Source organism: Lissotriton helveticus, chromosome 1_1 (genome assembly GCF_964261635.1).
Source record: "Lissotriton helveticus chromosome 1_1, aLisHel1.1, whole genome shotgun sequence".
In the NCBI taxonomy this organism is placed as follows: domain Eukaryota; kingdom Metazoa; phylum Chordata; class Amphibia; order Caudata; family Salamandridae; genus Lissotriton; species Lissotriton helveticus.
Window position 1 is genome coordinate 1,291,037,124 of NC_136057.1, and position 576,716 is coordinate 1,291,613,839.

At 43.8% G+C, this 576,716-nt stretch overlaps 1 protein-coding gene and 1 pseudogene across 1 annotated transcript; both read left to right on the plus strand.

The window, feature by feature from the left end:
* Positions 1–25,889: 25,889 nt before the first annotated feature.
* Positions 25,890–451,931, plus strand: LOC144822924 (hyaluronidase-5-like). The gene is made up of 4 exons (XM_078680963.1): positions 25,890–25,995; positions 137,036–138,046; positions 337,212–337,301; positions 448,220–451,931. Exons 2-4 carry the CDS (start codon positions 137,096–137,098, stop codon positions 448,595–448,597), a joined length of 1,419 nt encoding a protein of 472 aa, XP_078537089.1. The 5' UTR covers positions 25,890–25,995; positions 137,036–137,095; the 3' UTR covers positions 448,598–451,931.
* A 7,223-nt stretch (positions 451,932–459,154) lies between these two features.
* On the plus strand, positions 459,155–476,438 carry LOC144763894 (hyaluronidase PH-20-like; annotated as a pseudogene).
* The last annotated feature ends 100,278 nt before the right edge of the window (positions 476,439–576,716 follow it).

Genomic DNA, 576,716 nt, shown 5'->3' on the forward strand with positions numbered 1-576,716 from the left:
ATTATATGCAAAGCGCAAATGCATTTTAGAGGATACACCTAGTTGAGCTACAATCAAGACATCAAGTCCAGGGTCAGTTTAGACAGCGAAAAACCATGGGGGGGCGTTGACTCGGAATTATCGCTCCACTGGGTCGTATAGGTGGCTGGCTAATCCCTAGGCCACGTGCCTCTGGTTCCCATCCCCAGTAAGGTCTGGGGCTAGTGTGTGCGACTCCACTGGATGTCATCCACCCAGCCTCAGCCACAGCCCATACAGCAAGTGGTTTACCAATATCTTGTCGGTCTTTTCAGTATTGTCCCGTTTATGCTAGGGCGGGTGGTATGGAAGTGAACAATCATCATATGCATTTTGAATTTTAATAAAGGAGTCTGTAACAGGCAGTTTTGCTGTTACAAGCATGAATGCTCACACTGTGGGGGAAACATCCTTTCACACAATGTTTTGCAGTATCAAAATTTGTAAAGCAAGGAATAATGTAGAAGGGTAGAGGTAAGCAATTTCAATATACACAAAAAGGCCCATAGGCCCATTATACTTGAGCTATTATCAGCATGGCTAACGGATTAACAAGATAGGGAGGCAGCAGTCAAATTATTTTGGGGTTTCAAAATTGACTTTGGAGTTGGGCCTGGTCAAAGAAGATGGGCAGATAATCTGAAATCAACAAAGCAGTTGCCAGATATAGTACAACAAAAACTAAATTGAGATTTAAAGGCACGCAGGATTGCAGGCCCTTTTTTACAGTGCACATTAAAAAATGTAATGGTTTCCCCTTTATGTGTAGTGCCGAAGAAAGCACCAGGTGAATATAGATTTATACACCATTCATCATGGCCAGGGGGCATTCTATAAATGATTTTATTTCTCAAGCAGATTCCCTTGTGCATCAGTGGATGATGCTTTGAAACTGCTAAGAACAGCAGGAAGAGCTAAGAGTGATTTACAACCCGCATTTTGGCTATTATCATTCACCCTTCCGATTTTGAACTGATTGGCATGCAATTTGTTTTTTTTTAGATAGACAAGGTCCTTCCAATGGGATGTTCAGTCTCATGTGCTTTATTTGAGACATTTAACACTTTCTTGCAATGGTTTTACATTGAAACAAGTGGTCGCAAACTATTTTGTCGTTATTAAGATGACTTTATGTTCAGTGGAGAAAAGAATACAGGCAGGTTCCTTTAAATCTTTACAGAATTTTGACTAGATGGCAAAATACCTTGGTCTACCATTGGCTCCAGAAAAAAGGAGGGGCCAATTACAAGACTCACACTTCTAGTAATTGAAATAGATACTACAGAATTGATAGCGAGGCTTCCAGTGGCAAAAGTTCAGGAGTTAAGTTAATTTTTGCTTTTGGTAATTGGTGAGAAAAAGTTGGAGGGCAGGAGGATGCAGACATTCTTAGGCCACTTATATTTTGCATGTAAGTAGTCAGAGTTGGAAGAACCTTTTGCACACACTTAGGCATGTCTATGTCTGGACCAGATTTACCTCACCACCGGACAAGAATTTCCAGAGCCATTAGAGAAGACCTGGCTATTTGGCTAAAGTTTCTTGAGGATTTCAATAGTGTTTCATGGATGAAGACATGTTATGGCAGATTCAGATCTACTCTGATACCTCAGGTTCCGAAGCCTTTGGTATATTCTGGGAAGGTCGATGGTGTGCAGAAAGCTCGCCACAGCACAGGTTGACAGAAAGTCGTAATATAACCTTTTTAAAGTTCTTTCCTTTGGTTGTGGTTTTGTAATAGGTCAGTTATGTTTAATGTGGACAATTTGGCTGTAGTAGAGAGAGATTTGAAAGTATTATATCTATTACGAGCTTTTATGCTGAAATGTTTACAATTTAACATTGTTTAACATTGTGTTTGAAGCTAGGCGTGTTCCAGGCACACAGATGAATGTAGCAGACGCTCTGTCTCTTTTTCATTGGCAGAAGGTTCACAGCCTGGCACAGAAAGCAGCAGAGAGCAGCAAGACACTGCATCCCGCAGAACGTTTGAGCCCTGGGAGGATTGAGGATAGTCAAGCTTGTAGAAAAGTCTATAGTCCCATCCACAAGAAGTTACCAGAAAGCATGGAGAGAATTCTTAAGTAATGGTAACCATGAGTCTTGGAAAGGAAATGTAGAGCAAATTATCCTAGGTGTTGTGCTGCATTTGACACAGAAAGGCTTTTCATACACCACTATTTCAGGAAAATTTGCAGATATTTCTTTTTATTGATAGCTATGGTTGAGACATGATCCAGTTCAAGGTGTGTTAGTTGGGAAAGTTATAAAAGGTTTCAGTAAGAAACAGCAGAAAAAAACTGTTTAGGGAACCAGTGACTTTTGATCTGTTGCAGTAGGTATTGCAGTTACCTTTTTGTTGTTATGATGAGTTTGAAACATATTATTTAGGCTGTGCAAGTTGGTCCGATTCACAAAAGTAATCTGAGACAAAATCCTAACTTTACGACTTTCGGTATTCACAAAGGACATTTAGGAGTAGTAAAGCTAGGATTTTGTCTCAGTTAAACTTAAGTTTTACTTAAGAGCAAAACATACGTTTAACTGAGACAAAATCCTAACTTTACTATTCCTAAATCCTAACTTTACTATTCCTAAATCCCCCTTGTGAATACTGAAAGTCGTAAAGTTAGGATTTTGTCTCAGTTTACTTTTGTGAATCAAGCCCTTTGCTGTTATTTTTCAGGGCTTTTAGAGCATCAGAGTTACTAGGTTTACAAGGGCAGGTTGAGAAGATATATTTTTTGAGCAAGAGAGAATAGGCATTCTAAAACAGATCAATTGGGAGGAGGTAAGTGGGTTTGTTTAAATGAGAGTGGTGTTAAGGGTTGCTACCCAGTGGAAGAATGGAAAAATAAAAATAATAACATTAAAGGCTCAAAACTGTGAAGTTTCCTATAATGCAGATGGTACAAAAAGTGACTCATTCAAATTTCACTAGCTGTACTATGAAAAACATTGATTTGATAAGGTAGAGATGCTATGCGATATGGAACACATCGTTTTTGGATTGGGCTGCCAACTGAGGCTGCAAGATTGGGTTGGTCTTGGTCAGTCATAAGAAGGACCGGAAGATAGAAATCAAAATGTTACGAACGATATGTGAGAAAATAATCACTTATCCCCTGAACACATTGCTAATTTCTTTTTTCTTTAGTTTAGGTTGTGTTGGACAGTAGGACATTCCTTCATAAAATGGGCAGCATTGTATGTAGAACAGCAAATGTATGGCCACTCTCTTGGACTCCCGAGTTCCAGACATGAGGGAGTATGGAAGGAAAACAGTGGGATGTGCTGGGGGCAGTCCGTTGTCTATTTCTGAAGAACTCTGCTTAATTGGAGGATTTCCTGATATGTTAATAATTCATCTAGGTGAAAATGATTTAGTACATGTATCTGGTTCAGCATTGATAACAAATGAAAGTGGACTTATCGTCATAAAAAACAACTGGGGTAGTATGTGCTTAATTTGGACTGAATTCGTACCTCAGAAGCAGTCTAGAGAATTGAAGTGCCATGCATCAATGGGTTAGGCAAGAAGAAAGCTAAATAGGACAATGAGGAGTTTTTTGTTCTAATTTAGGTATTATAATATTCGCTCCTGGGAATTTAACTGAAAGTGATGCAAATATTTTCATTCTGATGGGGTGCATTTACCACAGTTTGAGCAAGAATACTATTTGTTGGAAACAAGGGACTTGTTATTTAAAAGTAGAAAGACTCAATAACACTTTAGTTGAGGCAGGAAAACTGTGGTTTTCCTGGGTGACGTTTTTGGGGGGTTGGGAGAGACTGGACCAGGCTTTTCCATCCCTTGAGGGGAGGAGGACACAACACAGGGGAGGTGAAGAGTAAACAAAGTGGCTTTGAACAACACTATACCAGATCACTTGGGGATGCTTGATGGGGGGAGATCATGAGATTGGCGTATGCAAGGAAAAGGTGAATGAAGGAAGAATGGGGAAAGGTGGAGAGCATAGGGTTTTTACTGAAAGCAATTGTTGCACAAATTGGGGAGTTTAAGGGTGGGGGAGCATTTAGACTTTTATTTATTAGTTATCTGGTTGAGATATTTACAGTGTTTTTTGTATTCATGAGGGTTTATGCGACATACCTGTCTTAATAAAATGGCCTTTTTTTCTAATAAAGAAGATAGTGATATGTGATTTACTGTGCGATGACAGACAATGGCAGTAACCATGGATGAGTTGCTTCAATGCTCCATCACTTAATTGCTCAAAATAAACAAAGTAAACAGAGGCTCCTGGGGGACCATTAAGGAGCCTTGAGTTTCAGAGGAGTTACCAGCTGCACCAGGGCTGCCTTCACCAGCATATGAAGCCACCCTCACCCTAACCTGCATAATAAACTCCTGTGACAGAACCTGCCCCAGCCAGCACCCGGTAACAAGACTGGAAGGCAGAGGAGTGAAATGCCAGGAGTGGGCGCTATCTCCTGGGGCATGAGCACTTCTGTCTGCTACATGGCTACCACACTGTGCTCACTCAACAAAACTCTCCGGCCTCCACAGGATTCCGGGGCCACTGCGATTGAGCCCCTGATCAGTGCCTCCATGAACCTGGGTGCGGATGTGAAAATGTTCTCCCTCCAACTCCAAGTTCTGCGCTCTTCCTACAGACGGCATTATCGTCTGCTGCACTTGCCTCATTCTGGCAGTAGTACTGGCCCAGATTTTACCTAGGGATTTAGGCGCATCATTTTCTTTCAGTATGGTGAGCAGCACCTCAGGATTACAAATAGAGGACACCTCTACCTGTCATAGGACAGTAGCTTCTACCATAGATTAACTTTTTCAGCAAAAGAAAATGATTGGCTATCGTATATTTCCAATATATATACTTTGAAAAAAACACATTCAGTCCAAATGTTTTTGGGAGAATAGCCCTCACTCAATATTGTGGCATGCTTATATTTTTTTTATAGATGTCCAGGAAATAACTGTCATGATTGGGGAAAAAGCTTACCCTGAAAAAACCATCTAAGTGCATACATGTCGTTGTATTATTTGATCAGAGTCTGATTTATAAAAAATCCACCCCTATCCCGTGCACCAGCACTCCTTAGATGTTGTGTAATGCATAGCGAGTAAAGTATTTGTAAGAATCTTATGTTTGCATACATTTTGTACAATATGGCTTATGTATCTAAAAAGTATTGTTGTTAGATCGTAACAAATAATGTGCTGATAGTTTGTCACTTGTGTGCTCACTTTGATGTATGGCTGTTCACTTTGATGTACAGTTTTCTTATTCTATGTAAAAAAGAAGAGCATTGCATATTAGACTGAAAGATGCCAGCAAAACACAAGATCCCGGCAGAGCTTCTACTCTATACTGGGATTGGGGAAAACTTGACCACATACGACATCACGTAAGAAACGTGAACGAACGTGTGGAATCTTGGGTGCGGTCTGAGTATAAAAGACCACACATGAGTTCTAGAAGGTGCTTGGCCTTCTGTTTGTTTTGCCGAGACAGAGTTCGTGTTGTTTTGCTCCCACTTACCTGGAAAGCAGTGCGAAGGGCTTCGTGGATCTTGACTCCTCTAGTTGAATCTTCTGTTTTCCTCAGCGACATCAGGACTTGCAAAGCAAAGCAAGAAAGCTAAGTACAAAATTACTTTTGGCGCCCTACGCAAGAAAGGAGCATTATGTACTAAAGAAATGACTAATTTTTGGAACCTTTTAATAGGAGTTTAGCAACTACAAAAACAAGAAAAATAAACTTTTGCAAGAAGGATTTTATCTTTGTGGATTTTCACAATTGAATACAAATATTTGGTGTACAAGTATTAGCGTTTCTTTTAGAAAAAATCTTGTATCGAAAGAATGTTATAGAATAGGATTGGAATGTGTGCTGTTTTCTTATGTTCTAATTTTAATAGGAGCAGGATGCAAAAAAGAGCACAGTAACAACTACATGTGAGTTTAGCTTTATTGTTGACTGTAAAGGTCATATGTAATTTTATTAAGAAATAATTCATAGGGTTGAATGGTGATTCATACTGGTGTTTTACTCTCTTCCTTTAAAGCTTTGAAGGATTTCATAATCAAGAAAGAAAGACGCACAAACATCCTACTCCTGCTCTGCTAACCCGCACATCAAGACATACTCGGACGTTCGGTCCTTCAACTTCTGATTGCAGATAGGCTTACAATAAGTTTATTGCACAATCAGATTCACAGTTATTAGTTAGATAAAAGGTGTGAAGATCTCTTAGAACTTTCACTTAGACGTGTCCCTTGTTGCTTCGCAGGTCGACATCAAGAACTCATCACCAACATCCAGTATTCGGCCCTCCTCCCCAGTTTCTATCACTTAACTTAGTGCAAATATTCAAATCGCAAGTTATAGTATAGGAATCAGGGAAGTTAACTCATTGCGTCTCTGTGAAACCCAAACCACGCATCTGAACAGGTAAGCGTGTGTGGTTCCTTGACAGAAGGCCAAGCCAGCGGTTATCGTTTCGCCCAGACGCAATTAATCCGACTCAACAAGTTAGTTTGCAGGATATAGCTGCTATGTTACAAGACTTAAAGGTTGAAACAGCAGCATTGCACATAGATGTAACAAGTCTACAGGGAGCAATCCAAAAACCTCTCCTTAAACCGTCTAGCTTTCAACCAACTTTTTCAACAACATCCCCAACTACTTCTTCAAATGCTTCTACTCAAATTCAGGTAGTAACCCCTGTGGCAGTACCTTTAGCTCAACCGGAAAGGTTCTATGGTGATAGCAATAAATTCACCAGCTTTATGAATCAATGTCATCTTCATTTCATCGCAAAGCCCACTGCATTTCCGACGACTTATGAAGAGTAGCTTTTATTTTATCCTATTTGGGAGGCGATGCAGCACTATGGTCAGTGCCTTTGGTAGAAAATGATGACCCTTTGTTGTACGATTTTAGACGATTTTAACAAACAATGAAAAAATTGGTTGCAAAGCACGTTTTTGTACCAACGGCACATGACAAACTGTTAAATTGAAAACCAGGATCATCAGATTTAATTCATTATATTTCTGTTTTCAACGGTCTAGAAACTAACTTTCCGCATGAAAATTGAGTATCCCTCTTTTACCAAGGACTGAGAGATGAATTAAAGGATATGGTTACTCAAGTTTTGACCCACCCAATGACTGCAGTGAGTTTATCGATCTAGTAGTTTAGTTAAATCATCGTTTATTGGAACAAAAAAGAGGGAACGTGGAAAAATGGATCATAAACTTTTGTAATTTAAAAGAGCGAACTCCTTGTACTATGGAAGTAATTAGTAAGCCAGAACAGGGAGAGCCAATGCAGATTGGTACCATTTGTGGACCCCTCACAAAAGAAGAAAAAGAAAAGAGATGTAAACTAAATCAGTGTCTTTATTGTGGCAAGTCAGGACATTTCGTAAAAGAATGTCCAAAATGTCCCAATAAAAGTAAAACAAAGACATCTGAGGTAACCATAGTACAGGCGCAATCGCAAAACTGTTAAACTCGATAAAAGACGAGGTCAGTTTGTCGAGCAATGTTTTAATTTGGCCTCCACAGACCCTACAGAATCATTTCAACATCTCTGTATTCAGGTTAAGCTTATAGCTATAGACAATCATGCACGTTCATGGACAATGGATGCGCTAATAGACTCTGGAGCCACAGGAAAATTTGTAGATACACATTTTGTGAATAAACTAGGCTTACACATTGTGGCTAAAAGCCAACCTGAAATTGTCCGGGCAGTTGACAGCAAAGAACTCACTTCAGGGCCTATTCAAAACCGCACTGAAACTTTACAAATGTTAAGTTCCCCTTCTCATAGTGAACTGATTAATTTCGATATTATTGATGCACCGCAATTTAGACTCATTCTGGGGATTCCTTGGCTTATTTGCCATAATCCTGGAATTGATTGGGTAAAGAAAACAGTAACTTTCTATACACCACATTGAAAACATGTGGTGTGGCAATCTCCTACTGACAACGATACTGTTCACGGCTATGATTTCCCAAAAGAAGTCCAAAGCATATTACTCCTCGAAGGAGTTCCCACAGAGTATGAACATTTGCTTGATGTATTTGATTAAAAAAACGGCTGATACTTTACCTTCAGAGCGAGATTTCGATTGTCGAATCGATCTGGTTCCCGGTGCTACACTACCTTGTAGTCATATATATGCACTAAAAGAGAAAGAGAATGAATATTTGCAAACATATTTCGATAAATACCTGGCAAATGGGTTTATTCAACACTCGAAATCCCCAATCTCTTCCCCTTTATTTTTTTATACCAAAGAGAGGGCGAGATTTGAGCATGTGCATCGATTATAGGGCTTTGAACAATGTGACAGTAAAAAATCAATACCCTTTGCCTTTGATTCCGACCTTGTTGGATCAAATTAAACAAGCCACTATTTATAGCAAATTGGATTTACGCGGAGCATATCATCTTGTAAGACGGCATTTCACACAAAATTTGGTCCTTTTGATTACCAAGTTATGCCTTTCGGACTCTGTTATGCTCCTGCCACTTTCCAATTTTTTATAAATGAGGTATTGCACGAATTCATAGTCATTTGTTGTATTGTCTACAGACATGACATTCTTATTTATTCAAACACCAAGTCTGAACATGTAAAACAAGTGCGGGCCATTTTCCAAAAACTACTCCAAAGTTCTTTATTTGTTAAATTAGACAAGAGTATGTTTCATGTCAACAAAGTAGATTTTTTAGGATACGTAAACAGCCCATCAGGAATAGAAATGGGTCCCAAGAAGGTTGAAGCAGTGAGTACTTGGCTCATCCAACCTCTGTAAAACAGGTCCAGAGTTTTTTAGGCTTTGCTAATTTTTATACATGCTTCATTCAGAATTGTTCACAAATAATTACCTCTATTATTAGACTCCTTTATAAAGGAGTAAAATTTGAATGGAAGGAAGCAGCAGAAAAAGCCTTCCAAGAGTTGAAACGTTTGTTTACTTCTGCGCCCATTTTAGGACATCCTGACCCGTCAAGCCCATTTATAGTAGAGGTGGATGCCTAACAATTTGCCCTGGGTAGGATCCTTTCACAGAGAGATAAAAATACAGGACAGATGCACCCGATTGCCTACTATTCATGTAAACTATCTGCTGCAGAACATAATTATGCTATTGCAGATCAAGAATTATTGGCAATCAAGGCAGTTTTTGAAGAATGGGGCCATCACTTGTTGGGTGCTCATCATCCAATCACAATCTATACTGGCCACAGAAATTTACAATCTTTAAGAACAGTCAAAGCTTTATCAGCTGGACAATTGCAATGGACACTGATTTTCAATGATTATAATTTCATTATCACTTTTCAAGCAGGAAAAGAGAATCATAAAGCGGATGCTTTATCTCACATTGGTGAGAATGACGCTAAGAGTGAATCCATCAATAATGTACAACCTATTTTACCTTTGTCATGCTTTCAAGGTGAACTTATCATTGTTGATGTTTTGCATGATATTCAAGAAAAACTAAAAACTAAATCCAGAGATGAGTGGCAAAAAATGTATCCATCTTTACAATGGAAATTTCTTTTTCTATTTATGAATGATCAGATTTCAGTACCAACAGTTTCTCTTCAAAAATACATCATAGAAATACATCATGACACTCTATTGTCTGCTCATTCTGGTATTATGAAAACGTATCACTCAGTCAAAAGAAAGTTTTGGTGGCCTTCCATGTTCCATGATATTAAGACCTTTGTTGAGACATGTGTTGTATGTATTCAAAATAAATCATTACATCAAGCCCCCAGTGGTTTCCTACAACCCTTATCTATACCCCCTCAACCTTGGCATACAATCTCTCTCAATTTTATAGTAGAACTTTCACCTACTAAAATGGGATTTACAACTATCCTAACTATAGTAGATCAGTTTAGTCGCATGGCTCATTTTATTCCCCTAAAGCGATTGCCTTCTGCCATGGAATTAGCAAAAGAATGAGCAGAAAATATTATTTGTTTACATGGAATTCCATCAATTGTCATTTCCGATAGAGACCCTCAATTTATCCCACATGTTTGGCAACATTCGAGTAAAGCATTGAATATGGAAGTGCATTTGTCATCAAGCTATCACCCACAAACTGATGGTTTGACGGAACGCACTAATCAAACAATTGAACAATTTCTACGATGTATGGCATGAGATCACCATGAAGAATGGTCAGATTTATTATGGCCCTTGGAATTTGCTTATAATAATGGAGATCATTTATTTATCAATATGTCTCCATTCTTCTATACAAATGGTTATCATCTAAAAAGTATTCCTGACCATTTCATCTCCTCTAAGGAAGTTTCATCTATACATGAATTTGTCACTAAGACAAATACTATTCATCAAGATGCTCAGTTTCACTTAGCTAAGCCAAAGAAAATAAAAAATTAGCAGCTAATAAACATCATTCTGCTCACCCTTCTTACCCAGTAGGAGATAAAGTTTGGCTTGCAACAAAAACTTGTGAATAAAGGGAAATACAAAATGTAATCCCAGATTCATAGGACCATTTGTTGTGGAAAAAATAATTCATCCAGTTAGTGTAAAATTAACGCTTGCACAGTGTTATCGGATTCATCTAGTCTTTCATGTTTCGTTACTTAAACCTTGTCATCCTAAAACTTGTTTAACAAAACCTCCTCCTCCTATTACCTTAGAAGGGGTGTCAGAATTTGAAGTTAAGGAAATCCTGGATGCTAAAAGAATCTGTGGTAAATTAATCTGTTTAGTAGGCTGGAAATGCTACAGACCCAAAGAGAGTTCTTGAGAAATTTTAGAATGTTTAAAGACCGTTCCTCGTATTGTAAAGGCTTTTCATACACGATATCCAACCAAGCCAAAACCAATTCCAATGGTTTTAGGGGGATCTCGAGAGGGGAGGACTGCTGGATTAGGTCAAACGCTTATCCTGAAAATGCCATCTATGTGCATACATGTCCTTGTATTATTTGATCAGAGTCTGATTTATGAAAAACCCACCGATATCCCCTGCACAAGCACTCCTTAAATGTTGTGTAATGCATAGTCAGTAAAGTATTTGTAAGAATCTTATGTTTGCCTACATTTGGTACAATATGGCTTATGTATCTATGAAGTATCGTTGTTAGATTGTAACAAATAATGTGCAGATAGTTTATCACTTGTGTGCTCACTTTGATGTATGGCTGTTCACTTTGATGTACAGTTTTCTTATTGTATGTAAAAAAGAAGAGCATTGCATATTAGACTGAAAGATGCCAGCAAAACTCAAGATCCCGGCAGAGCTTCTACTCGCTACCGGCATAGGGGAAAACTTGACCACATACGGTGTCGTATAAGAAACGTGAAGTAATGTGTGGAAGCTTGGGTGTGTTCTGAATATAAAAGACCACACCCAAGTTCTAGAAGGCACTTTTGCCTTCCGTTTGTTTTGCCGAGACGGAGTTCATGTTGTTTCTCTCCTACTTACCTGGAAAGCAGCACAAAGGACTTCGTTGATCTTGACTCGGCTACTTGAATCTTCTGTTTTCCTCAGCAACATCAGGACCTCCAAAGCAAAGCAAGAAAACCAAGTACAAAATTACTTTTGACGCCCTACACAAGAAAGGAGCATTAATTACTAAAGTAATGACTAATTTTTGGAACCTTTTAAAAGGAGTTTAGCGACTACAAAAAAGAGAAAAGTAAACTTTTTGCAATAAGGATTTTATCTTTGTGGATTTTCACAATTGAATACAAATATTTGGTGTATAAGCATTTGCGTTTCTTTTAGGAAAAATGTTGTATCAAAAGAATGTTATAGAATAGGATTGGATTGTATGCTGTTTTCTTATGTTCTAATTTTAATAGGATCAGGATGCAAAAAGGAGCACAGTAACAACTACATGTGAGTTTAGTTTCATTGTTGACTGTAATGGTCATATGTATTTTTATTAAGAAATAATGAATTGGGTTGAATGGTGATTCACACTGGTGTTTTACTCTCTTCCTTGAAAGCTTTGAAGGATTTCATAACCAAGAAATAAAGACACACGAACATCATACTCCTGCTCTGTTAACCTGCACATCAAGACATCCTCGGACGTTAGGTCCTCTAACTTCTGTTCGCAGGTAGGCTTAAAATAAGTTTATTGCATCAGATTCATAGTTGTTAGTTAGATAAAAGGTGTGAAGATCTCTTACAAGTTTCACTTAGACGTGTCCCTTGTTGCCTCGCAGGTCGACAGCAAGAACTCATCACCAACGTCCAGTATCCGGCCCTCCTCTCCAGTTTATATCACTTAACTTAGTGCAAATATTCCAATCACAAGTTATAGTACAGGAATCAGGGAAATTTATTTTATTTATTTTATTTTATTTTATGTAATGCGATTTTATATAGCATATAGGGAGGTATAATCAACAAATACATTCAACATAGGAACCTCCGCTCTAGAGTGGCATCACGCCTCAAAATCCCAATGTACAAGGAAAATCAATGGGTGTCACATCCTTCTCTGTTCAAGCAGCCAAACTATGGAACTCTTTACCCCCAACATAAGATCCATGGATAACCACCTTATCTTTAGAAACCTAATCAAGAAGTGGCTCTTTCCTACATAACCACCACAAGCAAACAGAAATATACAGCATATCCCTCTGTATTTAAGAATTTATTTTTACTCTAGATATATACATTTATTTCTGTGTATTGTTTTGCATAAACTTGTAGAATACTTATGTTTAAAAAAATATAAATATTCATTAGTTCCACATGGAGAACAACAACGACCGCAACACCACCACCCTGCAGGACAACCTCGCTAACCTCGGACTCAAGCAACTGGTGACCACCCCCACCCACTACGCCGGACACACACTCGACCCCGTCTTCTCATCCAGCAAGGACATCGCCTTCAGCCACGCCACCGGACTACACTGGACGGACCACAGCTGCGTCCACTTCAGGTTCAAAAGGACCACGATCCACCACCAACAACAACAGGCCCCACGCAGAAGCTGCAACAAGATCACAGCCGACCAGCTCACGTCTTCCCTGAGCAAGAACCCACCCACCAGCGCAGCGACCCCAGCCAAGCAGCCACCAACCTCACCAAGTGGATCAGCGACTGCGCAGACGACCTCGCCCCCCTGAGGACCCCGCCCAGCAGACCCGGCAGCAAGAAAGCCCCATGGTTCACCAACGAACTCAAGAGCTCCAAGAAGAACTGCCGAGACCTCGAGAGAACCTGGCGCAGAGACCCAACACCGGACAACATGACTGCCCTCAAGCTCGCCACCCGAAAACACCACCAACTCATCCATGCCACCAAGAAAACTGCTTTCAAGGAACGACTGGACTACAACGCACACAACAGCAAGGAACTCTTCAACATCGTTAAAGAGCTCTCCAACCCCAACGCCGGAAACAACGACATCACCCCTTCGCAAGACCTCTGCAACTCCCTCGCCACCTACTTCCACAACAAGATCGCGGACATACACAACAGCTTCAGCACTCAACCAACGCACGCCATGACCGAACCACCGCCCTCCACCACCACCCTCCGCGCCTGGACCCCGATCAGCACCGAAGACACCGTCCGCACGATGAACTACATCCACTCCGGATCTCCGACCGACCCCTGCCCCCACCACGTCTTCAACAAGGCCGACGCTGTCATCGCACCCCACCTGCGGGACATCATCAACACCTCCTTCGACACCGCTACCTTCCCGGAGAGCTGGAAGCACGCCGAACTCAGCGCTCTTCTCAAGAAGCCATCAGCCGACCCCACCGACCTCAAGAACTACCGCCCCATCTCGCTGCTCCCGTTCCCTGCAAAAGTCATCGAGAAGACCATCAACAAGCAGCTGGCCACCTTCCTCGAGACGAACGGATCCCTCGACCTCTCGCAGTCTGGCTTCCGGGCCAACCACAGCACCGAGACCGCCCTGATCGCAGCCACCGATGACATCCGAGCACTGCTCGACAACGGAGAAACAGCAGCCCTCATCCTCCTAGACCTCTCCGCGGCCTGCGACACTGTCTGCCACCGTACACTAGTACAGCGTCTCAGCAATGTCGGAATCCAGGAGAAAGCACTGGAGTTGATCACCTTCTTCCTCGCCGGAAGGACACAGAGAGTCCGCCTTCCACCGTTTAGATCTGAAGCCACCGAAGTCATCTGCGGCGTTCCCCAAGGCTCCTCGCTCAGCCCTACCCTCTTCAACGTCTACATGAGCCCCCTCGCAGCCATCACACGCCAGCACAACCTCAACATCATCTCCTTTGCCGATGACACCCAGCTGATCCTCTCCCTCACCAACGACCCCGCCACCGCCAGAGCCCACCTTCACGAAGGGATGAAAGAGGTAACCGAATGGATGAAGAACAGCCGCCTGAAACTGAACTCGGACAAGACGGAAGTCCTCATCCTGGGATCCTCACCCTCCGCCTGGGACGACTCCTGGTGGCCCCCCGCCCTGGGCAGCGCACCCAAACCAACAGACCACGCACGCAACCTGGGATTCATCCTGGACTCCTCCCTCTCCATGACCAGATAAGTCAACGCCGTCTCCTCGTCGTGCTTCAACATCCTGCGCATGCTACGTAAGATCTTCCGGTGGATCCCCACCGAGACCAGGAAGACGGTCACCCAGGCCCTCGTCACCAGCTGCCTGGACTACGGCAACTCCCTCTACGCCGGAACCACCGCCAAACTCCAGAAGAGACTCCAGCGGATCCAGAACGCCTCAGCACGACTCATCCTGGACATCCCCCGTCTCAGCCACATCTCCGGACAACTGAGAGACCTGCACTGGCTCCCGGTCAACAAGAGAATCACCTTCCGTCTCCTCACCCACGCACACAAAGCCCTACACAACCAAGGCCCAGGGTACCTCAACAGTCGCCTCAACTTCTACGTTCCCAAACGCCAGCTCCGATCGACCGGCCACGCCCTCGCTGCCGTCCCCCGCATTCGAAGAGCCACCACAGGGGGACGGCCCTTCTCCTACCTCGCCGCCAAGACATGGAACTCCCTCCCGACCCACCTCCGCCTGACCCAGGACCACCTCGCCTTCAGGAAGCAACTCAAGACCTGGCTGTTCGAGCAGTAGCGGACCCCCCTCCCCTAGCGCCATGAGACCCTCTGGGTGAGTAGTGCGCTATATAAATGCTTGATTGATTTGATTGATTGAGTTCTGCTTAACAAAATATTACTGATAGTTTCATTATTCAGTTTTTAACATGTATATAAGTGACTGCATAAATAAGTAAATCTTTTGTCATAACTATTTATCTACAATTGATTTCACTATTAAATAAGAAAAATAATTTACAGTACATCAACACTTGCAGTCAGAGTTTATTTAATGCATCTTTAATCTACATATACTACCTTCCTTTATGCATCTATATACCTTTCATGTACTTATGGATCTTTATATTTGTTACTTTTCTTCTAATTCAGCACATCCAAAGCACAACCCTATTTCTCACCCTACACACTCTCAATATATTCTCTCCTTAACTTTCTGACTCATTTCAAACCTCTTTCTAGTAATGTTTCCAATGCACTACCCTATTTCTCACCATATACTTCTACCAATATATCCTTTACCTCCACGCTCTCATAAATCCCAAACCCCATTCTACTACGATCCCCAAAATAACCCTTTCTAGAATTTTACTATTCAGATCTTGCAAATCAAACCTTTCTAAACACTTCCCTCTGACTATTCCCTTCCACCCCCCTCTTACTCATCCCAAGCCCCCTGCTGCTGCTATGAGCTCCAAAACTACAACAAAAAATATAAATCCTTCCCTCTTCTATTCCTCCAATATCCGTTTCAATCCAAATAATAGAGTAACATGTCCACTACTCAAATTAATTTAATATTTCACCATACTAATTGATCACTAATCCTTTATGGGTTCTGGAGAAGTGTGCTACTCGCCGTAAAAGCGCTTCAACCCCTCATAGGGGTAGCAAGCGCTATATAAATGCAAACCTTTTTCCCTCTTCTATCCCTCCACTATCCTTCTCAATCGAAATACCTGACTAACAAATCCACCACTCATTCAGGGCTCGGAGAACATGGCAGCCGTTGCCCAACACCAGCCGCTTGCTCACCGGGGGCACCCTTTCTGCTTTACGGCGCTACCTTTGCAAAATGGTCTGAATGCCAAAAAAATAGAAGCTATCTACCCCCCTTTTCTCTCTTTACTCGGAAAAATAATTTAAAATACACCTTGGGTATGTGCCGAGCCGGCAGCCGTGAAGGTTCAGGATCCAGCCATTCTTGCCGTCGACACCTTCTGGGAGGCTGCCGCCCTGGAGCTAAGGAGGAGCTGCAGAGCAGCAGCACGTGGTCTCCTCCAGTGCAACGCGAGCAGCGGAACAACACGTCCAGCCTGCGCCTCTATGGAGGAGGAAGTCAGGTCGGCTGAAAGGAAGATTGTCAACATAGAGGAGCCTCAAGAGGCTCAGAGGAATTCTTTGAGCAGATTCCAGTTTGGTCTGAAAGACCCTTAGGACCTGGTACCGATTAAGGAAGGTAAAGGGAGCAGGGAGGGAGGGGCTCCCCTTTCCCACTAAAGCAGGAGCACAGGACCCAGAGGAGGGGGTTACCCCCTCTGCTTTTTTGAGGTATGAGGTCAAAAGTAACAGTATAAAAGCAGTAAAGGGTAGGAATAAATTAAGTGATCATAAGCCTAAAATGACCCCCTCCCTAAGATCATATTACAATGTGCAACCTTTTGTTGTTGATATTACAAGACAGGCAGAAGCCCTTAAAAAGAGTCCAGCAGTTCAGCTCGCCATAGAGCTCAACAAAGAGCAAATGGCTGCCTTAGTGGTTCTTCTATATTAAACCTCACAAGTAGCAAGGGATAGCAACATACAGAAGTGAAGGGACCAAATGGAGACGCTGCTGCGCCCAGGATCTCAATACCTCTCGTTCAAAGCGGGGGGAGCGAGCTGGCTACAGCTGAAGTAGCCTCTGGAAACCCTGCAGCGATCCTGCCAGCATCTATGGAAGCTTTGTTCCATACCCTTTCGGAGGATATCAAAAAGGGATTCGCTTTATCTGAATCCAATCAGGGAGAGATCTGGAGCTACTGTGAAACAGTGGAAAAGAAGATGGATTGCCGGAGTTTAAGAACTGAGGGGCATATTATCAAGCACGGCGTTAACATTATCGCCGCTTTAGCGGCTGAAAACTGCAGCTAAAGCGGCGATAATAGGATTGATAATACGCCGTAGAGAATGCCCATAGAAGCCCATGTTCACATCAGAACATGGGCTTCTATGGGAATTCACAAGAGCGTATTATCAAGCCCATTATCGCCACTTTAGCGGCAGTTTTCTGCCGCTAAAGCGGCGATAATGTTAACGCGGTTTCTTGATAATATGACCCTGAGACTCTTGGGAACTCAGTAGGGAAATTAAAAAGTGAACTAAGTACTGCAAAAGCCAATATACTGGCTTTCAAAAGAGAGGAACAGGTCCGAGACAAGCTGGAACAGGTAGAGAATTACTCCAGGAGGAGCAACCCTCACATTTTGAATGTTCCAGAAGGGAAGGAGGGAGAAGATCTAAAGTCCTACATTGCCACATTAATAAAGGAAACGGTGCAGATCGAGGAGACTGAGGAAGAACCAAAGAAAGATATACGAAGAGTGCATAGGGGCCCCTTCAGCAGGAATCCTAATAAAACTAAGCCATAAAAGGTTCTCCTGCATTTCCACATCTATTCCCTAAAAGAAAACATTTTGACCATGGCTTTGAAAGCAAAATCACTGAGGGGGAAAGATTTTTAATTTGAAATAAGATCTGACCTAGCTCGAGCGACCTTACGGAGGCAAAGGGATGTATTGGATTTGCCAGATCCCGTCATTCTGGCTGGTGATTTTAATATTGTATTAGACCCCAAGCTGGATAAATCTCTAAAAAGCAGAGCTGTAACCACATCTAAATTGCTTCTATATCTATTCTCAATGATCAAACAGATGGGACTCAGAGATATTTAGAGGGATAGATCTGGTCTCCAGTTGGGGATCTCCTATTACAAGTGGAAACATGGCCATAAATCTAGGATAGATTACGTCTTGGTTAGTCTTAGTCTGAGGGAGAAAGTCAAGGACATTAGGTACTCAACGCCACACCTATCTGATCACTCAGGGGTGTATCTAGATTTAGATCTGGAGAGTAGGAAGATCAGTAGAGCTTGGACTCTTGATTGAAAACTGCTTCAGGATACAGAGGAAATTACTCATCTGAGCCTTGAGACAAAAAAACGTCCTAGGTCATAATGTGGGGTCAGCGGAAACTCCAATAGTTTGGGATTCACTGAAGGCCAATTTCAGGGGGTGTATCACCAGCAGATTATGTTTTAGGAATAGGCTGCACAGGGAAGATATAGCCCAAATAGAATTAAATATGAAGATCGTGGAGATAGGCATCAGTAGTACTGTGGAGATAGAGAAGTTGCTGGAAAGCAAGGCTAAACTGGAAAAATTGAAGGAGCAGCTTGACACTATTCTCCAGACGAGGATAATGAAATGATGGGAAGTGAATGAGCTGGCTCATTTCGAATACGGGGAGGGGGCAGGGAAGCTATTGGCCTTGAAAGCAAAAACTGATAGAATGCTCAATCTGATAAGAGAAATAGAGGAAGGTGAAAGTAAGGTCAAGTTAAAAACCGATGCAGAAATAAAGAGTGCTTTCTATGATTTTTTCCCAGAAACTATATTCAGAAGACAGGGTGGTTAATAAACCTGAAGCTGAGGAATAAATGAGTTCAAATTCTCTTAACCCTTTAGATACATCGCAACAGCTCCTAGAGCAGGACATTACCCAGGAGGAGGTGAAGAGAGATATACTTTCAAGCAAAGTGGGCATGTCGGCCGGACAAGATGGTCTGCCAACTGAGCTTTACAAAAGCATGGGTGATGTTTTAATTCCAGTTATGACCCAGCATTTCAATGAGATTGTAAGGAATGGGAAAAAATTACCCGGCTCTTGGGGAGAAGCGAAAATTACCCTAATACTGAAGCCAGGGAAAACCCAGCAAGTTGTGAGTCATACAGACCCATATCGCTGTTAAATGCAGACTATGAGATCTTTACCAAAATCCTAGCAGACAGGCTAGGTACAGTAGCAGGTGATATGCTACACCTTGACCAAAAGGGTTTTGTCAAGGGCAGAAATCTGTATGAACTCACATACGATCTTATTAGTGCAATAGATTTAGCCACAACACACTTGCTCCCCCTAGCAGTCATGACTCAAGATGCCACAAAGGCTTTCAATAGAGTGTACTGGCTATACCTGTCAGAAGTATTGGAGAAAAACAATATCGGCAAGAAATTTCGTAGAGCCATTCAGTTGATATACCAAGTTCAATCTGGAAAACTGTTGGTCAATGGGAACTTAACTAAGCCCTTTAAAATAACTAGGGGCACTAGACAGGGCTGTCCCTTATCCCCTCTCCTTTTTAATCTGTACATCGAGCCATTTGCTCAGAAGCTTAGGGATGAGGCAAATATTTCACCATTTGGGCATGACGGGTGGGAGAAAAAAGTTGCCCTTTATGCTGCTGACATACTGGTTTTCTTCTCTGATCTCTCTACTGCCCTACCAGCCATGATAAAGAAAGCTGGGGATGTTGGTAGGATATCAGGTTATGAGGTCAACATGGGAAAAAACGAGGTTATATCGTGGAATTTAATGGAGAGTCTACATCGAACCAAAGGAGAGATGAAGTATCATGGGATAAAAATAGTGCAGGACATCGATCAAATCCAAGAGGCAACCTGTCTAATGTAACAAGAGAGTGTTCGAGTCTCATGAAGAGCTGGGTTCATCTCCCCTTATCAATCTTTGGGAGGGTGAACCTGGTTAAAATGCTAATTTTCCCTAATATCACCTTCTTCTTGAACGCAATCCCACTATATTTTGGCAAGTTTCCATAGATAAACTTCAACAGACTATAAATTATTTTGTTTGGGCCTACAAGGGTACCAGGATTGCTTGGAAGAAACTGAGACGTTGGAGGGAGAAGGGAGGTTTGACCGAACTTACAGTATTATGCTAGGGCTTCTCAGCTGTCCCAAGCTAGAATGTTGTTAAAATCTCCAGACAGCATAGGAGTAGGGGCTATCTTTTCAGTAATGTTGAGGGGAGTAAACCTAGGCCAGGAGGGTTGTATGTTCAAGTATGGGGATCCTAGGTTCTTAAACAAAATAGGATTAAAGGTTTTACAGGCAATGGCCGGAATATGGGCAAACATTAGACAGTTAACAGGTCGTAGTTACTTTTGCAGTCTTACCCCCTCCCAGACTCTCCTGGAAAACTGGACAAACGAACACAGCCATTAAGGGAAGCCAGACTAAGTGTTTGGGGAGACCTAGCCCAGGAAGGTCCAATTCTATCTTGGTCAATACTACACGTTACCCTGAAGGGGGGTCTCTCTAAATTTAAATATATCCAACTTAAAAGCTGGGTTCAGAGCCTGAAAGCTCCATTTGGTGTAGGAAATCTCTTGGAGGAACATCTGGTAGAGAAGCATCAGGGGAAAAAAGAGGTTTTGGTGTGGTACTGGAAAATTGAAGAGGCAATAGATGGGGACTTGAGGCTTTCAGAAGATCTATGGGGGGCCTGTCTGCCAGTAGAGCCTTGGGAACAACTTTGGCAAGTATCACTGAGCACTCAGTTCTTACAGTTAAACCAGCATGGCTAAGGAGAAACCATCTCTTTTCGATCCACAGGGCCTATCTAACTACCCAAAGGTTATCAAAGATGATGAAAGGACCCCCTGTAAAATGTAAAGAAATGCGGCTTGGGAAGAGCATCAGATATACACATGTTCCAGGAATATCCAGCTATCCTCGATTTCTGGATTAAGGTTGGTTAAACCATCTTGAACATTCTTGGGTTCCAAGTCAAGGTAAGCCTCACTTTTTGGAATCTCCAATGAAGTAATGGGCCCAAAAAGAGCATTCCTTTTCTATGCCATACTGTTAGCTAGAAGGGGAAACTGTTGAAGATGGGGGGAATGTTTCCCTCCTCAACACGAAAACTGGCTAGAGTCTGCTATATCGATATCCAAATTAGATTTGAAAGGGACTCAAGCTAAGAGGAAGAAAGCCCTTTGGAGCTACTTATTGAATTGGTTAAGCACAGAGGCAGAGGCAAATGTATTGGAACTCCCTTGAAATGAAAATAAAATCTGCCCTATGATTATACCTCTTTGGATGTCTGTGGACTGCGATAGGCTTTCTGCTTTCTCTCATCCTTAAAAGCCATCTCAGCAGTTACCGGCATACACCGGGCCAAATTTGAGAGTGACCCTACCCATCTGGTATTGTACCTCTCCAGTCCGTAGATGTACATGCAGGGGAGAGACATCTCACACCTGCTTTTAGGCTACATTTTAGGTACAAGCGCCTGGAGTGGTCATTGTGGTCAGAGGTGAATAAGGACAGAAAAGAAATACACATCCACCACTAAAATTACTTTCATATTTCACTATACTAATTCACCACTAATCCTTTATGGGTTCCAGAGTAGCGTGCTACTCACCAAAAAAGTGCCTTGACGCCTCCTCAGGGGTAGTAAACAAAATATAAATGCAATTACAATACAAAAGATGATTAATATGGCCCTTAGTGTTTTTAGCTGGAATGGGAGATTGGCCGATCCCTACTTGTTTGCCTTTTTTCAAATAATTGTTATTTTTAATTGGGGACAGCAGGTATTTGTCTAGCAACATGTTGGGTATGTACTAGGAAACCTCTTGGTTAGGTTCTGAATAGTTATGTGGGAGAAGAATGCAGCCACCCGCACTTTATAGGAACTATTGCACAAATAATAACCACAAAAGAATGGGGCAAAATGTGGGTAAGGGGTTTAGGAAATGGAGTGATCCTGTTGGCATGATGTCTTAGACATGGTCAACCAAATACTTCTCAAAATATCATAACATCTATCATTTACAATGTGGTAAGAAATAAGCTTCTTACCCTGATGAAGATGACCTAAGCCTTATATCACCTTAGGTTTGTTAAAATGGATGGTGTCTACTCTTGAGTGGGACTGAGTGATGGGGGATAGACATATGAATGAAAGGATAGCAGTGCCTCTACGAGAACCATCTGTTACTCCAACAATATCACAATGTTTTTTGAAATCCGTTATCAATAACTCCAAGATATGCTTAAACCCACACCCTTGCTCCCCAATAACAGAAATGTGGAAGACCACCACGGAAGCCTGCACATTTCTGTTTCTGCTATACAGCCTCTACAGTAAACACACACTCACTTCCCACCTGAGCCCCACGTAATGTCACTCAGGAGTCTGCTTCATTGGGTCTCGGGGAGTAGATGACATCGATGGCTCGACCCTTCGGTGTTGTAGTGTCCTGAAGGACATACAGTGAGGCAGAGCTGTAGATGGAGATCACCCCAGTCACATAAACTGGCCTTTGACAGTATTAGGAGTTTTGGCGAGGCTGGTGAGCCTACGTCTAGTTAAGAGATGATAATAACCTGCACTAGCATCTTGTGGTCATTTTTGGGAATGTAGGTTTTCACTTTTTTCCCCAAAAAAAATGGGTATAACCAAGACTAAAAATAGACTGCCATAAAATATATTGGATGATGTTAACAAGGTTATGTTGTTAAATACTGTGGATACTCTGGGGAATGAGACACTATCCACAAATTTTAAAATTCCTCAACTCTGGAAAGCCTGCTTGGGGATGGTGAGGGGAAGACCCTGCCTTTCGGAAACTTTGCAGGGTTTGTCCAGCTCCATGTTAATTTTACAGCTTTATATAAATTGTGGGAGGGCCATGGTTGTACTGCTTATGTAAGGAGATGTATGGAAGAACCCATGGGGTACTGCATATGTAAGCAGATGTATGGAAGAACATAATATGTCCTTAAATAAATGAAAATGAATGATTTTTTACAATCTGCAGAGAAGGGCAATGATTAGTTTAACCAGACGTTCCAGATTTGCACAGACAGTAATGTTTTTTGAAGGACTATCCCGGCATTCTGATGCTTTCTCCTAAAACAAAAACATTATCTGGATTTTAAGGGAGGGTTGAATGAACCTGTACATTAACCACAGTGCTATGCATGCCTACATTTCAACCGGCCCTCTCAGAAACTGTGGACAGAAGTTTACTTGTTTAGACATTCCTCATTCATGCCTGACAACAGGATTTAATGGGTTGTGAATCAGGGCAGCAGAGCCTGTACCTCAAGGCCAGGCCCACCAGCAGCTCTTCACAGAAAGGGTAAAATGTGAATATATATATATATATTGTAGTGAACAAGGCGGACTTGTCCGCCGAAACGCGTCTGGTCGTTTTGCAATAAATATAATCTTTGATCAATATCCCACGGAGTCGGTGCCTGCTTTGAAACTGCAAAACCAGGACTGGAAGTGTGTGTGTGTGTGTGTGTGTGTGTGTGTGTGTCAATTTCAGAAATAAAGGTTAAAGCAACTCATAACCATTCCTCGCACTTATCATAGCCACTTCTCACTCCTATCAGTGTGATGACACCAAACCATTAACACCTTGAATACATAGATCTCGCTACTTATATCTTTAGTTTAAGTGAAACTTTAAAGTGCTTTTTAAATGCAAAGCTTTAGTTTAAAGCTCAATTTTGCTTTTACATATAAAAGATTCTGATAATTTACAATATGAGAAAATGGCATTGATTTCTCTCTTTGGCTGTTTGATAAAATGTAGCATATTTTTTCCTTTACCACCCAATATGTCAAGAGACTGATTCAGAGTTAATAAAAGCATACCGTGATCACAAACTTTATGCAATTTGTCATATAGTTTGACATATAAATGATAGCATGATCCTGTAGTTTCTTCAAAACCTTTGTATTCATTAATTGTGTTTCATCATTGCATGGCAGGTACACACAAATGTCCTTTAGGTTTTGCTATTTGAAAGGGCACAGAGGAAAAGTCACTTTTTGATTAAAATGCACCATAAGATTTCGAGTATCAACAGAATTTCACTTACTTTTATTTTAAACAAATGATTGTTTAGACTGGCTCTGAATTTATCTCTTTAGTTCAATGTATTTCTGTGATAAGATCAAGTAGGGTCTGCAATTTCCGAACATCACTATTTCTGACTTGTCAGTGTTAAACTTCAGACAGTTGGTCTTCATCCAGTGGATAATTTCAGACTTGCATGTATTTAACTTGATCCGGGTACTGGGAATCTTGCCCATGAAGGGGAGAATGAGTAGCATATTTTCGGCATAGGAGAGGATGGTGATGTTGTGAGATCAAATGAATCTGGCAACATGAATCCTTTATGCATTGAAGAGGGTCTGGCTCAGGGAGGATCCTTTCAGAACTCTACAGATGAGGTGGTAGGCCTCAAAGAATAAGGTGCCAGGCTGACTAACCAAGTCCTTCCAGTCAGGAAGGAGCAGATCTATCGGAGTGTGTGTCATTGAAATCCCATGTCACATAGGCTTTGTGTGATTATGGAATTAGAGTCTGTGTGAAATGCTGTAGAGAGGTCCACGAAGATGAGAGTTGCCACGTCTCCTTCATCCAGATTCATGCAGATGTCGTCCATAGCACCAATGAGGACCGTTTTCATGCTGTGATTGAGTCTGAAACCAGACTGAGTGGTGTTGAGGAGTTTGTGGTAGTTGAGGTATTTGGTGAGGTTTCTATTGATGATTTTCTCTAAGATCTTAGCTGGAAATGGTAGGTTTATATTTTTGCATGCTATTGATAATGTCAAGAAGGATCGAGTATCTCTGCCTGTTTGTACACAGTTGACAATACAATAAATTGATTCTAAATTCTTTTTGCAAGAAATTAGCAACTGCTTTTTGATGGTTTGATTTCGGGCTAAAGATTTTGCTTTTACTCTTCTTGTCTTTAACAATACTATCTCTTGCATATGATAAAGTAAGACAACATTTGGCTTGTTGGAAAGGTGACAGTGTCACTATGTATCGTAAGGAATTAATTACTATCTGCTGTAAGTTGAAAGTATATTGCAAATCAAAAGAGTTCTTTGACCTTATTATCAAGAAATGTTGCCTTTTAGACTTGTTCCTCTTTATGGTCACAGAACATCTCATTGACTTGCAATATCTTTATAATGTACGGCAGTGAGTACTTTAGTCCTGTAAATATGGAATAGCCCGCATTGGTGATATGTTCATGATGATGAGCAGAAGTCAGCTGCCTCGAAGGCTGTCTTTGAATGCAGTGGTCATGCACCTGAGAAGAACCCCACTTGACATAAATGGCCTGGACTGCAAAAAAATCTCTAACAGACTAGCACCCTGACCGAGCACTGCCAGTAACCTCTGACTACCTCACTACATAAACACCCAGTTTGGTAAGCTTCACAGTAGAAGCGCGCTGAAGGAATGGACATCTGCCCCGGCAACTCAAGCACAGAAGTGAGGGAAAGCAGCCTGAGTCGCATTACGATTTCCGAACTGTTAAACAATGAATTGTATGAATAGTTTTATGCTTTAGTAATTAGTATTATCAGAGAGTTAGAAATTCATTAAATCAACTACGAAATGTAAGAAGAATTGATAACATTGATTTGAGACAGTGAGTGTGAAGTATAATTTGTTTCTAGCTTGAGCAGATATATCCTGTTACATGTTTGATATGAATTAGTTAATGTGAAAACCCTCCCTTCTAAGATGTAGGCTAGGCACTGAATCTCATTGAGCAGATAGCTGAAATGTGATTGGCTGGTATGAAAGCCCACCCACTCCAAAATCATTATAAATTATACAGTTTGCTTTGGTAAGAACAATACTGGAAGCTCATGGACTCAGTAGTTTACACTATTCCAGAACAGCTGACCACATGCTTGAAAGAAGCTAATTTCCAGTGCGGAGCCCTTCTTGAACAAAACCCACAGGATTTAGACTGAAACAGGTAGAAAAGCATTGATTTCCTTGCATATGTTTAAGTGTTTAACAGTTATTGCTGTGCATTGGGATATTTGGATAGGAATGTGCAATGCCATTGTTAGCTATGTCTTTTATTACTTGTGAATATTCCTGTAGACCAAGTTTTTGTAAACAAACCGGTTTTAGAAAATAATAGGACTCAGCTCTATTAAGTTATTGGAGCACCACATTGTAGCAATGTGGAACATCAAGGATTGGTCTGCGCTTCAGAAGGAGCCCTTTCAGTGCAAGACTAGAGTGGGAAGGGGGCTGAGTCTGCTAAAGTAGTCTCAGGGGACACAGGTTTGCATGCAGTTCAGCTCTGTAAGGCTGCCAACATAATAATTGCAAGGAACACAGACCTGTGCTGTAGTTTATATACAAAGCACACTGCCAGCTGAACAAACTTGTACTTCCAACCCTCACCAAAGCATTTGGAGTTGTGCGGTCTGATGCTCTGTAATAGTAGTTTGTCTCTTTTTAGGCTGTAAAATCACACCACACTTACTTGAAAATGGCTTCAGGAGCACAAGTGTATATAAGGACCCCAAAACCCTTGAATATCCAGGTGATCCAGTAGGCATCACAGCTTGTTGTATCAACCCCACATTTTTAGGGGAATCATTCTTTTTTTCTGATGGGGCAAGTTATGTTAAAATGAACATGGGGTGTGTTTTGTTTCTACTGCATACATTTGTATCACTTTGGTGTTTCTTATTGCAGGGTCTACAGCTTTTCTCCTCTTCCAGTATTTGAACAAGTTTGCAGGAAGATGGTCCTTGGGGGTATGAGCACTGTCACTGGTCATGTTGAGGAACTTGCACAGGGTATTCTAAGATAGATGCCCAAAAACAAAGCTGCCCATAATGAAAGTCCTATTGGTACTGGCAGGTCTGCTAGTGCCCGTTTCCTTGCTAGTGGCATCAGGATACGATTTTAGACTTTAATGCAAAAAAACAGCAGGGGTGGAGTTCACAAACTAGTTGCTAAGTTGGTCCATCACATGAAAGAGGGTCTTTTATTGCACGTAAACCATAGCTTGACTTGACCTCATGAATGAGCTGAGGTGTGCTAAGACAGAGCAATGTATTAGCACCTCTCAAATTAGCAATTAGTAGTCTTTATCATTAGTTAAGTCAGTTTCCTGCACTATCTCTGGCCACATGTAGATGATTTATGGACCCCAGCAGGCTAGGAAGACTATGGACTCATATGTGGTCTTCACAGAATGTGCTATCGTAACCCAGGTTAACATAGAAAAGTTAACCTGGTTATAGATAGCAAATTCCCTGGGTGGGGTTAGGAGAAATGTTAAACCCTGGAGGTCTTGGATTTTCTTTCAAAAGCTTTGGTGTCAAAAGATAACATACAGTGTGTGTTACATAAGAAACATTTACTGTCAGGTATACATATGTGTTGCACATGCTGACATGTTCTGAGAAATTATAAGTTAAAGAGAGATATGTGATCACAAATTCACTGCAAATGTTTGGAGGTCACTTTATAGACTGGCCCTCGCTCCTGTGGCAACCAAAAACATATCAGCCTGGTAAGATCTAGAGGGTGAAAGTATCTTTATAAAAGGGACCCCAGATAACAATAAGAAGAGGGAGATGCCATACAGAGCCCACCAGCAATTGATACTTTTAAGTGTCTGGGTAGATGGAGGTACCTATTAAGTCTTGTAGGTCTTACTCAGATGCTACTGCCTGAGAAATACCTAAAAGGCTTGACTCTAGAGGTAAAGTGTGACACAGAAGAAAGCCTAGCTAGGACCTTGTTTCCTGAATTTTGGAGAGGTTAACTCTGTTGAACAGCTTACTGACGAGTGGCTTGCTGAGTATAATCAATCTGATGAGTGGCTTACTGAGTATATTCACTTTGACGAGTACCTTAATGAGAATGTTCACTCTGGCAAGTGCCTCACTATTGATGGTTACTCTGGTGAGTACCCTACTAGGAATGCTTACTCTTGGCAAGTGACTTACAGGGCATGTTCTCTCAGAGAAGTTTTAACTTCTGCTGCATTAGAAGCCTCTGTTTTAACAGACACGCACTTTGACTGACTGTGTGAAAAATTGCAGAAAAGTGTGAAAATAATGCTAGCTTCTTTGAATGTGAGCTGGTGTATTCTTTGCATCTGCTTAGATCTGAGTGGGTTTTCAGGTAATTTCAGTTAAATGTTAATCTATGTCCTACATGGGTGACTTGAAGTGATGTGTGTAAGGGTACACTTGATTCGTGCTTTCCTTAGGGAACCCTCGAGGAGCAGTCATAGCAGGAGCACCACCGGGGTCTCACCAATGTATGTGGTACATTTTTACTCAAAGCAGTGAGAGAGAGCGAGAGTATGTGTGTGTGTGTTTGTGTGTGTCTGTCTATCACAAAACTAAGATCAAGAGAAGTAGGGAGCTGGCCATCAAATGTACTGCAAAAACAACAAGTGATGGACTGAATGTGGATCAATGTCACACACTCCCCCAGTCAAAAGATCTGGGCCCAAATCCATCGTTTTTTTGCACTCCACACCACCCTGGGTTAGACAATGGCGATATGCAAATCAGCTCTGACCCTGTTGCCCCATGGGAACAGTCCAGTCCGAACTACTAAAGCCATGTCTTTCCCAGAACGGAATCAAGCATCCGAGGACCGGACCGGTTTCGAGGTAACACCTCTCTTCAGCCCGGCTAGCTTGACTCCAAGTGGTGTGGAGTGCCTGGGACCCACGTCTGGGCATCCCCAGCGCACTTAGGGCAGCAATTGCAAAAACAACAAGTGATGGACTGAATGTGGATCAATGTCACACACTCCCCCAGTCAAAAGATCTGGGCCCAAATCCATCGTTTTTTTGCACTCCACACCACCCTGGGTTAGACAATGGCGATATGCAAATCAGCTCTGACCCTGTTGCCCCATGGGAACAGTCCAGTCCGAACTACTAAAGCCATGTCTTTCCCAGAACGGAATCAAGCATCCGAGGACCGGACCGGTTTCGAGGTAACACCTCTCTTCAGCCCGGCTAGCTTGACTCCAAGTGGTGTGGAGTGCCTGGGACCCACGTCTGGGCATCCCCAGCGCACTTAGGGCGGCAATTGCAAAAACAACAAGTGATGGACTGAATGTGGATCAATGTCACACACTCCCCCAGTCAAAAGATCTGGGCCCAAATCCATCGTTTTTTTGCACTCCACACCACCCTGGGTTAGACAATGGCGATATGCAAATCAGCTCTGACCCTGTTGCCCCATGGGAACAGTCCAGTCCGAACTACTAAAGCCATGTCTTTCCCAGAACGGAATCAAGCATCCGAGGACCGGACCGGTTTCGAGGTAACACCTCTCTTCAGCCCGGCTAGCTTGACTCCAAGTGGTGTGGAGTGCCTGGGACCCACGTCTGGGCATCCCCAGCGCACTTAGGGCGGCAATTGCAAAAACAACAAGTGATGGACTGAATGTGGATCAATGTCACACACTCCCCCAGTCAAAAGATCTGGGCCCAAATCCATCGTTTTTTTGCACTCCACACCACCCTGGGTTAGACAATGGCGATATGCAAATCAGCTCTGACCCTGTTGCCCCATGGGAACAGTCCAGTCCGAACTACTAAAGCCATGTCTTTCCCAGAACGGAATCAAGCATCCGAGGACCGGACCGGTTTCGAAGTAACACCTCTCTTCAGCCCGGCTAGCTTGACTCCAAGTGGTGTGGAGTGCCTGGGACCCACGTCTGGGCATCCCCAGCGCACTTAGGGCGGCAATTGCAAAAACAACAAGTGATGGACTGAATGTGGATCAATGTCACACACTCCCCCAGTCAAAAGATCTGGGCCCAAATCCATCGTTTTTTTGCACTCCACACCACCCTGGGTTAGACAATGGCGATATGCAAATCAGCTCTGACCCTGTTGCCCCATGGGAACAGTCCAGTCCGAACTACTAAAGCCATGTCTTTCCCAGAACGGAATCAAGCATCCGAGGACCGGACCGGTTTCGAGGTAACACCTCTCTTCAGCCCGGCTAGCTTGACTCCAAGTGGTGTGGAGTGCCTGGGACCCACGTCTGGGCATCCCCAGCGACTGGGGCAACAGGGTCAGAGCTGATTTGCATATCGCCATTGTCTAACCCAGGGTGGTGTGGAGTGCAAAAAAACGATGGATTTGGGCCCAGATCTTTTGACTGGGGGAGTGTGTGACATTGATCCACATTCAGTCCATCACTTGTTGTTTTTGCAATTGCCGCCCTAAGTGCGCTGGGGATGCCCAGACGTGGGTCCCAGGCACTCCACACCACTTGGAGTCAAGCTAGCCGGGCTGAAGAGAGGTGTTACCTCGAAACCGGTCCGGTCCTCGGATGCTTGATTCCGTTCTGGGAAGGACATGGCTTTTGTAGTTCGGACTGGACTGTTCCCATGGGGCAACAGGGTCAGAGCTGATTTGCATATCGCCATTGTCTAACCCAGGGTGGTGTGGAGTGCAAAAAAACGATGGATTTGGGCCCAGATCTTTTGACTGGGGGAGTGTGTGACATTGATCCACATTCAGTCCATCACTTGTTGTTTTTGCCATCAAATGTACTGAGCAGCAATCTATCATGAGACGCAGAGAAGGTCTGGTCTTAACATCACTGCCTGGCACCCTTCCCTTGGCTAGCATCAATTTATAACCTGGTTCGATAACACAGACCTTTGCATTTATCTGGCAAATGAAGTGAAGTCTAGTTTAATTGGGACAATCATCTGTGTGAATGTTTGCCCTGATAGCTCCAGAGAAAATTAGGGAAATAATCTTCTTCATCCTCATGTAAAGCCCTGTACAGTGGAAAGATTATCCTCAAATACCACTGGGTTGTCAGCTACATCAAGTTTTCCCACAGTGATGATGCGGTTAAATATATTAAGCAGACAAGGTTCACTTGGTCCGACCATTTTCTCATCAACTTTAAGATACTTAACCTAGGCTTTGGATTCCCATCTAGGTCTATTAGGACTGAACATCTTGAACGTGACGCCACCGCATTGGAATGCTGGCTGAAGTCCAACTTGGAAGACACCGCTCCCAAGTCTTCATGAACTTCGCGGAGTACCCACCATCCGCTCCTTGGTTTAATGAACAGCTAAGAGCAAGTAAAAGGACATGTAGAGTTCGGTAAAGAAAACGGCACAAACATTATTCACTGAATGATAGGAAAATCTATAAGACTGCCCAGAAATCCTATTACCTTCTGGTAAAAGAGACCAAAATGAAATATTTACAGGTGAAGCTTGATATGGTTCAAAATAAGGGAAAAGTAATTTTTAACAGTGAAATCCTTCACCTCTGCTTTGGCAATGAAGAAAGAATCCCCTGACTCAGCAGGATGCTTTATCCTTTCACAATAAAATTGCCTTAATTCAACAATCTTTTAGGAAGTCACTGAAGAGAATCTAGTGATAGAGCAATCTTTGTCCAAAAGGGTTGACTCCTTGCTTACCCCAATGTTATTAGAGTTCCCTAAAATACTACTAGCCGGCTCGCTCCAGACCGGCTCTCCAAGTGATGCCTGCCCTGCAAAATTATTGCCTTCCCTTGCCCCTACGAATAATGGCACAATAAATATGGGACTGAATTCATCCTTCTCTGCGCGGAAAGTGCCACTTATCTGGAAGCAGGACAAAATACTTCCACTTTTTAAAAAAAACCTTTGGCTGACCATGATGATCCCGCCAACAATAAGCCGATCTCTCCTTACGGCTCTCTCAAAAGTTCTGGAAAAATATGTAAATAAAGTAATTTAAAATCATGCAGAAAGCCACAATCTGTTGCACCTCTTTCTATCTGGTTTTAGGGCTAATTTTAGCACTGAGACTGCCCTATTGGAAGTAACTGAGTACATTAGAGGAAAGCTGGATCAGGGTAGAAGGGCTGTCCTGATATTTCTCGATCTATGAGCAGCATTTGATACTGTCCCGCACGAGAGACTCATTGGCAGATTGAGGAATCTGGGAATCGGCGGGACAGCATTGACCTGCAGGGATTCTTTCCTAGAGGACACAGCCCAAGAGTTATGGCTTCCCTTCTTTTTCAACCCCCATACCCAGCATGAGGGTTGGAGTTCCTCAGGGCTCTATTCTTAGCTGGGTCTTTTTAACCCTACTTGTCCCCTCTGGCATCTGTAGCAGAGGCAAACGGTGCAAAGATTATATCCTATGCTGAAGACACGCAGCTGATTTACACCTGCAAAAAAAGAGCAGATTTTGACGGTGTTTATGTCAGAGTCTGTCTTTTAAAGGTGTTTCAGTGGCTTAAGGCAAATCAGCTCAAATGCAACTCATATAAATCCGAGATTGTCTTCTTTGGCCAAACCAGCAGTCAGTAACTGAAATGCATGGTGGCCTGAAGAATACTTGCCACTGCGCACAGACCAGTCATCTGTGAGAAACCTTGGTGTTTTTCTGGATAATGCCCTGTCCATGAGGTCTCAGGTCCAAACTTTGGTTGGCACCTGCTTCGGCATGTGCTTTTGTTAAAACAATTTCTTCCACACTTGACAATAGAGAATAGTAAAATAGTGGTCCAGGCCTTGGTGACGTCAAGACTAGACTACGCAAATGTCTTGTATTTGGGCCTTCCCAACTGCTTTGTACAGCGCCTGCAAGTAGTACAAAACGCAGCAGCCAGGGCGATCCTCCAACCTAAACTAAGGTCTCATATGTCCCCCTCCTTATATCCCGCTACTGGCTGTGAATTAAAGAAAGGATCAAATTCAAAGCCCTCGTTGTCTTTTTTAAGGCCATTCATGGAAAGGGAGCAGGCTACCTTAACAAAGGAGTTAAGTCTCTAAGTTCCTCCTCCTCTGACCTAGCCCGTACTCCCAAAGTACGCTTTGCCCGGATGAGTGGCAGATCATTTGGTTTCCTGAGGGCACAGGTTTGGAATAGACTTCCGGCCTCTCTACAAGCCATTTCAAATATTTCAGTCTTCAAGAAACACATGAAAACGTGACTTTTTAAACCTTAGCAGCGTACCCACTTCTGTCAGCGCTGGGACACTCTTTTGAGTAGCTATAACAAATCCATCTCTATCATTCATTCATTCATGATGTGAGTAAACTGAGAGAATCCACTGTCCTACTTGACATAATAATTCCTCCTCAGGAGTTTACTGAAGCAAATACACTTAGCCTGGGTGAAAGTAAGATTTGCTAATTCGCGAGAGTTCCAGAAATATCTCATTAATCAATTTTGCATAATTTTTGCTATAAGGAGACTCATTCAAGTAAAAAATAAATTTACTTTACAGTTACTACTTCAACCAGTGTCCTGCTGGTGTCATTTTTCAGCAAGTTATTAGTCAATCAATCAGGGAATTGTATGCGCCCTGCTCACCCGTGAGGGTCTCAAGGCGCTGAGGGGGGGGGGTCCGCAGATCTGCTTAGCCAAAGATCCAGGTCTTGAGGGTGTTCCTGAAGGTGTTCCGGGAGTGGGCACATCTGATGTCTGCCGGTAGCTCGTTCCAGGTCTTGGCTGCAATGTGAGAGAATGATCTTTCGCGTGCTCTGGCGCTGTGGATGCACGGGGTTTCGGCCAGTGCGAGGTTGGTAGATCAGAGGTTTCTTTTGGGTATGTGGAAGTTGATTCTGTCATTGAGGTATTTGGGTCGGTTTTTGTGTAGGCATTTGTAGGCATGAGTGAGTATTTTGAAAGTGACACTTTTTTCCACAGGGAGCCAGTGGAGACTTCGTAGGTGTTGGCTGATCTGTTCATGTCGGGGGAGGCCGAGGACGAGTCTGGCGGCGGTGTTCTGTATTGTCTAGAGATTAAGGAGTAGGGGCTTGTTGATGCCAGCGTAGAGTGCGTTTCCATAGTCCAGTCTGCTGGTGATGAGTGTGTAGGTAACTATATTCCTTGACTCAGGGGGGATCTACTTGAAGGTCTTGTGGAGGATGCGGAGGCTGTTGAAGAAGCTGGAGGTGACGGCGCTGACCTGTCGGATCATGAGTGATGAGTCAAGTATGATGCTGAGGTTCTTGGCATGGTCCGAGGGGGTAGATGGGCTTCCGAGGGCGGTCGGCCACCAGGTGCTGTCCCATGCAGAAGTAGTGGTACCGAGGATGAGGAGTTCTGTCTTCTCTGCGTTGAGCTTTAGGCAGCTGTTGGTCATCCAGACTGCGACGTCTTGCATTCCTTTCTGGGAGTTGAGTTTGGCAGTGGTGGGGTCTTTGGTGAGGGAGAGGATGAGCTGGGTGTCGTCAGCGTAGGATACGATGTTGAGGCCATGTTGTCGGAGGCCGGGCCATGCAGATGTTGAAGAGGGTGGGGCTCAAGGATGAACCCTGTGGGACTCCACAGGTGATTTTCATGGGGTCGGAGAGGAAGGGTGGGAGTCTGATCCTTTGGCTTCTTCCAGTGAGGAATGATCAGATCCAGTCCAGGGCTGTTCCTTGCATGCCTGCATCATGTAGTCTGGCGACTAGTGTGCGGTGGGAGACGGTGTCAAAGGCCGCTGATAGGTCGAGTAGGATGAGGGCTGCGGAGTGGCTTTAGTCCAGAAGGGTGGGGATGTTGTCTCAGGTGGCGAATATGGGCAGTCTCTGTGCTGTGGTTGCTTCAGAATTCAGATTGGGACGGGTCGAGGATGGAGTTCTCTTTAATGAATCGTGTCAGTTTCCTGTTCACTGTTTTCTCTGTAACTTTGGCGGCAAAAGAGAGGAGTGAGGTGGTGTTTCTGGGGGCAGGAGGTCGTGTGGCACCTGTTGGATGGTCGATAACTTTGTTGCAGAGGATTTTGATCTTGAGGTGGAAGTAGGTTCCAAGCTTGTCGCAGAGGTCTTGGGATGGGGTGATGTCTGTGGCTTCGCTGCGTGGGTTGGTAAATTCTTGAATGACACTGAATTTACTTGTAGTTGGTGGAGTTGACCAGGATTTGGTTGTGGATGAAGTTCCTCTTGGTGGTCCTGATCTGGTTGTGGTATCCGTTATGGCATCCCTGTAGGTGGTGTGGTTTTCAGTTGTCTTGGTGTTTCTCCAGTTCTTCTCCAGGCATCTGCAGGTGCGTCTGGCTTCTTGGAGAATGGTGGTGAACCAGGCAGCTTTCCTGGGGTGTTGTCTGTCGGGGTTGCGTAGCAGGGAAGGCTCGTCTGGGCAGTTGGAGATCCAAGTATGGAGTTCCCTGGCTGCGTTGTTTGTGTCGGGTGCCCAGGTGTGGTTGTCTTGGGTGAGAGTGGAGTTAAGTTGCTTGTCGGTAACCTTGTTCCAGTTCCTTTTTGGTGGGCGTGGGGCTGGTTTGGGTGCCTTGGGTTTGTTGATGGCGTAGTGTACGCTGTGCTAGTTGGTCCATGGTGGTTGCATTGTGTGGCTGAATTGGACACTGTTTCCTGCCGCAAAGATGGAGTCAAGGGTGTGTCCTGCTCTGTGGGTCAGTGTGTTGACGAATTGTTTACGTCCAATTCTGGCGAGGTTGTGATGAAGGATAGTGGAGTTGGGGTCGGTGGGGTTGTCAAGGTGGAAGTTCAGGTCTCCATTGAGTATGTAGTTTGTTGAGGCGATGTCGTGGGGTGTGATGAAGTCAGTGATGGTGGTGGCGAAGGGTGTTTGGGTTCCGGGGGTCTGTAGACGGGGGTTCCTCAGAGTGTGGCTTTGGGGTTGGTCTGGATTTGGAAGTGCAGGTGTGTTTCTCTGGAGGCTGTGAGGTGGAGGGTGCTCTTGTGGGCGATGGCAAGGCCCCCTCCTGGGTGGTTGGGGCGGTCTTTCTTCTGGATCTTGTATCCATCTGGAATGGTGGTGCTGATGTCAGGGCGTAGGATGCGTTGGTCCGGTCTCTATGAAGAAGGCGATGTCAGGCGAGAGAGAGTCGAGTAGGTTCCAGATTTCCATGGCGTGTTTGTGTACAGAGCGTACGTTGAGGAGGATGCATTTTAGGGTGTCACCGGTGCTGGCGTAGCCGGTTTATGAGGCCGGGGTGAAGAACATAGAAACCTTCTCAGGGGTCTCACTGATACTTGTTCCTTTTAAACCAACAAATAAGAAATTGGCACAGAAGCTTAAATATAAAAAGAATGCATTTATTCACCTCAGGTGAGGGAGACTACGTCACACAGAAGCCTTGGCAACTGAATGAGGCAGTCTAAGGAGTATAGAAAACTGGGGCCTTATATATGCTTAGGGTTACATAGTCAGCATAAGACCAAGGGGCAGTCCTGGCTCATGTAAGCATGCAAAATGCCTAATATGGGCATACAAGATCTGCTTGCTCAACAAACTGGGAGGAGAGTTACTTCTCCATACAGCAGCAAAAATAGCCTGACAGTTGTAATGGAATAGCAGGTGCATTCTACTAGCTAGACCCTTCTGGGTATGTGCAAGGCTCTGAAGAGAGAAACAGCACATGGCGAGCACATGGTTAACTAAAATTGCTGCCAAAATATAAAATGGCTTTCAGCTCATGGTAACAAATCCCTCAAATCTTTAACAGATAGTCCTTTTAGCATGAGCTAAAGACATTCCTATGATCTAGTAGGAACACAAAAAATATTTGCACATTAATTTTCATAAATTTATCAATATCCTAATTCATTGCTAGGTGGGCATTTTCCATTCTAAACATTTCATTAAGTGGGTATATATGAGGTATAAGCAGGAATACAAAGGGAACAACGCATCGGGTCATAATTAACATACAGATACGCAGGAGAGAGTAATGACCACTATTACAAACAGAATTATCATTTTTCTAGTCCTAAGCAAATCCTAAAACCCTCTAGTAAAAACATTTTCAGGGCTACTTGTCCATTTTCCTTTTATGAGGGCTAGAACATCAATTATATTTGGGACCAGGAGTACCACACAGAGCCATAAGAATTAGGACGAAGAGCTGCAAAGGGCTGCTCTTCCTCAAAAACGGGACATCCAAAGGGGTACATTATTGACAAAAAGAAGAAGTCCTTGGGGAAATTGAAGCCGCTGTACAACCACGCCAGAGGGGAATCTTCTCCCTGTGTCCATTTGAGCCTCACAGGCAGGCTCTTGTTGTTACCACACTGGAGCTGCACAACTCGCAACTCAAGGATCACAGCCCAATTTCATGGAAAAAGTCTCTTCTTTCAGGATAGGGCAGTCACTCACCAGGACAAATACTCTTAGCGATCCTGTCCAGTGTCTCAGGCAGTGCACCAGTTTTCTTCACTTCAATCTAACAGGCATCAGAGACACAGCACCTGTATCCTAAACTCAAGTCCTTCCCTAACTCCTGTATTGCTCTGCTGGTGCACTGCTCATTCGTTGGGGCCAAACATTACATCCAGTGTGCTCCGGCACCTCTTGACCAACAAACAAAGAAGCAAACTTGCATTCACTTCAGGACCATGATTCAGAGGCCTGATGCTAGGATCTCTGAAGAAACCTTTGTTTCAAAAGGGGTCACCTCAAGCAAAGCCTCCTCACCATTCTGGTCGGTCTGTGACTCTCAGCTGGGCATCAAACTTGATCCACATTTTCTCCTTTCTGGTTTGTGACCCCGTCTTTCGCCCAAGACAGTGGCAGGGGTACACAATTAATTCCAGGGTTTCCGCCTTCACTGAGGTCCTAGTTGCCAGCAATGCCTGTGCTGGTTACCTTCACCTTGGCTTCAAGCTGGACTTGTACTGACGCTGAATCCCCAAGCTGAATCTGATGTCCGGGCCCCTCTGGCAATGGTTGTAAGGCAGCAAATATCTATTGGTGGAAAGAACAAAAGGTCTTTAGACAAGGCACAGAAACAATCTATCAACAGAGAGGATAGTCTCAGAATACTCCCTAGTCTTGGGACGCCCCATATATTAGCAAGGCACCCAAGAACACTTTCACCTATCTATGAGAGAGTAAAAAAAACAACAGCCTGGACCTATTGGCAAGTATAAAAGGAACTCTTTGGTGAACTGACAAGAGTAATACATCACCCAATCCCAAGCAGCCAAGGAAGTCTGTTCATTTACTAAATTGTGAGGAAAAGAGAAAAACAATACAGACATACCCTAAATCCTTACATTGGTATATTCCTGTGTACTAATCTGAAAACCCTCAAGATAAAAAAAGGAAATTTTCGACACTTTTACTTATAGATTTTACACTACTTGTACAGGACTGCAGACACTTCTAAAATTATTCTTTTTAATAAAAGCACCTACATTGTACGCTTAGGACCATGCTCCCATGATATAGGAGCAACAGGAAAATCTAAAACTGCTAATTTAAGAGGGTTTCTAATCTATAAAACAACATTTCCTTCAAAACATTTTTTGCTAAGGATCACATTGGCATCTTCCCTGCGTTCTACTTTTCATGATCCAAACTATGCAACATCAGCTTTAATAAGGACTGTCAGTTTATTTACACAGACTAGCTAATAAAAACTAGCAATGCCCTTGCAAAACTATGTAGCATGAGAATAACATGCAATAATGGTGTTATCACCTAAGACTTGTAGAACAAAAACTACCCACATCTAGTTCCCCTTAAAGATCAAAATAAGGGAACAACAATCTAGACTACTGATCCTGTCATCTTTTCATCAAACAGGATGGGCAGTAACATAACATATATTCTTATTCATTTTATGAATGCTAACAATGTTTAAAACAGTATTACTGAATAGCCAATTAAATGTCTCATTGCTATTTCACAGACAACTTAGACAGGCTAAAAAAATTGAGAAAAAGAGAGCAACATACATTTTACCTAGCCTTAATTTGTAGAGGAGATAGCCTCCTTCCCCCATTTTGACAGTAGGAAACCTGAAACAGGTTTCACTTCTGTCAACACTATCAACCCCTATGTGTAGCAACTGGGCATAAACAAAGTTATAGAAGGTACAAAGCACTTTTGAAAGTGCTAAAAAAACATGAATACCCAAACCCCAATCCTTTTAGCAAATGTACAAGTGAAACACGAGGGCGCATGAAATCAAACTAAATTTCATTGCCTCAGCTTTTTGAATCCTCAGACTAAAAGCATTAGTGCTGTATACATATGGCAAAACTTATCTGTTAATCAAAGTTCACATATACCATTATATAGTTTTCTAACATATGAGCACATAAAGTGCTTGCTTTTGGCAAAAAAAGTAAAACTTCTCCTTCTCACCCCTGTAGTCTTTCAAAAAGTTTGAGAGGTCAAAATGCCAAAGCAAACCTTGCTCTGGAAGCCCTGCCAGGCTTCTAAATGTAGAACTGACATTTAACTCTTCCCAGCTGTCCTATTCTGCGTGCAATGGTTTCCATGTGGCTTTCCCAATTCAAAGTCACCCCTGTTTGTCAGTTTAATAACTTCTGCTGGTTTTATACATTTTTCAATTATCAGCAGTGTGCAATATACTTGTCTAACCATATAGAAGGCAGCTATTTTTATTATACCTAAATGTATGCATTTACTGAAGCCTAAGGCAGTTTAGAAACTGCTCTAAATGCAGAATTTGTTTTTAAATTAGTGAATTTTACCCAATTTCGACTTTGATATTTGGGGCACTTAAAAAAGAATATCCTCTAATTTGATTGCATAATAGGAATCCTCAGAATGTTCTCTAGCTAGCCCAGGAATGAAAAATCAGAAATACATCATACATAAACTTATAAGAATGAGTTTCTTTATGCCTTCGCAGAGTGATTTCATATGCAAATTTCCTCATTATGCGGTACAACACAACTTAAATTTAATTTTAACGCTAGGAGGTCAAAATATGAGTATTAAGCTTTATAAATATTAAAAAACAAATTCAAAAGCACTTATTTTTTAAATATATTTTTCATGATTAATAAACATTTTTTTTAATAAAACCAGTCATTTTGATAATTCCAAATAGGGAAAGCAAGCTGCATCCCTTGCCTATCACATTTAGACACATTCATTCATAAGCCTAAGCACAGAAGCCTAACTTGAAACATGAAACATTTTGCGCCACTTTTTAAAAGGACAGTCATTATTATACGGATACGCAGGAGAGAGTAATGACCACTATTACAAACAGAATTATCATTTTTCTAGTCCTAAGCAAATCCTAAAACCCTCTAGTAAAAACATTTTCAGGGCTACTTGTCCATTTTCCTTTTATGAGGGCTAGAACATCAATTATATTTGGGACCAGGAGGACCACACAGGGCCATAAGAATTAGGACGAAGAGCTGCAAAGGGCTGCTCCTCCTCAAAAACGGGACATCCAAAGGGGTACATTATTGACAAAAAGAAGAAGTCCTTGGGGAAATTGAAGCCGCTGTACAACCACGCCAGAGGGGAGTCTTCTCCCTGTGTCCATTTGAGCCTCACAGGCAGGCTCTTGTTGTTTCCACGGTGGAGCTGCACAACTCTCAACTCAAGAATCACAGCTCAATTTCAAGGAAAAAGTCTCTTCTTTCAGGATAGGGCAGTCACTCACCAGGGCAAATGCTCTCAGCGATCCTGTCCAGTGTCTCAGGCAGTGCACCAGTTTTCTTCACTTCAATCTAACAGGCATCAGAGACACAGCACCTGTACCCTAAACTCAAGTCCTTCCCTTACTCTTGTATTGCTCTGCTGTTGCACTGCTCATTCGTTGGGGCCAAACATTACATCCAGTGTGCTCCGGCACCTCTTGACCAACAAACAAAGGAGCAAACTTGCATTCACTTCAGGACCATGATTCAGAGGCCTGGTGCTAGGATCTCTGAAGCAACCTTTGTTTCAAAAGGGGTCACCTCAAGCAAAGCCTCCTCACCATTCTGGTCGGTCTGTGAATCTCAGCTGGGCATCAAACTTGATCCACAATTTCTCCTTTCTGGTTTGTGACCCTGTCTTTCGCCCAAGACAGTGGCAGGGGTACACAATTAATTCCAGGAAAATCTAAAACTGCTAATTTAAGAGGGTTTCTAATCTATAAAACAACATTTCCTTCAAAACATTTTTTGCTAAGGATCACATTGGCATCTTCCCTGCGTTCTACTTTTCATGATCCAAACTATGCAACATCAGCTTTAATAAGGACTGTCAGTTTATTTACACAGACTAGCTAATAAAAACTAGCAATGCCCTTGCAAAACTATGTAGCATGAGAATAACATGCAATAATGGTGTTATCACCTAAGACTTGTAGAACAAAAACTACCCACATCTAGTTCCCCTTAAAGATCAAAATAAGGGAACAACAATCTAGACTACTGATCCTGTCATCTTTTCATCAAACAGGATGGGCAGTAACATAACATATATTCTTATTCATTTTATGAATGCTAACAATGTTTAAAACAGTATTACTGAATAGCCAATTAAATGTCTCATTGCTATTTCACAGACAACTTAGACAGGCTAAAAAAATTGAGAAAAAGAGAGCAACATACATTTTACCTAGCCTTAATTTGTAGAGGAGATAGCCTCCTTCCCCCATTTTGACAGTAGGAAACCTGAAACAGGTTTCACTTCTGTCAACACTATCAACCCCTATGTGTAGCAACTGGGCATAAACAAAGTTATAGAAGGTACAAAGCACTTTTGAAAGTGCTAAAAAAACATGAATACCCAAACCCCAATCCTTTTAGCAAATGTACAAGTGAAACACGAGGGCGCATGAAATCAAACTAAATTTCATTGCCTCAGCTTTTTGAATCCTCAGACTAAAAGCATTAGTGCTGTATACATATGGCAAAACTTATCTGTTAATCAAAGTTCACATATACCATTATATAGTTTTCTAACATATGAGCACATAAAGTGCTTGCTTTTGGCAAAAAAAGTAAAACTTCTCCTTCTCACCCCTGTAGTCTTTCAAAAAGTTTGAGAGGTCAAAATGCCAAAGCAAACCTTGCTCTGGAAGCCCTGCCAGGCTTCTAAATGTAGAACTGACATTTAACTCTTCCCAGCTGTCCTATTCTGCGTGCAATGGTTTCCATGTGGCTTTCCCAATTCAAAGTCACCCCTGTTTGTCAGTTTAATAACTTCTGCTGGTTTTATACATTTTTCAATTATCAGCAGTGTGCAATATACTTGTCTAACCATATAGAAGGCAGCTATTTTTATTATACCTAAATGTATGCATTTACTGAAGCCTAAGGCAGTTTAGAAACTGCTCTAAATGCAGAATTTGTTTTTAAATTAGTGAATTTTACCCAATTTCGACTTTGATATTTGGGGCACTTAAAAAAGAATATCCTCTAATTTGATTGCATAATAGGAATCCTCAGAATGTTCTCTAGCTAGCCCAGGAATGAAAAATCAGAAATACATCATACATAAACTTATAAGAATGAGTTTCTTTATGCCTTCGCAGAGTGATTTCATATGCAAATTTCCTCATTATGCGGTACAACACAACTTAAATTTAATTTTAACGCTAGGAGGTCAAAATATGAGTATTAAGCTTTATAAATATTAAAAAACAAATTCAAAAGCACTTATTTTTTAAATATATTTTTCATGATTAATAAACATTTTTTTTAATAAAACCAGTCATTTTGATAATTCCAAATAGGGAAAGCAAGCTGCATCCCTTGCCTATCACATTTAGACACATTCATTCATAAGCCTAAGCACAGAAGCCTAACTTGAAACATGAAACATTTTGCGCCACTTTTTAAAAGGACAGTCATTATTATACGGATACGCAGGAGAGAGTAATGACCACTATTACAAACAGAATTATCATTTTTCTAGTCCTAAGCAAATCCTAAAACCCTCTAGTAAAAACATTTTCAGGGCTACTTGTCCATTTTCCTTTTATGAGGGCTAGAACATCAATTATATTTGGGACCAGGAGGACCACACAGGGCCATAAGAATTAGGACGAAGAGCTGCAAAGGGCTGCTCCTCCTCAAAAACGGGACATCCAAAGGGGTACATTATTGACAAAAAGAAGAAGTCCTTGGGGAAATTGAAGCCGCTGTACAACCACGCCAGAGGGGAGTCTTCTCCCTGTGTCCATTTGAGCCTCACAGGCAGGCTCTTGTTGTTTCCACGGTGGAGCTGCACAACTCTCAACTCAAGAATCACAGCTCAATTTCAAGGAAAAAGTCTCTTCTTTCAGGATAGGGCAGTCACTCACCAGGGCAAATGCTCTCAGCGATCCTGTCCAGTGTCTCAGGCAGTGCACCAGTTTTCTTCACTTCAATCTAACAGGCATCAGAGACACAGCACCTGTACCCTAAACTCAAGTCCTTCCCTTACTCTTGTATTGCTCTGCTGTTGCACTGCTCATTCGTTGGGGCCAAACATTACATCCAGTGTGCTCCGGCACCTCTTGACCAACAAACAAAGGAGCAAACTTGCATTCACTTCAGGACCATGATTCAGAGGCCTGATGCTAGGCTCTCTGAAGCAACCCTTGTTTCAAAAGGGGTCACCTCAAGCAAAGCCTCCTCGCCATTCTGGTCGGTCTGTGACTCTCAGCTGGGCATCAAACTTGATCCACAATTTCTCCTTTCTGGTTTGTGACCCCGTCTTTCACCCAAGACAGTGGCAGGGGTACACAATTAATTCCAGGGTTTCCGCCTTCACTGAGGTCCTAGTTTCCAGCAATGCCTGTGCTGGTTACCTTCACCTTGGCTTCAAGCTGGACTGGTACTGACGCTGAATACCCAAGCTGAATCTGATGTCCGGGCCCCTCTGACAATGGTTGTAAGGCAGCAAATATCTATTGGTGGACAGAACAAAAGGTCTTTAGACAAGGCACAGAAACAATCTATCAACAGAGAGGATAGTCTCAGAATACTCCTTAGTCTTGGGACGCCCCATATATTAGCAAGACACCCAAGAACACTTTCATCTATCTATGAGAGAGTAAAAAAACAACAGCTTGGACCTATTGGCAAGTATAAAAGGAACTCTTTGGTGAACTGACAAGAGTAATACATCACCCAATCCCAAGCAGCCAAGGAAGTCTGTTCATTTCCTAAATTGTGAGGAAAAGAGAAAAACAATACAGACATACCCTAAATCCTTACATTGGTGTATTCCTGGGTACTAATCTGAAAACCCTCAAGATAAAAAAAGGAAATGTTTGACACTTTTACTTATAGATTTTACACTACTTGTACAGGACTGCAGACACTTCTAAAAGGATTCTTTTTAATAAAAGCACCTACATTGTACGCTGAGGACCATGCTCTCATGATATAGGAGCAACAGGAAATTATAAAACTGCTAATTTAACAGGGTTTCTAATCTATAAAACAACATTTCCTTTAAAACATTTTTTGCTAAGGATCACATTGGCATCTTCCCTGCGTTCTACTTTTCACGATCCAAACTTTGCGACATCAGCTCTAATAAGGACTGTCAGTTTATTTACACAGACTAGCTAATAAAAACTAGCAATGCCCTTGCAAAACTATGTAGCATGAGAATAACATACAATAACGGTGTTATCACCTAAGACTTGTAGAACAAAAACTACCCACATCTAGTTCCCCTTAATGATCAAAATAAGGGAACAACAATCTAGACTACTGATCCTGTCATCATTTCATCAAACAGGATGGGCAGTAACATAACATATATTCTTTTTCATTTTATTAATGCTAACAATGTTTAAAACAGTATTACTGAATAGCCAATTAAATGTCTCATTGCTATTTCACAGACAACTTAGAAAGGCTAAAAAATTGATAAAATGAGAGAGCAACATACATTTTACCTAGCCTTAATTTGTAGAGGAGATAGCCTCCTTCCCCCATTTTGACAGTAGGAAACCTGAAACAGGTTTCACTTCTGTCAACACTATCAACCCCTATTTGTAGCAACTGGGCATAAACAAAGTTATAGGAGGTACATAGCACTTTTGAAAGAGCTAAAAAACATGAATACCCAAACCCCAATCCTTTTAGCAAATGTACAAGTGAAACATGAGGACGCATGAAGTCAAACTAAATTTCATTGCCTCAGCTTTTTGAATCCTCAGACTAAAAGCATTAGGTATGTATACATATGGCAAAACTTATCTGTTAATCAAAGTTCACATATACCATTTTATAGTTTTCTAACATATGAGCACATAAAGTGCTTTACTTTTGGCAAAAAAAGTAAAACTTATCCTTCTCACCCCTGTCGTCTTTCAAAAAGTTTGAGAGGTCAAAATGCCAAAGCAAACCTTGCTCTGGAAGCCCTGCCAGGCTTCTAAATATAGAACTGACATTTAACTCTTCCCAGCTGTCCTATTCTGTGTGCAATGGTTTCTATGTTGCTTGCCCAATTCAAAGTCACCCCTGTTTGTCAGTTTAATAACTTCTGCTGGTTTTATACATTTTTCAATTATCAGCAGTGTGCAATATACTTGTCTAACCATATAGAAGGCAGCTATTTTTATTATACCTAAATGTATGCATTTACTGAAGCCTAAGGCAGTTTAGAAACTGCTCTGAATGTAGAATTTGTTTTTAATTAGTGAATTTTACCCAATTTCGACTTTGATATTTGGGGCACTTAAAAATGAATATCCTCTAATTTGATTGCATAATAGAAATCCTCAGAATGTTCTCTAGCTAGCCCAGGAATGAAAAATCAGAAATACATCTAATACCCTTATAAAAATGAGTTTTTTACGCCTGCGCAGAGTGATTTCATATGCAAATTTCCTCATTATGCGGTACAACACAACTTAAATTTAATTTTAATGCTAGGAGGTCACAGTATGAGTATTAAGCTTTATAAACATTAAAAAACGAATTTAAAAGCACTTATTTTTTAAATATTTTTTTCATGATTAATAAAAAAATTTTTTTTAATAAAACCAATCATTTTGATAATTCCAAATAGGAAAAGCAAGCTGCATCTCTTGCCTATCATATTTAGACACATTCATTCATAAGCCTAAGCACAGAAGCCTAACTTGAAACATGAAACATTTTGCGCCACTTTTTAAAAGGACGGTCATTATTTATCTTCAGAACCACGAATGTGCTTATGTAAAAAGACTTTAAGAAAGGAAATCCCTACTTTAAATGTTTTCCTGTTATCCATAATAATGAACCTCATTTTTGTAACTTTTTAAAACAGCAGTCTGAAATGCAGGATTTTACCCCGTGTTTAACTGACAAAATTCTAGCTGAGTAAACATTCATGCCTCTCCGTGGCCTACAATCAAAACAGCTGCTGTGTAAATGAAAGTTAACACAGCTATTGGGAAGCTTTTTTTAGTTTTGGAATGTAAGCACAGTGACAGTCTATTTAAAACTGAGGCATTTCAGTGCATGTTCTATAATATGTGTTTAGTTCAGCAAAATGTACTCAGATGTTGTGTTTGCCTGTTTATATCTAACACAATGTATATAAGGAAAATGTTGTAACATTTTATAATTGTTTATTTACTGCAAAACACACAATTTCGTTTTTGAGGCCTATTTTATTCCTATTTAATGTGAATTCTAATTTCATCTTTTAAGCATTAGCAGTTTGTACATGTGCATAGTTGCTTGCGCTATAAATTTAATAGTAACATGCAGTTATTTAGCATATCATATGGTTCATTTCTGGATTTTTATTATTTTTATAAGCATCCCGGGTGAAGCCCGGGCAAAGGGCGGGCCGTCTGTGGCCGTCCGGGGCTGGCCAAGGCTGGGCTGGGCCATCCCCCTTTAATTTTACCATCTTGATGCGGTCCTTGTTACATCTGAGAAGCGGGGTCACCTACCTGGGAAAACTCCTACCATTCCTGAGAGGACAGTGGATACCTCAATCCAGGTAGAACCAAGACTATATTGCTCTCACTTGAAGCTATCAATCCAGCTGCCCTTGTGAAACTGTAACAATTGGCATATCGCAGCGATATGGGGAAGCAGAAGTCTATGGAAGGGGGGAGCGGCTCTTGTTAATCCACCAAAGCATAGGAAGGGTAGGAAAACTAAAAACATGGTTATTCACGCTGCTTCTAACTGCTTGATTGATCGAATCTGCACCCTCATTGACGATTGTGAGGAGATTCTTTTGGCCAGTCATGATTCTACTAAGGATAACGATCATAGCGAGCAGAGCATAGATCTATCTGGGCTGCCAACTATGGGTGAAACGCCTGTAATCCCAGATATGTTTTAGGCTAAACGCAGAGCGATTAAGAAAAGCACTGTAGATGGTAGCAGATTGGCTAACTTAACAGGTGCAGCTCATTTACAAGAGGGTCAGGATGGGCCTCCTAACACCGCTGTAGATATTGTTTTAAGGGGAATAAAGCCATACAGGTCCTTGAGGAATTGAATAAATCAGTAGATGGTTTGATTGAAGTAACCAAACTTCACGATAACCTCTTTTCGGCTATCAGGGACCATTTTCTGAAGCCAGTAAAAAGGAGTAGTGACGCAACCCCCAAAATGCACACATGGTATAACACTGAGTGTAGGAATGCCAGACTAGCCCTAGCCACTGCTATCAAAGGTAGGCACATGGAGGATATTCACACTGCCAGAAAGGAGTATAATAGGTCTAAATTAAGGGCCAAAAAGCTGTGGGATGATTGGCACTGGCAAGACCTAAAGGAAGCCAGTGACAGTAAAGACTCTAGGAAATTCTGGAACATAGTTAAGTGGGGCAGGGGGGGGGCCTATCAGAAGCTCCTGAAAATAATGTTTCGCAGGAGGACTGGCTAAATTATTTTAAACCACAATATGCCTGTAATCAGTTGGATAATTCACTAGTAGATCCTAGGTCAGTTTTTTATAAAGGCAACTTTTTTTAATATTGAGGAAGTACTAATGGCCCTTAGCACAGTGGCAAGTCGTAGAGCACCGGGACTAGATGGGGTCCCTGCTGACGTTTTTCCTAATAATAAAGAGCACTGGGGCAAGTATATTTTGCTTCTTGCTAATGCTGTGGCTCTGGGAGCTCCAGTTTCAGATTCATGGCAGGGAGCAGTTATAATACCAGTTTTTAAGAAAGGCGACAAATTGCAACCTGGCAATTATAGGCCCATAAGCCTCATCAACACTATCCAAAAGGTGGTGGGGAGGATGGTCGTGAATAGGGTGCTTGATTGGGCTGAGGAGACTAGTGCTTTGTCACCCTTCCAGGCAGGTTTTCGAAAGTTTACCAGCACGATAGATCAAGTCTTCCGGTTTATCCTTCTGCAATGGAAGACTGTGTTGCTGGGCAAAGGCAGTCTGTATGCGGCATTTGTCGATTTACGTGCTGCTTTCGACCTAGTTCCGAGATCTCAGTTATGGGCAGTCTTAAAAAATCTGGGCCTACCCTCAGATCTGTTAACACTATTGATGAGGTTGCACGAAGCAAACTTTGCCAGGATTCAGTGGGGAGGGCCAGGATCAGTTACCCCCGACTTCCCGGTCCAGCGAGGGGTTCGTCAAGGCTGCTCGATGGCACCCACGCTTTTCACATTATATATTAATGGTGTTGTCGCGCGCATGTTATCTACAAACACTGATGATCCTACCTTGGCTGGCATTAAGACACCAATTTTAATGTTTGCAGATGACACGCTGATTTTATCAAAGACCCCGAGTGGTCTGCAGCATGCCCTGTCTATTTTTGAAATATTTTGTGTGGACCATGGTCTGGAAGTTAACGCAGCCAAAACTAAGCTCATGGTTTTTAATCCCCATCGTAGTTTTAAAAATAAGATCATCATGAATGGGCACCCATTAGAGGTGGTCATTGCTTTCACGTATTTAGGGATTCTTGTGGCAAAGGACATTAGATGGTCAGAACACATAGATTTGGCGGTACTAAGGCACAGGCAACTTGCAGGAGCCCTTAATTTGGAGCATAAAAGATCCTTAACTAAGCCAATAAAACCTGTACTCCAGGTGTACAAGGCTAAAGCTCTCAGCTCAGCGCTATATGGTGCTGAGTTATGGGGGTATGAGAAATTGAAGCCTTTGATAATATCGGAAAACAATGTTTTCCGAGGTATCACTGGACTTCCTGTGAGTACTCCCTTGCTTCCTTTGAGGTATGACCTTGGAAGGAAGTCTATTCTGGATCTAGCAAGGCTCCGTCCGATTCTATATTGGCGGAGGCTCTGGACTACTCCAGAGCTCCTTCATTATGCGGTAGGTTTCCTGGACATTATTAAATCTGATGTTTTTCATAAAGTAAGTTGGCTGAATGAACTTAGAGACACCTTAGTTGGCCTAGGTTTGCAAATGTTATGGGAAAATCCGGAGACCTCACAATTTCCTAAAGGAAATTTACTGGGAGAAGGTGGCTCTCCGAAACTGGACCGGTGCAGGCTCCTTGACTATGGCTGGAGGTTTTTTAGAGGCAAAACTTATTCCATGTTTAGAGCCCTACTGGGATCTAATTACCAAACCAGGGGAGAGGAAGCTTTTTTTACAACTTAGAGCTGGTTTCCTCCCCCTTAGGTCTCTGACCGGTAGGTGGGGTAACCCAACTAGTAGTAATTACCCTGCATGCAGTGATCATAAAGAGATTACTGGCCATTTCCTATTTGCCTGCCCGCCCTACGAATCTCCAAGGCGAGCCTGGCTTACCCCCTTGTGTAAGTCCTTAGGTATTACCAGCAGTTCTGAAGCTCTAAGAATCATACGCACTAGCACTTTACCTTTGATTTCTGTAGCTACTGCCAAATACTTAATTTGGGCATGGGTGGTTAGAATGAAGCTTTTAGATACTGTTTGTTGATTGTCTTTGTTTTGTAATGGAACATTAGATTTGTAAGTCAATGTATTATACGAGTACTCATAATTTATATGTCATTTGTAAATAGCAACTGAGATGAATTTTACCTTTTGGACTGTGCTTTTAACCTGTTTGTAAAGTATATTTTAATCTCATTTTTAAACTTGTATTCTTGAAATATATGGAAATCTCAATGCTTTTATGAGTGAACCTCGAATGAAGCTGAATTTGACTTGACTTGACTAGACACTCAATTCACTAGCTTTGTCTGACAGAACACCAAAAAATCGCTCTGCTTATCTCCATTTTTAAAAGTGCGCAGAAAAGGATCCTTGTTTGTATTATTATCATATTTTAATTCCATTGGGGTACAAAGTCATCAAGGAAGAAATATGTTTTTATACCTAAACCTATTTAGATATTCCCTCAGGGAAGCCGGCTAATTCAATTCACATCTCACTATGGTACCTCCAAAAAGCAACACATTCTTCGATGTGTGCTTGAAACAGGTATGCCAAAAATATTGCAACATATGCAAATATTATAATCAAAGTAGCACTTAAGGTACTCTTGTACTGTGTGCCGTTCAAATCAATTCAAAACAGAGAAAAGTCTCCTCATTACCTGCCTACATAAATTGCAATTTATATATTACATATATACAAATACAAATATTGGCCAATCATACAAATCAAAAGCCTTAGTAAGTGTTACTAAACTACCTTACCAATCCAAGGCACCAAAAAGCAACAGCAAGTGCAGCAGAACGACTCTTACCAATCAAATGGTGTCAAAATTCTAACTGCCAAGTTCTGAATGACCTAACAGTCTTTTTTGAGAATACTCACGCCAAAAAGGTTCTCAGTCAGGAGTGGTAAACATCATGTGGAGAATCAAAATCAGGAAGATCAGAAATATACTGGGCTGCAGAGACAGAGAATCCCCAGAATCTCCGTGCACAGAGTACCTCCTTAGTAGAATCCTGTCCTGTCCTCCTCAGTATATTTCTGTCTCCTGACAAGATCACTCCCTTAGATAGCCACTTCTCTGATGAGGTCCACGTTGGAGCGCCATTTGAAGAACATAAAAACCTTCTCAGGGGTCTCACTGATACTTGGTCCTTTTAAACCAACAAAGAAGAAATTGGCACAGAAGCTTAAATATAAAAAGAATGCATTTATTCTCCTCAGGTGAGGGAGACTACATCACACAGAAGCCTTAGCAACTGAATGAGGCAGTCTAAGGAGTACAGAAAACTGGGGCCTTATATATGCTTAGGGTTACATAGTCAGCATAAGACCAAGGGGCAGTCCTGGCTCATGTAAGCATGCAAAATGCCTAATATGAGCATACAAGATCTGCTTGCTCAACAAAGTGGGAGGAGAGTTACTTCTCCATACAGCAGCAAAAATAGATTGACAGTTGTAAAGGAAGAGCAGGTGCATTCTACTAGCTAGGCCCTACTGAGCATGTGCAAGGCTCTGAAGAGGGAAACAGCACATGGCGAGCACATGGCTAACTAAAATGCTGCCAGAATACAAAATGGATTTCAGCTCATGCTAACAAATCGCTCCAATCTTTAACAGGGGTGGCGGTGAAGGTCTGGCAGCAGTAAAGGCAGGAGAACTGGTCGTGGGTCGTGTTCGGTGAGGCCTGTTGGCATTCTCTAAGTCTTCCAGGGTTGAGTGTAAGGAGGGTGGTGGTGTCATAGTCATGGGTAGTGGGATGTCCAGGGTTCCTAGCGCTGGCCATCGGTCGGATCGTTGTGTGACCGCTCAGCAGCCACCATTAAGTAGGGAAGGTGGGAGGGAAGAGAGAGTGGGGGCATTGGCGAGAGGCGAAAGGAACAGGCAGGCACGAGAAAATGAAAACAGTGGTGAAATTAGAGCAAGACGCAGATGGGCACAATAACAGTAACACAACAGGGGGGAAAAACAACTGAGAAAGGTTGTGGTGGTTGCAGGCAGTCTGATCCAGGTTGGAGAGGGCTGCAGGAGCGGGCAGCAGCCTTGAACCTGCCAAAGAGGAGGTCTGGGTCTGGAGGCAAGAGACGGCGCAGCGGATCAGCGGGGAGAGGGTGGACCTAAACCAAGGGTCTGTGGTCTAACTCCTATTAGTGTGCCTGATATTTTATTTCTCCAGAAAATAGCAAACCACATTTTGAATAATTTACCCGAAATCCTCCCTCAGCCCCAAAAAACATAGACAATTTCACACACACCTAGATTACATCCCATAAGTTAAATTATTCAAAATCCAAACTAGTTGGCTGAGAATGCTGCAATCGTGCTGAAAAACCCTCACTGGGTGTCTACAGTGAATGATGTCCTGCTTTAAGATTTGACATAAGCTAATGAACTGCATGATCTAAAGGGGAGATATTCGGTTAAAACTGTAACACTTGATATTTCTACAGGACAGAAAAAAAACATCCTTCAGTAGTGTCTGTAAGGTTGACTCGTCTGAGTAGTTTAGAACGAAAGATGAACCTAACCTGAGGAAGCTAATATTGTTGTGACTCAAGCCACAGGACTGTTTGAGAGATAAAGACATTAATTTATGAAGTCATGGTCTGTGGAATATGAATTAAGTTACCAGCTGCATAATACATAGACTGTTAAATGAACAAGTACAGGTGCGAACTGTATTTCTTTATGAACTGTCATGTGATAATCAAGCACTATCATGCGATGTCTGTCCTTGTTTGTATATGCTAAGTAGACACCGTGGAGGCACTATAAAGAAATGGTAAATATCAAAGTGACTGCATTGCCAGATCATGAGGAATTGCCAAATAATTCTTTCAAACTCTTCCCTCCTCTATCCATCCTTTATCCTATTTATTCCACTAACGGGCTCTCTGACTCACCCAAAACCTCTTTTAATACTATGTACTCCCAAGTAACCCTTTCTAAACTTTCCCCTCCTCCATCTCTCCTTTATCCTGCTCACCCAACTAAAGGTTCACATGTCAATCACATCTAATAATAATCTATATATCCTTTTACTAAACCACCTCAAACCAAACTTAGGGTTCAGGAGTAATGTGCTGCTTTCTGAAAAGCACTTCAAAGCCTCACCGGGGTAGTAAGCGATATATAAATACAATTATAATAATCATGTGTGAACCTGATAAGCCGTTGGCCCTGCAGCATCTTTAATGGAGGTCAGTTTGCTTAGCTCTTACCCTTGCAAGGAAATGAGACCTCTGTCCTTTTGTACCGAGTTTCACAGCACTCACCATATGTAAAGCACACAGTAAGGGGAGAGCAGCTCTGCAGTACTTATTACCCACCACATGTGTCACTAGCAGTAAGGAGAGGTATTATTTCTGTTATGCATGAAAAGAGTTTGAGTAGATGAGTGACTGGTTGTGTGAGTGAATGGTTGATTGGGTGGCAAGCTGAGTTTGTGACAAAGGGGCTCATTAATGGGATTGGTGACACAGGACAGCGCAGTAAGTAACCTAGCTGCACTGCCCTGCGCCACAGGGAAAGGGCGGGAATGCACCATATTTATCCAATACAGTATAGTCCAGTACTTTCCCCCTCTGCTGGCACTGTTTCGGCAGCCTAGCGCCAACACAGGCACCCTTGCACTATAGTTCAAGGGTGCCTGTGTTGTCAGCAGGATTGTTTTCCTGCATAACAATCCATAGATGTGTTTTTCTCCTACTCTGTGTGCTGCAGAATGCAGCACAGATAGAAAGGGGAAAAACAAGGAGAATTAAAGATATTTCTCCTCATTCCCCTTGCTCTGGGAAGGGATAAGATTGTGACACATTCCCAGGTTTAGAAGTCCTTGTAAATCTGGGAATGCGTCAAAACCCATGGGAGATGCGTGGGAACACCTACCGCAATGCCCATGGAACGCCTCCCTTGCACCAAGTGCGGTGACGCAGCGATTTGGACTGCGCTATTTTACTCAAGTTTTATTAGGCCACTCAAAGCCACGCAACATGGCATTGCATGGCTTCATAAATCTGACTCATAGCGTTTCATCACACATGTACCACTTTATATGGTGCAAACGTAGTGCAAGGCTCTCCTAAATAACCACCCTCCCAAGTTTGTGTCTGACTGGGTTGATTTTGCCTCAATCAATTAGGGCACAAGCAGTTGTCTCAAGATCTGTGAATATCACTCATACTCTAGCACAGATTTCATCATGAAACATTAATGAAAAACAGGTGCCAGTGAGTTGGCAGTGCTCATTTTTACTCTGAGAGGGTGAAATATTTAATTACAAATTAAGTTAACAGTGCTGTATTTTGTTTAAAAAAAACTTGATGCCAAAACGTTATTCTGCAATACCAAAGCAACGACAAGCCCAAATAAAGTAAATAAACAGATGTGCATTGACATTAAACATTTGATGAACTCTAATAACCCACAACTAATGCCTGCATTTATTGATAAAGAAAACATTTAATAAAGAATCTCTTATTCTGTTCCCACTACAGGAAATTCTTCTAACGATATGTGTAATATGTGTAAGTTATTATACTATAAGGCAATGCATCTACAATGTGTTGCTGAAATTTAAAATGTTATGACCAAAGAAGACAACCTGTAAGTTAAAGATATATTTTTTAGCCTAACTATGAATACAATATTAATCCAATAAGCCACTATTATTTACATGTATACTATTTGAAGATCCAATAATATCAATTGAAGGAGTATATACTACAACCCAAAAGAGAAAACTAATTATCACATAGACTGAATCCAAAGAATACATTACAAATGAACAAAAAAATTGGAATAATACTGAAAAATACCTCAGTGCTGTTATGAGCAGATTACCGCAATAAAACTCCCCAAAAAGGAGTTTAGAAACGGGACACTGAGACAATGATCTTTCGAGAAACTGTCCCCACTGTGCCATAGAGATATTCATGCGGTGTGGGGGAGGGTGGGGAGTTAGCTCCGGAACATTGGATTAATGTTTGCATTGAGCCGGGGAGGGGGCGTGCTTCATCAATGCTCCTCCCAGTTACTATATTAAGTTACAAGAGTTGATTTCGAGTGGGGGGTGACAGGCACACTGCCAGTTGGGGATGGGCGTAAGTAGGGGTGCAGGGAGGGAGGAGGGGATCCAGGGACTGGGGAGTTTACACAGTTGTGGGGTTTGTTTGAGTTTTGTTGTTTATTGCATCGGGTGACATTGCTGAAACTAGATGCTAGATGGGTGGGGTAAAAGTCATGTACTAGTCTGGGATCGGGGATACAGGTGTTGAGCTGGAATGTTAATGGTCTGTGTGACAAGATAAAGAGAGGAATGGTGAATCAACTGATCAGACAACACTCCGCAGAAGTTGCACTGCTGCAAGAGACGCATCTTGATGGGAATCGGTGCATGGCCCTCCATAAAGGGGGATATAAACGTGTGGCGCATGCTGGGTTTACGTCGGGGTCTAGGGGGGTCAGTATCTTAACAAAAAACTCCTTTCCGCTGGACAGTCAAGCTACTTGGTCAGACCAGAGAGGTAGATACCTGGGTGTTTAGGGGCGACTAGGGGGTAAGACGGTTACCTTTCTGTCAATCTATGTACCACCCGGCCTCCAATGCGATACTTTTAGAGACTTAAGTGCCGTTTTTCTGACACTACCCGTGGGACTGTTAGTGTTGGGGGGAGATTTCAATGCAGTACTTGATGGGGGATTAGATCGTTTCCCTCTGTGCGTTCTCCCCTCGTCGCAGAGGTGGCTCCCTGATTTCCTCGAAACGCTGGGGTTGGTCGATAGTTGGAGGATATATAATCCGCACCAGAAATACTTTACTCACGTATCTGCCGCACATAAGAGTATGTCCAGGTTAGACTACATACTGATGCCGGTCGCTCTAGCGGGTCCAATTTGAGAAACACGATATCTTGGTAGAGGTATCTCAGACCACTCTCCGGTGTGGTTAAAGGTCGAGATGGGGCAACCAGCAATGGGAAGGGTAGCTCCCATTGCGGCATGGCACCTGAAGGACCCGGCCGTTAGAAAGGAGATACTCCAGATTTCGGAGCGCTATTTCCAAGAAAACGTGGGCACTGTTTATTCGGGGCAATCGGTGTGGGAGGCGTATAAAGTGGTTCTAAGGGGGGAGGTCCTCTCCTTGGTTGCAGGGAAAAAAAAGAAACACCAGGCAGAGGTGACTATGGTGGAGGTGGAAGTGACACAGTTAGAGAAACGCGTAGCTGGGTCTGAGGATCCGGGAGATTTGCATTCACTGAAGCTAAAGCAAGAGGAATATCAAACCTCTCAAGAGAAAGAGCGGTTACCCATGACCGAGCTCTGCAAAGTCGGATCAATGAACATGGAGATAAAGCTGGTAAACTGATTGCTTTGTTGGAGCCTGGAGAGTGGGCCTCTAGATTGGTTCCGGAGATAGAGGGGTCAGGCTCCGTTAGAGTCACAGACCCACAGGAGGTGACAGATGTGTTCTCTGAATATTTTCAGGAAGTGTACACCTCGGTGGGAGGTTTCATAGAGGCTGATAATAGTGAACTGCTCAAAGATATCATCATGCCAAGTCTCTCAGAGGATAATAGGAAGTATCTAGACTCCTCTTTCACAGATGATGAAGTCGCCCAAGAGATTAGAGGCATAAAATCTGGGAAGGCAACGGGTCCGAATGGAATTCCGATAAAATTATATAAATTGAATGCCCATAAATCGCTCTGTTTGTCCGAGCCTTGTTTCTAGAAAGTAGGGAGATGGGACAGCTTCCATATGACCAGTGGGTGGCGAATATTGTGGTCATACACAAGACTGGCAAGGTTAAGACAACTCCTTCTTCATATAGGCCCATCTCACTTCTTAATGCTGAACCGAAGATTCTAGCTAAACTACTTGCCAGCAGATTGGTCAAGGTCATAACAACCCTGGTGCACCCCGACCAATCTGGCTTCATGCTGCACCGGAACACGGCCCTGAACCTGCGGAGACTGCATAGGATCCTAGGTTGTCTTCAAAAGATATTGGAACCAGTGGTCATGGTGTCGTTAGATGCCACCATTGCATTTGATAGGGTCGAATGGGCTTACTTGTTTGCTGTTTTGGCCAAGTTGGGCTTTGGTCTGGGGTTTATCAGTTGGGTTAGATTGCTGTATGCCACTCCCCTTGCCAGAGTGATAGTCAATAATTGTAAGTCTGCGGATTTCCCCCTCGGAAGAGGCACAAGGCAGGGATGTCCTCTGTCCCCGCTGCTCTTTGCACTTGCTTTGGACCCTCTGGCGGCATGGGCCAGATGGGATCGGATTATACGTGGCCTACGTTGGACGCCTGAATGGGGGTATAACATTTCGCTTTTTGCGGATAACATTCTGTTATATCTTACCAACCCCAGGGCATCCTTAAGTAATTTTTTAGATGGTCTGGCCATATTCGGGAAGTAATCCAGGTTTGCCATTAACTGGTCAAAGTCGGTGTTGTTTGTTTTGTCTGGGGCACCGCATGTGATTCCACAATTGTGCCCGATAAAGGTTGAACCGGTGGGATTTACTTATCTTGGTATATATATATCCTTAGATCCGAAGATGAGATACGACAAAAATCTGGGGCCCCACTTGCATCGATTTAGGAAGGTTGTGGAATGATGTAGGGCTCTCCCTCTCTCATTACTTGGGAGAGCGGTATTATTTAAGATGACGGCCCTGCCTCGATTCCTATACATGCTCCAAAGCACAATGGATCCGGTGCCGCTCTCCTATTTTAAGGAGATTGAGGCACTTCAGCTGCAACTTCTCTGGGAAAGCAGGCCACGTATAGCCTTTAACAAGTTAACCCTCCCGTGGTATGACGGGGGCATCGGTCTCCCAGACCTGAGGAAATATTATTGGGCCTCAAACCTTGCAGCGGTGAATCATATGATTTATGGACCCCCCGGAGACCCAGGCTATGCTATGGTTCGTGGGCAGGCACCAGGAGGTGATATTCTTACAGCCCTATATGTCAGGCCCAGGAGGTTCACGTTGATGGGTCCGACGGCACACGCTCTACAAGTTTGGCATGCGGCTACTAGGAGTTTGGGATGGGAGGGAAGAGTGACGTTAGCCACCCCACTGTTCCGTTCGGAGAAGCTTGGGAGCCTGTGGAAGACTAAAGGGTTTGATAAATGGGACCGCATCGGAATCAGCCAGATCAAGGATGTATGGGGGAAAGATGATGTGTTGACATTTGAATCTTTACAGAAGCAATACAGTTTGAATGTTACAGAGCACTTTCTTAACAGGCAAATTAGACATGCTCTTCTCACTCATGTCCCCAGTGATGCGGACCTCCCGGAGGCTTCCCCTCTAGAGGACCGTGTGCTAGACGGACACTTGCCTGAAAAGACTATCTCCTTGATCTATAGGAAGCTTGTAAATAATATGGAAGACCCATTGGGGAATGTTAGAACAGGGTGGGGAGCCAATGTACTGGAGTTACACGATGAAGACTGGGTAGAGGCAGTCTCCTCCCCCAAAGGGGTCGCAATCCAGATGAGGCTCAGACTAGTGCAGCTTAAGATTTTACATCGGTCATATATCACGGGACTTGTGCACATGGGGCGTGCGATGAGCAGTGAATGCAGGAGAGGATGTGGAGAGCTAGGCACTTTCATACATATTATATGGAACTGTGAAGAGATACAAACCCACTGGGTGGCGATACACGATAAAAATTAAGGAGGTACTGGGGAGGAGATACGACCGGAGGCCAGGAGATGCCTGTTGAATGTATGGGAAACCACGGACTTGAATGGGTACTTGAAACAATGGGTGACGTTGGAATATATGGTGGCGAAACAAAACATTGCTCAGCTGTGGGGAGCCAGTCAGCCACCCTGGATTACTAAGTGGGCTGAAGATCTTAATTGGTGTATGTTCAGAGAAAGGGTGGTGTTTGTAGCCAGGGGTTGTCCGGAGAAATGGGGGAAGGTATGGGGAGCATGGAACAGTTATCGTGGCAATTTGTGTACACCCCCGAGGCGACAAAGAGAAGTAGAACCGGCAGAATACCCGTGAACCCGAATTCCATGTGTGTGTAATTGCTGCACTTATACGAATGACAACCAATGCCTCACAATGATGTCAATTGTTGTTCACCCGATGCTACTGTTGTTTTTGTTTCTTATAATAAATGTAAATGTAGTTAATTTATATAGCGCTGTATCACCGACCGGTTTCTAAGCGCTTGCTTTGGGAACCCGTCCTGGTTTTCCCCTGTGAGATAACCCATTACTGGGCATCCCCAAGGTGAAAGCCAGGCATCCCGCTGCGAGGGGCCGTCGTGGAGATTAAGCAAGCTATTGCCCAGAGTTGCAGAGTGAGACTCCATGATTGGAATAGGCACCGAGGCGAGAATTGTCAGGTCCGGGGAAATTTGAGCCCAAGACCCGCCGAGGCGGGGAATTGAACCCTGGTCCGGGCCAGACCTCTGCATCAGGGTCTGCCGCTCCAACCACTTGAGCCACAATTCTCCACAAAAAAAAAGATTTTTTATTTTAAAACAATCGGGGAAAAAAACTCCCCCAAAAACTTTTAGTTAATTCCATGAATTACTTATTATTAATGCATTGTAAAAATGTGTTTAAGTTATGAAACTTCTGAAAAATAATTCTTATTTCATTTGATATATTTAAATTAAATATTTCATTACAAACTAAGTTAACAGTGCTATATTTTGTTTTCTTTTTTCCTGCATTTAAAACAAATAAAGACAATTATTATACATTACTATTTAAATAAAATATTTCTACTGGTTTTCAATCAAACATTTTGAAAATGTATATTCTTGTTCTGTATTCAATTTATTAATTTATGGAAATATATGTACAAAATTACTAATTTACAAAAGCATGATAAGAAATTTTAGGTAATATGAATGGATTTAATATACAATAGATTGTGAAAAAAATAAACTATCTTATGCAAAACATGGTTACTTTTTTATTTTATTGACGATAGAGGATGGGAGCCTCTATCTGATCTTTGTTGATGGTGACGATAGAGGGTGGGCGCCTCTATCTGATATTTGTTGATCTTAGATGAGCATTTGATCTGGTACCTCGCCATAAACTTTGGCTAGTTTTGAGGGACTGGGCATTCCACCTCATCTCCTCACTCTGATCAAGCGATTACCCACTGGAAATTTTGCACAGGTTAGATATGGGAAACTCGGGGAATTGACTTCACGCTTTCCAGTGAATAGGGGTTAAGGCAGGGGTGTGTTTTGGCCCCCATGCTGTTTTGTCTTTATATAAATGCTCTGGTCGAACAACTGAACCAAATTGCCAATCTTGATGCCCCAAAGCTTGCCCTTGACAAGGTGCCAGCAATGATGTTTGCGGACGACACCTTGCTACTTTCTAAATCACCCATGGGCATCCAAAGGAATCTTGACACTTTTTCTATATTTTGCAAAGACAGGGGACTAGAGATTAATACAGCAAAAACCAAGTATATGGTATTTAATCCTAGTAGAACTTCTCGTCCCAACCCCACCCTAAATGGCACCCAGTTGGAGAGGGTGGCAGTCTTAGACTACCTGGGTGTCACTCTGACAGAAACCTTTGGGTGGGCCCGCATCAAGAAAAGGCAGGCTTGAGGCTAGCACAGATGACCGGGGGACTAGCCAAATTATATAGGAATATAACATCAAGGAAATTGGTCCCGCTTACAGAGATTTACAAAGTTCAAATCAGGAGTGCAATTATGTATGGGGCTGAACTCTGGGGACACCGCCCGGTAGATGCACTGGTCAGAACCGAGAATAAGTTAATGAGACAACTCTTGGGCCTACCGCCAAGTACCCCTCTCATCCCCTTACGCATGGACCTTGGTCTCAGACCCAAAAATGAGGAAATCGAGTTGCGACCTTTGGCCTTTTGGTGCAGACTTTGGGCGACAGACGAATTATCAGCCTACCAGTCGGAACTCAAGGTGATCCTGGGGCTTCCTGGGGTGGGGAAAATATCCTGGTTGGCACATATAAAAGACCTGTGCTTAAGACTAGGCCGGCTAAATTTATGGACCCACCCGGAGGAAGCCTCCCAGACTATTTCACGCCTCGAGCTAGTTAAATCATACAGGCTCTTTAGACTGGGTGAAATACAAGGGAATTCTATACATGGCTGTTTAACTTCTGATTTTTTAACTTTAAAGACCAATATTTATTTGAGACCTTCCTTGATAACGCCTATCCGCTCATGGCAAGGAAACTCTATGTCCAGTTTAGATGGGGTTGCCTGCCAGTCCATGCCTTTACCAGCAAATGGACCAAAGCCTCCCCTCCCGGCTGTCCTGCATGCAACAACCAGGAAGAGACCCTTATACACGTTTTTTTTCCTGTCCAGGTTATATGGCAACCAGAAGGTACTGGCTTCTACCAATATGCAGGAATATGGGGTTTAGACAGATACGGGAGGCTCTTAGAGTTATGCGAACTGGAACGCATTCCCCGATTGTTTTTGTTGTGTCTGCTTCCTTAACTCCATGTGGCTTAGGCGCCGAAAGTTTTTTAATTCTTTTAGTACAGCCTAAATATACATTTTCCGTTTTCCACTGCTTTGAACCTATTTAATATGAATTGACTGTTTTAAATGCTTTTTAAACACCAATAATTTTTTTATTTGTTATCAAGATTGTATTGATATTGGCTATATCTTGTGATGTTTAAACAAATATAATGTACTATTTGTCTTTTTTATCTGTTGCTTTTATGGTCTGCAATGATTGAAATAAAGCTTAGAAATGGAATGGATTCATTTTCCTAAATTTAAAATTCATGGGAGCCTTTTTAATATGTACTTTTATTGAATATATTTTGAATTAAGAACTTTGTATTACATTTGGAATGGCTCTAATTATGTATCCTCAAGTTTATCTTTTATTCGATTTTGAAATGACTTCAATGTTCATATAATATATTTAGAAGTACAAGTGATAAATACATAATTATAAGTGATCAATACATTTTTGCAAAAGATGTATGATTTGTTTGTCCAATGTGTAACTTATTATTTATTATTTCAGCTGAGTTTTCAATCTAATTAGTGTTGCACTTGAAACTGTTAATCATTTAAGTATAATAACATGCATTTAAAAAGTTTAGTTTACTAATTAAATGACTTGTGAATGTACATATAAATGGATTACAAATGAGCACTTAAACTCCAATGAATTGGCATTGGGGGTAATTTTATTTGAAGTATAGGCGTGGCGTTCAATCATACAATAATGAACTATTTTAACTCAAGATCCCCAAACACTGAAGTAGGTGCACAGTTTGGAAGGGTTAGATTTGCTATCCTAAATCTTGTCTGCCAAACAATCTGGAAAGAGAATAGTAAGTTTAAGTGCTCCAATTTAAGCTAACTCCCATCCAACAAACATTAGGGTAAGTACAATATGTATTGACTGGGGGCAGGAGGATACACATACACTATTCAAACACCCACCCCCAAAAGAGAATGTGCATACAGAGACTACTTATATTTACTATTTTAATTCCAGTTCAACAATCATTAGAGAAGAAGTATATTTGGGAATAGTTGCAACAGACTGTTTCACACCAAAACCACACACACCCTGAAGAAAGTGGATATATTGCCAGGGTTTGATTTACTAGTCTAACTAAAATCCACAAACACGTTTATGAATGTATATAGAGGTGTGCAAATAAACTATTCTTACTCCAAACCTCCAAACATTGAAGAATGTGCATCATTTGTAAGGGTTACATTTACTGCTCTAACTCAAGTCCAACAAACATGGGGAAGATGGGAACATAAATATATTGTTGTCATACTAAAACCCGCAAACACTGAAAAAAGTGCAAAACGTGGAGGAGTTGCATTTACCATTCTAACTATAGACAAACCAATGTAAATGTATACTTTTCGGGAAGGGAGTCAAAAATACTATTATGAGACCAAGCATTGGAAAAAATTCATACGTTGGAGGGGTTAGATTTACTTTTCTAGCGCCGGTCCAATATACATTGGACAAAAAGTATATTTATAGGGGCAGAATACCCACTCCCCAAATACTGAAAAAAGTGTATATTTTAAAGGGATATATTTACTATGACCTGAAACATTTGGGAAAGTGTATGAATAGCTGGGTGGCAAATTTACTGTTCTAAATTCATTTTTTGTAATTATTTAAAACATGAGCTCCAAATATACTACACTTTTCAACTGAAGGAGAACCAATAAATATATGTTAAATAAATATAAATCCTCTAAAATCTAAAGTCTCTCCCCAAAGATTAATATACTGTAATAGAGTATAAATTAACTTCAGTAATTTTACTTAAACATAAGACTTTTGTTTAACCCTAATGGTTTATAACTAAAACTATTACCAACAAAGATAATAATTACATTTGAATTCCTATGTTTCAGTTTTCTGGGAGACAGCTGTCACAGTAAGTAAAATTGAAAATAGGTCATGCTGTAAAAAGTTAATTAGCTTTTTAACCTGGTTGTTGATGGCCCTGTGGCTGAAGGTTTCATCGCCGGAGCCACGTGACACAGCTGTCATAACTTAGCAAAATTCCCTGTCTTGAAGAGTCAGATAAACAGTGAGTTTGTCGGAGTAGGAGATCCACCAATTTATAGGGATTGTAAAGTTTTGCAAACCCCAAATTAGCAATTACATTTTATCTGACTTCTGTATCTCTTCATTTTACAGTAGAAGATCTTTCACGTGTCCTTCCCACTTTCTGCCACACATTTTAGATCTCCATTCTACTTATTCCCGTCTCACACTGTACATATTCTCATATTTATGTATCCTAACTTGAACACGTTAATCCAGAAAAGTCCTAAATAGCTTCGAATTGGTAAACAGGATATTATTTGGCTGAAAATTAATGTCTCGTTTTCAGCCTAAGCTTGACTGAATGCCAATGTTTGATACTCCTCAACTTTTCAAATTCACTAATTACAGTTTTCATTCATTTTGATTTCACCTAACTGCATAGCTATCCTGGCACATAGCTCCTACAAAAATTGCTGTTTCGATATTCCTTTTCTCTAACTCTGACACCTCCCTAAATGTTGGCAAGTCAAATCTTCCTTGGAATTTTATAACCTTGAAATATGCAATATTTCAACTGCTTTCTACCACATAAACAGGTAATTGGTGTGATATCCTAAGTCATCTAATGCCCTGTGACTGACTCAGAGGGTATGAAGTTATATTAAAGTTTTATTTACAGTTTTCTATCCACTGATTTGAGGGGATCCTTATGTGGTTGTTTAAGTATTGTATCTCAAAAACTTCTCAATATGCACTGATAATATTTGAGTAATGTTAGACCTGGAATCCTTGGCATGGTTTCCCCTAACCTTTTTGCTTTCAGACCTCCAGTTTTTGCTGGCTTCATTTTTGCTGGCTTTATGATTATGCACACTTTACCACTGCTAACCAGTCCTAAAGTGCTTGTGGTCTTTTCCTGAAATGTGGTACCATTGGCTCATCCACAATTAGCATACTTTGCTCATAAGTACAGTGCACTACATGTACCCAAGGCCTGTACATTTAATGATACTGGTGGGCCTGCAACACAGGTTGTGACACCCTCCTACGTCAATGCATAGGCTGTGTGTGCAGTTTAAACTGCCATGTCGACCTGGTAGGAGGTTTAGGGCCATATGTATCAAGCCAAATTGAGTTCGCAATCGCCGAAATTCGCAGAATTTCGTCGTTTGCGAATGCAATTTGGTCAAAATGGTATGCATCAAGGCAATCTGCATTAAAAATACGGAATCGCAAAATATGCGATTCCTTATCTTGCGATTGCATTTAAGGAATCGCAAATTTTGCGATTCCTTAAATGCAATGTAAGAAGCTAAAAAAAATAGCAAATTGTCCTTAAGGAATCGCAAATTACCACCAACTTCTAGTTGGTGGTAAGTTGCGAATTCCTTTCAAAATGCATATTGTTTCATTTTTCAAAGTGCCATGTGACGCACTATTATGAGACCAAGCATTGGAAAAATTTCATAAGTTGGAGGGGTTAGATTTACTTTTCTAGCGCCGGTCCAATATACATTGGACAAAAAGTATATTTATAGGGGCAGAATACCCACTCCCCAAATACTGAAAATAGTGTATATTTTAAAGGGATATATTTACTATGACCTGAAACATTTGGGAAAGTGTATGAATAGCTGGGTGGCAAATTTACTGTTCTAAATTCATTTTTTGTAATTATTTAAAACATGAGCTCCAAATATACTACACTTTTCAACTGAAGGAGAACCAATAAATATATGTTAAATAAATATAAATCCTCTAAAATCTAAAGTCTCTCCCCAAAATTAATATACTGTAATAGAGTATAAATTAACTTCAGTAATTTTACTTAAACATAAGACTTTTGTTTAACCCTAATGGTTTATAACTAAAACTATTACCAACAAAGATAATAATTACATTTGAATTCCTATGTTTCAGTTTTCTGGGAGACAGCTGTCACAGTAAGTAAAATTGAAGGCCTTAGGGCACGTATGTGCGCCACATGTGCACCCATGCAGTTTTCAGGGGTGCAACAGGGTGTCCTTTGGACACCCCTGCACCCTTGAAAATATTCCAAATTTGCGATTTGCAAATTGCGAATCGCACATGTCCCCTTCATTCCTATGGGCCTCCTGGCCCATAGAAATGAATGGGAAATTATTCCTTAATTGCGATTAGCAATTTGCTAATCGCAATTAAGGAATTTTAAGAAATCGCTAAAAAGAAGCGAATTTCTACATGCATACCAATTTGCGATTTCTAAATAGCGATTCCTTAAAAATCGCTATTTAGGAATCGCAAAATGGAATGTTGATACATATGGCCCTTAACTTCTTACCAGGCCCAAACCTCTGTTTTTAATACATATAGCTCACCCCTAGGATAGGCTCTGGATGGCCCATATGTAAGGGTGCAATGTATTTAAAATGCAGCACATGTACTTTTAAGTTTTACGTAAACAGGTAGCGAAAAACTCTTAAATTCGTTTTTCACTTCGGCAAGGCATATATCTCCTATAGGAGAACATTAGGATTAACTTAAGACATTTTGTAAATGTAATTCCCAAATGGGAGGTGTTGGAACTGGCCCTTTCTGGTTGGCTGAGGTGATGCATGAGCCAGGCAGAATCCACAATTTCCATCAGGGGTGGGTGATTATACACACTGTAAAACCTGTGCTCACCCTTACGTCGCTTAGAACCGAGCAGCCAGGCTTATCACAAAGGCAACAAGTAAAGCATTGACACAGGACTCACTCATGATAAATACACTGAGCATCATCAAAGAGACTTTAGACGTGATGTATGTAAATAACGTTTGTATTCAACACACACATTAATCAACACAACATGAACATCATGTTTTTTGGGGCATAAATCACACTTGGAGATATTACTAGCAGTACTAGGCACAGCCGTGGTGAAATGACATCAATAATATGCACACTTGGGGCAGATCATATTCTACCCTCCCCCTGCACCCTTATGAGGTGCAATACGTTGTCAATCCTAGGAAAAAAATAGCCATTCTTATAATTTAATACTACACAGCTATAGAGTGCACCCTGCTCGCAGAGATATCAGAAATTTGTAAATATTAAGAATTATAACACTTTCTAGCAGTACTTTGGGCTGATGCTGCACATGTAATATCAATGTCAATCCTAGTGTTCTTCTGGCAAGTCATCAACATGTAAAGCATTACCGCTGGCCAGTGTTGTGAATCACAGGCGGTTCGCAGACTGTCACTCCCACACATACACTCACTCCGCACCATTACACTGTGAAACGGATATCAGGCAGTTCTGCATGGAAAACACTCACACACATAGGCACTTAGCACCATAATGAGGTGCAGCTGATACCCACTAGGTCAACTGATAACAAACTAGAGACCCCATGGCCTAAGCCTCCCTTCACCCCCACCTTACCCCGACTGTCCTACACCCACAGTTGTAAGATAACTAGTTCTCCTCCCGGCAGTTACTAGGCTGCAATTGGCCAAAGTATCACTTAGTCAGTGTACCAGGGAAGCAGATGGGGTAGGTAGCAGGACTAATTTGGACGTTGTCTTCAAAGGGGGGTTAGGCCACCACTCAAGAAATTCACACACAGGATGCAGAGCAGAAGCGTGCTGAGGGCAATAGTCTGCCACTCGAAAGGGTCCCACAAGTGCCTTCCAACACTAGTCCAGTTCTGCAAAGCATGGGGGGGTCTTTTGACCCACTTCTGATTGCTCTCATAAGCATTCCTTCAGCCTAGTCAATCACTCTCGCCACCCAAACCAGCGCTGCGCGATACTACCTGGCAACATGATGTCGTCGGGGCATGTGGATGAGAGGGCAGTTGGTCTGCTGCACAGAGGGCCAAAAGGGAACAATAGATGAATAGAAAATGAAGTTGGAGAGTCCCTCAGAAGAATGGTGAACTCCGTCAAGTACTTGTCGATCAGAGTTGAACTGAACCAAACCAGGCACAATATCTGGTGCGTGTTGCTACTGGTCACACCAGACAATTCTAGTTACACACTACAAAGAGATGCAAATTCTGTACCGCCATGAAAATGAGGCACAATGTCCGGTGCACATTAATATGGGTCACACCAGACAAGTCCTGTCACACACACAAGCGCAAGTTCAGCAATGACTCACAAGGTAGAATGAGGCACCACTACGGTTATGCCCGCACCTCAGAGGGTCTCAATCTGTAAATCTGACACTGCAAGAAATGACTATGCAGTTGGAGTGTCACACAAGAGAGATGCAGCACAATTGATGGAGCAGGCCACACAGGGTCCCACAACTGGTGAATCTGCTCACTACCAATAAGACTCTTATGTGTGACGAGATCCCCATGATCCAGGGACCACATGCCTTAGATGCGGGCAATACTTCTGAGGCTCTGCATAAGCCTAACCGGTCTCCAGACACAATTTACAATTCCATCGTCATGCTGCACTACCAGTTGGGATTCAGCAGACAATGTGGGCGATTGAGAGGGCACTGCTCTCCAGGGGACACAAGTAGACAATGTAGATCCCTCATAGGAGATCTGTGATATTCCTGAGATCTCCAAAAGAACAGCGGGCAAGCCAACAAGCCGATGGTGCGAACAGACCAGGGTGCAACAGAGCACGAGGTAGTCAGGCCAGCCACTATTGAGGAAGGATTCATGGTCCCTTTCAACGGTAGTAGCCCTCCTTGGCCGTAACAGAGTCCTCCGGCAGTATGCACCTCTCAGTTCCAGGTCCCCCTGATCCACATCCCAACAAGTGTACCTTTACCTTGCTAAAGTATGGCCCAAGTAGTTATACTGTAGTGTGCATATGAAGTTTGGTGGTGGTTCAAAGGGTCTTCCTTTGAACCACAGATGTCTCTTCTAAATTTCAGTCCTGTTTGTCATGAGGCCATGGAATGCAGATCTTTTATTTTACTTTGTTTATTCATTTTATACCAGAAGAACAGCGGTTACAGTGCAGCATAAATTAATACACAATTAGGATACTATGCATCATGCTGGTACGTACAGACAATACCAAAGCTAAGTCAATGATACCACAAGGGGCAGCCAAAATACATCACTGTTACTGACATGACAATGGGCACGATACCTTACCCCACTCCGGGTCCACTATCCCACTCACAACGGGCGCGCTCGTGGGTTGTGTGTTTGCTGGTGTAGTTGTGGCATCTGGCATGTCCTGTAGATACAGGTGTAGCGGTTGCCATATATCTAAGGGTCTCGCTGTAGGTGGTTGTAGTTGCGAATACGTGTCACTTTTTGTGCTACAATATGTCATACTGCGCAGCCATGACCTGATCGTTGGTGTACGCTTACTACCCCAGTGTATGGCCACTTCACACTTAGCAATAAGCAGTGAAATGGCAGCTACTTGGATCTGGGAAGGTCATGAACGTACCCAAGAAGCGCCATTAGGGGGATGGGTGCAACTGTAAAGTGGATCATTTTGGAAAGTTCCACAAACACAGCTGAGCAGAACCCTCCCACCGTTACGCAAGTCCATGTGAGATGCACAAAGTCTGCATCGGGGGATTGACATTTTGGACATAAATGTGATCTAGATACAAGCTATATCCAGCGTAATAGCGGTGTGCTCCCCAACCACCCACAAAGGTCGATTTCGTAGACAGACGTAAATGAGTCTCTTGTACGAATGCAACATCAACCTGGTAACGCTGCATATAATTAGCCACTAACCTGCACTTACGAGCGTTATTGAGACCCTTTACATTTCAAGTCATTAACCCAATCTGTGCTTCTGATTGTACCTTGTTAATAATTTATCAACAATTCAGTCCTTGCCAGTACCAGCATTCATAGTATTAGTCATGCACTGTATTTTAACAAATCCACTAAGCTATAAAAACAGCAATCTTTGCAAAGAACCGCCTCACCACCCTCCCCCCATCCATCCTCCATAGCAAACTTATGGGGGAAATCCCAACCCCAATCAACTAAGATGAAGCATATAAAACACATCAATAAGAACAACAATACAACGCCAATTGAAATAGTGCGTACGCACACAGGGGGTGGCAACGCCACGCCGCAGCATCACAATATGGCATAAGAAAGACTGTAAAAGACCAAATCTAACATCCCTACCTGGGGGAGATAATATTAAAGACCAGAGTGGGTAAAACACTGTTTATGCCTGGTATTACAGTGAGCACATATGTCTGGTTCATTGCCATTGTGCTTGGGACATTATAAAGACTCAGCGAGCCGTAAAGAGATCTGCACTGGTACCAGAGCTCTGGACACTCTGCACCTGGGACGGGGATGAAGTATTACACTCCCACCCTGTCTTGGAGTAGTTCTGGCAAAATTCCTGGGCCTTGTGAAGTGAATCAAAGATACAGAATCATCCATTCACATCCACCTTGAGACGTGCAGGATACATCATCCAGTACCGCAGGCCCATTTTGTGAAGACTCGCTTTAACTCTGGCGTATTTCCTCCATGCCTCCTGCACCATCACAGTGAAGTCCGAATACAAGGAGATGACAGAGCCCTGCCACTCCAAGTTACCCTTATTCCCGCGCCAGTCTCAGGACCGTGTCCCTGTCTCTGAAATTAAGCTGGCATGCAATAATCAGCCTCGGTGGGCAGCCGTGGTTGGGTCGGGGCCCAAGTATATGATGTGCGCGCTCCACCACATAGTTACAGGTGAAAGACTCCGCCTCAAACAAGTCAGTGAACAGGGTTTCCACAAATCTGTCCAGCCGCCCTGTATCTGTGGATTCGGGTACACCTACAATGTGAACATTATTGCAGCGCCCCCTAGCTTCCAAATCCTCTTTTTTTACTGCCATGGCCTTAAGGAGCTTCTCCACGCATTCCAGTCAACTGGTGGACTAAGCGGGCCATTCTCCAAATCCAATATACTCCCTTCTGCTCTGGTTAAGCCCCCCTCCTGGTTATCAAGCCGGGTCCCCATTGCCTCCATCTTCCTATCCAGACTATCAAAACATGTATCCAAAGCATGTATCCAGGGCCTGAAAACCAGCTCTCAGTTCAGTAAGGATAGCATCAGGCCTCCCCCCTTCAGTAGTGGAGGATCCACCCCCTCCGCCATACTTGCTTGTTTTCGTGGCAGCCGTACTTCCAGGTGGCTTAAAGGGGAGGGTGCTTTGTTTGGGGTCCTTGCGACCCAGGCCCCAGGTATCCTATGCTGTGGGCTTATTCAGACCCTGGGCTTCCAGGGGGCTCACAATGCAGGGTGATCTTAGGCGGCGTCTGCCATTAAGGAATATGTGAGGGCACTTACACCCAACGCCGCAGCAGAAAGAGGGGGGTATGATAACGAATTATGGCTGATCCGGGCAATTAGGGAGGGCGAGGGGATCTCCAAGCCACTGAAAAAGGCGCAACAGAACTTTGTGGTAACTGGAGATTCTAGAGAACAATGCAAGGCGCAATAACATAAGATTACCGATAATTCCAGAAGGAGTGGAGGGGATGATAGGAAGTTTTGTGAAAAACCCATCTTAAAATGTATTCAATCATTAGACTCCAGTGAATTAACCGTCGACATTCAGAGAGAGCATAAACACCCTTTCAGAAAGAATACAAATAGGAAAAACGCTATGAAGAACCTGGTTAACTTGAAGTCGTACTCCCCAAAAGAACAGATTCTTGCAGCAGATTCTGAACGCAGGAAGCTTTAAGGCAGAAAATTGGTCCTTCTGTGTCAGGTCAGACATTTCAAGGGCTGCATAAGACCAGCAATGGGAGTTAGGAAAACATATACAACAACTGAGGAAGCTGGGGGCTATGGTTTGCTGCAACTCTTAAGATCATGTGGGAAAATCGCATGCTACACCACAAAGAACCAGTGAAGGTGGATAACCTAATCAGACAAATTAAAGTGTAAAAGCAGTAAGAATGGCATTAGAGGGAGAACTCAAACAGGAATCACTGAATTCCCAGTAGACTAGCAGGGAGGTTTCCCCAGGGGCTGTGGGTAGAGGAGGTCACAATCAAGAAGTGTATATGGCAATGAGTCACTGGGTGGGGAGCATTAGTGAGGGGAAAAAAGATCCTCATATGCAGCTAAGGACGATAAAAAGTATAGGACAAGATGGTGTTGGGCGGACACTCAAAAAATGTAGCTCACCCACCATGACTTATGGGAGAAATGCTATACGATGATAGAGCAGTCACTTTGAAGGTTCTAATATGGAATGCAAATGGGCTGAGTAAGAAGTAGAAGAAGAAAGATCTTTTACTGGGGTGAATGTATGATATTGTTCTGCATTCTGTCCATCAATTGTTCTTTTTGCATTAGCCACCCCGAGTGGGACGGGAATGACCAGACGTGGGTCTCGTGCTCTCCATGCCACTGGAGTCAAGCTATCCTGTCTGATGAGGGCTGAAAGTCCGAAACCGGTCTTAGGATGCTTGTTTCCAGTCCAGGGATTTAGACCCAGATCTCTGTACTGGGGTGAATGTATGACATTGTTCTGCATTCTGTCCATCAAATGTTCTTTTTGGTATACTTTACATGCATTCCCTCCCACGTGGACATCCTGTATTGGGAATATTTAACACAGAAGGGTTCTTGAATAAATGAAGATGGAACTCTCCAACACAGCAATCATAAGAAATCCATTGTGATTAAACTTCGAGGTCATTTTGTTCAAAAACAAACCTAGCTTGGAGATATTACAACCATCTTGGGCAGCAGCAATGGCGTTGTAAAACTTCAATAACAAGAGATTCTCAGACCCCAGGAAAAATAACAAAGACTGCAAACAATTATTGTGCGTTGGCAACACATTCATATGGCAGCCAACGGCCAGAGAAACAAAAATAATCAACCCGCCCTTGTGTCTTCTCTTGATGGAATGGCAGGCACAAAAAAGGTCTTGTAATCCTCGGGAAAAAAACTGTTAGTGTTGACCCATGTCTCCTGCAGACATATTACATCAAAACCTTTTATGAATGCACACCAGATAGGGTCACTAAGTTTGCTTATTAACCCTTCAGTGTTACACGACACAAGTTTACAAGCCTTTCCTTCTCTGGGACCAATAAGGCCTGTAAAAATTGAATTATTAAACAGTGATAATGACTGTACCGGGTCCTTATCAGTGAGTCAGTTGCAGGAGTCCAGGGTATACAGGGGAACAAATCTTGAATCATCTGCTGTCTAAATGGTTTGTGGTGCAGAGGAAGGGCCGGGTGACTCCAGTCATTCATTTCCCCATGTGGTCTCGCACTACTCGGGGTACTATAAAAGTGTCCCATGGGCAGGGCTACTATGGATGATGTGGGCCACGAGAATTGTTCTGTGCGACTGCTTGCAAAACCCTGTCTACCTGGCCTGCCTGTCAAAGTTGATTACAATACAGTCTCCTAACATATATTCATTGGTACTTCCAATCAACAAAACTCTTCATACCATGTTGATAAATCCCTCCATCCTTAGGCCCAAAGTCATGTTGCAAGGCAACCAATGTAGGACTTTGTTATTAATTAGTCAAAGGCTTCAGGACCACTGCATACGGGGTTGACTCTGGGGGTTGGTCTAAGACCGGTAACCCCTGCGTCAGACTTGTTCCCATGTGCACCACTGCCCAAGTCTCCAGATAAGACCCCGCCCCCACTCAACAATTTTCCCGAGAGGTTGTGGCTGGCCTAGGACAGGTCTGACCTTTGAGGCAGGGGTATTCCATTTCTGCTATTACAGCCACGGGGTGTGCCTTCAGGAGGGTTGAGTCCACCTGCAACTGGGAGTGAAAAAATTCTCTGCCGTGCAAGTCAATCAAGGATAGTGGAGGCATCTGCCCATTGGTCTCATTGGACCCATGATAATGTACACTGGCACTGTCCAGTCGAAGGCCAGTCACTCCCCCTGGCCTACTCAGAGTTGCTCGGACCTCCGCTAGCATGTCCTAACATGTCTTGAGGAGGTCCGATTCAATGTCGGCTAGGCATTGCAAAATGGGGTCTAATTTGAGGTCCATGCTTGCTGGTAATGATTCCAGCCAGCCTTCCATCATTACCACTAGCTCTCTCTTGGTTACGGTTAGGAGGTTATTTACACCTTGTGCTGAACCCTCTGCCCTCGGGCATTTTGCTTTGCTCGCGGACTGAGGGCCTTTCCTTTTAACTCCCTTGCCTATCCCAGTTCCAGGCCTTGTTCCCACTCGGGTGCTCCTTGACTTGGAGATGGGCTCCACACCCTTATCACCGGTGCCCTGAGTAACCAGGCAGGATTCCGTCTCCAGCCCTATGGCTGGGGCTACGTCTCCACCCATGCCGGGTCCTACATCCACCCCTGGGCCAATAGCACTTGAACAAGGGAAAAAAGAGACCAGATCTATATCTGGGTGGGCGAGCCTGACAGAACCTTCAGGCTGGTCTATACTGACCCTTACAGTGTTTAGTGAGCTGGGTTGGGGACAAGGGACTGGGGAACGGGACTTTAGGGGAATAGTGAGTGTGTTGACAACAGTTCTTTTATATCATAAGGCTGAATCCTTGCTCATATGAATTAAATCAAAGGTCCATTTTATGTAGATAAAGACTCTTTATTATTTTTAGTAAGAACAACAAAACATCCGGTTTTTCAAAATATACATTTGGGGGAAAATCCCTGAATATCGTAGTCGTGGTCGTGGTCATTCCTTCCGCTTTACGCGAAAGACTGATATAGCCTTGGATTTTCCTTGGACCACTCCTTTTTTCTATAAACTGGGGAACGGGACAGCTGGAGGGGGACAAGCTCGATCTCCTGGTCAATGATCCCCACTGTTCTTAAGAGGAATGAGTCCATTGTAGAGCTTTGCCGCACCGCTGCGCCTATCCCTGTCCTATTGTATTTCCCCATTTTCATCAGGTGGTGGAGATAGCAGCAAGAATGCAGTCACCAGGGATCGTGTGGGTTAGCTCAATAACTCAGTATCACAATATTGCTGTGTCACAAATGACCAGACAGTTCCAGCCCCTTCCTGTCTTGCACCCAAGTCGGCAGTAATCCTCCTCCTAACTGCTCAGATGGTTGTGATAAAGTCCCTGGGGCTGTTGGGCGAGGAGCACTTGCTTGTCAACACCATGGCAAAAAGTACTGCACAACGGCACTCCCAGTACACCGGATCTGGCCTCAGGTCAAGGCTTTGTAGGGCCAGACCTTCTGGGTTCTGAGGGGTGCAGACAGGCCCGCCCTTTGCCTGAGCTTAGCCCAGGTGCATCCAGTGCTGCGGGAGTCCTCGTGGGCTCGAGAAGGCATGTAGGCCCTGTAGGAAGGTGGAATTTGACTATATGGTTACCCCAACTTTTTTCCTGGTGTTTTGCTGGTTTTCGACTTTGTTGGCCTGGGACCCTGCTATTCAGAGCCCCAGACTATCTGATTTCTCATACCAAATTGGTTACTGGGGCACCCTTGTGAGCCCCTGCATGGTGTACCCTAGGTACCCAGGGCATAGGTGCTCCCTGGCATACCAGGGGCTGCAGCATGTATTGTGCCACCCCTGCTTTGCCTTCCAAACTGACACCACAGATCTGTTCACACAGTCTGGGTAAGGTGGTGTAATCACCCCTTACTTATATTGTTGCAGGGATTCTGCTCCTACACAGAACTGTGCTTCGAGAATTGGAACCTCAGTGAATTAGGGTGTACCAAAACTCACCTTCGTATCCAAAATCCCCTACCAGACTAGCAATCAGTGTCTCATTGGTGCTTCCATACCCCTAATGATTAGACAACCCAGAACATGGACTTGGAACACCTCAGGTAACGTGAAACACATGAACACTCTTTCGTTATACTATCATACCAGTCCAGAACGAGGAGTAATGAAGACACGTGCAAGTTTGAAATGTTTATTTCTAATGCCGTGTTCTCAGGCGCAGTATCTTAGCTAATACAAGCAAACATATTCTAAGCAACAAGGTTATCAGCATAATTACTATTCCTTAAAATACAAACGGAGAAAGCATGTTTAAATGCTAAAGGGAAGCAGGCTAGAAGGCACCTCAGTCTTACCCTCCCTTGCTAGTATATTATATTATATGTACAGAAGGTCTCTTTGGGTTTCAGGAGGGCGGCCCCATACCTCTGGTCTTGGTAGAAAGGGATCACATCATCTTTTACACCAGCTCTCTGCATGCGAATATTCATCAAGAGTGTGTGCATGCTCTGCGCAGTGCATTATTAAACGCGCCAAAACCAGAGTTGGCCACAGCTGCATATATCTTATGTCTAGGACGTGCGCTGATCAGACCGAACAACAACCACTGTATTGAAATTACCTTGAAGGCCTCGGCACTCACTGTTCAGACATAGCTTACCAAGCAAATCTGATACAATAGGAAAACATATTATTCTCGTGTGAAGCAAAATATTCTACTAGGCTCAAAGCATTAATAACAATATGTGCTGTGTGCAGAAGCAGCAGAAAGGAAAAATGGCGTTTAAACTTCTAATAAGCTCATGCGAACTTAACACAGTGTGAAGGCAAAGCCTATCTCCATGACACCCTCCCTTGATCCGAGCACGGATAAGATAAGATAAGATAAGGGGCAAATTTTGGAATGCAGAGTTCAAGAACGACAGTCAGAACCAGTCTCGAATTTGCATAAGGGAAAAAGAAAGAAGATTTTTTTTTTAAACGCTTAGTCAAATAATTATGCAAATCCAATAAATTTAGTCAGTGGCCTTAGCAAAGTCAATAGGTCTGGGGCAAAGAAATTTTTTTGTAGAGGCCTGAAAAAAAAAATATTAGATGTCCAATAAATGACCTCGGGTTTGGGAGAGAGAGAAGCGATGACATATCTCATCCTCACAATGAATATGCAAAATATGCAGCAACAGCCTCCAACAGGAAGTCACTGAAAATAGTTCAGACATCCAATTTAACAATAGGAAAGAACATACATGTTCTTCAATTACCGGAGCCTCTAGCACCATCAGAGGACAACTCGGTGGGTTTTCAATGAAGCTGTGTGTCAAGATATCTTGCACCGCTGCGAACACATTCCAACGACCCAGAACTCCATGCATTGCTGCAAAGGCCATAATCCCTCCGTCAGAACAAAGCAATTCATGAGCAACTAAGGGGCTCATAAGCTGATTATAATCCACATCGGGAGACACCGTATTGCAGAGACACAAATCCAGGGCCCAGTCAAAATCACAACTCAGGCAATGAAAGACAGGCTGGACGCATGTAAAGTAGGAAAATCGAAATGATAATCCATAAGCAGCACTCAAAGTAGCAAGAGGCAGCGCTCCATAGTACTCAAGCATTCTGTTGCGAAACAGCACCAGTTGTGACAGCTCTTCTTGAAACACAGGACGTGCATCCATTTTGAAATAAACAGAACAGTAAAAGAACGCCTGCAGCTAGAGCCAGCAGTAAGGGAAATCCACCAAATAGCCTGGAAAAAAATCAAATGAAAGAAAGCCGGGAATACACCGAATATAGTTTGAAAAGAAGTTACAAGGCCACTGCTTACAACTTTAAAAAAGTGTGCCAGCCCCGTGGTGGAGAATGCATTAAAGATAGTGTGAATTAACTCACTGAAATGCAAGGGCAAATCAGTATTTAATAAAGCATGCACCTCTGTGCGGTTGTTTGCCACGTGAAGGACGAATGTCTCATGAGCAGATGTGAGGGCAACTTCTGCTCTGGGACAATAGAGCTCTTATGCGACTCATCTTGTTGAACTCTGCTTTCAAGGTCGGAATCGTGGGCCAGATGGAAACATCAAGCTTCCCATGCGGGGGAGGATACATTACATTTTTACAGCAAACCACACGTTCACGGACGGTAACCACATAAGCAATTCTGGCTACTAACCCACAACAATCTTCATTATTTAAAAGTAAATAACTCCCTTTTGCCAGTAATGTGAATGTGGGCACGATAGCAGGCACAGGTGTACCTTTCGCAATACAGGCTAAATTTGGCTCATTCTGGTTACAAGAGCCATGTAATTGGATATGTCTACACATCAATGAGTGATCCGGTGTTTCAGTGCAATCTTCACCATTCAAATAAACTTCCTTACCCTCCCTAAGACATCTATAGGTAAATGGAAGCAACCAAGCTTCATGGAGATAAGCTCTTCCATGAGGTTCATATCTACCAATTGCAAAGTACTTCATACACCCCTCGAACTTGAATAGAGGAAACGGGAGAGTTATTATCCCGTGGATAAGCCACAGAGCTGAATTGGCCTCTGCCACAGAAAACGGTAATGGTTCCAACCTCTCAATGTGTAACATAGAAAAGGAAGCATCTTTCATTGACAGCAAACGCAGCTTATCAGTTAAATTAAACGGGGCAAACAATGATGATGTGTTCATGCAATGCCATGGCACTTTGCCAGCTTTTAAGGTTTGCAAAGGCCACGCAAACTGCATGATGGAACGCAATTGATTTTGATCATGGTACAAAACGGACACTTCATCCTGCACAATATCAACAAAGGATGATACAATATTGTCTAACGTGTAAATGCGGGAAGAAAGCGTATTAATGCTGTTATCTACAACTGCTAGCACTTTCTCTAAATTAGCCTGATCTATAGCTCTAATGCGGGTAGCTGCCTCAATCTGGGACGTTTTCCAGACTTCGTTGTAAATAGCATATATCCATCTTTTAGATCTGCCGTTAGCCGGGCCCTTTATAAAATCATTCAGATCAACATTGTCAGTCAGTTTAGATAAATGTAGTTTAACCGACGCCAAAGTGGAATGTTTGAGCCAATTCTGACATCATTTGCCTACAGAATAGGTAGTAACAGAATGGCCATTTTCAAAATGGGGATCCACCCTGACCTGTGTAAAGCCTTGAGCCAAACCCAGAAAACAATTCTGGCAAGAATCAGCTCTTTTGTGCCAGAGCAACCAACCCTTGGGATCCAAACTGTATATGTTAAAGGAAGAATTCAGCAACAGAGTTGTTAACTCTCTGATAGAACATTTAGGAGCATTATTCCAACCAGAATATTCTTCTAATTCAGAAAAAGAAGGAGCATTAAATATTTTAGTAGTGGCCAATCCAAAGCATGTTGTCTGTGAAATTATTGAATTCAAGAACAACATATGGTTCGAGATGAGGCATGCACGGTGCAAAGCCTCAGTGCCTTGCACTTGCCAGCTTTTAGAACCCCAAACTGATTTAAGGTCAATTGTATCCTTCCACAACTCGTAGCCCCCTACAGCTAACTGGTCTAGAAAGGACTTCGAATACAATAATTTAGTATCGGTAAGTCTAACTTTGGATGTGGACTTCTCAGTAAATTTAAAATAAAAAGCCTTGGGATTCAACTGATTAAAATCAGTAAAGTAAGTGAACCTCTTCAAAAAGGAAGCAGAACTGCTTTGTATAGGAGCTGGGCAATGTTCCCATTGCGTATAATTGACAGTGTTCCTCCTGGTATTATCTTTATGGAGGTAATGATTGCCAAAATGTTGGTAACAAAATAAATCACCGTAAATAGCAGATTCTAAATACAAATCTTCAGCATCAAAGGCAGCATAATATTTCAAATCAGAAAACAAGGCTTCTACGGCCTGAACATCCCAATCATCAGAACTTATATTTTGTTTAATTACATCCCCCATAGAAACTCTAAGCACATTAGGGACATTTATAACCTCAGTGGGCCCATGAATTTGAAAACGAACAGCATCCCATACAATCCTATCTAAGACAGGCCAAGCAGTGATGTTAACAAAAGCCAAGTCTCTCTTCAATCTGTGTGATGAAAAATGGCGAGCCAATGTTCCATTGATATGTCTAATGCATGTTCTCTCTTCGACATAGTGTCCATTGACAAGCCGAAAAAAATACACCACAAAGCCAATTGACATGAAAAGGTAAACTAAAAAAAGAACCAACTAAATGTAGGTCCAAGGGGGAATCACCTTTTTTTAAAAAACAATTTAGCCAAAACAGAGACCTTTGAAGGTTTCCTCTATGTTTGTGAATCAGTGTCAAATGAAAATCTGGATTCTGTAGCCAAGCGAGTTTGCAAATCAGGCATCGATAAGTCAGTTGGGTAAGTGTAGTCAGTTTCATCAAGTTGAGTACCAGGCAGTGTACTTAATAAAGGACTAGAAATTGCAGGCATCTCGAGGGCAACATCAGGCACTGGATCAGAAGCCGGGGCCAAAACTGAATTTCTCAAAATCAAAGGACATGAGACTGCCGGTGTCATACTAAGAAGAATCGGCCACTCTGTGTATCTTGACATTGTCAATGGAGATAAACCTGTTTTCCTTATGACCTGGAAGTGGTGGTAAAATGACTGTTCTTGTGCCTTTCACACCAAGCACCGGAACTGGAGCTCGATAAGAGGGACCAAATTCATTCTTGTTCTTGATCTTCTCTCGAACCAGTTCTCCAACTTGGGGTAGCCAGTCAACTACCGGGATCTGCAACGCATCATCCGAGGTGGAGGTCAAGTGTTCCTTTGCAAGACTGTCTTTCGTCTCTTGTAGATTCTGTAAAACATGGCAATGTTCATCTAGGTCAAAGGGGGCAGCAACCGCCGCCTTGTCTAGACCGTCAAGGTCCGGGACAAACATTTTGACACCAAAGAGCATTTCGTATGGGGTCCGCCCACCCAGAGACCTTCTAGGGAGATTATTTAGAGCATGCTGCACGCTATTGAGGTGGGCCAGCCAGTTCCTGCCAGTGCCTATATCTCTAGCTGTCAAAGACTGCTTTAAATCTCGGTTTATTCGTTCCACAACACTGTTTCCCTCAGGTCTGTATGGAGACAAAAACTTGACTTGGACCCCCAACGAAATCATGGCATCCTTATACGCCCTAGAGGCGAAAGACGGACCCTGATCCGAATGGAAGGTACCACAGGCAAAAATCCATACAAAGACACACAAGTCTCTTATGACAGTTCGTGAATCAGCGCTGCGGTGTGGCCACACCCACACAAAGCTTGTCCATGAATCAACTGCTCCTAAGATGTACTTATACAGAAGAAAAAGGACTGCACTGATCTAAGTAACCACAACCAAGTGGTTTATTAGAAATGTACAACTGTGTCTGGGGCGGACGCGCAGCAGTTGAAGGTTTAATCTGCTGGCAAATGTCACATTGAAGGATATAATCACGCGTCTGTTTGTACAGTCCCCGCCACCAGAAACGTTGTTGTAACAGATACAGTTGCCGAAACGCCCGCATGCGCAGACGCAACACCTTCATGGGCAGCTGTAATCAATGAGGACCTGCGGTCAGTGTTGGGAATTAACCTTTCACCAACGTCCGGTATTTTTACATAAGGAACTTTATCAGGACTTAAGTGGTATGAATACTTTGAAGGGAACCCCTTAGGATATTTATTTCCCTTCTCATTCGCAGCAACGGCTGCCAAGATATCATCATCAATCTTACTTTTGGAACGTGTAACTGCCGTAACCAAATATGTCGATACTGCTGATTTTGCGGCCTCATCGGCCAAAGAATTGCCAACAGCGTGAACTCCCACGTGCTGATGACCGAGAGTATGAATTACAAACACGAGTGGCAACTGCTCTTTAAGCTCAGCCACACGGACCTAGATCATTTTATATTTTATTGTGCTACCCTTGGAATCATGAAACTCATTCTGAATCCAAAAGAACAGGTTTTCGTTGTATGACTGGACACAGTAGTAAGAATCACTCACAATAAGCGTCGTCACACTAGGATCAGCATACTCCAATGCAAGCATCAGAGCACGAAGCTCAGCCAATTGTGCGGTGCAGTACCCTAAAGTCTGTGTGTGCACAACCCTGGACTTAAACTCATCATTCACCATGGCACCTACCACAATGGCGCAAGCTGAAACGTATGCGTGCTTAGACCCATGCGCAACTTGCGCTGAACCATCAGTGTATATGATGCAATGGAAATCATCCAAAGGCCGCATAGTCAAAGGCGCAGGATGAACAAATTCATACTGCAAAAACTCTTGCGACTGTAGGGAGGCATCAAAAATAAATTAGACATCCGGAAACGTCAAGGATGCTGCCCATTGTATCCACCGTGGGTGCAAAGCTTTAGAATTCGGTACACTGGCTTTCGTCACTGCCTCTAGTCCAGGATACGGGGTAACAACCAACATGCGTTTTCCCTGTGACAGTACACGTTCCTTAAGAATCGCCATCTGCACTGCTGTCAAAACTTTTTCCACAGTGGAAAACTGCATTTCTGCAGAAGTGTACAAGTGTGACTTGTAAGCAATAGGTACTGTGTCTCCTTCGTTAAAAGTAAGGTAAGTGAAACCCACCGCCCCAGGGATGATTCTTATCACCAGGTTGGTGTGCTTATCACGAGTCAGTAAGAATTTAGATTCTAGAAGATGAGCCTGCAAAGATTGCAAAATAGCTGAATGTTCTGGCAGCCAGCAGGATTTGGTAAAAGTAGGGTGTATCAAAGCATACAAAGGCTTGATACGCTGGGCATATTCAGGAATGTATGTACACCCGAAATTCAAAAATCCCAGCAAGGACTGTAACTTTTTCAGAGTTGTAGGAGCGCGCAGTTGTGCACATTTCTCCAAGAAGTGAGGAGCCAATCCTCGTCCTTGATTGTTGAGCTCGTAGCCCAGAGACAACACTGTGTACTCTGCAATGTGAGACTTTGCAAAGTTGAATTAGTAACCAAAGTCCGCAAAGTTACAAATTATGCGGTCAACGCGACACAGATGCGCCCAAAGCTCGTCGTCTGTGAGATATATGTCATCCACATACAAACAATCTTCCGTGTCCACTCTCTCCAAGAGAGAGACTATACGGGCAGCAAACACGCCTGGACTATTCTTATAGCCCATCGCTAGGCGTTTAAATTGCCGTTGTTTGCCGCCACAGGTAAAACTGGTCCATTGGGAACTAAGACCATCCAAATTGTGGGCAAAAAAAACGTTGGAAATGTCAAGTGTGGTTTTAAACCGTTTTCGCACATGACCATCCACTAAAGCAGAGCCGTGGGTATTCTGTACTGCACAGGTACGACAATGCGAGTTCAAATGCCGGTAATCCAATACCAAATGGTACGAGCCGTCTTGCTTGGTCACAGTAAAAAGAAGGTTATTCATCGGTGACACACAAGTTTCAATTACACCTTGATATTCCAATTGTTCAAGGATTTCCGCAACGGAAGCCTTAGCTTCACGTCGGATGGGATATTGAGGTTGAGGCTGGGACATAGGCCATAATGGAATCTCGTGGTGTGGGGAAAATGTATCCCAACCACAGTGTGTACGGTATAGAGCCGGCGCAAGGGCCTTAGCCCACTCTTCTACAAAATTCAGCGCATGCTCCTTTGAGACAGTGTGTGCGAAACTAGGGAGGATCACCTCCTCCCCTCTTAGAGCCGCGAGGACAAAAGGTGGGGGCCAGTCAGCCTCCGCTAACAAAATGTCATAGGTAGACGTAAGATTCTCCCAAAATACCCGTTTTACGGTATGTTGTATGTCACCTTCAATTAAAAGGACAATGTTATAAAGTCTATCAGGGGGAGCTACTCTGGTATCAGCTGTCTCCACAACAACATACTGGTCAGTCGCTGTCACCTTCAGTAGTGGACGCAGGGCCTCTCGCACTATGGTAATCTCCGCCGCGCTGTGCAACAACGTCAGCGCCCATGTCAGATTCCGAAGCTGCGTTCTCACTATCTGTGGCATATCTCGCTGTTAAAGCGGCAACCTATTTCTTCTGAAACTGGGGTCTTTTCGGTGTCAAATCGTCCTGCTTGCCTTTACTGTCTTTTGGCGGGGCTGGTCGCATCCCTGCTGGCCACCCCAGCCTCCTCCGCCACCGGTCGATGAGGCTGATGTGTCCTGAAAAAACCGAGGAGAGCGTTGTTCAGAAACCTGAAAACGATCAGGAGATTTTATCGCCGCGCGATCGCGCAAGTCATATACATGTTCTGTAGGTGCAGGCACTGGTGATGCAGGACGTGACCCCTGTTTCTGTTGCTGTTGTTTATCCTGTTTTTGTTTTTTCAGCCAATTTTGCTTCTTAGCCTTGGGCTGGTCGTCTGTTTCCGACTTCTGCCCTTGGGGTTGTTTTTTCTCTTTTGTAGAGAAAGGCTTGACACCCAAACTATTATGGCCCACGATCTTATAAGCCGTCTTAATAATTCTCGGTAACTGGCGGGGTTTACCGGCATCGGGAACCGCCTGCAAAGCATTAGACACCTGAAAACTTACAGCATCTCCCTTGACATTAGCAAATACGAGATCAGAAAGTACGTCAAAACTGCTGCATAGCCGCATACCCAATTCAACCGCTGCCAAAGGTCCGTGCTCATCTTGAACATGTTTAATGACCGAGGGTAAGACGGTCATTGACGGAGCGCCAAAGCACCTCGTATACACCGCCGCAAAAATCTTACCCCAAGACTCACAGTCACCTGCCTCTGGTATCAAGTCTTTAGGCAAATTAATTGTCAGAATCCTGTGTTTTTCAACAGGAGTCGTGATAGGAAATACTGCTTCCAGCTGGTCAAACTTCTCGGCAAGCCAGAAAGGCATATCATCCTTATCCTGTGGGTGCTTGCCCATCACTGCATTAACCATAACAGGACTAAGCTTCATACCTATCGGTCCGGCTGGAAGCGCCGCAACACCTGGGACCCCGCCCGGGAGATTGCGGGTAATGTATTGCACTAAAGACCCAATTACACTAATTTTGACTGTATGTAGCAGCCGTAAATCCGCAACTGGAACTGCTCCATGTCGAGGATGCGGTGTAAATCCAGCCAAAATAGGCCAGGTAGTGCCTGGAATTGACAAAGGACCTAACCTTGAGTCTAACAAAATGTGGGGTAGGGCGCCATTAAACCAAACGCGGTGCTGCCAAGCATTAATCGGAACTTCCTGTGTCCTATATGGAACATATTTGTGTGGCACGGCAGTAGGAGCATAAGTGTCGAACACACCAGTATTTGCGTTCTCAGCAGGGAAGGTCACCCACGAATAGAACATTTTGCAAGGGTAAGCTATTTCTGCACTCACTACCATAATAACTGCCATGCCCTCTAACCCGACGTTATAAGCCTGAAAATGATTGCGAACCGCAATTCGACTATGTTGCGGTATGTCAACGGCAGCCATAGTGACACAGTAAGAAAGAGGGACAACAAAAAAACTACGTAGCACAACTGGGTAGTAATTCAAAAGGAAACCGTTTGAAAAGATTCAAGCTTGAAAAGAACTATGTAACTATAGGTAGGTTTGTCCGACACCACTGTCTTCCGGAAACAATAGTCAAAGGGGTTATGGACTGAAATAAGCACTACTCAAGTGTCATGTAATAAGACCACCAACGATTGGGTGCCATGTCACAGGGATTCTGCTTCTACACAGAACTGTGCATACCAGACTAGCAATCAGTGTCTCAATGGTTCTTCCATACCCCCAATGATTAGACAACCCAGAACATGGACTTAGAACACCTCAGGTAACGTGGAACACATGAACACTCTTTCGTTATACTATCATACCAGTCCAGAACGAGAAGTAAATGAAGACACGTGCAACTTTGAAATATTTATTTCTAATGCCGTATTCTCAGGCGCAGTATCTTAGCTAATACAAGCAAACATATTATAAGCAACAAGGTTATCAGCATAATTACTATTCCATAAAATACAAAGGGAGAAAGCATGCTAAAATGCTAAAGGGAGGAAGGCTAGAAGGCACATCACTCTTACCCTCCCTTGCTAGTATATTATATTATATCTACAGAAGGTCTCTTTGGGTTTTAGAAGGGCGGCCCAATACCTCTGGTCCTAGTAGAAAGGGATCACATCATCTTCTACACCAGCTCTCTGCATGCGAATATTCATCAAGTGTGTGTGCATGCTCTGCCCAGTGCATTATTAAACGCGCCAAAACCAGAGTTGGCCACAGCTGCATATATGTTATGTCTAGGACGTGCGCTGATCAGACCGAACAACAACCACTGTGTTGAAATAACCTTAAAGGCCTCGGCACTCAGTGTTCAGACATAGCTTACCAAGCAAAGCTGATACAATAGGAAGATATATATTCTCGTGTGAAGCAAAATATTCTACTAGGCTCAAAGCATTAATAACAATATGCGCCGTGTGCAGAAGCAGCAGAAAGGAAAAATGGCATTTAAACTTCTAATAAGCTCATGCTAACTTAACACAGTGTGAAGGCAAAGCCTATCTCCATGACAATATGTAGTATACCTATATCTACCTTTATATATAGACACATATACTCCTATAAGCCACTCATATGGTAGGCCTTGACAATCCTGGAGGCAGAGTGCTTGGTTTTATGTGAGAGGGTGCCCTAGCATGAGCTGAGCCCCTCTGCAGCTTTCAGAACCAACTCCTTATAGCTGTTCTATGATATAGCCATACCATATACTCTTAAGTGCATTATAATCCTTGCGGTTAATGCTAACTTTGGTTTGGCTTTCTTAAAACATGTTGTGTAAGGTGTCAAACACTTTGGAATACTACCCCAACCTGCCCCCCCCGGCCAATTCTGGCAACGGGGTAGCATTCCACCCTTATGGAGGTAAAAGACATGTAAGTTACTGCTTTACCCGGTTAAAGTTAAACAGAGCCTCAGCATCACAAAATGGATGCTGCTGCCCATCACAAAATGGATGCTGCTGCCACAGACACGAGTCTTGTAGTGTAGTTCCTATATTCCCAATAGGTTCTGCGCATTGGAATAACATAAACAGCAGTTTAGACGTAGGACTGAGGTCATCTAGGTCTCTACTGACTATGTTAGACTTAATTAGTTTTGCCAGCTAGCTCAGAGGTCACTAGAAACATTCTCGAATGTTCAGGAAGGAGTTAAGTTTCCTGATTAGACAAGAAGGGATTAGTTTCTGACAACCGCATAAACATGACAACTTTGCTCCCTCAGAATAAAGAGTATATCTCTAGAGTTGTGTGAAAACAATAGACAGCTATTTCACTCAGTCAATCGTGCATGCTTAATTTCACCAGGAGTGCAGAGAAATGGAGAGACGGGCGTTTTTAATAAAAGGTGTTATTTATTGAGCAGTCTTCTTTCTCATGCAAGAGAAATAAATTGCCACAAATGCAAAACTTATCATGAAGTAAAGTGCGTAGGGTAAAAGGAGTATTATGAAATAATACTGTAAAAGCATTGATGTGGTTTCTGAGCCATATGATACTTTAAAACGGATAAAATATATACATACATAAAATCATTGACTAAACGTACTCAACTGGTGCTTCTAAAATATGCCTAACCCGGTGTACCTGACCTAAGCCTAATACGTGGGAAGGAGTAAGGAAGTAGCAGTTTAAGTTAAGTGGGTTTTTGCCAAGAATCTGAATCAAGAATTCTCTCAAGGTTTTAATCAGCTCCGTACCTTGGTTCTAGAATGAAGGAGGTCTTGTATCTCTCTCTCGATACTCGATCTCCCAGCAACCCGCAGGGGTGACTGGAAACACCAGAGCTAGAATTTCTCGGCTGGAGAAAAGACAGCGTCTCTTTCAGTGCGTCAAATGGGAGGGTCGGCTTCCTTCGGCACTCGCATCAGCTGGGATCGGGCAAGTAGATAGCCGCTCTGCTCCAAACCACCGTGTGTTTGCCTAAGGCAATGTTGGTATATTTATACCTGAAAGGTGCCGGGTTTGATATAAGGTTGGACTTAAGACGTCATTAAGAACTAACAGTTCTTTCTGGACTCCAGGAGTTCTTGTTCAAATCAAAACAAAAGCAGGGGGATTTCCCGGGCTGCTGGAGGCTTGGTTTGTTTAAAGAATGCGTTGTACTTTCTAGGAGTCTATGGGAGTAGCCTTGCCGTATTTGGACTGCATGGGCTATGACTAGATATGGACATGATTCCTATGCCTTTATAAGGATATGTTTTGTTATAACCATATAAGGGCATGAATCGGGGATATCTTGATTAGGGTCCTATATAGATTCACAACAGTCTGACCTCCTGCTGCTGGACGAAACTCTGGCAGGTGAGGTCTGGAAAATAGGTTTCCTGTCCAGGGAGCTGCTGGCACATCCCAGACAGGGGGTTTGTGTATTGGGGCAGGGAGGGCTGCATTCAGTGAATGCATCTAGACACTGCTCGGGGCACACAAGATGCTCCATGCATATCCCGGTTCAAACCAGTTGCTGGGGCACCCCGGTCCCAGCTCTGGTGCGAAACTGGACAAAGGGAAAGGGGTGTAACCACCCCCTTCTCAGGTCCACCCATAGGAGGGACCTAGTCAGGTAATCCAGCCCACATCCTTGTATAAGTATAGGAGCTGTGTCCCTGGGATTTTAGATTATCCTGTATGAATCTTTGTAAGACTTATCTTGGACCTTCGACATTTCAGTCTGACTGGAAGACGGAAGACATCTCCCTTGTGGTCAAGGAGTGACCACGCTGTGCAAACAGGCACCAACAGCAACTTTGCCAGTCTGCAGTTTTAAGGCTCCCGTCAGCACCTGAAAACTCTGCGACTCAAGAACTAGACTTCTAGACTTCTCTGACCCCGACCCACATCAAAGCTGAGACCCGTGGCAGACACGAGAGACGTGGAACCGGACATCTTGGACATCCTGCATTTTGCTACCTGCACTCCTTTCCTGAAGGCTCAGTATTCCTATGGGCCTAGAGGCCCATGGGAATGAATGGGAAGTCATTCTCAATTTGCGATTCGCAATTTGCGAATCGCAAATTGAGAATGCAATTTCAAGGGTGCAGGGGGGGGTCCAAAGGACCCCCCCACTCCACCCCTGAAATATAACTTTAAGTGCATTTTTCACACAAACATGCCTCAAGGGCATGTGTGTTTGTAAAATGACACTTTCAAAAATGCACTTTTGTGCATTTTTGAAAGTTTTCGCAAATTACCATGAAGGTCAACTTCATGGTAATTTACCTCTCCCTATTTCCGAATTCGCAAATTAAAAATGTTCATGCATTGCATTTAAGAAATCTAAAATTGAGATTTCTTCAATGCAATCGCAATTTTAGAAATCGCAACATGATTGCGATTTCTAAAATTGCGAAAAACATGATGCATCCCAATTTTGTCAATTGCATTCGCAAATGGACAAAAATTGCGATTCGCACCGTTTGCGAATGCAATTGACAATGATGCATGTGCCCGTTAATATGGTAAAACTACTTGCTTAACTCGCCTACTGAAGTCTTAGCCTGAAGACTGCTGGTTCATGCTACCACTAGGATAGCTTTCTATAAGGTTGACATTACAACCACCATCAATAAGGGTCGATTAGACTGGTACAAGGTGCCCACTAGAACTAGTGGAGATCATATGCCAGGCTAACTTCTCACAGACCTCACCTCCTGGGCACGGCCTTCTGGGACTGGAAGCCTCTCTCTCCCCTTCAGTAGCAGGTGATTGGGAGGCAACTGACCAGAACAACCGGCGTCAACCCCTACAACACATCCCGCTCCACGGGAGGCCTCACAGGCTCAAGAAGGCTTGCAGGCCCCTCCTCATGTCAATGTTGAGCTAAACGTTTTACAAAAAACAGATTGGCTGTAAAAACAGCGCTCCTGAGTGGCAATATATTATACAACAAATAAAAGAATATTAATGACAAGCAAATTAAAACATAATTTAACATTCATTCATTAACACATTTTGGAGTGCAACATATAATACTGACAATATGGAAGTAAACAAATTAAGCATGAGACATGACACTATGAAACTTTCAATCTACAGATAAAGTTGTACTATTTTCCATTGTAATATTTACCTCAATACTGCTGCTCTGGGTCCCCCTGCTGACTGTGCAGGGTCAGAGAAAGTTGTTCTGAAGATCCACTTGTGCAGTGTGAAGAGACTTTGGTACTACTTTTGGGAGGGGGCATATCTCCTGCAAATCCCCTGCCTTCAGTCCCGCCCATTGCCAGGTGTCGGTCAAGTGCTTTCCCTACTGCCTGTGTCTTCATGTGACAATGTCCTGCCAGATCTATTGCTGTGCTGCTTTTCTCACCACGGTGCCAGGTTCCCTATAGAGATGAAGATAATTATTGGGGGGCTTCATCTCTATGGCCTCCAATTTCTCCTGCAAGAAACTCAGGGCCCTCTCTTCATGAATCTCTGGCATTTGGGAGATTCAAAGACCAAAAAGAGAAGCAGAATAGAGGAGAATTGCATGGTGGCCCTCAGAAGGCTCAGGAATGGCCTTGTTCAAGTTCCAATATGCCATATCATGTTTGTTGAGGTTGGAGGACATCTCAGAATCTGAAATGGAGTTCTCCACCTACATAACTAAGGTGATGATTTTTGCATCCTAGGCAGAATAAATTGCTATATATAAAAATGAAGGGAATACTGCCTGGAGAATTATTACCTGAAAACAGTTTTAAGGACATTATTTTTAGGAAAGAGAAGTAGATGCATTTGAATATGCGTGGATGTACTCCTCCATGTGTCTTTGCACTACGCTACAGATTGAACTCCAGAATGGACCTGCCTGAAATCTCAGTTTTCTCCACTGGGCTTAACTTGCTACTAGCCTGCCAAATATTATGCTCATTCATTGCACAAATGAAAGGTTTTCAGCACATGCCAGACCCCATGTCCAACCCGCGCTAAGCAGGGCATAAGGCTGTGTGCAGTCAGGGTTGGCAGCCTGTGGCAGGTTTGGAGCTGGGCCAGACTAAATTCTGCTGCACATGGCCTTCTGCTCCACAAGCATCCTACAGGGACTGGCCAACAAAAGTTGTTAGTGTCAAGAGTGTACACTGTGATGGGATAAATTTATAATTGGTTATGTTTGGGACGCCATTCCCTAGATATACATACAGTCCCAGATTGAGTTAGTTAAACTTATTAATTAGCCATATGTCACTGAAATCCCCAACAACCAACTGATGTGCAAGAGTGAACTGTCAGACAATTGAGCTGGTGTGTGTGAATACGCATCATTGAAGCAGCCCCTGCCATTGCACGCAGCTTGCATTTCGATGGAGTACCAGCTTTGTCTTTAGTGAATATGGTGTTACTTGCAGTGGATTGGCTGATTTGTTATGTGGGTGCAATCAATGGCACCTAATATCTGAGGGAAGTGGAAAAGGGAATAGAATCCCTGTGTCACTTGGTGCCTTTTAGCTAGCAACTGTTGAATGATGGTAAACGGGGTCACTTGTCAAGTGATGCATCTCAGAAGCACTGTGATTGGCTTGTCTTTAAGAAGTCCCTAGTGTTCATGCTGACCTTTCCGAAAAGATCCAGGGGCCAGTAAATAGAATGCAGCCAGTATTTTGACAAGAGCAAGAACCACCTGGGAGCAGCCGGCATGTGACATAAGCTCCGGTTCTCACTATGCAATCATGTCAAGGATCACATCAGCTGAGAAGCCATAGCTAGCAATTGCACCTTTTCTGGACATAGCAAAGATGTTGATTCTGCCAGTAAAACCTCTCTCTCTCTCTTCCTCAAGTAATTGTTCCTCAAAATGAGGAGCAGGGCAACAAAGAAATTCACCAACATGCTAAAACATTTTTGGGTTTTTATCTGTGCACAGCCTGTGTGATATTCATTCCTTACTGCGGTAGCAAGTCTGTTGCATGTGACCGAAGCCTTGTTGTAATTTGTGTTCTCTACTAATTCTAGCTAGGTTTTGAAACTTAAAAATATTTCTCCAAGATTTTACACTCTGTGATATTAGTGTTATTACCTGCCTCCACTGATTCCCATAAAAGTCCCTTGCTATACCAGTGATTGGCCATGCATGGTGTGTAACTTGCTCAAAAGCTTAGCTCGCGTAATTTTGAACCTGTTTGCTTAGTGGTACTACTGGAGGAGATGTGGGTGTAACTTTAGTGAATATCTAGTGGCTTGCTCTTTTGTGGGCATGTTTTTGCATTTGCTTGTGCCTCCTTATGCTCCTCCTTGATTTCCCTTTTACCCCACCCATTTAGTAGTAGATATTCCACATTTGCTTGCCGCTCCCAATTCCCCCCTCCCACATGTGCATCAAAAACATATATTATCTGTGCAGAGTTCTCTGTACATAAAATACTGGGCAGGCATAGGCAGAGGTCAATGTCCCAAGATTAATAAGTAGTATTTATGAGTATATACTGAATGATCTGCTCCCAAATCATCATACTGTACCTGTGAAAAAGTTTCATGTAAAGATAAAAATGAATACACATGCAAAGCTCACAATTGTTTTGACAAAGAAATATCCTTCTGAAGCATCAGATCTTTCAGGCCTCCCCCAATGCATGGTGAAGTGGCAAAATTACATAGTGTGAGAGGAAGATATTGATATTTCAGCAAAGATCTCAAAAGGTATATGGTCCCAAAGAAAGTGGGAGACTTAGTGGAGTTTGGTGGGCTTGGGGCCACAATTTAAATTTCTAGAACTATAGATATTGAAGCATGGGGGATTCGCCGTTTTTCAACCTTTGCACAGTATCAAGTCTTTGTTTGTAACTGTTAAACAATCAGTTCTTCTTTTCAGGTTATGGATAATAATAAAGCACTCTGGTGCGATTAGCAGGTCTATCAGTGGCTAAGAGGATTAATGCTGCCCAGTTTCAGTCAAGTATAATAAATCAAGGTTGTCAGACATAATCAAATCTGCAATCTTAAAACTGCAGTGAGGCAGATCTGGAATTATGAAGGAGGCAATGCAGGATAGTTGATCCCTAAATACGATTTACGCCTTTTGCATGTAATGGTAATCACGAAATTGTTGTCTTCTTAACTAAATTCACTTGGGAATTGCATTGTGTTTTCCTTTTCTAGAATCTTGTTTTAGTGTTGCTGAGCACGCTCCTTGTGCACTCTTCTCCGAGGAAGGGCTTGTTACTTCTCATAAACTACAAAGGATATTCTAGGGAATCCTCATCAAATCTGTTCTACTTTTAGGTGCTAAATTGCTTTGTCTGTGTGGGAGCTTAGCTGCACGTTTGCTCTCCCTTCTTCATGTCAAGATCTATCTTTGGATTTTATGATTTCCTCCAATTGAGGCAACAAAAAATATATTTTTCAATTTTTTACGTCTTAAATTTCATTTGCAAAATAATAATATTATAGATGACATCATCAGACATTGATTTGCACAATGTCAAACCTTTTTAGGTCAGATGTTGTGGTTTTACCCACATAGTTTGATGTGGGCACCTAGCCTTGGCAAAGAAGTTCCTTAACACCTAGATTCTGATCTGACATTTAGCCTTTTTGTGATGTTAATTGTCTTAGAATGCTACAGCAAACTATATGAAACAAAAAACAAAAAAATGTACCTTCGCTGCTATGCTGCCGCATGCCTCCCCTCCATCCTCTAACTTCCCGGGAAAGCACCGGAAGCAAGTAGGCTTCCATCATCTCCCAACCAATCAGTGATGTGATTGGTCTGAGTGCACTCAGGGAGTGCCTGGGAGACTGGGCATGTTATCAATGGGGCTGTGCAACGCAGCCCAGAGGAGAGCTTACAAACTACTCCTCACTCTGCCCTGGTCACAGAGCCCAGCTCCAACCCGTCTCCGATTTCAGCATAGAAAAATAAAATTATAATAACGTCCTGTTATTATCATTTCATTTTTATTTTTTGCACTGGTGTAATAGCAGTGGGGTGACACTCTTCCACCGTAGCAGAGGAGCCGCCACTGTTGGTGTATTTAAAGAGGACAACTTCTTAAATCACAAAAAAATCATTTTGCATGTGGTGTGATGGAGTATTCTGGGCTTCATAGTATATTGTGTTTTTTGATGTTTCTTCTATATTCTGTTGGATAAATGATTTTCACAGTTTTTCATCTACGGTGTCAAATGCCACCACTCTAAAATTTAAAAAAAACTGAGAAATAATGGATGGAATGCGGTACAAATCAAACATTCACCCCCAGTCAAGAGATCTGGTTTAACTCTATCGTTCTTTTGCTCACCCCAGTTTAGACCCAGTCATATGCAAATCAGTCTCTACCCTACTCCTCATGCTAACACTCCAGACAGAACTGCCAAGCCAGGTCCTCCCTGGACCAGAAACAAGCATCTTGGGAGCGGTATAAGAGTATCACCCCTCATCAGACCTGCTAGCTGGAATCCAGTGGCACAGTGAGACCAGGATCCAAGTCTGGGCATACCCAGTGCCGGGTATGCCCAAGATGTGGGTCCTGGGCTCACTGTGCAGCTGAGCTACATGCAATTTATAATGAGAGATAAAAGTGGAATGGTAGGACCATATGGCAGCTTGGGAAATAGCCACAATTGAAACCCCACCTAGTTACTCTGGAAAGCTGCGATTCCCATTTGGGAATAGGTGCTAACTGTACATTGGAGTTCTTTGCTTCAGTCCTGATATGCCAAAGACTTTTTTGATTTCACCCATCTCCGTAGTAGATGTTTTTTTACCCCTTTTTAAAGGACCAAAATGAATCAAGAGACTGTCTTATTTCCTACGTTCAGCTGATCTTTATGGCTGGAATATGAATCAAAGGGTCTTAGTCAGAGGAATCTGGTTGTAGAGAAGGAAGAATCCCCTCTTGATCTCTGTGAAATGCTGAATTTATCTTGAAGAGGAATTTAATATCCAAATAAAGGATAAACTGATCCTTAAAAACCATATAGGAAAATGGTGTCAATATATAAGGGGGGGTGGCAGCTCCCTCCTCCATCATGTGGTAGTTCCACCTTAAAGAAACTTTTGAGGTAAGAAATCTGTCAGAAACCTTCTCCAAAGGCACAAAAGGAGTTTTCTGGAAGAAGGTTAAAATCAGAGATAAATCCCAGCAAGGAAATAAATGTCTTACCTTTTGTCTCAAAAGGTCAAAACCTTTAAAAAAGTATTGCAATCAGGAGGTCTATTGATGACAAATCATCACAAGGAGACATAAAGGCATGTATATTGGTCCACAGCAGGATAACAGTAAAAAAGGGCAGTTTCTTGACAAAACTATTTTGCAAGAATATCTGCATCTTAAGCCTGCATTGGAGATAAACCCTTGGTTCTAACCAATTGTTGAAAGAAGTCCAATGGTGATCATAAACCCTATTAGTGTACTTTCTCCTAGAGGCTTTTACAGAATCTGAGATAGAAATGGAAAGACCTCTATTCAGGATGCCCTCTCTCTCAACTCCCAAACTGACAATCTTAGCCTGGCTATGATGTTCAGCAATAGAAGAGGGTGACTCAGAGGAGATGAAAACAAGAGAAATAGCAACTCATGATCCACAGCCAAACACTGTAGAAGAGAAAGCACAGCCTCCTCCTTCAAAAGGGAAGCAAGTTCAAGTTCAAAGTGCTTTATTCGAGTATTACTCATAAAAGCAAGACGTACAAACATATAATAAAAAAGCAATTAAATTTACAAAGTCATTTAAGACAAAGCACACATACAATATAAGCATTTTAAAAAATGTAACACCACCAGTGTTAAGCAATTATTAAAATTCTGTCAATCATATATACAGGTGCAAAAAGAACATTTCCATCAAAAATAGCCAGAGGAATAGCAGTCATGATGATATTGTGAGAGTCCTCTAACATCCATAACATTAAAAGTTCTAACCGATGATACATAGAATAATCCTTAACATAAAATAGACAAAGATCTAGCAGTCTCTGGTCAACAATTACAGAGAGTAAACAATAGTTTAGCAATCTCTGAGCTATCATTAAACAGACACAGAGAATAGACATTTGTCTAGCAGTCCGTGGGCAATTTGGTAAAGGGTGGTTTAATTTGCCAACAGTCTCTGCCTTAAGACCCAAGCCCACCCCAAATATTTTGCAATGGCAATATTAATCCATTCTTCAGTAGTGGATTTTGCAATACGCAATGCCACTATACTACTTTTTGTGCCTAGGTTCCTACACATAGGAGCCAACCACACACGCCTTGGAACGGAATATGCTGGGCAACAAAACAAAAAATGACCTAGAGTTTCGTTTCCTACCCCACAGACTGGGCAAATGGCCATGCCCCCCGATTCCCATTTGGATGTAAATTTGCGAAGAGGGAGCGATCCAGCCCTCAGTTGAAATAACAATTTTCTGTCCATGGGGATTGTGATGTAATCCCAATACTTTTCATAATTGGGATACAACTTAATTTCTAAGAAACTAGTAGTCAAGGTCCCATTGTTGGTACTAAGCATGCTCCTATTGGCAACATGTTCCCAGAAAATATTTTTTAGGGCAATCTTAGTGGGAAATAAAGCCCCAGCAGGATCAGTCCATAGGGCATTTAGTCCTAGATTAAACAATACATTTTTCAATGTTTTAAACCATCTGATTTTGTGGTAATGGTCAGATTTAATAACATCAATAAACCCGTCTGCGTAGTGGGAGAGCTCTGGCGTGGTCCAAAGTCTACGCCAGAATAAAATCGGACGTAATTTAGCCTTTTCCGAGATTTCTCTCCTTCCTAATTCATAACGCAGGGGCAAGAGTGGACTGCTCTGCGGGACACCTGTTAGCAACCTGAAGAATTTATTTTCTGATATTTGGAGCTCTTGGAGGTTTTCATTCCCCCAAAGCTCCGCCCCATACAAGGCAGACCCAATCGCTTTTGCCTCGTATATTATCAAAGGCGGTTTAATGGGTTTTGTCAATGATTTCTTATACTCCTTGATGATAATACCAGCTAGCTGCTTGTGCCTCAGTGTAGCAATATTTAGATGTTGTTGCCACTTGTTGTCATTGGAGATAAGAATCCCCAAATAAGTAAAAGATTTTACTAGTTCCAGAGTGCGACCACTCATGGAGATATTTGGTTTAAAATTTCTATGTGGATTAAAAGCCATGAGTTTTGTCTTGGACGCATTCACTTCCAAACCATGGTCGACACAAAACTCATCAAATATTGCCAAGGCCTTTTGCAGACCACTCGGTGTTTTTGATAAAACCAGAGTATCATCGGCGAACATTAAAATAGGGACTTTCACACCTGCCAGAGAAGGGGCATCCACAGCCTGCGCTTGCATGCGGGCAACTACACCATTGATAAAAAGGGTAAACAATGTAGGGGCCATTGAACAACCCTGTCGAACCCCGCGCTCTACGGGAAATTCGGCAGTGTCATTCCCGTACCCTCCCCAACGTATCTTGGCATAGGTGCCCTCGTGCAAACGCATAATTAAAGTCAACAGGTCCCCAGGAACACCTAGTGTCTCTAGCACTTCCCACAGTTTAGCCCTAGGTACCAGGTCGAAGGCAGCCCGCAGGTCAACAAATGCTGCATACAAACTACCTCCGCCTAGCACCACGGTCTTCCACTGTATCAGTTGAAAACGGAAGACTTGATCCACAGTGCTGGTTGCCCTGCGAAATCCGGCCTGGAACGGGGATAGAATGTTATTATCCTCAATCCAATCTAACAACCTGTTGACAATTACTCGCCCCACAACCTTCTGGATAGTATCAATTAAACTGATGGGGCGATAGTTACCAGGCTGGGCTCGGTCTCCCTTCTTAAATATAGGAATAATAACAGCACCCCGCCAGGTTACTGGGATGTCTGCACCTCTGCTGATAAAATTTAATAACAGGTAAATGTATTTGCACCATTTATTGATGTCATTCAAGAAGACATCTGCCGGAACCCCGTCAATTCCAGGAGCCCGCCCCCTTCGGACAGTTTTGAGAGCACTAGTAATTTCACTCTGGGAGAAGATGTCCTCCTCTACTGATTGCACGGGCATACACCTTCTGTCTACTGCCTGTTCTCTGCAAGCATACTGATCACCAAAAAACTTAACCCAAGCATCCTGAGGGACATTATTAGAGGTAGCCTCTTCTAATCGATCTTGTCCCCATTTGACTATATGCCAAAATAACCTGGAATCTTTATGGTCACTCGCATTTTTTAAATTATTCCAATGTGCCTCGTCCCAATCCTTTTTCGCTTTTGCTATGCACTGCTTGTATTGCTTCCTGGCTACTCTGATAGCCTCTAGATTTTTATTTTTAATTGCTCCTCCCAGGGATGTTCTTGCCACCCTACATTCATGATTGTACCATTTTGCTGCTCTATAGGTGCAAGTGCGCCTTTTGTTTGCTGGTTTCAAAAAATGGCATTTAATTTCCTTGAAAAGAGCTTCATGGACATTGCTAACATTGTTTTTATTCAGGGGGTGCGCAACCGCACCCTCGAGGGCCATGATAGCCTTTTCAGTTGCCATACTTATTTTTTCCATGACCAGCTGATCAGTTTTAACAGCAGCCCACCTAAGCCTGCGTAAATCGTTAGTTGGCACAATCAGTGGGGGTAAAGGATCAGCAGAAATACTAGATGCAATAACATCAGACAGGCACAGTTTGTGACGAACACATAAGGGATTATGGTCACTCTCTGGCCTTTCCTTGACCTCCATATCAATTATATATGACCATAGGAACATACTACAAATAACATAATCAATGCGACTCTTGGATCTGCCATTATTAAAAGTCATGGCTGGCACTCTGTCAGACTTAGTACGACCATTCAGAGCCCTTAACCCGTGTTCAAGGCACATAGCATTTAGGCCGAGAACATCCTCAGTCCAACGGGTTATCGGGATTGAATCAAGTGCGGGGATATCCCAGATCTTATCTTCCTCCGCACCTAAATAAGCCTCTCCAGTATCAAGGGGTTCAAAAGTACGATTTAGGTCTCCAGCCAGTATAATGTTGTTCCCAGAGGAGTGAGTTTCTAAGAGACTATACAACGACGATAGGACTGCTGATTTACCTCCACTACCACCCCTAGCATATACATTATAAATATCAATGGAAGGGGAGGAGTCCCTCGTAATTCTAATAAGTTGTATGTCTTTAAGGTTAAGCACCAGATTTTTTACTGCAATCCTCAGGGACTGGCGGACCCATATAGTGAGACCCCCCATCGGTCTCCCTTTGGGGCCCTTGGAAGCCGGTACATAAAAATTCAAGTACCCCAAAGCGAAGACAGGATCACAGGCCCATGTTTCTTGAAAAATACAAATATCGTACTTGCTAACGAACCCTAACCATTCTCCACAGACCATTTTGGAACTAAGCCCAGCTATGTTCCATGATAATAAATTTTCAGAGGCTAGTACCATACTTAATACAGGACTGTGATCAGACCCATTTAACTCTGTATCTGATGTAATGTTAACATTATTACTTACAAGAGGTAATCCCATGGTAACATCAAGGTGACATAAATCACTTGTCCCTCCTCTGGCTTGTCTACACCCCTCAGTTGAACAAACATCTGAACAAATTTCTATCAGTGGTAAACGGCACTTTGTATGTCAATCACAGGCATCTAAGTTAGAAAGAGCAGAAAATCTATTTTCCAAACCTAGGCCCCACCCAACGGAGCCAAAATTCTTACTGCCCCTTTTGGGTATAACATTCCACTTTGTTCTCAGAGTGCATGGATTCAGGCCTCTGCCTTTTCGAGGATAGAAAAAGTCAAGAGTTAAAGGTACAATGGAGGTAGATCGTCTCTGCGGCGGAAAAATGTGGGGCAGGATGTTTGGTAGTACCTCAGGATCAGAAAGATTAATAACTACACAGTCACCTTTAAACTTCTTTTCCTTATTCCCGATCCACTCAACTCTTCTTGCGTTGACCAACTCCTCGGCTAATTGCTGCTTGCCCCATGGAGATATGGACATATTATCAGATAGCCAAGATAAAGATTTATTAAGGAGTGATGCTGTTGATTCTACTTCGCCTGAGCCCAATGGAGGCACATTAGCTAATACAAGAACTAATGGTGACGCTTCCACCACCAGCTCACAAGACCCTTGCGCAGTATTAGGTTCACCAGGAAGAGGAACAAAAGGTACAGCAGTAGGCATATCATCCGTTAGACTTATCAATGGGGCCATTGGAGGATTAGAGGCGACTGTAGGGATCAGTTCAGTAGGTTTGGTCAGTTGAATTTCGCTCGCCAAGGTTTGGACACTAGAGGTAATGACTTCTGGGAGTTTTCCCACCTCTCCCAGGGTTTTTCCAAGTAAGCCTTCCAATTTGGAAACCTCTGCGGATAGTTTGTCAATTTTGCTTATCAATGGTTTAACTATCCCTTTAATTTTTGTATCCATCATGCTACAAAATTTCTGAAACTGAGCATTAGAGAAGGACAGACAAGTTTCATCAGACGAATCGTCCGCCTCATCATCAGACTTTGTCCTTGGTGGCGAAAATGTTTTATTTTTAGCTGACCTTAGTCCCCCCCTTTTCTGAGTAACTTTCCTCTTGGCCCTTGTGGCCCTCGGTGCAGGTACAGGAACAGGCTTTACAGTGCTGGTCTCACAGTTTAAAGAGTTCGGAGTCACCACTTCGTGGACATTGTTATCAGCAGTACTAGCTACTGTACCACTGAGTTGTATGATAACAGAATCCTGGACAGAAGCATACGCCTCACCAGAGAGACTACAATTTAGCAGTTCGAAAGGATCCTCGGGCTCCAGCTCCTCGTCTAAAGATGGAGATAGCATAGATGACTCTAAGCCCAAAGAGGACCTTCTATCACTATTTATCTTAGTCACTTTTTGAACTAAGTAGTTCTCCATGGTGTTTGCAACAGGGGTAGGCTTTCTTCCTGGCATATGTGCAGCAATATACAGATGTAGCACAGGTTTGAAGCTCAAAACAGGTTAAAAGATGTAATAAATGTACCTGTGAGTTGATGAATCCGGGTTACAGCAGACCTTAGCTAGGCTATGAAAGAAACTGCAGAGTCCCTGGCCCAACCCGACCTTGGCCGACCTCGGACGGCCTCAGACGGCCCGCCCTTTGCCCGGGCTTCGCCCCGGGCGTCCCGCTCGCGTCCCGCGTAGCTGGCCCTTCGGCGCTTTTGTGCGCCTCCCCTGGCGCCCTCGCGGTGTCACAACGCGCGCCGCCGCGTAGGCTGCCGGGAATCGTAGTCCCGGAGCGGCGGCGCGACCAGAGTGCAGAGAAAGTGACTCTCGGCGGTGGCGGCGTGGGCTGACTGTCCTGGCGTGAGGCAGGTAGGTGCTGCGAGCTCCGGCGTGTGGCAGGTAGGTTAAATGTTCTCCCAATGCTCCGCCGGCCCTTCGGCGCTTTTGTGCGCCTCCCCTGGCGCCCTCGCGGTGTCACAACGCGCGCCGCCGCGTAGGCTACCGGGAATCGTAGTCCCGGAGCGGCGGCGCGACCAGAGTGCAGAGAAAGTGACTCTCGGCGGTGGCGGCGTGGGCTGACTGTCCTGGCGTGAGGCAGGTAGGTGCTGCGAGCTCCGGCGTGTGGCAGGTAGGTTAAATGTTCTCCCACAAGCACAATGAGCAATTCCACTGATTTCCTCTAACCTCTCACCAAGACTCCTGGAATCATAGGAATGGGAGGGAAGGAGTAGAGAAGGCCTTTCGGCCACAAACCAGTTAGAGCCCCTACTCCCAACACTTGCTGCTTCTTGTACCTTGAAAATAACACAGATAGTTTGGAATTCTTAAGCGTTGCAGAAAGATCACTAGAAGGACACCCACCTCTAGCAGACAGTTGTGAAAGCATGGGAAGACCCAGGTGAGAAGGTCTATTCATGAATGTAAAACTTACTGAAATCGAGTCCTTTGAGGCACAAAAGATTATATTAAGCCCAAAAATGTATGAGATTAGTTAACTGATTGAGGGATCTGGAGCTCATACCTAACTGATTATTTAGGTAAGACATGGTCACCATTGTGTCCATGTGGATCAATAAAGCAATCCTCTTTAGGTGATCTGCAAAGAATTGTATAATTTTCAAGAAAGCCATTCGTTATTTCCATTTGGATGAACTGTCCCTCTCTGACCTCTCCCAAAGACTTTGTGTTTTCTGGGTATCTAGGGCTTCCCCTGCACCCATGCTGCTGTCATCTGTTGTCAAGGTTACATGATTCTGGTAAGCAAACATCATCCCATGGTTCGAGGTCAAGTCCATCTTCCCCCAAGTCAGGCTGTCTTGAATTTACTGAGGCACAGGAATTAGATCTTTGTATTTCTCAGTACACCCAGTGACTCAAGACATGAATTACCATCTATCCCAGATGGAAAAGGCGTCCATTGTACAATCAGGGACAGCTCTTCCGCTGGAGTGCGCCCCACTTAAGTTAACCCCAAAGATGAAAAATAAAATGGTAATACATACCATTTTATTTTTCAGCCTCCTGTCCAGAACCGAGTGTCAGGATGGGGCAGGGCCGCTGCTGAGTTACAGCAGCAAGGAGGAGGGTGGGAGGCTATGCACTTTTCAAAGTTGCTACCTCCTGCTGAACTCATGTCTGACTGGGATGTTTCTTGTCTTGGTTCAAGAGTTCTGTTGGCAATATGCTCATTGTATTCCGGTTTGTTTTTGGGCACTCTATAACCATCGCATTTTTTGGAAAATGTGAAAATCTGTCTTAAGTTCGTAATCATTGCGATCTCTTTGGAACTTGAACGCCTTTCTTTCTTTTATTTTCTCTTCCTCTTTTTTTAGGCGTATCATCATTTCCTTTCTTATTTTAACCTTTTCCTCGGTTTCCTCTATTTTTTCCGATTCATCATTTAATTCATCGACATCTTTCAAGAGTTGTGCTCTATCTATGTTGGCATATTTGATTAATATTAGGACAAGTCTTCTAGATGAATCTTAACCCCTTCGACGCTCATGACTGAACGTTTCCGTCATGTGCGTCGGTTGAGCTGTGCTCATGACGGAACGGTTCCGTCATGAGCCCGTTGGCTCATTAGAAAGTTCAGCACAGCGCAGGAATCTGCGCCATGCTGAAGCGGTTAAATTACTTTCAGCCCACTCATGCATGAGGTCAGGATTTGGGTCTTTATAGCTCGGGGCATTCAGGATTCTTAATCCTCTCGGGATTCTGCCAACGTCAATGTATTTTTGTAGTGATCGTGGCTCCCACCATTTGCTTTGTTCGTTCTTCATCTTTTTTCCTAATATTTTAAACTTTTCTTTTATGGAGTTTGAGCTAGTTGTGTTTCTGTTGCTAGCGTCTTGTTCTTTGGCACCTGACGTGTTGGGGGGCTGTCTGACAACATGTTCATTACTGTAGCCTCCCTGTCTCTGACCGTGTCGGCTGACATTATGCAATATTTATTCTTTAATTGTGGTCGCAAGTTTTACAATTTGGAAATCCTGTACACTTGCGTTGTTACTGTTGACCTTTCCACCCTTGAATACCCGTTCCTCCTACCTTAGCTTCCACTGCTTTCGCCGTATCCTCCGAATTGGCGTCCACAGAGTTGCTACTGGCTTCCGGATGTGGTCGGGTTCAGGGGAGTCAAACGCTGCATATCCTCCTCAGATTGAAGTGCTTCCAGCAAAGCCTGGAAATATCTTTTCACTTGTGCGTTCTTCGTTAATGGAAAGGGGTCCCGTGTATGACCGTGTGAAACCAACGGTCACTCCATATGACTATATTCTTCTCCAAACACGGACACAGACCCAAGATGTCAGTCTCTTATTTTATTGCGTGGACTTAAACCACGTGGTGACTAAAACCATAAACATAAAAGAAATGTGTAATGTCTCCTCATTTACGTGCATTTTTTGCCCCAGGTCTTAATAACATACTTTATCTTCATAACATATATATATTGCGATCCTCTGAGGTGCACCTCTTTTCCTCTCCTCGGTACAAGCTCTCCTCAAAAGGGGAGCTCCAAAAGGTAGGCCTGAAGCTCAGTAAGTTCCTCGCCCTCGATTGCTGTTACAGATACTGACTGCAAATGCCCACATATAGGATAGACAAGCAAAGGAAGGGTCTGTTGAGCTGATACGTATTGTGATGTGATAATTGTAACCTAAAGACAAAAGTCACAGTAGACAAGAAACACCACCTAGGTAGTCAGTTGTGCCCTTAGATCCTGGTGATCAAACAGAAACAAGTAAGGTGGTAACAGCAAGGGTGTAGAACTAAACACAAGCACAATAGACAATGAGCTAGTAAGGACGAAAGCTTAACAGGAAAGAAGGGAGACAAAGACACACTAGGCAAAAAGCAAGTATCAAACATAGAAGGAAACTAGAAGCAAGACAGTAAAACAGGAAGACAGGAACTAAGGACTGTAACAGAGGTAATTGGAAACAAAGCAGGAACCTTGACAAGGGAAATGCAGGAGTGCCGATTCAATGGTGCACTAAATAGTACTAGTTCAGGAAGCAAGGAAGCAAGGACTAGCTAAGGATCAGGAGTCAAGATAGCACTGAAGACCGTGTTAATTCAGGAACAAGGATTATTCTAGCTCAGGAACAAGATCAACATAGAACTTTAGGCAGTTACTTATTAAGAAACAAGGATAGCTACAGCTCAGGAACAGGAATCAAGGAAACACTGAAGGCAGTGCTAGTTCAGGAACAAGGATAGCTGTAGCTCAGGAATCTAGAGAGCACTGCAAGCAGTGCCAATAAGGAATAAGGGATAGATAGAACTTGGGAACAAGGAATAACTACAGCTCAGGAATCAAGGAATATCAAAATCTTAAGAATCAAGGATTGGTCTCATCAGAACACAGCTACAATTAACAAACCTGGACTGAAGGGAGCTGGATCTTAAAAAAGCTCACAGTAATCATGTGTATCAAGTGTAACCAGGCTAGCAGCAATCAGCCACAGGTCAAATTAATTTCTCCACCAATCCTTGTCCTGCGGGGGTGGAGACGAAGCAGTGAGCAGGGGATTATAGGAAGCGGAATTTCCAGCATGTGCAGACAGGTTTCCACAAACCCTGGCATGGATTAGGAATGGATGTAAATTCCCAAATAGTGTTCAAATGGCTAGAAGTCAGGATATGCATGCATGGGAGTGTCTGGAACCTTACTGGAATACTGAAAAGTCACACTATGCAGCCGCCTGGTGGTGGATATGAGATCACCGGGAGCAAATCGTGACAGGCGATGCTTTAGTGAAACAAGCCCTATCTCCATTCAAAGCAGACGCATTGTGGTGCATCAACAGCAGACATTTTGAAAGCTTGGGAAAGCGTGCATTGAATCCTATGGCACAAGAGGTGTTCAGTTGGTGGTAGCAACGCGGTGAGGGAATTCGACGGACGGTTTATTTCTGTGCATTTATCCTGTCATCTGTGAAGTTGCGTGTTACGGTGATAGGCACGCCCTTCATCTGACAGATTGGAAGTTCTTTCCACGGAGAAGGAGCACATCACGGTGATAGGCACACCAGTTCAAGACAATGCCTTCGTCCTTTCTATGAGGTCAGATGTAGGTGGTCAATTACCGGCCAGTAAACCCGAAATTCGGTAAATTTCAGGTTTACCGACCGGTATTCAGCCAATTGTGGTGTAGGGGAGGATTCGGTAAATAACGAATCGGTATTTCCCGATTCGGTACTTACCGAATCATCATTTACCGATTTGGTATTTACCGAATCGGTAAATGACATGTAGGAAGCACTTTGAAGAGTGCTTCTGTGCTTTAAGGATTCGTTATTTACCACCAACTAGTAGTTGGTGGTAAATAATGAATACCTCTGTAAATGCAAATCTGTGCATTTACACCAGTTCCATGTGGCAGACATACATGCCCTTAGGGCATGTATGTGTACCACATGTGCACACAAGCACTATTCAGCGGTGCAACAGGGTGTCTAAGTGCCACCCTGCCACCCTTGACTCTTTCCCTATTTTACCGAATTCGGTAATTGACATTCATTCCTATGGGCCTCCAGATACATAGGAATGAATGGCAATTACCGAATCTACCGAATCTTAACGTTTCGGTAATTTTTACCAAATTATTTGCTACATAGCATTTACCGATTTTAAAATACTGAATCGGTAAAATTCGGTATTTTACAATCAGTAAATCCTATTTACCTACATCTAGCCCATGGTGTCTTGTTCCTTGTGCCTAAAACTAAAGGTCGGTGACAGGCACACCTGCCTGTTTAGCAACGGTACATTTACAGTATTGGCAATAGGGTTGAAGTAACTATGGATGCAGCAATCATTCCTCCCCCATTGTTTTTACCACAACCAGGGATTCCACCTATCAAATGGGAGGAGAAGGTAGAGATTGTTTAAAATTATATTTAGGCCTTGGATGGGAAGGACAGCTAGAAAGAAGGCTTTACTGCTAAACACACTAGGTAAGGAGGTTCAACATGTTTTTAAGTACTGAAAGATGGCAGTAGGTAATGATGGACAGTCAATTGTGAATGTTTATTTGGAGGCTAAAGGCAAGATTATAGAAATGGTTTGCAAAAGAGACAAATATATTAATGTGTACACATCGTTTCTACACTCAACAACAAATAATGGATGAGCTGGTGGAACAGTTTGTAGCAAGGCTGTGTTAACTATTTTATTATTAAAGATTTGTAGGGAGCGCAGCTACCCCACAGGGTTTCGTGATGCCAAGCCTGGTAAGACAATACAGATAAAAGGAAGAGCGTGGGAAGACTGAAGTTAAAACAGAAAGGTTTTCAAACCCTTGCGTAAGGTGCAAAGAGAGGTCTCATTTCCAAGAGGGTGGGTAAGGTTCAAGAAATCTGGTCACAAGTATGAGAAAGACTGGCCTCTCATACGGGCAAGTCTGATTTTTGAAACCATAAATCGGATATGTTGGGCAGAACAAAGGGAATGTGGAGGATGGTAACGTTGGACCAGGACATGCAGGTATTTAGGGTCTGCGCCTCTTTTTATTCTAAACATGTAACAGAGAGCCTTAAATTTCACCCGATTCAACACCGTCGAATCTCAGAGACAGTGGAAGACTTTGGCAAATGAAAAAGAAGTCTAGCTGCTGCGTTTTGCACCAGCTGTAGACTCTGGATGGTTAGTTTATCGGCTCCCAGATGCAGGATATTTCCATAATCCAGTCTCAACACAACCAGGGCATGGATCACAGTTCTCCATGCTGAGAGAGGGACAACCATAAAATCTCCCTTAGCCATTTCAGGACTGCGAAACAGGTGGATGATACCTTGGCTACTTGTTCTTTCATTGACAGCTGTTCATCTACAATGAAACCCAGGTTCTGAACCTTGTTTACCAGCACGGTAAAGTGTCAAATTGGATAAATGAGAGATGAAACAATCCAGGAACAATTAATAGTGCAATGTAGGAATAAAAAAATGCAGGAAAGAGAGTCCCTTGCTCATTGCACCATCAGGATTCAAGCAAGCCGGGCCGAAGACGGCTGTAATGCCAGAAACCGGTCCCCGGAAGCTTGTTTCCTTCCCAGTGTAAGAATTGGCTTTTGTAGTTTGGTTTGCCCTGTTCCCACCATGCACTGGGACAGGAACAGACTAATTTGCATACAGCCAGGTTCTGAAACTGGGATGGTGCAGTGAGCTAAAAAACGGTGTTGGATCTAGCCCTGATCTCTTGACTGGGTGAGAGTATTCTGCTTAATTCAGAGACTATGTCCCTCACCACCCCTTGTTGTAAATATTTTTGTCCACCCTAAGCGTGGAAGGGTATACTCAGACATGAGTCCCTTGCTCATTGCACCATCAGGATTCAAGCAAGCCGGGCCGAAGACGGCTGTAATGCCAGAAACCGGTCCCCGGAAGCTTGTTTCCTTCCCAGTGTAAGAATTGGCTTTTGTAGTTTGGTTTGCCCTGTTCCCATCATGCACTGGGACAGGAACAGACTAATTTGCATACAGCCAGGTTCTGAAACTGGGATGGTGCAGTGAGCTAAAAAACGGTGTTGGATCTAGCCCTGATCTCTTGACTGGGTGAGAGTATTCTGCTTAATTCAGAGACTCTGTCCCTCACCAACCCTTGTTGTAAATATTTTTGTCCACCCTAAGCGTGGAAGGGTATACCTAGACATGAGTCCCTTGCTCATTGCACCATCAGGATTCAAGCAAGCCGGGCCGAAGACGGCTGTAATGCCAGAAACCGGTCCCCGGAAGCTTGTTTCCTTCCCAGTGTAAGAATTGGCTTTTGTAGTTTGGTTTGCCCTGTTCCCACCATGCACTGGGACAGGAACAGACTAATTTGCATACAGCCAGGTTCTGAAACTGGGATGGTGCAGTGAGCTAAAAAACGGTGTTGGATCTAGCCCTGATCTCTTGACTGGGTGAGAGTATTCTGCTTAATTCAGAGACTATGTCCCTCACCACCCCTTGTTGTAAATATTTTTGTCCACCCTAAGCGTGGAAGGGTATACTCAGACATGAGTCCCTTGCTCATTGCACCATCAGGATTCAAGCAAGCCGGGCCGAAGACGGCTGTAATGCCAGAAACCGGTCCCCGGAAGCTTGTTTCCTTCCCAGTGTAAGAATTGGCTTTTGTAGTTTGGTTTGCCCTGTTCCCATCATGCACTGGGACAGGAACAGACTAATTTGCATACAGCCAGGTTCTGAAACTGGGATGGTGCAGTGAGCTAAAAAACGGTGTTGGATCTAGCCCTGATCTCTTGACTGGGTGAGAGTATTCTGCTTAATTCAGAGACTCTGTCCCTCACCAACCCTTGTTGTAAATATTTTTGTCCACCCTAAGCGTGGAAGGGTATACCTAGACATGAGTCCCTTGCTCATTGCACCATCAGGATTCAAGCAAGCCGGGCCGAAGACGGCTGTAATGCCAGAAACCGGTCCCCGGAAGCTTGTTTCCTTCCCAGTGTAAGAATTGGCTTTTGTAGTTTGGTTTGCCCTGTTCCCACCATGCACTGGGACAGGAACAGACTAATTTGCATACAGCCAGGTTCTGAAACTGGGATGGTGCAGTGAGCTAAAAAACGGTGTTGGATCTAGCCCTGATCTCTTGACTGGGTGAGAGTATTCTGCTTAATTCAGAGACTATGTCCCTCACCACCCCTTGTTGTAAATATTTTTGTCCACCCTAAGCGTGGAAGGGTATACTCAGACATGAGTCCCTTGCTCATTGCACCATCAGGATTCAAGCAAGCCGGGCCGAAGACGGCTGTAATGCCAGAAACCGGTCCCCGGAAGCTTGTTTCCTTCCCAGTGTAAGAATTGGCTTTTGTAGTTTGGTTTGCCCTGTTCCCATCATGCACTGGGACAGGAACAGACTAGTTTGCATACAGCCAGGTTCTGAAACTGGGATGGTGCAGTGAGCTAAAAAACGGTGTTGGATCTAGCCCTGATCTCTTGACTGGGTGAGAGTATTCTGCTTAATTCAGAGACTCTGTCCCTCACCACCCCTTGTTGTAAATATAAGATTGTGGGCGGCAAATAACCCATCACTTCATGATGCTGTTGAAAAGGTACGGTAGTCGAGCAATTAGATCAGTGCATGAAGGAAATGGGGAAAAAAGAATGCAGCACCACAGTGTCATGTATTGCGCAAGATGATACTGGAGTTCAGGACAAGCAAGGTTTATGTAAATAATGTGAAGAAAGTGGTTTATAACAAAAATAAATACATGTAGGAAATGCAACTAAACTGTCATAATATGCCAACCAATTGGAAAAGGTATGTACCATGTGTGAGAGTGGTTTCCATGCTGCAGATTATACAAATTGCCACACCCTTGGGAAGGATTGCAGACAGTGTGGGCGCAGAGGGCATTTTGCCCCCATATACAAAAGTAACAGAGCTGCAAGGGTAGAGGGAGGAAGATGAGATGGGTAGAATTTTGTGGATTGAATGTCAGGATGATACAGGTAAGAGACCTAAGGCTCTGTTTGTGATTAAATGTGAGACAGTTCAGCTTATGGTCGATGTGGGTTCGCTTCATACAATTATTCCCAGGAGTATGTTCTTGTCTCTTTGGCCAAAAGTACATTTGATACCCAAAGACATAAAACCTGGGAGATGTAAAGGTGAGAAAAGGGGCATAATAGGTTATATGCTCACAGATACAGGTTCCCAAGAGAGGAAGATGAAGGGAAAGGTGTATGTTGTACAGAGTGTACCTTCCATTTTAGAATTGGAACATCAGTATGATTTGCCTTTGATTATTAATCCCCGAGCACCCAATCAAATCATGGGGGATGATATTATGGCAGTGGAGGATATTGTGTAGGGTGTCGGGGGCAAATAGTGTTTTCATGGAAGAGCTTGGAGAACTTAAGAAATATTTTTTTTAAATAGTGATAAAACAGGGGCAGTACCGTTACAACATAAACTAATGAAAGTACCCATTAACGCCAGACAAGAAGTAAAAAGGATGTTGGAGGAAATGGTTACACAAGGAGTAATTGAACTGGTGGAAACCTTAGCTGGATTTCTCCAGTTGTCATCACAGGCAAATTGTTCATCCTCCATGGCCTGAGGACATTTACTTCTCAAGATAATCTTCTCCCTCTTGAATGCCAGAAGGCAAAGTCTTTCACCAAGGACTGGGAGGCCTAATCATAATAAATCTCAGACCTTCTTGCCAGACTAAGGTCAGCATGCACTCTTTTCAGTGCACCCTCCACCTTATGGAGAGGGTCTGACATCACCACATCCTCAGTCAGAAGGGATGGTTCACAGATGAGTTTGTTAAAACAGGGTCCACAACCAATGACTGTGGAAGCTCAGTCTCATGCTTTGGTATATGATATAGCCTGACCATGAATCGGGTGACAACACTCTATTAGGATGGTTCTTTTCTGACTTCAGCAGACTTACCATGGCAGAAATAGGAACTTTAGGAAAGGAAGGCCTCTGAAACTGAGTGAACGATTCCCCACTTGCACCAGTTTGATCATCCTGCAATGGAAGCTGCAGGTTAGAAGAAAGGTAAGAATTACCAGATTGAGATCTACCTATAATATATGTTTCCTCTTGGAGCTGATAATCCACCAGGAAAACCATGCAACTCCTCATTATAATCAAGAGATCCCTATGAAAAAGAGGAAAAAGATCTTTGCAAAGAATGTGTTAGACGAGGGGGAGAGTGTCTGTTGCACTGGTGATTATAGGCCTCAGATAAAGGTACAACCATCTACTGAAGCTCTTTTTCAGAACTGAGGGGGACCTGGGTCTCCCCCATAACTTCTTACACCATGAAGATAGCTTTCCAGAGAGAAAGAAGGGAAAGTATGATGTTTCTTCTGTGAGTGTTTCCTCATATCTGAACAGCCGAAGATACACACATAAAGAAGGCCAGCAGGAAAAGAAAACAAGTATAGCCCCTTGGACTTCAACTTAAGAGGACCAAAAAAAGCTAGAGAGGAATGAAGAAAGATAATGAAATACATCCTGAAAGAAACGTTATTGTATTCCAAAAGTATATATTTGTTAAAAAACATTTCATAATATATGTGTCCTCTTTTAATATAGAAGTATTTAAATGGAAGAAATAAAAAGAAGCATGGTAGACAAAGATAAGGGTGCCCTGCCCGTCTTACTCTCTCTTCTCTCCTTTCTTTTTTTTTTAATGGAGATCACTTCTCCAGCTTCTGTAAGGATATGCCGCCAGAGGAAGAAAAGAAAAAGAAGTAAAGCCAGAATCTCTGTCTGGGTAAGGAAAACAATCTTGGAAGAGACTTCCCTTGGGGCGTAACCAGAGGTGTGGGCTCCATGCATCACCAGGATCAGCAACATTTTATTTTAAATAATAATGCTAGAGTGTCCCTAGCTCTGCATAAAAGTGATGAAGCGGCTTCAAGAACAACTGCTTGAAGCAAAGCTATGGGAGGCTCCCTGCTCTGCAAGGAAAGAATCCATGGGGCTTAATTACAAGGTCCTTGAGTCGTCGGTACGTCACTTTTTTCCCATATTAAAAGTGAGACCGGCGGCGCAAGGGGACAGAAATAGGCCCCCATGAAGGGAACGTGAACTGGAACATCGGCCTGAATATATTATGTTCCACAGGTCCTCTGTGTTGTGAAGAAAAGCTGGAGCAAGAAAAGCGACACTTGCCAGTTCAAATATTAATCCTTTCGGTCTGCTGCTCAATGAGAGGATGAAGAGGAAATCCGTTTACGGGTAAATTGATCCCCACAAGACTTCTTGCACAATGGGCAATGAAAAACAATTAACACAGATTCAGCCGGCCTTCTTCTGCACTGCAGGCAAATAAATAATGCAATTGCAGGCACTAGACTCTATTCATGCCACTCCTGATTTTTTTTAAAGCCAAAAATAGATTTCTTTTGGCTGTGTTCCGCCTGCAATTGACTCTCCTCCAATAGAAATGTATGGATGAAATATATTCTCCCAATTTTTTTTTTTAAATCTTCCACTTTGCTCTTCATAAATGTTGGCATTATGGGCGTTGCCTGTCGGCCACCAAGGATGTGACCAATGGCCAGAACTGCCGACTTTGGAGCAGGATTTTCAGGTGTACTAACTTGTGATTCTGGGCAAATCACTTAATCTCCAGTGCTTACCAAAAATGAATATGTCTTTGTGTAGTGTAACAGGTGCTCATGTAAAGCACTCCAATACCTCACAGTGCTAAATAAAACTGAAAAATAAAAAAAGCATAAGAAAGGGCTCCTACACCCTCACTGCCATCCGTAATGGTAAAAAGACACATGGCTGGTGCCCTTCCAACAACCCAAGAGATAAAGCAGGGCACAAAATAGGACACGAAGAGGTGTCGGGAGGGTCGGTCTTATTAAAGCAGCAACTTCAGACACACTCTCCCTGCTGTAATTACACCCAACAGACCACCTTTTATCACTAACAAACATATAATCATCCTTCCATCAGTTGTCCAACAAACACCTTCCTCTCCCTTTCACCATATTAACACTAACGCACAACAAACACACTGCACACCACCACACTTTGTAACTCTTGCAACAAACCAGTCTAAGATAAACAATCTCACCTCTACTTCATTCCCTCCTACAGACAACATACACCCTACTCATAAACACATCACCACCCCTCTACGTCCCAACCTCCTCTCACAAACAATACTATACAACCAAATCCAGTGCATGAAACATATACATCAGCATCCCTTTTCACTACTCCTCAAAAGCAAAACATATCACACACACCAGCACAAAAAGATCTTCAAAGAGCAACACCTCATAATACTTACCATCACAAAATACAAACATATACCCACCTTTCAAACCACACAAAGGAACAAACTCCAATGCCAAGCTTTCACTCTTTCACCACACCTAACACAGATACAGCAATACAGCACCTCTCTTCTAACCGCCTCTCATTCATTGGACAATTTAGAAAATTACTACATGACCCACATGCTGCACCACCTCCCCTGACTCATACACCTTCCGCCTTAAACACACACAAAAAATATAAGCACCATGCCACACCGCACAACTTTGCTTCCCCATGTCTACTTCACAACAATGTTACACCACTAAAGCAACACAGCACTCCAACTCACTCTCAAACACCATCTCCAACTCAAACACACGCAGACCCATCAAAATGCCTTCTAAGCATGCTGGATGAGGACCATGATACAGAACAGCTACACAATTGCTATCCTAATGCAGCTAATACCAGCACTAAAAACACACCTGCTACAAACCCACACAATACTGATCACTCTTCTACAAAAAAAAGTCCCACTATCACCACAGGCCACTCACTAAATGGTCTACTAATAAATGCCTGATCCCTCTCTAAAAACAAGCATCACATCTACGACTTTCTCACCGATGCAAAACCAGACATACTGTTCATAATCGAATCATGGTTGGGAGAGGATATGGCTCCAGTCCTGCATGAAGCCATTCCTCTAGGCTATCAAATAATCACCCACAATCGTATAGCCAAAAAAGGAAGTGGTCTAGCTGTTGTATTCAGGCAACCAACACATCACTAAAATTAACAACATCTCCATAAAGAATTGTGAGGCTCTTCTAACAAGATGCAATCCTACACCGTCTTCCTCCTGTAACTTCCTGCTCCTTTACAGACCTCCATCTAGCAAGGCAACATTCCCAGAAGCACTTCTAGACACAGTCTCAAACCTGATAACAATACACTCCAACCTATGCGTTTTGGGTGACCTTAATATTTGGTTTGATAAACCAAATATGACCTATCCAAAAACAAAAAGCATCGGCCTAGACTCATTGAACCTGCATCAGATTGTCCACAATCCAACACACACCCCTGACATATCCTAGTTGTCATTTTTGATAATATTGAACTAGTTACCTTTCAAACTATAACTCCAGTCACATGGTCAGACCACCACTTGCTTGCTTTCCAACATAAAACAACGCTAAGCGACTCACCTAAAACTACCTTACATCCATCCACCTATCGGCTGTGGAACAAACTCAATTTGGAACACTTGGAAACAGAACTAACATCCAGTACAAATCTGGAAACCATAAATTCTGTTCAAAATCTATGAGTGGCTACAGGAAGCTTTTGACATCCTGATACCACTCAAAACCACACAACAGAACAAAAGAAAAAAATCGCCTTGGAGAAACACAGAAATAAAAGACTTAAAACAACAAATTAGAAAGTTGCAACGTACCTGGCTCAAAACAAACACCAAACAAGACAAACTTCACCTACAGAAAATTAACAGATTATACAAGTCAGCTATCAAAAAAGCTAAGAAAAGGTACTATTCAGACAGAATTCAAAACACTAAATGTGCAAATAAAGAATTATATAAAGTACTCAATGGATTTCGCAAACCAAATTGCCTAAAAGGATCTCATCCTGTTACTCAAGATTTCACAGACAAACTGGCAAATCATCACAAGGTCAAAGCATACACATTGGACTCGTACTTAAATCAGAAACAAAGCACCAGCACTAACCCTTGTACAAAACAACAATCCAAGAATGTTCTAATCAAGCCTCTCCATTCCTTCCAACACATCTCACACGATGAATTTATGGACCTGGTCAAAGCAAGCAGGCCTGCCGGCAGCCCTTCTGACCCCTGTCCGCCACAAACCTTCAAGACAATTCTTTAAACAACCTCTGCTCCCACTTCAGTGAGAAGAATCATCAACGATTCCTTAACTACTGGAATATTTCCAGAAGAACTCAAAAAGTAATACATACGCCCTTTACTGCAGAAAACAAACTTGGATCTGCTGAACCCTGATAACTACAGACCCAATACAAATGGACCTTTCCTGGGCAAACTGATAGAAAGAGCAGTGTTCACCCAGATGTCACAATTCATTGAAGAGAATGACATACTTTCAGACTTCCAAACAGGATTCCGTCCGGGAAGAGGCACTGAATCTGCCCTCCTTGCCATCTGGGATGACCTAAGGAATACAGTTGACCGCAACATGGTTGCTGCGCAACTTCTCTTGGACCTCTCAGCTGCCTTTGGCACGGTTGACCATGACACTACGAAATCAATACATTTCACCTCGCGTGCTATAACTATGCAGATGACACTCAAATACTCCTTCAACTGGAATGCCCCAAAGACATTGGAAAATCACCAATTTTCAGCTGTCTCAGAGCCGTGGATCAGTGGATGACCTGGAGCCATCTCAAATTGAATGCTTCAAAAAGTAAAATACTCACGTAAGGAGATTGGAAACATTACAACCCGCTTGCCGCATGGCCTGATGAACTGGGATCACTGCCTAAAGTATCGAAGCAAGTAAGAAACCTCGGAATGGCCATTGACTCCAAACTGTCGATGAATGCCCAAGTGGATAAACTAGCAAGATCAAGCTTTGCTACTATAAAAATGCTGCGACAAATTTTCCCTCATTTGGGATTTCCACAAAAGGTCCAAGCTACCATCTCCCTTGTTCTGTCCAAACTCAATTACGCCAATAGCCTCTACCATGGATCACCTTTAACGACCATGAAAAGACTACAACGGATTCAGAACTCGGCTGCCAGTCTACTCTTGCGTATCAAACCGCAAGACCACATCTCCCCTGCCTTGAAAGCCCTGCATTGGTTACCGGTTGCCAGAAGATCCACGTTCAAGCTGCTTTGTATCACTCACGAAGCAATACATGGAATAGGACCACTCTTCATCAGGAATAAAATCAACAAACACATTCAACAAAGGAACCTCCTCTTTAAAGGAGCATCTCGCCTCAAAATCCCACCATGCAAGCAAAAAAACATGGGGGGCACATCCTTCTCTGTTCAAGCAGCCAAACTATGGAACTCTTTACTCCCCAACATAAGGTCCACTGACAACCACCTTATCCTCAGAAAACTACTCAAGATTTGGCTCTTCCCCACATAAGCACCATACGCAAACACATTTACAGCATATCCCTCTGTATATAATCATTTGTTTTCACTATAGATATGTACCTATCTTTGTGTATTACTTTGTATAAACATGTAAAATAATATTATGTTGTTAAGAAAAAAAGTAATAACAAATAAATAAAAATCATCTTCGGTCTACATGTACATACTTCCATTGTGCATCTATGTACCTTCCATGTACTCGGAACTGTGTGTCTGTTAGTTTTTCTTCTGAAAGCATATCCAATGCACTACTCTATTTCTCATCCTGTGCCTCTATCAATATCTTTAATCTACATATACTTACCTCCTTTATGTATCTATATACTTTCAATGTACTTATGGATCTATATATTTCTCACTTTCTTCTAATTTAGCATTTCCAATCCACTACCCTATTTCTCAGCCTATACTTCGCTCAATATATCTTCTAGCCCAACCTTCTGACTCATCTCAAACTTCTTTCTACTACTCCTTCCAATGCACTACCCTATCTCTCATCCTATACATCTATCAATACATCCTCTACATCCACTCTCGAGTTTATCCCAAACCCCATATCACTACTATGATCGCCAAAATAACCCTTTCTAGACTCTCTCCGACTCTACCCTCCTTGCATCATCTGGCACCTCTTTTTACTATACTGATCCCCTAAAACAAACTTTTCTAAACTCTTCCCTCTGACTCCTCCCCTCCAAACCTCCTTTTTACTCATCCAAAAGCCTCCTCCTATTGTAAGAGCTAAAAAAAAACCTTCATCTTTTATCCTTCCACTATCCTGTTCAATCAAAATTAACAGACTAACATGTTCACTTCTCAAATTTCATATTCAACTATACTAATATACTACCCAAATAACTGAATATCATATCCACTACTGAAATTACTTAATCTTTATACTATACTAATTTTCAACACTAATCGTTTATGGGTTCCGGAGTGGCATGCTACTCGACAGAAAAGCACTTCAATACCCATCAGGGGTAACAAGTGCTATATGAATGCAAATCTTTCTTCCCCTTTTATCCCTCTGCTATTCTTCTGATTCCTAGTAACTGGCTAATATTCACCACTGAAATTACTTCATATTTCAGCATATTAATTCACTACTAATCCTTTATAGGCTTCCTGAATAGCATGCGTCAACAAGCGCTATATAAATACAAACCTTTGTCCTTCTCTATCCTTCTGCTATCATTCCAAATCCAAATAACTGACTAACCTATCAACCACTTAAAACGTACTTGCATGTTTCACTATACTAATTCAACACTAATCCTCTATGGGCCCCAGAGTAGCGTGCTACTCGCCGAAAAAGCACTTCGGCGCCTCGTCAGGGGTAGTAGGCGCTATATAAATGCAATTACAATACAATATAGCAATGATTGAGATGAGCAAGGAGAAGAAGAGGATATAGGGCTAAAACCAAGTTATTTGGACTTTGCTGGGCCATAGGTTGTACAGTTAGTTTTTGAATTACGCAAAATGTTTACATGACATAATCTGAAGTACAGGGAAATAAAGCCAACTTCCCACAATCCCATAACTATTGGTCATGTGCCAAAAACAGGAGTTGAACCCACGTTTGCTGGTTTTCAGATCAAAGTAAATATATTTAATTACTTAAAAAATAAAAGCTCTTCGTGAAAATGAGTGGTAGGTTCATGCACCTGCAGGCAGTTGACATGATTTCAGTCCCACGCCTCCAATCTCTATTACCAGAAAAAGAGTTCCTTCAAAATTGGTAAAATGGATGTCTAAGAAGAAAAAGCTACAGTATGTACAGATATACAAAACATAATCCCAAGACTCAGGGAATTTGTTGCTAAAGAGACAATTGGGAAGTATGAAAACATATTATATATTCAGGGATCTAATACATTCCATACTCCCTCCATAACAATTATAACATATAAGGAGGTGAAGTGTCTTGCGATATTATAGAACAGAACCCTTTTGGCGCCTAGCAAACTCCATAGAGCTGTGACGTAGGTGTCAGAGTACAATGCCATGAAAGCTTGTTTTAGAATATTGAGTTCGCAGTTTCACGCAGCAGAATAACGACGTGTTATATTAAGTTCCATGTGTTTCAGGTTACTAGGGGATGCTAGACAACCGGACAATTCTACCCAGGTTAACTCCAGTATTGGGGATATTAGGCCAATAATGGAGTCTACTCAAAGCAATCCACTAGACTAAGATCCTGACAGCCCATCGAATTGTCTTCCTAAAGAAGTGACTGTCATCCCAAAGGAAATTGGGGCTGTAAAAACACCGGGTGTCCAAAGTAGCTGACACTAGGGTAGGACCACCTAGTAATGGTAACGGGTTTAGTATTAATACCTGGAATATTGCCGGGTGGCGAAGGAATATAGATTCTTTAGGATGGAAGGATTTTGTCACTAGACATGATATTTTATGTTACCAAGAGAGATGGTGTATGGAGAACATCAACTTTGATGGGTATGTTGCATTTAATCTACCTGCTCTGGAATCTGCCGCTGGCAGAGCAAAAGGAGGACTATTAATTCTCCTGTCTGTTAAACTGCCAGTGGAAGTTAAATTGTATAAAATGGTTGGATGTCACTCTCAGGTTCTGTGGCTACAACACAAAAATGGTCATAATGTCCTGTTAATTAATTTTTATAAAAATGTGTTTGATTCCACGCGATATAAAGTGGTTAGTGAACTAGAGAATGTACTAGATAAATTGTGCTCTGATAATCATGTTAATTTTTATTTTATTTGGGGGGGGGTGATTTTAATATATCTACGTGTCCCTTCTCCCTAACAAAAGTTTGTGGGTTTAATAATGACCTAAGCGAGGAATGTGTTCATTTTCCGCATACCACCTATGGTGAGGTGTTGAATTCAGCTATGGCCAAATTTGATAGGGAGGTGTTGCAGTGTGCCAATGATAAGGATGGTAACCCCTTACCGACATTTACAGGCAGGAATGCATGCACTATTATTGATCACTTGTTGATCTCTGTAAACATTAGTGCATACTGTACAACCCAAGAAATAGTAGACTTAGCTATCAGTGACCATAACTGTATTGTTATAACACTTTATATTTGGGGCCCTAGAAGTCAGATACCCCAAACAACCGTAGATGACATTACTCCATGCAGATCAAATGGCCCAAGGATAAAGTGGAAAGGGGAAAACTGTGACAAGCTTTTAAAAAGTATTGTTACGGCATGTCAGGCAGAGTTATTTGACTGCTTGGAACCCAATGCTGATTCCATGTATACTATAAGGTGCTTTAGCAAGATTAATGTTAAAATTTCTAACATCTTAACTGTAACTAAGGTGAATAAGTCAGCTCAGATTAAAGGCTGGTTCGATCATGCCTGTACGCAATCTCTCTTTCTATTAAAGCAAGCCCTGTCAAGTAGACCAAGGGACAGGACAATTGTCACCAACCTGAGATCCGTATATAAAGTACAGCTAAAGCGAAGGAAGAAGGAGTTACAGGAAGAAGCCTGGGACAAACTGACTATGGCAGTTGCAATATCCAATACCAAGCTGTTTTGGGACACAGTTAATTCTCCTTTTTTTAAAATGAGGACGCTCCTGATTTAACATCCCATGTTAGTGAGGAAGCATGGGTTGCACATTTTTCATGCATCTTTGACTCGGGGAAAACTATTGGGGATGTAGACATGTGGCCAACCCTCCCACTTAACATCACACTCCCAGAGGTAGAACACGGTATTAACAGCAGCAAGGGGGGAAAGCACCGAGCCCAGACGGTGTACCAGTCGACTTGTATAAAGCCGATTTGGTACTCTGGGGACCGGTGCTGACCAGAGTTTTTAATGCTGCTGTAATGGAAAATCTGCCGTTAACCTGGGGTGAGTCCACTATTATCCCCATATTTAAAAAGGGAAGCAGATCTGTAGCCAAAAGTTACCGACCCATTTCCCTTCTAGACTCATCAGTGAAGATCATGAGCAGGGTCTTGCTGGTGAGGCTGGAAGAGTGGGCGGAGTATAATAAGATTCTGGCTCAGTCACAATATGGGTTCAGGAAAGGGCGAGGGACCCTGGAACAATGCATTAACTTAGATCTTTTAAAAGGGAAATATACACGAGCAAAGCAAGGATCCCTCTAACTTTGTTTTGCAGATGTAAGTAGTGCATTCGACCTAGTAGACCACGGCCTATTATGGCCAATTTTATTGGGTCTAGGTGCCCCAGAGCCAATTATTTTCTTTTTGGCTAGACTATATACCAAATTATCTGCCCGTGTGTGCTATGGACAAGCCGGAGAATGCACCGCTAAATTTAAGGTCAATCTAGGCATTAGACAAGACTGTGTCCTTGCGCCTCTCCTTTTTACCCTTTTTATTAATGCCATCGATGCTGAACTTAAAATGGTCAAATGTGACGCACCACAAGTGGAGGGCCTCGAAGTACCGGTACTGTTATACGCGGATGACGCAGTACTTCTCTCTAGGACACCTCTAGGCCTCCAAAGACTTATGGACAAGTTCTCCAATTTTGTCAAGGGCAGAAATCTGCAGATCAATAAAACTAAAACTTATGCTATGATCTGTGGAAATCCTTTTATTTAGACCACCATAAAATCTCACTAGTAGATAAGTTCTGTTACTTGGGCATAACCTTTAGTGGTAACGGAATGTGGACACAGGAGGTGACTAATGTTAGGGCTAAAATGGCCAAAAGTGCTTTTGGGGTTTTAAAATTTGCGGCTAAACTCGGGGATCGCCGTATTCGTGATATGCTACATATATATCAATCTAGATGCGTGTCGATAGCGCTCTATGGAGCCGGGGTCTAGGGTTACTGTCACCATGCAGATCTACAAATTGAGGAAAATAGGTTTTTGAAAAAATTACTCTGTTTACCTATGTCGGCCTCCACCGAACTCATACATACCGAAGTGGGGGCGGAACACTTGACAGATTTAATTGGGCTAAGACCCCTGATGGCCTGGAGATCTATATGGTTGAAGGTTAAAACCATTTTCAATAGAAGCATTATTGCCTCAGCTTGGACAAATGCTTACAGATCCCATGGCTCAAATATTTAGTAACAACATTTAAGGACATATTTAATATAAATATTATGGATGATCCCAGTAGGGCTACTGATATATCGAAGTGTGAAAATAAACATATTTATTTGAGGAAGAAAGCTTTTGACCGTAAACATACAAGTGGGCAGTTAATAACCTCTAAGCTCTATACTTTACATGTGGATATCATTGTTTTTCAACAATATCTATTTATTTATTTATTTATTTGCTTGTAAAGCGCATGAATCAATTCCCGAGGGGATATCTCTGCGCTGGTGCTAGCATTTAGAGGGTTACTGCAAAGATTAGAGCTGAAGAGGAAGACCTGATAAATTTAAGGCATGGTGAAGAGGTAGGTTTTCAGTTTCTTCCTAAATAGTTCTAGGCTCCTAGTCTGTTTTAGTTCAGTGGGCAGGGAATTCCAGAGAATAGGTCCTTTGTAGGAAAGTGCTCGGCCTCCTTGTCTGGCCCTTCTAATCTTTGGAACCTGAAGCAGGAGATGGTTGCTGGATCGGAGTGTGCGGCCAGGGATATAGGGCAGGAATTTTTCTTTTAGATAGCTGGGGCTGGTGCTAAACAGGCATCTGTAAATAACGTTACAGATTTTAAATTTGATGCGCTGCTTTACGGGTAGCCAATGAAGTTGGCGAAGTAGGGGGCCGGACGGCGTTCTGGGAGGAGCATTGAGGGCCAGTCTAGCCGCCGTATTCTGGACAACCTGAAGTTTGTCTAGCTGTGCTTCATTTGCTGAGATGTATAGACCATTGCAGTAATCCATTCTGCTTATGATAAGGGTCTGGATGAGAGTCTTCCTATGGTTTGGGGGTAGGAACGGGAAGGCTCGTCTCAGGAGCCCCACCACATGGAGGCAAGCACCTGCTACTTGCGTGGTGTGCTCTTTAAGCAGGAGCGCCTGGTCTAGTTTGACACCTAGGTTTTTTGCTGTTTGTTTGGGATAGGGGATGGGGCCTAGTTCCAAAGGCCACCAATCTGGGGACCAGAGAAGGGTTGCCCCTCCAAACAGCATGACCTCCTTTTTGGATACATTGCATTGTAAAAATTTTTTAGCCATCCAATGTGCTACAGCCCTCATCCCGTCTGCAAATGATGACTGAATTGCCGGAGTGAGGGTTTGGAAGGGGAATAGCAGCTGGGTGTCGTCAGCGTATGATACAGGAGTAAATCCAAAAGATCTTATCAGATTAGCTAAGGGGGCCACATAAATGTTAAACAACGTGGGGCTGAGACACGAGCCCTGTGGCACACCCTTAGTTAGCTCTCTTGATGGTGATGAATGGGAGCCCAGTCTGACACCTTGAGTTCGGTCGGAAAGGAAGCTGTGCAGCCATGATAGAGCTGTTCCTCCTACCCCTACGCTGCTCAGTCTTTCGAGAAGGAGAGCATGTGATACCGTGTCGAAGGCAGCGGACAGGTCCAACAGCACTAGAATCACAGATTCCCCCCTGTCCAGTGACATCCTGATGTTATCGGTCACGGAGAGGAGGGCTGATTCAGTGCTGTGGTTGGGCCTGAAACCAGATTGCGAAGGGTCCAGGCCCTCCGCTGCCTCGATGTAGTTCGACAGGTGAGTATTCACATGCTTCTCGGTAAGTTTACCGAGATAGGGTAGGAGGGAGATGGGCCTGAGGTTCGATAAATCAGACCAGGGCAGTGTGGTATTTTTCCGAATTGGATTTACAACTGCTTGTTTCCACTCAGATGGCACCCGTCCTTCACTGAGGGATTGATTTATGATGGTTTGTAGAAGTGGGCCTAGGAAGGAGTTAAGGGGGGCCATCATTCTTGCGTGTATGAGGTCGTTAGGGGAGCCAGATTTTATATGATTAGTTAGAAGGTGGAGATCGGTGTCAGATATTGGGGGAAAGGAGAGTAGTGATATTGTTTTTTGTTGTAAGGCAGTGTTAGCGGAGATGACATTGGGAGCAGGGCTGCAAGTACTGGTAGAAGTGTTGTTCAGGATTTTGTCGTAGATCAGGTTGATTTTATTCTCGAAAAACAGAGATATCTCTTCACAAAGAGGCAGTGAGAAATCGTCCAAGCCAACACATGCTGTGGGTTTCACAAAGGATTCGAGTATCTTATATAATTCCTTTGATGAGTTGCCAGCCTCTGATATTTGCTGGGCCAGGCTAAGCTTGCGTGCTGTTTTGATGTTTTTGTAATATTTGGATTGTGCTTTTAGATAGGCACTCTTGTCATCTAGGAGGTGCGACCTCCTCCACTTCTTCTCCAGCCTTCTACACCCTTGCTTCTCACTTCTTAAGGTGTCTGTGTACCATTTTTCCTTTTTGTGAGTGGGGAATTGTTTGTGAAGTTTTAGCGGGGCTACTTTATCTATAGCCTTCAGAAGAGAATCCTTGAAACTGGATAGAGTATCTTCTACATTATCAGATGCGAGGGATAAGGGTTTTTCCCAGACCTTCTGTAGTCCTTCTGCGGTAACTTTATGCCACTGACGACGCCATATGGGGGGAAGAGTTTTATGGGATGGCAGTTTGTTTGCTATTGGGAGATCAAATTCTAATAAATGGTGATCTGTCCAGTCCAATTGAGAAGTGACTATTCCGGACAGGGTGGGGCAGTTAGAGAAAAGTAAGTCTAGTAGATGTCCCCCTTCATGGGTGGGATCGGAGTTGTGAAGTTGGAGCCCTAGAGCAGACATATCTGCGAGCAAGGCTTTGGTTTCACTTAGTTCTGGTTTGTCTACATGAGTGTTGAAGTCGCCTAGAAGGATAAAGTCTTCCTTAGCTCTAATGTAGGGTGCCAGTAGTTCCATGAGAGAGAGGGAGAACCCAGCATTGGGTCCCGGTGGGCGGTATATAAGAGCCCCTTTCATGGTTAATTTGGAAGAGATATTGATCCTAAAAGACATAAATTCTAGACTGGGGCTGCATTGTTTCTCTATAATGGTGACTTTCAGGTGTTCCTTATGAATGATCGCTAATCCGCCACCTATCTTAACTGGTCGGTCCATATTTAAAAGCTTGTATCCTGAAGGGATAGCGATCGTAATGGCTGGAGTTGTATGGGGTTTGAGCCATGTTTCCGTCAGGAAACATAGATCTGGCTGGGATGAGTGAAGAAGATCCCATATCTGAACTTGGTTCTTAGGCAGGGACCGGACGTTTAGCAGTGAACATTGAAGTGTGTTTTTAAATTTACTAGCTTTAGAAATGCTGAGGTCTGGATGGGGTCGGATATTGGCTTGGTAATGACATAGTTTGCAAGAGAAAGGGCCTTCGGGATAAGTCCAATTCTCATTTTCGCGGCATAGTGACTGGGCTGGTTGCAAGGCCAGGAGGTTTGCGGCGGAATACCTGATGGGACTCTGTAAAGCTGGATATCTGGACATAGCCCCTGGCTCCTGGCGCCGTCCTGGCGCGGACGGGCGCAGACGGGCAGGTCTAACCATGGTTCCTAGAACATCACACCGGTTGTACTCACCAGAATGAGATTAAGTATTGTACACTACCTGGTGGCATTCCCATGTATTAAAAAGTATCCCACGGTCCATGTCCATGTGACGGAATAACAAAACAAATCACTATGCACTTTCTCCTCATTTGTGATTTATATTTACACCTCCGTATTGCTTTTTTAAAACCACTCTTTAAAAAGTACGGCATTTTATCTGTAAAGACTGCTATGAATCTCCTGTTTTATTATATGAGCCACATATTTGTTTTTTTACTGCAACCTACATCCTAAAATCAATTGCCCTTAGGAAGAATATGCTGTTTTAAAATGTTGGCATCCTGACTGCTGCAATTTTCTTAAAATATACTGTATATGTCTTAAATGTTTTGTGCTTTTATGATTATTCCTTATAATCGAATAAAGCTTACTGAACTGAACTGAACTACTGGTGGGTGCCCTGGATGGGAGACGCTACAAATGGCAATGAAATGGGGGATTTGTACCCCAAAGAATGACCGTGCTCTCCTAGAAAGTTTGCCATGGTCCAAGCATACTACTCATGCATGCCGCTTGTGTCACTGTCGAAGAGTAGGCACTTCATGCACTTGGAGTCACAGCGCAACTCGAGCAGCTGTAAAGCATATGAAGGCAACACAAGCATTGCAAATAATTTTGACATTGATTGTCGAGAGCCTGTTGGTCAAGCCATACATAAAGGTAACGCCCTGCCACGCAAGATAAAGTTGTATAACCCTGAGCGAAGTACTACGCTACGCTCGCGTAGTTTGTGAAGTTTGCGCTACTTCGTGAATTGCATATAGCACAGTGCAAACACGCATAGCGTAGCCTAACGGTCATTTTTTGCTTGCTCGCGGTCCTCAACGTCAAGTTGGCGACTGCGAGCGAGCAAAATGACATCCAGGCGAGACTTTTTACTCGTTCACGATCAGCAACATCAAGTTGCCAATTGCAAGCGCAGAAAATAAACCTCCCGGGGAGATTCTCAACGCGGGGAGGTCAGGTTTCTCATTGCGAGTGGTTGCGTATGCTCACGACCACTAGCAATGAGAAACTACCAGTCCGTGTTGAGAAAGCTGCCGCTCGAGTAGAAATCTACTTGAGTGGCAGAGAACGACCGCTTGCACTGTGCAAGATGCGGTTTGCACTGGTTGCACAGTGAAGACAAGCGTCCGGCACTGTGCAATCAGTGCGAACAGCATTTTGCACAGTGCACTACGCAGTTCGCATAGCTCACGTAGTGCGAAGTGCACTTTGCGCTACTACGCGAACTACACCCAGGGTTAAAGTTGTACCTTACCTGCAAATTACTGATACTGCAAAAGTTGATTACGTACTGATACATGCAGAAGTGAAAGCTGACAGAATCAGCAAGAAAGGAGTATATTGTCATTGCACTCACCAGAGCCTCAATAAGCCAAGCTTTTCAACCTCAGTACTGGGTAAGGAGACTCAAGAAGAAGCACAAGGGTTGTGCTTACTGATCTGTCCTATACCTGAATTGGCCCACCAGCAAAGCTGCCAGGCGACAGCTCAGAACAGCTCCAGAGGTCTCCGGCAAGTGAATTGCTCCGATGGAGACCAGGGGGTAAGATCAGCGCTCCTCCAATTGTCTATGACGACTCTGAGGCCGATCCATAGCAAAGCCTCAGAAATAGAACTAATGACACAGGTTCAAATGGACAGCCAACAGGAGCAGAACGAGCTCCACCCTCAAGGTCAGCCACTCCCATGATTAGTTGCTATGCTACCACCTTTTTGAAACCACCACCACATTTCAATACTGCCAAAAAGCAAAATATTGGCAATAGATGGTCTGAGTGGGTAGAGACATTTGAGGATTTCATTGATGCCCTTTAAAAGATTGATAACAAAAGATTATCAAGTATCTCAGAAATGTTGCTGGAAGAAGTCATGAAGAAAATGCTGCGAACAGACAAAAAGTTTTAAACATTGTCAGATTAAAGAAACACTAAATCTAAAATACAATCCAGTGCCAAACGTTGATTATGAAAGATCTATTTTCTGTCAAGCAGGCCAAAGAGTTGGTAAAATTATTTATGAATTTGAGGAGAGACTTGAGACGCTCATCAAACACTGTAAGTTTGATGAATTTAATGATGAGGAAGCTATGCAACTCACAGTTATTGATGGATGTTTGCCAGATTCATTCAGATGACTAATGCTGAGAGAAAATCTTAGTCTGGAACGAGTGTTGATGGCTGCCAGTGCTGAGGAATGTCCTGAAAGACAAGTCTCTGACATGAAGGTGCCCAAAGTGAATCAGCCATAAGCATAAAACGTAAGTAAAAACAAAAGACAAAAGATTGAAAGACACAAATTGCTGTCTACAAATAAAAAGAAGTTATCTCAATGGACCAACCAAAGAAAAGGAGGTGATAATTTGATCAGGGCGGTAAACTCCGCTCCATCCGTGATCCGTTGAGCAAGCAGAGTTAAAAAAAACTCAGCTCCGTGTAGAGTCAAGTTGGCGAGCAAGGACAATCAGCCTCCTGGCAAGATTTCTCAATGCGGGCGGTCATGGATGGTCCCGACTGCTTGCATTGATAAACCTTCCATTTGCAGGTAGCTCAAGTAGAAAATCGACTCGAGCTGCAGAAAAGAAGTAGTACCCTCCTGCACTGCACATGATGCTGTATGTGCTGATTGCACAGCATTGGACAAATACCTGGCACTGAAAATCAACAGGAACAGCGTGACCAAATGCACTCTGCCGCTTGCTGACCTCCGCTTAGCGGTGCAGAGCATTTTAGTCACCTGGCGGAGTTCTGCATAGCAGAACTCCGCCCATGTACAACTCAAATGACGTACTTGCTTAAAAAAGAAATGATCTATATATTGAACAAAAGGGGTGAAAGAGGGTAGCCCTGCTGTGATATGGTGAAAAAGGGAGGCAATGTGCCATTTAAAAGAATCTTGGCAAATCTACAATGGGATTCTGGCCAAACCTTTTTCTACTAAATAAAATGGGCAATACATTTTGTAATAATAAGTGAATCTCAGCAAAGGAGAAAGAGAAAGTGTTGAAACCTCTAAATGTACAAAGGGACCTGTGGGGAGTAGCATTTAAATTTGTGACCACAACAGCTATAAATTTGGTTCTCATCCCAGCATCAATACTTCGTGTCATGTCATGTCAAGTCCCCTAATCTCACTGTGCTGTGAAACTGTAACTAAGTGGTATATTTACTAAGGTTTGCATGTGAGCTCTAACAGTGTAACACAATTTTGTACTGGACCTTTTTAGGGAGCGGGAATACTTCATTGATTTTTGGTTTTATGAAAACACAACAGTCGTTTCACGTACAATGGACAGCAACATTCAAGACCTCCTGATCCGTTGGTTTATATACAAGTATGATATGCATTGTAATATACCACATCTGCACACCGCTGTTACCCAATGTGATTGACCCCACTCCCATCCACATATATAAAATGCTATTGTAGCCCCTGAATAGCGGGGGAGGGCAGTCCCATCTATTCTCCTACTCTGCCTAACCGTGTCCTGTAGGACCAGCCCATAGTGTTTCATCCAACTGCTCCAACCCCTGAAAACATTCCAGGGCAGCCTCTACTCCTGTACATAACTCTTTCTGCTGCCATGCATTTGTCCATTTAGTCTCTTCTATTCGTGTTATGTTGTTGAGGCCGGAACACCCCAGTGTTGTGCTATATCCTTCTTTGCGAACACTAGGCCAGGGTACTGAATATTAACTACGTTCTGGGGATATCCACTTTGCTCAGATTCCATGATAGAATACATTTTGGGTCCAGGAGGAGGGAGATCTGTAACACTGAGTTTAGTTCCCGGACAATCTCTTCCCAGTAAGACTATATGACGGGCAGCTCCAAATCATGTAATGGAAGTCCCCCTTTTCACGTCTACATCTCAGACAGCTCAGATATTCAGCCCGCCCAATTCTATAGCCTGGTCATAATATACCTGATGGAGGATCCTGAACTGAATAAGGCGCAGACCAGCCTTGATTGCCACCTCCCTTAGATGCATCAGAGCAGCCTTTCAATCAATGTCCTTCATCTCTCTCATGTCACCCTCCCACGTTACCAGGAGCTTGCCAAGGTTATCGGGCATATTAATATTCAAAGTTTTGTATGTAAGTGATACTGCCTTAAGTGTGAGTTGTTCATGCAATAGCCTCCCCTCTAATGTTATGTATTCAGGCATGTCTTTCCCACTCAGGCCCTCCACTAGCTAACCGTGGCGTAGCTGGGAATATTTGAGAAATTGGGATGCATGAAGCATAAAGTTAGCACTAAGGGCAGAAAAGGACTCAGGAGTGCATTTGTCTATAAAATCCCGAATGGTCGAGATCCCAGGTGTGTCCCACCATCCAAATCAATGCAGTTTGCCCAGTTTCCTGAGCCAAATTCCTTTCCACAACAGCTTTACCTTGGTAATGCTATGACCCCACCCCAGTGTTCTAGACACCCTCTCCCATGCCTCAATACTGGTCTGTGTGGCTGGATGCAACCCACGGAACCCCTTCTCCCCATAGAGATAGCGGAGGAATGTGCGATGCGCCAACATTTCCTACTCCGGACTGTAAGTGGGGTGGCCTCCTCTACGTGTAGCCAATCATTGGCGGGGGTTACATGCTCTGCCTAGTAATAGGCTTCTACATCCGGCAATGCTTACCTCCCGTTATATGGATTATGCTGCAGTGTGCCCAGCGCAATCCGCGGGTGTCTCCAAAGCCACAACATGAAGGTAATCATTTTGAACATGGCTGCACAGCCCATTATCATAAGCAGCAGGGCCCTCCATCTCTCTGCATCGTCTTTCAATTTAGTCAATATTCGTTGGATATTGTGTTGGCACAGTCTCTTATGTGTCGTGAGGAATATGCCCAAGTACGTAAATCCATTTACCACCACTCTCAGGTCTCTAGCATCGGACTGAGGCTGTATACCATCAATTTGTGCCAATTAACTTTGTACCCTGAGTGTCGTCCATATGTATTCATCTTCTGGAAAAGATTGGGGATTGTGGTGTCGGGTACCGTTACAAACAGGAGAATGTCATTGGGATAGAGGAATATTTGCTCCTCAAAAGGGTCCACTCCGGTGACCCTGAAAACCTGTATTTATGGATGTTGTCTGATCTGGCAGGTCGAGGTCTCTAAAATCAGCACAAACAGCATCCGGTCTAGTCCCACAACCAATGGGAAAGTCTCTGGAGGTTTTTGCATTCACTTGCACAGTCGCCCTAAAGGAATTGTATGGCAATACCAGCCATCTTCTGTACTTGGATCCTAGTTCAAACTTGATCAAAGTGGAGTCCAGGAACGGCCAATGTACTCCATCAAATGCTTTCTGTGCCTTTAGGGACAGAAATACATGTGAAGTTTCTCGGTCTTTGACCACCATCATCCAGTTATGGCTATTGCAAAAATTCCATTAGGTCGTCTCTCCTAGCATGAATCCTAATTGCTTTCAGTAGACTAACATTGTTATGGTGCGTCAAAGTCTAGTGGCCAGGATGGTCACCAGGATTTTTACCTCCATATTCAGGAGGGAGATCAGATGGTAGGATTCACACCTGTCCCTTACCCTCTTGATGTATTGTTACTATTGTGGCCAGGCGTAGATCTAATGGACGCTCTTCTTTGTAGGCAACCTGGAAAAGATTCAGCGAGTGGGGGGGGGGTCTGTAAATTAGTGCACCATTTATAGTAATCGGCCGGTAGTTACTAAGGGGTTTGGCCTTGTAGAGCTCCTTGTAGTATGTGGCTATCTGCTCGTTGGTGGAGTGTGTCAGACCCTGAGCATCTGTAATGGATTGTACCTATCTAGCTTCTATCTTTTTTTTGCTCAGCCAGGCTTCCCAGTTTTGCCGCCGACTTTATATAGCCAGTGAAAAGTGGCTAGGGTTTGAATCGTTTCTGCATCTAGCATCTAGCACCAGGTTCCTGTCGTAGTGCATCCATCTTTCAGGAAAGAGTAGGGGGTCAGTATTCACAGAAACCTATTCCTCGACCAGCAGTATTCGGTGTTCCAATTGCTCCAGGCTTTCATTGTCCTTTTTTTCTCATGCTAGAGGGTTTTGGACCCAATAACTCAGCACTGTTTTATATGCCTACTGCAGTGTGACCCCTGACCCAACCATAACCGCATTCTCTTTGAAAAGGGCCTTGGTGTTTGTGCTGATGCCTCGTATAATGGCTTCTGTTTGCAGGCCCCAAGCGTTGAGTCTCCGTTGTGGCTGTGATTCCCGGGTCCTACGCTCCATCTGTATCCATAATGGCGAGTGATTAGACAATCCCCTGGCAAAGCACTCAGCCCTGCCAACCTTTCCCAACTTCCCCACCTGGACAAAAATATAATTCAGTGCAGATGTGTTTCCTGAAGCATCACTACATCCTGGTGTAAGCATTTGATGTGGCGTGAGATCAACCCTTGTTTAATCCTGTCAACGAGACCGTTCACATTCCATGTCAGGAACATGATGGCTTGATCAGCTATGGGAGTCGACATGGGTGAGGTGAGTAAATGTTGTGTGTATTGCTGATCTGAGAACCTTCTGCAATCTCCATGTCAGCTGTCTATCAAGACCTGTGCGATGGGCCTGAACCTGCAAAACAACAATCCCATTTCCTTCACAACCAACCCCTCACAACCTTCTCAAAACACTTAACCTTAGAATTATTCAACTACTGTGTGTAAGAGGAGAAGGAGCGGTCTATCAGCCACACCCCCTGTTTTTAAAGGTAATGCTAGGAGTTCGAACTCTCACAACATGGAAACAGTTCAGAAGAATAAACTTATGCCCTCAGGTGACCTGTCACCTTCATAGTCACTACCGGTGTAAGTCCCAAGCAGGGAACAGAAGACATCCGGGGCGCAGTTTGCGTGTCCATTGCTCTTGTGGCCAGAGCATTGATGGCAGGTCAGATGTTCATATGGATTGAGTCAGTGAGTTCCTCTCATGGCAGTGGCCGGTCTGGCTCCATAGTGTGTTCAAGGGACAGTATTTTGGCAACTACTGGGTTTTGAGCTTCATTCCCTGAGGACATCCCTGACTCTCTGATTCTGTATGAAAATAAACCCTAGGCTGGAGTCATCTGTGGCTCTTGATTTCCTCACAGTGGAGGGCCCCGTGGGTCCAAGGCATTCCCTCCATTTCATCAAGTCCCTTGCAGCGCATATGGTGTTCCCCCAGCAGTGCGTGTTCAACTGTGCTCCTCCCTCCTCCTTCCTCCTTCCAGGTGGCAAGGCCCTGGACCTGGTCTCCGTTCTGCCTGTCAAGCATGTCTCTGTGCATGCCACCCCGAGCCGGCCTAGGACCAGTCTCTCCTCCACCCAGGACCATGTCTCTCTTGGCAACTGGAAAAAGTGTCTTTTGCCCATAATGACTGAGTTTTGCCGGGAACAGAAGCATATATTGAATTTGATGAGTCCTTTGCCTTGCCTTTGCAGACTCAAAGATTCACCTCTGGCTCTAGTCAAGGAATATTATAGTTTTAGAGTTGGGGTATCTAGTCTCACCTAATCCTCGGACTTCTCAACAGATCATGTCCCTGTCCAGAAAATTAAGGAATTTCACTATAAATGGCCGGGGAGGTGCACCCAGTGGAGGCCTGGCGCTCAGCGCCCGATGTGCCTGTTCAATCACAAAGCGTGAGGAGAATTTGTGTGGTAAGATGATGATTTTCAGACATGAGGTCAGGAAACCTGGGCTTATCTCTTCAACTCCTTCTGGAAAACCCACAAAGCGTAGATTATTTCTGCCGACCCTGTTCTCTTTTTTTTTTTTTTTTATATTTTTATTACGTTTTTTTTTTAAACATAAATTTATCCCCCTACCCCGGGGGTGTAGAACACAACATTATTTACAGTTAAAAAAAAAATGTCTTTCTTTTTCTTTCCTTAACACAAAAAAGCAATGCACACAGACACAATCCAAATATACAATACATACATGAAAAATAAAATAATAATCAAGTTTGTCCAATACATTACTATCGCAAACCTATCGGAAAAAAAAAAAAAAAAAACAGGGCGGACAAGATCATTTATATTTATATTTAACATATGTCTCTAATAGATCCATTCAATTATTCCTTATACTTCCTCCTTCCAAATTGATATTGGTTCCCATATTTTCAAGCCTAGTTTCCTCCCCTTTTTTCCTTTTCTAGCATATATTGCCTTCTCCAAATTATATATATTTAAAATCTTAGCTAACCATTGTTGGAATGTGGGTGGTACCTGGTCAAGCCACATTGAAGCAATACTTAGTCTCAGTACAGCCATTGCAACAAAAATAAAATAACATCCTTCTCCCATTATACCATCTGAGTTCACCCCAAGTAATATTACTGAGGGGGACAAGGTGACTACTAATTTTAGAGCCCTCTGCATGAATTTTTTAATATCTTCCAAGATTATTGATAAGTGTGGGCATGTTGCAAATATATGCACTATGTCTGCCTGATTACTTCCACATCTTGGACAATTAATTCCAGTAACCGCCCCCCATTGTGCTAATTTTGCCGGGGTATAATATAGACGGTACAGTGTCTTATAATGTTGAGCCTGTAATGCAGCAGAGCATAATACATTCTGTCCAAGTTCTAATGACATTTTAAAGCAGTCCAGTTCGATCTTCAACTTATTTGCCCAACCTTCCCCCCACTTATCCATGTCATTTTGTCTTGATTTAAGTAGTTCAGCATAAAACCTTTTAATCTTACATTCCATTCCCTCCTGTATCACCTCCAGAATGTCATTTTTCTCAAAGCCACATGGGCCCCCCTTTTATTTGCCATAAAACTTCTTACTTGTAGGTATTTGAAAAAATGTCTAGTATCAATACCATATTTCAATTGCATATCAATAAATTGCATAATACCATCAATATCCATCAAGTCTCCCACCCTCACAATTCCCTTCCTCTGCCATGTCACAAACACCGTATCAGAAAAAATATCAGGAGGGAACACTGGATTATTCTTAATTCTTGTATATCTGTTAATTTTCCCCAGACCATACTTTTTACAGAAGGCTTTCCAAATACAGTGTGCGGCTATAAGAGTCTTAAACCGAGTTCTCTTAAAGTAGGCTGTATCAAACTGTCTGAGTAGTATATTATTTACCTCTTCTCCCATTAAAAGTCCATACATAGCTAATGTTCCTAATTCATCCTCCCCTTCCGCTTCAGCCCCTCCTATCAATCCGACCATGTATTGTAAGGCAGCAGCCCAATAATATAGTTTCAAATCAGAGAGTGCCCAACCTCCTCGCTCCCGTGGTAGTGCCATAAATCTTAGTGCTCTTCTAGTCTTACCCTTGGACCAGAGAAATCGATTAATCATTTGCTCTAGCTTTTTGAACCAGAGATTGTCGAACATAAGTGGAATTGCCCTGAAAATATACAAGAACTTGGGAAGTACTAGCATCTTGATGATATTTGTCTTACCAACTATCGAGAGGTGTAGATTTTGGAGTCTATCTAAATCTTTACTAACTTTAGTCAAAATAGGATCCATATTTAATTCCACCACTTTCTCCAAATCTGATGTAATTATAATTCCAAGATATATTCCCGCCTGTATCACTCGTTGATCCTGACATGTTGTTTTATCATTTTTAATTATTTGAGTCTTACTAGTATTTAAGGAGTACCCTGATATTTTTTCAAATTTCTTAGCTTCCAGTTCCACCTCCCTTATAGCCTCTGTGGGTGACGATGTTATAACAGCCACGTCATCGGCATATGCAAGTATTTTACAGTCCCCTCTATATGTACTTATAGGTATTATATTTTCATTCAATTCCATCCTACGAATAAGTGGATCCAAGTACATAGCGAAGAGCAGCGGCGAGCAGGGACACCCCTGTCTGGTTCCCCTATTAATTTGTATTGTTTTAGTTACTCCTGAATTTATTCTTACAACAGCAACTGGGTCCCTATATAATACTTTTATTGCATTCACAAAATTCGCCTCAAATCCTGCCCTGCTTAACACACTCCATAAATATTTCCAAGAGACCCGATCGAATGCCTTTTCGGCGTCTAACAATAATGCCGCGATCGGGTCTCCTGTAACTTCCATTTTATCAAATAGGGTTATAAGTTTCCGTGTATGATGGGTAGTTCCACGCCCTGGTATAAACCCATGCTGGTTATTAGTGACAAGCGGGGTTATAGTGCTCGCGAATCTAGTTGCTAACACCTTTGAGTATATCTTTGTATCTGTATTCATTAAAGTTATAGGTCTGTATGACCCAGGTTCCATAGATGTTTTCCCTTTCTTTAAAATAACTACAATCTCAGCAGCTGACCAAGAGCCTGGTATCGATACCCCCAACTGGGCCTGTTGCATAGTAACCACCATATCCTTCCCAAGGACTTTCCAGAAGACTTTATAAAACTCTAGCGGTATCTTGTCCGGGCCAGCTGCTTTCCCAGAGGGTAGACTCGTAAGTGCCATTTCAACTTCTTGTAAATCAAGTGGGGTATCTAACCTCTCCCTTTCTTCATCTTTCAGTTCTGCCCTTAGAGTATCATTCAGATATGCTGTAATTTCGTCTATATCTTTCTCTTGCTGTTCTTCATACAATTTCATATAAAATTGTCTAAAAACTTCTCTGATCTCCAGAGTGTCTGTCACGACCTGCCCAGAACTATCTTTAACCGCTTTTATCTCCCCTATCGCTGTCTTTTGCCTTGCTCGTACTGCTAATGTTCGACCTACTCGTTCACTTGCCTCATGACACTTCTCCCTATTAGATACATATATATTTGCTGCCTTAAGTGCAATATGTTCCTCTACCTCCATTCTTGCCTTAGCTAATTTCATTATAGCAGACTCCACTGAATTATCAGGTGATGTTGTCACTCCCCCTACTACACTTGCTACACATTCATTCAGTTCTTCCTCAGCTAGGAGTAGCTTTCTGTTGAGGATTTGATTTCTTTGTTGTTCTTGCTTCCTTTTATTTACGCTAAAACTTAAAGTCTCCCCTCGCACCCCAGCCTTAAAGCTGTCCCAAACCATACCTTCCACTGTAGTCCCTCTATTTACTGCCAGATATTCCTCAATCCAACACGTCATGTGCTGAATGTACATCTCGTCCTGTAGAAGTGCTCTTTCAAAAGTCCATACTATATCCCTTCTTGGAATTACTGTCGCTCTTATAGTTATAATTAGGGGATTGTGGTCAGCCAATAAGCGTGGTAGCCGTTCGATCTGTATATTTGAAACATAAATACTACTAACCAGAAAATAATCCAATCTTGTACTCACCCTATGAGGCGCAGAGTAGTATGTATATACCATCTCTCCCGGCTTTAAAACATCCCATATATCTAGCAAACCATTATTCCTTGCCATAGAACAAATTGCTCGATAAACTCTTTTTTTCCTTCCTCGATATCTTGAAGATGATCCTAGTCCTAGTCCCAGCCCACCAGCCCCGTTAATATTGAAATCTCCTCCCAACAAAGTACGAGGGACCCAAGTGGCCAACTCTACATCTAATTGTTCAAAGATTTCTGGATCGTCCCCTGTAGAGCCATAAATAGAACCGAGAGTTATCCATTCTCCCCCCACTAAACATTCTATCAGGGCCCATCTCCCCCATATATCTTCCAATCTCTTCCTAGTAGTTACATCCCTCTGTCTAGATAGTATTGCAACTCCTCTATTCCTAGACATTTGTTTTGAAAAAGCTAAAACAGTAAAGCCCAATTGTTCCAGTAATTGTACTTCAGTTGCTTGAATATGTGTTTCTTGTAGGAGTAAAAAATCCAGTCTCAAACTTCTTATTAAAACAGACACTTTTCGCCTTTTTTGTCTATCATTTAAACCGCACACATTCCATGTCATTATCCGCAAGGCCATCAGGAAAAATCACTTAATTGAACAAATCTTGTCTTACCCCTCAAATCAACCATTATCTTAACCAAACATAAATTCCACTCCTGTTTAATATTCAATATCTTTTGAATTCTCTTTTCTTTTATTCCTCTGTAATAGCTTGTTACATTGTGTCCCACACCCCCTTTGCAACCCCTCCCCCACCCCTGTGTCCCTCCCCCGATGGTCCCACCCCCCCTACTGGCAAATAGGTCCATAGGACCTATGTGTGGCAGCTGTGGCCGCATGGAAGCCTCGTGTCCTCCGCCCTCCCCTGCCTTAAGTCCTACCATAACATTCATTAGAAAGCACCACAAACCCCCTAAACAGATACCCCCCTGAAGTTATTATTTGCCATTATTCCCCCCCTCTCGTTCCAGAGCTCCCATATCACATTTATTTCTTTGTACCGCCTCTTGACATAAGAGCCACTGTACTCTCTTTATCCTTATCAGCATGTGGCGGATTCTCTTTTAACCATGTCAGGAATTCTTGGGCTTTGATCTCAGAGTGAACACCCTGTTCTCAGCATCTTCAATATGCCAAAGGACATTCCTGGTGGTGCTCAGCAGCTTCGAGACCCCAGTTTGAAGTTCCTTGATTGCCTCCTCAACTTCCTTGACAATTTCAGTTTCTGTCACCCTCTCAGAGACGTTCCACAGGTCCTGGCGGAGCAATGTGACTTCAGAGCGAACTTTCTCGATCCTGTCTTATGATGCCGCCCTGGAGGATTGTATCTCCTGCAGCAATGTTGCTGTGTCCGACAGCAGGGGTTGTACAGTCTCAGGGGGAGTGTGGAGGGCCATTTCCCCGTGTTTAGGGTCTTTGTCCTTCACCATTGTACTGGGTGTGTGTAAGCACCCACGAGGGCCAATCTCAGACTCCAAAAGGGCTTCTGTTCCTTTCCAGATACTTCTTCCAGTTCCACTGAGCCCCAGGATTCCAAGTGCGCACCTCACACCTCATCCAGTAGGCAGTGATCCTCCTTGCGAACCTCTAGAATCAGGACAGCAGGGGCTTGATGTCAATCCCCCGTGATGAGTGCAGGGCTGGAGGTCCTCTTTCCAGGTCAGGCCCTAAACTTTGCAAAGGTCTCCTGGTCTGGATCATCAGCTTCCTCTACAGCAGTGGGTGGGGGGGTCCTCAGGCTCTTTGCGAGTGGGTTGCACCTCTTCAGGTGAGGAATCAGGGCGTAGCACGGAGAAGATCGTATATGGACCTTTCTAACATATGCTAAATAGACACTACACTTTGTTGAGCTGTGTGATGCGATCACATCACAGAATATTTGTACATTTCCCCTCAGTATTGTTTTTAATATAAAAGTTTGTAATAAAAAAAATCCAAATGCAAACACTGTGCAGTTGGCAGAGTTGAAGACCACATTGAGCCATTCACTATAAATGCACTCACCCAAAAACATTATTACTAGAAGTATGGATATTCGATGATTGGCTAGAATGGGAGCACAATGACAAATCTTTGAGACATTATGATTATTTAAAATGTAAGCGGACTCAGGTTGTACCTGTCCCATTTCAATAACTGTATCAATGTTATTGTTCTTCACTAGGTGAAACATCGTATTTTCCTTGGCGTGAGGAGAAGTATTTATTCTACAGAGAAGTCCACCATGAAACTTATCGCCATTCTGCCAAATGACATCTTACACAGAGTATTCTGGGTCTCCCTGTGTTTTGTCAATCTGGTTTCATTTAGCAAGTCATCAACTCTGAGAGCTCCTCCTGTGGTAGAGAAGTCTCCCTTCATTACCATCTGGAATGCCCCAACAGAACAATGCATTACACACCGCAAAACCAATCTGAGTCTGCAATTGTTCCAGTTCGTGGCCAGTCCAATGAAAACCGCCATCAACCAGACATTGGCCATGTTCTACAAAGACCGGCTGGGCTCTTATCCCTATATTGATGAGAAAACCGGTGACTCTATCAATGGAGGGCTCCCTCAGCTAATGGACTTATCTCATCATCTCAAGAAAACTACCGACGACATCACATTTTATATGCCAGACATAAAACAGAGCGGATTTGCAGTGATTGACTGGGAAGAATGGAGACCATTATGGGTTCGGAACTGGGATCTCAAGCGTGTATACCAAAAGAAATCAACTGAGCTTGTCCTTAGAGGAAGTCACAAACTTACATCCCAACAAGCAAATCCAATTGCTAAAAAGGCATTTGAGGCTGCAGCAAAGAGTATTATGCAGGGAACGTTATCGCTGGGGAAGTTACAAAGGCCAGCTATGGCCTGGGGATTTTACTTGTTTCCAGAATGTTACAACCATGACTATAAACAATACCCCTACAATTATACAGGAAGTTGCCCGGATATCGAAAAAAAAAGAAATGATAAACTTAACTGGCTCTGGAAGGAAAGCACTGCACTCTACCCCAGCATTTACCTGGGAACAGCTCTGAAATCTTCACCAAATGCAGCTCTTTATTCACGGCACAAAGTTCAGGAAGCAATAAGGGTTTCTACTGTCCACAGCAGAAATCCATTGCCGATTTATGTATACACACGTCCAGTGTTTACAGACAGGTCAGATGAGTTTCTCTCGCAGGTGAAACGGTGTTATTTTCTGTTCTGGTTTTTGGTTCCAATGTGAAGTTATGCCTTAAATATGTATTTATTTGGGTATTCTCTAGAGCGCCGGGTACTGCTGGAGGCCATTTTAAAAAGACAGATTTGATAACTGAGGAGGCAACCAACCAGAAAGCAATTCACATTATTACTAACCCAAAGACATTTAAAATAAATTTGGCTTGTGTAAAGATGCAGAAATGTCATTAGGAAATTGGAGTGCCAATAAACGAGCAAAGAATCAGAAATGGTTAGCGCTAAATAAAAGAAAAATAGAGCTAAGGATAACTAGCCCCATAAATGTACCTGCAAACTTCTGTTAAAATATAAAAAAAACTTTATAAGTAACAATTAGGTTATCACTGCTTTACAAAATATAATACTTAATGGCCCAGACGTACTAAGGCGTAGAGCTGACGCAGAGCAATGCAAAGTCTCACAAGGGTATTCACTATCAAGCACAAAACATATTTTGCGCTCGAAAATATGCCCTTTTGTCCATGTAAAACCACCTTTGCACTGTTTTGCGTCACTTAGGGGGGTGGATTATGATGGCGGACGGACCTGAGTTCGTCCGCCACCATAGAGTAGGAGGGAACCTCTGCATGGCCTGCGGAGTTCCCTCCTGTGCAATTAGGATGTGACCGCCACCCTGGCGGTCACATCCTCTATTTTTACCATTGCGGCGGGTGCGGCTTCAAGCTGCATCCGCCGCAATGGTAAAAAAGCATACATTGCATTTGTATGCAGAAAGCGGCAGGCACTGTGCGGTGCCTGCCGATTTCTGCGTACAAATGCAGGGGGGTACCATAGTTACCCCCCATGTGCACCCCCCACCCCCACCTCACCCAGGGGGCCCGTAACGCGCCCCCGCAGTGAAGTTACACATGCTTTTCCACGGCGGAAAACCCACCGCGGAAAAGCATTTTTCACAACCCATCCTAATATGGCTGATGGTGTCTGGGAGACACCGTCACCATATTAGAGCTTTTCCGCCGCGGTTGTAAGCCTACCGCGGCGGAAATGCTGCGGAGGGAAACCAGGACCCACCAGCCATCCTAATGTGGCGGTGGGTCTTTGGTGGGTTCGCAGAGGATTTTCCGCATTCCTCCGGGCCGACGGTGGCTTCCGCCGGCCCGGAGGATGCGGAAAATCCTCCATTGTAATAGGCCCCATAGTCAAGGGGTGTTTTTGGGGCAATTCGACTAAAATACCGACAGTTTTTAACACAAAGACCAGTTTATTATAAGATACCCAGAGTGGCCTTGGCATCAAAAACAAACACTTCCATGAACAAAGTGTTAACAAGGGCAAATGTCTATTTCTTAAAAAACTTGCATGGCTCGTGTGCTGAAGTGCACATCACAAATCCGATACATGGGGTACTTCTGACTGTGTCTAGGCACAGGAATTTGCACGGAAACGGTAAGCCTCTAGTACAAATCCTATGCTAAAGTGTGCACTCACGTCTCAGCACCATTGTGCAAAGCTGTGCGATGTGCGAAGCAGCCTGTATGTGCACCAGTGGAGGGAATGACCACATCAACAGACCAATCTTAGGGGCTATGGCTCTGAAATGTATTTTCCCTCTTGGCAACGCAGCGCAGCAAATGCGGGTGCTGTGCTGCATGAAAAAATGTGTTCATATGGCCTCATGTTTTGCGCTAAATCGGGTTCCATTCTTACAACAATATGTAAATCGACCCTCTACTATGAGGATCCTGTACAGATGATAATCCTTGTTGAAAGAAGATGAGGGATTATTCTTATGTAGGGTATAGTTGTCACAACTGAGCTACCTCCACAATTCATAGACTTTACTGGGATCTATCTACTGCTTGAATAAAATTGAAAGTGGCAACCGTGATACCCAAAGTACTGTGAGAAGAGACATTAAATATCCATTAGTAAAGTATCTAACTAGCATTGGACTGCACTGGGCAGGAAAACTGCTATGTCCCGGGTGTGGGCACTCCGGGACATTGCTTGCGATCCAGCCCCGGAAGATGGGATCCATAAATGGCAATAAATGGTTTCAGGAGGGGGCCGCATGACCCCCCTTCCTTAAAGTAATCAGCCCCAGGTGTGGGCTACCCAGTGCCTTTTGAGGCTTTTGAAGGGGCCACGCAGCCCCCTACCATTTTATATTAAATTATGGCCTGGGAGGCTCAGGGAGGGGGGCGTGCAATCCTCCTCTTCATATAAACTACTTTTGTCCCTGGAGTGAGTTCCCCAGAACCTCTGCAGGATTGAGGAGGGAAGCCACACAACCCTTTCCCCTTTATGAACACAGCCCCAGGTGAGCCGTGGTGAGCCCCAGACTCACCGGGGCATAAATTTAGCCCAGCCGCCATTTTTTTTTTATCCCACAAGAGTCATGAGGGATCGATGTATTTTCAGCAGATTCTTTCCTTGGCCCAGGGGGGCCTCCGACACCCATCCATGGGTGTAGGGAGTCAGAATATCCCTACCCAGCCCTTTTATATATTAATTTTTCTTAACTTCAGGACATGGAACTAAGGGGCCGATTACGATGGCGGGCGGACATCGCTGGTGGAAAAGGGACCGCCCGCCATAGGTGCGGCGGTCCCGCAAAACGAATTAGGATGCGCCCGCAACACTGACGGGCGCATCTTGTATGTTTACATTGTGGCGGGTGGCAGCACCCGCCACAATGTAAAAATACATGTTTTACATTTGCATGTACAACATGGGAGCCACCGTGCGGTGCCTGCCACCTTGTACATGCAAATGTAGGGGGGTACCATAGGTACCCCCCACGTGCAGCACATAACCCCCCCACCCCCCTGGGAGCCCGCAATGGGCCCCCGAAGGCATTTTCCACCTGTCTTTTTGCGGCGGGAACTCAGCCGGCAAAAGACAGGCATCCAAATGACCACGGCAGTGCCTGCACAGCACTGCCTCCATAGACCCTTTGTGCCTGGTCCCGCAAGGCGGGCAGAAAAGGCCCGCCTTGCGGGATCACGGCAGCCGGTCTTTCCGTCCGCCGAGGTTCCTTTTCCCTTCCCACCGCCATCCTAATTTGGCGGTGGGAATTTTAAGGGTGATGCCAGTAAATCCGTGACCCCGGGGTCGGTGCTCCTCACCGCTGGCCCGGCGGTCGTGGATTTACCACCATCGTAATCGGCCCCTCTATGCCCAATTCCTGTGATTGTCACCAGGACAATTGTTCCCCATGTTGCTGACAGCCAATCAGAGCACTCACACCTGCTAGAGTCTGACTCCCATAGGAGTGAGATAGCCCAAGTGAAATAAAGCTCCTTGGGCCAATCAGAAACGTCTACATCATCCAAACTTTGTTTTCCTGGATATGTTTTGTAAATTGCTATGGCTTTATGCGTAGCACAGTTCACAACAATCAACCACAGATATATGGAAAACCCTCATGGAGTATGGTATTAAATCTGTATAAAGCCAAAATACTGTATGCCAATTCCATAACAAATGTCCTACTCAGACCTCTTTTGTCTGTATCAAACCCCTGACACACACCGAACCTACATTAAGAAATGAAGTTGATATCATTATAGAACTGAATACTGTAAACAGTGCTTACTTTATAGAAGAGTTTACCTTATACTAAACTGCTTGCAAACACTGAAATGTCATGAAAAATACACCACAGACTATTAAAAAAATCTGCTAAGAACAGTGCACATTCTATGCAACAGCTGTCAAAAAAGATACTATTTTCTAGAAATAACCAAGATCTGAAGGTGCTATATATTCTACTATCTGCAGCGTTCATACTATGGCAAAAACTTTACATATAGCAAAAAAAGAACACGTACATAGGTTGGTACCCGGTGCACAGCGCCTTCTATGTTAAGCAGAAATTGTCATGCTGGGACGATGCTCTTCAATAACTCAAGGGTGCTTACAATACTATGGGGCATATCTATTAGAGGCCTGCGCCGGTATTGCGTCACTAATTTAGACACACAGCACTTGATATCTACAAGTTGACTCATGTGGCCATGTGTGCCTGTTGTTGTAGACCTGTGTGGGAAAATACCTGCGCCAGAGACAACTTCGGCATCTTGCGTGGGCTTCGTCCTGTGCTAAAGTTCTTCGATGCCCCCACCCGGCAACTCATGATCCAAGCGACCGTCATCTCCAGATTGGATTATGCTAGTTCTTTGCTGGCCGGTCTGAATGTAGCTGAGATAGGGCGCCTGCAGCGGATCCAGAATGCAGCAGCAAGAGCGGTGGTGGGCCTTCCAAGATTCTGTCCCACCTCCAGCACCATTCGAGCACTGCACTGGCTCCCGGTGGCGCAGCGGATTCAGTTTAAGGTACTCTGCGTCGCCCATAAGATCTTGAAGGGGTCCCCGGCAATGATCCTCACGACCCTCATGGCCAACTATATTCCGGCACGGCCCTTAAGATCGTCAGATCTCGAATTGGCCGTGGTACCGCGCTTTAAGCGAAGCAGGGCCGGTGGGCGCTCATTTCGAGTGCGGGCCGCCGCTCTGTGGAACTCCTTACCCCCGGCAATTCGCGCTATGAGCGATTTGCTCTCTTTTCGTCGTGCCTTGAAAACATTTTTATTCCCTTAGTTAGTGTGTTCTGTGTTGTTTTATTTAGTTGTGTTGTGTAGCTGCCTTGTCGGGCGCCAAGACGCTCCTTAGCTGGAGCATTTGCGCGCCAAATAAAAACCACATAACATAACATAACATAACATAACAACTTGTCAAAGAGAGACTAGAATATTCAAGGTAGGTGTTCCCCAGTAAAATCAAGCATAAAACCCATGCAGTGATATTTTTGATTTTGGCAATGTGTGACGCATCGCCGGCAAGCGTCATGCAGAGCTTGAAATGCGTCAAACGTCCTGATCATCACCAACAGAGGCATACGTAATGACACATTGGCTGTGGTACATGAAGACAAGCCACGAAAAACAGTTTGGGAAGGCAGGTCATGTGTCCCACACCAGGTAAACCTCAAAATGTGACAAATCAATTGGTGTCCCCAGGTGATGTATAACAAGGAAAAACAACAACTCCCGTTTCCTATGTGTGAGGTGTTCTGTGGCACACATGCATAGATGGTCAGGGCTCTGAGGGTTCATAATATGCAGGTAGGTGCCCCTCCTTCACAAAGACAATCCCATATGCAATGCAGGCACCCGTGCACCATGGTGCAAGTGTGCCTGTGTTTGTGCTAGGCAGCACATTATGTGCCAAGGGAGCCTGAAATATGAGGTAAGTGCAGTATGTCCAAAATACTGTACACTACTGTCCTTTCTCAGTGAAACAGTGTAGTGAAGATAGATGACTTGCTGCACTGTAGTGCCACTTTCCCAAATATCAGGGCCACAGTATCATGTGCGTATAGTGGGAACAATGCACTGCAAGTGCAGACTATGATGTCCCAAACTGACATCTACTTACTAATCTGTCTATGGCAGTAGCGTCACAACTTCAGTGAGTAGCAATGTATCATTTCGCTATGTGTGGATGGATGAAACCACATCAACATCACTAGGTAACAAATCACTGATGAAACCATGTGGTATGTCAGACAAGTCCACATGAGAACAGAGGCAACAAAAGTCTGAGATCGGTGTCTCTTCAATAGCTTACCTACTCTTGGTATCAGTCAAAGGTCAGCAAGGTCAATGGTGTGAGAGAATGTACTGTGGAAATGACAAAGTGTGTCACACATAACAGTATAGTTGTATGTTGATTAAAGTTACTGGACTAAGCCAGGAAGAAGTATGTGAAAAGGCCATGTGTTGCATGTCAGTGTAGTTCCCAGACATGGGCAAATGTCAATACTGGACAACATTGGGCCACCAATAGTACAAAACATGCATATGTCTCAGCAATACCGACATTCTGTGTACCCACATACACATAGGTTGAAGGCCGCATTGACTGATGTAACCAATGTGATGGCGCACGTGTGCTGTGGAGTAAGTAGCCCAAATGAAAAGCATATGAAGCTAGCAGTGTGACAATCATTAAGACAAACACAATGCACCCAAACAGGTCATACATCAGTCATCAACACAGAATAAAATCCAGCTTGGATAAAGCACCACAGTTTACTCTGGATACCAATCTCAACATACATTAGCGACAACAATTAGTAAAATTAATGGCATAGTAAACAGTCCCCTAAATATTTGTATCATACACATACATGTGAAAAACCCAATGTCTACTTTCAGAGTAGAAATCTCCTTGTAAGAACATCAGTGTGTCCCACATAAATATGGCCCGCATTACAATACATAAGCATCAATGAAAGTGCACCATAACAACGTTTATGGCAAAAACAATACTTGAATGCTGACAATAAATAGAGTGGCATTGCATGTGACATTTTTGAACTGCACCAAGTGTATGCACCAAAATCACATGGTAAAGTAATTGAACTATGAAACAGCTGTGCCAATGTCATGTAGGCCACAAACACAATCTGCGGTTTAACATGGACATTTGTATGTGAGTGTTAAACATGTTTGCAATGTCACAACCTACCTAATGAGCACCCACTAAATAGATATCAGATTAATATTCTGTCACTTCACAAAAATATTATGAGTGCACATAACACTGATTGATCAGGTACATCGCTAAATACCCATCACAGTAAGCTACTGGATAAACAAGAAAATCTGGATGTAGAAATGCATAATGTTTCAGGCTTTGCTCATCATTTGCAATCTCACAGAGAACTGGAAGAGATATATGAAAACCTATGGCCTACTGTATAAGTAACACATATTTTGAAATACAGTAATAAATGTGTTTGAGCCATTCAGTACACATAACACACACAGATATGATTGTAGCTGTAATTGAGAGCAAAAGCATGTCTAACTTTCAGCTGATCAAGGATATAGTCTCCAGCAATGGTTCATGACTCCAGAAGTGCATCCCCACACTGAGCCGGAGGGACACTACAACCATGCACTGGTTATGACCTGCAACATCGTGGAGAGAAGCGTTGGTGTGCTGAAACCCCAGTTAAGATGCCTGGACATGTCAGGGGGTAGATTGCTATACTCACCCTCTTTGGTCTGCAAAATCATCCTGATTTGTGCCATTCTTCATAACATCTGTTTCTGGACAATGTCCTGTGGGACATGGACCATGATGCTCAGGACCCAGTTGAGGAGCATGAGGATGGAGGAGTGATTCGAAATACAGTGGCTGGTAGTTGGTGACGCACCCACCTTGTGCAGAATTTCTTCTCTTAAAGTACATGTACTTTGATGGAGAGAATGCCCAAACATAATAGGAAGTCTAACATGGAAATAAATGTTTGAATACATTATTTGTGTTGGTGTTTATGTCACAGTCCCAATAAACATCAGCTCACCCACATCTTGTCAAATAGAAATTGGCCTCAAATGTAATAATCATGTCATCAAAGCTGTTGAGCAACATGGGGCCATGTGTCTCACCTATCAATTGCACATAAATAGAAATGAAATGTGAAGCAGTGTACTGTATTAAAGGTACAAGCCAGGCATGCCTCATTTACTATTCCAATTTGATAATTACTCTCCCCTTGCCCGTGAACAGTGCAGACCTGCCCTGCTAGCAGTCTTGCTGTGTTGTGCAGCAGCAAAGTGTCCAGCAGCTGGGACTCAGTGAAGTTAGGAACACAAACCACTAACTACCAAACCTGAGAATAACCTCACATTGTAGTGTATATCAACAATGTGTTACCATGCAGAATGATAGTATTTGGCTGTAAGTAACGTATTTGCAGATACCATCAGAGATAGTAAGTGACATTTTTCATGGACAAAGGCCTAGTGTCATGCGAACATGTAAAAGCTGTCACTTGTAAAGAAAGTATACATAAATGTGTTGTGCATCACAAAACACAGCACATGTGAATTATTTCCTGGCTACGTTGACACATATACCACATATTGCTACAGTACCGAGAAGGCCCGCAGTAAGCATCGCAGGCAGACGGATATCCTTGATGACTGTGTGACTACAGGAGTTCGCCCCCTCCGGGATCGATAAAGGCTGCATACTATCTGTAACTCTTATACTCTTTTTTGATGGTGAAAACCGTATGTACGGTGACATCACTGCACCACAGCACACTCTAGCGTGTGTGCTGCAATACACTCACTTAGTCACCTTCTTTGGTCCTGAAGAAAACCTCAGCACCTCTTGTCGAGGCTGAAACATGTGGACCAGGTAAGGGGATAATGAAAATCAATCATATCTTCATAATTATCCCCTCTCTGTTTTTAACCGTGCCCTAGAACTCAAGAATAAAGGTATCCATTGAGTATCTCAGAGTTACTTGTATAACCACACCCTGAGCACTCCCTCCTCACTCAAACAAAACCAAAAAAACTGCTCCGCTGTAATTCAGGTGTCGTAGCACAGCTGGGTTGCACTCGGCAGCCCGGCTGAGAACCCAATGAGGAAGCATGCCACCAACTAGGTTGGTGGGCGAGTGTTTTTCATAAAAACCCAAAGGTTATTCCCATTCCAGTGTATGGCATTGCGTCAGCTTAACATTTGGATCCCTTACAGGGTTCATCCACTTTGTTGTTTACTGATAAAGTAAATAAAGAACACATTTGCAATGCATTGCTCAGCAGTGAAACAAGGAACAAAGGCCTGAAAAAATCCAATATGAGCAGATGCCATTGTACAGTGAGTAAATAGCCAGAGCAGTATGACACTGGATTAAGTATGGGCGAAATTTTGCGAAAGGGAATTCGCGGTCCGCCAAATCCGCGAATTTATGCGAACTTGCGATTTTTTTTATTTTGGCGTGTTCGCTGTTGTTTTTTTATAGCGCTGGCACCGCGAACTTACCCATGCAGTTGTTTTTGGGCGCGACCATCTTGTTCGCGGGAGGAAAACAACTCGGCAAACTCAGAATCAAGGTAAGTCAACGCAGCGCACGCGAGATTGTATTTTTGAAACGCGAACAAGCAAAAAACATTGGCGAACCTGCAAATTACGGATTGTTTGGCAATTTCGCGCGATTCGCGGAATGCGAAATGGCCAAAAATCCGCAAATTTCGCAAGCGGAACGAATTTTCAGCCCATGCTTACACTGGATATGTTATATACAGACATCTGACACCTGAAGAATACACAGATGTCAAGAGTGTGATTTCACTTGGATTAAAGAACAGATAAAACTGTAAGTGCATACACACTAACCCATTGCACATGGAAGGATGGCGGGATTGTGATATGAACTTTCCTTTGCATGGCAAGAGTTGTGCAACTCTGACCTGAGTGTACAAGCGCATTGTTGCGTTCATCAAAATCTTGTATCCACCTAGAGATGAAATGTAAGTTGAGCGTGAGCCCTTACCTGTGAGTGTAGTACCAAACAAATCAAACAGTGTACCATGACTGAGTGTGTGTCCTGCACTTCATAATGTTGGTTTCTGTCCTACATATGTGGATCACAGTATAGTGTACATGATGTCCTGTGAGTGTCAACCGAGGGGCATATAATGGGCATGTCCACAGGTGCAGCACAAATACCTCCCTTCGCACAAATGTTTGCAAGCACATTGCAAAAAATGTAAGGTGTATACCATAACACCTTCAAATGTTGCCTCTTTCCTTGTGCCAGTGTTGGTTTGGCTACCTAGGCCCAACACAGGTACCCTGGCACCATTGTGCAAGGGTGCCTGCATTGTAGCTAGGCTGCCAGAAAATGCGCCAGTGCAGGGTGAATGGACAGAAATGCACCCTATAGGATGAATACAGTGGATTTCTGCCCATTAACTTTGACATGGGGCAGTGCAGCAAGGTGATTTGTTACACTTCCCTGCACCAGCTCCCCATGAGGTGGGCCCAATGAACACTGAAAATTCACACATCAGAAAATATGAAACCTGTCACGTAAGAAAAGAGGAGCAAGAGACATAATTCCTTATAGTGTATCCCAGACAATATGCCACTTCTGTGGGTCAGAAACCATGCATCAACCCATTTGCGTGTTGCATTACCCCAATGCGCAGGTCATAAGCCGCCCATCTGTGCCAATGTGTTGAAAAAGCATTATGGCTAATGCGTTGTGCGTTTATCACACATTGACAATTTCTGTACCAATGCGTCAGAAAAAACAATACATTTGTAAAAAACGGGCGGGATACAACCAGGAAAGGACTCATTGGGTATAGGAGGCTGCAAACTAGGAAGTGTGAAGTTACTTTCACTTAGTCTTAGTCTCTGTTAGTCTGTGCATGGTGTTGGAGGTGTTTGGACTGTGTGCCAGTGAGAAAAATGCATTTTCGTCGTGTCAGTGTGGGTTTGGAGTATATTTTGTTTCTGTCTGTCATACATGTGGTGCAGTGCCATTGTGGTTTTGTAATAATTGTCTTTGTATTGTTGAGAGTTTGTTATTTGGGTATTTCTTGTTGGGGTAAGTAGGTTTTATTGGGGTGTTAGTTTTGGGCAGTAGTGTTTCTGGTATGGTGTCCACAATGTCTGGGAAGGGTAGGAACTTTAGTGAGGCGGAGTTGGGCAGTTTGATATGGTTGATAGTCCCTTACCTCCCAAGGATGCTTGCAGCTGGTGGCAGGGTGAGCCAGGCTATCCTGCCAAATGGGCCATACTACCTATCAAATGAAACATAAATGGATAGATGTCATCTCCTGGGAAGCAGATGCCATAAACTACCTTCGACTGGTGATCGGTGGACCAGTAGGTTTGTATGTCTGTTTTATCTGCGTTTTGTGATGTACCTTTATCAGTAATGCCCAACATAACCATGGAATGTTCATGATTTGTGTTTTATGCAATTTGGGAACATGCATGATTTATAGCATGAGGAATATATATGAGCTGATAATGTAAAGTAAGGTTACTTAGTGTGCCTCAGAACGCCTACATCATTGAAACGTCAAACAAGCACCAGTTATGTTGCACAATCCCCATACCCTGCCACAAGTACCAATTCAATGGCTAGAGGGTTGCACTTACTGCTGAAATACCAAAATGTCGGTGCATTCCCATACTTAACCTACAAAAATGTCCAAGGGATGCAAACAAATGTCCCAAACACCCAATGTTGAAGGCTAAGCAGCAGATCTCTTTTCTCAATGTTTGTATGTGTACTCCTCAATGTGTGCTGCATTGTGCTGCACATGTATACAGATTGCTATGTCTCATGAATATTTACACACGCAGATCTGTGTGTTCATCAATCAAAACTAACAATATTTACATACTGAGACGTCATGCAGCCTTACAAAAAGTTTGAACGCACAACAGATCACTACTACTCAGCACTCAATTCACCAGTACCAATACAACCTGGATATTTTCTATGACGGTATCCAAGGTGTATGTCTGTCCTTTTCCGTCATAACACTTAGGTAACCCTAGGGTCAAACATGTCACCCTGTTTTGTTGTACACTGGAGTCTGAATTTATGTTAGACGGCATGACTACAAAGATCACATCATTGAGTGATGCTTTAGGCATGTATTGATGTGTACATCAAAACTTCAGCATCTAGCCAGGTCAGACCTGCAAGAGGGCTAGATGTGTTGAAGAACCTGGGAATATATAGACATGTGTGTAGGAGCTGCTGTGTACATCTTATATACTGGGGTAGCATAGCTATTTGGGTAAAAATGTAAACATTCTGGAAAGCAATGTTTACAATGTGTCTTCATTAATGTCTCCTAGGTGGAAATCTTCCTTTCACCAGAGGTGAGGTTGATACGTTCCAGGACCCCAATGCCACCAGTAAGTGTTATAAGTACATGTATGTACCATTTTGATGTCTTTGTGTGCTGGGAGGTAACATTCAGCTACCACCAATTACACCAATTACATCGCAGTCTGTGAATCAGAATGGAACCTGCCCACAGATCCTTTAGTGATGATACCAGAGTAACATTCTGATACTGTAATGTGTATTTAAGCAGGCCGACACAAACTAAACGTCTCTACATTTCTGGGTACTGGTGCATCTCTAGTCCTGTGCTTTGCGCACATTTCTCATTATGTGGCACAAAGTCTACATGTGTTCCACAGAAACAAATGAAATTGTAGAAATAAATGGCAGATTCCTTGATGTTTTTGAGTCGATGTATGTGGAAGCACAGTGATTTCTGTTTCGAAAAGCAAGTGTGGACAGGGATCTTTTGTAGGTGTCCAAATTTATGAATGGCACTTGGGCAGATGATGTGCTATATTTCTACACAGGCACTGTTCCCAAACATGGACAAGATAGGTATCATGGAATCTGATGCATACACTATATGATTAGACAACATTTGTAGCATCAACAGGTAGTATAATGGGGTCAGACATGCTGCATGCATTTAGGCTCTCCAGATAAGACATTTCTGTTTTACAGATTATAAGGATGGACTAACATATCTGCTGTTTTATACATCATATTAAAAAAAATAACTGTCCATGTAGTTGTATGAAAAAAACGGAAATTTGAAAATATAAATACATATGACAATGTCATCAGGGTTGCCATCAAGTCTAAGCAAATTTGGATATGGTAGTTGAAGCATATGTTTTTGCTGAGGAGCAACAAATAGTTAAGTAATGTCTTTGCCCCATTACAGACAACACATGACAGGCCTACATTTGTGTCTGTTAATGTGTTTGTTCATTATTGTATTGACATAGAGTTATTCAATCTAACTCCAAGATATGTGTGTTCTAATCCAGCCTCGGTGGTCCTTGATCCTCCCACGCAGTTATGATGCAAGGGTCCATGGATCATATATAAACTCTTTTTTATACCTGATGAGTGGTAGGACAAGCATACAGACACTACTTAGATGCTAGGCAGAATAATGATGTATGCATCTGAATGCCGCCTTGGGATGATGTGTGTACATAGTGGCGGCTTGCAGAGGTAATGCTGTGGGGCAGTGAGGCGGGACGGGTCTGGGTGGGGGGGTAGTGGAGTCCGACATACGATGGCAGATATTTATTTACGTTCACCTTTGTCATTGTATGTTGGACTCCACTACCCCCTACCCAGCCCCACCCCACCCCGCCTACAGCTTTACCTCTACGACCGCCAATGTGTGTACATAAGCTTCTTTCAGTAGGACACCTAATGAATTTCCCTACAAAGTCCGAAGCTGGAGATACGTGTTACATTTCTGTTCAATTGCCTGACCCTCAATGTTAGTAAGGTTATACAATCATGGTCTACTGGAGGTGCATGACAACCCCCATATCCATGTTTTAACCATCGGACATAGAAAAAGGGAAGTCAGCAAATTGTGCAGTCTTATGACACTCCACATGGGGTCTGCAAGGCCAAGCCAGATTGCCTAGACTGTGTCTTCTTATCCACTTACACTTATGTGGATGATCAATGATCAGCACATTAGCGTGATGCCACTCTGAATCCCATGTGTGGTGAAGCATGCCAAAGTATCCAAACTTAAATATGGGCATTAACGTGAGTGTGAATTTTAGTCCTGTATGATATGGCATTTGTGTCATTGTGACTAATGTTACAGTTTGTGCACCCACACAGATGGCGTCTGACTCAGTGTTCCTGGCTCATGTAGTGGATGTCTGTGTAGCCATTTATTCATATCTATTGCTGGTATAGGTTTGCTCAGGGACATATGATTGTGTTACAATTTTAGACTATTTCTCACACACATCATGTACAGCAGGCACTAACGATTTTAAAATTATTTCACCCTAGACAACATGACAGCTGATGCCGTACGTGATGAGGCGTGAGCGTTTCTGACATGTGCACAATATTGCTAAGGCATATCGGAAGATGCACAGATTGAATGAATGTTCAAATGCTGGGCGGTCCTGGTATGTTCTGAGACCAATCACAAAATCAACATCTGCCAGTGGCCAGGACAGACCAGGGCTAAGCCACCAACCTACACCCCAGCCACCTATTCGATTGGCTACCCCTGCTGCAACACAGCTGAGGCACTCACAGGCCAGGAGGCCTCACAAGAGGGAATCAGTGTTCCACTACACCATTATTCTTAAACTGAGGAAATTAAACCAATATCAGGACAGTATTTGGGAGGAGCAGGCCAGCCAGCACATGAGCATGACAAAGCTAGAGGAGGCATGGAGCAGATGTCCCAATTGCTGTGGACATTTTTATTTCTAATGTTTTGTCCAATTTATGTTGTAGTATTTTAGTTTGTAAGATGTCAGTCAGTTAGCTGATAGTATAGGTTTAGATAAGGTAGGTTTTAAAGATATTTTATAGGTACTTGTTTTATATATTTGTACGGTTTTAGTTGGGGTGGGTGGAGTTCAAGGAGTTACACTACACTGAATTCCGCGGAGTTTGCATAAAAACTTCGTGGAATTCAGAGGAGTTTCTCTTCGCCCTAGTCCTCATGTGCATGAATAGATAGCGTAATCCCAGGACTTCAACAAGCCAATGTGAGGGAGCACACTGGATGCCAAAAGTTGTGGTGCAGGACAAATGTGCCGTTGCATCTCACAGCGACACGCATGATAAAAATTACTTTAATAGGATCACAACTAAAGGCATCTGAGATGCAGGCGGTAGCTGCACAGATCCAGGATGTGACTCCAAAAGAGGACCACAAATTCTGGTGAAGAGTAAGGCGCAAGGAAGACCATGCTGGGGCAGCTGGGAGAGATGGTTTGAAAGAAAGAGAGATCCATTTATTTTTATATAGCACGGACATTAATAAAGGTGCTAGAGCATCTTAGAAATGAGTTGTGAAGCGCTACATAAACAAGGTGTTACTGGCAGGCAGAAGACAGCTCTGATTGACCTGTAGAAAACTCTGTGGACCAACAGAGAATGGAGATGCTGAGGATTACTGAGACTACTACGATATTTGTGGAGAACTGGGTCATATTGATTAAGCATCCAATTTCCCTACTTCTGGTTCTGCCTGCCTTCACATCGCTTACTTCCTCTACCCCAGACATTTCCTCCCCGACCCACCCAATGCCCTCTGCTAATGTCCAGTCACAAATAATCTCCTTTTGATCACAGGCACATCTCCATTCTATAGTCCCACCTTCTCACCTTAAGGTACTTCTTGCTTAGACGGCATTGGGCACTCTTTACTGCCCCAGACAGCTTCTCCTGTTCCATCTTTCATTGTCAATGAGGAGGAGCATCTATCCATGCAGCAGGAGGCCCTGGACTACTAGGACCCAAGGTGTTTTGGGGTTGTTAAGCCCGCTCCATGTCTCAGGATATTGAGACCACTCCTCCTCCACAGAGCAGCGGCTTGGCGGTTGGCAAGCTATGTCACTGGTCCAGGCAGCGCCCAGAGACTGCAACACTTGAAGCTGGGTGGAAACGGAAAACGGTAAGAAGCATTTGAATATGTAAGGGACTTTTGTCTCCAAGGTGGATTTTGTCTCTGTAAAGTGTCATTAATGATAGGTGGTCTGGGCAAACTCCGCTGCACTGCAGAATCAGCGTTTCTTGCTGAACTCTGCACTCCCAGCAGAGTACAAAATTGCAACATTCTATAAACTCGGTCTGTGGAGCGGATTCAACCACCCACCCTAGTTTTAGTGAGTGTGGGATTAAAATTTATGCTTTTTGAAAATACATTTGAAGAAAACAATAACATAAAAACATAAAAATACGCATAACAATATATGTTTGTTTAGATTGTTTTTTGTAGTAAGTTTATGTATAGGAGTAGTTAAAGTTTGTATTATGCGACTATGTGTGTTAAGGGGGAAGAGGGGTTGATGATTAACATGTTATTTGTGTCAAATGTATATCATAGCAAGAGCTAAGTTTAGCTATGTTAAGGTAGTGGTAAGATAAGTTACTGTGGGATAGGTAGATTAATTTGGAGTAGCCTTAGTTTGGATAGTGTAAGTAAGTGAGCATTATATTCTTATCCATAAAAATGTTTTCTAGTTTCACGACTGCGTAATAATTTCCTGTGTACAAATTATCATAATTGCTTAGGTTGAGTTGAGTACATGATTTAGGAATTTCCTGCAGTGTTTGTAGATAGATATGTGTAACTTTGTGAGACACCTAAAGATAACAGTGAGTCTATATTGCACTTGAGTCACTTAAGGAATCTTCAACATTCTTTGGTCCTCTTTGTGTGAATTGATGCACAGCAAAACAAAGAAAGTCACCTATTGTAGAACTGTATGTGTAAGTTAGGCTACATGTATAGGTGGAATGGATCGGTCACCTCATAGTACCCGTTAATGGCTGTGCTGGGACACACACTGGTGCCTGCCACTTACGCCCTTACTCTTGCACCATTGCACTAGTAGGTAATTCTTGTTTGCTGGTTAGTAGCCATGTAAGTGGGCCCCACTTGTCAAGAAATGTCAATCAACAGTACCAATAAGTACTGGCTAATTTTGGCATCTCCTGAATATGAATTTGTGCAACTACTTGCTAAGTTAGAAAAACATTAGTCTGATGTTTCCTCTTGACCTATGGATGTGTAGCTTGATTCCAGGGTCTTAGCTCTGGATCCTATTTGTTGTTATGTGTGTATATAGTACAATTGATGTTGTGTGTGGTTACACTCACACTCAATGCATGTGAGGGCTCTCAGTCATATAGAGGCACATTGTCCCTACGTATCCCAGTGTGCCTTACTACTCCATTTATCATTTGACACAGGACCTCACATACATAGTAGTTGCAGTTCATGCTTATGGACATCCAAGGTGTAGCACTGAGCTTAGACATCCTTGAGTGGCATAAGTATGGTGCTAAATCAGAAGGAGTCTCGCCATTACTATCAGCATATTGTCAGTGAATGAATTATGAAAGAACGTATAGGATATCTTCAATGTAAGTATCATTGCTGACATATGTGCATGAGGACCATGTCATGACAACTTTGCATGGTATCTGTGGATGTGTGAAATGTGTTAGTGGCTCACATGCCTCATAGGATCCAATTTGTGCAGGTATACAATTGTGTGATTAGTTGGGCTTTTTCACTGGGTGCCAATCAAGGTACTGATGTTATTGCCACGTCCAGATGTTCACTAGGTCAATGAGATTTTCCACATATTTTATTCAAGAAAGTTGGACAAGGCTGTTCCTCGGGTGGAAAGGAGGAAGGGGAGTGGGGTGCACTGGTCAAGGGAGAAAGTGGTGGTTAAAGGGTGTTAACCTCCCACTGGGTGGTTTACAAAGGTACGCATCTACCTAGATGCGTCACTTTGTAAATATAACTCAACAAGGTGCTTTTTTTACACCACTGGTGCGTCACAAAAAGTGACGCACCGGCGGCGTAAAAGTGACGCATGGTCTCATAATTGAGGCCTTCAGTCTTCTACTCTTACTTTTTCTTTCACTTTCTCTGTTTCTTCACTGCCTTACTCACCTTGTCTCACACTCACTTGTCTTTATCCAGTCTGTATCTCCACTCTTTCCTAAATATCACTGCTCTTTTCTTACCCTTCCACACCACTGTTCTTTTACTACATTTTCTTCACTTATCCACATTCCCCATGTTCACTCTCCTTCTCCTCACTCTCCTTCCCCACACTCACCTTCTTTCAGTCCCCCTACTTCACTTCCCTTCCCCTCTCGTCCCTTTCTTTGCTTTCTCACTCATTTTCCTCTCTTCTCTCACTGCACTCCACTTCAGTTACTCTTTTTCATTTTTTTAAGAATACAGCTCTTTGATGAGAATTGGAGGTAGTTCTGAAAAAAACTTTTTTTTTTCTTCTTTTTTCCTTTTTTTGAACAAAAACAAAAACAGGGAATGGGAAACTGCTCAACAGGAGCAAAAAAAATAATCAAAATTAGGACTGGGGACGGCAGCGGTGGTTGTCTAATGCTCGAACCATGAGCATAACACTTTGTTCCTCATAACAAAGTAGCTGATCACATTTTCTGCATTTCATTACAGCTTCATTAAAAGCAGGCTGAATATTAGGGATCAGCTCTTCTGGTCGCCCCCTCACCGATGTAGTTGGTCCTCCGGTTGAAGTAGAGGCACCATCCCTGGGAGCCTCTCGTGCCAGAGCCCTGACACTCTCCCGGGCATAGTTCTGGGGGTGCCTCCTCTCAACGTAGCGAATCATGGTGGAGTTTCCAAATGAATATTTTTTGGTGGGGTCACCCCGTGACAGGACAGTGTGACAAATTCGGCACTCCACCTTTGGAGCAGGTACTTTTTTTTATCATCTGGAATGGAAAAAAACTTCCATATGAAGTGTTCTTTTATCCTGGGCTGAGGAACCTCTTCATCAATAAATCCCTCTGTGTCATCATCGCTGCCTGGATGGTCTGGCAGCCATGGTAATCCAACAAAGATCCAAGAGCAAAAAGACAGGTCTTGCAGTCACAAAAGTGAAAGAAGAAGTGAAGGAAATGGGTGGGGATGTCATTCTTTGCAAAAAAAACTGTTAGCAACCAATGAAAAGAGTTATTTTAAGATCACATGACTTGACGCGCTTACGCTGCGCGCACAGGAGCGCTTCCGGGGGCGCTTACGTGGCGCGAACGTAGGCGCTTCCGGGGGCGCTTACGCGGCGCGCCTGAGTGACGTTTTGATAGCTTTACGGAAATGTAAAATCATTTTCATTTCGTAAATAAAAAATACTGCTTTTATAAGTATGGTACTAAGGGCCAGATGTAGGTAATTCCTATTTACCTACTCTTAAATACCGACTCATACCGAATCGATATTTAAAAGTCGGTAAATAGGAAGGAGGCAGATGTAGGTAAAAAATTACCGATTCTGTAGGATTCGGTATTTACCGAATCTGTAAATACCGATTCGGTATTTCACATTGATTCCTATGGGCCTTGAAGCCCATAGGATTCAATGTGAAATACCGAATCGGTATTTACAGATTCGGTAAATACCGAATCCTGCAAGGGTGCAGGGGGTGTCACTTTGACACCCTCTAGCACCCCAAGTACAGGCATGTGTGCCATGTGGCACACATACATGCCCTAAGGGCATGTCTGTGTGTCACATTGCACAGGTGTGCATGCACAGATGTGCATGCACACCTGAATTCTGTATTTTACCACTCAATAGGATTGGGTGGTAAAATACCGACTCTTAAGGGCCTGTGGCACTCTTAGGAGTGTCACCTACATATGGAATTACAGAATCGGTATATTTACCGATTAGGTAAAATATCGAAGTGGTAAATTTACCGAATCGGTAAATATACCGATTCTGTAAATTCAGACCCACCTACATCTCAAAAGCCAAATACCGGTTGGTAATGTCCGAAATCGGCCGTTACCGACCGGTATTTGGCTACCTACATCTGGCCCTAAATGTCTTGCATTATTATTTACTTTTCATACATATTTTTTTTTATGAACGCAGAAATAGCGCTCTCGGTGCGCTCTCGGGAGAGCTTACCGGTGCGCGCACCCTGAGCGCACCAGGAAAAAATGTAAAAAAAATATATATACATTGAACAAATAATTAAAAAAATATATATATTTAATTGTTGTAAAAAACAGCTAATAAAAAAAATCGTAGGTTACAAAGTCGATATACAAAGGAATTAGCTTTTAAAAAAACTATGAAATTCACTGAAAAAACCATAGGTTTCACAAACGATATAGTTAGGAATTAGTTTTTAAAAAACCTTTGAAATTCACTAAAAAAAACATAGGTTTCACAATCGATATAGTTAGGAATTAGCATTTAAAAAACCTTTGAAATTCACTGAAAAAACCATAGGCTTCACACTCGTTATAGTTAGGAATTAGCATTTAAAAAACCTTTGAAATTCACTGAAATTCCCACGTTATAGTTAGTTGGACTCACTATAACTAGCGTGCCCGCAATCCACTGCTGATGATGTCACATATTACATCATTCATGACATAGTCAGTGACATCACTGATGACATCACTGATGATATCTCAAATGACATCACTGATGACATCACTGATGACATCATCCAGTGAATGTGTGTTCCTATAAAGTTAAAATATGTTTTACATATTTAAGAATGAGTGTATGCATGAGTGTCTGCATGAAGGATTTAGTAGGTGTGTAACTGACTGTATGAGTGAATGATTAAATGTGTCTTACTGAATGCATAGGTTAGTGACTAAACTGTCTGAATGTGTACATCATTATGTCTGTTGTTGTGTAAGCTGCGGCATGTGTTGATTAGTAGCTATATGACTGGCTATATGGGTTAATGATTGGTTGCCCAAGTATTTGTATGTGAGGGTGAGTGTGTGTGGTAGTGGCTGAGAGGTGTGTGACTCTGTGCATAGATGTGTGAGCAGTTGAGTCACTTGGTGTTTGGGTTCAAGAGTACATGTGGAAACAGCTGTATGTGCGGGTGACTGTGTGCATGGGTGTGTTGGTGAGTGAATGGATTTCTCTGTCCTACATGTCCAAGTAAGTACATATGTAAAAAACAGTGCATGTGACAGTTGGCATATATCAATGACTATACATAAAGCCTGTGATTGCGTAAGTGACTGTATGGATCAATGTGTACTTATATCAGTGATTGTAAAAGAGAGTAAGTATGTGTTAGTATATGTTTGAATAAGTAAGGTTATGTGTGTATAACTGTATAGATGAGGAAATGGGAGTGTGATTGATTCTTTTCATTACTGAGTAGATTAGAGAGTAACTCCATGGATGAGTGGCACTGTGTGAATGTCTGTATAGGTGTATGAGTGCATATGATAGCGTTGTATTGATGAGTGACTGTATGTATGAGTGATTGTATGGGTGAATGAGAGGATGTGTGTGTAGACTTATGAATCAGTGAGTTTGCATGTAGTAAGTGGTATTGCTGTGTCAATGGTTTCAGGAATGGTAGTCTGTATTGAACACAGGATGTATAAAAGGTTAGATTAGAGTGTGAGGAGGTGCATCGTATTATCACATGGATGATGTCATCAGTGATGTCATCAGTGATGTAATTTGAGATGTCATCAGTGATGTCATCCGTGATGTCATTTGAGATGTCATCAGTGATGTCATCAGTGATGTCACTGACCATGTCATGAATGATGTAATATTTGACATCATCAGCAGTGGATTGCGGGCGCGCGAGCTATAGTGAGTCCAACTAACTATAACGTGGGAATTTCAATGGTTTTGTATGAGTAAAATGTTCAGCTAACTATAACTGGGGTGAAACCTATGTTTTTTTCAGTGAATATATATATATATATATATCACATAACCAATCTGGACAATCTTTTCAAATTCTGTCTAATGAATTGGAAGGAACACTGACACTGCAATTTGAAAACATTATGTAATGGTCTTGCTAATAAATGAATAATAACAAAGGCACACTCTGCCAAAATGCATTTGCCAATGATTCTCAATAAATACTGAAACAGAGATCCCCAAGAGTGCCCGTATGTTTCTTTGGAAAGTGTTTTCATAGGTTCATGGGTGCCACCCTCATGTATAGCACAAGGGGAAAGGGCCTGGACCTTATTTTAATGTGATAATATTTTAAAGTCACGTTTTGGGCAAACACCTTGCTTTTTGTTTGAACCAGTATTTGATTTACACCTTTTAATTAAGAAAATTTTGTTTTTTAGTATATAGTCAAACATGAAAAAGACAAAAGTCTAATTATAGCCAAATACCATACATACATTAGACAATCATTATACACATTGTGAATACACATACATAATACACAAAAACAATTACAAACTAATTGCAAAAAAGAAACAAACAAACATCCAATACTTTGAAATTCTTATACCAACTTAAGCAATGAATTCAAGATGCTGATCCTAGACTATCTGAGGTATCAGAAGAAGAACACAGGGAACACTTTAGTGTCTATAACAGGGAAGGTTTCCTCAACATACAGACTGAAATTCAATTCATCATTCCTCTGTGTTGCTATTGTGTGCCAACGCATTTCGAATCCCGGGCTATAAGTACAGGGACTCTCGTCAGGGCTCTTGCATTTAACAGCAGTGGTATTTTTCTGAAATGGATGTATAAAACAAAAGTTACAATTTATTGTTGGGGCTCCCTGTCATTCTCATCCACTTTACATTTTGATTATCTTGGTTTCTATTTTCATCATCATTAAATGTACCTGAAGAGTGATGTTCTTCTCTTCAACTTATTACATCAGTTGGGGATGTGTGTACCTAGACGGTAGATTTTCTGTTTAAAAGTAGAAACAGTAATCATAAGTTGCCTCAGGCTCTTTATTATTTTACTTATTTTAGAGCTATGGATTGATTCCTATATATCCTACCTTATGTTGTAACTGTGCCAGTCTTACTGTTTCCCCGTCTCTGTTTGCGCCGCAGGAATAGTTTTCAGGGTTCTGCGGAACATCCGTTCGTATTACTGACTTCTTGTGGTTTAAAACAAAACTAGTGTTTTTATACACCACACAAAAGCTCTGAGCGTACCTGAATTCAGAATGTTATCCAGTATTATGGGTGTCTTTCATAGATTCACATGCCTGAATCATTCCCCGTCATCGAGACGGGAGTCTCCGGTACATAGAAAAGCAATGTCCTATAGACATATATAGAGAAAAATAGGCCTAAGGGCCTCGCCTTAGTAGCCTATCTATGTCCTTTTGTAAAAAGGACCAAACTCCAGAAGGTAGCCAATCAGCTATCACCTCCCTCTAGAACCTTCCTGTCAGGAGCCTCAGTCTCTCAGATTTTCTACCGCACGTTGTGCTAGGGAGTCTCCACCTGAGTTCTCCTCAGGTTTCCTTGTTTAAACTCTTTTCTTCACAGAAATTGGCTATTTTCTTCATAGTTCTACCATGGCTGATCAACAGAAGAAGGGTCTCTTCAGAGCTTGCTCTTCTTGTGGTAAGAAGAGGCTCCACATTGATGATAAGCATGAAACCTGCTTATACTGTCTTTATCCGGACCATACTCCAAAAGAATGTAAAATTTGTAGAACATTCTCTACGAAAACTCTAAAAGACAGAGAAGGACGACTATTACTCTGGTTGAACAGGCTGAAAACCAGAGACAACCTGGAGTCTTCAGAGGACGGTGAGATAGCTTCTGTTTCCTCTAATTTATCCTTGAAGAGGCCAAGGGTTTCTTCCCCTAGCCCTACAGACGTTCCTCCTAAAAAGACTGTCAAAAAGTCTTCAGAGGCGAAATCCACAACGTCTGACAAGGAGGTTCCTGGCTTCAGGAAGCCTGCGCCATCGTCGACGACGACTTAGTCGACGCTTTCCTCAGCGCAGAAGAAGACTGTGTCTCCAGTCTATGTTTCGACGTCGACGACGACGGTGTCGACGACGACGGCATCGTCAGCCTTCTCTTCGACGACGACGACTACTCCATCGTCGACGGCGGGTAAGCCTGTGTCGTCGATTATCCTCATTAAAAAGCCATTGACGACGATAAAGATTTCGTCGACGACATCAACGATGACATCAGTGTCGACGACGAAGCCAAAACCGTTGACGCCTATGCCGTCGACAAAGAAACTCTCCCCGACGAGCGTGCCGTCGACGAAGACATCGATGACGATGAGGACACCGTCGACGAGTGCACTGTCGACGAAGGTGCTGTCGAAAAAGGTTCCGTTGACGAAGGTACCGTCGACGAAGGCGCCAACGACAACGATTGATATTCAGTCGACGACGACACTATGGAAGCAATCGGAGCTGATTTCTCCGTCGTCAGCTGCCATTCAGCCGTCTACGATCTCCCCATCGATGACTGGGCCATTAACACCAGCAGACAGTTTGCATCAAACCCCTCTAGGAAAAAAGGGCACAAAAAAGTCAATAACACCAGACTTAACGTCTCCCAGTAGGGTGCAAAGGTTGCCCCCAGCTTGCCTACTGCTGGACGAGGACTCAGACGAGGATCAGTACGGACAGGCCACCAGTCCTTCACACCTAATAGTGAAGTGCCAAAGCACTGATGATGAGGGGGATGAAGTGGAATTTACAGAAGAGACTGAGCATTCACAAGTCCAGACGCAAGTCACGCCTTCCAGTGTCTATAGTTTCAAACTTGCAGTTCTTGATCCAACACTACAAGCAGCAATTTCCGGAATCGACCTCTGCTCCATTAGCGGGGACAAATCCAGCTACATCTGGACCGACGCCATCTTCACGGCCTAGACCATCACCATTAGTGATCTGTCAGGAAAGAGAGCCAGTGCAGGATATCCCGTCTTCTGACGAGGAAGTTGAAGAACCGGAGGATGGAGAGGTCCGAGATGACCAGTCTGACCATAAAAATGATGCGGACTACATCGCTCCTTCTCCGGCCACACCTGAGCCCACTACCTCAGACTCACCACCAGTGGACATTGGCGGATTTCACAACTTAGTGGAGAGAGCGGCCAAAAGATTCCATATGACGATGGAATCTCATGAAACAGACTGTTTCCTGTATGATTTTAAAGACCCGGTTAAGAAAACAACCAGATCAATTCCTATCATTGACCACATATGGGAGCAGGGAAAACAGCTGATGCAAACACCAGCCTCAGTCTCAGCAGTGGTACCTCGGCTGGACAAAAAGTATAAGGCATCAACAACAGCGCCAGCCTGCCTTACTGGTCATCCCAAGCCGGATTCTGTGGTTACCCAGGCGGCACAGAAAAATTCTAGGAATCCGTCATCTCCATTGTCAGCTCCACCGGACAAGGAGGGCAGGAAACTAGACAGTATTGGCAAACGCTTTTCCACCACGTGGCCATGACTGTGAAAGTAGCTAATTCCATTGCGCTACTGGGCCGCTACAACAGGCAATTGTGGGAGGATATCGCTCCGTATCTAGCGGAGCTACCAGACACCGTGAAAGAGGAGGTTCAATCACTCCTTAAAGTGGGCCAAACATCAGCATCGGAACTTATCGATTGTGCGATGGATGTTGCAAAGACCGGCTTCAGACAGCTGGCAGGGGCTGTGGTCTTGCGAGGGCAGGGGTGGCTTAAAGCTACATCTTTTCGCCAAGAGGTCCAAACTAAGGTACTGGACATGCCTTACAATGGCCAACACCTCTTTGGGGAGAAAATCGACGAGGCCTTTCAAACGATCAAAAAAGATACGGACACGGCAAAGGCGCTTGGCACACTACAGTTTAGAAGCCAGTCTTTTCGAGGGAGCAGGGGTAGAGGTCAGTACTCTTACAGAGGACCTTACCAAAACAAATCCACATACTCCTTTAATCAAGGCCGATCACAATACCAACAGCGACAGCAGCAACAAGGTCGCCAGACCTCGTATGGAAAGTCCAACTATAGGGGAAAAAACCAGAGGAAACCCACTGGCGGACGCCAATGACCTTTTCCAGCAGCCAGTCCGTCCACAATCTCATTTTTTTAACTTGGAGGAAAACTGACACACTTCCTCGACAATTGGAGATCAATTACAACAGATCGGTGGGTGCTCCAATTGATCCAATTCGGACATTTGTTGGAATTCACATCAATTCCCCCGACAACTCCTCCTCGCAAAATGCAACACAGGAAATTACGATTACTCCTTCAAGAGGTCTCTTCTATGTTAAAGAAAGGAGCAATAGAGCGAGTACCATCAGCTCACAGAGGAAAGGGATTTTATTCCAGCTTCTTTCTGATACAAAAGAAAGGGAAGAAATGGAGGGCCATCTTAGATCTCAGGGCACTCAACACATTCTTGAAGAGTCAATCGTTCCGCATGGTTACGATCCAGAAGATTTTGGGGTAACTAGAGGAAGGAGACTTTATGACGTCTTTAGATCTGCAAGACGCATATTACCACATCCCTATTCACAAAGGCCACAGGAAATTCCTCAGATTCGCAGTAGTCAACACTATCAATTCTGTGTCCTCCCATTTGGCCTCAAGTCGGCACCTCGGATATTCACCAAGTGCCTCTCTCCAGTGGCGGCTTTCCTACGTCAGAATGGACACCAGGTCTTCCCATATCTGGACGACTGGCTGGTGAAAGCACCATCTATAAAAGGCGCAGCCAAGTTCTCCAGCGCCTGTCTCAATCTTTTCCAGCACCTGGGCCTGACGCTCAATCACGAGAAGTCTACTCTACAGCCCTCCCGAGTTCTTACCTTTCTCGGGGCGACATTGGATACGGAATGTTCAAAAGCATTCCCATCTCAGGAAAGAAAGCAAACGCTTACATTCTGGCCACCGCAGTAGCCTCGAAGAAAACTTTCCTGGTTCGAACTTTCAAGTCCCTCTTGGGGATGATGTCCTCGTGTATCCTGCTTATTCCCCACTGTCGGCTCAGAATGCGCCTGCTGCAGGAGGCCTTGACCAGGCAATGGACTCAAAGCACAGGTTCTTTCGAGGATCGCATTCTGATTACTCAACAAATGACCAAGGCCTTACTCTGGTATAAGTCGCTCAAGAACCTCTCACAAGGGTACCATTCCCGCAGCCCCACATGTGGTAACAACGGACGCCTCTCTAGAGGGATGGGGAGCGGTCCTCCAGGAAAAGCAGCTCCATATCAACCTCCTAGAGCTGTGGGCAGTTTTTCTAGCTCTGCGGGCTTTCCTACTGCGGATCAAGAACTCCCCAGTGCTCGTCAGGACCGACAACACCACGACGATGCACTACTTGAACAAGCAGGAAGGAACGCGTTCGCTCACACTATCTCGCGAAATCGCAGCAAATCTGGAATTGGCTTGTGCTCCACAGTATCACGTTAAAAGCGGAGTATGTCCCAGGCAAGGACAACGTCATAGCAGATGCTCTAAGCAGACAGAGATCTATGTCCCATGAATGGGAGCTCGACCAAGAGGTGCTAGATCACATCTTTTCAGAATGGGGGACACCGGAGATCGACCTTTTTGCCACCAGGGAGAATGCCAAATGCCGCAACTTCGCAAGTTGGCATCCCCAGTTAAGGTCCCTCGGAAATGCATTTTCCATCGTCTGGCACAACGTGTTTGCGTACGCCTTTCCGCCGTTCCCTCTGATACCAAGAGTCCTCAGAAAGATGAAGACAGAGCACTGCACTCTGATTCTGATTGCCCCGTTCTGGCCGAGGCAGCATTGGTTCACGGACCTCCATCGCCACTCAGTTCACCCGTCAATCCGTCTGCATCAACATCAATCCCTGCTCACGATGTCCAACGGCCAAGTACAGCACCCGAATCTGAAATCACTCAGGTTATCGGCTTGGCTCCTGAATACCGAGAGTTCTGCCAGCTAGACATCCCGCAGGAGTGCAAAGATGTCCTCGCGAAGGCAAGAGCAGAGAGCACAAACAAAATCTATTCCTTAAAGTGGAAACGCTTTTGTATCTGGTGTAAGGACAAAGGTCTACATCCCTTTCAGGCTACTCCGGAGCAGCTACTACCATACCTGCTACACCTGGCACAGTCGGGCCTTGCTCACGCCTCCATTAGAGTTCATTTGGCGGCGATTTTACGGTATACAAGAACTTCAAAAGGACCCTCTCTCTGGTCACACAGGTTAATAAAACAGTTCCTTAAAGGACTCTACAGATCCTTTCCTCGGCCACGGAGGGTTCATGGCATCTCAATGTGGTCCTCAACTAATTGATGAAACACTCTTTCGAACCCATTCACAGGGCAGACATCAAATACATCTCCTGGAAAACAGCCCTCCTACTGGCACTGACCTCAGCAAGAAGGGTCAGTGAACTACAGGCTCTTTCCATGCAAAGTCCCTTCATGCAGTTTAAGGAAGACAGAGTGGTTTTAAGAACTAATCCTCGGTTTATTCCTAAGGTCCCGTCGGACTTCCATTTAAATGAGCCTATAGTCCTCCGATCATTCTTCCCAAATCCCAGCACTGCAGATGAAAGAACCCTGCACTCTTTGGACCTGAAGAGGTGTCTTAAATTTTACCTTGACAAGACAAAACAGTTCAGGAAAACAAATCAGCTATTCATCGCTTTTAGTAGACCATGGAAAGGCATGCCGCTTTCCAAACAAAGTATTTCAAGATGGATATCTTCGGCAATTGCCTTTTGCCACGACAGAGCCGGACGGCCATTGCACTCCAAAGTAAGAGCTCATTCTACAAGAGCTGTGTCCACATCGGCTGCACTGTTCGCTGGGGTGCCAATACTCGACATTTGCAGAGCAGCGACATGGAAGTCGCCGCATACCTTCACCAGGCACTACTGCCTAGATACGGAACTGATGCAGGATGCAGCAGTGGGCCAGGCTGTGCTTCGCCATCAATTCCAATGAGGTGAGCCTTCCTCCTTCCCGCCATCCTTCGCTGGTATGCACATTTATTTACTTATTTCTTGTTATTTATTGATGGCTCATAGTCGCATGATATGTATTATCTACAGACTGGTATATGCTGTTCCATCAGAAATGTGCATAATGTTTCGCTTGCTACTCTGATTCAGGCATGTGAATCTATGAAAGATACCCATAATACTGGATAAGAAATGCGTTACTTACCTGTAACTGCAGTTATCCAGTATTGTTGTCTTTCATAGATTCACATGCAACCCTCCCGCCTCCCCTGGAAGGACTCACTTATTTCTCTAACAGTATTACGCCTACCTAGATTGGTGCGTACGAAAATCTGAGAGACTGAGGCTCCTGACTGGAAGGTTCTAGAGGGAGGTGATAGCTGATTGGCTACCTTCTGGAGTTTGGTCCTTTTTACAAAAGGACATAGATAGGCTACTAAGGCGAGGCCCTTAGGCCTATTTTTCTCTATATATGTCTATAGGACATTGCTTTTCTATGTACCGGAGACTCCCGTCTCGACGACGGGGAATGATTCAGGCATGTGAATCTATGAAAGACACAAATACTGGATAACTGCAGTTACAGGTAAGTAAAGCATTTCTTTTCTGTAAGCAGTCGCTCGTGTTGCTATCTGTTGGATCCGTTAATACCGTCCAAATACTGTAAAACATAGGCTTTATTAGCTAAACGTTTGTAACATGTTTAAGCTATCTACGCTGCATTTTTTTCCGAGGCATACCTTTATAAGACTCTCTCACGCCCACGCTCTCTTCTCTTTTAAGGAGGCGACCCTCAGTCGATTAACTCGCATTTCTGAAAGAGAATTTCAGAGCGCGTTTCGCAGTTAACTTTGACTGTGTTGCTGTTTATTTAATCATATTTGTTATAATTTCTCCCAGAATTGGCTTACCTCATTTTTTATGTAGCTCTTTGCGTGTCTGCTCTTATCTCGTTTTCCCAAGTTCGCCAGTGGCATTTCCTAATGGAGTCTCCTAAGTATGGCCCCTCAGTTAGATACATGGGAAATGTAGTTTTTACCAACAATTGGATCGGTGTTAGCATGACAACTTGAGAGAACCTTTATGCTGCATTGTGGGTGATGTAGTTTTCATATTCTCGATAGCTCTGTCATATTATTCAAGCCTGTCATGGCGCTATTGAACTTTAAAATTAAGTATGCTTGTTTTTGAAGTAAAGCACTCTCAACATCTGTCGCCGTTTTTGATGAATTTAAAACTGCCAAAACTGTCCATCTGAATTGGATTTCATTATGGGATTTTTCTACAAAGTGCTTAACCGTTAGAGCGGTCACTACCTTCTTTTTAATCCTCGGCCAATGTTGGAAAATTCGGGTGTTTACCTGCTGGTTGGTCTTCCCTATATATATTTTCATGCAGGGACAGACTATTGTGTATACTGCATTCTTTGTTTTGCAATTGGTAAAGTCCGTATGTATCTATTTGATGTTATTGTGGACAAATTTGGTGCCTTTAATGGTGGTACTGCAGGCCACACAGTTGGCACATTTTCGATGACCTTCAATCGGTTTGAGGTTCCACTATGCCAGTAGATCACTCTTTGGTTTCAGTAAAGGGATGTCGGCTCTGATTATTTGTTGCCCGACTGCTCTGATTTTTCTTCATTGCGAACAGCGGTTTAGGAAAAGGACATTCAAGGTTTTCAAGTAGATGCCAATTTTTTAATACGATTTTCCTGAACTTATTTGTATCAGGGTCATGTGTTTACACGCATACTAGCAGAGCCGGACTGGCTACCGGGCAGTTGTGTTTGCTGCCGAGCTAGGGGCTAATTTCTCTGTGGTGGGCGCCTATTTCGTTGATGGGGACCTGCGTGCGATTTAAAATAAAAAAAGAAAAACGAATTTCGTTTTGCACACGCAGGTCCCCATCAACGAAATTAGCCCCCAGCACGGCAGCACACACAACTGCCCGGTAGCCAGTCCGGCCCTGCATACTAGTCTCTCTAGTACTTTTTTCTCTTTGACTTAGAGGAGGTTCTCTCGAGGTCTATATCATGCTCTTTTAGTAGAGTGTTTTAGCAGCTTTTTTGGATAGCCTCTTTTACCATTTCATTGCAGAAAATGGCAGTGTGTTCTTCAAAGTCTGACTTCTGGGAACAGTTTCTTTTGATTCTTAACATTTGCCCATATGGGAGGTTCTCTTTAAGGCTTCTCAGGTGGGCGCTCTTGTGGTGCAGGATTGTGTTTTTGTCCATCTTTTTTCTATAGGGTGATGTTGTCAACTGGTTCTCTACAGGAGCAATCTCAACATCCAAGAATGTCAGCTTAGTTTTACTGGTTTGTACTGAAAACTTTATGTCTTCATGCCATGAATTCATCCATTTGTGCAACGATGTCAGCTCCATCTGACTCCCCTGCCACAGGCACCAGATGTCGTTGATGTATCGTAGCTATTGTATTATTTTCCCTCTGTAGGGGTTACTGTTCTTAATGAATTTCATCTCATACTGGGCCATGAAGAGGACCGCAATCACTAGAGCAAAGAGACATCCCATGGCCGTCCACCTTCACTTGGATGTAGAATTGATCTTCGAATCTAAATGTAAATGTAAATGTTAATGTAAATGTGGGATTCTTGTAAAGCGCACTGTTACTCTACCCGAGTGTCCGGGCGCTGTAGACCGCTGGGGAACCCGTCCTGGTTTTCCCTGTGAGATGGTCCCTTTCTGGGTATCTCCAGGGTGAAACCAGGCATCCCCGGCGTCTGTGAGGGGCCGTTGTAGAGATGAGGCAAGCTTAATGCCCAGAGTTACCGAGTGTGTTCCCTGGTTAGAGTAGGCACTGAGGCGAGAATTATCGAGTCCGTTGACCCTGGTCCAAGACCCTGCCGCTTCGGGAATTGAACCCTGGTCCCGGGCCGTTCTCTGCTTACAAGTCTGCCGCCTCTAACCAGTGAGCCACACCACTCCACTAAAGTAGTTCTTCCTTAATGCTACCTCGGCCAAGTGCAGGATGAATGTTGTTGGAATGCTATGGGGTCGCAATCTGCTTTCCAAATATAGCTCAATCACTTGCAGCGCATCATTTTGGGGTATCTGGGTGTAAAGTGATATGACATCAAATGACACCATTATCTGGGTCTATTCATCGAAGGGTATTCCTTCGACATTCGTGATGAAATCTGTTGTATACCTCAGATAGAGCACCAGCCTTGGAGTATGACAGAGCTGGTGGAAATTGTGGCATTAATCTATTTAATAGTGAGAGTGGCTTTTTTACGATAAAAGTCAACCCCACAAATACCATTAATGGGTTCCTTCTTTACCGCCCCCCAGGCAGGAATATACAGTTCTGCAATCATTTGATTGAACTGGTAACACAGCCGGCACTCCGGTACAAAAAATGTCTTATCCTGGGAGACCTCAATCTCCATTTTGAGGATATCAATTGTGGGGAGGCAATGGCTGTGGCTGATGCACTGAAATCCTTGACGCTTAATTTACAATCCATGTCCCCGTCTCATCAGCTCGGTCATCTTCTGGACCCTGTGTTCGCCAATTGGGAAGGTATCAAAGTCTCCCCTCCGACGATTAGAATAACATGGTCCGATCATTTTATCATTCCCTTTGAGGTAGAAGATGCCCCGCAGGATATCAGGACGATCAAGCGCAGGCCTCTGAAACGTAGAGATTGGAAGAAGTTCAATCAGGACACCTTTAAAGCTGCCTTGCTTAAGGAACCGCCCCCCGGTAGCGACACTCTGCTGGAGGCGTGGGACAACTATGAAAAATGGATGTCCAGGGCTCTAGATACAGTAGCACCATGGACACTTAACCCCCCCGCCAGAAAAACTAAAACTGCTGCTTGGTTCTCTAAAGAGCTTAAGGAAGATAAAGCTAAATGCAAAAACCTCGAACGAGGCTGGAGGAAAAACTACCACCCGGATTGGAAGCTCAAATATAAAAGTGAGTTAAAAATATACCACAAACTCATGAGAGCAGCCAAGAGCGCTCATTATAGGGAACGCATACAATCTGCTAACAATCCCACTAACGAACTTTTCTCTATTTATAGAGAGCTTAAGGTCCCCATTAGACTGGAAGCCCAAGACACCTTCTCCAATGAGCTATGTGATGACATTGCAGACTACTTCGTAAATAAAGTGGACATAATACATTCCACTTTTACAGGCAACACGGACTTGCCGACTAAACTCACGGAAATGGGAAACGACTCTACCACTAAACCTCGCCTGACTAGTTTTAAAGTTCCTGATAGGCAAGATCTGCTCACTATTGCGAACAGCATCCAGTCCGGCTCTCCCAACGATGTGATTTCTCCTAATCACTGCAGGGAAATTTTAGAATGCATGATTGAGCAGATTGAACACCTGATCGCCCTCTCCTTTCATGAGTGTCACGTGCCTGACGCTTGGAAAATGGCCCAAGTCATCCCTCTGAAAAAAAAATCCAACATACATATCTCCCAATTACAGAACCTCCGCCCCATCTCCCTTCTTCCCTTCTGTGGCAAGGTGGTGGAGAAGGTGGTTAACAGCCAACTCATGAAATACTTGGAGGAGGAATCCCTTCTCCACCCTACACAGTCAGGGTTCAGAGCAGGCTACTCGACAGAGTCGGCTGTTCTCTTTTCCACAGAATGCCTTAGACAATCAGTGGACGAGGGGCAGACAGCAGCGTTGGTTTTATTAGATCTTAGTGCAGCTTTCGATACCGTGCTGCACACGACGCTGCTGTCTTGCCTCCCAGATATGGGAGTGGAGGGAGCGGCTCTTGCCTGGATAAAATCTTTTCTAGAAAACAGAAATTTTCGAATGCACTGCCCTCCTTATAAATCCTCCCCCCGTAAGCTGAGACATGGGGTTCCACAGGGCTCTAGTTTGAGCCCTCCTCTGTTTAACCTTTACATGGAACCCCTAGCCCACATTGTGGAAGTTTTCGGAGTGGATATCGTCACATATGCCGAAGATACCCAGCTGATAATCAAACTTACGCACAATCAGATGGAAGATGCCACCAATTTTTCCAACTGTATGCTAGCTGTGGCTAGAAGGATGAACAACAACTGCCTGCGCCTTAACGGCGACAAAACTGAAGTGTTGGTTGTCGGCAAATCCCCCTCTGCCTGGTCGCATGCATGGTGGCCCAAGGAACTGGCCGCGATTCCCTCCCCGGCGGAATCAGTTAGAAATCTGGGAATTATGCTTGACGCGCAGCTCTCTCTTAAACAACATGTCAGTAAAATCACAGGAAGATGTTTTGGCATACTTAAAACTCTTCGCAAAGTTCTTGACCTTCTCCCCATTAATGCCAGGAAGACACTTATTCATGTCTTAGTCACTCCTCATCTGGACTACGGAAATGCCCTACTTTTAGGCTTAAGCAAAAAAGGTATACACCAACTGCAGTGCGTTCAAAATGCTGCCGCTCGCCTGGTACTCAATCTCCCCCGCAGAGCATCAGGAAAGACAGCATTAGCTAAACATCACTGGCTCCCCATTGAGGAACGTCTTAAGTTTAAAGCGCTCTGTTTTGCACATCGAATTGCCCAGGGTAAAGGCCCAGGATACTTACATAAACTTCTTACCATCCATCGCCCTATCCGGAATTTAAGATCTGCCGGAGCGATGCTGTTTCAACTTCCCCGCCTTCGCAAAGCCAGGATGGGAGGTCGCTCCTTTAGACTTCTAGCAAGCAAACATTGGAACAAACTCCCACTTGACCTACGCATGGAACCTTCTGAAACTAGATTCAGATTGAAACTAAAAACTCATCTCTTTCTACGCGAATAATTGCTTCTAGGTTCCTTGACCTAGGCCATTCTCTTCGGGTCTTCTGTCTTCTGGGAGTAGCAGTAATTATAGCGCGGGGACACACTGTCTTGAGTGTAACCAGGCGCTTTAAAAATGTTTTTATTATTATTATTACTGAACCGCCATTGCAGTGGAAATGCAAGCTCTCACTCCATCGACTTTGTCAGAGATTACTCAATTTTAAGGTACATGGCTACTTAGCAGTACCTTGTAAATGAAAGCTAAGTGAATTCTGTCAAACTTCTGCAGTGGCTACGAGGGCATGGACAGTAATTGATAGATGCGATTAGACACACTAGGTGGGATTGATATAGAGTGATTTCATTACAAGACCCGGAGGCACCTATTATGCTATCTTTTCTGGTCTTTATTTTAACAGCATCCAAGAAAAACTACCTATCCAAGGACACTTAGAGAGAAAAACTACGGTATGCTGTCATAAAGAGCAAAACAACCAACCATGAAAAAGGAGACCTGTAAATATCTTGACTGGGAGCAACAAGTCCTCTTTTCCTGCTGCTTGCAGTCAAGATAAGTATCTTCAAATATATATTTTTTAAGGTGTATATTATGATGTTAACTGTTAATGAATGCTGTTTTCCTGATGTTTATTGCTATATATTATCCTCATGGTATTTAGCTAGTGTCACCTGGTTTTAGGGAATTTTTCTTCATCACAATATCTTTTTGGGTACGCAGTGACCTTTGGCCTTCACCGCCTTTGTAGTTGTTGGCGCCGCTTTTGGCAGCCCTTGAGGATAGACTGCTCCAAGTCTTTTCAGCTTTGCCTTTTGTGCTGAAGTTTGCAAGCAATGTTGCTGGCACGTGCAGTATGTTTTCTTGCCCTATGGTGTCTATCTTGGACCATGCATCAGTCTGCCTCTTCGTGCCATTTCACATTAACCGCCTGCCTCTCTCCCTGCTTGACAAGCCTACAGGACCGTCTCCAGTCATGTCCTCGGTCATAGTGTTTTCCCGGCTGCGTTGAGGCTAATAATTGTTTATTTTGTCAGTTTCTATTGCCAGAAGGCTTAAAGGATAGTTGCCTGATATTTTGTTTAATAAGGAAATGGATTCTGAGGATGAGGTGTCTCAGATTTTCAAGGATAATTTGAATTTACTTATAATAGTTTCAGTAGAACAAGCAGTTTTCAGTTCAATGTCTTATATTTCTAAAACTTTAGAAGCCTCTATGCAAACGATTTTGTCCAATGATTCTGATGAAGTTAATGCAAAAAAAGCAGAAACAAACTTTTTTCTGAACTTAAAGTTATGGCTAAAGACTCACCTTTTATTCAACCTCTTTCTGAAGAGACTATTACTTCAAAGAAGTCCAAATTCCCCATCAAGGTTGTTCAATTACAAGATACAAATGATAACATGGGTGACACAGATGATGATATGGATAAGAATGAATCAAACATAATGATCTGGTCTGGGTCGCAGAGAAAAGTTGTAAAACGTCTCTGAATGAACTGGGAGATTCACCTAAAACTGTTAATACTGTGAGTTCCTTACTAGATTTTTCTGGTTAACCAGTGTTTGATCCTACACTTATCCATCACGCTTATACCACACAGTGGTCTCCTTATGAACATGTATCTCTATATGTTTCTGTTAGGCCTGGCATTTCTTGGTGTGATTACCCCTAAGTTTTTGCCTCTACCTCCTCTATTTTTGGTACCTGGATGGATATAGTGTTGCCAACTTAGATGCTATGGACACTTTGCTACTGGCAAACAGTGTCACAGTGTCAAAGTGCAAGTGCTCCCTGTGTACAGTGTAATGGTAATTGGTTGTCCATAATTGGTATGTTGTATTACTAGTGAAGTCCCTAGTAAAGTGCACAATGTGTGCCAGGGCTGGTAATGCAAATGCTACTAGTGGGCCTGTAGTACTATTTGTGCCACCCACTCAAGTAGCCTTAAAAAGTGAACTCAGGCCTGCCATTGCAGGGTCTATGCAGTTTCTAAACTGCCATTTTTGTTCTGTCTAGTGCACTCACTTGCCAGACCGTACTCTTCCCTTTCTGTGCACCTAGGACACCCCTATGGTAGGTCTAGGGTCCCCCAGGACAGAGTGTAGGGCATGTTAAAGGTAGGACATGTACTGATGTGTGTGTCATGTCCTGACAGTGAAATAATTGCCATTTTGTTTTCCCTGTTGAAAGGCCATCTTGCCCATTAGAATAGAATGTGAAGGCTGTGTAATATGTTTTCCAGCCTATCTTCCCAAAGGCTTAAGATGGAAAGGTGAAGTTTAGTATGCCTGAACTCACCCTGCAATAACACATCTTTTTATGACGATGGTTTTTGCATTATGTGTTTCTAAGCTACTCTTTCAGAAGTGGTTGGGATTTTGTGCTTTAAACATTTCTGTGTGTCTCTGCCTGGTTGTGGATTGACTGGCTGGATTTGAAAGCGATAGGATCTGGGGTATGTCTTGACCCAGAGGAGGACGTGAGACAGCACAGGCTGACCCGCATCTGGAGTGTAGTGGGAGGAGAAGCTCCTAGAGGTGAAGAGGCCTGGGCTGGTGCTAATCAAAGGAAGAAAGTGTCACTGGTAGGGCGATACCCAGAACTTTTTTGAGCAGTGGTCAATGCCCCCTGTAACACAAAGACTTCAAATCCATTGAGGGGTATAACTATGTGAAGCCCCTGAACTTTGGAGAGTGGCTTGATCAAGTGTGAACAAGACTGGAGTTACTTCGTGGTCAAGTGGACCTTTGTCAAGGAAGAAACAACTGAAGAGACTGATGGAGAGGTGTGGTGCAGCAGCTAGGGCAGCTGACTTTGAAGCACAAGGTGCACTGTTCGATCCCCGGCTCCGACTGCAGCTCAGCTCAGCACCATGTGGCTCTGGGCAATAGCTCACTTAATTTCCACAATGGTCCCCAGCCCCTTGAGACCTGTAGTGAGAGTAGTTTGCGCTTTACAAATATGGATTTATTTAGATTTAGATAGGCTGCTCTTGCTGTGTGATCTGGGGCTGGCCTGCAGTTTGCTGTTTCAACCAAGAAAAGGCTAAAAAGATTTTTCTGTGTGCTGTGTCCCCCTGCTTGAAGAACTTCGCAGTGTGCTGTGTCCTGAAGTAACTGTCCCCAAAGGCCTGAGGTGGGCTGGTTCCCTGTTCGGAAATACAGGAACACAAAAGTTTCCAAAGAAGACTCTCAGAGACACTGTGTGCTTGTGCTCTGTCTAGCCTGAGACCTTCATAAGTTGTGCCCTGTGATCTTGGGCACGTGAAGTTCCAAACAAGACTCAGCGACGCAGTGTGCGAGTGCTTGGTGCAGCCTCAGTCCTTCGAGAGGATCATCCTGTGAACGTGTGCACCGGGAAGCCAAGTAAGTCTCAGCGATGCAGTGTGCATGTGCTTGGTGCAGCCTGAGACTTTCGAGTGGATTGGCCCGTGATCGTGCTCATGAGAAGGGCAAGTGTGTCTCGAGCGACGCTGTGTGCGTGTGCTTTCTACAGCTTGAGACCTGCGCAAGTTGTGCCCAGTGAAAGGGGGCACCAGAAGATAAAGTGTGTCTCTGAGACGCGAAGTGCGTGTGAGTTCTACCGTCGGAGACCTGTGAAAGTTGTGGCCTGTGATCGTGGGCACCAGATGATCAAGTGTATCTAGGCGACAGTACATGTGTGTATCATGTGCAGTCTAAGACCCTCGTGAGGAGTTGTCTGGTTACCGTGCACTCAGAATCCAGTGAGTTTCATTGACTCTGAATGCAGGTGTAGTGTGAAGCCTGGGATCTTTCCCTTGCCCAGAAATTCAGAGAGATTGCATCGGAGGCCCAAGAAAAGGAGAGGAGAATGGGTTTTAGCCCCCCAGGTAAAATGTGTCAACTCCTGGGGCAGGGCAAAGGCTCAGAGGGAAACGCTCTCAGTCTCTTTCTCTGTCCTGGAACGCAAGCCTCTGCTTCGGCTCGGATTGTGGCCCGTGTGCCAAGGGAGTGGCAGCACAGGAGCAGGAGTGCGAAGCTGCATTTACTGTGTTATGTCTTACCCGTGTGGGGGGGTGCAACTGTGACTGAAGACTAACTGTAAGCCAGCACGAGTGGCGGAGAGACCGCCGGAGGCACCGTGAATGGTGCCGGAGTAAATTACCTATTGCATTACTCCTGCTAACGGAGTATCTGATGATTGTATGACGCATTGTCCTAATTCTGCACAATGAACTGCCGGTTTATCGTATTGCCCACTGCATTAGTTTTGTATAACGAACTGCCTGATAGGTGTGTTACGCATTGCACTAGGTTTGCATAACGAACTGCCTGATAGATGTGTTATGCCTCGTCTTAGTCCTGCATAACGAAATGCCGGATTGTCGTATTACACATTGCATTAGTGTTGCATACTGAACTGCCTGATATATGTGTTCCGCATTGCATTAGTTTCGCATAACAAACTGACTGATAACTGTATTACACGTTGCATTGCTTTTTGCTAACAGAGTATCTGAAGAGGACTGTACGCATTGCATTACAGGGGCATAACAGTTTGCAACGTTGTTGCATTACGCACTGCATTACAGTAACAGTACAAATCGCCAGATAGCCACATTACAATCTGCATTATTATGATTCTTTACCCCATTGCATATGTTGGTTTAGTATTGTGTGGTCCCATCGTATATCTTTATATAAACATATACTTGTTTTTCTATGAAACACGTGTGGAGTCTATTTGTGGCGTCGTCATTGTGAGTGTTATTGCAAATACTTTATACAGTGGCCTTGAAGATAAGCCTGGCTGCTCGTGCCAAGCTACCAAGGGGATGGAGCGGGGGCTATATCTAGAAGCGACCTGTCTTTCCCTAACATTGGGGGCTCGTGGGTCTCAGATTAGCCTAAGGTACCTCCCTCAGCCAACCAGGGATCCGGGGTTTCTAACAGTTTCCAATAAACAAGTTCAGTTATTGGACAAACTTTCCCACAGCCGTCTTTGTTCCAAATGTCCTCGTCCTTCTCTGCCTAATAATGTTGCAGTTATGACCAGCATTGATACAAATAGGCTTTTATTTTTCACTAAGTTTAGGAACGATCCAAAAAGGACGTGGACAGGGTCAGGACCAATTGCCAGGACAGGTTGTTGAATCTCATTGGTCCTCTTACCAGAATTTTGGATTTTGCAGAAGAAGCATGGATTGAAGGCTCCAAAGTGGATCCAGTAATGCTGACTAACTGGGCCCAGAGGAGTCTAAATCTCTTAGGTAATATCAGCTCGGCCATGTCCCAAGAGAGACACAATAGCTTACTCCTTAAAATCGACCCCAAAGTAATTTGGCTTCCAAAGAAATGGGTCAAAAGGCTAACAGTTTGCTCTTTGGCGATTCTTTCATCAAGTAGCTCAGCAAATGTGTGGCAACTTTCAATTCCAAGGGCAAAGCTCAATCGTCTTTGCAAATCGTTTATAATAACCAGGTTTTTGGCAGGGCCAGCAAAGGCAGGAGCTGCTTTGGGGCTCAAACTTCTCAAAGGGTGCATTTAATCAAACAAAAGGTTCCTTTTGATGGCAACAAGACTACAAACCTCAATTTTATCCACAAAAGAACGGAGGTTTCAGGCAACATGGTTTCAGAAACAGAGGATATCAAATCTCAAGTAAGCGTCCTTGTTTCTGGTCATCCTCCAGTGGGAGGTCAATTACATTTGTTTTTTCCTGCCTGGAACATGTTAACCTTTGATCCATGGGTTCTTCAAACTGTACAAGGTTATTGTACAGAGCTTTTTGCAACTCCAGTTCAACAGAAGATTCCCTTTCCCCTTTCTTTTTCAAAGGAGCAAGAAACCTTGTTGTCTCAAAAGATCCAACCTCTTTTCACAAACATATAGATTTCTCATTTTCATCCTTCAGGTTTTATAAGCACAATGTTCTTGATCCAAAAGAAGAACATGAAATTCCGACCAGTGATAAACCAAAGATCTTTCAACAATTATGTTGTTTATCTTCATTTCAAGGTGGAGACTATGCTCCATCTTAGAGAGTCCTCGTTGGAAAAAGATTAGATGGTTCACCTGGATCTTCAAGATGTGTATCTCTCATTTCCGATTCACCAGTCATTCAGGTCGTTCCTACAGTTCCAATGGAAAAAATTATTTTGTCAGTTCAAAAGCCTACGAATTTTCTTCAGCTCCTTGGTGTTTCACCATGGTTCTGAAGCCAATCATAACTCACATGACAGCCCTGGGTGTCAGAATATTAGCTTATCTGGATGATTTTCTTCTCTTATATGAGGACAGAGGTTTGTTGATAACACATTTAACACATTTCATATCTCTGCTTCAGAGTTTCAGGTTTCTCATCAACAAAGACAAGTCAATATTTCAGCTGACTCATCAGTTGGAATTTTTTGGTTTCATTGTAGATTCGGACCAGTCTATTCTTCATCTTCCAACAGGCAAGAATTCTCTCATCAAAAAGGAGATGTCATATGTTAGGTCTCCCTAATCTGACTCTTAGGCTTTTAGCTCATATAGTATGTCTTCTGGTGTCCTCGATACAAGCCATTTTTCAAAGTCCCCTACATTATCGGGCATGACAACGGCTCAAGATTTGCCATCTTTGAAAGGGTCTCAGTTATGGACACATCATTCCTTTAGATCAGGAGTCTCTATCATAACTCCAATGGTGGTTAGATCATGCAGAAGTGTGGACCAGAAGAGCAATCTTCTCTACAGCACCAGATTTAGTATTGGAATCTGATGCAAGTCGAATTGGTTGGGGCACAGGATGTGGTCAGTTAGTTCTCAACTGGCGGCACATGGTAAAAAAAGGAGTTCTCACTGCGCATAAATTGTTTAGAGATGCTTACAGGTTTCTTTGCGATTCAGACCTTGACCAAAAACAAGTTAAGTTATTCCATTCTTCTTCGAATAGACAATCTGTAGACCTTTCGACATATAAATCATATGGGAGGTACAAGATCAAAAACTCTGGTCGAGTTAGCCATGAACTTTTGGGAGTTTTGCCTACAGAGAAAGATTTCAGTTCAAACTGAGTATTTCCCAGGGAATCTGGATACTGTAGCGGACTGGTGTTCCAGACATCTTTGAGATTCAAGCGAGTGGCGTCTTCACCTGTCAGTATTCAGAGAGCTTTTTTACAAATTCGGTCCCTTGTGAATAGATCTTTTCGCTTCTCACTTGAACACCCAACTTCATTTTATTACAGTTGGGGACCACATCCTCAGTCTTTGGCGACAGATGCAGTTCTTCAGGACTCGTCCAGTCAGGTGAATTATGCTTTTCCTCCCTTTATTATAATTTCGCGAGTTCTGGCTCCAATTCAACATCGATAAGCGAAATGGGCTCTGATTACTCCATTCTGGCCGGACCAACCGTGGTTCCCTACAATTTTGGAGTTATCTGTAGATCATATAACTCTTCTGCCATTACTTCCAATGTTACTTCAGAACCCTCAAAGTTCACTCCACAATCTAATTCCCAATCGGTCCCTCACTCTAGTGCCATGGTTGGTTTTGTGTCTTCCTGTAGAACCCCAGGTATTTCATCAGAAGCTGTTCAACTCATCAAGCAATCTTGGGCCCCAGGGACATCCAAAGCATACAAATCAGCTTGGGGAGTCTGGAATAGCTGGTGCATTGGCGGGGTGCAGATCCCTTTTCAGCAAATGAAAACATGGATAATTAATTTTCTAACTTCTCAAGCTTTCCAAAGGAAAGCTTATAGAATGATTAACACATATAGATCAGCAAATTTGGCTGAACACATTAGAGTGGATAGAAGACACCTGTGGGAAAACAGACATTGATATGTCGTCTGTTGAAGGGAGTAAGATTTTCGAAACCTCTTTCCAAAAATGAAATTCAATGTGGAATGTAAATGTAATTTTAAAGTTTTTTCTCAATCAACCTGATAATTCTTTTTTATCGCTCATATTTCTCTGCAAAGTTGACTCATCTTTTATGTTTAGTCTCTTTAAAACTCCTTTCTGATGTCAGATCTCTAGATGTTTTTTCTGTGCAATTTACCCCTTTGGGTGTATTCTTCCAGATTCATAGAAGAACTGAAACAAATTCAATGTATTATCCATATTTTCCGAACCACCCAAATTGTGTGTAGGAAGTTGTTTAAGAGAGTATTTTTTTAAAAACTTAGGATTTGAGGAAGCCATCTGCTCTCCAGTTTCTTATTTCCTTTAGAACTCCTTATAATCTAGTTTCATCTCCCACTCTTGCTCGTTGGTTCAAACGGATTATGAGTTTGGCCTGCATTGATGTTTCAGTTTTCGGAGCCCACTCTACCTTAGGTGCTATCGCATCTAAGGCCTTTTGGGCTTGTGCGGGTTTGGATGACATCCTCAATTCTGATGATTAGAGTAATGTTTCTACTTTTAAAACTTTTTTATTACAAACCTTTTCTCCTATAGCTAATATAATTGTTACATTGCTTTGAACTAGCATAATGGGAGCATCCGAGTCTTGTAATAAAATGGAGATTTTCTTAGCTTTAGCAAAAGAAAGTCTTGATTTTTTTAAAGACAGGAAGCAGAGTATTATCCCTCCACATATGTTTCTAACCCTCCTTTTGTTTTTCCATAGCATCAGTCACGGCTTCTAACCAGACATCTTGAGAAGCAATAGCAACTTTACATTCTTTAGTCTCGCTAATTTTCACCTGTTTCCAATCTGTTCTGCAAGGAAGGACCGATGGATTTTTGAGATGACTTTGATATTCAATACCCACTTTTTCAGTGTGTTATGAACTTTTTTAAGAACTTTTGTGCTCTGCTTTAGGCTACTTCTATTATATTAATAACAGTTCCCATGTTTCAGTTTTCTTAACTGCTTTTGTTCCCAGTCAAGATAGTTATAGGTCTGCCTTTTCATTTGCTCTTTATGACAGAATACTGTAGCTTTTCTCTTTAAGTATGCTGGGATATGTAGTTTGTATCCGCTGGTGTTAAAATAAAGGCAAGAAAAGCGTGCATAATACTCACCTCTGTGTCTTTAATAAAATCAAGACTTTCTTTCACTAAAGCTAAGAAAATCTCCATTCTAAACTGCCCTTTAAGAAATGTGTGATAGTCTACAAAGGGTGCAATTAAGAGAAGGACTACAGTAGAAAAAACTGCTGCAAGTAATGGTGTCAGTTGTTTCCCCGGATGTAAACCTTTGGTGTTGTTAATTTTGGAAGAAGAAGCATTGATAAAGACACACAACATTTGCCTCAGATTCTCAATAAATACTGGAACTTAGATCCCCATGAGTGGCCGAATGTTCTTCTGGAAAGTGTTTTTATATGTTCATGAGTGCCACCCTCACGCACGGAGCACACGCCTTGGAGTTCAGAAGCGTGGATGAAAATTGTGGAGTGAATCTGTTTAAGTCTGCCTGAACTGCTGCTGCAGTGGAATCACAAACTTTCTCTCCATCAACATTGTCGGAGATTATTAAATTGAAAGGTTCATAGCTACCTAGCAGTACCTTGCGGATGAAAGCTAAGTGAATTCTGTCAAACTATCTGCAGTGGCTGCGAGGGGTATGGACAGTAATTGATTGATGAGATGAGACACATTATTCTTGACTGATACAGAGTGATTGTAAACTGCCCTCTTTTGGAAAAGTGTGATGGCCAACAATGGGCGCAATCGAGAGAAGGACTACAGTAGAAACTACAGCCGCACGTCAGGCTGTAATTAATGGTGTCAGTTGTTTCCCCAGATGCAAACCTTTAAAGACTAATGGATTGTTACATTTTCAATTTCTGTCAAAAGAATTGGAAGCATCACTGACACTGCCATTTAGGAAACATTTTCGATGGACTTTCTGATATGGCGAACAGAATACCTGTATTTGATATTGATGGTAACCGGCAAAAGGGTGTTCATTTTGCAAGAAGAGACATTGATAAAGGCACACTCTGCCAAATGCCTATGATTCTCAATATATTCTGAAACAGAGATTTGGAAAGTGTTTTATATGTTTTCCAGAGTGCCACCCTCATGCATTGAACACCTGCCTAGGAGTGCGGCAAAGCTAAAGGAAATTGTGGCTTTAATATAAATATATATATAGAGGGAACAACAGCTAAATTCTCAACATCAGACAAATTACGTTTTTTACAGGAGGACAGGTGCAAGGAGTTCAAGATGGGGAGAGGTCGGGTAAGAGGAAGAGGAGGCACAAATAAAGGAGGGGCGGGGAAGCATATCGAAGGGACTCAAGGAGACTCAACAGAGAGAGTCACACGCTATCAGAAGAAGAAAGCGGGCCAGTAATGAGTATCAATGCTACTATTGTCAACCTGAGCACTGCCACCTTAACGGACAAGGATTTGAAGACATTATAATTGGGATTGTCGTATTGCCATAAGAATAATTTTGATTACCCTAACGCCAGACTCGACATCTATAAATTTACTAGAAAACTTAAATTAACTAAGACACACATTCTCCATATGCGATCTAACCGACCCCATACCTCTGGCATGGCGGACATGGATGTACAAGAGACAGACAACAATATGTCTGAGAATGCAAATCTAGAGAATCTTTTAGAGGTTCAAATTTGAAAGAGGCAACGGATATCACTGAAGAAAGAACTGTCGGGCTGATAAAAGGAGCAGGTATTTCTCCATTTAGACTGAGATCTAGATTCATTCCCAACATACCCAGAGATAACATAGATGTATTTTCGGACACTATGATCAGGGAACTGAGTGGCTTGAAAGTTACTAGGACAGCCAATACATTCAATCAGAGAGATAAAGACTTCTTTGAAACTATGGGGAGACTCGAACAATTCAATGAGGTTATTGTAAAACCTTCAGATAAAGGAGGGAACGTGGTCCTCTGGGACCGAGACCTCTATGAAAAATAAGCCTTGTCTCAATTAAATTACAAGAACAGCTATATTCCTGTCACAATGCAACATTATGCATCTATCAAAGAGAACTTTCATGAACGCTTACAATTTTGGAATGATTAAGGATACCTGAGTTGGTATGTATATTGCTTTTTAAGAAAAGAAAATCCTGTGATACCCACGTTCTATTTGATCCCTAAAGTCCATAAAGACAGCTACATACCACCAGGCTGACCAATAAAAGCAGCACAAGACAGTATCTTTGAAAATACCTCTAAGTATATCGATTTCTTTTTTAAACCAATTGAAAGTTCATTGCCCTCTTTTATCAGAGATACCTCTGATTTCCTCAAACACATATATGATGTCAAATGGGAAAGTGATATGAGACTAATAACGTTAGACGTCTCCACTCTATACACCAGCATCCACCACACAGCTGGCCTATGGACGGTACAGCATTTCCTACGGATGAGGCGATTGGGAATTTCCTTACACAACAACATCCTTTTGGAAATGATAAAATTGTGTCTCACCAATAATATCTGTATCTTTGATAAGCAGCTGTATCAACAGCAGAGGGGAACTGCTATGGGCACCTACTTTGCCCCCAGCTATGCGAATCTTCACATGGGCTGGTGGGAGGAGCAGGTACTAGGTGGCAAAGAGATGGAACATTGGCTACAGTTCACAGTCCTATGACTAAGGTATATTGATGGCCTCTTTGTGCTGTGGCAGGGCACAGAGAGGGAGGCTAAACAGTTTGTCAGGGAGGTTAATGTAAACAATCGTAATCTGAAATTCACTGCCAACATCAGCTCTACCATAGTGGAGTTTCTGGATGTCCACATCATGGTGGGACCAAAGGGTCTTGAAACTAAGGTATTCAGAACGCCCACCGTGAGTAACACCATTCTCCACGCCAATAGCTTCCACCCTACACCACTTAACAGAAGTATTCCTTTTGGAGAACTGTATAGAGCCAAGAGAATATACAGCAGCCATGAATCCTATGCTGCTACAGAAAGTGAGATGCTAAGAGATTTAAGCAAAGGGGGTACTCTGACAGAATTCTAGATACAGCCTGCAGGAGAACTAGAAGTATAAACAGGGAGAAAGCACAGTTTGATTCTACAAAAAGGAGCATAAAAAGAAAGAACACCAGTAACATACCTAGATTTATTACAACACACAATCGAACATCAAAAGGTTCTTCAGAATATGTCACAACATTGGCATCTTCTAAGACAAGTTTCTATTGTAGGTTCTCTTATTCCTAAATGCCCTATGATTACTTATAGGAAATCAAAGGTTATGAGAGACTATTTAGTCAAAAGCAATTTCGAAAGAAAAGCCAGACCACAATCATGGCTGATGAAATTTGATGGCTTCAGAAAATGCTTCAATTGCAAGGCATGTAGGAATGGGGAGAACCGGACCGGCAATGAGACACCATCCAACAAAGTCATTAAGATAAGGGGCAATCTAACCTGCAAATCTGACTTTGTTATATATATTCTTTTATGTCCCTGCAATAAAATCTATGTAGGCAGCACCACACTGCTGGTACACAAAAGAATATTGCAACACATATGTGCCATCATACATAAAGATCGTAGCTATCCAGTCGCCCGCCATTTTGTAAAAGTCCATCAGGACGCAGGGCGACCCAGCAGCTCTGAGATACAGAAGTGGCGCAAATACCCAAAAAGAAAAGAGGGGGGGACCAGGAGAAAGAATACGTAAACTTGAAACCTGCTTCATTTTGGAGCTAGATAGGGAGGAACCTGTGGGCCTTAATATGGACGAGGAACTGCACACCCGTCTCCTATGAGAGTATTAACTGAGTACATGGCACTAGGTTACTTCAATATCAATCAATCAATCAATCAATGATAGCATTTGTAAAGCGTGCTACATACCCATGAGGGTCTCAAGGCGCTAAGAGGGGGAAGCAGCTACTGTTCGAAGAGCCAGGTCTTGAGGAGTCTTCTGAAGGTCAGTAGGTCTTGGGTGTGCTGTAGGCGGATGGGAAGGGTGTTCCATGTCTTGGGGCAAGGTGGGAGAATGATCTGCTGGCAGTCACTCTTCGGATGCGGGGGACAGCGGTGAGGGCATGGTCAGCAGAGCTGAGCTGGCAGGTGGGGGTGTAGAAGCTTTTGAGGTTCGCTGGGCCGGTGTTGTGGAGTGCCTTGTGTGCATGGGTGAGGAGCTTGTAAGTTATCCTCTTGTCGACAGGGAGCCAGTGCAGGTCTCTCAGGTGGGGTGTGATTTGGTTGCAGCGAGGGATGTCGAAGATCAGGTGTGCGGAGGCATTCTGGATGCGTTGGAGTCGCTTCAGGAGTTTGGCCGAGGCTCCTGCGTAGAGGGCTTTTCCGTAGTCAAGTCTGCTGCTGACGAAGGCCTGGGTGACCGTCCTTCTAGTTTCTGTGGGGATCCACTTTTAGATCCTGCGGAGCATGTAGAAGGTGTTGAAGCAGGAGGAGGATACAGCATTGACTTGTTTCGTCATGGAGAGGGTTGAGTCAAGGATGACCCCTAGGTTGCGAGCGCAGTCGGTGGGTGTCAGTGCTGTTCCTAGCGCAGTCGGCCTCCAGGAATATGAGGTACATTTGTTCTTACAGTGATGTACTTATATCCAGCATCCAGCACGTTACATTCAGAACTTAGGTTCTCAATTCCATAGCCGTAGACGTATTTATCATGTGTGATATGGTGTATTCCAAATGTCTGAACGGTATTTGTGTGCTTTGCTCTCCCATATGTATATATTAGTATGTATGACCTCTTTTTCAAATTTAGTATTTTTTCCTTTGTTATCATCTCTATGGTACCCTCTCCACTGTATTAGAGTATCTGATGACACTATACAGGGATGCCACATATCTATTACCCGCTCATTACTTTGAATGATTTGGTCTGGGCACATTCCTACCCTTAGTTGGATTTGTAAATACCTTTGTATTTTTTATTCATTTTACACTAGTGTACTTTATGATTTGTGTTATACACACACCATATGGCATTGGGGCACTTGCCCACAAACATGTTTTTCCTATTAATTCCTGTGGACGATCGTGTCTTGTGCAAGGCTGGAGGTTTATGTTTGTCCCAAACCCATATGCGTGATTTGAGGTTCTACACCAACTGTGGGTATGCATTGTAGTCATTCAATGATGGATAGCTCTGTGCTGGACAAATTAGTAATGCAGCACTACCTCAGCAAGGGTCGGAATACAGATTACTCTCTTTCCTTGGTAAGGACAATACATCTGTGAAGTAACATTTTAGTTACCTGATTGTTCAATGCGAGTAACTGACATTACTGTGATTTGGTGACATGTTTAATTGCATGAACCAAGCTGGCAAGTACAGAAAGTACTCTGACATTATTTTAATTTAATTTATTAATTTAATTTACTTTTGCCAAAGTGTGTACACGTTGCCAATTTGATATGTTTTCTATGTCCTTTGCATCTTTTGTTTATGTCTAATATTCACTTACTACACTATATATGTTACCTAAATAATGTCACCTACTGTCACGATAAAGGCTGCTGTGAGCAGTTGAAATGAGTAAACAGTCACTCTGCATGCTTTCTAATAAACCTTTGCCGAAACATTTTGCTGTGGAGTTTGTCCGTATCCTGTGATTACGTGCTAAAATACATTGCTGCATATGTATATATATATATATATATATATATTAACCAAGGTCCCCGGTCTCCCGGGAAATACGGGCCACACTCCTCGTAATTTACATGAAGTTATTTGTTTATTCAGATATTTCTTCCATATGCATCAGTTTTTAGGCAGTGAAAGAGACAACAGAAAGTCCAAATATATATATACATAACCCTTCCAGTAAAGAGAAGCAAGAGGCCACTCGGGGAAATCCTTTGGAAGCCTTTAATTAGACAGCTTAGGCATGATGCATTTTGGCATTCATAACCTTCGTCAGATGCCGCTGTAACCAGGATGCTGCTCCAACCACGCCTTTGCGTGTCCTGCCACACTCCCATTGGTTGGAGTGCTCAACCCCCGATCACCCGGTTGCACACCCTCTGTAGTTCAATTGTTAACTACAGTTCCCAGAAGTCACTGTTCACGGGTAGGTAGTGCATGGGGGAGGCAAAGAGATTTGAGTCCCGAATGGGCATTTGCTATTCAGGGCAAAGGTGCAGTGTTTCTGAATGGATAGCCCTGGTTTGGATTTATATCCTGGGGCTTCCTTGGGTCCCCTTAACGTTCCAGCCCCTAATTGCGGTGTCAGCCAGGCCGCAAGTCGACATTACAGTGAATTTCGGCTCCTTTGTAAAGTCACAAGCTGCTCCTGGCAGGAGCCCTTACCTTAGCCTGCACTCTGAGGTGGGCCAATGCTATTCCAATTGCTCGGACAAACAAAAGTTGTAACAGCTAATGCCAGTAATGCTCCGGCCTTATATATATATATATATATATATATATATATATATATATATATATATATATATATATATATATATATATATATATAAAACACACCACTCCTTCAAGGAAGAAGAGGAGACCAACAAACGGGGAAACTTGGAGGCATTTATTGTCCGTAGTTCACTACCAGGCAAATGCATTTCGGCTTTCAACAGCCTTCTTCAGTGCCAGAGGTGTTCATAGTCAGCATTTCATGGATTCAAATATCCCCTTCTGACCTGTAGCTCGTCACTCGCCCCGCCCTCAGGTGAGTATTCATGCGGCTCCATTTGTTAAGCCTGCAAATCCCAGAGTGCATTGTTCAGGCTCTGTGAAAAGTTCTTTGCGAGGGGGGGTTTTGTTGACGCCACATTTAATTGACCCTCTAAAAATGTTCGTAGCCACAGACAGTCCGTGCCCCCTTGCGTCCCCTAAACCACATCACCCTTAGTCACAACGAGATCCTCTTCGGCGGGGACTCGGTGGAAATCCGCCTTGCCCGACGTGCAGCTAATTAACTGCAACACCGCCCCAAATTGTCTCCCAGGACCAAGGGGGACTACGGCAGTTCCAGTACCCTGGAGAAAATGCAAATCCGCCGCAACGGTGAGCCAGCAGTTCCGTAGTCAGCTTCGCGATGTGGGGGTCTCCAAAGCGTGATGCTGGCAACCACGCGCAATATAACACACCACTCCTTCAAGGAAGTAGAAGAGACCAACAAACGGGGAAACTTGGAGGCATTTATTGTCCGTAGTTCACTACCAGGCAAATGCATTTCGGCTTTCAACAGCCTTCTTCAGTGCCAGAGGTGTTCATAGTCAGCATTTCATGGATTCAAATATCCCCTTCTGACCTGTAGCTCGCTAACAGTCTTACTTATGACAAAAGTATGGCATACCTGAAGTCATCTTGATTGGAATAAAGTGGTAACACTTAATACATTTAATTTGAAAAGGAACAAAATGAGGGGTTTCATTTTGCCATAGAAATGTTATATATATATATATATATATATATATATATATATATATATATATATATATTACCTATTACCTACTGGCAGTCGCCAGTAGGTATATATAGTTAGGATTTTTTTGAATAGGGATTTCTGAAAATTCTATGTTGAATAACTTTGGCGTTGATGGACGGAATTGGCTGAAATTTTCAGGAAAATGGCACATTTTGTTTCTGAGCATCCCCTGAAAGTTTGGGGGGGGGTTTCGTCAAGCGTGGGCCGAGAAAAAAGGGGGGTCCCATTGAGTTTTCCATAGGGCGGTTGGACTCACTTTTAGCTCGAACGCCTGAATGGATTTCTATGAAACTTGGCAAAATTGTAGAGACTGTTTGCCCAATGTGCCTTTGCTAGGTCTCAAGATATGTGCTCCAGTGGATTTTGAGAAATTAATGTTCAAAAAAATATATATATCTGTGACAGCGTCCCGGTTGTTGTGTTGTGTGGGTGATATACGTACCAACATGTAGGTACCAATGAAGAGTCTAAAATTCAATGTACACCGTCTCCTCTGTAGATATTTTGTATGTTCTAATATGGGTTATTTAAATGTAAATGTGTGGAAAAGCACTTCATGCTTTAAAGCAATTGTATTTTTGAACTGATTGTTCTTTCCTCTTAGTCCTCCTCTTTGTTTTTTTTTCCCCACACTCTTCTTCAGCATGATAGTTGATAAATTTGTTCCCTCAAAAAATTTATATACATAAAAAAATTATATTAAATACAAATAAAATATATTTTTCCTTTAAAAGAAGAATACATTTTACAGCTTTTGATATTTGCTATTAAAAAAACATTGAAATTCACTGAAAAAACCATAGGTTATAGACCATATATAGTTAGGAATTAGCATTTACAAAACCTTATTTTACTCACACAAAACCATTGAAATTCGCATATATAGTTAGTTGCACTAACTATATATCGCGCACCCACAATCCACTGCTGATCATGTCACATATTACATCATTCATGACATGGTCAGTGACATCACTGATGACATCACTGATGACATCTCAAATGACATCACTGATGACATCACTGATGACAACATCCAGTGACTGTATGTTTCTGTAAAGTTAAAATATGTCTTACATATTGAAGAATGAGTGGATGTATAAGTGTCTGGATGAAGGATTTAGTAGATGCATGACTGACTGTATGAGTGAGTGATTAAATGTGTCTCACTGAGTGCATGGGTTAGTGACTAAACTGTCTTAATTTGTGCATCATTATGTCTGTTGTTCTGTAAACTGCTGCATGTGTTGATCAGTAGCTATATGAGTAACTATATGGGTCATTGATTGGTTGCCCAAGTATTTGTATGGGAGACTGAGTGTGTGTGTGGGTGGCTGGGAGGTGTATGACTCTGTGCATAGATGTGTGAGCAGTTGATTCACTAGATGTATGGGTTCAAAAGTGCATGTGGAAACAGCTGTATGGGCGGTTGACTGTGTGCATGAGTGTATTGGTGAGTGAATGGATATCTCAGTGCTACGTGTCAAAGTACATATGTAAAACACAGTACATGTGAGAGTTGACATATATAAATAACTGTGCATAAGAGCCAGTGAATGTGTGAGTGGCTGTATGGATCATTGTGAACTTGTATCAGGGATTGTATAAGAGAGTAAATATGTGTTAGTATATGTTTGAATAAGTAAGGTGTGTATAACTGTATAGTTGAGGAAATGGAGGTGTGATTGATTCTTTGCATGACTGACTAGGTGTGTGAGTAACTCCATGGATGAGTGACAGTCTGTGAGTGTCTGTTTACACTGAGTGTATCTAAGGTTATATTAGAGTCTGAAGAGGTTCATCGTATTATCACATGAATGATGTCATCAGTGATGTGATCAGTAATGTCAAATGAGATGTCATCAGTGATGTCATCAGTGATGTCATTTGAGATGTCATCAGTGATGTCATCAGTGATTTCATCAGTGATGTAATTTGAGATGTCATCAGTGATGTCACCAGTGATGTCATTTGAGATGTCATCAGTGATGTCATCAGTGATGTCATTTGAGATGCCATCAGTGATGTCATCAGTGATGTCATTTGAGATGTCATCAGTGATGTCATCAGTGAAGTCACTGACCATGTCATGAATGATGTAATATGTGACATGATCAGCAGTGGATTGCGGGTGCGCGATATATAGTTAGTGCAACTAACTATATATGCGAATTTCAATGGTTTTGTGTGAGTAAAATAAGGTTTTGTAAATGCTAATTCCTAACTATATATGTTCTATAACCTATGGTTTTTTCAGTGAATTTTCAAGGTTTTGTAAATGCTAATTCCTAACTATATATGGTCTATAACCTATGGTTTTTTCAGTGAATATATATATACATATATATATATATATATATATATATATATATATATATATATATATATATATATATATATATATATATATATATATATATATATATTAATATACATATATATATTTATATGAACACCAACTCCAGTTTTCCCTTTCCCTTCACCCTGGATACCAACACAAGACTCTGGTCTTTATTTATAAAAGATTCCCTCTTATTGTTTCGATGTCTGGTAAAGCCTTTCGCCTTTATCCACAGGCTGGCTCATACCAATATATATATATATATATTTATTCACTGAAAAAAACATAGGTTTCACACCAGTTATAGTTAGCTGGACATTTTACTCATACAAAACCATTGAAATTCCCCGTTATAGTTAGTTGAACTCACTATAACTCGCGCGCCCGCAATCCAGTGATGATGATGTCACATATTACATCATTCATGACATGGTCAGTGACATCACTGCTGACATCACTGATGATATCTCAAATGACATTGTTGTGCAAGTGGTGCTGTGCCAAACTTTGGAATATTCTCCACTACCCTCGACTACTCACTCTCTACTACTCCACTACTCTCTAATACTCACTCTCTAATACTCTCTCTCTACTACTCACTCTTTACTACTCACTCTCTACTTCTCACTCTCTACTACTCTCTATTACTCACTTTCTACTACTCACTCTACTACTCACTCTCTGCTACTCACTCTCTACTACTCTCTACTACTCTCTCTCTGCTACTCTCTCTCTACTACTCTCTACTACTCACTCTACTACTCACTCTCTACTACTCTCTACTATCTCTCTCTCTGCTACTCACTCTCTACTACTCACTCTATACTACTCTCTACTACTCCCTCTCTACTACTCACTCTCTACTACTCACTCTTTACAACTCTCGACTACTCACACTCTACTGCTCTCTACTACTCACTCTACTTACTCTCTACTACTCTCTACTACTCACTCTCTACCACTCACTCTCTACTACTCTCTACTACTCACTCTACTATTCACTCTACTACTCTCTACTACTCACTCTCTGCTACTCTCTCTATTGCTCTCTACTACTCTCTACTACTCACTCTCTACTCTCTATTACTTACTCTCTACCGCTCTACCTCTCTCTACTAGTCTCTACCTCTCTACCTCTACCTCTCTACCTCTACCTCTCTACCGTTACACCTCTACCTCTACACCTCTACCTCTCTACCTCTCTCTACACGCACACATATACATATATATATATGCATATGCATTTATATATATGTATGTGTATATATATATATACATACATATATAAACATATATAATCTGCATATCTATATAAATACAAATATAAATGCATGCATACATATACATATATGCATACATATGCATGGTATTTACATGAAAGTTTGAAAAACACTAATAAAAGCAAACATAAAAAGCCACCTCATTACAAACAGAATGGCTTTAACTTAAACGAGGGCGAGATCTATTGCATTTTCAATGCTTGTTTACTTTGGTTCAATCAAGAAGGCATTCAGATGTGTCACACATTTGCCATAAATTCTGAATGTTAGCACTCTAGTTACTCATTAGATCACTGTAGTAAAGCTACTGCTCACCAGGGAAGTCTGCTGCTGGTATTCAAAGTGCATATTTCAGTCTGCCTGTCAGAATTTTTTTTAGAAAATAGAAGAGGGTTTGAGAAGTCAAAATGTGCCCTAATTTTTCTTTCTTCAGCACTAATCATAATTTCTATGGCAAAATGAACCCCCTCATTTTGTTCCTTTGCAAAGTTGGCAGCCTGGAGAGGCGGAGAACTGTTGTGTGCCTCTTAAATGCCTCGGGCACTTTGGTAAACTATTTCTTGCACGGCAGCTCGGCCATGGAGAGTGCACTATCGTGGGCTGATGCTGGAATGGACTTGTAAGCACCACGAGGCTCAGAGATCTAAACTATTTGGGACTCCTTGAGCACAGAACTCCATATTTACAAACAACGTGCCAGACTGCAATTCAGCCTACTGAAGGCAATGGACAATTTTGGCATAATTATGTAAGAACACTCGACCTCACTTGAAGGCAAAGACATGTGAATTTGCATCATTAATGGACCACAAGTCCCATTAATCATTGCGAGCGGTGCACTTAGCACACGTCCAATTGGAGGCTTGTTAAATAAAAGGTCAAGTATTGTTAATGAAGCACAACAAGTGTTTTTTACAGCAGTTCATGAGGAAGGGGGTGGTTTTCCCTAAAACGCGTTGGGCAGAGTGAATGCAGGGAAGCGGAAAGGCATGTTTAAACCAAATTGGCAGCCTGGAGAGGCGGAGAACGGTCGTGTGCCTCTTAAATGCCTCGGGCACTTTGGTAAACTACATATACATATATGCATACATATGCATGTTATTTACATGAAAGTTTGAAAAACACTAATAAAAGCAAACCTAAAAAGCCACCTCATTACAAACAGAATGGCTTTAACTTAAACGAGGGCGAGATCTATTGCATTTTCAATGCTTGTTTACTTTGGTTCCATCAAGAAGGCATTCAGATGTGTCACACATTTGCCATAAATTCTGAATGTTAGCACTCTAGTTACTCATTAGATCACTGTAGTAAAGCTACTGCTCACCAGGGAAGTCTGCTGCTGGTATTCAAAGTGCATATTTCAGTCTGCATGTCAAAAACATTTTTATGAAATAGGAGAGGTTTTGAGAAGTCAAAATGTGCCCTAATTTTTCTTTCTTCAGCACTAATCATAATTTCTATGGCAAAATGAACCCCTCATTTTGTTCCTTTGCAAATTAAATGTTTTAAGTGATACCACTTTATTCCAATCAAGATGATTTCAGGTGTGCCATACTTTTGTCATAAGTAAGACTGTTAGCGCTCTAGTTGTTCTTTAGAACACTCTGGGACATTCTGTCATTGGGCTATACTTGGGCTACATCTGGGGGATATTTGTGCTACATTTGGGCTCTTTTGTCTCTGGTGGCCATCTTGGGAGACTTATTTGTTAGGAAGTTTCCTAATTTCCTCATTTACTACAGTCTTCTCTGTAGGAAATACGTTGAGTTTTCTACTTTGATTCCATCAAGAAGGCATTCAGATGTGACACACATTTGTCATAAATTCAGAATGTTATCACGCTAGTTGCTTATTAGATCACTCTAGTATAGCTACTGCTCACCAGGGAAGTCTGCTGCTGGTATTGAAAGTGCATGTTTCAGTCTGTATGTCAGAATTGTTTAATGAAATAGAAGAGGATTTGAGAAGTCACTCAAAATGTGCCCTAATTTTTCTTTCTGCAGCACTAATCATACTTTCTATGGCAAAATATACCCCCTCATTTTGTTCCTTTTTAAATTAAATGTTTTAAGAGTTACCACTTTATTCCAATCACGATGGCTACAGGTGTGCCATCCCTTTGTAATAAGTAGGACTGTTAGCGCTCTAGTGGTTCTTTAGAACACTCTGGGAAGCTGCAGTAGAACACAAAGGAATCAACTGACAGTCTCAGTCCATGTTGGATGTACATGTTTTACTGAGAATGTCAGACTTCATTCTCACATGACTGAGAAAGATAATGTGAATTTACAGAAAATATGCTTTCAGTTTAGCTTATAGATCCCCTTCCAAACCACTGTGGGAAAAGCATGAGATAATAGTTTTCTTTCAAACATGATTCATGATATTCCAGCAGAAGGCTTTTTCACATGGTAAAATCACCTTAGAACAAACCACAATTCCTAAAATGAGTATGGTACCATCAACAAATGATTTATAATGTAACTAAAGTCCTAAAACCTTCTATTAACTGCAATGCTTTTTAATGAGGTGCTATCATGTATATTGGTCCCAAGATGGCCAATCAGATCTCACGATGAGATGTGCGGTTAGGTTCCGCCCAGATATATATATTTTTTCTTTTGTTTTTCTCAGGAACTACTGGAGGGATTTATACCATTTAACCAAAAGGGTGATCAGCGTACCAGACCCTACAATTTTCCCAAATTTGGTGTAATTCCATTCAGCGGTTCGGGCTGTAGCCGTGTCTAATCGTCCTATGGAAATTAACATGCGGGAAACATGTTTTGGGACCCCCCTTTTTTCTCGGCCCCCGCTTAACGAATCTTCCCGAGACTTTCAGGAAAGGAGCGGAGCGGAGAGGGCCATCTTCTTTAAACAATTTGCAAAGATTCAACAACCGGCGCCAAAGTTATTCCCAATAAAATGTTGCAGATTTCCTATGGAAACTAGGTCCTAACTATAACTACCTAATGGCGACCGCCAGTATGTAATATATATATATATATATATATATATATATATATATATATATACACTGCTGTTTTCATCCAAGAAATCCAATCTGCACAGGAAAGATGAATCGCGGACCCAAAAGTTCTTTGTGCCAAAAATGTATTTAGACACCCTGCATCAATACCGTCATGACACGTTTCAGCCCCACCTGGGCCTTGATCACATATATATTGTTAACACTTTTCCAATAAAATAGCACTCTCAGAGTCTTGTACTGCAAAATTGGTGGCTATTTATTAGCTCGTTACATGTTCCGACAACAATTTGTCTTGACCACACGAACCTTTTACATATATATATGTATATATATATATATATATATACATACATATATATAAGGTTTGTGTGATCAAGACAAATTGTTGTCGAAATGCGCTAACGAGCTAATAAATAGCTACCAATTTTGCAGTACAAGACTCTGAGAGTGCGATTGTATTGGAAAAGTGTTAACAATATATATATATATATATATATATATATATATATATATATATATATATATATATATATTTATATTTATACATACATATATATATATATGATATCATTAAACCCAGAAGCCTGTCGCTTCACACGTGACGGTCCCAGCAGGGTTCCAGAGCCCGTTACGTTCAAAGCAATCCTCCTCACCTCATGGAAAAGATAATCCAGGACACCCAGGGCTGCTGTAACAAGTAACTTTGCCTGAATAAATACTTGTTACAGCAGCCCTGGGTGTCGAGGATTTTCTCTTCCATGAGGTGAGGAGGATTGCTTTGAACATATATATATATATATATATATATATATATATGTATATATATATATATATATATATATATATATATATATATATATGTATATATATATATATATATATTCACTGAAAAAACCATAGGTTACAGACCATATATAGTTAGGAATTAGCATTTACAAAACCTTATTTTACTCACACAAAACCATTGAAATTCGCATATATAGTTAGTTGCACTAACTATATATCGCGCACCCGCAATCCACTGCTGATCATGTCACATATTACATCATTCATGACATGGTCAGTGACATCACTGATGACATCACTGATGACATCTCAAATGACATCACTGATGACATCACTGATGACATCACTGATGACATCTCAAATGACATCACTGATGACATCACTGATGACATCACTGATGACATCTCAAATGACATCACTGATGACATCACTGATGACATCACTGATGACATCACTGATGACATCTCAAATGACATCACTGATGAAATCACCGATGACATCACTGATGACATCACTGATGACATCTCATTTGACATTACTGATCACATCACTGATGACATCATTCATTTGATAATACGATGAACCTCTTCAGACTCTAATATAACCTTAGATACACTCAGTGTAAACAGACACTCACAGACTGTCACTCATCCATGGAGTTACTCACACACCTAGTCAGTCATGCAAAGAATCAATCACACTTCCATTTCCTCAACTATACAGTTATACACACCTTACTTATTCAAACATATACTAACACATATTTACTCTCTTATACAATCCCTGATACAAGTTCACAATGATCCATACAGCCACTCACACATTCACTGGCTCTTATGCACAGTTATTTATATATGTCAACTCTCACATGTACTGTGTTTTACATATGTACTTACTTTGACATGTAGCACTGAGATATCCATTCACTCACCAATACACTCATGCACACAGTCAACCGCCCATACAGCTGTTTCCACATGCACTTTTGAACCCATACATCTAGTGAATCAACTGCTCACACATCTATGCACAGAGTCATACACCTCCCAGCCACCCACACACACACTCAGTCTCCCATACAAATACTTGGGCAACCAATCAATAACCCATATAGTTACTCATATAGCTACTGATCAACACATGCAGCAGTTTACAGAACAACAGACATAATGATGCACAAATTAAGACAGTTTAGTCACTAACCCATGCACTCAGTGAGACACATTTAATCACTCACTCATACAGTCAGTCATGCACCTACTAAATCCTTCATCCAGACACTTATACATCCACTCATTCTTCAGTATGTAAGACATATTTTAACTTTACAGAAACATACAGTCACTGGATGTTGTCATCAGTGATGTCATCAGTGATGTCATTTGAGATGTCATCAGTGATGTCAATGACCATGTCATGAATGATGTAATATGTGACATGATCAGCAGTGGATTGCGGGTGCGCGATATATAGTTAGTGCAACTAACTATATATGCGAATTTCAATGGTTTTGTGTGAGTAAAATAAGGTTTTGTAAATGCTAATTCCTAACTATATATGGTCTATAACCTATGGTTTTTTCAGTGAATTTTCAAGGTTTTGTAAATGCTAATTCCTAACTATATATGGTCTATAACCTATGGTTTTTTCAGTGAATTTCAATGGTTTTTCAATAGCAAATACCAAAAGCTGTAAAATGTATTCTTCTTTTAAAGGAAAAATATATTTTATATGTATTTAATATAATTTTTTTATGTATATAAATTTTTTGAGGGAACGAATTTATCAACTATCATGCTGAAGAAGAGTGTGGGGAAAAAAAAACAAAGAGGAGGACTAGGAGGAAAGAACAATCAGTTCAAAAATACAATTGCTTTAAAGCATGAAGTGCTTTTCCACACATTTACATTTAAATAACCCATATTAGAACATACAAAATATCTACAGAGGAGACGGTGTACATTGAATTTTAGACTCTTCATTGGTACCTACATGTTGGTACTTACATCACCCACACAACACAACAACCGGGACGCTGTCACAGATATATATATTTTTTTGAACGTTAATTTCTCAAAATCCACTGGAGCACATATCTTGAGACCTAGCAAAGGCACATCGGGCAAACAGTCTCTACAATTTTGCCAAGTTTCATAGAAATCCATTCAGCCGTTCGAGCTAAAAGTGAGTCCAACCACCCTATGGAAAACTCAATGTTAAAAACACGTTTTGGGACCCCCCTTTTTTCTCGGCCCCCGCTTGACGAAACCCCCCCATACTTTCAGGGGACGCGCAGAAACAAAATGTGCCATTTTCCTGAAAATTTCAGCCAATTCCATCCATCAACGCCAAAGTTATTCAACATAGAATTTTCAGAAATCCCTATTCAAAAAATCCTAACTATATATACCTACTGGCGACCGCCAGTAGGTAATATATATATATATATATATATGTATATATATATATTCACTGAAAAAACCATAGGTTATAGACCATATATAGTTAGGAATTAGCATTTAAAAAACCTTATTTTACTCACACAAAACCATTGAAATTCCATATATAATTAGTTGCACTAACTATATATCGCGCACCCGCAATCCACTGCTGATGATGTCACATATTACATCATTCATGACATGGTCAGTGACATCACTGATGACATCACTGATGACATCTCAAATGACATCACTGATGACATCACTGATGACAACATCCAGTGACTGTATGTTTCTGTAAAGTTAAAATGTGTCTTACATATTGAAGAATGAGTGGAAGTATAAGTGTCTGGACAAAGGATTTAGTAGGTGCATGACTGAATGTATGAGTGAGTGATTAAATGTGTCTCACTGAGTGCATGGGTTAGTGACTAAAGTGTCTTAATTTGTGCATCATTATGTCTGTTGTTCTGTAAACTGCTGCATGTGTTGATCAGTAGCTATATGATTAACTATATGGGTTACTGATTGATTGTCCAAGTATTTGTATGGGAGACTGAGTGTGTGTGTGGCTGGCTGGGAGGTGTGTGACTCTGTGCAGATCAATGTGTACTTATATCAATGATTGTATAACAAGGTAAGTATGTGTTAGTATATGTTTGGAAATGTAAGGTGCTCTATGTTTAACTGTATAGACAAGAAAATGGAAGTGTGATTGATTCTTTACAGGACTGACTAGGTGTGTGAGTAACTCCATGGATGAGTGGCAGAGTGTGAGTGTCTGTATAGGTGTATGAGTGCATATGATAGTGTTGTAAAGATGAGTGATTGTATGTATGAATGATTGTATGGGTGAATGAGTGAATGTGTGTGTAGACGTAGGAATCAGTGAGTACATATGTAGTAACTAGTATTGGTGTGTCAATGTTTCAAAAATTATACTCTGTATTTAACACTGGGTGAAACAGAGGTTATATTAAAATGTGAGGAGATGCATTGTATTGTCACATGAATGATATCATCAGTGATGTGGTCATTGATGTCAAATGAGATGTCATCAGTGATGTCATCAGTGATGTCATTTGAGATGTCATCAGTGATGTCATCAGTGATGTCACTGACCATGTCATGAATGATGTAATATGTGACATCATCAGCAGTGGATTGCGGGTGCGCGATATATAGTTAGTGCAACTAACTATATATGGAATTTCAATGGTTTTGTGTGAGTAAAATAAGGTTTTTTAAATGCTAATTCCTAACTATATATGGTCTATAACCTATGGTTTTTTCAGTGAATTTTCAAGGTTTTGTAAATGCTAATTCCTAACTATATATGGTCTATAACCTATGGTTTTTTCAGTGAATTTCAATGGTTTTTTAATAGCAAATATCATAAGCTGTCGAATGTCAAGTACGTGGTAAGTGAAAACATTTTCGTGTTTATGCACACTGATCTGCTTTGAATGGTGCCCCCCCCCCTCATTTCTATTAGGAGTACTCTCTCTTTGCACATAGTGAAGGGTAGTTAACGCAGGCCTTTGCCCCCGTTGTAATACGTCGTGCCTGCTTCTCTCTCCATTTGATTGATTGTTATCCAAGTATTTACTGTTTTAGAATTGGTTCTCTTTGGTTCATTCTCTATTTACAAACAAACACAGAGACGCAATACTCTGTTTAGTCTTTGCAGATAACGAAAAATCGTGTAAAAAAAAAAGAAAAGGAATCGAGCAAAATCAGTAGGCCACTAATGGGATCTCTTTTTGACCTCGCTAAAATAGAAACATTAGGAACAACCCCTCATGACAAATACAAAACTAGTGAAATGAACTGAACTCCACACAATGATGGCTGCAAAACAGCTCGGCTCCGCCACCCACCCCGCCCAAAATAACGATAAAGAGCGGCTGCCATGATTGGTTGCGGAATGGCCACGACGGAGCTACGAAATGGTGCTGCTCTCATGCTAACCCCAGCTTTAGTCTGAAACATCCAGAAACACTGTAGACTACCAATTCGATCAGTTCCGGTAGCGCCCCAATGTAACCCAGTAGAGAAGAACTAGCCCTCCCCTCTTTGACTAATGGTTCTTGTTGCCTGTCCCTTCTGTTGTCATTTAACAGAACTATTTAGCCTGCTGAAAGGGGTTGTGTTCCGACCGCTGGTTGGTGGAGACATTTTGACTATATTCTGGACCTGCGTTGTCGCGTAATGCGTCATATGACGTGCCGCGTTAGCGCATCCGGAAGTCATCCGGGGCGCGCAGCGCGTAACGTAAGCATAACAAGTCATGTGACTTGTTAATAAAACTTTTCATTGGTTCATTTTACTTTTCTTATTCTAATGATGAAAGGCTTGGTCATATGACCTAAAAATTACGCTTTTTATTACTTCCGAACATTATTTTTTCTTAAATATATGTTATAATGTTCCAGGCTAATGTACTTTCCCGGAAAATTTACAACTGTCCTGCAAGTAAAATATATTCTTTTTTCGAGAAAAAGAGCGTTTCTTCGTCCCATGACGGAGCCGTTGAGCAAAAGAGGGTCGACCTGCTGTCTTAGTCGCCGATACGCCTGAATATGAGATTCTTGTCGATCACTTTATGTTGCAGGAATAGAAAACACAACAGCCCTTGACCATTTATCTTTACTGCGTTCCTTCGTATTATACCTTTTACCCTTCATGTAATTGGTCTGCTTTATTTCACTTGCCTTTTAATGATTCTAAAACAGTGACTATTATTAAAAACTTTACCAATGTATATACTACTACCATGTTTTCTTTTAAAAACCTTTATTGTGAAAATTTCATTATACAAATACGAGCCTATAACCACGTGGGCCGGCCACGGAGCAAACTGTAATCGTATATGATGAGTAGACATTTACACTGTAGAGGAACGTAACGGGCGGGCCATTAGGTTGCAAGAACTAAGGTGTCTAACAGTTACGGAATCGGTGGACGTACATTTTATAATTAAAATACGACAGGGCCAGTTACAATAAAATTATCTAGATATACATTTGCGGGCAAGTACCATGGGTGACGTTAATTCGAACTTTCAATAGTACAGTAATCAATAACACATCAGAACTTAATATCAATAGGGATGTCGAAATATTCAATCAATTCTCGTCCCCGCCCGCCATGTGCTTCAAAACTGCATACGTATCTCGTGATTTCAAGGTTCTGCAACCAGTACACAACAAGGAGTTACGAGTCCCATTTATTCCGGCGCCATTTTGGGCGAGGACGGGCAGGTCCAGGATATAGTCAAAATGTCTCTACCAACCATCGACTATGATGATGTTCATATGCTGTATTTATTAGAGTAACACTCATCTGTCCACATGAAATTAATTTGCCACAATCTAAACATGTCATTTTAATCTTTCCAAAGTTCTTCTAAATATTTGGGACCATTTCCCTTGCCTCTGATGCTGTCAGTGCCACTTCTTTGATGAATGTACTAGCAGGTCAGGGGTTCTCCTCCAAATCTCTCTTTTATGCAGCACTATAATTAATTGGTGCCACCTCTCCATATGACGATGCATGGTATAGTTACCATAACTATATTTTTTTTCGGTTCCTCTGGAGAGTTCATCGTGGCAGATGAAGCGTGTAACGTACCGGGCATTTACCTTTTTTTGCATGTACAGGAAAGGAAAAAAAAAATCGAGCGTCCGAGTTCTAAGGTGTCCCAGGGCCATTTTAGTGAACCAGGCCCAAATCCAAAGAACAGGCCGCCATTTTGAGAGTCCTGTTGCAGCCGCCTGTCGCTGTAGCATCAAGAGCAGCCGAAACTCAGCTGAATGGCAACTGAAACGGTAAAGGGGCGCCCCACTACAGCAGACGAGCCTCCACCTAGGAAGGCCCGTTCACGCCGCCTCCCCCCCCCCCTTCGGGCACCCCACGCCGTTATTCGGAGCAGTATTGTAGGATGGCCACACCAGTGCGGCAACTTGCTAGACATCACCTCGGTGGTAACCGAATCTCAACGCCTTGTGGTGTCTTCTATTCAGAAAACATTGTTATGCTGCCTTCGACCTATTCGCCGCAAGTGCGCACGCAACTCAGCTGCATAGCTTGCTAGACACCACCTCGGTGCTAACCGAATCTCAGCGCCTTGTGGTCTCTTCTATTCCAAAAAAATTGTTGCGCTGCCTTTGGCCCCATTCGCACATCGGTCCGCTACTGACGCCATCTCACAGGCTAATGGGGCGCCCCACGCCGAGTTTCAGCATTGTAGGATGACCACACCAGTGCACCTTACTAGACACCACCTCGGTGCCATCCGGATCTCGGTGCCCCACTGCAGATGAAGTGCCTCTCAACTATGAAACCACCACGGTGACATCCGGATCTTGGCGCGTTGTGCTGCCTTCGGCCTATTCGCACATCGGTCCGCTACTGACGCCATCTCACAGGCTAATGGGGCACCCCACGCCGAGTTTCAGCATTGTAGGATGACCACACCAGTACAGCAACTTGCTAGACATCACCTCGGTGCCATCCGGATCTCGGCGCCCCACTGCAGATGAAGTGCCTCTCAACTATGAAACCACCACGGTGACATCCGGATCTTGGCGCGTTGTGCTGCCTTCGGCCTATTCGCACATCGGTCCGCTACTGACGCCATCTCACAGACTAATGGGGCGCCCCACGCCGAGTTTCAGCATTGTAGGATGACCACACCAGTACAGCAACTTGCTAGACATCACCTCGGTGCCATCCGGATCTCGGCGCCCCACTGCAGATGAAGTGCCTCTCAACTATGAAACCACCACGGTGACATCCGGATCTTGGCGCCTTGTGCTGGTTCCGGCCTATTCACACATCGGTCCGCTACTGACGCCATCTCACAGGCTAATGGGGCACCCCACGCCGAGTTTCAGCATTGTAGGAGGACCACACCAGTACAGCAACTTGCTAGACATCACCTCGGTGCCATCCGGATCTTGGCATCTCAACGCCTAGTGGTATCTTCCATACAGAAAATATTGTTGCGCTGCCTTTGGCCCCATTCGCACATCGGTCCGCAACTGACACCATCTCACAGGCCAACAGGGCGCCCCACGCCGACTTTTACCATTGTAGGATGGCCACACCAGTACAGCAACTTCCTAGACATCACCTCGGTGCCATCCGTATCTTGGCATCTCAGCGCCTTGTGGTGTCAGTCAGAAAATATTGTTGTGCTGCCTTTGGCCCCATTCGCACATCAGTCCGCTACTGACACCATCTCACAGGCCAACAGGGCGCCCCACGCCGACTTTTACCATTGTAGGATGGCCACACCAGTGCCACAACTTGCTAGACACCACCTCGGTGCCATCCGGATCTTGGCATCTCAGCGCCTTGTGGTGTCTTCTATTCCGAAAATATTGTTGCGCTGCCTTTGGCCCCATTCGCACATCGGTCCGCTACTGACGCCATCTCACAGGCCAACGGGGCTCCCCACGCCGACTTTCAACATTGTAGGATGGCCACACCAGTGCGGCAACTTACTAGACACCACCTCGGTGCCATCCGGATCTTGGCGCGTTGTGCTGCCTTCGGCCTGTTCGCACATCGGTCCGCTACTGACGCAAACTCACAGGCCAACGGGGCGCCCCACGCTGACTTTCAGCATTGTAGGATGGCCACACCAGTGCTGCAACTTGCTGGACACCACCTCGGTGCCATCCGGATCTTGGCGCGTTGTGTTGCCTTCGGCCTATTCGCACATCGGTCCGCTACTGACGCCGCCTCACGTGCCAACGTATTTTCTCCGCATTTTATACCCTATGCCGCATAACAGGTCATGTGACTTGTTTATAAAACTTTTCATTGGTTCATTTTACTTTTGGTTTCCTAATGATGGAAGGCTTGATCATATGACCTAAAAACAACACTTTTCATTGGATGAAAACTTTTTTTTTTTTCCAAACGATGAAAGCCCCACCTTGTTTCTGGATGTTTCAGACTGAAGCTGGCGTCAGCATGAGAGCACCACCATCTCGTAGCTCTGTCGTGGTCATTCCGCGAGCAATCATGGCAGCCGCTCCCCACCAGAAGCCTACAGGAGTCGGGGGCCCCCAAAACTTTTGATGAATCCTCAAGGCGGAGGGGACGCTTTCGAGAATGGGGTCCAAGACCTAGCAGACAAGCGTCCGATTTCCAAGGTGTCCCAGGGCCATTTCAGTGGACCAGGCCCAAAAAGGAAACAGCCTGCCGCCATTTTGAGAGTCCTGTGACAGCCGCCTATCGCTGCACCGCAAGAGTGGGCGCAACTCAGCTGAATTGCGGCTTTTGACACAGTGGACCAAAAACGGACGGAATGGCAACTGAAACGGTAAAGGGGCACCCCACTACAACAGATGAGACTCCACCTGGAGAGGCCCGTTCACGCCGCCTCCCCCGGGGCGCCCCACGCCGTTATTCGGAGCAGCATTGTAAGATACCAAAACCAGTGCGGCAACTTACTGGACATCACCTTGGTGCCATCGTTCTGCTGCCTTGGAACTATTCGCACAACAGTTTGCTACTGATGACCCACCCCCCGCGACGCCCCACGCCAGAAATCTGGACGTTGTGCTGCGTTGGGACTATTCGCACAGCCGACCGCTACTTCGTTGTTTTTCCCTAAAAATGTTTATATGTTATTACTGTTTTTGTTTTCTTGTATATATTTATAAGTTATTAAAGTTTTATAATCTTACTACTTTGTCGGAGTGCTATATATTTTTAATGTGACACATAATTTTAAAAACTTTGATGTACAAAGAGTCATCCCTGGAATCTTCCGCTTCAGGCTCGGTCCCCTCCCCAATCACAATACAGGATGGTTTTCAGATAATAGGAACGCGTCTGCTGTGACGGATCTCATCGAGTGTGGGCCTTGATCTACTATAACTCCTTTGAAGAGGGGTGATTCTTTACAGCTGGGGCCATAAACTACATCTGCAGGGCTAGCTGATACCCTAGGACCGGCCTGGACAATCGGACACAGAGGAAAAGGAGTGTCAGAGGGTGCGGTAGTGAATAGGGCGAAAGGGAGGTGTCGGGCGGGCACAGGGTGTGATTCTCAGGGAAGAGCAGCGCAGATGGGGGGAGGTTTATTACCCATGCATAAGACAGAGAGCGGGGGTAACCACTGCCTGGGGGAGATGCTTGCGAGGGTGGGGAGCCATGCTAAGGATCGACAGCGTGCACAGAGTGGGTCTGGTCAAGGCATCTAAAATGACTGCCGTGCACGACAAAAGTGTGGCATTTGAAAAAAGACAAGATGGCGCAGACAATGTTTTTCAAGACTTCCTGATTTCCTTCGAATCGAACGTTAACAGACGTTGGGGCATATTACCAAAGTTAAGCGATATTTATCCCTAACGATGCTTAGCAACGATTTTTTTACCGCTAAGCATCGTCAGAAATTATCGCAGATAAACCTTGCTATTATCAAGGTTTATCGCAAATACGATAAAAAACGACCGCAATGCATTAATATCGCTGAAAACTCAGCGATATTCATGCATTACCGAGCTAATGCTCTTAGCCATGTTATCCACCTCCCATTGGATAACATGGCTAAGAACTGCTCAGGGCAGGTGCTAGCTTTTGGAGATATTTGCGCTTATCGCGAATATTTCCAAAAGTTAATAATAGGAGATAGCGATGTTAGTGACTGTTTCCAGTCGCTAACATCTTGGCATGCCCACTTTGCATGTCATTAGTGATAAATATCACTCACATGCAAAGTGGGGCCCAAGATGGTCGCTATCTCCTACTAGCCATCGCTAACTGGTGTTAGCAACAGCTAGGTAATACAGATATAATTTTATCTCCGCGAAGCGGAGCGCTGTTACAGATATATATCTTGTTTTTGAACGTTAATTTCTCAAAATCCACTGAAGCACATATATTGAGACCTAGCAAAGGCACATCGAGCTACCAGTCCCTACAATTTTGCCAAGTTTCGTGCAAATCCATTCAGCCGTTCGATTATTATTATTATTATTTTGTTTTGCCCCGCGGGGCCCTTTTAAAACCTCCACATCAAACCTAAGAGGTCAAGGAGGATCTACTATGCCCCCTTATGGTCATTTGCCCCTTCGCTTTGGCCTCCTCTTGTCTCTCGATCCTACCGAGAGACAAGATGGCGGCCGCTACGGACTGTTTGCAATGTTTACAGACGCCGGAGAACCAATCAGCTTCGCAAACCTCCGTTACGCGAAGCGGAGCGCTGTTACAGATATATATCTTTTTTTGAACGTTAATATCTCAAAATCCACTGGAGCACATATATTGAGACCTAGCAAAGGCACATCGGGCTACCAGTCCCTAATATTTTACCAAGTTTCGTGCAAATCCATTCAGCCGTTCGATTATTATTTTTTTTTGCCCCGCGGGACCCTTTTAAAACCTCCACATCAAACCTAGGGGGTCAGCGAGGATCTACTATGCCCCCTTATGGTCATTTGCCCCTTCGCTTTGGCCTCCTCTTGTCTCTCGATCCTACCGAGAGACAAGATGGCGGCCGCTACGGACTGTTTGGAATGTTCACAGACGCCGGAGAACCAATCAGCTTCGCTTCACAAAGCTCCGTACCGCGAAAAGTCCGCGAACCGGAGCGCTGCCCGGTCCGCTGTTACAGATATATATCTTTTTTTGAACGTTAATTTCTCAAAATCCACTGGAGCACATATATTGAGACCTAGCAAAGGCACATCGGGCTACCAGTCCCTACAATTTTGCCAAGTTTCGTGCAAATCCATTCAGCCGTTCGGGCTAAAAGTGAGGCCAACCGCCCTATGGAAAACTCAATGTTAAAAACACGTTTTGGGACCCCCCTTTTTTCTCGGCCCCCCCTTGACGAACCCCCCCCAAATTTTCAAGGGCTGCTCAGAAACAAAATGTGCCATTTTCCTGAAATTTTCAGCCAATTCCGTCCACAAACGCCAAAGTTATTAGACATAGAATTTTCAAAAATCCCATAGAGAAAAAATCCTAACTATATATACCTACTGGCGACCGCCAGTAGGTAATATATATATATATATATATATATATATATATATATATATATATATATATATATATATATATATATATATGAGGTACGTGGTACTCCCAAGTCGAAGTATTCAGCAACGGCAGTCACTGTCGAACAGAAAACAGGAGCAGCGAGACCCAGGAAAAGTGCAAATATTTTTATTGAGTGCTAGCCCAGCACCAGTCCGCCATGACGCGTTTCGGCTAGAGATAGCCTTGATCACATGACAAGCGTCAAGAGGGCTGATCACCTATTTAAAGTGCAAAGTGCCATCACGTGTTATGGAAACAAAGAAAATACTGTCATGGTTTCCAATGCGATTAGAGTATTGCATAACGACATAAATGTCCAAACTAACACATGTATATATACCCAAATAGTTATTGCAGGTAATAAGCAATATCTGGTATCCATGGTTATCATTCATCTACAAAACCAACTATATACTTCTGGCATCTATTTACAAGAGTCAACATGGCAACGGCTATATCTAACTTTTAAAATGATATAAAAGCTAAAAGCCAATAAATAGTCATACATATATTTAAAATATAACCATTAAAATCACCAAAACTCTGTATAAAACAAAATAGAAATTAAGGTTCCGTTTGTCATGAACTCCTAATTTAATGCAATAGTGCCCCAGTGGGCTAATGATCCTGCAGGCCTATGTTGAGTATTGTACATGTGCAAAATACGCAATTTACTTAAAACACAGTGATGGTATGAAGTGCTCCCACTGTTAGTGCTATAATTGAATGGTGAATTAAAATTAATGGTCATGGAGATGAACAGGGAAATAGTTAATACTCATCAAAACAGTTTCATATATTGAGTCACATCGCAGTTGTAAAGGTTAAAACTTCATATACACAAACGCTCTAAGTGGACATAAAATAGATGCGCATAACCATGTCGATGGCATTGAATGGACATTAAGATCTAGAGATAGGTGTGGCAATCCTCCCCAGTGTTAAGACCCTGTGGTGCCTTGGTGTCTAAAAGGATTATGTACCGGGTCTCCAATTTCCGCAAAAGAGACTCCCGATCACCACCTCTCCGTTGGGGAGGAACACAATCTATCGCAAAGTATTTCAGTAGGGAAGCGTCCTTTCCATGTTTACTTTCAAAATGCCTGGCTACCGGGTACGTAGCATCTGCATGAGTAATTGCTCGCAGATGTTGTAGTATCCGCTTGTGTACCTGCGGTCGGGTACTTCCCACATACCTCAGCCCGCAAGGGCATTCCAGGACGTAAACAACATACTCTGATTTACAGTTTAGTTTCTGTTTGATTTTCATTGGAAAGGGAGAAAGAGGAGTCATCACCTCTGTTTTACTAATGCCATGTTTGCATGCTTTGCAACTCGAGCATCTCAGAAAACCTTTACTGCCACTGAGCCATGAGGCTGGAGCTACCTCGGGGCTGCTGGACACAAGACTGTCCTGCATAGCCCGGGCCTTGCGGTAGGTTATGCTAGGCTGAGGGCACAATTGAGAACCTATAATTGGGTCACTGGAGACCAGGAACCAATTGTCCTTGACTATTTTAAAAATGCTTTTATGTTGACTGTTGTAAGTCATTATTAGTCTTGTCTCCTCACCAGCCCTATCAGTTGGAATTTTGGGTCGGACACTTCCTGAGCCCAGGAGTGTGGTTCTATCTATCTTGTTGGCCCTGACCATTGCACTGTCAATAGTTGCTAGTTTGTAGCCTCGTTGCAAAAACCGTCCTTTACAGAGGGATTGTGCCATCCGGCAGTCCTGTTCATTGCTGCAGATTCTCCGAATTCGCAGCATCTCCCCAAAAGGGATGCTGCGGATCAGATGTGCAGGATGTTGGCTCTCTGCGTGCAGCAATGTATTCCCTGCTGTAGGTTTACGATGTAGTTTGGTATGAAGTTTTCCTGCCTGTACATACACCTCAACATCTAAGAAGACAATAGATGACTTGCTAAGGGTACTGGTGAAGTGAATTTTAAGGTTGTTGGTATTCAATAACTCTATGAAGTGAACAGCCTCATCTTCAGTACCGTCCCATACTATAAGTAGGTCATCTATGTACCTTAACCAAAGCTTGACCTTAGTGTTCATGATGGTAGCATGTTGTTTCATCAGGACCTGCTCCTCCCAGTACCCCATGTGAAGACGGGCGTAACTGGGAGAAAAGCAGGCCCCCATTGCCACTCCCCGGGTCTGCAAAAAAAGTTGATTAGCGAATAAAAATATGTTATTCTCAAGACAAATTGTGATCATATCATAGACCATTTTAGAATGTTCATGGAAACCAATGTCTCTCTTGTCGAGAAAATGCTGTGTGGCCTTTAAACCGTCAGTGTGGACGATACTGGTGTATAGCGAGGTCACATCCATGGATACCATAACATAATTAGGGCTCCATGTAAAGTCTTGTAGTTTTCTCAACAGATCACTGGTATCTAAAATGAAAGAAGGTAGGCCTCTCACAAAGTCCTGTAGGAAAAAGTCGATGTACCTGCTCATATTCTCTAACAGGCTATTGCGAGCAGATATAATAGGCCTGCCAGGGGGTTGATGCAAGTTTTTGTGTACCTTGGGGATAAAATAGATGACTGGCATCACCGGATAATCCTTTTTGAGGAATTTATATTCGTCCATCGAGATCAAGCCCTTGCTTCTCCAAGCAGATAACTTCAAATAGATTGCATTTCTTGTTTGCATAGCGTCCTGCACAGAGATACGTCTATAGCAATCCCTGTCGTTCAGTTGTTTGTAGGCTTCCTCAAGGTACATTTTACGTGGCCAAAATACCACGTTAACCCCTTTATCTGATTGTCGGATCACTAAATTCTTGTTGTCTCTCAACTTTTTGATTAAAGTGTGATATTCTCTGTCTCTATAAGTGTGGCGTTTAATAGAGTTGGCTGTTTTGATTTGTAGCTCTTTCAGTTGTGAGGTGACACGGTCATGAAAAATATCAACATTGTCTTTCAGCATCAGCGGACAGAATTTGGATTTTGTTCTGAAATTAGTAGGGCAGGCGATAGGTAAAGGCTCGCCCCCTAAAGCAGATTGACTTTCCGAATTTGGACACATTTCCTCCTGCTGTAGCTCAAACAATTCCTGGGTGAGAGCTACTCCTGTTACCATCATATCACCAATATCATCAGATGCATTAGATGAAAGAGCATTTAATGGTGTTGGCTGTGAGGAATTAGAGTTGGGTCTACCCCGGGCAGCAAAATATTTGCGCAATTTAAGTTTATATATGTCATTTGAGATGTCATCAGTGATGTCATCAGTGATGTCACTGACCATGTCATGAATGATGTAATATGTGACATCATCAGCAGTGGATTGCGGGTGCGCGATATATAGTTAGTGCAACTAACTATATATGGAATTTCAATGGTTTTGTGTGAGTAAAATAAGGTTTTGTAAATGCTAATTCCTAACTATATATGGTCTATAACCCATGGATTTTTCAGTGAATTGTCAAGGTTTTGTAAATGCTAATTCCTAACTATATATGGTCTATAACCTATGGTTTTTTCAGTGAATTTCAATGGTTTTTTATTAGCAAATATCAAAAGCTTTAAAATGTCAAGTACGTGGTAGGTAAAAACATTTTCGTGTTTATGCACGCTGATGTGCTTTGAACGCTGCCCCCCCCTCTTTTCTTTTAGGAGTATTCTCTCTTTGCAGATAGTGAAGGGTAGGTAACGCAGGCCTTTGCCCCCGTTGTAATCCGTCGTGCCTGCTTCCCTCTCCATTTGATTGATTGTTATCCAAGCATTTACTGTTTTGGAATTGCTTCTCTTTGGTTCATTCTCTATTTACAAACAAGCACAGAGTCGCAATACTCTGTTTAGTCTTTGCAGATAGTGAAAAATCGTTAGAAAAAACAAAAGGAATCAAGCAAAATCAGTAGGCCACTAATGGGATCTCTTTTTGACCTCGCTAAAATAGAAACATTAGGAACAACCCCTCATGAGAAATATGAAACTAGTGAGAGGAACCGAGCTCGACGCCATGATGGCTGCAAGACAGCTCGGCTCCGCCGCCCACCCCGCCCAAAATAACGACAAACCCTATGCAAATATTATAAATATATACAACACACCAGCAAAGTAACAGGGTAAAAAGTTTTATTAAATAACTATTTACATGGCAGCCTGCTGCAACATCGATCCAAATACATGCCGCCGTTCCCGGGATTTCTCCCCGACTACTCTGCGGCCTACGAGATGGAGAGGCCGGGGCGTTGACTAGGCGGGGCCTCCGGCCGCAACCACAGCGCCAACGATCGCTGCTGACGGAGGGGAGCCTTGCCGGTGAGACCACTGATCTGAAGAACCGCTGCCTGCGGTGCCTCCCTGAGAGCTTGACGGAGGCCCCCGAGGGGCGGTGTGGTGGCGCGGACTCGGAGGGGGCGCTTGGCTCCTGCCCCCACCCCAAGTCTTGTTGCCCTGGTGTGGCCTGAGATCGCCCCCGACATAGGCGGCCGGCTCCCGGGGTCCGGCGGAACTTTTTGCCTTTTGGTTACTCTTCCATTCTGGACCTTGTCCCACAATCCGTTTGACCTGAAGACACGTCCTGCGGTGCCCTGGTCCGACCATCACATATACCTGCGCCAGGAGACAGCGTGGGGTGCACTGGAAGGGAGAGGCGGCGCGAACGAGCCTCCCCCAACTCCCCAGGTGGAGGTTTCTCAGCTGCACCCCAGCGCTTCACTCGGCAGCTGAGTTACGCCCACTCTTGCGGCACAGTGCCTCTCTCGGCCAGCTGAGTTGCGCCTGCTCTTGCTATTACAGCGTCTCACCCGCCATCCAGCTGAATTGCACCCACTCTTGCGGTACAGCGACAGGCGGCTGCCACGGAGCTCACGAAATGGTGGCCGGCTCCACAGACTTGGGCCTGGCCTGCAAGGATGGCTCTGGGCAACCCTGGAACTCGGACGCTTGACTGCTAGGGCATGGGCCCCATTCCCAAAAGCGTCCCCTCAGCCTTGAAGATTCTACAAGAGTCACCGGGGCCCCCGACTTCCGCAGACTTCCGGTGGGGAGCGACTGCCATGATTGCTCGCGGAACGGTCACGACGTAGCCACGGGGTGCTCTCATGCTGACGCCAGCTTCAGTCTGAAACATCCAGAAACACTGTAGTATCGCGTTGTCGCGTAATGCGTCATATGACGCGCCGCGTTAGCGCACCCAATGCGCAAAGCGAGGCGCGAAGCGCAGCTTCCCGGAAGCGATCCGGGGCGCGGCGCGGAGCGCGTAACGTAAGCATAACAGGTCATGTGACTTGTTAATAAAAAATTGTATTGGTTCATTTCACTTTTGGTTTCCTAATGATGTAAGGCTAGGTCATGTGACCTAAAAATGACACTTTTCATTGGTTTAGAACTATTTTTTTGTCCCAAATGATGAAAACCCCTCCTTGTTTCCTCACTCTGACTTTCATCTTTGTGAGAGGAAGACCTACAGTGCCTCGCTCGGCCACCTGAGTTACGCCCGCTCTTGCGGCACAGTGCCTCGCTCGGCCAGCTGAGTTCCGCCCACTGTTGCGGCACAGTGCCTCGCTCGGCCAGCTGAGTTCCACCCACTCTTGCGGCACAGTGCCTCACTCGGCCAGCTGAGTTCCGCCCGCTCTTGCGGCACAGTGCCTCACTCGGCCAGCTGAGTTCCGCCCACTCTTGCGGCACAGTGCCTCGCTCGGCCAGCTGAGTTCCGCCCGCTCTTGCGGCACAGTGCCTCACTCGGCCGGTTGAGTTTCGCCTACTCTTGCGCCTACAGCGTCTCACCCGCCATCCAGCTGAGTTGCGCCCACTCTTTCGGCCTACGACATGGAGAGGCCGGGGCGTTAACTAGGTGGGGCCTCCGGCCGCAACCACAGCGCCAACGATCGCTGCTGACAGAGGGGAGCCTTGCCGGTGAGAGACACTAATCTGAAGAACCGCTGCCTGCGGTGCCTCCCTGAACCGCTTGACGGAGGCCCCCGAGGGGCGGTGTGGTGGCGCGGACTGGGAGGTGGCGCTTGGCTCCTGCCCCCTCCCCAAGTCTTGTTGCCCTGGTGTGGCCTGAGATCGCCCCCGACATAGGCGGCCGGCTCCCGGGGTCCGGCGGAACTTTTTGCCTTTTGGTGACTCTTCATTCTGGACCTTGTCCCACAATCCGTTTGACCTGAAGACACGTCTTGAGGTGCCCTCGCAATGCGGCCTGGTCCCTGAATGTGTGCAGGTGGACAGTATTGATTGGATCAAGATGGCGGCTTCACACAAAGCTGACTCAAGTGTTGCTGCTGATGCTATGCAGACAAAAACTGGTTTTCAGTTTGTACATTCTTCAGGATTTTTCCATCCAAGGCTGGTTGAGAGTTTGTAGAACGATGGCTTCAGATTTTCAACATACTACTCTTCAACATTCTTCATAAATGTAACAATGTGAGACTCACTAGGAGAACGGCCGTTTATCTTTCCTTTCAAAATGCTGCCAACAATATTTTCTGAATGGAAGACACCATCTTGTAGCATAAAGGGCTGCGTCAAGGGTGGTATTGCCCAGAATGTCTTGTTTTCTAGTGCTCGTAATGACGAAGCCAGAACTGCCGAAAGGGATTCTGCTCCTGCCGCTACTTATTGGAGACATTGAACTATACTCTGGACCTGCCTGGCCTCGACCAAAATGGCGCCAGTATGGGAGCGACTTGCAACTCCTTTTGCGTTCTAGTTACTTAGCCTTGACGTTATGGGGGATGTATGCGGTCTTTGTGCACATGGCGGGCGGGGAAGGGTACTGACTGGGAATACGGACAACCCTATTTATGTCGATTTTTCATTATTGATTATTGTATTAATAAAGCTTCGAAGTAATGTTACCCATGATACTCGCCCATGGTGTGCGTATGGACGATTTTATTGTAACTGATCCTGTTATACTTTCAATTAAAAAATCAACCTTCACTGATTCTGCAACCGTTTTATCACGTTTAGTTTTTTCAATTAAATGGCTCGCTTGTTACATACTCCTATACCCCTGGCTTTTGAAAGACACCATCTTGTAGAATAAAGGGCTGCGTCAAGGGTGGTATTGCCCAGAATGTCTTGTTTTCTAGTGCTCGTAATGACGAAGACAGAACTGCCGAAAGGGATTCGATTTTTTATTATTGATTATTGTATTAGTAAAGCTAGAGATAAGTCAAGTACGTGGTAGATAAAAAAAATTCGTGTTTATGCACGCTGATGTGCTTTGAACGCTGCCCCCCCTCATCATTTAGATTACAACCGCCCATTGCACAAAAGCGTACCGGGCGCTCCCCGCGGGGCCCTTTTAAGCCTCCACATCAAACCTAGAGGGTGAGGGAGGATCTACTATGCCCCCTTATGGTCATTTCCCCCTTTGTTTTGGCCTCCTCTTGTCTCTCGATCCTACCGAGAGACAAGATGGCGGCCGCTCCGGACTGTTTAGAATGTTGACAGACACCGGAGAGCCAATCAGCTTCGCTTCGCGAAGTTCCGTTACGCGTCAAGTACGCGAACCGGAGCGCTACCGGAGCGCTGTTACAGATATATATATTTTTTTGAACGTTAATTTATCAAAATCCACTGGAGCACATATATTGAGACCTAGCAAAGGCACATCGGGCTAACAGTCCCTACAATTTTGCCAAGTTTCATGCAAATCCATTCAGCCGTTCGGGCTAAAAGTGAGGCCAACCGCCCTATGTAAATTAACATGGGAAAAACGCGTTTTGTGACCCCCCTTTTTTCTCGCCCCCCCCTTGACGAACCCCCCCAAACTTTCAGGGGCTGCTCAGGAACAAAATGTCCATTTTCCTGAAAATTTCAGCCAATTCCGTCCACAAACGCCAAAGTTATTAGACATAGAATTTTCAAAAATCCCATAGAGAAAAAATCCTAACTATATATACCTACTGGCGACCGCCAGTAGGTAATATATATATAACATTTCTATGGCAAAATGAAACCCCTCATTTTGTTCCTTTTCAAATTAAATGTATTAAGTGTTACCACTTTATTCCAATCAAGATGACTTCAGGTGTGCCATACTTTTGTCATAAGTAAGACTGTTAGCGTTCTAGTTGTTCTTTAGAACACTCTGGGACATTCTGTCATTGGGCTATAGTTGGGCTACATCTGGCTGATATTTGGGCTACATTTGTTTTTTTTTGTCTATGGTGGCCATCTTTGGGCTACATTGGGCTACATTGGGCTACATTGGGCTACATTGAGCTACATTTGGGCTCTAACATATATATAGCCCAATGTAGCCCAATATATATTTTTCAAAGTTAATTTTCGTAAAAACCACTGGAGCATATATCTTGAGACATAGCAAAGGCACATCGGGCTACCAGTCCCTACAATTTTGCCAAGTTTTGTGGAAATCCATTCCGCCGTTCGATCTAAAAGTGAGTCCAACCGCCCTATGGAAAACTCAATGTTAAAAACACGTTTTGGGACCCCCCTTTTTTCTCGGCCCCCGCTTGACGAAACCCCCCCCAAACTTTCAGGGGACGCTCAGAAACAAAATGTGCCATTTTCCTGACAATTTCAGCCAATTCCGTCCATCAACGCCAAAGTTATTCAACATAGAATTTTCAGAAATCCCTATTCAAAAAAATACTAACTATATATACCTACTGGCGACTGCCAGTAGGTAATATATATATATATATATATATATATATATATTCACTGAAAAAACCATAGGTTATACACCATATATAGTTAGGAATTAACATTTAAAAAACCTTATTTTACTCACACAAAACCATTGAAATTCCATATATAGTTAGTTGCACTAACTATATATCGCGCACCCGCAATCCACTGCTGATCATGTCACATATTACATCATTCATGACATGGTCAGTGACATCACTGATGACATCACTGATGACATCTCAAATGACATCACTGATGACATCTCAAATGACATCACTGATGACATCACTGATGACATCTCAAATGACATCACTGATGAGATCACTGATGACATCATCCAGTGACTGTGTGTTTCTGTAAAGTTTAAATATGTTTTACATATTGAAGAATGAGTAGATGTATAAGTGTCTGGACGAAGGATTTAGTAGGTGCATGACTGAATGTATGAGTGAGTGATTAAATGTGTCTCACTGAGTGCATGGGTTAGTGAGTAAACTGTCTTAATTTGTGCATCATTATGTCTGTTGTTCTGTAAACTGCTGCATGTGTTGATCAGTAGCTATATGATTAACTATATGGGTTATTGATTGATTGTCCAAGTATTTGTATAGGAGACTGAGTGTGTGTGTGGCTGGCTGGGAGGTGTGTGACTCTGTGCAGATCAATGTGTACTTGTATCAATGATTGTATAAGAAAGTAAGTATGTGTTAGTATATGTTTGAAAATGTAAGGTGCTCTATGTTTAACTGTATAGACAAGAAAATGGAAGTGTGATTGATTCTTTACAGGACTGACTAGGTGTGTGAGTAACTCCATGGATGAGTGGCAGAGTGTAAGTGTCTGTATAGGTGTATGAGTGCATATGATAGTGTTGTAAAGATGAGTGATTGTATGTATGAATGATTGTATGGGTGAATGAGTGAATGTGTGTGTAGACGTAGGAATCAGTGAGTACGTATGTAGTAACTAGTATTGGTGTGTCAATGGTTTCAAAAATTATACTCTGTATTTAACACTGGGTGAAACAGAGGTTATATTAAAACGTGAGGAGATGCATTGTATTGTCACATGAATGATATCATCAGTGATGTGGTCATTGATGTCAAATGAGATGTCATCAGTGATCTCATCAGTGATGTCATTTGAGATGTCATCAGTGATGTCATCAGTGATGTCACTGACCATGTCATGAATGATGTAATATGTGACATGATCAGCAGTGGATTGCGGGTGCGCGATATATAGTTAGTGCAACTAACTATATATGGAATTTCAATGGTTTTGTGTGAGTAAAATAAGGTTTTTTAAATGCTAATTCCTAACTATATATGGTGTATAACCTATGGTTTTTTCAGTGAATTTTCAAGGTTTTGTAAATGCTAATTCCTAACTATATATGGTCTATAACCTATGGTTTTTTCAGTGAATTTCAATGGTTTTTTAATAGCAAATATCATAAGCTGTCGAATGTCAAGTACGTGGTAAGTGAAAACATTTTCATGTTTATGCACACTGATCTGCTTTGAATGGTGCCCCCCCCCCTCATTTCTATTAGGAGTACTCTCTCTTTGCAGATAGTGAAAGGTAGTTAACGCAGGCCTTTGCCCCCGTTGTAATCCGTCGTGCCTGCTTCTCTCTCCATTTGATTGATTGTTATCCAAGTATTTACTGTTTTAGAATTAGTTCTCTTTGGTTCATTCTCTATTTACAAACAAACACAGAGTCGCAATACTCTGTTTAGTCTTTGCAGATAACGAAAAATCGTGTAAAAAAAAAGAAAAGGAATCGAGCAAAATCAGTAGGCCACTAATGGGATCTCTTTTTGACCTCGCTAAAATAGAAACATTAGGAACAACCCCTCATGACAAATACAAAACTAGTGAGATGAACTGAACTCCACACAATGATGGCTGCAAAACAGCTCGGCTCCGCCACCCACCCCGCCCAAAATAACGATAAAGAGCGGCTGCCATGATTGGTTGCGGAATGGCCACAACGGAGCTACGAAATGGTGCTGCTCTCATGCTAACCCCAGCTTCGGTCTGAAACATCCAGAAACACTGTAGACTACCAATTCGATCAGTTCCGGTAGCGCCCCAATGTAACCCGGTAGAGAAGAACTAGCCCTCCCCTCTTTGACTGATGGTTCTTGTTGCCTGTCCTTTCTGTTGTCATTTAACAGAACTATTTAGCCTGCTGAAAGGGGTTGTGTTTCGACCGCTGGTTGGTGGAGACATTTTGACTATATTCTGGACCTGCGTTGTCGCGTAATGCGTCATATGACGCGCCGCGTTAGCGCATCCGGAAGTCATCCGGGGCGCGCAGCGCGTAACGTAAGCATAACAAGTCATGTGACTTGTTAATAAAACTTTTCATTGGTTCATTTTACTTTTCTTATTCTAATGATGAAAGCCTTGGTCATATCACCTAAAAATTACGCTTTTAATTACTTCCGAACAATATTTTCTCTTAAATATATGTTATAATGTTCCAGGCTAATGTACTTTCCCGGAAATTTTACAACTGTCCTGCAAGTAAAATATATTCTTTTTTCGAGAAAAAGAGCGTTTCTTCGTCCCATGACGGAGCCGTTGAGCAAAAGAGGGTCGACCTGCTGTCTTAGTCGCCGATACGCCTGAATATGAGATTCTTATCGATCACTTTATGTTGCAGGAATAGAAAACACAACAGCCCTTGACCATTTATCTTTACTGCGTTCCTTCGTATTATACCTTTTACCCTTCATGTAATTGGTCTGCTTTATTTCACTTGCCTTTTAATGATTCTAAAACAGTGACTATTATTAAAAACTTTACCAATGTATACACTACTACCATGTTTTCTTTTAAAAACCTTTATTGTGAAAATTTCATTATACAAATACGAGCCTATAACCACGTGGGCCTGCCACGGAGCAAACTGTAATCGTATATGATGAATAGACATTTACACTGTAGAGGAACGTAACGGGCGGGCCATTAGGTTGCAAAAACTAAGGTGTCTAACAGTTACGGAATCGGTGGACGTACATTTTATAATTAAAATACGACAGGGCCAGTTACAATAAAATTATCTAGATATACATTTGCGGGCAAGTACCATGGGTGACGTTAATTCGAATTTTCAACAGTACAGTAATCAATAACACATCAGAACTTAATATCAATAGGGATGTCGAAATATTCAATCAATTCTCGTCCCCGCCCGCCATGTGCTTCAAAACTGCATACGTATCTCGTGATTTCAAGGTTCTGCAACCAGTACACAACAAGGAGTTACGAGTCCCATTTATTCCGGCGCCATTTTGGGCGAGGACGGGCAGGTCCAGGATATAGTCAAAATGTCTCTACCAACCATCGACTATGATGATGTTCATATGCTGTATTTATTAGAGTAACACTCATCTGCCCACATGAAATTAATTTACCACAATCTAAACATGTCATTTTAATCTTTCCAAAGTTCTTCTAAATATTTGGGACCGTTTCCCTTGCCTCTGAAGCTCTCAGTGCCACTTCTTTGATGAATGTACTAGCAGGTCAGGGGTTCTCCTCCAAATCTCTCTTTTATGCAGCACTATAATTAATTGGTGCCACCTCTCCATATGACGATGCATGGTATAGTTACCACAACTATATATTTTTTCGGTTCCTCTGGAGAGTTCATCGTGGCAGATGAAGCGTGTAACATACCGGGCATTTACCTTTTTTTGCATGTACAGGAAAGGAAAAAAAAATCGAGCGTTCGAGTTCTTAGGTGTCCCAGGGCCATTTTAGTGGACCAGGCCCAAATCCAAAGAACAGCTATCTCACAGGCTAATGGGGCGACCCACGCCGAGTTTCAGCATTGTAGGATGACCACACAAGTACAGCAACTTGCTAGACATCACCTCGGTGCCATCCGGATCTCGGCGCCCCACTGCAGATGAAGTGCCTCTCAACTATGAAACCACCACGGTGACATCCGGATCTTGGCGCGTTGTGCTGCCTTCGGCCTATTCGCACATCGGTCCGCTACTGACGCCATCTCACAGGCTAATGGGGTGACCCACGCCGAGTTTCAGCATTGTAGGATGACCACACCAACTTGCTAGACATCACCTCGGTGCCATCCGAATCTTGGCATCTCAACGCCTAGTGGTATCTTCCATACAGAAAATATTGTTACGCTGCCTTTGGCCCCATTCGCACATCAGTCCGCAACTTAGACATCACCTCGATGCCATCCGGATCTTGGCATCTCAGCGCCTTGTGGTGTCAGTCAGAAAATATTGTTGCGCTGCCTTTGGCCCCATTCGCACATCAGTCCGCTACTGACACCATCTCACAGGCCAATAGGGCGCCCCACGCCGACTTTTACCATTGTACGATGGCCACACCAGTGGCACAACTTCCTAGACATCACCTCGGTGCCATCCGAATCTTGGCATCTCAACGCCTAGTGCTATCTTCCATACAGAAAATCTTGTTACGCTACCTTTGGCCCCATTCGCACATCGGTCCGCAACTTAGACATCACCTCGGTGCCATCCGGATCTTGGCATCTCAGCGCCTTGTGGTGTATTCTCTTCAGAAAATATTGTTGAGCTGCCTTTGGCCCCATTCGCACATCCGTCCGCAACTTACACATCACCTCGGTGCCATCCGGATCTTGGCATCTCAGCGCCTTGTGGTGTCTTCTACTCCGAAAATATAGTAGAAAATATTGTTGCGCTGCCTTTGGCCCCATTCACACATCAGTCCGCTACTGACACCATCTCACAGGCCAACAGGGCGCCCCACGCCGACTTTTACCATTGTACGATGGCCACACCAGTGCCACAACTTGCTAGACACCACCTCGGTGCCATCCGGATCTTGGCATCTCAGCGCCTTGTGGTGTCTTCAAATCAGAAAATATTGTTGCGCTGCCTTTGGCCCCATTCGCACATCGGTCCGCTACTGACGCCATCTCACAGGCCAACGGGGCGCCCCACGCCGACTTTCAACATTGTAGGATGGCCACAGAAGTGCGACAACTTACTAGACACTACCTCGGTGCCATCCGGATCTTGGCGCGTTGTGCTGCCTTCGACCTATTCGCACATCGGTCCGCTACTGACGCAAACTCACAGGCCAACGGGGCGCCCCACGCCGACTTTCAGCATTGTAGGATGGCCACACCAGTGCGGCAACTTACTAGACACCACCTCGGTGCCATCCGGATCTTGGCGCGTTGTGCTGCCTTCGGCCTATTCGCACATCGGTCCGCTACTGACGCAAACTCACAGGCCAACGGGGCGCCCCACGCCGACTTTCAGCATTGTTGGATGGCCACACCAGTGCGACAACTTACTAGACACCACCTCGGTGCCATCCGGATCTTGGCGCGTTGTGCTGCCTTCGGCCTATTCGCACATCGGTCCGCTACTGACGCAAACTCACAGGCCAACGGGGCGCCCCACGCCGACTTTCAGCATTGTAGGATGGCCACACCAGTGCTGCAACTTGCTGGACACCACCTCGGTGCCATCCAGATCTTGGCGCGTTGTGTTGCCTTCGGCCTATTCGCACATCGGTCCGCTACTGACGCCGCCTCACGTGCCAACGTATTTTCTCCTAATTTTACACCCTATGCCGCATAACAGGTCATGTGACTTGTTTATAAAACTTTTCATTGGTTCATTTTACTTTTGGTTTCCTAATGATGGAAGGCTTGATCATGTGACCTAAAAACAACACTTTTCATAGGATGAAAACTTTTTTTTTTCCCCAAACGATGAAAGCCCCACCTTGTTTCTGGATGTTTCAGACTGAAGCTGGCGTCAGCATGAAAGCACCACCATCTCGTAGCTCAGTCGTGGTCATTCCGCGAGCAATCATGGCAGCCGCTCCCCACCAGAAGCCTGCAGGAGTCGGAGCCCCCAAAACTTTTGATGAATTCTCAAGGCGGAGGGGACGCTTTCGAGAATGAGGTCCAAGACCTAGCAGACAAGCGTCCGATTTCCAAGGTGTCCCAGGGCCATTTCAGTGGACCAGGCCCAAAGAGGAAACAGCCTGCCGCCATTTTGAGAGTCCTGTGACAGCCGCCTATCGCTGCACCGCAAGAGTGGGCGCAACTCAGCTGAATTGCGGCTTTTGACACAGTGGACCAAAAACGGACGGAATGGCAACTGAAACGGTAAAGGGGCGCCCCACTACTACAGATGACACTCCACCTGGAGAGGCCCGTTCACGCCGCCTCCCCCGGGGCGCTCCACGCCGTTATTCGGAGCAGCATTGTAGGATACCAAAACCAGTGCGGCAACTTACTGGACATCACCTTGGTGCCATCGTTCTGCTGCCTTGAGACTATTCGCGCAACAGTTTGCTACTGATGACCCACCCCCCGCGACGCCCCATGCCGTTATTTGCTGGGTGGCAACTTACTAGACATCACTTTCGTGTCATCTAGATTTCAACGCGTTCTGCTGCCTTGGAACTATTCGCACAACAGTTTGCTACTGATGACCCACCCCCCGCGACGCCCCACGCCGGAAATCTGGACGTTGTGCTGCGTTGGGACTATTCGCACAGCCGACCGCTACTTCGTTGTTTTTCCCTAAAAATGTTTATATGTTATTACTATTTTTGTTTTCTTGTATATATTTATAAATTATTAAAGTTTTATAATCTTACTACTTTGTCGGAGTGCTATATATTTTTAATGTGACACATAATTGTAAAAACTTTGATGTACAAACAGTCATCCCTGGAATCTTCCGCTTCAGGCTCGCTCCCCTCCCCAATCACAATACAGGATGGTTTTCAGATAATAGCAACGCTTCTGCTGTGACGAATCTCATCGAGTGTGGGCCTTGATCTACTATAACTCCTTTGAAGAGGGGTGATTCTTTACAGCTGTGGCCATAAACTACATCTGCAGGGCTAGCTGATACCCTAGGACCAGCCTGGACAATCGGACACAGAGGAAAAGGAGTGTCAGAGGGTGCGGTAGTGAATAGGGCGAAAGGGAGGTGTCGGGCGGGCACAGGGTGTGATTCTCAGGGAACAGCAGCGCAGATGGGGGAGGTTTATTACCCATGCATAAGACAGAGAGCGGGGGTGACCACTGCCTGGGGGAGATGTTTGCGAGGGTGGGGAGCCATGCTAAGGATCGACAGCGTGCACAGAGTGGGTCTGGTCAAGGCATCTAAAATGGCTGCCGTGCACGACAAAAGTGTGGCATTTGAAAAAAGACAAGATGGCGCAGACAATGTTTTTCAACACTTCCTGATTTCCTTCGAATCGAACGTTAACAGACGTTGGGGCATATTACCAAAGTTAAGCGATATTTATCCCTAACGATACTTAGCAACGATTTTTTTACCGTCAGAAATTATCGCAGATAAACCTTGCTATTATCAAGGTTTATCGGAAATACGATAAAAAACGACCGCAATGCATTAATATCGCTGAAAACTCAGCGATATTCATGCATTACCGAGCTAATGCTCTTAGCCATGTTATCCACCTCCCGTTGGATAACATGGCTAAGAACTGCTCAGGGCAGGTGGTAGCTTTTAGAGATATTCGCCCTTATCTCGAATATTTCCAAAAGTTGATAATAGGAGATAGCGATGTTAGCGACTGTTTCCAGTCGCTAACATCTTGGCATGCCCACTTTGCATGTCATTAGTGATAAATATCACTCACATGCAAAGTGGGGCCCAAGATGGTCGCTATCTTCTACTAGCCGTCGCTAACTGGTGTTAGCAACAGCTAGGTAATACACATATAATTTTATCTCCGCGAAGCGGAGCGCTGTTAAAGATATATATCTTGTTTCTGAACGTTAATTTCTCAAAATGCACTGAAGCACATATATTGAGACCTAGCAAAGGCACATCAGGCTACCAGTCCCTACAATTTTGCCAAGTTTCGTGCAAATCCATTCAGCTGTTCGATCCTACCGAGAGACAAGATGGCGGCCGCTACGGACTGTTTGGAATGTTTACAGACACCGGAGAGCCAATCAGCTTCGCTTCGCAAAGCTCCGTAACGCGAAAAGTACGCGAAGCGGTGCGCTGTTACAGATATATACCTTTTTTTGAACGTTAATTTCTCAAAATCCACTGGAGCACATATATTGAGATCTAGCAAAGGCACATCGGGCTACCAGTCCCTACAATTTTGCCAAGTTTCGTGCAAATCCATTCAGCTGTTCGATTATTATTATTTTTATTTTTTTTTGCCCCGCGGGGCCCTTTTAAAACCTCCACATCAAACCTAGGGGGTGAGCGACAATGTACTATGCCCCCTTATGGTCATTTGCCCCTTCGCTTCGGCCTCCTCTTGTCTCTCGATCCTACCGAGAGACAAGATGGCGGCCGCTACGGACTGTTTGGAATGTTGACAGACGCCGGAGAACCAATCAGCTTCGCTTCACAAAGCTCCGTTGCGCGAAAAGTCCGCGAACCAGAGCGCTGCCCGGTCCGCTGTTACAGATATATATCTTTTTTTAAACGTTAATTTCTCAAAATCCACTGGAGCACATATATTGAGACCTACAAAAGGCACATCGGGCTACCAGTCCCTACAATTTTGCCAAGTTTCGTGCAAATCCATTCAGCCGTTCGGGCTAAAAGTGAGGCCAACCGCCCTATGGAAAACTCAATGTTAAAAACACGTTTTGGGACCCCCCTTTTTTCTCGGCCCCCACTGGACGAACCCCCCCCAAATTTTCAAGGGCTGCTCAGAAACAAAATGTGCCATTTTCCTGAAAATGTCAGCCAATTCCGTCCACAAACGCCAAAGTTATTAGACATAGAATTTTTAAAAAACCCATAGAGAAAAAATCCTAACTATATATACCTACTGGCGACCGCCAGTAGGTAATATATATATATATATATATATATATATATATATATATATATATATATATACATATATATATATATATATATTCACGCTGGGTGGAAAAGGATTGCCGTTTCTGCCCCCGCTGCATTCACCGTACCTGCAGGTTGGTGCGGTTGGGGACCAAGGAGAGTGCCCGAGTTCTTCTTGCACGACAGGAATCTGATGTAATCTACATCACACAGTGCCTTGCAATGGCTCCAACTATCATCGAGACATTACACTTCCCCACGCATCACCTACCTGAAGTAAGAGTGCATTCTGGGACTTGGAGTCTACATCGCAGGTGTGGGCTCCAGTTGGTGAGCAGAATCATCGAGGGGTGGAGCCGCCCATGACCAATGAACATGGGGCAGGACACATTTAAAGTGGATGTGGGAACAGTCACCTGTTGATTTTGGGCGCTGACGAAGGCCGGAAAGGCCGAAATGCATTCGCCTCTGCTATTGGTGAATAAAGGTGTTCTCCTGTCGTCCCCTACAAGTGGCCTCTTCTCTTTTTTGTTAAGGAGGTTTGTGTTACATGTTACGCGCTAGCCAGAGGCGCGCTACGGAGGCCCCCGCACTGCAAGCCGGCCTGTGTGGTGTTTGGCAACAGCTTCGGCATTTCTTCATACCCCGAGTGATCGGATCTACCCAGGCCCACCAGCAAGGCGCGGAGAGAGTTTCAGCGGTGAGGAGGTCATTTGGCCTCACGCTGGGCGGAAAAGAATTACCGTTTCTGCCCCCGCTGCATTCACCGTACCTGCAGGTTGGTGCAGTTGGGGACCAAGGAGAGTGCCCGAGTTCTTCTTGCACGACAGGAATCTGATGTAATCTACATCACACAGTGCCTTGCAATGGCTCCAACTATCAACGAGACATTACACTTCCCCACGCATCACCTACCTGAAGTAAGAGTGCATTCTGGGACTTGGAGTCTACATCGCAGGTGTGGGTTCCAGTTGGTGAGCAGAATCATCGAGGGGTGGAGCCGCCCATGACCAATGAACATGGGGCAGGACACATTTAAAGTGGATGTGGGAACAGTCACCTGTTGATTTTGGGCGCTGACGAAGGCCGGAAAGGCCGAAATGCATTCGCCTCTGCTATTGGTGAATAAAGGTGTTCTCCTGTCGTCCCCTACAAGTGGCCTCTGCTCTTTTTTGTTAAGGAGGTTTGTGTTACATGTTACGCGCTAGCCAGAGGCACGCTACGGAGGCCCCCGCACTGCAAGCCGGCCTGGGTGGTTTTTGGCAACAGCTTCGGCATTTCTTCATACCCCGAGTGATCGGATCTACCCAGGCCCACCAGCAAGGCGCGGAGAGAGTTTCAGCGGTGAGGAGGTCATTTGGCCTCACGCTGTGCGGAAAAGGATTGCCGTTTCTGCCCCCGCTGCATTCTCCGTACCTGCAGGTTGGTGCGGTTGGGGACCAAGGAGAGTGCCCGAGTTCTTCTTGCACGACAGGAATCTGATGTAATCTACATCACACAGTGCCTTGCAATGGCTCCAACTATCAACGAGACATTACACTTCCCCACGCATCACCTACCTGAAGTAAGAGTGCATTCTGGGACTTGGAGTCTACATCGCAGGTGTGGGTTCCAGTTGGTGAGCAGAATCATCGAGGGGTGGAGCCGCCCATGACCACTGAACATGGGGCAGGACACATTTAAAGTGGATGTGGGAACAGTCACCTGTTGATTTTGGGCGCTGACGAAGGCCGGAAAGGCCGAAATGCATTCGCCTCTGCTATTGGTGAATAAAGGTGTTCTCCTGTCGTCCCCTACAAGTGGCCTCTGCTCTTTTTTGTTAAGGAGGTTTGTGTTACATGTTACGCGCTAGACAGAGGCGCGCTACGGAGGCCCCCGCACTGCAAGCCGGCCTGGGTGGTGTTTGGCAACAGCTTCGGCATTTCTTCATACCCCGAGTGATCGGATCTACCCAGGCGGACCAGCAAGGCGCGGAGAGAGTTTCAGCGGTGAGGAGGTCATTTGGCCTCACGCTGGGCGGAAAAGGATTGCTGTTTCTGCCCCCGCTGCATTCACCGTACCTGCAGGTTGGTGCGGTTGGGGACCAAGGAGAGTGCCCGAGTTCTTCTTGCATGACAGGAATCTGATGTAATCTACATCACACAGTGCCTTGCAATGGCTCCAACTATCAACGAGACATTACACTTCCCCACGTATCACCTACCTGAAGTAAGAGTGCATTCTGGGACTTGGAGTCTACATCGCAGGTGTGGGCTTCAGTTGGTGAGCAGAATCATCGAGGGGTGGAGCCGCCCATGACCAATGAACATGGGGCAGGACACATTTAAAGTGGATGTGGGAACAGTCACCTGTTGATTTTGGGCACTGACGAAGGCCGGAAAGGCCGAAATGCATTCGCCTCTGCTATTGGTGAATAAAGGTGTTCTCCTGTCGTCCCCTACAAGTGGCCTCTGCTCTTTTTTGTTAAGGAGGTTTGTGTTATATATATATATATATATATATATATACATATCTATATATATTTATATACATATACATATATAAATATATATATATATATTTATTACCTACTGGCGGTTGCCTGTAGGTAGTTATAGTTAGGACCTAGTTTCCATAGGAAATCCACAACATTCTATTTGGAATAACTTTGGCGTCGGTGGGCGAATCCTCGTGAACTTTTCCAAGAAAAGGGCCTGCTTGATTCCGCTCCTTCCCTGAAAGTTTGGGGGTGATTCGTCAAGTGGGGGCCGAGAAAAAAGGGGTGTCCCAAAACATGTTTTCCCCATGCAATTTTCCATAGGGAGCTTTAGCCATGGCTACAGCCCGAACTGCTGAACGGAATTACACGAAATTTGGCAGAGAGGTAGAGTTCTGTTTGCAGATTGTGCTTTTTGTTAAATGGTGTAAATCCGTTCAGTAGTTTCTGAGAAAATTGCAAGTAAAATCAGAGCGATATCTAGAGTCGAAGTTCAGTACGCGTACTGAAATCTGTTCAATTACGAGCGCGAGCTGCATGCTGATTGGCTGTGAACTGTCTGTCAACCCTCGAAACCAGGAAGTGTTGGCGGCCATCTTGTGCCTCGCTAGAACCGAGCCACAAGAAAACAGTAAAACAAAGTTGAGAAATAAGGGAAGGGGGTAGGGTAGAGATATTCTGACCCTCTAGGCTTGCTTAGGGGGTCGTACATGGATGTTTAGGCTCTATTTTTTATTTTATTTTTTTTAAAGAAAAATCGCGGTGTACGCGTATGTAAATTACTACAATTACGAGCAGGAGCTGCATGCTGATTGACTGTCAATACTCCAAACCAGGAAGTGTTGGCAGCCATGTTGTTTGTCGGGAGAGCAGAGTCACAAGAAAACAGTAAAACAAAGTTGAGAAATAAGGAAAGGGGGCAGGGTAGAAATATTCTGAGCCTATAGTCTTGGTCAGGGGATGGTACATGGATCTTTAGGGTCAATGTTTATTTTTTTTAAATAAAAAATGGCGGGGTACTTGTGCAGTACTTGTACGCGGTGGAAAAGGTGAAAAAAAAGTAGAAGTCCGTTTTATTCATTAGGTCCGCCGGGGGGTAAAATTACGGGGACAATTTTTCTGCATAATGGGGGCTTGTAAGGTGTCCCGAGCACTCTGGAACGGCACTCCTCTGGTTTTATTTTGAAGTATGCGGGGGGTTACGGTCCTACTCCCCGCAGTCTCGGGAAGCGGCACCCCTCGGGTCTTTTTAAAAAATATATATGTTTTGAGCTCTCTCTCTCTGTCCCCGTACACGTCGCGGAGAACGCCACCTTTCTGGGGCAGTGATATGTAAAATGACCTTCCAGCTACGGGTATCTGCATTGTCTGGAGTTTTTTATTAATGTTGGGAGGGTGGGCTTGATAATACGTCCTTGTTAATTCCCATAGAAGCCTATGTTCTGGTGCTAACATGGGGTTCTATGGGAAATAACAAGGCCGTATTATCAAGCTCATTATCGCCGTTTTATCGTCAGTTTCTTGCCAATAAAACGGCGATAACTTTAACACCGGTCCTTGATAATATGCACCTAAGTTTACTGGTCAAAAAAAGAGCAATGGGCCATATTATCAACAAAAGGAGATACATTATCGTGGCTTTTATTGGCAGGAAACTGCCGATAAAGCAGAGATAATGGGCTTGTTAATATGTACTTGTGAATAACCATAGCAGCCTAGGTTAGGATCAGAACCTGGGTTGCTATGGAAATTACAAGGGCCTATTATCAAGCACATTATTGCCGCTTTATCAGCAGTTTCCTGTCGATAAAAGCGGCGATAATGTATCGCCTTTGTTATGTAAAGCTTTCCTTTTTTTTCGGTGTAGCAGTTGTACTCTCTTCGCATGCTCAGCGTTGTTTCGAAGATCACGTTTTTTTCTTCAAGTTCAACAAGCAAACCTTTCTTTATATCAGTTAGTAAATCTGTCGCTTTCTTTTCCCGGTTCGTGTGATTCATCCGGTGCTGTACTTTTGTACAGTATTAATAGTCATATTTTTTATATATTTATTTGAAAGTTAGTGCCGAGGTGCCAAACGTTGATTACGTACTCCGTCCACCGCCATTTTAGTAGTTTTTCACCGTTGTATTTATTATATCAGTTAGTTAGAACTCAGTAGTTTTCAATCCTAGTCTTGAATATCTTACTATAGTATTTCAACATTATTTTTATTGTGGACCGTTTTTTAAATTAACTTTTATTAAACAATAAATATAAACGAAACTCAATTATAACTATATTAGAACTGGCAAAATAACTTAAACAATGTTATAAAGAAATTGTGAAATGGATTCCAAACGGTGTCCGATTGGTAATCTGCAGAAGAAAAAGGAAAATTAGAGTCTAGAATTGTGTAGATGTGAGTAAATGAGCTGAAGGATTACAAGTTGTGGTAACTCTACAGTTTTACATGTGCAGTGTGACTCGTATATTCCTGCTCTGTTATAGTGCCGCGTTCAAGTGGTGTCTATATGGAAGTGCCTATTGCGTTACTGACGCCCGTTATGGCGACTTATTTCTAATGCATTCCTATGGAGGATTTGTAGATCTAGGCCTCTGTGCTTACCGTTGTATAAACCTTGCGGCCAAAAACTGCAGCCACTGGGATGGACAACTTCAGGTGGGCTGATCTTCTACATGTCCAAGTAGACAGCAGTGTCTAAGTTTAAGAGAGATAGAGAAATGATATCACAGAGAGTGAGAGAGAGAGAAAACAACATTGAAACTGTGTCGCAGAGTCTGGAGTTGAGATTTTTTGTTGAACCATACGTAGATTTACTAGCTCCTTGCATCACTTTACCCATGTTAAAAGTGACTCAAAAGTGGCATAATAAGGTTGATGATCTGTTTGTCAGACTGTTGTAACCTATCTGTTGTCACTGCTCTGAGGTAATTATAGATTTTACAGAGAAGCTGCTGTACACTACGCACTCTGGGCCATAATATCAAGTAAGGGCGACAAAAATTATTGCCACTTTATCGGCAGGAAAGTGTCGCTAAAGTGTCAATAATGGGTTTGATAATGTGCTCTATGGAATTCCAATCAAAGCTCATGTCAGATATCCTTCACATGTAACATGAGCTTTGATTGGAATTCCATAGAGCATATTCTCAAACCTATTATGGCCACTTTAGCGGCAGTTTGCTGCCGATAAAGTGGCGATAATTTTGTCGCCAAGGGTTGATAATATGGCCCTCTCTCGTTTTACAAATAAAGCGAGCACTACAGTTTTACGAGTGCAGTGTACCTGGTACATTTTACTTGTTGTAGTGCCGCGTTCAAGTGGTGTCTATATGGAAGTGCCTACTGCGTTACTGACGCCCGTTATGCCAAATTATTTCTAATGCATTCCTATGAAGGATTTGTAGATCTAGGCCTCTGTGCTTACCGTTGTGTAAACTTTGTGCCAAACATATTAGGAAGTGGAGTTCACAACTTAAGTTGAGCAGATCTTCTACACGTCCAAGCAGACAGCAGTGTCTAAGTTTAAGAGAGAAAGAGAAATGATGTCACAGAGAGTGAGAGAGAGAGAAAACAACATTAAAACTGTGTCGCAGAGTCTGGAGTGGAGATTTTTTGTTGAACCAGACGTAGATTTACTAGCTCCTTGTATCACTTTACCCATGTTAAAAGTGACTCAAAAGAGGCATAATAAGGTTGTGGATCTGTTTGTCAGACTGTTGTAACCTATCTGTTGTCACTGCTCAGAGGTAATTATAGATTTTACAGAGAAGCTGCTGTACACTACGCACTCTGGGCCATAATATCAAGCCTGGGCGACAAAATTATTGCCACTTTATCGGCAGGAAAGTGTCGCTAAAGTGGCGATAATGGGTTTGATAATATGCTCTATGGAATTCCAATCGAAGCTCATGTCATATGTCCTTCACATCTAACATGAGCTTCAATTGGAATTCCATAGAGCATATTATCAAACCTATTATGGCCACTTTAGCGGCAGTTTGCTGCCGATAATGTGGCGATAATTTTGTCGCCAAGGGTTGATGATATGGCCCTCTCTCGTTTCACAAATAAAGCTAACAGTACAGTTTTACGAGTGCAGTCTCCCTGGTATATTTCAGTTGTTATAGTGCCGCGTTCAATTGGTGTGTACTGCGTTACTGACGCCCATTATGGTGACTTATTTCTAGTGCATTGCTATGAAGGCTTTGTTGATCTAGGGTGCTGTGCTTACCTTGTATAAAGAGTGCGGCCACCGGAGTTCACCATTCGACTTGAAGTCTGCCTATACGTCAAAGTATATTCAATAAGTTGCAGAGAATTCCATTGCTCTTGCTCGATAGGCCGTGGTTGCTTCTGAACGATGTTTGGTGAATGAAACAAAAGGACATTTTGATTAGTCATCGTAAACTGAGTTGCGTAACTACTATCAAAAGTGAATTTTAATGTGGGTTCTTAATATTCCATAGTTAAGACTGTTGCTGCTCCAGCAAACAAAGGAAGATCAATAATTTAACAGAGGCCTGGGACGACCGTGTGACGCAGAAAAGAAAATAGTATCATGGACGCACAATTAATAATAATAGAGGCCTAAGCACGTGGCGTAGTACAGAAATACGACACAGAAATGTATGCACGCACAATTTTTAAGATTAGAGGTCTATAGGACCTCGTGACTTATAAAGAAATATTTCAATTATGTAAGTACAATTTAAAACCATTGAGGGGTAGGAAAGCCATATGAAGGATAAAAAAATAGCATTATGTATATACAATTTACAGTGGAGGCTTATGTTGTGACTTGTGACGTCTTCTCTTACCTTTGCTTCTGTCGTCTTTTGTCGTGTCTCGAAAGGCTGCGGTTTTGCTGAGTCTGGGGTGTTTTCTACAGTCTGTCTGTCATCACAGCACAGGCAGGCAAAAGAGAGCGTGCTCACGTCAGTGCCCGCATTATATGGGAACCGCGGGGGCTGATCACACCAAGGCCAGGGCCGTCATTGGTAGCGTTTTCGCGGTCTGCAAGAATGATGGCCCTGGGGGACATGCCATTGGGAAATGTATTGGTTTCCAGGCTAAATGATAGCATGCATGCTAGGTGGTGGCATGTGGGTAGTGTGGGCAGGCGTGCACCACGCATGTGCAAGTATGAGTGTGTGCACTAACCATTAACAACAGAGAGAGATGGGGCGGTGTTATAATGTACGCAGAGGCAGGCCCAGAATCGGATCTGCAATGAGTCAGCACTTCTAATCAATGTCCTTAGCGCACCCTGAGGTCTGATTTGTCACAGAGAGGGTGATCGCACCGTAGTATGTACTGCTTATCATACTCAGCGTGTACCCGCGTATACGGTACGAATATGCTTTGACGTTACGCGTCGCATTAAAGCTTCGTGTGATGTCATGTACGGCGTTCTGTACGCGAAAGGGGGCAATGTTTCTACTTGGTTTAAAACATGTATATATTTAATGTAGATACTAAGGGCAGACATTTGGGAGAACTATGATTTTTTTAAATACTTTTAATAATCATATACTACTTTTAAAATGAATTACACAAATCGCGGTAGAACATCATGCGTACTCGTATTGAAAGAGCTGCGCAAGCGCATCACAAGCGTATGAAAGCCATGTGATTTTAAAAGTAGAGATTTGATTGGTTCGTAACTTTTCCTATTGCGAGTGTTGAAAGTTCCGTCCCATTATAATTATTCGACTTTGACTTTCTAAGAAGAAGAATTTGTTTTGAGAATCTTCACCATAATAGGAGCAATGGAGTCATCTTCCAGCAGTTCTTCAGAGGAATATTTCATTCCTGAAGAAGCTCCAAAGAAGAGGAAAGAAGCTCTAATTTGGAAGTTTTTCACTTTTCCAGAAGGTCAAAAAAAGGTTAATGCTGCAAAAGTAACCTGTAAAATTTGCCAAACAACTCTTTCAAGGGATGATCCATGTAAAAAATACTCCTTTGGCACAGCAAATATGTACGACACGTGAAGAACTTGCACCCCAAGAACTTTGCTCGAGCTGAAAGACTGAGGTTGCACGAGAACCCACCTGCTGCTACACCAAGCACATCAACTGCGGCAGCATTTTCAGCAAGCAATCCACACCCACATATTTATTCTGACTTTGCTAAAGTTGAAATTCTTTGCATTTATTGCGATAAACTTTTGTTTTTTTCACAAGGATGAATCATCAGTGATGTCAATTGAGATGTCATCAGTGATTTCATGAGTGATGTCACTGACCATGTCATGAGTGATGTTATATGTGACGTCATCAGCAGTGCATTGCGGGCGCGCAAATTATAGTTAGTTGAGGTAACTATAACGGAGGAATTTCAAAGGTTTTGTATGAGAGAAATGTTCAGCTAACTATAACGTGTGAAAACTAGGGTGTTTTCAATGAATTTGCATGTTTTTTTAAATGGTAATTCCTAACTATAACATGTGTGAAACCTATGGTTATTTCAATGAATATATATATGTATATATATATTACCTATTGGCGGTCGCCAGTAGGTAGTTATAGTTAGGATCTACTTTCCATAGGAAATCCGCAACATTCTATTGGGAATAACTTTGGCGCCGGTGGACAAATCTTCGTGAATTTCTGAAAGAAGATGGCCCGCTCCGCTCTTCTCCTTCCCTGAAAGTTTGGGGGGGGTTCGTGAAGCGGGGACCGAGATAAAAGGGGGTCCCAAAACGTGTTTTCCCCATGTTAATTTCCATAGGGCGGTTGGACTCACTTTTAGCCCGAACGGCTGAATGGATTTCCACCAAACTTGGCAAAATTGTAGGGACTGGTAGCCCGATGTGCCTTTGCTATGTCTCAAGATATGTGCTCCAGTGGATTTTGAGTAATTTAGGTTCCAAAAAATATATATATCTATAAGCACGCCCCGATACGCGCACCGGGGCGCGTACCAGCGCGCTACGCGAGTTCGCGAGCGGAAAGCTGATTGGCTCTCGGGTGTCTGTCAACATTCCAAACAGTCCAGAGCGGCCACCATCTTGTGTCTCGGTAGGATTGAGACACAAGAGGTGGTAAAAACAAAGGGGGAAATGACTAAAAGGGGGTAGGGTAGACCCCCCCTGACCCCCTAGGTTTGATGTGGGGGCCATAGAAGGGCCCCGGAGGGCAAAAAAAATTTTTTTTAAATTGATTTTCGCGGGGGGGGGGGGGGGGGGGAGCGTACCAGGGAGCGTACCATGGGGAAAATCCAGTGAAACAGTAAAATAATAATTTAAAGTGCTTAGAGGTAGGGTACCTCTGAATAGAGTTGTTGTGTTGTGTGGGTGATGCAGAGTCTTAAATTCAATGTACACCTTTTTTTCTGTAGATATCTTGCATGTTGTTACAGAAGTTATTGTGGTATATGGAATCCATACCATAGTCTGTCAGGAAAGCAGGAACAGATCCTTTAAGCACTCCCTGAGAAGACCTAGGGGATCATGGGTAATCTACCCTGCTCCCTTATGATGTTTTAAAATTGCACAGTATACTGTAAGTTTCACTTTATACTATAATATAAACATAATCATTTTGGTAGTACTTCATGAATTAGATATAAAAATGAATAATGTCTCAAACTATTTTTAATTATTAAATACAAATTTATTTGTTAGAATTTTCATAGTTTAATAAAACTTCCAGCATTAGATCATCTGGAATCTCCTCAAAATTGCATGATTCAATATCTTGTAAACAGTCAATAAATTGTTGGTCCAAAGACTCATCCATAAAATCCTCGTCAACCAAATCATCTTGAAAAATCTCTTCATTTGTAATTTCGAAAGAAACATTAATTTTTTCTTGTTCTCCTTCCATTTTCTTGCTGTAAATTGCATAAAAAATAACTATATCAGTAGAGTTAGGGCACTGTTGGGTTTAAGTTCAGACAGGTAATTCTGATTTTTTAATACTCAATTTATCTTTGGGCAGTGTATGGTATCAGGTAGGAAGTATAAATATAAAAAAATGCATGTGATGAAGCTTAAGTAAATTCATAATTATAAAACCAGAGAAGCCTAACTCAATCCATAAATATAACAGAGAAGCCTATCTCAATCTATAACTATAACAGAGGGACAGTAAATAACTATCAGAAAACGTTTTTACAAATTAACTTAAAGTGCCCCTTACAAATTAACAACTTACTTTACAGAGAGGTGAAGAAGAAAAAATGCAAAAATCCTTTCAAGATGTACCTCAAGTAGTTGTAGTCAAAATGGCTGTTTCCCTCTTTTTTCATTTATATTCATGTACATAACCAATCAAATGTCAGGAAATAATAGTAGAAAATGAAAGTAACATTTTAATTGGTTGTAAATTCTAACACTTCAGAAGTGTTTTTGTCATGTAATTTACCTCAGGATATTTAGACAGGGCTACAGGCCAAATGGCTCAATGGAATTCCACCAAATTTGGGAAAATGGTAGGGACTGGTGAAGATTTCTACAGAGGATTTTATGTAAATTAACTTTTACAAAATTTTGGGAGCGCTTAGCGGTGAGCGCCCCGGTACGCGTACCGGTAGCGCTACGGAAGTCCTCCATCTTGTGTTTCGGAAGAATTTTCGCCGGGGGAACGCCCGGTACGCACACCGGGGAGCGTACCGGGGAGCGTACTTTGGTGAAAAAAGTTAGAGTAAAGTAATCATTTTGAGTGATCAGAGGTAGGGTAGCCCTGAAAAGAGCTTTTGGGTTCTGTGGCTGATTTAGGTACCTACAAGTAGGTTCCGATGCACAGTCTTAAATTCAGGAGGAATATTCTATTCCCCTCATCTGAGAAGTGCACACCTTCTCCTCTGTAGATATCTTGCATGTTGTAATGCAAGTTATTGTTGTATATTGAACCCATTCCATAGTCTCTCATGTAAGCAGAAACAGATTTATTCACATGTTTCCGTGCTTTCTCAAATTGTGGACAAAATTGGTTGCACCACTTCCATTTCTGTCTTTGGCATATATTGGAATATACCAAGGCAGTTTGTGGAAAAAGTGTCGTCAATTGCCCAAAGGTGTCCTTTAAAACCATTTCCAGACCTACCCCAGTCAAAGTGCCTAGGTCATTTCCACCACAGTGCAAAATTATAAGGTCAGGGTGTGGCAGATGGTGAAAGGTTTTCACCAATGGTATCAATTGATGACATCTCAATCCTCTTTGGCCAATCCACTTGATGTGCACATTTGGTAAATCAAGCTTGTGAAAATTTCTGAGAGCTGCATACCTTTGAGCCGAGTGGATGTAGCCATGTCCAATAATCCAGACAGAATACATGGTGAGAGGAGGTTCTGGTGCAGTCAGATGAAGTGTAGGAATAAAATGGCAGTTGGAACAGTAGGAGTTTGCAACAAAAAAAACCTGTGGAGTTTCAGTGCTCTTGAATCACAAGCAAAGGTTGGTGGATTCAGATAGTTGAAAACTGAAAGTTAGGGTGCATGGTTCTGTTCTGTGAAAGAAGTAATTTGAATGGTTAATAAAAAGTCATTTAAAGAAAGATTGCACCTGATAAGCTGGTGTATTGAGAGGTCAAACATCCTTGCTGAGTTCATTTGCAACATTGTAGAATAAACTTTTAAACCCTGAGAGCCCAGTGAGGAGGGAGTTGCTATGGTAACAGGTAGAAAGGGCTGATGGGGGGAAGGGTGTTGGTTTGAAAATAGAGAGGGAAGAATTTTGATTGGTTAACATGAGGGATATGTGTGTAGAATTAGAGGTTTTCTGTGCCATTCATGGTTGCAGTGTCTGGAGTCCATACCTTTTGCTCTGCTAAAGAAATATTGGTGTGTGTATCTGACACTGTTCCCAATCTCCCAAAGCATTTGTAAAGGTGAGTTATGATTCATTTAATATAGATAGAGACTTCAGATTAGGAAGCACGTTGAGCTTCTTTGCTGTTGGTTTGTGTCATGCTTTTTGATAATGCTTGCAATAAAGAAACAATGTCCTGAGAGGTAAGGATATGTAGGCAATTAAATATGCATGCACACAGCATTACTTGTAAGGAAAGAAGGAGGTATCAGAAAAGATAGTTATTCATCTTTATGGTATGACATTCATTTTTAAGGTCGGACTTATATACAGTTAGAAGCAGCACTGCATAAACATAATTTGCTGACAACCATATAATACTCGATGCATAAGGTGTTCAACGTGAAGGTGGGGACGCAAGTGAAGAAGTGAACAGCGTGGGTGGCGCACTGTGAGCAGAAGTGCATATAATTTACAGTGAGTGGCTCAAGACACATGTGACAGTGTGGTATCACAGTAATCAGTTGTTCTTTCAATTCAATGTTGAGCCACGGAGATAGGGTGCGCCTATTGATGGGCTGTTAGGTCGACGGCGTTTCGATCCTCATGAGTTAGAATCGTCATCAGGACTTGGTTGTCTGATTTAGGGCGTGCTGCAAGGGAAGGAGAAAGGTTTTGGGCGATTTAGGATAGGAGAAGGGTAGGGATGGGTAAAGAAGGGGTGGAGGATAAGCGCAGACACTTTGTTTACCTGAGAGGTGGTCCAGTAACTCGAATGGTGGGTAGCTAGTTAGCATATCATCATGATTGGATCAAGCAATATCTGTTGAGAGCACTGTGGGAGGAAGAAGGGAGGAAGAGTCAGTGCAACTCTCTGGCACTCAAGACTTGACGTACTGGAGAGAAAGAAGTGTTCGTCTTTGAGTGAATTGTTACCTGGTAAGGTCTAATGGGCTTTTTGGCTGTTAGGTTTGCATAAGTTAAGTTGTAGCCCGATCAGTCAGAGCAGGAGGAGAGCGCGGCAGCTGGGCAGTGTGATAGCGGGACCTAGGGATGTTAACGTCTATGTTTACCAGGGGGCCCGGCGTATACTATGGGGATTTAAGTGTGCCCGGGTTCTGTCATTAAACGATCAATTGGGGTGGCAAGTGAGAGCGGTCCTATTGTTGCACCAAACAGCGCGGGGGACTGAGTAGATGCGATGGCAAGGGGGTAACATACCTCATGTGGATCTGTGCTCGGGCAGCCGTCAAGGTTTAGCCGTGGAGTAGCACGTACTCTGTGGGTAAATGAAGGGAGTTCTTAGATTAAGTCAAGGGGTCTGAACACGGTACAGAGAGTGCGATCCGAAGGGGGGGCAGTGAAGCGGACATTAATTTACCTGAATGATGCGTGCCAGGGCAGGAATGGATCGCCGCGTGTGGAATTCAATCACCGCGTTTGCAAGCCGGGGGAGTCCCGGGTTTTGTATTACTTCCGAGTGCGGGCGGGGCCCGCGGGCGAGCGCACAGAGTGGGCGTTCTAGAGGGCGTGTCTGCGGGGCTTGGGGGACGGGGAACCAATGTGTGGCAAAATGGGAGGGACATGTCGCCGATGACATGTCAGGGACGTCAGAAGTGGGGAGCCAATAACCGATGACATATCGGAGCATTGGAGGAGCGGGGTTGGGAAGACACGTGGAGTGTAACCATGGTAACGCGTTGCCATGGCCCGGGGGAACAAAACTGGAATTGAGATTTTATATATCAAAGTCAGCACGTGGTGGCAAACACGTGTGTACAAACTAGTGATAATCATAAGGCAGTAGTTCATAAAAAGAATTGCATGACGGCCAGTTTGTACACTATACAGATATATCATACATTTGTTCAAAGTCTTTTGGAATAGGAACAGGTTCAACAATCAGTCTTTTATCAGTTTTTGTAACAGATGCAACCAGTATTCGTTCAAAGTCTTTGGAATGAAGACAGATTTAACGGCAAGTCTATTGTCGGTATATATAACATGGGTAAAAATCGATATTAGCAGTAAAACCAAGGATTGTATATTCCTCACTGATAACATATTAAGTAAATGAGAGGCGGGAGGGCATAATATGTACAGGAGGCCAGCTCATAAGTTCTATACACAGACAGATTCTGAGAGTTGGTACGATGTTGACCAGGATCAATCAAAAAGGAGGGACAATTAGGGGTGTCACTTAGTGACAGTGCTGTTCCATTCATCAATTGTGTTGAGGCCCTGGTTAATTGAGTCGCAGATGGTCATCCACTTGCATTCGTCTTTGTTAAGGAGGGTTCTGATATCACCTCCTCGGATAGGTAACGTAGGCTTCTCAATCACTTGCCAAAGGATGTCAGTGTCTTGATGTCCATGTTGTAGAAAATGTGTAACCAAGGGTGCCGTCAATATTTTGCAATTAATTCGGCTTTTGTGCTGAATGATCCTTTGCTTGATCATTTGAGTTGTCTGTCCAATGTAAATGAGACTGCAGGGGCACTGGATCGCATAGATCACATTCTGGGATCTACAGTTAGTATGCTTAGTCAATTTATAGGAGCGGCCCTTAACTGTAAATTCTTTGGTGTTCGTAGTCAGGATGCACACACTGCAGTTTTGGCATCTGTAGTGTCCTACAACTGGGTCAAGACCCCACGCCGCTGTGATAGTGTTTTTTGCTTTATTGGTTTGGGGCCAGGTAATGGCGTGTACCAGATGGTTGGCCAGGTTGTTGCCACGTTGGTAGGAAAACAGGGGGTCTTCTTTGAATTGTTCATGGGAGCGAAGTACGGGCCAATTTTTCCGGATCATTTTGTTGATTTTTTTGCTGTGAGGACTAAATTTTGAAACAAATGGAATCCTGGTCATTGATTTCTTGGGTTGGGGGTGAGGAGAACTTCTCTGTGGCAGTACCATGCTCTTTTCTTCGCTTTGGTGACCAGCCGTTTGGGATATCCACGGTGTATGAGTTTATTGGTAAGAATGTCTGCTTCCCTGAAGTAATCTTTTTTCCATTTACAGTTTCGACGGATTCAAAGATATTGGCCGTAGGGTAGACCGTCGCGTAGGCCACGTGGATGGTAGCTGGAGTACAGGAGCAAGGTATTCTTTTCAGTTGGTTTGCGGAATAGGGTGGTGCCCAGGAGTCCTTCCTCTGCATGGATGGTGACATCAAGAAACTGCAGATCATTTTGTTTGCATTCGCTTGTGAATTTGAGGTGCTCCTGTGAGTGGTTCAGCCAAAGAAGAAAGGGATTCAATGTTTCAGCTGTGCCATTCCACAGCAGCAGCACATCGTCTATATACCTTCGCCACAGATTGATGTTATTGACGAAGGGGTTGGTAGGTGTTAGAATAAGGGTCTTCTCCAGATGGTATACAAACAGAATTGCAAAGTTGGGGGCGAAACAAGCGCCCATTGAGACTCCAATGACTTGTAGATAATATGTGTCTCGGTATAGGAAATAGTTATTTTTCAACGCTATACGTAGAAGGTTCATAATGAAGTCAGTAGGGATTCATGTGGGAAGAGGTCTGGAAAGGAGAAGGGTTTGTATCACTTCTAGCCCTTCATCGTGGGGTATATTTGTGTAGAGCTACTCGATGTCGAGCCCTGCCATGACCTGTGTGGTGGTATCAAATGGTAAGTCTTCAATTGTATTGATCAGGTCCATTGTATCCCGGATATAGGTTTCAGTCTCTGGGACAAATGTTTTAATTATGGAGTCTATGTATTTCCCCAGTGGTTCTAGGATCGATCCACATCCAGATACGATAGGTCTGCCCGGGGGATTTTGACTGTTTTTGTGGATCTTAGGCAGGACGTACAGCACAGGGGTACGAGGGTTAGTGCAGTTCAGAAATTCAAATTCTTTCTTGGTGATGATATCCCTATCTTTGGCTTCAGTGGTAACAGATAATATTTTAGATCTGATGTCCTCCAGGGGGTCTTTCGGGAGTGGTCGATAATGTTCTTGATTGGTAAGTTGTCTTTGAATTTCTAGATCATATTTAGTTGTGCTCATGACCACTATTCCGCCACCCTTGTCCGCTGGTTTTATAATAATGTCATTGTTGTCTTTCAGCGTTTTTAAGGCTTGTTTCTCTGCCAGTGGTAGATTGTATGGGATTAAATTGTGATTGGTTTTTGAGGTCCATTATGATAATGCTTGGTATCAACATTTGCAAGATAGAGGATTTGTATTTTGTGAAATAGTGAGGTTTCAGTAGTGAAATTGAATGCAATACAAAATACAAAATATTTTTATTGTTGAATTAATAAAAATCCTTACAATAAGAAAGGTAAGATTAACCAGTGTTTGCAACGCAGGTTACATTATAAAAAACAAGAAGATAACAGTTTAAAAAAGAGTTAAAACTAGAGCTCTACTCAAAACCCGCCCCCTCTTACAGGATAAGGATTTATAGAGTGGGCAGGGGTTCACGAGCAAAGAAGGTAGGGGCAAGGCAATATGTAAAATGATCATTGGGAGGCCTGTAGCTGCTTTCTAATTTCCATCATAAATTTGAGACCCCGACAGGTCAGGATTGGAGATGAACCTCCCAGCCAGAAAATAACGGCCTGGCGACATGTTCTTATTTTCAGGTTGTTCATTATGTCCCGTATAAAGCGTCTTCTAGATACCATAAGGGATGGACATACACAAAACAAATGAACTAGAGATTCAGTATGATATCCGCAGAGTCTACATTTTGGGCAGTCATCTTGGGGTTTCCAGGAAGGTAGTAAATCCTTAGATTTGTGAAGGCCCATACGGAGGTTGATAAGGTATTTTTTTAAATAGTGGCTAAAATGGGTTTCCAAATAGGCCTGAGGTTGTTGGAGTGAGTAAGAAGAAATGACTGACCAGGCATGACGTCGATGGGACAGTGTTTGTTTGTCTTCTAGAACAGACTTCCTTTTAGCAATAGAATTTACTATTTTGCAGAAACTGGCTTGATCAACTTTTTTATTCCATGTTACTTGCAGATCAAAGTCCACAAGGCATTTCTCCAAATGAATGGCCCAGGGCTGAGTGGGATCTGTATTAATTGCTTGCCAACAAAGATTATTTAGAGTGTCTGGGTCGGCGGCGCGAAGTTTGTGGCAGAATTTAACAAATGTTGACTTGGCCCTGAAGATTTGATTCTGAAGCCCGAATTCTAATCTCAGCTGCGCTGGTGAGGAGCATTTAGGCAGTTTGAATACTTCTTTATAAATTTTGTTTTGTAGAGTATTTAGTAGACCAATCTCCCCTCCAAGCCATGTTACCAGGCCATACGATAATGTGGGTAAAACCTGAGCGGCCATTACTTTTAAAAGATGGATATAATTTGGACCATCCAGTTTTTGCAAGAGACGCCTGTATCCATAGATTAAGTGTGGGACTTAGCTTTTAACACCGCAGAGTGTTGTTTTTTTTAATTATCTTTGCCGATGGTGACCCCCAGATACCGATAGTGCGGGTGTTCCCCTATTGCAAGGTGGTTACATGTCCAATTGTATTTAATTTTCGAAAACCTGTTTGATAACTGGGGATTAGATTGTTATTATCCACCCATTCCTGTATTTCCTCCAGAATGCAGGATGCGTATAGTTTGGCTTCAACGTCTATCAAGGATATTAGACGATAGTTTTGCGGCAGTCTCCTGTCCCCCTTTTTAAAAATGGGGTGGATGATATTACCATGATGGAGGCTGCTGCTTACGGGCAAAAACTTGGTTAAACAGGGCAGACAGCTGGAGGGCCCAAAAATCAGCGTTATATTTAAATACTGCATTAGGAAGACCGTTGGGTCCTGGTGCCCCTTCTGTTTTAAGTTTATTAATAAACCTTTTGACTCTGTCGCTGGAAAATGAGTCAGACTGTATCGGCAGGTCATTGAGCCTTCCTATATCTCGGTTATTTGTAGAATTTTCTACTGCTCCTTTCAGATGGATTGAATTTGTGGTGGGATTAGAGCAACAATAATTTTCAGAAAGAGATTCGTCCATTTTGAAATAGAGCTTTTTGACATGGTCTTCCCAGCTTTGTTTGCTAATGCCGGGATCCTGGGATATTACTTCTGCATTGTTTAATTTGTTAATAATACCCCAGAAGTCCCTTGTGTTGCGCTTCTTACTGGCTACTAGCAATTTCGCCCACATTTCTTCCTTCTGTTTGTTCTTGGCTTTCCACACCATTTTACGATACTTTTTTCTCATACTCCTAACAAGGGAGTAGGTTAGTGAGGAGCGCTCGATGTTACTCCTTATTGCCTTCCGTTGCACCTGGGCTAATTTTCTCTTTTCATGTCTTAGTTTATTATTAAACCATGGTTCCCGTAAAACTAGTGGGACTTGATGCGAGGCAAGGGGTACCGAGTGTTGAATGGACAGGTTCTCTAACAGATTTTCCCAAGTTGAAACCGGATCTTCTTTTTGTTCATTTTCGTGTAGAACAAAGAAGGCGCTTGCGGTTTTGTAGATGGCTTTGGTTCCGCTACCCCTCCAACGCAGTCTTCGTAAATTGAATTTCTCTGTATGAGCAGAGAGAGCAGTTAGTTGGGCGGACTCCGGCACCCCTAAGTTGATCCAAATATTTTGAGGAAAGTGGTCACTTTCAGATCGCATTACTATTTCATAGCCCTCCTTTAAGTCGATCAGTTTGTTACTGACTAAGGTAAAGTCGATCGTTGACAAAACCTTGCCACTCATGTATGTGGGAGCTGTTGTCAATCCGCCTACTGTTTCAGACTTTAAGATAGTTAATCCCAACATAGTCAGTTGTTTTGAGATTGATGAGTTGGGCACAGCCCGGGTGTTTTGTCTAAGGATGTGAGTATGTAAATCGTCCTCATTTAGATTTAAATTAAAGTCGCCTGATAGAATCAGCAAACTTTGGGAATTTGATTTCTGGAGTGTTTTTATAAGTTCAGCAAGCACGGCCAGTTTCTCTTTTTTTTTCATTCGATCAGGGTGAATGTAAATGTTTATTAATAACAATTGGTGGCAGGGTTTTATAGAGATTTTGGTTACCTGCACCCAGTTTAGTCCCACGTCCTGTTGTTCCGGCTCCCAATTGTATTTCTGCGAGATGTAAGTGGATAACCCACCACTGGGGTGCGCAAACTTGGATGTTCTCTCGGCAAGGATGTGATATTCGGTGAAGCCAGGAATGGCGGGGTATACCAAATTCCAGGTCTCTTGTAGTAGTAGAATGTCATGTTTGTTAAAAAACAATTGAGTATCACTGTCTTGATCCATACTACTAAATCCATGAATATTCCAACTGCAGATGCCTATTTTAGGCATTTTGACCCCGTCCTTGAATACAAGATTTGGCCGTGTACTTTGATTTAAAAGTTCATTTTTCTTAGGTATACTTTTGATTTAAGGTTAACGGGATCCATGACCAGTCCTGGGTTTGGGACCCGCCTGAACAAGATTGCGTTTGGAATATATCATTACCACAGTTCTCTTGGGCTAGTGTAGCCGAGAGGGCACCATGAAGACACGAGGTTTGCTTATGGTTAGTTCTGTCCTCACTGCTTGTATTCTGCAAACTTTTTACAAGCGGGAAGGGATATCTCTTGCGTGTATGTTGTGTAATGATAATTCCCCAGTGTTCGAATGATCCTTTGTTTTCAAAGATTCTTGCGGCTATCTCCTTGGTTGCCCAGGTTGTAACCGAAACTTCGATGTTTGTATGATCTGTTTTTTGGCCGAACACAACTGAGACAAGGTCTTGAGAGGTTATACCTCTAAGCTCGGGAACAAGTCCAAATAATTTCAGTAAGTTTCCTCTGTTTAGAATGTCATGCAAGCCCTTTGACTCATATTCGGGGGTGAATGTTAGCATTGGTTCTAGATCTGGTATCAAGTTTTTCAATAATTCTTGAGAGCATGTGATAGAGTGATTGGGGTTACTCACTGGATGCATTTTTGATTTTTTGGTCACGTTTTGTGTTGAACCCTTGTCGCTGGAACCCCTTGCGGGAGAAAGGGTTAATGGTGGCTTATGGTTGTTTTTGGGTTCAATAACCGGATGTGATTGCACTATACAATTGCGGTTTTGCCCGTTTTTGGTTATTAAAATCGGGGTGATGTTCCTTTGTGGGACACGGGTTCCTGGTTTGTGTTGCATTATTCCCGGTTGGGCCATTATTTTTTGTTTGGTACACTGCCTGTCATTCCCGATTTTGGTTATTTTGATCGGGGTCAAATCGTGTACTGAGTGGGTGTGGATTTGGCCAATTCCTCGTTGGGTCCTACATGATGTTGTGGCTCCTTTTAGGTTGATTGTTAGTTGCTCCGAGGGACATGTTTTTTCGAGCGGATCACTCCCAGCTATTGGTCTATTTATTTGTATGGGAGTCTGATTAGCATTTGGAGTCGGAGTAAAGGTTTTCACCAATGATGTTGTTTCCGAGGCGAGTTGCGAGGGTGATTTTATGTCGGTACGAGCAGTCAGTGCTTTCTGAGTCTTGCTCAGTCCTTCTGAGGAAGGTTGAACTGTGCCGCGGGACTGTGCCCCCAGTTTGGAGGTTTTCGTTGAAGTTTTTGCCTGGATGAGGGATTGTCCTTCCGATAAAATAGTGACAGTGTTGGAAGAGGTGTTTTCTGATCGATTTGCTCTTGGCCGATTGATCGAAGTTTTTGAAAAGAAGTTGTCGATGGTGATCCCTTGTTTACCTTTTAATTTGGACCTAGCTTTCCTTGCTTTTTTCCTTTGTTTTTTTGTAGGGTTGTCAGGGGGTGGCTGTTCATGATCGGCCGTACCTTTGAGCGAATGGACGATCGAGATCGAGGAAGATTTATTCTGCGACTTTCGGTGGGGTGGCGGGCAAGGATCCCCATTCCCGTCTGGACTCTCGCATAATGAAGATTGAAGGGTTGGAGCACTTGGTTTGCCCGTGTTATAATTTTCTCCCGATGGAACTAGATTTATCATCTGGTTGTTTCCTTTTTTTACTGCTCCCAGAATATCTTTGAGTATTGCAGGGAGTGTGGCCAGTTTCTCTATAATACGCCCACAGTCGCAACTGGACAATGGGCTTGTAAGGCCTTTGTCAGTTAGAGCCTGTTTTGCCAGGGCAGTATCCGAGGATTGTTTGCTTGTCAAGAGAGTGATGATTGTGTCCGTTTTAGAACTGATTTGGGCAATATGGTCTGCAATGACGTTTATCAAGTCTATTTGGACCTCCATCTTATCGGATTGGTAGTTGAGAGCCTTTATAGCTTGGTCCAAAGTGCTAATCAGAGTGTTCCCCCAGGACCCAGAAGGCGCTTCGCTGGAGCTGATCTTAATCTGCTCCTCCCGTTGGGAGTTCGAACTTGTCGAAGAAATTGATATAGGAGACTGTATTGATTTATTTTGGTAGATGCTGCGAGTTCCCGAGGTGTCGTCGATTAAGATTCTATGAGTCGTGCTAGAGGCAACCACATTTTGGGGCGTAGACGCCACTGGATTTAGATTTTGTTCCTCGGCCAGTTGGTCGTAGACCAAATTTAGATCTAGATTTAGCTTTTGCGACTGATGGCTTGGGGCCGTGACCAGTGTCGCATTGACCAAATTAGGAAGAGTAAATCCAGTCGAGTGGTCAATCTGGTCATCTTGCCTTGTAGGCCTCTGGATTGGTTGTGTTTTTAAACGTCCATCCCCGTGATTGGTTTTGGCCTTATTGTGATCAAGAGCATGGTTGTTATCGCCCATTATCGATTTATTATTGAAATCATTGAATAAGATTTCTAAAGAGTCCTGACCAGGAGAAATGGGCGAGGGCAGAACAGGTTTTTTACCCGGGCTTGTTTGATTTGCTTTTGGAGAGCTACAATTATGAATCATTGCCTGTACAAGATCTGTTTTTTTTGTGAGAGACTTGAATGGTTGCTCAATTAGTGGAACCGGTTTAGATTGGATGAAAGATTCTGAAGTTTGGTTTAAGGCCGTTGATGAATTGCCACAATTTGGGGTTCCTGGGTGGCTGGAGTTTGTCTTCTTGGCCGGTTGGATGGGACTTGGTAGGTTCCTGAATTCCCTCGTTGTTGCCAACATTGCCGATACAGGGTCTTTTAAAAAGAAAAATTTGTTGATCTTTTGCTGGTTTCCTTGTAACCGGCTGGGGCTGACCGGGGGTGAGGGCGGACGTACTGTCTTGCTTGTCCCCTCTCCGTCGCACATCCCCTCCTGCAGAACGACTAGGGGCGAAGTTGCTTGAGCTTGTTTTGATGCGTCTGACTTCTTGGTCTTTTTGCTGCGTGATGCTTTGTTTGTTGTAGCCTGTCGTTTGGTACCTGAACGCATGTTTGTCCTCCACTGTAATATGTCGGAATTGGAGCTGGAGAAAAAGCTGAATGGCCTGCTGGTTAGGGCAAGAATGGGCCGAGGTGGGGCACTGAGGGGGGCAGTTGGTTCGGACGAGCGGTGCACTCAGGGGGTGCCTTGAGCCAAAACCGACCTAGTCAGCTTGGCCTGGGCTGCCCCCCGGGGCTCTTACTTAGCGGCTGCCTCTAACGGCAACCGCGCTCGTGCTTTGACCCTACCCTGCCCTTCACTTCCACTTGCTTGCTTGCCTCTCAGCCTCTCCGCCTCTCGAAGGCAGGCAGGCCAAGAAAGGTTCGAAAAAAGGTCCAAGAAAGGTCCAAGAGGGGGAGGGTTTCCCGAATGGGGGCGGCAGGGCGTTGCTAATACTGGCCCTGGCCCTAGAACACAGCAAAGCAGCTAGCTGTAGCAAGCAACAAGCTGCCAGGTGAAGCGCGATAGCCAACTTACTGGGCTGCCTCCTGCAAATTACCGGACACCAAACACCAAACGGTGGGCTCCTCGCCCCTTGAACTCACCGACCACACCGACCACACCTCTCCTCGGGTCTCTGAGCTGGCCGGAGCGTCCGGACGTTGTGCAGGGGCAGGAGCAAGGTCCAAGGTCTTGACTTCTCGGCCTCCCATCTGCGCAGCTGAAGGAGAGCTGAAAATCAAAGTGCGGGGGGGGCTTGGGCCTGGGCTGAGGCTAAATACCCCCGATAAAACACAGAGAAGCCTCTCACTGCAGCTCCCACCGCGGCTCCTGCTCGCTCGGCGTCTGTGTCTGTCTGCTCTGCTTCGATAGAGCCGCGCACACGCTCGCCACCTAGCGGCCTCTACTGGAATCATTCATATTCACCAGCGAAATTGAATGCTTGTACATAGGACCTGCGCTCTGTTTCTAAAATGTTATTTAAAAAACGATTTTAGGGCAAATCAATGGGTTTCAGTAGTGAAATTGAATGCTTGTACATAGGACCTACGCTCTGTTTCTAAAATGTTATTTAAAAAACGATTTTGGGGCAAATCAATGGTTTTTATATTTTTGAGAAGGAATAAATAGTGTTTGCATGATTAAATAAATATTTTTGAACCTTTCACAATGAAGTCACCTGTGTTACCTCAGATTAGGAAGCAGATTGAAATTCTTTCTTGTTGGTTTGTGTCATGTTTTTTGATAATGCTTGGTATCTTACAGGGTCTTATCCTGTCCAGACTGGACTACGGAAATGCCCATATCTTGGCGCACCAAAGAAATTCACAGCCAGGCTACAGGTTGTGCAAAACGCTGCGGCTAGGAGTCTTACGGACACCAAGATTCGGTGTTCAGCTAAACCAGCGATTAGAACACTACACTGGTTGCCCGTGGTGCAAAGGGTGCATTTCAAGGCCCTGTGCCTCACCCACAAAATCCTTCATGGGAAAGCCCCGCCAATCCTTAAGGACCTGATTGTCCCGTATACCACGTCCAGAACTCTCCGTTCCTCGAACGCTCATCTAACTCAAATACCCAGGATCAAGAAAACACGCTCCGGAGGTCGGCGCTTTTCCTTTCAAGCGTCCAAATTGTGGAACGCCCTCCCGCTTGACCTGCGGGCCCAACACAATCTGATGCCGTTGCGAAGGCTTCTAAAGACCTGGCTGTTCCCGTAACCATCTGCTCCGCACTCGCCTAATCCATCTGATGCATCTATTAGCGCTGGGACGCTCACGGGCAGCCATGCGCTCTAGAAATCTCATTACAATCTACATTTGCAAGATAGAGGATTTGTATTTTGTGAAATAGTGAGGTTTCAGTAGTGAAACTGAATGCTTGTACATAGGACCTGCGCTCTGTTTCTAAAATGTTATTTAAAAAACGATTTTGGGGCAAATCAATGGCTTTTACATTTTTGAGAAGGAATAAATAGTGTGTGCATGATTAAATAAAAATATTTGAACCTTTCACAATCATATCACCTGTGTTACCTCAGATTAGGAAGCACACTGAGCTTATTTGCTGTTGGTTTGTGTCATTTTTTTGGTAATGCTTGGTAGGAATGTTTGCAAGAGAGAGGAAATGTATTTTGTAAAATAGTGAGTTTTCAGTACTGAAATGGAATGCCTGTACATAGGACCTGCGCTCTGTTTCTAAAATGTTATTCAAAAAACGATTTCGGGGCAAATCAATGGCTTTTACATTTTTGAGAAGGAATAAATAGTGTGTGCATGATTAAATAAAAAATTTCGAACCTTTCACAATCATGTCACCTGTGTTACCTTAGATTAGGAAGCACAGTGAGCTTCTTTGCTGTTGGTTTGTGTCATTTTTTTGGTAATGCTTGGTAGGAATGTTTGCAAGAGAGAAGAAATATATTATGTAAAATAGTGAGTTTTCATTACTGAAATGGAATGCTTGTATATAGAACCTGTGCTCTGTTTCTAAAATGTTATTCATAAAACGATTTTGGGGCAAATCAATGGCTTTTATATTTTTGCGAAGGAATAAATAGTGTCTGCATAACTAAATAAAAATATTTGAACCTTTCATAATCATGTCACCTGTGTTACCTCAGATTAGGAAGCACACTGAGCTTATTTGCTGTTGGTTTGTGTCATTTCTTTGGTAATGCTTGGTAGGAATGTTTGCAAGAGAGAGGAAATGTATTTTGTAAAATAGTGAGTTTTCAGTACTGAAATGGAATGCTTGTACATAGGACCTGCACTCTGTTTCTAAAATGTTATTTAAAAAACGATTTTGGGGCAAATCAATGACTCTTAGATTTTTGAGAAGGAATAAATAGTGTGTGCATGATTAAATAAAAATATTTGAACCTTTCACAATCATGTCACCTGTGTTACCTCAGATTAGGAAGCACACTGAGCTTCTTTGCTGTTAGTTTGTGTCATTTTTTTGGTAATGCTTGGTATCAACATTTGCAAGACAGAGGAATTTTATTTTGTGAAACAGTAAGGTTTCAGTAGTGAAATTGAATGCTTCTACATAGGACGTGCGGTCTGCTTATAAAATTTTATTTAAAAAACGATTTTGGGGCAAATGAATGGGTTTTATATTTTTGAGAAGGAATAAATAGTGTCTGCATGATTAAGAAGTATATTTGAACCTTTCACAATGATGTCACCTGTGTTTCTTCAAATTAGGAAGTGGATTGTGCAGATGAGGTGAGGCATGTCCAGGGGTGCAAAGGAGTTGAGGCCTGTGTCCATGAGTGCAATGGAGAGGACTCACCTCCTCTGACCCTTAGACAAGCCTTATCTAATCTGTGTCCCTTGGACAGGCCTCAATATATTGGGTATAAACAGGAAATGTATTTTGTAAAATAGTGAGTTTTCAGTAGTGAAATGGAATGCTTATACATAGGACCTGTGCTCTGTTTCTAAAATGTTATTCAATAAACGATTTTGGGACAAATCAGTGGCTTTTACATTTTTGAGAAGGAATAAATAGTGTGTGCATGATTAAATAAAAATATTTGAACCTTTCACAATCATGTCACCTGTGTTACCTCAGATTAGGAAGCACACTGAGCTTCTTTGCTGTTGGTTTGTGTCATTTTTTTGGTAATACTTGGTAGGAATGTTTGCAAGAGAGAAGAAATGTATTTTGTAAAATAGTGAGTTTTGAGTACTGAAATGGAATGCTTGTACATAGGACCTGTGCTCTGTTTCTAAAATGTTATTCAAAAAACGATTTGGGGGTAAATGAATGGCTTTTACATTTTTGCGAAGGAATAAATAGTGTCTGCATGATTAAAAAAAATATTTGAACCTTTCACAATCATGTCACCTGTGTTACCTCAGATTAGGAAGCACACTGAGCTTCTTTGCTGTTAGTTTGTGTCATTCTTTTGGAAATGCTTGGTAGGAATGTTTGCAACAGAGAGGAAATGTATTTTGTAAAATAGGGAGTTTTCAGTACTGAAATGGAATGCTTGTACATAGGACCTGTGCTCTGTTTCTAAAATGTTATTTAAAAAACGATTTTGGGGCAAATTAAAGAGTTTTAGATTTTTGAGAAGGAATAAATAGTGTGTGCATGATTAAATAGGTATATTTGAACCTTTCACAATCATGTTACCTGTGTTACCTTAGATTAGGAAAAACAACAAGTGATGGACTGAATGTGGATCAATGTCACACACTCCCCCAGTCAAAAGATCTGGGCCCAAATCCATCGTTTTTTTGCACTCCACACCACCCTGGGTTAGACAATGGCGATATGCAAATCAGCTCTGACCCTGTTGCCCCATGGGAACAGTCCAGTCCGAACTACAAAAGCCATGTCCTTCCCAGAACGGAATCAAGCATCCGAGGACCGGACCGGTTTCGAGGTAACACCTCTCTTCAGCCCGGCTAGCTTGATTCCAGTGGTGTGGAGTGCCTGGGACCCACGTCTGGGCATCCCCAGCGCACTTAGGGCGGCAATTGCAAAAACAACAAGTGATGGACTGAATGTGGATCAATGTCACACACTCCCCCAGTCAAAAGATCTGGGCCCAAATCCATCGTTTTTTTGCACTCCACACCACCCTGGGTTAGACAATGGCGATATGCAAATCAGCTCTGACCCTGTTGCCCCATGGGAACAGTCCAGTCCGAACTACAAAAGCCATGTCCTTCCCAGAACGGAATCAAGCATCCGAGGACCGGACCGGTTTCGAGGTAACACCTCTCTTCAGCCCGGCTAGCTTGATTCCAGTGGTGTGGAGTGCCTGGGACCCACGTCTGGGCATCCCCAGCGCACTTAGGGCGGCAATTGCAAAAACAACAAGTGATGGACTGAATGTGGATCAATGTCACACACTCCCCCAGTCAAAAGATCTGGGCCCAAATCCATCGTTTTTTTGCACTCCACACCACCCTGGGTTAGACAATGGCGATATGCAAATCAGCTCTGACCCTGTTGCCCCATGGGAACAGTCCAGTCCGAACTACAAAAGCCATGTCCTTCCCAGAACGGAATCAAGCATCCGAGGACCGGACCGGTTTCGAGGTAACACCTCTCTTCAGCCCGGCTAGCTTGATTCCAGTGGTGTGGAGTGCCTGGGACCCACGTCTGGGCATCCCCAGCGCACTTAGGGCGGCAATTGCAAAAACAACAAGTGATGGACTGAATGTGGATCAATGTCACACACTCCCCCAGTCAAAAGATCTGGGCCCAAATCCATCGTTTTTTTGCACTCCACACCACCCTGGGTTAGACAATGGCGATATGCAAATCAGCTCTGACCCTGTTGCCCCATGGGAACAGTCCAGTCCGAACTACAAAAGCCATGTCCTTCCCAGAACGGAATCAAGCATCCGAGGACCGGACCGGTTTCGAGGTAACACCTCTCTTCAGCCCGGCTAGCTTGATTCCAGTGGTGTGGAGTGCCTGGGACCCACGTCTGGGCATCCCCAGCGCACTTAGGGCGGCAATTGCAAAAACAACAAGTGATGGACTGAATGTGGATCAATGTCACACACTCCCCCAGTCAAAAGATCTGGGCCCAAATCCATCGTTTTTTTGCACTCCACACCACCCTGGGTTAGACAATGGCGATATGCAAATCAGCTCTGACCCTGTTGCCCCATGGGAACAGTCCAGTCCGAACTACAAAAGCCATGTCCTTCCCAGAACGGAATCAAGCATCCGAGGACCGGACCGGTTTCGAGGTAACACCTCTCTTCAGCCCGGCTAGCTTGATTCCAGTGGTGTGGAGTGCCTGGGACCCACGTCTGGGCATCCCCAGCGCACTTAGGGCGGCAATTGCAAAAACAACAAGTGATGGACTGAATGTGGATCAATGTCACACACTCCCCCAGTCAAAAGATCTGGGCCCAAATCCATCGTTTTTTTGCACTCCACACCACCCTGGGTTAGACAATGGCGATATGCAAATCAGCTCTGACCCTGTTGCCCCATGGGAACAGTCCAGTCCGAACTACAAAAGCCATGTCCTTCCCAGAACGGAATCAAGCATCCGAGGACCGGACCGGTTTCGAGGTAACACCTCTCTTCAGCCCGGCTAGCTTGATTCCAGTGGTGTGGAGTGCCTGGGACCCACGTCTGGGCATCCCCAGCGCACTTAGGGCGGCAATTGCAAAAACAACAAGTGATGGACTGAATGTGGATCAATGTCACACACTCCCCCAGTCAAAAGATCTGGGCCCAAATCCATCGTTTTTTTGCACTCCACACCACCCTGGGTTAGACAATGGCGATATGCAAATCAGCTCTGACCCTGTTGCCCCATGGGAACAGTCCAGTCCGAACTACAAAAGCCATGTCCTTCCCAGAACGGAATCAAGCATCCGAGGACCGGACCGGTTTCGAGGTAACACCTCTCTTCAGCCCGGCTAGCTTGATTCCAGTGGTGTGGAGTGCCTGGGACCCACGTCTGGGCATCCCCAGCGCACTTAGGGCGGCAATTGCAAAAACAACAAGTGATGGACTGAATGTGGATCAATGTCACACACTCCCCCAGTCAAAAGATCTGGGCCCAAATCCATCGTTTTTTTGCACTCCACACCACCCTGGGTTAGACAATGGCGATATGCAAATCAGCTCTGACCCTGTTGCCCCATGGGAACAGTCCAGTCCGAACTACAAAAGCCATGTCCTTCCCAGAACGGAATCAAGCATCCGAGGACCGGACCGGTTTCGAGGTAACACCTCTCTTCAGCCCGGCTAGCTTGATTCCAGTGGTGTGGAGTGCCTGGGACCCACGTCTGGGCATCCCCAGCGCACTTAGGGCGGCAATTGCAAAAACAACAAGTGATGGACTGAATGTGGATCAATGTCACACACTCCCCCAGTCAAAAGATCTGGGCCCAAATCCATCGTTTTTTTGCACTCCACACCACCCTGGGTTAGACAATGGCGATATGCAAATCAGCTCTGACCCTGTTGCCCCATGGGAACAGTCCAGTCCGAACTACAAAAGCCATGTCCTTCCCAGAACGGAATCAAGCATCCGAGGACCGGACCGGTTTCGAGGTAACACCTCTCTTCAGCCCGGCTAGCTTGATTCCAGTGGTGTGGAGTGCCTGGGACCCACGTCTGGGCATCCCCAGCGCACTTAGGGCGGCAATTGCAAAAACAACAAGTGATGGACTGAATGTGGATCAATGTCACACACTCCCCCAGTCAAAAGATCTGGGCCCAAATCCATCGTTTTTTTGCACTCCACACCACCCTGGGTTAGACAATGGCGATATGCAAATCAGCTCTGACCCTGTTGCCCCATGGGAACAGTCCAGTCCGAACTACAAAAGCCATGTCCTTCCCAGAACGGAATCAAGCATCCGAGGACCGGGCCGGTTTCGAGGTAACACCTCTCTTCAGCCCGGCTAGCTTGATTCCAGTGGTGTGGAGTGCCTGGGACCCACGTCTGGGCATCCCCAGCGCACTTAGGGCGGCAATTGCAAAAACAACAAGTGATGGACTGAATGTGGATCAATGTCACACACTCCCCCAGTCAAAAGATCTGGGCCCAAATCCATCGTTTTTTTGCACTCCACACCACCCTGGGTTAGACAATGGCGATATGCAAATCAGCTCTGACCCTGTTGCCCCATGGGAACAGTCCAGTCCGAACTACAAAAGCCATGTCCTTCCCAGAACGGAATCAAGCATCCGAGGACCGGACCGGTTTCGAGGTAACACCTCTCTTCAGCCCGGCTAGCTTGATTCCAGTGGTGTGGAGTGCCTGGGACCCACGTCTGGGCATCCCCAGCGCACTTAGGGCGGCAATTGCAAAAACAACAAGTGATGGACTGAATGTGGATCAATGTCACACACTCCCCCAGTCAAAAGATCTGGGCCCAAATCCATCGTTTTTTTGCACTCCACACCACCCTGGGTTAGACAATGGCGATATGCAAATCAGCTCTGACCCTGTTGCCCCATGGGAACAGTCCAGTCCGAACTACAAAAGCCATGTCCTTCCCAGAACGGAATCAAGCATCCGAGGACCGGACCGGTTTCGAGGTAACACCTCTCTTCAGCCCGGCTAGCTTGATTCCAGTGGTGTGGAGTGCCTGGGACCCACGTCTGGGCATCCCCAGCGCACTTAGGGCGGCAATTGCAAAAACAACAAGTGATGGACTGAATGTGGATCAATGTCACACACTCCCCCAGTCAAAAGATCTGGGCCCAAATCCATCGTTTTTTTGCACTCCACACCACCCTGGGTTAGACAATGGCGATATGCAAATCAGCTCTGACCCTGTTGCCCCATGGGAACAGTCCAGTCCGAACTACAAAAGCCATGTCCTTCCCAGAACGGAATCAAGCATCCGAGGAACGGACCGGTTTCGAGGTAACACCTCTCTTCAGCCCGGCTAGCTTGATTCCAGTGGTGTGGAGTGCCTGGGACCCACGTCTGGGCATCCCCAGCGCACTTAGGGCGGCAATTGCAAAAACAACAAGTGATGGACTGAATGTGGATCAATGTCACACACTCCCCCAGTCAAAAGATCTGGGCCCAAATCCATCGTTTTTTTGCACTCCACACCACCCTGGGTTAGACAATGGCGATATGCAAATCAGCTCTGACCCTGTTGCCCCATGGGAACAGTCCAGTCCGAACTACAAAAGCCATGTCCTTCCCAGAACGGAATCAAGCATCCGAGGACCGGACCGGTTTCGAGGTAACACCTCTCTTCAGCCCGGCTAGCTTGATTCCAGTGGTGTGGAGTGCCTGGGACCCACGTCTGGGCATCCCCAGCGCACTTAGGGCGGCAATTGCAAAAACAACAAGTGATGGACTGAATGTGGATCAATGTCACACACTCCCCCAGTCAAAAGATCTGGGCCCAAATCCATCGTTTTTTTGCACTCCACACCACCCTGGGTTAGACAATGGCGATATGCAAATCAGCTCTGACCCTGTTGCCCCATGGGAACAGTCCAGTCCGAACTACAAAAGCCATGTCCTTCCCAGAACGGAATCAAGCATCCGAGGACCGGACCGGTTTCGAGGTAACACCTCTCTTCAGCCCGGCTAGCTTGATTCCAGTGGTGTGGAGTGCCTGGGACCCACGTCTGGGCATCCCCAGCGCACTTAGGGCGGCAATTGCAAAAACAACAAGTGATGGACTGAATGTGGATCAATGTCACACACTCCCCCAGTCAAAAGATCTGGGCCCAAATCCATCGTTTTTTTGCACTCCACACCACCCTGGGTTAGACAATGGCGATATGCAAATCAGCTCTGACCCTGTTGCCCCATGGGAACAGTCCAGTCCGAACTACAAAAGCCATGTCCTTCCCAGAACGGAATCAAGCATCCGAGGACCGGACCGGTTTCGAGGTAACACCTCTCTTCAGCCCGGCTAGCTTGATTCCAGTGGTGTGGAGTGCCTGGGACCCACGTCTGGGCATCCCCAGCGCACTTAGGGCGGCAATTGCAAAAACAACAAGTGATGGACTGAATGTGGATCAATGTCACACACTCCCCCAGTCAAAAGATCTGGGCCCAAATCCATCGTTTTTTTGCACTCCACACCACCCTGGGTTAGACAATGGCGATATGCAAATCAGCTCTGACCCTGTTGCCCCATGGGAACAGTCCAGTCCGAACTACAAAAGCCATGTCCTTCCCAGAACGGAATCAAGCATCCGAGGACCGGACCGGTTTCGAGGTAACACCTCTCTTCAGCCCGGCTAGCTTGATTCCAGTGGTGTGGAGTGCCTGGGACCCACGTCTGGGCATCCCCAGCGCACTTAGGGCGGCAATTGCAAAAACAACAAGTGATGGACTGAATGTGGATCAATGTCACACACTCCCCCAGTCAAAAGATCTGGGCCCAAATCCATCGTTTTTTTGCACTCCACACCACCCTGGGTTAGACAATGGCGATATGCAAATCAGCTCTGACCCTGTTGCCCCATGGGAACAGTCCAGTCCGAACTACAAAAGCCATGTCCTTCCCAGAACGGAATCAAGCATCCGAGGACCTTAGATTAGGAAGCACATTGAGCTTCTTTGCTATTGGTTTGTGTCATGTTTTTTGATAATGCTTGGTATCAACATTTGCAAGATAGAGGAATTGTATTTTGTGAAATAGTAAGGTTTCAGTAGTGAAATTGAATGCTTGTACATAGGACGTGCGGTCTGCTTATAAAATGTTATTTAAAAAACGATTTGGGGGAAATGAATGGGTTTTATATATTTGAACCTTTCACAATGATGTCACCTGTGTTTCCTCAAATTAGGAAGTGGATTGTGCAGATGAGGTGAGGCATGTGTCCATGAGTGCAATGGAGAGGACTCACCTCCTCTAATGCTTAGACAAGCCTTATCTAATCTGTGCCCCTTGGACAGGCCTCAATATGTTGGGTATAATTGATGGTAACAGGGTGCAGATGAGATAAGGCGTGTCCAGGGGTGTAGATGAACTGAGGCCTGTCTAATGATGCAGATGAGTTGAGGTCTATTCAGGGCTGCAGATGAGGTGAGGATTGTCCAGGGGTGCAGAGGAGGTGATGCCTGTGTTGAAGAGTGTAGTGCAAGAGAGGTCTGTCTAGGGGTGCAAAGGAGGTGAGGGCTGTGTCTAAGAGTGCAGTGGGAGATAGGCTTCATGAAGTCCAGTCCAGTGCACTCTTAGACACCGGACTCACCGCCTATGCTCCCCAGGACAGGCCTTACCTCATGTGCACAATCTGCTTACTAATCTGAGGAAACACAGGTGATATGATTGTGAAATGTGCTAATATATTTTTTTTAATCATGCAGATACTATCTAATCCTTGTCAATAATGTAAAACCAATTCATGTGCCCGAAATATTTTTTTAGAATAACATTTAAAAAAAAGAGTTAAGGTCATATGTATAAGCATTATAGTGTTTATATTGTTTACTTTTTGTCATTGCTTTGTTGTTTGGTAATGTTAAATGTTAAATGTCGTATACTTGTAAAGCGCACAGCTGCCCCAGCAAAGGAGCGTCCCGGCGCTGTATACCGCTGGGGAACCCGTCCTGGCTTTCCCTGTGGGATGGTCCCTACTGGGAATCCCCAAGGTGGAGCCAGGCATCCCCGGCGTTGATGGGGCCGTTGTGGAGATTAGGTAAGCTAATGCCCAGAGCTGCCGAGTGGGACCCCAGGTTAGAGTAGGCACTGAGGCGAGAATTGTAGAGTCCGCTGACTCTGGTCCACGACCCTGCCGCGTCGGGAATTGAACCCTGGTCCCGGGCCGACTTCTGCTCTCGGGTCTGCCGCCTCTAACCAGTGAGCCACACCACTCCACTAATAGTGGTCTATAATAGTAAGGAAATATGCCCTCAAGGCGGAGGAGAAGGAAAGATGCTAAGCGGAAAAAAAAAAAAACAGCAACGGAATTAAAGCAGTCTCCTACAACAAATACTTCAAAAAAACGTGAAAAAAGCTCTTGGTAAGACAACTAAGTCTTTTTTTCGGAACATACGCAGATAAAAAAAAATGATAATGTACATGTGAATTTACAGAAGGAGAGAGAAAATTTGAAGAGGAAGGAGAGGCCCCCCAAAAATGTTACTACTGCAGCAGGAGACAATAATATGTATAGGAATAGAAGGCAAAATCAATTTAGGGACATTCGTAAACGAATGTTTCGCAATAGGGTAGTTTTAAATTTGTTAAAAAACGTTAGGAAAGGTAAACAGAGAGCTGCTTTTTACAAGAAAAAGAAAAATGTACAGAAGATTGTTGATCAAGCTTTTGAAGTTAAGAAAAAATTATTTATTTTAGTAATTAATAGAATTAGGACACTTAACAAGACAATTGATGTTTTCAAATCAAACAGTAGATGCAAAAGAGTAATTAATCAAACTAATTTTTGTAAAGTTTTTTCTGGAGAATGGATGCATAGTTCAAGTTGTGAGCCATTTTTTAATGAGAGTTACTTCCAGGAGAATGATTTGGTGCATGCAGTTGACACCAGTGGTCGAGCATATGACGTGAAAGATGGTTGTCCGATTGAAAAAGAGAAACTTGTGTCTAGAGATGCAGAAGAGGTGTTAGCTGATGAAGTTTTAGGGAGACGTACTAAGGGTCCAGTGTACACTTGGAAGTGTAGTAGTATTTGTAGTGTGCGACAGGATTCAATCGATGTGCATCGTAGTTTCTTACGTACATATAGTAAGAAAAGTGTAAAACAGAAAATGAAGATGTTGCAAGACTTAGATCCTTGCAGAGTGAGAGAAAACACAGGTTTGCATGGACATTCACTGGCTTGTCTTTCACAAAAAGTATGTCAGAGTGTTTTTCATCATTTTAGGATGTTAGCAGTGCATCATAACAAAATGAGGAAATTAGTGAGAAGGTTGTATTATGCAAAAAGTCCAGCACTTAAGCTTAAACAGTTAAATAGTGCTCTTTTGCATGGAACTGAATTAGATGTGAAGAAGATTTGTGAAGAAATTGAGATTTGTTATTTTTGTGAAAAAGAGGACAGTGTAGAAATTGACACAGTAATACAAGGTAATGTGGAAGACAATGTACAGATTTCATGTACAGAAAAGTTTGACCAGGAAATTACCAAGTTTAAGGTGAAATCAAGTGAAAGGCCTAATTTTACTTGTGTGTGTTGACGACGGACTCATTATAAGATTCAGACTAGGTTAGTTGATTTATATGCAAAAAGTGAAATGGAAAATAATAGTGAATGGAAGAATTTTGCAACGTATTTGTTGGTGGAGAATTCTTTTGATTTGAGTTCTGATCAGCGTATTTGTAAATATTGTTATAATAAATTAAATGAAAACAGAATGCCTGCTAGAGCTGTTCATAATAATCTTGAGTTGGTAGACATTCCTGCTGAGGAGTTGATGGATTTAAATACATATGAATCTATTTTGATTCAATGTGTCCATCCTTTTCAGGCTATTGTTCGCATGGAGCCTAGGATAGGGAAATTGCCTCCTTCAGATTTACAGAGAGCATTAAAGGGAAGAGTTGTTTATTTGCCTCTAGATTTCAAGAAAAATATTGATACAATTGGTGTAGAAAAAGTGGAAGAGGAACCTTTAGTTATTCTAGTTAATGGGGTTCCGACAAAGAGTAAGAAAATCTGGCAAGATTTAGTGGATGTTAGGAAAGTCAAAAAGGCAACGTTGTAGTTAGTCAAAAACAATGAGTACTACAAACATGTATGTGTTGGAGCAGAGGAAATAGCTGCAGAAGAAGACAGTGATTGTTCAGTCGGCCAAATTGAAATAGTTGATGTGTCTAGAAGTGAAGAAATATATGAACAGTATACTGTTCATCCTTTGCATTCCAAAGAAGTAATGGGAAATGCAATTGAATTGTTTCAAATTAAAGCAGCAAAAGGAAGTCCCATTAGTGTATGGGAAGAAAGTTTGGAAGCTCGTTCTTTTCCACAGCTATTTCCAACAGGTCGAGGTGGACGATATGACGATCGACCAATTCAAATTCCTGCATCTGAATACCGGACTTTAAGATTATATGCTGAAGATCCAAGGTTTCGTCAATGCATTCCATATTTGTGTCATCTACTGTATGAAAGTGACTTGTCTGGGCTTTCTTATGCAGTAAATCATATACTGAAAAGTGGAGCACATCTGCAAAATGTTTAGGCGAGGGACTTTATGGAGAAAGTCAATCTGCAAGATAATATTTTGGAATCTCATCTAATCAATCTCATGGCATGTCAGCGTGGTACAAACGAGTATTGGTACCATCGTCATGGGGAATTGAAATGTATGCTAAGAAACTCAGGAACTCCTACATGGTGCCTCACTCTTAGCTGTGCTGAGTATGCATGGGACGACTTACTTCAATTTATACGCGAGGCAAATGCAAATATACAAAATATAGAATTCAAAACACCTGGAGAACTGTGTTCTTTGGATCCAGTGAATGTATGCAGATATTTTAATCATAGATTTGAAGCTATGATGTCTTTTATTACCAACAAAAAAATCCTCCCCTTGGAGAAGTTTTGGATTTCTTTTGGAGAAAGGAGTATCAAGCGAGAGGTGCTCCTCACATACATATGTTGTTGTGGATTAAAGATACACCCAAATTTGGAACAGATTCAGATGAAACAGTGATGAGTTTCATTGAAGAGTATTCAACATGTGCTGTTCCAAAAACTACCGAGGAAAACAGTTTAAGGCAACGAGTTTTACGCTTTCAATCCCATCGTTGTGGGAAGTATTTGTTGTCGAAAATTCAAAAACAAGGAAAAGTTCTACACAAAATGTCGTTTCGGCTTTCCACGACCAGTGATTTCTAAAGGAAGAGTAAATAATTTGATGTCTTCTCTACGACATACTGTGACGAGGAAATCACCAAAAAATACATACAATTTAAAAAGAAACGAAGAGTCCAAGTACATCAACGACTACAACCTAGTGATTTGGTCCATGTGGAATGCTAACATGGATATTCAATTTGTTGCTGACAACTCTATTGCTGTGGCTCGATATGTGACGTCTTACATCACAAAAAAAGAAAAGACAGAACTGAAGGAAATGTGGGAGGATATTTCACATGAAAAGAGTCTAAGCAAGAAATTATACAGTTACAGTCTGAAGATGTTGTCACATCGAGAAATTGGAGCATATGAATGTTTTGATCGATTGTCATCAGCAAGTCTATTTGCCAAATCTAGAACCATCATTTGGGTGAGTCTAGGTCTTGCTGCAACACAAAACAGAGTTTTGAAATCTGTACAAGAAATAGAGTATTTGGCGGAGAAAGAACCAGAAAGTACAGATATTTTGAAGACAAACGTGTTGGATACATACTATCCAAATAAAAGTCCTCACCTTGAGAACGCTTGTCTCTATGAAGTTCTGCAAAGCTATATTTATAAGAGGAACATCAGAGAAGATATCAATAATGGAATATATGCTGTCATTGGATGTGAAGGATGTCTAGTGAAACAGAGAAAAGGTCATTTGATTAATCATCGAAAATTGAGTTGCGAAAATCCAGACAAAAGGGAATTTTACTATTTCGCTCTTTTGCAACTCTTTAAACCATGGCGTACAGCAGAGGAACTACTTGGAGATTTTCTCTGTTATGAAGATTCTTTTAATGCAACCAAGGATACCATAGAATGTCCTGTTTTTCCAAATTATCTGCAAATGTTAAACGAAGAAATAGAGCAAGAAGCAACAATTGCTGCAGAGATTGCTAGAGACAGTTCTCAAGACAGTCAGAGTTCTACTTCATTGAGTCAGGATCCACTAGGAGGACCAATTATTCAAAATGAGGCTGCCACTGCCATGGATGAGGTGGAAAGAGCTATGGAACAAGCTGAAGAGGATGTAATTAACTTAGAAGATTTGGTGAAACAACTAAACATTGAGCAGAAACAGATATATGACGAAGTCACAGAACAGATTGAACATGGATTCAGTCATGAGAAAAAAGAGTGCTCATGTACATCATTTAAGCCTGTCCGACTGTACGTGAGTGGAGAAGCGGGAACTGGAAAAAGTTTTCTGATTAAAGCAATTGCAACTTATTTGCAGAAAAGGACTGAATCACCGCTGTCTTGTGTTGTAACCGCTCCAACTGGGCTGGCAGCACATAACATTAAAGGGATTACTTTACATCGTTTACTGAAACTACCAGTTGAGCATGATAATAAATTGCAATACCACAAGTTATCTGGAGATGCGTGTTCTGAAGTTTCGAGAATCCTGAAGAAAATGAAACTTCTTATCATTGATGAAGTAAGCATGGTCTCAAATCTAATGCTTGCCTTTGTGCATTTGAGAATGCAAGAAATTCTTAGAACAGAATATGATGTCTTATTCGGAGGAAAACACATTATTGTTTTTGGAGATCTACTGCAGTTGACTCCAGTGAAAGTACAACCTGTGCAGAACCGCTTCAAAATATGCGACAGGCAAAGGATGAAGATTATAAAAATATTCTACAAGATGTAAGAATCGGAAAACTAAGTGAGCATGGGAAGGAAACTTTACATGCACGATTAATTTCAGCCTTGTATCCAGATGAAAACATTCTTCCAGAGGATATTTTTAAGAAAATTACTGACAACAAATCTTGGATACGTTTGATGCCAACTGTGAAAAAATGTTCCATCTTTAACAACAAAATGTTAAAGTTAGAAAATGAAGAGATTGTGAAACTGGAAGCTATAGATAAAATAGAGCATATCGGAGCAACAATTATTTTGTCTGAAAATTTGAAATCAAAATTGGATTCATTAGAGAAGAATATATCTAAAACTGCTGGTTTTGAAAAGACTCTGAATGTGTGTTTAAATTGTCGTATTAATTTGAGAAGGAATTTAAATGTTGAAAGAGGTCTGGTAAATGGAGCAATGGGTCATGTTGTTGATTTTGTGAATTACAGAAATAGAGATGGAATTGAATTTTTCAAAATTAAATTTGATGGCATTGAGGAAGTACAACAAATCAGTCGTTGTTCTGCTAGATTTTTGCTTGTAAAAGACTTATATGTTCGCGGAAAACAGTTTCCTGTTTGTTTGGCATATGCGGTGACAATTCATAAATCTCAATGTTTAAGTGTAGATAGTGCTTTGGTGAACATTGGAAGTTCTGTGTTTAAAGAGGGTATGGCATATGTGGCATTATCACGAGTCAGAAGTTTATCAGGATTGTACTTGGTTGAGTGTGATGAGACAAAGATTTGTGCAGATCTAGATTGTGTTAAAGAATACAATAGGTTAAGAAGAGAGTATGCTCCACATTTGCCTTAATATCCTCTGTTTGAAAAACGTGTGGTAGGCCGAAAAAGAAGAAATGAGAATAATTGCAGTGAGGTACTAGCAAAAAGACAAAAAGTAGATGAAACTGTAATTGTAAGCAGAAAGAAAAAGGATTCTGTTGAAGATGTTGTTGGATTTCAATTTGAAAACAGTTCTGGTGTCAACTGCTATGCTAATGTAGTGGTTAATATTGTTTTTTTTCTTCAAAATCTACAAGAACAGATTGTTGAAAATCGAGATCAAACATTCTGCTGTTTATTGAATTCTGTGTTTGAGAAATGTAACAGTGATAGAGCAAAAATAGAAAGTGTTTCAGAAATTCGAAATCTTTTAGACATTTGTTCTGGTCAAAATCAATTTTCACAGAATATTCAGCAGGTTTGTCAGGAATTTTTAATGTATATGTTTGGTGTATTAGAAGATGATGGTGTAGATGTAGAAAATCTATTTGGCCTTTCTTATCAATGGCAGCATGACTGTGACAATTGTAGTTTATCAAGTAGTACTAGAATAGACACTGAAAGATTTATATATTTGACTTTACCAGACTGCAAATCAGTGTCTTTCAATAATCTAGTTAAAGCAGCTGATCACAATATGGTATGTACCCAATGTAAGTCTGCAATGCTGTCCACATTATTTCTACAAAGTTATGGTCAGTATGTCATTTTAATGTTCCAACGATGTAGACCTGATGGAACGAAATTGACACCTTCTATTAACAATGGTGTGGCTTCTCAGTTATCAATTTCAGGAAGAACCTTTGCAACTGTAGCTATTATTTATCATGACGGTCCATCGACAAGATCAGGACATTACACATGCTATTTATAATGTCAAAAAGGGTGGAAGTTGTGTAATGATACTCATTTGACTTTCAAACAACGTTTGCCTTTTGACTTAAAAAACTCATACCTAGTGTTTTTAGAACCAAAATTTTAATAAAGGTAATTGGCCTATGAAGACGGGAGCAGTTAATAAAAGTTAGTTTATTGTTTAAAATTATATTCTGAGTAAAATTGATCAAGATAATATAAAAAATTGAGTTGTCATATAGGTACTGTAAGTGGATCTCATAGTAAGTGATATTAGTATCATACGAAATGTTGAACATGAGTGAGCCAGAGATGGAATTATGAATATTTAAATATTGTGAAAATGTTGTATAAGCCTTTCTTTCTGAACGTGGGGAAAACGGTAATTTCAGAGTTTGTTTTAAGTAATTTGAAAATATACTGATACTTCTGACACTATTTGGCCTTAAGGAAAAGTGAAGGAATGAGGAAGAGTCATGACTGAAAAAAAGGAGTATATGAAAACATTGAAACATATTTCAGATGTTCTTAGAGCTTTTCTTCTAGAAAGTCGATGAAATGGATTTTTTAGTGAACAGCAGAGTACTTTCCAACGAAAAGGACCTTCATGATGTACTATTTGGCCTAAAGAAAAAGTAAGTGAATCAAAGATTAGTGTACATTTGTGATTTTTAAGTTCATATGTTTTTTTTTAAAACACAATCTTTTTGATTGTGTTTTTTGTTCCCGCTGTCATATGATGAGTAGTTTGAACTCACTGTTTTAAGTGAAATTCAATATATTCTGAGAACAGCAAAAATAAACTATGTAACATGTTGTACAAGTTATTCTATAGTTTGTATTGTGTAATTTAAATTGTATTCCCATTGTCTCACACTCACTTTCCTTTTTCCACCCTCTTTCAGCTCTTTTTACTCACTTATAATGTCTTTCACTCACCCAGTTTCACCCCTGTTCCTTTACTCCACTTCTTTCACAACCCCTTATTCCCATTTCAACTGTCTGCATCCCCTCTCTCCCTTGCATCAGTTTTCAACTTTCAGTCTCTCTGTTTTATTTCCCTTTTCCGTGTTTTCCTTCTTTCCTGTTTTAGTAATTCCTCTTTACTCATTCAGCTCTTTTGTCATAGTCTGTCACTATAACTCACCCACTCTCCCTGACTTATCTTTCTATGCTCTTTTGGTTTGTCATCTTCTCTTTCTTTTTCCTTCACTACCTCTATGTCCTCAGTCCCTGACTCTCCTTGTGTTATGCTCACTTATGTTTATCTAGCTTCTATCATTTCTCTTAATACAAATTCACTGCTCCTCTCTCATAGTTCTTCATCTCCTTTTTATTTTACTCCGGTTCCATTACTACTTCTCATTTCCTATTATTCAGTGTCCTTCTCTTTACTTTCATCACCGAATCACATTCTCTCTGTTCCATTGCTTTACTCCTCTTACCCTGTCTTTCCTTCTTTTGCTCCCTTACTCATTTTCTTTTCCTCACTCATTGTATTCCAATTCCTCACTCCTTTTCCCTCAATCCTTCTATATTATCCTCTCTCCCTTCATCCCTTCACTCTATGACTCTCCTTCACTTACTCTCAGTTATCTTCCATTCCTCATTCTTCTAAATGCATCCTTAATTAGACTCCTTTCCCTCTCAGTCATTGTCTTTTTACTTACTCCTGTTTCCTGATTTAGTTTTGCTAACTCACATTCTTTTAGTATATTTCTTACCTTTAGTTCATTTCTCTCTTCTTATCTTCCTCTCTGTCAGTGAATCTATATGCCTTACTCTTAGTAATTTGCTCTCCTTCTATTTCTTTTACCCTCTTTTTGTCCTCCTACATTACTTTATTTCCCTTTTTGTGTCTTTCACTCGTACTTTATTTCTTAATATACTGTTATGATTTTTAACCTCTTCATTTGTATCTTTTATTTTAAAATATAAGTTTTTCTAATTATAACTTATTTTTTCTTCTCTCTTTCACAGATACAAAGTGTAGTAAAAAAAATGTAATTAAAGTTACATTAATTATATGGTAAGTGTGACTAAAAAAATGTAGTTTGTCATCACCCTTTGCTTTAACCTCACTATTATTCTCTCACCCTACCTCACTCCTGTTTCCTTACTCTGCTTCCCTCACTTATTCTTATCCTCCATGTTTACTCCCCTTTCCCTAACTCCCCTTTCACATTCAACTTCTTTCAGTCCCCCTGCTTTACTTCCCTTACCCTCTGTTCCCTTGCTTTGCTCCCTTTCCCTTAATCATTTACTTCACTCCTGTCACTCCTTCTCTCAGTCCGTCTGTCCTCACAGTTCCTCACTTCCGTTCCCTCAGTCTGTCTCTCTTACCGTCGCTGTCTCTGTCCCCTCATTCTGTCAATACTCTTTCGTCATGATCACTCCCTACAACTCACCCACACTCCTTCACTTACCTTTCTTAGCTGCTTCACTCACTCCCTTTCAGTCACTCCCTCCTTTACTCTCTCTCTCCATTCTCTCTGTCACTCCCCATGTCTTACCCTTATTCACTTTTATCCACCCTCTTTCACCCCTCTTTACTTAGAGTCACTGCTCTTTTCTAATCCTCCCTCACTGTTTTACTATCTAATACACAGTCCCTTTGTGTTGCTCCCTCTAGCTCTCTTTCTCTTAACATCACTCTCTCTGTCCCTTTCCCTCATGCTCACTCCTTCATTCTTTTTTTTTCTTTTTTTTATGGTGCGCGCCCCGGTACGCGTACCGGGGAGCATACCGTTACGCGTACCATGGAGAAAAAAGAATGACAGAGTTTTTTTTAAATGTTTTTTTTTTATAAATAGAGGTAGTTCTAAAAAGAACTGTTTTTTTAATTCTTTTTGTTGTTTTATATTTGTTTTATTGTTTTTTTGAACATTTTTTTACTTTTTTTGGCTTTTCTGAACAGTTTTATATATTTTTTGTATTTTTTATGGGGAGAAACAAAAAACAGGGAATTGAAAACGGCTCAACTGGATCAAAAAAAAATCAGGAAAAATTAAGGTTTCTTGGGGCATTTGTGGTTATCACCAGCAACATTGATTAGTGTAATGCTTTGCTCACCATAACTAATTGTTTTGTTACAATGTATACAAACAATTTTGTATCCCCAAACTTTGTTTGTATATTTGGAATCATCTGACTTGCCTCTGGACCCGATGGAGTGGGTTCTTTGGTTGTTGAGGTTCGGGAAGATGATTGGGGTAGGTTTCTACAGAATTCTCTCACCTCTGCTGCAGAATAGTTATTAGGGTGCAAACGCTGCATGTGCCGAATCATTGTATGATTCCCAAAGGAATATTTTTTTGCAGGGTACCACAGATGAGACAAGTCACCTTTGCTGCGTTTACTTTTTTGGAACCCCTTGGGATTTTATAAAACTCCCATTTGAAGTGCTCCCTAGGTTTGTATGGGGTTGTGTCTTCAGGCAGGAACTGCCTTCTCTCTTCCTCCTCTTCCTCCTCCTCCTCCTCTTCTTCTTGACCACCAATGTGATGTTCTGGTGGTCCTTGTGGTGGTGGTGGTGGTGGGGCAGATGCTCCAGCTGCGATAGTACTGTAGCCATATCTGTAAGCAAAAAGCAGGTCTTCCTCAGTCAAAGAACAAAGTGAGAATGAGGAGAAAAGGTGGGGGCTTTCATCATTTGGAAAACAAAACTCTTCTGAACCAATGAAAAGTGTTATTTTCAAGTCACATGATCCGGGCTTTCATCATTTGGAAACCAAAACTGATCTGAACCAATGAAAAGTGTTATTTTTAGGTCACATGACCCGATGCGCTTACGCTACGCACCCCGGTGCGCTCCCGGGGGCGCGCCCCGGGGCGCGCCCGGCGGTGCTTACGTTGCGCGATCGTATGCGCTCGGGCGCTTCCGGGTGCGCTTACGCCGTGTGCCATAAGACGCATCACGCGGCTACGCAATACGTCACGATGTTGTTTTCGTTCGCGGCAATAGCGCTAACGGGACGCTCACCGGTACGCACCCCGGGAGCGCACCAAGGCAAAAAAATAAAAATAAAAAAGGGAACATTTACATTAAAAAAAGTATTATATAAATATACAATATAGGATTTGTTATAAAAAATATTATATATCATAGCTATAGATATTAGCTATTAAAAATCATATGAAATTCACTGAAAAAAACTTAGGTTTGAGGCCCTATATAGAGTTAGGAATTAGCATTTACAAAACCTATGAAATTCACTGAAAAAACCATAGGTTTCACACCAGTTATAGTTAGGAATTAGCATTTAAAAAACCTATGAAATTCACTGAAAAAACCATAGGTTTCACACCAATTATAGTTAGGAATTAGCATTTAAAAAACCTATTAAATTCACTGAAAAAACCATAGGTTTGACACCAGTTACAGTTAGCTGGAAATTTTACTCTCATAAAACCAATGAAATTCCCACGTTATAGTTAGTTGGACTCACTATAACTTGCGCGTGCACTGCACTGCTGATGACGTCACATATTACATCACTCATGACATGGTCAGTGACATCACTCATGACATCACTGATGACACCATCCTTGTGACAGAGTGACAGACCTCCTTTCACTGTAATGTAACCCTGGAAACACATATTCAAAAATAGAAACTAAAATGTTCAAAAAAATGGAGATACCCATGTCAGTTACAACAACCGGCCGACAATACCGGGTGAAGGCACTACAGATCTCTGAACAGTCCTCCGCATGAGCAGCAAGCTCACCATGTAACAAATGTGCAATTATTCAAATAGTTGTGCTTGTAAGTGCAATAGTGTGAAAAAACACCTATCAAGCTTAAAATAAATAAAATAGTAAATTTGTCTTATCTTTAACCGTGGTGAAATCTAGTTCCTCTGGTTCTTGAAGATAATGCCTCTATTGCAACCTACAGGTAATCACCAGTCCCTTCTTTTCTTCCTGTAAATAAGAAAAAACAGTAAACATTAAAACTTAAAATCAGCACTGGGTAAAAACATCTTCTCTACACGTATGACTTATGGTCAAACAGTAACTAGATACTGAAATTCTGCAACTAGCTATGAGTGGGAATGAAGGCTTGTAAAAGGCATCCCTACTCATCCTGTAAGTTTATACTCAGTTCCCGATCTTGGTTGTGGCCCCAAGGGCTTCTTGCTTGTAAATCAATTATATGCCATGATTCACATTTTCTCAGTGCAGTGTACGATTACCTCCTCTTTTTTTTATTTGGATTTGCTCAATGATAAAGTATAGCAGAAGTGAACTATTTGAGAGATGATATTCCTCAAATTGGTGTGCTACTGGGTAGTGTTTGTCTTTATTATGTATAGCACGTAGATTTTCTAGAATATGTTTCTTTGCTGCAAACGTGGTGCTCCCTACATATCTCATCTTGCAGGGGTATTCTAATACATAAACTACAAACGCCGTGCTACAGGTGAGGAATTTTTTGATGGATTTGGTACCTTCCGGGGTTTTATATGTTTTGACCATTATACTCAATTTATATGCTTTGCAAAGGCCACAGGGAAAAAATCACTGTAAGTTGTGATGGTGTATACTCTGCTCTAAGCTAATGTAACCCCTCACTAGGATAGCCCTGAGGCTTTCCTGTATGTTATCATGGGGCGGTCTGGCAAATCTTGTCCGATAACTGGATCGCTTTTTAAGATTTTCCAGTTGTCGTTCAGGATTTTCGCCACTTGTTTAGAGTCCTCATTGTAGGTTAGGATGACTCTACTCATGTTTTCATCCTTGAAAGTCATTTTCCCTTTGAGAGTCTGATCTCTACTTATTTGTTTTACTATTTTTGTGGCTTTCGTAATCACCCAGTTTTGGTAACCACGTTATTTGAATCTTTTTTGCATTATTTTACTTTCAGATTCAAAAGCTTCCTTAGTGCTGCAGTTTCTTTTGGCCCTCAACAGTTCCCCAAATGGAGTGCTCCATTTGAGAATATCTGTGTAGCTGCTGAGGGTATGGAGGAGACTGTTACCTGCTGTACTCTTCCTCCGCATTTTGGTATTAAGTTTATCCCCATCAACTGTGATTTCTACATCAAGGAATTCAATAGTTTCTTTACTCAGGTTGTGTGTGAGTCTGATGTTACACCTGATGATATTCAATTGTTCTATGAATTTGGTGGCGCTTTCCTCACTACCTTCCCATATCAAAAAAACGTCATCTATATACCAGAGCCAGGTGTTAACCTGTTTCCATATTCGTTGCATGTTGGGGGCATTGCGTATTTCCTCCTCCCATGCCCCTTAGAATCAAGTTGGCACAGCTAGTGGCAAACCATTTTCCCATCGCGAGTGTTCGTTTATAGATCTCATTGTTGAATGCAAAAATAGTGTTAGTGAGACAGAATCTCATTATTTCAACTAACATATTAGTGTGTTCCAGGTATGCCATGGGTCTCTGATCTAGAAAGTATTGGCATTCTTTTATCCCTACATCGTGATAAATGATAGTGTACAATGCGTTCACATCCATGGTTATTAGAATCAAGTCATTTGTCCATTGAACATTTTGTATTTTTTTCTGGACGTCTTTAGTGTCTTTGACATGCGATGGTAAATCAGTGATGAAATTTCTGAGCAAGTAATTAACATATTTTTAGATATTTTCCGTGATACTCCCAATCGAGGACACAATAGGTCTCCCGGGTGGTGTAGTGGGATTCTTGTGTATTTTGGGCAGTAAGTAGAAAATGGGCAGTCTTGGATAGTCACGTTTTAACCACTTGGCTGCTAAGGCACCTGATGAGCTTCCATTGACTTTCCATTGAAATCAATGGAAAGTCCATGACGAGTTACCCTTGTCATTAGCGCTGAAGTGGTTAAGTAACAGAATTCCTCCCTGTATAATGTGCTGTTAGTTCTCCCTCCATCGAGTCTTTCCCACATGGCTGTGATACTTTTGTTATATTCCTTTATGTCACTTTTGCAATAGAAGTGTGTGTCTTCAAGTTGTCTTAGTGCTTCCTGTAAACAGATTTCTTTCTCCCAAATCTATATATTCCCCCCTTTGTCAGAGCAGCGGATCACATTCATGTCATCTTTAGCTAAGGATTGTATTATGTCATTTTGGGTTTGGGAAGTGTTCCAGTTAGTTGTTTTTTGTTTCTATGTTCCCTTGTTTTGATGAGTTCATGCATCATGGTCTCTTAAAATGTATTAATGTTATTGTGTGAAAGAACAGGGTAGAATTTACATTTAGGTCTGAAATTTGGTTTGGTCACCTGGTTGGTGATGATATCCATACCTGTGAGTGTCTCAGGCCCTTCAGGATGTATTTCTGCAAGAAGGCTTTGCATGGCTAAGAGGGGACCTATATCTTTGATCAAGAGTTTGTCGGTCTCTGTGGATTCGCCGCTAGAGACAGGGTACATGGGGTTCAGAGGGTTTGCCAGGTTGCCTGGCCCTGGCTGGTTAGGTTTGTAAAGTTTATGCCATGTTTTTAGTTTTACTTTTCTAATCTATTTAAAAATGTCAATTCTTGATTCCAAGTAGTAGTAGTAAAATCTTTATTCGGGATTCATTTTCCATGAATTACCATAAAAGCATTTATACATTTCGTTTACATACATTTTAACAATAAAATATATTCAGGTCATTTTCAATTTATCATGATATTATTTAGGCAAAACAATTTAGTTTGTTGTTGTTCTGAAAATTGAGCCTTAACTTAAAATAAATTTTAGGAAGGTACTGACGACTTTACAGATTTATTCTGAGCTTAAGAGTTGTAACCACAGCATTGCAGTACGACATTTTCGAAGTCCTAAGGTTCTCAACAATGGGGTTAGGAAAAGTTTTCGGTGGACGGAATAATATTTACAAAACAAAACCGTATGCATTGTTGACTGTTCAGATAGTTCGTCACATGGGCAGGGAATTAAGCTCTCTTCCCAGCTATTTCTATTTGGGAATGCTACTATCCTGTGGAAAATGTTCAGTCTGAATCTCGCTAGTAAGAATCGTTCAAACTGCGAGACAACATAGGTTAAGTATGGTTCCATTTCCATGGTCGTCATAACTGCCAAAGAATGCTGTACAGATGGTTTCTTAATCTCCACAGTAATACGTAGTTCTTCAAAGTGACTCAACGCTTTTGCCTTAAGCTCTTTCTTAGGAATTCCGACTATAGTATCCGGATTATAATAGAAGTCGGCCATTCCTAGATCAGTGAGGAGATTTTTAACATAGGTTAACCAATCTATTTTATCTGCGTGGTCTAGTGTCATACAGTCCGCAACAATTGCTTTGGTTAGAGAATTCTTTGTTGAGACCCATATTCTACACCATAGGAGTACAGGTTCAATTTTTGCCAGGTCCTCGATGTGCGGTAGTCCCAGTTCTGCATGGGAGGCAAAAGTGGATACTCTTTTGGGGACCGACAATAAAAATCATATAAAGGTGTTCTCCACAACCTGTAGGGCTTTGTGTGTTTATGGCCCCATAAGCCCGCCCCGTAAAGTGCGATTGAGTGGCACTTGGCTCTATAGATTTGGAGGAGTTCAACCGGAGGTTTCTTCCCTAATTTCTGGGTGAATTTCATGAGGGCAGCGATAGAGCGCAGAAGTTGGTGTTTACGCGCTTCTATGGCCGCTCTCCAGTTGATCTTCTCGTCTATCATAATTCCCAGATAGGGATATTGGGAAGTGGTTTCTAGTTTTACATTATTTAAGAAAATACGTTTTTCATTTTTCTTAGCCCGTCCAGCTGCCATAACAAAAGTTTTCTTAATGTTTATGAGCAGATCTAGATCGCTCATATATTTCGCATAGCTATTCAAAGATTTTTGTAGCTCGCGAGGTGTACGTGCTATGATTACCGCGTCGTCTGCATATAAGAGCGCAGGCACCAGTCGGTCTTTTACACGGGGTAGGTCCTGTCCCCCCCGTAGCTTCTCTACCTCAAGGCCGTTAGTGTAGAGGGAGAAAATAAAGGGGGCCAGGACACATCCTTGCCTAACGCCGCGCTCTACAGAAAAGGAATCTGTCAGTTCGCCCCGTACTCCAAAACGCACCCTTGCGGAAGCGTTGGAGTAAAGCTCTCTGAGAAAGGTTACAAGGGCCTCGTCCATTCCCATGTTGGCCAAAACTGACCAGAGTTTTGCATGACTGACGCAATCAAAGGCAGCAGAGAGGTCGACATATACCATGTACAGCCTCTCGCGCTTTGCTAGAACATACTTTCCCATCAATAAGGCCAAGTTCAGGGCCTGTTCTGTTGTACCGTGGCCCTCTCGGAAGCCGTACTGGATATCCGAGAGGGTCCCGGTCTCGTCCACCCACTCCTGTAGACGCTGGAGAACCACTCTGCCCAGTACCTTCCCCAGTGAGTCCAGGAGGGAGATTGGATGGTAACAGGTCACTTCCTCTCTGTTTCCCTTCTTAAAGATTGGTAGCAAAATTGATTGGGTCCAAGATATAGGCAATCCGCACGCCATTGCTGCGTCAAACACCCTTTTTATTATCGGTGCCCAGAGTTCTGATCTAAATTTGAAAAAATCAACTGGAACCCCGTCCGGACCTGGGGCTTTTCTACTCTTGCTGGCGTTTAGTGCGTTTATTACCTCATATAATTCGACTGTCAATGGAATTGGAAGAGAGTTATCCTCATTTACGTTATCATTTTTCCCGCCATCATCTGCTACTGGTGGTTTGCCAAAGATCTTGGAAAAATGGTTTATCCAGGTTTGTCCCTCAATAGCTACGTCAAGGGTTGGCTGGTCTGTTGAATCTATCAGGAAGGGTGCTTTGACTACTTTCCAAAATAGGTCACTATTTTTGTTTAATGAGCTTTCATGCAGCTGATCCCATAACGCCTTTTTCAGCTCTTCTTTTCTCATTTTACATGCCTGTTTGTAGACTATTCTCAGATTCCTGACCTTCTCTTTATCTCTTTTTGGTTGTGTTAGTGCACTCTTTAATTTTTTATGGGCTGCCATCTATTTCTTTTTTCCATGATCCCTTTCTGCTTCACAGTAAGGTATTCATTTACTTTACCTAGGATCATGTTGAAATGGGATAGGACTTCCTCGTTGGGTACCTCCATGTCTAAGCACTTCAGAATATCTGTTTGTGCTGCATTTACGACCTTATTTGTCAGGTCGTTTGGATCAATCTTCCCCCACCCCAGAGTATAACCGTTTGTTTTTGTGAGCTGGATATTATTCTGGGAGAGGGTAGACATTAAGGTTTGGGCTGATAGCTGGGATTGATCCAAGATTAAATCAAAGATTAAGGCTGAGTGGTCACTTAATGTATTAGTTTTTACTCTGAAATTCAAGGTCTTATTTACGAGGGTCGCTGTGGTGAGGATGTAATCAATTGTAGTTGCACTTCCCCTTCCAAGGTATGTAGGGTCCAGCTTCCCAAGTAGAGGGTTTGTTTGGTTCAATATGGATAGATCCAAGCTGGACATGGACTCATTTAAGAAGTCTCCCACCGCTGAGTGAGAGAAGTGGGTTATTTGCTCCTCCGTTCCATGGCCCAAACCACAGAAGTTACTATTTTGATTTTCGCATGGGTGGAGATTAAAATCGCCTCCCCAGACGATGCTCGGTGGTTCTACCCCTGGTATAAGTTTTGCGTCACTACTTAGCTTCTTGCGTAGGACCCCCAGTGTTTTTAATCTCTCATTTTCCGCCAGATTATCATAGACGTTGACAAAAAGAATGATCCTATTTGTCTTAAATGCCAGTCTCAGGATCTGATAGTGGGTCTCTAAGCTAATTGGGGTAACAACCAAACCAGATATAGTATTTGATATGTAAGTTGTCAGCCCACCTTTGGGTCTCCCATGAGTTCCTGCGATTCCTGGTGAAAAATATGTTTTATACCCTATCAGGTGCATTTCTTTTGTAAGCCAGGTTTCCTGTAGGGCTAAGACTTGAGGGTCATTAACAAACTCTAAGAGGCTTCCATTCAAGATTTTTTCGCGAAGGCCAGCACAGTTCCAGAACATAATTTGGATTTTTTCTCCTCTCATGGCTCTATTTATCCTGTTGGTAGTCCTATTTGTAGTATTTTGCACACATCCCTGCGCCTCCCTGTTGTACTCCTCACTAGGTTGAATAGGTAAAGCAGTGATATTGCTTCCTCTGGTTGAATTATCCCTGTCCCTCTCAGATAGTTGATTGATTTTAGTCAACTGACTATGATCATCTGTGCTATAGATTCGATCCGTAATATCTGGGGTAGTATCACCAAATAGAGTGCCTTCTTTTAACATAGAGCAATCTTTGGACAAGGGTAGGTTGCTATTAAGTCAATCCAATCCGTCTAGACCACTAAATGTTGAAAAATGGTTAAAAGTTGGAATATTAAACTCTGGGAATGGTGATTGGTGATTGTTATTCGAATTACCCCAGTATGTCTGAGGGTGAAGTTGTTGTAGCGGTAAATTCAAAAGGTGATTCTGGGTAGGTTGGTAGCCTACTTCTCTCCACTCCGGACGATATCTTCTCGTTTGGAATTGTCTGGAGTTGTTTATCAATTCTCGTGGATAGAAGCAGCTAACATAATGTGTGGAGATAGTGTCTCCGCCTATGGGCTCATACCAATCTCCTAGTGTTCTTACTACCCTATGGTCCTTGAAGTTAATAATTATCACGTCTCCCCTTTTATCTTTTGGCCTTGAACCCACCCACACCGCTCGCCTTACTGACAGGATTTCTCCATTTATATGTGCGGGAAGGGGTCTATTCTGCCTCAGCCAATAAATGGTTTTATTTTTTAGTGCATGATAATTCTCTCTAGCCCCTTCTGCTAACTCTGGGACTCCTGTCAGAACAATTGTATATGGAGCTGAGTCCGGGGGTAAATCAACTGTCCTGCGTCTTGGTCTTGGTCTTTTTAAATATTGTGTTGACTGCTCCCCCGAATCTCTGCTTGGTAAGTTGTTTGTGGGCGGATTGGGTTTTACTGTTAGTTGGTAATGAGAGATTTAATTGTGTTGAATTATTTGTCCCAGGGAGGGTTAGACCTGAGGACTGTGAAGACTGAGATAATGGGTTAGTAGGTTTAGTGGTTTTGCTATGTGGCACCAGGGGCGGATTAGCCATAGGAGGATGTAAGAAGGAGTTATCTGTGGTCACCAAGGGAGGCTCTGGATTACGTTGGGCAGTTTGTGGGGGTAGGGTGTAAGGTAGAGGAGGGTTTGGGCTCAAAAGGTCTATCTCGAGTGGTGACCGCTGCTTTCAAACTGGTCAGTGTGGCTTCTAAAATGGTAAGCCTGATCTCCACCTTTTTTATGGTCTCGCTAATAGGCAGGAGCAAGGATCTAAGCAAAAATTCAAGATTGCCAATGGGGGCTGGAAGGGGTAGTTCATTAGATAGGTTAGTCATGGAAGTTTCCACGAAGTTAGAAGTATGGGCGGCTCCAACGAGGGGAGAGCTGCACACTTCCTCCACTATTCTGTCATGTTTCGGAAATAGCTTTGGGCCTTTTCCGAAGTCAGAGTGGGAAATTTTCGTTTTAGTATGACCTCCCCTCGTTTTTCTTCTTCGCTTATTGGGGGGGGGGCATGGAGCTTCGCATCGGGAAGTGTTTTTTGCTTGCCTTTCCCAATTGTAGATGATTTACTCGGTAGGGTGGATTGGGAGATTAAATCAATGTGCACTCTACTAGGGCTGGTTGAATCAATAACCATAGGGGCTTGCTCAGTCGGTGAACAAAGGGGAGTGTGTACAATTTCTCAGCAAGAGCGGGACTACTTCCTCAGATAGTGGGCCCTCGCTAACAGAGAGGGACTCACTCTCTTGGGAGATAGAGATTTCAATTAATGGTCTGTTTTTCAGATTTTCGATCGAGCGACGGCGTTCAGCCCTGCGCTCGGCCAGAGAGGAGTCTTTATCCCCGCCACCCGGTGTCCGTGCAAAGTAGACATCCAGTGTCCTGTTTTTAGTTCCCCCCGCCTTTATAGCACACCCATCCAGCACTGGTGAAGGCATGTCCGATATATACTATCCTTTGGTAAAGATGACAGCCAGGTGGTATGCCAGCGAGAAGCACAAGAGGGTGGGCCCAGCCCAGGCTCCTCAGGCCTCTGAGGGCCACAGAGGGCCCGCCCTTTGCCCGGGCTTAGCCCCGGGCGCTCCCGCGCAGCGTGTTATGCTGATTCTTATAGACGTCTTTTGAGGTGGGTTGGGCTGGGCGGGGCGGTCAGGGAGAGCAGGCCAGCTGACTCGGCCTCAATCAAACCGGGGCTCCTGGGATAGCGAGTCCCGGTTGACGCTCGCAGCCCTGTCTCGCACCCAACACCCAGCAGTTATCAAACCTTCAGTCTCCCTCTCCTGACGAAGCGGGACCCGCGGAGCGGGTTCCACAAGGCGTGGGCTCTGGTCCTTGAAGAAAGCAGCCGGAAAATAAGGTCTCAATAAAATCCTGGGTTGAAGCAGGCAACAGCGTCTTTTGAGGCGGGTTGGGCTGGGCGGGGTGGTCAGGGAGAGCGGACCAGCTGACTCAGCCTCAATCAAACCGGGGCTCCTGGGATAGCGAGTCCCGGTTGACGCTCGCAGCCCTGTCTCGCACCCAACACCCAGCAGTTATCAAACCTTCAGTCTCCCTCTCCTGACGAAGCGGGACCCGCGGAGCGGGTTCCGCAAAGCGTGGGCTCTGGTCCTTGAAGAAAGCAGCCGGAAAATAAGGTCTCAATAAAATCCCGGGTTGAAGCAGGCAACAGCGTCTTTTGAGGTGGGTTGGGCTGGGCGGGGCGGTCAGGGAGAGCGGGCCAGCTGACTCGGCCTCAATCAAACCGGGGCTCCTGGGATAGCGAGTCCCGGTTGACGCTCGCAGCCCTGTCTCGCACCCAACACCCAGCAGTTATCAAACCTTCAGTCTCCCTCTCCTGACAAAGCGGGAGCCGCGGAGCGGGTTCCGCAAGGCGTGGGCTCTGGTCCTTGAAGAAAGCAGCCGGAAAATAAGGTCTCAATAAAATCCCGGGTTGAAGCAGGCAACAGCGTCTTTTGAGGCGGGTTGGGCTGGGCTGGGCGGTCAGGGAGAGCGGGCCAGCTGACTCGGCCTCAATCAAACCGGGGCTCCTGGGATAGCGAGTCCCGGTTGACGCTCGCAGCCCTGTCTCGCACCCAACACCCAGCAGTTATCAAACCTTCAGTCTCCCTCTCTTGACGAAGCGGGACCCGCGGAGCGGGTTCCACAAGGCGTGGGCTCTGGTCCTTGAAGAAAGCAGCCGGAAAATAAGGTCTCAATAAAATCCCGGGTTGAAGCAGGCAACAGCGTCTTTTGAGGCGGGTTGGGCTGGGCGGGGTGGTCAGGGAGAACGGACCAGCTGACTCAGCCTCAATCAAACCGGGGCTCCTGGGATAGCGAGTCCCGGTTGACGCTCGCAGCCCTGTCTCGCACCCAACACCCAGCAGTTATCAAACCTTCAGTCTCCCTCTCCTGACAAAGCGGGAGCCGCGGAGCGGGTTCCGCAAGGCGTGGGCTCTGGTCCTTGAAGAAAGCAGCCGGAAAATAAGGTCTCAATAAAATCCCGGGTTGAAGCAGGCAACAGCGTCTTTTGAGGCGGGTTGGGCTGGGCGGGGTGGTCAGGGAGAGCGGACCAGCTGACTCAGCCTCAATCAAACCGGGGCTCCTGGGATAGCGAGTCCCGGTTGACGCTCGCAGCCCTGTCTCGCACCCAACACCCAGCAGTTATCAAACCTTCAGTCTCCCTCTCCTGACGAAGCGGGACCCGCGGAGCGGGTTCCGCAAAGCGTGGGCTCTGGTCCTTGAAGAAAGCAGCCGGAAAATAAGGTCTCAATAAAATCCCGGGTTGAAGCAGGCAACAGCGTCTTTTGAGGTGGGTTGGGCTGGGCGGTCAGGGAGAGCGGGCCAGCTGACTCGGCCTCAATCAAACCGGGGCTCCTGGGATAGCGAGTCCCGGTTGACGCTCGCAGCCCTGTCTCGCACCCAACACCCAGCAGTTATCAAACCTTCAGTCTCCCTCTCCTGACAAAGCGGGAGCCGCGGAGCGGGTTCCGCAAGGCGTGGGCTCTGGTCCTTGAAGAAAGCAGCCGGAAAATAAGGTCTCAATAAAATCCCGGGTTGAAGCAGGCAACAGCGTCTTTTGAGGCGGGTTGGGCTGGGCTGGGCGGTCAGGGAGAGCGGGCCAGCTGACTCGGCCTCAATCAAACCGGGGCTCCTGGGATAGCGAGTCCCGGTTGACGCTCGCAGCCCTGTCTCGCACCCAACACCCAGCAGTTATCAAACCTTCAGTCTCCCTCTCCTGACGAAGCCGGACCCGCGGAGCGGGTTCCGCAAAGCGTGGGCTCTGGTCCTTGAAGAAAGCAGCCGGAAAATAAGGTCTCAATAAAATCCCGGGTTGAAGCAGGCAACAGCGTCTTTTGAGGCGGGTTGGGCTGGGCGGGGCGGTCAGGGAGAGCGGGCCAGCTGACTCGGCCTCAATCAAACCGGGGCTCCTGGGATAGCGAGTCCCGGTTGACGCTCGCAGCCCTGTCTCGCACCCAACACCCAGCAGTTATCAAACCTTCAGTCTCCCTCTCCTGACGAAGCGGGACCCGCGGAGCGGGTTCCGCAAGGCGTGGGCTCTGGTCCTTGAAGAAAGCAGCCGGAAAATAAGGTCTCAATAAAATCCCGGGTTGAAGCAGGCAACAGCGTCTTTTGAGGCGGGTTGGGCTGGGCGGGGCGGTCAGGGAGAGCGGGCCAGCTGACTCGGCCTCAATCAAACCGGGGCTCCTGGGATAGCGAGTACCGGTTGACGCTCGCAGCCCTGTCTCGCACCCAACACCCAGCAGTTATCAAACCTTCAGTCTCCCTCTCCTGACGAAGCGGGACCCGCGGAGCGGGTTCCGCAAAGCGTGGGCTCTGGTCCTTGAAGAAAGCAGCTGGAAAATAAGGTCTCAATAAAATCCTACTGTTTCCAAATAGTTAAAGTGATTGGTAGGGCAAAAGGAGAGACCTAGGCATAATGTTATTTTTTTCAAGTATAGTTAGTGGTCTGTTTGGTAGATTTACTATAGCCTTGTTCCCCACTGGCATCTTTCCACATCCTCTGCCTCTTTTGTTCCCTTTATTTGTCTCGCTTTCTTCTCCGCTTGTTTTGTCCAGTTTTCTTCCACAACCTCTCCCCTTCTGTCCTCTGCCTCTCCCTTGTGTTCTTGAGGTTGGTGTTGTTCTTGGAGCTTGCCTTCCTGTTCTTATTATGTGAAACTCATCTTAAAACGTTGTAGGTTCTCCAGTGTTCCCTTGTCCAGTCGCTCTTCTTACATTTCGTTGGCTTTGGGTCTCATCTACGTCGCTACTAGTTACTGAGTCCGTTCCGCTAGCAGTTTTACTTTGTTCTTCAATGGGTACGCCTTGCTGTAGTTTTTTTTCTACAGGTAGTCATATTTATGACTATAGGTGAGAATCCTGCCCGATTCATAGTCTATGCAGTACCTGTGCAGTTTACTCTGTGTGCGGTTCTTGATATCCGCCTTGTAACTTTTCATCTGTGTTTTCAGTTTTTCTATATATTTTCTGATGGTCTCTTGTTCTCTGTGGTTTTTAAGTTCTTCATCCGATCTTTTTAGTTCCTTCAATATTTCCTCCATATCCTCCCAAGCATATTTAACGAGAATTGTCAGCATATTCTTTGAGCTCTGAGTGGAATTTTGCGACCATTCATCAAGCATTTTCGGATTTGGGGATTCATACGATGGGGTGGTATATATCCGTAGGCCACTTGGGACCATATCCTTATCGATGTAATCTGTAATCTAAGGATATGGCCCCCCACCACTTCAAAATTTCTGTTTTTTTGAGTTTTTCCATATTTTTAAGTTTATCATGTAGTGTTCCATCTTTTATAGTGGGAGCACATATTTGTTGTTGTTTGTTAGGGGCTCTTGCGAATAGGCTTTGTGCCTCTAGGCATCTTTCTGATTCCTCATCCATAGTATCAATGTCTATGTGAGAGCTGAAGTGTAGGTTGTATACCAGATAACAACCAATAAGAGTGTGAGTGTCGCTGTGACTGGTTATGCACTTGGAACATCCCCCCTCTTCTCTAGTAGAGGATTTTTACTTCCATTGCATGTACGGAGAAAGGGAAGATCGACTGAGGTGGAATACCAACCCTGAAATACCAACCCCTCAAGGTTCGCACAGCTCCAAAAACAAGCGCGGAACCATTGCAAGCGGAATCCGTTACCTGGAAAACAAAGGTATATGGAAGCGGAGAATCAGCACAAGCGGAACAAATAAAAATCTTTTGAATTTCTTCCAGAAACGCGGCGAGTGTTTGAAAGACTGAGAACTACCAAACGAAATAGAACTACGGTTCCTACGAAACCTGAACTGGAATCACCCAAGCGACGCAGGACGGCAGATTACTATGATACAAGCGGAGAGGAACAGCGCATACAAGATCCCAGAGGGAAGAAGCATCATACACATGGGGGAGAACATGGTGGCCAGCACTTAGCCGGTCGCGAATGCACCGCCAGAGCGCTGAGAGAGGTTTTTTTTAGATCATGTCGTGCTGAGTGGATTTGTAAACGGGAGCTTTTAGCGCTTCCTGTTTCAATATTTGTCTTCCTTTCTTTGCTGAGTTACCGTAGTTTGGCAGGAGGAGTGGCTTTGAGGTTCCTGAGCCTTGGCGAGGTGGAGCAGCTTTCCCCTATCTTTGCCCAGCGTCAGCTACGGCAGTTTCACGGCATCAGGGTGGAGGAGGCAGCGGATCGGCCGAGGGGGAGGGCGGCCCTAGAGCTCCACAAGGGAAGAGGTGAGGCAGCAAGAATCCCTTTCCGGGGGAAGGGGGGTCGCGGAGCCAGTGGGTTGGATGGTCTGCCTGAGAAGAGTGCCACTCCGCGGTTAGGAAAGGTGCTGGAGCCGTGGGACTCCGAGTTAGGTGAGTCTTGCGAGGATCAGTCCCCGGGCTCCCTGCTTGAGAGAGGCGAAGCTGCTTTTAACCCTAATTCTAGTCCTGGTACGAGTAGCAAGGAGAAACATTCCCCTCCCTTCCCCCCACATGAGAGATATGCTCTAAGAAAGTCTAAGAGAGGTAAGGGGGTAAGAGAAGGGAAAATAAAACAACAAAAGGGCCTGGAAGACAAGAAGAAGAGGAAGTGGAGGAGAGCAACGTGGCTGTAGCAGTGGTAAACAATACTAAGGTGAAGAGGGTTGCTACATAGAAGAGAAAGGCTGGTCAGGGATTAAAAGTAACCCCCTCCCTCAAGACATTCTTTAACGTTGTGCCTCAAACTTTTTTTTTTTTTAGCAGAGAACAGGATGAGGGGGGGAGGAGAGAAGGGGAAAACCAAGACAAGATTAGAGAGAGTGTAATGCCACCTAATAAATCAATGGAGCACTCTGATTGGGCTTAAAATACTTCCCCTAACAGATATCAGGTATTGGCCGATCCCCCAGATGAGGAGAGTATGGTATTCAGGTGCTCCCAGAAGAGTCACGAGAGCAAGCAGTCCCTGCGATTTTGGGTCTAGAACTAGGCACCTCAGGGGCCATAGGGGCCTCGGGAAGTGAGGAGTTGCCGCTGAGTGCTTTTCTAAAGGCCCTTACAGCTGAGATTAAATCTAGGTTTGAGATATCAAAAGGGAATCAAAGGGAGAAATGACATGCTTGTGATACTCTGGAAAGAAAGATGTATGACATTAGTAGTAGAACAGTCTAATTGGAGGTGGAGGAGCTTAGGGAGCAAGTGAGTCTGAACACAGCTGAAATTACAAAGCTGAGATCTTTGGAGTCAGAGTATTTGGAGAGGGTTGAAAGGTTGGAAAATTTCCAGAGGAGGAATAACATAAAAATTCTAAAAGTCCCTGAGGGTAGAGAAGGAGAACATATCAAAAACCTGTGTAGTACACTTGATCAAGAAAGAACTGCAATTGGAGGAATCTGAGGAAGACATAAGTAAAGATATTCAGCGGGAGCACAGGGACCCATTCAGGCTAAATACAAATCGAATAAAGCCGAGGCAAATTCTGATTAATTTCCTAACCTTCTCCCTAAAGGAAAAGATACTCTCCAAAGCTTCAGACCAGTAGAGGTGAAGGGGGCAAAATATGAATTTCGATCAGATGTCTCGGCTGCCACCTCAAACAGATAATGGGAACTTGGAAAAAGGATGGACCAATTAAGGAGCCTGGGGGCTGTAGTTCAGCTGAGATTTCTGGCATATTTGAAAGTAATGATAAATAATAAAAGGCTCATCTTCCACTCCGGCGAAAAGGTCAACGAATTCCTAAAAGATTTTCAGGCAAATAAACAATAAGGCAATGTTCTAAAATGGTAATGCCGCCCATTTCTTTGTCTAAATTGGTCAGATTAGGAAAAATCAAGGGTAGAAAAGGAAGCAATATAAGAAGCCTGAGAAAAGTAGTAAGGGAAAATATTTTTGGCGACGAAAGATAAGGGGGAGAGGAAAAATATGGTATAAAAGGAAGAGGGAGGGAAGGAGGGGAAGAAAAAAAATAGCTAGAAATTTTTTGGTGAAAATAAAATACATTTCTCTTCTCTTGTGTTTTTTTTCTCCCTCTCCCTTTTTAAGACATGGTCAACTCATCCATGTTGTTAGGCGCTCTGGGGGGTAATCTAAATGACCTATTGGTCATGAAGTAAGTGGGGTGGGGGTTCTCTACGGGGGTGGGTGCACAGGGTGGCGAGCAGCGGGAGAAAATCAAAAAATGTGTCCTCTAAAGTCTCTTTTAACGAGTTTAAAGTTGAGTTTCCTTTAGCAATATTAGTTGATGGGTAGTAAGAAAAGCAGAAGCATAAAAATATTGGCCTGGAACTTAAATGGGTTACGGGTCAGGAGTAGGAGTGCAAAAATACTTCAATATCTGAAGGACTCTCCTGCCCATATCATTATAGTCTAGGAAACCCATTTTACTGAGAAAGAGGCAGCTGAGCTTTTCAAGGCCACAAAATGGATAGCACAGTTTGCATGCACAGCTCAAACAGCAGTGACAAAAGGGGTTGCAATTTTAATTAAGCAAGGACATCAAGTGTGCTTAGATTTTCCTTCTCATCCGATACAGTGGGCAGATGGGTAGTAGCCACAGTTAGGATATTAGCCAGACCATTTACGTTGGCAGGGTATTTGAAGTAAGTAGACCAACGCAGACTGCTTTAATATAAACTTCTTTATTAAGTATGAAAGACGCACCCTAAGCTGGCTGTGCCTGGGTTCACATAGAAGCTGCCAACGTTCTATCACTGCCTTCACACCAACATTCCAAAGGGGCATACCAAATGGGCAGGAGGGAAGGGGAGGGGTGAGCATGGGGAAATACCATTGAGGTTACAACACCTCTTCCTTCCTAAGGGAAAAGAGAATGCATTGTTCAGAAATAAGGAACACAAATGAAGAAGAGGCAAACAAGTTACTCTGTATAATATTCTCTATGCCAACGTGGGGTTTGTCGTATCCTAAACCCTCTTCTCAAGGATGACTCCTCTACTTGCCCCTCCTGCAACCTCTCTCTGACATCTCTTCTAGTAACCTCTCTGCTGTCCTCTGTGACTCCAGAGACCCCAGAGCTCACTCTGTCCATACTCCACCTTTTTCCATCCTCCATAGTGACCACATTTTTTCCAACCTCTTTAATCCTTCCTGGGGCAAAGAACTTGTCTCCTTTTCTACCTAGAACTACAGGTTTCCTTATGTGAACCATCCGGCCCGGTCTGAATTCCTTCTCCTTGGTGCCCCACTTTTGATCATACCACTTTTTGTATTTATCTTGACGAGTCCTGACCTTCTTCTCAAACTCCTCTCCGTCTACCACTACCGGCTCTTTAGGACACAGACAGTTGGGAGAGACTTTAGAGCCTGCTTTCCTTCCTCTTTACAGTTCAAAAGTACTGAGACAGGGAGTGGTGTGATATGCCCATAGCATGTCTCTAATGGCCACTTCCACTCTTTTCCCAGACCTGACAGCCAATTGTATACACTCCTTCAACATTCTGTTAACCCTTTCTACTTTCCCGTTGGCCTTAGGACAGTAAAGAGGTGTGCGTATGTGTTTTACAGCCAAGTCTTTAAGAAATTCTCTCATTTTCTAAGATACCAACTGTACCCCATTATCAGTCACCATAGTAGATGGAATGCCTTCCTTTGTGAAAATGTCCTTAAGGAACTCTATGATGGCCTTGGTGTTGATGTTACGTATAAATTTGCAGTAGACCCAATTGGAATAATAGTCTACAATCACCAAAAGATACCAATCAAATGATCCCATAACATGTATAGGTCCTGTAATGTCAAATCCTAGCTTGTCCCAGGGTGTCTCGGGGACCTGCACTGGGCTAAGAGGGGACTTTCTAACAATTTTGGTTTTGTCACTCAGGCTACAAGCATAGCACTCCTTGACCTTCTCTTCCATCATAATAATAATAATAATAATAATAATAAAACATTTATAAAGCGCATGGTTGCACAGACTGTGTATCCCCGCGCTGACTGCTAACAAAACTAACAGAGGAAGAGGGACGAAAGAGGAGACAGAAAAATTTTATTGGGGGAAGAGGTGAGTTTTTAATTTGGCTCTGAATAGAGTTTCTGAGGGTTCCATTCGCAAATGAACAGGGAGGGCATTCCAGTGTTTTACTCCAAGGTAACAAAAGGAACGACCCCCCATTTTAGCTCTGTGAATACGGGGAAGTTTGAATTGTGTCATACCCGAAGATCTAAGGTCTCTGATCGGACGATGGGTAGTAAGAAGGTTTCTTAGATAGATAGGTCCTTTGTTGTGGGCAATCTTATGGGCGTAACAAAGGCTTTTAAATCTAATTCTTTCCCTAACAGGGAGCCAGTGAAGTTTGGACAGAGCCGCTTTGGAAGATGTTCTTCTGGGAAGACCCAGTACCATGCGGGCGGCTGCATTTTGGATGCATTGAAGCTGGTGTAGCTGCTTTTGGTTCAGACCTAATAGGAGAACATTTCCGTAGTCCAAATGGGGTGTTATGAGTGCGTGTACAATCGTTTTTCTGGCTTCAGTAGGGATGAGATCAATGATTTTTCGCAGGATTTTTAGCGTGCCAATGCACTTACCTATTATTTTACTGACTTGGGATTTTCCCGACAAATCCGAGTCAATCATAATCCCTAGATTTTTGACCTTCTCTACAGGGCGGGGGAAGTCGCCCAGAGCTGTAGGCCACCATGCCTGGGACCATATTGAAGTCTTGTTCCCCACCACCAACACCTCCGTTTTGTCTCCATTTAAACGGAGGCAGTTGTTTTCCATCCAGGTGGCGACAGCAGCCATGCAGCCAGAGAGATTGGTGGCAGATTTCTCACTATCTGGGGTGAGCTTGAATATAAGCTGGGTGTCATCAGCATAGCTAACAATGCCCACCCCAAAGTTCTCAACGACGCGAGCCAGGGGCTCCATATAGACGTTGAATAAGGTCGGGCTCAAACTAGAGCCCTGTGGAACCCCATAGCTTACGTCACGAGAAGATGATTTAAAGGGTGGGCAATGTAGCTGGAACAATCTTTTGGTGAGGAAAGACTTGAACCAAGCCAATGCATGGTCCTTCACACCTATATCAGAGAGTCGAGACAGCAGCGTGGCATGTAGCACAGTATCAAAAGCTGCGCTTAGGTCTAACATGACCAACGCTGCTGTCTCTCCCTCGTCCACCATCTTGCGAATACATTCCGTGGAATATAGAACAGCTGATTCCGTGGAATAGCCAGGTCTAAAACCTGATTGTGTAGGATGGAGTACATTTTCCGTTTCTAGAAAAGTTGTTTATTGACTATTTTTTCTATTATCTTGGCACATTGTGGCAAGAGGGAAATGGGCCTGAGGTTTTGGAATTGGGTGACAGGGATGTTGTTTTTTTTTTTTTTAGAGGAATGACTTGTGCTGTTTTCCAAGCCTCTGGTACATAGCCTTCATGAAAAGAAAGAATAATCATGTTTCTTATTTGATCAATAAGACAATTATCCATGATGTCTTTACTTTTTGCCAGAGGGCACACATCATTAGGGGAGCCTGAGTGAATACTGTTAATAATGATGGTCAGGTCTTTTTTATCAGGTGTAGTAAATTGGGTAAGGGTGGACTTTTGAATGGGGAAGATTTTGGTCCTTATCTCCTTTCCTGATGTCGGGGTTTTAGGAAAAGTAGCGTGAATTTTCTCAACCTTTTCGACAAAGAAGTCACCTATTTGTTCGCATATGTCATTTGAATATGTGTCCTGCGTATCTAAATATGTTGTATCTGTGAGTTCCTTATAGATGCAGAATAGTTCTTTCATAGTGTTAGTTGCCTCTTCAATTCTTATTTGATAAAAAGCGCTTTTTTCCTCTCTTATCATTTTCTGATATGATTTTAATTCCAGTTTATAGATTTCCTTAAGCTCAGGAGAGTAGTTTTTTCTCCACTTGCGTTCAGTCGATTTGCAGTGGGTCTTAGCGATTTTTAGTTTTTCCGAGTACCAAGGTTCTGACTTGGTTCTCCTGACTGGGGGCTTCGAGGTCCACGGGGCAATTTTATCTAATGCTTTGCTCAGCCATGATTCGTAGTTGATCCATGTGTCTCGTAAGGACTGTCCTGTAGGCGGGGGGTGTTTCTTTAGTTCGATGATCAAGCGTTCAGGGGTATAATTTTTCCAGTTTCGGCGCTTTGTAAACAATGGTTTGTTGGGAACATTCTTAGTAATGTTGATAGGGATCATCTGGTCAATTCTCTGAAACCAATATTCGGATCTCAGTCCCGCCTTGCATAGACTTCTGCCTAAATGTCCCTCATGAGTGATGTCAATTATTTTATCTTGTAAACATTGTGGAGGAACAATTCTCCCTGCTTTATACAAATTATCCCCCACAATAGACAGTTCATCTTTCACATTCCAAAACAGCTGCACAATCCCTGAGAGTTCTTTACAATTGTCAGGCCATCTTCAATTATGCATTTCTTAACTTCATTAATTACATTGTCTTTACCCATACTCTCCTTCCAAAGTTCTCTATCGATGACAGGTGCCACTATTTCTAATATTTGGTCCACTACTTCGTTCCCCTTAGCTCCCGCTTGGATAGGAGCACTCAATAAAAAATCTGCAACTCTATTCTGTTGTCCCGGAACGTGTACCATGACATAGTTATAGCCTTGAAGACCAATTGACCACCTAGCAATCCTGGGCGTCATGTTTTCTACCTCTTTTTTACTAAGCATTGACAGGAGGGGGTTGTGATCAGTGTGAATTTCAAACGGAATACCCCATACAAAAAAACTGAAATGTTTAACAGCCCAATACACTGCTAGAGCCTCTTTTTCCACTGTGGAATAAATCAGTTCAGCGCCTCTGAGTACTCTAGACGCGAAAGCCACAATGTTTGTTTTCGTCCCTTGCCTTTGTGCCAGGGTGGCACCAATACCTTTCGCACTTGCATCGGTTGTTATTATCGTGTCTTTTTCCGCATTAAACTTGCCAATATACGGCGCCGAAATGATGGATTCCTTTATCATTCCCAGAGCCTTCTCTTGGTTCCCTCCCCCATGTAAATTCCACTTCTTTCTTTATGAGATCTCTTAGTGGTTGAGAATCATAGCAAAATCCTTAATGTACTTTGACATGAACTCTGCAAGACCCAGGAACGCTAGGATTTCCTCCTTGTTAGTTGGGACAGGAGCTCTTTTTACTGCCTCCACCAAGTCTATTTCAGGTTTTATTCCCTCTTCAGAAATTGTATGTCCGAGATAATCCACTGAGGATACCACTATCTTACATTTACTCCTTTTTGTCATGAATCCAACCTTTCTTAGTTCTTTAAGTACATTCCTCGCATTCAGGTTGTGTTCACTTTCACTTGAACCATAAACCAGGATGTCATCCTGAAAACATAGTCTTCTTACAATCCTGTAACACATGCTGCATCACCCTCTGAAAGGCTGAGGCCGCCGATGCGAGTCCGAACGGCATCCTCAGAAATTTAAAGTTTCCAAAAGGAGTAGTGAATGCAGTAAGATGTTGTGAATCTGGATGCAATTTTATCTGGTAATATGCTGAGGATAAATCTAGTACACTGAAAACGTTTGCTCCCTCAATAGTGCTCAACATTTCATTTATCCTCGGAAGAGGATGTCTATCAACTTGAATGTTTGAGTTAAGGGATCTCAAATCCACACATAATCTTATGCTACGCCCCCCATCCTTAGTCGTGATGACAATGGGTGCCAACCATGCTGAGCTCTCTATTTCTTCAATGACACCCTGCCCTTTCAACTTCTCAATTTCCTTTCTTAATGGCTCCCTCATCATCAAGGGAATGGAACGGGTTTTGTGAACCACTGGAACCGCCCCTTCATTAAGAACAATTCTATGCATGTACTTCTTTAACAACCCCAATTTGTCATTAAATACATCTGCAAATTCGTCTAATAAGCTGGTACCTATCACAGGTGGTTCAATCAATAACACTTGCTCCTTGTTGTTAGGATATAAAATGATACCTAATTCCCTCGGGTGTCTCCACCCCAGTAAACATGAACCTTGTTTTGTTATATAGACTTCCCCCACCGTGTGTCTGTCTTTGAACGTTATTCTCATTCTTGCCATGCCCACTAAAGGTATGCTCCCCTTATTGTACCCTGCAGGATTAATGTCTGGCTTTTCTATCTCCGCATTCCCACTGGGAAATAATTTTCCAAAAACCCCCTCATCAACTAGCGTGAATGGTGAGCAGGAATCCGGTACATAGTAATACTTTGACTATCTAAGCTCACATCACATGTGGGGTATTGAGTTTCTTCTTCAGCCTCTGGCTCCTTGATCTGAAAAATGAAGCTTTTACCTTCTTCCCTCTCTTCCTCGGGACTCTCCACCCAATGTACTTTTGGACCAAAGACATTGCATACTTTGGAGAAATGTCCCCTTCTGTTACACTTCCTACAAAACATGTTTCTAGCAGGACATTTCCAACTATTGGCTAAATGATTTCCGCTGCCGCACCTGAAGCACTGGAAACTTTCACTTTTCTTCTTATTTTCCTCCTTGTTTTTCACTCCCACCTTGCACACAGCCTCTTCACTAATGGACCCTTTAGACTCTCCTTTATCCTTAACAGTATCAGAGATTCTCATTTCTTTCACACACATAGCTGTGTGCTCCAGACCTTTGGATATGCTAATATCCTCTTCCAAGTCAAGATTCCTCGTAAGGAGCTCCTCTTGTACCTTCTGGTCATTGGTACACCTGACTAACAGGTCCCTTATCATGGAATCTGTAAGACCTCCGAATTCGCAAGTTGCAGACATACCTCTAAAAACAGCAATATAGGATGACACTTTTTCCTCTTTCTTTTGCACTCTTTTATAAAACTTATGTCTCTCTAGTACCACGTTAACTTTAATCTTGAAATGATTTTCAAGTTTTCTCAATGTGTACTCATATACATCACCCTCACCTTCTTCTACAGGCACTCCATCCTCCACTGACCTTCCTGTGATATCTTCAAACATTTTCCTTCCCTCTATACCTAAATTATGCAATAAGATGTGTTGTTTCCTTACGTTAGAGAAATTCCCTCCTCCTATAGCTATAAGGTACGATTTAAAAATACCTTCCCACCTCTTCTATGGTATATCTGGCTCCCCTTGATCATTCAAAAATGGGGGTGGTTGATTCATGCCTGCCCCTGCCATGTCAGGTGGAAAATATATCAAATAAGAGGAAACCAGGAACAATAACCTGAGGGAAATCTTGATAAGTCAGCAGATAAATATACTGAAAGTGGTAGACCAGAAACACAGGGTTACAACCAGAATGAACACTGCGTGACTTACGCACTAAATTGATGACAACGTGATAATTAATTACTGGAAGTTAAATCTGAAGACATGCTATATAAGTAGTACTTTTTTTTTCAAAATGTAAAGCTGTGCCTGTCAGCGACTTGCAAATGTAAAATCCGTGCCCATTGACTCCCTCGTAATCTTCTTTTGTGCAAGGCACTCACAAACTGTTAATACATTTGACAGGCTGTAAATAAGGAAGAGCTGTGCCCATCAGCGTGAGTATCGTGACATTCCAAAACTGCAAATTTGCACCACAACTTATACTTGACAATACGATAGTTCATGTTCATGCTCGTGGGGCCTCAAAGTAAACGATGAGTTTCAGTAATAAATTAATGAGCATGGGCGTCTGAGTAGAGCAAGACTGCCCTCTTGTGATCCAAACACGCTATTGCACCTGTCTCCACTGGAGCGAACACAGCTGACTGGAAACACAAACCCAAAGTCAGTCAGCGCGCTGGCAAAGATGCCCCAGAGCGCACAAATTACAAATCACCACCCTCTCCAGATAACGCTCTGAAGAGGAGATGACCTTTGGACACTCCAACTCCGATTACCCTTCCTCGCTTCAGGAAAACAGCTGACTGAAGAACAGATCACAGAGTCAGTCAGCGCGCCGGCAGAGACTTCCTCAGAGCGTGCAAATTCCACTCTTCACACATTCTCACACCTCGCTGAAGCAATGAATGTCCCTCATACGCCGGTCAAACATTTGGGGCCACCGACCGCAATCACGTTTCCACACACCTCCGTTGACACTGAAAGCGCGGAAGCTGTGTGACAGAAATCACCTGCCGAATGCCTCTCAACCAGACGTCTCTCCTCTTCAGCTGCCTGTAGTCAGGATCTGATAACGCCCGGAGACTATGTGGATGTCCAGCGGGAACTGCCACCACCTCACGCTTGAGGCGTGATGCCTCCTGATCTACCACTAGACACCTTCGTCCTCCGCCACCTCCTTTGTAGGCTAGAGAAGACGTCTGGAGTGGAACGGAATTCTCGACCTGATGTCGTCCATGGATACTTAACTTCCAAGGTGTGAAGACAGGGTCCGATGCCTCACCGTTTGTGAGCACCCAATTGACCCAACTACGCCACAGGTCACCAGCCAGCAGGAAAGCCACAGGGAGGAGTGCGCCGCTGTCCCTGCCACAGCTATCCCGTCCTCGTCGCCATGTGAAGTAAGTAGACCAACGCAGACTGCTTTAATATAAACTTCTTTATTAAGTATGAAAGACGCACCCTAAGCTGGCTGTGCCTGGGTTCACATAGAAGCTGCCAACGTTCTATCACTGCCTTCACACCAACATTCCAAAGGGGCATACCAAATGGGCAGGAGGGAAGGGGAGGGGTGAGCATGGGGAAATACCATTGAGTTTCCAACAATATTATTAGCCAAATCATGATGAGGCAGCTCCCTTGCAGGGTCTTATGGATGAGCTTCAAAATTCACCTGACCCGATTATTCTGGCTGGTGATTTTAATGTACTGCTGAATAGTGAATTAGACAGATCTATAGAGCCCAGATCAACCCTAACATGTCCAGGTTAATTAAACAAATGATGGACAATTAGGGCTGTTGGATATCTAAAGATGTAAGGTTGGGGATAAGAAAGGCTTTACTTTCTTTAACATAAAATACAGACACCAGTCTAGAATTTTTGGTAGACTGTAGAGTTAAGGATGAAGTACAAAACGTTGGGCACATAGGAGCCCATTTGTCAGACCACTCAGCGGTAATGCTTACATTGGAGATTAGAGAGGCAGGGGTCCAGTCTAGTTGGACTCTTGCCCACACAATCTTATTGGAAGAGGAGGTGGTACACACAGAAGAATTGTTTGAGATTAACTGGGGATCAGGGACACCAGGGGTTGCATAGGATGCCTATAAGGCGTACCTTAGTGGTAGGCAGGGGGCATTAGCGGCAGAAAAAAGGAGGAGCTATTATAAGGAAGTGTTCCTTCAAGAGGAGAAGATCTGCTCTTTGCAAGAAAGACTAACCGATCCTGTCCTGGATGAGGAGGTGAGGGATAGATGGCTCTGAGAGCTGCTCCAGGCGAAAGGCAGTTTATCTATGGTTATGCAGGATTGGGTGAAAACGAGATGGGAAGCCAGTAAAATGGCACATTTTGAATATAGTGAGGGCTGTGGTAAACATCTAGAGTGGAAGGCAAAAAAACAACAACTAAGAAATAGAGTGGAGGAAATAACATGTGATCAGACAGGGAGCTTGTTAGTTGATAATGAAGGGATCGAGCGACTTTTGTGGAGTTTACCAGGAAGATCTTATGCCTTCTAAAGATGCTCTTAGTAGATGGGTAGGACCGGGTATGGGCAAGCCACTGATAAAGGATAAAGCAGATCTTCTTAGTGAAGAAATAAAGTTTCAAGAAGTGAGCAATATATTGGCTCATTAAAAAAAAGAGAAGGCCCCAGGGCCAGATGACATTCTGCAAGAGGTTCATAAAGTTTTGGCTGATACTTTAGCGCCTATCCTAGTAAAACTTTTTAATGAGTTTTTCATAAAGCATATGGTTCTGCCGGCCTCTTGGAAGGAAGCCAAAATAGCGTTGATTTTGAACCCGGGAAAATGCTCTAAAAAATGCGATTCATATCGCCCCATTTCATTGCTACACAGCGATTACCATATCTATACAAAGATACTGGGGGATAGATTAAATGGGTTGATGGCTGATCTAATCCATGAAGATCAGAAGGGTTTTATCCGGATATATGACGGTACCACGCGTACTTTTACAACGCGTACCGTTACAACGCTACTTTTACCACGCAAGTCGTTACAACAACTTGCGTGGAGGGGCGCTGGATAGTAAATTTTTTAATTTACTATTCCAACTCCAGTCCCCGTGGACTCTAGGGAAAGGAGTTGGATAGTAAATTAATCTATTTACTATCCTGGAGCGCCCCCCAGCGCAAGTCGTTGTATCGACTTGCGTGGTAAAAGTAGCGTGGTAACAGTACCGTGTTGTTAAAAATGCGTGCTAACCGCTGTATACCGTTTTATCCAGGGAAGGTTTCTGAAAGATCTGACCTTCTCACTGATTGCCGCAATAGACCAGGCATCCACCTATCATCTCCCTTTTGCCTTGGTGGCCTTGGATGCCACCTAGGCTTTTGACCGGGTGAACTGGGTGTATCTGAAAGAAGTTGCTACATCTTTGAACCTGGGTACAAACTTCTGTAATGCTCTTGCCTGTCTTTATGAAGCTCTGATTCTGGTGAATGGCTCTTTATCACAACTAGAGAAGATATCCAGAGGTACCAGGCAGGGATGCCCTCTATCGCCTCTGATCTTTATTCTATACGTAGAGCCACTGGTAAAAAAGATCAGATAGGAACCAGGAATTCAACTCTTTAAGTTTGCTGATTGGGTGAAAAAACAGGGGCTATATGCAGACGATATTGTAATTTTCTTGACAAATATAAGGACAAGCTGGCCTCGTTTGATGGCTTTAACGACTGACTTCGGGAGTGTCTCAGGTTATGCGATTAATGAAGATAAGTCCGAAGTCATGTCCTGGAATATCGAGGGAGAATCCGGAAAAGATGAGATCAGGTACTTGGGGGTCATGATATCTCATGATATCGGCAAGGCAGCAAAACTCAACTTCGACAAACTTCGAAAAGAGATCACAAATCTTTTGAAATCCTGGTCTCACCTTCAATTATTGATCTTTGGAAGATGCAATTTGGTCAAAATGGTAATTCTTCCTAAATTGACCTTTCTTTTTGATGCAATACCCTTACCCTTTAATACAGGCTGGATGAAAAACATACAAGGGAACTAAGGCTCGTTCATCTGGGAAAGTAAAGGACCAAGGATAGCTTGGAAGAAATTGCAAAGAAGGGTTGAGAAAGGAGGAATAGCTTTGCCAGATCTACTTTTTTATTCATGGGAAATATCTTTTGAACTCGCCTAATCCCACCACGATAGTAGGGCTGTGGTACACAATAGCGTATCTAGAACCAGGTGGGAATGAGGGGTCTATTTTTAAGTACGCAGACCCCACATTTTTCAAAAAGGTTAGGCTGAAGATCCTGAGGGGGTTTGCCGAGACCTGGTACAGTGTGAGAAGAGCCCTGCAAATTCCTTATCATAGCTTTTTAGCTCCTATTTGGGACAGCCCCGGCTCCCGAGAATGGAAAAAAGACAGTCTGGCCAAACCTCTATTAGAGGGGGATCTTAAACAATGGGACCAGATAACAAGTGATGGCGAGCTTATTTCTTGGGGGAGCTGCAATCAGCTTACAAATTTCCCCCTCTCTAGGCTTAAATATGCACAGTTACAGAGCTGGTTTACTGACCCACTAACAAAAATAGGGGAACAAAACGAGTTAGAGTTTATATTGAAGCAGCAACCGAGCAAAAGGAAGGAGTTGGCGACTATTTATTGGTTATTGGTGGAAACCGAAGACGGAGATTTCACGCTTCCGGCGATACTGTGGGGGAAATACTTGCCGGAATCATCGCTGGAAAAGTATTGGCAAGTATCTATGGCTATGCTTTTTAAATCGGTTAAACCTGCGCATCTGAGGAGAAACCATCTCTTTTCCATTCATAGAGCGTATTGGTCACCCTTGAAGCTGTCAAAGTTTGGGAGGAGAGGTGAAGTCCCCTGTCCAAAATGTGGTAATAAGGAGGCAGATGTTGTCCACAAGTTTTTAGACTGTGTGAAACTTCAAACTTACTGGAGGAAAGTAAGTAGAACGCTGTCCCAAATGATTACGCTTCAAGTCGAGGTAAGCATTCTACTTGTTATCTTTGGCCTGATGGTGCCAGAAATAAAACCTACTAAGGGTCAGGTGAGACTTATTTACTATATTGTATTGCTGGCGCGAAGGGAAATTTGTAAACTATGGGTGTCTCCTCTCTCTCCAAGTCTAGATGATCTGCTGAGTTTGGTTAAATAAATATCTATTTTAGATGGAAAAAGTTCTAGAGAGGTGAACTTTTAGCTGCGCTTTATTGAATGGTGTGACAATTTAAATGATAATAGTTAAAAAACAAAATTGATGCTCCAATGATTATGCCTTGGCAGTGGGATTCGGTGTTTTTTAGCTCTGCTGGTTGGAAAGTGAGAGAGTAAGAGCAGGAAAACTATTTATATCATCATACCTGTACTGCTGAAGAGCATAAGAAGGGCAGAGGCGTCTAAGGCCCATCAAGATGTGTAAAGCGGAAGAACGATATTGTCTTTTCTTACTATTAAAAGAGGCTTATGAGGACTAAATCCTCCCCCAAAAAAAGAGCCCAGAGGTAAGCGAGACGGGGTGGTGAATATGGGGGGAGAGTACAGGGGTATTGAACGGGTCAGAGGACACTCTCAGTGTCTCCGTGCACCAACCGACCGCCATCCATCCCTTACCGCTCCCAGGCTTGGGTGCAGATATGCAAGGTGTAACCCCACGAGGGTCACTGTCCATAACCCCAGGGAATCAATGATTATTAAAACCTCGCTAATAATCGATATGAGACTGTGATCAAAATCTGCACTACTAGAGTTTTTTCACGTACAATAAAAACATCAAATTCACTAAGATAAGTGCTTGTCGAATCTACATCAGAAATGCAACTTAGCATATTGGTTACGAACTCGGTAGTAACCCTGTACTAATCAGCATGCATTTAGTGGTCATTACCACAACCGTGTGGTAGTAAACGACAAAAGAACAATAACTTTATAATGATTTTGAAAAGTTCACACTTATAGGACCTTCATGCAACTGCAGTAAAAACCCTCTACTAGAGAAGAGGGGGGACGTTCCAAGTGAATAACTAGTCACAGCTACAGCCACACTCTTACTGGTTGCTACCTGGTATACAACCAACACTTCAGCTCTCAAGTAGATATTGACGCTATGGATGAGGAATCAGAAAGACGCCAAGCGGCACACAGCCTATTTGCAAGAGCCCCCAACAAACAACAACAAATATGTGCCCCCAACTATAAAAGATGGAACACTACATGATAAACTTAAAAAAATGGAAAAACTCAAAAAAACAGAAATCTCGAAGTGGTGGGAGGTCATATCCTTACAAGATTACATCGATAAGGATATGGTCCCACGTGGCCTACGGATATACACCGCCCGATCGTATGAATCTCCAAATCTGAAAATGCTTGGAGAATGGTCGCAAAATTTGGCTCATAGCTCGAAGAATATGCTGACAAATCTTGTTAAATATGCTTGGGAGGATAGGGAGGAAATATTGAAAGAACTAAAAAGATTGGAAGAAGAACTTAAAAACCATAAAAACTTAAAAACAAGAAAATCAAGAAAATATGTAGAAGAACTGAAAACACGGATGAAAAGTTACGAGGAGGATATCAAGAACCACAAACAGAGAAAACTGCACAGGGACTGCATAGACTATGAATCAGGCAAGATTCTCATCTATAGTCATAAGTATGACTACATGTACGAAAAACTACTGCAAGGTTAACCCACTGAAGAACAAAGTGAAACTGCTAGTGGAACGGACTCAGTAACCAGTAGCGATGTAGATGAGACCCAAAGTTAAGAAAATTAAGAGTGACTGGACAAGAGAAAACTGGAGTCCCTACAACGTTTTTAGACAAGTTTCGCATAATGAAAACAGGAAGGCAAACTCCAAGAACAACACCAACCCCGAGAACATGAGGGAGAGGCAGAGGGGGCGAGGTCGGGGAAGTAACCTGGACCAAACAAGCGGAGAAGAAAGCTAGACAAACAAAGGAAACAAAGCGAACAGAAGAGACAGAGGACGTGGAAAGATGCCAGTGGGAACATGGCAACAACCTCCAAGAAACAATAATGGATAACAATATGGTAACTATTGTGAATCTATCAAACAGACCACTAACTATACTTAAAAAAGAACATTATGCCTAGGTCTCTCCTTTTGCCCTACCAATCATTTTAGTTACCCGCAAACAAGAATTTACATTTTTAAATACATTAGAAAAGTAAAACTAATAAAGTGGCATACATTTTACAAACCTAACTAGCAAGGGCTAGGCAACCTGGGAAACCCTCTGAACACCAACCAGGCGACCAAAACAAATTTCAGACCCAAATGTAAATTCTACCCTATTCTTTCGCACAATAGCATTGATACATTTTAAGAGGTCATGATGCATGTACTCATTAAAACAAGGGAACATAGAAAACAAAAAACAACTAACTGGAACAGCATATTACACAGGGAGGAATTCTGTTACTTAACACGTGACTATCCAACATTGCCCATTTTCTACTTACTGCCCAAAGTACATAAGAATCCCACTACACCACCAGGGAGACCTATTGTGTCCTCGATTGGGAGTATCACAGAAAATATCTCAAAATATGTTGATTACTTCCTCAGAAATTTTGTCACAGATTTTCTATCAAATGTCAAAGACACTAAAGGGTTCCTGAAAAAAATTCGAAATGTACAATGGACAAATGACTTGATTCTAATAATCATGGATGTGAACGCATTGTACACTATCATTGATCACGATGTAGGGATAAAAGCATGCCAACACTTTCTATATCAGAGACCCATGGCATACCTGGACACACTAATATGTTAGTTGAAATGATAAGATTCTGTCTCACTAACAATATTTTTGTATTCAACGAAGAGATCTATAAACAAACACTCGGTACAGCGATTGAAACATGTTTTGCCACTAGCTTTGCCAACTTGTTTCTAGGGGCATGGGAGGAGGAAATACGCAAAGCCTCCAACATGCAACGAATGTAGAAACAGGTTAACACTTGGCTTTGGTATATAGATGACTTTTTTTGACCTGGGAAGATAGTGAGGAAAGCGCCACCAAATTCATAGACCAATTGAATAACAACAGGTGTAACATCAAACTCACACACAACCTGAGTAAAGAAACTATTGAATTCCTAGATGTAGAAATCACAGTTGATGGGGATAAACTTAATACCAAACTGCACAGGAAGAGTACAGCAGGTAACAGTCTCCTCCATGCCCTCAGCAGCCACCCAGATGTTCTCAAACGGAGCATTCCATTTGGGTAACTGCTGAGGGCAAAAAGAAACTGTAGTACTAAGGAAGCTTTTAAATCTGAAAGTAACAAAATGCAAAAAAGATTCAAACAATGTTGTTTATCCTAACGGGATGAATAAGAAAGCCATGAAAAAAGTAAAACAAATAAGTAGAGATCAGACTCTCAAAGAGAAAATGACAAACAAGGATGAAAACATGAGTAGAGTCATCCTAACCTACAATGAGGAATCTCAACAAGTGGCGAAAATCCTGAACGACAACTGGAATATCTTAAAAAGCAATCCAGTTATCGGACAAGATTTGCCAGACTGCCCCATGATAACATACAGGAAAGGGAGAAGCCTCAGGGATATCCTAGTGAGGGGTGACATTAGCTCAGTGCAGAGTATACACCATCGCAACCTACAGGGATTTTTAGCTCAGTGCAGAGTATACACCATCACAACCTACAGGGATTCTTTTCCCTTTGCCATTGCAAAGCGTGTAAATTGAGTATAATGGTCAAAACATAAAACACCCCGGACGGTACCAAATCCATCAACTAATTGCTCATCTGTAGCACAGCGTTTGTAATTTATGTATTAGAATGCCCCTGCAAGATGAGATATGTAGAGAGCACCAGGTATGCAGCAAAGAAACGTATTGTGGAACATCTACTTGCTATACATAATAAAGACAAACTCTACCCAATAGTACGCCACTTTGAGGAATATCATCTAACAAATAGTTCACTTCTGCGATACTTTGTCATTGAGCAAATCCAAATGAAAAAAGAGGAGGTAATTGTTCACTGCACCTGAAAAAACGTGAATCATGGCACATAATTGTTTTACAAACAAGAAGCCCTTTGGGCCACAACCAAGACCAAGAAATGAGTATACTCTTACAGGACGAGTAGGGATGCCTAAGTCTTTTACATGCCTTCATTCCCACACATAGCTAGATGCCGAATTTCAGTATCTATGTACCTTTTGACCATAAGTCATACGTGTAGATAAGATTTTTTTACCCAGAGCTGATTTCAAGTTTTAATGTTTACAGTTTTTTCTTATTTACTGGAAGAAAAGAAAGGACTGGTACTTACCTGTAGGTTGCAATGGAGGTCACCTACCCCTTTTCTTGAAGAACCAGAGGAAACAGATTTCACCACGGTTAAAGATAAGACTAATTCACTATTTTATTTATTTTAATCCGGAATAGTTTGTTTTTTACACTATTACACTTAGAAACACGACTATTTGAATAATTGCACATTATACACCGTAAGGGAAGCAGTTTGGAATTTCGGTGTTGACCCTGGGCAGACCGCCAACCTCTTTTTAACCACTATATCAGTAAAGCCACTCACTTTTTTTTGGACTGATTTTGTGTAACTTGGTCTCATGGTTAGCCCCGTAGTGATCTCAGAGTAAAATGATGATATTCTTATAAAGACACTTTTCTAATATTAACCAATAGAGCAAGTAGATTTCTATTGTCTTTATTATGTCCCATGAGGTAGCAGGGCAACTCCCACTAGGGAATTTTTTTTGTTGATATTCTACCCCAATAGTGCTCCCCCAGATGAGCCAAAAGCGACATTAAAAAAGCGTGGGACTATCTCTATGTTTGCGCCAACGAATTATAAATATTGTTTAATACACTGTTGTACTGATTTGGCATATGTAAGTTGTATTTACAAATAATTGTACTAATCTCAGTCTGACGCAAAACAGGAATGTCACAAAATAACAGGATACCGCCTCTATTTTGGAACCCCCCCACGAGGATCCTAAGTTGACATTTTGAAAAAAATAGCGCTAATGGCACATGTATTTTACGCAATACATTTGGTTAATATATGCCTTATGGAAATATACTGTTTGCAATCAATATAATGAAGCAATAATATGTATACAGGCAAATGGTATTCATATACCATACTATGAGAACCCATTACAAAATGGATGCTATGTTATCAACTAACAGTGACTGAGAATGCATTGTCAATTTACTATGTCTAGTGATTATATGTGTGGTGATGCTGCCCATTGTCCAGTGTGTGAGCAAGGGGACGTCATTCCCCGAAACACGTAACTGGTATTAAAAACTTTACACTTGGAACAACGTGAGAGAGTGTATTCACTTGGACTGTGTGAGAAATTGAAATTTAACGGTGGGCTTCGCCGGAGCATGCTCCATTTACCACGGGCTGTGTGGGGCAGATGGAGCAGCACGAGAAACAATATATATATATATATATATATACTGACTATGCAAATAAACTAAAAGGCATTTAAAAATCAGCTCTGTGGTCCGTGCTCTCTGTGTGCATCCTGCGAGGGAAAAGTAGCAGCAGTAGGAGTGTTTGGCGATATATATGTATATATATATATATATACAAAGACTGTTACACTCGCGTTAGTACCACCAACAACATCAGCATCAAAGAAAGATATCACAGGTGTTTTTATGATTGGAGAGAGAACGGGTTGATCATGAGGCATGAGTTTGAATTCATGAAAAAGGACTACCCTGTGGCACCACAACTCTACCTGATCCCGAAATTCCACAAGAATGCAGAGTGCCCACCGGGCAGACCAATCATATCTGCCATTGGAGGTTTGTCTGAAAATACAAGCAAATTCATTCATTGACTTTTTTTCTTCAACCGTTTGTCCAAGCCTTACCTGCCTATACAAAAGACACTGGGGACTTTTTAATCAACATCTTTTACTGTAACTGGCATAAAGATTATGTGTTTGTAACATTAGATGTACAAAGTCTTTACACAAGTATTAGGCACCGGGATGGCCTGAATGCCCTGCAACACTACTTAGGTACAAGAGAAATATGATTTTTCCAACACACACTCATGTTATTACACATGACGAATGGTGCTTGGAGAACAACATCTTCATGTTTGATAGGCTACTATACAAACAGACACAGAGCACAGCCATGGGTACTTGCTTCTCCCCCAGTTATGCGAATTTGCATATGGGCTGGTGGGAGGAGCAAGTACTCATGAAGACATACAACACACAAATGTCTGAAAATGTAGTAATATACCGGTGCTACATATATGACATTTTCATTCTGTGGAAGGGCACTGAACAGAGTGCCATTGTGTTTGCTAATAAAATCAATAGCAATGCCCTAAATTTAAAATTCACATGTAGTACCGGTAAGAAGTCAATTGTATTCCTTGACTTAGAATTGTACATCTGTAACAACAAAGTACAATTGAGAACATTCAGAAAACCGACATCAGGGAATGCCATTCTTCATGCCCAGAGCTTTCATCCTATCAATCTTATTGAAAGCAGTCCCTATGCTGAGTGTCTGCGAATGAAATGTAATTGCAGCACCCAAGAGAGCCTGAAAGAATCCACAGAGGGCTTCTTCATGAGACTCAGTAACAGAGGTTACAAGACAAAGACTCTAGAGAAAGCAAAACAGAAGTGTGCGGCCACCACCAGGGAGAATCTCATTTTCAAAAACAAAGAGAAAAAACAAGGCCCAAAGAAATCCGCAGTAAGCACGCCCAGGCTTATTACAGGGTACAACACATACCACTCCAACCTCCGCAAAATCTTGTACAGGCACTGGCCAATAGTACGTTGTGACCCCACTATAGGCCCCTCTTGCACCAAGCTTGCTCAGTTAACCTTCAGAAGAGCCAAATCTATGAAACAAGAGCTTGTGTCTAATGCTCACACGCAGGACAAAGGTGGTAGTTGGCTCAAAACCTAGAAAGGTTTATATAAATGCACAAAATGCAAAGCCTGCAAGCACGGTATAAACACCAAAGCAGTCTCCATTCCTCTAAAAAAAACTCAGTTTGAGATCAGGGAGAATTACACATGCAAAACTGATTTCGCAGTGTACGTGCTGCATTGCACTTGCAACTAAATGTATGTGGGCAGTACTATTCATCACATACATGTGAGGATACTGCAACATCTAAGGGCCATCAGCAATGATGACCCTGCGTATCCTTTGGCCCGCCACATAAATAAACAACATGGCGGCAGAGCGGAGGACCTAACCTACTTTGTCATTGACAGTGTGAAGAAAAACATTGAGGAGGCAACAGACAACTAGCCCTCAGGAGACTAGAATCAGATACATAATCTTGTTAGATTGCAAAATCCCTAACGGCATGAACGCTGACGAGGCAATGAGTGTACACCTTTAATAACCAGCCCTGTCAAATAGGAATACCTGTAGCTGCCCACTCCAGATCTTTAACTTAATCCTTTTAACATCTAACTCACTCTTCTTTCACTTTTTAATCTTCACTCGCTCATCTTTGACACACACCACTCTCCTTATCCCAACACTTTTTGTATTTCACAAGACCCCTAGGTTTCTCAACACACAGATAGCACCTATACACCAGTCCACCAAGTACCAAGGTAATAAAACTGACACCGAGTATGTATCAAACTTGAACATAGAGATACCAACAATCCTGCCCACTTGGGCTTAACTAGCAAACATGCGTGCCACACCCCACACCCACCCGAATGCCCAAGGATTAGTTCACCCACCAGCGTCTTATCCTGTGGCACTTAGTACTAGTACCTCACTGTTATTAATATTGGGCAAGCCAAAAATAGAAATGGCTAAGTTCCCCCATTGGCATTGGGGGGTGTGGCAGACAGAACAGGTTTTCTCACAAGTGGTCCATTTCCCAGCGGCTCGCATTTAATTAACTACATAGAATGCACTGTAATTTGTTTGGTGTATTGTATTAATTTTCCTGTGTTTAGTTCCGTATTTGTGACATCATAACAAATATTGTACTGCATTCGGTATTTGGTTGAATGTGGACAGTAATGTTTGTTTTCTACGCAATGTTGAACAATGACATGCACTTTTTTGAAACTCTTCTATGTCCTTCACCACTTTCTCGGTTGCTATGACAACCATTTTGGTTTGTGCCACGAGTGCAAAATGTTAAAAATGAAGCTTACCTGAGTGATGCCAGATGTAGTGAGCAAAGGGGACTTGTTTGCCGAAATGCATCTGGGTTTCATCAAAATGGAGTAAACATTTTATTTTAATTACCGCATCCCACGGAGTCAGTGCCTGCTTTGAATTATTGGAACCAGGACTGGAAAGAATAATATATATATATATATATATATATATATATATATATATATATATATATATATATATATATATATATATATATATATATATATATATATATATATATATATATATATATATATATATATATATATATATATAGATCTATATATATATATGTATTTCTCACACAATCCAAGTAAATTCGCTCTCTCATGTCATTCCAAGTGTAAAGTTTTTAATACCAGTTACGCGTTTCAGGGAACGCCGTCCCCTTGCTCACACACTGGACAATGGGCAGCATCACCATACATATAATCACTAGACATAGTAAAAGGTCATGTGATCAAGGGAGGGATCTCCCGGAACGCTTAATGACGGCACTGGCTAAATAAATAATTGCACTTGAATATCGGGTCCACGCTTGTCTGTTCGTTAACAGAAAGAAGTGAAGGTGAGTTGCAGTGATATATATATATATATATATGTGTGTGTGTGTGTGTGTGTGTGTGTGTGTGTGTGTGTGTGTGTGTGTGTGTGTGTGTGTGTGCAAGGTGAAATCCCTCAGTAAGCCCTCACCGAGTTGAACAGAAGAGCACAGACTCCAATAGTGGTGCTGAAGATGATTCTTTATTTCAAATCAAATCGAATCAAAATATGCTTTATTCGATTTTAATTATTCAAATCACAAAAGCAGACAGATAAAATACAGATATACAAATATTTCACATTTCATTAAATAAAAACAATGCTAAACTGATCATATTAATATGTTAAGAACAGGGCTACCCATCAACTAATAGTACAGACAAGTACATCTACATTAAAATTTTTGCTATTTATGCTTTTCCTAGCTTTTAAGATGTTCTTTAGAAAGCCGGTCAAGAAACCAATACAATAAACATTATTTAGCAACTGCAGGTATAAAAAGGCAGGGCGGCATTGCCTCCAACCCCCCATCTTTAATAGGAGCACAATCCATCTTGATATTTCCTTACCGTAGTATTTACAAAATAAAATCGCGTGGATGGTAGTTTGAGGGGAGATATTGCCACAAGGACAAGGGCTAAGATTACTGGACCAATCATTCATTGTTGGGTAGTTCATTAAACAATGAAAAATACGACACCTAAAACTTGTTAAAAGATATCTGTCATATCCCCCAATACAACATAAAAGACACAGTTGTATTTCATAAGTGATTAAGGTCATTTGATGTTGTAAGTAAGTAATCTTTATTGCATGATTAATTAAAATCTTTGCAAAATCGTACATTAAAAATTAGGTCACATATACCAATACATTTGTTAAAAAGAGCTTCAATGTTGTAACAGTATGAACAGTTAGTTATAAGTTTTATCAAGTTGACTGGGGTAAAAACAGATAAAAAAGAAACTCCTGATTTAACTATTATAATTATTGTCAATGTCCGTGATGCGGTGCCCTGCATTGTGCTCCATTTTGTATCTGATTATGGTTTCCAGTTGTAACTGCGGTTTCCGAGTTGCAGCTTCTGTCATTTGAAACCAGATCTCTGTGCATGATCTGTTATATCACAGATAAATTTGACATAGCTTTTGCAATATTAACAAATTTCACCAATCTGCATGCTAATTTGATATCACTTCTGTCAAAGCATGCTTTTAGTGCTTGCCCGGTCATTTGATGTTGGACGACCATATGTTTATTCATCTCAATGATTATTCTAAGCGACTCAAGGTGGAACATGCAAATTACTTTAAATATCTTCCTTGTTAGGGAATTCATTGACTTTGGGGCAGTACAATAATCTTGATGCCCCAAGTCAAACATGACATTTTTGAGATATTTCAACCAATTAATCTTAGTTGCTTGACCCAAATTCATTGAGTCCTTGATAATTTCCCTATTCAGGCCAGTAAAACTGGAGGTCCAAAATCAGTGCCAAAGAAGCACCAGTTGTACTTTAATCACATCTGTAACATAAGAGATGCCCAACTCGCTATGACAGTTAAAAACTGGGGAACTGACAGGAACTGCTAAAATATATCTTAAAAATGCATTTTCCATGCGTTATATTGAGGATGCGTCATCGAAGCCCCAGACTCCCGCCCCAAACGTCGCGATGCTCAAGCATTTTGCTTGAAAGATCTTTAGGAGGATCCCCGGAGGTCTTTTGCACGTTTTCCTTGAAAAGTTTACCACGGCCGCAGTCAACTTCATAAAAAGGAGTCTCCTTGCCTTAACTGCTGGCCCCCATGAGCCTGACTGCTTGAAAACAGCACCAAGGTATGTGAAGATGTTGGAGGCAACCCTGCTATCTTCCAATGGGAGACTGCCGGATTTATTTTTCCTCCCCCGCCCACAGATCTTAATAAAAGTTTTTGGCAATTTAATTTGAGCACCAGGTTGTCCATAAAACTGGTGTATGAGGCCAGGACCTTCTGCAAACCAAGCTGTGTGTGGGCCATAAGTACTGCATCTTCTGAGTAGAGAAGGGAGACAATGGGCGTTTGTTCGCATATGGAGCGTCTCTAGCCTTACCAGCCAGTTCCTCGTCCAAGGAGTTTGTATATAAAGTGAACAGGAACGGCGCCAAGACACAGCCTTGTCTCACTCCCTTCTCCACTTTGAACGACGCAGTACACTCCCCGTTGTTTCCATAAAGCACCTTAGCAGTGGCCCTAGAATATTATTGTCTTAAAAACTGGACCAAAACCTGGTCGACCTTCATGTCCGCCAAAATATCCCGTAATTTACTGTGTATAACAGAGTCAAAGGCGGCTGTGAGGTCTGCAAATGCCACATAAAATTTCCCTGCCTTTGCATGGGTGTAGTTTCCTATGAAAATGCTTAAATTTAAAACCTGCTCATTTGTTCCAAGCCCTCTCTAAAACAATATTGGACATCACGTAAAATGTTATTCTCCTCTGCCCAGGTTTGCATTCTTTCTAATACTATCCTTCCTGCTACCTTCATCAAGGAGTCAAGTAGGGATTTCGGGTGGTAACATGCTGGGTTTTCCCTGTCCCCTTTTTTTAAAATCGGAACAATTAGGGATTCTGACCAAGTTTTAATAAAACCGTTCTTACAACAAGCTTGAAGAACCCGTGTTAATAGGAGGGCCCATAATAAAGGTGTTAACCTAAATAAGTCAATAGGTACCCCATTGGGCCGGGATCCTTACCACCCTTGCTTGCATTGATTGCACCAATAAACTCTTCATGAGTAAAGTTAAGTTCAATTGGCAAAAAAATTGAAAGGTCACCCCCCTGGCTATTCGCAATGTCCGTGGTACTATCTACACTATCCTGTAAATTATACACATTTGAGAAGAAATCTATCCAAGTATTCTCATCAATTGCGACCGCTAATGTCGCAATGTTAGTCTTGGTGAAGAATGGAGCAACTGCCCTCCAGAATGATGAGCTATCTTTGCTCCGAGATGCTTCATATAGAGCATCCGAGGCTAGGTCTTTTAGCTCTTTCTTCCTGGTTTTTCTGGCCAAATTATACTTCCTTCTGCTGTCTCGGATTGCCTCCTGATCTCTCAAGGCCCTATGTAAAGCCTCTTTAAGACGTGTGTACGTTTTTGTACAATGTAGGTCAAACCAGCAGTTATTTTGGGATCATGAGCCATTTGATTCCATTTTTAGCAGGTTTTGGGTAATCTGGGTGATTTCTAAAAGAGCCCACAAAGCATTATCATAGGATATAGTTTCCCGCAGACACGTTAAGATTAAATCGTAAGCCATTGTTATAATTTTCTTATTCAATTCAACAGAGTTATGGCTGGACCAGCGTAAGGTTTATCCTTTAAACGTAAAAGAGAGATATCTTTGATCCATGTCACTTTGTTTTTTAAATGTAATACATCAGCTGAGGGCAAATGAATATTAATACTCAAGGGCAGGGGGTCACTCAGTACATTTGAATGTAAGTTATAGTTTTCAATAAGGTTAGCATAGCAATTAAGAGCAATTATAAAATCAATTATAGAACGTAGTCCCTTGCCAATAAAAGTGTAATCAAACTCCACATTCGGGGAGCACAAACAGTTTGCAACCCAAGGTCAAGTGAGACCAAAATTTTATTGAACATCTCCCCCTTGGTAGTGTGCTCAAAGTGCATTGGGAATACATCCTCTTCTACCTCCATCCCACAAATCCCCTGCCCAGCTCGCTGACACAAATTAACGTTAAAATCCCCTCCCCAAACAATAATCATTTCTGATCTGGTATATACCCTTAAATTGCCTAAAACCTTGCTTAGTTGTTTTAAAATGGGGCCCAATTTACTCTTTTCTGCATTATTATATAAATTAACAACAGTCAAGGTGTAGCTAGAGTCTATAAAAATCAGTATTATTTGATAATAGTTATCAGATTTTATTGTTGTAATCTTTAATACACTCAGCAATTAGAGATATACACACATATCCCTCCTTTTGGCCTCCCTTGAATTGAGTGAATTGCCGGGGTATGGTAGGTCTTAAATCCATTTAGATGGATTTTGTCTATTACCCAGGTCTCCTGTAAACACAGGATGTCAAATTTATCAATAAACTCAAACCATGCTAGGTTATTAACTTTGTTAGGTAAACCTGCTATGTTCCAAAATAGAACACTTACTTTTTTAAAGGAATTTAATTCACGGGGCGATTCTGTCTGATAGCTTAATGGCGGACTTGATTGCTCAGACTGTATGGGATGACTCGGAATACTTTTATTTAAAATATCTCTAATCGCAGAGTCAAGCTGGAGGGCTTCTCTCTCTTTGGTCCTGTTGAGCATCAAATCCGTACTCAGAGAATTATTACTAACTATGTTGACAAAACTTTTATTCACATCGTTTACTGTATTACTCTGTTCTGTTGGACTAGGTAGTCAGTCATTTGCGTCCAAGGATTGGAGAGGCCCAAATCTATTAGCCCACTCCAGATTATAAGAGGGATAGCCGATTGGCTGGGTAGGGGGTTGTATTCCCTCCTGTCAGGTAAAAAGTCTTGGCTGATAAAAGTAGCCCAAAGGCAGAACATTTATATCTGAGTCAAATATGTTTCTGTCCCTGGCTCTAAGTAAAATGTACCTTACCAGAGAGGGAACACCAAAAGAAAGAACAACCCAGTCTCCCTTAAAACTTTTAATACTATTACCAACCCACGGAACACGTCTAACCATTTTTAAATTCCTTGAACATTTCCCGAGTCAGTCCATTTCTATTCCCTAAAAAGTGAATTGCTTTGTTCCGTAATGATACCCATGTCTCCTCTTCCCCTGGAAGGGAGGCAGGGATGTTTGCTAAAATCTCAGTAAAACGGTTAGCTGTCGGAGGTACATTTAGACAGGGCCGGCTGCACAGTATATCACATATATCAGGCTTGATAGGTCGAGTTTTTATTAGTTGTTCACATTCGTGTTTCGTCCCTGTATGCATTTCTGACCCACCCTTACCTTTATGGTCAAATGCTGCAAGGGAATTTGGTTTTATGGCTTTTGTTACTTTTAACGGGCACAAAGAGTCCTTTTCACACGTTTTCTCCTTATGCATCATTAGGTTCTGATTTCTTACAACTTTCTCCAGGTCTAGTTCAATTTTTTCTAATCTGACTTCCATAGTGCTGATTGACTGTTTCACATGCTCTGATAGGTCAATGATCAATTTAGACAATTTCTGGGTATCATTGTAGGGATCATTTCCTTTGTTTTTTTAATCGGGGTTCAGATCCTTTGCCTTTTCCACAAAATTCCACCCACACCGTGTTCTCCAAAGTCTTCCAAAAAAATGGTACCTTCCTTGCGTGGGTAGGCCTAGTGTCCGTGACAGGAAACGGCCCAAAACCCAACGTGGACACATCACATTTTCACAGTGAAAACTGACCCGTTTTTTGCAAAGTGCCTAGCTGAGATTATGAACCCTAGCTCTGTTGGCACCTAGGGAAACCTAGCAACCCCATACATTTTTGAAAACTAGACACCCAGGGGAATCCCGGATGGGGTGACTTGACTGTCCAAAAAAACACATTTTCTTCACATTTCTGTGGTGGAAAGTTCTGGAATCTGCGTGGGTCCACAAAATTTCACCCACCCCGCGTTCCCCAAAGTCTTTCAAGAAAAATGGTACCTCTCTTGCGTGGATAGACCTAGTGCCCGTGACAGGCAAGGACCCAAAACCTATTGAGGCAACATCAAAACTACCTATCACAAAACAACCTGGTTTTGCAAGGGGGGTCCCATGAATTTTTGGCCTCGGGCTTGGCGGCCATCTAGGGAAACCTACCAAACCCACTCATTTCTGAAAACTAGACACCCAGGGGAGTCCAGCGAGGTAGAACTGTGTGATTCCCCAACGTTTTCCTACCCAGAATCCCCTAAAAACCTCAATTTTAGCTCCAAAAATTACTTTCTTCTCAAATTTCTGTGTGGAAAAGTTCTGGAATCTACGTGGATCCACAAATTTGCTCCCACACCGCGTTCCCCCAGGTCTACCAATAAAAATGATACCTCACTCACATGGGTGGGTCAAGTACCCGCGACAGGCAAGGGCCCAAAACCTATTGAGGCGACATCAAAATATCCTAGCACAAAACAACCTGGTTTTGCAAGGGGGGTCCCATGAGATTTTGGCCCCAGGCTTGGCGGCCATCTAGGGAAACCTACCAAACCCACTCATTTCTGAAAACTAGACACCTAGGGGAGTCCAGCGAGGTATGGCCTGCATGGGTCCCCTAACGTTTTCCTACCCACAATCCCCTGCAAACCCCACATTTAGCTGAAAAGGTCACTTTTTTTTCTCAAATTTCTGTGTGGAAAAGTTCTGGAATTGATGTGGATTCCCAAATTTCCCCACACCCAGCCTTCCCCCAGGTCTCCTGATAAAAATGATACCTCACCCTCCTGGGTGGGTCAAATACCCGCGACAGGCAAGGGCCCAAAACCTATTGAGGCGACATCAAAATTACCTATCACAGAACAACCTGGCTCAGCAAGGGGGGCCCCATGAGTTTTTGCCCCCGGGCTCGGCGGCCATCTAGGGAAACCTACCAAACCCACACATTTCTGAAAACTAGACACCCGGGGGAGTCCATCGAAGTATGGCTTGCATGGATCCCCTGACATTTTCCTACCCAGAATCACCTGAAAACCTCAAATTTAGCAGAAAAAATTTACTTTTTTCTCAAATTTCTGTGTGGGAAAGTTCTGAAATCTACGCGGACCCGCAAATTTCCTCCCATCCAGCATTCCCCAAGTCCTCCCGATAAAAATGATACCTCACTTGCGTGGGTGGGTCAAGAACCCGAGACAAGCAAGGGCTCAAAACCTATTGAGGCGACATCAAAATGACCTATCACAAAACAACCTGGTTTTGAAAAGGGGGTCACCTGGGTTTTTGTCCCTGGGCTCAGCTGCCTTCTTGGAAAACTACCAAACCCAAACATTTCTGAAAACTAGACACCCGGGGGAGTCCAGCGAGGTATGGCTTGCATGGGTCCCCCAACGTTTTAGTACCCAGAATCCCCTGAAACCTTATGTCACCATTCGCTCCCTGTGTTCTCGTGTCCACCACCAGGGGACTGAACTGTGGGACTCTCCAGTGTTCTAATATGCTTCCAGACACTCCCCTGCATGCATATCCTGACTTCCAGCCATTTGGACAATTATTGAGAACTGACATCCATTTGTGAAAGCCAGCCTGTTAATACTTGATGCCAGCCTACTCATGCCTGAAACTCCATTACCCGGAATTCCCTGCTCACTGCTTTGTCTCCACCCCTGCAGGCCAAGGATGGGTGGGGGGATTCGTCTCACCTGTGGCTGGCTGCCGCTAGCCTGCTCACACCTGCTGCAAGTGATTACTGTGAGCTCTTATAAGCCCCAGCTCCCTTCAGGCCAAGGATGGTCATTTTAGCTGTTTACTGGTGAGACTGCTCCTTGTTTCCAGTGCTCCCTGAGCTTTTGTTATCCTTGTTTCCAATGTTTCCGGAGCTTTAGTTATGCCATGTTCCTGACCTGCTGCTGTTTTCCTTGTTCCTGAACTAGCACTGTCTGCAGTGATACCCTGACCCCTGAGCCTTAGTATTCCTTGTTCCTGATCTGCAGCAGTTTCCCTTCTGAATTAGTACTGCTTGCAGTGCTTCCTTGTTTCCTTAGTTCCTGAGCTATAGCTATTCCTTGAACCTGAATTAGCACTGCTGCAGTGCTCTTGTTTCCTGAGTTCCTGAGCTATAGTTATTCTTTGTCCCTGTACCTGGGCTTCAGCTATTTCCTGTTCCTGATCTGCAATATTTGCAGTGCTCTCTTGACTCCTTGACTCCTGAACTGTAGCGCTGTCCTGTTTCTTGAACTAGCACTGCCTGTAGTGCTACCTTGTCTCCTGAAGCTTTGGTAATTCCCTGTTCCCGAACCGGAATTGTTTGCAGTGTTGCCTTGACTCCTGAGCTTTAGCTTAATTCGTGTTCCTTCCCCAGCACTGCCTTGTATGCTACTTTGTTTTCTTGATTCCTTAACCTGCACTATTCTAGTATACCCTTGTAGCCTCCCCTTCTGTATATCCCTTTCCAGTCCCTGCCTTTCTTGCCAATTCCTTGGTTCTGGTTCCTAGTTTGCTGTCTTTCTATTCTGCTGTCTTGCTTCTGTTGCCTTGTATGTTTGTTCCTGCTTTCTGCCAGGTGTGCCCTGTGATTTCCTTCCTTTCCTGTTAAGCACTCCTCCTTGCTAGCTTCTTGTCTATTGTACTTGTGTTTAGTTCTACCCTCTTGCTGTTACTGCCTTGCGTGTTCCTGTTTGATCGCCAGGATCCGAGGGCACAGCTGACTACCTAAGTGGTGTTTCTTGTTCACTGTAAGTATTGTCTTTGAGTTGCATTTACAACATCACCTTAGGTATAAGCTCCACAGACCCTGCCTTTGCATGCATATCCTACATGTGGGTATTTGCAATCCGTATCTGTAACAGAAATTGTGGATGAAGAACTAACTGAGCTTCAGTCTTACCGTGTGGAGCTCCTGAGTGCTTTACTCCACACCCCCATTCTATTGTTAATGTTGTTTCATATATATGTCTTGCACATTCGTGCTGGGTGTAGTTATTCTGAATGCTAAATTGCCTTGTGAGTGCCCTTCCTTTCTGAGGCTTACCCATCTTGCTCACTTGGATCCCTTTTTCTCCTCTGACTCCCTGTATGATCCTGGGCAATGCTGAACTTCTCTTCTGTGTAATTTTTCTACCCATTTCCTAGTCCTTGCCAAAGTCCTTGACTGTGTTCCCCACATAGTCTAGGACAGTCCATGACACCTTAAATTTAACTGAAAAAAAATCCCTTTTTCCATACATTTGTGGGTGAGATCACCGTGCCGGCATAAAGATCCTACCCCCCAGCGTTCCCCTTGTTCACCCGAGTAAAATTATACCTCACTTGTGTGGGTGGGCCAATGGCTTGTGGCTAGGAAGAGCACAAAACATAGGGATTTAGAGAATAGCACTGGGAATTCTAAGCGCTACAATTGTTTAAAAATATGTTTTTACCCAATTCTGCTTTGGACACCCATGCAAATATGGTATCATTTTACTCGGGAGAACAAGGGGAATGCTGGGTGGTAGGACATTTGTGCCAGCATGGTGATTCCATGCATAAATATGTGGAAAATGTGTTTTCTTAGCAAAAGTTGAGGTTTGCAGGGGATTCTGGGTAGGGAAAAGTTTGGGGATGCACGCAAGCCATATCTCATTGAACTCCCCAGGGTGCCTAGTTTCCAGAAATGTGTAGCCTTGGTAGGTTTCCCTAGATGGCGGCGAGCCCGGGGCCGAAAAACCAGGTGCCCCCCCCAAAACCAGGTAGTTTTGTTATAGGTAATTTTGAAGTCTCCACAATAAGGATTTGGGCCATATCCTGTTTCAGCCACTTTACCTACCCACTCAAGCAAGGTATCATTTTTATTGGGAGATCGGGATGTTGGGTGGAAGGAAATTTGTGGATCCACGGAGATTCCAGAACTTTACCACACAGAAATTTGAGAAAAAAAGCTTTTTTCAGCTAAATTTGGTTTGCAGGAGATTCTGGGCAAGCCATACCTCGCTGGTCTCCCCCCGGTGTCTACTTTTCAGAAATTTGTGTGTTTGGAATCTTCCCAAGATGGCTGTCGAGCCTGTGGCCAAAAACCCAGGTGACCCCCCCCTTGCAAATCCAGGTTGTTTTGTGATAGGTCATTTTGATGTCTCCTCAATACGTTTTGGGCCCTTGCCTGTCTCGGGTACTTGACCTACCCACAAGTAAGGTACCATTTTTATTGGGAGGCTTGGGGGAACACTGAGTGGTAGAACATTTGTGGATCCACATATATTCCAGAACTTTCCCACACAGAAATTTGAGAAAAAGATGTATTTTTTCAGCTAAATTTGAGGTTTGCAGGGGATTCTGGGTAGGAAAATGTTAGGGGACCCATGCATGCCATTTTATTACCCAGAATCCCCTGCAAACCTCAAACTTAGCTCAAAATATCACTTTTTTCTCAAATTTCTGTGTAGGAAAGTTCTGGAATCTACGTGGATACACAAATTTCCTACCACCCAGGGTTTTCCTCTGGTCTCCCGATAAAAATGGTACCTCACTTGTGTGGGTAGGCAAAGTGGCTGAAACAGGAAATGGCCCAAATCGTATTGTGGAGACTTCAAAATGAACTAGAACAAAACTACCTGGTTTTGGGGTTCGGCACCTGGTTTTCTGGCCCCAGGCTTGCCGCCATTTAGGGAAACCTACCAAACCCACATGTTTCTGAAAACTAGACACCCTGGGGAGTCCATTGGGGTATGCGTGGATCCCCCAACTTTTCCATACGCAGAATCCCCTGCAAACCACAAATTTAGCTGCAAAAAACATTTCCACATATTTTTGTGTGGAATCACTGGGCTGGAACACCTGTATGGGTGTCCAAAGCAGTACTGGCTAACGATATATTTTTTAAAAATGTAGCGCATAGAATTCTCAACACTATACTCTAAATCCCTAAGTTTTGGGCTTTTCCTAGTCACAGGCCTTTGGCGCACCCACACAAGTGAGGTATCATTTTGCTCGGCAGAACAAGGGGAACGCTGGGTGGTAGGACATTTGTGCCGGCACGGTAATCCCATGCACAAATGTATAGAAAAACTGATTTTTTTTCAGCCAAATTTGAGGTTTGCAGGGGATCCTGGATAAGAAAACGTTGGGGGTACCACGCAAGCAAAACATCGCTGGACTCCCCCGAGGTGTCTAGTTTTCAGAAATGTGTGGGTTTGGTAGGTTTCCCTGGATGGTCGCCGAGCCCAAGGCCAAAATTTCATGGGACACCCCTTGCAAAACCAGGTTGTTTTGTGATAGGTAATTTTGATGTCGCCTCAATAGGTTTTGGGCCCTTGCCTGTCGCGGGTACTTGACCCACCCATGCGAGTGAGGTATAATTTTTATCGGGAGACCTGGGGAAACATTGGGTGGGAGGAAATTTGTGGACCAACGTAGATGCCAGATCTTTCCCACACAGAAATTTGAGGAAAAAGTGTTTTTTTTCAGGTAAATTTGAGGTTTGCAGGGGATTTTGGATAGGAAAACATTAGGAGACCCACACAAGCCATACCTCGCTGGACTCCCCCAGGTGTCTAGTTTTTAGAAATGTGTGGGTTTGGCAGGTTTCCTTAGATGGCCGCTGAGCCCAGGACCAAAAACTCATGGGACACCCCTTGCAAAACCAGGTTGTTTTGTGATAGGTCATTGTGATGTTGCCTCAATAGGTTTTGGGCCCTTGCCTGTCACGAGTCCTTGACCCGCCCATGCAAGTGAAGTACCATTTTTCTCAGAAGCCTTTAGGGAACACGGGGTGAGTGGAAATTTGTGGATACACACAGATTCCCGAACTTTCCGCACACAAAAATATGAGGATTTTTTTTTGTGACAATTCTTTAGGTTTGCAAGGGATTCTGGGTAAAAGAACCTGGTGAGAGACAGTCAAGTCGCCCCATCCTGTATACCCCTGGTTGCCTAGTTTTCAAAAATGTACAGGGCTTCTAGGTTTCCATAGGTGCCGGCAGAGCTAGGGTTAAAAAACTACAGCTAGGCACTTTGCCAAAAAACTGTCATTTTTCACTGTGAAATTGTGGTGCGTCAACATTGCATTTTGCTCTGTTTCCTGTCACGGGCACTAGGCCTACCCACATAAGTGAGGTGCCATTTTTCTCTGAAGACTTTATGAAACGCAGGGGGCATGGACATTTGTGGATCCAAGTAAATTCCAGAACTTTCCACCACAGAAGTATGATGAAAATTTATTTTTTTGACAGTTTCTTTGGTTTGCAAGGGATTCATGGTAACAGAACCTGGTGAGAGACAGTCAAGTCGCCCCATCCTGTATACCCCTGGTTACCTAGTTTTCAAAAATGTATAGGGCTTCTAGGTGTCCCTAGGTGCCGGCAGAGCTAGTGTTAAAAAACTACAGCTAGGCACTTTGCCAAAAAAGAGTAATTTTTCACTGTGAAATTGTAGTTTGTCCATTTTGCGTTTTGCACCGTTTCCTGTCACGGGCACTAGGCCTACCCACACAAGTGAGGTACAGTTTTTCTCGGAAGACTTTGGGTAATGCAGGGTGTGTGGAAATGTGTGGATCCACGCAGATTCCAGAACTTTCTACCACAGAAATATGAGGAAATGTGTTTTTTTAACTATCTTTTAGGTTTGCAAGGAATTCTGGGTAACAGAACCTGGTGAGAGGCAGTCAAGTCACCCCATACCGGATTCCCCTGCATGTCTAGTTTTCAAAAACATATAGGTTTGCTAGGTTTCCCTAGGTGCTGGCAGAGCTAGGGTTAAAAAACTACAGCTAGGCACTTTGCCAAAAAAAGAATCATTTTTCTCTGTGAAAATGTAGTTTGTCCATGTTGCGTTTTGCACCATTTCCTGTCACCAGCACTAGGCCTACCCACACAAGTGAGGTACAGTTTTTCTCGGAAGACTTTGGGGAATGTGAGGTGGGCGGAAATTTGTGAATCCATGCCGATTCCAGAACTTTCCACCACAGAATTGTAAGGAAAATTTGTTTTTTTGACAATTTTATAGGTTTGCAAGGGATTCTGGGTAACAGAACCTGGTGTGAGCCAGTCAAGTCCCCCCAGCCTGGATTCCCCTGGGTGTCTAGTTTTCCAAAATGTATTGGTTTGTGTAATGAACAGAGATCCTTGAGCCAGGTATACAAAACAGGATAAGTTTATTTGAGCTTAGTTCCAGGTTAAGTTCCAAGAAGGTAAGTAGATGATAGCAAAACCCCGCCAGGAGCAGCCTCTCTGCTGCTCAGCCTGCATCCACCAACTGACACTCCACACATCACCAGATGCCCAAGCATTCCGTGACATCACACACATACATCATTCCAAACACCAGCACTCCTTCTGGGTGAGCAGTAGGGAAGAGACAGCTAGGGGAGAGTAATGGCAACACGTAAGTTATAACAGTTTGCTAGGTTTCCCTAGGTGCCGGCAGAGCTAGGGTTAAAAAACTACAGCTAGGTACTTTGCCAAAAAAGGGTCAATTTTCGATGTGAAATTTTGGTGTGTTCACATTGCGTTTCTTCTTGCGGCCACTAGGCCTACCCACATAAGTGAGGTACCATTTTTCTCCGAAGACTTTGGGGAACGCTGGGTGGGTGGAAATTTGTGGATCCATGCAGATTCCAGAACTTTGAGGAAATGTGAGGAAAAGATGTTTTTTTGACAATTGTTTAGGTTTGCAAGGGATTCTGGGTAACAGAACCTGGTGTGAGCCAGTCAAGTCACCCCATCCTGGATACCCCTGGGTGTATAGTTTTAAAAAATGTATAGGTTTGCTAGGTTTCCCTAGGTGCCGGCAGAGCTAGGGTTAAAAAACTACAGCTAGGTACTTTGCCAAAAAAGGATCAGTTTTCGCTGTGAAATAGTGGTGTGTCCACGTTGCGTTTTGTGCCGTTTCCTGTCGCTGGCACTAGGCCTACCCACACAAGTGAGGTACCATTTTTCTCGGAAGACTTTGGGGAATGCGGGGTGGGTTGAAATTTGTGGCTCCACACAGGTTCCAGAACTTTCCACCCCAAAAATGTGAGGAAAATTTGTTTTTGTTTTTTACAAATTTCTAGGCTTGCAAGGGATTCTGGGTAACAGAACCTGGTGAGAGGCAGTCAAGTCACCCCATCCTGAATTACCCTTGGTGTCTATTTTTCAAAAATGTATAGGTTTGCTAGGTTTCCCTAGGTGCCGGCAGAGCTAGGGTTAAAAAACTACAGCTATGCACTTCGCAAAAACAGGGTAATTTTTCATTGTGAAAATGTGGTGTGTTCACATTGCGTTGTAAGCCGTTTCCTTATGTGGACACTAAGCCTACCCACACAATTGAGGTACCATTGTTATCGGGAGACTTAGGGTAATTCAGATTTGTAAAGCAACTGTTATTACCTATTGACTTTCGATACATTTCTGCCTTCCAAATGAAAGACAATGTGTAAAAAAGAAGTAATTTTGAAAAATGATTAATAATGCTCATGCTAGTATGAATATTCCCAATTTCGAAAATGTGCAAATATCTACTGTTTCTAAACTCTATATTTTGTTCCCATTTCAGCAATACATAGGTGTCTTTCATACTGATTTTTCCTTGTATACATTTTTCAAGAATAATTGCTACATACCTACATAATAAAAAACCATTGCATGTTGCTGCTCAGTTTTTGGCTCTGGGTTCGTCGGGTTCTTGGTGAACCTACAAGTCCTATATATCCCCACAACCATTAAGGTCCAGCGGATGTAACAGTATATTGCTTTCAAAGAGTTGTCATAATTAGAAGAACTTACATGTGAAAATGTTGATACGAAAGACTGTTTTTTTCAACTAATTTTCAATTTTTCCTATATTTAACTGTTAGTTTCTATAAGGAAACCTTGAAAGATCTACACAAATGACCCATTTCTGCATTCAGATTTTTGTTTACTTTTCCAAAATGTATAGCTTTCCTGGATCTATTATTGCTTTTATATCCATTTCTACCATTAACTGGAAGGAGGTTGAAAGCACAAAAAAATAGCAAAAATAGACAATGTCCCAGAAAAATGGCACAACTGCGTGAAAAATGTTGCTTTTCTGACAAAAGTCTGCTTGTCCCTGAAAGCTGGGAAGATGGTGATTTCAGCACCAGAACACCTTTTTGATACCATTTGCAGGGGAAAAAAAAGACGCTTTGATCTGTAGCCCCTTTTTTGCATTTTTCCAACAAAAAAAAACATTTTGCTGTATTTTGGCTAATTTCTGGGTCCCCTCAAAGGAAGTCTACAAACCCTGGGTACCTTTAGAATCCCAATGATGTTGGGGAAAAAAGGGCACAAATTTGGCATGGATACCTTGGGCCAGATGTAGGTAGGCTTTTACCGGTCGGTAACGGCCGAAATCGGCCATTACCGACCGGTAAAAGCCTTATCCTATGTAGGGGGCACATTTACCGATTCGGTAAATAACGAATCGGTATTTACCGATATGGTATTTACCGAATCATCATTTACCGATTCGGTATTTACTGAATCGGTAAATAAAATGTAGGAAGCACTTCAAACAGTGCTTTTGGGCTCAAAGGATTCGTTATTTACCACCAACTATTAGTTGATGGTAAATAAGGAATTCCTATGTAATGTAAATGCATAAATGTGCATTTACACCTGTGCCATGTGACAGACATACATGCCCTTAGGGCATGTATGTATGCCACATGTGCACACCAGCACTAATCAGGGGTGCAACAGGGTGTCAAAGTGACACCCTGCCACCCTTCAATTTTTCAGTATTTACTGAATCGGTAATTACCGATTCGGTAATTGACATTCATTGCTATGGGTCTCCAGGCCCATAGGAATGAATGGCAAATACCGAATCGGTATTGCCGATTCGGTAATTACCGAATCTTACTGATTCAGTATTTTTTACAGAATAATTACCTACATTTATTTATTTATTTTATTTATTTTCTTATATAGCGCAGGAATCGACCCCCATAGGGGTATCTCGCGCTTGCGCATAGGTGCAGATGCCAAACTGATGACTGAATAGTAAAACTACCAGCGAACTATGGTGTCGAGTATAGATGTGTTTTAAGGATCTTCCTAAAGGATTGAAAATTTAAGTTGGTCTTTAGGGCAAGTGGAAGTGAGTTCCAAAGAATGGGACCTTTGTAGGAGAGGGCACGCCCTCCCTGTCTTACCCTCTTAATCCTGGGGACCTGAAGCAATTGCTGGTTGCTTGAACGCAGGGAACATCCAGGATTGTAAGGGATGAACTTGTCTAGTAGGTATTTAGGGCCTGTGCCAAAGAGGCATTTGTGTATGGTACATCAGATTTTGTATTTAACCCGCTGCCGAACAGGCAGCCAGTGAAGGCTGTCCAAAAGCGGGCGGGAGGGGGTTCTAGGCAAGGCATTGAGTACCAGTCTTGCTGCGGTGTTCTGGACTACTTGCAAATGATTAAGTTGTTCCTCATTGGCCGAGATGAACAGGCCATTGCAGTAGTCCAGTCTACTGATCACCAACGTCTGGACCAGAGTCTTGCGGTGATAGTCTGGCAGAAGTGGAAAAACACGTCGCAGAAGTCCGATGATGTGGAAGCATAGACCAGCAACTTGATTGGCATGTTCTTTAAGCACCAGTGCCTGATCCAGACGTACTCCGAGGTTTTTAACGGTCTGTTTTGGACTTGGCACTGGCCCGAGATCTAGAGGCCACCATTCGGGGGACCACAGAAGCGGGGCCTCTCCGAATAACATCACCTCTGTTTTGCCTACATTGCATTGAAGGCAGTTTACAGCCATCCAGTTGGAAACCACCCTCATACCATCCGCAAAAGATTTCGTTATTGCTGAAGTAAGGAACTGGAAAGGGAACAGGAGCTGGGTGCATTCAGCGTAGGACACTGGGGTGAACCCATACTCTCTCACAATGCCAGCCAAGGGTGCCACATACACATTAAATAGTGTAGGGCTTAGACATGAGCCTTGTGGCACTCCCTTGGTGAGCTCCCTAGAGATGGATTGAAGGGAGCCCAATCTGACACTTTGTGAGCGGCCTGTGAGAAAACTCTCTACCCATGACAGCACCACACCCCCTATGCCCACCTCCCGCAGGCAGCCGAGAAGAATCTCATGTGACACCGTGTCGAAGGCCGCGGACAAATCTAACAGCACCAGAATCATTGAGCCCCCTCCATCTAGTGTCATCCTGATCGTATCGGTCACTGAGAGGAGGGCAGATTCGGTGCTGTGATTGGGTCTGAACCCCGATTGCGAGGGGTCCAGACCTCCCGCTGTCTCGATGTATTTTGACAGACAGGTGTTCACATGCTTCTCGGCCATCTTGCTAAAGTATGGCCGAAGGGAGATGGGCCGGAGGTTGGAGAGATCCGTCCATGGGTATGCCGTGTTCTTACGAATAGGGTTCACCACCGCTCTCTTCCATTCCGTAGGTACCTGCCCTTCCTTGAGTGAAAGATTTAATACAAATGTGACCTCAGGTCCAATCAGAGTGCTCAAGGGGGCTATCATTTTGGCAGGCAAAAAATTATCCGGGGACCCAGATTTTATGTGAGTGATAAGATTGAAGAAATCAGTATCGTTAATAGATGGAAAGGTGGTAAGTGAATGGTCCCCAAGTATGGGTGATTTAGGTGGACTAAGAGAGCTGTTCATGTTGCTGGAGGCTATCATGATTTTATCATAGATCGTGTTTATTTTGTTCTCAAAAAACAGGGAGATGTCGTCACAGAGGGGCTGTGAGGAATCATCCGAACTTTCACAGGCCATCGGTTTTACAAAGGTCCGTAGTATCTTGGAAAGCTCTTTAGAGGAATTGCTTGCTTCATCAAGTTGTTGTCTAGCCAGCCTTATATTTTTATAATAATTCGATTGAGCGTCTTGATGTGCTCTTTTATTCTCCTCTGTTTGGGTTTTTCTCCACTTCTTCTCTATCTTTCTACATCCCTGCTTCTCTACTCTAAGTGCTTCGGTGTACCATATTTCTTGCTTTGAGGTGGGATGCTGTTTATGCAGGTTTAGCGGTGCTAAAGTATCTACTGCCATTGTGAAGGAGTCAATAAGTTTGGAGAGAGCCGGATCCACGTTATCTATCTCAGTGAAGATTGGTTTCTTCCATACCCTCTCCAACTCTTCTACTGTTAATTTATGCCACTGTCGTCTCCAGATGGGTGGGAGCGGTGGCTCATGGGAGGGTTTAGAGACACCCAATAAGGAAAATTCCACTAAATAGTGGTCAGACCAGCTTATTTGGGTAGCAGGATAGCATCGTATATCGGGGCAGTTGGAGAAGAATATGTCCAAAGTGTGACCTCTTTTATGTGTAGGGCCCTTGTTATACATTTCAAGGCCTAAAGTGGAAAGATCAGCTAAGAATGTTGAGGTTTCTGGGTGTGAAGGGATATCAGCATGAACATTAAAATCACCCAAGAGGATAACATTTTCTTTTGCTTTAAAATAGGGTGCTAGTGCTTCCACCAGGGATATGGTAAAGCCCGATATGGGTCCAGGAGGACGATACACTAGGGCTCCTTTCCAGGAGGTTTTAGCATCAGAGCTTATTTTAAAAATCATAATTTCCATAGATACACAGAGGGATTGCTCCAGTATGACGACCTATAACTCTTCCTTATGTAGGATGGCTAATCCACCCCGATTTTATTTGGCCGGTCAAAATGTAAAAATGTATAGCCTAAGGGAACCCCCAATTTTATTGCGGGAACAGTATGGGGTTTCATCCAGGACTCAGTTAGGAAGCATATATCAGGCTGTAAGGAAAACACAAGGTCCCACAATTCCAAATGATGCTTGGGCAAAGAACGCACATTCAATAAAAAACTCTTCAAGCCACATTCTAGCAGAGGTTTTGATGGCTTAACCCTATCAGTTGGGACGATATAGGATGCCTGAAACTGACAATTTATACTGGAAAACGGGCCCTCTGGGCATGGCCAAGAGTCTCTATTACATCCTTTAAGAGGGGCAGGACATAAGTGTTTTAAAACATTACTGGAGTACCTTAGTCTAGGCGCCCTTGTAATTGTAGAGGATCCTCGAGGAGCAGAGCCCATGGCCCCTGGCCCCGTCCTGGCACGGAAGGTCGCAGACGGGCTACTCTTTGGCTCCTCTTAGGTGATCCCCTGCGTGCGACCGCTGCGCGCTCTGAATAGGGGGAGGGCTATATGTCCCTCGCACTTGTGGAAGCTAGAGCGCTAACCGCTCGAAAACCGGAAGTGTGTCTGGCTCTTGCCTGTCCGCCCTCTGGTCAACGGTGCTAATCACCGAGTCGGAACGAGGCGTGCAGGCTGGCAATTGAGCCCAGACTCCTTGGGAATATCAGTGCATGTAAGTAAATAAAATTACAATATTGCAGAAGTAATTACGATTTAAAAATATATCCTGTTTAAAATTAGCACAATAATTCTACCGATTTATGCAGTCTTTGCGTTGCAGCAGCGCTAGCTGGTTCCTCAAGCGGAAAGGGAAGACTCTGCCACCGCCTAAGCCTTTTACCGTGTTGCATTTACTGATTCGAAAATACCGAATCTGTAAAATTCGGTATTTTTGAATCTGTAAATATAAATTACCGTCATCTAGCCCATAATGTGGTCAAAAAATTACTGGGCCCTAAGTGTGAACTACCCCAAATAGGCAAAAAAAGGCTTAGCACATTGGGGGAAAAGGCCTAGCAGTGAAGGGGTTAAAAGTCTGCTGAGTATCAATGAATACTTTATTTAACAAGCATGGCAAGAAGACGCGTTTCAACCGCAAGCCTGCGGTCTTGTTCACTTAACGTGCTGCAGTAAATGACAGGCTATATGTAGATACATGTATTTCTAGGTTTGGCAAATTACTTTTACATTTTCATTAACAATAAGGCACTACTGTCGTGGCTGACATGAGTGCTGTAAACGCGACCAGTCATTCATGAGATCAGACATATGTAGCGACCGTAAAGCAACGGAGTGACTAACATGGTTGACAGACTTGTATTATTGTAGCGTCGCAAAAGCTCAACTATGTAGTAGCATAATTAGGTTAAAATATTATTAAGAAGACACAAAATGAATACAATACACATGGTACAAAAGTAGCACAGGTATAGGCAAATTCAATAGTAAGGCGAAGAGACCTCCTTGTGTTAAATCATGTCCACGGTGTGTATGAAGAGGCCCTACAGTGATGTGCTGGTGCCACCTAGTGTCCTGCTGAGGAATAGGCGAAGTCCAGACAACCTTCCAGGAGGTATGTGTGCGTAAATAAATGACTGCCCTACGGTGAGCTGTGGTGCAGATGGCTCGGAGTAAGTGAGAGTGAGTCAGCCTGAGTAGGTTATTGCCAGAGATCAGTGGAGTGCTGTCTGAATGAAAGTCACCCAGAGGTCCTAGATCTATCGCATGGCAAGATGAAGGAGTGATAGGCGGTGCGCTGGGCGTGTGCGTGATAGTAAAAGGTTCAAAGTGATCAGTGGTAGTGCTCCCATATTGGGGATTGGAGGGAGCTATAATGTAGCTTCAGGTATGGGTGGTGTCTAGTGATCTCTGTAGGTGTGATTTAAAACCACCAACATTAAGACATATAGTTCTGAGTATGTCAAAAGCTGAAACTTACTCCTAGGTGCCAAAATCCGGCAAAAGTGAGGGGGGTGTTGCGGGACTCAGATAACTGCAGGTTGCTAGTAAGGCACTGCAAATACAGTATATACAATATATGTAGCGAGGGTTAAAATCATATATATAAAACCACACAAACAAGTGTATATCTTGCACCACCCTCATTTTGCTTATGATATCACATATAACCTTGGGGATCGTGGTACTCATCAGTTCTTTGAAGAATATTGTTCTTCAAATTTAATGATTCATGTCAACATTGATGTAATTTAGCATTTCATGATGTATTTATTTATTTTTGTGTTATAATTTTTTTATTGACATTTTGAGAATCTCATCATAAGTACAATAAAGTTAATAATAAATATACAAAATATATGGAAAAGGAAAAGAAAATCCATTTATGATAACTACTATGCACCAATAAATAACACTTACAACTATAAAGATAAATAGTAAGGTATACAGTTGAATAAATATGGTGTGAGAAACGTTAATTATTTAAATAATGCAAGCAGCATATATAAGAAATATAAAAGTCTTAAAGAATCAATTATAGGTTAACTCAATAGATATATAAATTGAGTATAAAGATTAAACATTATATATAGCTACAAATATAGAAAATAGTAACATGACAAATCTCCTTAGCCCTCGAGGAGTAATTCATTTGTAAAATCGAAACTTGTAAAATAAATCGAGAAAGGAGTATTGAATAGAATATAGAAAAATAGTTGATATAAGAACTAACAGAGCATATCAATAGAAGTTATATGAAGAGAATTGAGAAATGAGATGTCAATAAGAAATAGTAAGAATAAAAGAATAGAAGAAAATGAGAAAAGAGATAATAATAAGATAATAGAATAATAAAATAATAATACAACAAAACTATAAGTAAGTATAAAAATAGGAAAGCATGAGAACCAGGGGGGGGAGGAGGGAGGGGCGGGAGGAAGAAAGAAAGTATATTGTCAAATGTCAGATCAAGGGGCATTAGAATCCACTCCTGGAGTGTTGTCATCAATATCCATGCCACTATTCAGATTCAGGAAAGGTGACCAAACATGAAGAAATATGTCAGTTTGATTTTGAAGATTATAAATGATTCTCTCATGTGATGCTGTTTGGAACGTAGTTGTCAACCATTCTTCTTGCGAAGGAGGAGATGGAGATTTCCAATGGCATAGAATACATATTTTTGCTGTGGCCATTGCTGTTTGAAAAAGACGACATTGGGGTTTGGTGAGTTTTGGGATGTATTTATTTATTAGAATAAATTGGACCGTAATTGAATTGGGTAATAGGTTCATGGTTGTGGGATGGTGTCTGTATTGCACAGGGAGGGGCCTTCTTTAGTTCTTAAAACTGATCCTAGCACTGGGCCACAACCAACATCTTTTGCCTTATCCCTTTAGTTTTTGCCTTATGTACCTCCTCCTCTAAAGACAAGAGCATATTCCCCATATCTAAATACACTTCAATGTATCACACCCTGGAGGTGAGAAGTTATGAACTGCCCAAACAATCAAGGAAGTACTTGATTTGCAGCATGAGGTCACCATGAAGTCTTGTAATCTCTATGCAGCAGACCAGAAACTCTATAAGTGGCAGGGTCTTTTGAAATCACTGTGAGGGAAAAGATTAAGAGAAGAAAGTAACTGGGGCATATCATCAAGGGCTGAAGATATAATTATCACCACTTTAGCGTTCGTTCTCGGGCGAAAAGCGTAGATAATTTTATTACATTATTTGCAAGGACACACTAGCGCCTGTTTCCTTGATTCAGCTCCCGTTTTGTTCACGCCTCGCTTTCCATTTGATGCAAAGTAGGCTTGCCTGACAAAACAGCATGGGAAAACATTGCTACTCCAGCTTCGTGATATCAACAACGAGGGGTAGAGACATGTTAAATCCCGTTAACTATGCCTTAACACAGTAATTTAACGTCTGTTAAATTCCTGACTAAGGCATAGCTAACATGGGAGGTGGATTATGTTGATACGACCACAAGGTCGTATCACCAAGGCTATCTCCGTTTTGGGTGCAACATTGCTGGTTTTCCAGCGATGTTGGCCCATTTCCCTGGAATATCGGCCTAGAGTAACCCTAATAACACATTACCAGGGCGATAAATTCCACCGATAGACGGCGATAAATAAACAAGCGCTAAGCGCGCTTTGCGTTTATTTATCGCTGTCCTAGTAAATATGCCCCTGATTAGCTTGCAGGCCTCTTAGTCCTCTCAGTCTGTAATGCATTTAAAATCACTACTGACATGTTTACAATCCAGTCAAGTAACATCAGAGATGACTCTTGTGTTTGTGCTCCAGAAATGCCCCTTTGCTAACACCCTTTTGGTTCTATTCCTTTCTATTATAGTCTTTCTACCTGTCTCCTTATCAATCCGTTCTTAGCCGTCCAACCTAGAATGCACTGAACGGCTGCATGTCACTTTGGTTTAGCTATAGCTCCCAATGAATAAGGAAACACAGTTATATTGGGTTTTATGTTAGGGTCTTTCAATTCTAGTGGTACCATCATGATGTTGTTTATCTGCTCTATAATGGTCAAAGAACAAGTTTTTGTTCTGGAATGTTGTCCCAATAGCTGCTACGCTCGGGTTGGGGTTCATGTTGGCTTTTTGTTCAAGATTGCAACAGCGTTGTGACACCCATGGCCTGCCTTCTAGTGCTGACTCTACGAGCCTGGAAGACCCGCTCGAGAGACTGGCGAGGCTCTGGACTCCCTTGACCTGCAGGAGGTCTGGCACTGCCGGCCGTCATGCCACGTTAAGGCGCTTGCTGAATTTGCAGCCACAGGTGCCCTAGGTAGACTGAGTTGCCCCTAGGCTGGCCGGCCGACCCATAAACCTGATGCGGCCAGCTTTGATCTGCACGGCCCCCTTCGACTTGTACCTTCCTTTACTGGGGCTGCCTTGTTTGAGTTGCTGGCACCGGACTCTGCAGTGGCGGTATGCGACGGAGCTAATGGAACACGGCCTCAATGGCATTCAACTACCAGCACCTCAGAAGATTTAGGCCATGTGGAACAAGTCTTCCAGCTGCACCATTGTTAAGGGATCACCAAAATTCGAAGGGGCCAGGAGTCTACAACACCTTTAATGTGGTAAAGCACTTGACCAAATCTCGGTTTGCCTGGGCCCAAGATGGCAGACACGAATACATTGTGAGCACAAAGCTGCTACGCCAAGGAGCCTCCAGTGTCCCAACCTCAAAAGAAACAGAAATCACTGTCCCAGCTGGCTTCGGTTGCAAGGTAGGTGCCTCATGCCAATGCATTTAGTGTGCCCTGGGCTGAATCTGGCATATAGGCCGTCCACTATGCGCCTGGCCTCAAAATGCCCTCTCTTAGATGTCCATGCTAAATGGATGGTAAATAGATGGTAAATAGAGCTTTTATCTTACGCCATCCTCAGACTTCCAGACTTTAACGCCGCGTAAGGGACGTTTCGCCCTGACGTTTGATTGAAGCACACAGAAGATCTTCTCTCCGAACCCTTGGCTAATTTTGCTAAAATAATATATGCAGCCATTGGGGAGATCCTTTTTGCAACATAAGCTATGTGCGCCACAACTTTGTATTGAAAATTCTAACTTTTTTAGCTATTGGTGTGATGCAATTTAATAACACAAGTTGTGTATGTCACAACTATGCATCTTGTATTTTGAATTTTTTGGTCGTTCTGTATGATTGCGGTATACCATCTAAATCTGTGAAATCATCAGGGGTTGCAGTATCCCCTTTGAATAGATTTTTTCGATGCTCAGTTGAACAAAAGTCTTTGTCCTGATGAGGACCATGTAATTATACAAAGGTCAAAAAGCGATTGACACATATGTGGCCATAACTAAAGAAGGACACATCGTCTTGCTTGTTGTTGTTTCAGTTTTGACTTGAACCTCCCTTGCTATGTAATTCCTTCTGTCTGCCACTTGTCTGGTTTGTAATGTATATCAATTTTTTCGTTTACCAGTGTATGTTTCTGAGCGCATTGTCTTTAATTGTTTTTTAATTATATATTGAATAAAATTTGTATACTTTCCTAATATTTCTTAAGCAGGATTATTTTTATTCCTTTTTCCTCCTTTTTCTTCCCTTTCTTTTTTCTTTTTTTCTTAACAAATTCATTGTTAATCAATGTTTGTAAATTTGATATTGTTAACTTGAACCTTTGTTAGGACCAAGTATTGTTTGAGTTGCTGGCACCGGACTCTGCAGTGGAGGTATGCGACGGAGCCAATGGAACACGGCCTCAATGGCATTCAACTCCCAGCACCTCAGAAGATTTAAACCGTGTGGGACAAGTCTTCCAGCGGCACCATTGTTAAGGGATCACCGAAATAAGAAGGGGCCAGGCAATCTACAACACAAATAATGTGACAATGCTCCTGACCAAATCTCGGTTTGCCTGGGCCCAAGATGGCATACATGAATACATTGTGAGCACAAAGCTGCTAAGCCTCAGGAGCCTCCATCATCCCAACCTCAAAAGAAACAGATGTCACTGTCCCAGCTGGCTTCAGTTGCATAGTAGGGGCCTCATGCCATTGCATTTAGTGTGCCCTGATCTCACATGTCCATGCTAAATGGATGGTAAATAGAGCTTTTATCCCGCGTCATCCTCGGACCTTGCATCTGATGACCATGGGACTCCTGAGACAGCTCCTTCATTGCCACTGACAGCGGATCATGGGCCCTGGGGGAAGTGAACTGGACTGCTGATGTGCCCTTTCTATGCTACCCCTTCACTATCCCCACAAGACTAATGTAAGGGTACTGGCACTGCTCCCATGACTCCTGGGGCTGGATGAGCAATACCACGGGGAGTTCAGCTGGGGGAGAGGGCACAAGGGCTTCAGTTAGTGCAGCAGAAGACCAAATCCAACTGAACCTACTAAGGGACGCCCATCCCCTGATGGCACTCTCTCCTTACCTGCCTCGGCTGCCCTTGGGAGAAAATAGTTGCGTGAGCCTTCTTGGGGAAGCCTGGAGGAGAGCCTTCCCTGTTTTTGCCCCCACGCCCTACAACCATACCATTGCATTTAGTGTGCCCTGCTCTCTTAGATGTCCATGCTAAATGGATGGTAAATAGAGCTTTTATCCCGCGTCATTCTCGGACCTTGCATCTGATGACCATGGGACTCCTGAGACGGCTCCTTCATTGCCACTGACAGTGGATCATGGGCCCTGGGGGAAGTGAACTGGAATGCTGATGTGCCCTTTCTATGCTACCCCTTCACTATCACCACAAGACTAATGTAAGGGTACTGGCATTGCTCCCATGACTCCTGGGGCTGGATAAGCAACACCACGGGGCGTTCATCTGGGGGAGAGGGCACAGGGCTTCAGTTAGTGCAGCAGAAGACCAAATTCTACTGAACCTACTAAGGGACGCCCATCCCCCGATGGCAGTCTCTCCCTGCCTGCCTCGGCTGTTCTTGGGAGAAAATAGTTGCGTGAACCTTCTTGGGGAGGCCTGGAGGAGAGCCTTCAGCCTTCCCTCTTTTTGCCCCCACGCCCTACAACGGAGAGCACAGCAGGAGAAACGGAGGTTCAGTTACTGCTGAGGCAGCCTAAATCCTGCTAAACTTTTCAAGGGGTAACCCAACTCCCAACCGCAATCTCTCCCTGCCTGCCTCTGCCGTCTTTTGGCCAAAACATGGGAGCATAGCTATAAATTGAGCATGGCAGGATCCTTCCTGGGAAGGCTGGGAGAGACAGCTAACCTCCGCTTGCCCTACCGATTACTTGTTCCATCTTGGACCAACAAGAGGTGCAATCAAGGTACGATCCCAGTGAGCACACCAAAACCTTAGCATTCATTTTCTAAATCGTTCCTTTTACATTCCATCTTGTACCACCACCTAACATGGTCGAGAGGACCTTGGGTACCAGCTCCCCACTATCACGCCTGTCCACATCTGCCACCAATGCTTTCAAGATCAAATGCCCCCCTATTCTTTCCAAATACACAAAGAAAAAACTGAAATATAGGACCCTGAGAGACCACCTAGAACCCCTCTTTGTAGACCAATACATTTGCCAAAGCAAAGGCCCCCTCAAAACGAACCTCCTTCTCTTCACTAAAAACACTGACCTATGAATAAGGTCCCTGTGTAATTTTCTCCCATCCTTCCATCCTCCTTTCTCTCTCAACCCTTTGGTCAAAAACTGAAATGCTCTTCTCCCTTCAGCTTCACGGGCAACCTTGCTATTTTCAACTACAATAACGGAAATCATGTTTCAAGCCAACAACACAATCCTGGCCACAGTTGACCTTATTTATCCCTCCATAAGCCCTCCAATGATCTTCCGCGCTCCCCCTGTCCAGTCATCTCTAACACCCCTCACCCACACCCTTCCCCTTATGGTGCACCCAGACAAATCCTCTCTTCCCACACTCTCCTGCAGTCCGATATGCTCCCCTCAACCCATTGCTCACTGCCAACACTAAACCATGAACACACCTCCCTCAGACAATCTCCGTACCACCCATCTCCAAACTCCAACACACCAGTATCTCCCCTTCTGGTCACCCCCCTTTCTCTGCCCCACAGTTGACCACAAAGTCTCCCCTCCCCTCCCTCATCGTTCACTGCCATAACTTATCCTAATACCAGATTCTAACAACCCACATCTCTCCCAATCATAACTGATGAACATAACTGACCTCTGCTCAACAAGCTCCTTTCCTCATTCTCGCACCTCTTTCGAAGAATCGACATACTTTCATCGACTCTTTCCCATCTAGGTATCTCCCTATTCTTCATTGCTGCTCCCTCCTTCACCCCCTCTGTCCCTCACCCCACACCATTCTACATACCATAAGACATTTGGCTACCCAGACCCAAACAGACACAATGTCCTATAGACATCTCAGAACTATTCTATCTCCCAGAGAGTTATGCAGCTTCAAGTTCCATCCCCCATCCTCTATTACCGCAGTGGGTGACCTGATCTCTACCATTATCTCATACTGCAGGCAATCTAACACATACCATCCTGGTGTACGTTCACCCCCCCTTAACTTGATACAAATCCCAACCTCCCCGAACAGTCTAGCCAGAAAGTCAACAGCTATTCCCTGAACTGCATGCTACACAATTGTCAATCTGCAGTCTAACACTGTCCAGAGACATTTACCTCGATCCTGGACCATAACCTTGATATGCTGACCTCACCCAAACTTGGCTCAAAGACTCATCTAATCCCACTTAAGACCTTCTACTTGCTTCCAAATACTTCATCTTACACAGAGACCAGGAACACAGATGAGTCTGCGGTCTCACCCTAATTCATGGAAACGCGTTGAGATACAGGATCCTCCAAATGCCTCAGTTTCAATCTTTTGGAATGTATGTCATTGGAAATACCCACATCCACCACCTCCAACATCATCAGACTGAATGTGATTTACCATTCATTAGATAATAACAATTCCTTTATCGAGGAATGTATGGATCTCTTCACCTCTCAATTGATAGGCTCAAACAACAGGATCTTCCTTGGAGACTTCAACATTCACTGGGGAATTGGATGTAACAGCCTGGTGGACACCTTTACAGCCTTTCTCAAAGACATCGATCTCTGACAACACTGCCTTAAATCCACATACCTCAAAGGTGCCATCCTTGATAATCTCCAATTCATCCAATCAACAGTCATATGATCACATTCCAGTCGACTGGTCTGATCACATGCAGATCCCATTCTCCATCTCTGGCTCTTATACGAAAACTGCCAGGCAACCCAAGAAAGAGAAAATATGGTACAGGGACACATCCAACCTCGACATTGAAGCCATGGCCACCATGCCCTTTCCTTCCCTAATCTCGATGACATCCCACTGTAATATTAATGAGGCCACTGACAAATACAACTCCTGCATAGAATCCCTGATCGACAAATTTGCACCACTATCTAGACCAAATCCCTCCAACTCCTGGTTCTCAAAAGAACTCTATGAAGAAAGAAAGCTTAGCAGAAAGAGCAACAAAGAATGGAGATTAGCTCCCTCTCACCTGATTATGACTGAATCTTTAGAGCCAAATCCTCTCACTTCAGTGAATTCTGCAAAGAACAGGCCAAAGCACCCATTCGAGGTTCTAGCACAAGCAACAAACCCCTCCACAACTTCAGCTCTTGAGCCATCAGTGACCCACTGCATCAAATTTGTGGGTTTCTTTGACTGAAAAGTCAGAGACATCCATACCTCATTACACACCAATGAACCTGTAGAAAATGAGACTCTAAATTGCTAGGCAATGGAGTCATGGTCTTCTTTCTCCCCCATTTCCGAATGAGCCCTACAGGGAACAATCTGAAAAGTTAAACCATCGAACCCCCTTCAGGACACCATTCCTGGGTCTATCAGCAAATCTCCTGCCACACACCTACTCCCCCAATGGACCAACATGGTCAACTTCTCTCTTCAACAGGGCCAATTTCCAGAAAGGCTAAAAGTGGGTCAAGTCCCTCCTCTCTTGACAAAACAACCTCTTGACTCTGAGAGCATGAACAACTACTGCCCAGTCTCCACACTTCCATTTTTAGCCAAAGTGAATGAATATTGCATTTCTTCCCAGATCACTTCACACATTCAAACAAACAACATAGACTCTCTCCAATCTGGTTTCTATCAGGGACACAGTAGTGTAATCCTAGAAATAGTCACCAACTCCCTTAGAAGTCTTGACTCTGGGATCTCCTGTCTCTTGGTAATCCTGGACCGGTCTACTGCATTTGACACTATGAACCTTTTGGACCTCCTTCGCACTCTTGAACAATGCATGGGCTATGGAGGCACAGTCCTCAATTGGTTCTCCTCTTACCTAACCAACCGCTCCTAAATTGTGAAATTGGGCAACATGTTCTCAAGACCAGTCAATGTACATTAGGTGTCCTTCAATGCTTGAGCCTCTCCCCAACCCTCTTTAACTGTACCAGGAACCACTATGTGTGATTCTCAGAAACCCTGGCATTCTTTTCCACCCTTATGCTGACGACACTCGAATATACATGAAAATTACTTCCCCGAAGACCTTCCCCTCCTTTCAATCATGCTCCTAAAGATTAGGTACTAGATGTCTAACCAGCACCTACAACCTAACCCACCTAAAAAAAAACAAGATGTTGATCTTAGCTCCTGAAAGCAAAACTCCAGTTCAGGAATGGATTGCCAACTTTCTCATACTGGATGGATGCCCTGACATTGTCCAGAGTGCTAGGTCCCTTGGTACCACCCTTGACAATCATCTAAATCTCCAAAACCACATCTCAATCATGACCAAAAGCACATGACACCAAATCAGGCAGCTATGGGGCATCAGACAACTGATCCTGTAACAAGACCTCACAACATTGGTGTAGTCTCTCATCCTCTCCAGACTAGACCACTGAATCACCCTTATATCAGGCATTCCCAGAGTTCATCCAAGCCCACTGAGAGCAACTCTAAAAGTAGCAGCGCGCTTCGTACTGGGTCTCCAGCAATGTGACCACATTTTCCCTGTTCTGCTACCCTCCAATAGCTTCCCATTGAAACTCCAGCCCAATTCAAAACAGCCTGCATTAACCAGAGATCTCTGCACTCCTCTTCACCCTCTAATCCCAGGAGCAAATAAGGGTTCCAGAAATGCCCAATCCTTACTCCTGGAACCCCCCTTCAGTTGAGAATGGTACATGAGCCAGTCATTCTCTGGTAGTGCTACAAGAATCTGAAACTCCTTACCTCCCTGCAATCGACTAACAACCTGCTTAGTCACCTTCAAAAAGGACCTCAAGTTCCTCCTATTTGACAGACACCAGGGTTAATCACCCTTGACCATATCTAAGTACTGTATCCAGTGGAGCCAAACTACCTTCATTGTATGTCCCCACCATCTTAACCAATGCTTGAACCATGTACATCCCTGTCCGACGACTTCTTTTGTCCTGGTCGTAGTTACTGATGTAATATGTCTGAATGTAAATATTATTACTCTAACTAGCTGTACCCTTGTATCATGCTACTGTTATAAAGTGCTCTTATGCCTTCAGGCCATGTCTGTGCTATAAAAAATTGCATAAATAAATAAATAAATACAAATGGTAAAGGCTGTGCCACTGAAGGGAGTGGTTTTTAGGTCTCGCCTGTCGATGCGCATGCGCATCGAGCTTGCGAGACTATGGGGGCTTATCCACTCTTTATCCAACTTGCAAGGAATCGTGGCGATTCCTTGCAGTGCCCGTGACTTTTAAGCTCAATGCGCATGTGCATTGAGCTTAAAAGCGCGTGCACAGCCGCCCGCATTCCTCCGACACCTTTGAAGTGAAGCTTAGCTTCACTTCAAAGGCCCGGCTTCTTCACACCCACATGCCGCTCTGCCCCGCTCCGCCCCCTCCCCTGAGTCATCCTGCCTGCCCAGACTTCTCCTCCCCCCTACTTACATCCCGCTTTCACTTGTTAACTTTACCGCTGTCCGGGTGGTTCCATGTTATTTCTTTAACTACCTGCTCGTGACTGCCCGTCCTCGTGCTGGCACTGTGCTTTCCTCTGTGAACTTTAGGACTTCTCCATATAACTGTGGCATTCCAGAAATTCGTCATTGGAACGCAACGTGCAACGCATTGACCCGACGTTGCTCTTTGATTGCGCACCTAGAAACCTTGACGCGCAAACCAGCTTCATTCTCCTTGGCTGACACACCCAGCAGCCTTTACAGACGGACAACAGCGTGTACAACAGCTTTGTGCCAATACTAACGTGCACACCAGCTTTGTGTCCATTTTATGTACACAGCAGCTCCATGCTCTATCGCTCACGCGCACAGCGACGCTGTGTGCACTTTAATGCTCATTCGCTGGCACGCACAGCACATTTGTGCAAGTATTTGCATGTCTACCCTGCAATCCTTTCGCTGATACGCACAGCTTGATTTTAAAATTGTGTGTATAAGTTACAGTTCACTCGCTGATGCACACAGCAACTCCGCGGCGCTGACGCGCACAGTTGGATTTTAAATTGCGTGCCTACTTTACAGTTTACTCACTGATGCGCACAGCAGCTCCATGCTTTCTTGCAGACTCGCACAGCAGTGCCCAGTGCAGACTTTTACGTTCTTTCGCTGACACGCAGAGCACTTTTGTACAAGTATTTGGTCGTCTACCCTGCAATCTTTTCGCTGATACGCACATCTTGATTTTAAAACTGCGTGTCTAGTTTACAGTTCACTCGCTGATGCGCACAGCAACTCTGCTGACGCGTTTAGCTGGATTTTAAATTGCGTGCCTACAGTACAATCGCACAACACTTTAGTACAAGTATTGCGTGTCTACTCTGCAATCTTTTCGCTGATGCGCACAGCAACTCTGAGTGCAGTCTCTTTCAATCGCTGACACACACAGCACGTTCCCATCTAATTGTGTGTATACAGTACAACATATTATATCCTATGTCTTCATTAACAATATAGTGTATATGTACTGAATATATATCCAGCATTTCAGACTGCATTTCAGAGCTTTTAGAAATGTTTATGGCTTTTTTTTTTTGAAATTCTTTAGCATTGGCTACAGGAAACAAAAATGCTAAAGATTTACAAAAAAAACCCATAAACAATTCTAAAAGCACTAACTCTAATGCTGCGAGACCTATTGCATTTTCAATGCTTGTTATCCTTGCCTCCTAGGCAACAATAGAAAGAACAGTCTGGTGCTTGCTCCATAATTAGACTACCGAAACCAGCACATGCTACAGTATAATCCTGAAATAAAGAAAACATGTCTAGTAAACTATGATACACCAAAACATCTGGTAGTGTGATGAATTAACATCATTATATCTCCTAAATTATAAAGCAGTAGATCTAACAGATGGCAATGTGATTCTGGAATAGATTGAATCTTTAATGATACATAGCCATTTCCATTTTTTTAAATGTCAGTGCATTTCCTTCCTAGGAGGACCTTGTGAATACTGTTGGCGAAAGTGCTGCATTGGGAGTATCTGGAATTGTCATGTGGGGAGACCTTACTTTGAGCAAAAGCGTGGTAGGTCACATGTAATCTAATTTTTTCTTCTGAAAATTGATTGGGTCGTTTATAATCATTATGTGTTTTGCCTTTGGGTGTAGTATTTAGAACACAGATGAAGGCTAATAGATATTAAATGTGCTGTCAGAAGAACTTAGGTAGACATGTACTTCATAAACTGAGAGTCACAAACATAGTTTCCACAGGTTATGTTTAGACTATTTGGGACAGATTTACAAAGGTATACTTAGACCTGAAGTTCAAGGTTACACCTGAAGTCTAAGTTTAGATTTAAAGTCTAAATTTGGACCTGATATCTAAGTTTAGATTTAAAGTCTATTTTTAGACCTGAAGTCTAAGATTAGAACTAAAGTCTAATTTTAGACAAGAAGTTTAACTTTAGAACTGAAGTCTAAACTTAGACTTCAGTTCTAAACTTAAACTTCAGGTCGAAACGTAAACTTCTGTTCTAAAGTTAGACTTCAGATATAAACTTTTTTATTTTTTTATTTCTTTATTGCATTTACATTGAGAACATCAATATAATGAAATGAAATTAAATGAAATAAAGTATTTATAGAGCGCACGGTGGCCAAGCGGCTTCCTGGCGCTGAGAGCTATACTGAACAGAACAGACAGGGCCGAGGAATTTAACAGGGGTAGGCCTGGGCAAACAAGAATGTTTTGAGCGCTTTACGGAAGTGTGAGAAAATAGGGATAGAGCGCATGGAAAGAGGGAGAGAATTCCAAAACCGGGGGGCGAGGACAGAGAATCTGGTTCCACCAGTGCAGGATTTGCGAAAGCGGGGAATAGTGAGGAGGGCAGAAGTAGACGAACGGAGGGTACTGGCAGGGGTATGAGTGGAGACCAAGGAATAGATGAACGCTGGAGCAGAGCGATCAACAGCCCAAAAGACTAGGCATCCTAGTTTAAACAGGGATCTCTGTAAAACGGGGAGCCAGTGAAGAGATTTGAGGACAGGAGTGATATGATGAGTTTTGGGAAAATGAAAAATAAGTCGGGCAGCCTGATTTTGGATTGCTTGAAGACGACGGGTTTCGTAGGCAGGAATACCCACGAACAAGCTGTTTCCATAATCAAGGCGGGAGGTAATGAGGGCCGAAATAATAATTTTGAGGGAATCAAGGGAAAAAAAGCAGGAGATCTTACGAATCAGACGGAGGGAAAGAAAGCAGGAAGACACTACAGAACTGACCTGGCCGTGCATTGAAAGGTCACAACTGACCCTAATGGCCAGCGTTTTAACGGACGGAACAGGGATAGGAGGGGGGCCAAAAATAGGGGGCCAAAAAGCGGAGGACCAAGGGCTGGATGAGCCACCAGTCAAGACAAGCTCAGTGGACCTCTGTCTCCTTTCTTTCTTTCTGCTCCTTCACTCGTTTTTCTCCCCTTTCTATCTTTCACCTTTCTGCACCTCTGTTCTTTTGCGCCTTATTTCTGCCCATTTCCCTTTCTCTCCCTCTGCTCCTTCACTCGTTTTCACTCGTTTTTTTCCCCTTTCTATCTTTCACCTTTCTGCACCTCTGCTCTTTTGTGCCTTATTTTTGCCCATTTTCCCTTTCTCTCCCTCTGCTCCTTCTCTCGTTTTCACTCGTTTTTTTTACCCTTTCTATCTTTCACCTTTCTGCTCTTTTCTGCATCTCTGCTCTTTTGTGCCTTATTTCTGCCTATTTTCCCTTTTTTCTTTATCCCTTCTTTGTTCCCTTTACCTTTCCCCGCCGCTGCTGCCCCCGCGGCCCCTCCCCCCCAGCACGACCGGCCCAATCCAGCTCCCCTCCCCGCTCCCGCCTCCCAGCTGTCCAGCCCTCCATGACCCCTACTTAATGGCGGCCACTGCGGGGACAGGCGAGCAAGACCACTGACTCATTGTCAGTGAAATTGCTCTCCCACCCTCGCAGCTCCACCATTAAGTGAGGTGCCCCTGCCCCTGCACTCTTGAGTGTTGGTGATCGAGGCCCTCCTCCACCCGCAGGTTTCCCTGCGCCTCATCCCTGGTGGTCCAGTGGACCTCTGTCTCCTTTCTTTCTTTCTGCTCCTCCGGCCTGGTCGCCCCCCTGCTCCTCTCCTGCCACTGCAGCCCTGCTTACCTGCTTCCTGCTGACAGAGTTCCGACGCCGCCAGCAGCGCCCCAGCCGCCGCTGGGCCGCCCGCTCTGCCGGTCCCGTTCCCGCGCCTCCTGCCTGCGGCCCCGCCCCCCCGCCACACGACTGGTTAACCCCTTCCCGCCTCCCAGCGGACCCGCCCTCCCTGCTCCCCTCTTATGACGCCCCCTCAGCGACCGCGCAGCGGACGCGCGCAGCGGGAGCACCGATTGAGCGCCGAAGGTGCGCCAAAGGTAAGCCCGTCTACGCTCGTCCGCGCCTGGACCGCGCCCAGCGCCAGGACCCCTGGCCCCCGCAGACCCCAGCCCACCCGCCGGACGTACGACGCCGCCACCCTCAACGCACTCAACGCCGGCCGAACCCCTGGATGCTACCGAGCCACCCCGAGACGCACCCACGGACCCTTCATCTGCCAGGCCTGCAAGTTCTCCTGCACCCGGACCTGCACAGCACCAGCACCCACCAAGCCGAACTCCAGCAGCAGCCACCTGAAGTGCATCCTGCTCAACACCCGCTCCGTCCACAGACACGCCGTCGAGCTCTGGAACCTGCTCGACACCACAGCCCCAGACGTCGCCTTCCTCACGGAAACCTGGATGAACGCCTCCTCAGCACCCGACATCGCCATCGCCATCCCCAACGGCTACAAGATCATCCGGAGAGACCGCGTCAACCAGACGGGAGGAGGCATCGCCATCATTCACAGGAACACCATCCGCATCACGACCAACACCGACGACACCATCGCACCCGCCGAACACCTGCACTTCCAGATCCACGTCAACCCCAAGACCACCCTCAGAGGCACCCTCATCTACAGACCCCCGGGACCACGCACACAATTCAGTGAGGACATCGCCGACTTCATCAGCCCGCTCGCCCTCCCCTCAGCCGACTACATCCTCCTCAGGGACCTCAATTTCCACCTGGAGAACAACGACGACCGCAACACCACCACCGTGCTGGAAAACCTCGCAAACCTGGGACTCAAGCAACTGGTGACCACCCCCACCCACCTCGCCGGACACACACTCGACGCCGTCTTCTCATCCAGCAAAGACATCGCCTTCAACCACGCCACAGGACTCCACTGGAAGGACCACAGCTGCGTCCACTTCACCTTCAGAAGAACGACGACCCACCACCACCAGCAACAGGTTGCCCGAAGAAGCTGGAACAAGATCACAACCGACCAGCTCGCCGCTTCCCTGAGTCAGCACCCTCCCGCCAGCTCAGCGAACCCCAGCCAGGCCGCCGACAACCTCACGAAGTGGATCAGCAACTGCGCGGACGAACTCGCCCCTCTGAGGACCCCGCCCAGCAGACACGGCAGCAAGAAAGCCCCATGGTTCACCGACGAACTCAAGAACTCCAAGAAGAACTGCCGAGCACTCGAGAAAGTCTGGAGAAGGGAACCAACACCGGACAACATGACCACCCTCAAGCTTGCCACCCGGAAGCACCACCAACTGATCCGCGCCACCAAGAAAACTGCATTCAAGGACCGACTGGACAACAACGCACACAACTGCAAGGAACTCTTCAACATAGTGAAAGAGCTCTCCAACCCCAACGCCGGAAACAACGACATCACCCCATCGCAAGACCTCTGCAACTCCCTCGCCTTCTACTTCCACAACAAGATCGCGGACATACACAACAGCTTCAGCAGTCAACCATCGCACACAACGACCGCAGCAACGCCGCCCACCACCACCCTCCGCGCCTGGACTCCGATCAGCACCGACGACACCGCCCGCATGATGAACTCCATCCACTCCGGATCTCCGACCGACCCCTGCCCCCACCACGTCTTCAACAAGGCCGACGCTGTCATCGCACCCCACCTGCGGGACATCATCAACACCTCCTTCGACACCGCCACCTTCCCGGAGAGCTGGAAGCACGCCGAACTCAGCGCTCTACTAAAGAAACCAACAGCGGACCCCAGCGAACTCAAGAACTACCGCCCCATCTCGCTCCTCCCGTTTCCAGCCAAAGTCATCGAGAAGACCGTCAACAAACAGCTGGCCGCCTTCCTCGAGACGAATGGATCCATCGACCCCTCACAGTCTGGCTTCCGAGCCAACCACAGCACCGAGACCGCCCTCATCGCTGCCACCGATGACATCCGAGCCCTGATGGACAACGGAGAAACAGCGGCCCTCATCCTCCTAGACCTCTCCGCGGCATTCGACACTGTCTGCCACCGCACCCTAGTGCAGCGTCTCAGCAACATCGGAATTCAGGAGAAGGCACTGGAATGGATTGTCTCCTTCCTCGACGGAAGAACACAGAGAGTCCGTCTACCACCGTACAAGTCAGAGGCCACCAAAGTCATCTGCGGCGTCCCTCAAGGATCCTCGCTGAGCCCCACCCTCTTCAACGTCTACATGAGCCCCCTCGCGCCCATCGCACGCCAACACAACCTGAACATCATCTCCTACGCCGATGACACCCAGCTGATCCTCTCACTGACCAATGACCCCGCCGCTTCCAGAGCCAACCTTCACGAAGGGATGAAAGATGTAGCCGAGTGGATGATGACCAGCCGCCTGAAACTGAACTCAGACAAGACGGAAGTCCTCATCCTGGGCTCCTCGCCCTCCGCCTGGGACGACTCCTGGTGGCCCCCCGCCCTGGGCACCGCACCCACACCGACAGACCACGCACGCAACCTGGGCTTCATCCTGGACTCCTCCCTCTCCATGACCAGACAAGTCAACGCCGTCTCCTCGTCATGCTTCAACATCCTGCGCATGCTACGAAAGATCTTCCGGTGGATCCCCACCGAGACCAGGAAGACGGTCACCCAGGCCCTCGTCACCAGCCGACTGGACTACGGCAACGCCCTCTATGCCGGAACCACCGCCAAGCTCCAGAAGAGACTCCAGCGGATCCAGAACGCCTCGGCCAGACTCATCCTCGACATCCCCCGACGCAGCCACATCTCCGGACATCTGAGAGACCTGCACTGGCTCCCCGTCAACAAGAGAATCACCTTCCGTCTCCTCACCCACGCACACAAAGCCCTACACGACCAAGGCCCGAGCTACCTCAACAACCGCATCAACTTCTACGCTCCCAAACGCCACCTCCGATCAGCCAGTCACGCCCTCGCCGCCGTCCCCCGCATCCGAAGAACGACAAAAGGAGGAAGGTCCTTCTCCCACCTGGCCGCCAAGACCTGGAACTCCCTCCCGACCGACCTGCGCCTGACCCAAGACCACCTTTCCTTCAGGAAGAAGCTCAAGACCTGGCTGTTCGAGCAGTAGCAGCACCCCCCCCCCCCCCAAGCGCCTTGAGACCCTCCGGGTAAGTAGTGCGCTCTATAAATGTCCATGATTGATTGATTGATTGATTGAGTCTTATCTGGGTTGAGCTTGAGATGATTGGCGCTCATCCACCCGAAAATAAAAACCAAAGTGGAGCGAAAGAAAGATAGAGAATGGGGGGAAGAAAGATAAATGACGAGCTGGAGGTCATCTGCATAGTTGTACACAGAGACCCCCAGATCGAGGAGAGAAACAATAAGGGGGCGGATGTAAAGGTTGAAAAGAAGAGGGGAGAGAGAGGAACCTTGGGGAACCCCACATGACACCGGGAGGGGAGAGGCAGAGAAACCGGAAAGGTGAACAGCTTGTGAGCGTCCTAAAAGAAAGGACGTAATCCAGGAAAGAGCAGGGCCCCGAATGCCCGCTGCGCTGACACGGTCAAGGAGGATGGAATGATCGACCGTGTCAAACGCAGCGGACAGATCCAGAAGAACCAAAGCTTGAGGGGAGTTGGTGTCGGCCTTGGCTTTCAGCTCATCAAGGACTGCGAGCACCACTGACTCGGTCGAATGACCCGAGCGGAAGCCAGCTAGGTGGGAAGCGAGGAGATGGTTCTGCTCAATGTAAGAAGAAAGACAGGAAGTGACATAGCTTTCGAGAATTTTGGCAAGATAAGGAAGAAGAGAAATGGATCTGAAATTAGAAGGGAGGGAAGAATCAAGACCAGGTTTTTTGAGGATGGGAAAAACAATCGCAGATTTAAATGAAGAGGGGCTCAATATAAAAAAAACAATCCCATGCAGAATCTCCCCTCCCCCCCAGCTGACATCGCTGACTTCCTCTGCTTGCATTGTTTCATTGCATCCTTCCAATAAGTATATACACAGCAATTTAGCCAACAACCCTTAGCAGGGCAGGCGGCGCTTCACCATAATTGCAGATTATACTTCTGTTAGGGGACATTCTGCACAATCCGCAACAGCAATGTAAAGGCAACCCCTTGAGCCCTTGCCCAGTCACTTCTGTCTTTATCGCACACAGTGCACCATCACTCTGTGGCCCCCTCGGTTCCCTCTCTGATTTCCAAGTATATTTGGTACAGGCCCCAGAAGTTCTTAGTTCTGCTAGTGGGGGGCTGTAGCTCACTATAATTTTCAGATTGAGTGCAGCAATAGAGCATGTCGTGCGCTCAGGAGTGGGCAATGGGACTCTCATCCAGCAACAAGCCAGCACCCGGCGGGCCACGAGCAGGCCCATGTCTACCAGACATCTGATCGCCCTTGGCAGCTTCTTGGTGTATCCTAATAAGGCCATCAGGGGGTCAGGTGTGATGACAACCTCCGTCAGCTCGCTAATGTCAGCGAATATTTTCCCCCAAAAGTCCCAGATGCCAGGGCACTGCCAAGCGAGGTGTAGGAAGTCTGCATCCGGGGCGCTGCACCTCTCGCAATGAGCAGAATCCCTCAAGCCATATCTGCAGAGTCTAGCTGGTGTGTAGTACACCAGATTCAGAAATTTGAAGTGAACCAGTCTATGTCGGCCATTGAGTGATACTTTCTTAGTATTAGTACAGCAATATCGTCACGTGTCATCGTCCAGTACAGTGTCTAAATCAGTCTGCCATGCTAAGCATGCCTTAGTGTATGTTTGTTGTGTGCTCGCTTGCGTTAGTTTGTATAGATTGGACAACAGTTTCCGGGGAGAAGCAGTTTTAAGGACATATGTGAGCTCAGGAACCTCAGGGGGCTCTGCCATGTCCCCGCCCAGCAGGTCACTGAGAGCGTGGCGCACCCTGTGGTACTGGTATCGTGTCAGAAGGGGGGGCATGTCACAGGTCCCCAGGGCTTGCTACCATGTCTTTGTAACCCCATCAATGAATAGGTCACCCGCCGTTTTTATGTTCAATTTCTGTAAGGCAGTAACTACTCCCTTCTCCTTGAGCGGGGGCAGCCATCTGGCCCAGTCTACTGGCATCTCCGGTGAGTACAACAGAGCGCCGTTTTGCATCTGTAAGAGACTATGCCATGCATGATTTGTGGCTGTTACAGAGTCTAATAGGCCAGTTCTGCGATCAAGCGGTTGGAAGATCGTATGTGGGAGTGAGTTAGGGCTTGCAAAGAGAGTCTCCATGCGGACATGCGGTATGTTCCGGTCCCCATGTAGCCGAGTGTGTAGATGTGATGCCTGAGCTACACGGTAATATGCCTCCAGATCAGGGGCTCCGAGCCCCCCATAGAATATGGCATAGTGAGTATCGTCCACTGGACACGTGGCTGTCCGCCCGCCAGGCCAGTTTGGTCATCTGCTGTTGCAGCCGTGCGAAGAATGATTTGGGGAGAATAATCGGGATGGTCATGAACAGAAACAAAAATCTGGGGAGTACCACCATTTTCATTATAGATATGCGTCCCATTAAGGACAAAGGAAGCTTACTCCAGGTTATTACGTCGTCTTTTAATTTACTGACAGCAGTGCCATAGTTAGCTCTAAGGAGGATTTCCGCATCCGTGTATAACTGAATCCCCAGATAACGGACCGAATCTGTGGTCCACTGAAGCGGGTATTCCATTGGTGTTGGCTGAGTTATCGGTGTCAGTGGAAAAGCCAGCAATTTGGTCCAATTGACCTTCAAGCCAGAGAGAGCCCCAAAACGAACCACCTCCCTGAGCACCGATGATAGGTTATTATCAGGGTCGCGTACATACAGCAGGGTGTCATCTGCGTACATCGACACTATGATCTTATAGCTGGGGAATCCTATGCCCTCATTACCGTGATATTCTCGCAGAGCGCACGCCAGCGGTTCAGCCACCAGGGCATATAGGAGGGGCGATAGAGGGCACCCTTGCCTAGTACCTCTACTGATGGGAAAAGAGTCCGAGACTAGGTCTCCCATGCGGAGCCGAGCCCGCGGATCATGATATAGTGCCCCCATCATCTGTAGAAACGGCTGCCCTAGACCCATGCGCTGCAGTACCATACGCATGAAAGGCCACTCCACCGAGTCGAAAGCTTTTTCCATATTGAGGAATACAGCCAGTGCTTTCCTATCTTGTCTCACATGCTGAATCGTGCCCAGGACCGTACGTATATTGTAGACTAGGTTCCTACCAGGGATAAATCCAGCTTGCTCCGGGGCTACCAGACGATCTGCAAGGAGTGCTAAACGGGTGGCCAAGACCTTGGCGAACAGTTTGGTATCGACATTCAGCAGCGACAGTGGTCTATATGAGCTGCACTCATCGTGAGGCTTACCCGGCTTCAGTATTGTAACCAGGAGCGCCTCCCGACTTCAGATATAAACTTAGGACCTGATTCACAAAGGTAAACTTACACCAAAAGTCTAAGTTTAGACCTGAATTCTACGTTGAGACCTAAAGTATAACTTTACTAATAGTAAAGTTAGACGTTTTGTCTAAGTTTAGACCAAAAGTCTAACTTAGACCAAACGTTTAACTAGTTTACATTTGTGAATCAGGCCCTTAGACTTCAGGTCTAAGTTTACCTTTGTGAATCAGGCCCTTAGACTTCAGGTCTAAAGTTAGACTTTAGGTCTAAACTTAGGCTTCAGGTCTAAAGTTAGACTTGAGGTCTAAGTTTATATTTGTGAATAGGGCCCTTTGGTTCCAAGTCTACAAAGCGGTATACTCCCTTGGCCTACATCAAGCAATACTTTTGACATAGTATTTTATGCTCTCAGAAGCTTATTGGATGGTTTTAATGGAAGTAGAGAATCTATATCTGAAGTTGCACAACCCTGAAAAAATGGATCAATTTTTATGGTACAGGATGGGCACGGTAAAGGCATCACGTTATATTAAAACATGGGCAGAATAAAGAATTTCATTGCTAAATTCTCATCATCAGTAAATCATGATTACAGGCTTCTTTGTTGTTAACAGGTATCATACATGGAAATGTGCTCTTTTCTCTGTGATATCCTCCCCATACTTATCATTCCACATACTATAAAGTTGTCTCTTTTGTAGAAATTTTTACTTTTTTCATTTACATAAACCTTTTCTAATAATGCATACAAAAAAAACATAGTTCATGCCAAAAACAAGATGAGTCTTCAGTGCAGGACTAGTATTGTGTTCACAGTGTATACAGTATCATTAGAAATTGAAGAAATAAAAATTATTGGACCTCCCTCCCCTTGTAACCCTAATTGTACTGCATACATACTAAGTCTGGGCAGTGAACTCTGCTCCTCTCACAGAGTTTGTGCCTGGAGCTGAGTTTTATTCCTCACTCTCGTTCGTCAATGCCAAGTTGGCGAGTGCGAGCAAAAAATCCTCCTCCTGGCGAGATTGTTCCTCATCCACAATCGTCAACGTCAAGTTGGCAAGTGCGAGCATCAAAAATCAGCCTCCCGGAGAGATTTCTCAACTCGGGCGGTCAGATTTCTCATTGCGAGTGGTTGCATATGGTTGCGACCGCTTGAGTTCAGAAAAAGTCAGTTTGCGTTGAGAAAGCTGCCGCTCGAGTAAAAAATCTACTCGAGTGGCAGAAAGGAAGCAGCACCTGCTTGGGCTGTGCATGGTTCCATTCATGATGATGGCACTGAGCGGACAAGCACCTGGCGCAGAAAATCACTGCAAACGGCATTCATCTAATGGACTCCGCCACTTGTGGAGCTCCGGGTAGCGAGGCAGAGGTTTTTTGTTGCACTTTGGGGAGTTCCACATAGCGGAACTCTGCGAACTCCACCCAGGCTTAATCCATACATCATGAATAGAGAGGAGAGAGGATGTGGTCTGATGGATAGACTGCCGAACTTGGAGCTGGGAAACTAAGGTTAGAGCCTTGGGGTCGACTCCACATCATGTCATTTTGAGCAAATCACTTAATTTCCCCGCGCCTAACAAAACTTGAATGTGTCCTTGTGTTACGTGACTGGTGCTCATATAAAGAACTCCAATACCTTTGGGTGGAGTTTGCGCTATATAAAACTGGAATTTACAAATAAATTAATTAATTATCTGGGTCTTATAGATTTTTTGTGAATTTTCTCCCTCTGTATTAACAAGTCTCCCTCCTAAGACTCACAAACTTGCATGATATCAAATTAGTCAGACATCATTTTGGCCTTGTCTTTAATTCAGAGACCTGGGGGCTGATTCACAGAACTAATCAGAGAGAAAATCCTAAACTTACTACTTTTGGTGTTCACAGAAGGCATTTAGTAGTAGTAAAGTTAGGACTCCTAACTTTACTACTACAAAACAGAGGCAAAATCCTAACTTTACGTCTTTCGGTACTCACAAAAGGTATTTAGTAGTAGCAAAACTGCAGTGATTGCAGAATGCAGCAGCCAGATTAGTACTGGATATCCCTAGGTTCAAGCCAGTCTCCCACGGATTAAGAGCCCTCCACTGGCTTCCAGTGAACAAAAGAATCAAATTTAAATCCCAATGCTTGGCCTTTAAAGCACTTCGCGGCATAGGGCCCCAGTTTTTGAGGACTTACCTGAAATGGTATATCCGGCTAGAAGTTTAAGATCAGCTTATACAAAGCCTCTACAAACACCTAAGTTCAAGCAGGTCCATGGGGTGGAAGAAGCTTCCTGTTAGAGACAGTTAAGACCTGGAACCTTATTCCAATCTCGATAAAGAGTAGCACATTGCTTATGTGTTTTAGAAGAGCACTGAAAACCGGGCTTTTTGCCATCTGATGTAGCTTGTATCCCATACCAACCTCACTCTGTCCTGCTGACTCTAGCACCAATATGCCCCTGGGCATTCGTGCGCTGTATAAATATTCAAATCAAATCAAATAAAATTAAGTGCTCAGTCTGGAGTCCCTCTAGCAGTGTTTAGTCAGAGAAGTTTGATCTGCAGCGCAAATGTTTTTGATAATAACTTATTCAACTTCATTTGTTACAATACTACCACTGAACAAAGCTCATAGTTATGTAATGTGTTCAAAGGCTTAAATACCTTTTTCCTAAAATACATAAAACCCTAATTACAGCTGTTCAGGGAATTCTACATCAATATACCCATATCCAAAAATTTCTGGTGCCACAGGCATTGCTGGTACCAGGATTTTGGAATATAAGTGAGACACCGTGTGGCACCTTAGAATAAGGAGATATGGTGTCATTGAATGTAACTACATCCAATTAACAAAACTATTTCAAAGTTGTACCCCTTTTGCCAGCAGGAAACGTATTCAGTTTTCAGCTGGTGGAAATGTCCATGTGGAAAATCTCAGAGGCCCTGCCAAAAATCCTGCTCATATAACTATCATGACATACTATTTACTGAGTGCCCACAGTGCACTCAATTACAACAAAATGCACTGTTCTCAGTACAGATACAAACTAGTGCCTTCAATAGAATGCCCCTATGATATAGGTCAGGTTAAAATGTGCACCCAAGTGATTAAAGTTACTAACTTTGCAGCCTGAATAGCGAGGAATTCTACCTGTTGGCACGGCGGCCGGGCTTTGCTCCGCCATTTCGTCTTTGTCATTGACCGGCCGGGCTTGGCTCCGCCAGTCAACTCCACCTCCCAGCAGCCTCCAGAGGGAGGCGCCGACGAGGACAAACAGCGCGCCAGGCGGAGCATAAAGCGCCGGCAGGTCCCTCGTCCCGCGAGGACGCGCGCGGGACGCGCCGGACGAAGCCCGGACTAAGGGCGGACAGTCTAAGACAGTCCGAGACTGTCAGAGTCTGGGCTGGGCCAGATATTCTGCCCGTTTTGCTTTGTAAAGGTGAGACTCTTGTTTTCCTTGAGCTTCCATCAGCACTCTAACGACTATAGATACTGATGCACTTTGGTCTAAACGCTTTAAGGGATTGCGACACACGTTGTTAGTATATCTACAAAGGTTATCTGGAAAGGGTATTGTGTTCTGGTGCGTTATGTCTGCTAACAAGTCAACCTCGGCTAAAAATACAATGGACAACTATCTAGTCCAGGTAGTTGCGAAAATCAACAGTGATAGGAGATCCTCACTTGGGCTGGGTGTATCCCCAAAATCATCTACACCAACTCTATTGGCATCAGACTTGACTGAATTTGCCCAGTTAGATAATAGTAGCTGCGCTGCTCCAATACCTGTTCTTGTCGATAATGAGGATACTATTCAGACAAACCTCGTAGCGGAAGACAGTGTAAATGCGGAGAAGGCTGACTTACTTCTTATTGAGGAAAAAGTACCCACCCCAGTACGAGCGAAGCGCACCAATAGAGGTGCCAGAAAGGGTTTCCCCAAACGAGGAGGACTTCGATCAAGTCGGAAAAAGCCTGTTTCCCCTCCTAGTAACATTTTGGTGGAGGAAGATGGAGTAACAGATGAAGATTCAATTTCCCTAACTAATGAGCAACTTAAGACACTGTTGGGCATGATAGACACTAAGGTTAAAGGAATTGTAAAACCGTTGGACGGCATGATAGAAAAGCTTACGAGTGAGGTTCACAGACTGGGGGGTTTACTTAATAAAGCATTAGCTGAGGTAGAAAAGCTGCCTGATGAAGTCGCTAATAGAGTTGAGCTAGGGATGTGTACCTCTACAACTGTGGGTGGCGAAGGGGCACTCCCTCTTTTGAATCAACTGGCGGCTCACCAAGTAGCAGCATTGGACAGTGTGCAGGGGGAAGTTGCCCCTCCAGCTGCATCTACTGTTCCAGAACCTATGAAGGGCTCAGTTGAACTTATAGTTGAGGCCTCTCCTCTAGTCCTTATCTTAGCTAATGTCCCCAAACTAGGTCCAGAACAGAACGAGACCAGTATATCTTTGATGTCTAATGCATTGCACTGGTTGACAGACAACATGGTGATAACTCCCTGGGGGAAGCAACAATTAGCAGAAGAACTTGTTATGGCCAGTAGGGTGGAGTGGAATGGAAACAGTATAAAAATATTCCGGGGTGATTGTGTTGTTTTGAACTTCTCAAACCCTGATGTTACATCTAATATACTGCCATATATCCTCCCGCCACAGCGTAGCTCTACTGAAATGATCCCACTTACTTTGGATTTCTTTTACCATCGGAACGGGAGGGTTCCGAATCGGTGCACGTTAAGGACAAAATGGAACGTTGTTACAAGAAAGGGGAGGAGGGTTTCCCAATCCAATGAGTGGGCATTAAATGTGGAGTATAGGTACTCAACCCTTTCTAATCTGAACGATTGCGATTGACTCCTTGGGGGCAAAAGGTCAGTATTATCAGCTACAACCGAGCAGACTTTATGTAAACTGCCCGTTCAGAATGATAATTGTTGTAGACATAGAACGATGGCTAATCCAGGGTTTATGCATGACAGGAAGGAACCTCAAATAAATAAGGCCCTATCCTTTAGACATTGTAATACTGTAGTAGGCTCTTTGGGGGCAGGTAACGATAATGAAGGTATAAGTAGTTTAGCCCAACTAAGTTTAGTAGTGACAGCAGCAGGCGAACCTAGTTTAACGAATGTAATTTCTGAAGTGCTAGTCGGAGGGACTATTGGGGGGGCGAATTTAATCTCCTGGAATTTGGCTGGGTTATCCTCCAAATTAGATAGTGGGGATTGGCTTAGCTTTGTTAGTTTATTTGATGTGTGCATATTCCAGGAGACTTTGGCATGTGAACCTGTTTTTATGATAGGATATCTGAATTTTTCTGTACCAGCGACAAAGGGTCCAAAAGGGAGACCAATGGGGGGTCTTACAATTTGGGTCCGACAATCCCTCAAAATTGCAATTAAAAGTATAGGAACGAACCACAAAGATATCCAGTTGATTAGGATAACTAATGATACTGTAGGGTCACTTGACATTTACAATATATATGCCAGAAGCACTAAGGGTGGCCGATCTGATGTCCTAATTGCTTTAGATAATATTCATGAAACCTATTCCCATGACAATAGTACTGTTATAGCAGGCGACCTTAATCGGACGTTTGAGCCTCTGCTCACGGGTGAAGCTTTGCTTGGGGCAGAAGAGGACTCCCATTGGGGTATCCCTGAGCTGCAGGTGAAGCCAGTCACGCGTTGGACAGAGGACATAATAGCCCTGAACGCCATGTGTCTCGAGAAAGGGATGAGAGCTTTAAATGGAAGAACAACACGGGATAAGAACGGCTCCATGACCTTTGATAATGGGAGACACAAAAGTCGCGTAGACTATGTCATATGCAGCATGACTCTGTGGCCACTTATTAGTGATATGGAAGCCATTGAGAGACCCGAGAGTGATCACAACCCCTTATGCGTGGAGCATAAATGGTGGCCCGCTAGGACTAATCCGATCTGTCCGATTGCTTCTGTTCCACCATTGACCATCCCAGCAAATAATATGCGCAGGCTCAAATGGGCAAGTATAGAGACAGATCTGCAGGCTATTAATGCTATTAATTATGAAACTGACCAAGCGATACTAGCGATGGAAGCAATTAATGCTTCCTCTTCTAACTTGGGGGATGTTGTCAACATCCATGATTCCCTCTTTGGCAAGATTAAAAAACATTTTCTAAAACCTGTTAAGCAAAACAGGGGAGTTGCCTATAAAGGTGCAAGATGGTACAACGCAGAATGTAGGACTGCACGACTCGCTCTGGGTCAAGCCATTAAAAGGAGGGAGCCTGTGACCATCTCCCTAGCAAGAAAGGGTTATAAAGCTTGCATAGTTAAAGCGAAGAGAGCTTGGGACGAGAAACACTGGTGCAAACTGAAAAAAGCTAGCGACAGAAAGGATTCTAGAGTCTTTTGGAATATTGTAAAATGGGGTAGTGAGAGAGCACAGGAACCCCCTAACAACAACGTGCCACAAGAGGATTGGGTAGAATTTTTTAGCTCACAATATGCTCTCAATAATCAGATTATAGGGGAGGACGAGTTTATTATGTCTTTTCCCACAGAGAATTTTTTTACCTATAAAGAAATTATGTCTGCTATTAATGTAGTGAACAGAGGGCGCGCTCCTGGGTTAGACGGCGTCCCTGCTGATATTTTTGTAAATGATAAAGCTAGATGGTGTAAATACATCCATTTACTTACTAATTTCATTGCTAAGGGAGCACAGGTTCCGGCATCATGGAGAGGTGCTGTGATTATTCCTGTGTTCAAAAAGGGGGACAGAGCTCAGCCAGGTAACTACAGGCCAATAAGCCTAATAGACACTGTGCAAAAAATTGTTGGTCGAGTAGTTGTAAATAGGCTCCTTGATTGGGCAGAGGATAATAACATTTTATCCCCCTATCAGGCAGGATTTCGAAGAGCAACAAGCACGGTAGACCAAGTGTTCCGATTTCAATTGCTACAATGGAAAACTGTGGTGCTGGGTGGAGGCAGTCTTTATGCGGCATTTGTCGATCTGAGGGCTGCCTTCGACCTGGTGCCACGGGCCAAATTGTGGCAAGTCCTAAAGAGTCTGGGTGTACCCAAGGAATTACTTACCTTGGTAATGCGCCTCCATGAGTCCACTTACGCTAAAATTCAGTGGGGTGGCTATGGTATGGTCACAGATGACTTCCCAGTAGAGCGAGGTGTTCGACAAGGGTGCTCAATGGCTCCAACCTTGTTCACGTTGTTTATAAATGGTGTTGTCTCCCGTATGGTACCAGCTGCAGTAGATGCTTCCTCCCTTTCAGGTCTAAAAATCCCAATATTGATGTTTGCGGATGACACGCTAATTTTATCTAAAACCCCTAGTGGTCTGCAGCGTGCTCTGTTAATTTTTGAAAACTTTTGTGGGGAACATGGACTAGAGGTGAATGCATCTAAAACTAAACTCATGATTTTTAAGCCGCATCGTAGTTTTAAGTCAAAAATTGTTATGAGTGGTAGGCCTCTGGAGGTTGTAAATTCATTTACTTATTTAGGTATCCATATTGCAGATAATAATAGGTGGAGTCAGCACATAAACATTGCTACGCTGAGACACAAACAATTAGCGGGTGCCATCAATATAGAACACAAGAAGTCCTTGACTAAACCTGTCAAGCCAGCTTTGCTGGTCTATGAAGCAAAGGCAATTGGGTCTGCACTTTATGGAGCGGAGATGTGGGGCTTTGAAAATTTGAACTCTTTGCAAATTTCAGAGAACAAATTTTTATGGCTACTCACTGGTACACCGAAAAGCACTCCGCTATTGCCCTTAACATACGATCTTGGTAGGAAACAAATTAAGGACTTGGCCAGTTTACGGCCTATTTTGTATTGGCGTAGACTGTGGACTACCCCCGAGCTCTTGCACTATGCGGAAGGCTTTAGTGACGTTATAAAAGCGGATAGCTTTCACAAAATTAGTTGGTTAAAATCATTGAAAACAATATTATACGAGCTTGGGTTAAGTTTGATTTGGTTAGATCCAGCGGGTGCTCTATTCCCTACCAAGTTGGTCCTAAAAAACATCTATTGGGAGAACGTTGCCAATAGGCGCCTGAGCCGATCCAGCATAGGGTCTATGTCTCTGAGTTTTCTTGAGGCTAAATTGTATCCCGTGTATGAGTTGTATTGGGATATTATTACAAAGCCAGGAGACAGAAAGCTCTTATTCCAACTGAGAGCTGGAGCCCTCCCATTAAAATCATTGACTGTTAAATGGGGCACAGGGGGGAGTGACGTGTGCCCAGCCTGTGGCATGGGTAAGGAAACACTTGGTCATTTCTTGTTTTCTTGTAAAGCCTATTGTATTCCAAGGCGTGTATGGTTAGCACCCATGTGCAGGAACCTTGGGACTACATGCAGTTCTGTTGCGCTTCGTATTATATGTTCAAGTTCATCTACATGGATAGTAATAGCCATAGCTAAATTTACAGGTTGGGCATGGGCGATAAGGCAAAGACTGTTAGTTAATTGACTATTCTCTGTTAGCAAAACTTCTTTTTAAGATCTTATTATTATTGTTTCTCTAATTATTTTGTATGTAGATAGAGACTGCTAGTTGTTTAACTATTCTCTGTCTGTAATATTTTCACTCCTTATTATACGTTTAAGCCGACCTGTATGGATAGTAGTAGCAATAGATAAAAACGTAGGTTGGACATCGGTGAAAATACAGAGACTGCTAGTTGGTTAACTATTCTCTGACTGCTAAACTTGTTTTTATGACTTTGCTACTACTGTATGTTTTGCATTTAGATAGAGACTGCTAGTTATTTAACTATTCTCTGTCTGTACTAATTGTCTTTATGATTATTGCCATCACTGCTTTTTGGACTCCTAATGTTTTTTATAATCTCAAGTCTTTTAAATTGTAATTATCTCTTTTTAACTATTCAATGAGCATTGTGAGAAATTTTATAATTATGTGTCTTTTATGAATTCATTAGTGTAGTGTCATTGTTATTGACTGTAAATGTAATTCTGTTTTAACAATTCTGTGTATATTCTGCTTTTATGAGTAATCACTCGAATAAAGCACTATTTGAATTGAATTGATTAATGTTACAAAACAGGCCATATCTGTACAGCCGGCGTAACTTTGGGCACAGAAAGTTGGAGCAAATGCACATGCAGCCCAGATGCACAGGTATGCGGCATTGCCACATCCCTTGTGATTTCCCCATTTGGCAACTAGTTTTGGTTAAGTCCGACTTTGTAATGAAGATGTTAGTTTAAAATATTCAAAACTGAAACAAATAAACCATTGAAAAGAAAGCCGGCTTGTCCGAGGGACCAGTGAGACCAGCAACACAGATCACTTGCCAGAGACAATCACAAATCAGTTGGGAGTGCGAGGGAAATTCCCTGTATGGAAAGAGAATGGATATCAACAATTCCTTCAAGCTAAGCAGAAGGGTGAGAAGTGCATAAAGTATTCCCAGGAGGCTCAAAGGGGATGGGAGTGGTAAGGCCTACAAAGGCAACTGTACCATCAGCCCCTAATAACATCAAAAAAGGAGCCCCCTTATTTTTAAAATTCTTTATTTGAGTAGGTGATGTTGTTGCCAGCCTATCACCAGAAAGAAGACCGACTTCAACTCAGGTAGTTAGTGCTTTTATAAGTAGAATTAAGAACCAACTCTAGATTATCAGTTTTTTAATCCTGTAGAATATCAAATGTTGTACTACGGAATATGTCTTAATCTATCTCAACTGATTACTTCCTTGTTCTTTCTCCAGCCCTCTTTATACTCTGTACTATCCCCATCAACTGCTAAAACCATTATTTGTAGCTACGGAATACTGCCTTCTTTTTGCCCCCGACTGCTAATTGGGCCTGCTCTCTTCTGTTACTGCCAAAAAACAAACATCATCCTAATAAAATACAACACTAGGTATCCCAGCTAACATCATCGACATGACCCCCTGAAAGACAGAAGCTGCTGAGACTAAATTAAAGGACATCTTTTTAAACTTGTATGCCCCCTAGATTCATAAAATAGGTCAGCTCTTGTGAATTTGGGGTAAACTTATCTTGTGGTAAGCAGATGCGAAGTCTAGTGTTGAGGATACTTTAGCACCAGATAATACAGCCAATATTTATGAAATATTGGGAAGAGAAAATCTGACAACTATCACAACTTTATTTAATGCCCTTGACTATAGGAGAAATCCACTCGGTAGCTTTTACTGGTTCTTTCACTACATGTGAAACTGCAAGAGTTGCCTCTTTTTTGAGCTTTATTCTGTGAATATGTTTTTTCATCAATTACTTGCACCTAAACATGTGGTTCAACATTTGGCTCTTACTCCCAAATCATTCTGTACAGTCCATTCTAAAATGTCTTCTCCTCTTACGGATACAAAAAACTTCAGCCACAACATACCTTCCTTTCTACTCTACACTAGTGTGAAAATAACATATAATTTTAATCAGCTGACCACAATGCTCTGAATCAAATTTGTTAACCCGTTTTATTTTCTGGTAAAATATTCTAATGAAAACTAGAGTCGAACATTGGCTCAGCCTGAGCACCATTTAACTTTTTGCTAGACTTTTGGGTTACTAGTTTTTTTCCACTCAATTGCAGAACAATTACTACTACGTCTGTCTTTTCTTTTCACATATTTGTTGTTCCTGCATCAAACCATGAAATAACCCTTTTTTCCACATTTGTTGCATTTGGCCTTCACTGTTGGACATTATTTTTGAAAATCTCTTATCTGGAATGGCATTAATATGTTTTTTATTACCAGACTCCCATTTTATCTTCTTCTCACAATACATCATGCATTCTATTTGTTTCGTCTATGCTTTTATTACAGTTTAACAAAAAATTATCTTCAATTCTCTCATCACAGAGTGCCCCAAACTTGCAAAAAGGAGCTATTTTTCCTAAAGCAGATACATGCTCTTCTACCGCCTCGCCCTCCCTTTATGTACTTTTGCCAAAATTATAGCGGCCATGCTTAATGTTTACTCTTGGTAGAAAGTGAATACCTCCTAAGTGTTTAACCCTCTCTCCTCTACTTGATCTAATTCTGGTAGATGTTCTATAATTTGCTGCCTTTCACACTCCAGACAATGGAAAAGTAACACTACCTTCCTTTTTTATTCCAATGTAAGATTCCGTACAGCAGCATAATTTTGAAATTACTTTTTCCACTCCCCCCACTAGTACGCATGATTCTTCAAGTTGGGTCATAAAACATGGTTGAGGGAGTGACGTTCTGCATGCTTGCTGTTAGACCTGACACTTTTTGCGGATTTATCACCAAACCTTTTGCCTCCCATTTTTCTGACCCTGTTTTCGTTGGCTATATGATTCTGGGCAACTTACCACTGCTGGTCATTGCTAAAGTACATATCCTCTCTCTATAAATTGTAATATGATTGGTTATCCATGATTGGCATATTTGATATATTGGTAAGTCCCTAGTAAAGTGCCCTGAGTGTGCTAGGGCCTGTAAATCAAATGCTACTAGTTGGCTTGCAGCAATGGTTGTCCCACCCACCCGAGTAGCCCTGTAAATGTCTCTCAGACCTACCAATGCAGTGTCTGCTCGCGTAGTTGTAAACTGCCATGTTGCCATGGCAAGTGCATCCTCTTGCCAGGCACAACCCTTCCCCTTCCTTACACCCCTAATGTAGGCCCAAGGTACCACCATGGGCAGGGTACAGTCTATGTGAAAGGTAGGACATGTACTGGAGTGTGTGACATGTCCTGTGTATTTCATTTTTCACTATTGAAAATAAGCATGTAGGCTTATCATTGGGGCTGCACTGTAACAATTTTACATATGTGACTTGAAATAGGGACAAGATGGAAGAATGGAGTTTAGGCTCTCTGAACTCCGAATGTATTAATGTAACTTTTGGTGAAGGTGGTTTTTAAATTCTGTGTTTGAAAATGCTATTTTTAGGAAGCAAGACCCTCAGTCAAGTCATTATAATCTCTATTAGGTCTTGTACACTCAAACACTTTAAGTTCACGTTTTTCTTCTTTAGAATCACACACCTCTTTATTGCTTCATGATATCATGTATTTTATGCATTATCAACTGTTTGGCACTGTTCTCTCCCATGACTTCATCTTTTACACACCACCCGAATGGAGTTCTTTAAGTTTTATGCTGTACTGCGACAACAGATATGTTTACACTTCCTGCAAGCAAGTTAACAGCAACTAGAATTCATTGTTGCATGTAGAGTTGCTCAGGTTTCACATCGAAGTTATGCAAGGACAGTGATACTTTTCATGTAATTATTTTGATACTTGTTAACATTGTGACTATGACTTTAACATGTATGCCATCAGGTTACTTCACATCATTCTGATGCCACAGGATCCATTGATTTATTCAACAGTTTATTTTATAATTTCATTAACAGATTTCTTTCACTGTGTACCCAGTTTCTCGAACTTTTTTTACTCACTTTCTTCACACGTAACTTTATTTATTTGGTCGGTTTCTCTCACGTTCACTTGAGGCAGTTTGAGTTTAAGCCTCATTATCCCTATTTTTACTTTTGGGTCACGTATGCACGCGTTTCTCCGTCACTTGCACCATTCAGGGCACGGACGAGTTCAGGTGAAGAGCTGCAGTTCGTCTATCAGCAGGTCTTGTACCACGTCTCGGTAATTATCAACATTCGGTGGTTTATTTTCGGTTCACTTGCCGGTACAAGCTGTTTATGTTTTATGACCGTGACTGTTAACAGTTAAATTCACATCCGGCCTTCTTATACATTTGTTTTTCAAGTCCCACAGGACCTCGTGCCTTGATCTACGGCCCGGTATGACTATCCAGAGACACTGATTATCGTGTCTCATAGTGGTGAGTTTCTGCATGTTTTGTACGTATTTATACTTTGTTCACTGCTCTTCATGTCAATCATGACATTTAGCCTAATTTGTTGGTTCCCGTACTACTTTGGCATTTAGGTTGTGTGGACCTAGTGTCTTCCCCCATGGCCTATTTTTACCATTTTGAGATATTTGTTCTTGCTATTTATCCTTGGTGACTTTCTGCACATTTTTTAATGTACTCACTCGATATTCACATTTTCACGCCCCTCATTGCACTCTATATATAATTGACCCAGCGGGTCTTTTCTAAGCATGGGCGTAAAATCCGTTCCGCTTGCGGATTTTGCGGATTTTCGGCAAATTCGCAATCCGCGAACTCTCGCGAATTTGCCGAAAATCCGCAAATCCGCACGCGGCGGATTTTTTTGCTCGGTGATACAATATTGCGGCGCGCGGCGTTCACTTTCCGTCATTCAGCGTTTGCCGAGTTGTTTTTCTCGATATTTTGCGAGTGCTGCGCCATTTTGGATCTTGCTGCGGAATCCCGCGGGAGTTTGGCGCCCGCGAATACGTAATCGCGGCTTGCCACCACCTTGCACAGCACGCATCGCGAGAGTTCGCAATTGCGAACATGTAGGTGCGGCGAGCAGGAACAATCTCGCACTGGCGAAATAGAGATTTTGCAATTCTGCACAAGAAATCCACCAGCAAACAGCTAAACCTTCAGAAAATGATGATTTTTATCAGAATCACTCCTCAGGTTGACATTTGCCTGCACTTTTTTTTGCAAGGAGTCCATTATTTGGGGGGGGGGAAGGAAGTGACCCACAGTCTCCAACTTCCTGTTCCTGTCCAGCAGGCTCCTCCCAGTGCTTTCTTCATGTGCTGGTCACTTTCATTTGGACCTTGACCTGGAAGGATTACTTTTTGTGGGTGCTGCTGGATATTTGGATTTGAGGCCTTTTAGACGTTCTTTGGATCACATTTGGATTAGAAATCAACTTTCACAAGTAAGTTTGTTTGGGGCATTACAGTTGCTGCAACTACAATTTTGGAACTTTTTCAGAACATTAAATAAAATATATTGTGGGTAGCCACAGTATCCAGTAGGACCAGGGTTGGTTATGGGTGCATGATACAACTGTTTTGTTGCATTTAAACATCATTGAGGCCATGGATAGGCTGGGATTGTGCTGATTTTTGTGTTTTTGTCGATTTTTTGGGGCTGCTGTTGGGGCCTTTTGCCCAGGGGTAGTGGTGCATGGACTGAGTCTGCCAGTGGGGTCTCACTCTCTTTAATGTAAACATCCTGGATGGCATTGGATTGTGATGATTTTTGTGTGTTTTTCGTTTTTTTTGGGGGTGTACTGTTGATGTGGACTGTGGGTGGTGGTGGTGGCCATCTTGAGTGCTGGTACAGGCAACATGTGCTTGGGGCTCAAGGGGCCATTTTGAAGAGAGGCAGTGTCTGAGGCCTGCACCCATTTTGCCTAGCTTTCATCCATTATGCCCAGGGGTAGTGAGTGGTGCATGGGCCTAGTCTTTCTGTGGGGTGTCTTCTTGAATTTAAACACCATTGAGGCCATGGATGGGCTGGGATTGTGCAGAATTTTGTGTGCTTTTTGTCGTTTTTTTGGGGCTGCTGGTGGGGCCTTTTGCCCAGGGGTAGTGAGTGGTGCATGGGCCTAGTCTTTCTGTGGGGTGTCTTCTTGAATTTAAACACCATTGAGGCCATGGATGGGCTGGGATTGTGCAGAATTTTGTGTTTTTTTGTCGTTGTTTTGGGGCTGCTGGTGGGGCCTTTTGCCCAGGGGTAGTGAGTGGTGCATTGGCCTAGTCTTTCTGTGGGGTGTCTTCTTGAATTTAAACACCATTGAGGCCATGGATGGGCTGGGATTGTGCAGAATTTTGTGTTTTTTTGTCGTTTTTTTGGGGCTGCTGGTGGGGCCTTTTGCCCAGGGGTAGTGAGTGGTGCATTGGCCTAGTCTTTCTGTGGGGTGTCTTCTTGAATTTAAACACCATTGAGGCCATGGATGGGCTGGGATTGTGCAGAATTTTGTGTGTTTTTTGTCGGTTTTTTGGGGCTGCTAGTGGGGCCTTTTGCCCAGGGGTAGTGAGTGGTGCATGGGCCTAGTCTTTCTGTGGGGTGTCTTCTTGAATTTAAACACCATTGAGACCATGGATGGGCTGGGATTGTGCTGAATTTTGTGGTTTTGGTCAATTTTTTTGGGGCTGCTGGTGAGGCCTTTTGCCCAGGGGTAGTGGTGCATGGACTGAGTCTGCCTGTGGGGTCTCGCTCTCTTTAATGTAAACATCCTGGATGGCATTGGATTGTGATGATTTTTGTGTGTTTTTCGTTTTTTTTTTGGGTGTACTGTTGATGTGGACTGGCCATGTGGGTGGTGGTGGTGGCCATCTTGAGTGCTGGTACAGGCAACATGTGCTTGGGGTTCAAGGGGCCATTTTGAAGAGAGGCAGTGTCTGAGGCCTGCACCCATTTTGCCTAGCTTTCATCCATTATGCCCAGGGGTAGTGAGTGGTGCATGGGCCTAGTCTTTCTGTGGGGTGTCTTCTTGAATTTAAATACCATTGAGGCCATGGATGGGCTGGGATTGTGCAGAATTGTGTGTGTTTTTTGTCTTTTTTTTGGGGCTGCTGGTGGGGCCTTTTGCCCAGGGGTAGTGAGTGGTGCATGGGCCTAGTCTTTCTGTGGGTTGTCTTCTTGAATTTAAACACCATTGAGGCCATGGATGGGCTGGGATTGTGCAGAATTTTGTGTTTTTTGTCGTTATTTTGGGGTTGCTGGTGGGGCCTTTTGCCCAGGGGTAGTGAGTGGTGCATGGGCCTAGTCTTTCTGTGGGGTGTCTTCTTGAATTTAAACACCATTGAGGCCATGGATGGGCTAGGATTGTGCCGAATTGTGTGTGTTTTTTGTCGTTTTTTTGGGGCTGCTGGTGGGGCCTTTTGCCCAGGGGTAGTGAGTGGTGCATGGGCCTAGTCTTTCTGTGGGGTGTCTTCTTGAATTTAAACACCATTGAGGCCATGGATGGGCTGGGATTGTGCAGAATTTTGTGTGTTTTTTGTCGTTTTTTTGGGACTGCTGGTGGGGACTTTTGCCCAGGGGTAGTGAGTGGTGCATGGGCCTAGTCTTTCTGTGGGGTGTCTTCTTGAATTTAAACACCATTGAGGCCATGGATGGGCTGGGATTGTGCAGAATTTTGTGTGTTTTTTCGACTTTTTGGGGAGTATAACTGATGTTCCTCTGTCTTCCATTGCTTGTAGGTGCACAAGAGAACCACCAGTGCCAGGAAGAAGTCCTGCTGTGGTGTGTGCAGCACAACGTCACATGTGGCCACAGACAACTCTGCAACTTGAGCAACTGCGGTCTGCTGTTCTGAGTGACATCTGAAGAAGATGGCCCCAAAAAAAGTTCCCCGTAGCTCCTCTAGCAAGAAAGATGCCAGAAAGGAGCAGAAGAAGCAAGTTACCAAGCAGACTGGTGTGCCGCCTGCCACATTTTTTGGGAATAAAAAAAAAAGTACGCCTGCAGCAGCAGCAGGATCTGCTGGGGACCAAGCTGGGAGCAGCACCCCCGCTCCATTGGGCTCAGTGCCACCACCCCCACGCCAACTTAAGTCCAAGCCCTTGAGTGCTGCAGAGGAAGCCAGTCTACTTGTTCAATCACCATCGACCAGTGATGTTGGCTCATCGCAAGAAAGTAGCAGCAATGTCCCTCAATCAACACAGGTTGTTGTAACTCATCTGACGAGTGTTGAACAACCACAGCCGCAACAACAACCACATGTGCAAGTACAAGCCCAAGTACATGTGGAAGGAGAGGCGGCGCAAGGAGAGGAGCAAGCAGAGGTGCATGGAGGGCACAACAAGTGGCCACAATAGTTGTTCCTCCAGAAGTAGGGGCACATCTGGAAATCGACAATCAAGCCGAGGTATCATTCGAGGAAGCCACTCCTCCTGATGATCATTCATTGTCTTCCACATCCCGAGCAAGGAAAAGATCAAGGGTGTTGGTGTCTACATCTTCTTCAAGCCCACCTCCTTCTGATGATATGGATCTTACTTGGGAACCAGCACCACTGCCGTCTGAGAGTGAGGCTGAGGCACACCATGATCTGACAAAGGTAGCTAAGCGTAAAAGGAAGGTCGTCGAAACTCTCATAGTTATGGAGTGTGATGACGCTCAACAAGAAGTGGCGTATACTCCTGCTGCTGAAGACTCTCACGACGACGACGCAGTCATCACTAACGTCACTGAAGCCCCAGCGGGCATGCAGCAAACAGACATTTTGACCCTAGCCCGACAAGCTGCTGAGCGTGATGATGAAGTCGACGAGGAGGCAATGGGAACACCACAATCATTGAAGTTAACTAGTACACCACAACCTACCGCTTCCATATTTCTTACTCGCCAGAAGGGACCTCCATCCACCTCGACCTCACTTAGTGGTGGGCAAAGTGCACAACGCAGTAAAGTTCATGAATACGCATCCTCCACTTCATCTGGCATTAGCAGCATGACCACCACCAGTATCGCCTCCTTCGGCCCCCACAGACATTTCAAGTCCGCAGTTTGGGACTTCTTTAGTGTTTGCCCAAAAAGGGAAAACATAGCCATTTGTAGCATTTGTAAGCTTGCAGTTAGTCGTGGTAAGCTTGGTACCAACTATGGGACTGGAAGCCAGAGAGGTCATCTTAAGAGACAGCACACTGTCCAATGGTTGGCGCACCTAAAGGAGATCAAGGAAGCCCGAATTGCAAGTCGAGAAAACGTTGATGTTACATCTGATGATGACGAGGAGGAAGAAGAAGTGTCACACACTTCACTTACACCCAGTACCCCTGTCAGCACACCCCCTGTGAGCCACACTAAGAGTGTGGGACAGAGTGAGACACCAATGCGAAAAAGTTAATCAGCGAGCGTAACTGGGTCGAAGAAGTCATCATCATCATCCCGTAAAATGGTCCAGGGCAACATTAAAACAATGTTGTTTTCAGTCGCGCCATATGACCGCAACCACCCTATGGTGCGTCTGTATAACACTAAGCTGGCTAAAATGCTAGCGCTGGATCTTCTCCCTTTTTCTTTTGTAGAAGGGGTTGGTTTTCTAGAATTAGTGGCAGCGCTCTTCCCTAAATGGAAGGTTCCCAGCCGGTTCTATTTTGCCCGAGTTGCGGTTCCAGCACTACATGAAGATGTGCTAGAGGTGATTGGGGCAGCTTTGCAGAAGAGTGCTGTTCACACTATACATCTGACAACAGACATGTGGACCAGTGGCGCAGCCACTGATTACATGTGCATCACTGCACACTGGGTCTCTTTTTCAGGTGTTAAAGCAAAGCTAAACGCAGGTGCTGTCCTGGACCAAGTTTTTAAAGCTGCTCGGAAACATGCAACACTAGCCATGTTTGGCTTGGAGAAACGTCATACAGCACAAAACATTTTGAATGAGTTCAACACAAAGGTTTTTCACTGGTTGTCTCCAAAAAAACGCGGCATTGAATATGTTTCCACGGATAATGGCGCCAATGTAGTTAAGGCCATGGAACTGGGTGACTATTTCAGAGTGCCGTGTTTGGCGCACTGTATAAACCTGGTTGTTAAAAAATTCTTGGATAAAGACAGTCCAGAATGCCAGTTAGTGGTCACCTGCCGAAAAATGTGCAACCATTTCAGCCATTCTTTTAAGGCCCGGAAGCATCTGAGGCGCCTGCTACATGAACGTCGAATGCCAGTGAAAGCACTCATCCAGGAGGTGCCAACACGTTGGAACTCAACCTTCTACATGCTTGAGCGTCTGTATGAGCAGTTTACGGTACTCGATCAGTATTTCTTAACAATGGCTACAGCTGTGAAGGAGGACCTGAGGTTAAATGCGGCGGAATGGGAGCTAGTTAAAAGCCTGACAGACATGCTTCGTCCTTTTGAGGTCTTCACTCGTGCAGTCAGCAGGGAGGACTGTAATTTGGGAAAAGCTATCCCATTGTTGCGCATGCTGGAGCACAAACTGAAGGCGGTGTCTTCAAAGTTTCAAAAGATGAAGAAAAGCAAGAGGCTTTTCTTTTGGCGGAGAAATTATTAGAGCGCCTACTTGGCGATGAACGTCTTCAAAAGATCCACTCAGAACAGCATTACATTTGTGCTACTATTCTGCATCCACGCTACAAAAAGGCGCTGGCAGGCTGTGCATTATTTCCTTTTAGTGATGAAGATGTTACAAAGTACAAACGTTGGCTAGCCTTGTCAGCCATCAGGTTTGAAAGAGAACGGAAGCAAATTGAAGGAAAAGGCTGTACATCAGCATCAGCAGGCCATCCCTAGTCAAAAGACTCCACTTCTGCACCTGTGGCAGTGGCAGAAGTGACCTCTCAGCCGTTAAAGACACCGGCAACCGCATCATCTGCACCAGACACAACAGAAATATCGGGTGATGAAGAGGATTGGCTAGCTGAGATTGGTTATGGTTCTCAAAAGGTCCGAGCAAAAATTCAGCAAAGTGGAGGAACCGTGGAGAACTTTGAGTCGATGGTGCAGGACTATCTGAATGACTCAACAGAGGTCTATGTTAATGCTGACCCATTGGCGTATTGGCATGGGAAAAAAGAATTGTGGCCAGAGATCACCCGCCTGGCTATACATTACTTGTCTTGCCCACTCGCAAGCGTGTCTTCTGAACGTGTTTTCAGTGCTGCTGGTGGCATTGTAACTTGCAAACGGACCCGCCTCTCGCCCAAAAATGTGGAGATATTGACAATGATCAAGATGAGTGAGCAACTCATACCACCAGATTTCAAAGTACCAGATTGCACGACGGAAGAAGACGAGGAGGACAGCAACTTAGATGAGGGAATTTCTTCTGTGTTAGGTGACACTGACCTACTCCTGTCTGAATTTGCAGAGTATGAGGATGAACTCTTCTTCCCTGACACCGAGCCCTGAAAATGAGCCAATGAATTCAGAAATTTTCTTTTTCGTACTTATTCACTTTTATTCCTGTGTTTCTGTCTTTCTTTGTTTTGCACAAGTTAATATAATTAAAACTTTAATCACCTGTACTTTTGCTTTTTGGCTGTTTGGGGGTCTTCTACTTGTTTTCGCCTGGGTTGGCGGCTCTGGGGCCATTGCTGGGAAGGTCTAATACCGGATAAAACTGGTTTAAACGACATCCATGAGGAAAAAGGTTTAGCATTTTCTGACTTTTCGCTCAATGTAGCGTTTTCGGGGGCCTGTTTGGGGGGCTTCCTGCTGTTTGTGGGTGGGTTTCGGGGTCTGGGAGCACTACTGGGTATGGATAGTTTAGATAGCAAGAGGTTTGAAGGAAATCCATGGAGGCAGAGGGGAGTTAGGACCTAGCTGCAGAGCGCGCGCTGAGTGATTTTGGAAATTTTCAGAAAAGTGACTAAGTCCACATTTTTGTACTTTTGCTTTTTGGCTGTTTGGGGGTCTTCTACTTGTTTTCGCCTGGGTTGACGGCTCTGGGGCCATTGCTGGGAAGGTCTAATACCGGATAAAACTGGTTTAAACAACATCCATGAGGAAAAAGGTTTTGCATTTTCTGACTTTTCGCTCAATGTAGCGTTTTCGGGGGCCTGTTTGGGGGGCTTCCTGCTGTTTGTGGGTGGGTTTCGGGGTCTGGGAGCACTACTGGGTATGGATAGTTTAGATAGCAAGAGGTTTGAAGGAAATCCATGGAGGCAGAGGGGAGTTAGGGCCTAGCTGCAGAGCGCGCGCTGAGTGATTTTGGAAATTTTCAGAAAAGTGACTAAGTCCACATTTTTGTACTTTTGCTTTTTGGCTGTTTGGGGGTCCTCTACTTGTTTTCGCCTGGGTTGACGGCTCTGGGGCCATTGCTGGGAAGGTCTAATACCGGATAAAACTGGTTTAAACAACATCCATGAGGAAAAAGGTTTTGCATTTTCTGACTTTTCGCTCAATGTAGCGTTTTAGGGGGCCTGTTTGGGGGGCTTCCTGCTGTTTGTCGGTGGGTTTCGGGGTCTGGGAGTACTACTGGGTATGGATAGTTTAGATAGCAAGAGGTTTGAAAGAAATCCATGGAGGCAGAGGGGAGTTAGGGCCTAGCTACAGAGCGCGCGCTGAGTGATTTTGGAAATTTTCAGAAAAGTGACTAAGTCCACATTTTTGTACTTTTGGTTTTTGGCTGTTTGGGGGTCTTCTACTTGTTTTCGCCTGGGTTGACGGCTCTGGGGCCATTGCTGGGAAGGTCTAATACCGGATAAAACTTGTTTAAACAAAATCCATGAGGAAAAAGGTTTTGGCACTTTTTGTAACTTAGGGTTCGTTAGGGTTAGCCCTAGCAGTAGGATTGCATGTGTTTCGGGGTGTTCTTGACTTTTGCAACTGAGTTCTGGGGTTTTAGAGCACTTGTGGGAATGTGTAATTTTTGTTGCAAGCGATTTGAAGAAAATCCATGGTGGGAAAGGGGGGATCACTTACTCTGTGAGAGGCACTTAGTGTTGAAAACATTGAGCCATGTACACTTAAAGGAAGAAAATGACACAGACTTAAGTTTCAGGAAAACAAACTTACTGTTAAACCACCACCCACCAGACTCAAAAGCAGTAAAAAACAGGTATGCTCAGATAAAGTTTCAAAAAGTATATTTGTATAGCCCTAACAAAATAATCTCCCTCAAGACCCTCCCTAACCCCAACGATTGTCTTTCAAAAGTCCCAAAAAGAACCCAACTCCCAAATCCCACCCCGCAAAAGTCTCTAAAAAAGGGGCAAGGGACACTACTGCAGGATGCTGTTCACTGTAGCGGCCAGGGCATCATACTCCTTGCGGAAGGTATCATGGTCGGAGCGGAGGCCCTCCACCAAGTTCTTATAGGTTAATACCTCCTGCTCCAGGTAGGACACTCTGAGGGATAAGCGGCGCTGGCGTGCCTTGCAACTCCTGTGGGGGGCAGCTGATGTCTTTGCTGCTCGGCGGTGGCGGTTGGCTTTGGTTGCCCGGCTCCGTACCGCTGGAGCACTGCGCTGGCTGGCAGCCCGTGTGGGCCCGGAGGAGGATGCAGCTGTCGCAGTAGATGTACTAGTAGACTGCGTGTCCTCCTCCTCCAGGGCCAGCAGCCGCCGATATTCTGCAACAGTGGCATCCAGCCTCCGTTGCCGGGCCATTCGAGCCTGCTCCTTCCTTGATGGTTTGTTGGATTTGGAAGGAGCAACTATATAAAGAAAGAAATACATAGTCTGTAACCAATGCTCTTAAGATTAACACAAAATGATTGAGCAGAAAGTTGTGTCACAGTACAACTAGCAACTTGAAAGCACAGTACATAACTATTGAGGCCAGTATCTATATAACCTCCCACTTCTTCATCCTTGCTCTAACATTAGTGGGAGTTTAAGGAACAAATTCTACGAGCACTATGGACTTCCATTACAGTCGACTATGACACTACACCAGTCTTATTCGTCTTCTTCTCTCTTGTTTAGGAAAATTGGTACGTTATCTTCTGCAAGCCGGCATAATACCAACGCAGTGAACTTGCACCCGAGAAAAACAGACGCACACCATGATGAGTGAGACAGACTTGCGTTACTGTACCGGTACAGTACCTGCAGGTGGTGAAGCTCATATTTTTCCATTACAGGTGGCACTGAGAATACTCTGTTAAAAGGGCTACTGCTTAATTAATTTAACTTTCACCCTACAGTGCAAATGAGTACTAGAGAAGGAAAAAGAAGAAACTAAATAATCTGATTATCTATCACTTCACATGGGATGTATTTGATTACATATGGGATGACTTTAGGTGCTTTGCTTTTTTGAGTGAACAGTGATACACCCACACATGAATGACGTACTACTACTAAACTAAAATTATTAAGAGAGGTAGGGAGGGTCCACCGTAATAACCGGATATATGCTGTGCTTGCAGTTGCATACAAACTACTGCTACTATTCATGGTAGTATTTGGACAAAATTACAACTTCTTTTCCTTGACTATCCTACACTGGAACGGACGTGCGGGTGCGGTGTTACATGATCTTCAAAGTAACACTTAGTTCAGGGGTCTCCAAACCGGTCCTGGAGGGCCGGATCCATGCCAGATTTTTTGGATATCCCCATTGAGATACATGTAGTTATTTTAAAAATCTGGCATGTATCCGGCCCTCCAGGACCGGTTTGGAGACCCCTGACTTAGTTCATCCAGTGACCGTATACTCTCTCTAGATACACATATGCTATCTAAGAGTCAGATAGTACCATGATCCAGGCATCCATCCATTCAAAGTATATGCACACATACAGTTTCTGTTTCACCCACCAAGGCTGTTCTCCTTCCACCCATTCTTGCTTCATCATCATTCACCCAGCCATGCACCATACCATATTCTTCTCAGCCACCTTGGGGACCAAGCAAACACATATCATTCTTCTTTGCCAGTCATCATTAAATTTCTCGTCCTTCCACACTTACTTACACCCTTCTTTCGCTTTTCGTTTTCTCTGTGACAAAAAGCAGTAACCACAGACATATGCACATAAAATACTGCTTTTCATTCATCCCATCCATTAAGTTCATCTCAGATCTGATTGGGATTCTTCTCGCCAAAAACTTCACAGCTAAGTCGAAGTACATTTAGAGGAGGCTACTACCTGGTTGATTTATAATACACCCGTGCAGAAAGCACACTCTGCAGTCTTCAATCTCAATAAGTAAGGAATATATAGCTTACCTCTGCCCGCCACCACCGTGTGAACCCTCACAGGCACATTGGTGTCGTCCGGCACTTGCACCGCCTCCTCCCCAGAAATGTCCTCCGAGTCCTCATCCACCACCACCACCTCCGCGCTGGCCCCGCCACCAGATGTTCCACCTACAAAGTACATTTAAGAATGTTAGAATACACCACTCACTACTATATAATATTTGGTCTAGGAATAAAGAAATGTAAAAAAAAACAGAAACAATGTAATAATTTGTGACTGTCTAATCTAAAGTAAAAATTTTCCTTTTTCCAGGGAAGGCTCAGTGCATAGAGCTATTGATGCTGACTAGAATGGGAGTCCAATTGTATTGCCAAATGTGCAATCTTAGTTAGCTACACAGACAGACTAATGAGAATAATCTAGTAATACCACAGGGAGTCATAGTCGAGGCAGGATAAGAATTTAGATACAGTCTAGAAGAAGATCAAAGACAATTTATAAAAAATCGAATGAGGAACGCTAGCAAAAAATAGGTACTCTATTCAAATGAAAACTTACTGGGGCCACTGCCCTCGCCTGGTTGATCCTGGCCTTCTACAGCAGCAGCAGCAGCCTCCTCCAATGCCCTCTTGCCCCTGGGGGGAGCTGATGTACAACATGAAAGAAAGAAAGACCAGAAAACATGGATGATATTTGTCAACCAAATCAAACATTTCAAAAGAACAATAACAAAATATTTTGGCGAAATAGCAAATAGACAACTATTCCACTGGATATATTGACCGATCTCATGTGGTCTACTACGTTATTAGTATTGCTTGATTTGCGGACCGTCGACTTGGAAAGTTCTTATGTAACTCACTAAACAAACTACTAAAAAGTTTCGCCTAGGCCTGGCAGGCAGCAGTCCGCAGCACGCGAAGTGACAGACAAAGTCCATCGTGATTGCAGATCAGTGAATACTCAAACTATCAATTCACCACCACTATTTCTTCTTATCGCCATGTGTCTAAAGGAAGGACTGGACTTGAGTCTGTAGGGGCTGATTTAGAAGCCCCTTGCGGCTCTTTTGCTCCATTGTTGCGTGACTTTTGTGACGCAGCGGCAGAACAAAAGAGGCGCCATGGTGCGGCGTATATTAACAACGTGACGCATATGGGAGATGCATCACGTTGTAAAGCCCTGCGCCATCAGGGGGCGTTCTGGCGCAAGGAAGGGCGTTCCTGCGCAGGAACGCATCCTAAAAGTGGCTGAGGGAAATATACAAGATGTCAATCAGTCACTTTTAGGAAAATGATGCGTGACTCAAACCCTGCGCCTGCTTGAAGCAGACGTACGGCTTGATGCAGCATTGGGGAGATAGGGCACCCCAGAGCATTGCTGGAGCTGCGCCATCGTTGTCACGCAACTCCAGCAATGCGCCATCTTTACGGCACAGATGCGTAAGGCTTCTGTGACGTTTTGGGCCCATGGTGCGCCACATTGTAAATACGGCGCACCATGGGTGGTGGTGGCATGGCGCACAATTACTGGCGCATCCCTGCTACTTTGCAGGGATGCGCCGGTAATTGAAAATCTGACCCTTAGTGTCTAGCATTACGCAGTTCTTTACACTACACTCATACATAATTTCTCAGGCCAATGAAATGAACACAAAATAGAAAACAAATAAGCATAGTAGCAGGGCTACTGAGAAGGAGAGCAGTGCACCTGAAATGCACAGAAGATTTTGAAATATAATTTACCTACAATGTAATCGGCAGCATTATTGCTCTTGGTAAAAAACTAAAATTTGCAATATAATAACACACAGAGCGGGAGAAAACAGAGTAGTGATGAAATAGCTAGAAATAGCTACTACTACTCACCAAGCCCGAGCATCTCAAGGCCGAGCAGGTCCAGCAGATCGCGTTCCCGGTCCAGGATATCCGTCCAACGGTGGGTGACCTGGTTGTAGGTGCGCCGGACCCGAGAGTGTTGGTACATGGCCCGGCACACCTTCTCCCACCGCTTCCGGCGCTCCCGGATCTCGTAGCCAGTAGCGATCTTGCCGCCTCCCATGATGGTCTTGGGGAGGCAGCGCTGGACGTGAAAGACTAGTGCGGCCACCTCCTCCGCACTAAAAATCTCCCGAGCTATAACTGTCTCCCCCCTCAAACGCCCTCACTGGAGCCGGGCACGGGGTGCGGGACCCTTCCCCTTCGCGGGCTTCTTCCCGGCTCCCTTTGCCATGGTCTGGGCAGAAAGGAAGCAAAATAATAAAGAAGAAATATAACAGGGAAGAAGAAAAGAAAAGCATTTAAAAAAGTAGTTTAAAATTAACAAAAAGTAGCAGAAAACACAAAAATATAGAGCTAGAAAAATAGAGGGATAGATAATAAGTAAAATAGATTAAAAAAAACTTCAAACAAGCAAAGGATGGCAGAGATTCAGAGAGGATACAGAGAGCATGCCCAGAACCATAGCAATGAATGAGAAACAAGATGGCCGCGCCCGTTCACGACCGCGTGGGTAAGTTTGCGCGAGATTTTCCTCGCGATCACACGCAAAATTGTACTAGCGAGCCGCACACTTTGCGAGATTACACATAGCGCCCGGAAACGGAATTACGTCACGCAAACAAGAGGGCCGTACCCATGTACGACCGCTACGGTAACTTCGCAAACGTTGCGCTACAAGCGGCTTGCGAACACGCAAAAAATCACGCGAACAAACACGCCGCAAAAAAAACAGATCGTGTATTTGCACGAATTTGCGGCTTCCGAAATCGATCTCGCACGGATTCACGCCCCGCAAATCGCGCGAAATTGCAGAAAAACTATTTTTGCAAAACTGAAAGCACTCAACAGGTGCAAAAGTTCAATCTTAACATTAGTAACCATTCACTCTAGTGCTTCCTGAGGGGCCCCTCCAGAGTTCAGTTGCCTATTTGCAACTATTCTATGACCCTGCTCTGACTCTCACAGCAGGCTCATAGAATAGCTACAAGTAGGCCATAAAGGTCCTGTGAAAAAAAATTGCACTGCAACAGAAAGCAAATTACAGATAAGGAAGGAAGCAGGTGCCAGCCAGACTGGAAGTTTAAAAATCAGTGACACATTAATCAACCCCAAATTAATTCATGGCAGTTGAAGCAGGGCAGGTGTGCTTGGCTGCTTGCTTTTTTTCACCCCCCATAATCTACAGTGATAAACCAACCAGAGGGTGGCAGTGATGTACCAGAGGGTGGCATGGGTGTACCAGAGGGTGGCAGTGGTGAAACAGAGGGTGCTGTGAACCTGTGATGATGAACCAGACGTAGAAACAACATAGTCGCTGCCGTTGCGAGCCGACAAGTAAGTTCGCAATTGCGAACTGGTACACAAACCTCGCGAACTGGCAGAAACCCTTGCGAACACAAAAAAACACAAAAATCCGCAAATTTGCGAGAGTTCGCAGATTTTGCGGATTGCGAATCCGTAAATCCGCAAGTTCGCGTATGCCAGATTCGCAAAATCCGCCCATGCTTAGTCTTTTCTTAGTGCGACACGAATTATTGCGGCCCAGCCATTCAGGCTGTACTACATAAGTTTATTCAGGTATTTAGTTGTTTTGGTAATGACACATTCCATGATCTTCATACAGGTTCATGCAGCATGATGCAAGGGATCTTCTAGTACTTTTAGGTTCACTTCATGTTCTTCTCACAGATCTGCTTGATGTTCTTGTAGACTATCTCGTTTGGGGAATATGACTCAGTGTCATGTTGTTCACTTGGTGGTGGATGCTGCTTCTCATTCCTTTCTTTCTTTTCTTTAGGTTATTATCGATTCCAACCCACGCCACTTCAAGACCCTGCAGTTTCTCTCTTACCGTCTATATCTAATGTTTTTTTACACGCACTCTCAGCGTGCTCGTACTGTCTTTATTTATTAATGATACCAATACTGATGCCATTATGTTTATTTACTTGTAGATTCCCATGAAGAAGGGCAGTTGTTTATGCCCAAAATGCATTGGGACTTACCTGTAATCTGTAAAATACTGCCAACTTGTATTCCCCACAACTGATTGAAGTTCTCTTCTGGAGACTGATGATAGTTGCTCAATAAATGAAAAAGATTTTTTTGAGCCATCAATTAAATCGTTTGCATTACTTTATTGTTCACTGTTAAAAATATATGTTGTGGTTTTATGTCTATACTCTCACCTTTGTATCCGCTTGTGATATCTGTTACAAGCAGAGTAATATGAAATACACTTCATCGAAGTGCTTAATAGTAGTGCTTTTGAAGGCTATGACATTCGTCTTAGTTCTTACTTTCCCATTCTGTGTGCCTCTGACTGTTTGTTTATTCCGCAATTGGTGTTAGAGAGACAGGAGCTGGGGAGGTGCATTCACTCTAGACAGTCACTATGGGGCTAAGGTGCTTGTATGGGTGACTCATTGCTTGACTGCATAGACCTGGTCTGCATTTAGAGTGGTGGGAGGGGTTTTGCTTGCACCTGAATAGGCTGTGTTTCCTTTTCACAATGCTGTTTCTGCCCCCTGTGGTCATGCAGCACTAGGGAGGACAGGACTGGTTCGAGAGACTCTTGCTACGAAGAGAACAATACCATAATGGGGTATATGTATTGGATCTAAAATCTCAAGAGACTAGATTACTTCAAGAAACAAGAGGACCCTACCATGAAGAAGAGCAAAGGACTGTGTGAGAACTGCTACCTTTTCTGTGTGAGAGGTATATATTAGCCTGCAGTTGCTGCTTCTGTCTGTGGTGGAGGAAAAGGACTGACTATTTTTGCCCTGCTGTAGAATCCTGCTTGTGAAGAACTCTCTGAGGGCCTCTGTGTGCTGGCCTCCTGTTCTGGGAAACTCAGGGATATCAAACGTTCCATGTGCTGTGCCCTACAATTTTTACTTTGGGCAGAGCTCTGGGTGCTGTGCTCTACCAGCTTTACTTTCCTGTGCTCTACCATCTTTACTTTGGCAGAACTCTGTGTGCTCTGCTCTGCAACTGTTACCTTCACAGAGCTTTGTGTGCTTTGCAGGTGTTCTGTGTGCTTTAGTGTTGCCAGCACGCTGTGTGGCTGGCTCTATTACAGCACTGTGTGCTTTACTGCCTGAGAGCTCGGTGGGCTCCATGATGTATGCCATCAGGCAAATCAGGCAGGTGCAGCCTGCCTGGGGCACCGGCCCGTAAACCGCCTGTGTCCCGAATCCGGGACCGAAATACTCCTGCTGCGCAGGAAAACCCGAGATCCCTATGCGGCCGCTGCACCAATTCCTTAGGGAACTAGGTGTTGCCTAGCAACCTCCTGATGCGAGAAAGAGAAGCCATGACTCACCACAGCCCTACCCAGCAGGCCGCTGGGCAGTCCGTGTACCACAAGGATGTTCTCCAGTAACCAGGAGGTTTGCCACCTGCTCTCCGGGAGAGGAAACCCCTTGCGGCTCCCACTCCATTCAGCAGAGGTGCTGACCTGAGGAATCTACTGTTCGCGGCCAGGGGACCGGGTAAGTGCCTTTAACCCCCTCCTCCTGGCATCTTTCAACCCTCACCATGGTGCGCCGGAGCGTGAGCAGCCACTAGTAGGAAAGAGAGGGGTCACAGTCAAGCTACCTCACGGTAGTGCTAGCAACTAGTGGCAAACCCGGGATGCTCCAGCCTCAATCTAGGCCGCACTGTGAGGGTCGGGACGGTTGCGACCAGCCGGTAGTTTGGCCATACGCCCAGGTCCCTGAACGCATTTATTTATGAATTGATTTCTGTGAAAAGTGTGTGCACTGATTCCAGTACACTGAAAGTGATGTTTTGTTTGTCTAATTGACAAACATGCATTGGTATCAGTGTTGGGCACACTAAGGTCTGCCTGTTTTCTAATGGCCTAGAAGCATTCATGCAATATAAAAACATGTTTACTCTGTGGAGGATGTTTTATAACATGTGCAATCCTACCAGTAGTTACTTGATGCACTAACTGTGATGTTAGGCATAATGTTTTCAGTATGGTATTCAATTATAGGTATTAAGTAGTGCAGTAACTAGTATGTTTATGGCAAAGGAATGTATGACATAGGCAATATATATGTCATTATGTTATTGTCCTACATGTGATATGATGACAATTGCCTGGTTGGCAAAGTGATCTATGATCTATGTATTGTTATGACATTGCCTAGTGGCAAAGTTATTTATGTGATTGTGGTCTTATGTGTAAATATTTAGAACATAATTGATATTTGTATTTACCACAGTGTGGAGTCTCTTTTCATGGTGTACCTAGTGTGCCACTGGTGTGTGTGTGTATGTTGCGCATTTACACATTGCCTCTGGGATAAGCCTGACTGCTCTGCCATGCTACCATGGGGGTGAGCAGGGGTTATCTTGTGCTCGTAACTCTCTTACCCTGACTAGAGTAGTGAGTTCTGCCTGGCTTAGGTGCATACCCTAGCCAACCAGAAACCCCATTTCTAACACTTGCGATGCGAACTACACATAAAAGCAGAGATGATCTTTAAATCAGCAAAATTGGTAATATTCACAATGAATAAAATGTAAATCCAAACTAGCTTTCTAAATGCTACTACTCTGCAAAGTCTATGCCTCTGCACATAGTTCAGATATAATCATCTGCAAAATGTTAGTTATATATAAAACAGATGTACTCCAATATGCAAGGCTACCATTTTCTTCTTTTACCTCACATGCTGTTAAAAGGTTCCTATTAATTTAGTAGGGATGTGTATTAGGTCAACAAAACTTCATAATACAGAGACTGAGCCTTCTTGTATCATCAGTAAATACCAGTTCGGCTACCTCACAGTACTGCATCTAAACTACTAAACCTCCAGAGCTGTAGATGGTGTTGATAACCTCAACCATCACCACTCCCATTTCCCAGGGAAGTCATGGAAATAAATCTAACCCTTTTGGTTGTCACTTTTGCATGCCCAAAGTGTCACAAACAAAAGAAACAATTATACATTTTCAAATGTTTATTGAAAAGATCTGGGGCCAGATGTAGGTAGCCAAATACCGGTCGGTAACGGACGAATTCGGCCGTTACCGACCGGTATTTGGCTTTCGACATGTAGGTGGATTGCAACAGGGCATTTCGGTAATTTTACCGATTCGGTAAATATACCGGTCAGTAAAAATCCCACAAGCCCTACAAATTCGGTATTTTACCATCAAATTCAATTTGATGGTAAAATACCGATTCAGGTGTGCATGCACATGTGTGCATGCACACCTGTGCCATATGACAGGCAGACCTGCCCTTAGGGCAGGTATGCCTGCCACATGGCCCCCGAATCTTTTTTGGGGTTGCTAGAGGGTGTCAAAGTGACACCCCCTGCACCCTTGTCAAAATCGGTATTTACCGATTCGGTAAATACCGACCGGTAATGCCCCATTCATTCCTATGGGCTTCAAAGCCCATGGGAATGAATGGAGCATTACCGGTCGGTATTTACCGAATCGGTAAATACAGATATTTACCGATTCGGTAAATGGAACATCTGGATGTTCCTACATACCCCCCCTTCTTATTTACCGATTCTTAATTACCGAATCGGTAAAATTCGGTAATTAACAATCGGTAAATAAGTTCTACCTACATCTGGCCCCTGGTCCTTGTAAATAAAACATGAACTATGATTATTAGAAAGATTAGACACATAGTTGGTATAAGCATCATTAGAATGGTGAAAAACACACACAATTTAACCATGTTAATTGTTTATAATGTTACTCCTATCTATCACTAATGTCTCTACACTAGCGATCGTATGATGGTATATCCTTCTTCCAGACCCTTTTTGAATGATCTAACCCCAAACTTTGGTGTAGTGACTCAGGAAGCCGTCCTCAGTGTATTAACAAATGCATCCCATCTACGTTTGCAGGCTTGCACAATTATGCTTGTGCGGCTATCTTCCAGGGTGAAGGTCAGGGCCTGCAGAACTGCATCTTAGTCACAGATCACAGCAGCTTCCATGATAACTGCGGTGTGAAGTGCCTCTCACCAAATTCAACACAACCGCTGTTTAAATAGTAAAACACCGGCCTTACCTAATTCTGCTAAAGAAGGAGAATAACATTGTTAGTTAGTCTGGAGGTAAAGTGTAGCCTACTATGAGTGAGCACATAACAAAGCAAGGACACTGCGTTCTAGTAAGTGTCCCTGGAACTAACTGTGCAGACTACAAAACAACACCTACCAAAAGGAAATGTGTGTCACGTTTTCTAGTGTTAATGAAAAAGATGTTCAAATCACCATCTTACAAAATATGCTACGTCAAAAATGGACTATAAAAGTGGAAGCTAAATATAATCTCCAGCAAATAAAACAAGAGTGCACTGCTTCTATCACTCCTGCTAATGTTCGATGACAACTTACCACAATTGTATCCTTTTCAGAGGCTGCTCCTCCATTTGAGTGTTGGAGCATTACCCCACAAGCCCCTGAGCTGAAAAATAAAATAGCAATAAAGTTTATTTATTACCATTTTTTTTCAGCAACCCATCCAGAACTAAGGGGTCCATTAGGATGTCGGGCGGTGGCACCACCGCGGCGATGGCGGGGTGGAAAAACAGCTTTTTCCGCCCGCGAGCAGCAGAACTCACGTCCTCCACATTGGGATAGGTAAACACAGGTCATTTCCCGTCCGCCGCCGAGCGCCGCGCTCCGCCATCAAGGTGCGCCCGCCACCGCGGCGGCTGTAGCCAATCGAGACGTTCCGCCGCGGCCGATGACGTCCGCCCCGCTCGACAAATTAGGATGGCCCAAACAAGCAGACGCACGGCAGCGGAGACACCGCACAGCTGAAGCAGGCGGAAAGTCGACAGCGGAGCATGAACGCCGAGACCCGACATGAACCCCATGGACCCAGCCCTCCACATGCATCCGGTCATGTACCTGCTGCAACACTATCGGCAGATGGGCCGCCGCGGACGCCGTCGCAGGTACGCCACTACACATATGCACCACACATCTCACATGGCGACACAGTGCCCAAACAAAACACTGGCATCCTGCTGGGGGGCACAACACATTCACATGGGCACCCACACATCACCCACCTCACAACAAGGCACCCCATGGCATCCGGAACACACAACGTCCGCCAACCTGCAGCAACGTCACGGTCACGGACACGTCACAGCCGCGGTCAACACATGCGCACTATGCAGAAGGCAGGGCAACACCAAGGCATGGCCAGGTCCCAAACATCACAGTGACACACCACCCCGACCAACACTGCACCCCACCCGAGCTAGTCACAGGCCAGTTGCCTATCCCGTGCAACCCCATGCACACCAACAAGCACTGTAACAACAAGCACAATACACACACACTGCGACACACAACCAGGGACACAGGCACTGCAGGATTGGCTGACAACGAACACACAACACCAGTGCACTCCCCACAGCCCACACAATTGCATACAATCATCCACACAGGGCAAGACAAAACAAACAACAGGCATACAACTCCTGGCTGACACATGTGTGTCTCACACCATACAGGGGCACACATACATACACTACAAACTAACGCCCTTCACACTGCACACCTCTGCCACACCCAACACCACACATGCCATGTAAGCCATGCCACCAGGACCAAGGGACAACACAAGACAACCATACACATACACGCCTGGGCACACAGAAAGGAAAACACACACACCTCATCACATCATAGACATCGACTAAACCACAGCACAGCCGCACACCCTGTGCTGCCAGTGTCCCCCAAGGTGACCTGTGAACAGTGTATGCAGCAATAGCAATTCACCAACACGAAAACTGCATGGCCTGTAAAATAGCCATCACACAGTACAACATCAGCAGGGCCAGAATGGACTGAAGACCCTGTCCCCCCTGTCTAATAATCATATGGCATAAGGTAGTTGGCTAGTCGCACAGCAAATTTTAATTTACAGTTCAATGTTTGTTAGTGATCAGCTTTTCTGGGTAAGTGAGGTTTGCTGCCCAGGTGTCGCCTCTCGTCTAGGACGACCGTTCAATGAAACCATAAGAAGTGCCTCCAATAACTATCAGAGGCATCCCTAGGCGCTCCACTCTAACAGCAGTTTAAACACAATTCCGGAAATCAATCTTCAAATCAAGTTCTGATTTAATGTTTTATCGTCATATATTTATCATTATTTTCACATTTCATTCATCACAAATAACCATTGTTTTTGACGGTCTCATTATGCACAAATCATAGTCCAATGCATTTCGGGCTATGTGCCCTTCATCCGGGACATACGCTAGAAGCAAGATCAAAAAAATAAAATCTATAAGTTTTCCATATATACTGAACAAAACTCCATACAAAACTGTAATTACATCGGTAATGTGAGTCATATGCATGCAGTGCTCCCCTTACTCGTGTACACATGCCATAAGAAAAAACCCTTGTATCTCACTTGTTGTGCGTGTATCTCTATCGCCAGGATATTTGTCTGCAAAAGTTAGAACAAACATGTAACCCCTGTTCCTTACTAAACATATCATCGGCAACGTATCTTCCACTGTCATTTCTTAATTCATCTTACTTGTAATACGCAAAGAGCGTTTCTATGTTGTTCTTTCAGCCATCAGCTCTCGGTTCTGGCGCCAAAAATGTTCAGCAGTGTGTAAGCCAATCACGCTGGGTTTAATAAAGACCAGTCTAACTCTCGTAACATGGCTGATTTCGATACGTTCTGCTCTCCTATCACATGTTTCCTAACCGGCCAATCAGAGGCTAGCCAGGGTTGTTTACAAATATCTTTGCGAAGGCTTACCTTGCTTGTATATTATGCATACATACTCATATTATAACGAAAATATTAAAAAAATAAATAAAAAATGTGGAACGCTTGGCTCAGGCAGCATAACCAATATGACTAAATAAATTTCACAGGTAACATAAAAATTCAATGCGCTCATTAAGCCCAAAGGGCTTACTCGAGTTCAATAAATAGATCCAGTGATTTTCTCTTTGTAGCAGAAAACGATTATTGTCTCTTCCTTCAATCTTTTCAACAGTTTCAAGCACCACAAATTGCAGTTGAGAGATATTGTGATTGGCCTCTGTAAAATGGGTAGCAATGGTGGACTTTAGACTCTTAGTACGAATATTGGATTTGTGCTCATTTAATCTGGTTTTGATCTTCCGTTCAGTTTTTCCGACATATGTTTTGCCACATGGGCACTTCAGCATGTAGATCAGATTCATACTATCACATGTGGCATTAACTTTCAACCTAATTTTGTGACCTTTCGTGGGATGGGTTATATGGTTGCCTCTGATGATACTATTGCAGTTCCCACATTGTAAACAAGGGCGAGTGCCTCTATATTGTTTTTGGATCATTGTGGTCTGTTTCAACATTTCCCCAAAGTTTTTATTTCTGGTGTATGCAAAGATCGGTGGATTTTGGAAAGTTTGTTGAAAATCTGGTTCTGCCTTTAGTATTTTCCAATGGTTATTGATAATCTTTTTGAATTTGAAACTTGAGGTAGAATATTTCGAAACGATTGTCATTCTGTCTTGTACTGACTTCTGTTTAACTGTTAGTAGGTCTTTTCTTTGCATGGTCTCCACTTTGTGTGTAGCTTGCAATATCAAAGGTTCCGGGTAACCCCTATCTAGAAATCTTTCTCCCATGAGTTTGATGTTCATTGTAGCTTTCTGAGGGTCTGAAGTGATACGTTTAGCTCGCATCATTTGTGACGTAGGTAAATTCCTTTTCAAAGATTCCTGATGAAAACTATGATAGTGCAACGTATTGTTCTTGTCCGTTGCTTTCCGAAACATTTCAGTTTCAATTTTTCCATTGTTCAAAATGATTCGAACATCCAGAAAGGTCACTGATTTGGATGAAATCTCCCAGGTGAATTGAATTCTCTCTTCTTGTCTGTTCAGCTCGTCTAGAGCTCGTTCCAATAGTTCTGAACTGGCCTTCCATAGAATAAACACGTCATCAATATAACGTACAAATAACTTCAAATTCTCCTGCCATTCTACTTTGCTTAAGATATGTTGGGTTTCATACATTTTCATGAACAGATTCGCGTAGACCGGAGCTGCGCTATTTCCCATGCTCGTTCCAATTAGCTGTTGATACCACGAATTCTCGTATTTAAAGTAGCTGTGATAGAGCGTAAAAATCGTAAGCTCCATTAGGAAAGATTGAAGTTTTCCATCATATTCCGTGGTTAAGATAGCCTCTTCCATTGCCTCAATTCCTAGGTTGTGCGGAATAGACGTATACAATGATTTAACATCTGCTGTGCATAATATCAAGGACTCATGTTCATCAAGATCTAAAGCATTCAATTTAGACAAAAAATCGTGATTATGAATACATCAATGTATAAACAAAAGGTGCAGGAACACATCAACGATCCTAATACTTATGCACGACTTGAATATAATCCTACAAATGAATACCATATGACTCTCACAAAATTGATAGATAAAGCGATCAATGAAGGTGTTATCACTGATAGAACAAGCACATTTTTGAAAACTCCATATCCAAAAAGTCCTGCGTTTTACATGACGCCAAAAATACACAAGAACCAACATGATCCTCCATTACGCCCGATTGTATCGACCAGACAAAGCTTCCATGAACCTATTGGCAAGTTTATTGACAGATTAATGCAACCAACAGTTCAAAAAATGGCAACATATATTCGAGACACTACGGATTTTTTGTCTAAATTGAATGCTTTAGATCTTGATGAACATGAGTCCTTGATATTATGCACAGCAGATGTTAAATCATTGTATACGTCTATTCCGCACAACCTAGGAATTGAGGCAATGGAAGAGGCTATCTTAACCACGGAATATGATGGAAAACTTCAATCTTTCCTAATGGAGCTTACGATTTTTACGCTCTATCACAGCTACTTTAAATACGAGAATTCGTGGTATCAACAGCTAATTGGAACGAGCATGGGAAATAGCGCAGCTCCGGTCTACGCGAATCTGTTCATGAAAATGTATGAAACCCAACATATCTTAAGCAAAGTAGAATGGCAGGAGAATTTGAAGTTATTTGTACGTTATATTGATGACGTGTTTATTCTATGGAAGGCCAGTTCAGAACTATTGGAACGAGCTCTAGACGAGCTGAACAGACAAGAAGAGAGAATTCAATTCACCTGGGAGATTTCATCCAAATCAGTGACCTTTCTGGATGTTCGAATCATTTTGAACAATGGAAAAATTGAAACTGAAATGTTTCGGAAAGCAACGGACAAGAACAATACGTTGCACTATCATAGTTTTCATCAGGAATCTTTGAAAAGGAATTTACCTACGTCACAAATGATGCGAGCTAAACGTATCACTTCAGACCCTCAGAAAGCTACAATGAACATCAAACTCATGGGAGAAAGATTTCTAGATAGGGGTTACCCGGAACCTTTGATATTGCAAGCTACACACAAAGTGGAGACCATGCAAAGAAAAGACCTACTAACAGTTAAACAGAAGTCAGTACAAGACAGAATGACAATCGTTTCGAAATATTCTACCTCAAGTTTCAAATTCAAAAAGATTATCAATAACCATTGGAAAATACTAAAGGCAGAACCAGATTTTCAACAAACTTTCCAAAATCCACCGATCTTTGCATACACCAGAAATAAAAACTTTGGGGAAATGTTGAAACAGACCACAATGATCCAAAAACAATATAGAGGCACTCGCCCTTGTTTACAATGTGGGAACTGCAATAGTATCATCAGAGGCAACCATATAACCCATCCCACGAAAGGTCACAAAATTAGGTTGAAAGTTAATGCCACATGTGATAGTATGAATCTGATCTACATGCTGAAGTGCCCATGTGGCAAAACATATGTCGGAAAAACTGAACGGAAGATCAAAACCAGATTAAATGAGCACAAATCCAATATTCGTACTAAGAGTCTAAAGTCCACCATTGCTACCCATTTTACAGAGGCCAATCACAATATCTCTCAACTGCAATTTGTGGTGCTTGAAACTGTTGAAAAGATTGAAGGAAGAGACAATAATCGTTTTCTGCTACAAAGAGAAAATCACTGGATCTATTTATTGAACTCGAGTAAGCCCTTTGGGCTTAATGAGCGCATTGAATTTTTATGTTACCTGTGAAATTTATTTAGTCATATTGGTTATGCTGCCTGAGCCAAGCGTTCCACATTTTTTATTTATTTTTTTAATATTTTCGTTATAATATGAGTATGTATGCATAATATACAAGCAAGGTAAGCCTTCGCAAAGATATTTGTAAACAACCCTGGCTAGCCTCTGATTGGCCGGTTAGGAAACATGTGATAGGAGAGCAGAACGTATCGAAATCAGCCATGTTACGAGAGTTAGACTGGTCTTTATTAAACCCAGCGTGATTGGCTTACACACTGCTGAACATTTTTGGCGCCAGAACCGAGAGCTGATGGCTGAAAGAACAACATAGAAACGCTCTTTGCGTATTACAAGTAAGATGAATTAAGAAATGACAGTGGAAGATACGTTGCCGATGATATGTTTAGTAAGGAACAGGGGTTACATGTTTGTTCTAACTTTTGCAGACAAATATCCTGGCGATAGAGATACACGCACAACAAGTGAGATACAAGGGTTTTTTCTTATGGCATGTGTACACGAGTAAGGGGAGCACTGCATGCATATGACTCACATTACCGATGTAATTACAGTTTTGTATGGAGTTTTGTTCAGTATATATGGAAAACTTATAGATTTTATTTTTTTGATCTTGCTTCTAGCGTATGTCCCGGATGAAGGGCACATAGCCCGAAATGCATTGGACTATGATTTGTGCATAATGAGACCGTCAAAAACAATGGTTATTTGTGATGAATGAAATGTGAAAATAATGATAAATATATGACGATAAAACATTAAATCAGAACTTGATTTGAAGATTGATTTCCGGAATTGTGTTTAAACTGCTGTTAGAGTGGAGCGCCTAGGGATGCCTCTGATAGTTATTGGAGGCACTTCTTATGGTAATAATCATATGGCCACATAGAGCCTTGCAATGGTGATTTACAAAATAGAGCATGGTACTCAGTCAAGCATATGCAAAGAAGAAAAGTACATTAATCAGTAAGGAGACAGAGAAAACACACCATAAGTAACTGTATTTATTCACATATTGCACAGATGTAGCTACACAACATTAGTAGACACCAGCAAGTCACAAAATCATGTACAAATGGCACAGACTATGCACTGGTCAAACACAATCGGGAAGTGCAGAGTCCTTGGCAGAGCAGGGCAGAGTACATCAGAGCAACAGGCCCAGAGTCCTTGGCAGGGCAGGGCAGAGTACATCAGAGCAACAGGCCCAGAGTCCTTGGCAGGGCAGAGTACATCAGAGCAACAGGCCCAGAGTCCTTGGCAGAGCAGGGCAGAGTACATCAGAGCAACAGGCCCAGAGTCCTTGGCAGAGCAGAGTATATCAGAGCAACAGGCCCAGAGTCCTTGGCAGGGCAGGGCAGAGTACATCAGAGCAACAGGCCCAGAGTCCTTGGCAGAGCAGGGCAGAGTACATCAGAGCAACAGGCCCAGAGTCCTTGGCAGAGCAGGGCAGAGTACATCAGAGCAACAGGCCCAGAGTCCTTGGCAGAGCAGAGTACATCAGAGCAACAGGCCCAGAGTCCTTGGCAGGGCAGGGCAGAGTACATCAGAGCAACAGGCCCAGAGTCTTTGGCAGAGCAGGGCAGAGTACATCAGAGCAACAGGCCCAGAGTCCTTGGCAGGGCAGGGCAGAGTACATCAGAGCAACAGGCCCAGAGTCCTTGGCAGAGCAGAGTACATCAGAGCAACAGGCCCAGAGTCCTTGGCAGAGCAGGGCAGAGTACATCAGAGCAACAGGCCCAGAGTCCTTGGCAGAGCAGAGTACATCAGAGCAACAGGCCCAGAGTCCTTGGCAGGGCAGGGCAGAGTACATCAGAGCAACAGGCCCAGAGTCCTTGGCAGAGCAGGGCAGAGTACATCAGAGCAACAGGCCCAGAGTCCTTGGCATGGCAGGGCAGAGTACATCAGAGCAACAGGCCCAGAGTCCTTGGCAGAGCAGAGTACATCAGAGCAACAGGCCCAGAGTCCTTGGCAGGGCAGAGTACATCAGAGCAACAGGCCCAGAGTCCTTGGCAGGGCAGGGCAGAGTACATCAGAGCAACAGGCCCAGAGTCCTTGGCAGAGCAGGGCAGAGTACATCAGAGCAACAGGCCCAGAGTCCTTGGCAGAGCAGGGCAGAGTACATCAGAGCAACAGGCCCAGAGTCCTTGGCAGGGCAGAGTACATCAGAGCAACAGGCCCAGAGTCCTTGGCAGGGCAGGGCAGAGTACATCAGAGCAACAGGCCCATGAACACACCCAGATCGCTAACAATGGTCTAGAGTAGCACACCTCTGTGTGGCACAGGCGTCTGAGGGTGTTGACAACTCACTCCTGGCTGTCATGTGGAGTGGGACCTGGCTGTGTGTCAGGGACTGCAGGTCCACTTGACTGGTGTGACAGAGGGACATGTGATGTGGCAATAACAGAGGGCCTGCAAGGTGGAGGGCTGTGCGGACCAGGTGGCACCGTGGCACGTGGAGGTGGAGTCATGCACGCCCTTGACACAGTGTGGGTGGGAGAGGTTGGAGGGGTGCCCTTCCACTTCTTCGGAATATGAATTTGCTTCCCTGTCATGGGGTTGATGGGAAGTGGCGTTGACACCACCGGCACACCCCCCAACTGTCCCACATCAGGGGCAGACACTGGCACTCAGAGACTAACCACAAACCGCCGCCACCGCCGAGAGTCACACTTACCTTGCTGAAGCCCACAGAAGCCGGCAGACTTCACCGCCATTACCGCCGCCACCGCCAAGAGTCCAGGGGCATCGGACACCGCGCCGCCGCTCCGGGAGACTTCAAATCCCGGCAGGCAACGCGGCGGCGCGCCTGAGTGACGCGGTAGCGCCCTGTGAGCGCCAAACGAGCACGATAAAGGAGGAGGAACCCCGGCAGAGCGGGGGAGACTAACCACAAACCGCCGCCACCGCCGAGAGTCAAACTTACCTTGCTGAAGCCCACAGAAGCCGGCAGACTTCACCGCCATTACCGCCGCCACCGCCAAGAGTCCAGGGGCATCGGACACCGCGCCGCCGCTCCGGGAGACTTCAAATCCCGGCAGGCAACGCGGCGGCGCGCCTGAGTGACGCGGTAGCGCCCTGTGAGCGCCAAACGAGCACGATAAAGGAGGAGGAACCCCTGCGTCGCGGGACGCCAGCGGGACGCCCGGGGCGAAGCCCGGGCAAAGGGCGGGCCCTCTACGGCCCTCATCGGCAGGAGAAGGCAGGAGCAGGGCCAGAAACGCTGCAGGTGTCTCCTTAGTGATTTTCCTTAAGTAAGTCCTGTTTGTCATCTAATGTTATCATTCAGTCTGAGCAATGTCTAAAAAACCTGTTGTATTTCAACAAAATAAGATAAATAACTATATGGTTCAGACTGTCCAGAAAATCAACATGCAAAGGAGGGAGTCTTTGGGGCTGAGCCTATCGCCTGATCTACTTTGCCCATCCCCACCTACATCTGCTTCTATTCTGTTTGATGGAACAATAACGCAGGATACTCATAGCGTAGACTCTATTGCTAATATTACACCGCAAGTTATACCTGGAACTCCGGAGAATGTTACTCCGGTCTTTGAAGGCTTGCCTATTGAAGTTAATACAGACATTGATATTGATCATGACCCTGAGCAAGACACACAGTCACAGGTCTCTGTCCTAGATCAATCTCCTATAGGACATGTTGGTAGACCTAAACGTCAATGTACAAAGAATCCCTCAAAGCGGGGGGGTTTACGCTCAGGGACTAAGCGGAAGAGGGCAACCACTCCAAAAAACAAACAAGTGACTCATGTTGAGGATCATCCTATTTGTTCCTCTGAGGAAGCCCTACTTGAGAAAATCGCCAATCTCATTGACATGAAAATCAATATCATTGTTAAACCTCTCATATCTAAGATCGATAAATTGCAAGCAGAGGTCAAAAAGTTAGGCGCACTCCAAAACACAGCTGCAAGTGGTATTGAAAAAATCATTATGTTAATCACTCATCCGGATAACAACCTTAGAGGAGCTGAAGCAGGAAGTGATATGGGTGCTGGAGATGGAATAGAACCGCTTGGGGAGAATTTAACGCAACCAACCCAATCAGTTATAGACGAGGGTCCCATACCAGCATGTTCCACATCAGATCCAACCCCCTTGGATAACAATCCTCCTGCACAGATACAAGTACAAGCTCAAACTCATTCTACGGATTCCTTGCAATTCATTGTCGAGGCCACACCAGTGGTTTTGGTCCTCGCAAATGTTCCCCCATTAGAAGGGGGCACAGCTGAAAGTTCAAACTCACTTTGCAGCAAAGCCCTACACTGGTTAACCAGCAATATGCGACTAGCACCAGGGGGAAACATCATCTTGCAAGCGTGATTAAATCTGTAACTAGGGTTCCTTGGCTAGGAAACCGGCCAAAAAAACTAAAAGGGGACTGTGTGGCGGTGAGCTTTTCAAATCCAGACGTTCTTCCCAATATTCTCGCAAATATCTTTCCCCCCCAACGAAGAAGAGGCACTGTTGTTCCCCTTACTTTGAATTTTTTTTACGGAGAACAGCAGAACGTATCTTTTCCAAGGACTCCCGCTCCAGGGTGGGATACCAACTGGGACTCTCACTTCAGATGGGGCCAAGATTTAAGGAATAACGTCTCAGTTCACCGTCATCGTCATCCTCCAATATTTAATCCCGTTTCACAGCCACTGGAACTCTTTAACCGCTTTGCGCCACTCTCACTTATGGACCAAAACGATTGACTTTTGCCAACCGGAGATAATAACTCTAAGGGTCCACAGCTTGCTCTTAGTCCGCTAGCTCATTCCTCAGTAAGTGTTGGGGCTCGAAGAATTATGAGCTGGAATATCGCCGGGCTCAGAGCTAAATTTAAAGATAAAAATTGGCTGGACTTAATTAGAAACTATGATATTCTTGCCTTCCAGGAAACTTGGGATACATCAGACTGTTTGGCTTTAGATGGCTACTCTCATTTTTATGTACCTGCAGATCCCAGTAAAGCAGGTAGAGCAAGGGGTGGGCTGGCTGTATATATTTCACTTGATGTTAAAGGAAAACCAAGGCACATTAGGTCTAATTCTAAAAATTGTTTAATGGTTGAATTGACATCATCAAACTCCCACCCTATTTTACTTATACATTTTTATAATTCCCCAGCCAGTCAATTTCCTACCGAGCATTTGGTATCCCTAGAGGACCTCTTATCCACTTATACTGTGAATAGTTCCCACGGGTATGAGGTGATCCTCATGGGAGATTTTAACATTCACCCTTGCCAGGCAGGTTGTCAAGGAGAAACAGAGGAATCTTTTTTATATTCTCCCACGCCGCATTTCGAACACACACCTAGTGGTGAGGCTCTGGAACTGTTTTTGGCTACCTTTAACCTTCATGAATTTTGTACCTGTTCTAATGATTTGAGGTCGCCGACATATGTGGGCAAGGATCGAGGCACAATTATTGATTATATTTTTGTATCTTTTAGAGTTTTATTTGACGTATTTGTCTATAAAGTATTAATTTCTGTTTTTAGCGATCATAATCCTGTGATTTTAGAGGTTTTAGCTCAGGGAGTCTTGGGAAATAGGACGTCTGACAATTCCTGTGCAACAGACCTTTTGTTGAGAGATCAAAATCGAAGGCTTAAATGGGATAAAGTTACCCCTATAACCTTTCTACAAGACACACTGGCCAAGGTCGAAGGAGAAGTTGCCATTTGCTTAGACAATAATAACTCTAGCGTTACTATTGTTGAGGCTTTCAGTGTTATTTGTCAACAAGTTAATATAGATTTGACTGTGAAGGCTAAGTCAAACAAGACAAAGGGCCCCAAATGGTTTGATACAAATTGTTCTAAGGCTCATTCAACTTTACTCAAAGCCCTAAAGAACAAACCTAGAAACAGAGTATTGGTAGCTTTTTTAAGAAAACAATATAACTTAGCCATTCGAAAGAGGAAATCCGAGATAAAAGATGAAGCCTGGAATAATCTGTTACTGCCTGAGACACAGAAAGACAGTGCTAAATTTTGGGCAGTTATAAATCACCCGTATTTTGTAGGGCTAGACCATCAAAGAGCGGAATGTATTATCCCAGATGAACATTGGGTGACACATTTTAGTAATATTTATTGTCAAACTAATACGAATACAGAATGTGCATTTCCCCTTTCCCAATCGTCAAATCCCATCTCTCCTTTCACTCAGGAGGAGGTGAAGAAAGCTATCAATGATACACTCTGCAAAAAGGCACCAGGACCTGACGGGGTTCCGGCAGACTTTTTTAAGAGCGCCCCTGATTTTAGCTCTAAGATTTTAACTAATATTTTTAACGCTACAAGGGAATTTATCTTCCCCTCTAGCTGGGCAAACTCGACCATAGTGCCAATTTTTAAGAAAGGTCAGAGGACAGATCCGGCCTGTTACAGGCCAATTTCCCTTATCGATTCGAGTGTAAAAATTTTGGGGAGAGTCCTTTTATCAAGACTAACCCTTATTTTAGAAAGTAAGGGCATTTTATCTAACGCACAATATGGCTTTAGAGCCAAGAGAGGAACTTTAGACCAGTGTCTTAACTTAGAACTAATTTTAAATAAATACGTGATCGCCAAGGGGGGTTCATTATACATGGCCTTTATGGACCTGTCATCAGCTTTTGACCTGGTCAACAGGGCAAAGCTGTGGAGGATCCTCCTGGCCATGGGTCTTGACCCCCCCCTGGTTGAATACCTGGCTGAGTTACACAAGGATCTCATGACCTCAGTCAGAGTAACTAGGGAAGGAAGATGCACTTGTCACTTTAAGTCCAAGAGGGGGGTCAGGCAAGGGTGTATACTTGCCCCCCTCCTCTTCACTTTATATATTAATGACCTAGAGGCTGTAATGATAACATCCCACAGTGATATCCCGCGTGCAGGGGAGACGAAGATACCTGTACTCCTGTACGCGGATGATGCTGTCCTTCTGGCACGCTCGGGAGTTGCGCTAAACAAACTCCTTACATCATTTGGGACTTTTATGTCATCTTTGGACATGAAAATTAATACAGATAAATCACATGTAATGATCGCGGGATCCGCAGGCAGGAAAAGAAAGTTGCCAACTTTTTTTTGTGCAGGAAAGGAGGTTAAGAGAGTCCCCTCCTTCCCATATTTAGGAGTGACTTTTGATGATAGGGGCACTTGGGGCCCCCAGCTTTTGGCCAAAAGCAGCGCTGTCGGTAGAGCGGCCGCAGGGCTGCTAGGGTTTGCCAAAAAACTAGGTGCCCGTCCCATGGAAAGTATCATCAAAGTTTATAAATCCAAATGCTTGTCAGTTGCCCAGTATGGCTCTGTAATTTGGGGATATATTAGTCCAGCCAAAATACAGAATGTAGAAAATAAATTTCTGAGGTCTTTGCTCTCTGTTCCCCAATCAACTTCGACCTTTGCGTTACATACAGAGTTAGGTCTGGGCTATATCTCTGATATTTTAAAACTAGCCCCAGTGATTGGATGGATAAAAACTTGGCTCAACCAGGAGCTTACTTTAAATCATACCATCTTAATAGATTGCTTAGCCTTTGGATAGAGCTCTCTACATTCCTTGGTTAAGATACGTTAAATCACAGCTTACCTTGGCAGGCCGCCCGGAGCTCTTCTCTTCCCCAGCGGGGATAACTTATGATGATTTAAAATCAGTCAAAAACACCCTGACAAATTTATACGCTATGGAAAGGGAAGAAGCGGAGCTAAAAAAATCTACGGTCAGGAAATATTGTATGCTCTCCTCAGCTCCAGGAATGGAACCTTATCTCCTTTTTATTACAAATTCCTATCATTGTTTTCTCTTAACGAGATTTCGTTTTGATTTAATTCACTTTGTACTGGGTAACTTCAGAAGTTGGTCTAGACCCGTTGACGCCGAACCATGCGACTGTGACCACTTCTCAACACAGGACACGATGCACTTTATTATGTTCTGCGGACATTACACTGAGATCAGGAAAAGTTATCTGCTCCCTATTTTACGTAACCAGGGCTTTATTCAGGTTAAACCAGCCCTGTTGTTTCTGCAACTTCTCCCTAATGTTAAAGTAGCTTTTTCAGTTGCTAGTTTTCTGGTTGCAGGTGCACGTTTAAACAAGCATCGCACAAGGCACAGGCACTTTATCCTTGAAAAATGAACTTTCTCTTTTTTCCATTTATCTAAATGAGTTGTGTTTTAATATGCCCTTTCTCTTAGCTCTTTTTTAGATATTTATGTATGTGGTTTTGTAGATTAACTGTTTTTATATCAATGATCGCATGTTTTAAATTTGTTAAAATGTTTTTGTGCTTCAATGAGATTGTGAAATGTAATACTGCTCGTTCTTTTATGATTTTTATTAATCGAATAAAGAAAATTGACTGACACTGGCACTCCCTCTGGAGAAGTGCTTGATCCTGCAGTACGCTTGGGCTGGCTACGCCTCCGGACCACCTTACCCTCTCTGGAAGGTGTACCCCCCACAGTGACCACCTTCCCACTTACCCTAGGGGTGGTGTCTACAGTGCCCTCCTGTCCCTTCTTGCCAGGGATGGCCACAACACTGCCCTCCTCTACCTGAGTCACTGGCCTGGACACAACACTGCCCTCCTTTGCCACAATGACTGGGCTGCTCACAACAGGGGTCTCCTCTGCCACAATGACTGGGCTGGTCACAACAGGCCTTCCCTCCACCTGCCTCGATGTACTTTGTACTGGGGTTGATGTGGTAGGTGGTTGTGTCCCTGTGCTCTCCCCAGGTGTAGCCAAGACATCCCACACATCCTCTGTGGGCATAGCTGAGTCAATTTCTGGTGATGCCTCTGCAGCATGTGAGCCTGGTGTCTGACACAATGCTCTTCTGGTCTTGCTCTTCTGTGACTTCACCTTGTCTGTGCATATAGGGGGGGCCCTGCTCTTCTTTGGTGATGGAGTCTGTGGACGGGATTGTTTGCTTTGGGTCTGACCTGTGCTCCTAGTGTTGTATCATTTAGTTGATGTATGTCCCAAGTGCTCACTGTCATCTGATGTGGCCACGGACTGGGTGGACGTCACAGGCACCTGAGCTGCAAAGGGGGCATGTGCCTGTTGGAGGGCTGACGTCACTGTACCTGACAATGACAGGAGTGTACGATGTAGGCCACCCACGTCAGAGTGTATGCCCTCCATGAATGCCAGAACCTGTCCTAATTTGTTATCGTGTGCACTGAAGGCATTGAGCAGGGCGGTCTGGCCCACGCAAAGTTGTCGCAGGAGATCTACGCACTCTGCACTGAGGGCAGCAGGGGGGACAGGTGCAGGTGCCGCGGTGCCATGTGTAAATGTCACACGTCCCCTCTTAGTGACACGGATACGGGCAGCCCCAGAGGAAGTGGATGGGAGGGTGGGCAGTGGCCGCTGGTAGTCTGATGCAGCAGCAGACTCCCCATCTCCTGTGGGTGCTAACAGGGACGCATCCCCCCTGCCCTCAGATGAAGTGGTACTCTGTGTCTCAGCCACAGATTCCTCATGCATACTCCTGTCACCCTCAGTAGCGCTGGTGTGGTCAGTGTCACTTGGCTCCATCTCACTTTGCTCTGCTGCCGCTGTCGTGCTGGTCTCGCCACCACTTTCAGGATCATGTTCCGCCGTGGTGTCTTGCGAATCTGCATTAGTGACAGAAACATGGTTGTCTAAGTGTCATTGTCTGGTCACACGATATCAGATCAATGCAGCACATGAGAGGCCTAGAGCTACATGGTAACCACCACACCCTCCAATCACTGTGCAGCTACACACCATATAGACCACAACAGTGCCTGTCATGCGGACAAACAGGCAGGAGTGGACCAATGTCGATGACACACAGCACTACACCCTGCCCATGGATGGTGTTCCCCCAGCCCACATTGACCTGCCCCATGGACATGATGTAGCCACAACAAACATCACCACTTACAGACCAAAAGGGATCCAGTGGTGAATACACACACCTGTATTGTCTACACATGCCATATTGTCAAATAGGCCATTACAATCACCATGTGCCAATCTGGGTTCACATTGTCGTCAGATGTGTGGGCCACTACCATGAAGGTGCATGCAAAGTAGACAGACATGGTGTCACACTCATTAAGTGGACACAGCTGTACGGCAGAATAGGGACTACACCCACCATCACAAAGAAGAGTGACCATGTGGACAACAAAATATCTGTCAAGGACAGAAACCTGCAGGCAGGAGCTGCACAGTAAGGCCATGGTGGGCCAATGCCTCATACAGACACACATCACAGTTGCCACTCACATCGCATATCACAGCATGGCAGCACACGCACATCACATGTGTCACCGCTGCCACAGGCACTCTACACATGCATCCACTCCCAGACAAACTCTCCCTCCCTGGATACTCACCATCTCTGTCTTGCTGCTGAAGCCCCTTCAGACGTGCATCCAGGTCTGGATAGGTCACTGCCAGTATGCGTCCCATCAGCGGAGTCATGGTGCGCCGTGCCACACGCCCTGTGCGTGGTACCATCCCCAAGGTCATCTCTGCCACTTGCTTAGCCAGCCGGCTGATGTCGTCCCACCTCTGGTGACAGTGTGTGTGTCGTCTGTTTGATACCCCCAGGGCTCGCACCTTTGTTGCTATGGCCCTCCAGACAGCCTTACGTTGGTGTACCTTGAGCTGCAGGAATGAGAGTAAAGAAGGCCAAATGAACATTTACACAATGTCATATGTCAGCATCTATCAGTACAGCAGCCGGACACTGAATCGGGACTCACAGTGACCTCCCTCCCTCCAGAACTGGGGGTACCCTCACAAGGCCACTCTGCATGGCATAAACATTAGTGAATGCATGCACACATTGAGGTTGGTAGTCTCCATGATAATCACACTGAAGAATGATGCTTCAACACAAATGCATCGACAGCACTGTGTAATTCAGAAATAGTACAGGGCATTGATGGGGCATATTCACTAATCAGTGTGAAGCAACTGTAGCATGTAAGTTGGCTGATGGACAACATTTGGCTGTGCAGCCACTGAACCTACTCTGTGGGGCACACTGACTATGACAACAGGGGCACCCTGAAATTACATCACAAGCGGACACTGTCCAGGCAGCTACAAGGCAAACAACCGTAGGTTATGCCTGCCCGAAAAAATAGCAAATCCCACTCACACATACAAGTATCGGCCTAGGACAGAGTCACAATGCAAAACACACACTCCCACCACCTGGAAACATCTTGTCTGTCAGTGTTTGTCTGCACCCCACATCAAAAAGCACATACTGCAGCTAATGAATACACGTCTGACACCATCCTGCTCTACTGCTCCCTTCATGTTGACTTACCACGACATTGGGGCCACCAAACAGGCGTGAGTACTGTGCCAGCACCTCGTTCACAAGGACATCCAGCTCCTCACTCGTGAATGGACTGGCACGGATCTTATCTGTTCTTGACATCCCTGTGGATATGGCAGACCTGTGGCGGAATTGAGTTGTGAGGTGTCCCAGGCAGCAGGCTCTGTGAGCAGCAGGAGAGGGTCCCAGGCAGCAGCAGGAGAGGGTCCCAGGCAGCAGGCTCTTCAGGCAGCAGCAGGAGAGGGTCCCAGGCAGCAGCAGGAGAGGGTCCCAGGCAGCAGGCTCTTCAAGCAGCAGCAGGAGAGGGTCCCAGGCAGAAGCAGGAGAGGGTCCAAGGCAGCAGCAGGAGAGGGTCCCAGGCAGCAGCAGGAGAGGGTCCCAGGCAGCAGGCTCTTCAGGCAGCAGCAGGAGAGGGTCCCAGTGTCAGGTTTGCCCCACAAGACTCACCTTTGCTTGTGGCGCGATTCCGCAGAGACGACAAGAGCACCCGCCCCTGTACCCACCTAACCCTCGTGGACGACAAAACCCAGCAGGGATGAGATGGACGCAGGGATGGGAGCCAGGGTGTAGGGTTAAGGATGGCGTGGAGCTGGTGGGGCGTCCCGGTGTCACTGGAAACCAGAATAATAAAGATCAGAAAGTGAAGCAGACCCGAAAGGAACCACCCCACTTACACATACAGGACCAGGTACCCCATGAGGACTTACCAAGGCTCCCGAAACGAAGGTTCCTTGATGAGTGCAGCTCCGGTTGTGAATAGCGAGGAAGGCGCTCCTGCGCGTTATCGCCAAGTACAAACTAAGGAAGGCGCTCCTGCGCGTTATCGCCAAGTACAAACTAAAGAAAGCGCTCCTGCGCGTTCACCCAAGCTAAAACAAAAAGGAAAGCGCTCCTGCGCGGGTAACTGGAAATGGGAATCAACCACCCAGCTTGTGGCATTCCTGGTAAGGGGACAGGGTCTACAGGCTGAGGTATTCCCTTATAGCGCTCCTGCGCGGTGGGAAAAAACAAAGACAAAACCCCCAAAACACAATTGTGGTTCAATGTACACCCTTAGGGCGCTCCTGCGCTCCAAGGGTCATGAAAACAACCAAGGGCTTTCCTGGAACTCCCAGGTGAAGAAGTACACCAGCGCTCCTGGAAAGGCGCTGTCTAAGACAAGGAAGCGCTTCAGCGCGGCTTGTCTCCCAGAAGCAGAAGGAAACAAAGTAGCACTGCAGCGCGGCTCTCCGAGAATGCCGCTGACACAAAGTTGCAATTCAGCGCGGCTCTCCGAGAATGCCGCGGACACAAAGTTGCAATTCAGCGCGGCTCTCCGAGAATGCCGGGGAAACAATGTTGCACTGCAGCGCGGCTCTCTCCAGGCATGCAGGTCTCAGGTTAAGCCAGAATCCGGAATCCGAAGCGTTCAGCCGGCGGGAAAAGCGCAGTATATGCGTTTTCCCCCGGAAGTGCTTCTGTGCCTCGCTTCCCAGGGGCTAGACCGGGTACTCGACTTCCGCCGGAAGTGAGTATCCCGGCCTCCCGTGTGTGTCAGCGGGATGGCCGGCCGCGGCAACGCCGCGAGCCGTGACAGTACCCACCCCCAGAACAGAACCCCTCCAAAGCCCCCCCCCGAAGTCAGAAAAGAGAGACTGGGCGAGGACACAGGGGATGACGTAGGTGAAAAGCACGGACCAGAACAGGAGCATGGCGTACATGGGACAAGGGCTCCCAGGATCGTTCATCGGGACCGTACCCCTTCCAGTCCACAAGGTAGAACAGCTTGCCCCTGGTACGACGGGACACCAAGATAGCCCTGACTTCATATTCCTCATGGCCCTCCACCACCACCGGTGAAGGGGGCGACGGAAGAGAACCGCCAGACTGAACTGCCCGCAGCAGGGAGACGTGGAAGACCGGATGGATTTTCATGTGCGAAGGCAGGGACAGCTTCATGGCCACCGGGTTGATTACCTTCTCCACAGGAAAGGGGCCCACATAACGTGGCAGCAGTTTTTTGGGCCCATGCACATTCAGGTGCCGAATAGACAGCCATACGCTATCGCCTTCGCGATACGCGGGTTCTCGTTGTCGATGGGCGTCTGCCCGCTCCTTGTAGGTGTCTTTTGCTTTGGCCAACTCGAACCGTGCCTTTTGCCACAGGTCGCGCAGGGTTCCATGGTAAGAACGCACGGTGGGTAGGAGGTGTCCTGAGGCTCTTCCCATGCCGACGTGCGAGGATGGCGTCCATGGAGGCAGAAGAAAGGGGACATGCCGATGGCCGAATGCTTGCTGTTGTTGTACGCATACTCTGCCATCCATAGCACTTCGGACCATTCCTTCTCGACTGTCAGCAGTAGACAACGGAGGTACTGTTCCATGGTGTGGTTTGTTCTTTCGGCCTGTCCGTCGGTCTGGGGGTGGTACGCGGAGGAGAGACGTACGTCCATCTCGAGTATCCTGCATGTCTCCTTCCAAAAACGGGACACAAACTGCGATCCCCTATCCGTTATGACCACGGAAGGAATGCCATGGAGACGAACCACCTCTTGTACGAATATCAAGGCCAGCTCGGCCGCCGTGGGAAGTTTCGTCAAGGGAACGAAATGTGCCATCTTGGTGAGGTGGTCCACGATCGTGAGAACCGTGGTGTGTCCTGATTTGGTGAGTGGGAGCTCAACCACGAAGTCCATGGAGATGGTATGCCAGGGAGAAGGAGGCACAGGAATGGGCTGTAAACGACCAACCGATGGTTCGGATCTGTTCTTGCCAAGCAGGCAAACTGCGCAGTTCGTCACGTGTGCCTTTGTATCCGTCACCATCGTGGGCCACCAATACTGCCTCCGCACAAGGTCGAGCGTTTTGTGGTAACCGGGATGGCCGGAGAGTACATGATTGTGACACAAGTATAGGGCCTTTGTTTGTTCGGGTATCCCGGTTAGATGCGTTTGGTTTCGTGTCCCTCCTTCTTCGTCCCCTTCCGAGACAACGGGATCGGACCGTGTCGTGTCTGGTTCTGCCTGGCCACTGGAAAGAACAGGAGCGATGATGCCCTGGAAATGCTTCTCCGGTAAGATCAGGCCAGGCACATGGTCTTCGGCGTTTTCTTCCGTTTCAGCCAGTCGCGATAGTGCATCTGCTTTGGCGTTGTCTTTCCCGGGCCGGAATGTAATCATGAAGTCGTACTCATTGAAGAATAGGGTCCATCTGAGCTGTCGGGCTGTGAGGGCACGTGCTGATCGTAGAAACTGCAGGTTTCTGTGGTCTGTATAGATGGTCACTTTATGTTTCGAGTCCTTCAGGAAGTGTCGCCATTCCTCGAATGCGGTCTTGATGGCTAGTAGTTCCCGGTCAGACACGGTGTAGTTGCGCTCGGCGGGTTGGAGTTTCTTAGAGTAAAAGGCCACGGGATGTAGTCGGCCCGTCTCGCAGTTCCGTTGTGAGAGCACACCGCCTATGGCGTCCTTGGAAGCATCAGCCTCTACGATGAAAGGCTGCTCGGTATCAGGGTGCACCAGAACCGGGGCCATGGTAAACCGTCTCTTTAGTTCCTGGAAGGCGTTGTCAGCTTTTTGGTCCCAATCAAAACGTACTCCCTTGCGCAGCAAGCGCGTAATGGGAGCCACCATCTCAGAGAAGCCCGTGATAAAACGTCGATAATAGTTGGAAAAGCCGAGGAACCGTTGGACGCCCTTCACCGACTCAGGTGTAGGCCAAGACAGGATGGCTTCCACTTTTTTGTTGTCCATTTGAATGCCTGCCGGTGTGATGATGTGCCCCAGGAACTCAACCGATGTGACGTGAAACAGGCTTTTTTCTAACTTCACGTACAGACGGTGTTTCTCCAGTTGCTGTAGGACTGAACGTACATGATGGACGTGCTCTTCGTTGGTTTGTGAATAAATCAGGATGTCGTCGATGTAGACGATACAAAAGACGTCGATGTAGTCCCTCAACACCTCGTCTATGAAAAACTGGAATGCGGCGGGGGCGTTGCAGAGTCCGAACGGCATGACCTGGTATTCGAAGAGGCCGAACTTCGTCCGGAAGGCGGTCTTCCATTTGTCGCCCTTCCGGACCCTGACAAGATGGTAAGCCCCCCGAAGGTCCAGTTTGGTGTAAATGGTGGCGTTTTTGACCTGGTCCAAGAGGTTGGTTATCAACGGTAGCGGGTACCGGTTTTTAATCGTGATGGTATTCATCGCACGAAAGTCGATGCAGGTCCTCAAATCCCCTTCCTTCTTCGACACGAAGAAAAGAGGAGAGGAAACCGGAGACCTGGAGTGACGTATGAAGCCATTGTCCAGGTATTCGTCCAGATAGGAGCGGAGGTGGATGTTCTCTTTTTCTGTGAGCGAGTAGATCCTGCTGCATGGCAACGTGGAGCCGGGAATCAGGTCTATGCGGCAGTCAAAGGATCGATGGGGTGGCAAAGTGTTGGCTCCCTTCTTATCGAATACCCCCGCTAGGTCCTGGTATTCTTTCGGTATGGTTCCTTGGGAAACCATTCCCATCCCTACTACAGGTAACGAGTGTGCCTGTATGACCCGAGGACCTGTCAGGTCGATTTCTGCGTAACAGGTGCTATTACAGTACTCTGATTCAAGACGGACGGTTCTGGTCACCCAATCGATGCGGGGATTGTGCTTCACCAACCAAGGCAAACGCAGGATCACCTTGAACTGAGGGGCATCGATGACGTCGAAACATATGGACTCGGTGTGGTTGTTTGAGAAGACCATGGTCAAGGTTTCTGTTCGGTGTCGGATGGGGCCGGAAGTAAGGTCCGTTCCGTCAACGGCCTTGACGGGTTCAGGTTGGGCCTTCGTCACAGTGTCGATACCCAATGCGCGGGAAAACGCTGTATCGATGAAGCAGCCTGTCGCCCCGGAATCCAACATGGCGGTCACCACCCAGGTTCTGCCCGCCAGATTCCGTAAGGACACGTCCATGCCGACGTGATGACTACCGTTGTATACCACCGGGATCGCAGATGTGCATGATGAAGAACCCAGAAGACGGACCCCTGTGTCTACTGGGTTTCCTCGTTTCCCATCTTGTCTCCCTTGCTGATGGGTAACACGAACGGCCTTCTGCCTCGTGGTCTTGAGGGCTTAGCAGGGCATTCCCGTACGAAGTGGCCGCTTTTGCCACAATACAGGCACTGGTTCTGCTTCCTCCTTTTTTCCCGTTCTTGACTGGTCAGGGGTCCTCTGACGCCTCCGATCTGCATGGGTTCGGACGCTTCTCCCTGGGGAGCAGGATCTTCTTTGGCTTTCTCGACGCCCTTGTCTCCGATGGGCAAGAGACGGTTGTCGTTCCCTTTTCCCCTGTCGGTCTTTCTTTCCTGTAGGCGGAAGTTCATTTTCACCACCATGTCAATGAAAGGGCCTATAGCTTCGGGCGGATCGGGATACTGCGAGATGAGGTCCTTTAGGTCATCCCGTAACCCCCGATAGAACACAGATACTTTCTTGTCCTCTGGCCAGTGGGCCTCGATGACCAGCCGGTTGAACATGGTGATGTAATGGAGCAAGTCCTGGTTGCCTTGCTTGAGGCCGAGCAACTCGTTGTCCGCAGCCTGCACGAAGGTATGGCGAGCGAACATACGCCGCATAGTTTCCTTAAACGTAGGCAGGTGGTTAAGCATGGGATCGTCGTTCTCTACCAAGGAGATGGACCACTGAGCCGCATCTCATCCCATGTACGATAGTATGTAGGCGACCTTGGAAGCATCGTCGGGAAAGGCCGCAATTCTAGCCATGAAATGTAGTTGGCATTGATGGATGAATATTCCGTACTTAGTGCTATCTCCGTAGAAACGTTCAGGTGGGGCCAACTGCACCGGGTGGGGAGTGACGACCTGGATAGCTGTGTCTTGGTTCGTGGTGGTGGAAGGACCCCCAAAGGTGAACGTGGGTTGTCTCAACAGGCCGTCTTGTCTGGCTCTGGGGCTGGGAGTAGAACCCCAAGGACTAGAGACCCCGGCTGCCATTTGCCCCTGTAGGGCCGTTATGTCCTGGCGGAGGGCGAGGTTCTCTGTTTGCATGGCAGCCAGCATGACTGCGATGTCTTGCAGGGTGACCTCCTGATCACTCATGTCGTCTGGGCGGAATGGTTTACGTGGGCTTCGGATTCTGTCAGGTTTGCCCCACAAGACTCACCTTTGCTTGTGGCGCGATTCCGCAGAGACGACAAGAGCACCCGTCCCTGTACCCACCTAACCCTCGTGGACAACAAAACCCAGCAGGGATGAGATGGACGCAGGGATGGGAGCCAGGGTGTAGGGTTAAGGATGGCGTGGAGCTGGTGGGGCGTCCCGGTGTCACTGGAAACCAGAATAAGAAAGATCAGAAAGTGAAGCAGACCCGAAAGGAACCACCCCACTTACACACACAGGACCAGGTACCCCATGAGGACTTACCAAGGCTCCCGAAACGAAGGTTCCTTGATGAGTGCAGCTCCGGTTGTGAATAGCGAGGAAGGCGCTCCTGCGCGTTATCGCCAAGTACAAACTAAGGAAGGCGCTCCTGCGCGTTATCGCCAAGTACAAACTAAAGAAAGCGCTCCTGCGCGTTCACCCAAGCTAAAACAAAAAGGAAAGCGCTCCTGCGCGGGTAACTGGAAATGGGAATCAACCACCCAGCTTGTGGCATTCCTGGTAAGGGGACAGGGTCTACAGGCTGAGGTATTCCCTTATAGCGCTCCTGCGCGGTGGGAAAAAACAAAGACAAAACCCCCAAAACACAATTGTGGTTCAATGTACACCCTTAGGGCGCTCCTGCGCTCCAAGGGTCATGAAAACAACCAAGGGCTTTCCTGGAACTCCCAGGTGAAGAAGTACACCAGCGCTCCTGGAAAGGCGCTGTCTAAGACAAGGAAGCGCTTCAGCGCGGCTTGTCTCCCAGAAGCAGAAGGAAACAAAGTAGCACTGCAGCGCGGCTCTCCGAGAATGCCGCTGACACAAAGTTGCAATTCAGCGCGGCTCTCCGAGAATGCCGCGGACACAAAGTTGCAATTCAGCGCGGCTCTCCGAGAATGCCGGGGAAACAATGTTGCACTACAGCGCGGCTCTCTCCAGGCATGCAGGTCTCAGGTTAAGCCAGAATCCGGAATCCGAAGCGTTCAGCCGGCGGGAAAAGCGCAGTATATGCGTTTTCCCCCGGAAGTGCTTCTGTGCCTCGCTTCCCAGGGGCTAGACCGGGTACTCGACTTCCGCCGGAAGTGAGTATCCCGGCCTCCCGTGTGTGTCAGCGGGATGGCCGGCCGCGGCAACGCCGCGAGCCGTGACACCCAGGCAGCAGGCTCTTCAGGCAGCAGCAGGAGAGGGTCCCAGGCAGCAGGCTCTTCAGGCAGCAGCAGGAGAGGGTCCCAGGCAGCAGCAGGAGAGGGTCCCAGGCATCAGGCTCTTCAGGCAGCAGCAGGAGAGGGTCCCAGGCAGCAGCAGGAGAGGGTCCCAGGCAGCAGGCTCTTCAGGCAGCAGCAGGAGAGGGTCAGGCAGCAGGCTCTTCAGGCAGCAGCAGGAGAGGGTCCAAGGCAGCAGGCTCTGTGAGCAGTGGGAATGTGTGGCTCACTCCCACAGATTTATAGCCCCCTGGGGTAGTTAGGAAGCTAATAAGCTGCTACAATTGGTTGTCTGGGTCTGCCTTATTCAAAAGCATCCAATGACCGGCTCCGCGGCGGCAGAGCACAGCTTCCGCTATTTTCAAATATGCATCATGCCACAGCGACCACCCATGCCATTGGCTGTATGCAATGCGCCATGGCGGTGACGCACCGCGGGTGTCCGGGGTGCGCAACCGCGATGGTGCATCATTCAAAAGCATCCAATGACCGGCTCCGCGGCGGCGGAGCACAGCTTCCGTTATTTTCAAATATGCATCATGCCAACGCGACCACCCATGCCATTGGCTGTATGCAATGTGCCATGGCGGTGACGCACCGCGGGTGTCCGGGGTGCGCAACCGCGATGGTGCATCATTCAAAAGCATCCAATGACCGGCTCCGCGGCGGCGCAGCACAGCCTCCGTTATTTTCAAATATGCATCATGCCAACGCGACCACCCATGCCATTGGCTGTATGCAATGCGTCATGGCGGTGATGCACCGCGGGTGCCCGGCGGTAGGTACCGCGACTCATGCGGCGGAGCATAGCCACCGGCATGTACACAAGTCCATGTGCCAATGGCTACCTTGGCTGGGTAGATGGTGGTGCTGGGGTCACAATGCCGGGGATCGGCGGTAGGTACCGCGACTCATGCGGCGGAGCATAGCCACCGGCATGTACACAAGTCCATGTGCCAATGGCTACCTTGGCTGGGTAGATGGTGGTGCTGGGGTCACAATGCCGGGGACCGGCGGTAGGTACCGCGACTCATGCGGTGGAGCATAGCCACCGGCATGTACACAAGTCCATGTGCCAATGGCTACCTTGGCTGGGTAGATGGTGGTGCTCGGGTCACAACGCCGGGGACCGGCGGTAGGTACCGCGACTCATGCGGCGGAGCATAGCCACCGGCATGTACACAAGTCCATGTGCCAATGGCTACATTGGCTGGGTAGATGGTGGTGCTAGGGTCACAACGCCGGGGACCGGCGGTAGGTTCTGGCATTTTCATACACATTGCTGTGTATGTCAATCCTGGACAATGTATAAGTACCCTGCAGCTACATGGTGTAGGGCACATCATTGTACACACGATGCCACACAGCCATTGCATCCACAGGAGGACGCACGTTCAGTGTGAGCCACTTTAGCATGTGTTTGTGCCATTTTAGTAAGGGTTTTGATGTGTGATGATGATTGACAGACGTCAGGTGCTCTACATAGATGTCGTGAGGTTTAATGTGTTGTTGGTCAGTGCAGACCTTGACCGGGCTGGTGGCACTGCATTGTATCGTACCTGACTTGTGGATTCACAACTGATCATGCACACAACCAGAAGTGTCCCTGCTACTGTGATCATTGTGTCAATGAATGGTTGCAGAATGTACATGATGCATTGAGGTGTGGCAGGTACGGCAGATGGGTATAACAGACATGTTAAGTCACATTACATTTGTGGCTCTAGTAGCTCCATGTCTGCGCATGTCAAAAGTTCTATCATTATATCCACTTTCACATTACCCGATGTGTTACTGTCACTTGGGTATTGTCACTGGAGAGGCCTGCCCTCTGTGTGTAGCTATTGGCCAGCCATGTAACCTGATGTGCCATGCATCTCTCTGGCCCTTGTTGGTTTCCCATTACATCATTGATGCTTTGTGCTATGGCCATCTCATGATGCTTGTCATTGACCTATTCTTTATAATCCTAAACTAGGAGGAGGCCAAATCTCCTACGTCAGTTGATTGTGCTTGAGGACATGGAGAATGAGGCAATCATCAGGAAATTCAGGCTGGACAGACCAACATTGAAGATCGTGTGTGATATATTGGAGCCCCACCTGCAGCCTCGCCGTCACTATCCTACGGCATTCACACCAACCTACAAGGTTATGGCAGCACTACACTTCTTTGCGACTGGTTCCTTCCAAGAGACCGTGGCTAACGCTGGGGGGATGTCGCAGCCCATGTTCAGCATGGTGCTGAGGGATGTACTTGAGGCCATGATGATATATCGCAATCGCTACATACATTTCCCCAGGGGCCGTGAATTGGCTGCCGTTAAGGGGGACTTCTATCCACTTGGGCGCATCCCACATGTAGTCGGTGCCATAGATTGCACCCATGTGGCTCTGGTGGCACCGCAGGCGACGGAGCACATTTATTGGAACCGCAAACACTACCACTCCATGAATGTGCAGGTGGTGTGCTTTGCGGACAGGACAATATCACATGTGTGTGCAAAGTATCCCGGTTCGGCCCATGACTCTTTCATTATGAGGAACAGCATGGTGCCACGGATGATGGAGAATCTGCATCCCGAACGTGCCTGGATTGTGGGTGAGTTACACTACTGCATTCACGTGCTATGTGTCACTGGCTTTACTGTGGCCGTACAACATTGCTATGGGTGTTTTTCATTCACAGGGGACTCTGCATATCCCAGTAGGCCATGGCTGTTGAGCCCACTCCGGAATCCCCAGACACTAGCAGACATCCGCTACAATGAGGCCCATGGCAGGACACGATGGGTAATTGAACGGACTTTTGGTCTGCTGAAGGCAAGGTTCCGGTGCCTTGACAGGACTGGAGGCGCACTCGCATACTCGCCTGGGAAGGTGTGCAAGATCGTTGTGGCATGCTGTATGCTACACAACCTGGCCATCCACAAGGGGGTCCCCCTGCTCCTGGACGATGGTGAGGAACCAAGGCCACAACCTGCTCAGGGACCTGAATCCAGTGATGAGGACAGTGGAGAGGAGGAAGGAGTTGACCTACGCCAGCAGCTAATACAACGCTACTTCACTTGAAGGTGTGTGACAAGTTACAACGTCTACATAGTCTAGTGTGGTAGCTTTTGTTGTGAATGGATATGCGCAGATGTTCCCAATAGCCACATGTTCTGTCACCTATGTATGGTATTGTTGTAATGGACGTTACGTACGGAGATGATTTCTGGACCGTATTTGTGCATATCAGCTAGACAATGTGTAGTGTACCTGTGATAAATTGGATATTTGTGGAGCAGTGATCTGTGTGTGTTGGCATGATGAGACCAGTGACTGTAGTTCTGTTGTGTCTCCCTAGGTGCTCCAGAGTGTTCCTGCCCTGCATACTGTACATCATGTTTACACATCATGGACATTATCATCAATGTAAATACTGCACTAAAGAATTCAATACACCAAATCTGGAGTGTCAGGTATTTTATTTACGGGGTGGACATGTGAATTGTGCGGGAATATTTACAGGAAGGTGGTGAATGAGCAGTGAGTTGACAGTCATGGTCGCAGAGATGCAAGAGTAGACACCACATGGATGTGGTGACCCAGTCCAACAGACAGGTGCCATTGCCAAGGCAATGTGGGGAAAGACAGTCCAAACAGTGAATGCAGTTGGGGAGAGGGTTGTCTTCACGGCTGGCTCCGTGACTGGCGTGTGGCAGGTGCTTTGCTTCCAGAGACTCCCAGGCTCTTCTTCGGACGCCCCCTAGATCTTTTTGGCGGTGGGGGGCCTGCTGAATGGCCAGCGGCGTCAGAGGACTCGCCCCTCTCTGTTGGCGCAGGGGAGGATGGTGGACTGTCCCCCTGCTGCACAACAGGAGGGGACGGCGGTGATGGTTGGGACACAGGCCTGTCCCTCTGCAACGCCACTTGCTGGCCCATGAGGTCCACCATCTGTCCCAGCCGGTTATCGATGGACCTCATCAGCAGGATGAGCTCCCTTAGTAGTTCATCCGACCGGCCACTTTGTCCCTGGACCTCTTGGTAGGCATCCACAACTCTGGTGAAGTGGTCCAGGGATGGTGTCCACTCCTCCCGAGGTCTGGTGTTGACCCTGGCCCTCCCGCCTGCTCTGCTGCCACGGACCTCTTCCCTCGCCACTGGTGCGCCACGCACTGGCTCCCTGCCCTCCACAGTTGTTGGTGTGGGCTGGTCATCCCTAGGGACAGGGAGGGTGCTGCAGGTGGTACTGGTGGTAGTGGTGGTGTTGGTGGCAGTGGCTGTGGTGGTGGTTGCGGTGGAGGCAGAGGCCGTGACAGCAGGGGTCTGCTGCGTTGTTGTTGCAGCAGAGGTGGTGGTGGGGAGGATGGGGGCCTGGGACCTCTGGCTCTGTGGAACACCAGATGGGTCGGCCTGGAGCTCATCATCCAAACTGTCCTGGGAGTCTGCATCTGTGAGTCCATGTGCCGGAGGTGGAGACTGGCTCTGCTGGTCGTTGGTGTTGTCCCCAGCAGTGAGTTCTTCATCACCTGTGGAGTAGATGGGGAGTGGTCAGTGTTTGTGTCATCTGCGTATCATCAGCTGTCTGTACACTAGTGCAATTTGCTGTCATCAGTTGTACAAATCATGGCAACACCGTGTTACATTACATAGTGCAGAGTTACATCATGGAGTCATAAAGGTTGATTGTCTATGCATTGCGTACAATAGTTATTTGATTTCTACACACACACTTCATGAAGATATACGGTAGTTACATACCTGTAAGGTGAGTGTGCAGGGTGCAATGGCTGACACTTGCTCCTGGCTGGGGAGGCCTCCATGCTGCTGGGCTGTGGGACAGGGGGGCATGCTGGGAGTAGTGAGACAGGCCTCCCTCCCTCCCTCACACCCACAAACAGCCCCCAAGTGAAGATGGCTACCTACCTGTAAGTTTGTTTGTTAAACAGTGCAATGGCTGACACTTGCTCCTGGCTGGGGATGCCTCCATGCTGCTGGGCTGTGGGACAGGGGGGCATGCTGGGAGTAGTGAGACAGGCCTCCCTCTCTCCCTCACACCCACAAACAGCCCCCAAGTGAAGATGGCTACCTACCTGTAAGTTTGTTTGTTAAACAGTGCAATGGCTGACACTTGCTCCTGGCTGGGGAGGCCTCCATGCTGCTGGGCTGTGGGACAGGGGGGCATGCTGGGAGTAGTGAGACAGGCCTCCCTCTCTCCCTCACACCCACAAACAGCCCCCAAGTGAAGATGGCTACCTACCTGTAAGTTTGTTTGTTAAACAGTGCAATGGCTGACACTTGCTCCTGGCTGGGGAGGCCTCCATGCTGCTGGGCTGTGGGACAGGGGGGCATGCTGGGAGTAGTAAGACAGGCCTCCCTCTCTCCCTCACACCCACAAACAGCCCCCAAGTGAAGATGGCTACCTACCTGTAAGTTTGTTTGTTAAACAGTGCAATGGCTGACACTTGCTCCTGGCTGAGGAGGCCTCCATGCTGCTGGGCTGTGGGACAGGGGGGCATGCTGGGAGTAGTGAGACAGGCCTCCCTCTCTCCCTCACACCCACAAACAGCCCCCAAGTGAAGATGGCTACCTACCTGTAAGTTTGTTTGTTAAACAGTGCAATGGCTGACACTTGCTCCTGGCTGGGGAGGCCTCCATGCTGCTGGGCTGTGGGACAGGGGGGCATGCTGGGAGTAGTGAGACAGGCCTCCCGTGTTACATTACATAGTGCAGAGTTACATCATGGAGTCATAAAGGTTGATTGTCTATGCATTGCGTACAATAGTTATTTGATTTCTACACACACACTTCATGAAGATATACGGTAGTTACATACCTGTAAGGTGAGTGTGCAGGGTGCAATGGCTGACACTTGCTCCTGGCTGGGGAGGCCTCCATCCTGCTGGGCTGTGGGACGGGGGGCATGCTGGGAGTAGTGAGACAGGCCTCCCTCCCTCCCTCACACCCACAAACAGCCCCCAAGTGAAGATGGCTACCTACCTGTAAGTTTGTTTGTTAAACAGTGCAATGGCTGACACTTGCTCCTGGCTGGGGAGGCCTCCATGCTGCTGGGCTGTGGGACAGGGGGGCATGCTGGGAGTAGTGAGACAGGCCTCCCTCCCTCCCTCACACCCACAAACAGCCCCCAAGTGAAGATGGCTACCTACCTGTAAGTTTGTTTGTTAAACAGTGCAATGGCTGACACTTGCTCCTGGCTGGGGAGGCCTCCATGCTGCTGGGCTGTGGGACAGGGGGGCATGCTGGGAGTAGTGAGACAGGCCTCCCTCTCTCCCTCACACCCACAAACAGCCCCCAAGTGAAGATGGCTACCTACCTGTAAGTTTGTTTGTTAAACAGTGCAATGGCTGACACTTGCTCCTGGCTGGGGAGGCCTCCATGCTGCTGGGCTGTGGGACAGGGGGGCATGCTGGGAGTAGTGAGACAGGCCTCCCTCTCTCCCTCACACCCACAAACAGCCCCCAAGGGAAGATGGCTACCTACCTGTAAGTTTGTTTGTTAAACAGTGCAATGGCTGACACTTGCTCCTGGCTGGGGATGCCTCCATGCTGCTGGGCTGTGGGACAGGGGGGCATGCTGGGAGTAGTGAGACAGGCCTCCCTCTCTCCCTCACACCCACAAACAGCCCCCAAGTGAAGATGGCTACCTACCTGTAAGTTTGTTTGTTAAACAGTGCAATGGCTGACACTTGCTCCTGGCTGGGGAGGCCTCCATGCTGCTGGGCTGTGGGACAGGGGGGCATGCTGGGAGTAGTGAGACAGGCCTCCCTCTCTCCCTCACACCCACAAACAGCCCCCAAGTGAAGATGGCTACCTACCTGTAAGTTTGTTTGTTAAACAGTGCAATGGCTGACACTTGCTCCTGGCTGGGGAGGCCTCCATGCTGCTGGGCTGTGGGACAGGGGGGCATGCTGGGAGTAGTGAGACAGGCCTCCCTCTCTCCCTCACACCCACAAACAGCCCCCAAGTGAAGATGGCTACCTACCTGTAAGTTTGTTTGTTAAACAGTGCAATGGCTGACACTTGCTCCTGGCTGGGGAGGCCTCCATGCTGCTGGGCTGTGGGACAGGGGGGCATGTTGTACTGACAATCCGCCCCCATACAGGCCTCCTCAGCAGAATGGCTGGCTACATGTTGGTTAGGGATGGACAGTGTATTGGTGGTTGGGTATTGCAAGGAGGTAAATCTCAATGTGGTGTTACACATTTGTCGGTACTTACCAGCCTCCGCTCCCCCGGCTACTCCTGTGAAACTCTCAGGTAGCAGGATAGCAAGCACCTTCTCCTCCCATGGTGTGAATGTCTTCGGTGGGATGGGAGGGTCACTGCCAGTCGCGTTTGCCAGCGTCCAGTTCTTGCTCCTCCTCTCCTTGACAACCCTCTTGAGATCATGCCACCACTTCATGATCTCCTTCTTGGATCTTGGGGTGGCCCCAACTGCATTCACCCTTTGGACTATCCTTTCCCACATTTGTGTCCTGGTGGCTAATGGTGTCTGTTGGACTAGGTTACCAAATAGTTGTGGTTCTACTATCACAATCTCGTTGACCATGACTGTCAACTCACTCTCTGTGAATTTTGGCATTTTTTGTGATGTCATGGTGTGGGGGGGTTGAGGTGTTTGTGGGTGCAGGGGTGTGTGGGTGCAGGGGTGTGGTGATGAGGTGTGTTTTTGTGTGCTGGGGGTTTGATTGTGATGGTGTGATGGTGGTGTTGATGGTGGTGGTGGGTGGGTGGGTGTGGTGTGCGATTTTGCCTCTCCTCTCAGATGTGGTGTGTGGCCTTCTGTTCAGGAAAGATGCAAAGGATTGTGGTGAGTGGAGGGGGTGGCTTTGTACTCAGCTGTGTGGGTGTGTCCAATTGGATTGTGGTTGTCAGGTGTGTAGTGGGTGTGGTTATGTTGTTTTGTATATTTGTTTGACATTTCAGTATCTGTGTGTGTGTGTTGTATCTATTGGGGGCAGGGCTACTTTGTTTATGCAGTATTTGGCATCACTGCGGTGCTTTGACATCGACCGCCATGTATTTCATGTTCGTCCGCTGCGGTGAGTTTGCTGGTGCTTGGCCGCCATTTCTCCCATGCAATCCTGCCTTCGACCGCGGCGGTCGGTGCCTGCGGTTCCGCCCGCGACACCCTCGGGGATATCGTAATTTCACGTGCGTTGTCTCCGCTGTCCCTGTGGCCGGTGTTGTATTTTCCGCTGCTTTTCCGACCGCCGCGGTCGGAGTTTTGTCATCACCGCACACGCCGGGCGGTTTCATTTTCACCGCTATCGCCGCGGTCGGTCTGTACTGGCGGTCGATCCTAATTTGTCTGCCGGTTGAACCGCCTCCATGGCGGGCGGTTGTTTTCCGCCTCCATGGCGGGCGGGGTGGTTTTCAACCCGCTATCCTAATGGGGCCCTATGTGTCAGGACGGGGTGGGGCCAGTGCTGCTGAGTGGCAACAGCAGGGAGTTGTGCGCTTTAAAATGTGCATGTCTCTTTGGCCGGCCATCTTGTGACGGCCAGTCAGACATGTGCATTTGAAACTTCTCTAACCTAGCTGTTTTAGAGAAAGTTCAGGCCGTCCACTGTTCTTAGGAGCGCTGAGAGAGTCGTCTCTATCCAGTCTTGGCACTGCCCTCATGCTGTGAAAACAGCACCAGCATTGGGTAGTGCAATTCCCTGCACCCAGAGCTGCCAGAAGACGATCGAGGAAGGAGGACGGTGCGCTGCCTGAAAGTTAGGAAGGTAAGTTCATTTTTATTTATTAATAATTTTTTGTGCCCCCGCCCCACCACCAGTGGTACATGCCAGCTGCCACTGTCCTTTTCAAAAGTCTCAATGCGTGCAGAGTACAATTCAAGTACACATCTGCTTCCCGTAGCATCCTGCTGCATCTGACTGCATCCTTTCCTTACACTCAGTACCACAGACAAGCACCCTGTACCGCTACAGGGCCTCTCACATTCACAGACACACAGTGAAGACTGTTGTGAGGTTATTTCACACTCTTCTTCTTCCTTTGCTCTTTCCTCCTGTTCAGCCTAGTTGTCTATAGAATGTGATGACTGCATAGAATGTTGGGTGCAGGGGGTCAGGCAGTTGGTGTCAGCAGGCTGAGCTTCCTGTAACTTACCTACAAATAAAGTTACTACTTGGAATCAACTACCTGACTTCTTAAGGATTCTTACTTTGTAACATTGGCGACGAGGACGAGTACCACTTGACAGCCCTAGCCCCACCAGTGACCATTGTCAACCTCAACTCGGGTATGTCAAGTTTCCTGTGACTCCAGCTTGGTGAGTTGTTACTGCATTTATTTATATCTTTCATCACCAGTTAATTCTTCAGCTAACTTGCGTGTCAGTGAAAGATTACGATTTTCATTCATGCGTGGGATGACTATTATTTACGAGAACTACGTGAGCTACTGGACTGCTATTGTTTATTCGTCTACTCTACAGTAACCACTACCTTGTGTGCAAAACTCAGTGTGGCACATTGAAGCTAGCAGCTGTTTATTTACTCAGTCTAGAGATAAGCTGTCAAGTCTGATTTTAATTTCATTGAACTTTCATTCCTGCCTATGAGCTCGTTTTATTGTGCTTTCCTGAGCTTTACTGACAGTGATTTTACGTGTTACACTCAACAGTGGGCATTAGTGCTGGGTTTCAGGAAATTCATATTTGTGTATTTGATGTCTTTCTCACAGTGTGCCAACTGTCAAGTTTTAAAATGTAAACGTTAAACACAGCTCGTGCTGCCTCACCTGTGCTTCTCGTGCCTTCCTTCGATCCATTGTGACGTCTGCCTATTCCTGCCTCAGACGCTTTGGTGCACGCACTCTCCTCAAGCCATCCGGCACGCCGTCAGTATGCGCACCGCCATTGTCTTCGTGTTTTGTCAATCACCGGGTTCACAGGGTCTCTGTTCTTCTTCAACGCGAACTGGCATCTTTATTGAAATGTGTCACAGACAGAGTTGCACATCCTGCTGCTGCATAATGTTCTTCTATGCAATCACATAGGAGCATTTGTGACTGCTGTGAGAAGCATTAATGTCTGTCATGAGACCTTCAAATACCACGGACTACGGTGACTACGTTTTCTTATTTTAATTTATTCTTTTGCCAATACTATGTTCTATTATGTTTGGACTTCTGTTCCCTTATTCATGCTACCACTTTATTTAGCTTCGAGTGTCTTCTAGCTGAGTTTAAATGTAGTCATATTTCTAGGCACAATTGATATTTTGATGTATTTAAACGCGTTCTTTGAAAGTGAAGGTCTTTAATATTTTTGAATGCCACTTTACTTTAAATGTGTGCTAATTCTGCCATCTTTTGGCATATTCTGGTACTGTAGTACTTCAGTCTAGTACCTATGAGATTATTTTCTGTTTTACTTACAATGATTACTATATGCATTATTAGTTTACATTTGGGTGCTTACAACGACATAATTTCTATTCATTTTGCATTATTATATGCTTTATATGATGTGCAGTATATTTACTATGTATTTCTAGTATTTTATTTGTTATGCTTAACGCACAATAACTATTCCTTCATATTCTTACATGTGGGTCAGTGTATTCCACTTGTTGTTTTCTTTATTTGACGGGTGAGTGTATCCCAGTAATTTGCTTTTGGGTGAGTGTATCTCATGTATGATTTTCATGTTACGGGTGAGTGTATCCCGGTATACTTGTGAAGGGTGAGTGTATCCCATGTATGAGTTTCACGTGATGGGTGAGTGTATCCCGGTAATTTTTCTTTGGGTGACTGTATCCCATGTATGAGTTTCATGTGACGGCTGAGTGTATCTCACTACGTTTCTTGTTGATGCATCTTATCTATCTTTCTTTTCTTGACATTCATTCTTCACGTACATACTTTCTTTCTTTCCTTTTGTTGTATGTTTGGTATCCTGCCATGCTTACCGTGCTGGTCCACTATTTGCTATAAGGCGGATGTTATTCACTCTTAATTGGGAGCCGGAGACGTCTGGTGTTCTTGTACGCGTTGTTCTTATTCTGAGGCCTCTTATCTTCTTTGATTTCTTTTATGTTTCTTATTTCTGTGTAATTCTATTTTATTTTTGTTGTTCACACCTCTCTTTCAATGCCATTGCTTATTATATGCTTCGTATTTTCCTTATTTGTGCCACAGTTTATTTGGCGTTTTGGTTCTGTTCTTTATTCATTTTATTCATTATTTTAGGTGTAAAGGAAGAGGATATGTTGTGAGGTTATTTCACGCTCTTCTTCTTCCTTTGCTCTTTCCTCCTGTTCAGCCTAGTTGTCTATAGAATGTGATGACTGCATAGAATGTTGGGTGCAGGGGTCAGGCAGTTGGTATCAGCAGGCTGAGCAGTAAGGATATACTGCTCCTGGTGGGGGATACTTTATAGCCTAATTACCATCTTGGCTTACCTTAAGCTTCCTGTAACTTACCTACAAATAAAGTTACTACTTGGAATCAACTACCTGACTTCTTGAAGATTCTTACTTTGCAAGAAAGACACAGGGCAGAAACCAAACACATCTCTTCAATTATTGTATTTTTTTATGCTCTGAGGTATTCTTGTATACAGTGAAAATTGAGCTGAAAAGCTCTTTGAACACGCACATCAAGTTATACTCTCTTTGGGACACTAAGTCAGCATGTAACAGAACCAACAGAGACTTGTCTCAGCTCACTGCACTGCTCCACTTCTAAACTGTTTCCGAAGGCTTACAACCATGAGCTTCTGCACAGGAAGACATCAGTTAAATGCAGAAGGAGCGAATTTGAGGCAAGACACACACTGTTAACCAAACAGGGCCGCTCACTTGCAGTTTTGTTTAGAAATTGCAAAGACAAATACTGGACGTAGTATCCATTTTTTTAAAGTCAGAAAACATCCCCAAACACTAACCTCACCAGCAGTACCTTAATGTGCACAGATTGAATGGGAAAAGTGATTACATGCACTGTAAGGGTACAGCATGTTGAGGTGCCATTTTGAAAGGCCATTGCCAGTGTGAAATCGGTTGATCTCTAATAAATCTAGGAATCCAAAGAGTTGAAGTACAGACATAATCATGAGGTACCCCTGCCACCTCAACTCCAACAACCTTATGATTCAAATAAACAAAGGCTTTACCCGAGAATAGAATACATTCTTGAATGGAATTTACCAGCTGGCATTAAAGAACAGGACTGCTGGCCATACCTTTCTCAAAGTTAGTAATCAGCATGGCAAACACACCAACTAGGTAAAACTGTGCTACATAAATTTGAAAAATGAATACATAAAATAATAAAGATTTATGAGCTCTCAAAAATACAGAACTGCAAATACAGAGGGTTCACTCTGGCAGCATTTAGCACAATCATAAAAATGGATTCTCTAAATAGGTGTGCTGCATATCAAAGGATCAGAAAGTATGGAGCATTGTACCAGGAACTGTCAAAGAACTTTAAAAGGCCGAATGTTACAGGCATATAGTACAGTTGTTTTCATTTTAAATGTAGCTTCTCTCTGAATTTTTTCCCCTTACCCTCTAGGACTAAGCCACCAAGGGCAGCCCCCATCATTAATGTCCAGCGAGAATGAATGTATCTTGGAAAGGAAGAAATGAACACTGAACATTTCAGAATATGTTTCCCACCTTCTCCATCTTAGTGTGACACAAGTACTGCTGAGTCTTCATATCAATACACAAATCCAATGTTAGAAATGGAAATGCACTGTGCTCCAAGCGCCTAGTACAAAACTGCCTAACATTCAAAATCCAAGTAACTTGTGACCATGACGTCACAGTGTTGGCTCATTCAAAGAAGGCATGAGCAACAAAACTACAAGCACCAAGACGCTCAGAAGTAATAATGAGGTGTTGAAAAGCAACCTGTAATAGTTGAAGCTTCAAGATAACGCTCTACTCGAGGAATTCCCGGAGATGCAACAGCAGCTAGAGCTCAATTAACAGCAGAAATAGCACTTCCAAAGGCAGGCCTAACAGATGCATTTGTGGAGCCCAGGTCCATACAATGATTTGGGGCCCTTGTAGGCCCCTCTCAGGTGCATGAGGACTCAGTTCAAAAGATAAACAATGTCTTTGGGTACTGAGACGGCTCTCCTAGTGGTAGTGGAAGAGGCTAGAACATTTTTAGATGCTGGAGGTTGCACCGCTAGAAAAATTTTAGATGCTGGAGGTTGCGCCGCCATTATTCTTTTGGACCTGAGCATGGCCTTTGACACGGTCAACCACCAGTTGCTGATAAAAAGGCTTAGTGAGGTGGGAATTTCCGGGGCCATGCCTAACTGGCTGCAGTCGTTCTTAGAAGATCGATTCTTTGAAGTTTTTGAAGACGGAATTTCTTCTAAGCCTATGAGGAAATGTGGGGTTCCCAGGGGTATTCCCTGAGCCCCACACTTTTTAACGTTTATCTGAGCCCTTTGGCAGAGGTGGTGTTACCTTTTGGAATCCAGATCGTCACTTATGCAGATGACAACCAGTTGGTTGTTTCCTTCAACCAACGGGACTCCACCAGCGCTGGTCTCACACTCTGTCTGGACAAAAGATCAAGATGGATGAAAGGCTAATTTTTTTAACTTAATGGGTCAAAAACTGAGTTAATGCTCTTAGGGAATAAAGAAATGGCAAATATTAGACCATTCTGGCCTAGCTCTCTTGGTCTTACCCCCGTTTCTAAAACCAAATCAAAAGTCTGGATGTTTGGCTTGACTGGAACCTGGATTTTAAAGAGCAAGGGCATAAAGTAGCAGCAAGCTGCTATGGGATGCTGTGAATGATCCGTAAAGTGCACCCACAACTTCCTTTCCCTGCAAGAAGAGTTTTAGTCCAGGCCCTCATCCTGTCCCGTCTTGACTATGCTAATGTCCTATATCTTGGAGCCGCCTGCTCCTCAATAAGGAAGCTACAAATTGTTCAAAACTGCGCGGCGCACATGCCTATGAACATCCCAAAGCGCTCCTCGGCGAAATCAGCTTTAGCATCTCTACAGTGGCTTCCTCTCCGGGAGTGTATTCAGTTCAAAGCATTATGCATAGCAAACAGGGCTCGCTCAGGAAAGGGATCCTTGGCTATTCAGTCCCTTGTCCAACGGTACCGCCCAAAGAGGGTTCTGAGGTCGGAAACCAATCACCTACTGTTAACAACAAGAATATAGAGAACACGCAGAGGTGGTTGCCTCTTCACTAATAATGTGGCTAAAATCTGGAAAAGTCTGCCCCTGCATATCCGTACCCAACCTAACTACCTTATTTTCCGGAAACAGATTAAAACATTACTCTTCCCTTAAACTACGGTTCATAGTTCAGTGTGTATGCAGGCAACATCGCGGGGATGCCCACGGGTAACCAGGCGCTTTAGAAATACTGTTTCATTCATTCATTCATTTAGACATATTTTGCAACAGTTTCTGGATATGGTGCCATTTAGTGGTGATTAGTGTTACCTGCCTCATAATGAATGTATAACAAAAGAATGCTCTGCCTGCTTTTGTTATATGAAATACAGTTAGCAATGGTGTTATGCGGCCCTGCAAATATTGGGGCCTATGACGAGTGTTGCAGGCTGCTTCCTCCATGTAAAAACTCTGCCCAAGAAGGATTCATAAATCAAGAATCGGCAAAAAGTGGCTACATGAAAGTTGATGAAAAGAGAAGAATTATTTAACCATAGGCCCTTTCCTCAAGACCATGGCCTAATGATCATGGAGTAAGACACACTTCTCAGATCCCATTCTGCCAGTAGATATTCCCATGCATATGAGGCTTGGGAGTCTACACTCTCGCTAAAGGAAACTCACAGGTGGTGTGGGGTTGCCACTGGACTCTGAATGGTAAGGTCAGAACCTTCCCGCACCTGAAACCTGCACCCTGGGGGAGTCCAAAAGCACCTTCTCATCAACCAAGACAGTGGCCACCGATTCGCTGCGGCAACACTGGGCCACAGCAAAGAGCAGACAGCAGAGGGGCACTTTAATCTTGGTATGCTACCGTGACAAAGAACACTGGGTCAGACCTACATTTTCAATTATAAGAAATGTCTCCTTCGCGTGCGTGCCCAGAGGAATGATACTACACAGAAACATACATAAGTATCATGAAGCTTCTTCAGAAAAAACAAGGCAATACGATATTGATTAAAATTATGCTGTCTTGGAGGTGCAGTCAAAATATAAATTCCCTATTATCGACCTACAGTAATATCGAGTAAAAAATATCGAAGGGGAAGAATATCGAGGTGAAGAATATCGTTGGACACAATATCAACCCTAAGGTAAGTAATATCGATTTTTTTTATATCGATGTAAGTAATATCGAAGTTAGTAATATCGATATCAAATATATCATTGTCACTAATTTCGATGTTACTAATATCGATATTAGTTTGTTGTTATGTATTTTTTTATGTATTTTATATGTATGTGTTAAATGTTTTTTGTTAAGTACTTTATTTGTTTTAAATTATATGTGTACTATTTTTTATATATTAAAAATGTTATTTTTAATTGAATTTTATGTTTTAGTACTGGAGCGGGTTGTGGGTTTATAGGGAAATAGGGTGGGAAGTAATTTAATTATAGTAAATTAATTATTAATTTTTACTAATTGTAAATTAATTTTAATTAATTTTTGCGTTTAAGTTCTGTAGCGGGTTGTGGGTTTATAGGGGAATTGGGTGGGAAGTAATTTCATTGTAATTAAGTCATTAATTATCTGTTATTGGTATTGATAATTATCTTATGTCTAATTAAATGTTAATTAATTATTTTAATTGGTAATTAATTATTTTAATTGGTAATGAATTTTTTAATTGGTAATTAAGGTTTGTAATTGGTAATTACATTGTTTATTTGGCAATTCATTTTTTCAATTGGTAATTAAGGTTTGTAATTGGCAATTACATTTTTTAATTGGTAATTAATTTTTTTGATTGGTAATTATTTTTTTTAATTGGTAATTGATATTTTTAAAAGTTAATTATTTGGTAATTTATATTTATTCATTAATATTTATTGGTATTTATTGTTATTTTATTGATAATTAATTATTCAATTGTAATTATGTTTTTAGTAGATGTAGAGTTATTTAAAAATGTAATTTTTAAATATTTTATTTACAACAATTATTTGTAAGTATGTTATATTTAACTTCTACACTATCCAATGCTTTCCCTACTGTTGCACTCTCTGGAGTGGGAATAGTAATTTTTACCCCTACGCTATCCAACGCTTTCCCTACTTTTGCACTCTCTGGAGTGGGAATAGTAATTTTTACCCCTACGCTATCCAACGCTTTCCCTACTGTTGCACTCTCTGGAGTGGGAATAGTAATTTTTACCCCTACGCTATCCAACGCTTTCCCTACTGTTGCACTCTCTGGAGTGGGAATAGTAATTTTCACCCCTACGCGATCCAACGCTTTCCCTACTGTTTCACTCTCTGGAGTGGGAATAGTAAATTTTACCCCTACGCTATCCAACGCTTTCCTTACTGTTGCACTCCCTGGATTGGGAATGTTTATTTTTACCCCTACGCTATCCAACGCTTTCCCTACTGTTGCACTCTCTAGTAATTTTTACCCCTACGCTATCCAACGCTTTCCCTACTGTTGCACTGTTTGGAGTTGGAATAGTAATTTTTACCACTATGCTATCCAACGTTTTCCCTACTGTTGCACTCTCTGGAGTTGGAATAGTAATTTTTACCCCTACGCTATCCAACACTTTCCCTACTGTTGTACTCTCTGGAGTGGGAATAGTAATTTTTACCTCTACGCTATCCATCGTTTTCCCTACTGTTGCACTCTCTGGATTTGCAATAGTAATTTTTACCCCTACGCTATCCAACACTTTCCCTACTGTTGCACTCTCTGGAGTGGGAATAGTAATTTTTACCTCTACGCTATCCAACGTTTTCCCTACTGTTGCAATATCTGGAGTCGGAATAGTAATTTTTACCCCTACACTATCCAACGCTTTCTCTACTGTTGCACTCTGGAGTTGGAATAGTATTTTTTACCCCTACGCTATCCAACGCTTTCCCTACTGTTGCACTTTTTGGAGTTGGAATAGTAATTTTTCCTTCTACGCTATCCATCATTTTCCCTACTGTTGCACCCTCTGGAGTTGGAATAGTAATTTTTACCCCTACGCTATCCAACGGTTTCTATACTGTTGGGCTCTGTGGAGTGGGAATGGTAATTTTAAGTTCTATGCTATCCAACATTTGTATTACTGTATTTTTTTAACTTATGGATTTTGAATAGTATTTTTATTTATTTAGCTATTAAATTTTTTTGTATACATTTAGATAATGTAGTATATAATTAATTTTAAAAATATTGAAAGTATATTTAATTTTTTTGATATATGAAACATATTTTTTTATTTTTTATTTGTAATTTATAATATTTTGTATTAATTTATAAATTATTAAAATAATTATCACAATTTTGGGGCTCATTAGGATGGCGGGCGGGCTTTGCCCGCCCGTCATCCTATTGGAAATCGGGACCGCCCGCCCTAATGGCGGGGGTCCCGCACGCACCATTAGGATGTGCCCGCCACAGTGGCGGGCACATCCTGTATTTATAGTACTGTGGCGGGCGGAGCTCTCTGCTCCGCCCACCACAATACTAAAAATGCTTTGCATCATTTACATAATCAAAGCGGCAGGCACCGCGCGGTCCCTGCCGCTTTGATTATGCAAATGCATGTGCCACCTCCCTTGGGCCTTCACTCTGGGGCCCACAGGGGGCCCCCAGAGTGAACACCGCCTGCCTTTCCCTGGCGGCATTGCCGCCGCGGAAAGGCATTGCACTCTTGCCATTGTAATATGGCTGGCGGTGTCTCATAGACACCGCCACCATATTAATCATTTTCCGCCCCGGCCGCAATGCGACTGGGGCGGAAAAGTGGCGGGCGTTGTTTTCCTCCGCCGTGGTCCCCAGGGAAGGATGGCGGGCGGATTGCCCCCGCCAGCCTGGCAGGGGCAATCCGCCCGCCATCCTAATGGACCCCTTATTGTTAAGTATGTATATATTATATATTTTCTGTATATGTTTAATTAATGTATTATTAGTATATATGTATTATTTATTAATTTTAAACATTATTAGATATGTTTAACTATGTTTATTTTATTTATTAGTGTTATTTACTTTATTTTACATTTATATTTTTACAGAAAAAAAACGATATTTTTAACATCTATATTTTTTTTCCGATATTTTTGTACCTACCATGTTGTAGATAGGATGTCTATATTCTTGCCTTCGATATTTCTGCATCGATATTCCTGTAGGTCGATATTTTCTTGGTCCATATTTTGTCAGTGATCCGTCTTGCGAGGGGTCAAATTTATTTGGATCTCTGTTCTTTGTAAAAATGACAGAAGAAAAAAAGGTGGCGGTCAAATTGGACAGATAAATTGGCACATTTGCATGGTGTCAAGTCTCTAAAGGAATACTTTTTCACGGGGAAGGCCTTCATCAATGGAATTAGGTTGGTACAGAACCTTAGAAGGATAAACCTGTGATGTAAATTTCTCACAACTTCCAAATACTAATATTCGCCCTCCGTTAAAGGTTTAGATCAAATAGGAAAGTTTTACATTCGTACTTACACAATAGGAATCCTTCCTTTAATGGGCTGCCTTTGCCAAGAATAGAACTGTAAGCCTCTTTTTGGGAATTTAGAACAAGAACTCGGATTTGTGTATTGTTCAGGTACGCCTAGTGAGTGCAAAGTGGATTTAACATACTCTAGCCTAGCCAGGCATTTGTATGTGCCTTGTCCAATGACAGGCAATTTTGTATAATATTCTGGTTGAGATCCACTGTATCTCTTTTCCATATTGAATACCACAGCATAATCGGGGCTAGTCTCATCAAGTCAGTTATATAGGACAAATCCAACTCTAAGAAGGGGAACATAGTTAGAAAAAGAGGTAGGGAGCAAAGCGACTCTCTTGAAGAAGCCATTCTCCATCTTCTAGAGGGAGTCTATTGGCGCTATACCCCACACCCCTGCCCCATAATTGGTGGTCGAGACCAGTTTGGGACTATATATTTGTTTGCAGTCGCTGTAGGTTTTGAACCCAGTTTCTAGGTAAAACTAGAGACTGCAGTCAAGGTTTGCTACATTGTTAGTGCCCTGCTAACCACCATATGTGATCAGGTTTCTTTGCTGTCAAAAACAACACTAGATAGGAAAAAGTCTCCATAACTGCTAATTTGCGTGTCCCAATCTGAAAAGGTGGTATCTTTTTGGGGGGAAGATGTTACTTTAGGATCTCAAAGCAAATGGATCCTGTAAAACCTGCCTGAGATGGTGGGGCAACATTGCACTGTGACTGCACATTTTCATTGCCTACTGTGCTACACTGGTCCGCGGGTCCTCAGTGAGAAGCACAAAATTGGTTTCACAATCCACAGGCTGTTTGATGGTACATTGCCCTTCATCACACCAAATGTCTGCTGCAACAACCCATGATTACACAGAACTGTGTCCTGTTTATCACTGACTGGCCTTGACCCTTCACTGCAAATGAGGCTCTGCCTCTGACTGCCAGCCCTTTCCATTAGATACTATATATGACCAACTCCTGATGGCCTCTGAAGACCATGCCAAGATTCACTTAACAGTTGGTTGAGGGAACGAAATGTCAGATGGGATTCATGAGAGGGATCAAATGCCCCATGTACCAGACCAAAAGGCATCCGGCAACTCGCTGGGAACCCAGAAACTGCACGTTTACAGAATGTGATACGACATTGTCAGATAAATTGGATGACATATTGATGTCAATCTAGGCCACCCAGGATAAGATGGAGGCCAGAATGAATGTATTGGATGTTGACAAGGGTCTTCTGAGGGAGGACTATAGTAAGCTAGCTGAGAGAAAGAAGACCAGTAAGAAGGCTACATATCCCCAAATCATCAACACACCCTGCTTCACTTTACATTTTTACATTGGGCACATATCACCTATAGTTCATTTGCCAGAACTGGCCCTGCCAGGTCCTCCTCCTGCCCAAAGTGTAATAAACCTGATGCAGACTTTGCACACCTAAATTGGACTTGTCCACATATTGGTAAATACTGGGGTGAAAAAATTTCTCTTTAATGGCGGACATTGAGCTTCTTCTGGACCCCCTTGTGATGCTTCTGGGGTTTGTGTCAGACATTCCTAAATCACTGCATGGGTACACTGCCAGGGCATTATTACTGCTTTAAAGGAAGACAGCGCTACCTATAGGGCAGTAGCATCCGACCAGCTACCCAGGATTGGCTAACCAGCCTGATTACCTGTGACTCTACTAGTGAAGTGTATGCCAACCTACAACCACCCACCTCTAGTCCAAAATACATCTGCCAACCTCTTAGAGACTAGTTTTTAACAACTGAACCAGATACCCATTCCAAGTCTCCACTGTATAAGAATGTGAGCCTAACAATATTATGCTTTGTATGCTGGATTGTTCCCCCTGACAATTCTGCATTATTTATTTATTTATTTTTTATTTTTTTGGTAATCCTCATATACCATTATTGGAAGTCTTGATGGGAGACTGGAAACCTCAAGGCAAATTGGTCGTCCTGATCCGGACCTTGTTATAATCGGCCAATAGCGAGGTGGTAAGCCTGATCCCTCAAGTAGCCACTGCTTTCCCATCAATACTCCATTTCACAATCTTGTAAGCGCCCCGTGCTACTTTGGAGTCAAGGGAACCAGCAAGGCCCCGGTTAAATCATTGGAAAACCAATCATCCGAGTTGCCATGCCTCTAGGGCCGCCCAAACTTTAACCAAACCTGTAGAATCACAATGCATGTCAGATTTACTGGTAGAAATAATCTGCCGTAAACAGTTCGGGAAAGTGGGGGGGGGGGTTGGGTCCTTCCAAGCTCTACAGATTTCGTGCCTTGCGAGGAGGATAACATAAAAGACAAATTTTGTAGGGGGATCATGTACATTGTAACCCACACATAGCCCCGAAATTATAGTAGTTGTGGTTATCGCCAAGGGCACTGAAAGGACCTCTTCCAGAAAATCGCTAATCTTTCTCCAATAGTCTTTTAGTTCAGGGCAATCAGCGAACATGTGGACATCATCCGCTTCGGGGTAACTACATCTCGGGCAATAGTATTCTAGGTTGGTGAATTTCGCCAGTTTCTTTGGAGTTATATAAACCCTGTACATGGTATACAAGTGGTTTCTTTTTAGCGTCGCAGGTTTGACTACTGATTGTAGGATGGTAAAGGAGTCAAACCACAAGTCTCTAAAATTTCCACTGTCCATAATTAAGACATTATTCCAAAGTTTTCGTAGCTCAGGTTCCGTCACATCCTCATCCCCGAGCATAGCTGAATACCAATATGCAACTTGACTCTTCCACCTTCCACTTCTGGTCACTGCGTCAAATTTGGGGTTTGGAATTTTATTGCCCACAGTTCTAGTTGACCAACATCCAGATAACTGGTAATATTTAAACCTGGTGAGTGTCCCCTCAGTCAAGTTAGAGAGCACATCCCAGCTTAAGAGCTGTGCACCTTCCTGTAGGTCTCCCCAACATTCCAAACCTGCTAACTTTAATGGTCGGGACAGTTGGTCATCAAGACAAGCTGGTATCCTTGGAGAGTCCCATATCGGGGCCTGTGCTGCGTAGTAAGGGATATTAAGCTTTTTCCTAACAAATGCCCCGTTTCTTAGAGCTGTCCCCAAAATCTTGCGCCTAACTTTAAAAAAGAATTTTGGGTCCCCAAACTTGAAGAGAAAAGAGTCTTGTCCCTGTGGGATGTCCTGCAATAGCGCTAAAAAGAATACCCCCAAAGATGATTGGTCAGTTTTACCAGCCATTAATCTAAAGTGTTTAAAATGGAACGCATGGCAATATACAGATAAGTCAGGGAGAGCCAGCCCTCCTGTTTTTAGGCTTCTTCTGAGCTTTTTCCAGGTAATCCGTGGAGCTCTTGAGTTCCAGATGAAGGATCCCAATTTCCCTTGTAACTTTTTAATTATTGGTAAGGGAAAGGATAAGGGTATAGAATTAAATAAAAATGTGATCTTTGGAAGGATGATCATCTTAAGTAAGTTTACCCTCCCAAAAATATTTAGAGGAAGAGATGACCATCGGTGGAGTAGGGCACTGATATCTCTAGTAACTCTGTCCAGATTGATTTTTGGAATATCCACGATCTTTTTGGCTAAATCAACTCCCAGATACCTCATTCTTGTCTTACATCACGCCGTCCCTGCCTCTTGGTTCCATTCAATAATCTCTGATTTGTCCTTGTTGATTGTATACCCAGAAATCACTCCGAAGCTTTCTGCTGAGTGTATTAGCCTAGGCAGAGCTTCTTCGGGGTTTGAGGTATACATCAACAAGTCATCCGCATATAGCGCAAATTTTAATTCTAAATCGGCAATCTTGAATGGCTTAATTAGAGGGTCCAACCTGAGCAGGCACACAAAAGGTTCGATATATAAATTAAACAGACGGGGCGATAGGGGGCAGCCCTGCCGAGTTCCACGGGCAATAGATATTTGATCTGTAAGGGATCCATTTACTAAGATTTTAACTAACGGTGCACAATATAGGGATTTAATAGCTGTTATAAAATTGTTTGGGAGGCCAAAGTTAGCCAAGGCCGTACATAGATATTCCAATTGTACCTGGTCGAATGCCTTGGCGGCATCGACTGCTACAATAGTCAGGGGCAACTTTTTTTCTACAGCAACGTCTATTGCAGCAATAACTTGAAAAGTTAGTTTGTTAAGTTGCCTATCCGGGATAAAGCCCCTCTGATCGCAATGAACGATAGATTTGACTACCTTGGCTAATCTCGTCGCTAGTATCCCCTCAAAGATCTTGTAGTCCACATTTAATAAAGAAATCGGTCTGTAGGACTCTATCTTAACTGGATCTTTATTTTGCTTCAATATTAAGGTGACTGTGGCCTCTGCCCATTACTTTGGAGCCTGTTCCCCCCGTAATAAGATTCCATTAAATAGTAACGTTAAATTTGAAGCTATTTGGTCTATAACTATCCTATATAGCTCCACAGGAAGCCCATTGGGGCCTGCTGCTTTACCTTTGACCATCTTCGAGATTTGAGCCCTCACCTCTCCTTCCCTAATCTCAGAGCTGAGGGATGATCTATCTGCCTCTGACAGTTCAGAAAGCTGTACCTTACCTAACCAGTTTTCCGCCTGCTGTCTACTCTGGGATGAATTAGTTCTATATAGGGATTGCATGTAGGTTTTGGCTTCTTCTCTAATGAGATCATCATCATATGTGATTTCCCCTGTGCTAGCCCGGGATAGGCTGTCGATCTGGTTCCTTGTTTTATCTGCTCGAGCTTTCCACGCCAAAAGGCGACCACATTTCTCCCCATACGAAAAATGCTGGAACTTGCTAGCGTCCCATCTGTCTTTTAAAACTTTATCGAGCGCTGCTTGATACTCTGCCCGTAGGGTGTCTAATTCTATTTGTAGAATGAGTCTAGTCTCTGACTGATCTATTGACGCTCTCTGAAGCTCCTGTTCCTTTAATTTAAGTTTCAGGAGGCGTTCTTCCCTCTTCTCCTTCGTCAGTTTATTCCTCCTTATCATCAAGGCACTCAACAGGCCTCTAGTGGAGGCCTTAAATGTTTCCCATACTGTCTGTTTACTCGTTGACCCATTGTTATACCTGAAGAACTCCTCCGACTGAGTTACTAGATCCTGCCTGACCACCTCTTGTAGCAGAAGTGTTCTATCTAGAGTCCACCTCCTCTGCTGTACCTTTTGTTTAAGCTGGATTACCGTCTCAACAACTGAATGATCAGACAGAATAGCCGGGATATAGGATATGGAGTCTACTGCTGAGAAGAGTGCTTTGTCTAATAGAAAAAAGTCAATTCTAGAATGATGACCATATCTTCTGCTATAAAAAGAATAGTCCCTTTTCCCTATGTTTTTAAGTCTCCATAATTCTCCTATGTTTTTAAGTCATCTATAAGGTTAAAGTCCCTCATAATGTTCTTAAGCTCCAATCTGGATTTTTGGGGAGGAGTAAATATTAGTCTGGAAGTACGATCTAGGTTTTCGTCAAAGATCAGATTGAAATCGCCCCCCAATATTACTGGTCCATCGGTCTCTACTAGTCTGGTTTTAAGTTTCGTGAAGGACCCTGGAGCATCTTGATTAGGCCCGTAATACACTGCACATATGAGGGGAGTCTGTCCCGTTATTAAGGAAGCCACCAACCACCTCCCAGAACGATCTGTCTCAAATTTCGCAAGCCTGATCCCGGCATTTGCTCTAATTATTATAGCCACACCTCTCGTGCTACCGCTTTGCTCTGAGCAGAGGATATCCTGAATCCACCCGCATTTTTTGAATACGGACTTACATTCCTCTTTCTCTAGGTGTGTCTCCTCGAGCAGACAGATATGTGCATCTGAGTTATATAAATAATCGATTACCTATGTGCCTTCCTCCTATCCCTTAAACTATTCACGTTCCAACTAATGGCATTATCACTGCTTTAAAGGAAAATAGCGCTACCTAAAGGGCAGTAGCATTCGACCAGCTACCCAGGATTGGCTAACCAGCCTGATTACCTGTGACTCTACTAGTGAAGTGTATGCCAACCTACAACCACCCACCTCTAGTCCAAAATACATCTGCCAACCTCTTAGGGACTAGGTTTTAACAACTGAACCAGATACCCATTCCAAGTCTCCACTGTATAAGAATGTGAGCCTCACAATATTATGCTTTGTATGCTGGATTGTTCCCCCTGACAATTCTGCATTATTACATATGTTTGCTCTGCCCCCATATGCCATGCTTTGCTTGCTATATCGGCAGGTATTGCCTTTACTTTTAACCCTTCCAACTGTGCTACTGGATACTGGAATATATACCCATGTATGGGTCTTTGTTTGAATTTCTCTTATTTTGAAAACTGATAAATAAATAGAGGTAAATAAAGTTTAAAACTTTTTTTTTAAATACAATTATTATCCTACATCCTTCCTGAGAATTGCCACAGACTCAGATAAAGGTGCTCACTGACAGTCTAGTTCCTGGGATGCAGAGTGGAGCACACTGAAGTATGCAGCTACAGGAACAACATTAGGGTGGAAGGACTCAATGGTAAAAACATGGTGACATTGCTCAAGAAATGGATTATAGAAATGTATGTTCCCTCTGTAGTATCCAGGTCTTTGTTCCTTACAAGGTGGATGGTGGACAGACAGGACAGATATGTGTAGAGAAACATAGTATTGGGCAGTCTATATACCCCAAATACTGATCAGCCTCTTTTTTTCAACATTTTTTCCAAACACCTGCATCCATGGGTGCAGGTCCACTTCATCTTGGAGGGGGTACTAGTTAATTTTTTAACATTGTGTTTGATAAATCTCTGACCCCATTGGCTGGCACAGCACCTGTGAAGGTGGCAAAGACATTGGGACTTGGCTTAGTAATTGGGGACTTTTTGACATTTGCAGGCAGATGCATGGATCATGCAAACAGTTTTCATTTTTTACACTGGCCGATGAGCTCCATGTTCGCCTGGATAGGTTAATGTGCTCCACTGATGTGTTCTCCACGGTTTCCCTTATGGAATATCTGGGAAGCGTGCATTATATGTGTAGGAGGGGAAAAATTGTCACAGGCGCCTAGTTGCTCCATTTCTTCAAAACACAAACAACGTAAAAACTGACGTGCAGATAGTACAAGTGTATTGTCCTCGTTTACTACACACTAGAGTACCCACCCACCACTGATGGGCGGGCCCGCATACTTTCGGAAGCACATCCTCAAAAACAATGCTTTCTGAACCTATTTTAAAGAAATTGATCAAAACGCAATCCTCAAACTTCTAATAACTTTGAAACCCTCAAACCACTTCATTGATCCACTACTTCCATCCTCTTCAAAAAAAATCCTAATCTCCATCCTCCCACTCTGGACTAAGAATGTAAATGCATCACTTCTACAGGGCAAAATCCCTGACAGACTAAAATTGGGGCAGGTCACCCCTATCCTGAAAAAAACAATGGCCGATCCAACCAACCTTAACAATTATTGCCCTATTTTCAACATGCCGACTCTGGCAAAGCTTCTTTAAAAATGTGCACACATCCAGCTCTGTAACCCCATTGAGCAATTCAATCAATTCAACCAATTCCAATCTGGCTTCCGCTCTGGGCATAGCATGGAATCGGACCTAACACATATAGTGGACAATGCTGTAAAAATGTTGGATAAAAATCAATCATGATTTTTAATCCTCCTGGACTTATCCTCAGCATTTGAAACAGTTAGCATGACTATCTACTTGACTTACTAGAGCACTCGATGGGTATGTCAGGGTCTGTCCTAAACTGGTTCACCTCTTTTCTTTGAAATAGAACACAAAAAGTCAAAGTAAATCAGTCCCTCTCTAAGACTGCCCCGGTCACACTTGGGGTCCCACAAGACCCCTATCTCTCACCCACCATCTTTAATCTACTCATGGAGCCACTAAAAAAAATACTAAGTTCATACAACATTCACTACAATTTGGATGCTGATGATATCCAACTTTATCTGAAGGTCTCCGCCCCTGAAGACATCCAATCCCTTAATCCTATTCTTCAAAATACCAAAAATTGGCTGTCATACAACCACCTCAAACTTAACACTCCTCCTAATAAGTTACACATTGTCAATGAATGGATGAAGCAATTAACAGCATTCAATTGCAAACCACAATTTATCGATTCAGCAAGATCACTAGGAATTACACTCGACGAAACCTTTAATATGCAGAAGTACATTAGTCCCTGTTAGAAATGAGGGTCTCTAGTTGGCAATGGTTTGCACTGTTGTCCAAGTAGGGGTCCTTCTTCCTAGTCAGGGTAAGGGGGATACATTAAGAAAATAACCCCTGCTCCCCCCCCTTGGTAGTTTGGCATGAGCAGACAGGCTTATCTCAGAGACAGCGTGTAAGTAAAGCTTTTGTGCATACATAGAGTAACACAGTGAATGAAAACAGTACAAATGGACACCCCACCAGATTAGAAAAATAAGCAATTCTTTATCTAAACCAAACAAGACCAAAAATGTCATAAATCTAACATTCAATACTGTAAAAATAGTTACTTTTCATGATAACCTTTAAATGGCAGAAATAGCTGACAAACACAGTTCTTCCGAGTTGGTAGCTCCGTCCAGGGCTACCCCGATGCTGAAAACAGCGGAGTCTAACAATTCCAGCTGACCGCATCGGTGCACGTCAGCTAAAGCATCAACAGACTCGAAAACAGGACCCTTCTCGTTGCGGCTGACACATTGGTGCGAGCCGGTTGGAGCAACCGTCGTGGTTGCATTTCAAAATGGAAGCGTGCAGGTTCCAGTGCCCTCACGATGCGGTGCAGGCAGCCGCTCGGTGATGATCGTCCAGACAACCTCGGTAAGACCAAGACTTACAGTGCAGGATGAGACCGTGCAGGATGTGGTGCTGGCAGATTCTGCTGCAGGCGATGGAGCCGGTCGATGTTCGAGTCGAAGAGCAACAGTGTTGGTGATGCACAGGCAGGGTGAAGTAAGGCGGGCGGAATGTTTTGCCCACAGGGTGCGGTGCAAGCAACAGCTCGGTGAAGATCATCAAGATGGCATCAGTGGGACCAAGGAGGCGGTGCGAAGTGCTGCGGTGCCTTCTGCGGGGCCTTCAAGACACATAATGATGGATTTGGTGATAGAGTTGGTTTCCCTTTCCTTCTGTGGTGACTTACCAGCAGTTCCTGAGATGGTGCCCAGAAGGATGGTGAGGACTTTGCTGCTCCTGAGACCTCTTGAACGGGGTGCAAGCTCCACTTCCAAGCCCTTGTAAATACTTTCTCAAGCAGGATACACACACTGTTCCTCTCCTTGGCAGAAACAGCTACAGCAGGTCAACCCCAGACAGTGCACAGCAAAGGGGCAGTACTACTCCTCCAGTTCCTTCCAGTTCCTTCCAGTTCTTATCCTTGGCAGAGGTTCCTCTTGAAGTCCAAAAGTGATCTAAAGTTCTGGGGTCTCGGCCCCACTTTTTATAGCACAAAATCAGTTGTTCTCTGGTGGCAGAGAAGCCCTTTGCCCAGCCAAAACCTGTTCTGTCCTCTCTGTAGCAGCTTCCTGGCAGGAGGTGGAGACAGCATTGTCCAAGGCAAATCAAGCCCACTCAGGTTTGCAAGGAATCTCCTTCTCCTACAGTAAATGTAGCCCAGGTCTATTCAGCCCAGCCCTGACTCACCCTGGAAAGCCAGGACATGTCTCACGCCCCCCCAAGTGGCTATTTAAATAGAATGCACATGCCCAGCCCTTGTCACTCCATAGCCAGACAGTCTATACACAAACCTAGCAGAGGCACACAGGATGGCTAAGCAAGAAAATGTCTATTTTCTAAAAGTGGTATTTTTAAATACAGAATGTAAAAAGCATGCTTCAGGCATACTAAACTTTTTTTATGGTCCCAATAGGAAGTTATAGTTATAAGATAAATTAACTTCCATTCTGTCCTATGGGGCACAAAGCCTTTCAGTAGTGAAAAACTAAATTGCCAGTATTTCACTATCAGGCCATAGCACACACATCAGAACATGTCCTACCTTTCACATACACTGCACCCTGCCCCCAGGGGTACCTTGGGCCTACCTTAGGGGTGACTCACATGTAAGAAGAGGGAAGGCTAGGGCCTGGCAAGTGGGTGCACTTGTCAAGTCGACATGGCAGTACTAGACTGCACACAAACACTTCAGTGGCAGGTCTGAGTTACATTTTAAAGGCTGGTTGTGTGAGTAGCACAATCAGTGCTGCAAGTCCACTGGCACCACTTGGTTTACAGGCCCTCGGCACACACAGTGCACTGTACTAGGGGCTTAATAGTAAACCAAATAAGCCAAGTATGGAAAAATGTATCCACGACTGCAGTTTACAGAGGCAGCGTTAGAAATTGGATTTCTGGTTGGCTAAGGCTTGAGCTAAAGCCAGGCAGAAACTACCACTCTAGTCAGGGCAAGGGAGTTACATGGTGAAAATAACCCCTGCTCACCCCCTTGGTAGCTTGGCATGAGCAGTCAGGCTTATCCCAGAGGCAATGTGTAAAACCTTTGTGCAACACTCACACACAACAGCAACACAGAAGGCGCACCACAAAAGAAACCCCACACAAGGTTATATAAAAAATATCCTTTGTATTATCATAAACACATTAGAAACATAATCACACATTTACACTGTGCCATCTGGTACTGGGCAAGATTCACAGGGGATTATATTAAGGACCAGGCCAACCGGGCCACGGTCAGAACCATCAGAACAGGTAAGTAAATGGAAAACACAACCAGTAACTACTGATACCATAATGACCTAAGCATTATCACATTAGCATTAGACACCATTCTAAACCATTATAGCATGACACTAGGCATAACACACTGTATGCATCTTATCAGGCATAAACCACATTATGCACTAGCAGTAGGCATCACCTTAGGCATAAACAAACTAACATAAACACATTATGCCATCCCTTAGGGCCTTGCACCCTTCCATTACACACAGATGCCAATCATGGACATGACCCCAGGCCAACCGCCCTTTCTCCTGGGCCCTAAAAGCCCTTTGTCCAGAATGTCAGGGCTTGGCTGCCAATGCAGCAATCTCCAATGTGCACAATTACCCAGGCCTAAATGTGGCAGCTACCACTAATTGCTGTGCAGCTGTGAAGAAAGCTGTAGGCACGTACTGTGCCCTCTGGAGCCCCCTACTGGGATTTCACTAAAACAACTGTGGCCAAATAAGCACAGTCAATGGGCCCCGATCAGCACCACCATGCCCTTGGACTGCCCACACACAACAATGTCCCCAAAGGAATAAGCACAGGCACTAACTGTGCCCTCTGGAGCCCCCACGGGGACTCTAATCTAATTAAAAGCGGCCCAAATGTTGCAGCTAACCTCTATTGGGTGGGGCAGCTGTGACCAATAACTTGGAGAGACGGCACGGTCACGTCGGGACCCCCAATGGGGCCCTAAGAACAAATATGTCCCCAAGCAAACTTCGTACTGGCACTAACAGTGCCTGAGGAGCCCGCGTTCACCAGGCTCCTCCTAAGACAATGACTCGGTCCCACCATGTGCCCTCTGCATCCCCCCACTCACCGGACTGTTCTGAGCAGATCTCCTTCAATGCAGCGGGGGTAGGCACCGACAATGTGCCTAGGGCCCTTTCCGCCGCAATCACCACACTGCTTCTGCATGCGGGGCTCCCTCAGGCTCACATGAGCACGGTTGACACGCCGCACTCTCCTTCCTTACTATTCTTCACCCACTCCCCCTTCCTGGGACCGGGGGTACTCCAGCACGGGGACAGCTCGGCGATGTCTCGAGGAGGTGGGGTGAGCTCCTGTCCTCCTTCCAGCACCACTCTGCTTTGCCTCCAAGGCCCCGCCCACAGTCAGGCAAGGCTGCCTGGCTTCCGGGTCGGGTCGAACTGGGTCACAGCAGGGATTTCCTCGGCCACAAAAGCGGGGTGGGCACCTGCTATTCACAGATGCACAAAGAGAAGTGGGCACCCGCAAAATAAGCATAACAAGCGTGTGAGCACCCGCCCCTCCACAATGTAAAAATGCGGGGTGGTCTCCCGCTGTTACCTGCAGTGGCAGTGCAAGGTGGGCTTCCGTTCTGCTGCAAAAGTGCCCAAACTGCGGGGGAACCCCAACAAAATATTCACAGCCCATGGCTGTAAACTGAATCTCTCCCCTAATCCTGGAGCCTTAAAGATAAAGATGCAGTGCTCCTCTTCAAGGTAAAAATAAAGCTCTCACATGGCGCTAGGTCCACGAGGGTTCATGGGGCATAGCTGGGTCCATGGAGGCCAGCAAACAGGGCCCTCCAGCAGAGAGGCAAGCCCTCGTGGCGGTTCCTCCCGGGCCCCCAGCAGTCGCAAGCTCCCCGCAAGTCCAGGATCAGCGCCCTCTCATGGAGTCACAACCCCTATATTTATATTAAACATTCCTCTTCGTCTGCAGTACAGGGCTTGGGGGAACCAGCAAAAACTGGTTCAGGGGGGAATTGGAGCACTCTGTTTACCAGGCTCCTCTTCCCCTTTGTCAGGTAGGGGCTCGGTGATCAGACACACCACAAGGGGCGGAGCCAGCATTTACTAGGCCAGGCACAATACTATTCAGAGTCAGGGGACTACCCCTCCCACTACTCCAAATGCAGATGTCCTATTCAGCGTAACACTGACTCACCCTGCCCCTCCTGGAGCCACACACACCTCCCAGCCCCTGTCACTCAAAAGCCAGACATCCAATTCACATCAGGCAGGCAGACACATAGCACACAGACATGCCAACTTCTAAAAGTGGCATTTCTAAAATAGTACTAATAAATCTGGGCACACCTTTGCGTAGCATTAATTATCACTATTCCAAATATACCAAACTTGACCTCGCCACGCCTCTCATATCAGGAATTACCACTGAAACACTTATCAAAGAATCCCCAATGCATTCCCATGGGAGGGCAGCCCCAAAGTAGTGAGAAACCAAAATGGCTGTTTGTCACTACCAGGACATGTCACACACTTAAGATATATGTCCTACCTTTTACCTACAATGCACCCTGCCCATAGGGCTAGCTAGGGCCTACCTTAGGGGTGACTGACATGTAGTAAAAGGGGAGTCACGGACATGGCACACACTTTAGGTACCATGTCACAGCGGCTGTAACACTGCACACACAGGCCCTGTGATGGCAGATACGTTTGAAAGGCTACTTTGGTGGGTGGCGTAGTCTGCGCTGCAAGGGACTGACCGGTAAATTAAATAGGCCAAACAGGTGTAGACCAATCTTACCGTATTTATCACAGAGAGCACACACATTTTACACTGGACAGCAGTGCTAAAGTGCCCAGAGCCCTAAAACCACCAACACCGTGTCAGAAAAAGGTTAGGAGAAAGGCAAAAAGTTTAGGGATGACCCTGCAAAAAGGGCCAAGTTCAACATTAATTTTTTCACAATGTCTAATTACTAGCTAAAACTCTGACTTGAAACGATTGGATCATTATAGGACTCTGTGTACATATGTTGATGCTTCATTTGTATGTAACTCAATGTCCTATGTGGAACACATGTAACAATGATAGTTTGACACTTTCTCAAATGTATTGGTTTCACTCATATATGATACCCATGTACATTCTGAAAGAATGGACACAATAAACCATGTTCATTCTGACAGAATGGACACAATAAACATAAAACAGATTTTAAAGAACACAGGTCCTCTCCTCACAGAACTTGAAGGTCCAGATGTACTAAGGTGTTTTGCAAAAGGCTTATTAGAACTCGGAAAATTCTTTCTGACTCATGAATGGGCATTTGCGACTATTTCTAAATTACAAATGGGAAGGGGTACAACAGGGATGCCCCCCTTAAATTGCAAGTCACAATCCAATCTATCAATGAGTTGTTACTACAATTGCAGTTGCAAACCATTGATCATTCATCAACTCCTGTGTCAGGGAACTAACTGATTAATAAAAGGGAAACTGTTCCTGTGCAAAAGCTTCCCCTTTGAATCATGTCAGGCAGAGTCTGCCCCGCTGAGATGGGGGATAGTGGTCAAAGGGGCCCCCTCAGGCAATCTCCAATGTCTTCCTAGCATGTCTATGTTATTGAGTGCAGAAATAAATGTCTGCTGTTCAGCGCATGGATTTGTCCCTGAGTTCACACGTATTTCCAGTGGCAAGATGCAATCTGCCTTAGTAATATGCATGAGACGAAGTTTTTTGACCCTCCACGAATATTCATTTTTTGGTACAGCTGATCAGTTCATCAGCTGAATTGCAAAATATTGGGCAGGTTGCAAAAGTTGGTTAATAAATAGGGCTCGCGTTTTTTTTTATTCACCATCAGTTTTTAATTCATCATTACAAATAGCAATCCGACATTAATACAGTTTTTTTGAAAAAGATAAAGCAAAAGAGACAAGGATACATTTTACACACCAAAAATAATAAAGAAGAAAGAGTAAGTGAATTAACGAAGCATTCCAGCAATTGAACAATAAAAATAAAGCACAAACAAACAATATAATTGAATCTAAATTACAACATATATCTGCTCCCCCAAAAGATAAGGAGAAATCAGAGCAGAGACAAATACTACTTTACTATATCCGGAACCAAGAGTTATACCTGGGGTCTCTCCAATCTAGCCTTCCAATCAATTATCGGAGCCCAAATAAGTTTCCCTAGGTTCCTAGCTTTGCACCCTTTCTTCCCATATAGGCCCTTTTCCAGATTATACTTGGCTAAAAGTCGTGACACCCATTGTTGAAAAGTAGGGGGGTTAGGATCCTTCCATGCAGATGCCACACAGATTCTAACTACAGCCATGGCAAGAAATATAAATTCCCAGTGAGCTATCAGAACATCATCTCTAGACACACCTAAAACCACTAGCTCATTGGTTAATCTTATTTGAATCCTCAGAGTTTGTCCCCTGAAGTCCTCTATCGTACTTTTCATGGGATCCAAAATAGGACAGGAGGCGACCATGTGAACTATATCTGCATCATCGCTGTGGCAGCGGGGACAAAAAATACCCGTAGTCCCACCCCATTGAGCTATTCTGGCAGGGGTGTAATAGAGTGAAAAAACAGTTTTAAAATGTTGAGCTTGAAGGTTGGCCACATTAAAAACCATGTATCCTAACTTAAGTGAAGCCCTAAACTCAGCCCCTTCAATATTCAGCTTCCACTGCCACTTCTCAGAGTATTTTTCCAAATCATCATTTTGTTACTGGCTCAACTCACCATAAATATTGGTGATCATACACCCATCAGGGTCTTGCACCCTTTCCATGACTGCGTCTTTAAAAAAAGCTCTTGCTCACCCCGTTTTCCTTACAAGGGCAGACCGGATCTATAAAAAGATTTTGCATTCCCTGTGCTCCAGATTAAACAGGATTTGAGCTCTTTCAAATGTGATTATACCATTGAGATCAATGAGGTCGTCAATTGTTTAAACACCCAAAGCATCCCACTGCCTCATGATACCCTCATGAAAGACCTCAGGTAAAGATGGATTTCCAAATAGAGGACTATAATAATTCATTCTTCCCAACCCCAACTTCTTCCTAATAGCAGTCCAAACGGAAATTGCTGCTCCCAGAGTCTTAAATGTGACTTTTTTTATAGTAACTAGCTTCACTAAACCTCGGAAGCCAGTTCCGGGCTTTGCCTTCTAAAAGTAACTCATATACATCCGGAGAAGAGTCGCCCTCTCTCCACTGATCGTTGATCTTACCACCCAGTAGCCCACAGATATATTGCACGTCCGCGGCCGAATAATATGCTCTTAAGTCAGGTACTGTCCAGCCCCCTCTCTCCCTAGAGAGGGACATGAGTCTGAGTGCCCTTCTCGTCTTCCCTTGGGTCCAGATAAACCGGTTTATCATTCTCTCCATTTCTTTAAACCAGTAATTGTCAAACTTCAGGGGTATCGTCCTGAACAGATATAAGACTTTTGGCAGGAATATCATTTTAATGATGTTACATCTTCCCATAATCGAGAGGTGCAGATTATTCATCCTATCGAAGTCTCTCTTAGATTTCTGAATCACTGGAGTGAGATTCTTCTCAACAACTTTTAGTAAATCTAAGGTTATGATAACCCCTAGATAAGTAGCTGAATCAGTCACTCTTAGTTCTAACGAGGTGGTCTTTTCATTGACTACAATTTGTGTCTTCCCACGATTAAGTCTGTAACTGGAAACTGACCCAAAGCATTCTGCCTCATGTTCTCTTTCGGCTAAAGCCGCAGATGGATTTGCGGCCGTTATTGCCAGGTCATCTGCATAAACCAAGATCTTTGTTTCAGAGCAGTTGAGCCATATTAGGAGGATATCCCTATTCACCTCAATGTTCCTGATAAAAAGGTGGAAATAAAAAAAGCAGGGGAGAGCAGGGGCACCTCTGCCTCGTACTTTGCGTAATATCAATTGGATCGCTCTGTCCCCCATCACCTGAAGTCGAACCTTCAGATTCCTACACAGTACCTAAATAGCTTTTATGCACCTCTTGCCTATGCTTACATTCTCAAGCGCAGTCCAAAGATAGCCCCACGAGACCGTATCAAATGCCTTCTCGCGTCCAGCAGTATAAGCGCCATAGGGTCTTGTGTGACTGAGGTACCATCAAACAAGGTGCAAACTCTCTGGATATGCTCAGTCGTGCCCCTCCCTGGAATGAACCCATGTTGGCGAGGCGATATCACCTTCCCTATGATGGTGCTAAGATGATTCGCCAACATTTTTTAATAGATCTTTGCTTCGCTATTCATTAGGCTAATCGGCCTATAAGAAACGGGTTCATTAGGGGGCTTACCCGTCTTTAAAACGATAATCATACTAGCTTCTGCCCATGACTGTGGAGGTGTTTGCCAACTCTGTGCCTAGCGCATTGCCAAACTTAGGTCTTCTCCCAAAATTGAAAAAAAATGTCTTGTAGAATTGTAACGGGATTAGATCAGGGCCAACCGCCTTGCCTGATGGCAAATCTTTAATGGCTCCCTGAATTTCTTCATCTGAGAATCTAGCCTCCATGGCCATGGAGTCTTCTATTGAGAATGTCTCGCCTGTAGCTGACGCTAAATAATCCTTTACATCCTTAATGTCACTAACAGTATCCTCCCTATATAGATTTTGATAGTACTTGTGGAACACATTACAGATTTCCTTAGGTGTAGTAGCTACAGCCCCCTCTAAATTTGTAATCTCCTAGATGACTCCCCTGGTAACTGTCTGTCTAGTCCTTACGGCTATATATGTCCAACTTGCTCACTAAATTCATGGTGAGTTTGTCTCCAGGCTAAACATTTTCCTGCTGCTTTTGCTGCCATGATTTCACCAGTTGCAGCCTATGCTAAGGCTAGCTTCTGAACAATCTTGTCTATATTAAGGCTGGAGCCAATAGCCCTAGCCAGTTCTTCTTCTAGATCCATAATTGCTCTATGTATGGCCTTCATCTCTATTTTTTTGTTCTTGTTCCGTTTCAGAGAATAGCTCATAGTTTCTCCCCTAATGCCAGCCTTGAGCGCATCCCATACCACCCCATTTCCAGCACTCCCCCTGTTAATCTCTAAAAATTCCTTAAGCCACTTATTCATATGCTCAACATAATTCAAGTCCTGCAGTAAGGCCCGTTCAAACGTCCAGCTCGTTACCTGAGCCCTCCCAACAAAGTTTTGGACCTCTAACACCAAGGGATTATGATCAGAGACCACTAGTGGAAATTTCTCAATCTTACAGAAGGAAAGGAGAGATGAGGAGACCGGAAACTAATCTAGACGCGCTATGGCCCCTATGTGGTGCTGAATAGTAGGTGCTACCCATCCCCTGGAGAATCAGTTGCTCCCACATGTCTATAAGCCCATTGTCATCCATCATTTGAACTAGAGCCCTATGGCCTTTCTTTTTCCAGCCTACAAATTTACTTGGATTCCCCCTTCCACAACCCATCTAAGCCATTAAAATTAAGATCCCCGCACATAATGATCGGGAGTGGCCAATTAGCCAGTTCCGTATTTACATGATTGAATATTTCTAGATCGTCTACCGTTGGCCCGTAAATTGAACAGAGCGAAAAATTGAACCCTTGCACTTGGCATTCCACGATTACCCACAGACCATACTTATCGGTTAAGCAAGTTTTAACTGTTATCCCCCTTCTTTCAGCTAGTATTGCTACTCCCCAGGTCCTTTTCCCCCATGAAGTACATGCTATCAGGTGGAATCCCAGCTGCTCTAAAAGAATCTTTTGTCTCCCCTCAATGTGCGTCTCCTGTAAGCAAACAATATCAGCACGTAGGGTCTTCAGATATTCCTTCATCGTCCTTCATTTGGCAGCATCATTCAACCCACATATATTAATTGTTGCTATTCGCATACTGTATATAATTTTTCATACTGTATATAACCTGTCACTTGGAGCCTATTCCCTGCTCTACCTTTTTCAGCTATTTGGGTTCCAAAACTACTTTCGTTACAAGATGGTGTTTTTCCTTCTTTTCCCCCCTCCCACCCCTCCTCCCAATAGCCCCCTGCCCCAGCCTATCCCCACCCTGCACTCCCTGCCCTCGAAGGCCACCCCCACCCTCCTTCCTCACCCATTGTGTGAAGCAAGCAGACCTAAGGTCTCTGTGATGGAGCTTGAAAGGCGAACCCCCTTGCTGCCTTACAGCCTATTTGCTAGATGTTCTTGTGATTGTTGATTTCTTTTTTCTAATCCTCTTTTTTTGATCCCTGCCCTTTCCCCCCTCATTCCCCCTGTGCTTTTCCTTTTTTTTTTTACTCTTGTTACCCTTTAATAATCATCCTGTATTCCCATGAATGAATACCAGAGTGAGCCTCCCTCTACGTTTTTAGAGAATCCATATAAACTTTGGATTGAATCTCTGAGGTAAAGTCTCTGGAAGTGTTCTTATAGATGAAATTTAGTCTTGCAGATTTCATCAGGTATGCTTGCGCTCCCATGGCTTGACACGGCTGAATCAGTTATCTTAATCGCCAGCGTCTTTCCACGGTAATGTGGCAATGATCTGGTTTCGTGAAGAAGGACTGGTTCTCGAAGGTCCGTCTGGCGTTCAGGCGAGCCTTAGAGTATACCTCTTCTCAAAGCAGGAAATGTCCTAAATAAATTAGGATTGCCCTTGGCATTGTGGTTCCATCCCTACTTGGTTGTGGAGGTTTTCTAGGCATCATGGGAAAGCGATGAACGCGCTGTATCCCAGCCTCTCAATTCCAATGCTGAAGTTCTGGATATGCCCCCTTCATCAACCTCAGAATGTAGGTCCTCACATCATTTCCTTCTATTCCTTCTCCGACCCCAAGAATCCGGAGGTTATTGCGTCTTTGCCTGTTTTCGAAATCCTGCATTTTCCATTGAAGATCAGTCAACTGCTTATAGTGTGTTTCCACCTGTGCCTGAGTTCTAACCAGATCGATTCATAAAGGGGGTGGTGATGGACAGAGCATCTGAATTAAGCAGAACACTCCTACCCAGTCAAAAGATCAGGGCTTGATCCATCACCGTTTTTTAGCTCACTGCACCATCCCAGTTCAGAACCTGGCTACATGCAAATTAGTCTGTCCCTGGCCCAGTGCATCATGGGAACAGGGCAGACCAAACTACCAAGCCAATTCTTTACTGGAAAGGAAACAAGCTTCCGGGACCGGTTTCTGGCATTACAGCCGTCTTCGGCCCGGCTTGCTTGAATCCTGATGGTGCAGTGAGCAAGGGACTCATGTCTGAGCATACCCTTCCACTCCTATAGTGGCCAAAACGATTCATAAAGGGGGTGGTGATGGACAGAGCATCTGAATTAAGCAGAACACTCCTACCCAGGCAAAAGATCAGCGCTTGATCCATCACCGTTTTTTAGCTCACTGCACCATCCCAGTTCAGAACGTGGCTACATGCAAATTAGTCTGTCCCTGGCCCAGTGCATCATGGGAACAGGGCAGACCAAACTACCAAGCCAATTCTTTACTGGAAAGGAAACAAGCTTCCGGGGACCGGTTTCTGGCATTACAGCTGTCTTCGGCCCGGCTTGCTTGAATCCTGATGGTGCAGTGAGCAAGGGACTCATGTCTGAGCATACCCTTCCACTCCTATAGTGGCCAAAACGATTCATAAAGGGGGTGGTGATGGACAGAGCATCTGAATTAAGCAGAACACTCCTACCCAGGCAAAAGATCAGCGCTTGATCCATCACCGTTTTTTAGCTCACTGCACCATCCCAGTTCAGAACGTGGCTACATGCAAATTAGTCTGTCCCTGGCCCAGTGCATCATGGGAACAGGGCAGACCAAACTACCAAGCCAATTCTTTACTGGAAAGGAAACAAGCTTCCGGGGACCGGTTTCTGGCATTACAGCTGTCTTCGGCCCGGCTTGCTTGAATCCTGATGGTGCAGTGAGCAAGGGACTCATGTCTGAGCATACCCTTCCACTCCTATAGTAGCCAAAACGATTCATAAAGGGGGTGGTGATGGACAGAGCATCTGAATTAAGCAGAACACTCCTACCCAGTCAAAAGATCAGGGCTTGATCCATCACCGTTTTTTAGCCACTGCACCATCCCAGTTCAGAACCTGGCTACATGCAAATTAGTCTGTCCCTGGCCCAGTGCATCATGGGAACAGGGCAGACCAAACTACCAAGCCAATTCTTTACAGGAAAGGAAACAAGCTTCCGGGGACCGGTTTCTGGCATTACAGCCGTCTTCGGCCCGGCTTGCTTGAATCCTGATGGTGCAGTGAGCAAGGGACTCATGTCTGAGCATACCCTTCCACTCCTATAGTGGCCATATAAGTGTGGAAGGGTATGCTCAGATGTGAGTCCCTTGCTCACTGCACCATCAGGATTCAAGCAAGCCGGGCCGAAGACGGTTGTAATGCCAGAAACCGGTCCCCGGAAGCTTGTTTCCTTTCCAGTAAAGAATTGGCTTGGTAGTTTGGTCTGCCCTGTTCCCATGATGCACTGGGCCAGGGTCAGACTAATTTGCATGTAGCCAGGTTCTGAGCTGGGATGGTGCAGTGAGCTAAAAAACGGTGATGTATCAAGCCCTGATCTTTTGAGTGGGTAGGAGTGTTCTGCTTAATTCAGATACTCTGTCCATCACCACCCCCTTTATGAATCGTTTTGGCCACCACAAGTGTGGAAGGGTATGCTCAGATGTGAGTCCCTTGCTCACTGCCCCATCAGGATTCAAGCAAGCCGGGCCGAAGACGGCTGTAATGCCAGAAACAGGTCCCCGGAAGCTTGTTTCCTTTCCAGTAAAGAATTGGCTTGGTAGTTTGGTCTGCCCTGTTCCCATGATGCACTGGGCCAGGGTCAGACTAATTTGCATGTAGCCAGGTTCTGAGCTGGGATGGTGCAGTGAGCTAAAAAACGGTGATGGATCAAGCCCTGATCTTTTGACTGGGTAAGAGTGTTCTGCTTAATTCAGATACTCTGTCCATCACCACCCCCTTTATGAATCGTTTTGGCCACCACAAGTGTGGAAGGGTATGGTCAGATGTGAGTCCCTTGCTCACTGCACCATCAGGATTCAAGCAAGCCGGGCCGAAGACGGCTGTAATGCCAGAAACCGGTCCCCGGAAGCTTGTTTCCTTTCCAGTAAAGAATTGGATTGGTAGTTTGGTCTGCCCTGTTCCCATGATGCACTGGGCCAGGGTCAGACTAATTTGCATGTAGCCAGGTTCTGAGCTGGGATGGTGCAGTGAGCTAAAACGCGGTGATGGATCAAGCCCTGATCTTTTGACTGGGTAGGAGTGTCCTGCTTAATTCAGATACTCTGTCCATCACCAACCCCTTTATGAATCATTGAGTTCTAACCAGGTTATCTTCTAGTGTACTTGTGCATTCCTCAGCCTGGGTCAGTCTAGCGTTTGTATCGGTGCATGCCATGGCCAGTTTTCCTACTGCACCTTGAAGCTTCTTTGTTGCCAGTCTGTTTTTCTTTCCATCCATTTGGGTTTCTTCCTGTAATTGCCTAATTGAGTCAAATATCGTTTTTAAAGAGGGTGCAGTTTCTTCCTCCTGTCCTGTAAGATCCGGGTAGGTACTCCTAGTAGCCAAATAGTCCCATTTTAGAGTAGGGTCCGTGCTTCCTCTGAGGTGCCCTTCTCCATCTTTTTCCCATACTTATGAGTCTCTTTATTTCTTCAGAAGTTTATTTTTTCTAATAACTGTGCCTTTCTGTGGCATGCCAGGGCAGGAGGTGGAACTGGAGAGCTGGATATTGCTGCTATCTTCAGCTTCAGAAGGGCTAAGTACAGAGCCATCGATCACCGAGAAGAACTTGTCCCCTAGGTCTAACATATCTTCTGGCCCCTTGCTTACTGCTATCTCCTCAACTAACATGCTAGTGTTCAGTTGTTCCATGGTACCAGCTAGATCTTCCTGCACCAAGGAGGGACCGGTTATACTACCAGGATGTTCTCCTTCACTTAACACTAAATGGCCCATTTCGGAGACCACTGATGGGCTATAGTAATCACCATTTAGAATTTTCTCCGCAGAGGTCTCGCCTTGGAGCTCAGTCATCTGGACTACTACATTATCCACTGGCTGTATGTTACTAGCAGAATCCCCTATGTGAGTCAGCCTTTGTTCCTGCTTAGTATTGTTTGTCTCGCTTTGCCCGTTCTTTCCCACCTCAGAATTCGGCAATGTGAGATATCGCTATTAGGAACTGGCGGGGTTGTGGAGAAGAAATCTATGATGCCGTGTCGCCTCCCTGAGTCAATTAGCCCAACTTTTGTCCCTTTGACCCCCGTGTCACAGCCGTTTATTTCTTCTTGTTTCAGTACATCGCGGCTCTCACCTTTCTTAGAGCAGTCCTGGGTCATTTTGCCTTTTACCAAGGCACTGTTGCTCACACTCATGGGGCCCGCTGTTCTGGCTCCCTTAGATCCAACTATCCCAATGTTATTCCTAGGCTCTGTACTTGCCTGTAGGTCAGGAGCTTTCCCTCGTATCACCCAGTTTGCTTTTGGAGGCATCCTTTCTCCCTCAGCTTGTTTAGCGCACTTTCCCATCGTCAGCCCCTCGACCCTTCCTGACATTCCAGACTGAATTGCATATGGCTGGGTCCAAACTGGAATGGCATGGTGACCAAAAAACCGATGGTTTTAGGCCCAGATCTCTGTACTGGGGTGAATGTATGACATTGTTCTGCATTCTGTCAATCAATTGTTCTTTTTGCATTTGTTATGGCACCTCCAGGAATGGTGCACTTCCACTTCAATGCTGTTCAAAGAATGACAAGAAAACAAAAGTAGCGCTTAACTGGCAAACTCTGCAAAGAGGTGCCAATGTGTTCGAGTGTGAACAAACCCAATCTGGCCACTTTGCGTCTGCTGTGCATTGATTTTTTTATTTTTACGTGCTTAGAAAAAATTAATTCTCCGTCCCGAGGCTGTACTCAGCAAGAGAAAAATGTCACATAAAGACGACATTTCCAGCAAACAATTTTGTATTCAAAAAGCTAGCTTCCGAAGCACCTGAAACAAGGCTGACCAATCTACAAATGCAAACATGCTACGTTATGGTAGCTATATCTCATTTCACATATTTACTACCATTTTTCCGTTTATATTTATAAATACAGACAAAGGAAAAATATTTTTCTGTCTGTATTTATATGCAAAAATCCGTTTAAACTGAAAACCAGGAGCCCTATTTATAATTTTAAATAAATCGGACATGGGATATCTTACGTATGACCACTCATGAAGAGGAGCAGTATTGAACCAGATGATTCTGCCACCCAACAGAACAATCTTGAAAAGCCATTTTCTTGGAAAACTATAAGAAAAGCATTTTCTCAGATCTTCACCTTCTTTAAAAAAGACAAACTGCTATCAGACCAATATACTGGGTTTCACCCAGAGACAGGTATGAGGTCTGATCTACTCTCCATCTGAAAACCACAGTGGATAGAACCGGTGTTGCTGCAGTTCGACTCCTTGATGTTTCTGCTTCTTGTAACACCGTTTATCCATCCTCACACCCTTTGAGGAACACTATAAGAAATAGGAATCTTTCACTAGATCTTCTCCTACCTCTTCAATAGATCAAGCATTATTTCAGTACCTCCACTCACTTACATAGTCAAGTTCAGGGCAATCTAGGATCAGGCATTGCTCCACTAATTGTCAACGTCTACTTCCGCCTACTTCCAGCACTCTTTGATTCAATCAACATGACATGCTGTAACTATGTAGATGACATAATGTTCATCCTGGAAATAGACAATCCCAGTGCTTCTGATAATGCGACTAGTAAAGTATCTCCAAGCCATTGACCAATGGATGTTAACAGATTACATTGAAATAAATACAACCCAACGTGGGATCCTCCTGCCTGGAACTGGAAGATTGGCCATCTTCTTACAGTCTGACCCCTGAAACTTTGATCTCCACTAATGACAGAAGTGACTGAAGTGGGAGCAGTTATGAACTCCAGCCCTTACAAGCTCTGGAAAAGATAGTGGAAACACAGCCAGTAGTGCAGTGAGGTGCAGCTTCATTTGGAGGCACTAACTACATCAGCACTAATAACCATTGCCTTAACAGTCATATTAAGAGTGGTTTAATAATCTACAAGTTGTCCTGTTTCTGTGTTGAACAGAGACAACACTATCTCGCAATTCCATCGATCCCATTTAGCTAAGACAGTTCAGAGTATCTTGTAATAAAAATCTGTACTAGTTTCCACGAGTGGTCATCTCTGGCATGGCTCCGTATAAGATTTGTGCCCACTTATTAAGAATTAAGCACCCATTTCTAGCCACTGTTTGAGTCATGAATTGCAGTCTGACCATAGCATGTGTAGAGTCTAGCCAACGTGTATTTAATTAGCTGCCCATGCCTTTTCAGCACTACAAATGCTCTATAAAGATATGTATTGAACTGCTCTTACTAAATCTTAGGTAAAAGAGAACCGAAATGTAAGTAAATTACCTCCATTAATTGGGTCAATGAGAAATCTGATACACACTGTACTATGACATACATATCAAAAGTGTTGAATCCAGTAAAACTGAGATGTGGCCCAATGTGCCACTGTCATATGTATGTGCATAATGTCCTAAATCCACCAGAAATAAAATGTAATTAAACACGTGTGTCAAATGCTCCTGTTCCTCGGCCCAACAGAGCAATGCCATTATTCTTAAATTAATAGACCATATGCTAGGTATATGCTTGAGTGACAGATAGCATGGCTGCAGGCATGATTGCTTCTTTGACAAATTGCATGACAAACGTTATGACCATCCACATGACAGCATCTCTTATTATGTGAAAGCATGACATCTCTCACTCCTTTGATTTCAACCTCATGCATAGGCACAGAGACAGACATGATAAAAGAACATCTCTGGTCCTTATGCACAGCACCCCCTACCCATATAGGCCAAATACCATACAACTTCCTTCATCTGCAACTCTTCCCTGGGGTAGTATGCTACCCATCTGCAAAGCTCTTCAGAGACTCACCATGCGTAGAAAGTGTTGTATGAATGCAACTATAATGCAAGAGACCGAGTTCTATGCAGTAAGAATGCATAGCCGCTATTATGCTTTACTTTAGATTTTAAGATCTATAGTGGCTGTCGAACTGTGGAACCAAACGTATGACTTGATAGCACTTTACAACAAAACAAGTACAAAATTAACGTTGACTCAATGGGCCATATTAAGTGCTTTAAATTTGATGTGCACTCATAAAAGAAACCAAGGCAGGCACTTGACTAAAAAAAATCTTTCCTACGAGGCAAATCATTACATATATTTGTTTTAAATTGTAAATATGTAAAAAAAATCAACTCCTGAGTGTGCTGTTCCAATAATGTCCTAAAACCCCCTGTTGTAACGTATTTTGGTTTCAATACAGTCCCTAAGGGACCCCAGCTGCCATACTGTTCTATATAAAGCACCTCGTGTTTGAGGTTTGCCAGCTACAGTAAAAGTGTTTTCTGCAATGTGTCCCCTGATTCCTATTGGAGTTAAGTCTGTGCTGTATCAGAGGTCTCAGGCTTTGAACATTTTCAGGAGTGAGAGCTAATTAATATATGTGATGACATCACAGAAAGAGATGCACGTGAACTGTGGCACAATGACAGCACAGGAAGTAAGACTAGTGAAATGATCTAAACAATGAAATACATCAACAATTGACCGACTAACACCATCGGGTTACTAAGGAGGACTTCAGGCTTACAAAAGTAGTGGAGCAGGGCTGTGAAGTGCTCAAAGCATCTCTTTAGTAGAAGCCTTCTCTTGGGGTGGAATTACTTCTAGAAATCTCAACATCTCTCAGAAGCTGCTATAGATCAGTCCTCTCACCAGAGACACATTTAGAAATCTGCTTCTTTCCCTTTTCACCAGGTGTGACATTTAGTCTACTGTTAGACCTCGAACGACCTCAAATGTGTGAGTCTCACTCATAATTAGTGAGACTTAAGATCTCTGCAATATCAAATGCTTAAAGAAACATACAATGGTTTACATAATTTATCATGATAGAGAAGAGCTGTGAAGTTATCAAAAGGTGGTTTGTAGCTTTACAAAAGGATGTACAAAACGCCTTCATTTATAAATATTTGCAGGGGTCCCAAGAGCTGAACTTAGAATCTCTGTGCTGTATCACATATAGTTAACACCTCAGCTACATTTTTGAACTGACTGGTGTCTTAGGTACTTAAAGAGCTAGACCAGCACTATTGTACCACCTTAGAAAGCGGTAAATGGAAATGTGCTAAAATATCTTTGAAAGCATGTAATGATTTTGGCTGGAAATGTGGCAGCATTTGTTTTTCAGATAAAAAAGAAATTACAAAATAACTTACATAAAAGCAACATCACAACATATTTAAAACATATTTGAAACATAATATGGCACAACTCACAATAAAACACATCACAGTGCATTAATTCAGCACAGAAACACAGCAGCACAAAACACATCACCACCACAACAAAAAGCCACACAACAAATGTAAACAAACGTTCGTCAGACGTTATCATCTCCAGATTCCTGTTTTCATAGTATGGTGGAAAAAGATGTTTGGAGCAAGCACTGCCTTAAATTTACGACCATATACATAAAATAGCCCCAGTCAAAAATGCTTTTTAATTCACTCCTCTGCATTTCAGAATGACAAACAACCTAATGTTGAGCGTTTTTGCAAAAATACATTACTCCTGCTCATCAAAAACCAGTATGAAACTGATGCACATTCAATAGTTTGTGAATTGAGCTTATTGTTTCTGTTTTACAGGTGGCATGCCAAAATCTTGATACATTTTTGAGGGATGTATTAAATCCTTATATCATAAATGTGACGCTGGCAACAAACATGTGCAGCGAGCTGCTATGTGGCGGCAAAGGAGCCTGTGCCAGGAAGTCATGGAATAGCAACGATTACCTGCACCTGAATCCACAGGTCTTCGAAATAAAAACAGAGGCATCTGGGACCTATTCCGTCATTGGCCAGGCAACCGAAGAAGAGGTCCAGAGACTGGCAGATCAATTCATGTGTAACTGCTACACGGGCAGTGACTGTCAGCAGCAAGCCGACCTGAAAAGTATGACACAACTCTCCATCTGCACTACCCAAGACATCTGCATCACCGCTGGTGCTATAGGAAACCCATGATCAAAGCACATGCCAATAGTGGTCCGTCATGCATATTTTGCAAGTTTAGGAATAATTTGAACTGCTGATAGAGTACTTATCGTGGCTTAGGTTCATGTTTGCTGGTTTGCATAAACTATAATACTGTTTTGGAAGCCTAGGGGGAGAGTATGAAAAAGTGAGGCATATTTACAAGCCCCTATCGCCACCAGAGCGTCACTTTTTCTGATGCTCTGGTGGCGTAGGGCAATTTTCCATATTTACAAGGTGGTGCTAAGCCAATTAGCGTGACTTAATACCACCTTGTAAATATACCCCTTTCTGCCACAGTTGTCTGCAGCAAAGGGGCATGCAATGGGTGTTGCTGTGGGTGTTACACCACTAAACCCATTGATTTTTCACACTGCTCAGATTTACAAGACATTAATATGGTGAAACGAGGCATTCTGCAGCACACATGGAAAGAGAAAATTGCCATTGTTGATTGTTTATGAGCCGGAGGGTGTCCCTTCCTGCAAATAAACAATTGTCTCTGCAGCACAGGACCCCTTGCAACTTGCGGAAGGGTGCCTGTGCTGGTGTTAGCTTTTTCTGACCCAGCTCTAGCGGAAACATAGGGGTGTACCATGCTCTTGTGAATATGGCGCATCCCTGAGTTTAAAAAATGTCAGAATGTGGCAGTGCCAAATTTGGCATAGCTCCTCACTCTAATATTCTTTGTAAACAGGCCCCTTTTTGTGCTGGCTTGGCATCACAAAAGTGACGCTAACAACACGATTTTTTTTTCTGATTCACTTATCAGTGAAAAACTTGTTTTGCACTGGAAAATACCCAAAAGTAATGTAAAGCATCATGAAACGCTGCTTTGCATCACTTTGCATTAAGGGGGTGTTACATGGGTGGTACATGGTCATTCCCATGCAGTCACCCATGCTTTTTTGACACTAAACCCTATCTACTAACATTAGTAGACAGAGTAGAGCCAAAAAGTATTGCAGCTGAAAAGCTGGTTATTAAAAAGAGAAATGTGTTCATTTCTCTGTTTTTTCCCAACTTTGCATGCGTGGAGCACTGTGTAGCACATATACAAAGCAGGAAAAGCTTTAAGGGGTGTCTAGCCATAGTATTTTGTACATAGTATTCAGTACAGGAAGGTTACCATTCCTGTACAAAACTATGCTATAATGAAATCAGAGCCTACGCTAGGGAGCGAGGCGGAGAGTGCCATATCTCTGTGAATACGGCGCTCTCCTACTCTCACCCTGTCATGGAACACAGGACAGCCTCTTTGGGGGCTGGGCTGTGTCCCGTAATTTGTTTCAGAATCTGAGCCCTATGCTTCAATTTACTAACAATTCTTGTGGCTTTTTAGTGGAGTTTGCATCACAAAAGCAACACGAACCCAGTGCAAAATGTTGTATTGGGATTCACTTTTTAATACAAATTGTGATTTACCTGGGACAGTTGTGTAAAGTAGTATGATGCAGCATCAGTGCCAAGGGAGTGTACCATAGATGTTGCAGTCAACCATCCATGGGTTTTGGTGCTAATCCTGATTGACTAATATGGGCAAGCTGGGATTTGCGACAAAAACCTACTTCCACCTTGAGACAGTCACAGTGGAGCAAGTTTTAAAACTCTCCACATTTTCCAGCCTTGCATGTGTGCTGCACTGTACAGCATACCTACAACGGGGGGAAAGTATTAAAGCATTGTTTTTGTGCTATTCTTGATGGAAGGTGTGCACCAGATGCAAGGGTGTGTGCCCCGGTGTAAAGCAGCGAAAAGATCACAAGAGCAGGGAACAGAAGACCAGCATCATATCTTAGTTGATAAGGTGCTGTTTTCCACGCTGCTATACATAGTACAGAAACTTTGGTTGCTGTATTGCTTTGCAACAAAGGTTAGTAAATCTGCCCCAAGAGACTAACGTACTATTCCCATTGGCAAAACCTGGGATACAGAGTTTAGACACAGACTTGTTTGTGAATGGGAATGCAGTTTGCATTGTGACTTACATGCTAATAAGTTGCATTGTAAATTGAAGATTAATGTCAATTAGGTATATCACAATTTGTGAACCCCAGTTATTGACTGCCAGTACAGAGACAGACACCTGCAAGATACAGCAGATCTCTGTCCCTGCATTTGCATTCCAAAATGGGAACCTGCTTTTTATTTATTTTTTTAGAAAGCAGCCAGTTTCCTTTAAAGGGACCGATGCTGCTTAAAATTAAAAAAAGATGTTTCCCTCTGGTAAGGCATCGTGGAATGTAGGCAGTAGTCGCAATCACTTCTTGCTCCCACTAGATCACTCGAAATGATCCTCATAGGGGAAAGAGTTCCAAGGTGACCCGTTCACTTCCTTTGAGGTTTCTGTAACTGATAGTGGGTGTGTGACTGCAGTTTCTTCGCAAACCATTGATATATACTATATCATTTCGCAATTTGGAATGAACATCCCTTTTATATGCTTTTCTACTTGCAAAGTGGTATGGGTCGCAAAAGCCCTATCCCGAATTTTGAAAGAGTTTTCTGACTCATAAAAGGTCTTTTGTGAACCATAACAAGCTATTTTGCAGTAGCACGCACTGGGATTTTACAACTCACAGGCTTTGTGACCACAAAATACCTTGTACTTCCGGCCTCAATACTGCGTCATGCTTACGAAGCATTGCAAAAACACTGGCAGGAACTGACCATCTGCAAATACATCAGCCTCATTTGATTATAACACAAAAACCATGTGCACCAACTAACCAGTGAAAAAAATATTTTCGCACACTGTCCACTGCAACAATTATTTACACCAACTAATCAGTACAAAAACATTTACACTTAGTGACCTGTGTAAAAGCATTTGCTCTAACTTATCAATTATAAGTTAATATTGGAATCATCTGACTAGTGCAAAAAGTACATTGCACTCACTGGTAGTACAAAATTGTGTGCACCAATTCCCCAATGCAAAAAACATCTGCACAATTGATCAGTTGAGAAACACTTTTATTGATTGCCCGGTGTGAAAACTACAGTAATAACGACTAACGATGCAATAAAAAAATACAAGTACACCACCTGAGCAGTGCAAAAATTTAATTTTACACTGGTCGGTTAATGTAAATGTACGTTTGCACCAGGCAGAAAGTGCAAGTAAAGTTGGAAAAATGCACAAACATCAATACAACACTGCCCAAACCCATTGTAGTCTATGTGAACCAGCATGAACCCCAAGTATGAATAAAGCATTTCTGATGGAAAACCAAAAATAGCAATCTGAAGGCATGTTCTCAAGATAATTATTCTGCATTTGCTAATTCATGCTCATCAATTGTCCAAAGAAATAAACATTAAATGCGTGCTCCCCATCAAGAGTCTGTATTCATTGCCCTGCCTGACAGTGTGACGTGACAGCTCATTGAACACTGTCACAGATTGTGATACAACTTTTATTGTTTAGTGCTACAGTAAAATACAATTATGAATGGTTTCAAGAACAGAAGAAGCCAAAAACCTGCAAACCGAGAGAGAAGAAGTCAAAGGCAACATTATATCATATTGTGTTTTAATGTAAGGCCTGGTTTGGAGTTTGGCAGATGAATACTCCATCACAAACGTGACAGATATCTCCTCTGTCTCATTACGAGAGTATTAGGATGTAATGCACTTGTAATAAGGTGGTCTGGATATAGGGCATGTTTGTTACACATACCAATCTAATATAAATCAACAAAAGGCCTGATCAATCGGTGTAACACCTAAATCTGTGTATCCAGCCATGGAGCTATACTTTATAACTCACTCCCGGAGTTAACTAAATTCCTCAGCTGTGGTGTTTTCTAATTCTAAAAAAGTTGTTATACCATCATAATCCACTCAAAGTGCTTGGAAAAAAATTGTGGAGTGGAAAGGAGGCACCTCACGGTAGTAACACCAAGGGGACTGCTAGCTGGTACTCATCAGCAAGTCCACTTATCATCATCGGTTACCAACTTTCCATAGAAAATAAGGAAACGTGTGTGTGCATTAATAACCAAAACTTAAAACCATGAAACCCAAACTATAAAAACATAGAAGTGATAACATGCTAATAGCATGTCTAACCAATGAACCCCATGAGGATCTACACAGGCAATCCTCACTGCTAAAACTTGGTGAAGGTACCTAGCTAAAACTAACTTTATTTGATGCTGATAGCTTCCCAGATTAAAAATGGTTCCCTTCAAACCAAGATCAATTAATCAACGCCGACATGTTTCGTTGCCAAGGGAAAGTTTTGGGCAGCTTCTTCAGGGCTGTTGGGGTTCCAAATCAAAGTCTCATGGTAGGTTCACATCAAACTTATGATGGTATATAAAACAAGAGAGAAGCGCCGACTGTGAATACACTCTGCTTAATACAGATTTACTGTATCATCACTCATGATCTTAGATGTTACCCGTACCATAAGGTTGCATCCATAACATATACCTGTAACCATATGTAAAAGGAGAATCTAGTATGCGTCAAAGGATCGTGATTTCCCGCAGTGAATGCCCATAAGTCTTTTCACCTGCAGAGAAATTATTTAAAAAATAAGTTTCCTAGCTAAATGCCAGAACTTGCACTATTATAAGGCTCTCGTGTTCGCCTCCCATCTAAGGAGACTAAACCAATTGTGTTGATGTCAACCGCTACGTTGTTCTATGGATGAATGTTGCACCGCAGTTATTCTCTTCAGTATGCCATGAGTGTTTGCAGATTATCACACCTGTTATCTTGCAAGGATACCGTATTGCAAGACCACACCAAGCTCGCATATCTCTTTCGAGCCCAAAATAAAAACATCTCACACTCATACTACTCGTTACCGAGCACTCGCATCGTATGGCCAGGCATCATGTGGAGGACTAGCGCGTTTACACACCATGCGTTCCAGGCTATAAAAAACTGTGCTGCACCTCCCGCTTACTCTGCATCTTCAGATTGCGCGCTTACCGTTACCGGATACGTCCGGTCCTTACTTCGGTACCGCCGGAATCTGGCAGATCAGCCTACCTAAATCCTGACACCATCGCGCTACAGGCCACGCCCACCATGTGGTTCGCAAGGCTAAACTCCACTTTGGCGGCCATTTTTGAACAGTATGGATCGTCTGGGAATCTGTCGGCCATCTTAAAGGGGTCAAATATAGCGCTTTTTGAATTTCACCTAATCAAATGTTATTTCCAATCAGTTAAAGAATTCAATTGATAATGTGAATTTACAGTAATACTGTTCGGTTTCCAGGCAGAGCCGCCTGCACATAAATATTTATTTATAGCCTGTAGCCAGTGATTATAATGTGACAATCACACAGTCTCAGTCTCTAGTATGTATTTCAAAAGCGCATCTTTTTAAAAGGCACCCGATCTAAAGTTTAGTGGCAACCCCCTCTAGGCATTAATAATTATTGCCATGTTCAGTACCCTTCACCTTTTCAAGGCTATGCAACATAGATGTGGCTGATAGTGATCCTATGACTGATTATTGAATCTAGACGTATTGTAGCCTTACAGCTGTTTAAAACCATCCCACAATTAGTTACACACACCAGCCACTGTTGGCATCACCAACAATAAACTTGTGCATAGAGGGGTTGCTTTGCTAATTGTCATGTCTGCCTGCTTATGCAATATAGTGCTCAACGTACCAGCGCCACTACGCATTCGTAATCCACTGTATACCATTATAAAATCCTGATTAGACCAACGGTTCAGTTAAAGGATGCATTACATTCCCTGCAACTATAATCTTGTGCATTTATTCCACTCAATGGAGTCATTCAGTCCAACCATGTCGGCTTTCTCGGAGAAGATCCATTTCGCCTCCTTTCTGGCCAAAATGGACTCAATGTTGTGGGTGTCACCCATAACTCTTTCAAGGACAGTCCACCTCAGATCCCTGGGGTTTGTGCTGTTTTTCTAGGAAGTGCTGCACCATTCTTGTTGTCAACTTCTTTGTCTTAAAAGTACTCAGATGCTCCTGTATATGGATCTTGACCTTCCTAGAGGTCAAACCAATATAATGTAGTCCACAATTGCATGTTAACCTGTAGATGACCTTACTGGTGTTGCAGTTGCTAAAGCTGTTAAGGTGCAACACTCTACCACTTTCCAGTGTAACACTTTTAGTTGCTGTTGTGAGTCCACATACAGTGCAACCCCCACATGGATAGTGACCCAAAGGGAGGTTAGATGCTGTTGATGTCAATATAGCACGGGTGTGTACCAATTTATCTTTCAAATAAGGTGCCCTTTTGAAAGCAAAGCGGGGGAGGCATCTTATTAGTCCCCGTGTCAAGAATAGACCAGTGTTTCCGCACGATCTGTCGTACTTTGGTCGATAATGGATCAAAGGTAGTGACAACAAGGAGACAGTCTGTTCTGGTATTCATGTTCCTCTCGAGCAATGCATCGCGGGGAGTATTAAGTGCTTGTTTATGTGCTTGCTTAATAGTTTTTGATGGATAGCCCCTAGTTTTTAATTTAACCACCAGCTCATCCGATTGTTCCATGAACTTCTCAGTTGAAGAGCAATTGTGCCGGTATCTCAATAATTTACCCACCGGGAGGTTATCCCAGAGGGATCTTGGGTGGTAAGAGCGATAGTGGCGCAAGGAGTTTCTGTCGCTAGGTTTCTGGTGGACATTGTTGACCAACCCATGTTCAGCAGCTGTGATATCCACGTCCAAATGGACGGCAGACATCCTACTATAAGACCAAGTGAAACGCAAGCAACCATCAGCTTGATTAAGCCAAGCAAAAAATGTCAACAGGAGATCGTCTGAGCCAGTCCAAATGCAAAGAACATCATCTATATATCGCCTCCAAGGAGAAATATTCACTTTGAAGGGATTAGAGATGTGATAAATGACAATCTCCTCAAACTGGCCTACATAAATGATGGGCATATGTCTTATTTTAAAGTTTCATTTTAAGGTTTTTGGGGTCCTGGGCAAGACCCATTTTGAGGGCTCCTGTTTGGCACAACTTTAAAATTATGTGGGAAGGGTATGCCCAGACGTGGGTCCCTTGCTTACTAAGCCACTGGAGTCAAGCTATCCTGGCTGAAGAAGGCTGATAGCCAGAAACCGGTCCTAGGATGCTTGATTCCGGTCCAGGAAAGACATGGCTTGGCAGTTCGGGCAGGACTGTTCCCATGAGGCACAGGGCCAAGACTGATTTGCATATGGCCATGTCTGTACTGGGGTGGCTTGGTGAGCAAAATAACGATGGATTAAACCCAGATCTGTGATTGGGGGTAAATGTTTTGCCATTGTGCAACATTCAGTCCATCATCTTGTGTGTGTGTGTTTTTTTTATATATTATTACAGGGCATCTGTTCAACAGGGTAATAAAAAACCTATGATGCAGTGGTCAGATAAACACAAGAAAAGGAAGGAAAATCATCAAATAAGAGGCAAGCAAATGAGATCAACAAGAAAGTCAATCAATGGTAGGTATGGACTGACTCAAAGCTCGCTGAAAGTATTTCTGTTGTCCAGAATACGTCTTTGGCAACAGTCAGCTAAGCGCTATCCATTAGTAAGACATAAAAATTACCTGCTGATTGCTTGCTTAATCAATGGTGCACACATAACTTGCACAGTGAGATTATGCGCTGCAAGAACAAATGCTATTTCTGAGCAGGAAGTGTGTTGGTGTCACTCACACAAAATGAGGGCCTCATGCAGGCCTCATTTCTCAAACACCACATTCATAGCTGGCAGCTACTCAGTAGTGCTGTCTGACCATTAGTCCTTGATAACTCAGCTTCTCAGGTCTACTGATAGATTATTAAGAATTTAGGAAATTGCAGGCTGCTGTCCCATGCCTGTACTTCTTCGCCAGTTTCAGTCAATGCCATTGTTCTTGACAGAATACATGGAGGAGGAGGAGAGACTGTCTGACATATGTGTCCTTTGATCATCTTATTGAAATGCTAATTTTCACTCCATTATCCTCCCAAGGGCCAACTTCAGCCAAATCGACCATCAACAAATGTTACTACATGATGCTCACTCAATATTACTTGCCAGAGAACTAGTGAGTTCTATGAACTTCTGGCTCCTTGGTAGATGAGCCCATCCTCCTTATCTGGTTCAGTGTCTGCATTGGATGAGTCTAGCTGCTGAGTTGTGGAATGTTTATACTATTCTAGTGAGTTGCTTGGTGATCCAGGCATAGAGGGTGTTCCTCTAGCCCAATTTGCTGGTGACTTTGGCATGAGTGACTGTTTTTCTAGTGTTGCTTGAGAGCCATTTGAAGATCTTAAAGATGTGGAAGCTGGATAAAGTGACAGTGCTCACTTGTGAGGTCATGTCCAGTTTGATGTTAAAAATTAATTGTTCTGAGTTTCCTAACATGGATACTGGGTGTGGGTGAGGGTCCGAGTTTGGCCAGCCACCATGTGAAGTCCCATGGCAAGGTGTTCTTTGTGAAGTTCACTACTTCTGTCTTGTCAGTGTTGGGCTTGAGATAGTTGGTTTTCATCTAGTAAGCCGCTTGAGTCATGCAGGCGGTGAACATGTTTGTCTTCAAGGTCTTGTCTGAAAATGAGAGTATGAACTAGGTGTCATTGACTTTCAAATGTATGTTGATATGTGGACAGACGACACTGCAAAAAAAACAGATGATGGATGGAATGCCGAATCAATCAAACACTCACCCCCAGTCACAGATCTGGGTGAAATCTATTGTTTTTTTGAAAGCCACTCCATTCCAGTTTAGACCCAGCTTATGCAAATCATTCTTGACCCTGTTCCCCATGGGAACAGTCCAGCCCGAATTGCCAGGTCTCTTTCTTCCTGGACCAAAACCAAGCATCTTATGACTGGTTTTGGGGTTTCACCACTCATCAGCCAGGATAGCTTGAATCTTGTGGCATAGCAAGCACATGACCCACGTCTGGCATACCCTGCCCACTTAGGGTGACAAATGCAAAAAGAACAGATGATGGACGGAATGCCGAATCAATCAAACACTCACCCCCAGTCACAGATCTGGGTTAAATCCATTCTTTTTTGCACACCACACCATTCCAGTTTAGACCCAGCCATATGCAAGTCAGTCTTGACCCTGTTCTCCATGGGAACAGTCCAGCCCGAATTGCCAGGTCTGGTCCTCCTTGGCCCAGAAACAAGCATCCTAGGACCAGTTTGAGAGTTTCACCCCTCATCAGCCAGGATAGCTTAGCAAGCACGGGACCCACGTCTGGATTACCCTTCCCACTTAGGGTGACAAATGGAGAAAAGAACAGATGATGGATGGAATGCTGAATCAATTGAACAGTCACCCCAAGTCGCATATCTGGGTTAAATCCATTGTTTTTTTGTTCGCCGCACCATTCCAGTTTAGACCCAGCCATATGCAAATCAGTCTTTACCCTGTTCCTCATGGGAACAGTCCAGCCCGAACTGACGGGACAGGTCCTCCCCTGGACCAGAAACATCCTAGGACCAGTTTCGAGGTCTCACCCCTCATCAGCCAGGATAGCTTGACTCTGGTGGTGTAGGAAGCACAGAACCCATGTCTGGGTATACCCTTCCCACTTAGGGCGACACATGCAAAAAAGAACAGATGATGGACAGAAAGCTGTATCAATCATTCATTCACCCCCAGTTGCAGATCTGGGTTGAATCCATACATTTTATGCATGCCATGCCATTCCAGTTTAGAGCCAGGATAGCTTGAATCTGGGGTCGTAGCAATTCGGAGACCCATGTCTGGGGTGAATGTCTGAAAAGTTTCAGTGCTCTGTCCATCATCTTGTTGTGTTTGCTATGCACAGACGACACTGGACAGAAGGATCATATATGCATTGAAGAGGGTGGGACTAAGCAATGAACCCTGAGGTACTCTACAGATGAGTTTGCATGCTTCCAATGAGTAAGGTGTCAGGGTGTTAACCTTAACTCACCTGAAATCCAGGTTGTTCAACTTGAGAGATGAGACGCTAATTCTCTTCCGCCCCTAAAAACCTATACTAGCCCAACTGGATGTACAACTCAGTTTGGCAAGAATAGATTAACAGGGGAAAGGGGAAAAATGGGACAAAATAATAAACAGAAAATAAACACTTCTCTGGTTACGGCTCACGTTGATTAGACTTCACTCCTTTCTAGCTTCAGCAAGTCTTAATTCTGGGAGTTGACAAGTACATCTAAAACATAAGTGAATATGTTATCACACTTCTCTTATAAAAACCATGTCTTGTCTTTTTCTCTATATGTTTATAACATTAGTCAAGAAGATACCTTTGTATAAAACGTGATTCTGATTCACCATAAGGAGTTTTTATGACAAAATGCTTTTATCCTTATCTTTAAATATGTGCAAATTCAAATGACAATAATCACTGACCTGCACTGTGATTCCAGTACACCATATAGTATGACCTTCGCACTAACTTACTAAATAATAACTTCCTAAAACATATTGAAAGTATTCACAATGTTCACTGAGTCTTAATATGCTCTCAATAAAGTTCTTTCTCTCCTCTTGTGTTTTCTTTGTATGCTAAGAATTGTGATCGTGGCAATAGAAGAGTCCCGGATTATGATCAGGGATTCAAAGGTAAGTCATCGGAAGTTTCATTAAGCACAAATATCTGTTCTTTCAGTTTTGTATCTCCTTCGTTATTACCAAAGTCTTGATTCTGTAAACAATGTTCGGAAAATCAAAGAATACACACTCGCAAAAACAAATGGAGCTGGTAATTACCATTTTTCCTTTATGAGAGCTTCTCTCTATGCGAGCTTTTTCAAAGATCTTACTTGATATATGATTTCTATTTATTTTGTTGCAGAACGGGCAGGTTTCATCTAGGGACCAGAAAGGAAGATTCGCAGCATTGGTGTCACCATGGAAACCCTGCCGAAGCTGGATCACCGCCGAAACACTTCTCGCGCTGGGAAGGTGCCTTAAAGACTGCAGAGGAACACACAGGACTGGAACTGATCTGGAAATCAGGTGAGGAAGAGGATTCAATGAGCACAAGCGAGTACTGTTGTAATATGGGGCCTTTTATACTGTTTCTTTGGGTGGGGTTCTCCAGTTAGGGTGTGGTTAGAAAAACATGGGAAGCATGCTTCAACTTCCATTAAGGCCATGTGCTGAGTATGCAAATGAGCCCCTGAGCTCAAACTGAATATCCAGTTTATTCCTGCATTAGGTTGTACAAAAATGTCATTTTGGCCTATGCTTGTGAAAAAAGAGCCAACTTGAAAACCCCTCATAGTAAAATATAAAACAAGGAACATTATTCATGACAAAGTAAAAACAAAAGACACACAGGGCCAATCCTCATTACACAGTATGGGGCTGGGCTATGTTCTTAGTACAAACCCTAACACAGGGCGACAGCTTGTGTTCTATCCATTTAGAAGGAGCAGATCCGGTAGAAAGCGGGTCCTTGGATGCCAGTCTCAATCAGGCATCTAATGAGGATGGGATGTGTGACAGTCAAATGCAGCAGAGAGGTCCAGGATAATTAGGGCTGCCATTGCTTCACTGTCGAGGATCATACAGATATTGTATGTGGCGATGGTGAGTTCTGTTTCTCTGCTGTGGTTGGTCCAGAATATGCACTGCATGAGGTCGAGAAGCGGGTGGTTGCTGAGGTGGTCAGTGAGGCATCAGTTAATTTTGTTTCTCTAAGGCCTTTGCTGAGTATGGTAGGAGCGAGATGGGTGTGTAGCTGGAAAGCGTGATTGCATCAGCAGACGGTTTCTTTAGCAGGGGTATGATGTGGCATGTTCCAGGAATATAGCTGACTCGATGGAGGTGTTGAGGACGGGTGCTCATCATTACGGTGGTATGCCTGAGCACTATGATTTCCGCATTTCCTTTCCTAATTAGTGTATGGTGTCTCCTACTGTGTGCCGTCCTAAAATGAAGTATTTTTCTCACAGAAAGAAGTAACTTGCACAATGGGGCAACATCACCCATCTAGTGTTTATGTATCCATAGTACTACATGAAAGACAAATGCACACAATGGTATATAAATCACCTCACCTACATGTGATGTAATTCGTCCAAAACAAACCCTGCATTTAACTTTTTATGCATGTCACTTGGAGTTTGTAGGCTAATATATAAACTCATCAAAGTAGTGATCTTACTAAGGGCAACATTTTTCTTGATTTAATTTAGTTGTATTACACTGTCACAGAAAGCCATTTTGCAGCACTGCATGAGCTAGAACATTGTCCTATTCAATTACCCAAGCTGGTGAAGGACATCAAACATTCAAACTTGTTTGATGATCCGAGTTATGTTGGATCCTTGGGTGATAGAAGTGATGTGGTACTTACAGAAGAGGCGAGTTCTGCTGTGGATTTCATTTTCATTTGTAGGGATATTTGGATTCTTGAAGAGTGAGCAGAGGGCTATAATATCATCTGTAATCTGCACAAAGAGATATTCTGAGAATTTACACTGGCAAGATCGTTAATTGATGAATAATGAATGACCAACTTTCAAATTGGGCCCTTGTAAATTAATCTTAGTCTAACAAACCTGCGGTCTTGAGGAGGTCTTCAAGATAGCAAGAGTAGGGATTCCACCACTGTAGACTGAAATAAAAAAAACAATGGTTTGGATAATGCCTCCCTTTGACAACAGATGTTGAATCAGTGACTTAAAAGGTGCTACATGCCGCCTGATGACCTACAGTATAGGAATCCATCCATTTTGTGCCCATCTAGACTATGAGGTGTTCTATCTTTCATGTAAAAATGGCGCTTGGGGAAGAATGGAACAGTTATCTGTGTGTTAATTGGCAAAATCATATTGTGAAGTGTCAATGTAGAAAACTAAAATGAACATGGAGCCATTACAAATTATTACATAAATCAGTATATTAACTAAATCATACTGTTTAATAAACAAAAACGAAACTGTTTTTACATACTACAAATAATACATATATATGTGTATTTTTTCCTAGGTAAAATCTCGGTCTTACACAGCATATATTCTCGATATCTTAGCGTTACACAATCCTTCCCATGAGTGGATGGTGCTTGTTATATCAAGTTGTTACTGCTCTGGTGTTGTTTTGTCCTTCATTTACTTTGAGGGCGCCCCCTCTCATCGTGAAGTCACCTTTCATTACGGTTTGGAACGCTCCAACTGAACAATGTGAAACACGTCGCAAGACCCATCTGAATCTCAGGCTTTTCCGGCTGGTAGGCAGTCCAAAAAAGACTGCCACCAATCAGGCGATCTCTTTGTTCTACAGCGACAGACTTGGCTACTACCCCTACATTGATGAGGTCACAGGCGAGGCAGTTAACGGCGGGATACCCCAGTTCATTCCGTTCACTCATCATTTGAAGAAAGCTGCAGAAGACATTAGCTTTTATATACTAGTCAAAAACAAGCTGGGCTGGCAGTGATCGACTGAGAAGAGTGGAGGCCATCTTGGGTCCGAAACTGGGCATTGAAAACTGTTTTGAAAAAGAATCGCACCCTCCTCTCTCCCCACACGTAGCACACTTCATCGCCAGAACCGAATTTGAGCCAGCATCCCAGTTTATAATGAGATAAACACACTCATTGGCAAAACTGCTGAGGTCAGACAAGCAATGGAGATTTTTCCTCTTCCCCGAATGTTATAATTATGATAATAAACAGAAACCGAAGGATTATACCAGACATTGCCTGGAAATAGAAAAAAAATGATAGACTTGGGTGGCTCTGGCGGGAGATCACAGCGCTTTATCCAGAATTTACCTGGAAACAGTGTTGACATCTTCGCCGAATGCAGTGCTTTATACAAGGCACCGAGTTCAAGAAGCAAAAAGGGTTTCCACTGTCCACAGGGAAAGTGCTCTACTGCCAATATATGTCTACTAGCGTTTTGTGTTTACAGATGACCAACCGACCTATCTCACTCTGGTAAGTCACACAGCCACCATAGTCATTTTATAGATATGATTAACATATAGAGATTGTATATAGGATAAATTACTGTATTTCTAAAGGATACAGGTTATTGTGCCTTGGTTGCTAGTATCACTTGAAACAGGTTCAATGGTCAATAGTATTTTCGTTCTGATTGACCTCCTTTGGCCAAAGAATACATTGGACTTTTCTTCTCGCAAGAGAAATCTCCACCACAAAAAATTGTCTGCTCATCATTTCCTTAAAGTAACTTTATTGGCATTTGGATTTCACAACAGACAGTATTACAGAGATATAGGCACATTTCCTTATTCCACATTATCCATCCTCTCGTCGAGTTCAGTCCCATCGTCTGCACCATTGCAATACATTGTCTGTACAGATCATGAGGTCCGTACAGGGGGGATCCGAGTTCCCACCTGTAGTCTCCCCATTAATGCCATGGACATTCCTACTAGTATCTCTGTGGCTTACACCATTATGCCAATCCTAATTTGGGCATATCCTCACTTACCCCCACATCCCCGTCCCCTTCCCTCCCTTCCCAACTGTAGTACCGGCTATAATAGGGTTGTGCATGGTTAATAAGCAGTATTCTTTATTGTCAGGTTGGTATCAAGCCACACCCCAATCTTAAATCCCCCTGTTTGGTTCAGCTCCTGTCCCATGGGCAGGCTCTTGAATGATCGTGTCCTGCTCTCCCTTCTGATCTTATAACATTTAAAACATTTCTGCTGTTGCCCATTGGCACATGTCCTTCATCCATTCTTCCACTTGTGGAGGTCCGGGACAAACTAACAATCAACAGAAGAGGGTCCCTGATAACAAAGCTGGTTTTGGGGGGAAAAGTCAAGGAAAAGCACAACATAAAGCAACATGGGTGGAGTCCCCCACTAAATATTCATATAAACAGGTAGTAAATCCTGATAAATATATCACCCGCAGAGGTTTTCATTTACAATTATTTATTATCAAAAATTTACATATGTTTTTCTTTTTTATATAAAGTACGTTGATTTCGACACAATACATTCTAAAAAACACATTTATACATATAATAATCAGTTCAGTTCATTAAGTCTTTATTGTAATTTTTATCAGAAAAGATAGAAGTTTCCAAGGATAATACAAATTTCATGGCCATATCTCCCAGGTGACACTGGAAATTTCCCCGTATTGTAAAAATTGCCCTGCCCCGAGGTCGAAAAGATCCATGGCTTCATCTCACGTTATGAACCTCCCCTCTGTGTTCAAGTCACATATTGTTTGGCACTCTCCCTCTTTCCACCTGCATACTGACATGGAATCCGCAATCCGGGCAAACGGTTGCAACTCCCATAAGGGCATGTCTGGAGCACATAGGGTGTGTTTAACCGCCCTGCTAACAGCCCGCTCCCATATCCTAGTGACATGCCGCACAAAATACGGGAATCAGGTGGGGACAGCACTCCAAGCATCAATAATTCTGGAAACGTGTGTTCTGCATGCGTGCCTGCCAACAGATCGACTCCCAATTATTATACGGGTCCAACCAATGCACTGTGTTTTGGAGTTGGGACGCCATGTAGTATAATTCCAAGCATGGGACCTCCAGTCCCCCCCCCCCAACCCCATGGGCGCCGCAATGTCTGTAAGCTTACCAGTCTACACCCACTACCCCACTAGAGATCCACAAGAAGTGGGTCCAGCTTATGAAAGTAGCTCCAAGGGACAATATAAAATGAGTGTTGTAGTGCCTGGAGACACCTGGGTAGAACCCCCCTTTTAATTATTGCTATTCGACCCATATGGAAAAGTTGTGGTGCAGCGGCCAGGGTGGCTGACTCTGGAACACGGAGGCTCACGTATTGATCACCGGTGGCAGGTTCGCCCAGCACCTTGTGACGCTGGGCAATAGCTTGCTTAATCTTCCTGATGGCCCCCAGCACCGGGACACAACTCCGGAGGTAACTGTGCTCCTTACAAATGCTGGTATTATTATTATTATAAGGAATAATCGTAGGTCCCGCCAAAACCTGATGTGGCCCTGCCAATATTTAAGTCGAGGTAAGCGGAGGCTCTATATGCTAACTTCACGCCCAGATATCTCAGTCCCCCCTCGCCCCAAGGCAGTGCCTTCCTGGTGCGTTCAGACAGGGGCTTTTCCACCAGTCACTCCATGGGAATGAGCCTGGATTTGCCAGGGTTGATTCAGACTCCTGAGACCTCCCTAACCCTCTGCAGTTCTTCCAGCAAAAGTGGTACCGATTCCGTTGGCCGGCGCAAATAGACCAAGGTATCGTCGGTATACAAAGAGACCACATGAGAAGTATCTCCCAGCTCGATCCCCCACTCTCCCAGCCGGTAACGCAATTCCGCTGCCAGTAGCTCTACAGCTAGCGCAAATAACAGTGGGGAGAGCGGGCATCCTTGTTGTGTGCCCTTGTGTAGCTCAAACTGTTTGGATACAAAATTCCCTACCTTGAGTTGCACTAGGGGAGTGGTGTATAATAATGTAACACATTTAAGAAATTCTTCACCAACTCCCAACTTCTGCAAGACCTGCCATAGATGGTGCCATTTCACCGAATCAAATGCCCGTTCTATGTCTAACAGTGCCATGGCATAATCATCATCCATTAAGCATGGACCATACCTTTGGTTGTTGGTAGTGCTGCGCTTAGGAATAAAACCCACCTGCTTAGGGTGAATGACCCAGGGAATCCCAGGGAGAAGTCGGGCTGCCATGATATCACTAAGGATTTTAACATCTGTGTTTAATTGGGAAATGGGTCTATAGGAGCTGGTGACTAGGGGGTCCTTATCTGTTTTAGGTATCATATCCTGTGGTGCGGGGTTCACTGTGTAAAGATTTGTTCAAAGTGTTCAGCTAGGATGGCTATTATCGTGTTTCACAAAAAAAAATTGTACCATCTCGATGTACTATCGGGTTAGCTCATATCACTTGTTTATTTCGCTGAGCCAGTAGAACTCCTGTTCTATCCCCTTCCCCATGTAGTCTTTGTCTGTAGACGGTGTGGGTAAATTTTTCTAATCTCTGCACGGCTGTCAATAGGACCTCGCGTGCTGTCTGCCATTCTGCCAGCTTGTGGGGGGGCCCTGGGAGGGCTTTCTCTAGGTCTCCCAGCTTGACCTCCAGCCCGTCTCTGTCCGATTCCAACAGATTGTGTACTCCATGCGACCTTTTGATACATCCCCTCTCATGACCACTTTCATAGCCTCCCACTCGAGAGAGTGTAACGAGGCTGTCCCCCAGTTCGTCTCAAAGTAGTGTGTTAGGTTCGTAAGCAGCACTGCTGCCAACGGGTCCGTTAGTGACTCTGTCCTAAGCCTCCACAGTGGCACTGCAAAGCGAGATTTCACACCAACTAAAGTTAATGATACGGGTGAGTGATCGGATAAGTATCTAGTTAAGTACGTTATACTACTTACCTTCAGTTCTAAGTCTTCAGATAAAAACCAGTAATCTAACCGGCTAAAAGTACCAGACTTCGGTGAGTAGCAAGAAAACTTTTGAACTGCTTGATTCCGTTGATGCTACATGTTCACTAGTTGCACCCTTTCCATAATATCTCATAATATCTCATAATATCTCATATCTCATATCTCATAGCATCACTGTCCTGACCACAGGACACCCCCCACGCCGCTCGGCTCGCCAGCTGAAGCGCCTCCCTCGGTGCCCCTCGCTGCTGCTCGTTCCCTCTCTCCCTGCTGTGGCCCTATTTTTCGAAATTGTCGTAACTGCACTGTACTTTTCGTCGCTGTGTACTGTTCGTTAGTTGTACTGTTGCCCTCATTCTGTGCGTGTAAATAATTTTTTTCCTCATTTCTGTCCAACTGTTGTGCCCCTGGTGTGCCCCCCGTCCCTTTTCTTTCTGTGAACCCCATTGGCCCCCCGCTCCCGCCTCCCAGCTGCTCCTCCCTCCCACTTCGCCTCATATGGAGCCCACGCGTACGCACAGCATTCACGCGCAGCGGGCACGCCGATTGTGCGCCAAAGGCAAGCGCGTCTGCGCCCGTCCACGTCTGGCCCGCGCCCAGCGCCAGGACCCCTGGCCCCCGAGGATGCCAGCCCACACGGCGGACGTACGACGCTGCCACCCTCAACGCACTCAAACCCGACTGGAACCCCGCCTGCCACCGAGCCACCCCGAAACACACCCATGGACCCTTCAGCTGCCAAACCTGCAAGTTCACCTGCCTCCGGACCTGCACCGCACCCGAAAGGCCAGGCACCAGCAACAACCACCTCAAGTGCATCCTGCTCAACACCCGCTCCGTCCACAGACACGCCGTCGAACCTGCTCCACACAACATCACCAGACGTCGCCTTCCTCACGGAAACCTGGATGAACGCCTCCTCAGCGCCCGACATCGCCATAGCCATCCCGGACGGATACAAGATCACCCGGAGGGACCGCGTCAACCAGACTGGAGGAGGCATCACCATCGTCCACAGGAACACTATCCGCATCACGACCATCTCTGACGACACCTTCACCGCCGCCGAGCACCTCCACTTCCAGATACACACCGACCCCAAGACCACCCTCAGAGGCACCCTCATCTACAGACCCCCGGGACCACGCACACAATTCAGCGAAGACATCGCAGACTTCATCAGTCCGCACGCCCTCCCGTCCGCTGACTACATACTCCTAGGGGACCTCAACTTCCACCTGGAGAAAAACAACGACACCAACACCACCACCCTGCTGGACAACCTCGCCAACCTCGGACTCAAGCAACTGGTGAACACCCCCACCCACTACGCCGGCCACACGCTCGACCCCGTCTTCTCCTCCAGCAAGCACATCTCCTTCAGCTACTCCACCGGACTTCATTGGACGGATCACAGCTGCGTCCACTTCAGCTTCAGAAGAACCACGACCCACCACCACCATCAACAGGTTCCTCGCAGGAGCTGGAGCAAGATCACCGCCGACCAGCTCATCACCTCTCTCAGCCAGAACCACCCCCGCCAACGCAACGGACCCCAACGAAGCAGCCTGCACCTTCACACAGTGGCTCACCAACTGCGCCGACGACCTCACACCACTAAAGAACCCTCCCAGCAGAACCGGCAGCAAGAAAGCCACCTGGTTCACCGACGAACTCAAAACATCCAAGAAAAACTGCCGCACCCTTGAAAAAGCCTGGCACCACGACCAGACCACAGAAAACATAACTGTCCTCAAGAACGCCACCCGCAAACACCACCAGATGATCCGCACCACCAAAAGGGCAACATTCAAAGAACGACTGGACAACAACACCCACAACAGCAAGGAACTCTTCAGCATCGTCAAAGAGTTCTCCAACCCCAACGCCGGAAACAACGACATCACACCCTCGCAAGACCTCTGCGGCTCACTCGCCACCTTCTTCCACCGCAAAATCGCTGACATACACAACAGCTTTGGCGCACAGACCACGCACTCAACCACCGAACCAATGCCCCCGACCACCACCCTCTGCAACTGGACCCCGGTCAGCACCGAAGACACCACCCGCACGATGAACACCATCCACTCTGGATCACCAACCGACCCCTTCCCCCACCACGTCTTCAACAAGGCCGACTCCATCATCGCAACCCAACTCCGGGACATCATCAACATCTCCTTCAGCACCGCCACCTTCCCGGAGAGCTGGAAGCACGCCGAGCTCAGCGCCCTCCGGAAGAAACCGACAGCGGACCCCACCGACCTCAAGAACTTCCGCCCCATCTCGCTTCTCCCTTTTCCTGCCAAAGTCATCGAGAAGACTGTCAACAAACAGCTCACCACCTTCCTCGAGACAAACGGATCCCTCGACCCTTCGCAGTCCGCCTTCCGAGCCAACCACAGCACCGAGACCGCCCTCATCGCAGCCACCGACGACATCAGATCCCTGCTCGACAACGGGGAAACAGCGGCCCTCATCCTCCTGGACCTCTCTGCAGCATTTGACACCGTCTGCACTGCACCCTAGTACAGCGCCTCAGCAACATCGGAATCCAAGGGAAGGCACTGGAGTGGATCATCTCGTTCCTCGCCCGAAGAACCCAGAGAGTCCGCCTCCCCCCGTTCAGATCCGAGGTCCCCGAAGTCATCTGCGGTGTACCACAAAGATCCTCACTCAGCCCCACCCTCTTCCACGTCTACACGAGTCCCCTCGCAGCCATCGCACGCCAACACAACCTTAACATTATCTCCTACGCCGACGACATGGACCCGAAGTACCTCAACAGCCGCCTCACCTTCTACACTCCTACCCGCCAGCTACAATCGGCCAGCCTCGCCCTCGCCGCCGTACCGCGCATTCGCAGAGCCACCGCTGGAGGAAGATCCTTCTCCTACCTGGGGGCCAAGACATGGAACTCCCTCCCCATCCACCTACGGCTGACCCAGGACCACCCTCCTTCAGGAAACAACTCAAGACCTGGCTTTTCGAGCAGTAACGAACCCCTCCCCCCAGCGCCTTGAGACCCTTCTGGGTGAGTAGCGCGCTATACAAATTGATTGATTGATTGATTGATTCCTAGGCTTAGCAAGGGGTCTTGGGGGCACACGGTCCATGTTCCCACCCAGGAAACCATTGATATCCCCTGCAGTACAGACGTTTTCAGATAGGAGGCTGCCAGATTTCTCACCGCGGACTTCACCGTTCACGTCATCAGTGTCCACGATTCCCCACGCTGTAGGTCTCCCTGGCTCAGTCCGCAAGATGGTGAACGGTCCTGGCCCAGATATTTTTTTCCTCCGCATCACCTGTAATGATCTGTGGAAGGGCAAGTGGATGCCAGTAATGATTCTGCCCCTATTATCCGCTGTGTACTATACAAAATAGTGCATGGGGTCATCAGGATGATGCCGGATTCAAATTGGCTGATGAGAGAGCCAAGAGAGACGTCTCCTCGGCCATCTTGCCAGGCCCCCCCCTTGTCTGCTCATCATTGATTCAGATTTGTGCGCTACCCTTACTCAGGTAGTTGTACATGAGCATCAGTGCACAGATATTTTTTTAATAAGATGGGTCATAAATGGGTGGTGCAAAAAGTATCATACAGTCCTCAAATAACAAGCAGTAGCACTCTACAAGCCGTGGCTTACTAACACTTCCACCATTGCAAGGGACCTCAAGGAGAAAACTGCAATCTAGATGAAAAATAGGAGTCAGTATGATTTTGCCTTTCAGACAATACGTTCTCATGCTGCCCTACTTGGTCTTGCTACCAACAGTTAGAGTTCCTGATTTACAAACGTCCAAACTCAAATCGGTGCCTCTGTTGGATCCATATGTATACAGTTCTAAAGAAAAGTCTTTTAATATAATCAACCATTCACAAGACAATCCTTACACTTCAAAAGCCTTCAGTTTTAGCTGCACTCCGTCTTATGTTATAAAGTTAGAATATGTAATGGGAAAAATGTCATAATAGGCCAGTTAATACTTTTCTTGGTGTACTTATAGAACCAGAACACTGTGACATTTCCTAGGCACACCAAGATAAGTAGTCTCATTTCCAGGTTGTGGGTTTTCCAATTAGGTGACATTGTTGAGTGGATTGAGGGAGCATGGATGTTGCAATCATTGATGAAACTCATGTAAGAATGGTCAATGTCGTCTCCTGGTTGAGAGCTTTCTGTGTAGGGTGCAAGGTAGTGGGGGAGAATAGGTCATTCAATTTCCACTAAACCGCTGAAAGTATAGTAGGGGTTGTTTGCGTTTCTGGTCATCACTGCAGAGTGTTCCTCTGGGGAGATTTGTTTACCCATGAATATAAAAGTCAGTCTTTGAGTGCAGTGTTCCCCAATCCCAAAGTTTCTAGCACTGTCCACACATCTTCCTTCCCCAACACCTCCCTGTAGCTCCTTCACCCATCCACAATGAAAAAATCAATGATTCTCTTGGATGTTTACTTGCAAAATTCAAGATAGTTTAGTTTTAGATAAACAAACTGTGTATTATTCATTAAGTACCTTCTGGGGAAAGAATCTCCCTATTGAAAATATTTATTGAATGTTCTTCAAAAAAGTGTGTATCGTACAGCTGAGTATATGAAGCATTTATTGTTAATTAGGATACATTATAATGCAATTGGTTTCAGTATAAAGGTGCACCAGGTAATCTACATACTGTTCACATCTATAAGAATAAAGAGCTCCACAAAAATCAAAATAATGGCTAAATGACAGAACATATTCAAAGATTATGTACATCATATCACATTGGTCCGTTGCGGTCATCATGCAAATGTTTTGATCACATTCATGTTAATTGCCTTCATCTGGAGAACTGCATTTTATTTAATATTAGACCAGCAGAAGAAAATCTGACAGAGAAGCCATAGAGAAATTAAAACAACAGGCTAGAGGTTAGGCAGACCTCTCTGTGCTAGCTGAACATATCATCTTATAAAAGGCTGAAGGTTGCAGCGCTCTTATAATATAGTGTGGATCAAACTAGAACAGACTGGAGTTTAATCTGGACTATACCATATGCACTATACAGATCAGTATGAGCAGACTACAGCTATAATATAGATTTCATAATACAACAAACTAGCTCTGCATAGGGCTTATCCTAGCCTAGCCAAAGAATAAATGCCTAATTGAGGTAGCTGTAATTATTATGCAGTCTGGGGTAAGTTACCCTAGCAGATCTCAATGCTTGGTAGCTTCGTATATATGCCTTCTGGTCTTTATCATTTAATTATTGTTCATGATGTAATGCTACTAATTACTAATGCCTTCTGATGTATACCATGTGACTCATTTTCATGCGGTCATGTCACTAATGTCAAGCATTTTTTTTTGACCAATGGTATTCCACTTGTTACATTGAACCATTGTATTTCCAGGGTGACCCCGTACACACTATTGGAGAAAGTGTGGCGTGGTACATCTCTGATGGCTACACAGACATAATTTCGACCTCACAAATATCGACATACACAAATATCGAGTCAAAAATATAGACTAGACAAAATATCGACCAGACATAATATCGACTACAAAAATATCGATTACTATCGATATTAATAGCAAAAATATTGATTCAAAAATATAGACTAGACATTATATCGAGTAGATAGAATATAGACAACAAAAATATGTCAAATTAGGTGTTTTATAATTTGTAATAATTGTGTAATATAAATCTGTAGCGGGTTGTGGGTTTATAGGGGAATAGGGTGGGAAGTAATTTAAATATAATTATAAAAATATGTAATATAATAGTAATTGTTAATTAATTAATACTTGTTAATTAATGACATTATAATTGGTAATTAATAATAATTGAATAATTGATAAATCATTACTTTTTACTATATTTTTTTTTTAGCGGGTTGTGGGTTTATAGGGGAATAGGGTGGGAAGTAATTTAAATATAATTATATAAATATGTAATATAATAGTAATTGTTAATTAATTAATAATTGTTAATTAATTAAATTATAATTGGTAATTAATAATAATTGAATAATTGATAAATCATTACTTTTTACTATATTTCTTTTTTTTAGCGGGTTGTGGGTTTATAGGGGAATAGGGTGGGAAGTAATTTAAATATAATTATATAAATATGTAATAAATAGTAATTGTTAATTAATTAATAATTGTTAATTAATTAAATTATAATTGGTAATTAATAATAATTGAATAATTGATAAATCATTACTTTTTACTATATTATTTTTTTAGCGGGTTGTGGGTTTATAGGGGAATAGGGTGGGAAGTAATTTAAATTTAATTAATTACATATGTAAATTAATAATAATTGTTAATTAATTATTATTTGGTAAATAATTAAAATATAATTGGTAATTATAAATATTTAAAGAATAAATAAATAATAATTAGTAAATTAATTTCTGTAGTGGGTTGTGAGTTTATAGGGGGATAGGGTGGGGAGTAATTTAATAATAACTAATTAAATATGTTAATTAATTAAATTTGTTAATTAATTAATAATTGACCATTAAATAAAATTTACTTAGTAAATAAAAGTAATTGGTTTTGGAAATTAAATTTAAGTTTTGGGTTTTTGGGTAAAGGGGTATTTTTAGGGTTCAGGGTCAGTTTTGGGTTTTTGGGTAAAGGGGTATTTTTTGGGTTCAGGGTCAGTTTTTAGTTTTTGGGTAAAGGGGTATTTTTAGGGTTCAGGGTCAGTTTTTGGTTTTTAGGTAAAGGGGTATTTTTAGGGTTCAGGGTCAGTTTTTAGTTTTTGGGTAAAGGGGTATTTTTAGGGTTCAGGGTCAGTTTTTGTTTTTTAGGTAAAGGGGTATTTTTAGGGTTCAGGGTCAGTTTTGGGTTTTTGGGTAAAGGGGTATTTTTAGGGTTCAGGGTCAGTTTTTAGTTTTTGGGTAAAGGGGTATTTTTAGGGTTCAGGGTCAGTTTTTGGTTTTTAGGTAAAGGGGTATTTTTAGGGTTCAGGGTCAGTTTTTAGTTTTTGGGTAAAGGGGTATTTTTAGGGTTCAGGGTCAGTTTTTAGTTTTTGGGTAAAGGGGTATTTTTAGGGTTCAGGGTCAGTTTTTAGTTTTTGGGTAAAGGGGTATTTTTAGGGTTCAGGGTCAGTTTTTGGTTTTTAGGTAAAGGGGTATTTTTAGGGTTCAGGGTCAGTTTTTAGTTTTTGGGTAAAGGGGTATTTTTAGGGTTCAGGGTCAGTTTTTGGGTAAAGGGGTATTTTTAGGGTTCAGGGTCAGTTTTTAGTTTTTGGGTAAAGGGGTATTTTTAGGGTTCAGGGTCAGTTTTTAGTTTTTGGGTAAAGGGGTATTTTTAGGGTTCAGGGTCAGTTTTGGGTTTTTGGGGTACAGGGGTACAGTGTAAAAATAAAGTAAAATTAAATTAATTTAATGAAATTAAATTAAATTAAATTATATTATATTAATATGTTTATTAAAAAATATGTTTATATATATATATATATATATATATACATATATATATATATATATATATATATATATATGTATTATTTTTGGTGATATAATTTTTTTATTTATATTAATTATTTATTAATATTACATTTATTTAATATTTATTTCTAAGTTTATATTAAATATATTTATATATATTATTTTTAACTTAATTTTAAGACATTTAAAAAATTCGATATTTTTACTGTCTATATTTTTGTAAGTCGATATTTTGGAGTCGATATTTTGGTACTTACCTGTTTGAAGATAGGCTGTCGATATTTTGTATTTCGATATTTTTGACTCGATATTTTTGTATGTCGATTTTTTTGATTTCGATATTCTGTCAGTGATCCCTCTGATGTTGTGATGTGGGGCGACCTCGGTTTTGCAAAGAGTGTGGTAGGTCATATCACTTGTTTTTGTTTATTTATTTATTTGTAAGACCATACAGCTATAACTATTTAGATGAAATTGTCATTTTATAATTCGACACAGAATATGTATTCAGTAATATGTGCTCAGGAGTGGAAGCGGGGCATTCGTAAAGACGGGACACTATCACAAGCAACACCACCATTAAGTTATTCCCAGTTCACTCCCACTGCAAGGCTTAGATATCTCTAAACCATGCAATTCTTGCTACAGCTAAGAATTAAATATGATACCCAATGTTTCCTAGATGCCCCTTAATACAACTGGGGTAGTAAAACAAACAAAAGCGAGAATAATTAACAGCCTCGGTATATTCAAGTGTCAGGAAGAGCAATGTATCGGTAGATATATTTCTATTCTCTGAAAACATTAGACTACTGTTTAGACTGAAAGGCCAGATTGAGAGCTTTAGGCGGATCGATTATCTACGAACAAGTGGTTAATATCTTTGGGAATGCTGCTGTCTCATGAGGAGGGCATTTGATGCTGTGAGAATTCTCCTCTCTGGATCCCACAGCACCTAAAATATCACTTGTAAATCCGCAAACATCCAGCATGTCCCCTCAAAGACCTCTGCTCTGGTGAGTTGGATTTCATTTGGGTTGCACATGGTGCACTTGCATTATAATTGTGTAGCGGCAATGTAGTTCAGACAGGGCTTGTGTCGATGGTGCAACTGCAGCCCTTGGAGATAGAACTGGTGACCTGACCTGCTCCGATGCTGTTGGATAGGCCTAAGACTAAAAGCCACTAATTCAGCTGACGTAGGTCATGAACTCCTCAGCACTACCCAACACCTTACACTTCAAAGTAGTTTCTTACTTCATTCTACTAGTTCCACTGCTTGTTGTATGTAGATTACTCTTTTTGGGTGCTTTTAACAGTAATTTAGAAAATCTGGATACGAACTATAGAATGGGTACTCAATTGAATGTATGCCGGTTTTCCGCAAGCCCGAATCACGCTGTGCCTTCACAACGCCGTCATCAGAGCAAACTCTTCTTTAGTACTCATTAGTTCATCACACAAGTCGTTATAACGACTTGCCTTGGGGAGCGCTGGAATTTGGAATAGGTTCATTTACTATTCCAACTCCAGTATGCATCACAGGAGGGAAGGTGTTGGACTTCGAAATCCAACATCATTCCACCATTGCAATTCCTAAAGCAAGTTTTTCTAACGACTTATGTGCCGATCGAATGAGTCCTAAAGACGCGTTCTTTTTTTTTCCAATGCTGTAAAGGCACTGCGGGATTCTGGCTTCATTCTAATAGACGTTTCCCACTCATTCTTCCTCATCTCCATTGGGCACTCCGTATTGAAGGTAAAGTAGATTCTTCTCCAAGGCAAGCCCCTACAAGGTTCATTTAAATAGCAGGTTAATTTTCAGCAAGGAGGGGAAGAGGAAGTTCAAAGTCAGGGGGGCATATTACCAAGCTATAGCGATAATTATCGCTAAGCTTGGTTAGCGGGCATTAAAATATCGCCGCACTCCGACGATTTTTACCGCTGAGATACCTTGATATTATCAGGGTTTATCTCAAAAGTGGTAAAAATCTTGGGAAATGCATGAATATCGCTGTAAAATAACGATGTTAGCGACTGTTTCCACTCGCTAACATCTTGCCACGCCCACTTTGCATGTCATTAGTGATAATCATCGCTGACATGCAGAGTGGGCCCCTAAATGCCAGCTATCACCTATTAGCTGTCGCTAACTGGTGTTAGCGTCAGCTAGGTAATAGGGCGATAAAATTATCGCCGCTTTAGCTGGAAAAATTCCCGCTAAAGCGATGATAATGCCCTTGGTAATATGCCCCAGGGTCCCCAGATAAGAGGACAGAAGAGGCAAGATTCCAAAAGTGCATGTAGAAATTACAGTATGGTATCCAGAAGGGCACTTTATTAGGTGCCTAATACACAAAGGTATCTTTTGACACAAAACACCCCTTTCTGATGTATCATCAAAATGACTTATGAATATTTTTTTTTTTGCTTTCACAGAGAAAGTACAGAACGCTTGACAGATACCTGCAACATGTATTAAATCCCTGCATCATCAATGCGACATTGGCAGCAAAGATGTGCAATCAGGCACTGTGCCAAGGTAGAGGTTGCCTGCACGCGGAAGCACTGGAATGCCAATGACTATCTGCACCTGAACCCAAACAGCATCTTCATCAGGACAGGAATGCATGGGAAGTATTTAGTCATAGGACGTCCAACTGCGGGGGATTTTTAGCACATGGCTAAGAAATTCTACCGCAGCTGCTATGCAGGATATAATTGTCACCACAAAGGCCATATTCACAGACCCCCAAACATGAACATCTGTATATAGGATGACATCTACATTACAGCAAGCCTAGGTAATGAGATGAACCTCTTTGAGTGGACCTTCATTGTATGTAAAGTGCTTCCTGCACACATCTGGAAAAATAGTAACCAAATAACAAAGGTCCGGCTCACAGGACATTTTTACTTGGGATTCATGGGTGCAAGAAAGGCAATCCTTGGTGCAAACAACATTTTATTGCTGTACTATGAAAGCAGATTTGCAGAGTTGGTAATGAGAGAAAAGAACATTTGAGCTTGTTTGTTATGTTGTGGCATTTATTTTGTGTGTTAAATTATTGCATTGTATTTCTATCTTGTGCTGTACTGTTGTGTTCTGTTTTAACAGTCAATTTCTGCTGTGCCCAGTCAATTTTTTGTTTGCATTATTTAGCTATATTTTGTAGAGTTGTGCTCTGAAGTGCTCCATAAGTACTTTAGAGGTGTTAACAAATGCTGCTGCATTTACAGCCATATATGTATAAAGAACAACGGGACTCCAGTAGTAAGACCAGGGGTAGTATATGAGATTGAAAGGAACAATGGTCTAAGGGAGGACAAACAGGTCCTTGGGTTAATCTACACTCATTAATTAGTAGCCTCGGCTACCCGAGCACCTGTTAGACCTCCCTTAAACCATTGTTAGACCATTGTTTCTTTCAACCCCACATTTCCAGCCAAAAACAGCAATTTCTTTAAGGTTCCAGTGACAGACAATAGCACACCATTGTCTAATGTGGTAAAATGAGGCTGCTCCAGCTCGACATCAGTAAGACCAAAACTACGACGAAGACCATAGGGCTGTATCACATAAAGTGAGCTCTAGGGGAGTTAAAACAATCTTTGCCACAATTGTATTGTGACTGGTGTCTTCAGTACCGGATTAGCTCAAGCAGCTTGATTTTACCACTTTAGACAGTGATGAAATGTTGTTTGTCACACAGATGTTCAAACTGTATGCTGCTTTTTGCTGGAAATATAGCAGAATGTATTGACTTATCTAAAGAAAACAACTGAGCATAATGTGATAACATACACAAAGGATAACACAGTTAGGGCACATCATACTGAAACAGTCAATACAAAACGTAACACAACCAGATTACCTCACAACAAAATCACATTGTAATAAAGGAGCTGAAAGCACAGCAGCAAAATAAAGTGAACAAATAACCTCTACAACAACAAATGTGCACAGGCCTTCTTGTGATAATACCATCCCCAGAGACCTGTTATACAAATACAAATACAAATACAAAATATTTTTATTGTTGAATTAATAAAAATCCTTACAATAAGAAAGGTAAGATTAACCAGTGTTTGCAACGCAGGTTACATTATAAAAAACAAGAAGATAACAGTTTAAAAAAGAGTTAAAACTAGAGCTCTACTCGAAACCCGCCCCCTCTTACAGGATAAGGATTTATAGAGTGGGCAAAGAAGGTAGGGGCAAGGCAATATGTAAAATGATCATTGGGAGGCCTGTAGCTGCTTTCTAATTTCCATCATAAATTTGAGACCCCGACAGGTCAGGATTGGAGATGAACCTCCCAGCCAGAAAATAACGGCCTGGCGACATGTTCTTATTTTCAGGTTGTTCATTATGTCCCGTATAAAGCGTCTTCTAGATACCATAAGGGATGGACATGCACAAAACAAATGAACTAGAGATTCAGTATGATATCCGCAGAGTCGACATTTTGGGCAATCATCTTGGGGTTTCCAGGAAGGTAGTAAATCCTTAGATTCGTGAAGGCCCATACGGAGGTTGATAAGGTATTTTTTTAAATAGTGGCTAAAATTGGTTGCCAAATAGGCCTGAGGTTGTTGGAGTGAGTAAGAAGAAATGACTGACCAGGCATGACGTTGATGGGACAGTGTTTGTTTGTCTTCTAGAACAGACTTCCTTTTAGCAATAGAATTTACTATTTTGCAGAAACTGGCTTGATCAACTTTTTTATTCCATGTTACTTGCAGATCAAAGTCCATAAGGCATTTCTCCAAATGAATGGCCCAGGGCTGAGTGGGATCTGTATTAATTGCTTGCCAACAAAGATTATTTAGAGTGTCTGGGTCGGCGGCGCGAAGTTTGTGGCTGAATTTAACAAATGTTGACTTGGCCCTGAAGATTTGATTCTGAAGCCCCAATTCTAATCTCACCTGCGCTGGTGAGGAGCATTTAGGCAGTTTGAATACTTCTTTATAAATTTTGTTTTGTAGAGTATTTAGTAGACAAATCTCCCCTCCAAGCCATGTTACCAGCCCATACGATAATGTGGGTAAAACCTGAGCGGCCATTACTTTTAAAAGATGGATATAATTTGGACCATCCAGTTTTTGCAAGAGACGCCTGTATCCATAGATTAACGTCTGGGACTTAGCTTTTAACACCGCAGAGTGTTGTTTTTTTGAATTATCTTTGCCGATGGTGACCCCCAGATACCGATAGTGCGGGTGTTCCCCTATTGCAAGGTGGTTAGATGTCCAATAGTATTTAATTGATTTTCGCTCTACAAGACGTATTACTTTTGTTTTGTCTCTATTAAGTTCCAGATGTTCTTCGTCTAAGTAGAGTTGTCGAGCATTTATCAACCTTTGCAGCCCGATTGGAGTTTGGCTTAAAAGGACAATGTCATCTGCAAACTGGATAATTGGCATTGGGGTGTTGCAGAGATTCGGAGCATGACTTACAACTTGACCAAGTTTTTTCCCTAGATCGGCGAGGTATAGATTAAATAAGCAAGGAGCCAGGACACAGCCCTGTTTCAGTCCGTCTTCAGTTGGAATTTTTGACGTGAGACTTGTGCCCTGTCCTTGTTTGACCCTTGCCCAAGTGTCCGTGTAGAGGAGCATTAGAGAGTTGAGAAGGTTTGTTGACAGCCCCCACTTCTTGAGTTTTGCCCAAAGTCTCCCCCTACTAACCCGGTCAAAGGCGGCTCTGATGTCGATAAAGCAGCCATATAACCGGCTGTTCTTCGTTTTGGCTCTTTCTATCAGGAGTGCTAGGGCTGTGAGATTTGTTGTTGTCCCTGTCCCTTTTCGAAAACCTGTTTGATAACTGGGGATTAGATTGTTATTATCCACCCATTCCTGTATTTCCTCCAGAATGCAGGATGCGTATAGTTTGGCTTCCACGTCTATCAAGGATATTAGACGATAGTTCTGTGGCAGTCTCCTGTCCCCCTTTTTGAAAATGGGGTGGATGATATTACCATTCCATGATGGAGGCTGCTGCTTACGGGCAAAAACTTGGTTAAACAGGGCAGACAGCTGGAGGGCCCAAAAATCAGCGTTATATTTAAATACTGCATTAGGAAGACCGTTGGGTCCTGGTGCCCCTTCTGTTTTAAGTTTGTTAATAAACCTTTTGACTCTGTTGCTGGAAAATGAGTCAGACTGTATCGGCAGGTCATTGAGCCTTCCTATATCTCGGTTATTTGTAGAGTTTTCTACTGCTCCTTTCAGATGGATTGAATTCGTGGTGGGATTAGAGCAACAATAATTTTCAGAAAGAGATTCGTACATTTTGAAATAGAGCTTTTTGACATGGTCTTCCCAGCTTTGTTTGCTAATGCCGGGATCCTGGGATATTACTTCTGCGTTGTTTAATTTGTTAATAATACCCCAGAAGTCCCTTGTGTTGCGCTTCTTACTGGCTACTAGCAATTTCGCCCACATTTCTTCCTTCTATTTGTTCTTGGCTTTCCACACCATTTTACGATACTTTTTTCTCATACTCCTAACAAGGGAGTAGGTTAGTGAGGAGCGCTCGATGTTACTCCTTATTGCCTTCCGTTGCACCTGGGCTAATTTTCTCTTTTCCTGTCTTAGTTTATTATTAAACCATGGTTCCCGTAAAACTAGTGGGACTTGATGCAAGGCAAGGGGTACCGAGTGTTGAATGGACAGGTTCTCTAACAGATTTTCCCAAGTTGAAACCGGATCGTCTTTTTGTTCATTTTCGTGTAGAACAAAGAAGGCGCTTGCGGTTTCGTAGATGGCTTTGGTTCCGCTACCCCTCCAACGCAGTCTTCGTAAATTGAATTTCTCTGTATGAGCAGAGAGAGCAGTTAGTTGGGCAGACTCCGGCACCCCTAAGTTGATCCAAATAATTTGAGGAAAGTGGTCACTTTCAGATCGCATTACTATTTCATAGCCCTCCGTTAAGTCGATCAGTTTGTTACTGACTAAGGTAAAGTCAATCGTTGACAAAACCTTGCCACTCATGTATGTGGGAGCTGTTGTCAATCCGCCTACTGTTTCAGACTTTAAGATAGTTAATCCCAACATAGTCAGTTGTTTTGAGATTGATGAGTTGGGCACAGCCCGGGTGTTTTGTCTAAGGATGTGAGTATGTAAATCGTCCTCATTTAGATTTAAATTAAAGTCGCCTGATAGAATCAGCAAACTTTGGGAATTTGATTTCTGGAGTGTTTTTATAAGTTCAGCAAGCACGGCCAGTTTCTCTTTTTTTTTCACTCGATCAGGGTGAATGTAAATGTTTATTAATAACAATTGGTGGCAGGGTTTTATAGAGATTTTGGTTACCTGCACCGAGTTTAGTCCCACGTCCTGTTGTTCCGGCTCCCAATTGTATTTCTGCGAAATGTAAGTGGATAACCCACCACTGGGGTGCCCAAACTTGGATGTTCTCTCGGCAAGGATGTGATATTCGGTGATGCCAGGAATGGCGGGGTATACCAGATTCCAGGTCTCTTGTAGTAGTAGAATGTCATGTTTGTTAAAAAACAATTGAGTATCACTGTCTTGATCCATACTACTAAATCCATGAATATTCCAACTGCAGATGCCTATTTTAGGCATTTTGACCCCGTCCTTGAATACAAGATTTGGCCGTGTACTTTGATTTAAAAGTTCATTTTTCGTAGGTATACTTTTGATTTAAGGTTAATGGGATCCATGACCAGTCCTGGGTTTGGGACCCGCCTGAACAAGATTGCGTTTGGAATATATCATTACCACAGTTCTCTTGGGCTAGTGTAGCCGAGAGGGCACCATGAAGACACGAGGTTTGCTTATGGTTAGTTCTGTCCTCACTGCTTGTATTCTGCAAACTTTTTACAAGCGGGAAGGGATATCTCTTGCGTGTATGTTGTGTAATGATAATTCCCCAGTGTTCGAATGATCCTTTGTTTTCAAAGATTCTTGCGGCTATCTCCTTGGTTGCCCAGGTTGTAACCGAAACTTCGATGGTTGTATGATCTGTTTTTTGGCCGAACACAACTGAGACAAGGTCTTGAGAGGGTATACCTCTAAGCTCGGGAACAAGTCCAAATAATTTCAGTACGTTTCCTCTGTTTAGAATGTCATGCAAGCCCTTTGACTCATATTCGGGAGTGAATGTTAGCATTGGTTCTAGATCTGGTATCAAGTTTTTCAATAATTCTTGAGAGCATGTGATAGAGTGATTGGGGTTACTCACTGGATGCTTCTCTGATTTTTTGGTCACGTTTTGTGTTGAACCCTTGTCGCTGGAACCCCTTGCGGGAGAAAGGGTTAATGGTGGCTTATGGTTGTTTTTGGGTTCAATAACCGGATGTGATTGCACTATACAATTGCGGTTTTGCCCGTTTTTGGTTATTAAAATCGGGGTGATGTTCCTTTGTGGGACACGGGTTCCTGGTTTGTGTTGCATTATTCCCGGTTGGGCCATTATTTTTTGTTTGGTACACTGCCTGCCATTCCCGATTTTGGTTATTTTGATCGGGGTCAAATCGTGTACTGAGTGGGTGTGGATTTGGCCAATTCCTCGTTGGGTTCTACATGATGTTGTGGCTCCTTTTAGGTTGATTGTTAGTTGCTCCGAGGGACATGTTTTTTCGAGCGGATCACTCCCAGCTATTGGTCTATTTACTTGTACGGGAGTCTGATTAGCATTTGGAGTCGGAGTAAAGGTTTTCACCAATGATGTTGTTTCCGAGGCGAGTTGCGAGGGTGATTTTATGTCGGTACGAGCAGTCAGTGCTTTCTGAGTCTTGCTCAGTCCTTCTGAGGAAGGTTGACCTGTGCCGTGGGACTGTGTCCACAGTTTGGAAGTTTTCGTTGAAGTTTTTGCCTGGATGAGGGATTGTCCTTCCGATAAAATAGTGACAGTGTTGGAAGAGGTGTTTTCTGATCGATTTGCTCTTGGCCGATTGATCGAAGTTTTTGAAAAGAAGTTGTCGATGGTGATCCCTTGTTTACCTTTTAATTTGGACCTAGCTTTCCTTGCTCTTTTCCTTTGTTTTTTTGTAGGGTTATCGGGGGGTGGCTGTTCATGATCGGCCGTACCTTTGAGCAAATGGACGATCGAGATCGAGGAAGCTTTATTCTGCGACTTTCGGTGGGGTGGCGGGCAAGGATCCCCATTCCCGTCTGGACTCTCGCATAATGAAGATTGAAGGGTTGGAGCATTTGGTTTGCCCGTGTTATAATTTTCTCTTGATGGAACTAGATTTATCATCTGGTTGTTTCCTTTTTTTACTGCTCCCAGAATATCTTTGAGTATTGCAGGGAGTGTGGCCAGTTTCGCTATAATACGCCCACAGTCGCAACTGGACAATGGGCTTGTAAGGCCTTTGTCAGTTAGAGCCTGTTTTGCCAGGGCAGTATCCGAGGATTGTTTGCTTGTCAAGAGAGTGATGATTGTGTCCGTTTTAGAACTGATTTGGGCAATATGGTCTGCAATGACGTTTATCAAGTCTATTTGGACCTCCATCTTATCGGATTGGTAGTTGAGAGCCTTTATAGCTTGGTCCAAAGTGCTAATCAGAGTGTTCCCCCAGGACCCAGAAGGCGCTTCGCTGGAGCTGATCTTAATCTGCTCCTCCCGTTGGGAGATCGAACTTGTCGAAGAAATTGATATAGGAGACTGTATTGATTTTTTTTGGTAGATGCTGCGAGTTCCCGAGGTGTCGTCGATTAAGATTCTATGAGTCGTGCTAGAGGCAACCACATTTTGGGGCGTAGACACCACTGGATTTAGATTTTGTTCCTCGGCCAGTTGGTCGTAGACCAAATTTAGATCTAGATTTAGCTTTTGCGACTGATGGCTTGGGGCCGTGACCAGTGTCGCATTGACCAAATTAGGAAGAGTAAATCCAGTCGAGTGGTCAATCTGGTCATCTTGCCTTGTAGGCCTCTGGATTGGTTGTGTTTTTAAACGTCCATCCCTGTGATTGGTTTTGGCCTTATTGTGATCAAGAGCATGGTTGTTATCGCCCATTATCGATTTATTATTGAAATCATTGAATAAGATTTCTAAAGAGTCCTGACCAGGAGAAATGGGCGAGGGCAGAACAGGTTTTTTACCCGGGCTTGTTTGATTTGCTTTTGGAGAGCTACAATTATGAATCATTGCCTGTACAAGATCTGTTTTGTTTGTGAGAGACTTGAATGGTTGCTCAATTAGTGGAACCGGTTTAGATTGGATGAAAGATTCTGAAGTTTGGTTTAAGGTCGTTGATGAATTGCCACAATTTGGGGTTCCTGGGTGGCTGGAGTGTGTCTTCTTGGCCGGTTGGATGGGACTTGGTAGGTTCCTGAATTCCCTCGTTGTTGCCAACATTGCCGATACAGGGTCTTTTAAAAAGAAAAATGTGTTGATCTTTTGCTGGTTTCCTTGTAACCGGCTGGGGCTGAGCGGGGGTGAGGGCGGACGTACTGTCTTGCTTGTCCCCTCTCCGTCGCACATCCCCTCCTGCAGAACGACTAGGGGCGAAGTTGCTTGAGCTTGTTTTGATGCGTCTGACTTCTTGGTCTTTTTGCTGCGTGATGCTTTGTTTGTTGTAGCCTGTCGTTTGGTACCTGAACGCATGTTTGTCCTCCACTGTAATATGTCGGAATTGGAGCTGGAGAAAAAGCTGAATGGCCTGCTGGTTAGGGCAAGAATGGGCCGAGGTGGGGCACTGAGGGGGGCAGTTGGTTCGGACGAGCGGTGCACTCAGGGGGTGCCTTGAGCCAAAACCGACCTAGTCAGCTTGGCCTGGGCTGCCCCCCCCCCCGGGCTCTTACTTAGCGGCTGCCTCTAACGGCAACCGCGCGGGTGCTTTGACCCTACCCTGCCCTTCACTTCCACTTGCTTGCTTGCCTCTCAGCCTCTCGAAGGCAGGCAGGCCAAGAAAGGTTCGAAAAAAGGTCCAAAAAGGTCCAAGAAAGGTCCAAGAGGGGGAGTGTTTCCCGGATGGGGGCGGCAGGGCGTTGCTAATACTGGCCCTGGCCCTAGAACACAGCAAAGCAGCCAGCTGTAGCAAGCAACAAGCTGCCAGGTGAAGCGCGATAGCCAACTTACTGGGCTGCCTCCTGCAAATTACCGGATACCAAACACCAAACGGTGGGCTCCTCGCCCCTTGAACTCATCGACCACACCGACCACACCTCTCCTCGGTGGCTCTGAGCTGGCCGGAGCGTCCGGACGTTGTGCAGGGGCAGGGGCAAGGTCCAAGGTCTTGGCTTCTCGGCCTTCCGTCTGCGCAGCTGAAGGAGAGCTGAAAATCAAAGTGCGGGGGGGCTTGGGCCTGGGCTGAGGCTAGATACCCCCAAAAAAACACAGAGAAGCCTCTCACTGCAGCTCCCACCGCGGCTCCTGCTCGCTCGGCGTCTGTGTCTGTCTGCTCTGCTTCGATAGAGCCGCGCACACGCTCGCCACCTAGCGGCCTCTCAGAGACCTGTTATCAAAATACAGTGGTAAAAGGTGTTTGGAGCACGCACTGCCTTAACTTACCAGTGACTATGAAATAGATCTATGAAAAGGTTTTGTGATCTGACCTCCCCCACTCTTATAGTGAGATCTGGAAGTGATAATTATGGGTGGGTGGAATTTGCAGAATTTGACACTCTGGAATTCCGTGGAGTTATATAAAAACTCCATGAGATTCCACGGAGTTCCCCCATCGGGTAGAAATAGGGATATCGCACTGCTTGCACTGTGATTAAGCCCCTGTAATGCGTTCAACAATGAAAGAGCATCGCAAATGGAACTAAGAGGTGGACCAGAGGCTCCACTACCTGAGTTGATTTTGCTTCCGCCCAAGTAGATTTTCCACTTGAGCTTCAGCTTTCTGACTGCGAATGGTCACGCCCACTTGCGTTAGAAAAATGTTGACGGATATCCTCCTAGCGGCCGGAAATTGCAATAGGGTACACCAAATAGTGCATGCCACCTTACTGTTATAGAGCTGTCTGGAATTCCGTGTTGCAAGAGTAATGCAGAATCACCAAAATCCTGCCAATTCATCCTGCGGAACGGAATATTTGACCTACCCCTAGTGATAATTTAAGTGATGTGTCCCAATGTAACTTTCAGTCGGGATGCAGTTAAATATGATAGCTTCTATGAGCAAGTTGGTGGAAATGGGAAGCCAAATGATCAAATATCTAGCTGTAGAATAGGAACTCTGGGCCGGATTTAGAGTTCAGAGTATAGGACATTGTGTAAAAAAAATGCAGATGTCTTGTCCACGGTATTGCAAGTGCATCATAGCATATTGGCCTCTACAAACACAAAGTGGAGGAGCCACATTTTGCCACTGAACTTCGTCTTCCCCAGGCCTCCCCGGGGGTCTGTGGAGGCCAAGAGACACTGTGGGACATGTGTCTTCTTTTGGTAGCAGAAAGGTCAGACAAGTAGTTGTCTTCTGAACTTCCTCTAGCAAATTAATCAGTTCTCCTTTTTAGCATCATTAACTGCACCAGCCAGGCCATTGCCATGTACCATATTAACAGGCTTTACTCTCCTGGAGACAACCCTTGCTGCATTGAAATATACTCTCTGCCCACCTGCTTGACTGTTCACCATGAAATGGAAATTAGATCACATCACCCACGCATCACACACAAAGTAAGAGAACTTGTTTACCCAAGCCACAATATAACAGATCTAGAAAGCCCAGAAGGAACAAAACCAAGTGTTCTCTGTTCACACACCAAATATCTCAAATGACCACTCCTTACATCTCCAACCCTTAGTACACTCTGCAACAGTTTGAAGAGGAACTCTAGTGTTTTCATTGTGTGTATACCAGGAAAAGAATGACTCTTGCCCAGTCTACACTGTTGACATTCCAACTCACGTTGTCCGCCTACACCATCTTTAAAACGCTTACCTAAAATGTATTGAATTTTTAATATGTACTCCATGAAATACGTAATGTCCACTTAGTTATAAGTGCAAGGGTTTTAACCTCAAGTTAAATCAATTTCAAGTGACATATTGAGTGCACATTTAGCACTTTGCATTGCCTTTGATAAATGTTGAGTCAATAACCTTTAATATATCAAGCAAATCCGATTTATTTTACTTCCTATTTAAATTATGTTAACCAGCAGAGTGCCTGAAGTGCTCTGCCCATTTCTGGTCCTTCTCAACTTAATCTCTACCACCTCAACCCTATAAAATACTCTGCCATTTCAGTTTTGCAATCATTGCCCTTGCCTCAAGCATGCATACTTGCTTCCATTCGTATTCTTTGTGCCTAATTCCTTCTGTAATGTGCCCTGCCACAGTTGTCCACATCCACTTGCAACACAACACTTGTCTTGGTGGTATCTTAAGAGTCTCACTTCCAAAACTGTTTCCCGCCAGTCAGCTTTCTCATCATGACATCCATTCACGAACAACTTCCTCCCTGCTCTTTACAATATCTTTCCCCTTAGCAGGCTTACAGAGCATACCCTTTCCTTCTTCCTCAAGTATGCCTATACATTGTACCCTTTTTCCCCAGCATTGCCCCCCTCGTGCCGCAAAACATTCTGTTGTCTGTACTGCTGTTAGCTTGGTAGCAGTAGTAGGATCCACTGCAACAACACAGAAGCGGTTAACCTTTTGACTACTTATATATCCCTGTGCTCACCCTTTTAACTGATTCCTGACTCCGTGGATTTGGCTGAACCCAGTGAACTTGTGCTGATTTGGGCAATTCAAAGGACAAAGAAACATTGCGGGTGGGACTGCGAGGACCAGCCTGTACAGCGCTCCCATCACCGCTGCAGCTGGGGACTCTTCCCGCCCATTTCCTTCCTGTATGTAACCCACAATCTTTTCCACGTTAGTGGGACGCGTGCGGTACTAGCCGGGCTAAGCCCGGGCAAAGGGCGGACCGTCTGAGGCCGTCCGAGGATGACCGAGGCCGGGCAGGGCCACCCCCTTTGATGTTTGGTACTCTTCTTCTCTGTTCCTTTCTATGATATATTGTTCCTTAATTGTTGTCTGGCTAGTATAATTAAACCCTCTAATCTATTAACATGGCCTTACGTTCAGGGAGAGGTAGAAAGATCACTTTGAATACTAATAGTGGGGTAGTCTCGGATACATTGGATCAATTTATAACGCGAGCTACTGGAATTCTAGAAAAGGAAATTGCCCTTACTGAAAAACGATTATCAATTGATCTTTTAACGGGCAAGCGCTCTTCTCTGGGCTTGATTGGGTCAGTGGAAACGCCGGTCCAACATAGTAGTCTTGCCCCTTTGGTTGTTACCAGTCCAATTCATTGCTCTTTGTTAGAGGGTCAAAATGATTCAGTAACTTGCCCTATTATGAGCTCTACCACATCCAGTATTATTTCTAGCGGCTCTAGCCGTAGTATCTCTAAGTCACCACCGATACTACCCCCCGTCCACCAGATAGAAGAAAATCAGGTGATGGGGGTTGATAAGAATCCTATTGTGACATCTAGAACATGTAAAAGGAAGAGTGGTTGTGCAAAATTGACAAAAACTCAAAATTCGAGCCAAGCACCACAGGTTGGAGCCCATTCCTTTGTTTTGAGTGGCGTAACCAATGATGCTAACCAACCTTTGAATTTACAAAATTTTAATGAGGAATTTTTTGCTAAGATGGAAACATTGTTAAAGTCATTAATATTGCCTTTGGTGGAATGTACGAGGCAAAATGACACAAAATTAGATCAGTTAGAGCTGTTGGTGTCAGGGAATACCTCTACACTTGATGCACTTGCGAAAAACATATAAGGTAAAAACGTCATAACATCTGCTAGTACAGTACTGGGAACTACAAAGCCTGCTAAAGCTGTTCAATCAGTGATAAATGTAACCCCTGTAGCTCAGAATCCCCAAATAGCTATAGGACAAAACATTGCAGCAAATAGTAGGGCCCAAATGAATGGGGCAGGGACGCTGGTTGCCCCACCACAGATACCCAATCCAAAACAAGTGGTTGAACAACCGCTAAAAAATGCACCCCAGGGTAAAGAAGTCCCCGGAAGGAGGCTTCCATGCGTTAATCTTCCCCCAGAATCTGCCCCTTTTACTATTTTATTAACGGGGGTACCAGGTATTAAGTCAATATCTTTAGAATTAGATAGAGAACTCAAGAATAAAGTCATATTCAGGCTTAATAAAAACAGGAGGTTACCCCTTGGTTCAAATGCAGAGATCCAGAATGTAAGAAGAGTGTCTTGGTTGGGCCGTAGTTCTAAGGATCTTGAGGGTGATTGTATTATCATCAATTTCAGAGATCCGTGGGTTGTAGATTATATCGGACGGGAGGCAAGGTTTGCCAGATTAGGTGATATTCAATCACTAGGTTTAGATTATTTCTATCCATATGTGGATCGCCCCGCCCACTATATAATCATGGTAGAGGCAGGCCATTTGGCGAGAACCGATTGGATTGGGCGGCACATTATTTGCCATTGAGAAATAGATTCGAGCCGCTCATGGGTCTGGAGGGGGTGGATTGACGCCCGACAGCTCCCATTTGTATTAGTGCGGCATATGAGGGAGGAGTGGATATGGCTGGTAGCCCTATGCGGCTAAGCCTAGTGAGGGAACAGCCCACAGATGAGGTAGGTGGAACTGGGATGGTGGTGGCCAGTAATATAAATGTATGCGTTAATCAGTTGATGGCTTACTTAGTAAAAGATCAGGGTGGGAGAGATGAGATCGAACTTGAAGTAAGGAACTTACTAGGTCCTGAAAGTACACATTTAGTCCCATTAAGTAGCCAAGCAGAGGGGCTTCTCTTTTGCTTAATTTCTTGGAACATAGCTGGCCTTGTTCGTAAGCTAAAGGATGAGGCGTGGTTAAAATACATTGAAACCTTTGACATAATCTGTCTCCAGGAAATTTGGAGCAGAAGGGATAACAGCCTGGATGGGTATTTTTTAATGTGCACGCTGAGCCTTCACAGGCTGGAAGGGCTAAGGGTGGCTTAATGACCGCTATCTCTGTAAAGTATAGCACTGTAAAAACACTTTCACTGATGGAATCTCCCTGGTACCAACTGCTCATGATTAAAAATCTATTCCCAGTGCCTTTACTCTTGGTGAATTGGTATTATAATATATTTGATCACCATGCTACATTTGTTATTGATAAATTACAAGAGGAAATTGTTAAAGTGACTAATATCTCCTCTCCACTTTTTGTTATGTGGGTAGGGGATTTTAACTGTATATTATGTAAATTTAGTGGGTCTAGGGTTAGATTTAAAGAAGAAGGCATGGGATGACTTGGAAAAAGCTTCAGTTTTGTAGGATTGTAGGCAATTTTGGGAGGTAATAAACCGCCCATTCCTAAATAGTGAGGAAAAAGGTAATATGGTAACCCATATACCGGGGGACACATGGGAAGCCCATTATTCTAAAATTTTGAACCCAAAGGGGGTCTGTTTGACAACGGTTATGGAGGGAAGTAGCGATTGTAATTTAGAGTCAGCATTAACATTAAGTCTCTCACTCTCCCTTTCTGAGGTTAAGGAAGCCTTAAGGGAGGGCATTTCACTAGAAGCTCCAGGGCCAGACGCAGTACCCTTAGATCTTTTTAAACACAATGTTGAGGTGTGGGTTCCATTGTTATTTAATGTATTCAGAGCGGTTGTGGTCGGGCGTATCCCCACTTCATGGCAAGAGGCGATAGGGGTACCGATTTTTAAAAAAGGAGATAAAAGTGACCCGTGCTGTTACAGGCCAATATCGCTGATAGATGCTTCCTGTAAGCTGATGGGAAGGGTGATACTGGCCCGCCTGGAAACTTGGGCGGAATCATCTGGTATCATCGTGGATTCGCAGTATGGGTTTAGGCGAGGCAAAGGGACTACAGAGCAGTGTCTAACCCTCGCACTAATTATGGGTAAGTACATGAAGGCCAAGGGTGGTTGTATTCACCTTGCCTTCATGGACTTATCCAGTGCCTTTGACACTGTATGTAGAGATAAATGATGGCGGATGATGGAGGTCATGGGGTTTGAGGAAGCGCTGGTTACCCTGCTTCGTAGATTACATGCTGCCACCACCGTGAGGATTAGATTTGGCCCAGGAGGTGAGAAGACAAAATCCATCCCATCTACTGAAGGTGTTCATCAGGGCTGTATCCTGCCGCCCTTTTTGTTTTTGGTTTACACAAACGGCTTGGAAAGCTTTCTATTGGAAAATTGCTCAGATTTCCCGAATGTAAATGGCAAGCAGGTGCCTATGTTATCCTATGCAGATGACACTGTGTTAATGACCCTCACTGCTAATAGCATGCAAACTTGCTTGAATGCTTTTAATGATTTTATGCAAGGGTTAGATCTTAGGGTTAATTTCACAAAGTCTTTTGCTATGGTCTGTGGCCCTAAAGGGGCAAAAAATCGTAGGTACGTGGTAAATAATCTTGCCATTGAAAAAGTTGACAATTTTAATTACCTGGGAAATTTATTCAATAAAAGTCTGAGCTGGGATCCTTTAATATTAGCTCGCGTCCAAAAGGCTACTCAATCTATAGAGGCCCTCTTTCGTTTTTGTAGTAAATTGGGCCAAAATCCGATTGCAGAATTAAAAACTTTGTACAAAGCTAAATGTTTGTCTGTTGCAATGTATGGGGCAGGAGTGTGGGGGATAGATAATTGTACCAAGATTCAAGTCATGGAAAATAAGTTTAAAAAGCGTCTTTTATCAGTTCCATCCGGTTCCTCTAATATTTTCTGTCATACCGAGATGGGTCTAGAATTTGTAATTGACATTATACATGTCTCTCCTTTGCTCCTATGGGGCAAAATTTGGCAATCTGAAGATCTGCAACTTACGAAATAAATTTTAAAGGACTGCATTAAACTTGACCATGCTATGCAGATCCCATGGCTGTTATATGTGAGGGGAACTCTGCATAAGATTGGCTTGGGACACATATACGAAAACCCCGAATCTGTTGTGAAGGGTGTAAAACCAATAATTAAAAATGCCTATCGTACCACCTTGGGTATGTTAAGAAATATTGATTATACATCATATAATGGGGGTAAACTGCAGCAGCAGTTTTATTTGTCCTTTACAATTCATACCCAATGGCGTTTTTACTTAACAAGATTTCGTTTAAATACTTTGCATTTTCTTTTTGCTTTTCCAAAACAAGGGGGGTGGTGTGAGAGGCTACCCCCTTGCCCTTGCAATAATAAGGTTTCGCAAAGCACCCTGCATCTCTTTCTTTTTTGTACCTTGTATAAAGATCCCAGAAATCGGTTTATTAAGCCTGTCTTACTGAATGCTGGATCCTGTAACTACAAGGAGGGATACGAGCATTTAATGTCATTGTCTACCCCAGCGATATGTAGTGCTGTGCTTAGCTTTATTAGGCTGGCGCTCACTATTAGAAGATGATATTGATTAGCACAAATGGAAACTTTATGTGCCTATCTGTTATATTTGTGGTGGACCAACTGTTTTCTAAAGTAGAAGCACTTTTGCACTTTTACTCAGATGAATTGTACCAGTTCCATGATTATATATTATGTAATTATGGATGTCATAGTAATTGTATTGTATGTTTTAAATCACATTGTGCAATTTTGTTTTTAAATTGTATACTTTTATGATTCTGTTTTTTTTTTAAAGTTTATTGAATCGACTACTTATATAGTACTTCTGTCATTTTTTCCTTAAACACAACGAGTATTTTAATAACTTTATCATTAATTAGATTGTATATATTGAAGTTTTAGGCACGCATTGGTGACTATTACCCGAGGATCTCTTTCTCATGGTTTGACTCACTTGCTAATATTTGAGAATTTAATTGCATTCCACAAAGCTCTATGCAAACTTTGTCGCTTCTTTTGAGGCCAGGTTTACACAATATAAATGATTCCACCGGTGATAACTAAAATCATTTCTGACCTAATTCAAGCTAAATGGGAATATTTCTACATTGACTCCTTTGGTGGTTCAATATTGAGAATTCATTTAGATAGAATTGAACTATCAGTTCTAGATATTGGGATCTTTGTTCATTCTATTAGCGATCTGAAAGAAGGTTCAACCCTGCTCCACTGTTAGTTCACATCACAAGAATTTAAAAGCTTGGGCCATTCTTTTGATTGCTTTTTCATTTGCCTGTGGAAGACCCCAGTGATTTCTTTTTTCCTTACAAGTAGCAGACTCCCAAAATCATCATCTCAGCTTCCCATCTTAGACCATATTTTTGCCATCATCTTTTCCTTCCTACTCCTCCCCTCTTACCACAACCTTTTCAGTCCTCCTTCCCTTTCCTTTCTGTTTTCATCTGCAGTCTGTCTTCCCTCCATCTGTTTCCGGCCTTACTATGTGCCATGCCCCAGCCTGTCTTCCCTTCCATTATTGCCCTTCTCACTCTGCAGCATTCCCCAGCTTGTATTCCTACTCCTGCCTCCAATCTACATCAACTACCTGCCTTAGGTTTGTGTACCTTCTCCTTTACCTCACTTTCTTATGCCTCCTGCCTACTGTGTGTGTCCCTGCCAGCATTTGCCAACTGCATCTACCTCTTGCCCCATCTGTGTCACTCCACCTGCTTGTCCTCTCAGTCCTGAGGCTGTGCCGATCTATGCCCCCCTCTTTTTGTCTGCCAGTTTCAAGCCTCCGTGCACCTTCATTGTGCCCCAACGAGTTTCCCATCTCCCATGACCATATTCTTGTATGTAGGTATCTGAAGGAGAATGTGCAAAATTGATATCAAGTACAACATGGAGATGAGGTAAATAACTCCCATGGGTATTCATAAGGTTGTGGCTAGTGTAAATACTTGGTACAGGTTTTTAAACAAGTCCACTTAAACAAACTACTCTTTTTACTGATCACCGGTTCACATCAGTCAAGTTGTAGACATCTTCCTAAGAATGCCATATTGCTTACTATGAAAACTGAAGTTGCCATACCAACTCATGTCTGTGAGAGCTTTCTTCTCTTGTTGGTGGTTGAAACAAACATGGCAATGAGTGCAATATATTCAATAACTATTTGTCTGTAAATTTACAGAAAGTCACACAGATATTAACTGCAACAGTCGCCAAGGCCTACAACAAATGTCTGATTTTTAGCAATGGTGTCTTAGACTCCAGAATCTATGGTCACTTTCCGCCTGCTCCACAGCTCTTAAGTAATCACATAGCCAAAGAAAGGACCATGCTGTGACAACACCCAAACAGCCAACAATGGTTTATATCAAGTTCAAATGAACTTATGGCATGGTCCTTCTTGGAGCTGTGACAGAACACAGTGACAGACCTCTGCAAACAGAGTGTAGAGTAGGCACTTTTTAGATTTCCAGCCCTATTGAGTCAGAAGCCAGTGAAAGAGTTGCTGACTCTTTATAGAGTGAAGTGTCTATCGATCGTCACTTATGGAGCTACTGTACAGGTTCCAGGCTCAAGGTAATAGAGAATAACGTCACCAAAGGACTTCAGATGGTATCCAAAAGTGTGTCAACTCTTTTCTGTCACTTTGAACTAGGTCTAGAGTAACTGGAGTTGGTTTTGCTTTTCTGTTGTTATGGGCTAAGATTTGAAATACACCCAAAATGGAATTTACAAGGTCTATTATACTGGAGTGTCTTTCTTTGACCAATGATGAAACTATCCCATGGTTTCATTACCTTAAGTGTACGTTCCAGGATTTGGGTTTAATTAAAATTTTTTAATAATCCTACAAATACCCCAATCGAGCCAAACCTTTCATTTGAACCGCTTTGGTTACTAGGGCCAATTTAATTCACTTGCAGGTATTTAACCAGCAGAAATCAGGGAGTGATTTAGATGTAACTGTTATGACTAATCAACCATGTTTTACCTGCTCAATCTGATGAATCCCCAACATAGATTTTATCTGACTAGATTTCACCTGTCCTTGGTGCACTTTTAGGTGGCTTTTACAAAGCAATGTAGGTGGTCTAATAATCTTAGAACTAATGCCCATGTGATAACTTGACAAAACAGAGAACTTTGCACTTTACTCTGTTGCCTTTTGTATAAGTCTGCAAGAGTTAAATACTTACTCTCAATACAGAAGTCTTTATGACCCTGTTCTTATATAGCAGGTTATAGGTTTCTCCTCCTTATAGACTCTATGAATATTTGTTGTGCAGTTTTACATTTTATCAGTGGAGCGATTGCAATAAGAAAGAAATATGGATAAGGAAGGGTTTAGTGTATACCGTATTGGTCTGCTTAAAGTTGCATTGATCCAATGAAGGTGCTGCTATTTTTTATTATCTACTGTGATAATGTTTGCTATTTCTCTTTTTATATGTATTTTAAATATGTTATTATGACAAATACTTGTATCTTGTGCTTTTATGATTTATTTTAAATCGAATAAAGCTTCTTTGACTGCCTAATGAAGGTGTCTAAAATTCACTAAAAGACAAGTTCTAATCCTGGAGCTTTAACACAAGGCTTTTAAGGAGCAGAACAGGTCGCTTTAACAAGTGTATTAACCCACTGAGCTCTCTTCTGGTCTTGACTGACGCTCCCTACTCTACATGTTACATTATTAAAGACCATCAGGTCTTCTCCATCAGGCAACTAGGAAATGTATTAACTTGCAATTTAAGTGTGTACAAAACTCATTCAACCTGATTTAAAGTTAAGTGGCCACGACTAAATTGTGGGGTTTGTGGACTACGTGTTAAACCCTGACTTGCAGGATCCACTTCCAGTGAAGAATTGCCAGAAGTGTTATCTGCAGTATATTTATAGTGCACAGATATTTCTGCCAGCGGGTTTGCCAGAAAATATGAGCCCTAACATTGAGGCTTCAGCACTAACAATCGATAATTGTTTCAACACAGTTAACTTCAAATCGCCTCTTAATGTGTTGTCAGCATGGTAAGTTTGTCGGGCTAAAGTTTGTTTTTTCTCTGCAGAGTGTAAGTCTGAAATTAAATTTCTAGAGGGTGTCAGACCACAAACCAGGTAGGTTCTTGCAATTCCCTCAAGTGACCTTTGAACTTGACCTTAGTAATCACCCCTCTCTAACATACTCATAGTAGAACCAAAGTTGGACAACGTGGTATCAGTTATGCCGCATGCATTCCTTCCACAGGAGATACTTGATAATGGAGGGCTAAGAAGCAGTAGTCTATTCTAGGGTGGTACCAGCAGGGGGCATTCAATTACCAATCCCAGAAACAAATGAGCCACTATGCCAGCCGAGGTGGGGTCAGCAAAAATAATTTGGTTTAGGCTGAAAAAAGTCATTGAACAGACCTCACTCTGGCATACGAAATGTCAGGAAATATCCACATGTGATGGGCACTACAGTTAAAACTATTATTCTGGAAGTCCAGAGGCCAAACTAACCCCCCACGATAAACCTCCAGGTTTCTGATTTTATGGCTACTCCTGAAGTAAAGGAAGGAGATAACTGATTGCGTGATCTAGGATGGGGTTTCAGAGATGAGCCGAACTGGACCAGAGAACCCCAGACTGCATGATGAAGACCAGCGAAGCTAGTGAGTCACAGATGGCTCATGGCTTACCACTGTCACACACGCATGACCTTTGTAGCAAATAGGAACAACAGCTGAGCAGCCTAGTAATGTCATATGAGAAAAGAAACAAGTAAAAAGTATTTAATAATTTCATGGAGTCACACAACTTGCTGAACAACTGCTAACCATCTAGTAAACAACAACAGTGCCACCCCCCACTCCCTTCCCCATCCAGGCTATACATCTCCCATTGTAGACCTAGATGATTGTCATCCATGTCCAATATAGAAATATGCATTCTGAATCTGGTTTCTTGTTAAATCTAAATTGAAGAAATACCATTGATTTATACAACTCAATCTCCCATAGCATGATAAAAAGAAGTCGAGCTTGAAAACATACAAAAACTGGTTAATCATTTTTTGAAAGGCTATCATCGTCTATATAACTCTACCAAGGTATTCAATTGTAATATCAACTCTAGAATATTGTGGAAAAAATATCAAGAACTAAATTATCAACTAATTTAGAGTGATGATACTTAATTCCATGCATATGTACATTGAAGACGCATGTCTTTAAGGGAAAATATATGTGGAAGTAAGTAGAGTAAACCTATATGCACTTACCTTCTCTGTATTTCAGTTCTCAATAGGTAGCCCGCAATATTGGTAGCACAATGTTTCTGTAGTCATCATTTCTGTAAACAATGTTTCTACATATAACCCACTAGTTGAGGGTTGTATGTGTCCATTGCAACTAAACTGTTAAATGTATTCTGTTGTCAGTCTTAACACTTGAGAAGGAGCTGCATGGAAACACGTTGGAATATCCAAATTGCTAGTTGGAAATTACTTTACACTCTTTAGTCTTTCAAACAACACTGATAATGATTTACTGCACATTCATATGTAGCTTGAAATTTAGTGAATAAACAATGGTTTTGTTTGTGCACCTTTACTATTTGGCTAAGATTGAGGGCAAAATCCCATAGTCCTGTTAATAGCACCCACTTAAAGGCCAATGTGCATTGTTGGTGAGTGACCAGATATCTGGATTTTAAGCATATCCATATGAGCATATACATATGCAAATTGGTCGCTTGACCTGTAATGTTGACCCATGATTCTTACTCATAAAGATTCTGAAATCATCAAGGTTCTTTACAGGGAGCCGACTCAGGAAATTTACTTCAAATCACCTTGGATAAGTGTAAATGTCAAAATTAACTTGAATTGCAAAACTGCATTCGCAGGGAGTTGGGTATGAATGATGTTTTGAACTGGCAGACCCTATTGAAGGTTAGATATTTTATTATATTCCAGTTAGGAATTCGATAGCCTGAACATTTTGTCAATGCCACAGTATTTTAGTGGAAGTGCTTTCCCACTGTCTTCTTTTGCTGCCCATTATAAGAGCTGCTCTGGTGGAAGTGGTTTGAGCATACCTGTAATCTCATTTCCATTTGCAGAATCCTGGATAACAAGATCAGATCAAGCTGGTAGATGACTGTTCCTGTTGTTGGTTCGGCAGTATTACACTTTTTACTGGAGGGCTGGGAATGGGATTCTTGTATTGAATGAGTTGAAGCAGGGAATTAGTAGTTGCTATTCAATGGATAAAGTACCTTATTGTTACAAGTACTCAATGTAATATATTAGTAGTGGCTTTTGCAATACATAAGCCAGTGGTGAGAATACACAGTAAGCTGTCACATTTTTGACCAAAGTCTATCTTTCTGTATCTGCCAAAGCAACCAGGAACTTGTGGCAGATTACAGAACCTGGGGCTGATGCTGACAACATTTTTATCTGTTATACCTAATTTCTATTAGACAATACCAAACTGGGCACACGATTCACCTTACAGAAATGCTCAGGATGTGATAACACAGAAATAGTCTAAATGAGCTTAAAATGGGAGAAAACACTGCCGTTATAAGAAAACATTGTTGCCACTATTCAAGTTTTGTTTCTTTATGTATAATATTTTGCATGAGCAGTATATTGCACGATTTCCATTCCTGGATGAATTTTTGCTTCTCTCGCAAACCAATTGTAATTTTTCAAACTTTTTCACCAGTTGTAGAGCCTTCACGTGTCTCATTACACTTTAATGCAGAGAAGGGTTGGAGAAGCAAGGAAATACGTCAAATTATCAAGTTTTAGAGAAGTGAGTGTAAACGTGCACACTCTACTGTACCCTTTCCTTTAACTGCATAACTCTCTTGTTTCCTGCCCTAGGTATATCCTGAATGGCCTGCAGGCGGTTTCAACAACCAGTTCCATGATTCTTGATCAATCCTTGCACTAGTCTCTGGGCCTGTTGCATCACTTCTGAAAGCCCCTTCACTACGATCAGTATTTCCATTATTTCCATCTGGTGGCCTACAGCGAACCACAACATGACAACTTATTCATGGCATTGGTTGCCCAAATGTGGGCTTCCAAAAACACAGCGGTCACTTTGTAAATGCCAAAAGTTGAACTTTACACCTTTTGATATTCACAAAGGGCATTTACGAGTAATAAATGGCCTTTGTGAATATCATTTTCATTTAATCTTTATTTCGGCTCATTCTGCCATAAAAGATGCATAAGCAACAACAATACATTTTGCACGGTGGATACAACATACAATCGATTCAGCATACCAATGAGAAGCAGAAAATATACAATTCATCAGCTAATACAATAAATATCCAGATTAAAATAGGCATAATAAAACAGATATTTTTACAAAAACCACCACTAGCCAGCATCAGGGCAATCTAACTTATATGCAATATGCACCCAATTAATGTCTACGGATCAAGAGCCAAATTTTTGCGGCTATAACTAGCACTTAATAGGAATCTGCTAACGCAAAACACTGTAAGGCGTCCAGTGTCTGTTTTAACAATCCTATATGCTTCCAAATATGAACGTATACCTGAGGCTTTACACAAGGGTTTAATCCATTTTCTCCTCGCTAGTTCGTGGACAGTACAAAAAAACAATATATGGCTGTCATCCTCTCTCTGGTTTAACTGACAACATGTACAATTTACATTTTTTGGTTGCCCTGAAGACTTATCCTATCTCGCTAGTACTAATTTTGTTTTAAGTATACCATATCTAAATTTTAGGTACAGGCTTTTTGCTAGGGGTGGTTGGATCTCATCTAAAAAGTCTTCAAAAAGTGGAGAGTCCTTGAAATCAAGAAAACTACGTGTAATGGATCCACATGAATCGCCATTTTGGTAATTGTGTGTTATATAAGACCAAAATCTTGCCTTGACCAGTGTTACATCTTTGTCTCAAACACGCTGGATCATCCCAAAAATGGGCAAGGCCTATCCGATAAAACCAATTTTTAACATGCTTAAGCCAAGGGTTAGTAGTAGTATAAACATCAAGGTTCTTAACTTCCAAGATTCCATGTCTATAATCTACAAGATCCAGAGTACTCCAGAGTCTGACCCAGAACAAAAGTGGCCTAAGTAATGAAATGTGGTCTGTTCTTTTCATATTTAAGTCCATAAATAATGGTACAAGTGGAGTACGTTTGGGCAGTCTCAAAAGCCTTCTATAAAAGTTGTTTTCGCTAGTCGTAAAGATGTTACCTGCCTTTACACCCCAGATTTCTGCTCCATATAAAGCACCAGATTGGGCCTTAAATTTAAAAACTTCTAGTGCTTGTGAGATGGACTTGTTTAAACTTGCCCCATGGCGCTTTCTAATAGGTAAAATACTCTGATTGAAAATAGTTTTACTTTTTTCAATTTGCGTTTTCTATGAGGTTGTTGAATCTAGGGAAACCCCCAAGTACGAGAAGTTTGAAACCAGTTCAAGCCTCTGGCTATTTAGAAAGAATTGCCCTTTAAATGATTTATGGGGATTTATGGACATACATTTGTTTTTTTTCGTGTTTATTTCTAGGCCTTTTGAGTCACAATACATTTGAAAGGAGTTTAGAAGTGTTTGTAGGCCCATGGGCGTTTGTGAAATCAGAATTGTATCGTCCGCAAATAGGAGTGAGGGAACCCTCACACCATTCAGTTTTGGGGAGTCATTATTGCATTTATCTAAGTATTCTGGGATGTCGTTGACAAATAAGGAAAACAGTGTAGGGGCCAACACACATCCTTGGCGGACTCCCCGTCTGATAGGTATGGGTTCTGTTAATTCCCCTTTCGGGCCCCAACGTACTCTTGCAAAGTTATTATCATGTAATCAACTAATCTGCTGGAGTATACATGTTGGTAAACCCAGTGCAAGCAAACAATCCCATAGACGATCCCGCAAAACTAAATCAAAAGCTGCCCTAAGGTCAACAAAAGCTACATAAATATGTCCTTTTAATAAAGAAACATATTTCCAACAAATACAACAAAACCTAAATACTTGGTCTATCGTGCTTGTGTTCCGTCTAAAGCCTGCTTGGAACTTTGTAAAGATCTCATTCTCATCGATCCACAAATCCATTCGATTTAAAAGATGCCTTGAAAAGATTTTTTGTAAAATGTCTAAAAGACAAATGGGACGATAGTTAGAAGGATCATATCTATCTCCCTTCTTAAAAACTAAGATAATTTCTGCTCCCCGCCAGCTATCTGGTAAATTCCCTCCGGCCACTAATATATTAAAAAGCTTGTTTATGTAAGGCGCCCATACACTGATCTCATGCTTGTACAAGTCCCCCGGTATTTTATCTAGTCCTGGGGCGTTACCGTTTTTTGCAGCGGTTATTGCCAACTCTGTTTCCTCAAGACTAAACTCTATAGTGTTTACAAGTGAGGCCAACCACAAGCTATTTCCATCAACAGTCACCTCACTATCTGGTGCTTCATACAAATGGGTAAAATGATTAACCCAGGTTTGCTCATCAATAAACACATCATCCGGTGACCTTTCTCCAATTTTCTCGTTAGCAACTAGTTTCCAGAAGCCCACATTATCCTTTGCTTTAACAGCTGTTAACATGTTCTCCCAACATTCCTCATCCCAGTTAATTCTAGCCTTTTTCTGCACCCTCCTGTATTCTTGCCTTAAGGTCCTAATTACATGTGGTTTTTTATTCTTAATTGCCTCTAGGAGTAAACCCTTACAGTTTCGACATTCCTTATTGTACCAGGGTTTAATGCCAATAGAGCTAGTTTTTTGCAATTTTTTTTTATTTGGCATTTTCGACACAAAAGGTACCAAGGCTTTAAAGAATTCGATATGTAGGTCAATAAAATCCTTACCCTCTACTGGTTGGAGCGAATGTTTAACAAAAGTATCAGCAAAGAGTAAATAAATGCTGGATAATGCCTCTTTATTACTCAATAGGCTAGCCCATTTAAGGGAACGCCTATTGTTGCTCATCAAAGGGCCATTAGTAATTGGAATATCCAACATAGTATAATCCATCAGACTCCTAGTACTAGGGATTAATCTATGGTCCATTGTCAAGTGCAATGGTCGATGGTCACTTTCATACCTAGGGTCAATTACAAAGTCAGATAGGAAGGACCAAATATCAAAAGATACCAAAATATAGTCAATGCTACTTTGGGAATCGTTTTTAACAAAGGTTGGTGCTTTTGGAGAGTCCGATGGAAATCGGCCATTACAGGCCCTCAAACCATGTACCGATACCAATCTCATTATCTGGGTAGCTAAGGTAGTGCAGCTCACACCCTTCATGTAAGATAAAGAGGGGATGTTATTAGCCCTATCCTCATCAGTAAAAACATCTCCAAACCCTATAATCGGTTCAAAGTTACAGTTAAAATCACCACATACTATTACACTGCTAGTCACATCTACTTAATCTGTAAAGAGTTTTTCCAATTTATCAAAAATTACAGATTCATTTGATAGCCCACATCGACGGTTATAAACATTAAACACAACAATGCGCCCACCATCCTTCAAAGTAACTACAAGTCCTAATATATCTGCTGAATCAGTGTTTAATTGTGTAATTTTTACCTCTAATGACACACTGACACACACCGTGAGCCCCCCCCGATGGTCTACCTCTAACTGAGGGAACTGCCTCGATATTGAATGTCCTATATCCCACCCTATGTGGTATTTCAAGGGACCAGGTTTCTTGGAACAGGCAAAAATCACTGGAATCAATGTAGTTAGACCAATCAGGGTCAGAAAGATTTTTTATCAAACCAGCGATGTTCCAAGATATCAAGGTAATTTTGTGTTGCGTAGTTGATCTTCCCCTAGCTAGCGTTGATCTTCCCCTAGCTAGCGTTGATCTTCCCCTAGCTAGCGTTGGACTATCCCCTGCTAGTGTTGCCCCCATTTTCAAGACCACGCTGTTACTAGCCCCTAATATAGAGCTTGCTACTGAGGAAACGGGGGCTATAGCCACTTGCCTTGAAATCGGGACACCTCCTACATCAGTATCGGCTCCCCCTTGATTGAACCTAGGTGGCATCAGATCTTGAACCACTTGATCTACAACAGTAATAAACTTTAGAATTGGATCGCACTCAGCTCTCTGTATAATAGATACTGGTGTACTTGGAGTGGCAGATCCTATGCTCCCCAACACTGGTTGTTGTAAATTTCCATCCAGTTTACAGCCACCATCAATTTTCTCTATTTGAATTACATTTATATGACCAGCCATACAGTGGTCATTCTGTGATCATCAATCGCAGTTATCCAAACCAGAGAAAATGTCAAACCTGTTTGCTGTCTCCAGGGGTGTAAACGGTCTCAGGTGTTCCATTCTCCTATTAGGGTATCTGGAAGACCTGGGGGATACCATGTTCCACCCAAGGGGATCAGCAACATGATGAAAATATGAAAGTTCTGGTGGGAGCCCAGTGTTAAAGGACATCAAGGGGGCAATCTGATTGGGTATCTGAGCACCAATATGGTTGGGAGGAAATACCAAGGATCTCGGATAAAAGTAGGTCAAAGGGCGCGGTACAATAGAGTTGCCACCTCCACCCTGAGGCCAATTTAATATATGGGTGACTGCTCGAGGGTCTCTAAAGTTTATAACCACTAAATCACCATCAATATCCTTGAGCCTACTACCCAACCATGGGAAACGTCTAACGTGCACAATATCACCATTGATATTAGGTACTAACGGTCTAAATTGAGCTAACCAATGCATAATTTTGTTTTTAAGCTGGAAGTAACCCTCCCTCTTGTTTATTGGCAAGCTAGGAACCCCCGTGAGAACAACCATATACGGGGCGGCTTCAGGCGGCAATTCAGCTTGGGGAATTCTACGAGGTGAAGGCCTGGTATGGCTGTTGGAACCCCTTGTAGGCTGTTGTGAAGTCCCCACGTGAAATTTTGTGGGTCCACTCGCCACTACGTTTACTGTTGTTGGAACTGAACTTATATTCTGTTTATGTGAGGGAACCTTCTGAAGCTTAGGATTTGTTGTTTTAATTGGTTGATCAGAACCTTTTAAGGCACCAAAAGTACACGTGGGCACCGTGGCTGGAGGTACTAGACCCCCACTCACCACTACCGTAGATGGTCCCTGGTGGCTACTAGCTGCAGCCTCTATCGCTTCAAGCTTTTTCTCCACCCTCCTCAGCCTCTCTATAATAGGTAGTATAAAAGACCTAATTAAATGTTCCATGTTGTCCAGTGAGGCGATAGTGGAAACATCCATATGGGGTGGATCATCCGGAATAACAATTGGAGTAATAATATCCATAGGTTGTACAACTGGTGACAAGGGTAGCAAGGGAGCCGGGGTTGGTATATCAGGTTGAGGACCAACAGGGTACTTAGCAGTTATAATATTAACTTTAGAAGGTTTTCCAAAGTCCGAATGGCTAATCTTTGTCTTTTGCTGTACCCCCCCCCCCTTCCGTCTTCTTTTTGCAGGTGGTGGGCCATGACTCTTAGCCTTCACAAGTTTGCTCTGTTTATTTAAAGCATGTTTAGGCTGGGCCAGAGTACGAATAGGCAAGTCAGCGTCAGGCAATGACGAGCTAGGGAGAAGAATAGGATTTGCAGGCTGATCTGTGTGGCCAATTGGTGTTGGAGTACAGTCTCGCTGCAAAAGTGGAAAACTTTCCAAACCTAAGGGGTCTTCATTGGAGAGAGTACATCCGAGTGTAAGCGTAAGGGCTTTGGGTGGAGAACCGGCAGAAACCTTGTTCTTTATGCATTCGACAGAGCGACAACGCTCCGCCCTACGATCTGCCAAAGTGTTCTCTCTGTCTTGGTCAATGAGAGCCTTTGAAAAGTAATTATCAAGAGGTCTGCTGAAGCTACACCCAGCCTTCTCTAGCAGCAAATGTCCCGGACTTTGAGCCATCAGAGAGCAAATAACTATAATACTCTATGAGTGGAAAAGGGTAGGCCCTGCCCGGCCTCACTCGGTCTCTGAGGGCCTCAGAGGGCACGCCCTTTGCCCGGGCTTCGCCCCGGGCTCCGTCCCGCGCGCGTCCCGCTTCGCGGAGAGCCCAGACTGCTCTTATAACCCTCGGCTGTCAAAGGGGCGTGGCCGCTGCGGGAAGAGGCTACAGCTGATTCAATCGCCTCGCAGTCCCGCAGCGGTAGAGAGGCGATCAGCAGCACACCGGTGAAGCCGGCACGGCGCTTGTCGCGTCCTCACAGCCCCAGCAACAACACGAGCAGGACTCCAAATCCCTCGACGGTCCAACCAGCAAGGCAGCAAACAAGTGAGTAGCACCCGCGCAGCGGGTGCTGCGAAAGGATATAGTTTTGGCTGACAAGGGGGCGTGGCCGCTGCGGGAAGAGGCTACAGCTGATTCAATCGCCTCGCAGTCCCGCAGCGGAAGAGAGGCGATCAGCGGCACACCGGTGAAGCCGGCACGGCGCTTGTGGAGTCCCCACAGCCCCAGCAACAACACGAGCAGGACTCCAAATCCCTCGACGGTCCAACCAGCAGGGCAGCAAACAAGTGAGTAGCACCCTCGCAGCGGGTGCTGCGAAAGGTTATAGTTTTGCTTGACAAGGGGGCGTGGCCGCTGCGGGAAGAGGCTACAGCTGATTTAATCGCCTCGCAGTCCCGCAGTGGTAGAGAGGCGATCAGCGGCACACCGGTGAAGCCGGCACGGCGCTTGTGGCGTCCCCACAGCCCCAGCAACAACACGAGCAGGACTCCAAATCCCTCGACGGTCCAACCAGCAGGGCAGCAAACAAGTGAGTAGCACCCGCGCAGCGGGTGCTGCGAAAGGTTATAGTTTTGGCTGACAAGGGGGCGTGGCCGCTGCGGGAAGAGGCTACAGCTGATTCAATTGCCTCGCAGTCCCGCAGCGGTAGAGAGACGATCAGCGGCACACCGGTGAAGCCGGCACGGCGCTTGTGGCGTCCCCACAGCCCCAGCAACAACACGAGCAGGACTCCAAATCCCTCGACGGTCCAACCAGCAGGGCAGCAAACAAGTGAGTAGCACCCGCGCAGCGGGTGCTGCGAAAGGTTATAGTTTTGGCTGACAAGGGGGCGTGGCCACTGCGGGAAGAGGCTACAGCTGATTCAATCACCTCGCAGTCCCGCAGCGGTAGAGAGGCGATCAGCGGCACACCGGTGAAGCCGGCACGGCGCTTGTGGCGTCCCCACAGCCCCAGCAACAACACGAGCAGGACTCCAAATCCCTCGACGGTCCAACCAGCAGGGCAGCAAACAAGTGAGTAGCACCCGCGCAGCGGGTGCTGCGAAAGGTTATAGTTTTGGCTGACAAGGGGGCGTGGCCGCTGCGGGAAGAGGCTACAGCTGATTCAATCGCCTCGCAGTCCCGCAGCGGTAGAGAGGCGATCAGCGGCACACCGGTGATGCCGGCACGGCGCTTGTGGCGTCCCCACAGCCCCAGCAACAACACGAGCAGGACTCCAAATCCCTCGACGGTCCAACCAGCAGGGCAGCAAACAAGTGAGTAGCACCCGCGCAGCGGGTGCTGCGAAAGGTTATAGTTTTGGCTGACAAGGGGGCGTGGCCGCTGCGGGAAGAGGCTACAGCTGATTCAATCGCCTCGCAGTCCCGCAGCGGTAGAGAGGCGATCAGCGGCACACCGGTGAAGCCGGCACGGCGCTTGTGGCGTCCCCACAGCCCCAGCAACAACACAAGCAGGACTCCAAATCCCTCGACGGTCCAACCAGCAGGGCAGCAAACAAGTGAGTATCGAAAGTAGTAAAGTTATACTTTTGTCTCATTTTACATTTGTGAATCAGGCCCAATGGCTTTATTTTTTACGCTGACTAAAAGGCCATTATTTAAGAGAAGATGATCGAAATGCAAATGGAACCTTTTGTTTTTGCTTTTCTTTTTTCAATTGGAATGAAACTGTTGATGTAAAATAGCTTAACACTCAGGGACTTGTGCAGAGCCTCTTGAATGCACATTTTGTGCATGTGGTCCACTTATATTTGGCAGCAAAAGATCTCAGTACAAAGTGGGGCTGAACTTGGACACAGGATCTTTCCTTCAAACCAAAATTAAAGGCATGGAACAGTGTTCGGCATTAACAACCAGAGATGTCAGTTTTGATCTGTCACCTTTTATACCCTTGACTTAGTCTTCCCTTTTAGGTTATCAATTTTTTAAACCAGAACGTTTATTTGATCAAAGCATTTAAAAAAATGTATTCGCAAAAATTCACTTGCACTTTTAATGGAAAGAAAACACAATGAGGTGAAATGCGTTTTTAAACGTGCATTGTTTTTATTATCGAGCATAAAGAATTGTACATCAAGGGGCGTTTTATGAATCCTTTTAAGACGTGATTTCCTTTCAACATTTTATTCGTTTTAATAGTGCAAAATGTTCTTTCTTATGAAGTTTTTGTATGTTCTACTGTACAACCCCTTTTCTCAATTTAATAAACTAATATTACCAATGGCACTGATTTACAGTAATACTTGCCAACATTCCTATGTCACTGTTTAGCATGTGCTCCAAATAGCAGGTAGGAGTGAATCAATTTCTGAGCCAACCAATCATAGTCCAACACGAAAAGCCATTGTTGGCAGTTCCTTAGATATGCCACGGACAAAAGATATTTTTTTTAGGACTTCTCCTCTTAACATTTCTGCAAATAAGACCATATATTCAAGCACGCTTGAGTCAAAACTAAAGCACAAGTAAACCTCAACCGCAAAAGACAGCAAGGACAAATCCCAACAATACTTTGCATCCTCCAAATACCAACTAGAGTAGACATTAGACGTGGCAAAAACAGTTAACTCTCTGGACAGTGTGCAGAGCATGCTACTAGATTGCATGCTTTCCTGTCCAATAACCTGTTGAATAGAAGTAAAACATGCCCTCCCCCATCCACGCAGCTTCCCACCTGCACTGCCTTGGACAAGAGCATCTTCAGAAAACCTAGCCAACACATGATCTGGAATGAACCTACCCCACATCTGGATGTTAGGGGGCCGAACCTTTAATTTAAAAATTTAGATGTGACATCCGTCAACACTCAGTCCATATAATGAGAAGGTAGTCTACTATGTCTGCTCAACAAGCTGCAGGCCAGTCATTGGACTGTTTCAAAGAGTATTGAAATCTAGGAAATACAAAAATCTAAGTAGGTGATCCTCATCTCTCCATATAACGCACTCAAGAACTTCCAAACACTGCAAACTCCTACAGGTCTCTAGAACACGTGCATGGCTAAAGACTTCATATATATTGAGAAGTAAAGCACGCAAAACAAAGGCTTATTCATTGATCTCAGCATTGCCACTTGAGCATCACCTCTCCGTCCACTTTCTTCTTCCAGCCCTACCTAATTGTGGTGGGTCCACCTCCCAGGCATGCCTCATCCGCTAATTTCTACTCTAATTAAGTTTAAACCCTGCCCACACCTTCCAGTAGACGTATATCAAGAGTTCCCTACCCAGAATACAGTCTGTTTTATCTTTCTTCTGGGCTTGCACTCTCAGTCTTGGTTTACTGAAATTGTTAACTCTAACATTTATTTGAAAAGATTTGCATTCATTATTTTGTGATGATGGGCCTAGTGTGAAGTGCAGGCAGCAATATAAATTGTCTTCCAGTGTCTGCAGTGCTCGAACCAGGGGCAAATGGGCAGAGCTTATGAGATCGCATGGAGGAAGAAGTGCCCCCTTGGTCATGTTTGAATAACAAGGCCTGTTGCTGAAATTCAAGGTCGGCTGTGAGGAGCATGATCACCTGCTCCTCCGTACACCATCGGGATGTGCAGTTCTGGCAGAAGATGTGTTCTTGCTAGAGAAACAAAGTGAAGGCCACATTTCACTTCAGAGACATCCTGGTAAGTAAAAATATAATCTCACCTGTCATCTTGATTTAGTTTTTGACTGTGTCTTCAGTTTTAGGGGCCAATGTTTTAGGGAGTCATTTAAAACAAGCATTAGCTTTAATATGTCTACACATGCAAACATAGGCATTCATAAATGCTAGAAATAGTATCCAAGCCCTCAAAGAATAAGGTTGAGTTTGTGGTATCAACATTTTTGTTCTTTAATTTCTCATCTGTTTTCCAAGTTTGCCCTCACAAACACGTTTCATCTTTGCTGACAGTCTTGCAACAGACTTTTTCAGGGCTGATCCTGTCATGATGTAGCAAGGGAGACCTAATCGTATTTTCAGTCTTTATTGTTCCTTGAGCATGCCTGCTAAACGTGTGCGCTGCCTGGGGTGCTTATTTAAAGATGTGCCGTTGTATCTTTGGGAGAGTACTCCCACCACATTGTTTCAACTACTTTCTTTTCCCCACACATTAAAGAAAAGCCAGTGAAACAGCATGGCTGTCTTGCCACATAACAACAGGACCAGCCCTGGAGAAGTCTGCTGGTACTCTGTCAGCACAGACAAAACACATTTTGCCAAATGTGAAATTGGAAAACAGATGTGAAAATAAATAACAAAACTTTTGATACCACAAAGCTAACCATGATTCATTGAGTGCTGAGAGACTATTTTTTCATATCTGCATCTTTTCAGTTGGGGAAGACTTGGCGGCTCTTTCTCCTAGAGCACCAGATGCTTGTGAACATTCAAATACTACTAATCTTGACATTTTGTATACTGTAGTGCGTGCACCCGTGTCCCCAGCCACCACTGGATTGAATAGCAAAATTTCACAAATGCTGTTTGCATGCATTCTATGTACAAATGTTGTTCATCACATTGAATCCTGTCCTTTTGCTTTTACCAGTGCTGGAAAAAAGTAGCAAAAAATAGCTTTCTTTGAAGAATGCCTGTAGGAGAAAACAAAACTGAATGTAACAAACAACATAGTTGAGTTTATTTCTCATGTTTAGTTGGAAGTTGAAGTTAGCCTTGGATTCAAACTTCTGCCATGGATGTGACACGGTAATCTATAAACAAAGATGGTTCACTCACTTCGCCAGAATCTGCTGACCATTGAGGGATCCCTCAGTAAGCACAAAAGGACATCTTGTGTGAAGGCAAGAGTCAATCCATACTTTTTGTTACTACTGTAACCTGTCATGCACGCACCTTATGTCTCGGAAGAGTCCTGGATCCACGAGGCTAAACCCCCTGCTTCCCCTGATCACCCTCCGGGCGTCAGGACAGAAACACTAACGCCCAAAGCGTAACCCAGGGAACACAGGGAACAAAACAAGGGTAGGAGGGGGGAAGATAAGACAGACACACCACAGTCTTCTTTAGCGCTGGATATGTAGAATCGTCTGCTACGGCACTGCAGAAATATAAAATAAACAATAATGAAAACCAATCCCTCCCCGTGTCTGCCCTGAATGAGATATAATGATTCTCTATAGTACCTTGTGGCAGGACAACGAACTGTGAATCATAAAGAAAGGAATAACAGGAACTCTGTACTGCGCTGACTGTATACTTAGTGTCTGCACCCTTAAATACAAAACAACACTCTTTAGATGCTATTATTTCCGATGTGTAATGCTCTTTCCCTCTACATGGAATAACACACTCACCCTGAGCACCAAACAGGTGCACCAAAAGAAATCCAATGTCAGGTCCAAGATTCAAGGGAGAATAATAAAGAACCCGGACGATACCAACAAAAGGAAACCTCTGTAACCAACCAAAAAGGCAACCGCAAGCCGCGGATAAACAAATCCCCAAAAAATGAAACAAAACAACAGAACGAAGATTTCAGAAGCAAGACGCTTCGTTAATCAAGAAAGACGCCGCACGATACCTACACGCCTGTAACTCCTAACTCCTCGGACGCCAATGAACCCGGAACGACTCTCTCACTCTGGCTAAACGCGAAGCAATTTCCTGTGCGTTTAGGGCGGGTTTATGACTCCGACGCTAATCTCCGGCGCATGCGCATTCTGCTCACCACGGCTTTTGCCAACCAACGCCAACCACCGAACACTTCCTGAATAGCGGACCGAATCTTGGTAACCTGCGTTGCTTGCACGGCAGGCATGACATAACCCTCCACCAGCATGGGCTCCTCCCCACTGATAAGATTAGATTATTTGATTGCACAGTTAATAAAAACTCACAATATAAGATGCACAGCTTTAAAAGAAGTATGTATCAAGAATAAAAAATTAATTGGCGGAAATTAAAATTATGTAAGGATCATGTTACAATTTACATTTTTAATATTGTTCGTTGGAGCTGTGGACCCAAGGTTTTATACTCAGAGGCACTGTCTGTCTGTTACTCAGTTTCCTCCTTTTGTGTCTGCTTAATTCTCTCCGCCACGACGTCAAAGAATTTTGTAAATCGGCAGTTCAATTGGGTCTCCTGCGGGTTAAAACATAGTTTAACTGCCTGTCTGCAAGTTCTAATGCCCTTCTGGTTCCATATTACGCGAAGTAAGGATCTCCTTTTGTCCATTAAGGTTGGGCAGATACAAATTATATGGATTAAATCTTCAGGTCCGGCACTGCAGAGTCGGCAGGTTTTATCATCCCGATTCCTTTTCCATGGGGCCAAATGAGGGCGAATTGGTACTATACCGAGACGCAGCTTTAAAAAAAATTCTTTGGTCTTCTGTTTGAATCCATGGTCCATGTACGCTTGGGTCTTTAATATTTTGTAATCATTTAGGACTGTCCATCCATGTGCCCTTTTTGCTAGAGTTTCCTTGTCTTCTAATAGCGATGTTATTTTTGTAACCTTTGTTACTAGCTTTTTAAAACTTTTGTGATCTACTGGAGTATTCCAGAGGTTAGTCAGTTCAAGACTTTCTAATGATTCCGTCAAATACTTCCTTGCATAAGATCGTTCTCGTCGCTGCAGCTCGATCCAGAGGTGGGCACTTAAGGTGCCCTGCTCTGCGTTTCTGATCTTGTGCCAACATTTTATGAAGCTGCCCCTTCTTTCCACTGTCTGTTTTTGAACCCCGAACTCCAGACGGATTTGGGCAGGAGATACGTGGCTAGGTAGCCGAAAGATGGTTCTGTACGTTTTACTGATCACTTTGTCGAGGGTAAGTGCGTCTTTTCCGAGAGTTGACTCACTCCCGTATGTTAGCGTCGGTTGAAGGCGAGCTCTCAGTACTTGGAGAAGCGGGTCGAGGGTATAGTCTGGCAATATTTTCTTTAAGGGGATCATTGCGAGATAGGTCATGGTGCCTTTTCGATGTAATGTCTCTATTTGCGTTTTAGACGAGCCTCTGCTGTCTACTAGGACTCCCAGGTATTTGTAGCACGCTACATGGTCCAGTTTGCGTCCGTCCAAGTACCAGATATTTTTTCTGACCTTCTTGTAGTTCACAGTCATTGTTTTTGTTTTCTTTAGGTTGATTTTTAATCCATTGCGCTGTGAAAATGAGCTGGTGGTGTTTAGAAGATGCTGAAGGCCAGTGGGAGTACGACTTATTAGTACCAGGTCGTCAGCATAGAGGAGATTGGACAGTGTGATGTCTCCCAACCGTGGGGCATGCGATTTTGTGCTGTCCAGTTCCCCTGGGAGGTCTGCCAGAAAAAGATTAAACAAGGTAGGGGCTAGGACGCACCCTTGCTTCAATCCTTTGAAGGTGTTAATTCGCCTGGAGAGGTGCGTCCCGTCTCCCAGCTTAATCTTGACCCAGGTGTTGGTATGAAGTAAAATTAGCTGCTTCAGGAGGGGTTGCGGTATCCCTCATTTTTCAAGCTTTCGTCAAAGTTTGCCTCGGTCCACATGTTCGAAGGCTGAGCTGTAATCGATAAAACATAGAAACAGCGAGCTCTTTCCTGCTTTGGCCGCGTCTGTCAGCAAAGATAGCGCCATGAGATTGGTCGTAGTTCCTTGTCCTCTGCAAAACCCTGTTTGACTTGCAGGGATTATGTGTTTTGACGCCGCCCAAGATGTCAATTCATCCAATAAAATGCCAGCATAATACTTCGCTTCTATGTCTAATAGAGCGATCAACCGATAATTGGAAGGATCACTCCTGTCTCCCTGCTTGTAAATTGGGCTTATGGTTGATCCTTGCCAGGATTCCGGGCAGGTTTCTAATTCCTGTATGCCCACAAAGAGTGGTGCTAGTGTACTACTCCAGAAATCGATATCGTATTTAAATATTATTGGCGGTTTCCTATTTGGCCCTGGTGCACCTTCCTATTTCCCCTTCCTTATTTGCGTTTTTATCCGATCCACTGTTATGTTGATTTTTTCCCCTATGAAACTTGTTGGTGTGGCGTTGTCATTTGCCCCGTCGTTCTTCTTACGGTCATTTTTTCCCATTGTACTTTCCGTGGGGTTTCCAGACCCTTGTTCTTTCTTCTCTTTTTCGTTGTCCTTCTTTTTATTCTCTGTTTCTTGTGTTAACACGGCTATGGCGTTATCTTCGTCGGTTAGGTTAAAGTGGTTGTGCAAATACTCAGCCCAAGCTGCCTCTGATATGTATGAGTTTATTCCTTGATGGCCTGGCCGCTGCAAACTGTGAATTGTTTGCCAAAATTTAGCGCTGTTTTTTAGTTTCGAGTCGTACTTTATTTTTGCCCAAAGTTCGTTGTTCGCCTGTCTTTTGATTTTCCCAAATTGCCTTTCTTAGGCTTGCTTTTAAACCGCGTAGAGCGTCCTGCAAAGGCTCTTTTTTAGGCTGTGTACGGAGTTGGTTCAAAGTTTGCTTTATGTTCCGTTTAAGTCTTTTTATCTCCAGCGTGTTTGTCTTTTTCGATGCAGACTTGGGAAGTTTGCATTTGGATAGCCTTGGTTTTGTTGCATGTTTGATCCCGAGAGTCTTTGTATACCACTCCCAGGCCTCAATTGGGTTTACAGCCAAATTGCCCTGAACCAAGGGCTCCTTCGCATTTAAAGACAGTTCTTCGATGTTATCTTGTTTGTATTTTATGCGTTTGAAGTCTGATGTATATTCGGACGTAGCGCATGCCCTGACTTCCGTGGGGTTCTCTCTGATTATCCTTAGTACGATTTCTTGTGGTAGATGGTCGCTTTGATCACTAACACCCAGCTTAAATGATTTGATGATGTCAAATAGAGGGAGAGTTGCAAATGTATAGTCTAGGTAGGAGGAACTTGTTGCCGTGTGGTAGGTTGATGCTGGCGGGGAGTCTTCTTTGTACCGGCCATTCAGCGCCCTTAGATTTAATTGCTCTAATTCTTTTAGGAGTTGGTTCGAACACTTGGTTTGTTTAGTTGAAGGTGGTCGTGCCTGAGTTGGTATTCCCCAGGCTCTGTTGAGTTCGTGTACCAGTTCTTCGTCCGTTGCGCTTCCAAAAAGAAAGAGATTAAAGTCTCCTGCCAAGATTAGATTTTCAACTTCCCCCTCGTCCAAGATTCTTGCTATCTCTTTGACCAGCTCTATTGCACCTTTCCGTCTGCACTTCGGGTGTATGTAAGAGTTGATTATTACGAGGCGGTGGCACTGCTTTCTGGTGTTGATTGTTATGACAGTCGCCTGTGTGACGTTGGGGGCAATGGTTTTAATCTTTATTTCCTTCATTGATCCTACTGTGAGGATTGAGGCAAAGATCGTCAATCCGCCTGAGCTATGGCCGAAGGGAGAGGACCTGGTAGCTGGGACGATTTGTGTCATGTAGCCTTCAAGGGCTATCTCAGCTTCTTCCCAGGTTTCTTGCAGTAGTATCAGGTCAAATGTCTTCAGGTATTTTAGTGTTTCATGATCGTCCAATTTATCAGTCAGGCCATTGATATTCCAAATACATATTCTGAGGTTGTTCAATGTTGTGTGTGTTGAGGGCTGGACGGGGGAACCTTGTCATTGCCCACCTCTGTTTGGCTCCTCCCCACTGAGCTAACTTATCCAGCTTAAAACTAATGAACTGCTGCGGGTTCTTCGTGGATCGCCTGTAGAAACATGTGAACGTGTGGAGCTTTCTTGGTGGCATTCACATGTGACTCAGCGGCAAGCGGCGGGGCAGCGCAGCAGGCACGTTGACCTTTAATGTTATCGCATGAGAATTCCAGCTTGAACCTGCAATTACAACACGGGGCCCCGCGGCATTAGAGGGCACCCCATACACCTCCCATGATGATGCACACGGCCTGGGGGCAGACACGGGAGCGTGTAGACAACAAGCACGCGAAAAGAAAAAAAAAAGACAAGAGTGGTGCGTGCGCGTGCAATGACAAAAGCAGGCTGGCGAGTGGTGTGCAATGTGTGCGGACTCTGATGAGAGAGGGAAGCCATATGGCGCCTCTGCTCGTCATTGTGAGCGTAACCGCACGCAGTATGCCAGCCAAAAGCGTGTGGTCGGACTTTTAAAAGCCCGTTTATTAAATGTCTCGCCGGGCAGCGCATGTGCTGGCTCAGCGAGACCTAAAAATAGGTTTTACCATTACTGCAAAAAAAAGAAAATTTGAATACTAATGCACTAATATTTGGTGTATTATATACTACAATGGGAGTCATTTAGAATGAGAAAAGATGTAAATAAAAATGGCAGAATGTGAGGAAAGTGTTTTTAAGCACGTTTAGTGCTACTTTTGCGTTATGCAAATATCACTGCATTCTTTGCCTATTAGTACCATAGCATATGCAAAAAGTTGGAGCTAATTTTACATCAAAAAGTGTGGAAAAAGAGACGGAAATACTGCTTGCACATTTATCTCTAAATTGGCGGTAATATTTTGATTGCCTGTTGTGGTAACAGCATTATTGAAATGTGGTATAACCTTGTTCTTGATTGGGGGCATTGATAACTGCAGCGAGGAAGGTGGAAATATAAATAAAGGGATTGCGAATTCGACCCTGAGGGCTGCCCTAGAAATGGGGAACTAACTAAGAAATCAGTAATTTAATTACAAATCTTTACTGGTATTTAACTCTTAGATAATCTCTGCTTTCAGCAGACAGTATCTCTAAATGAGTATTAATGGGTAGAAATAAATTGGGAAGAATAGCATTGAAGGGTAGTGAGAGATTTTTAGGGTCCAAGGAAGGGACTGTTAAGGGTTAGTAATGGATTTGTAGTGTTCAAGGAAGAGTTGTGTTCAGTTTTTAGGGTTCAGTGAGGGGGTAACATTACAGGATAGGGTGTGGCAGGGTTCAAAGAAGGATAGTGTTAAGGAGCTTATAGGGCTCAGGGATGAACATAGTTATGTTTAGCCAGGGTAGGGTAGTATACAGGAAAAGTAAAACATAGTGCATGGTTCAGAGATAGGTAGAAATAAGAGTTAATGAGTTTTTAGGGATTAATGAAGAGTAACATTAAGTGGTAGTAAGGGTAATAAGTATGTTAATGTGTCGTAAGGGTTATTTAGGGTTTAGGGATGTGTAGCATTAAGGGGTAGCATGGTTTTCTGGTTATGGGAAGGGTAGCTGTAAGGGGTAGTAATTAGAGATAGTAAATATTCTGAGGGTTCACAGAAGGGTAGCATTGAGGAGTACTAAGGGTTTTCGTTAGGGTTCAGGAAGAAGAGCGTTAAGTAGTGGTAAGGATTTTTTAGAGTATAGGGAGCGTACCATTAAGGGGTAGTAAGGTAGTTTAGCGGGTAAAAGAAAGGTGGCACTAAGGGATGGTCAGTGAAAGGTAGTGTTAATGGGTAGTAACAGAGTGTATGGTTCATGAAAGGGTAGTGTTAAGCAACAGTAAGAGTCTGTATGTTTCATGGTAGGATAGCATTAATGGGTAGTGAAGAGATGTTGCCATTTAGGGAGGGATAGTAATGTTTTCCTGTTCAGAGAAGGGTAACATTAAGGGATAAGGCAGGATTCTGATGGTTCAGGGAATGGAGTAGTAGGTGTTTTTTAGTGTTCAGGAATGAGTAGCAGTAAGGGGGCATAACAGGTTTTTAGGGTCCAGGCAAAAGTGGCATAATAGATTAGTAAGGATTTTTTAGGGTTCATGGAAGCGTAGCGTTAAGTTGCAGCAAGGAGTTGGTAGGGTTCAGGGAAGGATAGTGTTAAGCAGTACTAGTATTTTTTTTGTTTCACAGAAGCATAGTGTTAATGGGTAGTAAGTGGGTTTTTGGGTTCAGGGGAGGTAGCATTAAATGGTAGTGAGGCGGTTTAGGTTTCAGACCAGGGTAGCATTAATGCACAGTAAGAAGTTTTTAGGATTTGAAATAAATAGATATAGAAATGCATTTAAGAGATAAATAAAATATTTAACAATTACATTAACTTTTGGAAGCCGAGTAGTTTAAAAAAGTATTTCTAGCCAATACATCTAAAAACTAGGAATTAGACAGAAAAAACACAATTCTCTTAAGGAGTGCTCTAATATCTTGAAATTACTTATGTTTATTATTTTAATGTTGTATCCATCATTATAGAGATGCTGCTTACTTTTAAAGCTGCACCATGGTAATAGAACCTGGTGTAGAGCTGCAACTGCAGTTGAGTGGTCAGTTGCACCTGACATCTCCTGCTGGATGGATGGGATCACTTTACTGGAATAAACGTATCTGCAATATTTCTACTTGGAGCCTTTCTCATCTTTATTTATTACTAAATTTTACAAGTGCTCTGCTAAGGTATCTCTGAAGATGATGAAAAGGGAAGGGGGTAGCTGGGACTGCAATGCAGCAAAACATTCCTCCTGACTACCCTCCTCCCATTCATGCTGCTGCCAGAGAAGAGCAAACACCAAAAGTATCTAATTGTCTAGGAGACATGTGTCATTGCAGTGGCATGGACTTGATCTAAGGGTCCAGCTCTGTTGTAACAAAATAGCTAGACTTAATAAACAGCTCTGGCATGATAAACAAATGATTGCAGCTCTTGAAGTATAAGCACTTTTTCTGGGGAAGCTCATTACTTTTGCCCATTCAAAACATGTACTCCATTACATCAACACATGGAGGGAGCCATAGCCCCTCTGTATAGTAATCCTGAAAACTCTTTTTAAGCTTGGTCACATAAAGTCTGGCAAAAGCTGTGCAGTCAACTCGGACCTAAAAAAAAGAAATGAAGGACAGAAACTAGAAAATCCAAAACAAAAGTGTAGTATGAAAAGAATAAGAACTCTGACCTCCTATTGATTGTGCCATAGGATATGTATGGCCTTTACTTTTTCAGGATACTTGTCTACCATGTTAGAGGCCAAACACTCATCCAAGTGTAAACACCTTGTTTTGGATTACTCTTCAGATAGCAGTAAGTCTAGACTCCTCCTTTCCTCCGATGGATACCTTAGGGGATTTTATTGGGGAGAAGGATAAGTTGGAAGTACACTGGATGATTGAGGTGGCTGTAGCCATGGCTGTGGAGACTTAGGGGTCCATTAGGATGGCGGGCGGATTGCCCCCGCCAGGCTGGCGGTATCCACCGCCAGCCTGGCGGGGGCAATCCGCCCGCCATCCTTCCCTGTATTCCCCCCGCCATATTACGATGGTGGAGGGGACCGCCGCGGTGGGAAACACCGCCCGCCTGTTTTCCGCCCCGGTCGCCTTGCGGCCGGGGCGAAAAGGGATAACATGGTGGCGGTGTCTATCAGACACCGCCAGACATATTATAATGGTCATTTTCCAATGCCTTTCCGTGGCGGCAATGCCGCCACGGAAAGGCAGGCAGACTTCACTCTGGGGGCCCCCTGCGGGCCCCCAGAGTGAAGCACATTAGGGGGGTGCACACGGGGGGTACCTATGGTACCCCCCTGCATTTGCATAATGAAAGCGGCAGGCACCGCGCGGTGCCTGCCGCTTTCATTATGCAAATGCTGCAATGCATTTTCAGCATTGTGGCGGGCGGTGCTCTCTGCATCGCCCGTCGCAATGCTGACAATACAGGATGTGCTCGCCACTGTGGCGGGCACATCCTAATGGCACCCCCGGGACCCCCGCCCTTAAGGCGGGCGGTCCCGTTTTCCGATAGGGTGGCGGGCGGGCCAAGCCCGTCCGCCATCCTAATGTGCCCCTAAGAGATTCAAAAGGAAGAACCAGGCAAAGGGGCACTCTCAAACTCCTGTTGAGTAGGGCTTTCAGGTGATTCTAGGTATGCTGTGAGCGGGCCCGGAGCATCTATGTGAACTGGGGTTTCTCAAGACAGACCGAAAGCAGGATTCTTCTCAATCCCCGATTGCACAATGTGTAAGACTTTCAGGGTTGGCCCTTCCTTTTAATAAGATCAGGGATTTGATTCTTCGTGGATGTGGAGGGATTAGAAACATCTCCCCCGTCCAAAGTTCATGTTCATTCCTCAAAGATTCCATAAAGAAAGGAATAACAGGAACTCTGTACTGCGCTGACTGTATACTTAGTGTCTGCACCCTTAAATACAAAACAACACTCTTTAGATGCTATTATTTCCGATGTGTAATGCTCTTTCCCTCTACATGGAATAACACACTCACCCTGAGCACCAAACAGGTGCACCAAAAGAAATCCAATGTCAGGTCCAAGATTCAAGGGAGAATAATAAAGAACCCGGACGATACCAACAAAAGGAAACCTCTGTAACCAACCAAAAAGGCAACCGCAAGCCGCGGATAAACAAATCCCCAAAAAATGAAACAAAACAACAGAACGAAGATTTCAGAAGCAAGACGCTTCGTTAATCAAGAAAGACGCCGCACGATACCTGCACGCCTGTAACTCCTAACTCCTCGGACGCCAATGAACCCGGAACGACTCTCTCACTCTGGCTAAACGCGAAGCAATTTCCTGTGCGTTTAGGGCGGGTTTATGACTCCGACGCTAATCTCCGGCGCATGCGCATTCTGCTCACCACGGCTTTTGCCAACCAACGCCAACCACCGAACACTTCCTGAATAGCGGACCGAATCTTGGTAACCTGCGTTGCTTGCACGGCAGGCATGACATAACCCTCCACCAGCATGGGCTCCTCCCCACTGATAAGATTAGATTATTTGATTGCACAGTTAATAAAAACTCACAATATAAAATGCACAGCTTTAAAAGAAGTATGTATCAAGAATAAAAAATTAATTGGCGGAAATTAAAATTATGTAAGGATCATGTTACAATTTACATTTTTAATATTGTTCGTTGGAGCTGTGGACCCAAGGTTTTATACTCAGAGGCACTGTCTGTCTGTTACTCAGTTTCCTCCTTTTGTGTCTGCTTAATTCTCTCCGCCACGACGTCAAAGAATTTTGTAAATCGGCAGTTCAATTGGGTCTCCTGCGGGTTAAAACATAGTTTAACTGCCTGTCTGCAAGTTCTAATGCCCTTCTGGTTCCATATTACGCGAAGTAAGGATCTCCTTTTGTCCATTAAGGTTGGGCAGATACAAATTATATGGATTAAATCTTCAGGTCCGGCACTGCAGAGTCGGCAGGTTTTATCATCCCGATTCCTTTTCCATGGGGCCAAATGAGGGCGAATTGGTACTATACCGAGACGCAGCTTTAAAAAAAATTCTTTGGTCTTCTGTTTGAATCCATGGTCCATGTACGCTTGGGTCTTTAATATTTTGTAATCATTTAGGACTGTCCATCCATGTGCCCTTTTTGCTAGAGTTTCCTTGTCTTCTAATAGCGATGTTATTTTTGTAACCTTTGTTACTAGCTTTTTAAAACTTTTGTGATCTACTGGAGTATTCCAGAGGTTAGTCAGTTCAAGACTTTCTAATGATTCCGTCAAATACTTCCTTGCATAAGATCGTTCTCGTCGCTGCAGCTCGATCCAGAGGTGGGCACTTAAGGTGCCCTGCTCTGCGTTTCTGATCTTGTGCCAACATTTTATGAAGCTGCCCCTTCTTTCCACTGTCTGTTTTTGAACCCCGAACTCCAGACGGATTTGGGCAGGAGATACGTGGCTAGGTAGCCGAAAGATGGTTCTGTACGTTTTACTGATCACTTTGTCGAGGGTAAGTGCGTCTTTTCCGAGAGTTGACTCACTCCCGTATGTTAGCGTCGGTTGAAGGCGAGCTCTCAGTACTTGGAGAAGCGGGTCGAGGGTATAGTCTGGCAATATTTTCTTTAAGGGGATCATTGCGAGATAGGTCATGGTGCCTTTTCGATGTAATGTCTCTATTTGCGTTTTAGACGAGCCTCTGCTGTCTACTAGGACTCCCAGGTATTTGTAGCACGCTACATGGTCCAGTTTGCGTCCGTCCAAGTACCAGATATTTTTTCTGACCTTCTTGTAGTTCACAGTCATTGTTTTTGTTTTCTTTAGGTTGATTTTTAATCCATTGCGCTGTGAAAATGAGCTGGTGGTGTTTAGAAGATGCTGAAGGCCAGTGGGAGTACGACTTATTAGTACCAGGTCGTCAGCATAGAGGAGATTGGACAGTGTGATGTCTCCCAACCGTGGGGCATGCGATTTTGTGCTGTCCAGTTCCCCTGGGAGGTCTGCCAGAAAAAGATTAAACAAGGTAGGGGCTAGGACGCACCCTTGCTTCAATCCTTTGAAGGTGTTAATTTGCCTGGAGAGGTGCGTCCCGTCTCCCAGCTTAATCTTGACCCAGGTGTTGGTATGAAGTAAAATTAGCTGCTTCAGGAGGGGTTGCGGTATCCCTCATTTTTCAAGCTTTCGTCAAAGTTTGCCTCGGTCCACATGTTCGAAGGCTGAGCTGTAATCGATAAAACATAGAAACAGCGAGCTCTTTCCTGCTTTGGCCGCGTCTGTCAGCAAAGATAGCGCCATGAGATTGGTCGTAGTTCCTTGTCCTCTGCAAAACCCTGTTTGACTTGCAGGGATTATGTGTTTTGACGCCGCCCAAGATGTCAATTCATCCAATAAAATGCCAGCATAATACTTCGCTTCTATGTCTAATAGAGCGATCAACCGATAATTGGAAGGATCACTCCTGTCTCCCTGCTTGTAAATTGGGCTTATGGTTGATCCTTGCCAGGATTCCGGGCAGGTTTCTAATTCCTGTATGCCCACAAAGAGTGGTGCTAGTGTACTACTCCAGAAATCGATATCGTATTTAAATATTATTGGCGGTATCCCATTTGGCCCTGGTGCACCTTCCTATTTCCCCTTCCTTATTTGCGTTTTTATCCGATCCACTGTTATGTTGATTTTTTCCCCTATGAAACTTGTTGGTGTGGCGTTGTCATTTGCCCCGTCGTTCTTCTTACGGTCATTTTTTCCCATTGTACTTTCCGTGGGGTTTCCAGACCCTTGTTCTTTCTTCTCTTTTTCGTTGTCCTTCTTTTTATTCTCTGTTTCTTGTGTTAACACGGCTATGGCGTTATCTTCGTCGGTTAGGTTAAAGTGGTTGTGCAAATACTCAGCCCAAGCTGCCTCTGATATGTATGAGTTTATTCCTTGATGGCCTGGCCGCTGCAAACTGTGAATTGTTTGCCAAAATTTAGCGCTGTTTTTTAGTTTCGAGTCGTACTTTATTTTTGCCCAAAGTTCGTTGTTCGCCTGTCTTTTGATTTTCCCAAATTGCCTTTCTTAGGCTTGCTTTTAAACCGCGTAGAGCGTCCTGCAAAGGCTCTTTTTCAGGCTGTGTACGGAGTTGGTTCAAAGTTTGCTTTATGTTCTGTTTAAGTCTTTTTATCTCCAGCGTGTTTGTCTTTTTCGATGCAGACTTGGGAAGTTTGCATTTGGATAGCCTTGGTTTTGTTGCATGTTTGATCCCGAGAGTCTTTGTATACCACTCCCAGGCCTCAATTGGGTTTACAGCCAAATTGCCCTGAACCAAGGGCTCCTTCGCATTTAAAGACAGTTCTTCGATGTTATCTTGTTTGTATTTTATGCGTTTGAAGTCTGATGTATATTCGGACGTAGCGCATGCCCTGACTTCCGTGGGGTTCTCTATGATTATCCTTAGTACGATTTCTTGTGGTAGATGGTCGCTTTGATCACTAACACCCAGCTTAAATGATTTGATGATGTCAAATAGAGGGAGAGTTGCAAATGTATAGTCTAGGTAGGAGGAACTTGTTGCCGTGTGGTAGGTTGATGCTGGCGGGGAGTCTTCTTTGTACCGGCCATTCAGCGCCCTTAGATTTAATTGCTCTAATTCTTTTAGGAGTTGGTTCGAACACTTGGTTTGTTTAGTTGAAGGTGGTCGTGCCTGAGTTGGTATTCCCCAGGCTCTGTTGAGTTCGTGTACCAGTTCTTCGTCCGTTGCGCTTCCAAAAAGAAAGAGATTAAAGTCTCCTGCCAAGATTAGATTTTCAACTTCCCCCTCGTCCAAGATTCTTGCTATCTCTTTGACCAGCTCTCTTGCACCTTTCCGTCTGCACTTCGGGTGTATGTAAGAGTTGATTATTACGAGGCGGTGGCACTGCTTTCTGGTGTTGATTGTTATGACAGTCGCCTGTGTGACGTTGGGGGCAATGGTTTTAATCTTTATTTCCTTCATTGATCCTACTGTGAGGATTGAGGCAAAGATCGTCAATCCGCCTGAGCTATGGCCGAAGGGAGAGGACCTGGTAGCTGGGACGATTTGTGTCATGTAGCCTTCAAGGGCTATCTCAGCTTCTTCCCAGGTTTCTTGCAGTAGTATCAGGTCAAATGTCTTCAGGTATTTTAGTGTTTCATGATCGTCCAATTTATCAGTCAGGCCATTGATATTCCAAATACATATTCTGAGGTTGTTCAATGTTGTGTGTGTTGAGGGCTGGACGGGGGAACCTTGTCATTGCCCACCTCTGTTTGGCTCCTCCCCACTGAGCTAACTTATCCAGCTTAAAACTAATGAACTGCTGCGGGTTCTTCGTGGATCGCCTGTAGAAACATGTGAACGTGTGGAGCTTTCCTGGTGGCATTCACATGTGACTCAGCGGCAAGCGGCGGGGCAGCGCAGCAGGCACGTTGACCTTTAATGTTATCGCATGAGAATTCCAGCTTGAACCTGCAATTACAACACGGGGCCCCGCGGCATTAGAGGGCACCCCATACACCTCCCATGATGATGCACACGGCCTGGGGGCAGACACGGGAGCGTGTAGACAACAAGCACGCGAAAAGAAAAAAAAAAGACAAGAGTGGTGCGTGCGCGTGCAATGACAAAAGCAGGCTGGCGAGTGGTGTGCAATGTGTGCGCACTCTGATGAGAGAGGGAAGCCATATGGCGCCTCTGCTCGTCATTGTGAGCGTAACCGCACGCAGTATGCCAGCCAAAAGCGTGTGGTCGGACTTTTAAAAGCCCGTTTATTAAATGTCTCGCCGGGCAGCGCATGTGCTGGCTCAGCGAGACCTAAAAATAGGTTTTACCATTACTGCAAAAAAAAGAAAATTTGAATACTAATGCACTAATATTTGGTGTATTATATACTACAATGGGAGTCATTTAGAATGAGAAAAGATGTAAATAAAAATGGCAGAATGTGAGGAAAGTGTTTTTAAGCACGTTTAGTGCTACTTTTGCGTTATGCAAATATCACTGCATTCTTTGCCTATTAGTACCATAGCATATGCAAAAAGTTGGAGCTAATTTTACATCAAAAAGTGTGGAAAAAGAGACGGAAATACTGCTTGCACATTTATCTCTAAATTGGCGGTAATATTTTGATTGCCTGTTGTGGTAACAGCATTATTGAAATGTGGTATAACCTTGTTCTTGATGGGGGCATTGATAACTGCAGCGAGGAAGGTGGAAATATAAATAAAGGGATTGCGAATTCGACCCTGAGGGCTGCCCTAGAAATGGGGAACTAACTAAGAAATCAGTAATTTAATTACAAATCTTTACTGGTATTTAACTCTTAGATAATCTCTGCTTTCAGCAGACAGTATCTCTAAATGAGTATTAATGGGTAGAAATAAATTGGGAAGAATAGCATTGAAGGGTAGTGAGAGATTTTTAGGGTCCAAGGAAGGGACTGTTAAGGGTTAGTAATGGATTTGTAGTGTTCAAGGAAGAGTTGTGTTCAGTTTTTAGGGTTCAGTGAGGGGGTAACATTACAGGATAGGGTGTGGCAGGGTTCAAAGAAGGATAGTGTTAAGGAGCTTATAGGGCTCAGGGATGAACATAGTTATGTTTAGCCAGGGTAGGGTAGTATACAGGAAAAGTAAAACATAGTGCATGGTTCAGAGATAGGTAGAAATAAGAGTTAATGAGTTTTTAGGGATTAATGAAGAGTAACATTAAGTGGTAGTAAGGGTAATAAGTATGTTAATGTGTCGTAAGGGTTATTTAGGGTTTAGGGATGTGTAGCATTAAGGGGTAGCATGGTTTTCTGGTTATGGGAAGGGTAGCTGTAAGGGGTAGTAATTAGAGATAGTAAATATTCTGAGGGTTCACAGAAGGGTAGCATTGAGGAGTACTAAGGGTTTTCGTTAGGGTTCAGGAAGAAGAGCGTTAAGTAGTGGTAAGGATTTTTTAGAGTATAGGGAGCGTACCATTAAGGGGTAGTAAGGTGGTTTAGCGGGTAAAAGAAAGGTGGCACTAAGGGATGGTCAGTGAAAGGTAGTGTTAATGGGTAGTAACAGAGTGTATGGTTCATGAAAGGGTAGTATTAAGCAACAGTAAGAGTCTGTATGTTTCATGGTAGGATAGCATTAATGGGTAGTGAAGAGATGTTGCCATTTAGGGAGGGATAGTAATGTTTTCCTGTTCAGAGAAGGGTAACATTAAGGGATAAGGCAGGATTCTGATGGTTCAGGGAATGGAGTAGTAAGTGTTTTTTAGTGTTCAGGAATGAGTAGCAGTAAGGGGGCATAACAGGTTTTTAGGGTCCAGGCAAAAGTGGCATAATAGATTAGTAAGGATTTTTTAGGGTTCATGGAAGCGTAGCGTTAAGTTGCAGCAAGGAGTTGGTAGGGTTCAGGAAAGGATAGTGTTAAGCAGTACTAGTATTTTTTTTGTTTCACAGAAGCATAGTGTTAATGGGTAGTAAGTGGGTTTTTGGGTTCAGGGGAGGTAGCATTAAATGGTAGTGAGGCGGTTTAGGTTTCAGACCAGGGTAGCATTAATGCACAGTAAGAAGTTTTTAGGATTTGAAATAAATAGATATAGAAATGCATTTAAGAGATAAATAAAATATTTAACAATTACATTAACTTTTGGAAGCCGAGTAGTTTAAAAAAGTATTTCTAGCCAATACATCTAAAAACTAGGAATTAGACAGAAAAAACACAATTCTCTTAAGGAGTGCTCTAATATCTTGAAATTACTTATGTTTATTATTTTAATGTTGTATCCATCATTATAGAGATGCTGCTTACTTTTAAAGCTGCACCATGGTAATAGAACCTGGTGTAGAGCTGCAACTGCAGTTGAGTGGTCAGTTGCACCTGACATCTCCTGCTGGATGGATGGGATCACTTTACTGGAATAAACGTATCTGCAATATTTCTACTTGGAGCCTTTCTCATCTTTATTTATTACTAAATTTTACAAGTGCTCTGCTAAGGTATCTCTGAAGATGATGAAAAGGGAAGGGGGTAGCTGGGACTGCAATGCAGCAAAACATTCCTCCTGACTACCCTCCTCCCATTCATGCTGCTGCCAGAGAAGAGCAAACACCAAAAGTATCTAATTGTCTAGGAGACATGTGTCATTGCAGTGGCATGGACTTGATCTAAGGGTCCAGCTCTGTTGTAACAAAATAGCTAGACTTAATAAACAGCTCTGGCATGATAAACAAATGATTGCAGCTCTTGAAGTATAAGCACTTTTTCTGGGGAAGCTCATTACTTTTGCCCATTCAAAACATGTACTCCATTACATCAACACATGGAGGGAGCCATAGCCCCTCTGTATAGTAATCCTGAAAACTCTTTTTAAGCTTGGTCACATAAAGTCTGGCAAAAGCTGTGCAGTCAACTCGGACCTAAAAAAAAGAAATGAAGGACAGAAACTAGAAAATCCAAAACAAAAGTGTAGTATGAAAAGAATAAGAACTCTGACCTCCTATTGATTGTGCCATAGGATATGTATGGCCTTTACTTTTTCAGGATACTTGTCTACCATGTTAGAGGCCAAACACTCATCCAAGTGTAAACACCTTGTTTTGGATTACTCTTCAGATAGCAGTAAGTCTAGACTCCTCCTTTCCTCCGATGGATACCTTAGGGGATTTTATTGGGGAGAAGGATAAGTTGGAAGTACACTGGATGATTGAGGTGGCTGTAGCCATGGCTGTGGAGACTTAGGGGTCCATTAGGATGGCGGGCGGATTGCCCCCGCCAGGCTGGCGGTATCCACCGCCAGCCTGGCGGGGGCAATCCGCCCGCCATCCTTCCCTGTATTCCCCCCGCCATATTACGATGGTGGAGGGGACCGCCGCGGTGGGAAACACCGCCCGCCTGTTTTCCGCCCCGGTCGCCTTGCGGCCGGGGCGAAAAGGGATAACATGGTGGCGGTGTCTATCAGACACCGCCAGACATATTATAATGGTCATTTTCCAATGCCTTTCCGTGGCGGCAATGCCGCCACGGAAAGGCAGGCAGACTTCACTCTGGGGGCCCCCTGCGGGCCCCCAGAGTGAAGCACATTAGGGGGGTGCACACGGGGGGTACCTATGGTACCCCCCTGCATTTGCATAATGAAAGCGGCAGGCACCGCGCGGTGCCTGCCGCTTTCATTATGCAAATGCTGCAATGCATTTTCAGCATTGTGGCGGGCGGTGCTCTCTGCACCGCCCGTCGCAATGCTGACAATACAGGATGTGCTCGCCACTGTGGCGGGCACATCCTAATGGCACCCCCGGGACCCCCGCCCTTAAGGCGGGCGGTCCCGTTTTCCGATAGGGTGGCGGGCGGGCCAAGCCCGTCCGCCATCCTAATGTGCCCCTAAGAGATTCAAAAGGAAGAACCAGGCAAAGGGGCACTCTCAAACTCCTGTTGAGTAGGGCTTTCAGGTGATTCTAGGTATGCTGTGAGCGGGCCCGGAGCATCTATGTGAACTGGGGTTTCTCAAGACAGACCGAAAGCAGGATTCTTCTCAATCCCCGATTGCACAATGTGTAAGACTTTCAGGGTTGGCCCTTCCTTTTAATAAGATCAGGGATTTGATTCTTCGTGGATGTGGAGGGATTAGAAACATCTCCCCCGTCCAAAGTTCATGTTCATTCCTCAAAGATTCCTTTAATTATAGCTACTTTAAGTGAGCAAATATCTATTAACTTTGAGTACCACACCCAGAAAAATGGGTTTGAGTTTTGCTTTAAAAAGGAAATGCAGGAAAAAACAGGACACTGAAACCAAGAATTTCTCAACTTATTAAGCTAGCTGTTAGTCAAAAGTTTTAAATCCCTGGCAGAGGCCATGCAGGAGGGTAAGAAATGCTTAGCCTTAGCCTTGCTAGTAATGATGAAGCATTTAGCCAAATTCTTATCAGACATTTCCTCTGATAGAATGGGAGCTTCTAATTTGGTTCTTACAGAAATGAACATGTGAATGAGTTCTCATGAAAGGAATCTTCAGTAAGGCATTCTTCAATGAACTTTCTGCCTTCTAGTCTCTAAGCTTTTTGGAGAACATCATGAATGGATGGTTACCACATCCTTTAAGAAGCATTTCTTGCCACAAAGGGTAAGGGTTCTGCCGCCTGTAAAAAGGAACCTTTTTCCCAGTCTATAAAGATTCATCCAATTCCTCTTGCCAAAAGCATTTCGATCCAGGGAAATCTGGAAAAAAGTAAACCCCTATAACCCCTCCTGTAGGTCACAAGTAAAAGTCCTTCTTACTGTGCCTGGAGACCCAGGACTGATGGAGGATGAAGAGAAGGCTTTACATCAGTGTGGCTTACAGCAATTCAGATGAATACATTTCGGGGTTGGCGAGATCTATTTATACTATAGACTTTGTTTCCATCTCTTCACATTCAGGTATCAATTGAACTCTTGTTTCCAGAGGCAATATCAATGCAAAAGTATTGTGGAAAGGCATCTCTGCATTAATTATGAAAAAACTGTATTTTTCCTGTAGCAACAGGATGCAGTTAACCCTGTTTCTGGCAAAGGAAAAGTATCAAGTTAAACAATTAATCTACGGACTAGAATCCATAATCGACTCCGTAGCAGTAGACACCATTTAACTAACAGGTGAGTTCAATTCAAATTTATTAGGTGAAAGCAAAATCACAACCTATGAAGGACTAGATAAACAATTTTCGATAACTCATCAATGACTTAATAAACATAATACAACAGCAAGTGATGAATTAATTCATAAATCATTATGGAATCTGAACGTTGATAATTTTTTAAGCTTCCATTGAGCTGCCAAAAGCTCAAGCTCCACATTTACTTTGGCAGAGTATATTTCACTTATTAATTATTATTTTGGACATGTGACGGAATTCCACAAATGCTTGCATTTTGAAATCACTAGCAGGCCAGAAAGTGATCATGGCTCTCATCCCTTTAAACTGGGCATTGATGCAGTTTAATGTCTGCAAATTTACAGAATCGGAGTCAGTGAGAAAAAATAGTGGAATTATTTGAAACTATGAATTTAACACCTGTTTAACAAAGATCTCGGAACAATACTATATACTGGAAAGGTTAAGAACTCTAGTATCCTCTTTGTTGCGGTTAAACAATGGGCTTCCAAGCTGGCAATTGCTATTAAAATATCATTTTACCTTAAAATTCTTCACTGTGGCATACAAAAGGGTTGCAAAATATGACACTGGGAATTATTTTATGCTTATTGAAAAATGCAAAAAACACAGTTGATGAACAGAATGTAGAACAATGTCATACATTCACCCCAGTACAAGGATCTGGGCCTAAATCCATCGTTTTTTTGCACTCCACACCACCCTGGGTTAGACACTGGCTATATGCAAATCAGCTCTGACCCTGTGCCTCATGGGAACAGTCCAGTCCGAACTACCAAGCCATGTCTTTCCCAGACCGGAATCAAGCATCCAAGGACCGGTTTCTGGCTATCAGCCTTCATCAGCCTGGATAGCTTGACTCCAGTGGTGTGGAGAGCCTGGGACTCACGTCTGAGCATCCCCAGCCCACTCGGGGTGAAATTGCAAAAAACACAGTTGATAGACAGAATGTAGAACAAATTCATACATTCACCCCAGTACAAGGATCTGGACCTAAATCCATCGTTTTTTTGCACTCCACACCACCCTGGGTTAGACACTGGCTATATGCAAATCAGCTCTGACCCTGTGCCTCATGGGAACAGTCCAGTCCGAACTACCAAGCCATGTCTTTCCCAGACATGGGCCATCCAAGGACCGGTTTCTGGCTATCAGCCTTCATCAGCCTGGATAGCTTGACTCCAGTGGTGTGGAGAGCCTGGGACTCACGTCTGAGCATCCCCAGCCCACTCGGGGTGAAAATGCAAAAACACAGTTGATGGACAGAATGTAGAACAATATCATACATTCACCCCAGTACAAGGACTCGGGCCTAAATCCATCGTTTTTTTGCACTCCACACCACCCTGGGTTAGACACTGGCTATATGCAAATCAGCTCTGACCCTGTGCCTCATGGGAACAGTCCAGTCCAAACTACCAAGCCATGTCTTTCCCAGACCGGAATCAAGCATCCAAGGACCGGTTTCTGGCTATCAGCCTTCATCAGCCTGGATAGCTTGACTCCAGTTGTGTGGAGAGCCTGGAACTCACGTCTGAGCATCCCCAGCCCACTCGGTGTGAAATTGCAAAAAACATAGTTGATGGACAGAATGTAGAACAATGTCATGCATTCACCCCAGTACAAGGATCTGGGCCTAAATCCATCGTTTTTTTGCACTCCACACCACCCTGGGTTAAACACTGGCTATATGCAAATCAGCTCTGACCCTGTGCCTCATGGGAACAGTCCAGTCCGAACTACCAAGCCATGTCTTTCCCAGACCGGAATCAAGCATCCAAGGACCGGTTTCTGGCTATCAGCCTTCATCAGCCTGGATAGCTTGACTTCAGTGGTGTGGAGAGCCTGGGACTCACGTCTGAGCATCCCCAGCCCACTCGGGGTGAAATTGCAAAAAACACAGTTGATGGACAGAATGTAGAACAATGTCATACATTCACCCCAGTACAAGGATCTGGGCCTAAATCCATCGTTTCTTTGCACTCCACACCACCCTGGGTTAGACACTGGCTATATGCAAATCAGCTCTGACCCTGTGCCTCATGGGAACAGTTCAGTCCGAACTACCACGCCATGTCTTTCCCAGACCGGAATCAAGCATCAAAGGACCGGTTTCTGGCTATCAGCCTTCATCAGCCTGGATAGCTTGACTCCAGTGGTGTGGAGAGCCTGGGACTCACGTCTGAGCATCCCCAGCCCACTCGGGGTGAAATTGCAAAAAACACAGTTGATAGACAGAATGTAGAACAATGTCATACATTCACCCCAGTACAAGGATCTGGACCTAAATCCATCGTTTTTTTGCACTCCACACCACCCTGGGTTAGACACTGGCTATATGCAAATCAGCTCTGACCCTGTGCCTCATGGGAACAGTCCAGTCCGAACTACCAAGCCATGTCTTTCCCAGACCGGAATCAAGCATCCAAGGACCGGTTTCTGGCTATCAGCCTTCATCAGCCTGGATAGCTTGACTCCAGTGCTGTGGAGAGCCTGGGACTCACGTCTGAGCATCCCCAGCCCACTCGGGGTGAAATTGCAAAAACACAGTTGATGGACAGAATGTAGAACAATATCATACATTCACCCCAGTACAAGGACTCGGGCCTAAATCCATCGTTTTTTTGCACTCCACACCACCCTGGGTTAGACACTGGCTATATGCAAATCAGCTCTGACCCTGTGCCTCATGGGAACAGTCCAGTCCAAACTACCAAGCCATGTCTTTCCCAGACCGGAATCAAGCATCCAAGGACTGGTTTCTGGCTATCAGCCTTCATCAGCCTGGATAGCTTGACTCCAGTTGTGTGGAGAGCCTGGAACTCACGTCTGAGCATCCCCAGCCCACTAGGGGTGAAATTGCAAAAAACATAGTTGATGGACAGAATGTAGAACAATGTCATGCATTCACCCCAGTACAAGGATCTGGGCCTAAATCCATTGTTTTTTTGCACTCCACACCACCCTGGGTTAAACACTGGCTATATGCAAATCAGCTCTGACCCTGTGCCTCATGGGAACAGCCCAGTCCGAACTACCAAGCCATGTCTTTCCCAGACCGGAATCAAGCATCCAAGGACCGGTTTCTGGCTATCAGCCTTCATCAGCCTGGATAGCTTGACTTCAGTGGTGTGGAGAGCCTGGGACTCACGTCTGAGCATCCCCAGCCCACTCGGGGTGAAATTGCAAAAAACACAGTTGATGGACAGAATGTAGAACAATGTCATACATTCACCCCAGTACAAGGATCTGGGCCTAAATCCATCGTTTCTTTGCACTCCACACCACCCTGGGTTAGACACTGGCTATATGCAAATCAGCTCTGACCCTGTGCCTCATGGGAACAGTCCAGTCCGAACTACCACGCCATGTCTTTCCCAGACCGGAATCAAGCATCAAAGGACCGGTTTCTGGCTATCAGCCTTCATCAGCCTGGATAGCTTGACTCCAGTGGTGTGGAGAGCCTGGGACTCACGTCTGAGCATCCCCAGCCCACTCGGGGTGAAATTGCAAAAAACACAGTTGATAGACAGAATGTAGAACAATGTCATACATTCACCCCAGTACAAGGATCTGGACCTAAATCCATCGTTTTTTTGCACTCCACACCACCCTGGGTTAGACACTGGCTATATGCAAATCAGCTCTGACCCTGTGCCTCATGGGAACAGTCCAGTCCGAACTACCAAGCCATGTCTTTCCCAGACCGGAATCAAGCATCCAAGGACCGGTTTCTGGCTATCAGCCTTCATCAGCCTGGATAGCTTGACTCCAGTGGTGTGGAGAGCCTGGGACTCACGTCTGAGCATCCCCAGCCCACTCGGGGTGAAATTGCAAAAACACAGTTGATGGACAGAATGTAGAACAATATCATACATTCACCCCAGTACAAGGACTCGGGCCTAAATCCATCGTTTTTTTGCACTCCACACCACCCTGGGTTAGACACTGGCTATATGCAAATCAGCTCTGACCCTGTGCCTCATGGGAACAGTCCAGTCCAAACTACCAAGCCATGTCTTTCCCAGACCGGAATCAAGCATCCAAGGACCGGTTTCTGGCTATCAGCCTTCATCAGCCTGGATAGCTTGACTCCAGTTGTGTGGAGAGCCTGGAACTCACGTCTGAGCATCCCCAGCCCACTCGGGGTGAAATTGCAAAAAACATAGTTGATGGACAGAATGTAGAACAATGTCATGCATTCACCCCAGTACAAGGATCTGGGCCTAAATCCATCGTTTTTTTGCACTCCACACCACCCTGGGTTAAACACTGGCTATATGCAAATCAGCTCTGACCCTGTGCCTCATGGGAACAGTCCAGTCCGAACTACCAAGCCATGTCTTTCCCAGACCGGAATCAAGCATCCAAGGACCGGTTTCTGGCTATCAGCCTTCATCAGCCTGGATAGCTTGACTTCAGTGGTGTGGAGAGCCTGGGACTCACGTCTGAGCATCCCCAGCCCACTCGGGGTGAAATTGCAAAAAACACAGTTGATGGACAGAATGTAGAACAATGTCATACATTCACCCCAGTACAAGGATCTGGGCCTAAATCCATCGTTTCTTTGCACTCCACACCACCCTGGGTTAGACACTGGCTATATGCAAATCAGCTCTGACCCTGTGCCTCATGGGAACAGTCCAGCCCGAACTACCACGCCATGTCTTTCCCAGACCGGAATCAAGCATCAAAGGACCGGTTTCTGGCTATCAGCCTTCATCAGCCTGGATAGCTTGACTCCAGTGGTGTGGAGAGCCTGGGACTCACGTCTGAGCATCACCAGCCCACTCGGGGTGAAATTGCAAAAAACACAGTTGATGGACAGAATGTAGAACAATGTCATACATTCACCCCAGTACAAGGATCTGGGCCTAAATCCATTGTTTTTTTGCACTCCACACCACCCTGGGTTAGACACTGGCTATATGCAAATCAGCTCTGACCCTGTGCCTCATGGGAACAGTCCAGTCCGAACTACCACGCCATGTCTTTCCCAGACCGGAATCAAGCATCAAAGGACCGGTTTCTGGCTATCAGCCTTCATCAGCCTGGATAGCTTGACTCCAGTGGTGTGGAGAGCCTGGGACTCACGTCTGAGCATCCCCAGCCCACTCGGGGTGAAATTGCAAAAAACACAGTTGATGGACAGAATGTAGAACAATGTCATACATTCACCCCAGTACAAGGATCTGGGCCTAAATCCATTGTTTTTTTGCACTCCACACCACCCTGGGTTAGACACTGGCTATATGCAAATCAGCTCTGACCCTGTGCCTCATGGGAACAGTCCAGTCCGAACTACCAAGCCATGTCTTTCCCAGACCAGAATCAAGCATCCAAGGACCGGTTTCTGGCTATCAGCCTTCATCAGCCTGGATAGCTTGACTCCAGTGGTGTGGAGAGCCTGGGACTCACGTCTGAGCATCCCCAGCCCACTCGGGGTGAAATTGCAAAAAACACAGTTGATGGACAGAATGTAGAACAATGTCATACATTCACCACAGTACAAGGATCTGGGCCTAAATCCATCGTTTTTTTGCACTCCACACCACCCTTAGTTAGACACTGGCTATATGCAAATCAGCTCTGACCCTGTGCCTCATGGGAACAGTCCAGTCCAAACTACCAAGCCATGTCTTTCCCAGACCGGAATCAAGCATCCAAGGACCGGTTTCTGGCTATCAGCCTTCATCAGCCTGGATAGCTTGACTCCAGTGGTGTGGAGAGCCTGGGACTCACGTCTGAGCATCCCCAGCCCACTCGGGGTGAAATTGCAAAAAACACAATTGATGGACAGAATGTAGAACAATGTCATACATTCACCCCAGTACAAGGATCTGGGCCTAAATCCATTGTTTATTTGCACTCCACACCACCCTGGGTTAGACACTGGCTATATGCAAATCAGCTCTGACCCTGTGCCTCATGGGAACAGTCCAGTCCGAACTACCAAGCCATGTCTTTCCCAGACCGGAATCAAGCATCCAAGGACCGGTTTCTGGCTATCAGCCTTCATCAGCCTGGATAGCTTGACTCCAGTGGTGTGGAGAGCCTGGGACTCACGTCTGAGCATCCCCAGCCCACTCGGGGTGAAATTGCAAAAAACACAGTTGATGGACATTGCTCACTTTGCCACTGGATTCAAGCAAGCCGGGCTGAAGACGGCTGGAATGCCAGAAACCGGTCCTCGGAAGCTTGCTTCTGGTCCAGGGAAGGCATGGCTTGGCAGTTCGGGCTGGACTGTTCCCATGAGGCACAGGGTCAGACTGATTTGCATATAGCCATGTCTGAACTGGGGTGGCAGAGTGGGCTAAAGAACGGTGATGGATCAAACCCAGATCTTTTGACTGGGTGTGAGTGTTTGATTGGTTCAGATGCTTCGTCCATCACCACCCCCTTTTGTACCGCTTTGGCCGCCATAAGTGTGGCAGGGTATGCTCAGACGTGAGTCCCTTGCTCACTTTGACACTGGATTCAAGCAAGCCTGGCTGAAGACGACTGGAATTCCAGAAACCGGTCCTCGGAAGCTTGCTTCTGTTCCAGGGAAGGCATGGCTTGGCAGTTCGGGCTGGACTGTTCCCATGAGGCACAGGGTCAGACTGATTTGCATATAGCCATGTCTGAACTGGGGTGGCAGAGTGGGCTAAAGAACGGTGATGGATCAAACCCAGATCTTTTGACTGGGTGTGAGTGTTTGATTGGTTCAGATGCTCCGTCCATCACCACCACCTTTTGTACCCCTTTGGCCGCCATAAGTGTGGCAGGGTATGCTCAGACGTGAGTCCCTTGCTCACTTTGCCACTGGATTCAAGCAAGCCGGGCTGAAGACGGCTGGAATGCCAGAAACCGGTCCTCGGAAGCTTGCTTCCGGTCCAGGGAAGGCATGGCTTGGCAGTTCGGGCTGGACTGTTCCCATGAGGCACAGGGTCAGACTGATTTGCATATAGCCATGTCTGAACTGGGGTGGCAGAGTGGGCTAAAGAACGGTGATGGATCAAACCCAGATCTTTTGACTGGGTGTGAGTGTTTGATTGGTTCAGATGCTCCGTCCATCACCACCCCCTTTTGTACCGCTTTGGCCGCCATAAGTGTGGCAGGGTATGCTCAGACGTGAGTCCCTTGCTCACTTTGCCACTGGATTCAAGCAAGCCGGGCTGAAGACGGCTGGAATGCCAGAAACCGGTCCTCGGAAGCTTGCTTCCGGTCCAGGGAAGGCATGGCTTGGCAGTTCGGGCTGGACTGTTCCCATGAGGCACATGGTCAGACTGATTTGCATATAGCCATGTCTGAACTGGGGTGGCAGAGTGGGCTAAAGAACGGTGATGGATTAAACCCAGATCTTTTGACTGGGTGTGAGTGTTTGATTGGTTCAGATGCTCCGTCCATCACCACCCCCTTTTGTACCGCTTTGGCCGCCATAAGTGTGGCAGGGTATGCTCAGACGTGAGTCCCTTGCTCACTTTGCCACTGGATTCAAGCAAGCCGGGCTGAAGACGGCTGGAATGCCAGAAACCGGTCCTCGGAAGCTTGCTTCTGGTCCAGGGAAGGCATGGCTTGGCAGTTCGGGCTGGACTGTTCCCATGAGGCACAGGGTCAGACTGATTTGCATATAGCCATGTCCGAACTGGGGTGGCAGAGTGGGCTAAAGAACGGTGATGGATCAAACCCAGATCTTTTGACTGGGTGTGAGTGTTTGATTGGTTCAGATGCTCCATCCATCACCACCCCCTTTTGTACCGCTTTGGCCGCCATAAGTGTGGCAGGGTATGCTCAGACGTGAGTCCCTTGCTCACTTTGCCACTGGATTCAAGCAAGCCGGGCTGAAGACGGCTGGAATGCCAGAAACCGGTCCTCGGAAGCTTGCTTCCAGTCCAGGGAAGGCATGGCTTGGCAGTTCGGGCTGGACTGTTCCCATGAGGCACAGGGTCAGACTGATTTGCATATAGCCATGTCTGAACTGGGGTGGCAGAGTGGGCTAAAGAACGGTGATGGATCAAACCCATATCTTTTGACTGGGTGTGAGTGTTTGATTGGTTCAGATGCTCCGTCCATCACCACCCCCTTTTGTACCTTATTGAAAAATGACCATACAGGGGAAGATGACAGCCATACTGAAGCCAAATGAAGTCTGAAAGAGTAAAAACTATAAAACATGAGTACAAAAACAGAATACACCCAATAAGGATAAACATTTGAACAGACTGCTGTTTAGAGCTACAATCAGCAATCAAGTCTAATATTAAGAACAGATTTTGGTTGCTTATAGCACATACCCTTCAGGAATATGGTCAAAGCTTTGATGATCATATCCCTTTTGAGAACCAAGGGTGCAGGACGTTTAATAAAGAACAGTCAAGATTCTCATGCCTCAGGTCCCAATTGTTTCTAATAACTGCTAAGTAAACCGTAATCACAAATTGAAGCTATGCTATTTCCTCATTATTCAGCCATTCAATTTATTATGGTCTGCACTCTTTGGTGAGAATATATGTTGTTCAAGACCTTTATCATGATCCAGATTCATTATTGCTCCTTCTATAAGTCCTCTGTATACGTTTATAATACAAACTTTCAATTTCACAATTATCGGGTCAGACACAATGTTTCTTTCTGCTGGGTCCAGTTGTATGGAAACATCAGCTTCCAATAAGTTGCTTCTATTTTCCATTGAATTAGAATAACTGTGCAGCAATATAGAGGAGGTTTTGAATAATGCAACAGTTTTGATATGCAGCTGATGGCAGAGGAGTATTTACAGGGATATTTGCAGCCATTTTCAAAGAATCATTATGAAATGTTCTTATTATGGTACAACTCATAAGAATTTTATCTTAAATACCTCCTTCTTTGGGTACAACTTGACTCTGTAATAATTGGGCACTTATAGTATAAAGCAGTAGTTGTAGGAAGTCAATAAGATCATTTATTCCCTAGTAATACCTGCATCAGAATCAGTAGAGACTGTAACCGATTTTGTTGATTGTTCAGCTAAGTTTGGGAAGCAATAATTTAAGTTGTTTTTACATCTTTCAGTACGCACATTTGTTCTGTGAGTATAGCAGATTTTTTTTTTAAGATTCCGGCATTATTGTCGGGTTATAGCTGATAGTGGCCATTGTATCTACAACATGAAAAGATGGGGTATATTATAAACATCCACTTCCAGTGGCTTGAATGGATTTCCATTCTGATGATCAATTGGGCGTTCTGTCTGTGCCCTAGCTTTTCAATTTCTGACAGAAAATCATCTCTATCTAGTGAATTCTTGAATTAATTCATTGAGTCTTATCTGATATCACTTTCCAAGAAGTTTTATTTACCATAAATTGATTCTGTGTCAGAGTCCAGGTGTGGTGCTTATTCCGGATATTATAATTTATTTGCGCTGTGGGGACTATTGTGTTATTAAATGAGGGTAAGTGAGTTATTGATAACGTATCCAGATTTTCAATGTTTTGGCTACTGAACATATTTTGTGGGTCATATGATTGTGAAGCATTCTGCTATCAAATTCTTCTTTAGTATTTTCTGAACCTTTGCATCATTATATATAAGAGCAGTTAGTCCTTATTATAGGTCATATAGATCATAGATAATGGCATCATCACTTAGATTTATAAGGCAGCCTTCCTTACAGTTTTTCTCTGAGAAGCCCTATTTAATTTTAGAAACCTTGTTTTAATGCCTTTCTGTGACTTTATATGGCTCTAGCTGGATTTTAGTAGATTGGAAATGAATTATTTAGACTCAGTTGCATAGGTCTTATCCCAATAATTACCAGGCAAGATCTGTAACACCAGAGGTCTATTCGAGTAAGTAAGCCTGTTCAGTATTATTTTCCTGATGTGCTGAGATATACAAGCAATAGCAGTAAAAACAACTCACCTTAAAAGAACCTATGTAGAAAACTCTTTTTCCTGGGAAAGTCTTACAGAAGACATAATCAAATAACCAGGAAAAAAGGCTTCTTTGTACCTTGTGTCTGATGGTCATTAATGTTCAATAACCCAAATTCTTTTTTCCCACTTTTCTGACGAACACTTATTTTTGTCTGTTTACTCCAGTTTATTCCAGTTTGGTTATGGTCTTACTCTCCCTTGGGCCCACAAGATGGTTTGTTGGCTTCCGTTTGCCTCACCAGTTGTGTCTGTGCCATGTGAAAATAGTCCTTATCAATTGTGACCACAAAAAGGAACAGACTTATTTCCAGAATGCAAGGAGCAGAATGAGGGGACCCAGGGGAGCGAGGCCTTAGCCTGTCTCCCCCTGGGTGACTTTGCACATGGAACAAGCCTTGGGACAGGATAGGGAGGGTAGCTATTTTGGGGGGGGGGGCTTAGCGGTAGGTTACATAGGTAGGTTTTTGGGCGGGAAGGCACTCGCTGAGGGAGTGCCAGAAATGGTTAGGGGATTTTGTGTGACAGGAATAGGTTTAGTCGGGTAAGGTCTGATGAGTTTTTGTTTTTATAAATCACTTCTAAATACATAGAGTGGAGGATAATGAAAAAGTAAAAAGGGTGATAAGGATTTTATGGGAGGCAGGCAGGGAGGTGGGATTGGAGCAGCCTCAAAAGATGGTGGCTGATAGCGTAGCGGTGGCAGTGGCAGCATGTTTACAGGAATTCAAAAGTAAAAACTGAGTTTGAGGTAAAAAAATTACCTCATGAAGAGGGCGGCGACAGGAGACTCTTGTGTATAGAAGTCGCAGGTCTTGTGCGATACTTGTGAGCAAAATAATGTGATTATAGTGGTGATCTGAGGCACTGTCATGGATCATCCCATTACAGAAAAGGAGTCAGGCTGCGGGAGGTATGTTAAAACACAAGAGAGGAGCGTAAAGGGAAGTGCCGGTTATGATGGCCACACAGAAATGCCAGAAACAAGTAAAGGGAGTGGCGTTGTTGGAATCCGATGCATGGGCTGGCCGTGTTAATCGAATCGGGCAGATGTGGTGAAAGCAGAGACAAGCCCACTCACAGAGCATCTGACGGAGGTGAGCCTGAGGCTAAATATGCACGGTGCACGGTTCACAACCCCTGTAAAAGCAGTTTTGAGGAGCGAGGAGCAAGAGGGGTCATATTCGAAAGGAAACGAGACGGCCACCAGTGCAAAATTGGCAGGAGAGTTTTTGAATGATAATAGGTATCTTTCCAGCGTTATGTGGGAAAAATGTTGTTTACAGGCCGTAGCCAGTAGTTATAGGAAATGTAGTTTAACACAGAGGGGCCCATTATGATGTCAGGCGGATTGTCTCCGCCAGGCTGGCGGTAGCCACCGCCGGCCTGGCGGAGGCAATCCGCCCGACACCAATGCCCAGATTCCCCCCGCTGTATTAGGATGGCAGGGGGAGCGCGGCGGACGGAAAGGGAATAATATGGTGGCGGTGTCCAATGGACACCGCCAGCCATATTACAATGGTGGGTGTAAGGGACCTTTCCTCGGCGGCAATGCCGCCACGGAAAGGCAGGCGGTGTGTGCTGTGGGGGCATATGCAAAGCGGCATGCACCGCGCGGTGCCTGCCGTTTTGCATATGCAAATGCGTTCAGAAATGTTTTGCATTGTGGCGGGTGGTGCAGAGTGCACCGCCCGCCAGAATGCTAAAAATTTAAGATGTGCCCGCCACTGTGGCGGGCACATCCTAATTCCCCCTACGGGACCCCCGCCCTTATGGCGGGCGGTCCCGTTCTCCATTAGGGTGGCGGGCGGACATCCTAATGTGCCCCAGAGTATCTAATTGCCAGAATTGTGAAAATAAAAGTTCTGGTATATCAGCTAGTGTTAGATTGGCAAGTTGATTTGGGGTAACATTTCAGGAATTAGGAATATGGAAAAAGAAATAGAGCAATTAGGTATAGTTAGTATACCTGCTCAAAGAGTTTTTAATGATTTAAATACCAATAAACATGCATATTTTCAAGGCTTAGAGGAGAGAAATAAGTGTAGGATAGGTCAGTGGGTGTTGCTGGAGAAATAAAAATAAAGAACTAATCAGGAGGAGAAGGTAGTTAGACGTTTTGGCACAGTGAAGCATTCTGGGCAGTGCAGCCTTATGAATATTCCTACAGGAAAACAAATAGAAGAATCAGGCAGATCAGAGCAGGCACCAGCAGAGCATGAATCAGCTCTAGCACATTGTTCTGAAGAAAAAGGGAGGTCAATGGCGGAGTTCCTTCATCGAAGGATCAAATAAAACAAATGTCAGCATCGCAATGGAGGTTGTATGATGGAGGAGATGGGGGTGGCGAAAGACTGGGTATAAGTGGAGATTATCAGAATGAGTTTGATGACAATTTGGATTATGATGATGACAGTGAGGGGAGAGTTGAGAGAATTGGAGTATGAGGTCCGCATGAAAGGTACGATTGCAGAGAGAAGAGGGGCAGGGCAGGGTTTAACTGGGCAAAAAAGTGTCTTTAGAATATTGAGGGAGTCTGAAGCAGATCGAGCAATTACTCAAAAGAGGACAGGAAACAAAATCTGCAGACATGTGAATCTGAAGAAATTTGTTGGCGGTCATCATAACTACAATAGGGCTTCGTGGTGGTCAGTGTGGGGGAATAAGGGTAATGTTTCTGCAAATAACAAAAGAGAAATTAGAGCATGGGAGGGGAAGTTGGCTAAGGATTGTGGTACGGATGATCAAGGGGAAGAGAAAGTTATTAGGGCTCATCAAAGACAGATACAGGAAAAATATACAAAAAAGTAATGTGGGGATATACAAATACAAAGTGAAAAAGGGAAAAATTATGATAAGTAGGATACAAAGAATGGTGCAGAGCAGGAATTCCAACAGGGAAATATCGTGGAACAAAAATATCGCAGAAGAAATATCTTTTTGAAGAAATATCGACCACAAAAATATAGATGGCAAGAATATCGACTGACAGGTAAGTAATATCGATTACAAAAATATGGTTGTAATAAATATCGTTTACAAAAATATAGTTTACTAAAATATCAATTTTTTAATAATATTATGTATTTTAGTGTTTTTAATAAGAATTGTTTGTCATTTTATTATATGTTTTAGAATTTTTCTAATTAACCGCATGCGCGCTAGCGGTTTTCCCGCTGCGCGCTGCGATTCGCAAAAACCCGCGTTACGTGATGAGCTCAGCTCGTCATCCGCGTAGCGCAGGTTACGCCCATGATGAGCTGAGCTCGTCATGAGAGTAGAAGGGGTTAATAATTTAGTTTCAGTTTAATTTTGCGTTATTAGTTCCGTAGCGGGTGGTGGATTTATAGGGGAATAGGGTGGGAAGTAATTTAATTATGTAAAATTAATTTATCAATTAATGACTTAATTTATTAATTAATTATATTCCAATAATTAGTTGTTAATTAATTCCAATTAGTTAATTAAGATTTGAGTATGTTAATTGTTTAATTTATTTTAGGTGTGTGTTGTGGTGTTTATATATGTAAATGGTGTGAAGGGTGGTAAGTAATTAATTTTTTATTGATTAATTATTACATAGTTTAAAATTAATTTCTATTAATTATTTAGTCATTATTAATTATAATTGTGTAATTAATTTTAGGTGTGTGTTGTGGTGTATATATGTGTAAATGGTGTGAAAGCTGGTAAGTAATGAATCGGTTAATTAATGAATAATAAAAAAATAATTTTAAATAATGAATTAGTAATTATTAATTGTAATTGTGTAATTAATTTTAGGTTTGTGTTGTGGTGTATATATGTGTAAATGGTGTGAAAGCTGGTAAGTAATTAATTGTTTAATTAATTAATTAATAATAATAAATTCATTTTCATTCCTTAATTAGTAAATATTAAATGTAATTGTGTAATAAATGTTATGTATTTGTTGTGGATTTTATAGTGCTAAATATTTTTTTTTTATCTTTGTTAATAATAATATATTTATATTTATATATTAATTATGTTATAATTAGAAATTACATTTATTGAAAAGGTTGATATTTTTATTTTTTATTGTTTTGGGATCCTGTGCTTTCCCTACTGTTGCACTCACTGGAGTGGGAGTAGTAATTTTTACCTCTCCTCTATCCTGCGCTTTCCCTACTGTTGCACTCATTTGAGTGGGAATAGTAATTTTACCCCTACACTATCCAGCGCTTTCCCTACTGTTGCACTCACTGGAGTGGGAATAGCAAATGTTAGCCCTCCGCTATCCAGCGCTTTCCCTACTGTTGCACTCACTGGAGTGGGAATAGTAATTTTTACCCCTACGCTATCCAGCGCTTTCCCTACTGTTGCACTCTCTGGAGTGGGATAAGTCATTTTTACCTCTACGCTATCCAGCGCGTTCCCTACTGTTGCACTCACTAGAGTGGGAATAGTAATTTTTATCCCTACGCTATCGAGTGCATTCCCTACTGTTGCACTCACTGGAGTGGGAATAGTAATTTTTACCCTCCCGCTATCTAATGTTTTGACTATTAATGTTTTTATTTTGTTATTAAATGTATGTAACTTTTTTTTAATAGTTTAATTAAATATAGAATATATCAACTATTTGTATTTATTTTTAATTATTTATATATGTTTTTGTTCTACTTTTATATAATTAATAAAGATTATAAATTAAATAAAGATAATAGTTAATAAAATGTATTTACGTTAATATATGTATATGTACAGTTTTTTGTGTTTATATTAATTAGATTTAGTTTATTTGTTATAATTAGTTAACATATATATTTAAATAATGTAATTTGTTAATAATAAAAATAATATTGAATTCATTTAAGTTATGTTAATTTTTTAAAGTCGATATTTTTTATATCTATATTTTTTACCTCGATATTTTGAGTGGATATTTTAACATGGATCCCAAAGAATGATGCTCAAGAAGGTGATAGGAATCTACATAAAAACTTACCATATATGGCTATTCTAGTGCCTTTAGGCTCTCATTTATTACAGAAAACAGACTAGCATATAGAAGTATGAGTTTGTAGATGTGTTCAAGTTGTTACAAGCAAAAGAAGGCTCCAAAGAGGAGGAGTGGGAGATAGCTAGAAGACCAAAAGTACCCAAAACAATAGAAAACTGGACATCTGCATTTTTTATTTATGCAAATATTTATTGTGAGAGACATCAGGATAGAGCATTAGAAATTTATAGGAATATATAGACATTATATGGAAAGCGCAAATGCATTTTAGAGGATACAGTACACCAGGTTGCGCTACAATAAAGAGTTCAAGCCAGGGTCAGTTTAAACAACGATAAAGCGGGGGGGGCGTTGACTCAGAATTATGGCTCCACTGGATGGCATCCACCCAGCCTCAGTCACAACCCATACAGCAAGTGGTTTACCAATATCTTATTGATCTTTTCAGCATTGTACTGCGCACACTGGGGCGGGTGGTATGGAAGTGAACAATCATCATATGCATTTTGAATTTTAACCCCTTAGCTGCAGCGGCCATTCCGCCGCAGCGCTAGGGGGGATGGGGGCCGCGCGGCGCTCCCGTACTCGTGACGGAACTGCTCTGTCACGAACCTCTGGTGGCCTGTGCTTGTGACGGAGTGGTTCTGTCACGGCCCGCCCGCTCAATAGAACGTGCAGCGCAGGTGCAAAATCAGCGCCTCGCAGGCGCGGCGAGCGGGCCGTGACGGAACTGCTCCGTCACCAGCACAGCCCACCCGAGGCTCGTGACGGAGCGGTTCTGTCACGAGCATGGAACGGGTTAATAAAGGAGTCTGTTAGAGGCAGGTTTGCTGTTACAAGCATGAATGCTCACACTGTGGGAGAGACATACTTTCACGCAATGTTTTGCAGTATCAAAATTTGAAAAGCAAGGAAACATGTAGAAGTGTAGAGGTAAGCACTTTCAATATACACAAAAAGGCTCATAGGCCCATTATATTTGAGCTAATATCAGCCTGGCTAACGGATTAACAAGATAGGTAGGAAGCATCCAAATTATTTTGGGGTTACAAATAGAATTTGGAGATGGCTATCATGGGCCTAGGCAAAGAAGATGGGCATATAATCTGAAATCGGCAAAGCAGTTGCCAGATGTAGTACAACAAAAATTTAATTGAGATTTAAAGGCACACAGGATTGATTTACAGTGCACATTCAAAAAATGTAATAGTTTCCCCTTTAGGTGTAGTGCAGAAGAAAGCATCAGGTGAATATAGATTGATACACCATTCATCATGGCCAGAGGGCCATTCTGTAAATGATTTTATTTCTTGAGCAGATTCCCTTGTGCATCAGTGGATGATGCTTTGAAACTGCTAAGAACAGCAGGAAAAGCAGCATAACTTGCTAAGAGTGATTTACAATCCGCATTTCGGCTATTATCGTACATCCTTCTGATTTTGAACTGATTGGCATGCAGTTTGGCATTTTTGTAGGTAGAGAAAGTCCTTCAAATGGGATGTTCCGTCTCATGTGCTTTATTTGAGACATTTAACACTTTCTTGCAATGGTTTTACATGGAAAAAAAGTGGTTGCAAACTGTTATGTCATTATTTATATGACTTTATGTTTATTGGATAAAAGAATTTTGAATACATGGCAAAATAACGTGGTCTATCATTGGCGCCAGAAAAAAGGAGGGGCCAAATACAAGAATCACACTTCTAGACATTGAAATAGATACTTCAGAAATTTTAGTTTTGCCCCCAGTGGCAAATGTTCAGGAGTTAAGTTCATTTTTGTTTTTGGTAATTGGTGAGAAACAATTCTTAGGCCACTTATATTTTGCATGTTGAGTACTCAGAGTTGAAAGAATCTTTTGCACACGCTCACAGGCATGTCTATGTCTGGACCATATTTACCTCACCACAGGATACACATTTCCAGAGCTATTAGAGAAGACCTGGCTATATGGCTATCGTTTCTTGAGGATTTCAATACTGTTTCATGGATGAAGACGTTATGGCAGATTCAGATCTACTCTGATACCTCAGGTTCCGAAGCTTTCGTATATTCTGGGAAGGTCGTTGGTATGTAGAAAGCTGGCCACAGCACTGGTGGACAGAAGGTCATAGTATAACCTTTTTAAAGGTATTTCCTTTGGTTGTGGTTTTGTACGTGGGGGGTGAAGAATTTTGTAATAGGTCAGTAATGTTCCCGCAGAACGTTTGAGCTCTGCGAGGATTGAGGATAGTCAAGGTTGTAAAAAAGTCTTTAGTCCCATCCACAAGAAGTTACCAGGAAGCATGGGGAGAATTCTTAAGTAATGGTACCAATAAGTCTTGCAAAGGAAATATAGGGGTCCATTAGGATGGCGGGTGGACTTTGGCCGCCCGCCATCCCCGTGCAAAACGGGACCGCCGGCCATCAGAGCGGCGGTCTCGACTTGGCCATTAGGATGCTCCCACCACACTGGCAGACACATCCGGTATTTTTACCATTGTGGCGGGCGTTGCTGAAAGAGCCGCCCGCCGCAATGGTAAAAATGCACGTTGTGCATTTCAAAGCACAACATGACAGGCACCGCCCGCTGCCTGCCATGTTGCACTTTGAAATGCTGGGGGGTACCATAGCCCCCATGTGCACACCCCCGGAGTCCCAGGGGGCCCGCAACGGGCCCCCGCAGGGAGTCTCCACATGCCTTTCTGTGGCGGCATTGCCGCCACGGAAAGGCATTCCCCAAAGCCCATCATAATATGGCTGGCGGTGTCTAATAGACATGGCCACCATAGTAAACATTTTCCGCCATGGCCGCAAGGCGACCGGGGTGGAAAAGCGGCGGACGAACTTTCCGTCCGCCACGGTCCCCCTGCCATACTAATATGGCGGGGGGCAATGGATGTCAGATGGATCGCCACCGCCCGCATGGCGGTAGCGATCCGCCCAACATCCTAATGGGCCCCATAGTTCACAAGAGGAGAAATTAGCAGACATTTCCTTTTATGGATAGCTATGGTGGGGACATGATCCAGTTCAAGATGTGTTAGCTGGGAAAGTTATACAAGTTTTCAGTCAGAAACAACAGAATAAAAAAACTGTTTAGGGAACCAGTGACTTTTGATCTGTTGCAGCAGCAGTTATTGCATTTACCTTTTTGTTGTTATGATGAGTTTGAAACATTATTATTTAGGCATGCATGTTGGGCCCGATTCACAAAAGAAATCTGAGATAAAATCATAACTTTATGACTTTACAAAGTAAAGTCATAAAGTATTTTGTATTTACAAAGGGCACTTAGGAGTAGTAACGATAGGATTTTGTCTTAAACTTAAGTTTAACTGAGACAAAATCCTAACTTTCCTACTCCTAAGTCCCCTCTGTGAATACTGAAAGTCGTAAAGGTAGGATTTTGTCTCAGATTACTTTTGCGAATTGGACTCATTGCTGTTATTTTTAAGGGCTTATAGAGCATAAGAGTTACTAGGTTTACAAGGGCAGGTAGGTATGCAAAGAGAAGAGAAATTTTTCGAGCAAGAGAGAATACGCATTCTAAAACAGATCAATTGGGAAGAGGTAAGTGGGTTTGTTTAAATGAGAGTGGTGTTAAGGGTTGCTGCCCAGTGGAAGAATGGAAAAATAAAAAAAAAAACATTAAAGGCTCAATACTGTGAAATTTACATAATGCTGATGGTAAAAAAAGTGACTAGTTCAAATTTCACTATCTGTACAATGAAATATATTGATTTGATAAGATAAAGATGCTATGCGATGGAACACATTGTTTTTGGATTGGGCTGCCAACTGAGACTGCAAGATTGGATTGGTCTTGGTCAGTCATAAGAAGGATTGGAAGACAGAAATCAAAATGTTAAGAACGATATGTGAGAAAATAATCACTTATCACCTTGAAAACATTGCTAATTTCTCTTTTCTATAGTTTAGGGTGTGTTCATGGGCCTTTTTCAATAAAATGAGAACTTAGATAATAGGACATTCCTTCATAAAATGGCCAGTATTGTATGTAGAACAGCAAATTTATGGCCGCTCTCTTGGACTCCCGAGTTCCAGACACGAGGTGGTATGGAAGGGAAAAAGTGGGATGCCCTGGGGGAGTCTGTAACTTTTTTTCAGAAGAACACTGCTTGATTAGTGGATGTCCTGATATGTTAGTAATTTATCTGGGTGAAAATGATTTAGTACATTTATCTGGTTAAGCATTCATAACAAATGAAAGTGGACTTATCTGCAATAAAAAAACTGGGGTAGTATGTGCCTAATTTGGACTGAATTCTTACCTCAGAAGCAGTGGAGCGAAGTGAAGTGTCATGCAGCAATGGACAAAGCAAGAAGAGAGCTAAATAGGGCAATGAGGAGTTTTTTGTTCTACTTTAGATATTATATAATATTGGCTCATGGGAATTTAACTGAAAGTGATGCAAATATTTTCATTTTAATGAGGTGCATTTACCACAGAAGGGGCAAGAATACTAATTGTTGGAAATGAGAGACTTGTTATTTAAAAGTGGAAAGATTCGATAACACTTCAGTTGGGGCAGGAAAACTGTGCCGTTTTCCTGGGTGGTGTTTGGACAGACTGGACCACGCTTTTCCATCCCTTGGGGGGAGGACAGAACACAGGGGAGATGAAGAGTAAACAAAGTGGCTTTGAACAAAACTAGAACAGATCGCTTTGGGATGCTTGATGTAGGGAGATCGTGAGATTGTGGTATGCAAAGAAAAGGTGGTGAATGAAGGAAGAATGGGGAAAGGTGGAGAGCATGGGGTTTTTACTTGAATCAATGTTGCACAATGGGGAGTTTAAGGGTGGGTGAGCGTTTAGACTTTTATTTATGAGTGAGCTTGAGATACTTACAGTTTTTCTTGTATTCATTAAGTTTATGCTACATACCTGTCTTAATAAAATGGCCTTTTTTTCTAATAAAAAAGATAGAGATATGTGCTTTCCTGTGCGATGACAGACAATGGCAGTAACCAAGGATGAGTTGCTTCAATGCTCCATCACTTAATTGCTCAAAAGAAACAAAAGTAAACAGAGGCTCCTGGGGAACCATTAGGTAGCCTTGAGTTTCAGAGGAGCTGCCAGCTGCACCAGGGCTGCCTTCGCCAGCATATGCAACCGCCCTCACCCTAACCTGCACTATAAACTTCTCTGACAGAACTTGCCCCAGCCAGCACCCGGCTAACAAGACTGGAAGGCAGATAAGTGAAATGCCAGGAGTTGGCTCTATCTCCGGGGGCACAAGCATTTCTGTCTGCTACATGGAAACCACGCAGTGCTCACTCAAAAAAACTCTCCAGCCTCCACAGAATCAGGGGCCCCTGCGATTGAGCCCCTGATCAGTGCCTCCATGAGCTTGGGAGCGGATGTGGAAATGTTCTCCCTCCAACTCCAAGTTCTGCACTCTATCTACAGACGGCATTAACGTCTGTTGCATCCGCCTGATTCTGACAGTTGTACTGTTAGATTTGGGGGTCTCTAGTTGGCATAGGTTGGTACCTGTGACAAATAGGGACCCTTGCGACTAGTAAGGATAAGGGGCTACACTCCTAAAATAACCCCTGCTTACCACCTTGGTAGCTTGGCACGAGCAGGCAGGCTTATCTCAGAGGCAATGGTAAAGCATTTGTGAATACATACACTAATACAGTGACAACACTACAGATGGACACCAAACAGGTTGTATTTTAAAAATAAGTATTTTTATATAGACTTAACACAAGACCAAACAACAAAAATCCACAATACTGTACTCAAAAATAGACTTTGAATGTTATAAAATAGCTCAGTTCTCTCAAGTTGTAAATGCAACACTTTACTCTCAATGTACCTTGAATGCGTAACACAAAGAAATTAAAAGGGTCGCAGGGAAGTTGATGCGTCGGTTCCTTACATGCAGGGGAATGGATGCGTCGGTTCCTTACTGTTGTGCAGGGGAGTTGATGCTCGCTTCCTTACTGTGTGGGGAGTTGATGCATTGGTTTCTTACTGCTCTCCGGTGCGATGCGACAAAATGGCATCTTGGTTGCGATGCGCCAAAATTGGTGTGATGCGTGCATGCCCGACGGCCATTTGGTGACTTGGATGATCTTTAGAGCTGCTACAGGACCTGCGACGCGCCTCTCCGGTGATGCGACGATGACCTCCGTGGCAGTGTCCCGCTTCTCCGGCGATGAGCCGCGCTTTGGCAATACAATGTGTTGTATCTTTGCCTTTAACTATGTACATTCCATGTTAGGAATGTGACCATGTCATCTGAGAATGTACCTTGCAAGAGTCAGTTGCCACATGGTCTTAGATGTGAACGACTTGTTTTCCTGTTGGGCAAATAAACTGCTCCTGAATTGAATATCTTGGTTTACTTCCTCACAATACTGGCGACGATGGACCCAACAGGAGATTGAGAACCCTGCGTGAAATAGACTTTCAATTTTAAAGAAAAACCGGAAACTGAATTTCAACCAGTTGGACTTCCGATTCAATTTCCTTCCGTCTTGCCACCTTTGGCATTGTGGTGAACCACGCACGTGTGACATTGGCAAGTACAAATTTTAATATTATCTCAAAATTTCCCGAATAACGCTTACCGTTACTAGGCATGTTTTAAAACTCGGCACGCGATCCCCGCGAGCTGTATTGGAACGTGCTTCTCCAGAACGTCTCTTCGTGACTCGCAACCGAGCAGCAGACTCGAACATTCGCTGCATCGGCCTCAGAGCTTTAAGCACATCAACGTCAACACAATTAACGCGTCAACGTCAACGCGTTTGATCGTCAGTGCGCTTTGTCTCACACGCTGTATACGCATTTCTTGTCACTAAGCAACCACGCATTTATGCGCACCATCGTTGCTAGCGGACACTCGATCTGCGTTGTGTTTATTCATAAACGAGCCTTACTGATCGTAATTCACCACGCGTTTTTTCACCACAATTATTGGATGAACTCAGGCAAGTCACAAAAGTTTGTTTTGATACAGATTTGACCATACGTATTGCCTGATAAAACCGTCCTTCTTTAAGGATTTATTGACTGATGTTCGTTTGAATTAGGCTCATCTGCCTAATGTTTTTGAGTAGTGAAATACTCAAGTGAAGTAACACTAAAGAAGTGGAAGTTGAGCCACAGCAAGTCCCTTCTTGTTGCCATTTAATTCATTATTTTAAATTATTGTGTTAACTTATTTTGTTAATTTATTATATTAGTTTGTTTAGTTGTTCTAACTTTTCAGCATGTCTTCTTCTTCTGCCAGTGGTATGAATCAACCTCCCCAGTTCTTAAGTGAACAAGGCGAACCAATACTACCATGGAAAAAGTGGAAACCGATATTTGACTCTTATTTACTTGCCATAGGTGGAGAGAAGTTTTCTGCAGTCAGAAAACAAGCAGTCCTGTTGAATAACCTTGGTATAGAAGGAAGAAATATTTACGATAGTCTTGACCCAATACCTATCGGTAGAGGCGCTGGTGAACCTTCAGATGTTTATGAAATGTCTGTACTACTTTTAAAGAATCATTTTGGTGCACGCATAAATGTTGTTATGGAAAGACACAAATTTTTTATGCGCACACAAGCGAAGAGTGAGAGAGTAGGAAACTATGTTGCTGCGCTCAAATCCCTTGCACAAACCTGTGACTTTGAACTCTTGACAGACTCTCTCATACGTGATCAACTTGTTCGCTGCACCAATGATCTTAAAATCCAAGAAAAACTTTTATCAAAAAATCCTAACTTGAAAGAAGCCATACTTATTGTCGAAAGTGTTGAACATACCTCTACATGGGTTAAAGAGATTAGGAAGGGTCCCTCTCAATCTGATGCTATTTCCGCTGTAAGTTATGAATAACACCAATTTTTTCAACCAGAGTTGAGTGTTGCTACTGTTAGTAAAACACCCCTTAAACAAGAGAAATCCACTTTTAAAGTTGAAAAGTCCAAACAAAATATTAACAACTTCAGCAAAGACAATAAGTTTAGATGTCCCAGATGTGGAAGTGAGAAACATGGACCGAATTACCCGAACTGTTTTGCAAGGAGTACGGTTTGTAGAAATTGTGGTAAGAAGGGCCACTATGCAAGAATGTGCAAAAACAACAAAGTTAATTGTATTGATGATGAAGAAGTTTACTCTCAAGATTCAATTCATTGTATAACCGATGATATTATTAATGGTGTAAGTCAAGTTGATGAAGATGAAGTGTTTATGCCCTCTTGCGAGATCCAAATTGCCAACAAAATTGTTCCTGTACTTGCCGATTCAGGTTCCCTGTTCACTCTTGTCAGTGATAAGTTTTGGTTTACCAATTTTGATGAAGACAAAATCAAACTTATAGCCCCTGATATCAATCCCGTAGGATATGCTAAACAAAAGATTGAAGTTTTAGGGTATTCCATTCAAACCATCACTTTTAAAGACAGAGAAACTGTTGGTAAAGTATATGTCGCAAGAAGGGGTGACAATCTTCTTGGATGGCGCCACCAAAGAAATTTGAGGATTACCTTAAACCCAAATGCACCTGAGCAAGTTATGTTAGTTTCTCAAAAAGGCAATATTTCAGACATTATTGAGAAATTTCCTGAAGTTTTTAGTGAAAATTTAGGTTTGCTAAAAGGTTTTAAACATAAGATTATATTGAAAGGGAATGCCAAGCCTGTAGTACATAAAGTTCGCAAAGTGCCAAATCTCATGTTACAACCTCTTCAAACAGAAATTGACAGGTTATTAGAACTAGGTATTGTGGAGGAAATAGAATCCTCAGAATGGCTTGCGCCGATTGTTTTAGCACCCAAGGACAAGGGTGCCAAAATTAGGATGTGTGCGGACCTCAGAAGTTTAAACAATTCAATTTGGGTAGACAGGCAACCATTACCTAATATCAATGAGATTCTGACCAGATTGGGTGTGCAACAGTGTTTAGCGTAATGGATCTGTCAGCAGCGTATCACCAAATCTTATTACACGAAGATTCTAGACATTTAACTTCCTTTGTAACTCCCATTGGAGCATTCAGGTTTATCAGGATGCCCTTTGGTTTCGCCAGTGCCGCTGCTTGTTTCCAACGAGTCATGAAAAATGTTCTATCTGGTATAGAGTGTGTCCTTTTCTTCCAGGACGATATTTTGGTCCATGGAATTAATGTTAGTAAACATGATGTCACCTTGTTTTCCGTCTTGTCCAGACTCAAGGATGCTGGTTTGACGTTGAAACAAGAAAAATGCAAGTTCAGAGTTAAATCAGTATCTTATTTGGGACACAACATATCTGGAGAAGGTATCAGTCCTAAATGTGACCTTGCGGAAGCTATACTTCTAGCCCAAACCCCTACTAACAAAGATCAAGTAAAATCCTTCAATGGTTTGTCGGAGTATTATTCTAAATTTATTCCAAATTTTGCCAGTGTGATGCATCCAATTAGACTTCTTCTTAAAAAAGGTACTATTTTCAATTGGAACAAGGAGTGCTCTGATGCTTTTGAAACTGTCAAGTCTGAAATTGCAAAGATGCCAACATTGGGGCATTTTGATGTACAAAAGAAAACTATCTTAACCACAGATGCTAGTTTACGTGGATTGGGGGCTGTATTGTCTCAGCTCGTGGATGGTTCAGAAAAAGTTGTTGGTTTTGCATCTCGCTCTCTGAAAGGTGCTGAAGAGCGATATTCAGTCATTGAGCGCGAAGCTTTAGCCTGTTTCTGGGCCATCAAGCATTTTAGGTTTTATTTGTGGGGTTTACCCTTTATAATTAGATCTCACCACAAACCCCTTGTGCAGCTGTTTTCATGTAGGAATGTTGAGTGTACAACTCCCAGAATCAAGAGATGGGTAGAAGGTCTCATGGAGTACAATTTCCGTGTGGAATATTTACCTGGTCTTAAGAATGTCCCAGCTGATTTTCTCTCTAGATCTCCTCTAGATAAATTGGCAGTGTATGATTCTGACTGTTCTACTATTTCTTGGGTAAGGGAGTCTGCCTTAAACGAAGTAGAATGGAAAAACAGTTTTCCTGATGACCCGGCAAGAACTTTTGTTTTGGAAGCTACAGTCAAAGGTTGGCCTGTTTTGAAAGATGTTCCTGATACTGCCAAAGGTTATTGGAATGTGAGAGATGAACTAAACATTGTTCAAGGTGAATTATTGAGGGGTGACAGATTGATTCCACCTTTTGGAATGAGGGAAAAGATAATTAATCTAGCCCACGAGGGACATTTAGGTCGTAGCCTCACCAAGGCAAGAGTCAGGGAGTCGTACTGGTGGCCCGAGTTAGATCGCGAAGTTGAGATTGTTGTTAAAGACTGCCACATTTGTGCAAGTAATGATAAATCTAAGAAAGTGAACACCCCTCCTCTTTCTCCCATTGCTTTACCCGAACGTCCTTGGTCCAAACTTGCTATTGATATTATTGGACCTTTTGAGAACCTTGGACCTTCAGAGAGATTTGTTGTTGTTCTTGTCGATTACACTTCAAAATGGTTATCAGCTTCTTGCATGGCAAGTGTTCTGAGTAAAAATGTCATTGAGTTTTTGAAAGATGCATTTACCTGTGAAGGGATACCTGACATTTTAGTCTCTGATAATGGCGTCCAATTCACCTCCCAGGAGATGTCTGATTTTCTCAAAGATCTATCCATCACACATCATAGAACTGCTCTTTATTCTCCGCAGGCAAATGGCTTGGTAGAAAGCATGAATAAACTGATTAGGGCATGTGCCCAGACTGCTTTAGAGAGGAGACTTCCATTGAAACCCATTCTCAGAGAGAAACTCTGGGCACACAGAAACACTCCCAATAGTGTAACAGGTATTTCACCATTCAAGAGACTCAAAGGTAGAGTTGCAGGTTCTAAACTAAATCCTTTGTGGTTATCTGTCAAAGATAGAGGGTCTATGACCAAAGATGTTAGAATAAGTGATTATCAGAACAAGTACAAACGCAGATTTGATGTCCTGAAAGGAGCGAAAGATTCTTCTTGGAAAATAGGTGATTTAGTTTTTATCAAGAAAGCAGTTTGGTCCCCTAAGGGTGAGTCGAAGTTCTTTGGACCTAGGAGAATCGTGAAAGTCATGAAAAATGTGGTTATGCTTGCTGGGGGAGATGTTTGGAGCATGTCACGTTTGACAAGGTGTGTAGGAGGGAGTGATGATAATGAGAAACCTAATTCTTTTGAAAAAACTGTTGAAAAAACTGTTGATGGTACTGTTAATATAAAATCTGTTCCTGTTCCCACAAACTCGAGAATCAGGAGACCACCTTTGTACCTACAAAATTACTACACAAAATGAATTAATTTCTTCCAGGATTATCCAATGAAAAAATGTTTAATTCTTTTGTTCATTAATTTCTAATTGTTTTTTATCTTCTTCTCTAATTTTCCATCCTTTTGTTCTCTCATATTTGATTGTTATAATAAGGGAGATGTGTTGTATCTTTGCCTTTAACTATGTACATTCCATGTTAGGAATGTGACCATGTCATCTGAGAATGTACCTTGCAAGAGTCAGTTGCTACATGGTCTTAGATGTGAACGACTTGTTTTCCTGTTGGGCAAATAAACTGCTCCTGAATTGAATATCTTGGTCTACTTCCTCACAATACAATGATGACAGCGGCAGAGGTGGCTCGCTTCCTCGGCGATGCGATGACAGTGGCTGTGGCGGCAACACGCTTCTCGTTGTGGCATTGCGCTTCTAGCTCCCGGCAACATTGCAGTCTCTCAGAAGGCCCAGCACAACAGCAGGCACTTCATTTCATGGAAAGGGAACTCAGGGGGGAGCTGGTTGGTGAAGTCTTGTATCCCTGAGACTTCAGGAAGGAGTCACGCTCTAATTCAAGCCCTTGGAGATTCTTCTTCAAGTTGATAGAAAGCAAACTCAGTCCTTTTTTCTTTTCTCTGGCAAATGAAACAACCACTGCAGGCCAAACCCCAAACACACAGCACAGTGGTAGTCTCCTCCTATAGCTTCCTGGTTCTTCTCCTCAGCAAATATTCGTCTTGAATCCCAGAACTGATCGAAAGTTCTGGGGTCTGGGTCCCCTCTTTTATACACCAATATCCTTTGTCTCTGAAGCCAGAGAGTGTCTGTACCTAACCCAAACCAGTTATGGCCAGTCCTGGAGCATTTTGTTTACAGAATTCCTTCTCTTCCTTTGACAGTGTATGCCAGGGACATCAGACACACCACAGGAGGTGGAGCCAGCATTGTGAATGAAAGGCACATCCAGGTGAAACTCCTCTCTCCCATCTGCATGCAGATCTCTCTATTCAGCACTGTGCTGACTCCCCCTGTCTCATGGAATCCCCAGGCCCTGTCACTCAAACTCCAGACAAGGAATACACAACCTAACAGAGGCAGGCTTGGATAGTTAGGCAAGAATATACCTACTTGCTAAAAGTGGTATTTTCAAACACAGAATGTTAAAATCAACTTCACTAAAAGATGTATTTTATCATTCTGAGTTCAGGCAAACTAAACTCAAATTTCTACCTGGTTCCCTGAGTCAGTTAGGATTATAACATGTAATAATCTAACTGCTGATTCTGGCCTATGGGGAACAGGTAGCCTTGCAATAGTGAAAAACTGAATCACCTGTAATTCACTATTGGGACATGCCACGCACATCACAGCATGTCCTACCTTTTACCTACAATACACTCTGCATTTGGACCTACCATAGGGGTGACTAATATGTATAAAAGGGAAGGTTTAGGGACTGGCAAATGGGTGCACTTTCACAGTCAACATGGCAGTACCAGACTGCACACAGGCTCTGCAATGGCAGACTTGAGACACACTTTACAAGCTGCTCCGGTGGGTGGCACAATCAGTGCTGCAAGCCCACCAGCAGCATTGGCTTTACAAGCCCTGAGCCCACGGAGCGCACTGTCTAATAAGTAAACCAATCAAGCCAATCATGGAGTCACTAATCCATACATTCATTTACCATAGGGAGCACTTGCACTGTGGCACTGAACAGCAGTGGCACAGTGGCCAAAAGCATCTATAATTAGCAAAAACATAAGAGGCAACAGCAAAAAATGGAAGGGAGACCCACACCAATGGTGCTAGATCTAAAAAGTACCATTGTCCAGATTTTACCTGGAGATTGAGGTGCATCATTTTCTTTCGGTATGGCGAGCAGCACCTCAGGATTACAAATAGAGAACTCCTCTACCTAAGTCATAAAACAGTAGCTACTACGGTAGATTAACTTTTTTCACAAAAGAAAATGATGGGCTATCATATATTTCCAATACATATACTATAAAAAAATCACATTCAGTCCAAATGTTTTGGGAGAATATCCCTCACTCACTATTGTGGCATGCTTGTATTTTTTTTTATAGAGGACCAGGAAATAACTGATTATATAAAATCCTGGGACTCTTTTGGTTTTCTTGGAGCATATTTTTTATTTTTGAACAATGTTTTCAGATGTGGGTCATATGGGTTTTGGACTATGGATCTGTATGGTTTCAAGGCACTTGGATTTCTACACAGTTGAGATGTAAGAGGGTTTTTTCTCGACATTATTAAATGTATTTTGTACTGGAGGTTCTAATTGTGTATGATTCCGTGTAGATTATATTACTAGGATACAACAACTAGGTTTGGTAATGGTTTAATTTACTTTTCAGGGTACTGTTAGGGCAATTGAGTAAGAATCAATGTTAGGGAGTAGAGTACCTGAGCAAGATTGTGCTTCTCTCATTTCTTGAAAACATTGTAATTTTTATCATAAAAATTCCAATAAATGACTGAATGTACTTTTTTTCAAATTGAAGCAAAAGAATTTCATGAACTTTCTGTCAATATGGCATTGTTAGTCTTTGCCCCGAACTGCCCTCCAAACACAAATTCATGTTGAAAAGGGGACGTCTTCTAAGACCCAAACTGCTGAGATGGGCAATCTGGGCACATTAAAATAATTTTATTGGAGTAGTCAGTTACTCTTCATGGTAAGCCAAGTATTTACTTTGAAAAATCACCATAAATTGTTTACCAACTTGGTCAGGGGAACAAACGTTAAAACTGATAGCTTCCTAATTTGAAACTCGTGTTTACAGTTTATGTAATCTCTGCAAGGGATGTTTTTGTATTTTACACCAAAATGCCTGGGAGTAGTGACAAAAACATCCCTGAATGTTTCTCAAAATAGATTTTAAATAATATAAAATCAAATCAGTAATTAAAAATCAATTATAATTCTGTCTGTCACCTTTTTTTCCCCTCATATTACTGGTAAAAATTCAGTATAAGTAGAGGAATGCTTGTCAGGCAGGAGATTAAACACAAGTTACATGTTCTTATCATTTCTTTTATAATGTAAGGTGTATATTTCAGAGAATGAATGAAGAGAACTTTTAACAGTATTATCTATCTTCCAAAAATTGTTTTTTTTAAGTGTTCCTAGATATTGTGGGTTGATAAATATTAGGGTGCATGTTTGGGGATCTTTATTATCATAATGTAGGAAGGCGTCATGACTGAATGTTACTTTTAGGTGCTTGAGAACATTAATATCAGAAGGGCCTATTTTCAAAATGTCACGCAGCACAACACAGCACAGCAAGCCACCTTGCTGTGCTGCACTACGTGATAGGGAAAGGGCCGGAATGCACTCTATTTAACAATATACGGAGCATTGCTGTCTTTTCCCAGCTCTGGTGCATAATGTGCTTTCTAATACTAATGCAGGCACCTTTGCACCACCGTGCAAGGGTGCCTACATTGTAAGCATGATTGTTTTTGTGCAGGAAGGTGTGCCTTCCGGCACAAAAACAATCTCCTGAGGCATTTACCTCCTTCTGAGTGTGCTGCACAAATAGTATACAGAAAAGATCATGGAAAAATAAGCATATTTCTCCTCGTTATGCCTCACCGAGGTAAGCATAGCAGTTTTGGAATATACCCACTTCTACCACTTAAGGTAAATCTGGAATTGCATCAAAATCCATAGGCGTTGCATGGAAACACCAATGTAATTCCCATGGAACGCCTCTGTGGGGCTGAACAATGTAATGCATCAATTTGCTCTGCATTGCGTTACTCTAGATTTATCAAGCTACTCAGGGCCACGCAAAGTGGCCTTGTGTGGCTTGATAAATTGCACTTAGTAGTTGTGTCACGCATGAACCCCTTGTATGGTGCGAGAGGGACACAACTACATGTTGGGATATACCTGAATATAGGGAGGTATAATCACCAAATACATTCAACATAGGAACCTCTGCTCTAGAGTGGCATCTCGCCTCAAAATACCAATGTACAAGGAAAAAACAATGGGTGTCACATCCTTCTCTGTTCAAGCAGCCAAACTATGGAACTTTTTACCCCCAACATAAGATCCATGGATAACCACCTTATTTTTAGAAACCTAATCAAGAATTGGCTCTTCCCCACATAACCACCATACAGAAACAGAAATATGCAGTATATCCCTCTGTATATAAGCATTTATTTGTACTATAGATATATAGTTATATCTGTGTATTGTTTTGCATAAACTTGTAGAATAGTTATGTTTAAAAAAATATAAATATTCATTAGTTCTGCTTAACAAAATAGTAATGAAAGTTACATAATTCAGTTTTTAACATGTATATAAGTGACTGCATAAATAAGTAAATCTTTTGTCATAACTATTTATTTACAATTGATTCACTATTAAATAGGAAGAACAAATATATAAAACTAATTTACAGTATGGACCTTTAATATACATATAATACCTTCCTTTATGCATCTATATACATTTTATGTACTTATGAATCCATATATTTCTTTTCTTCTAATTCAGCACATCCCAAGGACAACCACATTTCTCACCCTATCCGCTCTCAATATATCCTCTACCTCATCTTTCTGACTCATCTAAAACCTCTTTTTACTAATATTTCCAATGCACTACCCTATTTCTCACCATATACCTCTATCAATATATCCTTTACCTCCACTCTTCCATTCATCCGAAACCCCATTCGACTGCTATGATCCCCAAAAAACCCTTTCTAGACTTTTCCCTACTCTACCCCTCCTTGTATCATCTCATACCTCTTTTACTATTCTGATCTCACAAATCAAGCCTTTCTAAACACTTCCCTCTGACTCTTCCCTTCCACCTCCCTCTTACTCATCCCAAGCCCCCTGCTACTTCTATGAGCTCCAAAACAACACAAATCCTTCCTTCTTCTGTTCCTCCAATATCCTTTACAATCCAAATAATAGACTAACATGTCCACTACTCAAATTAATGTAATATTTCACTAAACTAATTGGCCACTAATCCATTATGGGTTGTGGAGAAGCGTGCTAGTCGCCGAAATAGCGCTTCAATGCCTCATAGGGGTAGCAAGCGCTATATAAATGCAAACCTTTTTCCCTCTTCTATCCCTCCACTATCCTTCTCAATCCTAATACCTGAATAACAAATCCACCACTCATTCAGGGCTTGGAGAACATGGCGGCCGCTGCCCAACACCGGCCGCTTGCTCACCGGAGGCATCCGTTCTGTTTCACTGCGCTACCTTTGCAAAATTATCTGAATGGAGGAAAAATAGATGCTATCTACCCCCCCTTTTCTCTCTTTACTTGGAAAAATAATTTAAAATACACCTTGGGTATGTGCCGAGCCGAGCTGGCAGCTGTGAAGGTCCAGGATCCAGCTGCTCTTGCCGTCAACAACTGCTGGGAGGGGGCCACCCTGGAGCTAAGGCGGAGCCGCAGAGCAGCAGCTCGTGGTCTCCTCCAATGCAACTTGAGCAGCAGAAGCACATGTCCAGCCTGCACCACTTTGTAGGAGGAAGTCGGTTCCGCTGAAATGAAGGCTGTCAACATGAAGGAGCCTCAAGAGGCTCAGAGGAATTCTTCGAGTTGATTCCAGCTTGGTCTGGGAGTCCCTTTGGACCCGGCACCGATTAAGGAAGGTAAAGGGAGCAGGGGGGTTGTTTGAGGTCCCTGAATACGATAGCCCTGGGGAGAAGACAGGCGCCCACGAGGGAGAAGGCAGTTGGTGGGGGGAGGTGAAAGGGTCTCCCCTTTCCCATGCAAGCAGCAGCACTGGACCCCGAGGAGGGGTTAACCCCTCTGCTTTTTTGAGGACTGAGGTGAGAAGTTGCAGTATAAAAACAGGAAAGGGTAGGAATATATTAAGTGATCATAAGCCTAAAATTACCCCGTCCCTAAGATCATATTTCAAGGGGCAGCCATTTGGTGTTGATATTACAAGACAGGCAGAAGCCCTTAAAAAGAGTCCAGCAACTCAGCTTGCCACAGAGCTCAACACAGAGCAAATGGCTTTCTTAGGGGTTCTTCTATATTAAACCTCACAGGTAGCTAGGGACAGCAACATACAGAAGTAAAGGGACAAATGGAGATGCTGCTGTGCCCAGGATATCAATACCTCTTGTTCAAAGCGGGGGGAGCGAGCTGGTTACAGATGAAGTAGCCTCTGGAAACCCTACACCGATCCTGCAAGCATCTATGGAAGCTTTGTTCCATACCCTTTAGGAGGATATAAAAAAAGGATTTGCTGTATTTTAATCCAATCAGGGAGAGATAAGGAGCTACTGTGAAACACTGGAAAAGAAGATGGAATGCCTGAGTTTAAGAACTGAGACTCTTGAGAACTTGGTAGCGAATTAAAAAGCGAACTAAGTACTGCAAAACCCAATATACTAGCTCTCACAAGAGAGGAGCAGGAGGTCCGCGATAAGCTGAAATAGTTAGAGAATTACTCCAGGTGGAGCAACCTTCACATTTTTAATGTTCCAGAAGGGAAGGAGGGAGAAGATCTAAAGTCCTTCATTGCCACACTAATAAAGGAAAAGGTGCAGATCAAGGAGACTGAGGAAGAACCAAAGAATGATATACAAAGGGTGCATAGGGGCCCCTTTAGAAGGAATCCTAATAAAACTGAACCATAAAAGATTCTCCTGAATTTACACATCTATTCCCTAAAAGAAAACGTTCTGACCATGTCTTTGAAAGCCAAATCACTGAGGGGGAAAGAGTTTTTCATTTGAAATAAGATCTGACCTAGTATGGGCCACCTTAGATAGGCAATGGGAAATAGGGAGAACATTAGATGAGTTTAAAAAACTGGGGGCCGTTGCCCAACTCAAATTTCCAGCCTCCTTAAAAGCGATGTATAAAAACAGAATGCACAATGTGAGATCCAAACAAGAGGCAGATGAGCTTTTAGAAAATATGAAAAAAGGCGATAGTCAACAATAGGAATCTTCTTTTGGTTTCTCTTCCTTCAGTGTTAGGCTAAAGGTTTCCTCCTCTCTAAATATTTTTAGCTGGGTAGGGGGTTCATGTAGGGGGTGTAGTTATTTAGTTAGATAGACAAACAAATAGACACAAATTTAAATGATAAGAAAATAAATAAAAAGGGTAGATATCTACTGAATCTGTTGTGGTCATGGTTGCTACACGTAAGAGAGTTGCGGAGACAGGTTGCCCCTGGGTGTGGCAGACAGGACTAACATCAAGTCCAGGACAATAGTGAGTTGGGTTCTCCAGGGTGGGGTACAGGGGTGGGCAGTTGGGAGGGGTGCACTGGGTGCGGAGGATGTAGGGGAAAAAAACTAAAAATTCTCCTCATTTGCCTTAGTAATGTTATCTACCTTAGAGAGATATGCAATGTCCCGGTTTCTTTCTCACGCCTTAATTTCACCTCAAATTCAAATTATTTAAAAAATGGTCCAGTTATTATGTTGGAAAGTGAATGTGAATGGCTTGCGCATTAAACAAAGAAGGGCAAACATCTTACAATACATTAAAGGTTCTCCAGCTCCTAAGTTATGATCTTTGTAAGAGACACACATGATGCAAAATGAATGCATTGAGATTTTTAAGAAATTAAAATGGGTTGACCAAATGATATGCACCGACCTCAATGCCAAAATTGGAGGGGTGGCGATAATAATAAAGAAGCAGGTCAAAGCACATATAATAGATTCATTAATGGATGCATGAGGCAAATGGGTTATCCTTAAAGTGATAATGTTGGGTAACCTAATCACTATGGTAGAGTATTACGGCTCAAATTGTGATGACCCGGACCCCTTAAAAACCATCTCTGCAAATTTATTGGATTTTCAAGATCCCTTAATTCTGGCTGGTGATTATAATATTGTATTACACCCCAAGCTGGATAAATCTCCAAATAAAAGTGCTGTAACCACATCTAAATTGTGCATATATCTATTCTCAATGATGAAACAGATGGGACTCAGCGATGTTTGGAGGGATAGATGTGGTCTCCAGTTGTGGGTCTTCTATTACAATGGGAAATATGGCCATAAATCTAGGATAGATTATGTCTTGGTTAGTCTTAGTCTAAGGAAGAAAGTCAAGGACATTAGTTACTCAATGCCACACCTATCTGATCACTCAGGGATGTATTTAGATTTAGATCTGGAGAGTAGGAAGCTCAGTAGAGCTTGGACTCTTGATCGAACACTGCTTCAAGACACAGAGGAAATTAGTCATCTGAGCGTTGAGACAAAAAAACATCATAGGCCATAATGTAGGGTCAGTGGAAACTCCAACACTTTGGGATTCACTGATGGCCAATTTAAGGGGTTGTATCACCAGCACATTATGTTTCAGGAATAGGCAGTACAGGGAAGAGGTAGGCCAAATAGATTTAAATATGAAGATTGTGGAGACAGGCATGAGTAATCCTGTGGAGATAGAGAAGTTGCTGGAAAGCAAGGCTAAAATGGAAAAATTGAAGCAGCAGCTTGACACTATTCTCCAGACGAGGATCATGAAATGATGGGAAGTGAGTAAGCTGGCTCATTTTGAATACGGGGAGGGGGCAGGTAAGCTATTGGCCTGGAAAGCAAAAACTGATAGAACGCTCAATCTGTTAAGAGAAATTGCGGAAGGTGAAAGTAAGGTCAAATTAAAAACCGATGCAGAGATAGAGAGTGCTTTCTATGATTGTTTCCAGAAACTATATTCAGAAGACAGGGTGGTTAATAAATCTGAAGCCAAATTACCCATTTCATGGGGAGAGACGACAATTACCCTAAAACTGAAGCCAGGGAAAAGCCCAGCAAGTTGTGAGTCATACAGACCCATATTGCTGTTAAATGCAGACTATAAGATCTTTACCAAAATCCTAGCGGACAGGCTATGTGCAGTAGCAGGTGGTATGCTACACCTTGACCAAAAGGGTTTTGTCAAGGGCAGAAATCTGTAGAACTCCCATATGATCCTATTGGTGCAATAGATCTAGCCAAAACACACTCGCTCCCCCTAACAGTCATGACTCTAGGTGCCACAGAGGCTATCGATAGAGTGAACTAGGTATACCTGGAACAAGTATTGGACAAATACAATATCGGCAAGTAGTTTCATAGAGCCATTCAGTCGATATACCAAGATCAATCTGCAAAACTGTTGGTCAATGGGAACTTAACTAATCCGTTTAAAATAACTAGGGGCACCAGACAGGGATATCCCCTATACCCTCTCCTTTTTAATCTGTACATCAAGCCATTTGCTCAAAAGCTTAGATATGAGGTGAATATTTCACCATTTGGGCATGAAGGGTGGGAAAGAAAAGTTGCCCGTTATGCTGATGACATACTGGTTTTCTCCTCTGAAATCTCTACTGCCCTGCCAGCCATGATAAAGAAAGCTGAGGATTTTGGTAGGATATCTGGTTATGAGGTCAACATGGGAAAGACCGAGGTTATGTCATGGAATTTAATAGAAAGCCAACATCGAACCAAAAGAGAGATGAAGTATCCTGGGGTAATAATAGTGCAGGACATCGATAAAATCAGAGGCTAACCTGTCTAATGTAACAGAGTGTTCGAGTCTCATGAAGAGCTGGGTTAATCTCCCCTTTTCAATCTTTGGGAGGGTGAACCTGGTAAAAACAATAATACTTCCTAATATCACCTTCTTCTTTAACGCATTCCCACTATATTTTGGCAAGTCCTCCAATGATAAACTCCAGCAGGCTTTACATTCTTTTGCTTGGGCCTACAAGGGTACTAGGATTGCTTGGAAGAAACTGAGGCACTGGAGGGAGAAGGGAGGATTCCCGCCCAGACTTACAGGATTATGCTTGGGCTTTTCAGCTGTCCCACGCTAGAATGTTGTTTTAATCTCCAGACATCGTAGGAGTGGGGGCTATGTTTTCAATAATGTTGAGGGGAGTAAACCTAGGCCAGGGGGGGTTTCTGTTCAAGTATGGGGATCCTAAGTTCTACAAAAAAATAAGATTAAAGGGGTTACAGGCGATGACCAGAATATGGGCAAACATTACATGGTTAACGGGTTTTAGTTACTTTTCCAGTCTTTCCCCCCTCTGGGACGCTCCAGGAACTGCGGACTGTCTAAAGGACCAACTAGCGCAGCCATTAAGGGAGGCCAGACTAAGCGTATGGGGAGACCTAGCCCAGGAAGGTACAATTCTATCTTGGTCAATACTACATGCTACCCTGAAGGGGAGGGTCTCTCTAAATTTAAATATATTCAACTTAAAAGCTGGGCTCAGAGCCTGAAATCCCCAATTGGCGTAGGAAATTTCTTAGAGGAATATCTGGTGGAGAAGCCTCAGGGGAATAAAAGAGGTTTCGGTGTGGTACTGGAAAATTGAAGAGGCAATAGATGTGGACTTCAGGCTTGCAGAAGATCTGTGGGGGCCTGTCTGCCGGGAGAGCCTTGAAAACAACTTTGGCAAGTATCACTGACCACTCTGGGCCATATTCTCAAGGACTTATCTGCCAAGTTAACGGCACTTTATCGCAGCAAAATTGGTGATGAATTTATCACACCATTCACAAGCTGGTGTAAACAGCCCATATCACCAGTTTACCTGCGATAGCAGCCATAACAAACATCGCCACAGATGACCCCCGCAACTATCGCTAATGAGAAGCAGAGTAGGCGTTCCCGTGCCAAAAGCCGCGGCAACACCAAACATGCGATAAGCCGAGTTATCAGGAGGACTCTAACTCCTGCTCTGACCTGGTGCAGATGCCATGGAGAGAACCAACATGCAATGCAGAGTCCCAACAGGGCCACAACACCCACTGCCTCCACACCTCGCCCCCCCAGGACCAACCCAGAGGAAGCGCAGACAAAGACAGCGACCCTCAGAATTTGCACAAACCTTACAGACCCAACATCAGAGAATATCATTGCCCACTACATGCTCGAAGGGACAACCATCCGCCGCATCCTGACCACCATTGTCCACAGGCTGACGGTGTCAACACAGCGGACAACCAACATCCAACTTCAGACAAAGCTGCTGGCCGTCCCGCACGTGTCATATGAGTCGGAGGTGTTACACAGCCAGCCCAATCCAAGTCCCTCACAACAGCCATGGATGACACAATCAGCTTGATACTTCACTATCTAAACTTCCCCCACACTGTGCAGAAACAGCCGGAGACCAAACAAGGCGTCTACACCACAGCTAGCTTCCCGCACGTGTCAGGGGGCAATTGACTGCACACATGTCCTACTTGTGCCCCATGGCAACACTGCACACAATAAGCGCAACAGAAAGCGCACATATCCCACCAATGTGCAGGCAAGAGTGGACCACCGAGAATCTCCACCAACGTTGACGGCAACCTCCCAGGTAGTGTGCATGATCCCTACACCTTCCGACACTCCATCATCAACCTGCACAACCTGATGGCACTCACGGAAATGCACCGCTCGTTGGCAAATCCCAAATGACCACAACACACAACTCAACTCCACAATCATGCAACTCACAACACTGGAAAAGCACAGGTCGCAAGCTCACATTCAACATGCCGAACAACATGCACACCCACCAGACACGACAGCACAATTCACTGTGGGAACCTGGGCCAGGCATGTTCACCAGACATCAATGGCATGGCATGTTACAACAAAGGGGGAGAGTAAGGGAATTATTCACCAAAAGTGAATGGGGATTACTCCTGTTCCCCTGGGTAGGTATGTAGCAAACAAAAAAGGAGTATCACCATAGAGATTCATGGACTCTAAATGGGATGTGTATCTGAAGAAAAGGAAATAATTCTTCCTTTCATAAAAAACCCTCATTCACCAGCCTAGTGGTGACATGCTTCATCATTAGGGTCCACCCTGATGACCGAATGCCATCAGGGTGTGCTACAACACCTGAATTACAGTGGAGCTGGTTTGTGTATGGCACCACAGCCACACAATAGCAGAATGTGGGAAGCGGTTGGGACCAGGCATGTGCGAAGGAGGCAAGTGACTGATGAAGAAGCATGTACACAATGCCAAGTGTGGCGTGGATGTGAGGGCCAGATTGCAGTATGCAGACCACAGACAGATCCATGTCGACATACACTGCTGGTGTTTGGTGTGTACTGGACAGTGGATGCAACCATGTCACCCCAGTGGTAAACACCCATTACTCCGCAATTTTCATCCCGCATACCATCACTCCGCATACTTTCATTACGAAAGTACCATGACTCCGCAATGCCTTTATAACGTAAGGCATTACATCTTATATGCTTTTAGCACGCATGTATTTACAACGAAATTAGTTGTAAATGCATGAATGGTAAAATCATATCTTTTTAAAATTTAAGTTCAAGATAACTATATGGTTTTGGTGTCTAGTGGTATATGTTTTGGGGTACAGGGGTATTTTAATTGGGGTACAGGGGTATGGGTTTAAGGTAAGTATATGGGTTTGGTGTTGGGGTATTTTAATAGGGGTATGAGTTTAAGGTAAGTATATGGTTTTGGTTTTGGGGTGTAGTGGTATGGGTTTTGGGGTACAGGGGTATTTTTAGGGTTCAGGGCTAGGTATGGGTTTTGGGGTATAGGGGTATTTTTAGGGTTCAGGGCTAGGTATGGGTTTTGGGGTATAGGGGTATTTTTAGGGTTCAGGGCAAGGTTTGGGTTTTGGGGAACAGGGGGGTACAGCGGTATTTTTAGGGTTCAGGGCTAGGTACGGGTTTTGGGGTACAGGGGTATTTTTAGGGTTCAGGGCTATATATGGGTTTTGGGGTAAAGGGGTATTTTTAGGGTTCAGGGCTAGATTTGGGTTTTGGGGTACATGGGTATTTTTAGGGTTCAGGGCTAAATTTGGGTTTTGGGGTACAGGGGTATTTTTAGGGTTCAGGGCTAGGTATGGGTTTTGGGGTACAGGGGTATTTTTAGGGTTCAGGGCTAGGTATGGGTTTTGGGGTACAGGGGTATTTTTAGGGTTCAGGGCTAGGTTTGGGTTTTGGGGTACAGGGGTATTTTTAGGGTTTAGAGCTAGATATGGGTTTTGGGGTACAGGGGTATTTTTAGGGTTTAGGGCTAGGTTTGGGTTTTGGGGTACAGGGGTATTTTTAGGGTTCTGGGCTAGGTATGGTTTTTGGGGTATAGGGTGTATTTTAAGGGTCAGAATGGGTTACTCTTTAAGGGTGCTGGGGTATTTTAAGGAGTAATGGTGGGTTATGATTATGGGGTGCAGGGGTGTTTAAAGGGACCAGGGTGGGATTATTTTTTAGGGTGTAAAGGGAAATAAAAAAAATAAAAAAATGAAATATATATATTTTAAATTATATATAGGTAATATTAATATATATAAAAAATATATATATACATATATATATATATATATATATATATATATATACACATATATATATATATATACATATAAATACAATTAAAATAAAATGTTTTATTTTAACCCCAAAAAATTATATATATATATATATATATATATATATATATATATATATATATATATATATATATATATATATATATATATATATATATATATATATATATTTATTCACTGAAAAAAACCATAGGTTTCAGGCCTTATATAGTTAGGAATTAGCATTTAAAAAAAACTTTGAAATTCACTGAAAAAACCATAGGTTTCAGGAGTTATATAGTTAGGAATTAGTTTTTAAAAAACCTTTGAAATTCACTCAAAAAACTATAAGTTTTAGTGGTGTTATAGTTAGCTGGACATTTTACTCATACAACACCAATGAAATTGCTCCTATATAGTTAGTTGTACTAACTATATTTTCCACACCCGCAATCCACTGCTGATGATGTCACATATTAGATCATTCATGACATGGTCAGTGACATCACTGATGACATCTCAAATGACATCACTGATGACATCATCCAGTGAATGTGGTTTGCTTCGTTATTTAAATATGCATTATATATATAGCAATTTACATTTAAGAATGAGTGGATATATATAAATAAATATTTGGATGGAGGATTTAGTAGCAGTGTAATTGACTGTTTACTTGACCAATTTATAATGTCTCACTAAATATAGTGGATAGTGACTAAACTGTGTGAATATCTGTATCACTTTGTCAGTTGTTGTGTAAACTGATTCTACAGTTGGTTACTAGCTATGTGAAAGTCTATATTAGTTATTGATTAGTTAACTGAGTATTTTTATGGGAGTGTGAAAGTGTGTGTGGTTCGGTGGGGGGTGTGTGACTGTCCAAAGATGTGTGAATAGTTGATTCAGTAGATATATGAAGTTAAAACTACATGTTCTAACAGTTTGGGAGAGGGAATCTCTTTATGGGTGTGGTGATGAGCAAATATATTTCTCAAAGGTACAGGTCCAACAAACTAGAAAAATAAAAGGCAGTGTATGTGTCAGTTGTTGTATATAAATAAGTATACATAAGACACAATGATTGTGTGAGTGACTGTATGGATAACTGTATACTTGTAATAATGATTTTATAATTCACTAAGTATGACTTACTATCTAAATGAATAGAATAAGTGGTGTTTGTATAAGTGTTTTGCTAAGTAAATATGTAAGTATGATCCATTGTTTGCATAAGTGAGTAGGATGACTTCATATGTGAATAGGATGCGTGCTGTTGTTTAATGTCGATATAGATGTATAAGTATTTTTGATAGTGTTCTATTGTTTATTGACAGCATGTATGAGTGAATCCATAGGTAAGTGATTAGATGTGTGTATACATCTATGAATCACTGAGTGCATTTTTAGATACTTGTATTGCTGTGACAATGGATTTAAATATGATACTCTGTATTTTACAAACAGTGATGAAAAATTGTAATAGTGTATGAAAAGGTGTATGTGATTGTCACGTGGATGATGTCATCAGTGATGTCATCAGTGATGTCATTTGAGATGTCATCAGTGATGTCACTGACCATGTCATGAATGATCTAATATGTGACATCATCAGCAGTGGATTGCGGGTGCGTGAAATATAGTTAGTACAACTAACTATATAGGAGCAATTTCATTGGTTTTGTATGAGTAAAATGTCCAGCTAACTATAACAACACTAAAACTTATAGTTTTTTGAGTGAATTTCAAAGGTTTTTTAAAAACTAATTCCTAACTATATAACTCCTGAAACCTATGGTTTTTTCAGTGAATTTCAAAGATTTTTTTAAATGCTAATTCCTAACTATATAAGGCCTGAAACCAATGCAAGTTATAGTGAGTCCAACTAACTATAACGTGGGAATTCCAATGGTTTTATGCGAGTAAAATTTCCAGCTAACTATAACTGGTGTGAAACCTATGGTTTTTTCAGTGAATTTCAAAGGTTTTTTAAATGCTAATTCCTAACTATAACTGGTGTGTAACCTATGGTTTTTTCAGTGAATATATATATATATATAAAATTTCTATGGCAAAATGAAACCCCTCATTTTGTTCCTTTTCAAATTAAATGTATTAAGTGTTACCACTTTATTCCAATCAAGATAACTTCAGGTGTGCCATACTTTTGTCATAAGTAAGACTGTTAGCGTTCTAGTTGTTCTTTAGAACACTCTGGGACATTCTGTCATTGGGCTATAGTTGGGCTACATCTGGCTGATATTTGGGCTACATTTGGGCTCTTTTGTCTCTGGTGGCCATCTTGGGAGACTGCATATCAGAATTTTTTTAATGAAATATAAGAGGATTTGAGAAGTCACTCAAAATGTGCCCTAATTTTTCTTTCTTCAGCACTAATCATAATTTCTATGGCAAAATGAACCCTCTCATTTTGTTCCTTTGCAAATTAAATGTTTTAAGTGATAACACTTTATTCCAATCAAGATGACTTCAAGTGTGCCATACTTTTGTCATAAGTAAGACTGTTAGCGCTCTAGTTGTTCTTTAGAACACTCTGGGACATTCTGTCATTGGGCTATAGTTGGGCTACATCTGGCTGATATTTGGGCTACATTTGGTTTTGTTTTGTCTCTGGTGGCCATCTTTGGGCTACATTGGGCTACATTGGGCAACATTGGGCTACATTTGGGCTCTAACATATATATGGCCCAATGTAGCCCAATATATATTTTTTCAAAGTAAATTTTCGTAAAAACCACTGGAGCACATATCTTGAGACATAGCAAAGGCACATCGGGCTACCAGTCCCTACAATTTTGCCAAGTTTGGTGGAAAACCATTCAGCCGTTCGGGCTAAAAGTGAGTCCAACCGCCCTATGGAAATTAACATGGGGAAAACACGTTTTGGGACCACCCTTTTATCTCGGCCCCCGCTTGACGAATCCCCCCCAATCTTTCAGGGAAGGAGCGGAGTGCCGCGAGGCAAAGTTCAGGAAAGTTTCAGGAGGATTCCTCAATCGGCGCCAAAGTTATTCCCAATAGAATGTTGCGAATTCCCTATGGAAAAAAATCCACTATATATACCTACTGGCTATCGCCAGTAGGTAATATATATATTTATTTATAAAGTACTTTTACAAAGTATATGACTTCACCACGCATGCCTTTGCGTTGTAATGGCATGCGTGGTAAAGGCATATGCGGAGTAAAAGTTTGAGGAATTATGGCTTTGCGGAGTAATTGTCCCGCGTTGTTAAAAATGCGGAGTGATGGTATGCGGGATGAAGGAATGCGGGATAACATCACATATTCTCCCCAGTCAGCGGGGAAGAACGCGGAAATGTAGCTTGTTACGTCCCCCCGATAAGCGTGAGCGGAGTCGGCTGGCCCGGCGTACACCAGGCCAGCGTAGGGGTGTGAATAAAAGGCACGTAACTCTGGGTGTTGTCCTCTTCTGGAATGGCCAACGTCTCTGCCAGGGAGGTGCCTCTCACCCCTCCACGAGGCCGATGCCATCGCCGTGAGTGGTGTTGCCTACGAACCTGTGCACCTGCTGCACCCCAGGTCGATGCCCGCCCCTGCGCACCCAGGTCTCAATGCCCACCTGCGGACACCAGCGTGTGTCGAAGAGGGCCCACCATGTGCCAGTGCAATCTTTAAGCCTGAGGCCCGCGACCTTAGCAGCCTCCTCAGACCATCATGGCTTCAGCGACACAGGCCTGCAGTACTCCTTTCTCATTGACGCACTCCACCGGCATACACAGCGGACAAGTAGGTCACACATTTGGAACTGAGTCTTGATTACACCATGGCAGAGAACATAATATATGGCAGATTTTACATAACTATGCTCCCTTCGATGTGGTGACAAAAAAGTCTGTGTATAGCATCACAACCACATGTGCATGTGGGCCAGTGTGGACTACTGTACTCAGCCTACGCTGTGCTCAAGTAGGTCACACAATTGGAACTGAGCATCGATGTTTCAAAGGCAGAGTACATAGCATTGCACGCAAGTAGAGGTGTAAGAGGACGATGCATTGCAGTTGGGAGAAAAAAGGATCATTGGAGGTGATCGAACACTACCGACAACTGCCATGGTGTCACAAACTCTGTGCATTGTTAGCCCACGAGACGTGGCTGTGGGCCACTGTTGACCATGCCTCCGGCCTACACTGCGGTCCAGTAGGTCACAGAGTCTTGATTTAGCAATGGCGGAGTTCATATCAGTGTACCGGAATCATCTCAGACTGCATCCCCTCTCAGCCCCGGTGCCACTAAGTCTGTACCCTGATATTCATGGACACTCTCTGGTCGAACTTTGGTGGCATCTGAGTCAATGGACTAGGGTGTAGTTTTCATCCTCATGTTGCTGATACTGAATTGGTGGTGGTAAAGAGGCTGTAGCATTCCACTCCTCCATTTGCTGCTTCCGGACGGCTTCTGCCCTCTGCATCATGCCCTGGAGGACACCTTCCACTGTCACCCGTGACCCTCTGCCACAGTCCCCTTGGACATCGTCGAGGACCCGCTCAGTCTGTGTGGCCCTACCTCAGTGGACCACAAGTCACCATCCCGTGGCGGTGTGTCTGTGCTGGCCACTGTGCATCCGGGGCCACTAACTCTGTGCAGCTCAAGTCAGGGACCCTGTCTGATTGGATATTAGATGACCTCTGAGACGATGGCCTTGGGGTCATCAACGCCATGTGTCTGTGGCCCTGCACTGTCCCCTGCCTCCGGCCTCAACTGCGGTCCACCAGGGCTCACACATCCAATCGGGTCCTGACCAGCCAGTATGGGGCATCAGGGCAGGAGGCACACACCACCATCACCAGGACCACCTCCATCCGCCATCTGTCGAAACAGTGGTACTGTCAGACTAACAGAGTTGCTCACACCTCTTGTGGATGCATCATCTGCCTGATACCCTGCTCTGCACTCCAGGTGCCACTGACCCATGGACCATTGCTTATAGTATTTTGTGCTGTGGAGAGGTTGCGCTGTCACCTCAAGCAGTGTGGTAGACCTGAGACGATGATGAGGACGATGATACAGGTGTAACACACCCCACTGCAGCTGCATCAGGTATATCCTGAAGGGACTCAATACAAGACATTTTCTTCACATGAGCGCACTCAGCTCTGGTGCCCCAACCTCAGTGCACTGCAACTCACGGACACTTCTGTTTGCATATTGGGTGACCTCTGTACCTGCTCCGGCTACCTCCATGTTGCTCGAGCAGTTGACCCTGTTATGCTGGTGTTTCTGTTTCCGTTTGAATGGTGTTTACTGTTCACTGTTCAAGTAGTTGCCAGCACCAACCACTCCATGAGGGCTGGCTTTCACTCACCCCACACACATCCAGCATAGGCTTCACTGTACATGTGATCCTGCCAATAAAGGGGCTGGGTGCACGTGCCCCTAGCCACTTCCAAATACTATCTGGGTGTGTCCCTGTGGTCATGTATTCATGGGGGCCCTGGGCCCTACAAAATTACATTGTGCTGTGTGCAGCGAACGCAGACATGTTACCGCAGGCATCGGGTTGGAGCTTGGACATGTAGCTTTGGTGTCACCCACTTAATACGTAAGAGGAGTGGACTGGGCCATGGCACACAGAGCCAAAGTGGGTGTGTGAATGATAATTGCATGCCTCTAGATGTGGTTCTTTACTGGAAATGTGCAAATGAATGTGTCTCTGTGGCAGTGTGGGTCTCCTTATCTGGTGTAGGTGGTCGCTGAAGGGTATTGGACACCCACGTTTGTGAACTAGTTCATCTTCCATGGGTTCGTACCCCACCCGCACCTGTTCGGCCACCTCCTTTTGGCATTCAGACACCTGGCATTGGAATGGCACGTGTGGCTCGGTGAAGTGTTGTGAGCAAGCCATGCTTGCGGGTGCTTCCTGCTGTGTGGTCTGTTGCAGGGGCTGTGTTCTCCGCTATGTTGCTTAGCTGCCCTGGTCCTAGTAGTGGGTGGCGTGGGATGTCCATGGGCTGTTGTAGGGCATCAGTGTCGAAAGGGTTGTCGTCCTCTCCGGCATCACTGATGAGTGGTCTTCTCTGCTGGAGGTGTTATGTGCCCCTCTGCAATGTGAAGGGGAGATGCATGTTGACATTGTGTTGACATGTATGTTGGTGCATTGTTCTTGTTTACATGCAGTATGTATGACAATGTACATTGTGACTGTTTTGGAGGTGCAGAATTTAGATGAGGGACAGTGGACAATTGGATGTCATGAAGGATGTGAGGCTGCATGCGTACATTTCCATCTGACATTTTCCAGCTCTGTCAGATGTAGTTGGCCTGTTTCTGCACATGTGCAGAGCCAGTTGTGTCCTCTGTTCTGCACTGTTGTCGTTGCACATTATACCACATTGTCGTCAAAGTGGATGTGCTGTTATTGCTATGTGCGTATGCTGCAGTGTGCCACGGGGATCAGGGACATGATCTAGGATCATTGTGGGTGTGCAGTGTGCTACACATCATTGTGCATGTGTGCCATTGTGCCCATCTCCCACAGTCCCCCCAGTCCCTGGTCGTTACTCGCCCTGCTGATGATGTGTTAGGTCCTCTCGAGCTGTTTCCGGCATCCCGACTCCTTGCACCGTCTCCACGCTGATGACTGTGGCCTCGGTTTTCTTCCAGCTCCTCCTGTGGCGCAAGACTCCCACCTCCTGTCGCCGTTGCTGGCTTCCTGTTGGCAGTGGCTCTGTACCTGGTTTAGATTTTACATCATGACTGCGCCTCTTGGCCTCCACCATTGGCCTCCTCGACACTCCGACTGCATTGAGGGTAGTTTAATTGTGGGTCAGTTGATGGTAGCGTTCTGTCACCTACGTGACGCTGATCTGATTTGGCTGCGGACTGTACCCCGTCTTCCTCTCCCTCTTCTGCTTGGCCTTCCCCGACCCCGTTGTTCCTTGCTGGTGGTCTGTGGGGCTTGTGGGGTTTGCGTTGGCTGCTGCACTCTGTCAGGGTGCGTCCATGTTGCTACGCACTTTGGATTGTTTATGGTGTGTTGTTTTTGTTGTTTTTATAGTGCATTTTCACGCCAGACGTGTGAGATCTGGTTTTCACTGCATTTCGAATCGCTATTGGCCTCATAGCAAGTTTTCTTGCATTCGTGTTTACGCATTTTTGCTGCCTCACATTGACTTTATCGCAGACATTTGGCACGTTGTCGGAGGCTTATCGCATTGTGCCTCCGTGTTGCGAATACTTAGTTGACACGGCGTCATTTTAGACTAGGATGTTGAGTGTTGCGATAAAGTAATTTTACGATGGTTTTCACACGCTATTGAGAATATACCCCAGTGTTTCTTACAGATAAACCGGCATGGCTATGGAAAAACCATCTCTTTTCAATCCACAGGGCCTATCTAACTACCCAAAGGTTACCAAAGATGATGAAAGGACCCCCTGTAAAATGTAAGAAATGCGGCTTGGGGAGAGAATCTGATACACACATGTTCCAGGAATATCCAGCTGTCCTCGATTTCTGGATTAAGGTTGGTGAAACCATCTCAAACATTCTTGGGTCCCAAGTCAAGGTAAGCCTCACTTTTTGAAATCTCCAATGAAGTAATGGGCTCAAAAAGAGCATTCCTTATCTATGCATACTGTTAGCAAGAGGGATGTCAAAGATGGGTGGAATGTTTCCCTTCCCTTTTTAGCAATAAATTGTGAATTTGAATGTTTTTCACTAAAGATGTTTTTATAATTGTGACTAATTGTTTTTAAATGATGCATAACATGAATCCAGTACTGCACTGATATTTTAACAAGACCTTTAATAAATAATTGAAATTTTAAGCTCATGTGTGATAATGTGCCCCTGTTGAATAATTGTTACAAAGAGTTTTGTAAATTTGGTAACCTGCGCAAAGACTTTCTTCACACTAAAGGGTAGGTCGCTATACAGTTTAGCGACTTCCCAGGATTTTTCCATCCTCGAAAAAAACTTTGGAAAAGGAAATTTGTTGCTTTAATGTTTCCCTTCCCAACACTCTGACTGGCTAGACTCTGTTATATCGATATCCAAATTAGATTTGAAAGGGACTCAATCTAAGAGGAAGAAAGTCCTTTGGAGCTACTTATTGAATTCGTTAAGCACAGAGGCAGGGGCAAATTTATCGGGACTCCCTTGGAAATTAAAATAAAAACTGCTGTATGATTATACCTCTTTGGATCTCTCTGTACTGCGATAGGCTTTCTGCTTTCTCTCATCCTTAAAAGCCATCTCAGCAGTCACCGGCATACACCGGACCAAATTTGAGAGCGACGCATTCTCAACCTTTATGGTACAGAAGAAAATGGTTATAACTAAGTCCAAAACATACACCATGATCTGTGGGCCCAAACCTAAACTACCCAAAAATGTATTCATTGAAAAAAGCACTATTCTTTTGCTATCTACGTATTCTCTTTAAGGATAATGGCTCTTGTTATATATTTTAGAGCCAAAATGAACAGGGCAACCCAGGGTAGTTTTAAATTTCCTACCAAACTAGGGAACCAGCCGATCTATGAGATGGTAGCTTTATATAAAGCCAAAGCCGCAAGTACACCCCTTTATGGGTCAAGGCTATGGGGCTACACAAATAACAAGGTCTTGCAAATACAAGAAAACCTCTTCCTGAACCGCCTGCTTTATTTACCATCATCTGCATCAAATACCATTGCACATCATGAGGTGGGCCTTCAGTTTATTGAAGACCTACTATTGGTACACCCATTAGTATTCTGGGACTCAGTATGGAAAAGGTAAGAAACTGCTTTTACAAAATAAATTATTTTAGATCATCTTATACTGCATGATGTACTAAAAATACCATGGTTGTCATATATTAAATCCGCATAAAAGGACATGTATAAGGAAACACTATGGTCAGAAAAATCTAAAACACTAATGCATACAAAGAAAGAGATTAAAAACACCTTTCTAGAACTTAGGCTGGAACTGAGATCTAAGGCGGAAAAGGATACATTAATTGTCGCACAGTATATATCAAATAGCATAGAGGCAAGCACTAAAAATGATCTATCATATGTTACTTATGCCCATCATCTGTATGTGTTCATTAGATTTAGATGTGGCATTGTTCATAATCTTGTAGCTTTCCCTACAATG

What these genes read in the sequence shown, in the direction of transcription:
- LOC144822924 (XM_078680963.1), top strand. Translation starts at nt 137,096, where the DNA reads ATGAAACTTATCGCCATTCTGCCAAATGACATCTTACACAGAGTATTC. An exon ending in CAGATGAGTTTCTCTCGCAG is followed by an intron (nt 138,047 to 337,211) that starts GTGAAACGGTGT and finishes TTTCCTTCCTAG; the next exon opens with GAGGACCTTGTGAATACTGT. An exon ending in TTACTTTGAGCAAAAGCGTG is followed by an intron (nt 337,302 to 448,219) that starts GTAGGTCACATG and finishes TCTGTTTTACAG; the next exon opens with GTGGCATGCCAAAATCTTGA.